Source organism: Hippocampus zosterae, chromosome 13 (assembly GCF_025434085.1).
Source record: "Hippocampus zosterae strain Florida chromosome 13, ASM2543408v3, whole genome shotgun sequence".
Lineage (NCBI taxonomy): Eukaryota > Metazoa > Chordata > Actinopteri > Syngnathiformes > Syngnathidae > Hippocampus > Hippocampus zosterae.
In genome coordinates this window covers 6,954,661-7,463,812 of record NC_067463.1, presented here as the reverse complement: position 1 = coordinate 7,463,812, position 509,152 = coordinate 6,954,661, and the positions used below count along the sequence as shown (strand labels likewise).

The following is a 509,152-nucleotide window of genomic DNA, read 5'->3' as shown; positions in this document are numbered from 1 at the left end:
GTATGTCTTTCTCGAGTGAAATGACCAATAAGCACTCTATAATACTATTCTTCATGGGAAAAAAAAGTCCTAACATATTTTTTTTAATTGAAGATTTCAACCGTTTTGGACAAATTATATTTTGTGCTTCAATTCAATATACAGGATGTTCCATAAAAACGTACACACACTTAGACAGCTGACAAATCGTTTCCCCCCTTGCAAATTAAATGAAGGCAGCCAGACTGAACTTTGAAGAAAGAAAATTCATCCTAAAATGTTACTGGAAGTATAAAAACCCAGCTAAAGTTAACTGACTGAGAGAAATGTTTCGTATTGTTGCTTTTATTTCAATCTGTAAGCATATTACTTTCATACAAATTTTCTTCTGGTTGTTCTTTCAAATTATATTGAAGGTTGAGTTTGAACAGGTGAATAAATACACAGTTTTAAAAGAATGAATAATCGTGTGTATTCATCGGTATGTCAATCTCAATCAAAATAATCCATATTATTAATTTTTCCATCACTGGACAGCCGTACAACATACATACTCACTATCACTCCTCTGGATGCGTCCAAACTCCTCTCTCTAATTTGGTATCCAAAAGATCTAACCTTGGCTGTCCCTCTGATGTTCATAGCTTGAGCAGAACACAATGTTATAATGTCTGGCAATAAAAAAAACAAGGGATTGGACAGGGCCAACAGCCAGAGAAAAGAGGAGGTAGACGAGTGAGGCTGCAGATGGTAGGCAAAAAAGAGAATCAGAAGAGGCCGAAGACAAACGCGCATTCTTGATGAGATATGAGCTTCAATCATGGATTTGGATGTAAGAAGACTTCACTGTAATTCCTAAAGCATTGCATGTACACTTTTCACTAAGGAGACAGTCCTACACTCCCACTTCCACATTTTGTGTCTTTTCCTTTCTGTATCGCAAAGAGATGATATTTACTTTTGAGAGACCAATGACAGATTTTGAGCCCAAAATTGGCTTTCGTAGGTAAACCAGGGCATTTGTCTCCTGGGTGTGCTGTTGCTATTGCTGGCTCATTGTGTACGGTATTGAAAACTGCACTTAGATTTGTTCTTGATTTTACTGTTTGGTGCTTTCTACCGCCTTTATTACCGATTTGTCTTCCTGTTTATTGTGCATGTTAAATTGCTCCATGTACAGCACTTTGTATGCATCAATAGCTGTTTGAAAGTGCTCTATAAATACTGTTGACTTGACTTACTGTTTTGTAAATGTCAAATATAATTTTGAGAACTGTGCTAAAATGACTTCTTGTGTGTTTAAAGCTAGAATTCAGGTACTGGATGTCATGTAGACAGTGCAGGTTGTGACTGATAAATGCATGTTGCACCATCCAGTGCTAACAACCCACATGTTAACGAGTAATCCGGTTCACCAGGCTGCTGAAAGCCAAAATCACCATTTAAGGAGAATGAATAATTCATGTAAATGGTGGAACGGAGCAACACAGACTTCCTTCAACAGTCCACTCGTGTCCTTGCTAAGTAAATTTCACAATTTGTGTTCAGGACCACGCATTCAGTTTGCAATGAATCCAAATGAGAAGTCCTGGACGTTTTCGACTCAGATTGTATAAAAGTGGCCAGCAGAGGGCGACAGCACCGTTTGAAACGAGTGATTTCGAACGAAAGGGAGGACGGGTTCTCTCACCTTGAGCGTGGGGAGAGGGGGGTGGTGTTATGTCTGGTCCACCAAAGCCCCTATCCAGCCTGTTTTCGATGTCTCCCTTCGCCAATACACCTGAATTAAATGAGCAGCTCATCAGCAAGCTTTGTAGAACCCTGACAACGATACTGACCATTTGAATCAGGTGTGTTAAAGGAGGACCGGACTTGGACATGCCTGACCTTGAACATGTCGTCTCAGAGATTCTTAGTCAAATTAAACATTGACTGATATATTGATTGATAGATGGATAGCAGGAATGTGAAAAAACAGACAGAGAGAGAGAATCAGAGCTAGCTAGCTAGCTGGGTGGACAGACAGACACACAGTGCGTGACATGTGTGTGCTATAATATATATATATATATATATATATATATATATATATATATATATATATATATATATATATATATATATATATATATATATATATATATATATATAAATAAATATTTTTTTTAAATAATTGACCTATCATATTGTCACGTAGCAAGATGGTGGTGGACCCCAAAAAGCAGGCAGGAGAGAGGAGCAGGGTGTATTTGAAGAATTGTATTTAAAACAAAGAAAACTCAATCCAAAACACACAAAGTTCAAAGTATCAAACAAAAACCATGACCAACAATGAACTAAACATGACAGAAAACAAGCGCAAACAGTAGTGATGGGTCCAGCGACACCGATGCATTGACACATGCGCCGGGCTCACAGGGCAAACCACGTGTCGATGCATGTGCTGCTTCATTACGTCACATGATTGACACGTGAACTGCATTGACACAGTCCAGGCTTCTAATTGACACACCGGCTGCGTTGACACAGTCCAGGCTGCTAATTGACACACCGGCTGCGTTGACACAGTCCAGGCTGCTAATTGACACATCGGCTGTGTTGACACAGTCCAGGCTGCTAATTGACACGTGAACTGCACCGGTGCAGTTTAGACTGCATCGGCTGCTTGGCACAGTCCAGGATGCGCCACTTTGTCCAGGGGGCGTCGACTCAGTGCAGAGGGCGTTGACGCAGCAAAAGCCCGCCACACAGTGTTTATAAGGAACACCTGCCGAAACAAGCCAGACCTCACTCACGCTCGCTTGTCGAAGTTCGTGTCAGTGCCTTGCCTTCCTTGCCGATTATGGAGCAGAGACGCAAATCATCCGCCGTGTGGGACCATTTTGATGTCCTGGAGAATAAGGTATTATAATAATACCTTATTCTTATGGGTCCATGAGGCCTCATGAGGCGTGTCGACACACTGACACACTGTGTTGATACTGTGCTGATACTGTGTCACTGACCACTGCCACCTGCTGGACCTTCAAGATCCCTGCAGCCAACCCACTTAACAGACTGAACTGACTGATAAATTGTTTTGTATATTGAACATATAAAATATACCATTCGGTAATAAATTGGCAAAAGGTGAAGGTAAGATATAAAAAAAGGAAAAGAAAATAGTCATCATCACAAATATGTGTTCAAAGGAGTAGAAAGAAGCAAAAAACCTACCCCGAGTCCTACCCCTTCTTATATATGAATTGATCATTTTTCTAAATAGGAAAGAAAGTCTAAATATCAACAAATGCTTTTACCCTTATGTATGCTGTACTAATACATTTTTACAACATTAGGTTTGTATATACAGTACATACTCTTTAGAGCACATGTATATGTCGATTTTCTCATATTCATAATGGATGCTACATTTCATTAATATATTAAATCTCATCAATGTATTTCTGATGTATTGCTATATTTCATGAGTGTATCGAATTTATCAGCTTAATTCTGATTTGTGTAGTTGTCTTGTACTACTCTCAAATTCATTTTTAATCTCGGCAAGAGAGTTCCTCATTTTACTGGTCCGTTTCAGAATCATTCCACAGATTTACGCCTATTACAGATACACTCCTTTGTGTGAAGTTCGTTCGTGTTTTGGATTTTTTGTATAGATTAGTACCCCCTAAATCAGGGGTCACCAACGTGGTGCCCGCGAGCACCAGGTAGCCCGTGAGGACCACACCAGTAGCCCGCCAGTGCTAGGATTGTGATTTGCTCGTAGAAATTATGATTTAAAAATGCAAACATGGGCAGTATTATAGATTCTATAGCTACCTATTTAGCTATCTAACTAGCTAGCTACAGTATACGTCTAGCTAGCTAATGTTCTAATATTATTAAATTTAATTTGTACAAATGTTATTTCAGACGCGTATCAATTTGGTAGCCCTTCACACAATCAGGACACATGAAGTAGCTCTCACTCTCAAAAAGTTTGGTGACCCCTGCCCTAAATTATAACAACTTTCTCGAATTTTAAAAAGCTTCTGGATCTTTTGGCAAAGGTTATTATTGTGTGCTTTGTACATTAATTGGGCAATTTTGAAGTCAATCAGGTCATGAGATTTCATTGTTTAATTTGATAAACAGTGGATTTGTGGGTTCCGTCTATTTGGAGCCATTGATTGTTCCGATTGCTTTGTATTGTAGTTTTAAAACAGTGTTTTACTGGCATTTCCCCATATTCCCACACAATAGGTCAAATATGGAAGTAATAAAAGTATAAGGTGTACAAGGATCTCTTATTCAGCACATCCTTAGTTTTTGGGAAGATCCCTATGGTTTGGGATATTTTTCTTTTATTATCTATTATGTAGCTGCCAGCACGGTTTTGCATCTACAACTGTTCCAAGACATTTTCATATGGTCATTCATCGATTTGATGATGGAGTGTATACAATATCATTCACATCCATGCATTCATTTTGCAACATTCAATGTGTTCAAATAATTTGAAGATCATTTGAATGAGGATGCTTGTGGGCTTTTATTTCACAAATTTTTATTGAGAAAAATAAGATGCTCCAATGTTTTAAACTTCAGCCTGTTGCGTCTTTTACAAGCGATTTCTCCTGCTGTGGAGAACACACGCTCACAAGGGACGGATGAGGCTGGCGTACAAAGGAACAGACAGGTGTGTGACTGATGGATAGAAAGATGGGTGTATGGGTGGACGCCTGGACAGATGGCTGGACGAACAGACGACAGACTACAGATGATGGATGATAGATAGCAGCATGTTGTTACACTTCACTCGTGTTCATATTCAAATGCACTTAGAGTGTTCAACACCCCACACCCCGCCCCACCTCAAATTCTCTTGCGTGTAAAAAAAAAATCAATTCACTTCCACCTTTCTCCAGTCCAAGTGATTGCAAGCAGCTGTACAGAACATTAAGGTGTCAAACGGGCCCTAATTCATCACGCCGCAGCAACTCTAATTATTCATGCCAAAATGTCAACATTCCCCATGCTCCATTTCCTGTTTCCCATAACCGCTTTCCCAATTTTGCAAGTAAAAAGTGTTTTTTAAAGCCGACACACGGTGGCAGGCAGATGTAAAGCTATGACAAGTGATGAAAACAAGAACAACTAGTTAGTTTCAGCGTGTTTTCTTACATTGTTATTGCCTACTTATTAATAGCTACAGTGTTTCATCTTTAAATGGCCAGATACTTGGTTTAACAAGTGTCAGCATTGTGACAGTAAAACACAGTCGCGTAATATGCCGAAGTTTTCATCAAAAACAAGGCAGAGGTTGTATTAATAAATTAAATTATTAAACCATTTCAACAATCCATTTGCCCAAAATCATGTTCTTGCGCTGGACGGTCTTATACTAAAATGAAATCAAATGACTCAAGTGGCTGTTAACTCTTGAATGTTCTTTTTACACTCCCAATCGGGGGTGTGCGTCTCACCAGTGAAAGATGATTTGATAAATACCATTCAATTTATGGTATTTGGAAGTGAACCATTTAAAGATGGCTGGGGATTTCGAGGCATGCCATTGGTGGTTACCAATTTGTTCTCAAGTTTGGCAGCCAAACACTTCAGCACCTGAATGTTGGCGCCGGGTGTATCTTCCTTGAGTCAGACTGGTCTTGTACCCCCAAAAAGAAGTGTTTGAGGCCTGTTGGGACTGCACACAGGGGACAGGCTGTTTCTTCTCCATACCATAGATGTACAGTAAATTGGTTGGGGGAGGACAGGACCATCATACGTGGTACTAATGATGACGGTTATCCTATTAACTTCCATGCTCCACAGCCCATGACCGCATGATTTTCCTCCTCTCCACACCTTACCCTCCTAATCCAACGACCTCACATCTTTGAACCAATTTTTCAAATTCGGACCGTTTTTATGTGATACGTTCGTCCCTCCTCCCACACTACTGAAAAAAAAATACATCCACAGTCTAAAAGCTTCCTGCGCAACTCTTCGCTAACTTTTTCTTCAGCTTTGCAGATGCCATGCGGGACTGAGACTTTAACAGAGTCAGTGCAAATGCTGCCCAAATTACCTTTTTACAGTTAAATTTGCACTTGGGTGCCCCCCCAAAAAAAGAAAAAGAAAAAAAAGAACTTGGTTGACACTGAAAGGACTTTTGATGAATGCTAATGAATCATTTTAATCACTTTAACCCAAGCATATTCTTTGATACATTGTAATATTTCTCAGTAACAGCTGACACGAAAGGAGTTAAAAAAAAAGCATTATCCATCTTGAAATTAAAAAAAAAAACCTAAATTCAAAGTTTCTCCATCAACGTGCACTCCGTCGCCGCCTTCCACGGGCTGCACTCATGCAGTCGTGACAGCACAAGAGTGACACACAAAGGCTTTAAAAACTCTTTCCCTCAGGAGGTTTTGATAGGATGAATATGACGCGGGGCCACGTCCAAAAAAAAAAAAAAAAAAGCAAATTTAGACCCAACACCTTCCCTCCATCCTTCCCTCCTCATTCATATTTATGAGCGGTGACTGGCAAAGTCATTGTTGGCTAATTACAGTGTGGTGAACCTTCTTTGTCTTTAGATTGGTGGAGACTGAGACATGCTGTGCTTTGCTTTGCTGCACTTGTGCAAACCTCTTGCTTCCATGCCCATATTATTGCTAGTGCTTGTGCGCTGGACTACAATATATCGTGCATGTGACGGCCTCTGTACATCGTAAAGACGGAACAGAAAGGATGTGTTCAATTACTCGGTCAGTAGCACCCCCCGCCCCACCCAAAAAATTGGCTTTCCTAGTACCGCTATAATGAGCAACATTGAAAAACATGAGCATTGTAGGCCAACATTTTGATCAAACAACAGACTGTGATTGTTTTACTAAAATTGTAATATTACAGAAAAAAGACAGTCCAAAGTGAATGTCATAAACTTGAAATCAAACATAAATAAAGTCATCAAGGGGAAAAAATATTCATATGATAAAACTGTTTTAAAATGGGGGAAACAGCACTCTAAAAATGGGGTGAAAATATTTGGAGAAACTTTTTTTGTTAATTCGAGATTAAAGGGAGAATGTTACCAAAAATGTAATACTACTACGACGAATAATAATAATAATAATAGAATACATCTTTTTAACGTTAAACTACAATTAAGTTGTTATGTTACATGAAAAATATTTCTAAATTCATGTCAATAAAGACAAAATAAGACAGGAATAATGTCAAAATGCCATAAGAAAAAAAATCCTGCAATTTAAAACCGATTAAAAATGAATAACAAAGCAATCACCCCAAAAGTGGCAATTTTGTACAAACTCCAATAAATGAGGTGCTTTCGCCTTGTGGCTGATTCGACCGCGGAAAAAACTGGCTTAAATGAATAACCCAAAAAGTTGGGTTGGTGATATTTTACCCATATTGGGTTACTTTTAACCCAAACTGTTTTCAGACTGTATTGGGGATGTGGCATAATTTGCGGGTTGTTTGGTGGGTTATTCATTTGACCCAACTTTTGGGTGACATGAACATCCCAGTTGGGTCTGCCTTTTTTTTTTTTTTTAATAACCCAATTTGGGTTATTTTTGACCCAACTGTTTTTACAGTGGGGAAGCTGGAGTCCCTATAGAAAACCAACGCACGCATGATTGTATCTTAACGTACTTATTGTACTGCATACCTGCATCAACATCAGTCAAGATGTAAAGCAGTGATGGCTATTAACAGCAGGGGGCACTAGAATAATGCAGGGATAATATGACTAAATCTGGAAAAACTCAGTGGGAGAAGACCTATTTCTTTTCATAAACACAACCATTATACCCCCAGATATGAAATATGGATTATTGTAATTATACTTACTGCAGTTTTTCCCTCATTGAAAATAACTGTAACCACATATTTTTCTATTCAAAAAGTACATCGTTGAAAATCAGCATTTGAATGATTCGGAACTGATGCTAAGGTACGTTCACTATCCGAACAAGTTACAGAAAACCTGAAAGAATTGAAGTCCATTTCGGCTTCCGACGACGTCGCAACAACAAGAAAAACAATGAAATGTCATCTTCGGTGACAATTATTCTGATTAGGTGGATAACAAGTGTCGTGATTTGGGCTTAAAAATCATGAAAGTCATCAGTGGCTGTGCGTCACTAGAAATCCGAGCGAGCATGTGAGCTAAAACTCCAAACATTCCAAAACCTATCAAAGTATTGTAGTGTCGTTATGGCACTTGACAGAGTAAAAAGAGATTCATGGTATTATTATTACCATTTAACCGAGTGGAGTGAATTCCATGTGTGCATTTTTTCCTCTCAGTTTGGTCCCAGCCCTGCTGACTGAACGCGCCAGCTTTTATTTTCACTCGAGCAGCACAGTTGGAAGTAGATGTTGTGTTGGCTGTATCTTTTTTTTATGTACTTGTGAAATTTAAACGCAATAGCCAAAGCAAAAATGTGTTTAGTTAAATGCCAGTGCATCAAAGGGTAACGTTTTTTAATGATAATAATAACGAGTGCCCGAAATCCTTTTTACTTTTTTTTCCCTCATGAGCAAAGGTTGTATTGTGAAGCGTTGGATGGATGGAGACCTTTCGTATTGCACGCTGCTCAGCATATGCATTCAAAGCTATTGTTGATATTACCACTGAATGGAGCCATTAATGTGCCAGTGTAGTATAATAATAACATGCACGCCTGTTAGCGAAACCCACGTTAAAAAAAAATACAAACATGACAACATTTCTCTCTGCATTCTTCGCTTGAGCTACGGATGTTGCCATAGTAACACAAGTATGTCTTATCAAGTACAGCCCTTGTCACCCCCCCCCCACCCCCCACACACACACTGTTCACTGTAGGTATGACAACACACAGGCCGTGGAGCTGTTGCATTCATTTCCATGTTTAATGGAGCTCGTAGCCTTAACCTTCGAACCCGTCCCGTCACGCCGCTATTAGCTCATGTTAAATTAGCCTGGTAGCACTGTCGAGGCTTTCTATGATCTCCAAATAGACATGAAGGTGAGAGTTGATATGACGATGGAGCTAAATATCGTGGAGCATATCCAGAAAATTTGATGCTGAGTGATTAAACACCAGTACAGTGTATTTTATGGATTTTTGTAGTGTACTGTATACTGGTGCACTATTCAATCAGCCAATCCTAATCTTATAAACATAGCTAAAAGTGATCTTGTCATTTTGTTTGTGTTGATACCTTTTGGATTTTTGTTCACTGTAAGCCTGGGGTTGTCAAACTCATTTTTGATGTGGGCCACATTTTAGCTACCGTTTCCCATGGAGGGCCATTATGACTGAAACCAAATTTAAAAAAGTCAATAAGAACGGTTTATTCAACTATTGTTTAAGTTACTGTCATGAGGGATTTGGTGAAAAGAAAATGCTCTTTTATTTATTACATATGAGAATTTGACATTTTGGTCTAGAATTTAGCAAGCATCATGCAAGTTGACATGCTTGATTTGCTTCCACGGGCCACATAAAATGATGTAGCGGGCCGGATCTGGTCCCCGGGCCTTGAGTTTGACGCTGGTGCTGTAAGCTATCAACCAACGGATATTTGAACATAAAGTGGAGCAACCGTAGACATATGACAATAGTCGTAGGCATTTATTTATTTTTTTTGAATGAGTTTGCTTTTTGAATTATACATTACAGAAATAATGTTTTCCATGACGGTGACTTGTTGTAGAAACAACTTTGTATTGTGTGTACAAGCACATGTTAATATTTATACAATGTGTTGTTGTGGGTGCGATCATTAGTGCCCCATGCATTGCCCTCATTTAACTTATTTTTTTTTTATTTATTAATTTATTTATTTGAAAGCTGGTTTGGTTGTTTCCTTGGCAACTTATGCTCAGTTGCCAAACACAGAAGACTAAGGACAGAGAAAGGCAGTAGTGTACAGTTGAATCGCTCTTTTGCATTTGGATTTTGGGGCAAATAAAATACAAAAGTGTGCAAGTGTGCAACTGTGCGCGCACACACACACGCCAAAAAACACAAAAAACAACCCATATATATATATATATATATATATATATATATATATATATATATATATATATATAAACAAACAGAACACCTGTTCTGTTTGTTTTTTTTGGGGGGTCGGGACAGCTGAGCCGAAGTTCCCAAGTATGTGTTTGTCACCAGTATACTTTCCAATTATATTAAAATTAAAACAAAATGATTATGATGTTGGATAAAAAAACAATACATTTTAAATAAATTAACAAATGGGTGAATGGAATTGATATTAATAGAAGGTTAGACGCCATTATTGAATTGTCTTAATCACTTTTCTGGACATGACTTGGTTGGCCTACAAAACGATGAATAATTCATGATCGTGATTTTTTTTTTAAACAAAAACAAAGAATAACATATTTCCATTTAATCAACATCAGTCCCACTCTCAAAAGTGGTTGCTGAAATACAACCAAAAACAACGCTGTGCTCAGACCCTCATCACATTATCATCATCATCATCACCATCATCATCTGTTGAACTCCTTTCTCACTTTCCTTCCACTCTATGCAGCATCATCTTCTCTTTCATCTCCACCCTAAACATCAGCTTTATATGTTTGGTGCATGTTGTGGACGCGTCTACTGCGACACATGCCCCTGTCAGTCACACTGTCTGGGGGGGTTTTTTGAGACGTGGGGGTGTTTGGGGGGCCGGGGGGAATCTATTTGAAGTGTGGCTTTAGTCATTCATGTGGATGACGCACCTGGAGGTAATATAAGCACCCATTTGAGGAAAGACGATGCAACGTTGCATTTAGAGTCGCTAGCAGCAAAGTGCACGATTTCATTTCAACTTGGTTATCACTTTGTGACTGCGACTTGTTTCTGCGCCCGCTGACCTGGCTTGCTCTTGTTGGAATTAATGAAGCTGTTTAATGTGAGGCCACCGTGAGCCCAAACGAAAGGAGCGGACCATCCACGATACATGAAAGCTCTTCGGCGCATTTGGGCCTAGACGCCATTGGGGGGGGGGGGGGGGGCTGCTCAGGCCATTTAATGAAGGGAAGCAACAGCTAAATACTGTAATCATGCATCCATGTATTTTCTATCCCTTCATTAGGGTTGCAGGTGAGCTGGAGGCGGAATACACCCTGACGGGTTGAAAATCATTCGCGGTAGAAAATCCCATTGAATGCATCCACATTTAATACACCGTGCGGTAGTATTATTATTTTTGAACCATTAAAACATGGTGCGATTGCCAAGGAATATGCCGATTGACACAAATACAGGACAAGGGTGACATAAAAGGAGAGCATGTGGGCGTTTTTTTTTTTTTTACATTTTAAATCAATCCTGACAGCTCATGCATAAAATTAATTAAGAAAGATGAAACAGAGGGACATTTTCCCTTTAATGACAGCTTAATTTTTGACGCTTGAAATGTAGTTTCGCTGAGTTGTCATTCTGTCATTCAAAAAAGCACTCTTTTTTGTTTGTTTTGTTGTTTTCTTTTGCTTTTGTGAACAAAAATGTTTGGTTTTGTTTTGTTTTTTTTTTTTTTCAATTTTAGTGATCCAATTACTTTTTGTAAACTATAAGAACCAGCTCGGACAAGTTGGACTCTTTAATGAACCGAACATTCTTTTCTTTTTTTTTGCAACGTGGCAGTACACAGTTATACATCAATCCCATGCTCATTCTCTCGTCTATGAGGTGGATGTTGTAACAATTACTTCACCGGGCTGCCTCAAAAACTGTATACCACCTTGAATTTTGTAATATGCAGAAATGAACTCTTTCTCCGTGATTGCTCATCTTCGTTTGTGAGGACGAACTCAACTATCCATAAATTGCCTTTGTTTTTTTCTCATCCAGGGGCAAGAAAAGCAGCACATCGTTCACTCATCATATCCATCTCGCTTCGCTTTTTTTTTTTTAACAAGTCGCCAGCGTCAGCGATGCCAAGAGAGACACAAACAGAGAGCGGATGGATGAGTAGGAGGGAGGAGGAGCGCCCAGTGATGGAAGGATCGGCGGCTCTTCATTTATCCGTGGGACGATAAGAGGAAGAGCCCCAACTGGGATGGGGTTAATATTTCCCCAGCCTGAAATCACGAAAGGGAGGGTTTCCGCTAGTGAGCCCCCAGTGGCAGGGCTCTGGTTAGTTAATGGTTACACGCAGCATCCTGCCACTCAGACGCCATTTTGGCGAGGTGACAAAGGAAGGCCCTTGCCTCAGTGTCCGAACGCCGTCGCCATCCATCCCGAGGGGCGACGGGGAGCACAAATGCACAAATACGCAGACGGCGGGAGGCCAACGCTGATGCTGTAAACATGTCTGGTTAACAGGAAGTAGACCCTATGCAGCCGCCGTCGCCGCCTTGACTGACAGGACGGCCGAGTGCACCCCCCCCCCAACCCCACCTTCTCGAAATCGGCACTAAATTGTCTTTTTTTTTTTCTCCTCACACCTCCTGAATAAGCAAGTGACTCTCCGAAGCTGAAATACACACAGTGCTTAACACGTTTCGTAAGACCACCTGTTCCTATTTGTCTCAGTGAGCATCCGGCATAGTGGTGTGCTTTAATGCAGACTGTTTCGAGTTCGGTCAGATCTCCGAAAGCGCAGCCATTCAACCAAAGACCTTTCAGCGTCTTAGGAATTCTTCCAAATGGCTACAATTTGTACAAATTCATAAATAACATCAATACAAAGTATTTGAAACTCTGCAGGGGGTGCTACAGACCCAAGTACATTTCAGACATTCTAGTTGGCATTCCCTGACATTTTTTTTTTCTTTCTAGCCAAAGCCAAGAGTTTTTGTCTCAAAATGGACACTTCTGAACTGTTCTTTTTCTTTTCACCTTAAGATCACAGTTTCCGGCTGTATAAAAGCAACCTCAGAGCATTATGCTGCCACCACCATGCTTCCTTGTATGTCTGGTGCTCTTTTGGTGCTCCAAATACAGTGAGCATATCATTTGGAATAATGGCCCAAAATTTCAACATTTCAAATTCTCCCATGGTCTGAAGAAAAAACGGTTGAAACAAGCACAGGCTTGCAGAAACTGAGTTTTTTGACATGGTGATGCCCCCTAGAAGAGATCATTATCATCAACATCATCAATCCATCCATCCACTTTCTAAGGCCTCACACGGGTCGCAGACGTGTTAGAGCCTATCCCAGCTGTCTTCGCGCAGTAGGTGGGGTACACCATGAAGTGGTTGCCAGCCAATCGCAGGGCACACGGAGAAGAACCACCATCCGCGCTCATAGTCTTCCATTACCCTGCCATGCATGTTTTTGGAATGTGGGAGGAAACCAGAGTACCTGAAGAAAACCCACGCAGGCACGGGAAGAACATGCAAACTCCACACAGAAAGGCCTGAGCTGGAATCGAACCCGGTACCTCTGCACTGTGAGGTCGACGTGTAACCACTCGATCACCCGGCCGTCCATCATCATCCATCCATCATAATTCGCTTTTCCTCAGATGGCATGCCGGAGGCTATGCCAGTTGTCTTCGGGCAGTAGGTGGGGGACACCCTGAACTGGTTGCCAGCCAATCACAGGGCAACCGTCCGCGCTCACACTCACACCTAGTGACAATTCAGAGTCTTCAATTACCCTGCCATGCATGTTTTTGGAATGTAGGAGGAAACCGGAATACCCGGAGAAAACCCACGCAGGCACGGGAAGAACATGCAGAGCCCACACAGAAAGGCCAGAGTTGGAATCGAACCCGGTACCTCTGCACTGTCAGGCCGACGTGCTAACCAGTCGCCCACACATTAATAACAATAAACAGTGATTAGAGGAGAGCCTTTGTACTGCCTGGTGCAAGGCCCGAATAATAACACGTTTGGATTTTACTTCAGCTAAAGTGACAAAAGCACCACACACTCACAAAAACACATTTAAATGTTATTTCATACGGCGCTCCCAAGACAAGGGAATTAGGCAGCTTAGAGAAAGTGTTTTGATTTTTAAATGTGTGCTGCTGATGTGACTCACGCATATGAAAGGCCCATTTAAAGAGGCACTGGTGGGGGGTTTGAAACGGGTCTCTTTAGGCTTCCAGCACTCTACAGGTTTGAGATCAGAGGCAGGCCTCATGTGATCGACGAACTGAGCTTTTAAACCTGCGAAACATCCTAGCCTGACCCCAGCGTGGCTCCCAGACACTCAAAAAGGAGGCTTGGGGGGGGTGGGACGTCAGTCTCTGCAGCGACAGGAGGCGATGGTGGCCCACCACAAGCAAATCTAAAAAGTGATTTATTATTTTTTTTAATGTGTGGACTGATTAATGAATTATACAATCTTCTGATATCTGCTTTTGGTTTAGTGCGAGGGTGCAGAGACGGGAAAGTGTTAGGCGCACAATGAAAAGAAAATAGGTCAAATTATGTGGAAAAATTACCTTTGACGCTCATCTCATAAAATATTGATGTTGATCCTATCATATGACTTTTTGGATTGAAAAAACCCCCCACTGCTTTATTCTCATACTAAAAAGATGGAAAGGAGCATCAAATAGCTGCAGGTCAATCAGAACGCTGAAGCCCAAGATCAGAACATATTACTCCAGTCCTAAAAACTTTACCCTGGTTCTGAATCAACTGTAGAATCGATTTTAAAAGCCTGCTATTGGTCTATAAATAGCCGGAATGACACAATTCATCCCAAAAGTTACTGAGGAAAATGCACTGGAAGGTAAGTCAATGTAGCACCTTATTACTCACGTCTGACTACTGCTATCGATATCTTTATCCCAACCATAAGACATATGCTCACATACAAGTAAATCCAATATCAAAAAACATTTAACACTTACAGATGAAGACATACACACTTGGGACCAGCTTGCGCTTTTATTTTGTTTCTTACTTTTGATTCAAGTATTCATTTGCCACGACTGACATAAGTGAAGACCCAAGAAAATGTCAACATTTAACGGCGCATTTTCCTGACGCTCCAAGCCTCTAACAAGGGCTTTTCAGCATAATGTCAGGGTGAAAGCTATTCACCCGATATACATTTTTCGCCCTTAATACGCACATGCTTTAATTATAGTGGCGCATTTATGATGTCTTTTTTTAAAATGCTCCTTTCACCACTAAAGAAGTAAAAAAATGATTTTTTTTCCCACCACCAGGCAGTAAACAGATGAAAGAGCAATAGAGTACCACAGAACATAAATGCATGATACAAGTAGTCATTTTCAAGGCTACTGTATAGTTGTCTGCATGTGTCCATTAACCTGTTCCAGACACAATTGTTCGCATTCCGTCGCTTTTTCGAATGAGAAAGCATGCGAGGTGCTAATATTCAAGTAGCGTCATTTTGCATACATTTCATGGCCAGGCTGTACTTGATTTCGATGCTTAATTTAGATGCGGCATTTGCATGAAGCTGGTTGCAAATGGCTGGCCCGGCGCACTCTGTGAGCTGGATGCCTTGCAAGCCCACTCACTTCGCTACGACGGCGGAACCTCGAAAGTCAAACGCCTCGCAGGTCCAACTCTTTGGAGCTTTTGAGCGTGTATTGCTCTATTTCAAGATTTTTGTGATTTCTAAAGAAAAAAAATCGTATTCCAAAAGATTAACCTTTTTTTTAAAAATAGAATTTAAAGACTTGAAAAATATGAATCTGCAAAAATGCAAACCCACGGATGCCAAACCACGTACATGGTGGGCCACTCCACTGTACGGATTCTAATTTTGAATGAATATTAATGTTCATTTTCAACTAAAAAGTTTTAAGTTCCAGGTGAGCAACAGGACGTCCTTAAAACTCTTCTTGAAAGGTGTATTCTCATTTTTTTGCGTAATTGGATCATTTACGCAATATTGTCACGTTTCAATATCATTGCTGATATGATGTGAAAAGACCGTGGACAACAGGATGTAGAACTCAATTGTGCGGCAAAAAAAAGAGAGAAAAGAAAAAAAAAACATTTCAATGTTCCTGATTTTTGGAGTCGTGGCTAAAATGGTGCGCAGTGGCCCCCTTTGGCATCAGGCATAACTGACCCACCCCCAACCCCCATCACACCCACCATTCTGATTAATACTGCATTTGTGGAATTAGAATGAAGCGAAAATCAGGGATGGCTACTTTCCACTTGCTGTCGACAGAAATTGACATCACAGTGCTAAAAGGCTCAGGTAATGACGAATTCCGGCTCATAGCCCAAAAAACAAGTGAGCCGTGATTGGTCGTTACCTGAGCCTTTAGGCACTGTGATGTCATTTTCAGTGTGTGTGTGTGTGTGTGTGTGTGTGTGTGTGTGTGTGTGTGTGTGTGCCAGCTAGCATGTTACCTGGCTTCCCATTGAGGTGGCTGCTTCGGAGCGCCACGTTGTCAGCCACGAGTGCACAAACATAATGGAGAGAAAGGCTTAAAAAGGAGTCAGCAGGAAAAAGTCTGATATGGACTGGGACTTGTCACTGGCATGGCCGTTTAGAGTGCCTTGTTGTTGTGGTGGTGAGGAAAAAAGACCAATCTGGTGGGACATACTCCGGCAAACAGGGGATTTATGTGAATCGAGTGAAGGCATAAAAAAGATGCAAAATGAGCTAACATTTAAACACGAGGGTGGAGTCTTTTTATACACAGTGTATACATGTATAGTACAAACTAACACATTCGAAAATAACCTCAATCAGGCACGCTATGTCACTCCTTTCCAAGGATTGAAACAGAGATGCACAGTTCCCTCAGACTTGTCTGCGTTCCTACAGGTGAGCCGTCATTATGGGGAGAGCGCGAGAGCGTGGCTGTGTTTGGCCTCACCGAGACTCCCTTCCCCATGCCGGAGTGAGCCGCCAGTGAGACGCAGGAGGAGGCTGCTGCTGCCGGTGACACGGCTGTCACAGGCGCGCGCCTCATTACCGCCGCCGCAAATGTCAAAGCACTAAAGTAGTCGCTCACCACTAGGCCGGACACGCGGTCACGCCGCCACGTGTTTTTTACAGGGAGAGGGTTAACAACAGTGCGCGGAGAAAGGCGTCCATTTCAGTCGTCTTTGGTGTTAAGGCAGCGTGCGGGATGGCCGCGTGCTCGCGTGACAGCAGGCAACAGGTTTCTGGAGCCGACTTCCTTCAGAGTCATTACTGTCAATCCCAGGATGCTTTTAGCCACATGTCACCGAGTGTGCCGTACGACGTATGCGCCCAAAGTAGTTCCCCTCATTATATGTTCAAGCCGTGAGGGGAAACTTCATTGAAATGGGTTAGATTTCGACTCTAAACAACCAATTGACGTGTATTTTTGGACACGGCAGCTATCAGCTATTCAAATATTCTGCCAGCGTCAGTGCTTCAGCGGGGGCCTGGAAGATTTTTTTTTTTTAGAATATTTCCCATTTAAATTAGGAACATAAAGAGAAAGTAAAGAATTAAACGGCTCGCGCATTATGATACGTTGATTGCGGCTCCTGGTGTGTGTGACTTAATACAGTCATGCTGACAGACAAAGAAAACTTTCTCAACTACTGAAAATGACTTAGTAAGCTGCACGGCGGCTGGCTGGTTCAAGTGTTAAAATGTCTCTGGGTTTGGTGCCGTCAAGCTCAGCAGACTTCCAAAAAGTGTTGACTTTTTTTGTTTGATGTTTAATTTGACCGTAAACTAGGAATGGCATTGTTTGCAGTTTTTTTTTACTTTTGCGTAAAACGTGGTTCGCACTGTATTCTGTTCACTTGTATTCTTTGGCATTCAACTCAGCATGACTTAGATTTGTTCTTGATTTTACTGTTTGGTGCTTTCTACCGCCTTTATTACCGATTTGTCTTACTGTTTATTGTGCTTGTTAAATCGCTCCATGTACAGCACTTTGTATGCTGCGATGGCTGTTTAAAGTGCTCTATAAATACTCTTGACTTGACTTGACTTCAATGCTATTTCCTGATAATGCCGTTCACAAGAAAGGAGAAGGTGTTTTGTGTCGTTAAGTTTGTTAAGAATGGATGATCTGAAGAGCCGGATAACTGAGGCCTTGACAACCATCGATCCCGATTGCTCGTTCACGTTTGGCAATAAAAGGAATATGCATGCCGTGTAATCAAGAGCTCGCATACTGAACATCTGCGAACAATTCCAATTGTATTTTATCTTCACGTAAGTGTGACTGTACATAGCAGCAACAGCTACAGTGTACTGTATGTATTATGAGTATGCTTCTTACTCATTTTATTTTATGGTTGTTCTTTTAAGTGACATTTACGATTGAGTTTTGGGGAGTAGAATACAAGCTAAATTTTGAAATTAACCCCCCCCCCAACCCCAATGTCTGTGCAAGTGCCTGATTGTCAGGTTATCAGGCTGTTCTTGCACCGAAGCACGGCAAGAACATGCTCGCTCTCCGCGGAATGGAACATTTGATGACATCGTGTTACATTACAGCCTGATTACTTGTGACTTTCAATAGAAGCACGTGTTATATTGCTGGCTTTTGCGCGCATCACTAAAAATAAAAAAGATGTCCGTACACAACTTCCCCGCCGACCATACCCATCTTAAAGCGGAATGTGGATGTTCCAAGGGCAGCTGTAAATTGTCCGGTGTAATTGGTTGCCAAAGAAGTCATTCAGTGAGCAAGCCGCGCACCGCTTCCCGTACACATATACCGTGAATCCTTTGACTCAGTTGCCATAGTGATGGGCTCCTTGACCTCGGGGTTGACTTGGAAGGAAAGCGAAGACGCCAAAGTACTTTCCTCTTTGTTGTGCTCGCCCTCATCACCAACACAAATGAAGAATTGGGAAAGCGGAACAAGGAGAGATGAGGAATTAAGCACTTTGAAACTGTTTGCATAACGAGCTCCTTCGCCATGCGGCGCCTTCTCCGGGTTTTAATCACCCGCGCTCTCCAGACCACCTACACCCTTCTTCATGGTCCGAAGCGGGACCGAAGGCCTGACGTGCGATCCGAGGAAAATTAATTCGCCGAGCCTGATTGCCATTAGCGCCGTGCGATTATACACCTTGATTACTGTGCCCACCCCGAGGACCATGACGGGGCTCCTGGCGCACGTTTCGAAAAGGTGCGCATAACATTAGGTGATTGCCCCGCAACAGATCCATCCAAAAGCCCCCCGAGACCGTATAGACTGTCTCAAGTAGGACTGTGATTATTAATTGGCACTTGAGGTGACCTGATACCCGGAGCTCCAAACACATTAAGTGCCTTCAATCCGGTCGCGCGGGCAAATGAATTCAGTCTCATTCAAAGTCATTATTGGATTATTATTGTCGAGGGAGAATTGTTTGGAGTTCAAGCATGGATAACCGGAATGTTGGACTCTTGAGGGAAGACAGGGATGGGGGGCCGCACTTGCTCCTCTCGAGGTGGGCTTAAGATGCTGAATGGCCCCCGAAGATGACAAAGGCTTTGTCTTGGAGATGGGCCACTTCACTACCTTTGGGTAAATACACCGAATGAGAGCGCCTGATCGCTCTTGACTGATTGTTAATGTTAGAAAAACAGTATCTTAATCAATAATTGTGTCCTTGAGGAATAGTAGGACGTCATGATTATCGGTGTGTCGCAGAGATTCTGCGGTGGGCATGGAACACAGGTCACAGTTTTAACCCTTTCGGGGACAGCGCTTACTCCATTGGATAGCTTATCAGGTGATCAGGGTACGAGTTCTCATTATTTGTCCATGAAAGGGCGATGGGGCTCTCGTTCAAAATTTTATGTCCATTGGTGCCTTGAGTAACCCAATTAATGCAATTTTTGAGACCCGAGCCATCATTGAGCCGATTCTTGGACCAAGCAAGCAGTTTGGTAGGTAGTGAACAATTTTCCAAAAAGAGTTTTCACGCTGTCACGTCAGTGGAGCCCATCCAACCATTTTTAACACCACTTATTCTGAACAGAGCGACGGGGAGTTGCTGGAGCCTATCACAGCTGTCTTTGGACGGAAGGCAGACGACACGCTGAACTGGTGGGAACTGATCCCACGCTGACCACACACAAGTCCGGCGTGTTTCCCACTACATCATCAGGGACCTCTCCAGGTCAATGCTCCCTCTAATTTTCTATGCGTCCGAGCATTTGCACAAACTGCCTGTGCTTTCCTTGGACCACGATGAGCAAAATCAGACATTTACCCGGGAGCTAAACCAGAATCACACCGGTCCAAAACCCACCCATTTTCTGATCCGGTTTATCCTCACACCCGGAGAAAACCCACGCAGGCACGGGAAGAACATGCAAAGCCCACACAGAAAGGCCAGAGTTGGAATCGAACCCTGCACCTCTGCACTGTGAGATCGCCGCGCTAACCACTGGCCCACTGGGCTGCGTGTCCAAAACCTGAGATCGTAATAAATTAGGTAGGATATGTAGAGATTTGTGACATGGATACAATGTTTGAAACAATTGGTTTAGGATAAAGGGCCAGATTTTATGTTGTGAATCAGTTCAAATTGTCTTGAACAGTCCACAAATGCTGAAAGCATATTCTAGAATACAGTAATAACTCGTTTATAGCAGTTAATGGGGACCAAACCACCCACGATAAACGAAAATCCGCAAAGTAGCGACCAATTAACAATTTTTTTTGTGTCGGCAAATGGTCCGCGAGAAGCTGCGAAAGTCAGCAAAACAACAGCGAGTCACATATAGCAACATATACCATACTGTACTCCATGTATATGAAACCCCGCCCCTTTTAAAAAAATTTTTAATGAATATGTTTGAACAAATTTGCGATGCACCGAAGCTGCGATAAACGAACCGCAAACTAGCGAGGGATCACTGTAATCATCATTTTTAAGCCTTTCACGGACAGCGGTTACTTCGGTGAATACTATATCCTGTGATCAGGTTACAGGGTGCAGGAAAGGGTTAACAAATGACGGCTTCAATATTTGCTATTTTCCAAAGCAAAATACCGCATACAAAGTGAAGAGTGACATGAGAGATGCTGCTCATCAACAATACTCGAGTATAAAAACAGCATCATATGGTGCTTTACTTGCAGACTCTTCCGGCTTCAGTCAGCTCTCGACATCCTCCAGAATACCCTCTGGAGGTGTCGCGGCCAAGGTGTCCCAATACATTTGTCCATTTGGCGCAGCGAAAACACCGATTAAGTACAAAGCATTGTGCTGTGACACATTTCCTTTGGAATCCGGGCCAATCTAATCCCTGACTGTCAATTCTGAGGGTTTTCTTAATCAGGAGCCAAAGTACTCATTTGGTGCGGCAGATAAATGCTCCGTATTGATTTCTCCGGGAGCAATCCGGCATCAAGCGATTAATTGGATGAGGCAATGAAGACGTAAGAACACATCTGCGCAAGACGCACCGCCTCGAATAACCCTCCTTGCCTCACCCCCCCCCCTCGCCCTCCTTCGGGGCCACATCTTAACATGTTTGCATTTGTAACACCTGGCGGGGATTTAATGGACTTGATGTGCTACCATTCACAGTGGAGGTCCGCGTCGTGAGAAATCTCAGCGGCAGACATATGCCCTTCTTGCGCGATTACTTAATGGCCCCTGCAATTATGCGTGTCTACCAGAGCCGGCGACATAAATGTCAGTGGCGAGGAAAGAACTGATTGATGTCCTTTTTTTTCCTTCTTTTTGTTCTTTCTCCAAAGCTGGGACAAGCCATTCGATGAAGACGACATCGGCGATACACGCCACCGTGCTATATTGAGCACCATTTACAATATGCAAATGGAATGCGAGCGCCCAAATGCAGAAATTTCATCCGTGGCCAGAGTTCAACAACTCTTCAGTCTTCAAGTATTGGGATAATGGTGACAGTGACTGCACATTGCTGCAATTCAAAACGCTCCACTATCCATCGCTGGGCAGCTTTTGCCGCTAAAACAACACGCATAAATGAGTACGTGCGTGCGTGCTATCGTGCGATAGTGCGTGCGTGCGAGTGTGTGCTTGTGTGTGTGTGTGAGGTCGTGCGTGCGTTATTGTAAGTGTTGATAGACAGCAGAGGATGGAATGTACAAATCATGGTGCTCCAACTGCACTGGTGAGAAGAATCCAAGTACAAATAGCCTGTGATTGAGCTTTGCAGGTTTCGAAAACATCTTTTTCACGTTCAAACTGTCAGCATAACCTGGCTGATTTTGAGATGGCGGTTTTTTTTTGGGGGGGGGGTGGAGGCGGGGGGTTGAAATTCCTCACTGGCTCCATGTTGTACCTCTACCGGTTATTTGACTTTTAAGAAACCACCACCTGGCCAATCAGAGAGAAGTATATATATATATATATATATATATATATATATATATATATATATATATATATCAAAACTCTGTACTTTCACCACCCTTCTATTTTTTTTCTTTAAATAGAAGTACAAAGTCTGACTACTTTTGCCACCTCTGTCCAACTGGCAGGCTGCCTTTTAACACGGCGACATTATGTTTGACACTTACAAGTCGCTCGGGGAAACCGGGGTTGTGCCATTTCGCTGACGTTGAACAGCATCACGGGAACGTGTCCGGCGTACCCAAGACTTGGCTACTTGCGTCGTGTCGATACGTGTTGGTTTCTAGAAGGACACAGAGAGATGAGGAAGTATCAGCAAACGGAAGCGGGGTGTCTGTATGTGCACGGTGGTTGACTGGTGACCAGTCCGGGGTACACCCTGTCTCTTTCCTCAAAGCGAGCTGTGATTGGATCCTGCGCACTTATTGGATATGTGGCACTTAGGGTCAAATAGGGCCTGTGGGGTTGGGAGGGGGGGGTTAAATCAGGGTAGAGTGGAGCTTCATCCGGACCCTAATGTAATTGGGACCCCAAGAAAGGCTAAAAAAATCAACACCCCTGCACACAGGACAGAAAAATAAGCATTCACACAGTAAGGCCAGAGTAAGGATTTGAACTAGGGACCTCTGAACTGCAAGGCATTCAAGATAACCGCGAGTGCACACCATGCTAAAAATCATATTTTAGGATGCAAATGACCACTGATTGGAAAAAGGTTCCATGGAAATGTCAAATGAAATGCTTAAGCATGTATATTAAATCATTCAATTTCCTTCTCTATGTCTTCCGCATTATCCTCCACGCGGAGCCTGAAGAGCGTTAACACCATTTGCAAAGAAGCATGAAATTGGTAATAATCCTTGGAAGAAGAAGAAGAAAAAAGATAACAGACCATAATCACTTTCTGTAGTTAAGTGGGAATGAATATCCCTTTCTGTTTGACTGAAAGTGCCAAGCAAAGAATAGCAAGAGGGGATCAAATTATCACACACACACACACACACAAAGGTGCTCTCGATGTCGAGTTTCTTGAAAAGGGGAAAAATGTCATCTGTGACGTTAAGGACAGTTGGAATGGCAGCCCCAACTAAAGTTTCCTTTCATGTGTTTGAGTGTAGAAGTCCATTGCATTCATACGGGGATTACTTTGGGTTCAAAGTGTGGGGCCACAGGTGTGCATATTAGGGCCCAACCGATTTATCGGCCAATTTTGAAATCGACAAACGTCAATCGATATTTTTTTTCATTATTTTTGCTTTTTTTTTTTTTTTTTGCATAGTGACACAAGACAACATATGGCATTAACTAACCACCCCCGTGCCCCCCCTCCAACACCCATCATGGATCCAGTGCTGCAGAAAGTGAGGGGCACATTTTGGTGATTTCAAATGATGCACGAGGAAAAAAAAAATAGTAACTGGCAGAAAATGTTTATTTTGTACATCATCGCCATAAAAATAACAACATCAATATCAAGTTCATGTATTGTAGAAACTGCGTATTTACAAATTTGAACAGTTAATATAACTTAAGGCGAGTTAAATTAGTTTTTTTCGTGTTTTTTGTGGGTGTTTTTTTTTTTTTTTTACAATACCCTGTTGGTGACAATTCCACCAAACTGTCAGCCATTTATTATTTTTTTCAAGTTTCAGCATCGTCGAAGAAAAAGACACATCACGTCAAAAGTCCTTCATCGCTGACCTCGAACCTTGCGGCAATGTGTGCTACCTGATTACTCAAAAGATGTGCTATCTTGATTCAACACACTTTTCATTTTCAACAAGTGCACATCCGGCTAACAACGCTCGTCGGATGAAGTGCGAAAAAAAGTTTCAGATATCAAACGGTGACATTTCAAATACTGAGTTACTGAACAAGATAGCCCTCGAAAACCAATACATTATTACGGATTATTGAATACCCCCCCCCCCCCTTTGCCCCCACTCCCGGAAAATGAGGCTCAAATGTCATAAATGTAAAATATACACTCAGCTATAAAAATACAAGGAAGTACAGGAATACAAATATATTTATTTGCCATTAATTATATATCTTTCACAATTTTAACAACACAAAGTCCAATGACAAAAAACACTGACGGCTAAAATGATAAGCAGTATAAACAAACACTCAGTTTGATCCAAATGGACCATTTTGTGGCGGGAAAAAAAACAAAAAAACCCCGAACGTATATTAGCTGACATTCATTTGAATAACCCCCCTCCCATTGTGGAATGATTGGAGGAGGGGGCGTTATTTCAGGTATTCAAAGGGAATAATAATAATAATAATAATAATAATTCCAAACATGCATTGAGCAACATAGTCCAACAACTGGCAAAAAAGAGGAAAAAATAGAACATTCTTAGTTGAAAATCTCGATAGAAATCTGTAAGTGCAATCCACCCGTGGGCGATGAGAGGGCGGGATGGGAGTGAGGAGCTGTCCGGATGAAGAGGTGCTGAATAGCAGTCACGCATCCAAAAACTCAGGCTTTGCTTCCACGAGTGACGGCGACGCGTCAATGTTCACCTGACGTCTGAGCGACCCGTGGCTCAAATCGGGCACAGCGGGACCTCCGCCTTCCATATTTTTTGTTTTTTTCCCCTCCAGCCTATTACGCTCCCCATCCAAAGCGACACGGCGTCACGTCTTCCGAGACGGAAAGATCCTAAAACGTCGTGCGCGTGTGCGTTGGGGAGTGGGGGGCTACGGGGGCATCGTCTTCAAATGCCCTCGGGCAGAGTGAAGGGCCACGCGTTGGGAGTCACTTGCGGCTTCAGCTCCATTTTCTCCTTCTGCTTCTGGTGCACGCGTCCGTGCCGCTTGCGCTCGTCGCTGCGGGCGAAGCGCTTGCCGCACACGTCGCACGAGAACGGCTTCTCGCCCGTGTGAGTCCGGGTGTGCGTCGTCAGGTGGTCGCTGCGGCTGAAGCTGCGCAGGCAGATGCGACACTGGAAGGGCTTGTGGCCCGTGTGGATGCGGATGTGGCGGTTGAGCTCGTCCGAGCGCGAGAAGCGCCGGTCGCAGCTCTCCATGGGGCAGGTGAAGGGCTTCTCCTTGGGCGGGCCGTGCGAGGACGACGCGGCCGTGCTCTTCCGGGCCCTGGGGGGCTTGGAGGGGGTGGAAGTGGCGGCGGCGCGCGCGCTGTAACTTTGAGCGAAGGAGTCGGGGAGCAAGGAGGAGTAGAGGATGGAGTCTATGGTGCTGGGTAAAGTCGGGGAGGCGTAAATGGAGTCGCACTGATTGGATGCGGCGGGGGCTTCGGGGTATGGCTTCAGGCCCATCGGCGGGGGGAGGTAGCCGTTGTACGCGTAGCCCTGGGAGCACGTGTCGGAGAAACACTGCTCCTGCTTGATGCCCCCCTCCACTTTGAACTCCGCGTCCGGGTTGGGGCACATGGCGGGGAAGGTGTCCAAAAGTTCCTTCACGTCCATTTGCTGCTCGGGCGGGAAGTCGTTTGACAAGGGGAACGTCTCCGTGTGGAAGCCGCTCTCCAAGCAGTCGGATTTGCAGAACGCCCCCCATTCGTAGCTTTCAAACTCGTTCTTGACCGCCACGGGGAAGGAGGCCGCTTCGGACTTGGGCTCGCCCAAATGGGAGGTGGACGGCTCGGTTGCGGGCGGCTCGGCCCGGTCCTGGGTGAATCCCGTCGGGTGGTCGGAAGAGGAGGAGGAGGAGGAGGAGGAGGAGGAGGGGTACGCCGGCGGGGTGAAGGGTTGCCTCTTGACGTCTCCAAAATGCGCGCTGTCCACTGGGGGCGTGTATGAAGCCCCCCGGCCGTTGCCGTTCTGCTGCTGGCTCTCAGAGAGCTGCATCGTGGATATGCCCACGATCTCGGTGATCATGTTGAGGAGGGTCTCGGTGGTGCACGGCGCCCCCTGAGAAGCCTCCACGTAGAAGCTGCCGGAGTAGGCGAGCGAGGAAGGGGTGTAGGCGTCCTTGGGGCCCTCGCAAGGGTTAAACGCGTATTCCGAGTTGGAAGCTTCGGTTTTCAGGGTCGCGGGCGCTCCTTCTGTTGAATCAGAAACGGAGAAAACTTTGTCAAACCCCCGATTGTTTTGCTTTCCGAGAGAGGGGGGGGGGGGGGGGCGACGTTATATAAACATGCATGCGCATCCACCGCGTTAATCGCGTCGACGCCAGCGCAGCAAGTGTCGCCGTCCACCCCCCCCCCCCCCCCCCCCCCCGCACTCGATCGTCCGCTTTCGACATTCCCTTGCATGCACTATTTCGTCCCCCGTGCAGCGGCGGGACTCACCGTGGCCGAACTGCGCGGGCACCGAGCGCTGCGCGTCGCCGAACGCGTCTCGGTTGTCCTTCCTCGCGCCGGCGTCCATGCCCAGAGAAGAGCCGCTGCAGTTGTCAAACTGAGGGTAAAAAGAATCTTTCGCGTTCAAATCCATGTTGTTCAACATAATGGTGCACTTCAAAGGTCCGCCTCGAGGATAAATATATACGCAGGGAAATCGGGGTGTCTTGTTTTCCTTCGACCCCCCCACCCCCCTCCTCCTCGTTTTTGGGGGATTTGGATGGTGTTCGACAAATGATCTCCCAAATGTGCTTGTTTAATAATAATAATAAGCCCCCCAAAAAAGGAAAGAAATGCAATATATTCCTTCTCGTCTGTTGCTCCGCCGTTATTTGCTTGCTGTGGCTCTCACGTCGCTCCCCTTATATACACTTTGGCGGCTCCGCGGCCCTCCTCCCCATTCATCAGCTCCAGTGAGAGGATTCCCCGCTGCGTGTAAACTTCATGCCCATATATGGACAGAGGATGTGACGAGGCCGTCCTCTTCCTATCCTCCCATCCCGGCCCTCCCCCTTCCTCGCCCGAACCAGCAAAGGATGGAGACTGACGTTGCAACAAGTGGGCCACCCCTGTGCTGCCCGGGAGGGGAGCAAGCCTTGCGTTAATCATCCCGAACATATGGCCGACATCCTGACTAGAAGTGACTATAGGAATTCCTCCAGAAAAAAGAGTGGAGAGATGATGCCGTCAATACCGATAAGAGGTGACAAAAAAAAAAGAGGAAGACAGTGAACCCCCTCGCCCCCCCCCCCCCTAATCGCGGGACCCACCCGCGATTGGCGAAAGTCCACCTCAGACTGTAAAAATATCGGTATAGTTTTACCCACATACCTCAAATTACTACACATACAATTTCTGGGGTGTGTGGACTTATGCTAAAATGAAATAAAATAAAATAAAACAAATGTACATCCTAACATCCTATTTTGTTGACTTACTTGTTGCAGTAATAGTTAGTGGCTGAAAATACCAGAGACTTGTGGTTTTTTGTTCACACGCTTGGCCAATAAAGATGATTCCGATTCTCACGAGCCACAAATTAAGACGAAGCACTGTTGATGTATCTACTTCCATGAGAGTTGTTAACTCACTAAACATTTTGACTTGCAGTCTTTTAAGCGTTCACGTTGACAACTTCATGAAATTCTAACAAGGTGTGGCGTCGTTCAAATTACAACGATATCGTTAACCAATCGGTGGCTTTAGCACTTCCAACATGTCATGTTTCAAGAAGCAATGATAGCTCAACAGTTTGAAGCACTGGACTTGAGTAGACATTCCGTAAATAAAATAAAAAATAAATAAAATAAAACGGGACACCAACCAAAAGGACCCCCCCACCACCCCAAACTGCAGCCTTTGCAATAAGAAAATTGTATTCTACAATGCGATGTCCATTTGAATTGATTAATTATTCCGCTTTACTTTTTAATGTAAATGTATTGAAACACAAAAACATCAGGCATAAAACATCGGGTCTCAAAATTCATACGGAGGAGCAATTTACTTCCCTTCTATCTTTTCATCAATGCCCTTGAATAATAACTCAACAGATCACCAAAGGTTTACCAAGTGTGTTATTTCATCAGCCCCTGGTTTGCATGTCGTAGTTATTCCTGCGCAGTTTGTCAAGCTGTTTAAGTTTTGTTGGGTGTGCTAACAGGTACGGATGGAGGGAGAAATAAATGATAGATTGGATGCAAAGAGAGAGAGAAAGAGAGAGAGAGAGAGATGGAGGGATTATTTGGATGGGCAAATTAACTGCAGATAATCACGAAGCATGATTATTAGCGTTGATATTTTATGAAGGTGACCAAAATGCGGATCGTCTGTTGCCCATTCTAGCCATTTACTCTCGTCTGAGGATCGCTCTCAAACTGAGGCCAGACTGCACATTTTCAGCAGCTTTAGCGATTGACTCTCTTCTTCCTCCCTCTACTGCGTTTGCCGTAAATTGCGGGTCGCTCACACCATCACGGCGAGGCCCCATCCGAAAACGAACCCTTGGCCTTTGAAAGCATCGGAGGGAGTCGATAACACCCCTGATGTGTTCAGTGGTTGAACCCAACCGTTCACATGACATTTCAACACCCAAAGCGTTTTTATTTTTATTTTTTCACCGTCTCTCTTTCGGCAATGGTTGCCGGGTGAACTAGGCGGTCACGCTTCCTGCAACACAAAGTCGATACTCTTTGATAGGGCGCCGCGGTGTGCGGAGGACCTCTCGTTCGGGTTGCGGGTGAAGGGTGGCCGTGCTGACACATAAAGACACAGACCCGGTCATTTATTCTTTACTTCATGTACAAGAAAACGCTTAATTCACGGCTGTATTGATATGAATGGGATGCTCTCTTGTCAAGAAATCCATCCAAGGACACCTCAAAGGATGATGTTAAATTAGAATCACCACAGACAAGACTGGAACTCAATGACCCAGTTAGCAGATATGGTTGTTATATACATCCACACGCACTCACACACACACACACACACACACACACTTTTTTTTCTAATCTGAAAGACCAGTTGACATAACTAAGGGGGGTGGGGGGCACCTGGGCAGGGCCCACCTGAGTCTTCAGTGAATCCTTTGGAATAAGGGAACACAAGTATAGGAGGCCTGAGACAAAATAGTAAACCAGAACCTCTTGTCAAACTCATTTTAATCATGGGGCCTATTTGGAGTTGTGTCTATCGTATTTTCCCCACTAAAAGGCGCACGGGATTAAGAGGCGCACCTTCAATGAATGGGCTATATATTAATTTTTTTCATAAATTGGGTGCACAACATTATAAGACACAATCTACAATGCATCCACTAGATGGAGCTACGCTCAGGGAAACACCAACAAAACGATCAGATGTCAGTAAAACTTATTTAATAAAGCAGCAACACAGTTCACTTAACCAACAGCATTGACTCGTTAACGTTGAACTCTCTTGCCGCTGCTCTATTTTCGTGTTCAACTGCGAAAGCAATCGCCGTAAGTTTGAACTTTGCGTTGTCAGCATGTCTCCAGAAGCCATTTTGGGGTCAAAATATTACCGTAATGACTATACACAAGGCGCATCAGATTTTAAGGTGCTGTGAGATTTTAAGGAAATGGAAGGCTTTTAGGTGCGCCTTTTAGTGGGGAAAATAAGGTAGCATCGGAGGACCGTTATGACAGTGAAAGCACCATATTTTTAATTGTGCACTTCAAATGAATAGATGGCTAGTTTTGAAATCAGTCGAGTCAATTATCATAGTTTGTTCAGTTATTGTTCAAATGAGTGTAAACTGGGTAACAGAAGTTTTGCAAAATGTCAACATTATTTATAACACATGACAATTTGAACATTTCGGTACAGATTTTAGCAAGTTGACACACATGATGATTTTCTTTCGCGGGCCACATAAAATGACCTGGCGGGACAGATAGGGCCCCTGGGCCTTGAGTTTGACAGCAGTCTGTGAGCTGGCTGTGCTAACCTTTAATCATCATGCTTCCTCGTAAGGCGATGAAGAAACATCCACGAGGGCTGAAATGTATTAAATTATGAATCATTTCAATGAGAATAATTCACATGTAGCTGCCGAATCTGAACAGAAGCTAAATGGCCTTAAAGTAGTTCATTTGAGGGGTCGGGTGGGGAGGAGGGGAGGGGGGCGACACACACAAAGATGTAATCAACAATGCAATGTCTTTGTGCCGAAAAGGATTGACATAGGCAAATAATGAAAGGCGTGAGTCACACGGAATCAAACACAATACACATCATAATAGACATTCACTCAAACCGTGTCATTTCCCTTAACGCTGAGAGGTGGACGTGGTATCAGGGTGTACGAGTGGCACAATGCTGTCATCTTTGGAAGGTGGCGTATGATAATAGCCTATAAGCTCTTTCGCTGCAGCGCTGACATTCTCCGGAACAAATGGCTTTCACCTTCAGATGTGCGCTCTAATTCCAAGGGCCTGCAAGATGTTTCGCTTGGAGCGAGAGGCTCCAAGTCATCCCAAGTCTATTCAAACCAATCTGATCACTCAAGAGTTCAGATCGCAGGAGGGCCTGGAGCAGAGCAGTAGTTTGGTTAACCTCGCGCGACTGCATCAAAATGCCGCGGCGGCGGCAACGGCGTAATGGATTTATGTAATGTTAGCACTTACTGACATTACCGTATAGTGCCAGGGTTGACTCCGTACCTGTGCATTAATGATAAATGGAAGCTTTTTCTTTATTAATCCGCTGGCATCTGTTCGACCAAATGTTCCCTTTTCTTAAGGCTGCTTTTGCGTTTTTAACAGGAAAGACTTGGAACAAAGTTCCAAATGTACTGGCCAAGAGGAAACGTTTATTAATGAACGCATCTCTCGGCACTTTGACTGCAAGGGGATATCTCTGAAAGCAAAGTCTAGCGAGGTGTAAATTGTCTTTTGTGTGATCAGCTCTCCCAAAATAATACAGATTTTTTTCTGCAGTGATGTAAAAAAAAAAAAAACATGTTCATGTACCTGTACTTTACTTGAATATACAGTACTTGCTACACCTTTGTCAAAATTGGCCAGAAATGAGTGGTTAAGTGTACGAAGTACTTCATTACATTTACTTGAAACTGTGAGTTTGACCTGACAGAAGTAGTTTGTAAAAATTATATTTGGAAAAAATCAAACAACTCTCGCCCCGGCATGACTTTGTGAGCCAATCTCGAATGTGGGCCAATTCAGTTGTGAGGATATGATCAGCTTCCTTTGCATTTTTTTGCTGGGGTGTATATTACAGTATTGTTCTCATCCATTTGTTTTTGCATGCGCTTAGAAGGAGGTCACTGATGTAAGGTGAAAAAAGAACTGGTCCATGGAACATTGCGGGACAACCATGGTACACCCCTTATAAGACGATTTGACACTGTTCACCACAACACCCTGCATTCTGTTGGTGACATCTGATTTCTTCCAGCTAATGTTTTTTTTTCTGGAAAAAGTAAAGCGACTTAGTCTGGATAGTAGAATTTTGTGGTGTCAAAAGCCTTCTTCGGTCCAAAAAAATACTGCGCCTGTCGCCTTCTCGAAAATGCTTCTGCAAACCGCATATTAAACCCACATTTATGTTGATTTCTGATTACATAACCACTGTTTTGTTGATGATTGGCTCTATGTTCCATCATATTTCCAGAACTTGGAGGGGTTTGCTTTGTGCTCCAGAGAAAGGTAAATGTATATATTTTTTACTGTGCGCTGCAAATGTAGACCTGTGTTATTTTAAGGCTCTCTCCTGGACAGGGTGTGGGCGTTAGCGCTTGCAGGTGGGTGCCAGCTTTACACTTGAAGAGGCATTGCGGAGTGACTTCCCTCAGGGATCTCTGCCTGTGAGATGAAGTACCGTACATTAGATGGACAATACTGCCGTGTCAGATTATTTTTTTTCCCCGTCTCCAATAGCAAACAAATGAGTGATGTTTGTTGTTGAGCCTCGAAGCGGCATGAGGACAACAGCACAATGTTGAGCAGCGTTCCACCTTCCGACTCACATGAAAGTGCCAAACATTAAAGGACGAAGCGCCTGAGTGATGCTATGTTGATGGTGTTGCACGACGATGGGCAACGACCAAACTATACTGACACGAGGCATAATAATGAATCATAAAACGCATCTATTTTGAGTTCCACACCAACTCGCTGCTTTGACTTCTATTTTTTTTTTTTTTTTTGGGTGTATGTGCGCTTTGTGAATGTGATTCTTCCCCAAGTAGAAGAACGTCGAGCAACCCTGTTCTGTTAAAAATCAGTAGCCACTGTGTCCATCCGTGGATTTGCAACAACATTCTAAATTTAGAGGGGAGGATGTCACAAGTGAATGCTATACACTTGGGATATTTTTATCAGTCATTTGGGTAAAACCTGCTACTCCCAAAACATGACTACATAACCATTCCATTTTTGCAATCCTTTAACGACGATGCCATGATGAATAGCGAATATCGGCCGTGCTCAATTTATTGTCTGCTTCAATAAATAAACTACTCTAAACAGAGGCTCATTTTAGACGTCTTTAGAAATGCACGCACTGCCTGCAGAGCAGACGTGGCATCTGTAACACTGATAAAAACACGTCGTTATAATATGTGAACATTCACATATTAATGTGAAGAGTGTTTTTGCAATTCGATCAGACCAAAATTTCCCAAATACATGTTGTCAAGATCTGATGAGACCAAGATTGAACCTTTTGGGCATAATTCTAAAGGTAGATTTGGCACAAACACAAAACTGTTCAGGGCCGCCGCTTATACATACAGCACGCAAAGTGCATACTTAACCCCATCTTTTGTACAATCCAGACTATCTGTTGGGGTACGACACTCTATAACCACTTCTGCAAGTAAGAGGCAAATTGTTCTTACTTCAGCTTGTTGATTAGACACTCAAAGCTGTTGTTCCATAATAAAAAAGCAGACACCTTTATCAAAATTAGCACCAATGTTATGTCAAAATCCTAGACCTTCAAAATCCAGACAGTAAGGAGCCCAGGTTGTTCAATACTTATTTTCTTGTTTGATAACTATTAACGAGGGCAGGTTAAACAACAGCAAATCTGCGTTTATGTGAAGCTGTCTCCAGAATGCTATCCGACGATAATGTTTGTGGCTTGCGGCCATAGTCGAACAGCAGCACTGGGGCCAATGATGATACACATACATGGCGTGACAAAAGCACATTACGCTTTATTATTGAGGCTTGCCTTTCAATATATCCGTCGGCATTGTGGGAAATGCAGAAACACTCGAACCCCTCTCTTGGTTTTTGTTGGCCGACAATAAAATGACCGAGAGAGGTCAGGGCTTGCTGGATCCATGGTGATTTTCGTGCAGTTACGTTTCAAAATTGACACAAAGCGAATAAATGGTAATTCGTACTCACTGCAGGACTTTTTAAATAACATTTACAAAGAAACGTGTGAGCGAGCTGTCAAAATCATCCAGATTGCCTGTTAATATGGAGAAGCGTTAAGCGCTAGCATGCTAGCTGTATGCCTGCAATTTGTGAGTTAAATACGTCATCCACGGCTTGACTATTTAAAAGCCATATTAACAATATCCTCTGCTAAATTTGTCATGAAATAAAAAAGTAGAAACGTCCTCCACCCCACCCTCGGTTAACGTTACATATCATTTACTGAACGTGTTTGTATGAGACGGGCGGTGGTGATGGGGTGAAACAAACTTCTCTTTCCTATCTTTTAAGAGTTACAACAAACACGGGCCATGTGGAAAGGTTTTAAAAATTTTAGGAAATTACCAAATCTACTTTCCGTCATCAGATGAATCTATCTCGCTAGCTAGCTACCTAGCTAGCGATTTACTTTAAGACTTATCAACTTCCTTGTATATTCCATTAAAAAAAAACATTCAAATCGGCATTCCTGAAAACCCTTAGAAGATGAAAATAAATCACAAAAATCTGACCGATCATGCCACATAAAATAATTATTTTCAGAAAACCCTTTATAAGAACAATTTGGGACGGTTTCAGAAAATTCATTCATTTCAGGAACAACGCTGCTTGGATCCAAAGATCAATCAAATACCTCCATATCAGCCGACAAACACATTAACATTCAGCCTTAAGTGTTTTTGAGGAAACCCTTTTTGATTTTATGGATGCAAAGCTGTTTTTTTGGGAGCAATCCTACAAATAAAACACACACACACACACACACACACACGCACGCATACCCGTATCTAGGGTTGCACAAGAGCCGGTGAAATCCATCCGCCTCCTCTGAACCACATTGTGACATGTCTCACATAGAAATCTCACCCCTGAGGCGTTAGCTGAGGGAACATCTTCAATCTAAACCTGGATACAATGGGGCCTATAAGACACCACACAAAATGGATTGGGAGAGTTTAAAAACCACAGAAACCTCTGCCGGAAACACGACTTTCTATAAATACGTGCCATTTCGCCTCAGCTGCCAGATTCTCTCGCTCACACATATACATCCTTCCCCTCTCCCTGTCTCTCTCCTATGCGTGTGATGGGCTCCTCACAGTTACATATACTACATCATCATTCAAATGTTGGGCATAAATAAGAAAAATAAAAGAGACGGAAGCGTGGTGCTTCTTTTGAGAGAATTCTCACATCCTGCACTTCCTCTGAGAGTGGGAGTGGGTTAGGGAAGCCCGGTCGGTACCAGGCCCCAATGCCACTCTTTCTGCTGCTGCTGTTACAGTCGGTGCGGCAGGTTTCCCGCTGCTTCCAAAAATACTTTCCCGCTCGCCCACTACGGTCCCCAGCTGCCTGTACTCTGTGGTTTCTACAACGCGGATGGGTGAGGTTGGCACACACTGAGCGCTCCGATTATGATTGCGGAATGCCCCTGGTGTTTCTTTAAACATGCCCCTAGACTCCTCCACGCATGGCTCGCACCTTGCCCTCTTTGCTGGATCCATTTTCCCAGCAGCAGCAGCAAGAGCAGTTCTCTTGGACCCGATCCAGAGCCTGCACCTGCTGTTACCTAACTGTGAGGTTGCAAATCCATGACACACAACTCTACGCTTGTCTTAATACGGCTAATTGCAGATGTTTGGGGCACAAAACAGTTGACTTTGTGCTGGAGTAGGTGTAAGAAAAAAAAAAAGTAAGTTGTGGGAAGGGCCAGTGGTGGCCAGTGGTTAGCGCGTTGACCTCACAGTGCAGAGGTCGTGGATTCGATCACGGCTCCGGCCTTCCTGTGTGGAGTTTGCATGTTCTCTGCAGGCCTGAGTGGGTTTTCTCCGGGTACTCCGGTTTCCTCCCACATTCCAAAAACATCCACGGCAGGCTGATTGAACACTCCAAATTGTCCCTAGGTGTGAGTGTGAGTGCGGATGGTTGTTCGTCTCTGTGTGCCGTGCGATTGGCTGGCACCCGGTTTAGGGTGTCCCCCGCCTACTGCCCGAAGACGGCTGGGATAGGCTCCAGCATCTCCCGCGACCCTTGTGAGGATATAGCGGATCGAAAAATAAATGAATGAATGAAAGTTGTGGGGAACCTACGGCCTGTGGGTTCACAGCATATGATCCAACTGCGGTGCAATTCTGAACCCAAAGTAAAGTCCCAAGCGGGCCATCAACAGTGCATAGCACCACCTGATGATAAGTAAACTTTGACGTCATGCTCCGCTCACATTCGAGAGGGGAGGCTAAAAAGCGTAACCCTTTATCTGGGGAAAACTGCTTCCGATCGGGTCTCATTTAGTGCAGAGTTGCACATAAACGCAACCAAAATGGATAGTTTGAACCAAAATGATGCTTCTTGTCACTTATTTGTATGTCTTATCATGATAAACATGTCCATTGAATTTTATTCGGAACGTTTCTAACTTTTAGGTGTGTTCGTACTTATGACATTTTTGTTTAGTTAGCGTACCGTGACTTTTTATTTTCAAGTCAAATGTGTCCCGTACTCAGGCCACGTTGGCCTGATTAAACTTGAAAAACACTGCTCTAGACCGAAGAGGCTCGAAGGGGTCTATAAATACGTAAGCAGCCATTAGCGGCAAAAGTCTGGATGCTCCGAGGGTATCCCCCGTTTTGCCCCAGACAATAGAAAGGTTCCCCCGGATTTAAAGATTAACCACATGCAATCATTATCGTGCAATGTGGGGCTACTTGCATGTCCTTTTGATTGGCATAAGTTAATAGGTCTCGGCGTTGTGGTCTCTGACTCATTGGCACCCACATTGATTTCTATTTGTTGCTCTTTCTCCCATGCAGCGACGCGTATGCGAGCACATGACTGCTGATAATTAGAGAACGCCTTCATCTTCATCAACCGCGCAACTGTCGACACAGTCATTAGCGGGGACGGCGCAACGCAAACAGGTCCAAACAAATAGTCCGACGCGGCAGACACGCGAGGAAACAGATGAAGAATGTTAAGAGCTCGCAGCTAACAAAAGTAACTATGGAAACGGGCAGCTCTACATGGCACTAGCATCCACAGCTCTCTCCAGAAATAAAAAAATAAATAAAAAAAGAGAAATGTTGGGCCAAGAGCGAATCAGGTAAAGACAAAAGATCCCGGGTGAACCTATTTATAGTGGGGCTTACATAACATACATAAACCTATGTTGGCTCAGGCAAGTTTGCCGCTCCACAGCAAAGCCTGTGTGGGGCAAAGATTTTCATAGAAAGCATAAAAAAAAGACTAGAAAGACATGGAGCGGCATGCACGACGACGGCTAATGCAACAAATGGAGGCAGGAAGGCTTGCTCATTTTGATGCCAAGGAGAATATACACAGTTGTCTGATTCGGAAAGCGCTCATGGCCGCCAGCCCCAACCATTAAGCGGCGATATAGATTGCATCAAGCACAAGAAGCCTCGTGTTTGTTTTCGTGCTCAACATCGGGTGGCTGCAGCTTCACATCGGATAAACATTACAGACCTGAAAAGCCTGTGAGAGGAGCGCCAAGAACACCCCCACCTGCTGCCGCCCAAAAAAGTCCCTCTAAAAATTACAGCCTGTCACCAGATCTTCAATGTAAATTGATCATTAGCATAATTATCCACTTACGCTGCTTTAATTCTAAGTAGCCCTCCATTGTAAAGTAAAATGGGAGCCAGGCTGCACTGTATTCAAGAAGCCTCTTGTGGTGAATGCCTTATTAATTAGCTCCCCTGAACATAGATTTTTGCACAGGACTGTCTGACTCAAACAAAGTACAGTAAATCAGAACTGAATGGGAATCTTTCCAAATGGAAAATAAAATCTAAAATAGTTGTCTTTTACGTTTTACAAACGAAAAAAAAACTATTCTGAGAAGGTTCACAGAAATTCAGAAAAGGCCTCTGCTCCCCTGATGAATGGCTTTATAATTACAGTAGCTCCCTCTAGCAAACATTTTGAGTAACTGCATGCAAAACTATCATCACTTTGCTCCAATTGCTGTTTGCTCCATACATGTAATGGACATACAGAGGAGATGGATTTTAAAAAATGTAATTCATCACTCACTGCAGAAATTCACCGTGGAAGATTTTAATCAAAAATAAAATCACTTCATTGATTGACAAAAATGACCCTGCAGCCCCATATATTGAAATCAAATCATTTGTATTTGTAAATGCAGGAAAAGTAATTTAAAAAATTAAATGTAGAATGGTAAGAGCAAATAATCAGACTATAAATATTAAAATTATTTGTTCTATTATTTAGTACCACTGTCATTAAACTGAAATATAAAAATGGAAATGATTCAAATGACTTCAAAAGAAACATTAGTCCTGATTGTGATCATTTGAAGCTACTTAAATTAAATAAATACATTTGCTAAATGTACACATTCAAAAAAACTAATGATATGCCAATTATGATTTCCAGCAATGAGGCTTCTGTCTAATTACGGCTTTTCATGACTGACATCAACCAATTAGGCCACACTACTCCCTTACAATTACATGACTACGTGTACATTTTTTTGATCAGGACTGAGCGATCATCACTTATAATCAATATATCGCCTATAGACCATGGCAAAGTTGAAATTAAATGCAAATGACTACATTCTGACTCATCTGATTATTATGCAGTCACATTAGTTAGCTCTGATGCCGTTTTCCTATTATCCCATCACCGCGCTGGGGGGGAAAAAGGGTCTTGGGTGAGGGGGACGGATGGCACACTGAGTGCCTTAGTCACACGCATTGTCTACACCCTCAAAGAAATTCATGCATTTTGGAGCCGCATAAAAGCGATCGCGGAATCCATTTCCTCTGTGAGACACTGCAAAAAGGCACAGGATATGGCTCATCTGCGTTAAATGCTTCACTTCCATGTTTTGCCTTCGGAGCTCAAAAGGTCAAATGATAGCCAGCGCGACGTATCCCACCGGCAATTATTGGACATGGACAAAGTCATTTGAAGAGTTTCACAATCCAAAGCGCTGACTGCATTGGAATAAAAAACAGCAAATATTCAAAAGAATGTACTAGAGTTGAATAAATTGGAAAAGGTACGTGCCTCTCAGGCAACCGTGTTGATTGGTTTAAAAAAAAAAAAACAACTTCACGTCCTGCTAACTGTCAATAGAGACCTGAAACGTAAAATTATCAGTAAAAAAAAATTAAAAATTACCCACTCTGGCTCACGTCCATCCATCCATCCATTTTCCGATCCGCTTTATCTTCACAAGGGTCGCGGGGGATGCTGGAGCCAATCCCAGCCAGGGGGCAGCTGTCTTCAGGCAGTAGGCGGGGCCACCCTGAACTGGTTGCCAGCCAATCACAGCGCACACACAAATGAACAACCATCCACGCTCACACTCACACCAAGGGACAATTTCGAGTGTTCAATCCGCCTGCCATGCATGTTTTTGGAATATGGGAGGAAACCGCAGTACCCGGAAAAAACCCACGCAGGCCCAGGGAGAAGATGCAAAGTTCACACAGGGAGGCGGGAGCTGGAATTGAACCCGGTACCTCTGCACTGTGAGGTCGACGGGCAAACCACTGGACAACCGGGCCACCCCTCTGGCCCACGTTGTATCACTAATTTAACTTGAAAGAAACCACTGCACCTGAGGAAAAACAATCAACTTGACAGAAAAAGGTGTGACTGACAGATTTTTCAGTCCATTAAAACTCATATTCTTATTGGTAATATATTTTGTCTTACATACACGCCACTTACTGTAATTTGTCAACCACAGTCCAATTAAAAGCTTTTAATTACTCATTCGGGGTGTTTCAGAACCTGTTGGAAGCTTGAGGCATTGTGGTGCAGTCACTCTCACCACCACGAGGGCTACTGGAAGTGACAAATTCACTACGTTCATTCAATGACGGGGGATGTTTCGTCCTTTCAAGGGACAGCGGTTACTATAGTGGACAGCTTATCATGTTATCAAGGTACAGGTTATCATTATTGGTGCATGGAAGGGTTAAAATTAGTCAACTCGCCCAGAAAAAAAAAAAAACTAACGGTCATCTTCTGCTAAATGAGTAAACTGCAAATGTGCACTTTTCGCAGTCTGCATGCTGGCGCGCTACTCGACAGAGGCCACTATTTATAGGCGATGCAACATCGCCGCACCGCTCCAAGCCTCCCAACTTCACAACCGCATTCAGTCTGTTCGATGGATTGCTCAAAGTCATGAGGTCGGAGTCACACGCGCGCGCACAGACAGCCAGCATCGCCGCTCTGACTAGCGGGCTTTTATATGTGCGGTCAAAGTATTAATAAGAACGTTGCCACAAGATGCATCGCAGTGTGAATGTATGTCACGTTGTCGCAAAGACCGCACAGGAGTCAAACTTGGTGTCTTTTGATGTCAGCTAAATAGGGAGCCCTCACAACAACCAGGCTCCATGGAAACCATGCCAAGAAAATGTAAAAAATAATAAATCAAATGAAATAACCTGCAAAACACTGACATTAGTTGCAGGCACAAAAGTGACAAGAGAGAGAAATGCTCGGCAGGCTGTGCTTCAGGTCACGGTGTGCGTAAGCTAATGTGAGCTACGATGGAGCGAGTGCTGACAAATACCAGGTGAGGAGTTGAAAGCGGGGCGAATAAAAACTCACAACGTTCTAAACATTTATACGGTTTGTTGGTCAAGCTAAAAATTCCCTTTGGAGGTGGGAGAAATTGGAACGGTGATTGTACAAATTCAAAAATTGGTAAGTTCCCCCCTCTGTGTGGTTGTCTTTCCCACGGTATCGTTCTTTCAAGCCTCCCAAATGGCTCAAACACTTGTCCCAAGTTGAGATAGGAACACAGGATTTATGCAAGCTTATTGTCAAAAACATTTATTGTTTGCAAACATAACATGATCAATGCCAAAGTCGATTCTGATTCCCGCCAGTCAAAACGTCAAAACACAGGTTACTCATACAAAACACGATTACTTTTACATCACATTAATTGAATGCTGATTTTATACATTCTTTTTTTTTTTTGCCCTCTCAATGTCAAGTTTGGACCGCCGTCATTTTCTGATGAGATGATATTAATACTGTTCAGCCATCATTAATAAAGTTAGGGCCGACCAGCCAGTGAAAGGGTGGCTTCCTTGGCCTCTACCGGTGGTGTCGTTGTACTGTTCCCACACGTAACCCGTCTCAGCGTACTGTCTGTATACATTACTGATAATGTTAGTCCTGAGTTCCTCGTACAGCGCGGCCATCTGCTCCTGATAGGGTCCTTGCGTGTTACTATAGTGGTGGAGGGCTCTCACCGCCAGGTAGTTGATATTGATCCACACGGGTCCTCTCCAATAGGGGGCGTCGTGTTCCGTGTTCCGCTTCATGTACAACGGATCGGCTTTGGACAGAGAGCGCAGGCCGTAAGGTGTCCACAGCTTGTTGGGATCTTTCATGTCTCTGAGAACGTGCTCCAATTTGGGCGAGTCCGGCTGAAGGACGTGCAGTAGGAAGGGGAACAGGCTGACGTAACCCAGAGCGTTGACATATTGGAGTTTGGGAGCCTTGCGAACAGAGCGAACGAGTCGCGTGACGGGGAACTGCTGGCGGTGTTGTCCGGGGGGCACGTACACCTTCTCCTGTTGCAAGGATACGTCCTGAGTGTGGTTGCCGTAGTCGCTGTAGGCGCGGAGTTGCTCGGACCAGTGGAGCTCGTTCAGGAGGTTATTGTCCGTCAACACTCGGTGGGTGAATTCGTAGTCCCCGTGAGGTTGGCCTAAAAGCTGAGCGATCCGAGCCATGATACCAGAGGACAGGGCCATCCAACAGTGGAGGTCCACGTGGCGCTCTTGCGCCGACGGGTGCGAAGCCCGCGGGTAATCATCCAGACCCGAGGTCAAGGTTTTGGGATTGAGGAACAGATTGGAGTCCTTGTCACGCCCACGCCAGCGGTACGAGTTGGGTGCCGGCCCCGACTGAGTGGTGTTGTACCACTCAAACCAGGTCTTGAGTCTGGGGTACAGTCGTCTGAGGAAAGGCAGAGTGGGATGCGACTCCACGCTGTCTGGATTTAATGACAACTGCTCAATTAGCCCCTGGAGAGCTAAAAAGAGCGTAGGCGGGTTTGCGTTCTCATTTCGCTGAACGACAAACTCGGCAGGGACCTTACTGTGAGCCTCGTCTCCGAGGATCTGCTCACGAGGGATCCAGCCCTCAACGTTCATCAGGTCTATCCAGTGGGACACGGCTTCTCTTGTTACCTGGGGGTCCCACTTACTCAGCAGTAGCTGGTGGAAGCCCTCATCCCAAAGAAAACCTCGGGGGAAGAAAGAGCGCGACGGGACGGCGGTAAATAACGCGCCCTCGGGATACAGGAGCGGGTATTCGTTGTAGACGGACTGAACCAGTGACTGGCCGTAGAAGTAGCCCATTCCGCCCAACATGTTGCTGAGCGCCGCCTTGCCAAACTTGACGTACGCCCGGCTGTAACCTTTTCGCTCCAGTTCAAAGGTCTTCTCAAACTTGGCATCGAACTCCGCCTTCCTCTTTTCCAGCTCCCGAGTCATCACAGGGCCCACCAGCTGGTCGTGGCGGCCGCGAAAGCTCGCCGACTCGAAGAGCACTTCCATTTGAAACGGTGTCTGAACGGTGACCTGGTGCACTACAAAGTCACCCTCTTTCCTAGCGTCGGGGGGGTTCTTCTGTTGGTTCGGGTGATACGGGGGTTTGTAGGCATCCACGGCGATGTAATGCCTCCTCTCCCCTGAAGGAGGGCTGAAGACAAACCTTTGGTTCAGACTGTGCTTCACAATGTCAGTCAGCTTCTCCAAGCCGGGAGCACGAGTCTGAAGGTAGTTGTAACTGCAAAGGCAGGAAACTTGATTAAATCCTTGCGTTTTCCAACCTTTATTGAGCCGGGGAAACTATTCATGTTGGCAGTTTCTCCGGGCACACTACCAAACAAAAATATGGCACAAAAAGTACCTGCTGACTGACATCACGATGAGCTCGTCTCAAATTGCTCACCAATTAACAGCGTGAAATCTCGGGGTTCTTAGTTGAACACAGCGCTATTAGTCTGAGGCGTGAATGGAACCGCAGATGCACGTGTTCATTGTGCATTCTGCCATGTAGTGCAGGAGCGTTGATTTTGTTCTGCCTGTCACTATGTGTTGCTCATAGAGAGAGAGGAGCAAAGACTTATTTGAAATGAGAGCTCCTGTGGCAAACCTGAATGATTTCTCGCAGGGCAGTCACTGGTCAAACAATGGCGCAATCCAGCAGTCATCAAAAAAAAAAAATTAAAAAATTAAAAAATACCACCTTCTAACATGTACCACAGTTATAAGATAACCTTTATTAGTCCCACGCTGGGGAATGTTGCATGATTATGATACCACATACCTGTATATGATATTTACATTCTATAAATTGCACACCAAACAGGCGACAACACATCTGACGGTTGCAGCTTGGTATGCAGCCAAAATAATTTGGGGATTTTGAACGACATGCAGGACAAACATAGTACCTGAAGCATATTCAAACTGTCAGTGAGATTATTTTTGTGGGGGGGAATGCATAAAATGAGTCCTTGCACTTAATGATGGTTTGCAGTTCAGCAGTTTTATGCCATCCTTGAATGGGAATTTTGATACATGAGGGCATTTTGCACTGGGGGGGGAAAAAAACCTCACGGTGATGTTTGATTGTTCAGCCCCTTTGTTGTTAAGGGTAAGCATGAACTAGATTAAGATAGTGTGAAGTACATTGGTTGAATAAATAAAAAGAGATATGCTAATTTGTCCATGTTTCAAATGGCATTTTTGCCAGACAACGTGTGGTCCTATGTGGGCCCAGCAATAGCGCCGATGAAATATCGGCGCTATTGCTGGGCCCATCCCCCTCCATGATTTAAATTGTCCATTCCTGCTTTCGATTATGTGAGCATGCTCTTATGTGGACTTCATTAAATGTTAGACTGATGTCGCTATTTGTCAACAGTGTCAGCAACGTCCAAAGACTTTTTAAAACATTTTTCCATCAATCTTTGACCACTTGCACCATTCAGGGATTGGTTTCCTGGTTTTAAATATACTGTTGGATAAAATAAGGCTGAGAACTGGCTCAAACACAGGCTGAAATACCTGCTGCGTACTGCCATCAAGTGGTTGCGGCTATGAAACGTGACTTCATGAAGTATCATGAAAGGGATCTGTTTTAAAAAATCATCATCATCATGTACTTGGCCCTCGCACATACACTCCACAGCTATTGTAACACACAAGTGACCGGTCTGTAGTCAACCAATCAATATGTTGTAGTGCATCTGACAGACAGCCAAAGACTTATTTTGTGCCATTCGTGGTAAAGGTTCTCCTTTGCGATTACCACTGATCCTACCTTGTGAATTTTCATGCTTACCTGGCATATTTCGGACTCGTCAAATCCCCGGTAACTGGTTTTCGGAATGTGATCTTGAAATTGCCAAGCTCTTCGGAGACACCGGTGATGGAGGCGAGGCGTTTTTTCTCCTCCACGTGAGCCTCTAGTGAGCCTTGGGTATCTGCCGCAGCGTAGAACATCAGGGAGATGACTGGAGCCTTGGAGGCAGAGCTCTGATGGGTAAAAAACAAAAGAGACAATGATCAGTTCATTCGTAGCAGTTGCTATGGAAACACTGTCACACATAAAAAAAGGTTTCTATTCACATGTTGCTTTGCGGTGACCCTCCAGGTCCAGTCTCCGCCGTGATCACCTCCCACCCTCTTGACAAACTCCGTGGTCAGTGTGAAATCGTTGTCTCGGATCTCCTGGACGCCAAAGGTGAGCCCGTCGTGCATCAGCCAGCCGTAACCTTGCAAGCGATCTCCCTGCTCGCAGGTGTGCCTCAGGTTCATGTCCATGTCGGAAAACTGACTCATCCACATCATACCTGATGGCGCAGAAAGACAGAGCACGATTGAATACGCGCACCAGTTTATGACCCACTAGTAACTATCTGCTAATACAGATTCCGAGCGCAGCGATTAACTGTTAATTTCTCGCTGTATTTATGGTGAGTGCTATTGGCTGGTGAAAAAAAATGTATAATCACCTTAATTTATACAAAAACATATTTATTTTCCAAAATAATAAACACAAAACCCTTGCTGGCACGATCCCGCAACTATTGAGTCAAAAGTTTAGCTTAAATTTACCAGCTTTTAATTCCACAATCTTTAACGGATTGAAATAAACAAGTGCAAAAAAAAAAATCAAATAAATAAAATGGCATCAAAGTCTCACACGGCAGACGCGTTTGTTTGACTGTAGCTGCCATGCACCTGCGCAATGTGAAAGAAAGGATGCGGAAGGGGCGAAGGATGAGACACTGCACACAAGCTGGTTCTAGTGGTTGCGTGTGCCTACCTGTCACAATCGACCTTGGACTTCTTGTTTTCATGCCGAAGTAGACCTGAGGCCTGTAAGAACCCCAGAACCTTTCCGGAGAGACCTGGGCACTGCTGGAATTGGCATCCAGGACACGAGGCGACGGGTGCAACGTCACCACGCGCTTGGCCAGACTGGAGCGCATGTAAAGGGCATAGAAGAACCAGATGAGGCTGACAACGCAGAGGCCGATGGAAATGTTAATGAAGAGTTTGCCAATGTCCATTTTCTTCTTCTTCTCCTTGCGGTGAAACGCAGGGGGCTTCTCATCTTTTCTTCGAAGAGGGGGGGCGGCATCTACGGTCACCACCCTCTTTCGCTGCCTGCCCATCCTGCCCTTGTCAACCTGAGCATGAGAAATGTGCAGAGTTCAGCGGCACGGATCAAACAGTGTAATCCATGATGTGTCTATTTGTCAAGCTGAAGTGCTTTTGTATATGCTCACACAAGACGTTTTTGACTAAACGAAGCACCGAAAGCAAGTTGTGCAGTCTTATTTTTTAAAAATCAAATGCAAGTCGCTTTATGCAATACTTAATTTGCACAGCCCTCAATGGTCAATTTTCCGTTCTGTTAGATGGATTCAGTCTGCTGACCGTTTTTTCTTTCATGTCCCTTCACAAAATACGACGAGGACAAAATGTCCAATGCTTCCCTTCAGAGACGATAGAAAAGTTTTGATCGTGCCACTTATTTATATTTCTTATGCACGATAATGACGACGGCAACGCAAATTGCTGGAGATAATTTTACTGACAGTATAAATACCACACAACTGCCACCAGGGGGCTTACTGAACACTTAACCGCCACACAAAACAAATCAACGGTGTAAAATTAAATCTAACAAAAAAAATGAAAGTTAACAAATAGGTAGGTGGGTGAACAGACAGGAAGACTGCTAACAGTTGGAAATAATGAACAACTTACAGACAATATTCCTGTAATTACTAATCATTTAAAGCTGGCATAGGTCGTAAAGGGCTCATTAATTACCATTTTAAATGCGTCAAATTTCGATATATTCAAAACGCCCTTAAAGCGTATAAATTCCTTGTTACTCAAGGTTTCTCTGCATACCACGTTTCAGTTGTGATGAATTATTTTCCAAGCCCTTTCAAATTGAACAAGTTTCTTCTTTGGAATTTGGAGCAACTTGACATTTTCTTCACATTCTGTCGGTTGACACGCATTGACGTTGCTCATTCATAATTCTGGTCGTGACGACCATATGCGTCTTGTTGGTGTTTTGAAGGCGAAAATAAATTTTTGATTTGTCTGTGTGAAAAGTACCGCGATTAAAAATAACTTGCCCATGAACCACTTGGGTCTCATCACACGTCAGTCCGTTAATGCAACGTTGCTTTCGCGCCTCCTGCTAGTCCTGCCTTGAAGCTAACATGCTTGCGTACGGCCAGTAATCACAAAAGTACGCTGTTGAATTATTCACAGATAATATAAAGATAGCCTCAGATAATTGTTCATATAGTGCATGGTTACCCACCAGTCAAAAATGTTCAGTCTCAGCTATTCATTGTCCGTCACTCATTCGGCTGGCTACTTCCGCGTTCATGTCCCTGTACGATGACGTTCTCGCGCGCTTGAATGTGACGTCATATCATTTTCACGGCTTTTTGTGCTTTAAAATTCAATTCAATTCAATTCAATTGTATTTATAGAGCACTTTCGAACAGCCATCGCTGCATACAAAGTGCTGTACATGGAGCAATTTAACATATACAATAAACAGTAAAACTAATTGGTAATGCTAAATGAATAAAAATACCACAAATTAATTCGAAGTGTCATGAATTAGTGTATGAACTGTTCATAAGGTAACACGTTATTCAATAAAATAATTTGCACCACACTATACAATTTCATTAGTAACTGATTTAATTGCCTTTGTGGTTTAAGTTTGACAAAAGAAAATAAAAATAAATAACCTCCATATCGGCTCCGTACGCGTTGGGTCATAATTTAGTTGAATTAAAAGTTGTTAAAGGGAATAAAATCATTTGACTTCAGAGGAAAATAATGTAATCTTATATTTAAACTTCATTTAAAAAAACATAACGTGCATTCTTAGTAAATCTATGACCGCATATATTTAGGTTTAGTGTGGCCCTCAGACTTTACAAGAAAGTGAAAGGGCCTACGAGTCAGACTCTATTGGGGGTGCCAAGGACTAAGCGGAGCCTCAGCGGGGGATCGAGCCTTGTCTGATGTCATCCATCCATTTTTAAAACTCGTTTGAAGAAGCACATCTTTATTCTTTGGCTTTCGACCCAACATGAGAGTGACACTGTTCCGTTATTTTCTGCTCTCTACTCTATATGTTAGCATCACAAATTAAGTTTTGTCTTCACTTTCTTTTGTTGTGTTACCATTTTATTTTATACTTCCAAACCTCTAACATATTTTATTTGACTGACAGAGACTGCTGATGACTACTAGCAATAAATGTGATATAATGTGAGAATATGTTTTGATGCACAGCTTATACAGTACATATTGCTGGCAAGAACAAAACAAAACAGAAACCAATGTCATGTTGCCTTTTTTAATGAACGAAATAATTTTTTTATACATATTCAAACTTTGGTCAACATGTAAAACGGACAGAAAAGCAATTAAGTGTCAATGTTGAACAAAACCATCTCAGGAAAAACTTAACAGAGATGTCCATTTATGGAAAGGGTGAAGCAAAACAAGAGGCTAAACACCCCAATAGCAGGTCCACTTCCCCTCTCTATTTCCAGCTGTGAGGTTTTTTTTGTTTGTTTTTTTTGGGGGGGGCTTGGGGGAGTACAAAAGCTAAGACGAAAGGGGTGGATCAACCCAAGAAACAATGAACATTCTTACAAAAACAACAACAGTGGTGACCAAGATGAAGGGAACTGGTGTCACTTTCACCACAGCTGCTGTGATGATGGTGATGTGAAGATGTCATCTGGGAGGGGAGGTGAAAACTGCTAACATGTCCAGATGAAATGTGGACACAAAACCAAACCAGCAGAGCCTCCTCCTGACAATCCTCTTCATCGGCCATTTTCAGTTTTTTATCTTGCCACCGTCGCCTTCGCTTACCATACGCTTGCGTCCTCTAGTGGAGGAAAAACAATGACACGTTGGTGGAATCATGGACAGCGATCTTTCATTTTACATGGGCAATAATGGAAGGACTGTGTTCCCTCAAAAAGCTAGTGCAAAGAGGCATGGCGTTAATCATGGCCTTTATTTACACAAATGTATTTCTAAATGCTGTTTAATATGATACACCAATGACTGAACTGGAAAAGCAGTTAAAAAGGAACGAATGAATATTATATACACTGGTAATTTTTTAAAAATTGCAATAATTAGGGCCGGGACAATTAATCAGCGAGTCTATTTAATTGGCCGATATTAGCAGCCCCCCAAAAATAAATGAACAGCAATCGCTTTTTTTTTTTACATTACAACATAAGGCATTCAAATATAACCTCTGTTCAATAAATAGATCTTTTTTGCCGCTTTTGCTCTCTGTTGTAAACTTAAAGACTAAAGGCAAAAGGATTCTAAAACAATGAAAAGTTGTGCCTTTATATTCATGCCTTTACTTTTGTAAGCTTTAAAGGACCAAAAAAACAAGTTACTTCATTCATTTTATAGACAATTTGTTATTGTTTATTAATAATCTGACAATTAATTGGTTATTGGACTTGTAATTATTTTTGGGTTTGATTTGACCAAATATTGGAAGCTGCATCTGGCACAAGAAAATATATATATAGTAGTCGAGCACAAAAAATTATTAATAATAAAATTGACTGCAATAATAGTATTTTACAATAACAATGTGATATAATACAACACAATCTCACGACCCAACAAAATAGGACCATTCATAAAACAAAACAAAAAAATCTTTCAGGTAAATAAATAAATAAATCGGTTGAATCCATGATTCAGTTGTACACGGACAAAAGCATATTACAAATAATAAGTGCGAGATTTTTCTATTTTGTATCATGGTCAGTATGTTGGGGAAAATTTGCCAATATCAGAAAAAAATGTAATACAAATGTGATGTTTTGTGATAATAATTTGGTTGTGACATCTAGCATAATAAACGACAGCATTCGACGTCACGGTAGTTCGTTTACTGCAGGAGGAGTGGATAAAATATCTTAATTTGAGGTGAGGCATATTTTTGGTCAAGTGGTCACATTCTTAATGACTGAGCAGAGCGTGGATTCGGAGGAAATGGGGTAGAATGAATCACTTTCATTAATATTCCAAACTCGGTGAGGCAATATATGACTCATTATGGGTGGAAGCAAGATGCCAAAATTTACAAATGTTAGATTTCCTTAAGTGACTTTTTGGATAGCGTGTACTTGTCAGAGTAGTTGTAATGCTTACCTTTACTTGAGTATTTTTGTTAAGATGACATTTGTCTGCATTCTGCTTGCGACTGCTCGATTTAAAAATCATCTACTATTGCTTGTGATATCCCCGCTTTGGTTCTATCAGGTGACTCTTTCAACCAATACAACTAAACCACCACACGCAGAAACAAAATTTTACGAAGCGACTAATTCACCTGAAACATTGCAGAAACAATGGCTGAAACTAAAAATGTCCACATTTCAGCCTACAAGAACTCCACTACGACCAACCTGGAGGGACAGGCGTCTCTTAGCTGCTTGGTGATGACAGACTCCTGGTAGCAGTGGTCCACAAAGGTCTCCATGATCGTATGGGCGTGTGGCACGTCAAGGTTTATTTCGGGGAGCTCGTCGTAGACCCGTTGGAAGCCCTGCAGAGGGAAAATTAAAACAAACAAGTCTTAGTTAACGAGTTGTGGTCAACTACAGTTATTATCGTTTTTCCAGAAAACCAAGAGCCCGACCGACCCTGTTCATCTGATCCACGGTGAGGTGGCCCGTTTTCCAGAGGGACTGCAGGAGTTTGATGATCATGGGGCTGGCCGTGTCTCCTTTGGATTCCAGCACCATTACAATGGCCTGAAAATACAACACAAATGTTTGGGCTCACATTTGATTCTTGAAATCGACAGACAGATTAGGACATTTGTAGTCTGCGAGGTAATATAAGATTTTAAATAAAAAAAAAAAAAATTGAGATTTTTCAGTAAAAAATATTTCAGAGATTTTGAATTATTAGTAATTTATTTGATTGCAATGGACTATTCATAGTGTCTTGGTTCAATTTAGAAGAGTAATTTTTATAAGGTTTTTTTTGGCGCTGATTCCGAATCGGTCCTTATTTTCACTCAGGCACTACAGGTTTTCATCCTACCATTAATATCAAAACAATAATGTAATATTTAATATGGTAATGTATTTAGTAATACAGTAGTTAGGAATTAAGAGTTAGGTTTAATAAAAAACAAAACAAATGAAATCTCAAATCTTGATGTGCTAAAAAAAAAAGTTAAGAAATAATTATTAGGTTGTGTTAGTAGGTTGCCTTCGATATCTGTATTTGCACGAAATTCCCCACCTAGCTTTCCATGATTAATTTTTCAGTTATTGACGTTACATTGTGCGGCGGATTATTCAGCAAAAGCAGTAACAATAAAAGATATCCACATATGTTCAGGACACATGAATCCATCAACCTTATGTCCAGAAAGAGAGACACAACCTTAATTCAACAATCAACAGTCAACAATCTCACAACACACCCAAAATAAAAATGTTCCAATAAACGCACAGGGTTAGTTCTGTACATTCGGCCATCACGTGGAAGACTATTTAATGATTCTGCTTGTCAATATAAGTCACTGGCAAAAACAAATGATCAAAGATGAGCTTAGAAACTGTGTGGAATTGAATACTTTCCCACAGCAGACCCAAAGATCTCTCATGGAATGTGCTACAGCATCAGGGGTGGGAATTCACCGATGAACACTTGACATTTTACCTCGTTTCGATATTATTGACGCTGCTTTCTGCTTCAATAAGAAGATTGTGTGCATTGTGAAACATTTCATGTCATCACCATTGAAATTCAACATTGTACAAATGAATATTGAGAAACAGCCAGCTACAACGCGATCGTTCCAGAACCCGAGGGGGCGGGGACATTTATTTCTATCGAGGCTCTGCCACAAAAATGTTCTTATTTATTTTGGATTGATCGGTTAGGACTGCTACATGACAAATGAAAGTGTAGACCCTGCCAAAAACAGCAAACAGTCCTTGGCATCAAAAAACGGAATCAAAAGATATTTTATTCCAATTCTTCTTTTGCACTTGGCAGAATGCGAGAGGATATTTCCAGTTGCCTCTGTACGAACTCATGAGATCCAATATTCGCTGCGTGTTTTTTTTTTAAGCTAAGAAATGAAGATTGCCATGTTGCAACACACTCTACATGAGTGTCATTTGTCGAAAGCGATGGGCATGTTTGATACCTCATAGACGAGCTCATGGTGGAAGTGGGGGACCTCCAGTTCCCGCAGGCAGCGCTCGGCCTCCATCACGTCTCCTGAAGTCAGGTACTCCTTCAGCAGAAGGTTCATCTAGGATAAAAAAATATATATATATATATGTGCTCGGTGGCTTTATCGCGGGAGATTTGCAAGCAAAAATGTGTTTTTGGTCACGGCACGGTCACATGAAAAGAATTTGACAAAAACATTCTCACTCTGGGCATACCTCAGCAGGGGCGTGCATAAGTCATACAAGGTTTGTTGCAAATGTTTTTTGACCTTATTAAGAGTCAATTATGGGCTTTAGGAGCTACCGTAGCAGGTGAACGTCAATGTCTATCTGGCTTTGACCTGTAAAAAGCTAAAACTTCAAATGGTCCAAAGAGTGAAGCTCATGTGATTTTATGGTCATTTAGTTCACCGATATTTTCATGCAAACAAACAAACAAACAAATAAAATAAATACATCCTGGGTCACCATGTTTAAATATGGGATTATATAGACAATTTAACCCCCCAACAGTTTTTTTCAGCGAGTTCAAAGACGTGCGGATAGTAAAGTACAGCGAAATGCAAGGACGCCTGAAGCCTGAGATGTTACACAATGCTGCAATGAGTACCAAATGTCAAAGTGCTCTTTTTGTACAAACATCACTCTCACTCTTACGTAACCCATCTACTTCACGAGACAACACCCAAATTTGCAGCACCGAAAATTCGACAACACACAGCTCAAGCAGTGAAAAGAAAGAAAGAAAGAAAAAAAAACACGTCCACGGTGCGCGTGTGTGTGGGTGTGTACGCCCCCGCATTGAAAAGGCCCACACCCATATGGGGAAGGCACAAAACAAGAGGCCATAACGCCTTCTGTTTGTCTTACAAAATGTTCACACACTGGACCGTGGCAGTCCGTACACGTACACACACACACACACACACACACACACACACACACACACACACACACACACACACACACACACACACACTCAGGGTTTAGGGGCGTCCAAACCAGATTGGCAAACCAGGTAAAGGACTCGAGCCTCACGAGACAGCAGACTTGTTCCATTTCCTTGCCCCACCCACTTACCGGACATGTACCCCGCAACACACACACACACACACTTGTACATTCTCATTAGTGTGTGTATGCAAATTGGGAAACACAAACCACTTCATTCAGGCTTGACAGCTTTCAAATATATTCAATTGTCATCTTGTTCGGGGTCAAGGGAAGGTTGAGCATAATTTGGTCATTGATAACTTTGGCAAGAGGTCTGGCACACCCATGGCTGGTCGCAAGCCAATCACAAGGTGCATTTGGAGACACACATGTATTCAACAGCCCGCTAATGCATTTTTATGGAGAGGTGCGGAATTTTTTGGCGCCTATAGTGGAGACTGTGCGAGTGGATCATCAAAAGCACGACAAAAGCACTATTACCAGTTACTGGGCTGATCATACCTCCTTGATGAGATGTTTGACAGGTCTGAGGCCACCGCCCACGCCCCACACGTTATCCAGACGCACCATGGCACTCTTCAGGGACAGCAGCACGGCGGCTCGGTCCAAAGCCACTCTGACCATAACCGTAAATCGGGTTGGAGTAAAAAAGCAGCACAAAATAAAACCAGGTACATTTTTTTTTGTTTTTCTATTTTCGGCACCATCTGCAAATAAAACCCCAGATATTTTTCATATCAAATAATAATTTGAAGAGTAGAATGTTCACCTGGCATGGTCACAGTCCACTTTGCCTTTGTAGCAGTCCAGGAATGACATTGGAAGGACGTGATCCGCTATGGCTCTGGCTATAAATTGGCCCAACATCTGGCATATGCAAGAGAAATTTTTAAAAAATAAGTCAAATGACAAAGCAGACGCTCAAGCAGTCAATTAAAATTCAGAAATAGGTTAACTTTTTAATCACACACACAATTAAACTCTTAACAATGCACCTGGATTTTGACGCCATCTAGCGGTAAACTAACAGAATGCAACGATCTCGCCTCGAAGCGGGTTCATTTTGAAGCACTCTCGCTACGACACCTCAGAGAGAACCAACTTCAGAAGCCTATTACCAATTTCCTCAGCAGAGGTGCTCAATTTACGGGATGTAAGTGTACCTGCGGAGCGTCGGGCGTGTCCAGTATGAGGTCGGGCAACTCTTTGAGCATCTTGTCAAAGGCCCGCGCCATGTCGCTTTGGGTTAGCACCTTGACGGACAGGTCGGACAGCAAGCGGGAGGTGAGCTCTCGGTGGCTGGCTTTGCCTTCCAGGGACAGCGAGACAGCCACTGAGGAGAACTCGTACTTGTGGGGGCCCAAGTTGAGTTCCTTCAGAAGCATCTTTGTGTAAAATACATATCACTGTGTTAGCGATACACTTAGACACAACATTCGGTACACTTGGAGGCATTGTGTTAAGAATCGGGCCTATACAAACATAACAGAAGCAAGAGATATTAATTTAACGTTCAACGTCAGCCATTTTAGAGCCTTTCAATTTTGGTGTCATTGTGTTCATTGATTATGACACTGTATACAGCATATACACCAAAGCTACTAAATGAAAGTTCTATTGATCACTCAAATCATGTTTTCACTGACCTGAACTTCTTTTGTGTCGCCATGTTCAAAGTATTCCTGGACGATTGGGTTGACCATTTTCCCCAGTTCCCTCTCGTCCACCTCCGGAACAACTTTTGCATAAACCGTGTCTCCCTTTAAATGACATAAGTGTGCAGTATCTTAATATCGCAAAATCGGAGAACACCAATGCGACTATGCCATAGCAAAACACATTGACGTGAAGATCAGGTGAGGGTTTTTTTGTAGATCAAATCCATAACTGTAAATTAATGTATTTACATAAACATAATTATGCAATAATTATACAGTGCTGCCTTAAGCACCGACCCATCTTTCAGGTTTTGAACCGTCAGTCAACTGATGTTTTTGCCTTGACTTGCAAGCACAAACTTAAGACACGAGCACTTTATGGAGCCAGTAAAGACAATTCAGCTCACTTCTTCAAAAGGAGCAAAAATCACAAAAAGAGCTTTTAAGCTGTGTCATGCCACTGCCAGTTTTAATGAAGCGCTTTGTTACAGCTGCCGCTGTTGTGAAAGCGCTATATAAATCCGCATGTATTGTATTGTATTGTAACTGTCAAACTAAACTTCAACAATGAAAATTACACATATGTTGAAAATACTGTATACCCAAATGTATTGCTTTAAAAACGGCGCCGCAATCTAGCTTCATGCCAACATATAATGGAAATTTTGACTGACATGCTAATGTTTAGGCAGTGATAGTTGCAAATTTACAACCCTTTAAACAACAGGTTTATGAACAAAACTGATGGAACATGTGCAAATATATCACATCAGTCCTCGCAGGCATATATTCTTTGTCCTCTATGAGTCAGTGACTCAAATTATAGCCACTTACCGTGTCACAGTCGTAGAAGTCTATTTTTTTTCTTGGCTATTACACAGTGCTGCCCCCAATGGCCAATACGGGTACAATAGAAGAAGCAGCACAATGAATTGGACTGCAGCATTAAATCATGATCACCAATATTTTTTATGCTTTAAATTCTATTTATGTACGATATTACCCCATATTTTGATAAAGTATAATATTGTAGAGTGCTAATTTTCTTAAAAATCACAACAGAATAAATACGATGAAGTACCTACATACTAAATTAACTGATTAATCTGTTCGCTTTGACCGGCCTTACTTTCATACTTGGTCCTGAACTGCCTGAACTCTTTCAAATTTAACCCTGATGTTTATCTTTACTACTTGGAATCTTCCCAAGGACACTGTAACCTTGTGTGTCAGGCAATCCCCTTGCTCAGCGCGTTTGTCGGTTCCGGCATGTCATAGTTCCCCACTGACCCTGTTGCGGTTCCACTGTGTTCCAACATCAAGGTCTGAATTACACCGTTATCAACCTTTTTTTTCACTGCAGAAGCTTAATTCCCACTCTACTTTCTCTCCCCAGCAAAGTGAGCCCTTTGCTTGATAAGGAGGTTAAAGATTGAAAGGTTCGGTTGATTGACCTGTGACACAGCCATCTGGATAACGGGATCACATGACATGCACTGAGGAGGAAAAAAGATGCTTGGACTAAGGAGACACTGATACAACTTTTTTTTTCAGACCAACTACGAGTACAAGTGCTTCGATTTCAGTACGCGCCAATGCAGTGTACTGATACTTGATAATGCCATTGCGGCTTGCAATTTTGATGAAAATGTATTGTAAGCTAATCAGATAACATTTAAATATTAACATCCCTATTCTTGTGTATGTTGGTGTTGTTTCTGTTGAAACATTTTTGATTTAAAGGAGAAGTCAAGTAACAATTCTTTTCATAACATATCTGGTCTAAACATGGTATTCTTTGCAATATGAATTATGTAGAAAAAAAATCCATCTTTTTCGTCCATCTCAGAGGCAACCGGGACATTAATGCCATCCGTTAGCCTCTTAAACGCTGTTTTGCATTTGGTGTTAGCATTAAGCTAACACGAGAGGACTTCTGCAACACATGATTTTGTTCAAATATACGTGTATTTCTCCTCATTTTGTGTTAGTTTTACTGTAAACGTCAACTGGGAGTGGCAATACGCAGTGACTCTTTTTAAAAACTGAGCCTTTCTACCTTGGAGCAATTTGTGTGGCACACATTGATTTCAAGCATGGCGACAGTGGTACAACTTAATTCCATTCATTTGACTAATCGATTTGTACTACAGAGAAATATTATTAGGACACCAATTTCTGCATTTGCAACTAGGTGGGTAAGAGTTCCAAGACTTTTGCAGATATGCTGTAGTGTAAATACATTTATTCACGCTAACCTGAGCAGATTCATCGTAGTTGGGATCCTGTAAATCAGGTTCCTCGTCTTCATAAACCATCCCAGCGGCGCCCCAGACACCTTTACCGCCTGCTCCACCTGACAAAAAAAAAAACCAAAATGAACTAATGAAACATTGCGAGTTTGTTATCATTTACAGGAATAAAATGGAGTGTTTGCAACATGGCAGGCAGAGGAGTGTGGTAATGCTTTTACTCTGGTGTAAATGCTAACATTTAACTCTGTTAGATTTACTGAAGTCACTTTTCGGATATATTTAGATTCAAGTTACATTTGTACCGTGACCACCATCGTAACTTAAACCACTAATATCTCAAAAACATTTTTCCCCATTGAAATGAACAGATATGCCAGTAATCTAATTCAGCCTCCAGGGGGGAAAAATGTGGTTTTAATGTGGAAAAATAACACTCTATATATTACTTTATAAAAATACTCAGTGATGGCAAAAATGGAAACAAAAACAACTGAACAGTTTTTGTCACACACCACGTTGGCCACCTGAGGGCACTATAAGATAGGCAGAACAGACATCTGTACAGCATAGATGTCAGCTCGCCTCCTTGCAGGGGATAAAGAATATGGGACTGTTAGTACCGTTACTTCAAATGTTTAAATGTGTTGCAGCACCATATGTGTTCAAATAATTTTGGGGCAAATCCCAAACAAAGTATCAAGTTAAAAAAAATAAATAAAAACACGAGATAGTCTGGTCCAAAATTTACCCTTTTTTGGAAGGCCTCTCCCTTTGCCCGTTCTGGATTTGCGGTCACTGGCGGTGACTTTGCCTTTTGGGCTGTGAGGGTCCGCTCCGGCGGTGTCCCCTGACTCTGAGAGGGACTCGCTAGTGGAGTTGCGTGATGACTTGCGCAGGCGTCGCTTAGCCTTGGCCTTGAGCCTCGCCTCGTGCAGGGCTTTCTCCTGAGGCGTCCAGTTGCCGTTCACCTCCGCCTCATTCAGCTCGTCGTCGTCGTCATCGGCGTAGGGACGCTCCGCCTCTTCCAGCTTGTCATCACGAGGAAACGTCTCTGTGAGTGGGAAGGACACCACGAATGTTATTGAGGTTGCCTGTATGGCGGCGGGGAGGCGGCCAACTGCCACATTTCAGTTAAACCATGGAGTGTGCAGATAGCACCGAAAGCGGTACTGGCTGATCCAGCTTCATGCTGCATTTCCTCAAGTAGTAGCTGACTGCGGCTCCAACTGAGCCTGTTGCAGACTTAACCGCTCGGAGCCACTTGAAGAGGCACCTCACATCAAATCGAAAGCGCCTTCAATCACTCACATGATTTGTTTTACAATCCCACCCAGAGACAGTTTGGAGTATTCCATGAACCTGCCATGCATGTTTTTGGAATGTGGAAGGAAACCGGAGCACCCGGAGAAAACCCGCGCAGGCACAGGGAGAACGTGCAAACTCCACAAAGGAAGGCCGAAGCTGCAATTGAACCCTGCACTTCTGCACTGTGAGGTCGACGTGTTCACCATTCGACCACCGTGCAGTGCTGGCATCAAATTTAGAGGATGTTTATTTTAACTTTTCAGGGACTTTAAAACACCATCTGTGCGGGCCTACTCTATATTCTATGATGATTCAGTTTGCGCACTGCATACTGTAAATGTACTGTACTGTGCACTGGCATTCAAGTGACCTGCGTGCTAATTAAACGTGTGAATTATGAGTAATGACTGTATCAGTGTGAGTTGCAACAACAGGAGGGAGTGGTGTATTCCTGCAGGCGTAGCAGGAGGAGGAGGAGGGGGGGGGGCACAGCAAAGGGAGAACACATGGTAAAGAAATGCTGATGCCTGTTTTTTTCTTATGTCGCTCCCGTCCTTGCAATGTCCACAGCAGCGGACTTGACTACATATGGCATGGTTGCGGGTCACATGACTGGCTCAGGCGTGCCTGGAGGGGGTAATGTATACTTATGGAGAGGCCCAAATGACAGTGTGAGCCCTCACTGCGCTATATATTACTGGCGGCTGGGAAGAAGTCCAGACCGCAATCAAACTGAATCCAGACTCTGAACTCATCCCAAAAGAAATTTCATTGAAAGCCAACTGTGTGTTTCACAGAATTGTAGTTCCAGGAACAAATGAAAAGAAAGTAACGTTGCAGAAACGCTTTACGGCCACACCCGCCGACTCAGACGAGCATATACAAGCATATTCCCCTTCGCTTGTTCCTTCCCTCTCATATGTAGGTCAAGCGGCCTGTCACTAGCTGTAAATTAGGACTCGACCAACTGCCCTGTGCCAAAACTCGTGGCCAACCAATCAGGCTATAGCGGAGAGCTGCGGGGGAGGAAGAAGAAAAAGTTTTGCCTAAATGGGAGTTGCGCAAGTATTCAAGTCAGGCAACTTCTGCAGCTGTTAAAAACTTTGCTGTTGTTGTTGTTTAGCCTAAAACGGGAACAGGCAACGTGCAGCAATGTGGGCCATTGTAGGGCAAGAACAATTGATTTTGTTACACAACTCTAAAAAGTCTTTTCTCAAATTATGATTTTTTTTAAATCCTCCATTGTGTGACTCCTCCCTCCCCCAAGATCCTCTCCCCATTAACAAACACAAACAATAGATTACTCTGCATTACAATAAACAATATCAGATTGATTAAATAGAAATGTTTTTGACTTATAAGTGAGGCGAACGTTAAAGGCAAACGAAGCATAAATTAATATGAAAGAGGTAATCTACTTCAAATAGAGTTGTTAATTTACCAAAAACCTTGACCCACAGTCTTTAACGTGTTCACAACAGCTTCACAAACTCTAAAGATAAGCCAATATGTACTAAGTCATTGTAGCACAATAATGCAAACAAATGTGTGGTTTTATCACTGCAACTTTTCATGTTTTTTATGAAATAATGATACGCAAACATGAGGACTGCATTACACAGCAGTGAACTTATCTAAACAATATATAAACACACGAAGCATAAATATGTTAAAAATTAAAGCCTAACGAGCGACCGAAATGGTGCCTTTGTGATTTCAAAGTTGCATTCTACAACAGTGCAAAATTTATTTGAATTCCATTAATTGTTCAGTCCAAGTATGAATTTGACCGAGAAAAGCTTACCGACGGCTACCCACAAACACGATTGCAATTTCTAACAGATAACATGTGACCACCTTGTATTCGTGTATGACCTCTTCCCCATTTGCTGTATGGCTGCCAGGGAGAAAGAGCAGCACTGTTGACGTGTTTGCTTTTTTTCCCCCTCTTTTTTTTTAAAAACAACTTTTACAGTTGCAGCACTGGGGAAATGAGCAGAAGACACAAACAACTCCCCTTTCAAATAACATAACTACTAGTCGACTCGACTATATGTCACAAATTTATGAGAGGTTGACATTTCAATTTAAACTCGTAAAGTCCAGTGGGCTAATGGTACAAGTGTTGTGCAAACCCGACATCTTTGGTACACACGCTACGTGGCCCGGATGCAAAGGCATTTATTGTGCAGAAGTACCGGTAGTCACCAGTGACTGAACACAATTCAACTGTGACTTCACCTGGAAGACGGTTCAATTCCTACGTTCAATAACAAGTTGTTAACTTACTAAACACTTTGACTTGCAGGGTTCACCACGACAATTTGAATTTCATTTATTGTTCATCCCCACGATGTTAATTGGCAACGATGAGTAATGTTTGTCATTATTTGTCGTTTTCTTTCATCCCAAGGATTCCATTTAGGTCATTTAAAGTTCACTTCAATTGGACATTGCTCAGGCAACCACAAATAAAATCTATGCACGCTCATGTCAAAATAAAAGAGTGCATGTTTATGCCATTTTTCCCCATATTATAACATCTCCTGATGGTCTCAACTGTTACTTTCTTTATCCTTCAGATATCTATTTGAGGTAGGGCGTTTAGTCACGACTGCCCCTTGACAAGGCCATGAGGTGCTTCGTTTCTTTGATAAAATTGACAACTGCACCCAGTGATCAGATAGAGCATCCAATAAATAATTACAGCACATGCCAGGCCATCAAGTCAAGTTACTGGAATTGACATTTTAAACTTTAATTAGATCAAATGAATTGTGTTCTGCCCTTTTCTCCCCAAGTGGACAAGAGGGTGCTAAACAAAACAAATGAAACAAACAAAAACACTATACGGACTCACCCCTGCACTATAGCGGCCAACAACAGGTTATGTCGTGTGTCTCAGCGTTCAATATTAATGTTTTTAGAACATGCCGGGTTGGCGCTAGCACCTGGGCTAGGGGGTACTGTATTATAGCCCCGGTTAAACCCCTCCATCAATTTTCTTTTATTTGGTAAAATACCGTATATGTATAAATTATCTTCTCAGCCCCGCCCTCCATTTGTCCGTCAAGCGCTCCTGGAGAAAAAAATCCTGGAGCCATGCCTGAGAAAATGATGAATCAGTATTTGATTAACCGCACAACCTGTTGGTTATGCTGCAAAATACTGCACATTCCGACAGTTTACGTAACATTTCAACACACACACTAGCAACGCGGAGATTATATAAGCAATCCCATTGGATACTATCTTAAGGCTACACTTCTGACGTCACGAGCACGCACGATGCACGGACGGGTCCATACGTGACGTAATATGTACATTAACTCTCGAAAGAAAACAGCGTTGTTTTGGCTTTCGGAACATAGTGGCGCGAGCGTGGCAGACATGTTTGTCAAGGCGGAAGTCAGCGCTCCGAGCTCGTCCAATCACGACGTGAGGACTTTTAAATAAGGGAAAATCGCCAAACAACGTGGCTGAAGCAAGTCAATTGGGGCACGAATGTGAGTTGGAACGTAAATCGTGCAATATTACGTCATCCAACAGCGTTGACTGGTAGCGTGCTTGTGGTGGTGGTCGTTGGGAGTGGGGGCAGGGGAAGTCTCCGGAGCACATGGTGCAGCATGTTAGCCGTCCAGCCCGTCTCATGCGTGCACAATGGTGGTGGGGTGGATAGAGCATGCCAGCAAGCCCCGGCGGAGTGGAGGTCGAAACCCCGACCCAAGCACTGACTCACCGTCTGCCTGTTGAGCCGAAGACCGAGCGTCCACTTCGGTCGCCATGGCCAGAGTCTGCTATATAAGTGGGATAACAATCCCCTCACGCGGATTCTATAGTCTATGTTCCTTCCTTAGTTTCACCAGGGAGAAAAAAAACAACTCAAAATCGGGAAGGAGGAACTCTCTTAGCGCTGAGTGGTGGCTGTGGCGAGAACGACACCAAAAGACTAGCAGGTGGACTCTTTGAGGCCGAGCACATTTGAGCAGCAAGATAAACAAAGTCTGTTTTTAACTTGGAGCACAGCGAGCGCGGTCACGTGGGCGCGCAGAGGGTGGGGGCTGGGCCCTTCGGACCAATCACCAGAAGGGGGGAAAAAATGCTGTGTCGAAAAAAAACACACTATATTTCACTTACAGCCTGTTTGGTTTTAGGACTGTATGTCTAACCCTCCCCACCCAGTATTGTACGATAACAACCGTAGCATTTTTTCAGATATAGTTAACTGCACAAAAAAAGTGGCAAATTAAAGTGGGCTTTAATTGTGCGAGATGACGGTAAAGCACGTTCGTGACGTGTTGTTGTAGTTCGACTTCTCGCCAGCATGTGTCGGCGTAAAAGCAAATTGCGTCTTGATGATGAAGACTGCAGGTGGTCAAACTAAGGGCCGCGGCCCACATGTGTCTTGTTCTTTCAAACGGTCCAACGAGCATTTTTAATATATTCAGACATTTCCCTTAAAAATCCGTAATTTAAAAGGTATTATTACGTTTATCTAATAATATAATATAATTAGTTTGTGATTTCTGGCAATTAAAATATTAAAAATTAATTTGTTATTCTTTGCATTCTTTTATGAAAGAATGTTGTGTGATTACATTAATAATAATAAAATTAATGCAAATTTGATTGAATTCTGGATTTTTCAGTCCACTCTCTGCTCAGCCTGGCCTCGGCACCCGTCCTTTGTATTTGACAATCTTTTAAACTGCACAGATGTTGGTTATCCCAGGGGTCTACTGACTGCAAGTTGGAGGGAATGCGTATGTGTCTTTTATGATTTGTTTTGTGAAGCACTTTGTGTTGCTTTTAAAGTACGTAAAGTGCTATATAGAAAACGTTTGATTTATTAATTTATTGATTTTTAGTCAGAAAGGTGATATGGAGATTAAAATGTATATTCTGAGGCGGGCGTCGTAAATCCAAGAGTGAGCAGCAGTATACCAGGCTGGCCCACAAGCATACATATTATATATTATAAGTTGATTTATTTATAATAGTACATATTAATACAGCATTTCTTTTGGAGGACGGAGCACCAGACAACTCACCGAGGCAGGTTGCATCAAAGGTAAATGTGTTGGTCTTTACAACAAAGGAACAATAGGACACACCTCATGAGTTCAACCAAATTAATCTCGATTACCGGTAAGTTTCTTGCTGTCTTATAAAGTGTTTCCTTTCCAAGCAGAATGATCTGCAAAAAACAACTTTTCAGCAAAAGAATACACACCGTTGCTAGTTCAGTTCACTTTATTTTATCACCAAATCCACAGTCATTCTTGATCTAAAGTAGCGTAGGTGTCTGTATCCAACATGATATGCTTCCAGAAGAAGCAATGACGAAAAAAAAAAAAAACGTCAGGAGAAGACGATATCCAAACCAACCTCCTGGAAAACAGCACCCAATAAATATACAAATGTATGAAAGTGTTTTAAAATACAAGAATCTCATTTCACATCAGAGTATGCACCACAAGTGTCTATGCTATAAATACTGAGATTTCGAATCGTTGTCAGACATAACAAACGTGCCTGGATGTTCATAGAGACAAATATCATGACAATCAACTTTGACCTCATGATAAGCGACAGTGTTTTGTTTATTTTTTTTTCAACTGCACGAGAGTAAGTCTCTCACACATGCTTACAACACAAGAAAGCAGCACAGATAGTTGATAGCTTAAGAACACCACAGCTTGTAGTCATATTCGTTTTAACTAGTTGACAAGGAATCACGTATACTTCTACAAATCCTGCTTGCTGCAAAACACAAGAATAAATGTTGTTTTTGAAAGGATCAACAGTCTTAGGCGATCAGTCATGTGTTTTTGTATTCCTGGCAAGTTGCCCTATCAATTCCCTGCTTCACTCAAGTAAAAAATATAGAGGAAATGCTCTCTCGATAAGGAGACAATGAACAGTCCTTTGCAGTCAAAACTCAGTAACAGTCTTAAAGGTGGCCCGTGGCCTTCGTTGAGGGAAGAGTTTGGCCATGTTTAATCTAAAACAGTTGCACAGAAGGCAAAATGAAAATGTCTTCTCTATGTACAGCGAATGAACGCACAACAGCTCAGCTTCAAGGTGAAATCAACGCTTGGTGGTGTTCATGTGTTCCCATTACTGTAGTTAGGGTCAAAGGGCAAATGTTGAATTATATTCAGCATGGACCTAGCCTATCAGCCTTATTTCTACAGTATCTTGGGGGACTAAAAATGTTCACCTGAATGTTTCATTATGTCCTAAGTCTTGGTAATCATAATGTAAAAATATATATTTTTAATGACAGGATTCATAAATAGATCCAAAAAAACATACCATCGGTCATTGATTCAAAATATATTTATTCAAGAAGACTACAACGCCAGGTATTACGTGGGGCTGCAAATTATTTTTCAATACAAATTAAAAAAATGTAAAAGCAATTATCGGTCTTCATCATTGTCAGCTGTACAGATGCATTCAAACAACATTAAATATTCACTGCTATTTTTTTTCTTTTGTTATAATTTTTTCATTAGATCAGAAATGAAAGTAATTTTTTCAAGGGTATTACTTTTGCGCTGATTCCAAATCTGCTCTCGCTCTTTTTCTAAAGCACTCCGTATTTTAATAATAAAAATCTTAATGATAATATGAATATAGTCGTATGTTTAGTAATATTTACAAATTAAGGGTTAGGTTAGCAACAAGATTTTATTTTCTAAAACATCATCGCTATAAATTACAACACTTGGTAAAATCTGCATTGTGCAGGCTTTTATAGGTCAAACTTTAAAAAAAGCTCCATGGACAGCACTTTGTATGCAGCGATGGCTGTTTGAAAGTGCTCTATATATACAGGTGAGTTGAGAAAAAAAAAAAGCAAATATCGCAAAATCCTGAAGTGCTAGAAAAAAGTAAACATATGTTTGAAATCAGTGTCAAAAATAAATTTGTGGAAACATTAAACTCCCTCAGTTTAAATTCTACTGTTGACCAGAGTATTAAATTTCAAGGTTGTCAAACTCGGATACTTTCCTTCCAAAGATTCAAACAAACAACAAATCTAAGAGGACTTTTTGAAGAAAATTTAGGAACCTCATCATTTAAAATATTTCATAGTACGATTGACATGAATATTGGTAACACATGAAGGCCACAAACTGAGCCTCAATAAAGCCACTTTCTTGTTTGCACTTGGGAGACGCCTTTAAGCCAAAGGCAATTCAAATGCTTACAATATATATACTGCGTATGTACAATCGAGGGCCTCGGCCCAGCACAGCTCACGGCTCAGTACGAAAGAGGTAAATGTCTTTTTTTTCACAACAGTTTGTTTCCCATCAACTAGCCTCTACCAGTCAGGAAAAACAGTGTGAACACTATTGCTAAATACTACTTTCGCGAGTCTCGTGTGTGCGGAGTCTTCTCAGTGCGAGACTGCTTAAAAGCACAGCTAAAACCCATTTCAAGTACGACACACAACGAAATTTTTTTTAAAAACGGGCTCACACGCACACGCTCATGTAGCAGCAAGGAAATATATTCTGCCTCAAGAGTTTCTAGGCACCACAGGCTATTTTAAATCACATATCAGCTCGTGCTAATCAACAACATTATTTAAAGATGGCGGAAATGTATGATAACATTTGAAGCAGTTCGGTTGAGAAGGTTTGAACGACTTTACCTTTGCACACCACTGTAATGGATTTGAAGTGTCAACTTTCAGCTTCAATTCAAGGGCTTGACATTTACTATTTTGGAATTACAACTACTTTTTGCTGAGTACCTCAATTTACCAGGGCTCAATAGTACTTGGACAAGGTGATACAAGTGAAGGAGACCATCACTACCCCCCCCCCCCCAAAAAAAAAGAAAATATAGAGATTTGTAGCCAAATTTACACCTACACAGACATTTTCTGTAGTGTCTGTTCTCATTAGGCTCACGGGTGAGCCAAAGTCAATCCCAGCTGACTTTGGACTGGTCGCCAGTCAACCACAGTACCTCCCAAGTACAGTGGTGCCTTGAGATACAACTGATTCCATGACCACGCTCGCCAATCATCTTTTCTCAATGAAATTTATAGAAATACCACATGGAAACAGGTCAAGCGACAAATAAATAAATAAATCTGCAAATACTCGATGCCCATTATAAAAAGTCATTGGTGGACGTCCACTGTTATCCGTTCCAAAATCCCTGCCCCCCAAAAAAACTTCCAATTGTTGTGTTTCTGGATTTAATACATAATATTACTGTATAGTACTTCATGACAAACATAAAAAACGTAATCAAACAACTAAACAGAATGTAAAGCATTAAATAATGTCCAATCATTTTTGCCGCTAATTCTGTTATGGCCGCCTGGTCCACGGGGCGTCAGTACTGTGAAATACAGTCATAAAGACACAAAGAGACGTTCTTCTACTACTTAGTAAATTGCCTTAATATTAGTCATTTCTCATAGAAGAGAAATAATCTATGCCTGAGAGCAAGGCTTGACCTAAATTTTTTCGCTCGCCAACCACTCGTGGTTTCCCAGGCTTACGAGTCACTCTGCATTTTCACTAGTCACAAATGTGCTGTTGGATAATGGCGGTTATGTTATAGGCAACCAACTTCTGCATTTGGTAAAACGGTTATTCTCCTATTATCTGTCTACATATTGTTCCATTACATGTATTAAATAATCGTTGCTGACAGGGTTGTAAAACCACCACTTTCAATGCTAAGCGTTAGCATGTCAATGGCATTTTCCATTCTATTAACATCTAGATAATGGGGGTCCGACTTAAAGCAATGAGGTTTTGTTGTTTATATACTTGTAATTTCATCTTTATTTTACAATAAATTTCAACTTGTTATGATGCTTTTAAATCGTTTGAAGCCTCTTTTTTGAAGACATTTTCCGTAACTGACATAGTGCTGCTTATTGTCGAGTTGATTTTACTGCCACCATACAGTGCGCAGCAAAAATAAATAAATAAATCATCGGCCAAATGACAGCTGCTATCTCGAAAAACATGTAAGCCTGAACGGCAAACATTTGTATTTCAAGGCACCAAAGTGTTCACGATTTTCGGTGAAATTTCAGCGTGAACATCAAAGCATGCCACATCAGGTCGTATAAAATGGCGCGGATTCCCAAAATGACAAATGCCATAAAAGATCTGTCATGATTCGGTTTGGGACCGACAGGTGGCACTGCCGGGCTCTCCCTGCAGCTGCACACCTGTTGGTCATTATGTAATTAGTTTATGTAATTAGCTTTAAAAGCACTCCCAGCCCAAACACTCAGTGCCGGGTAATTGTTGCTCTTTGCTACTGTCATGTTTGTTCAGTCATGTTTTGGTCATGTTTTTGTTATTGAGAGTTTTTAGTTTCTGCCATGGGTTTTGTTTGTTACTTTGGATTCATTTACTGTCATGATTCGGTTTGGGACCAACAGGTGGCACTGTAGGGCTCCCCCTGCAGCTGCACACCTGTTGGTCATTAGGTAATTAGTGCTTTAAAAGGACTGCCAACCCGAACACTCATTGTCGGGTCATTGTTTGCTCTTGGCTACTGTCATGTTTGTTATGATGCTTTTTGGTGCTCTTTGCTACTGTCATGTTCGTTTGTTGCTGTCCCTTTACCTTTGTTCTGGTAGTGGCCTTTAAAAAAATAAGGCCATCACAATCTTAATTCAGGTTCATCTTCATATCTTCCTGTAGCTTATGCTAATTGGTGAAAGCATCTCATGTCTCAAATCAGCCATTACAAAATCAAAAGTGGTCTCTTGTTGATAAACCATGTCCTCCATGGTACAGTAGCACAAGAATGTACATTAGTTTGATCTCAAACACAGATTTTGTGTGTGTATGTGTATATGTGTGTGTGCTATTTCCATAAAATGGAGACACCACCAGGACAGTGTAACCTCCCTCAATCCCACGGGGGTACTTCAGTCAAGGGCTCCTTCGTCACCCACCCACTGAAGCGGGCATTCTACATGGTGACTGTACTGTACAACTAATGACTTTGAAGTACAAAACAACAGTGACTAAACTTCACATTTAAACTGCCTCCAAATATTTGCGAACACTGAAAAACTAAACACGTCTCATCAGCGCTTGTATTGCCTTGCTGCATACATTTCCCTGCACGTTTTTTTCCCCGCTCTATAAAAATGTCCAGATTTCTTGAAGAAGCACTCCCGCTCATTGTTGTGCTTTTTACATTCATTATCAGTGTGTGAGAGTCAGGTGAAATGCTCATTGTCTTTGAACACTAACAGCCTTAACACACACTTGAGAGCCAGTGTGTTTAACACTGTTATGGTTTCGAACGATATAAGAGTGTTACCCATATAAAGCTTTGCACACCATGGACATAACAAGAAGCTGGTGAAAGGACGCCTTAGTATTTGAGTGACTTGTACAGAGGAGCTGTTCCTTCGAAAATCATAACTCAGGGAACTTACTTCTCATTAGTCACTTTGTTGTACCTTCCTTCCTGCTTCATATGCTTATTTTGCCATGCACTTTATAATTGGTTGAGTCAAGGGATTTGATCACACTATTTGTACTTTAACCGTGGTGGACAATATACAATGCATAGGGTCAATTTGCGACCTCCACCAAACTTGATTGTGTAGCATAGGTTAGCATTTAATGATACGATGCGAACACATTGACGTATGTGAATATGGTGGGTTCTTTTTGTTTTTCATCCATGGGGAGGAAGATGCCAAATAAAGTTCAATGGCCATCAAGGGCAAAGGTTTTTTTTTTTCTTCTCCCATAAAGTACATTGTTTGTGGTTGTTCATTCAACTCTTTGCTTGCTAGCAGTCTACCTACTGGAGGATGATGTGATGTGTTACTAGTGGGTAAGTGGTATCATTTTTGTTAGTAGTAACGGTTGCCATAGTGGCTCAAACTGTAAAAAATACTTAATTTAAACATTCAGATCCTCACACAATTTTTTTCTGTGACATCACATGCTCACAGCTAAAGGGTGGAGAGGACTTCGCCAACTTCAACTGAGGAGCAGGTTTCTCAAAGAGCAAAACATGGGCCAAATGTACTGTGTTCTGGTCCTAAACTTGACCTCGACTTTGGGGTTCTGGTGCTAAACTTGTGCTAGCAGAAGTTTACTGTGACTAAAATGACTAAAGAAGTGATTTTTTTGGGAAGGACTTTACCACTTTAACCATGGAGTAGGGATGACTCAAAATGAGAAAATACTGGAATTCATGTCACACACTTCTCCAGTATTATAGTGCGCGTGTGTGTGTTATCCTGCTAACTTTCAAAACAATACACCGATCAGTTAAAATGATATCTCTCACCTTTGCGCTTTTTTTACTTGGTGGAGGTAACAAATCATCAAGGCTCGGTAACATTTTCACTCTGAGATGAAAACAAGAGGAGATAAAGCTCAACCTGTCCATCCACCCACCTCCAAGACTTTAACTTCAGTGACGCAACTTTTCACCTACTAGTCTTGTTCTACGAGGAACCATAAACGCTTCACATTTTCCTTCCATGTTTGCTCGTCAGACTAGAGAGGCCCCCACGATGACAACAGCATCGCTGTGCTGCTGGTCATCCTCCAGGGGAGAGAGGACCCCCTGCTTGGCCCGCAGAGAGCAGTCCACGTTGTCGCGCCGCTCACTCTCCTTGAGGCCCGCTTCCTCTTCTCGGTCTCTGCGCTTGACCTGGCAGCGACACACCTCAATGCCAGAATCGCCCGTCAGGCGCCTGTGGCGGAAATGATCCTCCTCGTCATCCTCCTCGTCCTCGTCCTCATCTTCGGGGCGCATTGCAGCAGACATGTTTTTGTCAAGGTCAGCCCGTTGAGAAGGGGACGGCGTTGAGCGTGGTAAGCCGTCTACCGCATTTTCGTTAAGCGTGGCACGGAGGGGGTCCGAGTATACGAGATGCTGGACATGCCCGGAGGAAAGGGAAGGGAGCAGAATAAGGGGTGAAAGAGGGAGGCGAGGGTGAGGTGAGGGGTGATAGCTACTGAGGGGGCGCAAGGGAAGTGAGAGAGGGGCAACCGGGCGTGAGATCCCCCCCTCACTGCCATGATAGGAATGACTGGGAACGACATCTGGAGCGAGCACCGGTATAACATCCGGTGGAACCTTCGACAAAGGTGGCGAGGACAAGCGCGTCGATAAGCGGCTGCCTGCCACCCCGGGCAAAAGGGCTCCGTCGCCCCCCGCCTCGCTGGGCGTGGACATGCGGCTGCTGTCATATGTCTCGTCCGTCACCTGGACGGAGAAGGAAGTGCTGCAGGGCGAGGTGAGGGAGCAGGACTCGCAGGAACAGCTGGTGTAGTTGTCGGAGCTCTGGGATGAGGTGAAGCCACTGGGGCCCGGCCCCAGGTAGGGGGGGCAGGGGTGACTGTGGAGGTGGTGATGGGGGTAGGAGGAGCACGGCTCTAGCATGGCGCCTCCCTGCAGGGCGAAGACGGAGCTGTAAGGTGGAGGGGGTGTGGCGGGGTGAGCTGCCACCTCATCGTAAGAGGGTAACTTGAAGGCGGCCAGAAAACCTAAAAGAAGAACGCATACGTACTCAGGCTCCCCGACCCTCAACCGACAGACACCTTTAGCTTTGTGGTCAAAATTAATCTCCTTCCCTCCCTTGTATGCTAAAATGATGTCTCAGTGCGTGACTACACGTTGCTTTCTCCAGAGATACCGCTAGCCATGTAATGGCTGACACATCCCACAATGCAATGCGGCTTTCATCAATGTAAAACATAACACATTTCTTCAAATGAATAAAATGAAAATAATTACATATACAGTGCACATTTTTTACATCAATTATTCATTCATTCATTTTCCGATCTGCTTTTCCTCACGAGGGTCACGGGGGGGCTGCTGGAGCCTATCCGTGCCGTCTTCAGGCAATAGGCGAGGGGACACCCTGAACCAGTTGCCAGCCAATCGCAGGGCACACAACAGAGACGAACAACCATCTGCGCTCACACTCACACCTAGAGACAATTTGGAGTGTCCCATCAGCCTGCCTTGCATGTTTTTGGAATGTGGGAGGAAACCGGAGTACCCGGAGAAAACCCGGGCAGAACATGCAAACTCCACACAGGGAGGCCGGAGCTGGAATTAAACCCGGTACCTCTGCACGTGAGGTCGACACGCTCACCACTGGATGACCAGGCCGCGCTACATTAATTATTGAACATTAAAAATGAGTGACTTACTGTATGTTTAATTAATAATTTAGCATTGGTGCAATATTGCACTTCCTGTGTTGCATATGAATGTGTGAAAGCGATAACACCAAATTTGACACGCCTGCTTCCCATTCATACCTCACATCATCATCAAACCTGACTAAACTAGTCACATGATACCAGACAGGGAAAATGTCCGAATTGGGTTGAATCTGGACATTTTCACGTAGGACACACTTTTGTTGCCACCTAGATATGAGAGTCCAAACTACAAATAAGCATTTTAAAAAAATCTTCCTTTTACATTTCCAAGTGACTGCATATTTTTTAAACAGTGTGTACAATTTACCTTCATGTCATCTCCTGTATGAATGACCTGGACCATCCGTCCATTTTAAAAATCAATGCCCCATCAAGTTCGCCCACCCCTAGACTATCCAATACTATCAAACAATCTGAAGGAAGTTTAGCATTCTTACAAATAGCTTTTCCTTTAAATAGTGGAACTGCTACAGCAAAACAATGAATCATATGTCATTAAAAAATTAACATACTCAGATCCAGCATGGAGGATGGGTAGTTGCATGCTCCATTATAGGCGATAAGATTGATTTCCCTCTGTCTCTGTTGCTGCTGGATCCTCATCTTGGCTCGGCGATGGCGGTAAGCGCAGAAGCAGCTGAAGAGGATCAGCATGGTCCACAGCAGCCAGAACCCTGCCAGAAAGAAACAAGCCTGATCTTAAACCCAAAACAACAACAAGAAACATCACTTGAAAACTGGACACATCCTTTTTTTCCATATCAATTCCCGTCAAACAGAGGCTAAGACAAATATCCGATTATTTAGATGTCTAAGCAATGTGGAGTCTTCACTAAACCCGATACACACGATAGATTCAAACACAGAAATTTCCAACGGTGAGGCAAAAGTGTATGCAATCCACTTTACATACAATGTTAACAAACAAGTCAATAACTTAACAATGTCAAGTTATTGATATTACCTAACAACAAAGTAGAAAAGCACTTTAACCACACAGTCCAGTTTCTTTTTATTCTGTGTGATTTTTTCCCCCCCAAACTTTGTTCAATGTGCCAAGAGAACTAACCAGTACTAATTTGTTGGCACCGCAGTAGTACGATACCTTTTGTCATCAAATTGACCCAACAGCATTCACAAAGACCATTACCATTGTATTGTTTTCATATTTATGGTCTAGAAATATTCCTCATACAAAATATTCATTACTATAATTATGAAATGCCGACTGCATAGAGTAGTTTCGTGATAAGAATATGTGGTCGCCCAGCACTAAAAGACACTTGCTGTTTTTAATTTGATTGTTTTGGTGGGGGTTTGCGTCAATATTTACTCCAGGTTTGACTTTTCGCATCGTGTTACTTTAGGTTTGATGGCGCACACAAATGCTTCGCTGGCATTGGAACAGAATTATAAACTTAGGCCCTTCTGCAATATGCGTGCCAGGCCACCAGATGGCAATGTCACTTTACTAGGTCCATGTGAGGAAGTAGTAGTTACCAGAGAAATACTACCGAATGCCCACAGAATTCTGTTTCAAGAGATTACATGGAAACATCAACCGTTTTAAACATCCAACCTTGAGATTTTTCCTCTCAAATGTTTGCTTTCTAGTTGAATACAGACTGACAAAGGCGGTTCGGTGACTCACACCAGAGTTCGTAATAGTAGGTACAGCAGCCCGTCTCTCCACAGCAGTGTCCTGTCTCACAGAGGTAACCTGGATTGTTGTTTACACCAGGACAGTACTTGGGACTGACTACAGGCTGGCTACCAGAACCCTCATGTTGATTCACCACCTGGTGGACAAAACAACACACCATGTTATCTCCAAAGTGCCAATATTACAATACAATACAACGCATGCTGATTTATATATTATTCCAGCACCGTGCTGTTGCATTTCTGTTGTTTTCCTTTAATAGCTGTCATTATGATTATGGGGAAGCAGTTTTTCACAAAAGGAGTAACTCTCCTTTGATTTCATTACCCAACGACTCAACTTTCTCCCTGGAGCTTGAAAAAAAAAAGCTAACTTTTCTGTCACCAGGAAGAATTGAGTGCATTTTATGCCATTTTTGGACAGTTGCTGCAAATAATAGATAGATTGCATCTTGTTTTCCTTCTTTCTACACCAAACTAGTTTCGAGTGAATCAAAAGAACTTCTGCAGCCAAGTACACTCCATTTGGCCTCCATTGATTAATTCACGACTCTCACTTGTCAGTAAGTGTAAAAGCGTGCGTGAAATGGTTGTTTGCGATTGGCAGCCGGTTCAGGGTGTACCGCCCCTCTCATCGAAAAGGTCAGTTCGCTCAAGTTCTCCCGAGGATAAACGATGAAGAAAATGGAGAGCTGGATGGATGCTTGGCTCAAGAGATTCCACACAATCAACCAAATTCTTAACAAGCAATTAATCCGCTATAATGCCCTTTCCTAACTCAAAATTTGTCAGATGAAATATGTAGCAAATGGAGTGAAATGAACAACTATTTAAAAGAAAAAAAATCTAGATAAAATGTGAAATAATTTTACCGTGCCTCCATAAGTGCAGGAAAGCCCGGAGTGAGCTGCAATGATATCTGCCGCGCACATGGTAACCACACGAGCGGTACAGACAAATAAGTGCGTTGCCACGGCGACCACTGTGGTTATGCTCGGAGGCCTGATTTTTCATAGCGCTCTGAAATGAATAGTGAAGGTCGAGCTGCTCACCGTGGAAGCCTCGGTGGTCCCATCCAAGTATCTCAGGGACATCGTCATCTAGTGAAAGAAAAACAGACAACAATTAAGGGAAACATCTCATTGGTGAATGTCCACTACTGTGACATGCCATAATACATTTATAGTCTCCATAACATCTAACCTTTGCTGTCCCACTGGTGAGGTTGTTTCTAATCCTACCCAGGAGAACCTCAACATGTTCATTTCTTCCACCTGCAGGTGTCTCTTCAGTGCCACTGTCTTTGAGCCATGCATTACATCATGGCTAGGCTCACCGCTGTCTTACAGCCCTTCATCCTAACAGAGACTCTTTGATCACATAACATACCTGATACGCTTTCCTCCACCAGTTCAAACCTGGTTGTATCCTTTCCTTCTACTCCTTAAACTTGCCTTTTGTCTAGACCAGGCATGTCCAGCTCCAGGCAGGCAGGACAGCGGCCCTTGAGGACCGACTTTGGACACCCCTGGTCTAGACTATTAACCTGAACCGAATTACAAGTCCTCCACTCTCGCTATCTCTTCTCCCTGTAGTCTCATCCTCCCATTTATGCACCCATAATCTGTTTAATATGGCTAACCTTTATTCATTTCCTCTCTAGCGCATGCCTCCATCTTTCTACATGAAATGTTTCTCCATCCATGGAGATTACAAGATCATCTCAGAACATCATGGTTCATGGAGATCCCAGTCTAAGATCATTTATCAGCATATCCATCACTATTGCAAAGAGTAAGGGGCTCAGAATGGATCCCTGATGCAGTGCCGCCTCCACCTCAAACTCCTCTATCACACCTACGCACACCTCACCTCTGTACTATGCCCCTCTGACTTTCTATGTACTTTTCCAGCAAATTTACTATCACGCTTATCCGATATAAATTCATATTTCAATTTTCCATCCAATACAGTAGCAACCCCTTAGTGTGTAAAGCAGAACAGGTAATGAATATAAACTAAATAATACAGCACAGTGTCCGAACGTCTAGAACACTTTTCGTCTGAATGTTGTCTTCTCAGCGTGTGCAGAAATTCAGAAATGAGTGTATAGTTATGCCCGTGTAAATGTCATGGAGGACCACGGTGAGGAAAGTGACAAATTGCGAGTGAAAGTGAGAGGCCACAATGCAGAAACACCGTGGTTGGGTTTGGCAATCTTTTGTTAACTGCCTGATGGATATTTTGTCCTTATGGGTTGGAACAATGTATGCCCTCTGCTGCAGTGTGCGTACAATGCAATGCGCACAAAGACCTCGTCCACCCACGAAGTGATGATGAGCCAAAATCCAACTAGCAACAAGCCCCAAATGTCACGGCAACATTGTGCACTGACAACATCGAATGATACCCAAAACAAGAACTTTTTTTTTACATTCTGACTTTACAATGATAACAACGATTACACACAACTACGATGTGTCCCACACATCGTCGTCTAATATGAATCTAGTATGAATCTGAATACGTATAGTGTCTAACAAATACAGTACATTTATTAGGACAGTGGTCCATGATCCAATCGTGATCTGCAGGCTGTTTGGTACCGGCCGCAGAGATTGTTTGTGTATGTGTGTCTGTGTGTGTGAGTGGTGGTGGTGGAGGAGGGTGTGTGTGTGTGTGGGGGTGGGGGGGGGTAGTAGAACATCAACATCTCGATCAGGAATGTACGTCAGCAGCTCCCAACAACGAATGGCTGCCGGTACACAAAAAAGCTGTACTACCTGGTCGGCAAAAGGTTGCAGACCACTGTATTAAGCCACCATTATCTGCCTAACAGTATCTGTTGTTACATTGTTGTTATATTTTAATAATAACATTTAAAAAATATGTTATAATTATTTTTCTTGCATTCCTCAACAGAAAAAATGCTTAAGTCATTGAATGTTATGCTTAAATAACTTCAAATCTGGCTATAAAAAAGCGGAATTCACTTGGTAAAACACAGAGAGCTCACTGAAGTCGAAAGAGTCCGCATTAAAGCATTTCATGATGCTGGACTGCCTTTTTGAGGCAGTCCGCCGGAACAATTAGATTTGTGCTTTTCAGGTGCCATAATAGTAGTCTGAACGCAAACAAATGTCACATTATGTGAGCAAAAGTGATCATCAGATCAAGCAAGTCACCGACAGCATCTACCAAACGTATTTGGGAAACTACGACATTGTTAGGATTTTTGGCACCATGTGGTTGAGAGCTTCAATTGGTTTCACAAAAATGTAAATGTGGCATTTACCATTCTTTAACGATCGACATTAATGCACAGTGTCTCTAATGCATATTTGTTCACTTGTTGCTTGTTTGTTCTTGCTGCCTTCACGTGTGTCTGCAGGAAGTGCAAAGCATCGGCTTGGCCATTGGAGAATATTCCATTTGCCTTCAAAAAGCTTTCACTGACTGCAAAGGACTTTTGACAAGGATAAGATGATGGTTAATGATGGTTACAATTATGTCACTTTATCCAAATGCGTTCAGGACCCTGAAACTGGAAGTACTGTCCACACGGCTTTAAAAAAACGCTGTAGGATAATTCCTTAATGTGAAATGCCCTATTTTTGCAATGCCTATGACAGGTAAAACTTAATACTTTACACTATTACACATCAGTCACAAGTTGATTATTTTACTTCAAATTCATTTCATAGTGGTAGCTTGTAAAGGCAAAATATACACCTGTATATATATGTTTTCATGTCAACATCCAAAAACTCATGCAACAAGGTGCAACTTGATTAGTGGTGAGAAGCTTTCAGCGCACCAACATGGAAGGTCATCCACAATGTGGAACTGTCAGCATCCTGAATCAGCAATTCAGTCACTTGTACAACTGTTTGTCATGCATAAAGCATCGCTGGAAACAAAGCAGTGAACACGTACAGTAAACTGTACACAGATGAGAGGCAGCAGCTTAGAAACAAAACACAGCACCCATATTTTTCTTCACGCTCTTAAATATTGAATTTTATTACATTTACTTTCATGACGAATAGGAGATAAACAATTTAATACACAATTCAGAATTGGGAAATCAATTAAAAAAAACATGAGATAAAGACGTGAGTGCAGTCTAGTAGAGGCTGCAGTGTTTGTCAACATGGAAGCATGTTGCTCTGCAGCAATCCATGCCTGCTCTTTGATAGCAGTGCGTGTGTGTGGAAGTGCGTGTGTGTGTGCGTGTGTGGGTGTACCTCCTCAGCCTTAAGCCCGAGACAGAACGTCAACGTCTTGTGGGGATCCATGTTAAGAAGAAGAGGACGTCCGATCGGAGTGACAACGTGCACAAAACGCGGGCCGAGGTGTGAGCTCTTGCTTCGGGCTTAGCGCTCCATCACAGCAGCCGCCCCACTCTCCACGGACACCGCGGCTTCCCCATCCGCCATTCACACGGACCCACGGACAGACAGACGGAAGGATGCCCCTCCCGGCCCCTTCTCTCTCAGTGACTCTCCACAGACCCAGTTTATTGAAACAGACCCCTTCCCATCACCAACCCGCGCCAAGCAAAAAAAAAAAGGTTGTGTGACCTCGACTTAATCGTTGCGCAAGACGAGACGGTCGTCGAGTGACATTTTATGTGGCGATGTAAATGTATGTTTTGGTTCCCCTTTGTTTTGGCAGAGAGGGTCGCAGATGCAGCGGGTGACGTCATGCTTCTCGCAACCCCTCCACAGTCTAAAAGCACCCACCCACCCCTCCTCTGCATCTCCACGACCGACTTGATTGGGCTGCGTTCCCAGCAACAGTCCAACACACTTGATCCAGGCATCACCTTCAATTTACAATTAAGAGCAGCGTTGGGAAGCAACTGCATTTTTTGGGGGGCGGGGGGGTGTATATGTAGTAAGACACATGGTGACTTCACCTTGCGAGAAATGACCACACGACAACTTTTAGCCGAACTTTATCTGGGCAAATGTTGTTGGGTCAATAGAGGTAGCCGTTCCTTACTAAATCCACAAGATGGCGGCATTTCCATAGCAACTTTTCTTCATCTTAAACCGCCCTGGTATGTGGTAGTGCTGACACGACACTCACTTGCTAGCCAACAGTCCTCGTTCAATATTTCTGGGGAAAACGTCGTCGAACGGATTAAAGCGCGGAAGACGACAAATTATTAATGGTGTAAATTGAGGGGTTTCAAGTAAATTTTGACTTTTCATTGAATGAAGTGGGTGAAAACAACAATAGTTTCACCCACAAGTAGCAAAACAGCTAATACAACCGTTGAGTCTACATTCAAACTGTGTGTGTGTGTTTGACTTGTTAGTGCACTTGGAAGTCAATCTAACATAGTTTTCGTTAAGATTGAGCCCAGAAACCAGATCAAATTTGGAGAGAAATTGTGATTGTTATCATGAAACATTAGATTCATGTCAATTCATTTCCAAGGCATATGAACTTGTTACTAAAATACGGAAAGCAAAATCTGATTCATATGTACAGTACTTTGATTACTTTTAGAGTCTAAGACATGCAATAACAAACACAATACAGTAATTACCATATTGTTAAATGAATATATGTCTGAAAATGTCAATCAAAACTAAGCATTTTTTATCTTGCTATAAGCAAATTTGTATTGGATCTCACAAACGTGTGGGTGTGCCGAATATTGTAGCCGTCTTCACAAGAGGGCAGCAGAATACAGTTCTTGGATGAAGTCTCTAGTCTTGAGAGCACAGATTACTGTATCACAGTAAATCAAATTGATGTTATCATGCTTTCTAATTGTGCTGGAGACCTTCAAATGTTGTTACATTTGTCCATTTCAGATTACTCTCCACTTCCTATCTCATGATATGCTTCTATGAAAGCGCGTGTGCTTACCGAAGACCCGTTTGCCTCTTCCCACCTCCTTCCATTTTGTTCAAATTGACTGTGTGCACTTTTGTATGTGAATCAAAGGAGAAACTATTAGGGGCTGAAGCGCTTGCCGTTTATGCTGTATTTCCTATGTCCCTACTTGATGAGCAAGATTAGGCTTTTTATGAAACCAGTTTGGTAAATGGACAGATGCCACGTTGAAAATGCTAAATTTCACAAGACACTGCAAGCTCGCGCTCTCTCTCTCTACAGTGTGTGTATATATATATATATATATATATATATATATATATATATATATATATATATATATATACATACACACACACACACACACACATATACTGTATGTGTGTTGAATTAAAAATCAGAATAGAATGCGATTCATTTATTAAGTTCGAGCTAAAACTTTCAGTTCAAATCGATATTTGACACTCACTGAAGTAACTTCTTTAAAAATGGACTAAAGATGATGTAACCACACACTTCTCTATTTTTTCATCAATTTTTATTCATACCTTTTGTTGTTGATTGGATGGAAGAAATAACTGCTGGCTTTTAGAAATACCCGTGCAGTGTCCATTTCAACTTTCTGTTAGCAAATCCGATTTCTCACCCTATAAAGCAGGACGATATAATGATTGTGTTGAGTGTCAGCCCACTCAACAGGAATTGGTGAGAGTGCTCACGTTCACTTGGGCCTCAAACATTTCCATTTAAGGCGTGTTCCCGTGATGCCATGATCAGATTTTCAGTAAATTTCCCAAAAAGCTTGTTTGCACACTCTCCTGAATGACACAATATGTCAAAACTTCCTCTCACTGACTCATCGATGCGACACACTCAAACGTGTGTGTCTTCACGTACGGCACAAAATGTAAAAATAGTGCACCGAGTAAATTCACTCTGATGTTCTGAGTTGATTCATAAGAACAAAATATCGTCAAATAAAGAAACCTGCCAGGTGCAGCGTTGGTCAAATATTTGAGCTCAGTTTGTTTTAAAATTGGCACTTGGGCCAGGCCAGGAAAGAATAAATATCAACTGTTCTCATGGGGTATTTTGTTTCTCTAGTAGAAACCTTGTGAAGGTTTTGCGCTAACACTAACTGCTGTATGGAACTGTTGAAATATTCCCCATCTTGTGTAAGGCCTCAGTTCCAGCTGATGAAAATCAGCCCCAAAAGCTTGACGCTGCCATCACCTTGCCTCACTGTAGGTTTGATTTTCTTTTAGTGATGAGTTGTACTTGCACAAAATGCACCTTATAGAATCACTACCAAAAAGTTGAACTCTTCCATGCACCCTGTAACCTGATAACATGATAAGATGTCCACTGTAGTAACCGCTGTCCCTGAAAGGGTTAACCTCTGCTTAGTCAGACCATATTTTACACACGTGTATTTGGGACATCAACTGTTTTATTTTGAAATGAACCCAAAGCCAAGACATATGAAGAAGACAAAAGATTGTTGTCACATTATCTTGCCAGAAATGCAGCTCCTCCAATGTTGCTGTTGGCCTCTTGGCAGCCTATCTGACAACTTTTCTTCTCACCTTTTCATCCATTTTTGATATGCATTCCATTTTTGATAATGTCACTCATATGGCACATTTTCTCCACTTGATGATGGCTGGCTTCACTTTCAGCCGTGGCACATTTCATACACTGGAAATAGTTTTGTAACAACAATGAAGTCCCTGTATCGCTCTGGACGCTCTTTGCAGCGGCTTGTGGTGGAAGATGCGAGTGCAAAATGACAATAACTGCTGAACTTTGTTTCGGGTTAGAGATCACATAAAAAATGGAAATTTCCAAAATATGATTTCACAAATGAAATCCCTTAACAATCTGACCCAACAACACAACACAACTGGAGTGTCAATCAATGAATAAAATGTATCGTCAGCTGAATGAATACAGCAAATTAAAATATTTTTCAGAGCTCTTGCTAACGAAAACGCCGTGCTGGTGCATGGGTGTTAATGACTCTAATTACGAGAACTGTGGTCAAATTAGGCAGAAAGTCAAAACTCATGTTTTACAGTGGCATGCCGAGGCCAGTGGAGGCTTTTGAGACACACTCTGATTCTTGTTTTATGATTGTGAGTAAGATACAGTCGAAGGCCTTTTGAACCCGTAATGGGCTTTTGATTGTGCAGTATTGCTGTTATGATTGGGAGCACGCTTGGCAAAATACAGCACACTTGGGTCATCCATCTATATTTATAGCCGATGAAGTGCCGTTCAGGCTGTGGGTGGCACGACAAAACATTGCGAGATTGCCGAAAGCTTTGGACGGCGAAGAGCTCATACTTTGACAGCGTTGTCAAAACAGAAGTTCTTGTACCGCAAAAAAGGAATGTCTGCATGTATTTTGAAACCTGCCCGTCAAAATTACAGCCACACGCCTCGAGGAGTGACGTCATCTGGAAACTGGACTGAACTTCCCTACAATTTCCAAATGCCGAGCAGAAGGTGAATCATTGTCCAATGCTGAGAAGGCGTCACCGACTATCACGTAGTCACTTTACACCATATGTCAGGTAGACAAGGTGGCTTATAATATGTTATTCACTGGATTTTATTGTTTATATGTTTATATCGTTGTGATAACAGCACAGAAGGGTGCCACTGTTGGCAAAGATTGTATAATAACGATTTAACTTTTCTTTGCACGCGTTTTATTAGTTGGCAATATTAAGGTGTTACATCCATCCATCCATTATCTGATCCACTTTATTCTCACAAGGGTTGCGGGGCATACTGGAGCCTATCCCAGCTGTCTATGGGCAGTAGGCGGGGGACACCCTGAACCGGTTGCCAGCCGTTTGCAGGACACGCAGAGACGAACAACCATCCGCACTCACACTCGCGCCCAGGGACGATTTCGCATGCTCAATCAGCCTGCCATGCATGTTTTTGGAATGTGGGAGGAAACCCGAATACCCGGAGAAAACCCACACAGGCACGGGAAGAACATGCAAACTCAACACAGGTAGGCCAGAGCCCGAATCGAACCCTCCACTTCTGCACTGTGAGGCCGACGCGCTAACCAGTCAACCGCCGAGCCGCCTGCATTACATTAAAGTTATAATTAATGCAAATTTAATAACCAGGATATTTTGAGCTGAATTAATTTATTCCCCTAAGAGGGAAACGGTTCTAAAATGAAATCAACTCTGAAGTCAACCGGGGTCACGTGAAGGATTGTTTGATTCATACACGACCTTGCAATGACCGTTTTACAAACAAGTCATATGTTAAAGCAGTAAATCAAATTGCCAGTCTTGGAACTTTGACTTACTCACCGACTATAAATGTTTTAAATGCTATAACTGGCATTGTGGTGTAATAGAGTCATCCCGGGTGATATCAGGTCAAAGGCAACCTGAGAGTCAGCACTTGCGATACTCCGGAGGGGGTGTGAGTACCCGCTCAAGCATGTGTGCACATCTGTGGAGGCGAATGCTTAAAGTCGCAACATGCAACATGATGCATACTGCCCACGTCTTTTTTCAGGCATGGTTCCTGCAAAAAGTTGTTCTATATTTAAAAAAAATAAACAAAAAACGAACAAACAGTCAACCATTAGAAGGAGGGCAGTCCTAGTGAGGATGTGCAATGCTTTGATGAGTTCCTCACTGCAGTGGAAATTCAGACAGAATCACAAAAAAAAAAAAGGCTGACCGTCGTGTCTGTGATCCATTTCCTCATGACTGCCTCGTTTGAGTTTAGTGACACACTTTCAAAAGTGAATGCGTTGATTCTGTCACGTTTTGCGTGATGGTAGTCGTAGGACCCCAAAAAGGAGGGAGGAGCAGGGTGGATTGACCAAAATCTATTTAACAAAAAATACACACAGGAGTACAATGGAAAAAAAAACTGTCGAAGTACTCCAAAAATGCCTGGAAATCACGAGGAACAAACAGAACTAAGACAAGAAACAAAACATGACAGGAGCAGACATATGCTCACATAGTCACAGCTCACAATGACCCAACAAAGACTGGCTGAAACTCAGGGAACTAAATACAAGCTAAGTGATGAGACAACGAGAAACACCTGCACAAAGGGTTGAGGGCGCTAATTGGTTACACACAAGGAATACTGATGACGAGAACAGGTGGTGAAAAAAGGGCACATGAGGAATCAAAACCAAACGTAACCAGATCGAAACATAACAGATTCAAAGCCTAGTAGTGGTGGCCGGCTCTTTCTCTTTGTTTATGTAAAACCACGGAGGATGCTGACATGCAAAACACATGACAATGCAACCATATGTTTTGCTTCCAAACAAAATGAAGACAGATTCCATGAAAACTGTCATTGTCCGAAAAGGGAACGGCGAACCCCCCCCCCCCCCAAAAAAAAAACAAACAAACACTGTCACGACTTGCACTGATGTGTGTCACACATCCTCTCGGGCAGTGGTTCTCAAACCCAAGTGCCACCCAAAAAACGTAGACTTAATTGACAAAGTACCGCCTTCATGACCAACATTATAATAGAGTAGGATTGTTCATAAAAAAGGAGGCAGAGGGTTTTTTTCATATTATTGTAATCAGCTGTAAAATTATGCTGTTTCATAATTTTCAAAATGAGACCAGAAGCACAGTCAAGTGCAAAATACTTCGGCCTATTTTTGAATACAATAATAGCACATGTGAAATCAAAACAGTGAATCAGAGAACAGCTTATTTATTTTTAGCGTATTTACAATATCCCGCCTTTGAACATGCTACTTTGTCGCTCGATCGAAATATGTGTTTACATGAAACCAGTCGGTGGTGATAAAAAAAGGTTGGGGGCCACTGTATTGTGTTTAGAAAATAACAGTGAACTCAACTCAGTCTTGACGTTCATCTCATTCACTGCCAATGACGACAATAGCTGTCAAATATTTACTGGTAAAATTAAACCCAGGAGCTAGCAAAATTAGTAATTTTGAATTCAGGTTGAATTGGAGAATTCCACCAATTCTGATCAAAGTCAGCAATGGACTGATTATTCAATATTTATCCAGAGTGATTTTCAGATTTCCTGACTGTGAGGCAGATGTGCTGCGTTGGTCATCGCAAGGACACCATACACTTTGAGAGCAGGGGTCTCACATCTTAAAAATCGTTATGCGTGTATTTAGTAAGTAAGACTTGAGTCATCTGGCGCCAAGTTGAATCCCTCTCTCTGCAGGTCCTTGTATTTTTCACTTCTTCATTTACACCCCGCAATCCTGAGCTACAGTGACCCACTTTAAGTTCCGCCCACTCTGCAGAGCAGGGCGAGCGAACGTTAATGCAAATAGGTAGCACCTCTATTTTTGCGGGATTTTTGAAAAGGAACCCGCCCACCACCGCCACCACCTGTACTCCACTTCTTCATTCGTCTTTCTACCTTCCACGGCCCAGGCAAGTTAATTAGGAGCGGGAAAAGGATAAGGATCTTTTCCACGAGTTATTACTTGGGGGGAGGGGGGGAGACCCCGAGTACTTGGCAGTACCCGCCCGTCCCCTGCATGCAAGGAATGCTGCTGACATGCACTGCCAGCCTTAATGAAAAGGAGAAGTTCATTCAAATGCAGAAAGCACATGATTTTATGAAATTTGATGGATGCCAGGAACAGGTGTTGACAAAGAAAAGCAATTTGGGGAGAAAAAAAACCGGTGTGTGTTTTCTGAGTGTAACAAGAACAGAAAATTGATGCTTAGGATGTTTTTTTTTGTTTTTTGTTTTTTATGAGATTTTTTTTCCTTCTGTTTTAGACAGCTGCACTTTGTGGTTGTTTTACAGGGACATATGCTCTATTATTAAGTATACAACGTGGATCGGACATCGACTTGCACAACACATGAGGAAAACAACATGGTGGATATTGTAACATAAAGTACTTTACTTTGGCATCATTTCATCATCAATCCTCCCTTTTGTTTTTCTTCCTGGTCCTCTCTACCTTCCCCCCATGGCTGCGTGTAGCAGGGCCACGGGTTCAAAGACGCGCGCGCACCAGAATGTAGGTCAACCATCAGGGCCGAGTTACCGATTAGAAACAGCTGTACTTTAGTGGGCCGCTCTTTCACCGTGTCGGTCGAGGCCAGCGAGCATCTGTGGGCAAAAACTTCGCCACACTCACGCGTTGAATCGATCGAATACGGAGGCGAGTGTTCCCGCTTGTGTGCAAACAAATCTCATGAGTCAGGCTCAGCAGTCCCGCGTTAATAAAATCGTGTGGTGAGGGGTCAGGGCCAGCAAGACCTTTCCTGCTGCAGGGCCGACACATTCTCACAAGCACTGACCTACATTTACAACCACAATTCCAATACAATGGGATGAGTGACCCAATTTAGAAGTTTTTCAACATACAGGTGTCAGTTGACTGATTTTTGTTGTTGTTGTTTTGACTTGCCTGAGCGCTAAGTGCTATATGGTAGCAGATGACTGAACTCGCTTCAACACACGCAGCAGTTAGGGAGATATAATTAGTAAATTCAAAAAAGAGGCTCAGGGTTCCTGTCAAACGAAACATGAAATTATGACAATTCATGTTGTGACTTTAAAACAATCACATGAGCTCCGCTACCTTTATGTTAACATACAATGTGAAATGTCATCGGCACACAGGCTTACAATTAGCATCAACGTGGCATTCATCTACCCTATAAGTAGTCGATATCTATACAGCAACAGGTTCAGACGATCATATCATACTCAAAGGTATATATTCTTTATTCTCTGCATCGATTTGCTGCTATACTAAGAAGATGAAAGAGGAACTGAGCTGAGGAACATTTTAGATTTTTTTGGGGGGGGGTCCAATCGGATTTTAGCCTCTTTGCTGCGATGTCAATCTAATTTGGGCTTTCACAATCAGTAGTGGTGGCCCATGTCATTATATTAGCAATAGGAAAGCTTGCCAGCTAGCTTGCCCACTAAAACGTCAAGTATTTCTTTGTCCTCAGATCGGTTTGACGGGCAAAAGACATAACATTGTGATCGCCAACTGCTCCCCCTGCACTAACAATAAAGATGATGACTCATCTTTCATTTTCATAAAGACAGAAATAAAAAGCAAAACCATTACTCCTAAAATCAACCACGCGTATCGTCAGGGTAGTTCTGTCTTTTGCTTTTCTCTGTGAAAACATTTCTCCAGAGCACAACGTGGCCTCCTCCTGTTGCTGTGGACAATTGCTGTTGTGCGCCAGCCAAGTGTTTGAAGTCAAGTCCAAGGTGACACTGATTCTAACATGTCTGGATTGCCCCTCGCTGGCAGCAACCGGTTGTTATAAACACACACATGCGTGTGTATTCACGCACACACACGCACATAGCACCTGGGGGTAATTACCTGATGTTGGCCCGGTGGACTCCACCTGTCTGGGGCCTTTCTTGGGAGTGTATTTTTGCAGGCAGGAGCACCGTAGATTAACAGTAACGGCACAGTCATCTTTTATACTGTAGTTTTCGTGAACATGATAGGTATTTATTTGTCCTCTGTGTTCCAGGTCAATATTGGGTGGATAAACCAGGTTTGAAACGTGTTCGTTTTTTATGTTGTTCTTGTTTTTTTTCCTCAATAACACTCCACTAATACCAGCTATGTTAGATTTAGGTGTGCTAAAATCAGGGCTAAAATGTTGACAGTCGAGAAACATTGAATACAGCGGCATGATGATGGCAATGGCAACGCGATTGTCATAAACCACTACAAGTCTTACACATTTCAAATAAGCGGCAATAAAATCAAGATTATTTCACTTAATCACCCGTCATCGTTTATACCTTGGCCTACTTTAGCTAAAACAGCATTGACAGTGCAAATTGATTGCTGTGTAGCCTTTTACTTATTACCGTAAACGTTTTAATGCGAAAAATGCCTTGTAATTTTTTTTAAATATCAAAGGCTGAGGTTTCGCGTTTTCCACTGACTATTAAGGGTTAAAAACAGCACACACACGCACACACACACACACACACACACACACACACACACACACACACACACACACACACACACACACACACACACACACACACACACACACACACACACACAGTGTAGTACTGACACACAGACCCCTTTTCTGAAGCCACGAGACAAAAATCTCAGGAGTGGTAGCGAAGTTGTGGAATAGTACAGCAGGAAGGGAGCGGCGTGGCGACTTTTCGCACACCCTCAGACCCTTTCACAGCTCACAGCCCTCCCTCCACTGCCAGCTCAGCACCGGATATGAGCCAAACCCTGAGCCCTGCAGCTGTGGCTCTGAAAAGCCAGATGGGCAAAATAATGTGCACAGACACCCAAACACACGTGGCCGTTTTTTCCCCCTTTTTTATTTTTTTTCAAATGTTCACAATGCAAATAATAAGTATGCGTGCCAGGCTGCAAAGTGCATCGCCAAAGGCTCGCAGGCAATCACTGAGGGAAAACATGTCGTATTGTATGTCGTGTCTCGAGAGGCGCCAGTAATTACGGTGCCGTGACGCCTCTCATGCCATGTGCCTTGCCACGCCCTTTGGTGCAAAACAGTCGAAAAAAGCAGACTTTTCCACAACGTACCACTCACAATTCCCCCTGCTCACGCATATTTGAATGTACACACTTACTTGGGAAAAGATGAGTGAATGATTTTTAAGCACACTTTATGTGGCTTTCAACTTGTGTGCGTGTGTGTGTGTGTGTGTTTTATTTTCTTACACTTGATTGAAGGCAGAACCACAGGGCGGTTGGCTTGAAAGGCCTTTTCCTGTTCATAAATCAACTAAACGGCTGATAATGGTTCAGATTATTCACAGATTAAAAATGTTCTGGTCTAGTAATAAGACATTTGCATTATTCTTTGAGTGCTCCCCCGACCCTCCGCCCCAAATTAAAATAGTCAGGCATCAGCATTTTCTTTATAAAACGTTTATGTTGAACTTAAAGACTAACAGCATAGTTCAAAATGTTACTCAAAATATGTCAGCCTTGGGGTTTGTACATCTGTCTCACAGTTCTGATGTTGGTGTTTCGACTCTTTGACTTCCTTTGTTGAGCTGGCAAGTTCTCCACTTATTTGCTTGTGTTTTCTGCGGTTACTCCGCACCGGATTCCCAAAACATGCTAGATTTATACAAAACTCTAAATTGTCCAAATAGGTGTGAATCTGAGCACAAATGGTTGTTTGTCTAATATGTGCCCTTTTGCTTTGACTTGTGAGTTCAAACTTGACAAACCAGCACTGTACAGTGGAAATTGAATTCCAAATCAGTACACTTCACAAGAAGCAGCAGCTCTTCGGCAAATCGTGAATTCTTGGGTGGTGGGGCGGTGGGGGGGTTGTATTGTTTAATGGCACTCCCAGTTGAGTTTTACAGTAAAACAGAAATACAGTAGAATACATTGACATGCTAGAGATTTGCATCGATGAGGGGATTTCAGAACCCTTCAAGCAACTCTTTTTATTAGGATAGTGAACCTTTAAAATTATGTTTCGGTTTGATTTTCCTGTTTTCATGACCAAAAAGGACTATAAACAGATTTGCTTGGAGGTTTGCTAGGGCGCATGTGATTTACCTTTTCAAAACGTAAATTTAGACTTTTTGTTAATGTTTTAAAGACCGGTTCTTTCAGTTAATTACAATAATATTAATAATAATAATACAAAGAAGAAGAAGAAGAAATATTTATTTGACCTGCACACTTCAGTCAAGTATAGCTTGCAGCTGATGTGATGCAGAGTTGACAGCTATGGCTAATTCTAAATTCCAGTCCTCAGTTGGGCTCAACATTCGATCAACATAAAATGTAAATAAAATATGCTACAATTAAAAAGGCCAAACCACACATTTCCAAAGTCAATAATCCAATATTCGGCGGCCCGGTAGTCCAGTGGTTAGCACGTCGGCTTCACAGTGCAGAGGTACCGGGTTCGATTCCAGCTCCGGCCTCCCTGTGTGGAGTTTGCATGTTCCTCCGTGGGTTTTCTCTGGGTGCTCCGGTTTCCTCCCACGTTCCAAAATAACATGCACGGCAGGCTGATTGAACACTCAAAATTATCTGTAGGTGTGAGTGTGAGCGTGGATGGTTGTTCGTCTCTGTGTGCCCTGTGATTGGCTGGCAACCAATTCAGGGTGTCCCCCGCTTACTGCCCAAATACAGCTGGGATAGGCTCCAACACCCCCCGCGACCCTAGTGAGGATCAAGCGGTTCGGAAGATGAATGAATGAATGAATGAATAATCCAATATTGCAATGAAATGATCAGACATAAAAACCTCACTCAGTCACAACATTACAAACACCGTATACGTTTATTTCAGTTAGTTCATTTGCAAACATTGGACTCTTCATATATTTTGCAATATTTAAAAAAAAAAGCAATTTTAGTCATAGGGTTGTTCAGAAATTGGCAGCATAAAGAAAGCATAAAACTATTTTAAAAACAACTGTTAAGCCTTTGGCACAGGCCTGCCGCAGCTAATTGCATTGACGTGCACAACAGAGCATATCAAATAAGAACATGGACCTTGCAATAGTTTCTATTCATCTATTTAAAGTGTAGATTCACATCCACGGGTGGGTGGTCTGTCACTATCCTTCTCCGCTTCCCACCCACAAATGAGGATAGGCCTGGTTTGCATATTTACAGGGAGAATGTTTGTTGTTCGAGACACGCTGTGTTGAGTGTATGAATTAGCTCAAGTTCGCCAGTTGCCATGGTCACAGATATGCTTGTTTTATTTCAGCCTTTTCAACCTCACGTCCATGCACAAGCCTGTCCCCCGAGGCTTCCTTCACCCTCAGTGGCTGTTTGTCTTTTATTTGGTGTTGGTAGTGTACAACATGGCAACCGCCCCCACCTCCCCCCTCCACCCTCACATGCACCAAAGTTCAGCATAAAATGCCTCTGAAAGGAGAAGACATCTGCAAGCCTCCCTCCAAAAAGGGCTTACAGGATACAAGACATATGTCCATGCAACATGGTGTTTGTCATGTGCACAGGTGGAAGCAGGATGGAGCAACTGTGGGTTCACTGCGGCACCCTGACCTGAAGAGTAAAAGAGGTGAGGAATGCAGGGACTTGGAAGGGAGTGGGGGTTGGGGACTGCAGGAAATCACCGCAGGTGTTACCACATGGAGAAGGAATCTGGATCCATATGTTATAATGGGGACACAAAATAGTTGGCCTATTCAGGAGATGGGTCCAGCGTGAGCAGACTTCAGCTTCGTCCACTGAGAAGCACAGAGGTAGAATTCATGGATGATCAATATTTCAGTTAAATAACCTTGATATTTCACTTTGTTCTAGTTTATATATTGAAACTATTCTTCATGCCATTACTTTTTGGGTGTGTTCACACTTGACATGTGTGGCTTGGTGAAAACCGGTGCAATCATTTCATACATAGCAGACACATCAGAAGATCCAACGATAAGCCGACTTTTCACACAGAACTCGGTGAAGGCGGCATGCAGATGAAAGAGTACTTAAACATAACAACTTGGAATTTTAAAGCCATGCATCAGTCGATATAAATTAAAAGATAATGTGCAAATGGGGATTAAAACAAGAGAATAAAGGACAGGTTGATGAGAGTGCTGCAATAAACAATCTTGTTTTCATGACAGTTTGAGCAGACCTCTGGTTTTAAGGAAGTTTTTGGGATCAGCTACCTGATTGATTATTTTTTAAATATATGACCTGAAAAGACACCACAACAGTAATTTAGCCTACTGAAAATAAACGCATGAACAAGAAGATCTGTGCCTTGTTCAAAGAGAAAATTCTTAATTTGAGCGAAGTTTCTCATTTGGTAAAATTTAGATTTAGTAATGACTTCGAAGTGGTTGTTGAAATTCGAGTCTCATCAAATAATTCCACCAAGACCCCAGGCTTTATGATTTGTAACTTTCAATTACATAGAGTCAAGGTGAGCGCTGATTTTGGGCCTTTCATTTTTGGTCTCAAAATCAATCAAAATCACTTTTGTCTTGTCTGGGTAGTGGTGGAGAAAATTCTAGTCCATCCACTTATTTGATAATATATTTATTTCATGAAAGTAAGAAACTATAGTCATGTGATGACAGAAATGCAAAATATGTCTCATCTGCTGAAGTCTGATAAGAGATGTGGTGCGCCAAACACACAGATAAAGACTGACTTCATTTCAGAATATGTAAAAATATCATATAACAATATACCAGCATATACAATGCGTCCATTCATGTTGAGAGGCTGGTTCAACATTGCTTCCAAGTTTTTTCAACTGGATGTTAGGCCTGTAAGCCTCGGTTTATGATGGCGTTCCATTCCTATGGCAGCATCGTAAGACAATGTTTTATGAAAGTCAGAACACGCCCTAGGTCTGTCATCAAACATCAGAACAGTCGTGATTCCAGTAAATAGTTATATAAATAACGCCTCTAAGCCATGAAAAATTCATATATATACATTCATTCATTCATCTTCCGTACCGCTTGATCCTCACTAGGGTCGCGGGGGGTGCTGGAGCCCATCCCAGCCGTCGTCTCCGGGCAGTAGGCGGGGGACACCCTGAATCGTTTGCCAGCCAATCGCAGGGCACACATAGACGAACAACCATCCACGCTCACACTCACACCTAGGGACAATTTAGAGTGTTCAATCAGCCTGCCGTGCATATTTTTGGAATGTGGGAGGAAACCGGAGCACCCGGAGAAAACCCACGCAGACCCGGGGAGAACATGCAAACTCCACACAGGGAGGCCGGAGCTGGAATCGAACCCGGTACCTCTGCACTGTGAAGCCGACATGCTAACCACTGGACTACCGGGCCGCCCCCATATATATATATACATATATACATATATATAAAGTACAGTCAGCCCGGTGGTAACTGAGCATGTCTTGCGCTGTGACAACATAATCTTACAACGCAGCACTTGTTCATAGCACGCCACTCAGTAATCTTGATACCGCATATGTCAGGATCATGGTAAACCGTGGGCCCCATGTGTGTGGGTGTAGATTGTCTCACTGTGGACAAACCATGACTGACTCAGCCTGTGGGAACATTTCCAGACAGTTACACCTCTGGTATTTCTTTAGTACATGACCATGTATGAGACACAGGTTGCTTAAGAAAATGCTACGAGAGACGAACGCAGACAAACAAATTGCCATTAGTAGACTGAGGAAACTTTGTGGTAGATTGCATCACACGAACGCTGAAACAAAAGTTGTGACTTATTGATGATGTCAAGTGGGAAACTACACAAGCTACATCAGTCAAAGTGACATTCCCTTTAAGACCTGAGAAAAACAGTTCACGCTAACATGCTAGCATGTGGCCTTGTTTAGTATACGCTCATCCATTGACCAGAGGAATTACTGCAGATGGAAGAAATGTCTGTAAATTTCACAAATTTCATAATTTCACAATGTCCATTCCTAAGGTACCTGAAACGTAGACTGCACTGGAGTCATAAAGCAAACTGTACAGCGGCTAATTTTTCCATTTAGTTTTTTTTTTTTAAATCCCATCTGGCGCATACAAGAAACATAAGCACACATCTGAATTTAATGGCAGCCCACCTAATGATGTAATTTCAAGAACGCTCGTCCTCTTTGGGCTGAGCTGAAGCCTATCCCCACTGAATCTTGGCGAGAGGCAGGGTACACTTCAAGACTGGTAGCCAGCCAATCGCAGGAGAGGCAACCCAACTGGTTTAGAGGTAAAGATGGAACAACAGAAGGAGGAAAACAGAGACAGAGGGTGAGAGTGGGTGCAGTCCTTTCGCAGCCAGGCCCTGGGCAAGAAACAGTGCAAGGCCTGAGCCACTCTGATCAGAGTGCATTCAGATGATAAAGCCTATAAATAGAAACATTAAAGTGGGAGAGGGATAAAGGTTTTCCCTCTCAAATATTGCAAAAAATTGCTTGGACTTCTGCAACCTTTTCAGAAAATTACCACTGCATTGGAACTCCTTTGAGCGCTTAAAAAAAAATCCCAAAATGGGAAATTTGTTGCTAAAAACAATTATCCATGATCATCAACCATGATTTGAATTCAAAAATAACAACCTTTATCACATACTTTCTTTTCACTTTCAGGTTATCTCTACTTTACTTCCTAATTTGCCTGTTGTGTGGCTGTTTTAATTTCGCTTAGCAATTAGCATGGCTTCTCTGTTTTTCTTCTTCATCCGTAAGAACGATGCATGGCAAAAAATTAGCTTATTTGCTACCATGGAGGTGATGATAGCTGACGTTGTTGAAGTGTTTAGCCGCACTAGCGAGGCAGCTAAAACCTATTGCCAGCTAGCTGCTGTGACGTACCATCGAGCTTCCCTCAACTTCCGACACCCCCGCACGCGGGTAATGTGAGCACGTTGCTCCACGTTAATGTGTCCGCGCTCAGCCCAGCCAAGCTTTTGAGGACCATCTTGGTGGTTGGTTCTCAGTGATGGTGGTCAGAATGTTTTGATGAGGTGCGAAATGCTAATTTTGACTCACAAAGTGCAATGCTCAACTGCCTATTTGAAGACTTGTCTTTATCAGTCAGAAAAACGCTTGCTTCTAAATGGATCATTTCTTTAGCTCAGGAAATGTTGTGACTCACAGAGTGAAACTGAGCTGAATACAGTATAGCATGAATTGCCATAGCATGAATATATACAGTCGTGAAACTCGAACAAAAATTGGAATAAATATGCCTCCAAAGTAAATGCTAGCATGTTAGCATTGCATTAACTATGTAAGATGAAATATCAGCATACGCGTCATGAGTGTTCGGTTTTATTTATGTTTGCAGTTGTTAATTTCATTTGAAAATTCTGTGGCAATTAAAGATATGAAAATAGTGAGTTGCGCGAGACACATCAACAACACGAATCACAGTGTGCTGTTGTTCATCCACCCATTTATTTCCGTGCCATTTATCCTATTCTGGGTTGAAGGGAGTCAGAGCAGGCAAATTACACCCTGGACTGGTCTCCACTCAATCACAGGATAGATATAGACCAGTGATTCTCAATGGATGTGTCGCACCCCAAAGCCGTTTACGATCATCTTTCAATCTGTTGGCCTTGAACTGACTGGATGATTGTCGAAATCATTGACTTTGCCAATTCGTAGTCACGGCTATGCTTTGTCTGTGAGACTTCCTTTCGAAGGTGAGGAACAATTTTATCCTCCACAGACAGTGAGATATGCTTCCGTTTACCAGACATGTTTTCATACGCTGTCCTCAGGACCGCACCGTGTCCCCGGGAGTACAACAATGTACGAGTGGATTCGTAGTGTTGCTAAGCAACGGAGGGGAATCCTGCACTGTATATTTTCGTCCATAAGCAAGGTCGCGGTGGCCGTTACCTTCCCACGGTTCGTCGTAACGAAGGCCTTTTCACAATTTATGTGGGAAAAATCTGGTCGTTATAATGAAGTTTAAAATTATAAAGGTGTCCATCCATCCATCCATTTTTCGATCCGCTTATCCTCATAAGCAAAATCAGCAAATGGAAAATTAATTATGTGAAATTGCAATGATGTAATGTGAATGTTATAAGGCTGAAAACATACAGGGGTACATTGTAATGAGGTTCGACTGAACTGGTACCAATGGTGTCGGACTGACTAAAGGGGTACTTGAAAGAATCACTGCCCAAGTACAGTTCAGTAGTATTTAACTTTTTCCTATGTTTAAGCAGAGTCTTAGACTGTATTCAAATTGTGCATAATGTTTCAGTGACTTGCATAGTTAATTATTTACATAAACACTTGGACCTGCTACACGGCTGTATTTTAATGTTGGTCATTATTGTCAGGCAAGTCAACCACTGCACATCAGTGACTCTATCAATAAAAAAAATATATCATGAATTCAATATAATTTTAAATGGAAGTCTGTGAAAGGTTCTGACTGAAGAACGAAAAGTCGAGGTCTCTTGTCAACCCATGCGCGTCACTTGCTGATCGAGCAGGCAACACTCTGAGGTCAGCCTAGTGCAAGACCTGGGAGGACCCGCGCCTCGCGTGACGCTGTGAACCTGTGGCCTCCCGCAATCTTAGATGAGCAAGGCATGTGCAGAGTTCAACGACACACTGCGCCCACATCACTGCATATGTGCGCCTTTGATAAGAGACGGGTTGCGCGTTGCATAACTTGTCTATAATTACGGCTGGAATAGCGTTTGACATGCAGGGCAAACAAATCATCTGGTTTGACAACTTGAAGCGCAATGAGTTTGGCAGATGTGCGCATATGCGTATGAGTGTCTCTGTTGCTGTGAGGCTCGGTTAAAGCTGAGTACACACATATTGACAATCAGGGAGAATTGGATCACTTTTGGGAGAATTGGATCACTTTTTCTCCCTTGTGGTCAAAGTTAGCAAAAGCCAAGTTATTCAACATCTCTGCAAGATTATCCCGAGTGATTGTCCTGTGGTATGTGATGTTTTAAGAACGGTTTGTGTTCCAGATCTACTTGGAAAATGGTTTTGGCAGACAATCGTGAATGCTAAACCTGTTCAAAATTTACGATCACAAATCCTGATGGATGTTGTCGACTGATTGTGATTGTGACGTGGAACTGAACGATCGTCGATTGCGAAGTGACCTGAATCGTTGAACTACAACTTTTTTTTTTGTTCGTTTGTTGAGCGTATTAAGTGTTGCACAAGCCCTTCACCCAAAAACTCAATTTCAAGAATTCCAATTGCAATGTCTTTCACGGAAAAAAAAAATCGTCCTGTTGTAATCACTACTTTACCATGCTAGCCAATAATTATAAGATACACTACTCACCCGGAGCTTAGATGATGTGCTAAATACAATGTGTAACGATACAAGTCGCCTTTTTTTAACTAGGCAAATAACTATAAAGATTTACCGCATGATTTCACACTTGACTGTTGGGAAGCTACTCCAGATTCCCAACTGTGTGTATACAAGCACATAAAAAGCCATATTTCCATAGTAGTGGTCTCCTTTAGAGTTAATGCTATTACATCATCATAAATGTAATGTAGAAGACAGACGCTGCATAGTTGCATAATGTGACCTACTTCTCAAATTCTATACATTGAGTACAACGCAAATGACGGTGGGCCAAAAATGTCAGCCATGATAAAGAGATGCGGTTAACATTTGCACACCTCTCATGTTCACATTTATCAAGATTAACAACATGCAATTATCGCGGGCATGTGAACAGTCTGGACAAAAAGCCTAAAGCTACAATCTAATAATATGTGGTCCTAATTTGTTTTTTTCTTGATCACTTTACACGAAGCGCTGAGATTCTCTGAGACAATACATCAACAATGTGAAGCACCGCAAGCATCTGCCACCCTGAGCGACCCACATTCAAACAAGCTGTCGTGTTGAGATGTTCCCACTCTTTCATTAATCGTGGGGGAAGGGGGGTGTCATTTGTGAAAACTGCATGCTTGTGACACATCTGAGGCTTTTGCACACATGATGTGAGCTACAATCCAAACTAGACAAAAACACTGCCCTCGGCGTACAGTGGCTCCTGACCTCTTTATTATTTTGAGACCTAAATCAACCAAGCATCCGAAAATAAAAATGCAATGTCATCTGGAGTCATTTTCCACATTAAAAAAACAACAACAAAAAAAGCAAAACACAATTTGTTTGTGGTGAATTTAAGCAATCATCCAAGACTATTTTTCAAATTTACAGTGCAGTCAATTAAAAAGCATTCTGCCAGGACCAGGAGTGAGAGACACAGTGACCGATTCTGCATCTTGCCATTTTCATTGTACAGTATTCCCAAGGCATCAAGCAAAATAACAATTCATGCTTTTCATATAGCTCACAGGACGCATAAAGACCACAGCTCCATTTCCACTGGCCTCACACAAAATATTCAAAATAACAAGGGCTGGAAATGAATCAACTATTCCCTCTAACACTCCACCTTACTACAAACACGGAAAATATTGATTTTTATTTATATTTTTTGTAACTTTTCGGCCTTTGCGGTTTACTTCCGGTCTAAAGTCAAGCGCAAACTCCTGAGAAGATTGGTAACCAAAACAACGGTGGCCAATTCAGCTGTGAGAAACGCCCATGTGTGCGCTTCTAACCAATCATGTGTTGCTTATATATCCGTCACACCAACCATGTGGAAGAAGGCGGGCTGTTGCTAGGGTTTGTTCCCGGTTACTTTAAACGGTGTCGAGCCAATCAGATTCCAGGCTAACACTTTCCTCTCGCTCACTGGTTGAAATTGAGACAAAAAAGCCCACCTAAGCTCTTTCCCGATTGGACAAGAATAACATCATTCACTTCACCGAGTTTGTGAGGTGCTGTAGATTGTTGCCACTGTAGTTTGGAGTCGCCAAGACTCAGAACTGTTAATACCCTCATACACACACCGGACTGAAACATTTTTTTGTGGGGTTAACATTTCCATTCCAACACTTTATGTAAACTTGTGTATTTACTGTCTCCTATTTGGTTTTGAGACAAAAACAAGATGGAACTTAACTCGCTTCTAATTCTGCTGGAGGCTGCAGAGTACTTGGAAAGAAGAGACAGAGGTATTTGAAGCCAAATTGAAGCGATGACAGCAATTATTCACGTTTTAACTGCAACCCGGACTAAGTGCTGACTTGTGTAGCGGCTAATGCTCGGCACTAAAATGAAGTTTGAGATGACATGTGGTGGTACAAGTATGATGTCACTGTGTATGGACAATAGGGTGTGAAGCAAACGATGGGTGCCAACTGTGTAGTTTTGTTGTTGTTGCTTTTTTTAAATGGACATGTACTTGATAGATATAAGCATTTCCCCCTCTATTCTCAGAAACTCCGGGTATTATGTGTTCCAGAGTTCTATTATTTTGGAGAAGTGGGTAAACAACAGTGACATCAGCTTGTAACATCATGACAGATGCAAAAATGACGGGGCATTTGTGTGTGCGTGTGTTTGTGTTTCAGTAAAACAATATCACGACTCATTGACAGCTCACGTATTTACTCTATTCTGCATCACTTTTGCAAAAAAAAAAAATGCACGCTTGTATTTGTTTGTGTCAACAGAGGCAGAACACGGATATGCCTCGGTTTTACCGTACAGTAGCGACTACTCCGGGAAGAAGACAAAAAGCTCAACAATAAGCAGAAAAAGTCCGAACAATAGGTACATCTGAGCGCTCCTCTTCTTCTGTATTTTTCTTTTTGTCCTTCTTCTTCGCATGTCGGTGTGAGGGTTACTGCTGCAGGCCGGGGGGAGGAGGAGGGGAGGAGTCGCTGTTTTCCTGCACACTGCCATCTCTCTGCTGCCTGGGGCTGGGCTGGGCTCTCTGTGTTGGTTTCTAATAAACACTGCCACGCGTACACTGTCAACTCTAAATGGGCTAAAAGGCTCTCTGCAGCCCCCTTCTTTTTAGACACCTATACACACACACCTACCCCCGTATGGAGAGGACCTGCAATCCTTTAATTTCCGCACCTCTCCTTTCACGTGGGATTCTACTGTATGTGCAGGCTAAATTCAAGTACTGTACAGTCCTCCGGGGGTTGGGGGTGGTTGCGAGTTCGGCGATTGGGGGTTCCAACGGTAGGGACTCCCGTCCTCCCTTGATGCTGATTGTGCACTTGTTGCCTCTAAAATAGATCATAAAATACCCCACATCAAAATTCCCACATATCCATATGTGCTCCAAAATGTACATACTTCTGTAGAATTGTGAAATATTGACACATTTTTGATAAGATTATTGTGTTTTGCCCGACCACTCGGGTTATCTTTAAATAATGGTGCACATCTCTCAAATTCTGTCGGGGTGTGTCACGTATTAGAACAACTGTACGTGCATTTTAATAACATGCATGTTAGGTTCACTGAATACTCTTAAGTTGTCAATGAGAATGTGAGAGTGAATGGTTGTTTGTCTATAGTTGTGCTGTGATTGGTCGGCGACCCATCTGTGGTGTACCTCAATGCTTTTTTGTTTGTATTTTTATTTATTATTGTTATTTATAGTATCTTTGCTTTTAGTATTGACATTTAGCATTCTCTCATCACCTTGTGTCAAAACATGCACGCACACAACTCTACTGTTGCTCTCGGAGGAGTGTAGTTTCGTCCACTTTAACCCGCTAGCTTCGTCTTACAATCTATGCTCTTCCACATTCCTCTGGGACTGTCAAACAACATAGCACAATGATGTGCGCAGCTGGGTGAGGGGCATGCATGGCAAAGTGGCAGGTGGGTGTGGTGGCTGAAACAGACACCCACCTACGCACTTGGGAGCAAACACCAGCCCACTCGTTCCTCGCCAATGTGAAAAACTAAAATTAAATTTTTGATGCCATTCTAATCAATGAAATATGAATAAGCTGAAGCAATATCCCACCTTCGTCGGGTTCTGTGTAACACAGATCAATTCCAGATCTTCTATCAAGGCTCTGATGCTGCAATTGTGTGGGATCGCTGCGCAAGAGGCTATTGTTCCCCATAATGCAACGATGACAAAATCATACCTCCATCTCGGTCGCACTGGTTGTGGAATCAAAACCAGAAATGCCTAACATGAAAAAAAATGGGGGCTGACTGATCTAGGTTTATGACAGCAGTTCACTTGTCCATTTGCACCCAATTCGTTTTTTTACATAAAATGTCACACTATCTGTGTACCTTTCAAGGTATGTGTGAGCAATTGGGACTTGCTAATGACTTTAAAGAGGAAGTCAATAATTATTTTTTTTTACAATAATATGTTTTATGTGGATCCACGAGCCTTAACACTGTAGTCAGAGGCGTGATTGGTCAATACCCAAGCCCTGATCAACTGTGATGTTATTTTCAGTCTACAGCAAGTATCAAAATAGCCGCCCCGGAGATGGATGAAAATAGGTTGATTTTGCTGCTTAATTCATATTCCACAAACATATTATTCATCCAAATCGTGTGTTTAGACGAGTGGGGCCACTCAGAACAAGTTTTTGTGAAAAAAAGTGTTTCACTCGACTTCCCCTTTCAACACACTACTTTTTCTTCATGTCACTTGCATCCATGGTGCGTCGCCATACAGATGCCTTTCGCACGACGACACAGCTGTGGGAACCGCTGCTTCGCCAGAACAAGGGCCCTCAAACCGTTTGCAAAATGTGAAAGGGCTTGTTGTGTGCCTGCTCCCGCCCCCCCTTCCCACTCCACACTTTTGTTGTCCCTGTTTTTGTTTTTATTGCCACCGTATCCATGACAGCCGCATCAACAAGAGGCCCCGCAGTGTCCTTGCTGTTCTCGGGTCTGCATATCATAACTGGGGGCGCGGGGGGGGGGGGGTCTCCTCGGAATAACCCTCACGCTGTGGAATTCTACAGCGTCTAGGCCTCCAGACGTCTGAGGGGCGTGTTGTTATCCACACTGCTGTACGATCAGCATGCATGCCATTTGTTTGTGCGGGCAAGGCGGGGGTATCCTGAAATGACTTTTTATTTTGGACACGTGCCACATCAGACTGAGCTATGATATTCTTGTCTTCACCAAGCTTGCATTTTGTTCCAAAAGTGTGGGGAGTGGTTTTGAATTGGGTCCAATTACAAATTGAGTGGGACGTGGATGCATTTCTGTTATATAAGAAAGTCAATTGGAAGCAAAGTAGGCTCAGTTTTACAAACTCACTTCACTTGTGATGACTTTTAGAGTCTTTGGATCGGATGGTCAACAAAATATTCAAAGAAGCCTTTTATGTTGTCAAAGGTGGACGGGTGGTATCTTCTCTACAGTGCTTAACAGGAACAGCAATGGCCAAACATAAAGCGTGATCAGTCCAAATTTTCTGCGACTCTGAATTGCTCCATATTGACCCTACATAGTGATTTACCGAGCTCGGGCAGAATCGATTCCCAATCAATGTCTTTTTCACAGTCACACTGTGACTGACTGACTTCAGTTCAGAGTGTAGTCTGCCAAAACATGCACTTCGTATTTTGAGACTCATCTTCATCTTTTGTCTCTTTTCTTTCAGATCGTCACACAATGAGCTGGAGAAACACAGGTAAGGCTGCATTTCAGGTTCAACTGTGTTGTGTGTTTGTGTGCACGGGTGTGCGTGCGTACGTGCGTCTCTTCAGCCAACAGTTGCAAGTTCCACGCACTCCAGTAGAGTAGATTGCTGCAGGTGCCACAGACGTTTTCTTCAAAGAGCAGGAGATTTAATCAATTCCATTTTTTTGTGTGAAGCAGAAAAACAGTCAGATCATAAGTTCTCAAAGAGTTGGCCGTCATACTGATAAGATATGTCTTGGTTTCACTTCCTTGTATGGAAATAAAGGTAATCCTGTAATGAGTGTAAATCGAAATGCTGCTCCATTGAAGAGAAAAATAAAGTCATGAAATTGCCTCTATTAGTGCTGCTTTTTTTCCTTTTGTGTCAAGGTCAACCCTGAGCTGCCTTCATTGACTCTTAAGAAAAAAAAAAGCCTGGTCAAGAGGATTTAGGAAACAGCTGATGTGACTATCAGCATGTGAGCCGAGGCAGCAATGGGTGTGTGAGGTCGAGTGTTTGTACGCGTATGTGAAGCACAGTCATGCACGTTGAAGGATTAGTAAGTCACATGTCTGTGAGTGGACGTGCTGAACGTAGGAGAACATGCATGGGCATATTCCACCTCGAGACAAGACGGAGAAGTGTGATTACGCTGCAGATGTTGAGACACAAGGGTTACCTCATGTCCGACCGCGGGTGTGGTTATGGACAAAAGCTGTATGACGTCCACACGCAAGCCAACGCATACCAGTAATACCCCCTTGAAACATTTTCCTTATCGTCATTATCGCTCTGACGACATGCACATCGGTATTATTAAAATGTTATTTTTATGCCCACTCCGGAGTCCAAAACAAAGTTCAAAGTCCGTAGAGTATTAAGGACATGCCAAAGTAACAAGTGGCACGATAGCAGCAAACTGAAATGACCAATCAGAGGCACTTGGGAATCTGTAGGTGAATCGCCAAGGTGAACAAAAATGTTTTTTTTTCAATTTGTGAAAAGGTTATGTTGTACTTTTTGGGTAATTTTGCTAAATAACGAAGAAACATATCAAAAAAATAGTAATTGATCTCACCTGCAAAAAAAGCCTGTATCTTGCCAGTCAACACACTCAGTAAAAATGAAATAGCTTTTGCCTGACCTTTGCCCCCCCCCCCCCCAAAAAAAAGACCAAAAATGTGTTTCATTTTAAATTTCCTTCTGCTTCTGTATTTTTCTTCACATCAAGAGCATTAGGAAAGGAAGTCCTGTCCAAATACTTCCTAACGCTCTTCATCCAACTGTCTGTAGATGTAACCTCAGACAACAGTGGCCAACATGCAGGCAGAAATTGAAATCAAGCCCAATTATTTGACAGGACAGCTGTAAAAGCCTGTGTTGCGTCGGAAGCATTATTGACCTGATTATTGCATTATTCAGTTTGGCACCCGCAGCGGCTCCGCTTGTTGTCTGTTGTCTTTTTAAGAGGGAGGAAATTTCATCACATTTGACAATAAAGTTGTACTTGACTTGACGTATATATGTACCTGTATATAAGATAAGATAAAGGATATCTTATCTTATCTTATCTTATATACAGGTACATATATACGTAAATAAATATACCTTTGAAGCAAAAATGACTCAAACAAAGAAGAAAGAGTCTTTGATGAGTCTCGCAGATAATAAAACAAATCAACGTAATGCCTCAGTCGATGTTATCAGTCAGTTGTTGATTCATAAACACATTGTAAGACGTCAGCTTTCCTGTTCAACCTGCTCCATAAGTATTTGGCCACCCGAGATTAATCTGCTGCCGGGCCGGTATCGTTTCCAAATAAAACCTCAATCGCCTGACCCGCACGCCTTCGGATGCACTCCAGGGTGGCGTTGCTATTTGAGTCCTGACTCACCGCCTTTGTTCGGTCACATTGAGGTATCCTTGTACTCGACGTTCACGTGGTTGGCAAGGTGACAACTGGAGATCGACTTGACATGCCACAAGGCAGTTGTCGTAGTAGTGGTTCAATGCCCAAATGAATGCTCGGTTAATTAAATACTTTAATTTGTTTGTAGGCGTAAATGTGAGTGTGATTGCTTGTTGGTCCTCATGTGCCCTGCAGTTGGCTTGTGACCAGTCGAGGGCGTACTCTGCCTCTCAGCCAAAGCCACGCTGTGATAGGTTCTGGTTAACCATGACCCGAGATGAGGACACGCGGTATAGAAAATGAATGGGCGGATGGCCGCATGGATGGATCCAGGAAGTGAGCCTCCAAAGGAAGATGATAAGCTCAATTTGAATTGTTGGGGGATTTTGTCCGTTTTGCCCATTAGCATGTGACATTTTAATTTGCTTTCCCATGATACAATTCTGGAAAATAGCTGTCCTTTCAGTTTTAACCTGTCATTCATCTTAAATTTAGGCTACATTTTTAACAGAACAATCATTCAACTGAAAGCACTCCTTGAAGATTTTATTCTCGCGGAAGTGTGGTCCCAACAACACCCCCCCACCCCCAAGGTGCTTCTGCAAATATTTTCTTGACATTATTAATAGCAAACTGGCTGGCTCTCACCAAGCTGTCTGCTGTTTAAGAGGCGGGCTGCTTGTATTTATGTCCTGTTATCTGGGTGGGTGCCAGCAGCGTCCGACAGGGCCCTGTGTCCTGATGCGACCTGCTTATCTAGTGCAGCCCGAGTGCAGCTGTAATGCTCTCGCTTTAGACTCTCTCATCGTTGACTATGCTGCTGTTTTTTTTTTTTTGAACAGGCCTGCATGAGCAAGAACTTACATATTGCTGTGAAACCAAAATGCTATGTGGCTTGTCTCTACTGGTTGGCTTCCTTCCTATTTCTGTCTTGGGCTGACAACTTGTCCTCACTGCATGCTTCCTTTTTTTTTTTTTTCTTGTGACATCCAACATGTCACCTGTTTACTAGAAATGTAAGTCCACTCGCGTGCAGCTGAAGGTCTGCTTTGTTTGTGCATGCTTCCCTCAATTGACTCTCGGATTTACGCCTTTATTTTTATCTCCGCCCATGTTTGCTCTTGGTTTCATTTCTCACAGCGCACATGACAAGCGGGATGTCCAAAGTTTGTCCAGCAAGTTTCATTATCCTCTGGGTATACAGTCGAGCCTTTTAAAGGTTGAACCTAATCTGTGACAGGACACTGGTTGACCTGAAGCTGTTCTCATGTCATACCATCATATATTACTCCTATCTTATCAAACTATAAAAGGCATAAACGTGTAACAAAGTTAACCTCAGTTACATTGATACTGTATGGTAAACACTCGTTAAACGCTCTTTGAATTTAAATGAGTAATCTTGTGATTTGAAATGAATTATTACACCAATGTAAGATAAAACGTGAAAACAATAAAGCACTCTAAATTTGACATTGGGACACTCCATTGGGACTGGTTGGATTTCTTCTCGCCTCAAAAACTGTAAGAAAAATGAAAACATGCAGGTATTTTTTTTCTGTGGTATGCTAACATCTCACATGACAATCGCCACTCAAGTGTAGCGTGTCTTTCAACGTGTACTTTAAACCAATGTTTTTTATTTGTGTCGCATCATGCTTCACGCATGTCTGCCCCCCCCCAAAAAAACAACACTCGCTGGCAGCACCTCCTCCAGCGCTTGTTTTTTTTTTTTTTTTTTAAACCAGCTGCTTAAAAAGACGGCGTGTCCACGTCAAATAGTCACTGATCCTCCCTGCTTTCCCGATGGCTCAGGAACAAGCAAACCTGCGCCACCGGCTGGCTAGCTAGTGCAGTTAAAGCCTGTCCTTCCAGGGTACGGAGCCTTCTCTTCCTCTAAATCATGAATCTTCGTTCTGTGACAACAAATAAGATGAACTTGTGATAAATATCATTATCATGAAAGGAGGACAGAGTAGCTATTCATGTGACACACAGGAGAAGACATAGAAGCCATGCTAACCGCCAAACTATGGCGAAACGTCACATATTAATGAGTGCCTTGGTTGTACAGCACACGTTGAAAAGAAGTCGCCGCATTACAGCGGAGACTAGTCAAGCATGAACAGTTAATTGGGAGAGAAAATAATAAGTGTCGAGAGAGAAAATAATACCACAACTTAGTTAGCAAGCACACATACGACAGCAAACCAGAAGTTAATCAGGAAGATACCTCATACATCAGCCATGAAAAGCTTATATAATCAAAAGTATAATACTAATCATAATCATAGTACATTATATATTTATTCTATCTGCAAGGTTATTTGTGTTTGCAATAATTTGCACGCTAGACTGCTGAGTTTTAATTTTGAGTTTTGAGATCTGTACAATAAATGCTCTCAAAATGACACAAATCTTTGTTTTTCCTTGTTGTTTTAACTTTTTTTCCTCAATTTAGCTTAGCTAAATATTCAGAAATACTTCCATTCTAATTTTTACAAGGATGTTAATGTGATTTTGCGATATTTACTGTACCATTAACATGAAGGTCACTTCATACCCGTGATATAAAAGCGCGAGTTGTGGTCTTTCAATATTTCAACACATTTTGAATGGCCAGTGGTCCAGTGGTTAGCGCGTCGACCTCACAGTGCAGAGGTAATTCCAGCTGCGGCCTGCCTGTGTGGAGTTTGCACGTTCTTCCCGGGCCTGCGTGGGTTTTCTACGGGTACTCCGGTTTCCTCCCATATTCCAAAAACATGCATGGCAGGCTTATTGAACCCTCTAAATCAGGGGTCCCCAAACTACGGCCCGCGGGGACATTTGACCCGTCCCTCTAACCCTCCTGTTGTCCTCGGGTCAAAATGACCCGTCACTGTGTTAAAAATGGCCCAAAAAAACCCTAAATGATAATTTTTTTAACTTGAAATTTTATGACTTTTCCTAGATTCTCCCCAACTGCAGAAAAATTGAAATGTTGTTTTTATTCACATTTCCATGGAAGCTGTATAAAAAAAGTACAAAGGTCTTTGGGGCAAAATGACCCATAACGCAAATAGGGTTGAAATCAAGGTCACAAAGTTATTTACACAACATAGAATGTTTCAGTGTTTTAGTTGTGTCTCAGATCAATTAGTAGAACACGTGAACAAGGCGGTAGCAGACATAAACAAGACAAGATGGGTGGCGTTCTCGTAGATGGCAGAACTCTTTTTTTGTGGATTTCAAGGGGCTATAAAGAGAGAGAGTTGTTTAGTTATTATTTATTTCCTGTTTTTCTGTGAAGAACTCAGAGAGGGTTATTTAGTTATTATTTATTTCATTAATAGTGTTATTATTTGTTTACTGACTTTTTTTCTGTAAAGAACCTGGAAAGGGTTATTTGGTTATGTGTGGCTTTCTGGGAAAGAATATATTTTTTAAGCTCCCCTACGATCGTTGATGTTACAAACTAACACCGGCCCCCCATCAGAGAAGGGAAAAGTTATGTGGCCCTCACAGGAAAAAGTTTTGGGGACCCCTGCTCTAAATTGTCCCTAGGTGTGAGTATGAGCGTGGATGGTTGTTCGTCTGTGTGTGCAACCGATTCAGGGTGTCCAGCACCCCCCGCAAGCCTTGTGAGGATAAAGCGGATCAGAAAATGGATGGATGGAAAAATGGATGTTGACTTATCACTTGACATCACTCATGATGCCAGTTTGACCTCCAAGTATTTGTGTGAGTTTTAAGGCATCCCCCCGCCCCCCATGTATTTTGCTCAGTTTATGAATTGCACAAATTGAGGGCACCACTGTATATCCCGCCACAGCAACTGTGCAGCAACTGTTGGGCTTTCAATTTAAATTTACTTTTGAGTGCACTTGGCCACGCTCTAAGCTTCCCTCTAATTAAATTTACTCTCCCGGTGTCTTGCGCTCCCAGCTGTGATAAATGACTTATGTTTGGGAAGGGGAGCGAAGAGGGGATGGGGGGCTCTTTTCCTCTTGAGTGAAGCTGGCCTCATGAATGCAAGTATGTGTTTGAGTTATGGCGTGATGGCTACTCGACCGCCTTCATTTGTGCTCTTTTTCTATCTCTACAGGCCACATCTGCTTTTTCTGTTACCTTCTCCTCATTCCATCTCTACTTTTTCACCCCGTAAAAGTCACTGAGTCAGCAGAAACCTGAGGCGGTAAGGAGAGGGAGAGCACCCCCCCCCCCCCGCCCATCCCGCACACCCTTCTACCCTCCCTTCTCTCACAGAGGGCCTTTATCGCTGTTATCCGGCTTCTATGCCAACACTCATCTGTGCCAGTCGCTCTTGTGAAGTTATAAATCCTCTCTTGTGACCCACTGTTGATGTGGAAGGTGGCTGGTCGGACAGTTTAAATGCAGATTGCATCCCGCTATGGGAATGCAGTCGAGGTCATTTCAGGATTTGTGTCATGAAGAGATGTTATTGCAGCACAGTGATATTCCAGGCATTTTTTTTCTTTTTCTTTTTTTTTGGGCGGGGGGGGGGGGGTGTAGGGGAGAACATTTATGTGGCTCATTACTGCATCTGGCCTTTGTGTTTAACTTCCTCAAAATGCCACACTGTCACATACATTCCTCGTGAGGGTGTAGTGACCCGCAGACAAAATCATGTGCTATGCGCAAAAGATCCCCAATCTTACGATGCATCGCGTTGCACTGAAAAACAGCTTCATAAATAGTCTGCTCTACTTTTCGTCGGTTGAAATGTAAAGTCTCCCACTTGGCAAATGATTTGTGGACATTGTAAAACATAACCCGGGAAGAGAAAAGGAACATATGCGCCGTCTCCTTTCTACACGGCAAACAATTCATCAAGGATATGATTCACAGATTTATGGACAATCAAAGTCACTGTGAGTGACAGCTCGACGAAGAACGGTTAAACAGTGGGAGAATCCTGCTTCAAATTTTATGCAGCTGTGCACACAACAAGGAAATGCAGCTGCACGCACTTGTTTGGGGGGGGGGGGGCAATAAAAAACAAAACAAAACATGCCTTTGAGAAACATTGCGTACGTGATGGTTGCGTTCCCAGAGGCTAAGATGGCTGTCTTTAGGTTGATTTTTATATCCAAGTATACTGTCACAGAGGGCTAAAATGCATGGAATGAATAGTGACGCATTCAATGTGTGTTTCCTGTTTTTGTTTTTAAATCTTAAAACAGATGGACTCTATGAGGCCAAATCCAATCTGCTGCAGGAGACTGGCCCACTTCCAATTTGCTCACTTCGCCACCTATGAAATGAGGAATGTACTGATCCATCATCTATTTTCCAAAGCACTTGTCCTGATTAGGGTTGCATGTGAGCTACAGCCAAGTGCCTTTCACCCTCACCTTCACATTGATGGGCAATAGAAAGTCCTTGAGGAAGCTAGCATAACACGCCTGTATTCTGAACGTGGGAGGAAGCCAGCGTACCCAAAGAGAACTGAAAAACACAAGGATGGAGCTGAGACTTGAACCCCCGAACAACAGAGCTGCAAGCCAGAAATGCTAACCACAAGTCCTGCTATTGGTAGAGCGTAACACTGAGACTCAACTTGATCTAGGAATCATAAAGGTGATGTTATGAGTCATGCTGTAATTTGCTGCATCAAAAGTTGCACAATATGAATAGTCAATTATAAAACCAAAAAAGCTGTTTGATACAAGTGACAATGCATGTACAGTAGCAGGTAGCAGCTAGCGCTAGCCTGTTAGCACTGCATTGTGTCTGGCTTTAATATCGCTTCTGTAAACTCTTTTTGTCATCTTGCTTATACGTGCAAAGTTAAGTCTTAGATGCACGATGCACTTATCCATGCTACTGGGAATTTCATCATCCAAAAATCTTTTGAAGACTTTTTTCATTGGTTTTGTCAGGTCAAAGCCTGGAGGACAGTCTGGCACAAGGCCAAAGTGTAAAAAAAAATAAATAAATAAAAAATCAGCAATCCGCTCCTGGTGCTCCATGGCGGCAAACGTCATGTTGCTGTGCGGGTAGCAAAACGTTCGCCAAACAGCTGATGCTTGTAAAAAAGGGGGTAAAAGTGAGGTTTGCACTTTAATTAGGCGCACGCTTTGCATAGGAGTGTGTTGGAGTGGCAGGAAAACAATGAAAGAACACATGAGGTTAACAACAGGGAGGAAAGCAAGCTGGCTGCTTTGCATGCAAGTCACAAAGGCTGACAATTGCAGAATGTTTTCTGTTGTTCAGCAAGGTGAAAAAAAATCACAACAAGAAATGTGAACCTTGTGAGGTGGAACGCAATCTCTTCCGGATTACTTCTTTGCAGCTCTTGTGTTTTGCAAAGGCGGCCCGGTAGTCCAGTGGTTAGCATGTCGGCTTCACAGTGCAGAGGTACCGGGTTCGATTCCAGCTGCGGCCTCCCTGTGTGGAGTTTGCATGTTCTCCCCGGGCCTGCGTGGGTTTTCTCTGGGTGCTCGGGTTTCCTCCCACATTCCAAAAACATGCATGACAGGCTAATTGGACGCTTTAAATTCTCCCTAGGTGTGAATGTGGGTATGGATGGTTGTTCGTCTCTGTGTGCCCTTCGATTGGCTGGCAACTGATTCAGGGTGTCCCCCGCCTACTGCCCGGAGACGGCTGGGATAGGCTCCAGCACCTCCCGCGACCCTAGTGAGGATCAAGTCTCTAGTAGAGGACTCGAAAAGAATGTTGTTCCATTTTTATTGTAATACTTAAGGCAAAGCAAAACCAAAATGCCATCAAATAAGGCCAAAGTTTTTAATGCATACGAGTGTGACAAAAAAACTAATTGAATCGCAAAATCGGTCTTGACTTAAAAGATACGAGCGCATCAAATTGATTCCGAATCGAATTGGTTCACTTTGAAATGTACCACGATCTGAATTGAATCATCTGTGAGATAACAGGAAACTCATCACATTCTACCGTCTCAAACTGAGCCGTCCCAAATCCAATCTAATTGCAATAATAATAATAATAATAATACATCACATTTGTAAGCGCCTTTCACAACACTCATGGACACTGTACAGCCAAGACCAATAGTAAAACACAGATAAAATAATAAATAAAGAAATAAACATTTAAGGCGGGTAGGCAAGTCTGAATAGGTGGGTTTTGAGCTGGGTTTTGAATAAGGAAAGAGAGTCAATATTACGAATGTTGGGAGGAAGTGAGTTCCAGAGTTTGGGGTCAGAGCGACTGAAGGCTCTGCACCCCATTGTACTGAGACGGGCAGAGGGTAGAAAAAGGTGGAGGGAGGATGAGGACCTGAGTGAGCGAGAGGGAATGGAGATTTGAAGAAGATCTGACAGCTAGGGGGGCGCAAGGTTATGGATGGCTTTGAATGTATAGAGAAGTATTTTGAAGTTGACTCTAAGTTTGACAGGAAGCCAGTGGAGCTGACGGAGGATGGGGGTGATATGATGGAAGGAGGGGCTTCTCGTGATGATCCGGGCTGCTGAATTCTGAACAAGTTGAAGTTTATGGAGGAATTTTTGATGGACACCGAAGAGGAGTGAGTTGCAGTAGTCAATACGGGAAGTGACGAGACTGTGAACGAGGATAGCGGTGGTGTGCGGAGTGAGTGAGGGACGGAGGCGGTTTATATTGCGAAGGTGGAAATGAGCGGACCGGGTAATGTTATTGATGTGGGAGTGAAATGATAGTGAACTGTCAAGGATGACACCCAGACTCTTCACCTGCTGAATGGACCCGATGCGTTCTTTAAATGTCATGTACATGTATCAAAGTTACGTATCGAATCATCTTTTACTAGAGAGGTGCACACCCCTGATGCTCGCTGAACTGAGGTTTCATAATGGGCTCAAAATGTTTGGCTATTTTCAAAAGGCTATTATTTTTTTTTTTAAAAAAAAAAGGTTACTCATACAACTTCAGTGGCTGTATATACTCCTGTATGTATGTATGTACTGTATGTTCCTCCGCTCAGTTGGGTGGTGCCCACACCACTGTTCCTAATCCTGCGTTACGGTAAACATCGATGCTGAGCTCTTCTGTCATGCCACAGGATTCCTGTGTGCTAATCATTGACAGGGCTACATTCGAAAAAGCCGAGCGCGTCCATGTCAGGGGAATGTGTTTATTGAGCTCTCGGAACTTGTCCGTGCTAGTCCGTCCCGACATGTGCAACATGTACCTCCTGCGAGCTCACAGCGGAAGGCAATTACCGTCCAAGTCTGTCATTTGACATTGTGCTGAAATGATTGTGAGACACACAGGGAAGCCTTTCTTTAGCGTCCACCTCTCCTTTGCGTGCGCTCCTCTTTAGCTTCTATTTGACATCTGCTTTCCTCTTAAGACCGGTGTAAGCAGCCTGCGCTGAGGAAGGGATTTTGTCATGATCCGTGTTCACACAGGGATTGTATGTTCAAGGAGGAAAAAAAAAAGTCAAATGACCTGCGCTCACATGGCATTTCCAAGCATGCGGCAATGGAAATACTCCTTTTGAAACACAGGCACGCTTCGCTTTCCTGTTGTTCAATCGCCGAGTTTCGAGTGCTGAGTGAAGTAAACGCCGCTTGCGTGTCAGCGCACAGTCATGTGAGAACGTCGGCGTCACGTTGTCGTCGTCAAGAGATGGTGTTTATGGGGGACGCGTACACGTCTGTCTCGTCTTGCAGTTGTCGCTGGTCTGAGAGATGGTCGGGGGGGGGGGGGTGTTCACAGATGACACAAAACAAGCACGTCTTGTCCCTGTGTGACTGACATTTCATATCAAGGCGAGAGAGGCCTCTCACGCTGCACCTCTCGCGTGCATGTGGGATACATGGCCACTCTCACGTCCACGCTTGTTTTCACAGGCAGCACATGTGATGTGAGTTAAATGTAAACACGTTGAGGACAGGGCCACAGGGAGACTGATGAGGAGTTGCTGAAAGGCCCACTGTATACGTGTTTGGATGGCTATTGGCTACTTACTTCCTTCACCAGCTCCGAGCCCTCCTCCGCACGAATGTGCCGCGTGCACACCGGAGACCTGCCGGCCCGGCCAGATGTGGAACCACCACAGCTATAGGCTCGCCTAAGTTACACCAGTCGCACCGTGGTGATTCACGCTCACGCGAGGTGATTCACTTTGACTGCTAAATAGGCTAGAGGAGGCTGAGTGCGGGGGTGGGGTGCGGGAGGGGGAGCAGTTTCTGTTTGAAAGCCAAAAACAACATTTTCGTACCGCAGTAGGATAACATGATTGGAAGAAAGCCTCAAGGACAAAGTACCGTGCTTTATATTTTCTTTCCCACGGTTCATCTTAAGTAAGACATCAGCAAATTTTGCCTCATCAAATGAGGAAGTCCGGCTTTGAATTACGCCGCAGTTTAATGAAGACTACCGACTGGCGTAAGAATAGGTTGCCGCGCAGCACAGGAAGTTACCGCCATACCTTCTGTTTTTCATTTGCTTGTTGTATATTTATGGCCTAATCAAATATTTACCGTCATTAGGACTTCACAACTGCATTTGCAGATGTTTATGATCGAATACCTCCGTTCTCTTCCGACTTCTTTACATATTCGTTTTCCATTGTCGGTGTAATTACACTCTGTCTTTCCCCCTCCAGACCAATAGGTGGCAGCATATCACGAGGGATGTTTTCACCAGATTAATGGAACACTGTGACTTGTCCCGAGGTGTGAGTGTGAGCCGGCATCGTTGTTCGTCTGTGTGTACCCTGCGATTGGCTGGCAACCGGTTCAGGGTGCGCCCTGCCTACTGCCCGAAGGCAGCTGGGATAGCAGCTGCCCGTAGGCAGCACGCCCGCCACCCTCGTGAAGATAAGCCGATCAGAAAATGAATGGATGGATGATTTGTCAAAACTCTGGAAATGTTCACCTCGGTGGTCAGCCTATCCATGGATTTTTGTCATGCTGTGATTTGATACTGACTTCATGTTATCGATGGGACGGACATGCAGTTCGCTGATTGCCTGATGCAGAACTATGACACGACACCATGCCTTTTCTTCAACAGATTCTATGTTTGTCTTTGTTGAATCCTTTGGAGGGGCTGACCTTGTCACGCTGCTATCTTAATCAAGTAAAGGTGGCCAAGCATAACATTATTAGCTGAGCCCAACTGGCATCTCGTGCCATGATGGTGTAAAGTTCAGGTGCTTTTACAGCTGCCAAGATGATCCTCATCCTAAAATGTTATTTTGTGGCCTCGAACACCAGAGACCTAGAATTTTTTGCAAGAGCGAGCGGTTTGAGGAAACACTGGAAAAGGGGAGCGGGTGGGGTGGGGGTGGTGGGCTCCCGATGACTGTTGACCTTCATTTAGCCGGATTGGCTGTGTGCCAATCAAGCCACTCATTCCTCTGCATACGGCCTGAGGAATTTGCTGGGCCGCAGCAGCCTCATTAGCGGCGCAGCGAACGAGCGAGTGAGGGTTGAGGGTTTGTTGTTTGCACTGGCTGGCCTTCTCATAACCTGCCCCCCCTTTGTGCACTCATAAGTCCCTGCTAGAAAGAGCTGTTGTCTCCAGGATAGTGTCAGACCAGCCATGTTCACGTGACATCTCTGGGACAGCTCACACAAACACAGCATTTGCCGTTGACTTAAAATAGTCATTGTTGTTTGTCGACCAAGGGAATCTTGTGAGAACGGCCCGAGCCGGACCTGCGTAACCTTGGAGCGCAAGTCAGCAGTTTAAATAGCTTGCTCCAGTTTCAGTAAAACAAAAAAAATTCAAGTTCCTTTTCCGCTCTCTGCTTTGGCTTTGTTTTGGCACTCAGCCTCTCATGGCGGAAGGCGGTGAGGGAAGGCCAGAGATCAGACACAACTCATCCCGTGGTACTACGCACGTGAGAGCAGTCAGGTGGTTGCCTCCCTGCAGACGTGACTCCACGTCAAATTGAATTGCAGACTTAAGCCAACGTCTTGGATTTTTCTTTTGCAGGTGAAACAATGCACGCTTATGCAACAGTTGTTTAGCGTTAGACCGCAGGTGTCAAACTCAAGGCCCGGGCGGCCAGATCCGGCCCGCCAGCTCATTTTATGTAGCCCGCGAAAGCAAATCATCATCAAGTGTGTCAACTTGCTAAAATCTGTACCGAATTGTCATGTGTAATACATAATGTTGAGATTTTGCAATAAATTTGCTCCCCAGTTTACACTCACTTGAACAATAATCGAACAAACTATTATAATTGACTTGACTGATTTCAGAACTAGTGGTGATCAGTTTTTTGTGGACAAGTAATAATTTTGTGGTTTCACTGTCATAGCGGCCCTCTGAGGGAAGACATAACTCCAAATTGGCCCGTGACTCAAATGAGACGACACCCCTGGTTTAGAGGGACACTCTAAAGCTATCCTTTTTAAAAACTCCCAGACCGGGAACCATTTTCAAATGTTTCATCAAACAAAAGCCCCAAGAAATTCTTATCCTATTACATCTTTCGCTAACTCTTGTAAACGCCATTTCTGACGGCGACAGTATTTATGACCTCCGAATCAAAAAGAATCCACTGTTGAAGCCAGACATATGGAAAATGTGATGTGATTCAGACCCCTACATACCAGACGCTGCAATCTGTCCGCTCTCCTTCATGTGCACAACTTTGTGGTGCCACACTTTGCTTGGCTGTTTTGGACCATCTGATAAACATAGCGTGACCAGGGCTTGACTTGGGAATAACACAAGTGAGTGAGCCAGGGTGGGAGGGAGTCGGAGTCACATCCCCCTATAAATGAACTGTGCTAAATACGAGTGTGCGTCTCCTCATTAAGGTAAGCATGTGCTTCGGCGATCCTTCGCCAGTTTTGACCTGGCCCTGTCTGATGCATGGCGAGCTTTTCTTTGACACAGTCACAATAACACCGCAAACAAAACACGTAGTGCTTGAGGAAGGTCTTGCCCAGACTTGTTGGAAGTCAGGATGCAGAATGTCAATGGTAAAACAAGAGTGTAATGCGAAGCCCAAAACAACTCTTTGGATGTAAAGGAAGACATCTTTTGACTTACACTTGGAGCCTTAAGAGACAATCTACACCACTAAGGTACTCCAGGAGACTGATTGTTGGTTTCCACTGTAACTGGTTTAATGTTTTTCCAGAAGGAAAAAGTGCAGGAAAGAAATTTGAAAAAGGCAAAATGCTTAACCTTTTACCGGAATCACTCAATTCTTTTTCAAGTTCGTTTTCCATTAAGAATGAACATTCAGATTGTTGTTGCCGTTGGTAGATTTTGCAGTCGCTCCTATTTTTTTTTTTTTTTTTAAAGGGAGCATATTACCATGACGACTTGGCCAGATCTGCTGATGAAGATCGTGTGATATTATTTAAAGCTGCATAGCAGCATTGGGCCCGAGATTGTTGAGAAGAGGCTGCCCCCCCCCCCCCCCCCCCGAGGCATACTTTGATGTTTACTCCTTTTATAATCACACAGGATAAAAAGCACACTGTAACAGCAACCCCAAAAGGTCCATCGTGCAGAGATGTCACAAGGACACCTCAACAGCAGACGTTTGGGCTATTAACCAAGTCTATGTTCTTCCGGCACCCAAACCAACACCTTCCAGACAGAACCACTGCTGCCTATCGTGGGGCTAACTGTGACTCGTTATTTTACACTTCTTCGTGGAGGGTAAACAAATTCTAAGCCGAATGTCTTGTCAGGGTGTCTTTTTAGTTCTCCCATCAGACACTGTAAATGTGGTTTATTGTCGCACCATGCCCCCCCCTCCCCCATCTAGAAGAAGCTTTATATTTATTGATTATGTTGTGTTACATTAGACTTGTGATCAAAGCAATTCAACTTTTTTATCTTCCATTACAACATTCAACTCCAGGGGCCCTCTTTCGGTAGACTGGCTCTCATGCGCTCGGCCTAAAAACGGGCGTAACTTAATTTTCGTGGCAATGCAAGTCAAGTCTAGCACAGTGGTGGGCAAACTACGGCACACGGGCCAAATCCAGACCATTGGTCTTTTTAATCCGGCCCGCCGAAGGTTGGTCCACAATTGAAGTTTGATGTGAAGTATTGCATTCATTTCAATTGGACTTGTAATGACAGGCATTTCACCGCCAGGTGGCGCATTGACTTGAAGTTGCAGAACACGGGGGGGGGGGGGTGATCTTTTCGACCACCTAGGACCTCTGTATCGCTCTACTTCTACTGGTCTGATCACAACCCATCTGCAGCAAGGCACAGGCTAAAATAGGTCATCAACAACACTGTTGTCATTTTAAAAAAGTATATTAATACAGTACTTTCATGCTTTTGTTCTTTTGATGTTTGATATGGACTGTCAACAAATGCAGTTTTTTTTAATGTACCATAGCTCGTGCTGACCTGGCACTTCTGTCAAATTTTAAAAGTCAATGCGGCCCCCGAGCCAAAAAGTTTGCCCACCCCTGGTCTAGCATCTTTGGAGCCAGCCGCGTTGCGACCATTTGGGCGTTTCGGCACACGTAGTGGCGTCGCCTCTGAATCATCCAACAATTTGGTAACAGAAAGTAGTCTGCGCTCAACGTAAAAACGGGCGCCTCATCATTTTCATGTCGGGGCAATGGACTAATTCAGCATGTTTGTTAATTTGATAGTGGGCGTTTCTGCCTCGCCCCCAGCGCATCTGCAAATTTGGTCACAAAAAAATGGCTACATTTTTAATGTAAAAACCTAGTTTCTAAAAGCTAGTTTCTTTTGCAGCACAGTTGGTCTAACAGGATTTTGGTGTTTTTAATCGAGGTGCTGGGTGACAGATTCTTTGCTCTGCTGAAATTTGTGGTGCAAAGCACTGGATTTCATTCATGACATCAGTATTGAACTTTTCCATTGAATCATTGTACAAATCATCTCTTTGGACCAATTACAATCATTACCATTTTTAAAATATTCTAATAGCATCCCATCTCTTTTGGCTCAAAATCTTATATGCTGACGTCTGGATTAGTCTGCACTTAGCGCTCGACTTAGGAAAATAGGGCTACTTAGTTGTTGCCACTGTGTAAGTGGCGAATGAACACTTAATTATGTCAAAACAAGCCAGCCTGCGACAAGTGATGTCCAGTTTTTCAAAAAAAATTGACCTTGAACATTTTTCAGTCACTGGCTTCACATACAGGAATCCCACTCGAGTACCTCCGAACGAATCAGTGGCCGGCATCATTCAAAGCTTTCTGGCTTACTCTATCTCTTGAATCGGGAGCTTCACAGAAGATCAACATGATGTCTAGCTCCATTCATAGCTCCACAATCACAACATTAATCTGCTCGGGGCGACACTTGCATGAAAACTGGTGTTTCCGTGAAGAAGAGAAGAATGACCCTCCCATTCTGTTAAAAGAGTGTTCATCCTGTCGTGGATCAAGCAAATGTAGCCGCCATTTGCCCATCTGTGGCTAAAAGTAATGGCGGTGCAGAGTGCATCTGTATACACATTTCTAGTTGTTACATGCCAGCTAAATTATGCGGTTACCGATGAGGTGTTTCATTGAGTAAGTCGTCAAAAAATGTTCATTTTCTAGGGGGCAGAAGCGCGTAGTCAGGCGAGTGTACGAGGCAACGCCTTGTTTTTGTTTTTCAGAACAAGAGAGGCAGACGGGGGAAGTGGGGTGCAAGAATCTTGCCCATTGGCTCAAGTTACCCTTTGGATGATGTGTATGGACCGCTGCCTGGTGCAGCTGAGCACACTGCGCTCAAAGAGCCCTTTTTTTTTCAAACTGAGAGAAAGTCATCCACTCGCTTGGAGCCTGCTCCCTTCCAGAAAGACACCAATACCCCCCCCCCCCCCCCCTTGCTGCAGCCCCCAGCTCTTTCCTGCCTGCTTCCCCTGGACAAGGTCCAAGTGCTTCATGTGGCTGGTGACTGGGGCAGGTTGGAGGTGGAGTCCCCGCCCTTGTCCTCTGAAGACTCTTGTTTTCCAACGGGACGAAGATGTGTTGGTGTTGGCAGAGTGGAGCAAAGGGTGAGGCGGTGGGGTCCGTGGATATAGGGGGGGGATTGCGACTGCCACTTGGGACAAGAGGAAATAAAAGAACCAGAGAACTTTCACACGCCCTTTCCAGGGAATGCCAAATGCACCTATAGAGAGGTCAAGTCTGTTTAAAGGACATTGAGCAAGTTTTCATTTCCTTTTAAAATTGGAGTGGACTTGAGATGTGGGTAGGAGGTCGCCGAGACTAGCTGGTGGTCCCTGGCTGACCTTAAGATGAAACAGGCTTCTAAGAAGGTCTTGTGTACAGCGCACTGGCAACGCCTTTCCTGAAGACGAAACAGGGAAAAGGGCTGTGCTTGTGTCAGGAGTGAGAGCTCGTCCAAATGTGGCCCTTCGGAGAGAGCTTCATCTCCATGATAAGGTTTGTTGTGGTCGCAGCAATGTTCAGTGGAGACCTTCCATTGTTGGGGTTTGTTTACTATTCAAAAGGAGTTAGCCAAAGGAACGAGGGACTGACCGGGCGGGGTTTACGCAGAACAAAGAAATGGTTCATGGACAAGCTTGACTAATGGAGGATTGAAAGGCCCTCATGAACAAATTAGAACGGACCAAGGACAGACAGAGAGTTAATCCGCCGAGATTTTGTTTTTTTCTTTTTTCAGTATCAAAGTAGCCCGTTGGATAATACAGACAAGCCCATCTGTGCGGCGATGCTTTATTTTGTCACCATCGTGGAATTAGACCTGCACATGTGCATGTACAGAGATGTTGACTTACAGGTTTAGGGACATTAGCTTGGCAACGGGGAGACTTGGCTGCAACGCAAGGCTTTTTGAGGCCGCAGTTTGTCTCTCCAGTTCAGCTCGTACGAGGGGGAACTTCCCATGCCTGTCATTTTAGTCCACAATAACATTTGCTCCAAGTTTCTCTATGCCGACGCTCCAGGAGCCTACGACAGATCCTTTAGCTGTTCAACAAGGCGGCCCCTGAACCCTTGGCGTGGTTTCCCACTTATGGCTTAGTTTGTTGAAATGGAGTTTGCTTCCCCCCTTGGCTTGGTCTGTTTTTTTTTTTGTGCCAAATATGAAGCCGATGATGGAATTCTAATTATTGTTCCCTACGATTGTGCCGAGAAAACACTCCAAACACTCCAAAAAAACTCCAAACACAAATGAACGTAAACAACCGAATGATGCCGAATAGTGAATTCACAAAGGTACGTGCAAACAGACGAACGTTCGACCTTGCATTTGCTGCTGACCAAATAAGAGAAGAGAGAGAGAGCTGCCCTTTAGTTTGTCGTGACACATTTTGGTAAATGTACAGTACAAAATAAATCACAGGAAGAAATGGATCAGGTTTACAAACCCATCAACGGATTCTGACCAAAGAACGTCTGATACAGTGCTGGCTCTACTTATGAACGTCTCTTCATACGAAATTTTCAAGTTACGAAACGCCTCAACAGGAAAATATTGCCTCTTCTTGCGAAAGAAATTTCAAGAGACCAAAGGAAAAAAAATACAGTATTGGCTGCTCACTGCAGCTCAGAGTTTCCTGAACGCAACATACTTATAGCTGCTCTGCCATTGGCTATTACCGATCATCTTCCTGGCATCCCATTGGCTAAGAGGGACCTCTACCGTATGTGTATGCGTGTAGATAAATAGATATGTGTCTATGCAGCGTCCTCGTCATTCGCCCCTCATGCCATGTGGCGTTAATCACCCAGAAAAAGTGTTCACCAGTCCGGCGATCGCTGACGATGCTGATGTTTGCCTTAGACATTTTCGAAAGGACTGTTAAAAGCCGACAAAAGCAAACATCCTGGGATCAGTTCTTTACAAAACGCCAGGAAAACCCCCCACTTCTGAGCGATAACATGAACTAAAGAGGGCAAAAATAAAAACGAAACGATGAGGACGCAGTTAAAAGTTCAATGACCAACATTTTTATTCTTTATTCTTTTTTTTTTAACATTATGCACAACACTCATTTATTGTGCACTAATCTAATTGTAACGTGTATTTGTTCCATTTTTGATGCATTTCTATGCTTTAGAAAACATTTATGTCTTAATTTGGGAGGGATGGGAGGGGGTGGGAGCTTGGAACGGATTAGGGCATTTATATGGAAAACGCGTCTCGACTTACACAATTTTCTAGTTAAGAAATTTCTTCCGGAACCAATTAATTTCGTGAGTAGAGGTGCCATTGTACAGGCGCAAAATCACACTTAATACAGGTCGGGAAGTGCAGGTGAGGTCCATGCATTTTAATGACAAGTATCCAAATCCGCAGGGAATCATTCCTGATCGTGTAGTAACGAGTCTCTCTTTCTCCGTGGATGTTTTTTTTTTTTTTTAATTCTCTCCCAAGACAAGAACGGTGAATCTTGGAACAGAAGTATTTGCAAAAGCCCTTCAAGGTCACGACGTCTCACAATTTACTGCTTTTGGATAGTCGCCCTCTCACACTCCACTTGTGTGCTTTCAGGCGTGCCAAACTCCGGCTGTACTTGGAGCAGTTGAAGAAGTTGGTGCCTTTGGGTCCAGACAGCACCAGACACACCACACTGAGCTTGCTGAAAAGGGCAAAGATGCACATCAAGGTATTCAAGGAAGGCTTCTCAAACGAGATGCAGAAGATGATCTTTTTAGTTTGTTTGCTCGATCCCTTATTTCGATCTGATTTTGTCGGTTCTTCTGGGGATCCACAGTGTTGTTTTTGCAGAAAATGTCTTACGGGTTGATGATATGAAGGACTAACTTTATGACACACTTTCACAAGAAACGTAAACAAGAACAACATGCCCAGGGTGAAGCATGTTGCTTTGAGCTTGTTTTTCTTTAGCTGGAGCTTTGGTCTAGGTAGTAAGACTTCAAACGGAGGAGTTCCAAATAACCTTTTTTTTTTTTGGTGGGGAGGGAGGTGAGAATTTTCAGATGTCTCCTTCAAAGCAAAGCTGAAGTAACAATGTTTGTTCTGTTTATGAGCAGCCGAAGAAGTGCCATGTGGTCGGTGGAAAATTCCGTTTTAACCCTTCGTTTCCTGTTTATTGTGCATGCCGTCTCTGTGCAAACATTACAGTCTGATTCGTGTCATGTTGTCTGACCAGAGAAGAGCCTCTTTGGTGTGAAACTTCTCGTTAATCCAACACTAAAAAAGAAGAATCTGACCACTTCCTTCATAGATGTTGAAATGCACTTGTTAAGCATTTTGTACCTTGGCCTAGTTGGAGTGCAAATAAAACGGGTTTGCTAGACTTTCAGTTTTGGTTTTTCTGCCGAGTTTTTTTTTCTTCTTCTTCTTCTTCTTCTCGCTTGAATATTTTTCATATTATCCGTCACCATCTTAAACTGAAAGTTCAACTTGTGGGATGACTCAACTGGCAACAATTTTTTTGTACGGTCGTATCCTTGTGTCGTTAGGAGCTTACATTGAATTTCACATGCATGAGATGAGGAGATGAGTACCTGAGTGAAATTTTGCTTCCATTTCTGATGCCAATTTGCATGGATCCAACATCAGTGGCCTTTGTCTGTATATGTTTGCAGAAGCTGGAAGAGCAGGACAGGAAGGCTTTAAACATGAAGGAGCAGCTGCAGAGAGAGCATCGCTACCTCAAACGCCGCCTCGAGCAACTCTCGGTCTCTGGTTCTGTGGAGCGCATTCGCACTGACAGCATGGGCTCCACCATCTCCACCGACTCTGAGCAAGGTACGCTGACCTAGGATACATTAATGCTCTGCTTCAAACAGCGGGGGTGTCTGAGCGACGGACTTGCTGACTGGCATGTAGGATGGTGGAAAATAAGCCTCATCACTCACACAATGAGACAACAATTCACATACCCTGTGTGCGTAGGCCGACACAATCAGTAACACACACAGACACACAAAGAATCGAAATAATTGGTCGATTTACAAAGACTAAAACATCTGCACTCCTATAAGCAGTGGATCTTCTGCCAGATTACCTGTACAGTAGAGCAATCCAGGAACAGCGACTTTGTGTGTGAAGATTAAAGATGACTCGGCAACACTGTACATAAAGCTGGAAGAGAAAGTTTTTTGTAGCAGTTTTGGTTGTACATTCAGCAAAACCGTGGTCTGAGTCGCAGCTCCGTGTGCTCTTCCACTCGGTCATGATCTAGAGAGGCCTGACACACATGATCACACCCCAACCCTAAACCCTCACCCTAACTCGAACCCTGAACCCTAACCTAAAACCCTAAACCTAAATCTAAATTCTAACCTAACCCAAACCCCAAACACTAACCCTAAATCCTAAACTCTAAACCCTAACCCCCAAGCCCTAACCTTAACCCTAACCCCTGAACCCCTAACCCCAACTCTAACCCCTAACCCCCTACCCCTAACCTTAACCCCTAACCCCCATAACCCCAACCCTAAAACCTAGGCCTAACCCTGACCCTAAACCCTGACCTAACCCTAACTCAGACCCAACACTAACCCGACCCTCACATTAACCACGAACCCAAAGCCTAACCACAAGCCTAAGCCCAACCCCATACCTAACCCAACTCCAACCCTAACCCACACCCAACGCTAACCCTGACCCCATGTTGTTTGTTTCAACAACTTAGTTGCATTCCTCTGCTGAGTCTCTGTCCCGTGGACCTCACTGTGATCTTAATGGAAAACCATATGATAATTAAGCTCAAACCTGTCCTCAGGTGATGCCAAAACCACTTTGCAATCCGCCTAAAACATTTGTGTGGGAATAAAAATCGGAATTTCTGGTTCAAGCCCATTCCTGTGGTGGATTTCCTCATTGGTCTTTTGCAGGTGGAAACATATTTAAGAAAGCATTCAGTCCCACCTTGGCAAATCCTCACTTTACGTGGCCAACCTATTGGGATTGTGATGGTGTATTGGTATATGAGTTTGCGTTCTTTGTTTTGTGTGTGTGTGTGTGTGCAGAGGTGGACATTGAGGGTATGGAGTTCACCCCTGTCGAGGTCGACAGCGTGGGGAGCCTCAGTGACCCCGAGGAAGAGGAGGACCACTACAGCCTCCAGAGCAGCTCCAGCGACACCAGCTACACGGCACCACATTCCCACAGACTGCAGCCACACCACTGTTAGACTCCTGTGACCAGACGATACAGCTTCTTCGACCCGCCCTCACCTCCAGACCACCACTACGACCCACATCAGAGCAGTCCACAAAGGCGGTACCCGATGAACGCCACGCAGCTCTCCCTCCCTGACCCTACTTCACCCTCACCTGTCATGTCCCAAACAACCAAAAGTCCAAATAATTTACCAACCAACCAACCTACATAGCAGCCAGCCAGCCAGCCAGCCAATCAATGAGTACAAACAGCCAACCAACTGACCAAGCAACCAATCCCAAAAAAATAACAAAGATCAACAACAAGTCAAGCAAGCACCCACTCAACCAACCGGCCCTTTAGCCCGCGTCACTGCAGGCTCACAGCAGTGGGGGACTTCTGTGGTGAGATGGATAGCTTTAACTTGTTCATCAGGATTTGGGAGTCAGTGTGTATGTGCGTGTATGTGTGTGTGCGCGCGTCAGACAATAACGCAACAAAAAAGCTCCGTGTCATTTCCACATGGCAATAACACACAGACAAAGGCCTTCATGTATGCAAACCACCTCCGCAGGTTATTCCGCAGTATGTACACAACTAGGACCTCATTAGCCTGCCACACAATACAAGCAATAGTCAAGATACTTGTGGGTGAGGAAAAGATCAATAGTTTTCCCACGCCAGAATCAGGAAACATTTTTGTCCTACCACCAGATTGGGGAAGGAGAACCAGTTGGCCCGGTTCTAATAATGAAACAACGGAAAATGCGGTGCACCGGCACCGCAAGTTTCCATGAAATATTGTTTCTTTTGTATACTGCCTATTCGTCATAGTAGCTAAAGCTGTGTTCTAAATAACAGTAGCATGTTAAAAAAAAAAAGTACGTTCAAAAAGAACTGCCGCAGAGAAAATGAGCAATTTGATTATTTATTGTCCCCACGCCCCCTTCTTTTTCTTTTTTGTTTTGCCTCACCACTATTCCACACTACTGACCACTACACTATAACACCCTATGGTGTGGATGGACTACTATGGCCTTTTCGCGACTCTATTTGCTCAGTAGCGAAGCGATGTAGCAGAGCATGCAGGAGGAGGGTGCTTCCTCCCGAGTGTTTCAAAAGGTTCCTTCGGGACCGCAAGGCGCCACCGGAGACTTGCGCCTCACATTTTTTTTTTCTTTTCTTAATGTCAAACCACCAAAATGTCAAAATCGGAATTCCTCTGCAGCAGCTCTGTGTTGAACATCCCCTCAAGATGGCCAACTCCCATCGTTTTTTTGGTTGTTTTGTTTTCTTCACAGTACTCACATTTGTAAGAGCAATCTTTTTCCTAACCTACGTGAAGGTTACAAACGACAGTCACTGTTGACGGACGAGGCGCTTCTGTTGGCCACTTCAGGCAACATCTTTGTGGAAAAAAAAGGTCCATTATGTTAGGCCTTATTAAAAAAATATATATAAATAAAAGAACAAAAAAAGACATAAAAGGCTCAAAATATTTCAAACCCACACAAAAAAAATCACTATATTCGCCAGTGTAGTCTATTTCTTGCATTACATTTTGTATTCTATTTTCCTACATGTGCTCTTTTAAAAAAAAGTGAGTTACACATACACATACTGTATATACAGTATATATATATATAGATATATATATATATATGGACAAAATATATACACACACTCACTTTTTTGTGTGTTTGTGCACATACCATATTTTCCGCACTAAAAGGCGTACCTGAAAGCCTTCCATTTTCTTAAAAGCTCACAGCGCACCTTAAAATCTGATGCGTCTTGTGTGTGGTTATTACGGTAATATGTCAACCCCTGGAAATAGAGCAGTGGCAAGAGAGTTCAACGTTAACGAGTCAATGTTTTTACTTGCTGTTGGTAACGTGAACTGTGTCGCTGCTTTATTAAATAAGTTTTACTGACATCTGATCAATGCTATATAAATTATATAAATCGGGGTGTTGTGTTGTGTCGTGTAATGTTGGCATCTAGTGGATGCATTGTAGATTGCATCTTATAATGGGATGTGTCCAATATATGAAAAAAATGACAAAATAGGCTATTCATTGAAGGTGCGCCTAATAATCCAATGCGCCTTTTAGTGTGGAAAATACCTATGTTTGTATATATAGTATGCAAAACTGACTTGGTATGGATGTATACACAAATACAATACAAACGCCTTTACAGAGATGATAATACTGTTCCAAGTGGTTTTATTTGGTGAAATGGCACAAGATTTCTTGCACGGACTTTTTGTTTGTCCCATAAAATTTAACGTTTTTATGATCGCTTATCTTGTTTAGTTCCATAAAAAAAATACATCCATTTTTTTCTCTTCAAAATTGGGCTATACATGACTCTCATGATATGAAAAGAAAATTCACAACAAATGATGTTATGACCTTTTCCGAACATTGAACAGAAATTCTAATAAGCTTGGGACTTTTTTTCTTGTTATTTTTCACTTTTTCCCTCCCTGAGTTTTCTTCTAAATTGACCCCCACACCCCCCCTAAAAAATGACTTCACGCACTTAAAATGTCATCTTGAAATGCCATTTTTCTTGTACGATTACAACTCACATGATACTGTGCAATCGGGCTTCATGAAAACCGCTGGCGACTGAGAGCTATTATCTCTGTAAAGGCCAACTCATGGATGCAGTATCCTTAGATTGTGCAGGTGTACCTAATGTAGTGGCCGCTGCGTGTATGTATCGCTTTGTTTAGTCATGGAAAGATGGATCAATGTCGAGAGAGACTTGTGGAAGGGGGCACTCTCCTGCTGTGTTCTGTGCCTTGACCCCGCCCCTGCCCCCAAAGCCCGGTCCTCCACTCAGGTTGCCTCCCCTGCCACTGCCCCCTCTCACCCATCCACTCCAAACATCAACCAAAAACACTTCCAACCAGCAGGGGGCGTGCCAAAAAGGTCCGTGCACCCCCACCCCCCCCACGACCTCCGACCCTTGTCGCTCCCATCCTCCACACTGGTAACGCCCCACGGCAGCTTCTCTTCGGCTCCCCTAAAAATGGTCACCACCGGGGGCTGCAACCTTTCAGGCTTGAAGCTTGTTTTATGCGAATACATTTTTTTTGGTTTTGTTTTATTTTCAAAGACTTTGCGTTAGTTGAGCGGGCGTGGCCAGGAGCGGAGCGAATTCAAAGAATAATTGACCCAATGGCAGCTTTGCGGCGTGATCGTCTCCCTGACGTCCCAACATCAGCGTTTGTTTGTTAGCTTCCACGCTGACACAGCAATATGACCATCGTGTGCGTTTAGCAAGGGCGGCCAGGGTTGTTTCTTTTGAATGTTTTTTGTTTAGTTTTTTTCACTTGCGTTTTCTCTTGGAAGACAAGCAGGTGGCTTTTTTGTTGTATTTTTTTTTTTTCGCTTATGACTCTGTGGTGCATTTAATGGTGACCAACTCTTGACGACCTCCTATCTGCACTCTCTTCAAACACTGCAGGAGGGCCAAGACAAAAAAAAAAAAGATTTAAATGAAACTGAAAATGAAATTTTTTGTCGTCTTTGACGGTTTACATTCATGTCGAGAATTTAAACATGACTATTTGTAGTGTTCTTTTTAGTCTGTTAGTGTAAAAAAGTTTGCTTGTGGATTGTTGCCACACATACACACAAGAAAAAGGCTCAGTATCAAATCATGACATATGAAACGTTTGTGGTAATCTGTGGAGTTTCTAAACAAGTGAGACCTCCCGCCATTCAAGCAGAAACAAGCACAATGGATGAGTAAAGCGATTGCCTCTCAAATAATTGACACAAACAAAGCAGTAGGGAGGGAGAATTCTGAATCCCGCCCCCTACCCCCCTTCTCAGGCTCACCTGTCCCGTTGTATCGTCTCAACTCTTCTTTTTATTATCTGTATGGTGGCAGTGAGTTCAGTTCAACTGATGTCACAATTTTTAGCACTTCGCCAAATAGCCAGCAGCCCCCACCACCCCCAAAAAAGAAGAGGCTTCTAGCTGGTGCTTGCCACACCCATTTCTGGTTAACTGTTCAACTAAAAACAAAGACACTTACACCCTGTGGTTGGAAAGCAGCCAAACAACTGCCTTGCTAACTTAATGCTAAAGCTAATTAGCATCTATATTGCTGTGCTTTAATCCTTTAAGAAACAAATGTTTCAGCAACTGTATGCCTGTCATTGCCTGACAACACAACAGTAATCATGTATTCTTTATCCTCTGGGTAGGACGACCAATATTAGTGCTGTATTGATGAGCTTGAAGCGTAATTGATACATTACTATGAATCATGAGATACGTGGCATCGCAGTATCATTAGCTGCTGCAAAGATGCAAGGAATGCCAAGAACTTCAGTGGGATTCTTCATTACGCCTCAGTGCAGCCATCTGTCTTACACTGCCCCCGGGTGGTCAAGGTGTGCACACCAGAAGGAGCATATTTTCAGATTCTTTGAATTTTTTTGTAATAAATACTGAGCCTTTTTTAACATGTGGCAGCGATACACTTTGATTTAAAAAAGGCATATTAATGGCATTAAAAAAAGATCTCTTGCACAGGACCTCCCTGTCGGGATGAGGAGGGAGTGAGTGAGGCGATTTTGTGGGCCACACGTGAGATAAGACCATTAGACCAAAATGATTCGGTGGTAATTGTTTGCCAAAGACAATTACCACAGGCAAGATACAAGAAAAAAACACCGAAAATTTCAAAAAGTCCTAAAATTATGCTGAAGAAATATCCTGTGTTGTTTCAAGTTAAATTTTTTGAGGAAAATGTTCTAAATTGTAGGACCAAAAGCATTGCAAGAAAAAACATCTTTTTCATGACGTGCCTTGTTTAAAAAAAGTATTTTCTTCGTGTGATTTAATTTAAAAAACAGAAACTATGCCGGTCATAATCAGCCAGCGATTCTCCACTGTATCCGCTTGGAAATGCAAATTGGAAGCTGTGACAGCTTAGTGTAGTGTCGCTCTTGCACAGAGATTGAACGCAAAACACAGTGTGACCCCGATGATGAACATTCGTCGTCTCCTGTGCACCGTGCTGTCAAAATCAATATTCCTGCCAAATACAAAAGTCACTTTTGAACACCCTCGCCGTGCTCGAGTAGCTTGTCAAATGTTTGTAATTCTGAGTAGCTTTAAAGGGGAGCAGCCTTTCGAGTAGATTGAAATATGAACAGAGGACACCGAAGAGGAGACGGGGTGTGCACGCGCGAGCGTGAAAAACTATGGAAGCTTGGAGCTGCCAGCGTGGCGTTTTTAAAAAAATGTTGGCCCTACAGACAACCGTGAAACTATGAACGAACGCTTATTTAATTTTTGAACGCATTGCCAAATGCTAAAAGAAAAAACACGTGCATCATAGCATTATGGCAACGTGCTAGCATTTAGCCTGCAACTACGTTTGAACGTATTTATTCGCAAGTGCGTTCTAATGTATTTTCCAGTCAAAAGATTTGGATTCCACGCTTGCATATGAAACCGCCAAAGTGGAGTAAACACTTTTGAGTTGACTATTGCCGCTCAAACATCGTGCAAAGTCGACTGGACGACTTAGCGAAGTCATTCGAACGTCCTCATGAAACCTTTTAACGTAACCATATAATTGTTGGGATGCATTTCGTAAAATTTGGTTGAACGCGCTTGTCAAAACACACGTAGGAACAGAAGTACTTTATTTGAAGTATTTACTTGATGTTTGACCAGATATGTTCGCCCGACGGATACATTCAAACAACTTTGTTCTCCGCTCAAACGACTTCGCCAAGTCCCAAAATGTTGACTCCGCACTGGCGGTTCACTCGCCCGTAGGAGTGTTTCGGCGGTTTGCTAGTCGGGGTAGCGTTCTGTGCCAGAGACCTGTGAGGATGTTCCTGATAGCAAATGTGTATTATGCGTTCAACGAGATGTTATAAAACGTTTGTGTGCGTGTGTGTGTGTGCGTGGATGCATGATTGACTGTGTGCGCGCGAGTGTGTGCGTGTGCACGAGTACCTGGTGCTGGCTACATTTGAGCAAACACTTGAAGGTATAATGTGTACGTTCTCATTGTGATATAATTACAATGTTTTATACTTAAAACGTCACCTCTCTTCATTATTGTCTTGGTGTCAATTTATTTGATTTTTGTTGAATATTTTGGGCTATTCTTTCATAAAAAATCCAATTTCATCCCTCACAAGACTTGGTTGCACAGCTCACTTCTCACGGATTTGTGAGAAATTGTCATTTTCCGTGACTTTATATTGTTTCCCCTCACAATATAACTTCTTTTGCCATGCCTTTATTCTTAGAAAAGGTCCTTTAAAAAACAAATGACGTTTTCCATCAATGTTTTATATAATTTAAATCCTGTGTAGGGAATGTAACGAAAACACATATGTATGCACATTTTATTCAATTTCTCCCTCAATTTTTTTTTTACTGTGAAAGAAATACATGACATTAATCCTTGTGAAAAACTGAACACCTTTTTAAACATTGACCAACATCGAAATTCCAGCGTTTTTAAAGCATTTCAGCCCCAACACGAAACCTCCAAAAATGACCCACTTTTATTAAAAGGGCAAGATGAAAGAAAAGACCAAGTCGATCGACAGTAGATTCTCAATACCCTAAATAGCCTACACAAACATAATTCATTTGCAAAACCGGTCATGACCAGCAACAATTTTGCCTGTGACCATTACATCTTTGCAGTCATTGATATGTGCCATCGTAATGACATCAGCAGGCCTCGATGCACCAGGACCGTCGCCCGTGTGCATCATTTTTCACTTTTTTCTCGTGCTGTGTAAAAAGGATTCCAGCCTTGGACAGCCACTCGGCGAAAGTGTTTTTTTCAGGCATAAGTAAATAATGAGCAAACGACTTTGCGTGCGGGTTGATTGCCGTCGCCGCATGCTTTTGTGACGTCAGATGTGTTTGTTTTTTTAAGACATTCAAAAGTGGGGAAACAATATCACAAAGTACGAAGGAAGAATGATCATTCACCATCAAAAGAGAAAATTGTAGCTTATGATACTGTGCTGAAATGATGGTTGCCGCGGTGAAATGCGCTGCTGGTCCAAACCTTCCAGACCCTTCAAACTGGATGACGAAGGAGAAGAGAGGTTTTGTGATCCTTCAATCACTCCTCCGTCAGACGTAATGCTGCGGGTTCTGCGTGGTCGAAGCGGTAGAGGTCAGGCTCTGAGGGGCTCCCATCGCCACATCGGAGGTTTCCTTCACCGATCCCCGAAGCAGCCGTTGCAGCGTCTCTCCTGCGTACACGCAAATGCACAAAACCAAAAACGCTGGGTATGACTTTGACGCCAGTTTCAGACACGTTGCATTCTATTCCTGTCTGAGCTGACCTGAAAGCACCCGCCATGTTGGAGAACATGCCGCTACAACAGATCGGGTACCCACTTTGGTTGGGCCCCAAACAGCTAGTTCAAAAAACATGTATTTGTATTTGTTTTTCTGAATAATACGAAGGTGTACCAAATTCACACATACATTTTAGCTACGTGTGAGGAAATATTGGTCACAGCTTCTTAAATAAATAAATGGAATGCAGATCAGGCACTACACCGGGGCTAGGGGTGCGACAGCCCCGTCCGAAATCTGTGTAGCCTCAGTTAAGCCCCTCCAGGATCTTATTTGATATTCAAAAATATATTTAGAACATCTCCTCCCCCCGTGTATCAGTCAAGCCACTTTAGCGCTGGAAGAGAAAAAAAACCTGGAGCCATCTCTGACTGTTTAAGTAAATTCAATATTCCTTGAAAATGTCAGCGATGAAATTAGCATGATTCGTCACCACAGCTAGACTGACAACTGGCTCAACCGCTTTTTGCTCGCTGTAACTCATAGGTTTGTGTGTGTGTGTGTGTGGAGTGGGGGTGTGGGGGGGTTACGCTTCATTGTTTCAAAACCTTGACCCAATGTGAAATCCTCCACCCAATAAATTAGCATTAGCTAGCACTGGGTGAGCTATATCATCCAATTTTGGGTTACTTTTGACCCAGCAGTATGAATGAATTGGCGATGACATTTCACAGGGATGTTTCACTGGACTATCTCGACACGCGCTGTTATTTCGGGTGTTTTGCACAGTATCTAATACACAGTGGATGAATTAAAAAAAAAAGTGATTGAAATTGTGGTTGACTGCACTGCCCTTCACTGGCCGCCTCCTCCATGCACTCGCATCGAACATTTGACTTGATGGTTAGGAAATATCCTCACATTCACGTTTGCGCCGTCCAAAAAATGCTGTGTGAAACTACCTACTTGTACTCACTAGAACATAGGTGTCAAAGTCAAGGCTCGGGGGCCAGATCCGGCCTGCCGAGTCATTTTATGTGACCCGCGGGAGCAAATCATGTGCGTCAACTCTCATGGTCCTTGCTGGAATCTGTACCGTAATGTCAAACTGTCACGGGTAATAAATAACGTTGAGATTTTGCATCGGCCCTCCGAGGGAAGCCGCAACTCCGAAATGGTCCGCAAAAAAAAATAAAATAGTTTGACACCCTTGCACTAGTACCAATCGCTCACTCTTCGACTGGACGAACGAGGAGTTTTTCCTCCAGTAATGTTTCCCAATTAGACGCTGTGTGTCGGTTTTTTTTAACTGCATTTCGTTACGCGAACCCACCTTGAAGGTTCGACAGCGCGTATTCCAGTCCTTTCATGGCTCTCACTTGGTTGCTTTTGAAGCGCGCCAATCCAAACTCCTGAGTGCGGCGGACAGGGGGGTTGGGGGGTGGGGGACAGGAAACGGCTTTACATGGAAGACAGATATGAAGGACACAACTTCCTGTTTTGAACGTCTGAAGGATTGTTATGCTCCCGCGGAGAACAATTCACTTGGACTTTCAAACCCGCTGACTGCGTGTCAACAATCCAAATAACGTGTAGTTTTACGCACGTGCTTATGACCTCGCTGTAAATAAAAGCAACAAAAAGACACGCAGGCACCTGGATGGGTCTGGAGAAGCCGTAAATGCCGGAGGTGATCCAGGCCTCTCGTTTCAGCTGGGTGACGCCCGGCTGTTCTGCCGAGTCTCGGAAAACACATCGCTCCTCCACAGACTGGCGAGGGAACACAGAAAAAGACAAGTCCGACAAACACTTTTGACATGCACCTGTAAAAATGGCCATTACTGCCACCTAGAGGCCACTATTGGAAATCTTCCCTGTATGATAAGGTTTTCACATGTTAAGTTTCATGGAAGTTAATTAACTTGAGAACTAGATATGACTGTTCAAATTCAAATGTTACTGAAAAAAAAAAGAAAAAGTCCAGAACTTAAAAAGGGCAGCAGAAAGGCCTGGAAAAGTATTTCAACTGAAGAATACAACATTCTGCTAAAGTCAAAAGGGTCGCAGGCTTGATGCAAGTGAGGGTTATGCCACTTAATATTAAATGTTAGTCACTTTCAGTTAATTTAACAATGTCCGTTCCAATAATTTTGCTCAATTGAAAAAACAAACAAACAAAAAAAATACATCCCGATGTAAATACCATTGTATAAAAGCTAGAGTTCTGAACGTTTGTTTCATACTCATCTTTTGACATGAACCCCTAATGATTTGAGTGTGCTGTACAACAAAATAATTTAACTTTGTTGTTCCGGTATTTTGTTGAGTGAAACATTAAAATAAGGTCACAATAAGTATTGTGCAATTAAGTTAACGACAATAACTAAACCTTCCTTCTTTTGTATGGCAGACGAGTATTTTTTTAATCACTCTTTTTATTTTCTTCATTTGATTTGCCGAATTTTTTTAACTTTTTTTTTTTCAGTGTCTGGGACACATTTTAAATTGCCAAATGGATGAAGTTGTTCTACAATATTAACGCAGATCTCGCATACAAAGCAAGAAAGGCCTTCTGACCATGAGAGTTGTGTGGTTGAGGTTCCACGTATAGGTTGTCAGACTGCGGCTGATCGGGTCCACGATGGTGTCCTCCACAATGTACACGGAGCGCGACATTCCAGCAGGGAAGAAGCGCTCGGCCCATCGAGGCAGCCGGTTGGTCTTGGTGAGCAGACGTCTGGAGAGGAGCCTGTGGTCTGTGGTCACTTCGCGGTACACGACGTCCTCCGTGAGAACGTGAGTGCTGGACAACAACGATGACGCTTCAAGCGCTTAAACGTACAAATGACTTGATACGACGGTGTCTTGTGTTACCTGAAGGGATTGGGATAGCGCTGCCAAAATGCCGACACGACATGATCCCAGGCGGCATTAATGTCACATTTGGTAGTAAAGTACTTGACCATTGTTGTCCTGTCTGTGGTCCCACTGATGCGTCAACGTGCAGTCACTTGTTGTGACGGCACAAAAAGACAAACGGGATGCTGACTCCATCCAAAGTCTGGTACAGTCCTGTCGACATGAAATGACAATGCCTCCTCATAAGTATTAATGGGGAGATGTGATCGTCTCTTTGTTAATTGCTTGCTGTATGTATACAAATGGTGAGTCTCTTGAGTAGCTGCCCAACCTTTCCGCTGTTAAGGAATTATTCCGCTAGAAGTAGTAGTAGAACATTGTTGAATTTCATCTTGGTATGAGAACTATTGACACTAGTCTCTCTCCCGAACATCTGCTGAAGTAGTTAAAAAGGATGTACTTTGAAGTTTAGAGCCCATCTCCCTTTGGTTAATTAACAGCCCCCCAAGGGCTTTTATTGCCTCCACTTCCTCATGAAAGTCCCTGAAGGCTCTCAAGTGCCCTCAAAGAGGAACCCTAATCTCAAGATCTGTGACCAGCAGCAGTGGTCTATACTTTGTCATCATATCAAAATCGAACTTTGCTTGATCTTCCTTATTTCTGCTTTTTACTTGGTTATGGTGTTGTTCCTTCCTGTTGGTTGTGTTTGTTCAGACACTGAAAGAAACAATGTACAAATGCGGTTGAAGGTATTTCCTGCTCAATGTTATTACAATCAACTTTAGTGCCCTCGGCCCCCACCACTTCTGGGGCCCCCCTCCGCGGGACATGTTTTAGAGGAGCTGTTATCTCCGGTATCTTTGTTCCTGCCATCGCACCAAATGGGGGGTAGTGGTGGTCTGGTCTCACCTCACCGCTCCTGGCTTCCTCCGGCCACACCGGGTCAGATGACATGTTACTTTCTTTGTTTCGGGATTTGCATGAGAGGCGTACCTCCCCGCCCCTCATTATCATATTGTCTCTATATAATCTCATGAACGTGTTTCTTCGGGGCTTCCTGATGAAATCTGAGACTCACAGGAGCCCGAATCGATTCGTGTTGCGTTGCGATAAACTGAAGAAAAGACTACGTGGTGTTGGGTCTTCTTCCACCTTATAGAGAGATAAAAGAATCTGTAACCAAGGAAGGGCCAAGAGCAAATTGACAGCTCCCATTCCTCAACAAATGGCGTCACGAACAGGATCTCTCTGGAAAAAGACTGACACCGGTTTCAGGACCTTCAGACTCAGGCAGTAACCAAGGAGCGCTCCACTATAACCAGGTAAGACACACCTGTTCCTGTTATTACGGGCAAAGTGTCAAGATTCGGCTTATGTCCAATAAGGACCGATCAAATCAAACTGCTCTGAACCTGAATGTGTTGAACCAAGTATAGTAATTGGGTCTTGTAGGTGGCAAATAACAAATTGATAATGAGTTCGTAGGACTGACGACTGGAGATCGCGGTCTGAGTAAAATGAAGTACTGTACAGGAAAAAGGAATTAAGGTATAGGTGTGAGGTATATTCAAAACAATATACCGTCCAAACTTTGCCACTGAGTCGTAGATAACTGAATTGGCACAGTTATTGAGGCACCACGTAGGCGGTTTAAATTAGGTAGAACCGCTGAGTCGTAGGTTTGGCTAGTAGCTGACGAGCAAAGACCATACTGAGTTCGTAGGCATTTAAAAAATTAGTGGTTAATTGCTGAGGCAGGTCCAGGTAATTTGTATTATTCTGGATGCTGTTAAATTGTTGTAGGACTGACGACTGGAGATCGCGGTCTGAGTAAACAGCTGTACATTTAGGGCAAGTTAGGGACAGCTCCATTGTTACAATTGGAGAATTACGTGACGTCACACGGTCCATAAGGGAGTATATTGGACGGTGAGTATTATAAAAACATGGTGAACTGTAAGATGGACGGAACGCCTGAAGGCAAGAAAACAGTTGAAATACCGTCTGGTGGTAAGTAGGAAAGAAAGGAAGGCGAATGCATTGCGCAGAGAGAGAAAAGGGCGAATGCACTGCGCAGAGGGGTAAGTAAAGCGAGAAAACAAGGTCTTAAGAATAAATTGTAAGAATAAGACAATAGTTTGAAATATAAAAAGAAAAAACTAAGTGTATTCAATTTGAGCTATAATAATGATATTATAATGATGATACGTTTTATTTGTGGCGGTCTTTTTATGAACTCAGGGACACCTTACAACAAGCAGTTAAAATCACGAATACTATGTTAAGATCAACATCAAATAAAATAAGAAAAAATACAACAACAGAAAGAATAATGGCTTTATGATCCGAGTGAATAGGCTTGTCCAAACAGATGTGTTTTGAGGCGGAATTTAGAATGTGTTAATGAGTCTGTATTACGAAGGTCAGCGGGGAGTGTGTTCCAGAGCTGGGGAGCAGATCAACTGAAGGCTCTGTTTCCCATGGTGACGAGACGAGCAGGGGGGGCAGAGAGAAGGAGAGAGGAGTAGGAACGAAAAGAGCGGACAAGTGTAGGAATGTGGATGAGGTCAGATAGGTATGGAGGGGCTAGGTTATGGATGGCTTTGAATGTGAGGAGTGAGGAAAGAGCGGAGCCGGTGGATGTTTCTAAGATGATAATATGATGTGGTTGATATGCGAGGGGACAAGAGAGGGTCAAGTTGACAAGTAGAGGTTCTTCTATATATTGCATTTCATGGGCAGTTTGACCACTGCCTTCGACATTGGAAAAAGAAAAAAATATATAACCAAAGTAACTCGACAAAGTTATGATAAACAAGGCAGCGAGGATGCCTCCTTCACCGCATGAGGTGACGAGCGCTAAAATTATGACCTCATTACAGGCGCCGAGTGGTCACTTGTACATAGACAAGGCAGAAGAAATTGGAGCGGAAGGTCAATCTGCAGGCAGAGAGACCTGAGCTCACCATAGACACGAAAACGTGTCTATATTCATCACAATCGCAGACACTGTTGTGAGGGTTACAGATATTGAGTGAATTAAAAAAAAAAAAAAAAAAATTTTATAAACGTCTTAACAGAGGGGCACTTTAATCATTGTGTAGGCTCCACAGGCAAGTCTGTAAGCACAAACCTACAGGAAGGGGGGTAAGGCATACTGGCCATTTGACTGGCCCCCACCTGAATCCCTTGTGTGCCAAGCTTCCCCCTGATCTGCCCAGGGTGGTTCATAAACAATTGGTAAAAGTAGAAAAATGTATGCAAATTAAACAGGATAATGAAAGCATGAGTGTTTGGGATGCAACCACTTTTGTAACTAAGGAGACTGAATTGACGAGGCAAATGTTGCTGGATTTGCCTAAAATTGACTATGACATACAGTTGTGGGCGATAGACTGGCTTAAGAGTAAGTATTTACCCAAAGAGATTACGGACCTTTTAGAGGGAATAGTCTCTTGCAAATTGACTAGGTTGAATGATAGAAAATCAGACGCGCTGAGTTCCCTTTATGCAACAACATGGGGTCCTTCACAACAACTGGCGTTTGAATTGCTATCTGAGGTACACCCAATGACTTATTTGGTTAATTGTATGGATGCTTGGGTGACTGTCACAGGACAGGACCCCAATAGTCATCCATTGAATCAGGCTTTGTTCAGGCAAGCAGTGCTGGGGGGTTGTCCGTCTGATGTGCAGAAAATGATGACTAACTCTCTCACTCTCCCCACTTCAGATGACGTGAATTGGCGAACTCATTTCCTATATTATGTGCAGCAATCTCGAATGAGAGCCGAGGAAGAGACTGAGAAAACATCCAAGCTACAGAACAACTTTTTGAATTCACAAATACAAGAGGCTAAGAGAGCCTCCAGTAATGCATGCAAAAAAGAGAAACTTGGGAGATCTAATCAAATGTCAATCAGTGTCTCTCAACAGGCTCCACCACGGCTGATCACACCCACACCGCAGCTCCAAGCCACACCTCAACATTACGGCCTGCCCACAAGGCAGGGCCGAGACGCATGGCTGGGGGGAGGTCTGAGACGGGAAGGTGGGCGTGGACGAGGAAGTCACGGGAGCCAAGCTGGCTGTTTCATTTGTGGTGATGTGAATCATTGGACAAGGAAATGCCCGCACCGCCGGCACCCACCTGTTCGTCAATCAGGCTATGATCAACAAGCTCTGACTCCTCCTCCGCAAAACCAACAACAATGACAGGATACTGCACCTCCAAATGGACAATACCCATCTGCTCCATGGGTACCCGAATCCCCAACAATAGGGATCACTGCTGGCCTCACTGAAAGACTGTCATGAACTTGAACATGCTGGACTACGCTCGCTCCCAATGCAGGCTGATACAAGACTGACTATTGCTAAAGTCAGCCGATGACCCACCACTGAACTCTGTCTTCCAACAGTATCGGCTTTGGTCTCCTTAGACTTCCTCCATATGACCTTACCATCCGCTGATCGGTCCTTCCCACTGCACAATGCTTTTGACAAACTAGAGATTGAAATTTGTCGCATGGCCTGGTTGGGTGAAACACAAGGCAATTTATTTAATGTTCCCTCCTCCTCAATTATTGTAGGTCCTGAAGGGTGTGGCAGCCAGAGTGGACCTGTCAGAGGATCTCATCTCATTGACTGGTATCTAGGCCTGACATGGCCGCGCCGCTCATACTTTTTGCCGTCTACTCAAATATCCAACAATTCTCATTCGTACACATTTTTTGTAATCGATTTGGCTAAGGTTTTTTCCATATACCTCTTTCAGAATCGTATAGGGAATTTTCTCATTCTCTCACCTTGGAGTTAAGTTTTACTACACTCGGTTGGCCCACGTATTCGATTTTGTCTTCTGGAATTTTTATTCAAGTGCTTAAACACCTAATCTACTCTTTCCGACCTACGGATGGCGTTGTACATATTCGGCATGGTAATGTTCTTATCGATGCATCATCTAAGATTTGCTGTTTGGAAGCCGCAAGGTGGCTCCTTTGACGTTTGGCTTTTTGCGGTTTCAAACTATCGCATGTGAAAATTACAATGCGCACTGCCTTTATATTTTTGGGGAGACTGAACACATCAGAAGGTACAGCGATGCCGGTTTCTTTTGTGCAGCCTGGTCTAGCTGATTTACTTAGATGTTTCTGAAAAAGAAGGTTCTGTTTCTGTGGTTCTTTTTCAGAAAAGAGAGGGGAATGTGAATGGCAGGAACGTGAACAACAGGGAAGTAAAAGACCAATTTTGATGAATTTTGACATACGTCAGCAGGCAATTGGACCCAATTGAACAAAAATATTCAGCATGCATCAGATATGCGGCAGCATGAGGCAAATGTTTACAATAAAAAATTTCAAAAACTGCCACAGGAACATCGATTCAACATAGTGAAGAAAAAACAAAGAAACAAAAAACTTAGAGAGGCTCTGCTAAAACCAAAAGAAGTAGTTATTAAATGCAGGACACATATTAGAAGGGCTTTTCCCACGTAAAAGTAAGGAATGACAAAGCAGACTAGATGACTAAAGAGACAGCAGAAGACGACTTGATCTTTAGTGATGGAAGTGGAATCAAAAATGGGAAATTGTATGTTTTCCAAACTAACAACCTTATTTCAGACCAAGAGAGGGTATCCCGGAGGAGAAGAACTAACCGGGTGGCCAGGGATGAGACTGGTTTGTATCGGCATGAAATTGATGGACGTCCAGTCCCGTCGGCAACTAAATTGAAGACTCCAATTCGGGAGGCATGGGTTTTTTCATCTGCAATTCAAGGTAAGCTCGAACCAACGTATCAGAGGCTTACTGTATATCAAAAACTCAGATGGTGATGACCTCAGAGAAATCGGATTGGGATGAGGCGCTACCACTTGCGCTTTCACCATGAGGTCCACCACGGGTCTCACACCTTTTAAGATGGGACATGACCAGGAGTTCCCCGCTCCATGGCAATCCATGGACCCGGGAGCTCTTCAACAAACGCTTCGCCATGAAGCAGACAAGGAGTCATTGAGTGTTCTCGTCTCCTATTTTCAGGAGCGGACGAGACTCCTGGGTGACCACCCCGAGACCACAGACGTATCCCGAGCATGTGTATCTGGGGGTCCTACAGCGGAAGGGGCACCAGCCGAGATGAATGGGACCACGCAGAGTGACAGAAAGGACCCATCACGCTGTCTACCGAGAAGGAATGCGTCAGCCCCAAGAAGCGTCTCCAACTTCAAAAGTGACCTTCGGAAGGACGACTGGACGTGAAACCAAGACAAAGTTCTCAGGGGGCCCAGAACTAATAACATATCTTCCTGATTATACTGGTTATTTTGGTCTCTATTTCTACTAATGTGGGCACTAATGTCAGGCTTCACTGAGACGGTTATTTCCGGCTGTAGTTTGTTTGATGATGCTTTGCACAAGACAGAATTGGTCGTTCCGCTTTGACGACGGAGTTTGACACCGAAGTTTTGTGATCACAATATTAATTGTGATCAAGAGAGGGATTGTTAAGGAATTATTCCGCTAGAAGTAGTAGTAGAACATTGTTGAATTTCATCTTGGTATGAGAACTATTGACACTAGTCTCTCTCCCGAACATCTGCTGAAGTAGTTAAAAAGGATGTACTTTGAAGTTTAGAGCCCATCTCCCTTTGGTTAATTAACAGCCCCCCAAGGGCTTTTATTGCCTCCACTTCCTCATGAAAGTCCCTGAAGGCTCTCAAGTGCCCTCAAAGAGGAACCCTAATCTCAAGATCTGTGACCAGCAGCAGTGGTCTATACTTTGTCATCATATCAAAATCGAACTTTGCTTGATCTTCCTTATTTCTGCTTTTTACTTGGTTATGGTGTTGTTCCTTCCTGTTGGTTGTGTTTGTTCAGACACTGAAAGAAACAATGTACAAATGCGGTTGAAGGTATTTCCTGCTCAATGTTATTACAATCAACTTTAGTGCCCTCGGCCCCCACCACTTCTGGGGCCCCCCTCCGCGGGACATGTTTTAGAGGAGCTGTTATCTCCGGTATCTTTGTTCCTGCCATCGCACCAAATGGGGGGTAGTGGTGGTCTGGTCTCACCTCACCGCTCCTGGCTTCCTCCGGCCACACCGGGTCAGATGACATGTTACTTTCTTTGTTTCGGGATTTGCATGAGAGGCGTACCTCCCCGCCCCTCATTATCATATTGTCTCTATATAATCTCATGAACGTGTTTCTTCGGGGCTTCCTGATGAAATCTGAGACTCACAGGAGCCCGAATCGATTCGTGTTGCGTTGCGATAAACTGAAGAAAAGACTACGTGGTGTTGGGTCTTCTTCCACCTTATAGAGAGATAAAAGAATCTGTAACCAAGGAAGGGCCAAGAGCAAATTGACAGCTCCCATTCCTCAACACCGCTAATCACGTGGTGAGTCACCACCTAGTAGACGATAGAAAATGTACACTACAGGATTCAAATATTAATGTACACGTAATATGTATGTAATTGTCACAGTTTTTTTAAAAGAGAAAGCACTCTCCACTGCCATACGTTATGTTTAAAACAGCCATTCAAGTTCTTTTATGAGGCTTCACGTGGTGAATAAAGCTAAAAACACTAAACAATGTATGCAATCGATTCATTCCTGAAACGTGTTTAACGTATTGATAGTTTAGTATTTAATCGGATATTGTATAAGAACATGACCTTGACAACACGCTGGAAGTTTACTTCTTGTGAATTACGTTTTTGTCCAGCAACTACATTCAGAATATGCAAAGAGCAAGCGCACAATATTGATTTTAAGCATCGCGTTAGTTCCTAGTAGATAGGCTAAAGGTTAATCCACTAGCATGCTAATGTTGCTAAAGCTAAACGACAGCGAGCATCAAGCACAGTAATCCGCAGGAACAGCCACATATCACATATGAATCGTCATAGTTGCCACGCACGTGATGATGATTGACATTTGAGCATCTTGCGTTGGAAAGAGAGAGAAGTAAACAAGAGTGGAAGTTAGCTAGCAAATACGAAAAGGATAGACGCCGGCGACAGTGAAGAAACATCAACTTTTTACCTGTTATTTCGACAGAAGAAATGCCGGCTGAAATATGCCTGGACTGAGTCTCTTCTTGTTCAAGAGCATAGATACAAGACTATGACAAGCCATTTTACACCAAAAAACATAGTTGGCTCGCTATTCTACACCATATGAAACTTTGACGCCATCTCGTTTCTGCGGCCAAGTGAGGAACTGCAAACATGGCGCCGGTAAGTCAAACACCAATAAAGGTGATCCACTGTTAAGATATTACTACTCCGACTCCTTGTGATGCATATTACCAGAATTTTCTCTTCCGATAGCTAAGCACGTTCTTGACAAGCGAGCATTGCAGCTAACTCAGCTAGCACGCTGTTCAGCAAAATTTCTCAATGTGAGCAACCATCCATTACTTGAATCGCTTCATTCCCATGAGGATCGCAGGTGTGTTGATGCCGATCCCAGCTGACTTCAGGCACCCTGAACTGGTTGCCACCCAATTCCGGAACATTGCTTTGCAAACCTTTATTGTAATTGGAGTACTCTACAACCAAAATTAAATTAGCATAAAATAAAATGTTATTTTCTCTCTCTCACTCACACGTGCATTTTCAGCTCTTGTATGTGTTACAAATGTGAAATAACACAAGCATTGTTTGCGTCACAGATAAAAAGAGGCACGGAAGTCCCTTTCCCAGTCCTTCTCTTGTTGTTCTTTCCTCCGACTTTCCTCTTTGGTCGTTCCCTTCTGTCCCTGCCCCTCTTTCTCTGTATGCGCTGCTTTCACCGCACTCCGATCCCCCGCTTTGAAGTGAGTCACTCTGGCTCTCACCCTCGCCCCGTAGCCGAGGCCTTTCTGGTCCCTCTTAAGGACTGTGGTCACAGGTCGCTTGGAACCCCGGCCCTCCGGACCCAGCCCCCTGCCGGGCTGCCAGCCGCAGTTGAGCATCATCTTGTAACCGTTGGCGGAGGGAGGGAGACAGTAATAAGGGCTTGGTGGGGGTCTTTTCATATTGAACTGATGCAGTGTGGAGGAGAGATGTGATGATAGGCTGCTTGTGTGGTCCACACCGCACACGTCGCACCGCTGAGGCTGCACCGAGCTGCGGACACACAAAAGGCAACGTTCCAATCGCCTCCACTCTACAGTAATTTTCACTGTGGACGGTTCACTTGAAAATACACAAACATCACCTCCCTTTGTGCAGGTGTCTTTGGGTGTCTGGGTCAGCTCTCGCACATCAGTAAGGAAGGCTAACTAACCTGGTGTCAGTTTGTCTCTTTGGACTCCTGCCGTAGTTCTCCAGCTCCTCCAACACACCGCTGTGGCCCGCTGAGGAGGAGCCGAGTGATAGGTCACGTGACAAATATGTCATGAAATCAACATGAGGCGGATGTTTACATACCCTCCGATGCGAGATCTTTGGCATCCCTGCCCTGAGTGTCGACAACACCCACCCAGGCGGCGCCTTGCTCCAGGAGCAACCTCACAGCAGCTCTTTGTCCCGACCAGCTTGCGCACATCAGACCTGTCCAAAAAAATGTATCCTGGAAAACAATGAAGAGTGTACACTTATTCCTGAACTGTAGCAAAAATGGGCAATTAGCCTTGAAGTTAGTGATTGCTGAAGACAGTACTCAGGTCGCAGATAGAGCTGGGTGACTCTCAAGTAGAAACACCAGAAGAAGCCCGTGTCCAGAGGAAGGACGTCCAGCAACCGTTTGAGACTTGTAGTTTACTTTATCACACCGTATTGAGTAAAGTTTGGACTTCGCCAAATATTGCATGTACTGAAATAATAAGAAATGTTGCTCAAAAAACGAATTAAAGTTAACTACATAGAAAACAACATTACTTCCATTTGGTTGTTGCTGTTTAGAATTTATTCGACAAAAAAACTGCTGTTAAAATGTTTATTAAATTCAAAACAAAACCGGTCAAAATCTTAATCAGAGCGTGCACCTGGTTGGTTATTTGTGTAATGTTCATATTGTTACTTCGCTCGTTACTAATAAGAACGTAACCTACCTGAAAGTTGATGTCCACCCCCTGCGACAGCAAGTCTTTCAGCCCAGTGAGGTCTCCATCTTGGGCAAAGCGCAGCAGCTTGAGACCTTGAAGCTCTGACAACGTTTCAGAGTTGACGTACCCGCCTGACGTCTCTCTTATTCGGGTGCCTTCTCCTCCTCCGGCCGCTCTTTGCGCCACCACGGTGTCCGTATCAGTCCTCCTTCTACTGTCCCTTTTGCTGGATCGCCTCTTCTTTTGTTTATTTCGACGACTCTGTTCACATTGTCTTTTCAAAGTCACTTGATCATCTTGGAGGAGGTTTTCATAGAATTGTCTGGCCTCTTGTCCGCCAGAGGTGCTGCTTGTTTGGGAAGGTGATGACTCAAACGCCTCGATGCTGAAAATGTCCTGTTTTCTGGCAAGGGTAAAACCCAATGCAGCCATTGTGACGGAATAACTTCACTATCTGATTTTACATACCCCGTGAGACAATTTGTTATGCATGTTATTAAGTATGACACGAACGTTACGCCTGACAACAAGCTAACATAGCATTAGCTAACACTTTTCTCGGGAATTAAGAGACGTTTGTTAGACAGCGTCGTTGAATGAAAAGCACTACGTGTAACTCTTCACGTTTCGAGATTTGTACGATTAAACTAGCTATACTGTAGTTCAACAAAAGCGACAATGCGTCGCTAACGTAAAGAAGTGAAGTTACTGATCTATCTTAACACTGAGTACTCTAAACTCAATGAGTTTTTAAAGACGTCAATTTACTGCCCAAATTACGATATCCGGACACGTCAACGTCATGTTAGCATGCAAATAAGTGAAGAAAGCCGCAACGCGAAGCTGTTGACGAGCGTTTGCATGTTTTTGTTTCCTCGTCGTTTACTAAAATGTAGTTGCGTTACGCTGGTCAATATTGAGTGCTGCCCCCTACCGAGGAAGAGCAAAAAGTGCTCAAAATGTAGTTCCAAAATCCCCAAAATAACAGAAATGTTTGGTCATGCCTTCGTGGTTGGTTGAGAGCAGGACATAAACATCATCACGCTGAACAATTTCTTCTTCTTAAAGTAATAAAGGTGGTTGCGGCAACAACACAGGTGGGGGCTGCCCCAAAAAGAATTAGAGGCGACTTGCAATAAGTGTGTGTCAAATTTAACACACGCGCACGTGGACATAACCGAAAAATACGACCACCTTACTACACGTGGTCATTTTTTTTCGTCTAAAAATGCCTTACTATACATGGTCGGTTTTTTCCGGCTAAAAACACCTTACTCTTCATTTTTGTTTTTTTCCGGCAAAAAACGCCTGACTATGCATGGTCGTTTTTTCGGCTAAAAACACCTTACTATACGTGGTTGTTTTTTTTGTGTCGAAAAACGCTTTACTATCAGTGGCGGTTCTGGGGGAGGGCCAACGGAGGCCAGTGCCCCTGTAGCACTGATTCTGCCCCCCCCCTCCGAACGTAGATTACGCAGTCGCACCGAGTCGCCGATGCGAAAAGTGGACCAAAGTCCGTGATTTAACATTCTCGTGGGACCCTTTAGTGCGCTGCACCACTTAAAAATGAGCGGGAAATGAGAAGCAGTCCGCAGAGAAGGAACTTACCACGACGTGCGCGCGTGTGTAAATTTTTTAGTCTCCCTTTTTATTTTTATTTAACAGGATCAATATATAAGACATTGCCTTTTAAAATTTGGATAATTATATGCATGTAAAACATCTAGCTTCAGTGTATTTGCAATTTTTGTACCCGGCAGGCTGGTACCATATCCCCTGGCTTGAATATTCTCAACAGATGGACACGGTGTATTGTTACGCTTGCAGACATTTTAGCCCTCCTAATACTGTTTTTTTCTCATCACTGTAATGTTATGACTACAATTTCAAAGTTTGAAGAAATAAAAAGTCATGTAAGATGTTGAATCTGTCTTTTTAGCCCTGGGTTGAATGTGCCCCCCCATCAAAACCCCTGGCCCCAGCCCGGCCCCCTTAGTGAAATTGATCCAGAACCGCCACTACTTACTATACAGTACATGGTCGTTTTTTTCGGCTAAAAACACCTTACTCTTCCTAGTCTTTTTTTTCAGGCTAAAAACGCCTTACTATACGTGGTAGTTATTTCGGCTAAAAATACCTTGCTATACGTGGTCGGGTTTTTTTTCGTCTAAAAACGCCGTACTATACAGTCGTTTTTTTCCGGCTAAAAATACCTTACTCTTCATGGTTGTTTTTTTTCGTCAAAAAACACCCTACTATACATGGTGGTTTTTTTGGCTAAAAATGCCTTACTATACATCACTGGTGTCAAACTCATTTCACATGGTGGGCCACATACGGCCTCGGTAGATGTCAAGTGGGCCGGACCATTAAAATTATACCATACTTTGCTCTAAACAACCAAAACAACATGTATTTCCTTTGTTTTGGTATAAAGAAGCACAAGAACATTTGGAAAATGTTGAAATTTAATGAACGTATCTTTTACAAAACATTTCATGGAGCACCTTACATTTCCTTCAACAATGGCTGGCAACCGATTCAGGGTGTCCCCCGCCTACTGCCCGGAGACAGCTGGGATAGGCTCCAGCACCCCCCGCGACCCTAGTGAGGATCAGGCGGTTAGGAAGATGAATGAATGAAATGTGCAATTTAGTTTTATCAATCACATTTATGCATTGCAACTGATCCCAATGATTGTAGAAACTTTAACAAGTAATTGGTATTGAAAAATAGTCATGCACTTGATGATTAAACAAGATTTATAAAGAAAGGAAGTTTTAAACCATTTAAACGTGCATATAAAATCTAAATGTAATCCCTGCCTACACCTTACAAACTAAGGAGAGTGCTATTAAATGTGTAAATGTGAGAGTGCTATTAATAGCGTCTGCTGTCATGGGTCTGTCTCAGTGACGGACTGAGGCTGCTGTTGTGTTCTTCTCTGGTCAAAACAGTGTCCCCCTAGCGGATACTCAACGAATTGCACCTTATTAAAAATATTAATTTTGTGTCTTTTATGCATTTTTTTCATTTTTAAATTATCCTGCGGGCGTGATTGAACCTCGCGCGCGCGTGCGTGTGTGAGATGTATGGAATTCCGCATTGGTGTGCAATTGTAAAACAAGGCTGTGTGTTGAAAAAATAAATCTGAAACTGCATTTAAGGGGGGCTCAATACTGGCTGGCCATATACGGGCCGGAGTTGTAAATTGATTTCTGGCCCAAATACTTCACTGCACAACTGGCCCTCATCTGGTTTGCCAGTCAAGCCAGTGCCTCCTTTGCCACTCCTGGGCCGTGTTCGGCCCACATGCATTATGCCAGTGCCGACTCGAGGCCAGCTGTGCCAGCTTCATGCCGAATCCGGGCCAGATGCCTTTGCTGAATGGGACATTGTCCAAGAAATTGATGTAAGTGACAGTGAACGCTTATCGTAAATTTCACAATTTCTTTCCCTTTTTTTCTTTCTGCACTGACTATATGAAGTGTGAAATAGGTGCTCATACATATGCATTATTGGAATAAAAATAAAGAGTACACATACGTTTTTGTGTGTGTCGGTGTTTGTTTGCATCTGAGATCAAATTTGCTACAGTGAAAAACCCCCTGTTGTGGAAGATTTCTTGCCACAAACATGATTTTGTTGTAGAGGAGTTTCACTGTATCACAAAACATAAAGAGTGACATTCAGCTACCCTGGTCTGCTGACAAACAGGATTTGAAAACGAGACCACCAAAACCTTCTTGTGTGACTGATCTTAACCCTACCGCGAGTGAACGGGAGCGCTGTGTGGAAACGTGGCTTTGGGCCGCTGCTGTCATTGCCGCTGCAGGATGACGGCATTTCCTGAAACGACACGGCCATCACCACCCCGGAGTCGAAAGCAGTTGGGAATCTTTCGAGTGGAACTTATTGATGTGTCTGTTTCTGTCTCCCGTCTGTCTGAAGGTCTGCTTGCAGTAGGGACACGAGTACGGCCTCTCTCCCGTGTGTATGCGAGCGTGCACCATCAGCTTGTGCTTGCTGACGAAGGTTTTGGTGCAGCTGACGCACGTGAAGGGCCTGTCCCCCGTGTGGTAGCGCTGGTGCATCCTCAGCTCGGTCATGCGGCCGTAAGTCCTGCCGCAGTCGGAGCAGCGGAAGCTGGGCGGCGCGTCCATGTGCCGCCGGCCGTGCAGCCGCAGGCCGCTGGCCGAGCGGAAGGTCTTGCTGCACTCGGAGCAGGCGAAGGGCTTCTCGCCCGTGTGCGAGTAAATGTGCTGCTTGAGGTTGGCGGCCGTCGGGAAGCCGTTGCCGCAGTGCGGGCACAGGTGGGGCCGCTCGCCCGTGTGGATGCTCAGGTGCTTCTCCAGCTTGCCGGCGTTGAGGAAGGTGCGGCCGCAGATGTCGCAGCTGAGCGGCGCCTCGCCCTTGTGGCCCTCCAAGTGAGCCGTCAGCTCGGCCAGCGCGGCGAAGGCGGCGTCGCAGCGCGTGCAGTTGTACGGGCGCTCCTTGCGGAACTTCCTGTGCTTGAGGCGGTGGCGCTCCAGCTCCTCGTTGTCCACGAAGGTGTCCGCGCAGTAGGCGCACCGGTGCGGTCTCTCCTCGGTGTGCGTTTGGAGGTGATACTTGAAGGCGGTGTGCTTGAGGAAGACGCGTTGGCAGTGCGGGCATTTGCTCTCGCGCCGGTCGTGCATCTCGGCGTGCCGCCGGTACTGCGCCAGGTCGCCGAAGTGCTTGCTGCACACGGTGCAGTGGTAGTGCCGGCCCTGGTGCTTCTCCTCGTGCTTCTTCAGCACCGCCTCCACCTTGAACTTCTTACCGCAGACGCTGCACAGGTAGGGGGCCTTGTGCGCCGCCGCGTGCGCCTCCAGCTCCTCGCGGCTGCCCAAGTTCTGGTCGCAGCGCGGGCACGTTCCGCTCTTCTCCTTGGCGTGATCCATCAGGTGCTTCTTCAGGTCCTCCGCCGAGGCGTAGTTCTTGTGACACTCGGCGCAGGCGTAGCGCTCGTTGTTGGCGGCCCGGCAATGCGCCAGAAGGTGCCTGTTCAGGTGGTACCTGCGTCCGAACACTTTGCCGCACTCGTCGCAGATGAGCGAGTGAGGGCCGCGCGGGATCTTCTTATGGAGCTTCAGGTGGCTCTCCAGGCGGGCTCTCTCCTTGAAGCTCTTGTCGCAGGCGGGGCACGTCAGCCCTCCGCCCGCGTGCGTCTTCCGGTGCTGCTTCAGCTTGGCCCAGCTCGCCAACGTCTTTCCGCACCTGCGGCAGCCGTGCTGCCGCACGCCGTGCTGTTTCTTCATGTGGCGGGTGCGGTGGTACGACTGGCTGAAAGCCAGCGAGCACACCGCGCACCGGAAGGGCTTCTCTTTGGTGTGCGTGCGCATGTGCCGCTTGAGCTTGCCGGCGTAGGGTAAGGTCACGTTGCACACGGGGCACACGTGGGTTTTCTTGCAGGGGACGCTCGCGCCGCTTACCCCTTGGCGGGGAGTCGGCGTCGTTTCCGCCCGGACGCCGACTTCCGATTCCTTATTTTCATCGCGGCCGCCGCCGGCGACACTTCCAACGTCGTCCATCAACGACTCCGTCGTGTCGGTCTGGATTTCCTCCGTGTTGGCTCGGACGTCCTTCCCCGGCGTCGCCTCGGCGGTTCCCCGTCGGTGCTCCTCGTGAGACGCCAGGTGGCGTAAAAAAGCCGCGTCGTTGGGCGACCTCTCGGGACAGTAGGGACACAGCAGGACCTGCACCACGTGCGTCTTCTTGTGGCTCTTGAGCTCCTCGGCGCTCCCGAAGCTGTCGCAGCACGTCGAGCACACGTGCTGGGCAGCGTTGTGCTGCACTCGCATGTGCCGCGTCAGGTGGTACGACTGGCTGAAGACGGTGGGGCAGACGGGGCAGCGGAAGGGCTTCTCCTGCGTGTGCGTCCTCATGTGTCGCGCCAGCTTGTGCGCGCTGACAAAGTGTCTGTCGATGCAGATGGCGCAGGCAAACGGTTTACGCATCTTTGCCTTGCCTCCCGTACTCGGCTCGTCCGGGAATTCCTCCAGTTTGCAGGGCGACGATGAGGCGCGACCGTTGTCATCATCGCCGCAATCGTCGCCGTCGTAGTCATCCGTCGGGTTGTTTTCGCCAGGGCTCCAGGCGACTTTGCGTTTGGACCTTCGGGTTGCAACCGCAACTCTCTCCCCGCGCCGAGGCCTTCCTCCTTTGCGTTGTTGCGCAAGAGGCTCGGAGTCAGGCCCGTTGACGACCCCAGACTCCACCTCTTTTGCGATGCGCAGGGCGGCGGCGAGCGTCAGCGTTTCCCTTTGCGAGCGCAGACGCTCCCTGAGCTCCGGCAGAATGGTTTTTTCAGTCAGCTGAGTTAGGATCAGTTCCTCGCCCGCGCGGTCGCCGGGCCCCAGCAGCGCCTCCAACGCCGCCACAAAGTCATCCGTGCTCTCACCGTCCATCTGAGTCCTTTGGTGGAATCGGAGCAAACACGCCCGAGTATTGCGGCCAGCGCTGAAGTAGGCGGTCAGCGCCGAGACGGCCGCCACGTACGACTGTTGCCGCGGGACCAGCGTCGCAAAGACGCGCTGACCCTCGGGGCCCAGACAGTTGTGCAGAAGCATACATTTACTGGCGTCGGTCAGCTTCTCGTCGTCGAGTGCGTCCAGGTAGCGTTCGAAGGCAATGAGCCACTTGGGCCAAACGATGCTCGGTTCATCGGCCGTTGGCAGAAAAGGGGGTGGCAGGGCCAAAATGATGAGCTGTGGCTCCGGAAGGAGGACTTTCCTCATCAACTCGTCCACGGGAGTCACTTCACCCATCTTTACTGCTCCCTTTTTGAAGCTTTTCAACTATACAACTTCCACTCTGGTTTGCTGACGACTCCTCGCAGTCGGATTGATGGCAGGACTCTAACAACACACAAAAAGTTGATTCGTGTTAAGAAAACAAGCCCAAGAAGAACAAAAATAAGGCAAAGAATAAAGGAAGTAGTCGTCGTAGAAGTACAAGGAAGAGAAGTAGATGAAGAATCGGAACAGTAGCGGTTTGGTTTTGGAATTGTAGCAAAAAGTTCAAGGGGACTAATACTTATGCAAGGCACTGTAAACCTGGGAGACATCAGTAAAATCAACCCTGATGACCTTTCGGCACTGTCAACGACACTTCCCAGCCACTTTTTTCAAATAACTAGTTATTATATTTTAATGTATTAATATTGCAATATGGGGCGGCCCGGTAGTCCAGTGGTTAGCGCGTCGGCTTCACAGTGCAGAGGTACCAGGGTTCGATTCCAGCTCCGACCTCCCTGTGTGGAGTTTGCATGTTCTCCCCGGGCCTGCGTGGGTTTTCTCCGGGTGCTCCGGTTTCCTCCCACATTCCAAAAATATGCATGGCAGGCTGATTGAACACTCCAAATTGTCCCTAGGCGTGAGTGTGAGCGTGGATGGTTGTTTGTCTATGTGTGCCCTGCGATTGGCTGGCAACCGATTCAGGGTGTCCCCCGCCTACTGCCCGGAGACGGCTGGGATGGGCTCCAGCGCCCCCCGCGACCCTAGTGAGGATCAAGCGGTACGGAAGATGAATGAATATTGCAATATGTATTGCAATATTTTCAATACATATTGCAAATGTAGGTATAATATATATTCATCCATCCATCCAGAACCACACCCATGGACAATTGCGAGTGTTCCATTAACCAGCCATGCATGTTGTTGGAATGTGGAAAGAAAACGGAGTACCCGGAAAAACCCACACAGGCACGGGGGGAACATGCAAACTGGAAATTAAAGTAATTTAGATCATCTCATCCGGACTGAGAGCACTTGAGAAAGCCTCCTTAACCTTAAAGTGTTTTACATGACAATAATACTACAATAATTCTTTTAAAAACACTATAAGAAAATGCTATTATTCGTTTGTTTCTAAGCATGGCTGAAGCCAACTTCGCCCCCTTTTTTTTTAAATTATCTTGGGTGGTGTCATGCATGAGTATGAGCCTTTTATTTACATAACATTTAGACTCCGGATATTGAATAGACAAAACCCAATGCTCCACTAATTATTCAAGAGCCAGGCTTAGCCAAAAATGCAAGGTCCCAGCCCCTGCCCCCCCCCCCCTGCCCCCCCCCCCCGTGCCCCAGTCCAAGCCTGTCATATGTTACCACAATCCTTGTTTATTGCACTGAGTAGTTGCTTATCAGTAGCATCATTGCACGTCACAGCAAAATCAGTAATGTGTATTACATTTTTGAGGAATGGTTGGCCTCTTCGTTTGAAAGTGCCCACGAGCACTGTGTCCTCACTCCGCGATTTGCTGAACCACCTCTCTAAATCCACAAACACAGCAAAACGATTGATACTTGTAAACTCATATACCAAAATAGGGGACGGCAAAATTATCCAGTCCAAACTAGGATGTAAAAGAGAGAAAGTGGTGCTTGGGTCACTAAGATCAAATCCATACGATGGAGAACGAGGAGATGTAAACTCACCACACCGAACTGGACAGCACAGTGATCGGCTTGGCAAAACTGTCACTCCAGTGCCAAAATGCTGCACGTTTTCAAACCGACATCCACGTTTTTGAATGAATTTCCGAATCAATACTTGCTTTCGTTGAACACATAGAAAATAGCCATGACGACGGTAGTAGAAAATCCGCCATGTCGACGCTCTTTACATCCGGTTATCTCAAGGACGTGGAGCGAACCACAGTGCCCCCGTGTGGCCAGGATACTTCTTGACAACGTGCCACGGTTCTTTTTTTTCCTTGTCCCTTTCCCCACACGTTTGATCTTATGTCCCTTCATTTTTCACGTTTCCCCAATGGCCATTGTTATCGTGGCTAATTTTGTTCATCTTTAATTGTTAGAAAAGTTTAGACTACTTTTAATGAGCCTCGCTGTTCAACTGAGATTGACGAATTCGTTGGAGGCTCCGGTGTGTAACTACGGTAAAATGAATGGTTTTATGTAGGTAATTTTTTTATGTAATAATAATATTTAATGGTTATTTACCAAAAAATGTCAGTGAGCGGTTTGGAAAATTATTTTTTTTAAATGAATGAAATTATCAGATTGTAAAATGCTTGATGTTATTTCTTAAAAAAACATAATATTCTTCTATTTCTATTGAATAAAGACCAAATACATTTTTACATCCTAAATTAAATTGCATATCATCTCGTGCAAATATGTACTTAGTATGACAATAATATTCAGCATATACTGTATATTTTTTAATTTTGTACTTGCTGTACAAAAAAATAAAATAAAATAAAATAGGGCCATCGGCACACAGTTTAACAATGACCATTTATTCACTCACCAGAGAGGCATTAAAACGTGTGACAGAGTGCTGGAGGCTGCTGGCTGGCTGGAAACCTTAAATAATACATGAGGAGTACGAACGTGTGTGCATGTGTGTACATCAGCCCGATCCATTGGAGTCAAAGCTCGGTCACTTTGAATTTGTTTTACATGTACAAAATTCATTAAAAAAAATATAAACACACAATGGCGCGCGGCGCGATTAACGAAGATGCTTTCTGTGCGCATGCGTCAAACGTACACATTCAAACTTGGAAAACAAACAAACAATACCCCCCCCCCCCCCAAGCGTCACATGTTGGGAGAATAAAATCAAATCGAAAGAAATTGAGAAACTCAGAAACAACAATTCACACACATCCAGTCACACATCCTGAAACAGTGATTAACACTCCCTTTATTCCCCCCACCCCATGTGTTTTAAAGCTGTCAATATTTGCACAGCAAGTCCACTCTTCTTGCTCCGATGCCGTCATCTCAACCCAAAAAGACGTCACATCAGCTGGTGCAACATGTGCATTTTTGGAGTGTGTGCGTGGATGTGTAAAGACAGATGACAAGAATCTTTTTTGTTATTATTGTTGTTGTTTTTTTTTTGTGCTGATTCTTCCATGTTGCACCGGCTTGGTTCTCTTCTCCGAGAGTCTCTGCAGTGTCCATGTAGAAGTGGGAATGAGAGGGGGGATGCTGAAAGTGTGTGTGTGTGTATGTGTTGTGGGAACACAGTGACACTCAAGCATGAAAGCGCTGGAGAGCTTTGTGAAGAGGAGAAGAGTGTTGCGTCATTTTTTTTTTTCCGGGAGGCATTAAGTTCAAGTCCCCCCTTTCCCTCAAGCCATCCACTTTTTTTGTCCAAAAAGTGAGTTCCCCATCCAAAGAGCGTCACGCAGCGCGCAATTCCGCTCACACAAAGGAGGAGAATCCCGTCACGGGCGTGCGCGAGCCGGGCGGGTTGGTGTTTGGGTTGGCGTGGGCAAGCGCCGGCTGTCCCGTGGGGGTGTACACGCCGCCCGCATTGTGTTGGGTGACCACGGTCTGGTAGTACGGCTCCGAGTCGGCGGCGGCGGCGCACTCCTCGTAGCTGAAGGGCGAGCCGAGAGGTTTGAGGCCTTTGGGTTGCCGCTTCCACGAGTTGTAGTAGGTGGGGTCGCTCATGTAGTGGTTGACGAAGGAGTGCTTGGGCTGCTCGTCCTCGTAGTCGCTGTCTGTCATCTGGATGCACGAGAAGTAGACAGATCAATGTGATTTTTAACAATCATCATAAGTGTGCTTTAAGGACACTTAAACATGAGCTACCTCTGACTCCGAGACTTCGGTGGGTTTTTCAGTGAGCGTTGTGCTCTCCGTCAGAACCGCTCCGTTGTAGTTGTTGCAGATGTCCTCATCCGAGTAGTGAAGACCGCCCGGACTCGGTCTGGGAGGTGACCTAGAACCAGAACATGAGAAGCTTGGCTTTGGGGCCCAAAGGCGAAGGTGGATGTGCGTGTGTGTGTGTGTGTGTGTTTGTGCGTGCGATCGAGTACGACATGGCACCTTGTCCCATTCTTTTTCAGGAAGGTGCTTTTGGTGTTGGTGAGCGCTCTGCTGTTGAGCTCCAGGGTGGTGAAGCCTCCGTTGTCCAGAGTGACCGACTCCTCCACCGAAGACATGTGTTTGCCTGAAGGACGACAAGAGGGAGCACAGATGGAACAACCTTTCAATAAAACAGAGCATCCACGCTCATGATGTTCACACTGCACTTATGTTTTGCTTTGCGCGGTCTGACTTCACGTGTGTTTTTGTCACGGGTTGAAAGACGGACCTTGAAAAAGCTAAAGATCCAGTGTGCATTCTACTGGGAATCAAATGTAAAAAGGTAAGGCCAACTAATACTTGTGTGTTATTTCAAGGAAACTCCTTCAAACTTGATACATGAACACATCTAGTGTTGCAGTAGCCTGGAACACAATTTTTTGGATGTAAGGAACTGATAAGAGTGGGAATTTTTGTGTCGAAGGGATCTCTCCACAGAGAACTGGATTTCGCAAACAACCCTCTAACTACTTAATGTCACATTTGCAAATAGGCCCGAAACAGTGAGCTGGGAGCGATGATAATAAGGCTTTAACTTCAGCCACTTGATTATGCAGTGATAATAATGTACTGTACACCTCCTCGGATTCACCCTCGAGTCGACTTGCCACTTTTCTTTTTATTAGAAAGCAAATATAGTACTCTCGCTGAAATACTTTTAAGCCTTAATTAAAAAGCTATTGCCAGTTTCTGCCTGCAGCCTTATTCAGAATAGCTCACAAAGAATATACACCGGTATGTAAATGTGTGTGTGTCTATGTGTATATACTGTGTATAAATATATATATTTTTCATGATTTCCTTTGTTTTTAGAGTGACATGATTACTCAAAATCATATGGATGCTTGTGGGACATATTTGTCCTTGAAGATTGCGGGAGGGGGAACAATGACGACCTTGTTTTGCTCTCTGTGTCGGGTTGCTCCGGGCAATGTTACTTTAAGTGCAACTTTTTGGAAGTGTGCAACCGAATTCTAAATTTAATTTTTTGATTCAATGAAAGTTTGTCACCAGTGCTGTGCATGTAATGAGTTGGCAGAAGCTGTCAAACTGTCATGACTGGAGAGCCAAACTTCCTGAACTGAAGACGTGAATTCAAAGCAGTGGTGGGAAGTGACCAGTACAAAGCTTCGATTTTTCAAGTATATGTACTGCACTTGAACATTTATTTTTCTGAAGCCTCCCGACACTTGAATACATGTACAGTAGCGCCTTGATTTACAAGCGACCGAACGTAAGCAATTTTTTGGGGGGTGGGGAGATATGAGAAGTTCCCCGGCCATTTTTTTGCGAGCAAATTCGACGGACGCAGAAATTTGAGAGGAAACAAAATGTATTATCATTATTAAATTTAAAAAAAGAGTCTTCAAGCTGTTAATTGCCAGGCTACTGTCAAAGTAAACATACAACAAAAAGAATTACACACCGTGAGCTTAAAACAACTGCACAACTTTGTCTTTGGGGAATGTGTGCTCGCTTAATGCTAACGCGCAATGGAAAGCACCGTCGATGGGATCAACAAAACTGTTGATGTAGGTTGCTGCGTTTCAACATTAGGGAGCGTGGGATATTTGAACTCCAACAATGTAAGCAACACATGAACAAAGGTCATAGAACAATACTAACAGGCAGGTATTCTTTATCGTCAGCGAAAAACAAACATTATCGATGTAATTTTTTTTTCATAAGTAAGTACACATACTTGAGTACTTTTGCCACTTCTTGTTCAAACTGATGTTACCTGTGCCACAGGCCTTGTACTTGCTGCTGTGTCCATGCAGCAGCAGGGTGAAGACGAGAATGAGAATGAGGATGAGGCCCACCAGCGCCATGACCAGCAGAAACCACCACTCCTCGTAGAACGGACGCTCGGACAAGGCTGGAGATGCAAAATGGAGACGGCTTGTTTTTATTGCAGTGCCGTTTCCAAGCAGACTATTGACATGTTTGCCGTGAGGAACCGCAAAATTAAGAAAACGTTATTCCGCCCACATACGATACCCGCGACCGGGATGCCTCATCTTTTCTTTTTCTAGAGTACCTTTGGGTACTGCGACTTGTCAGTTTCACCCAATGGGTGTCTGCACTTTTCAGTTTATTGGGCAAATGAGAGGACACAGCAGTCGGGCAAAAAAATAAACAATAAAAAGACCATATACTGTATGTAATGATAAAGTTTCTAAATGACTACAGTTGTGATGTTGTTGTGCGAGGCATGACATAAGAAGTACTCAAGAGAATGATGACAAACCCATTTTGGTGTGGACAATTTATTTTCTTTTTGACATTTACTGATTTTCATCATTGTGTGTGTGTGTGTGTGTGTGTGTGTGTTTACCAGCGAGTGCTGCAGAGGGCGTGCTGGGGTGTCCGAAGCCAAAGCGGTTGACGGCGATGACTCGGAACTCGTAGCTGATCCCGGGTCGCAGGCGCTCCAGCGGCACCGACACGGACCTCGTGCTGGGAGACAGCAGTCGGATGAACGAGTCCCATACGCCCTCGTCTAGCGAAGGGAAACAGAGAAGGATGTCGTGTCAACAGAAAAAAAAAGTCCCCTCGTGGAAATGAAGAGCGCAACCGTTCTCATAATACCGTAAAAGTGTTTTCATTCAATTACAATTTTGATTCTAATATTTCGACTTTAGTGTAATTCTTTCTTGTAGAATTGGGAGTTTTAAAAATCTTTGTTGTGTTTTTATGACTTCTTTCCAAAAACGTATTTTGGCTGTAAACTTGTTGTCGGCATATTATGAATTTGTTCTAGGAATATTTTGACATTATTTTAAAATAAATTTACTCTGCAATATTCAAACTTTATACTTTTTGTAAAGCTTATTTTGTTTACAATTATGACTATTTCCAGGACATTTTGCTTCTTAAACCTGTTTCATAATTTTCTGATATAGTTCTCAAGAAAAATAAATCTCAATTCTGGTTCTATTACACTGGGGAAAATTTTGACCCCAAAATCTCTTGGAGTTAGACTTGGATGCAGATTTTTAAAAAATTGGCATGCAGATTCCAAAATGTAAACTGTTGTAAAGTTCTATTCCTATTTATTTTTTTAGGCCTGTAACTACTCCATCTTTGGGTTTTATTTACAAAAACACACATTTATTTTCATGGATATATTTTTTAAGAAAACAGCGGACATATAGCTGAAAAACTGACTGGAATCTGTCCGACCAGACTCGACGAAAATTATGATCCTCAGTTCTCTATTGTATCAAAACTTTATTCATTTAATTCTTCTGATACCACGACTTCATTCTCAGACAATTACAACTTGTATATTCATATTAAGATTTAATGGTTGTTTTAATCTGGTATTGTTTAAATTTGCCATTTCTCTGATCACAATGCAGACCTGCAAAACTCCAAACATTGGATGATTTTATACACTTTAGAAACCGTGAAAAATGGAGAAACGTGCAGCTTGCGTCGATCAATTCACGGACGTGTACAATTGCTACAAGATTGGCCACAGCGCTCTCGTGAGCAGCGCTGGTGCTGTAAACGTAATGGATGTTGATTCACTTTACAATTCCAGTCGGGATTCCCATAATGGTCTCGAATTTACCACCTACATTGAATCATTTGCCGCCCATGATCACGCTTCCGATAGATCAGCTCATTACGAGCTTGTGGCTGAGCCGATTAACTCGGCGGGCGTCAACGACCCGGGACGCACAGAGCTGTTAAAAAAGACGAAAAGGTCAGCGTGTCACCTGAGGGACGAGACTCGATCACGTAGCCGCTGATGGGCGCCGCCCCGCCGTCGCCCTCCGCCCAGTGGATGGTGAGAGCGGAGGATGCTTTGGTGATGGAGATCTCCGTGGGGGACCCCGGTGCGCCTGCATGGTCGATTGGAGACACAGACATATGCATTGGATTCCTGTTTTTATTTTTTATTGTATTTTTTGGTGGGGGGTAAGACACATGAACCAAATAGAAGGCTGGGGCTGGGCAGTTACCGTATTTTCTGCACTATAAGGCGCACCTAAAAGCATTTGATTTTCTCAAATTTCCAAATTTTATATGGATCAATATTCTTATTTCTTGGACGTAGTCTTTTAAATGTTCTGTAAAGTGCTGTGTTACAGCTGAAGCTGTGGTCAAAGAGTTCTATAAGGAAAGCTGCATTGTATTGTGCTCCCTTAAGCGTAGCTCCATCTAGTGGATGCATAACGCAACCCCAGCCACAATTGTAGCTTCTATTCTACGCGGTGCGCCCTATACATGAAAACCTTTTTAAAATAGGCCATTCTTTGAAGGTGCGCCTTATACTCCGACGAAGTGCCTTATAGTGCGGAAAATACATTAATCCATTTTAACGATTCCGCCGCCCCCGCGGCGCATCCTTCGCATCCACAACATATTGCCGCTTTTTATTCCTACTTACAGGCCTCACGTGGCCCCAGTCTGCAGTCAATCAGCATCGAGAACGTATGACTTGTGTGTGTGTTTGTGTGTGTGTGTGTGCGCGTTTGTGTGTGAGCTTGCTTCCTTAGCATGCAGATGCCGCACGTTAAACTGTCTGTAATGCACCAAAAATATTTGCCAACCGCCAAAATAAGGTAGAAGTTAGCGAGATGTTTTTTTTCTTCTTTAAGATGCTTTTTTTTAAACCGGTGCAACAAAAATACGGTAATTACTTTAAAATAGCCATAACTAGTAAATATAATATGTCATATTTTAATTTGATTATTATTTAAAAAATATCCTGATTACAATGGCTCAAGGGAAATATAATCACTGATGAGCGTTTGATAAGCAACACAGCATATGCAAACACACAGCACAAAGAGACACACACACTGACGCTCGCTAACCTTGGACCGGCTCTGCAGTAAGGTTTGCACTAATCGGAGGTCCGTAGCTGACGGTGAGAGCTTGGACCCTGAACAAGTATGTGGCTCCTTTCAGCAGATCCCGAACCTTCAGCCATCGCTGCCAGCTGCCCTTCACATCCACCGTCACCACTTTGCTGACGCCTGCTCACACACGGCGGCGACACGCGTGTGATGTTTATGCTATGTCGCATTTGTGTGTTTCCGGAATGTACGCGTGTACCTTGCACCGGAGCGGTGGGCTGGTAGATGACCCGGTAGCCCTCCAGCAGGCCATTGGGAGCTAAAGGAGCCCCCCAGGAGACGTTGACGCTTCCTCCCGTCACCTCGGAGAAGGAGAGGTAGCTGGGCTGGCTCGGGGCTGCGAGATTACATCATCGTATCAAAAACAGCTTAAAAAGTAGAATTGGGAAAATAGAATGTTTTCTTGCCATTTCTTTTCCTTGTTATATTAGAAGAAAACCAAAACTAAAAAAAAAAACAATCAGCGGTGCATACCCGACTGCAGGGTCTGTGCACCGCGAGGGTCGCTGGGCGGTCCGTCCCCGGCCGTGTTGAAGGCGGTGAGAGTGACCAGGTAAGGCGTGTAACTGCTCAAGTTGCTCAGGTGCATGCGGGTATCCGGGACAAAAATCACCTTCACCTTCTCCGTCTGGTTCTGTTTGTTCTTCTGCCAGTAGTGCACCTGCCACATGAGAGGACCTTTTGCCTGACTCTTCCACAACCCATTTGTTGCCCCCCCCCCACCCTCTTCCTCACACATCGCTGCAGCTCTTGACAACAGTGTGCACTGTTTACTTTCTCTGCTCCTCGACGGCCCCTCTTTAATTCTGATGATGTAAAACCTTGACAATGTTGCCTAACTTGTAAAATGTTGACAATGCTGCTTAAAATAACTCACAAGAGGAGGATGGTGCTGCCAGCACGACAGGACACTCAAGGACAGGCTAAAGCGAATCCCTGACATGGTGCGGTTCATTCATAATGCGGGCTGCTGTTATATTGCAGCTTTTGAAGCGGTTTTTCATGGGGTTTTACATGGCAAGTCCAAATTTAGAGTCGCTCATCTTAAGTGTAGTTTTTGGTTTTTTTTGTGCAGCAAACATGCGTGGCAGCACGCAGGTCTAATGGAACAGAAGCAGAATAATTTAGAAGAGGCAGAAAAAGTACCAAATATCTAGTTGATTCATTTTGAAAGCCCCCCCCCCACATGAAAAACGCTTGCCGAAATGCTTGCCGAGGGCCAAACGTCAACTTTGTCGATATTATTTTTGACGTAGTTGGACAAAGCCCATTGGGTTGTTTCAATCATTCTCTATGTCACAGGTGTCAAACCCAAGGCCCGGGGGCCAGATCCAGCCCGCTAGCTCATTTTATGTGGTCCGCAAAAGCAAATCACGTGTGTCAACTTGCTAAAATCTGTAGCAAAATGCCAAATTGTCATGTGTAATAAATAACGTTAAGATTTAGCACTCATTTTGCTCCCCTCTTTACACCCGACTAATAACCGAACAAACCATGATATTATATTTGTTGTTACAAGGAACAATTCTGTGGTTTCACTGTCATAACGGGCCTCCGGGGGAAGACGCAACTCCAAATTGGCCGGTGACTAAAATGAGTTTCATATCCCTGCCCTATGTATGCAGTCATGATATGTATCATAATTAGGAGGTACAAATTTGAAACTAAATTGTCATTAAAATAACATCCTGACTTCATTTTGTGCACCCACCGCCGTTCCGAGTCAAGACTCCCAAATATAAAGATAAGTTGGAAGTGGAATATTATTGACAGCGATAATGACTTTTGCCAGTAATGAAGACAGAAAATGCTATTTTAGGCTCAAATGAACCAATCTCTCCCATGATGGAAAGACCGTATGCTTCGATCCATTTTCAGGCATCGGATGCCAATGGCAGCCTTATTAACCCTTTCAGGGACGGACGGCGGTTACGACACAGCTTATCATGTTATCAGGTTACAGGTTAAATTTATGTTTCCAGACTAGAACAAATGTGAAGCGAGGACCAGATGTTTTGGAGGAATTTTGCTAGCTTGACTGATGAACGCATTACTCCTTGTTTGGTAAGATCCACAGTGCAGTGCTAACTTCACTTACGCGTGCTCCCAAATTCTGATGTGTTGAAGGCTGCAGCTGTTTTGCTTCATGTCAACGAGCCTAAACGAGTGACAAGCGGGTTTCAAATATGCAGCCGCTCGAGTGAAGTGGAAAAAAAAGGAGGGCAAAGATTGCCTTTTAGCCATTTCTTCAGCGCGACAGTCAAACACGAAAATACTCACGGGCCGAAGTTCACACTCGGACAAACCCGTCATGCCACGCCCCTTCAAAATGGAGTTCGCGATTTTCAAAAGCTTTCGTTTGGTCGGATTTGTTCCGTCGACCTCAAGGTAGTACATTCGTAAAAAAAAAAGACTTGTGATAAAGTCGGTCCGGGATGCAGTGATTCAAAGATAATATACTGCACACGGTTCATGAGCAATAAGCGGCCTTTGCAATGCATCTTAATGCAGTCAAAGAGGCGTCCTCTCACCCGTAAAACTGCGAGTGCAACTTCATTCCATTGATCCACTTTAGCAAACGCCCAACACACACCGACGGATCTCCGCCGTGTTGTTCAATAAATGAAGGTGGTAAGCGGCGGCAAATAAAGGCTCGACATGGAAAGTGCTTGGAAAGTCGTGATTCACGGTAATTGCAACAACAGTTGCCGGCTGAGCCTCGTGCATTATAAATGAATTTAAGAAGGGGGGGGGCAACAAATGTAGTTTCTATTCACCAGCGCTTCGAGTGTGAGAAGAGAGCCAAAACGAATGTGGCAGTACATTTCACTTTTTTTCTTTACTTTTAGCGAGCGTTGTATTTAAAAAAAGCAAAAAAAAAAACAAAACAACCCCCCACCCTCCAAAATATTTTTGGTGCTGTTTTAAATACAGAAAAATAACACCGTATTTCAAAATGCAAACGTAAAAACACACACACACACACAAAAATAAATCCCAAGTGTAATTAAGCCAAAAATCAAATGTAACGTGTCGCATTCTGTGGGGTTTGGTGTTGATACGATTTTAGCCGTGCCACACTATTTAGATGCAAAAGCACTTCTATAAATGAAAACACGCAACTGAAATAAATAAAAGCTGATTAAAAACAGTTGCTGTGGAGTTTGCACGTTTTCCCCAAGCTGTTTTCTCCGGCTTCCTCCCATCTTACAAAAAACACGCACGCGAGGGTCGATGACTCTCAAAATTGACCAGAGGTGTAAAAATGAGCGCTTATGGTTGTCCGTCCCGTGATTGGGCGCCAACCTCTCTCCCAAAGTCAAGCTGGGATAAGCCCCAGTTCACCTGTGAGGACAAGAGAGCTAGAAACTGAATGTCTTGTACTGCAAGATTGTTCCCAACAACCTCTGTAATAGATATCAGCGTTTGTAGTATCCTTTATTCGATAAGAACAATGAAAAGTTTACAAACGGGGGCTATCAAAGCTTCTGAATTAGTTGTACTTGAAAGGAATAGACAAATAGGAACGCAACATGATCATAAACTAGGGTTAAGGCTCGAAAAGCGAATCAAGAGTTGCCATGGTAAAATAAATCATCGATTTGTGCGCCGGCTTCTTTGTTGAAAAGCACTCCGGAGCGTGTAATTTTGGTGATTGATTTTTGCTGAGAGCCGCTATTAACTGTTGACTTCTCTATCAATGCGTCTAACAAGCCCACCCGGGCGTTGCGGTTACATTGGTGGAAAAAGAAAAAAAAACTCTTCTCCACTTGAAAAGAAACGCTCCTCGTGCGCTACCTGCAGCCTGAGCGGCTATTAGCGCGAGTCAGAAGCTATCAATTCATGAAACGTTCATTCTTCGCTCCTATTTGGCTGCACTTAATCTGCTTAACCTCGTCGGTGCGTCCGTCCGTCTCGGACACTTTGATGCACTCCCCCCTAATCAGGATTCTACAGCGGCCGCGTGCTCGTCTCCTTCCTTCGCTCGGCAAATATTACATTCCCGACTTTCTTCTCCATTCCACCTCTGCTCCGCTGCAGAAATCAATGTGTCCAGAGCGGGACAGATAACCTTGTGTTTGAAGTACTGAGAGCAGAAGGGAGATTTGGTGGGGGGGGGGGGGGGGGGGGGTCGACGAAGAGGGTGAAAGCTTGTCGGGCCGAGCAGCGATAGTGAAACCATTTAAGACCATTCCTCTAACTTAATTCTCTGCTCCTCCATAGGACACTTGAAGGTGCAGCATAACCACAGCTTTGAGAAGCAATGACGTACTCTAATATTAAAATGACTGTGTGTGTGCTGCTTTGTGGGCACACACACACGCACACGGACGTTTGCTTTTATGCCGCTCACCTTGTATCCTTGGATGAGTCCATTCTGGGTCTCCAGGGGGGGCGTGTCCCAGCTCACTTCCAGACTGGAGGGAGACACGGCCGACACTCGGATGGACTGGGGGGCCACCGATGGAGCTGAAAATGGAACAAAGTAAAGTCTTACAACAGGAGTTCTCCACTTTTGTTATTTATTTATTTTTTTGCGTTACAGGAAGTCTTTTTCCCTAATGCAAATTAACCACCACCATGTGCATTAAATCCAAATTAATGAAATGGAGAAAAAAAAGTCATTATGTTACAATACAAAAAGAACCATGTTTTAGAATCTTTTTCTGTCATGTATGAGCATAAAGTTGCATTATGTTCACAAAAAACAGGATCGAGTCTTTAAAAGGAGAAATATATTTTGTCATGATGAAAAGTCGGCAAGTCATCTTAAAGCGATAGTTCATAACTTTTTTTGGGTCCTTTTTTTTCAGAGATTAACCACTGCCTCAAAATGTCATCGTTTTATATATTTTGTGTGGACTGATGAAATGTGCGCACTGAAGCTTCAGAAATGAATGAATGGCTGCAGCGCGGCCTTGTCTCCCATTTGTAAAAAGTGAACGCTTATTTTGCATTTCTATTGCAAACGTTAAAAAAAAAGAAACTAATAACCTCTTTCAAAGAATCAATGGTTAGTCATAACTCTGTTGTTGTAATGCAAAAGTCCACCCTAGGGGGCGACAGAAGCTTCGCAATGCAAGTCTCACATGCGAATTGTTAAAAATACTCATTTATTGTCTAAAAAATGAAAAGATGAACCTGTCATTGTAAACAAAAATGACCATTTGTTGTAAAAAAAAGTAGGTCAGATTCATTTTTTGCGAGGTTTAGACTCGACCAAGGCTGCGCTTGGCCACCGATTCTGTTCAGAACCTCTAAGGCAGGCATGTCCAAAGTCCGGCCCGCGGGCCAAATCCGGCCCGCGGTCGAATTTCATCCGGCCCTCGGCCCCTGTCATAAAATCAGTGCCGTCTGGCCCGCAGGTTGGGCGCAATGGAACACGTGTTGCATTAACTGAGGTCTCGTAGACTGGTGAGTGATGTTTCATAGAGTACTGCTTCCCTCTAGTGGCTAAATGAGTAATAGCATTCACTAAATGAGTAATAGCATTTAGACACTAGAGGGCAGTAGCACTCTACGAGACATCACTCACGAGTTAACAAGACATCACTCCGTGTTTATATTGACTGATATGTCATATTTCAAATGATCCTTGCAGTTGTGGATATGTGTATTGCTTGTTCATTTCCCTGTTGTTCGAGTCAAAGGTTTTGTGACTATTGAAAAGTCATGGTGATACATTTTATGTTTCAAATCAATCAATTTGCACTCAGGAGACTTCTGTTTAAGAAAAAGTCAAGTGAATAAGCAGTTGCAGGTGATATCCCTGTTTCAAATGAACCAAAAAAAAATTCTTAAGATTGTTGAAATTAAAATAAAAATGGAAATGTGAAACAGACTGGCTTACTAAAATTTGTTGAACAATATTGTTGTTCAATGTAAAGAATGTCAGCCAAGGTCGGCCCCCCGACATTTTACCACATAAAATCTGGCCCCCTTGGCAAAAAGTTTGGACACCCCTGCTCTAAGGTGAGAACTTCTTAGCGCATCTGAGACGTGGATGGCTTCCGCTTTGGCGGCCTCAGTATTGCATCTCCGCTTTTTTTGCAGATGATGCAGTTGTGTTGGCCTTGATGACTTTCACACCGCTCTTCACAAATCACCCCGTGAGTGACAGGTGAACAGCCCATTTCAGATCACCGCTCTTGTTTTATATTGAAGCAACAACACAGAATATTTTACGGTTAATCCACGCAATTATCCACAGTTTCCGTCCGGGGAGCCCTTCCAATTAGAGCGAGCGGGCCTGAGGCTGGAGTCTTGACTGCACCGTGACCACACATACGCAAACGTGTTTTGCAGCTATGCACCTGGGGGCGCGCACAGAAAAAAAGGCCATATCACCGCATTTCACCATCACATCGCCCTCTAGCTATGTCTGCCACCCCACCGCACTCTGCTTATCCTCCACTCATTTCTCACCCTGTGATACGTGTGGCCTTCTCAAGCCGACAAAACACACACACACACACACGCAATCTCTCCTGAATGCGAATGCGCGCCAACTAAAATGTTGGCTCGTTTTGTGAGTGTGGCGAAAGGCAAATATTGGTGGAGGCTTCAAGACCTGCGCTTTTTTTCCCCCACAACACATGAGGTTAGCCTACTGGTCTATTTGTCATTCAAACAGTGGCTCACAGCCTTCTCGCCATGTAACATTTCCGGCTCGGGTGCACCCGGCTCCTTTGCCAAACAACCGAATGGCTCCATCATTTCATCAGAAAGAACATTCTGGACTTTCATTTATTTATTGCCAGCTGACAATAAGGAAAGGAGCAGATCAGTCATTCATTTTTATATTCATAACAACGTTGGTAGAATAATCAAAACAAAAGCGGCTGCTCCTACAGGTTGGGACAAAAGTGGCGAGACTGCACAGAGTATGACGAATTTTAGAAATTTGAAGATGACTACTATTCAAAACGGGAATGGTGGAGTCAGTAACGATAATCATCATACAATACAGTAAAAAAAGCCCAGAAGATTGTCAAGAACTAGCCAAAGAGACTGACACCATCTTCATTAAAACTTATTTCAGTGCTAGAAAGAAAAGAAAAAAAAAATGTGATGGGATTTAAAAAAAAATAAAAAAAGCTAATGCAGAATACATACAACAACACGCAATTTTTAAATGGTCCTGAGACGGTTGGACTTTACAATGGCAAATGTTTGACAGTTTAACCCTCGTAGTCCACCGTTTGCAATAAATGCAAAATTATGTCTTTGAATGAAAGGCAAAGGCATTCGGAAAAACACGAGAGAGCTGAAACGTATGGGGGGGTTATAAAATGGCCGAAATTTCATGATGTCACCGGCTGATAATTCTCAGGCATTGCAGCAATAATAAAAAAGGTTTTGATTCCGTAATCTTCACAATTTACATATTTTGCACCATAGAGACCCATTATAATTCATATTTTTGAATGCATCGTAAACCTAATGTGTAAACATGCATTTCACGCGATTTTTACGTCAATCGCTTTGTTTTCACTTGGACAGACGTAAGCATGCCACATTGTTGGGTTGAGGTCATTCCAATTGTGCAACTTTTAGGTGGCACCAGAGGATTGTAAATGAGTTTGCCTTTTTGCAGGTGGCTTCAAACCAATGCATTTTACATGAACACGTCCGGTCGGGATTGTTAGTAGCGCTTGGTTGGGACCTCCAGACACAATTTTTTAATAAAGAATAAAAAATCACAAAGAACTAATAAAAACTATATATGTATGGATAGCACAGATGCCTCTGAACATTTTGAGTGTTTGAAAAAAAAAAAGAATGTTTGTATAACACAACATACATCATTTCCAAAATTGTAAAATGCGCAACTTAGGCTTTTTTTGTTTCAAAGGACCTAAGGGTTAAATCTTGAGCGCATGAATTCCATCCCCATGATTAATTTAATTATTCTTCATGTCAACAAAACGAAGGCCAAAAGAGCATCATGGGGTGGATTCAACCAACAGCAGTCCCAACTGTTCATAGACAACCTGCCAAAGACGTTACCAATGAGCATCTGTATTTGAGTCTCTGTAGTTTCATATTTGTACAAGTGGGCCGATTAAAAAAAAATAAAGACTAAAACTTTAAAACGGGCCTTGAGCAACAAGAGCCAAAAAGCTCCAGTTTGTGTGACGGATCAAGATTCTTAGAAGTTTACTGCTGATGAAGAATTCTAAATGGAGCTTCTAAGAAGAGCGCTGAAGCGAGGACGGGCCGGAAATGATGCAACACAAGCAATAGTCTGAGGATTCCGACTAAATGTTGCAGCAAAAGTGAAACCCAACAAAGCCCGTAGCGGACAGAGGCTAACGAAAACACTTTGAACAAGGAGAGCCACTGCCTCACCGAGCGTCAGAAGGAGGATTTGCCAGAGTAAAAACTGGTCGTTTTCCACTTGCCTGCCTCTCCGACGGACACCTCGACGGGTTCAGAGGGAGGACTCTCGCCCACGATGTTGTAGCTGGTCATGACGATTTGGTAGCGCTTAAACTTCTTCAATTCTGGAAATGGAACACCAAATAATAACCTTGCCTGAATTTTTTTATTTTTTATTATTATTATTTTTGGTGGCTTTTGACAATTCAGAAAAAACAGAGCCAACTTGCCCATTGGGCAAATGCTAAGGCCGGCGCCATTGATTCCAGGTGGCGCCGCAAAGTAGGGTGAAGAAAAAAAAAAGTATCTTCACAACAATTATATTGAATCTAGTCAAGACTATTAAGTCTCAAAATGAAAATGCAAACAAAATGTACGTTAATTTAGTTCACAGAATATGACTGCAAATGATCAAATGACCCAATCATAACAGATTTTTTTTTTTTTAGAATGATGTCGAATTCAGTATTTGGCAGAGCAAAATTCCGATAACTGATTGATAATCAATTAAAGACAAATAAACGTTTCTGGGCCCTTAACTTTACAATTGTTTGTAATTTAATTCAAATTCTGTACAGTACGGCGTTTGGACTCCTTTTCGATAATGCCGGCCAGAAGCGCTTTGCAATTGTTGTGCTTCGCTCGGCAGAGGGCAGCAACCATACCACGCCATCATCCCAGAATGCATTGCGCACGTGAAAGCATGGCGGCCCATATGTAAATAAACTGTCTACAAAGTGTATTAAAATAGAGACTATTTAAAAAAACATTGCTGATATTGAAATCCAATAGAGTAATTCTCTGTGTTCATCAAGTCAGATATTTTCATGATTAAGCGATATGACTTACGTGTCAACTCGAACTCTGTCACTGAAGAGCTGCTGACTGTCTTGAAGGGGCTCTTGGCTTCGGAGGAGAAAGATAAATGAACGCGAACGTTGATAAATGGCTTCTGTAATTATTTTACATTTATCAACAACAAAATGACTGCCATGGAGAGGCAGAAATTTGATAGCTTTTAATTTTGAAGCAATGAAGGATTTTTACCTGGTATTTGTTGCTTCAATTCTTTCATTCTCCTTAAAATTGGTTGAGTAAAATCGATATTTTTTTTTAATGTGTATTTGTTTTGGATTCATTTATCTCTCTTTTTGGGAAACTATGCTCCATTATTAGCTCAAAAGCTATTTCAATTTCTTTGTAACTGGTGAAGTAAGTTGAGGAGTTTCATTTAGACATACCGGTAAGTACTGTTCTACCTTCTTGTGGCACCTGTAGGCAACTACAAATTACAATTTGGGGGACGGTGTCAATCGATTGCAGTTTTTTCGCAAATCAGGGCTCCGTCCCGTTGCCCCTCAAATTCACTGTATCTCATTTCGCAATGAAATGCCCCATTAGTCCTTTTTAAAAAATTAAACGTAATCCCCTGAGCACTAAAGTTCACCCGCCCCTAGTCTACATTTTCTTTCACACGAATCATCTATTGGCCATTGTAAATGTTTATTTCATGGATGTAAAACATGCTTGTGGCAGAAAAACCTCCCCACAATGTGCAGAGTATGTTTATGAATGATTGCCAAACAGTCACAATGCAAATGTTGTGTTATGTTGCATGTTTAATAGGGTCCAAACAACACAATAAGACCACTGCGCAATTAAATGGCAAGGTGCCACCTCCTCATGAACTGAACTTATGTTTATTATGATTTTTTTATGAAGACGTGTGAGCGTGGCGACATACTTGTAATGTGGCTGTCTGTGGTGCTTTTGCTTCCCTGGACCCCATCAGCAGAGAAAGATGAGTTGAATGGCAGCTCTTGGTAATACAGCCGGTAGCCCGTCAGCAATCCGTTGATGCGTTCGGCGCTTGGCCCCTGGGGAAACACGCAAATGAAATCAGTCATTTATTTCCGAACACGTAAATTCTGACGTTTCATCTTCCAGGAGTGCTGACTGACAGAAAAAAAGAAACTTTTAAAGGGTGCAGAGCTGGAAGTGGGTAGTAAAAATGATGAAATCGCTGGCGACTTTGTTTTCACAGCCTTCTGTTTTTGCCATTAAGCCACAAGGAGAAAACACTACACACTGTGTTGCAACACCTCGGACTGCCCGTCTGCCCCTTCTACCGACTCGTCCATCCCTTTCAATTGTCACTTTGGTCTGACGGTGCTGAATAATGTATTAAACGCAAACACACATTCAGCAGGGCTTTTCTCACCCTGGTGAATTATTAACATGTATTTGGACTGCACTTCAAATGTGTGAATGTCTGAATGAAGCATGTGAGGGGAACAGAAAATGGTCAGCTCTAGTAATGGGCAGTTAGCATAAAAGGCTGCATACATGTGATCAGATAATGTCTCGGTGGACCATCAGGGCCATATATTCTTTGCAGTCCCTGTTCCAAATACACACGTGAACAAAGAGCCCTCCGTTAATGAAAGAAAGTGGTGACAGAAATAACTTGAATCTGTCAAAATATTTTTTTTAAATATTGAAAATACATTAAATTGTGGTGACTCATGGCCATGTCAGTCAGAAGATTTTGTATATCGCATTCCACATGCTTGCCCTATGCAAGATCTCTTCTTGTAAAAAAAAAAAGAAAAAAAAAAAAAGAAAAATATTGCCACCGCATTTACCTTCCACCGGATGAGGACGGAGGTCGTCGTCGATGGTTTGACTGAGAGGATCTCAGGAGGCTCATCAGGAACTGAAAAACAGAATAAGGGCGCTGTTAATAAATATCGACAAGCTTCATAGATTAGCATCATAGTTCTGCGCTGTTATGTTGGTATTTTTAAGGTCAAATTTTTCATATAGTCGAAGGGGGAGTTTTTGTTATCATTAGCATATTCAATGTCAGTGACTTCTAAGAGATTGACTTGAACGAAATGCAATTTTGATCGTAGTACTACATTCCATTACATTTTTTTTGTATTCATATTATGATTTCATTTGCAATTAGAAATATTCAAAAAGAAGAAAAAAATGGTTCCTTACAACCTAGTTGAATTTGGCAATAAAAAAGACATTTTAAGAAGGGAATAGCATCAAATACAATAAAATGTGAATATTGTCTTGTCACCAAATGCTACAGTTGTTGTGAAACTGGGCAAAACTCCAGGTGTGTATTTCAAAAGTGAAAATTAAAAAATAGAATAACGTAAAAGTGTACACAAGGGATATTCGTATGTAAACTCATGGCCATCAGGCATTTTTATTTGTTGAAGGGCTAAACATGGAAAGCCCCTTTCCATTTAGATCATTGGATACTGTGCATGAGTACAATTTTATACTTTTTGTAAAAATGTACAAAATTACTGACGACGTATTGTTATTTCATTATAATCTTTTAAATATATTATGGCAATTGAAAGATGATGACTTTAACCCTTTGAGGGTCAGAGGTCACTACAGCGGACAGCCTATTATGTTGTCAGGTTACGGGTTATCATTGGTGCATGAAAGGGTTCATACGGCAAGACTCAATTCAAGACGTGACGCTCGCTGTTGTGTTTTGGGGAGCCCCCGTCACTAAGTTGAAAGGTCGATCTCTGTCTATTGCGCCACTACGGCAACACTTTCGATTTAAACTTTGGCTCAGTTGCAGTTAAGGGAATTACAGTCACCTGCTGTAACAGCCGCTATAATCTTCATAAATGCACAAAAACAGGAGGATTGATTTTTTTCCCTCATTGAAACAGCTGGCGATTGATGGGGGGCACTGTTTGTGGAAATACTGGAAATACTGTCTCTCTTAAATCCCTTTCATGGTTTAGGGATGGGGGCGAAATAAATCCGGGAAATTCTTGTCGCATGCCCTTGTCCGGCCTCTCACCGTCTTGTAAGGTCGTGACCGCATCCGTCTCTTTACTGAGGACGCTGCTTCCAATGTCGTTGGTGGCCACCATTCGCAGCCTGTACGAGGTGAAGGGCTTCAATCTGCACAAACACACACACAGCGCACGCTAAGGTCCTATTTCTTTTAAAGTTCTCATTTCCCATTAACAATATGCTCCCCCCGTAAAAATACCGTAAAAGGAAACATAAGCAAATCATTTTCTCGGAATTACCACCAGCTTTAAATCGCAATGCAAGGGTCAGGAATAATGACCGCGCACCTTCTTAACTGCTGTGCGACCACAATATCTTATCTCCATTTCCACCTCTGTGCGAGGCGAATGCATTAATAGGCAAAGAGTAATCATCAGACTCAACTTTGAGAAGAGCCGCGCCAAGTGTCAACACAAAGAGCATGGACTTATTACACAACCCACTCTATTGCAATACGCTGCAGTGCTTTATTACTGTTTATGCACGTGCAGCTGAAAATGTGCAGTAGGTTGAAAAAAAAAACAGAAAAAAAAGAAGGTGCTTCTAGCAACAACGCACCGGGACAATGTTGCATGCTTGAAATGAAATTGCCTTGAAATGTCACCCCCCCCCCCCCCCCCCAAAAAAAATACAAAAGGTACAGATTTAAGCAATGGGTTAGGAAGGTTTCAACAGGGAGGAGCAAAGGACGCGTTTACCAAGTTCAGTTCACCGAGTAAAGCTTAGGAACGAATTTAGTTCATAATTGAACGTGCCACTGTCATCTTTTGCTTGGGGTGGCTACTGGATCAAAATTTGCAGTCAGGTCTGCTGCGTATGTGTCACCTCAATCCCTCTTGCCCTTTGTGTGATTGTGTTTGTGTGTGTGTGGTTATGCAGGTTTATAATTGCAGGATTGGAGCCAGCCAGCAGGTCCATCTCATCCCCCAAATTAGCAGCGAGCTGTTCTCGGACAGCAGCACGCTGACAGATTGTCAAAATTTTTTGTTCAACCTGCCTCCTGCTTCATTCCTGGTCATTTGCACTTCTGCCTCAGATCTTGTTCCAGGGCCGCCTGGTCCTTGCGCCCAAATTTCGCTGACCTGCTTGCTGCGAGGAGACTTTCCCTTACAAGGCAGAGCCATTTTCAGCATGAAACAAACAAAAAAAGAATTCCGTCTCATGTCCTTCTGCTTGATATTTTGGATCTGGTGAAATGACCACTATCGTCCGCTCTCTGGCTAAGTTCCTGCCACTGTCATAGCAATCTTGCCCAACGCACTCAAAATACAAAGTGACATCAAAAGCAACATTTAGAATTATGAAGGACTAGCTGGTTCGCCGCCCTCTGGGCGGCTCATCAGCTAGTTCCTGCGGAAGGCTGGTAAGGTGGGCCTTCGGCCCACAAAAGTGTTGTTGCTTGGTTCAACTTTTTGTTCATCTTCATTGTTTATCGTAAATAAAGAAATGTTTAGCTCTACTAAATAACTAACAGTTTCATTGCAATGCTTGTGGGTAGACAACATTTTTTCGCTAAGATGCCCGCGCGATCGTAGTGAGCCACTGCCTGAGCGGCGCAGTGGCGGCGCGGTGAAGTAGGTACGTTTTGAAAAGGGACAGACGGAAGGACAGACCGCGTGCGGGACGACGCACAATATATATATAGATAGATAGATGAAGAGATTGTTGTCATTATGCTTCTGAGATAAGATTTGGATGAATGAGCCGTCGATTGCCGTTTGCAAAACAGCGTCGGCCGTCGGTGGCCATTGATCAATCTCATTGGCTGTTTGCAATCAGTGCCTGATATAGAAGATACCGTATTTTCCACACAAAAAGGCGCACTGGATTATATGGCGCAACTTCAATGAATGGCCTATTTTGTCATTTTTTTACATACATTGGGCGCACCGCATTATAAAACAATCGACAATGCATCCACTACGCTCAAGGAAACGCCAACAGAAATAACGATCGGATGACAGTAAAACGTACTTAATAAAGCAGCGACACAGTTCACTGAACCAACAGCAAGTTATAACATTGACTCGTTCACGTTGAACTCTCTTGCCGCTGCTCTATTTCCGTGTTCAACTGCGTAACCGATCGCCTTCAGTTTGAACTCTGCGTTGTCAGCATGTCTCGAGCAAGGAGCCATTTTGGGGTCGAAATATTACCGTAATGACCATACACAAGTCGCATCGGATTTTAAGGCGCGCTGTGAGCTTTTAAGAAGATGGAAGGCTTTTAGGTGTGCCTTTTAGTGTGGAAAATATGGTCGACTAAGAGACAGTAAAGAAAAGCAAAACGACAACAAAAAAAGACATTATCCAATAAATCAAGCTTAGAAAAAGGTTGCTTTTTACATGTTCCCGCTTATATTTTGAGTGTGCTGGATGAGGTTCTGCATATGTGTGGCTTTTATTTCATGAAACCCTGACTGTGGATGATATGATAAACAATAACTTCTCAGCCATGTCAGCTGTGCAGTCAAGGTACATGTAACAGTTTTGGAGTTGTGAGGTTACATTAACGTGCATAAGTGTGTGAGGGTTAAAAAAAAAAATGCAAGTCGCATCTTCGTGAACTCGTGCGTACCTCTCAATGGTCCAGGCAGTTAGGTTGTGCGGGATGTCCGCCGTATTGGTGATCCAGTCGCCATCCGGCAGCTCTTTGATTTGCACGGTCAAGTACCTCACGGGGGAGGAGCCTGAGCTACCAGTCACCCAGTGAAGGCGGAGCCGACGCGCTTCCACGCCATCCTGAGGAACTGACAACTTCCTGGGCGGCTGGGGACGCTCTGTATACACAACGAAGGAATTAGATAGGGAAGCATAAGAGAGAAATTCCGATGATCCATATTCTTCTTATGTGTCCCGATGTTCCTTTTAGCAGATACGCATGACAGCGTTTGCATCCAATTTTACGCGATTGCTTTTTCACTTACGCACGTGAGTGAAAATGAATCGGGGAAACAGTCAAGTCTTATGTTATTCCTTCTAATCATCCAATGATGTTTACATTGTGTGGAAATTTTGTTTGCTTGGCTTCCCAATGTTAAATGCATCATGATACTCATCATTCGAGAGAATGCAAGAGGCGGGTATGGATAACGATGTGAAATTTGGTGCCGAGTTCCACTTTCCGGGGACGACTCGTTGTAGTTTCTTATGAAAGTATGACGGGGGGGGGGGCATTGATACACACACCTTATTCCTCAGTACGCTGAGTGATAACCTTAACGGTAGCCCGTTTCAAATGACGGAAGACGACGGCACATTCATCCGCTTACAAATTGCCGACGGATTGGTTTGTAGCGTTCTAAATTCTGCGATGATTCATTCTCCCGTCAAGTGCAAGGCGTGCGGATACATTTTCATCACTTGCCCGCCCGGGTGACGGTCGCGCGCCAGAACTGATGAAATAAAACAAGACATAACAGCTGGTGCCTCACCAATGAAGAACTGCATTAGCATGAGTCAGTGTCTCTGCTATTCAATTAGAAAGGTGGCATTTGAACGTTAGCATCGGAAGTAGCTCGTACTTTAGATGACGGGATGTGTGTTGAAGATGTATAAAAACACACACGCACACACACACTGCTTAAGGGAGCGTGGCTGTCTAATTTCAGGTCTCTGGGGATATTGACTAGGTGTGGAAATGAAAGTGTTATTGATTCACTCCGAGGTATAATTAATGTGCACGCGCATTCCAGGCAAGCATGGTTGCACACGCCGGCTTGGTCGTCGCCATTCATCCTTATCGCAAGTAATTAAGACAAATTGGATTGCTCTCCTTCTTGCCTCTTATCCTCTTTTCTCATCAGTCCCTTTCAAAAGATTTGACAACAGTAGAAGCTCTAACGTTGAATTGTCCCCCACAGGGTAGAATTCAGAAATTTGGATAAAAAGCTTTAAAAGAAATTTGGCTGACTTCAATCAAACATTACGCAGCATCCAAATGTTTGTACGCATCCATCCATCCATTTTCTGATTCCCTTACCCTCACAAGGGTCACGGGGCATGCAACAAGCCTATCCCAGCTGTCCTCTGGCAGTAAGCGGGGGGACACCCTGAACTGGTTGCCAGCCAATCACAGGGCACACATAGACAAACAACCATCCGCACTCACACTCACACCGAGGGACAATTGGGAGTGTTCCATTAATCTGCCACATATGTCTTTGGAATGTGGGAGGAAACCGGAGTACCCGCAGAAAAACCATGCAGGCACGGGGAGACCATGCATACTTCATACAGGAAGGCCGGAGCCGGAATCGAACCCTGAACCTTTGCAATATGAGGCCGATGTGCTAACAGTTTGGGCGCATTTCCCCCCAAAATACCTGATACTATGCAAAATCCCTTTCATGGGACACAAAAGCATTGGAAGTGGTTGATGCGGCGAGCAATAAAGCAGAATGTCAGAAGGGATTCGAACATCATTGGCCTACCGCACAGGTATTTGCTTGCTATTAAAACGTTTGTTGCCAATTGTTTTTTAACCTCTCTGCTACGAACATTAACTTCTGTTGCACAAAGCGAGGCATATTTTATGGCACAACTCTTGACACACATACACACACGTACAATCAAAGAGCCAATTCCGTTTTCAGGGGATTAATTTGGCCTGTTTGCCATCATCTGAAAGAATTCTCAATGAGGCTGTTCAAAATGGGCTGGAATGTCAGTGAAGTGAAACAGCCGAGCTATGAATGGCAGACCTGAGAAAAGCAGATAGTGATGCTGTGTGTGTGTGTGTGTGTGTGTGTGTGTGTGTGTGTGTGTGTGTGTGTGCGCGTGCGCATATTTCTGTATGACATTTGAGCCAATTAAATTGTACGAGAGAGGCTCGTAGGGCTGGATATGTGACATTATTACTTAACGGTTGCATGTTAAGATAATCAACATGATAGCCTTTAATGTTGTTCTTCAAAGTTACCGCTTTACTAATATGTCTACTCAAATGACATTGAAACTATGAGGAAAAGTAGTAATTAAAAATGTTTCGCCAATGTAGACATTTACAGTACTATTTTAAACAAAATTTTACCATAAGCTAATTGCGTATGCAGCTAGCTGATATGACGATTAGCATTTAGCAATGCTGGGAGGCAGTCATGCTATTCAGTAGTTCCCCGTGCTGTCCCCAGGTTTTGTTCTTTTTCTTTTCCTTTTTTTTTTGGACTTCTTTAGGAGCTGGACATGAAAGACACACAAACCTTCTTTGTACATCGCATTAATAACAGACACTTATTACTTCAGTAGGAGGGAACTCTTACAGAAAATAGTAAAATGTGTTAAATATCGACGCATGCTTTGAGTGGGGAGAAAGTAGCTCCGTCTGGTCGACAATTGTGAAAAATACAAATTGAAAGCCACTGGTCCAATTTGAAATCTTGATAGCAGTGTGGAGTTTATTCAAATGTGTGGAATCTCCAACGGCATTGTCGATGGGACACCATTTGTCTCCGTTTTTGTGTAGCCTTGGCACGTTGGGCTAGTTAAAGGTACAGCGATGAGAATTCTAAAAGCAAATTAAAATGAATGCCATTTAAGACAGTCACAACAACTGAAAATAATAGCAAAAATGCCCCCATGATGCGTTTAGGGACAATTACCTCAGTCCTGGGTGGAAATAGGTGGTTGAACGTTACAGAGCTGGAAAAAAGGACGTCGTTGCCGGTGTGGCCAATTTAAGCTAATATCGTAGTTGGGTCTCTGATGCATGTAACCTGATGCATGTCGCATTGCATATACCGGTTGGTATTTTTGAAATGATATGAATTAGAGCAGCTTCAAACGAGGGTGTCGCCTCCGGCAGATTGGGCGCTTTACATGTTGATGACGTGTGTGCTGCCTCGTTTTCGTGCCTCTGTGAATATTGTTTCATTTTCCCATGCAACATTTTAATTGCACACTTATTCCATTGCCGACAAGCGACTTTCTTTGCCATGAATTTAACATGAGATGAGATGATGTGCCGTAAACACACGTCAACGAGTAATAGGATTTTGCAGGCGAACGCGTGCTTTCATTCTGACATTTCTATTTTTACATACTTTTTTTCATATGCATAAAGGATTTTTAGAAAGAAATAACATTCGGAAGCTGAAATGGTGACATGATTTCCATTAGGCTCCCTTTTTTTAAGCTTTTCTCTTCGTCAGGGAGATCCGGTTTTATTATATGCCACAAAAAAGACCTTGTCAAGGTCTAGCAAGCGTTTAAATATGCCGACACTGCATTCAACAGAATAAACCAAGTAGATTCAACAAGCGAGAATTTTCACGGGCAACACAATTGATGAGCAGTTCAGTAGGTCTACCTCACAATTCATAAATTCCGTCTTTGAATCTCGGTGTAATCTGGGCCTGTTCAATTGAACGCAACGCTAATAAACAGGTCGTGACGTATTTAATTAAACATGGGCTTAACTCTGTCTTCTGCTATCTAATAGAAGAACATGTCATTGTTCTGCCTATCACTGTACGTCATCGGCATAGATTGATTGTGTGGTTCTACTTTTTAAAAAAAACAACAACAAAAAAATATGACAATTTCGGTGAAAAACGGATAATTTCCGACGTCAGCCCCTGATAACGTCTCAAAGTGTGCCAAGGAACCCTGGCTGGAAATCAGTGCTGTACAATACAAATCTGTTGCATAAGATAAACTATTCATTGAGATATTCCAACTTGTCTCGCAGTTCATCAGTAGGGCACGAATAGGAATCGTTCTTTGCTGAGGATAAAAAAAAAATCTTTTTTTTCGCGTAGCATGTTTCAATGTTGTCAACTTTTACCTCTTCGCTCTGTGGTGACCACCAAGGCGACGTGTTCCTGGCCCCAGCCCACGGCAGTGCGAGCCACCAACCGGAACACGTAGCTCTGCTCCGGGGTGAGCCCGGTGACGGTGAACTGGCGTCCGTTGGAACCCACCTCCACCGTGGTCCACTGCTGACTGTCCCTGCGCTCCATTCGGTAGGCGATTTGGTAGCCTAGAGGGAAACAAAAAGAATGGAGATGAACACTCCAACGTGTTTGTGTCTCTCATCACGTTCTGCGCGTTCTTGGGAAAATCGACAAGCGGTGAAACTGGACTACATTATAGCAGTGTTGAGAAACAAGGCCAGGCTACCCACACTCTGACATGCTTATACACACGTACAACCTCTCATCCTTACGCTTGGCTGCGAATCACTGGGTACATGCTCTCCCTATCTTATGTGCAGCAGGCCATGTAATAACGCTAAGTTCGCAAACACCTCTCAACATGTATATATATATTGCATGCACGCGCGCGCACACACACACACACGCACGCGCGCACACACACACACACACACACACACACACACACACACAGCGCAGACGTACACAAGTCCATTTTTCCGCAGGCCACCCACAAAAGCATGTCAGAGGAGCAATACACTGTCAGGCTAAGTAGTCAAATGAATCAAAAACGGCTGTAACTTGTCCTCGGAGGAGTAACGGGGGGTTGAGTCTGACATCTACTGTTTCAGATGCTGGGGAGAGAAGCCTAAAGTGTGTCTGAGTTCAAATTTCTTTTACGTCTCAAAAGCCGGTCCTCTAGGGTCGCTATCCTGCATGTTTTAGATGTCTCTTTCCTCCAACACAAGTGATTTGAGCTAAAATGATTTTGTTATTTTGACTTTAAGATGGCGCCGCGAGAGTGACTGCCTTTACAACAGCTCCTATATTTTGTTGTTCTTCTTCCTTTCGTAACTTTGCTGTTGTGAATTGGGAATTTCTCCGTTGTGAGACTTAGAAATGTTTTATTATCTTATCTTAATGGAACATGAGTCGTTAAATTCAGAACCGTCTGACCGTAGGAGTCTAAATGTAAATACATATTTGACAATATTTTAATCCTTATATGTATGCACCATGTAACCTGATAACATTATACCCTGTCCACTGTAGTGACCGCTGTCCCTGAAAGGGTTGAAACATTCTTTTTTTTGGGGGGGGGGGGGTTAAGAAAAATAACAGTTCACTCAACGTGAAATAGAACACACATCTTGTTTTTGGATTGAGTTGGAACGTGTCAAACAATGGCGCTGATTTTAAAAAAAAGATGGAATATGAGCTAATACTTTTGCCTGTGAGCTTTTCTCCAAGTACATAACCTTTTGCTAAAAATTAGACTAAATTCTCATGAGAACACGCTCAGCGCCGGATATGACTGCTTTACAGTAAAACTGTTTTGATGATAATCTGCTGACGGGCACCTAATCCGTTTGCGTTTTGTGATCATTTTATCAGATAGTCCGATTGTTTGCTCAATGTAAGCGGCGAGCGAGGCAGATTAGCGGATAACGGCGAGATGGCAAAATCCGGTGGCATAAAAACAATCGCTTTCGGAGCTCGCAGTTTGGCACGGGATATCTCTGGGACATCCCCGCTGATGAGATCCACAAGGATAAATCTCCATTACAAAAGGGGACTCTTGTCTTTTTTGTAAAAAGCCCCTCTTGGGTTTTTATTTTTTTTCTGCCAACGGGAAAGATGCAGCGCATAAATATTTAACGCAGCCCGCTGGCTTTTGGCAAAAATGTGTCTATGGCGACGCTAGCGGCTCAGCGTGCTTGGCTGCGCGTGTATAGTTCATAAAATACTCATAAGCGCTGCAAGTTAACAAGCTTGTGGGGGTATTTTTAACATTTTCGACGTCGTGCTTCAAAGAACATACAGATGTCTTGGAGCGGACACATTGAAAATAGCTTGTATCGTATGCGCTGTATTTACAGTCTCTCCTGCCTCCCCCCAAAATTGACCCACAGTGTCAAACAAAGCAGGAGTCGCACGAGTTCAAAAATAACGATTTAATTGCAGAAGTACAGCTTTACAATTTAAAGATTAAAGTATATTGTTCATTCATTCATTCATCTTCCGAGCCGCTTGATCCTCACTAGGGTCGCGGGGGTGCTGGAGCCTATCCCAGCTGTCTTCGGGTAGTAGGCGGGGGACACCCTGAATCGGTTGCCAGCCAATCGCAGAAGTATATTGTTCAATTATGAAATCTTGAGAACGTTACTTGTCTTCTTGTTTTTTTTCTTTTTAATGTAAAGTGGGTTGTGCCCGAATTAATAATTTAACTAAATTCGCCACATTTAGTTTCGTTTAAATTTAAAATAAATTTTGTCTTATTTTGTTTAGATTTTTTTTTTCTGGGGTTCAGTTTATGAGTGATTGACTAGCAAAAATACGCCCCTGACACATATTGTAGATATATGACGTACAAGGGCTAAAAATGATTTTCGGTTTTTATGTGCTCAAATAATCACCTAACAATACAATTCAGTTTCATTCTAATATAGCTAGCTACGTAGCATTAGTATTTTTTGTTCTTTTTCTTCCAACAATTACACACTTCTTGTGTGTGTCTGCGTGTGTGTGTGTGTGTGTGTAATTCTCCTAAAGTCTTCTGAGAACAGATGCTGGGAGAAAAAGAAAAAGGTAAAAGTGCAACTACTCCAGATACACCACCAACAAAAGCCCAAATTAATACTCCATCTGCAGGATGGATTCACAGTCAGAAAATGTGTGATGTTTTGCATGTACGAGAAGAAGTCTGTTTTTTTTCATCCCAGTTGGAAGGATGAGTTTAGCGTGAACCAAAGAACAAAAACTTTGAGACATGCATTCACATACTACTATTGGCCATGTTGGAGCTCTGTCATTTGTGAGCTCCGGCCAACTGTCTTAAAACAACTTTTGTGTTGCTACATGCACCTATCCAGTCTGAGCTTTTGTGATGTGCTTCTTAATGAGACAAATTGCACTCTACAGTATATACTCACCTTCAGTGTGGCTACACCTTAAATGATGACCAAATAAATAGAATCAAACCGTTTTTTGTCACATTTTTCCTTCAATTTCCTTGAAAATCAACACTGTACTGCTCATTCTGATGTGTATGGCCACCTGGGGGCAGTATAAGACAAATGTACGGACATACTCCACTATATACTCCAGTACAGCAGAAATAATAGTAGGTCTTTGCAGAGGATAAAGAATATATGTCTTTCAATATATTATCTGTCTCAGCTGGGATAGACTCCAGCCAATCGGCAACCCTAATGAGGACGTGCAATGAAAATGGATTAGATCGATTTGAATGTGTTTAATGACTGACCAGTGTGACTACATTGAGTGCTGTACAGCACCAGGTTGCTGACAGGGCGGTGAAGGACGCACAGTAGCTATCAGTCACAAAAGGCAAATGAGAGTATACATGTGATGTGGACTTTGCCCGTATGTCTGTGTTTGGAAATGCACACACGCACAGTATGCACACCACGGGTCCGAGCAAAGACACAGCTGGATTACGGCGCTCCATTCTGTCGGCGAGTGGCATCATTACAAATTTCTCCCTACTTCAATTAGGCTTGCGCATCATTCACACTGCCCCACTGAGAGGACAAGTGTTACTCCACCCACCGACGCTGGCGCATACAACATACAAACAAAGACACGCACAGCTCATCCGTCATGCGACGCGCTTGGAACATCTGAAAACTTCTCGCAAATCTGCTGCTTCGCGTGACATGTATTTGAATTCAGATTTCTCAAGACGGTGTAGCAACCACAAATGCCCTCTGAGAACTCCGACATTTGAATTTCGCGCCGCGAGACTGATCAGCCAATCGGCGGCCCCCGCTGCCGCTCGCTACCAACCAATCACAGCCCCCGGATGGGCTGGACGTTTGTTTACACTAACGTCCGCTTTGCTGGTATATAAATGATCGTACGTTTGCTGAAATAAAACAGTGTACCACCGCTCTTCCGAGTACTTCACTTCACTTCGCCGGGCCGTCGCTCCTTACAACGGAACATACAATAAGCACATCAGTGGGCCGAGTTACACACACGTCTTGTATTGGCATTTAAAGATCTCCTTGGCACTTCAGTTGAAAAATTATATATTTTTTTAAAACATCATTATTCATTCATATGAAAAACTAAGATAAAAGTACTGCTCTGGCGCCATCTTGGTGCCAAGGAATTGCAGTATGTTGAGATGAGTTGAGGTGCTTCATTTAGACAAAACTGGTGCTCTTGAAGACCAAGCATCCGTCAAGTGTTTGAGGCATGCTGTCAACAGCACCTCTCCAAATTATTATGCAAATGATGTTTTCCCCTGATTTTTATAAATAGTCTATGCAAATGGCACAATTTTCAAGTCATCAACTGTTAAGAGAATAACTGGAATGTTTTTTTTTAAAAAACAAACCTCCCAATCATAAAAGTATTTCTCCACCCCCTTGCCTCCAAAAATAAATAAAAACATTCTTTTTGTACAACCGGGCTGTTCAAATGATGAAGTGCATCAGCTGTTTCAAGACAGTTTCTCGGTTGTAAAGAACATCAAACTGTCATTTGTTGGATTTGCAGTATGAGGAATGTTACATTTGCTGGAATGAAAAACCATTTCGATTAAAAACATCTTAACAGGTAACAAGTTAATGTTCATCAATTCAACTTGGGAGGTTTTTTTTTTTGGTTTTGTTTGCTTCTCTATTCCTGCCTATCTTCCTTGTTCTTAAATCAGAGGTCCAGTGTTAAAACAGAACTTGATCAGTGAAGAAGTCTCGGATTGAAATTGCTTTTGATTTCCGCAAACGCGACCTCTGAATGCTGAAAAAAAAAAATTGCATCATAATTTGGAACGCCGTGTAGAAGATTGCGAATAATTCCGATTGAGCTTTTCCCACCTGATGAAACTCAGAAAATGGCGTCATTGCTCTGATGCGTCTTATGTTCCTTAAAAAAACCCAAACAACTGTAGACTTGATAGTCTACTGAGATAATTGGAGATCAGTTCCCAAATTCTGTGCTTGCGTGATTAAGGACACGCCTCAGACCACAGGAAAATCTTTCAGGTTCATTTTGTAAAATAATCTAATGACCTTTGAACTTCACATACTCTCCCGCGCCGTGCTCTCTCTCGCTTGCTGTCACCCTTCAAACCACCTCCAAGTTCTCTTCCATCCGATTAGGTGCTGTCAGGTTTAGTTGCTGGCACTCCCGTTTTACTACTGTCAGCTACATTTCTCATTCTTACCGTGACTGCCATGGAAAATATTTCAACATCCCACCGGACATCCAGCGCGATGCATGTTTTCTCATCGTCTCTTGACCACTTGCTTTTTGTCCAAGATGGACTAACATGGGGCAAAAATATAAATGTAGCTCTACAGCGTGACTGGCCACTCCGTCGTGACATCGATGGGGAAACTAAACGATGCAATTCTGGTGAGTGATGTCACTGAGCCCACTTTTTTTTTTTACATTTTATTTCAGCTCCGATCTTAACCCTTTCATGAATCCTGTAATCTGATAACATGATAAGATGTCCATTGTAGTAAGCGTTGTCCCTCAAAGGGTTAAGGAATAATTTATTGCAATTTTAGGAAAAAAGTGTGCTGTTGTTCTTCTGTAGTTTTCCTATTTGGTTGGTCGATGCTACACATCCAGCGAGTCGTCTTCCAAATAACGATTAGGCTGCTCCTCCCCTGTGCGTGGGTGTGTGGGTTTCATACCTAATATGATGCCGTTGGGGTTTGCGGGAGGCTCCCACACTACCCTGGCTGATGACAGGCGGACCTCTGGGAACACCACCCTGACAGGGGGTCCTGGGACTAAAGGGGGCAGAAAAACAGAAATGGGAGTTGGCAGCCGAGCGGACCTCGAATAATATAAAAAGAGCCACAGAGCATTGCAACATCAAGCACTTACGTACATTAAATGTGTGACTATATATGAGAGGCCACGAGGATGCTTCTGCCCTTAACACACACACACACACACACATATGCACGCGCAGGCACACAAACTGCATAGAGTGTCTTATAAATTTTTTAGACGTGCCTTGAACGATGCAAAAAATAGAAAATGTAATTTTCTATTAACCTCCCCACATCTGCCTTCGAACCTGATAGAAGTACATGTTCCACACCATCAAATACATGTCATTGCGACTCATACGCACACACACACATACGTACACACAGGCACTCATGCACACACACACACACAGACACACACACGCACGAGTGCACAATGCAGGTTCATTATACTTTGACAAATTGACTTGTTCAGGTTCCACCCTGAAATGAGAAAAACTTTTCAAATGTGACAGTACTCAGCGATGTGTGCGTACGTGTGTTTTATTCAAGGCAGTGGGGGTTGCTGCGGTAGTTACAACCCCAGCTGGCTGCGTCTTCCAACATGAACACCCCAAAACGTGTCAGCCCCACGACGCTTAACAAATGAACTGCATATGAAGCACCCTAATGACACTACGTGTGCAAAATAGAGCGTCTACTCTTCTCACTCGGCTTTCGACGAGATGTTGGAGGGTGCCTGAGGTGCATCCAATCATGCCTGAATAGGACAGGAAGAGGGCATTCCCCAAACTGTTCTCACAAAGTCAGAAGCACAGCGTACTGTACGTCCATCAATGGCTTTTATAGTCATCGTTTCAAATGTACTTGTGGCTAAAATGCGAAGTGTGGAGAGCCTCTGTCATCTAGACGTACGAATGCAGTCTTATCAATGGGGAGTTATTGCCAATAGCATCATTTTTGCCTTTTTACTTCTCGCTCTTGGTAATATTATAATCAAGCTTGACATGATCAGGATTTTTGGGGCTGATCACCGATCGGCTAGTTTCTATCTGTCAGAGATCGGCTAAGGGGTTGCTGTAAGCCCTGTCAGGAATCGGTATAGTTCAAGTTAAGCCCCTCCAGCATTTTATTTGCTATTCTAAAATATATTTCTAAATTGTTTTCTCAGTCCCCCCATGTATCGGTTGAGCCCCATTTCAGGTCCGGGAGGGAAAAAAAATCCTGGAGAAGTGCCCGCTTTTATATCCGCTTGGCAGGTTGTAGCACTTGAAATAAATTTGTGTACAGTTTAGTGAGCATTAACAGAAGTATTCTCGAGCATGTTTAGAAATCTTTGCAATGCCCCATGGAAGGAAAGTATGGGGGAGGGGGAACAAGTTGTGTGATTTGTATATCAAATATTTATTCGTAAATAAATGAGCGGAACTTGATTTTCAAGTAACAGCATAGCTGCTTGTAAACCATGCAACAGCAAAAAAAAAAACAAAACTAAATGCTCTAGTTGGAACTTTTTCAAAGTTATTTTTTATAAAGAACTTGTGCACCGATGAGTTATAACTCCTGCGTTGCAGGATGAAGTGAAGTGGGACGCTGACATATTGTATTGATGGGCATGGAACTTGAGCATGTATATCTTTAAAGACAGTGAGGGTGTTCTGAAGCGAGATTGTCACATTAAATGACAGTAGCAGACAATATCTTTATTTGTTTCACGAAAATAATTGAAATAACTTCAAACCTGTAGAATTGTGGTTAAAAGAGTCACACTTTTTGAAGACGCGTGGGGGGAGGGGGGACGCACAAAACAAAAACACGTCGATAATTGATAATGTTTCCTACCGTCTTCTTTGGTTCTTAGTAGCATGGGGCTGCTGGGGGGTCCGTCACCCATTCTTGTGTAGGCCAGCACTTGCAGCGCGTATATTGTGTACTTCCGCAGCGCGCCGACAAGCAGCGACGCATTCCTCTCCCCTTCTGCCAGAAGAACGCTGGGGGGACGTTCGGACTCTTTCTCAGAGTACAACACCTGTAGAGAGACACATGCACACACACACACAAACGCACACGGCACATATTATATATATTAAATATTGTTGTAATCACACCGGTCAACAACTTTTATTCCATTTTTTTAATCAGAGATGCAAGTAAACTTTTGTCAATGAATTTTTGATGACAGAAATGAAAACCGATGATGCTACAACAGACATTTTGGCAATAATCACAGTTCATTTATCTCGCTTAATGAGCATGAAATGTTTCAGTCAGTTTTCATTTTTAAAAAAGCAGTCATTTGAATTTAATTTTGTTCTTGAAAATGTTTTTCAGTTTTCGTTTTAGTCGTTTGCTTTCGTTACCGATAACCTTGAGGTGAAGACGGTATCTTTAGCGACAATTAACATTACGGTGGACTCTGATCACGCCGCAATTTGCTGTGAACAACAGAACTGTGAGGCTGAAGCGCTAACCACTAGACCACCGTGCTGCCTGTGCGCAAATTTATGTTAGGAAATTAGGAAAAAGAAAAAAAGTATCCCTCGGCTTCTCAAATTCGCCAGCTCACCTTATAAGAACACGGAAAGGAAAATGTCAGTCGTGACTTGAAGGGAGCGCGAAGCAAAAAGTCATGAGGTGCCGGTGGCAGCTGGCAAAAGAAACCATTGGGCGCCTAACGGCGAACGGAAACGAGCACTGCTGGCAGCTGCTTGTCATCTCACAGCACAGTGGGCACGCTTGCGAGCTCCCGCACACGCCAGGGAACAATATAAGTGTGCCATGCGCTCGGGGGGCAAATGGATTATATAAGCAGATTCCGTTTCTCCCCCACCCCCCACCTCCCCTCCAAATCTCCAAAACAATGGATGGTGGAGTTATTTTGTTTCCTGCATATTAACACGAGCATGTCAACACAAGTGGAGACAAATCCCCCTTTTCTTCATCTCCTTTGCAGATTAAGACGGGATACAATTTCGACAACACATTAGCCAAAATAGTTTTGTTTTTCTCCGTGCTGTAAAAAAACACAAGTCACAAAGCTACATGTCGTCTCTTTATGCTAGGATCAAAATGGCAACGTACATTACAAGAAATCCTCAGGGCGTACATGGGGGAGGCTGTGAAAAGCAGCGGTTAAAAAAAAAAAAGATGAGCACGTCTTGTATTCGTCTGGCGCTTCTATTTATCTATGTCCTCATTTCGATGAAGAGCTTTGTGACATCGCGCAGGTTTGATAGATTGCAGTTTCTTCGTGTTGGATGACACGCTAATGATGGATCATTTTCATCCTTCGTTCTGTCATGTCAATCCGTCTTAACCGTTCGGGCCTTAAAACTATGTCCTGCCCCCCCACCCCCTAACTAGCATTTTAGAATAAGTTCGTCACGTACAGAACAGCTCGCTCCAAGACACATTTTTAGAAAAAGGGAGACAGCTAAAGATGTATGTCTGTGGAGATTCTCCGTCATTTAGGTCGTGGTAAGCCATCGATGTCAAATTCGTCTATAATGTGAGGAGGAGCTTTGAGTCATCGCTGTATCCTCCGCCTGTAACAGTACTGACATCCCTCCCCTCAAAAGTTGCCCCATTTTAAAGAAACGGGCTGAAGATAATTGCTGCATATAGTAGACGATTATTAGATTATAATATATATATATTTTTTCACAAACTAACTACATTTTATGTTTACTGAACTAACAAAAAATAACAACTACAGTGAAAATGTCTTGGTTTTTATCTTTGTCACTTAATTTCATACATTAGCTTTTTTTCATTTTTTCCCCATTTATTCATTTAGGTATCACTGTTCACAGCTGTACAGAAGTAGGAAGCTCAATACCTTTTTTTTTTAAATTTTGCGCTCAACAAATACATTTGAAAAAAATTTAATCTCGGCCCGGTAGACCAGTGGTTAGCACGTCGGCTTCACAGTGCAGAGGTACCGGGTTCGATTCCAGCTCCGGCCTCCCTGTGTGGAGTTTGCATGTTCTCCCCGGGCCTGCGTGGGTTTTCTCCGGGTACTCCGGTTTCCTCCCACATTCCAAAAAACATGCGTGGCAGGCGGATTGAACTCTCTAAAATTGTCCCTAGGTGTGATTGTGAGCGTGGATTTGTCTCTGTGTGCCCTGCGATTGGCTGGCAACCGATTCAGGGTGTCCCCCACCTACTGCCCGAAGACAGCTGGGATAGGCTCCAGCACCCCCCGCGACCCTAGTGAGGATCAAGCGGCTCGGAAGATGAATGAATGAATGAATGAATCTCGATATTGTATATTTAGTATATATGGTATATAAAAAAACTAAAACTAATAAAAAAGGTTTACTAAAATGCCGCATTTTCGAAACAAAGAAAAACTGCGAAAAAAATCACAAAACCCTCTCTGAAAACAAATTTAATTTAAAAAAAGTTAATTAAAAAAGTAGAATGCAAATTCGCATCGCCCTTAACTGTTCACTATAGCGCATCTTCCCTTCGCAAAGTCTGCTGAGTGCCTCATTGTCACGCCGTGGAAAAAGTGTGGCGTTGGCCGCCCTTTTGTGCTCATTCCACAGCATTAGACAAAGGATGTTCATTCATTCATTCATCTTCCGTACCGCTTGATCCTCACTAGGGTCGCGGGGGATGTTAATGTATTCTATTCAGTTACACTAGAGAGAGGAAACAAATTAAAAATTGAAACAAAAACAGTATTTTGAGACGGCATTACAACATGCGTATAGTTAAAGTTGCAAGAACTTGAGTTTATTTTTAAATACTACACTGCAGTTACCGGACATTACATCATGTCTGGACTTTTTTTTTTCTTTATTGCAAGTGTGTGAGCGTTTGGGTGTCTGTGCCATGACATTGAGGTGGGAGTGTCAATGATGTGTGTGAGTGTGCGTGTGCGTGTGCGTGTGCGTGTGCGTGTGCGTGTGTGTGTGTGTGTGTGATGTGCACCTTGTAACCGAGGATGGCCCCATTCCGCCTCGCCAGGGGGACAGGAGACCATGTGAGCAGGATTTTGGAGGAACTCACAGCATCAGCAGTCACATTGACAGGAGATCCCGATGGGACTGTGTGACACACACACGCGCAAATACACACACACACACACACACACACACACACACAAACTCTTGGGTCGGTGCTATTTTGTACTTTGCGCCAGCAATCAATCTGGTCCTTTATACGAATCACCTCCACCACCCTCAGTCCTCGTCTCAGTGAGTGAGAAGTAGAGAGGACCGGGCCGAAGGAGGTGACGCAAGCAAGTGTTTCTGGTGCTGTGAGTTCTGATAGTGCCTTAGTGGGACTTCTTACATATTGAGTCGAACAACATTGGCCACACAGTCTAAAACACAGGAGTCAATGAGGCCTGATTCACTAAAGTGCCAAATAGCAGGCGCTAAATGGTGTGGTCACTCAACAGATTGCGTGTGTTAGCTGTTAGCTAGCTTTGTTGGTTTGAAGTGAGGGAAATGGGAGTGTTCGTGGGAGAGGCAAATTAACAAATGATTAAGGTACTGAAAAATACGTCATCACTCGGAAAATTTTGGGTGGGCACTACTGCAACCATAAACGACAAAAATCTAAATCTGCCCTTTGAACATGCAATTTATATGCATGTATTATGGGATTATCAAAGAATAGAAGAAAAGTGCATCTGTTTAAAAATATCATGATGGTCACAAATATGGAGTGTGGCCTTGGCCCTCACCGTCCACCACCTTGTTCTGCCCCTGTAACAAAGCTCTCTACTCCTTGTCGCTTTTCATTTGGCCTGGATTTTGCTCTAATACCCGGAGTCCTGGCTTTAGGCAAACCTTTAAGGCCCACTTACCAGATTCAGCCGTGCGAGCAGAGACTGCATCACTCCACGGGCCAGGTCCAATGGAGTTGTAGGCCTGTATCCGAGTGCGGTAGTGTGTCCAAGGGTGCAGGCCCTCTACGGTGACCTCGCCTGCGGCTCCCTCAACCTCCACAGTCCGATCCTCAGCCAGTCCGTCCGTCCTGCGCACGCGCAGCCGGTAGCCCACCGTCTCCGGACTGCCGTTATACTCGGATTCGGGTAGAGGCTAAAGGTCAGTGTGGGGGGCAGGGCGGGGGATTAGGATGATCACAAAATATGTTTACTGTTTTAGGTTAATTAAAGCGGAAGTACACCCCAAAATCCACCCCGTTTTTAGACATCTCATGAGATGGCCATTTTGCCACTTGCAATCGACTGAAAATGCCATCAGAGTTGCTTCAGGGCTCAGGTAACGACCAATCACGGCTCAGCTTCAGAAAATAGGTGAGCCGTGATTGGTCGTTAACCGAGCATCGAGCAACTGTGATGGCATTTTCAGTCGACAGCTAGTGGCAAAATGGCCACTTCCTGAGAAGGACACACATGCACACACACTGTATATACAGTATATATGGTTGGTTAAGGGTTGAGGTAAATCACACTAGATCGACTCTCAATCTTCTCAAACATAAAAACTAGGCCGAAGTGATGAAAAGTCATCATAATTTTGACTCCCAAAAAAGACTGTGTGTGTGTGTGTGGGCACAAGTTGACAAAAGCCCAGAGCAGAATGAAGCTCAAGTACGATCTGACAGTCCTACACTGTCATGTCACGAAAAGGGACACGGTAAGAGACCCATTTTGCTCCTATGGTCATTTGAATGACACAGATGGTGTGGGAATCTAAAGTAGATCTTTAAAAACCTTTTACAATCTTCTCCCCTTTGACATCCCATCTCCTGATCACCTCCCTTTCCTGTGTCCCGTTCACTCTTCATCATCGTCATTGTCGTCAACGTCATCCTCGCTTCCTCTCTCATTTCCTATCACCGTCGCCTCACGTGCCCCTTTAGCCTTTATGCTTTGTCGCCTCAATTTCTCCACCATGTCATTATTTATTACTACCCTCCTTTCACTGGGTAAAAGCGCTTCCAAGGCCACGGATGAATACAGCGGGCATCGGGTGCTGCTTGTTATTGCGCGGTTGACATCAAATGTGAGTTTTATTTCTTTCGCGATGCATTGACAACACTTGTAATGCTTCTCTACTCTGTGCAGATGGCCTTGGATAGTTGAGGATGCTGTGTGTTAGCATGCCGGTTAAAAAAAGGAAAATACATTGGGATGCCCCACAGGTAGCTGCATGCTGTCCAAGTTTGATTTGACAGGGCAAGGCTCTCGTTTCAATTCCTTAAATGGAAAATTTCTCTGTTAGCGAGAGATGGCAGGGAGAAAATATAAATGAACGGAGCGGGTGATATGACAGGTTTAGGGTTTGCAAAAATAAGCAGCAAAGAGAAGAGGTGATCAAAATAAATCGTCAGGTGAAGTACAGATACATGAAAACTTTTCTTTAATGCCGTAACAACAGGCAAATACCTCATCACTGTACTACGATCGAAAATCGACGTTAGTACATGAACAAAGTATTTGTCTTTTGTGACTCGACTTAACCCTTTCAGGGACAGCGGTTACTACAGTAGATAGCTTATCATGTTATCAGGTTACAGGGTGCATGAAAGGGTTTAGGAGACTTTTCAGGTATCTGTAGTTTACTTAATTAAGTATGTATATTTTTTACCTTAACTTCCAGCATTTGAAAGCAGGTATATGTACGTTTGACTGTTTCCCTTGTCCTATTTTCAACCTCCACGGAATACGACATGCCATAAAAATAGACGGTCAAGTCAAGAACGCTTGAGGTCTTGAGGATTTATTAGGCCGAAAAACCAGGGACAGCAGCGACATGGCGGAACGTGAACCAGAGAGCATTAACAAAAATGACGCAACAGACTCTGCAAAGCAAGATATCCGCCATCCATGGCCTCATTTAAAGGGGGAGAATGTTTACCCCCCTCCACCCCCCAAAAAGAAAAAAATAACTTGTTGTCACCTGTGTTAACAGTCACGACTTGCATGTCATGCATAAGTGTCATCAATGAAAACCGCCATATTTTGCCTGTAATAATTGCAATAAACCACCATGCCTGAGGAAAAACAACCAATTTGAGAAAGAGAAGGCATGACTTGGAAGGTGTCAACCACTTGCTGTGCACATTCCTAGGTCATAAGCTGACATTTTACCGTATACCGCTTTTAAGGGGGGATGACTCGTGGTGGGCCTCGGTGCGTGTTCCACTGTCACTGATTTTTCTTTTTGCCTTTAGTACACCAAAGTACATTTAAAGTGTCTGTGCTTCCAATGACGGTGTGAGGGCTTTTGCCACCTTTGATTGCGGGCTAGTAGGCGCCAATGCTAATGGGCAAACACACGCTGTCAGCCTGAGCACAAATTATTCCCAAAGCGTAGTACTTTGTATGCGGGTACCTTCCACCTGAAGCAAAGGCCGGTCTGCGTTGGAGACAGCATGGTGAGGTTAGACGGGTGTGTGTCAGGGGCCGCCTGTAAGGTTTGGATCAGCCTGGAAGGGCTGCTAGGGGGACTGGAGCCCACGATGTTCACCTGCTGCATCCTAAAACTGCGGAGAACACACAAAACACAGCGGGAAGGTAATTCAACGGGTGGGAAATAAAGGCAGACCGCCATTGCTGTTTGGAATTTGTGAAGCTACTACAGTATCAGAAAGAAAATTCAGTGAAATTAGGTCATTTGTTGTTTGTTGGGTTATGTTCTTAAACGTACAACTAAATAAATGAACAACACATAAAATACAGGTGTGTCTCGAGCTATGACTAATTCAAATCATCTTTCCCTATAGAAAAGAATGTAAATGCCATTAATCTGTTCAAGCACACTCCCCAAACTAATATTTTTTTGGAAATAAGGAAAATACTACTCTATAGTAACATACTTTAGAAAAGCTTAGCATATTTAAATCAAATCTAAAAACAATTTGTGGTTTATAATTTAATGCTGCAATCCAATAAAATAAGACATCCAGACACTGCAATATTTATTTTTGTTGAGGACTAATACTATGTACTGTATATCGATGAGTATTGCTAGATTCATTCTCCATCTTCATGTGTTGTTCCACCATTTGTGTTCACATATCTGTTGCTGAAAAAGTTGCAAACCTGTGACGATTGATGTCAACCGTAAAAATGTCGGTGGCATTTTCCACAGACTTTACTTTTTTTATGGTTTCCATGATTGGAAAATTGGTCAATCATTTTCCAGGTTTTCAGGACATTTGGGAGCCCCGTCTATTACTTGAACATCAGTTTTCAATCCTGCTCACCCTACTCAGGATCAAGTGAGAAACACAGTTCACACTTCCTGAGATGTTTGTTTAACACACACTGCATATACACAATCCAATTCACATTCATCGCACCTTCACAAGCAGAACACACGACCTGTGAAGAGAGCGAGAGAGCGATGTGGGACGGGGGGGGGCGCAGCTGTGTCACCGGCATATTTATACCTACATATTTAGTCAGGGGAAAATAGACAAACAAACAAACATGCAAACGTGATAGCATATTATCCAGACCATTCACAGGGGAGCGTTTGCTAGCTAAACAAATACAGCCACACCTCTGATTGAACCAACAAGGGCAGAAAGAGACTGTCTTAGTATTTGGAAGGCGGGCTGAAAATGTGATAAGAATCAACATCCAAGTGCGCCACTCCATCTAATGCCCCAGTGGGGCTGACATGCGACAACCTAATCCTTTGGCGTGCGCCTGTGCGCACGCACACACGCGCGGCGTCATCCAAGACGAACACGAAGATTGAAAGAGTTGCATGCAGAGTTGATGCTGAACCAAATACAGAGATCGGTTCGCGATCTTAACGAATGGTTCGCTGTTTGCCAAAGTGCTGAAATGAGTTGAATGAAGTTAATAATCGTTTTACTATGTCAACAGTATGATAGATTCTGATCTTAAGCACACAGCTAAATGAAATTAAAGAATATATAATGAATAAAACTCATTACTGGTATAACCAGTTTCAATGTATAATGAGTCCCAGATTTTTAAAAAAATGGTATGGAGTACTCACTCAAACTTTCAATTCAAGGTACAACCAAACGGCTCATTCAATGACTTTTATGCCTTCCTATTCACTTATTAACATATTTTTTACACTCACGCGACAGTTACGAATGTTAGAACGTTTTCTGAAAAGCACTGCCCGTAAGTTAATAAATGTTGTCGACAGGTTGACAGATGATTTCCGTGTGGTGGATTTTCTCTGAGGGAGAAAAAAAAATGAAACCAGAAGAAATTGGGAGTGAGCAAAGTGTCATGGCTCTCTCTCTCCTTCTCTACCTCCTTACTCCTCTGGCCACTCTGTAATGACCTACCTTCCCCCTTTTCCTCATCTCCTTGCTTCTTCGGGTTGCTCATCACTTTCTACGCACACCTTGCTCGCCCCCCCTTCCCTCGTTTTGCCCCCCCCCCTCCCTTCCCCTCGCGCTATTTGCTATTTGCGGGAGGGTAATGAGGATCTGCATGCAGCAGCTGTGAAGGTGCTGACAAACAAAAATAGTCTCATATGGAACTGTCTTTGTGATTTATCTGACTTCACCCAAGGCTTGCAATACAGCAAAAACTGCCAGAGAGTAACATTTGGGAGAGAGTCAGACGTGTGTGTGTCCATAAATGAGATGGCATTATTGTGTGTATGTGCGTTTGCTGCTTACCGATACTGAGTGAAAGGGGTGAGGTTGGGTATCTCCAGACTGTCAGCGCCGGCCTGGTTGTCCAGCTGGTAAACAAGCCTCCAGGCGTCCGCCGCGCCGTCCTCCTTCACCACCTGCGATCACCAAAGAGGCAGCATTGTGCGATTGGCTCGTCAAGGACAAATCGGGCAAATGCTGCAGAGACGCCGGCGCCCACTTGGCCTTCGACGATCCATCGTGAGATGGCCGTCTTTCCATCAGGACCGGGCCGGAAGCGCAGGGTCACGGTCCGAGGGCTGATGTTGGAGATGACCAAGTTGGAGGGTGCACCGGGAAGTTCTAGAGCACACAGAAAGTTTACTTTAGCGACAAACAAAGGGAAAGAACAAAAGGGACAAAAAGAAACCCTACGCATGAGACATTTATGGGAGGGTAGTCAGACAGTTCGTGAAATCATCAAACGCCACCTGCTGGATGTGGTTGGTCAGTGCCCCACTTGGCCCCGATCCAAGTGGACTGTGATGGCACAAAGTGAACACAAATGCATGGTTTGTTATATTTTTAAGGGGTTCCGGATTGTGGGTAGAGACAAATAATGAGACTATGGGACCAAATGTGTGCATTTTGATTTTAAAAAAAAAGTTATTTATAGATTGATCCATTTTGTATCTCTTCGCATTGCTAACATTTTCTACGTGGCATTCAAACATGAGCGTTGACTGATATGCATCCTGCATCCGCCTGGGTGGAGACTTGTGATTATAACGTGTGGAAAACCAATTCGCTCAATGGTAAATTAAAGAAAGAAGTGAGGCCGAGGTAAACTGGACCAATCGATGTTTCTAATCTCGACCTCCAGCCTTCTGACGTGTGCTGCAGAAAAAGCTAATGACCTTTTTCGGAGCCACGGTATGTGGATGATATTCTATTCCTTGCATACAAGATATTCGAAATTTGCAGTCTCCACCGAATTTTTTTGTTGTGCTTTTTAAATGGAAATAGGATCGAGAAAAAAATCCTGCAATGGTCAGAAAGCGAGAAAGGCTCCAAAATTTGATTCAATCACGGTTTCACTGCACTTTTCACAAAGCCATACCAAACAAACAAATAAACAAAGACAACAAAAAACAAGCAATCGCTGCTGTAGTTCTTCACTAGAGAGGGGGGCACTGCTACTTGTACTTTCCAAAAGTCATCTCTGAATGCAGGCAGGTCAGTTTGCAAAAAATGCACAAATACGTCTGGAGTCTGATTACATTTGTGATTGGAATACCGTGAGTCCATTTCTTGTTCCTTCGGGCTGTCATGCGCATGTAAATGAACATTTGCAGGTCTGGAAGACGACAAATTTAAAAAGGAGCTGAAGATGGCAGAATTTTGCTAGATTTGACATGTGCAAATGATCTCAGTCAGCTGCTGTTTACTTTAGTCAGTCATCTTCCGAGGCGCTTGATCCTCACTAGGGTCGCGGGGGGTGCTGGAGCCTATCCCAGCTGTCTTCGGGCAGTAGGCGGGGGACACCCTGAATCGGTTGCCAGCCAATCGCAGGGCCTGTTTACTTTAATCTACGTAAAAAGGTTACACCATCCATTGTCTCGGGTCACGGGCGTGTTGGAGCCTATCCCAGGTATTTCGGGCCAGCAGACAGAGTACACCCTGAACTGGTTGCCAGCCGACCTGACACGCATGTTTTTGGAATGTGGGAGGAAACCGCAGTACCCGTAGAAAACCCACGCAGGCATGGGGAGAACATGCAAACTCCACACTAGGGAATGCTGAAGCCTGAATCGAACCTTGCACCTCTGAACTGTGAGGCCGATGTGCTAACCAGTTCCCAATGTGCCCCCGTACTAAGTTACATTGATTCATTTTTCTGTTTAATTCTTATTCCATGAATGCGGTACTTTCGACCATCTGCTCTGCTCAAAAATCAAACCAGGAAGAGGAAGAACATAAAGCTGTTTTTTTTTTTAAGTAACAGTACTGTATGACGCGACGAGACGATGCAGAGAAGATCAACGTCTGGCGGTGAGCGATGACTTCAACGCACGATGCAATGTGAGTTCATTAGGGCCAGACAAGTGCGGGCATGGAGCCCCGTTAATCATGTTTGACCCTCCGTTAATTGCTCCATCTCCGCGGCGAGAACGGATGAAGGGGAACCGTCAGCGCGCCTGAAGTCTTTGCGGCTGCCAGCAGAAAAGGCAGCAGCTCCCACTTTGTGATTGTCACGTCCAAGTTGCCAAAAATATAATTACAAACGTACTCTCGAAGCTCGCCTTGTTTCGCGGCAGCGTATGCTGGATCGAACTGGGCACTGCCTCGCAGGTAGACCATGACGGAAAAACAAACAAACAAAAGCAATTTTGAGCCGGATGTGCAACTCGTGTACGTAACTCACTAAAACAATCAATGTAACATGCCAAACAAACACATTTAATAACTAAATCAGCCAACCTTCCTACCGACATTACCACGATTGAAGCAGATCACAACTATGGTGGATCTAAAAAGTCTACACACCACTTTTCAAATGGCAGGATTTGGTGTGTGAACACAAATCATTTCAAAACATTTTCCACCAATAATGTGACTTGAAACCAGTATAATGTATTGGTGTTTAAAAAAAACAAACATCTTTCTCATAGGTGAAGTTGCATAAGTGTGCACACCCCCTTAAACAGGGAGGCGGCGAGGTGTTCCCAAACAAGCAGTCCCACTCAAGTCATGTTAATTGGAGTTGGCGTATACTCGTTTAAAGTACATCTGATTTGCCCCGAAATTATGTTCGGATGTTTTAATAGGCTTTTCCAAATATATGTTTGCTTTCTAGCAGAAGCCTGAAAGTTTTATGCTCATCTTGACTGCTATTTCAAACTGTTCATTTCGGGGCGAATTGGAGACACTTTTTACGGTGACCGACGTGTGCCGATTCTCATTTCACATGAATCTCAAGGTGATTATTTCATTGTGATCACATCCCCTCTTTGAAGGATGACTTTTTACAGCATATAGGTAGCATCCACAAGGGATACCCGCCTAATTTCGTAAGTACATCCATCCAATGTACAGTATACAAAAACTGTGGCAAAGCTAACTAACCAAACCCTGGGAAAGTTCCCTCAGTGTGATGTAGCACATTTTAATAAAGCGCTTCAAACACATTGCAGAAGATCATTATTATTACAGATCTCGCAATCCTATGGTACGTTATGAAATGCGGACGCACCAAATGGTACGGCCGATGGGCGCAACGTACAATTTGCGTGAGACAATTTACGGTGAATATGTAATTGCACGGCTTATTTAGCTTCAAGGCGCGCGGAGCTGCTATTATACTTTGCCAGTTATTAGCTGGGATACATTACACATCAATGATGCACTTTTAATTTGCACAACTGGAAGGAAAAAAAAATTAAAAAGTTAGCCGGCTTCTTCACTGACAGCTGCTGGAAACATACCTGGCAGGCGGAACACAGGCAATATATGTACAAGCTTGTTTCTGTTAATAAAATGTCAGCCGGCGAAGCGGCGGGGGGAATCTCATTCCATTTTTGCGGAGGATCGCCTCAACTCAATCTCAACAAGGGCGAGCACTTCAAACTATGTCGGTCGAATACTTGATAACTGCGGACGCTCTAAGTGGTCCCCCGTGATCCGTACGATTCTGCAACGGCGTCGTATTTTTGTCAACGTGGCAGAATACAGATTGGAATAGCCCGGTATATATATTTAATAATTTGTCGGAGCATTAAAAAGGCCCGCGGAGAGGGATTCTTTGTGTTATCGTGATCGGACTGGCGACAAAAGGACAACTGTAAGCTGGTGTTGTGATGATGATGTTGACACGCGGCGACTTGCTGTGATGAATGATCAAATGCGGCGAACTTCATGAATACATGAATAGAGAAACAAGATAGGAATCCAGGAATCCCGAGTCTCTCCCTTCATTCTTTTGTTCCGTTTGAGCATCTTTAATCCTTTGGCCCCCGTCTTTCTTTGACGAGTTTTGCTTTCATGAATTAATGAATATCTCGCGAATCTAAGAACTGTCTGCATTCATCTTTGCTCGCACTCTTCCTGCTTTTATTCATGAATTAGTCATCAGAAAGTGTTAGCGCGCACGCACGCACACACGCACGCACACACGCACACACGCAAACACACAAATCCTGATGCTCAAGCCGAGTTTCACTTCCACACTCCTCTACCTCCTTGTTAAGTCTTGCTGCCTTTAGGACAAATTTTGTTCTGCCTCATGATGTTTTTTTTTCCCCTATTCACTTTTATTTTTTGGGGGCGCTCTTTTGATGACCTCTTGTCCGTCCAAGCGCAGACATTTTGAATCAGTCCGCTAGTAGAATGACTGCTGATGAGCCGAACAAGTGCAATCACACTAACTCAGCAGGCACACCGAAGCCAAGTCCTCTCTGAGATATACTGCAAATCACACATTGTGCGTGTTGGTCTGACTGGAGCTGATGAGTCATGCCGAGTCATGCGCTAACCGAGAGATGAGCCATGTACAGTATAAGGACAAGGGACAGACACCAAATGAACACCACATAACGGCTATAATGGACCATCAAACTCGTAATAATTAACGTTTAGATTACCAGGAGGTAGATACTACTTATTATTGACTCTGAAGCAAATTCAGGATAAAGAAAGGTTTTAAAATGGTTCAGTGGTGATCCGGCGCACAGTTTGAGACGAAATATGTAGGAGACTACGGCTGGAATTTCAAACCAGCGTCGACAACAGCACCACAGGAGTAGCTTGTGAGCCTGTTCTGAAACCAGGCATGGTGTTTCACCGAGGAATGTGATAAATGTGATCATTTGAATAGATAAAATGTTTCTTGGAGGGGAAAAAAAAGATCCCTGCCATGAATTAATTCTATTTCTTAGGTAGAATTATCTCATTTCTTTGTTTGGGCTGAAATAGATTAAAAAAAAACAAATAAACAAACCAATGAAATATTGACCACATTTTTTGGACATGTTTAATGCTATATATATATATATTTTTGTTGTCAGTTTATTTCAAGAGGTCGACTGGTTAGCGCATCGAAATCTCAGCGCAGAGGTGTGAGGTTTGATTCTGGCTCTGTCCTTCCTGTGTGGGTTTTCTCCGGGTACTCTGGTTTTCTCCCACATTCCAAAAACATGCATGACAGGTTAATGGGACACTCTAAATGATCCCGAGGTGAGAGCGTGAGCACGAATGGTTGTTTGCCTGTGTGTTCCCTGCGATTGGCTGGCAACCAGTTCAGGGTGGTCCCCCCCGCCACGCCATGATGACACCTGCGATATGCTCCAGCATGCCCGCGACCGTGGATGGATTTTTTTTCAAGGGTTTAAGCTTTAAGGAGTAAAACTTTATGAAGGTTAAACATGTGAGCTAACTGATATATTAAAAATCTTTGAAAGGTCAATCTGTTTTCCTCGTACCTGGAGGGACGCCCGTGGAGATGTTGGACGATGTGACCACGCCCCGTCCGGCGGCGGTCAGCGCGGCCACCTTCAACCTGTATGTGGTGGTCGAGGTGAGGCCCGTGAGCTGGTACCGCAGCGTGGAGTTGGACAGTGCTCGCTCCTCACACCTGGACTGCACGCCGGAAGCCTCCCACCACAGCATGTAGCCTGAGAATCAGAATCAGAATCAGAATCAGAATCATCTTTATTGGCCAAGTATGTAGAACACACAAGGAATTTGTCTCCGGTATAACACGCTGCACTAGTATCATCGTAAACAACAAAATCATTGAAGCATTTTAGAGTAACCACTAGTTTTGAAGTACCATTTTGTGGTGCAAGAAGAGTGACTGTCAGTGACTGTTTAAGGAGTTAATGGCTAGAGGGAAGAAGCTGTTTAAGTGTCTACTGGATTTTGTGCGCATGGATCTGTAGCGTCTGCCTGAGGGGAGTGGCTGAAAAAGGTGGTGGGCAGGGTGCGGGGGATCCAGGAGGATTTTCCGTGCCCTTGTCTTGATTCTTGCAGTGTACAAGTCCTCAAGAGTGGGTAGGGCGGTGCCAACGATTTTTTCTGCCGTCCTAACTGTCCGTTGAAGTCGGATTTTGTCCTTTTTTGTGGCGGCCCCAAACCAAACCGTGATGGAAGAACACAGGATTGATTCGATGACTGCAGTGTAGAACTGTCGTAGCACCTCCTGTGGCAGGCCATGCTTCCTCAGCAGCCTCAGGAAGTACATCCGCTGCCGGGCCCTTTTCAGGATGGAGATGGTGTTGACTTCCCACTTCATGTCCTGGGAGACTGTGATTCCCAGGAACTTGAAGGTCTCGACGGTTGACACAGGGCAGTTGGATAGTGTGAGGGGCAACTGAGGAGAAGAATGTTTCCTGAAGTCCACGATCATCTCTACAGTTTTGAGCGTGTTCAGCCCGAGGTTGTGTCGGCCGCACCAAAGCTCCAGCTGCTCCACTTGTTGGCGGTACGCAGACTCGTCGCCGTCTTTGATGAGACCGATGACCGTGGTGTCGTCTGCGAACTTTATGAGTTTGACAGCTGGATCTGTTGAGGTGCAATCGTTTGTGTAGAGAGAGAAGAGCAGAGGCGAGAGGACACATCCCTGTGGGGCACCAGTGCTGGTAGTGCGTATTGATGATGTTGTTGCTCCCAGTCTCACCTGTTGTGTCCGTCCCGTCAGGAAGCTGAGGATCCACTGGCAGATCGTAGGGGACACACCGAGGTGGAGTAGTTTGGGGGTGAGGAGTTCCGGGATGATGGTGTTGAACGCAGAGCTGAAATCCACAAACAGAATCCTTGCGTAGGTCCCTGTGCTGTCGAGGTGCTCGAGGATGTAGTGCAGACCTATGTTGACTGCGTCTTCCACAGACCTGTTTGCCCGGTAGGCAAACTGGAGAGGGTCCAGCTGGGGTCCAGTGACGTTCTTTAGGTGATTCAGCACAAGGCGTTCAAAGGACTTCATGACCACAGACGTCAGGGCGACAGGCCTGTAGTCGTTCAGTTCCGATGTTGCCGATTTCTTGGGAACTGGGATGATGGTAGACTGTTTGAAGCAGGATGGGACCTCACACAGCTCCAGGGATCTGTTGAAGATTTGTGTGAAGACCGGAGCCAGCTGGTCAGCGCAGACTTTCAGGCAGGAGGGGGACACTTTGTCGGGCCCCGGAGCTTTCTTGATCTTTTGCTGCTTGAAGAGCCGTCTCACGTCCTGTTCGTGGATCTGTAGTGGAGAAAAAGAGGGTGGGGGGCTAGGTAGAGTGGTTTCTGGTAGAGGTGGGTGTGTGTGGGAAATGGGGGTATCCTTTTCAAATCGGCAGAAAAACATGTTTAGTTCATTAGCAAGACCCTTATTGTTCACTGTTTGGGGGGATGGCATTCTATAGTTAGTGATTGCTTTCAGGCCATTCCATACAGATGCAGAGTCGTTAGCAGAGAACTGGTTTTTCAGCCTCTCTGCATAGCTTCTCTTTGCGATGTTAATTTCCTTTGTCAATTGGTTTCGGGCATGTTTGTACAGTGCCCGATCTCCACTTCTAAATGCGGCCTCTTTCTCTTTCCTGAGTTGCCTGAGTTTGGGAGTAAACCATGGCTTGTTATTGTTAAACGAGCGGAAGGACTTCGTTGGTACACACATGTCCTCACAGAAACTGATGTATGATGTTACAGTGTCTGTGTATTCATCCAGTGTGCCCGTTGAAGTTTCAAAGACGCCCCAATCAGTGCAATCTAAGCATTCTTGTAGAGCTAGCTTTGCTTCATCTGTCCATTTTTTCACAGTCTTAACAACCGGTTTAACACATTTGAGTTTCTGTCTGTATGTAGGTATTAAGTGGATTAAATTGTGGTCAGAAAGACCCAATGCTGCACGGGCGACCGATCGGTATGCATTTTTGATTGTTGTATAGCAGTGGTCTAGAGTGTTGCCTTCTCTGGTGAAACAGTCGATGTGCTGCTTATATCTGGGAAGTTCACGGTTAAGATGTGCTCTATTAAAATCGCCCAAAATGATCAGGGGTGACTCTGGGTATTTTAGTTCGAGTTTGTTTACTTGTTCGGCTAGCGTTCGTATCGCCGTGTTAGCGTTAGCTTGTGGCGCAATGTAAACACCGACTAGTAAAAAGGAGGTGAACTCACGTGGCGAGTAGAATGGCTTGCAGTTTAAAGACAGCGACTCCAGGTCCGGGCTGCAGTGTGCGTCGAGCTTCGTGACATCAGTGCACCATTCTTCGTTGATATAGAAGCAAATCCCACCACCCTTCGATTTCCCCGATAGCTCCGTGTCGCGGTCGGCTCGGAGAAGGCGGAAGCCGGGTAGATGTAGCGCGGGATCTGGATGGCGGTCACTGAGCCAGGTTTCAGTGAAGCAGAGCGCAGCAGAACGTGCAAATGTTTTGTTGGTCTTTGTGAGGAGAATAAGTTCGTCCATCTTGTTTGGCAGAGATCGTAGATTAGCAAGATGGATCGATGGGAGCGGGGTTCGAAATCCTCGCTGCCTGAGCTTGACGAGCACGCCGGCTCGCTTCCCCCTCCTCCGGCGGCGTCTCCATGCTCCGTACAGCGCAGCCGCTCCGCTCGCGATTAGCTCCGAAAAACCTTGTGGATTTTCGTGTGCTGGTGAAAAAAGACCGAGCGTAGACTCCCCAATGCGCAGCAACTTTTCCCTCGTGTAAGTAAGCCGCTCAGGGTCGCCAAAAACAAACGAAAATAACAAAAACAGGGATAATACTAGGGAGCGTGTGACCGAGGCTGCCATACCTGTCGGCGCCTGAGGGGGACGCATGCCGTCATTAATATGGCCGCTTGTACATTTGACAAGCGAGTGTACATATCGCCGTGCTACCGAGGCCCAAAAAGTAAATAAATGACGCTGGAAGTAGGAAGGGGTGAAAATCTCTCTCTGTCCCATCACATCTTCACAGTCATACATCACACTCCGGCAACTTCAAACGTGTGCGTGAAAATCATATTCCTATGGTGGTGTGTAGCCCGGGAGAGAATGCGCCGTCCCTCGTGAGTCCCTATAGGCTCACAGGCAGAGGATTAAAGAATAATGCGTGAGCTGATCTTGACTGGGCGGCCCGGTAGTCCAGTGGGGTTAGCACGTCGACTTCACAGTGCAGAGGCACCAGGTTCAATTCCAGCTCCGGCCTCACTGTGTGGAGTTTGCATGTTCTCCCCGGGCCTGCGTGGGTTTTCTCCGGGTACTCCGGTTTCCTCCCACATTCCAAAAAACATGCGTGGCAGGCGGATTGAACTCTCTAAAATTGTCCCTAGGTGTGATTGTGAGCGTGGATTTGTCTCTGTGTGCCCTGCGATTGGCTGGCAACCGATTCAGGGTGTCCCCCACCTACTGCCCGAAGACAGCTGGGATAGGCTCCAGCACCCCCCGCGACCCTAGTGAGGATCAAGCGGTTAGGAAAATGGATGGATGGATGGATGATCTAGACTGAATAAATTGGATCACACTCTGCTGTGTGGCTAAGACAAATCCGCAGGTGCTACAGCAGCCTTGTGTCATTTACGCCAGGGTCTTTGGTTTCAGGTGTTGGGTGAATGAAGGGAATTGGAATTTTCGCAGCCATTCCAGCCAGCGTGGCCGACACGAAGCAGTGACGAAACATGCACCGCGCTGAGGGATTTTGACAGATATCTGTTTGTCGCACCGTCTCTGCCAAAGGGAAGTGGCGGCCTATATAAAAAAAAAAGTTTGCAAAACACAGCCTGGACTGAGAGATAAAGGCGTGCGCAGCTCCGTTCTGTCGTCAATGCACGTCCGGTCGGCACGAATAAAGTTACAAAATATGGTCGCAAGTGCACTATAAAGACTGGGATGTGCGTGAGTTTCACCGTTTGAGTCATTCTGAGATGGTGGTGCACACAAGGAAGTTGCAATGTTGTCCTCAGCAGATGAAAGCAGGTATTTATGTATGTGTTAAACAACTCACGAGGAGGCCGGCTGGAGTTATAGCTCACAACATTAGTGGTTCTTCAGAAGGTGACCCGGGCCACTACATACTCCTCAGTATGTCTAGTTGATTGATGACGGACAATTTCTACATATTGGGATGCCCCTGTGCTCTAGACAAACAACAAAAATATGTCTCCTGTTTTCCTTGCAACTATCTGGTTTTAACTTTTCCCTTCACGGCAGGTTTTGAAAAATACATTACTCAGACTGGATGACAAGATATGTTTTTTTTCTTCAGAATTACGTTTCACCGAAAGCCGTCATGAGCCTTGAGCAATGGTAGCCCAAAATTGCTCCGTGACCAGCGAAACGAACCATTTTGCATTTTTTTGCAAGGTGGGTGTCGAAGGGAGTCATAATTTCATTGAAGCTACATTATTATTGAACTTTTGCGGGAAATATTACTTTATAATCTCAATATTTATGATCTCCAGTTTTTACAACTGACATAATAAATCTTGGCTTAAGAAAAACCTCAACCTTCCACGGGGAGAGGCATGGATGCTCTATTTCTAACACGCACCATTCCTCATACAGGGGAACAGGTGGTTCACGTCAAGAATTTCCACAACTCAAAACTTCATTCAGTGGTTCTCGAAAAGAGACAAAGGCAAAAATGTGTGCATGTGTGTGCATGTGTGTGCATGTGTGTGCGTGTGTGTGTGTGTGTGTGTGTGTGTGTGGCCCAAGTTGCCAGCTGAGGCCTTGTTGGAGATAATGTGAGAAGACAAGCTGCACAGAGTGGAGATTAGTAGGGTGACGAAACGGTTGCACACCATCAGAGGGACTAGGCTTGCCTTGGGCATTGCATGCATCCAAAACACCCAATGAAGACGGCCACAGAAAGTGTACATATTTTACTTGTACATTTTATGTGTGCGCGTGTGCGTGTGCGTGTGTGTGTGTGTGTGTGCGGGTGGGCAGAGACAGTACGTTCGAAGCTTATGACAAGGGTATTTGTGAAGTGCGAATACGTGAATCATCCCTTCCAACAGGGGTGTCAAACAAATTTTTGTCACGGGCCACATTGTAGTTACGGTTTCCCTTGGAGGGCCATTATGAATTTTGGGAAACCATATCAATGTTTAAGCCCCTGCACATATTACATACACAGCACACAACAAATTGATGAATAAGTAGTTTTAAAATCAGAAGTCAAGAATAATGACTGTTATTGTGGATTACATATGACAATTTGAAATTTTGGTTCAGACTTTAGCAAGCATCGTGGAACTTGACATGCGTGATTTGCTTTCGCGGGCCGCATAAAATGATATGGTGGGCCAAATCTGGCCCCTGGGCCTTGACTTTAATATCTGTACCTTACAATCATCCTTAGTTAATTTTATAGAGCCTACCACTGCTCGTTAGAAATTGTAATCCCTCCACAGGTGGTTAGGTAAGTGGGAACATACAGTCGACAAAGCAAAAACAAGCAACCCAGCCAATGGCCTCAACTGACACTGTCACTCAACACGCCGAGTGGCTCACGGTTTAGCCGGTTAACAGACAGCCAACTCTACATTTGCCGTCGCTGATGTTCACGTCACTCAACAGGCCAGGCTCGACTTTTAAAGGCACACACACACTCAACATCACAGATACTACAGCGTCGAGGGTTTCGACCCCCAAGTGGACAGAAATAACCACACAATGCATATAGTTTGGTATTATATCCACAAAGCTTGAATAAATAAAGCCTATTTGCAGTAATTACAAAACATAATCATTTTCAGATGTTGGATATACTCGTGAAACATAGCCGGTTTCGCGGCACACTAATGTGTTGGATGTGTTAGCATTTCGTGACAAACTTACCGGTAATAATGCCATTCTTTTCTTCAGGCTCTGCCCAGCTGACTTGCAAGGATGTGTCCAAAATTTTGGTGAAACTCAAATGACGGACAGGCCCGGGGGCTGAGAAAAGAGAGTCAGAACGAGTGAAAATAGAGCCGATACACTTTTAACTTGAACAGCACAAATTGTAAAAAAAAATTTAAATCATAATAATAATAAAAATCATTCAACACAAACATAACAGTGGAGAACAATGTTTTTAAAAGTTGTGTTGAGTTAGATTTATATACCGCTGAAATCTAAAATGAACGTGCCGATTCCAAAATTGCAGTCCGTTTTCCAGAGAAGTAAAATTCCACGGATTAGCTGTTGTAAGACTTGCCATCTCATTACGATTGGACAGCTACATGGCAACTAGTGGATCCACAATTGAACAGTCTGGTGAGAGGTGTGTGCAGCGCCCACAATAATAAAACACAAAAGAGAAAATTTTGATATACAGTGGCGCCTTGAGATGCAAGTAACACGACTTTTCACGATACAAATAATTTGAGCAGGGTATCAATGATTTTGGGATGAAGTCAGCCTTGATGGCGTTCCTCTTTGGCAAAGCCTTTGTTCATAAAACTTCAAGAATATAGCCCTACGTGAAGTCAGAGGACATTTCAATCGGGTCGAGATAAGTACAAAACAGAGAGTTGTGAGGAGTTGGCGCACGCTATTATCAGGCTGCCAACCAATCATGCCGGCATTGACCACTGTTCCACGCACGCACACACGAGCACGCGCACGCTTTTCCATGCGTGCCAGCCATTTTTCATCTCATCCATGGCTCCCTAAGCTCCTCTCCCAGCAGAGCGATTAAGCTATTCGGCTGAGACATTCAATAACACACACACACACAACCAACCCCCCCTCCCCCCAACCCCCCCCCCCCACACACACACACGAAACCCCATCATCAAGCAAGAATTACACCCACCGTTAACCCTGCAACACGCCCAGCACCCGATCAATGCGCGTCAACCATTATGTATGTGTGTGTGTGCGCACGTGTATATGAATGTGTGTTTCTGTGTGTCGATGCATGTGCGTGTGTACATGTTTGTGTGCGTGCGCATGGCTTCTCATAGCGGTCCCCCACTCAATAATTGCTGCTTGCTCATGACAGCTTGTCTATCTGCCGTCGGCTATTGTGTTTACTTGACAGTGCGGCCGCGAGCGTACTTGCGGTAGAGGAGTGGTGGCTATTGTTTACCCACGTTGTCTTTAGTAACAAACATGCCTGAAAACAAATGGATACAGCTACTGATCTTCTGCTTCTGCTACTGATCTTCTGCTTGGCTCTCGACAAAGGCGGACGCTTTTTTGCACTGCTCCTGCCCTCAACCCACCCTTTCCTTGCTCGCCACTTAGTCTTTGTGCTGTCTTTGTCTATCTTTTTCCTAGCCTCCTACCGTATTTTTCATCCGAAGAACTAACCATGGAATTAGTTGGCTGGTCTCTCGATGTAATAGACAAAATTTTTTCGACGAAAAGAGCGGGCAGTGGGAAGCCTGCTTGCCGTCCGGGGACACTTGCTGCCGGATACGCCCTGGATCCATGGAGAAAGTGGAGACCGGTGTGCCTGGCAGTACTGTCCGTGGAGGATGTGGAAGACATCTACATTGTTGGCCTTTTGATAACAGGTATGCTGCTGTTTGGTGTTGGCAGCTTTCTGTTCTATCGCAAAATTCAACCGACAGGAGCGGCTCTACTGGAAGTGAAGAAGCTGCCGGTCACTCTGGATGGCTTGGCGCGAATGTCCAACACTCAGACTCAAGCGGTGACTGAGCTCAACCGCAATATTGTCGCGGTTTTGGAGTGACTCCGCGCGATCGACAACACCGTGGAGAAGTTACAACCCGCGTTGCGGAAAGAATTTTTCGGATCCGACTGATCTGCGTCAGTGAGGAGATACAGACCAAGGACTCAAGCCTGTCTGGAATTGTTGGCGGCCGTCCCTCCAAAACAAACAACGCTATCTGGCCTTTCCCCTGGATGGAAATAAGCATGGAATCTAGGGCCCCCACCACCACCCCCCTCCTTCTCGGCCATGGACTGATAAGCCGGGACTGTTTTCATGATGAACAGACCTCGACGAAGCAGCTATGACCTGTACACGCATACACATACACAACTGGACAACCACACGCGCATACACATCCTTGTTATCACCATCTTCATCGCTCAGATTCTTTTTCCCCCGTGACGTGGTTCGATATGCGGAGTGCAACGGTGACCATGCAGCTGGCCATTTCGGTTGCGTCGCGGTTACCCCCCTCCCCCCCCCCCCCCCCCCCTCCTTCCCATTCATCCTCCCCCCTTATTACATGTTATGTCTTGTGACTTGTTGTAACTGTCATATGCTTATTTATGTGCTAGGGTCTTCTTTTATCCTGGACTTAAATTATCCTCGGAAGAGGACAGTTTGAGCGTGTTTTTTTTTTCCTCTCCCTACCCACCGTTTTTCCTTTCTGAATTCTGATTGTAATTTCCCCATTAGGGGACAAATAAAGGATATCTTATCTTAAAATGTGCACATCACCAGTTCTGTCAATGCAGTTGGATTCTTGCTTCAAAGAGCAATTTTTAAAAATTGAACTGGGACTGAAATCTGGCGGGTGATTTCTTTCTTTTTTTTGGGAGTGGGTGCATGTACTCACTGTCTTCGTGTGTTTGGAGCATGGTCGGAGGGCTGCGTGGTCCGTCTCCAGGGGTTGTGAAGCACAGGATAGAACCGAAGTACCAGGTGAATTTCTTCAGTCCACTAACCAGGCCCGTATGGCGCGAGCTGGGGTAGTCCGGGGTGATGGTTACCACGATGACATCCTCCGGAGCCCGTTCCGGCCAGACCAGCAGCTATGGCAGGGAATGTGAAAATAGGAATATTTATAAAGTTCATCTAGGCTGCCATCAGCATCTCCACTTTTGCAGTCAAACACCCCGAGTTTTCTTTGACAGCGAGTGAAACGTGTGAAGGGATCTCAGTTTTTTTCCTCCATTGGCTTGCCCGCTCGTTCTCCTTCCGAAATTTCCGGCCTGGCGGCCAAGTGGGCGGGTGCACATGCGGCAGTTTCACAGGATCACGCCCATTTTCCACTCAATCTGTCAAATCGCATCTACCTTGCCCGCCCACGACAATGTATTAGCACGCGGGCCGATCCTTCCCCGTGCGAAAATAGCATTGTAATGGAAATCTAAACGATGTATTAATGCTCGATCGCTGCCGGGTGCACATTTACATTTGTCACTGTACTAACAGCGGTTTGAGCAAATCAAAGCGGTGACGAACCGCTCCCGAGGCGAGATGCATTGTGTTCACAGCGTGGCGAGATATCTTAATTACACTTATCAGGTGCGAACAATCAAGGACGACACCGACAAATTGTTGATAAGGCAAAAGTAGCATGCACTATCAAAAACGAGCAGGGCTTCCTCGCACGTTCCCTCCGGGATACGCTGCGCTCCATTAGATTCCATCTGACTGCTGCATGGATTTCTTCAAGCAGTCTCTCTGAAAGTCAAATGATTCATTAAGCCCTGCCGTGTCCACAGCTGGCAGCGCGTCGACAACTTCAATCCGAACACGTCAATTTATTCGATCATTATGAGACTGAGAATGACGCTGCTTGACAGCGTCACCTGAAAAGAGGCGGTTCTAAAAATAATCACGTGTTTCATGGCCGACAGTCTGGCACATAACAACGATACAAAGTGAGTGGTACCTTGACCTGCGAGTTTGAGTTGAGACCAAGCTTGTAACTCCATTTAATCGCCTATCAAAGCTATTTTGTTGAAATGAATTGAAGATGCTCCAGCCACCAAAAAGACTGATTTACTTTTTGAAAGAAAAACTCAAACACCAATTGATCATAAATATCCATCCATCCATGCATTTTCTGATCCGCTTTATCCTCACAAGGGGTTGGGGGGAGGGGAGGGGAGGTGCTGGAGCCTATCCCAGCCGTCGGGCAGTAGGCAGGGGACACCCTGAACCGGTTGCCAGCCAATCGTAAGGCACACAGAGATGATCCGCGCTCACACTCACACCTAGGGACCATTTAGAGTGTTCAATCAGCCTACCATGCATGTTTTGGGAATGTGAGAGGAAACCAGAGTACCCGGAGAAAACCCACGCAGGCCCGGGGAGAACATGCAAACTCCACACAGGGAGGCCAGAGCTGGAATTGAACCCGGTACCTCTGCACTGTGAGGTCGACGCACTAACTACTTGATCACCGTGAGCCCATTAAAAGCCAAAAATTAGCCTCATTTGTTGCGGGGTTTAAAGCATGTCGGGGAAAAAAAAAGAGCAGTTTATAGTCGGGGAAAATATGGTCAAACACAATACAAGAGAAACACGAAGAATCTGTTTGATAAAGTTGAGTTTAGCTTAACGTTGACGTGTGCCTTTGAGGGGCGTGGCTTTGTGGTGCACAATCCAATTCCTTTTAGCCGTTATTATTTTCAAGAGACGATTCATCAACAATCATTCCGACGGATTTGACGGAATCCCAACCCTCAACACACTTCGAAAAGAAAGGCGTCGCATGTTGTTTGCCAAATGAAGAGACCTCGAGAAACACTTTACAACTCCAGTCAGCCGTCTTAATTGCTACGCTGCGCCAAAAGCCCCAATCAACCATTGAAATGGGCCACTGACCGCCATTTAGGGAGAACGTCAGAGGCAGCCGGACACTTTCTAGTGGTCGTTTTATTTTTTTCTCCACGCCTCAGGGTGCCCCGCTGAAAGCCAGGCCTGCCGTGGCAAGATAAGGGCTCCTATTGTCGTTTATTATCGCCGGAGTACAGTTTGGGCGCAGTAAGAGTGTTGATTTGGCACCCTGAACATCTGATGGAAGTCCCTGCGCTGCAGTTTTTTTTTTTTTTTAAAGGTTGCCAAAAGGGATCTGTCGCACGATTGCCATAGTGACATGTTGAGCTGGACTGGAGACACTAAGGCGAGTTTAATTCACTGATGGGCGCTCGTCACAAGCAAGCACGTCCTGTGCTGTACGTGAATCACAGCGTTGCCATTTTTAATGGGCCAAGTTCAACTTGAAAAGTCTCAAAGCCCCCCCACCGTTCCCCCCCAAAAAATAAACTACACAGCACAGTTGCACTGACTCAGGAACAGATGGGCTTGCTTTTACAAAGACAAAAAAAAAGCCTAATGGAGATAAATTGCCAACACAATTAAGATGTATCACTTTATTTTATTATTATTATTTTTAATCGTGCTCAGTTTAATCGTACATTTCCCTTTTGTGTCTACTCTGTTTTTCCTCAACGGTGTCGGCTTTTAAAGTTCATTTTTAATTTGAAATCTGTGCTGCGCTTTCATCCAGTTTGTACTGTACAATTTTGCACTCAAGAGAACGTCTCGGTGAATCGCAAAATAACGGGGACAAATGAATGCAATTGATCCATTTTCTATTTTCTATACTGTACCCCTTGACCTCATTTGCGTCTTGACCAGGGTTTTTACATTGTATTTAGGTTTTTTTTTTTTGGCCTTTTTTTCTAATTAAAAATGTAGAAGTGATACGATTACTTCATTAAGAACAACTACTTATTAAATTATCAAATTATTTGACCATTTTTGTGGACAACAACAGGAAATAATTTATTAATATTTTTGGATTTTCCGCACTGTCCGTTTTAAATATTGTCCTGTTTTTTATTTTTTATAAGGGAATGGAAATTAAAAGGTTTTTAATCTGAATCCTTGATTAATTGACAAAATAATCAATAGATAACGCATCTATTCAAATAATTGTCAGTTGCAGCCCAATAAGTTAGTTTTAATGAGTTTTTGGAGTGGGTTTGTTAGTTTTCGTGAGTTTGGAAAAAAACAACAACATTCAGGCCATGCTCAAACACTTGCGAATCCTTGATTAATTGATAAAATAATCAATTGATTAAGCACCTCTTCAAATAATTGTCAGCTGCAGCACAATAAGTTCGTTTTAATTAGTTTTTGGAGTGGGTTTGTTAGTTCTTATTAGTTTGACAAAAAACAAACAAGCAACATTTGGGCCACACGCAAACACTCACAAACCTTTGCCTCCCTGCATTACAACATTGACGCTAATTAGCGTTCAAATTACCAGTGAGATCACGAGGCTTTCTTTTTTTTGTTTTTTCAAGCACAGAAGTTTGCCTTTTATCTCTTATCTTTTCTCATTTTAGGTTTAGGTTGACAGTGATTGACAGAGAATTTCTACTGGGAATGACATCAACGGCTTTGGTATCGAGTCATTGCAATTTAAATTAAAAAAAAAAAACACTCCAACAATGTGTCATATCTTGATAAACTCATTAGTTGGATAATTTGTCTCTCAAGGCACCACTGCACAATACTTTTATCAACACGCTCAACACATCCATAACCCCAAAATGATCCCTGTGACTAAGAAAAAGTTTTTCTTTGTAGCTTATTTAAATGAGCGTGCAGAAAAAGTTCAAGGCACCTTTTTAAAATATTGAATGACCTTTATAAAACTATAAATATATTACAAAATTATGAGCTGCATAATTATATCCATGCCAAAAAGGGACTAGCGGTTATAATTGTGACCTCAGTATTATTAAACACTGTCTCGCATTTTACTTTGTATTAAAATCTCTAATTTTGGAATCGTGATCGAGTTGAACAATGACATCCTCTGAAAGTTTAAAAAAAGTTAACTGAATCAAGGGCATTTTCATTAATTCTTTTGGGGGGGGGCACATTTAACTTTTCACCGCTTTAAGATAAGAACATTTAACAAAACCTTTTTTTTATCCCACAATGGAGAAATTCCCGTTAATTTTAATGAATTATTATTTTTTAATTAATCGCACTGTAGTACGTTTGTTTACCTTGTATCCCTGGTTGATGCCGTTGATGAACTGCTGAGGCGGCGGGTTCCATGTGAAGCGGAGCGTAGTGGAGTTGATCGCGACAACTTCTACTTCCTGTGGAGGAGCTGTGGGAACTACATAAACAGACCATATATAGCCACGGTGGTTCGCCAAGAGAACAGAACGAGATACAAAACACACCCATCAGAAATGGAACACACGCTGCACAAATGCAGACTCACAATGGAGAACGCGGAATAATTTTGAGATGGCAAATAACGTTCTGGAAGCCGATCACTTTTTCCATTCCGAGTAGCCGTTCCTGCCTGCCTTGCAAATACGGAAGGCTGGCCTCATTGCCAAATGGCATGGCTGCTCATTAAGAACCCTATTTTAATTTTGCATTCATGTATTTTGCATAGCATTGTCCAGCAAATGAAAGAGTGTACTCGGAGTCATGTAAAATACAGTATGGCTGATGAGAGGAGACATCATCATCATACATGAAGTCCACTAAGAGACCTCAGGGAAGTGCAAATGACATAGTTTCTCAAATGGTGGCTCATGACCTAAAAAGCGGGTCGTGGACTACTCGGGGGTGGGCGGGCGGAGAGGGGGGATGCATATATTGTATTTTCCGCACCAAAAGGCGCTTCGGAGTATAAAGCGCACCTTCAATGAATGGCCAATTTTAAAACCGTTAGCAAATATAGGGTGCACCACATTATAATGAAGCTGCAAGAGTGGCTGCGGTTACATTATGCATCCACTAGATGGAGCTACACTGAGAGAATACAATACAGCTTTATTGATATAGAGCCTTCACAACCGCTGCAACTGTAACAAAGCACTTTACAGAACGTTTAAAAGACTACGTCCAAGAAATCAACATATTGATCCATATATAAGGTGCATCAGATTATAAGGCGCAATGTTGGTTTTTCAGTAAATCGAATGCTTTTTGGTGTACCTTATAGAGCGGAAAATATGTTATCTGTATTCCGATTTTTTTTTCCTTTTCGGCACAATATAGAGGCGCAGCTAGTTCCTGCATGGAAGATATTAAGCAATGATTAGAATTGGTGTTTTCGTCACTCGTTAACTCCAAAAAAACAATGCAGCTCTGCTTTTGGCTAGCAGACATCACAGCTAGCAATATGTTCTTGAAATACTGCTGTAAATGTATTTTCTGAGGCTATTTATATACAAAAATGGCCTTATTGTCCTTAACTTCCATAAAAGTGGGTCACAACTTTGCATCAGCAGGAACATGCACGTCTTAAGGCGACAACAGTAGACCGACTTAGTGGATCCTTTCTGTCCAATTTTTACGGTTTTAGTAAACCTCGTGATATGAATAGTGCCCTCAAATAAGGCACCAGGAGCTGCGTAAACCCTCGCTGTGTTTATTGCGATTCTTCTGGCGAATGAATTGATTTTAGGGGCATCAAAATGACTGAAAACTCAGATTTTTGAAGGCGCGTAGTGAAAATGTCTTCCCGGGATCGCTGAAAGAATCAACCCCCAACACATTTTTGTTGATCAACATGAAATTGGGTGGACACATGAAATCCATTTTGGGCTGAAGTAGCTGTTTTGGGTTAAATACACGTAAAGCGTAAGGATTCTCTGCCTACTCTATTTAAAGTGGCTGAAGTATCAGAAGTTTGATTTGGATAATTAAGTTGAAGTTGAAAAAAATGTGTCACCCGACATATTTGGTTGACGTGACAAGACGGAAGTGACTTGTTTGTTGTCCCTTATTATGAAGCCAGAAAAAAACAAAAACTGATTGCATCAAAATGCAATGGTCATCATTTCCAAAGTGTTTGGAAACTTTTCAGATCAAAACAGAAAAGTGCGTTGGGCAGACAGTGCTTGCGTGGAAGTGCTGTGGGGAGGACCATTTTAAAAGCCAGCTCATTTTTAAGACTTACCATCTTTAAGACTTACTTTACATATTATTAGTTTAATTTGAAAGCACGGAGGCCAGAAGGGATATTAATATGGCTCACATGCACTGAAGAATGATTTTGTCTTACACGGAGCCTACCGCATTGGTAAGACGGAAGACGGTCCACTGAAGGAGGCGTATGACACGAGTGTGTGGAAAAACGTAACGGCCATTAGGCGGTAAGCGGTTCAGGCTGATGCACGGGGAAGCTGCGGCGTGATAATGCAGGGGCTGCCTGATGGGAAGACCCTTTTATGTCATATAAGGGAGCCTGCAGAAGAGTGCGGAATAAAACGGCGGTGAAAAATGGGAAAAGCTGATAGGCGGCTAAGAAAGAGACGGGAGCGGGCAAGCGGGCGAGACGGAGATTAATTGATGCTAAAGATGCTCTCTTCCCCCCTGCCATGCTGAGTGCACTCGTGGGGCTTGGCTTCTTAACCCTGGCAGCTCACAGCTCGAGATAAAAGACTAAACTCTGTCCTCTGGGGAAATCTCCCTATGCATGTGTGAGAGCGCCGGAGAGCAGCGGCGGCAGGAGAGGAATGCTATTCGAACACAAGTCAACTTCACATAAGATGAAACTCATCTCCTGCCTCCACGCCCTCCAAATCACATTAATGAGTTTCACTTTTCAGTCTATAAACGTACCCACAACAGTCGAGGACGGGCAAGACTGCGGCCCAGTTTTAAAAAGTCGAGATGAAAAAAAAACATAACGTGCCAAGTAGCTACATCTTTTACAACCGGAGCCGAGACCCCTGCAGAAGGCATCTGAACTCCCACAAATATATTCACGTGTGGCCGTTCGATTATGGTAAATATACGTTCGCCATCCGGCCATTTTCTTCAGCACTTGTGCTATTTGACCCAATGTGTATTCTGACCTCCTTGCAGCGTGTATTCGGTAACTGGACTGCTGTAGACGCCCAGGCCGGCGCCGGTGTAGGCGGCCACTTGGATCTGGTACTGTGTCCAGATGATCAGTTCCTTCAGCAAGCAATAGTTGGTCTCCGGACTGCTGATGTTCTTCTCCTGGTAGTCGCCTGGAAGTCCCGCGAGACGGTACCTTCACATAGACGAGTACGCACACACGCACACAACACGCAAAGGGCTGTTAAGTTTAAAACAGATCAGATGCTGAGGAATGTGTTTGGGATTGAATCGTAACTTGTACATAAAGTTATGAAACAAGAATAGATTTTTTTTTTTACTCTTCATTTTACAGTAGAGCAAAAATAAATTAAAGAGACAGGAATATGTATTTATTTTTTAGAATACAATTTAGAATACATTTTATTTTTACAGTCAGGATATCCCCTTCGATTTGTGTACCGGTTAAAAATTTGGGTCTGAAAGTAATAATTGTACGCATTTTGCCTTATAGAGTAACAGCATGCAGTATTCTTTGATGCTAAAATATTTAAGCTTTTAAAGTCATCCAAGACCAAAATGTCATGTTTTTAAAGAATGAAGAATATTCATTTTTATTTGAATAAATGGCTCCGGTCAAGTGTCGGTTTTTCGCCCTTTGATAAGAATACATTGTATTTTCCATTTAAAAGTTTTATTTTAATTTTTAAGCAACCTCCTCACTTTCCACCCAGGGACATTTTTTCCCTTTCCTGAAAAATTGACATTTTGCATTTTACAACAGAATACATGTTTGAAAATGTTGCACATAGGACTCGTGTAAAATAAAATGACAGTTTACTAGAAATTGGGATGCATATTTCCATCCCACCCCCCCAAACTTCTCAATGAAACAACCAGTGTGGCGCATGTTAGTACTTTGTGATCACTCATCCATTGTTGCGAAAAGAAGCACTAATCTATTTGTCAGCATTTTCATCCAGCATCAAACGTGAAACAAGATCGTTTGAGCGGCTGACTCAGCGCTCCGGCAGACGTGCTATGTGTCATCCCCGTGCGGCACGCTCGGGCGCATAAACACAGATGCATCCAGTGGGGGCGCAACTGGAGGTTGACAGGATGTTTGCCTGCAGGCGGGGAGATAAACAGAGTGATGCTCGGATGGAGGTTGGAGCAGGGGTGAACAGAGCAGAGGAGAGAAGAGGAAGAAGAAAAGGAGGTGGGGAATGAGGAGACAAACTGGCAAAAGGAATAATGGAGGGGAGGCCAGGAGGAGTAGCCCCACCCCCCAGGTCCTGTGAACCCAAAACGAGCCGGCTGAGTTTGTGATTTCAATGGAGTGGGAGCAGATTACACAGTGAAGGAGGATTAAAAACATGAGCTGTAATTATAAGCAAATGAATGGGACGCAGTGGAGGGTCATTTGATTGCAAAACATTCATTCATTCATCTTCCGAGCCACTTGATCCTCACTCGGGTCGCGGGGGGTGCTGGAGCCTATCCCAGCTGTCTTCGGGCAGTAGGCGGGGGACACCCTGAATCGGTTGCCAGCCAATCGCAGGGCACACAGAAACGAACAACCATTCACACTCACACTCACACCTAGGGACAATTTAGAGTGTTCAATCAGCCTGCCACACATGTTTTTGGAAGGTGGGAGAAAACCGGAGCACCCAGAGAAAACCCACGCAGGCCCGGGGAGAACATGCAAACTCCACACAGGGAGGCCGGAGCTGGAATCGAACCCGGTACCTCTGCACTGTGAAGCCGACGTGCTAACCACTGGACTACCGGGCCTTTTGATTGCAAAACAGCGTGACACATTAGAAGCAGGAGGACAGAGGACCAGGAAAAACTGCTAGTGTGTGTGTGTGTTTTTTTGTGTGAGGACTTCTCTACCCATGCATCTCATTGTTATCGCGCTTCTCTACATGAACTGGAGCCTATTCTTGTGTACTGCAGGTGACAGCAGGGTACCAACAAGATCGATCATGTGTGGTGATTCTGTGTGTATGTTTTGTCATCTGCGCTGTAGCACTTCTTTAAGCCGTTCCGTTACAAAAACTTCAGTGCATCATCCATTTCACACGTCAATATATCTATGTTGAAATGTTCAAAGGTGAGTAACTCTTTGAGGCAATTTGTTCAGGTAAAGGCTAACATTTCATGATGTCAACTTTTTCACTTTCTGTGGTCAGTCTGAAAAGTAGAAGCGGCAACTTGGTGGAAAGACACACGAGTCCAGACGACAACTACACCGAGCAGAAAGGTGAATAATATAATTATTTCTTCCTTCTTCCACAATGTTCATTCCAGTGCGGCAAGGTAATAAAGTGAGGCTACAGGTCAAGCTACCCTTACTGTTTGTTGCTTTCGCGCCAGCATCACGGGTCCAAAAATGTCTGTTACTGCACCGCTGTGGCTGTTAGCCACTAGCTAATAGTTAGCTAACCAGGTACAGTTTAGCTCAGGTGTCACCAACATTTTTGAGGGTGAGAGCAACTTCATGTGTACCGATTGTGTGAAGGGCTACCAAATTGATACACGTCTGAAATAACATATTTGTCCAAAATACCTTCAATAATATGAGGATGTGTTATTTTTAATACTTGATGATTTAAATTGTCAGACTTTGAACGTGTTTCGAAATGTCTCACAGTACTGCCAATGTTTGCATTTTTAAATCATAATTTCTACTAGCAAATCACAATGTCCAGGCACTGGCGGGCTACTCAAGTGGTCTTCACGGGCTACCTGGTGCCCGCGGGCACCATGTTGGTGACCACTGGTTTAGCTCTATTATTGTAAACGTAAATAGCTAGCTCGCCAGCCACTCAGATAGATAGATAGATAGATAGATAGATAGATAGATAGATAGATAGATAGATAGATAGATAGATAGATAGATAGATAGATAGATAGATAGATAGATAGATAGATAGATAGATAGATAGATAGATAGATAGATAGATAGATAGATAGATAGATAGATAGATAGATAGATAGATAGATAGACAGACAGACAGACAGACAGACAGACAGACAGACAGACAGACAGCACTGAACAATAGAAACATGAGGCCGGGGACACCCTGAACCGGTTGCCAGCCAATCGCAGGGCACACAGAGACGAACACTCACACCTAGGGACAATTTTTAGCGTGTTCAATCAGCCTGCCATGCATGTTTTTGGAACGTGGGAGGAAACCGGGGTACCCGGAGAAAACCCACGGAGAACATGCAAACTCCACACAGGGAGGCCGGAGCTGGAATTGAACCCGGTACCTCTGCACTGTGAAGTCGACATGCAAACCAGTGGAATACCGGGCCGCCCTATATTTATTATTTAAAAAGAAAACAAAACACATTTGCTCTTCATCACACTGTATATTTGATATGAACACTAGTGTGTTGCAAGCATGTGATCATGAATAATACATTTGTGTGGACTTAGAAAAAGAATTTTACAGCAACGCACGAGCCACCACATGTGATAATAACACCTTCTATAAACTGGGATTCATTTTTAAAAATGTATACTGTAAAGCCACTCTATAATATGCAATGCAGCTGGCCATAGAGTTGACGTGGGTTTCAGAAACATGGTGCTAGTTAACTCATTCACTCCCAAAGACGTTTTTAAACGTCTTTTCAGACTTTGTCCAGAATTCTGGTTCTGGTTCTGAATGAGTTAATGTCTACCTGGACCAACCGTTACAATAGAAACAAGGAATCCATTTGTCATTCCGCCCATCATCCCGAAGACCAGTTCACTCTATTTCAGCACACACACAATAGCTTTTCAAAGTGGGTGCCCAATTATACTCGCCATCCATTTATCTTTTTATGGAGTTTGCCCTCGTTAGCGTCAACGGTGAGCTAGAGCGTACGGCCCCAGCTGACTCTGTGCAAAAAGTGCTTCCCACACAATGCTATGCTGCCTCCCCATTGTACTGCCTCTTTCGAAAAAGTTCAAGAACATGTGAGAAGCCCAATGGTTTTTTCGCAATGTTTCCAGCATGCGCTTTGTACCTAAGCATATATCCTCGGAGGACTCCATTGAGCTGCAGTTCTGGAGGAGGCTGCCACTGGACCATAATGGACTGGTTGGTTCGCCCGCTGGCCACGATGTTCTTGGGGGGCGCACTCGGCGCTTCCTCTCTCAGCATCAATCTGACATGTCGTGAAAACAGAGAGGGGAACAGAGATATTGATTAGGAAACGGCATTTCTATATCCTACAGTATATTAACCCTTTTATGCACCCCTGTAACTTGATTACATGACAAGCTGTCCACTGGAGTAACCGCTGTCCCTGAAAGGGTTCATGTACTTCTGCTGCTGTAAAGTGAAAACATAAGCTTGCTTCTAACTACATTGGATAGTGCTGCTTTGGGATAAGAGTTTAATTTGTTCCTTGACCACACTCGTATCATGAAACACTTGTATCGTAAAATAATGAAATGAATGGCCGTTCATCCATTCCGGCCGTTTCTTTAAAACGAAGAATAATCACATGCTATTGGACACTATTGGACTTAATAAAAATATGGACTAATAAGAAAATTAAATGGAATGTTCAAAAAAGCAATTGTCTATCACTATTTAATTCTCCAATTCAGTTCATCGTGTGGTTCCCGTCGTGAAGCAGTACAGTCATCCAAATACCGTACAAATAAAAAATAATCGTCTATGGCGACTGTGAGTGACTCTGTAAAAATCTCTGAGATGAATCATAATAATATAATTCCACAAGCAGTTTGGTGCCGATACAAATGACGATAACACGATTGTAGAAAAAGTCGCCCAGCTCTAACTTAACGTGCTTTCATGGAAGACAACAGAAAAAATAAAATGTACTCAGAGGCTGAAAATCTGAGGATTTGGTCCATTTTCAGTAAAGCAAGGTCCCTCAGTGATTTAGCCAATCTGAAAAGTTTTGTCCGTTTCATAATTATTATTTTTTTAATCGATAAATTGTTCCAACCACAGTGGATAAGATTCAACAGGAAATGAAAAGAAACCGTCTAATCCTGTGATGAGAATCAGAGGTTTTGAAATCGGATGCATCGTGTCCTCATCGTAACTGATCAACAAACCCCCCAAAAATCAGAGGTCAGTACGACTTGAGTGCAGCGTCCCAAATACCCCCGCCCACCCAGTCGTGTCCTCAGCTGCTTTTCGGCTTTTTAAGATCTTGTTGCCCCCATTTCCCCAGCATCTCCTCAGCGCAATAAACCGGCGTTTTTTTTCCACCTCCTTTGAGCTGTGGTCGACTCGAGCGTTTCATTTAAAAGTCGATGCACCGCGTGGGTTCCGCTGTGAAGAAAACGTGTGGGCATTAAATAGCGGAGGACGACACGGATAGAAACTTCTGTTAATTCCTCTAGCGTGGGGAATTACACAAACACACACGCACACACACAGATAAAATGTTAATCTCCTCCAGAAATCCATCCTCTTTAATAGCAAGGGACAGATAAAGTGTGTCAAACAGCGTTCAAACTTATGAGTTTGCGTTCTTGTTTTGAAGCGGCAGACGCCGCCACGTATACTCGTATAGCGTCGGCGTCTCGGAGTCGGCCGGGGCTTTGTGACTTGTGTTTGTGCGAAGTTAACGTCCCCGTGTTGAACCCACTTGATGTGAAATATTTACTCTGAATAGGTTTGGGGGGGAAGCAAGGCAATTCACGAGGTATTTTGGGCCGTAGGGCGCAGCAGCTTGTGCGCGTGGGTATACTTGCGCGCTCATGTTTATCATCGATTTCCATCCAAAAAGCTGCGAACAGTCAAAGATTAGATATAGCCTGTTCCTAGACAGTAAACTTAGAGCGTTAAAGGCCATTAGACTGTGTGTATGTGTGTCGCTGGTTTCGACGCTGCTCGCCCTGCTATATCATGTTTCTTCTTTAGCGCCTGCATGGCCTGTGTCTTTGTTGACATTGTTTTCATCGGATTTATTTCATGTTTTCACCACGTGGGTTTTCATTTCTCTTGTCTTGCTTCCCTTTCCACCTGTTCTGGTCAATCCGGTCCCACATGTCTACCAATGAGCTCCCCTTGAGCCATCTGTGTCTTGTCAGTTTGCATGCATTTAGTTTTCTGGTTTCTTTCTGCCCTTTGTCGGGCCAAAGTCAGCTGGAATAGGCTCCAGCAACCCCGCGACCCTTGTGAGGATGAGCGGTGTTGAAAATGGCTCTGATTGTATGTTGTGGTTGCTCTCATGTAACTAAGTTTTTATGTGCTAGCATTAAGCTAGCAGACAAAATTAGATGGTTGGGATGGATATTTTTGTGTTGTTTTACACAATGTTTCAAATTCAAATGTTTTGAAAGCTTGTTGAGGTGTAAAATAATTGAAAACAAAAAGATTAATGTTTTTAAAAAAAAAGTCTTTCTTCATGTAGTTTTTCCCCAATTGGAACATAACCCCGATGATAACAGGCGTTCCAGCTTGACAACCACCGTCCTGTGTGGTGCAGCTACCTAACAAAACAAACAGTTTGAACAAAAGCGCACACATCCGCGCACACACACAAGCACACAACTAATGGCTCCGTAGCTCCAAGCAGCATCACTCAAGAGGGAGATGTGGCGAATCGTAATCCGTGCCAGGGAAAAGGCCATCGGATGTTGCGGCGCGTCCTAAGCTGAGCGACAAATGTAATACTCGTACGTGTGTGAGTGTGAGTGCGTGTGTGGACACATACACCACTGATTATGTAAACTGAGCAGCTTACAGTCAAGCCACAGGCTGGACCAGCTTGCTCACATTTTTTTTTTGCCCTCTCCACCTCTTGGGAGCCATAATCACTAGCAAGTTCGGGACAGGTCAGCGATGGATGCCGAGCGAGGTTAACAGGAAGGAAGAGGAGCGCAGAAAGACTAGTGAAAGACGAAATAATTGAGGGCAAAGGGAATGATGGACAAAAAAGTGAAAGGTTGCCAAAACGTCTGGAGAAAAATGGAAGGTGATCACTGATCAGGCTGCTTGAGGAAATTGGACTGTGGGGGAGAATGAGAGAGGTCAGGAGGGATCATGCTGCTCTGCCACCTCGTCTGCTAAGTAGTCATTTGACGACAGCGGGACCTTTAAAGTTCGTCAAGTTGAAACTAATCTGATTTGGAAAAAAATGGTTCTAAAGTTATCATGAATGACTTTAGATGACACCACCACATGTCTCGCAAAACCTCATTTCAGCGAAACTTGAAGATGTAATACACTTGCTTTCCAAATTATTATGCCACTCATATTTTTTCGGAATTTCTGACGACACGCCACACCAACCGTAATTTATTTTTAATTAAATTTTCCAAACACATCCCCCAACAGTATATATTTTTTTAATCATTCAACTAATTCCAAATAAGGATGCACAATGGAGTTAGTTTCATGATGTTCTCCAGGGAAGAACTGAAAAGACCTGACTGAATTCAAAAGCTACTTGAACAGGTCGCGTCGCATTATAACTTCAGCCACCTCATGCGATAGTGGCGTCACAATTCTTGCAAAATAAATTCAGATTTTGTATTGTCTGAAACTCTAATGATGTGTCCTTGCGTGTCATGACATTCAATGGCCAGATACGCAAATACAGAACATGGACTTGCGAGCACGATGGTTCCAATAATCCCTGATGTTGTCGCAAAGGTTAATACAATGTTTCCAAACAAATCATCTGAACTTAAAAAGTGTGACGGACATAATTAACACATCATATTAACTGTCAGTCGCCTCGCGGATGATGACACACACTTTACCACGGCGTCTTAACGACTTCCGACAGGCAATCCATTCGACTTTATTTGGATGTGAAATGACTGGAAGAGAAAGTAACAAGCAATAAAATATCCTCATAATGTGCGACGTAATGTGTCGAGCTGCCTCACTAATTGACCAAAAGAAACGGGCAGTTAGCAATGCGACGCGGGATGAATCGGATTCATTTCAATGGGTTCACCTTAGAGAACCTTGTCATGTTTGAGAGTCTCTGCATGTTAAATCGGCTGAAAAAGGGGTGGACTGACCCGGAACTTGAAAGTCACTTTGGTTTTTAAAGAGGCGGATTAGCAATGCTGACAAGCGGACACTTTCCAACAGTAACAGCCTGTCAAACAACAGCGCCTCAAACATTTGGAGATGATTTGACATGGGGGAGGCGTCATCCGTTAAACCAGCGGTCGCCAACCCCTGGGCTGCGGACCGTCACCGTTCTGTGGGTCATTTGGTACCGGGCCGCACAGAAAGAATATATAACTCATATTAATTCCGTTTTATTTATTTCGGACTCTGAAAGATGTTTCATTTTGAAAAATGACCAGATGCTCTGTTATATCTGTCTACAATATGTCATGACTGACGCAGGTGAAGGCGGCTCTTCTTGGTCACGTGAGAGGTTGCCGCTAAAATGAAACCTGGAGCTAGCAAAAAGAGTACAAAAACAAACATCTTTGGGAAGTTGAAAAGGCCCAACCAGGAGACAGAAGAGGAGCCTACGACTTTGAAAAAAAAGAAGGCTACATTTAATAGTCAGTATCAGGATTTCCTACTTAAAATACGGATTTAACCCACTCCGCATAATATGCGGCGATGGTGAGTCGTATTTTTCATGCACTTTGTATTTGCGGCATGTCTTATTGTGAAGGCACATTTGAGAATGTTGTGGACGGATAGGACGCTCCTCGTGTCATCATTCATGTTTATTTTGTTTTGAAAATACCGCAGTTTTCATCTTCCACCACCTCACATCTTGGATGGATGCTATCTTAACTTAGGTCGTATCATATTATTTTGTTGTATTTATCCATCACACTTTAAATGGCGGTCCCTGAAAATAATGTCTGACATTAAACCAGTCGCTTGGGCAAAAAAGGTTGGGGACCGCTGCGTTAACCTAAAAATGCCCAGTTCACTACAAAATGACCGCATTTTCCGCATCTTCGGAATATAAAGCACACCTGCAATGAAAGGCCTATTTTCAAACTATTTTCATACAGAGGGCGCACTGATGACACGAGAGCAGCGCAACCTGAAAATGTGACTATAGTGGACAATTCTGGGACTAACGGACCTAAACAGCTACTTTGGAGGAGGGTTTGGAGTGAACTGGAGTTGCTGGGGTTACAGCGATCTCCAATTCAGTTGTGGATATCCGTAATTCACAAGCAGATGGATATTGGCGGCGGAGGAGTAGATAACTGTAATGAGAAATCTCATATACATGAAAAGTAACATCCTCGGAGAAATGTAATTCAGATTTGGGGAAGCAAAACTGAATTACAAATAATTCCATCAGTCATTTTGTCTGGTCCCAATCATGTCAGGTATCTTGAATGAAAACTTCAACTACTTAAAATGGAATTACGCCTCAGAAAGATGTCGGTATCTACCATTTCAATTCCCGGTAGACAAATTAGCTTTCATGTTGAATCCACTTGCCAAACAGACTTTTTTTTTTTTTTTTTTACTCAGACACCAGGGAAATGTTTCAAATTGTGCAATAAATACATAAAAAAAAATTCGATAGGGTTTTTCTGTCATCAATATCATCATTGACTTCTCCACTCTGATGCATTTGGTCACGCCTCAAACTTGGACCTGCAGGAAGCAAGGCGCACCATCGCTCCTCCCGAGTGCACCAAGTGCCTCTTTGGCGACTCGCATGTGCACGTTGCTTCGTGCCAGCTAACGTCCAAGAGATTAAAAGCGCGGCGCCGTGTGGTCACATACGAGGCGAACGCTGATGAAGAGCTGTGTCCATCTGCTCTGATACGCTGACCACAGATGATTTGTCCACCTGCCAGTCTCTCATTTGGGGAGGACAACTACTTTATGCCGCGGAGCAGGTGGCCCGCTGACTTAACGGAAAGGGCGCACGCAAGCAACTACTGAAGATCGACAAACAAAGGACACGTCTGCACAAGTAACCGCGGGCTACAAAGGAATGATAAGTGATGTGGTTGTTAAGATGTGCTGTTAAGTTCTCCACAGCTGCTATCTAGCAAAATGGCTTAAAATGCATCGGTGAGCTACCTGTATCTCAAGATTTGGGTTTTCAAAACACGCACATACACGCGCACACACACACACACACACACACACACACACACACACACACACACACACACACACACACACACACACGCACACACACACACACACACACACACACAAAAGGGTGTAAAGTGCGCTATATATCTTGATAGTCTTGCTTTTGATGAAAGAGTGTGACAGACATGCTATGAAGACACCCGTGAACTGTTTTAAATTGTGAAAAAAAAGCACGTTTACTTGAACAAAAAATAGTTTAGGTTGTTAAATGAATGCACTCACAACATGCGTTCTCTATAATTACAACTGGCAGCAGTTCCCTTGCTGAGATTATATTTGGAGGAGCGACATCTGGCATCTGTCAATGGCCACATCTGTGCTATTGTGTGTGTGGGTGTGTGTTTGTGTTTGTGTGTGTACTCAGAAGCACAATTGCAAAACATACCTCCTCCAAACCCTCAATCCTGTCAGCGTCCCGTCTTTTCACAACACACACCTGCACAACAATGGGTGCGCTTTTAAGGCCAAATCCGCTCTCCCACTTTCGCAAAAAGACCAGTCACTCCCCCCCCCCGACCCGCTATTCAATTCCCAACGACTGGCAGGGAAATAACACACATTTGCGACAAGGATGTGAGGATAGAAAAGCCTGCTAATAAAGCAAATGGATTTTTAACAACAAACCTTCACATTAGAGTGCGTTCAGAGTAGCAATCCCCTGGAGCAATACCTCTCGGCGACGCGCTAAACTAGAGTGTGGACTCTCGATGGGCACGGTTATCATTATAATCCTGACTTCTGACTCTCGTTGAGTTCTCAGAAAAACAAAAAAAGTTTTTTCACAGAAAGCACAGCATGTTCCGGGTAGCAAATTGCTGTCACGCTTCAACAAAACACTCGATAAAACGTCTTGAAAATACCTGACGAACAATAGATGTGTTACGCTTACCGTTGCGTCTCGGCGCTGTACTGTCCCCGACCCACAAGGTTGACAGCACAAAGCCGGAACTGATAGGTCCGGGCAGGAGTGAGTCCGCCCACAGATATGTTGGTCACGGTGGGGTCCACCTCAGACAGGTAGACCTTCCATGGGGAGTCTGAACACACGAGCGAGAAAAGCTGAGGGAATTCAATGAAGGAAGCAGCAACAAGGAATTGTTTACTGCTTACCGATAAATGTGACATTTTGAAAAGGTTAGATTTGGATGTTTGTACAGAAGTCTCAGATCATCTCAAATCTTCGCAGATGATCAAGAATGTATGACTTCTAAGTGTCGCTATGTTGTCTAAATGTGTTGCGGCACTGTTTATGTTCACATATCTTAACACGTTCTTAAAGTTTGAAATATATTCCCCATTATGTATTATTATATGTATTAGCATAAAGAGGGAGGACGACAGGCTGAGCTGTGTGTATGTGTGTGTGTGTTTCATCTTTAGGATGACTTTTAACAGTGGCATTAGACAGTGTGTAGACTCTAACTGAAGAAATGCTCATTACTACTGTGCCTTATATAGTAATAATAATAATAATACATCACATTTGTAAGCGCCTTTCACAACACTCAAGGACACTGTACAGCCAAGACCAATAGTAAAACACAGATAAAATAATAAATAAAGAAAGAAAGATTTAAGGCGGGTAGGCAAGTCTGAATAGGTGGGTTTTGAGCTGGGTTTTGAATAAGGAAAGAGAGTCAATATTACGAATGTTGGGAGGAAGTGAGTTCCAGAGTTTGGGGGCAGAGCGACTGAAGGCTCTGCACCCCATTGTACTGAGATGGGCAGAGGGTAGAAAAAGGTGGAGGGAGGATGAGGACCTGAGTGAGCGAGAGGGAATGGAGATTTGAAGAAGATCTGACAGATAGGGGGGCGCAAGGTTATGGATGGCTTTGAATGTATAGAGAAGTATTTTGAAGTTGATTCTAAGTTTGACAGGAAGCCAGTGGAGCTGTCGGAGGATGGGGGTGATATGATGGAAGGAGGGGGTTCTCGTGATGATCCGGGCTGCTGAATTCTGAACAAGTTGAAGTTTATGGAGGAATTTTTGATGGACACCGAAGAGGAGTGAGTTGCAGTAGTCAATACGGGAAGTGACGAGACTGTGAACAAGGATAGCGGTGGTGTGCGGAGTGAGTGAGGGACGGAGGCGGTTTATATTGCGAAGGTGGAAATGAGCGGACCGGGTAATGTTATTGATGTGGGAGTGAAAGGATAGTGAACTGTCAAGGATGACACCCAGACTCTTCACCTGGGGGGAAGGAGATATAGTGGCATTATCAATTGTGAGGGAGAAACTGTCGGCTTTGTTTAGAGTGGATTTGGTACCGACGAGTAGGAGTTCAGTTTTATTGCTGTTTAGCTTGAGGAAATTGTGGGTGAACCAAGATTTGATTTCTGAGAGACAGTGAGAGAGGGACGAGGGTGGGAGAGAAGCGTCGGGTTTGCTGGAGAGATAGAGCTGGGTGTCATCCGCAAAGCAGTGAAAGTGTAAGCCAAATTTGCGGAAAATGTTTCCGAGTGGAAGGAGGTAGACAATGAAGAGGAGCGGACCGAGGACAGAACCCTGGGGAACACCAGAAGAAACGGGGAGGGATTGTGAAGTAAAAGAATCAACTTGAATGAACTGAGAGCGGCCAGTGAGATATGAGTGGAACCAATGTAGAGGGGTGTTGGTGATGCCTATGGTAGAGAGTCGATTGAGGAGGATGGGGTGAGAGATTGTGTCGAAGGCTGCACTCAGGTCAAGGAGGATGAGGATGGAGATAAGGCCAGAGTCTGCTGCCATGAGAAGATCGTTTGTGATTTTTATGAGGGCTGTTTCAGTACTGTGACGGGGACGGAAGCCGGACTGGAATTGTTCATAAAGACTATTGTCGGTGAGGTGGGAGTGGATCTGAGAGGCGACAGTTTTCTCCAGAATTTTCGAGATGAAGGGAAGATGGGAAATGGGGCGTAGGTTATTGAAGTCATTGGGATCTGAACCAGTTTTTTTCAGGATTGGTGTGACAGCTGCAGTTTTGAAGAGCACAGGAACAATTCCAGTCGACAGAGAGGAATGGATAATGGCTGAGATGAAGGGAAGCAGAGAGGGTAGGCAGGATTTGACCAGAACTGTGGGGAGGGGATCAAGCTGACAGGAGGAAGTCTTGGATTTAATGATGAGGTCTGAAATTAATGAGAGATGGGGGAGTTCAAAAGAAGAGAACAGTTTGCAAGGGGTGAGAGGTTCAGATGAGGGGAAAGGTACAGAGGAGCCCAGATGCTGGTGGATTCTGTTGATTTTTTCATTGAAAAAGAGGAGAAGTGCATTGCAGGTGTCACGAGAGTAAAAGTGAGGTGGTAGGGAGTCAGGAGGTTGAGTGATTCTGTTCCAAAGGGAAAAGAGAGTCTTAGTATTTCCAGCATTGGAGCAGATGAGTCCGGAGTAGTAATGTGATTTTGCTTGAGAGATGGAATCCTTGTAGAGGGATAGCTGAGCTGCATAGATGTCCTTGTGAGCAGTGAGGCCGGTTTTCCTATAAAGTCTCTCAAGCTGCCGGGTTTGGGATTTCAAGGAACGTAGATGAGGGGTGAACCAAGGGGCAGACCGAGTAAAAAGGACAGAGCGGGACTTGACAGGGGCGAGCGTGTTGAGGATGCTGGTGAGACCAGAGTTGTATTGGAAAACCAAATCATCAGGAGTGGAGTCAATGTCCGGAGTCAGGGTGGTCAGCCATGCAGTGAGAGAGTCAATGTTAATGTCTTTAATATTACGGTAAACAATGGTCCGGGGTGATTTGGCAGTTGAGAGCTGGAGTGTAATGTTGAATGAGATAAGGAAGTGGTCCGTTATTGGAAGTTCGTCAGCAGTACAGTTGGAGGGGGAAATACCAGAGCAGCAGATCAGATCCAGGGTGTGACCTTTGATGTGTGTGGGAAAATCTACAAATTGATCAAAACCAAGACTGTTAATTGAAGAAGTGAAGTCAATGGTGAGAGGAAGAGCAGTGTTGTCCATATGTATATTAAAATCTCCCAGGATTATTACATTTGGTGACAGAGAGGAGAGATGGGTGAGGACAGTAGACACTTCATTTAAAAAGTCGCGGTGGGGTTTGGGGGAGCGGTACACTGTGGCAATAATCGTGGGGATGGGTCCGGATATTTGACAGGCAAGGCATTCAAAGGAGGAAAGTGGCGGGAGAGAAACCGAAAGTACTTTCCACTTCTCGCGGTATACTATCGCGAGACCTCCTCCGCGACCAGAATCGCGGGGCTTGGAAATGTAAACAAATCCCGGGGGAGTGGAATCGTTCAACTGTGAGAAGTCCCCGGGAGTTTGCCAGGTTTCATTCAAGCAGAGAATGTCAAGCTTACGGTCCGTGAGGATATCTTGAATGAGATTACCCTTCCCAGTAAGCGAACGGATGTTAAGTAGCCCGAAGTTGACGGCGGCAGTCTCGCTGCTGCGGGGGCCGTTAGCCGCCCTAGCCAAGCCGGCTAACGCACGATGGTCGATGGATCGGCCGGCGTTTCTGGATGGCCGACGGGAGGAAGACCAGAAGGAGACGATGGTGTTGGATCGGTTGAGGCAGAAGCCCCGACGAGACCCACGATGAATATATTTCCGGGAAGGAAAGCGAACGATGTCCGGGAGCCGGTGTAGAGCAGGAGGAGGGCCCAGCCATTGGAAGCGGAGCCGAAGGAGCTCGGCCAACGAGTACTGGAGCAGACCCTTGACAGGTCGATGGAGGAGCGACAGGTTGACAGGTAGGACGCTGAGACGCCGGGACGAAACAGTCGAAGATAGTTGAGAGTGCGAGACAGGCCTGAATGGGGGCTGGGTGGAATGACTGTGAGATGATGATCGTGATTCCATGCGAAACAGTAAAACAATCGAGCGTAAAAACACCGTAAAACACAAAAGTTTGTGGGAGAGCAGCGGCAGCCAAAAACGCGCCAGCGTTCACTCTACCCGGAAGTCCCAGGCAGTGACCTGTACATTGTGAGTTGAGTTCACTGCCAGGATAAAGCACTTGTATTATGTTTTAAGTTTGCAAAATAAATGCTTCATCAGTGATCGCCCTGATGTGCAGGTATCCCCTGATTAAAGACCCCGGCGAGCAGCTCAGTATTTATCCTTAAGCAGGAGTGAGTGGATAAAAGTGTGTGAATTGACAAAAAAGCCTTTTAAAAGTGTGAATACGACCTCATTGTAATCAGGAGTTAGAGAGGCTCGTGAATCAAATGTTAGCTTGCAGCTGAGAATGGAAAGTCTTTGTCGTCATTGTATGGGCAGATACAATAAAAGGACGGGTAAATGGATGGACATTTATTCAGTCAAATTGTGGTATTTCTTAACAAAACACCGTATTTTCCGCACTATCAGGCAATCCTAAACACACTCAATTTTTCTCAAAAGCTGACAGTGCGCTTTATAATCTCTTGCGCCTTATATATGGATCAATATTCCGATTTCTTGGATGTCGTATTTTGAAAGTTCTGTAAAGCGCTTGGTTACAGCTGGAGCAGGTTGTGAAATTGTGATTTAAATAAAGCTGTATTGTATTGTATTCACTTTAGCGTAGCTCCATCTAGTTGATGCATAATGCATCTGCAGCCACTATTATAGCTTCTATTCCATGGGCCTCATAATGCGACGCGCCTTATACTCCGAAGCCGCTTGTAGTGCGGAAAATGGATTGTTTTGATCGATTCCTAGCACAATGAAATACTTTGTATATCACTACCATTTTATTCGTTGGGGTCTCCTGAATACACGAAGATTCATCTGTGGTGTTGGCCCTTGCACTTCCTAACGTCAACAACTACGTAGGTCACATTGCAATCCCTTCATGTTTTGCTCATTTTTGTTTGGTTTACATTACTTTTAATAAAAATGGAGACCATTTTGGTCATGATATTGGCATGGGGAACGTTCACGTCGGTTTATCTCTAGAAGCAACAGAAAACAACATGAGAATAGGAGGAAGCAGAACAGATGCCGGCGCCAGCTTATCATTGTCTCCTTGCACCGTGAGATGCGAGAGACCGATGCGCTATTCTCATCCCCGTGTATATTTGTGTGAATGACAGAAGTAATGTGGGAATGTATGCAAACAAAGCAAAGGCAACAAAGCCATTGTGTGATGTAAAAAATACATGCAGTGCTCGCAGCGATCCCCAGCACGTAATGTGTCATAAGTGCGTGTGGGTGCACTCACGCGGGGACAACATAACAAAGCAACTTTTGTCCATCTCTCACTGTCTGCGGGCTCACTGTAATTTTCTCCCTTCACGCTTCTTTTCTTCTTCAAGATGTTTTTTTTTTTTTTTTACATTTTGCTTTCGACATGCAAATAAGAGCCGATGAGAAATTAGCTTCCTGTCTTCTCCTGAGAAGCATACCCCCAAAACATAAAATCTCCTTAGACTTTGAAGAGGCCTTTCCTGCATCTTATAGCCAGAGTCTCGAATATTTAAATATAATGTATCAACAGTATTTGACAAACAACATTGCTTGATTCCATTATAGTAATATAACTTTATTAATATGTGTGTGTTTTACACAATAATATAATTGAAATAGGCTACATAGCATTAGTTTGGGCACGAAAACAGTACAAAAGGACAACTTTTTACTGTATGGGGTATTATTGAAATACATTTCTATATATTTCAATGTAATGGACAATCGGCTCGAATGAAAAAAATACAGTAGTAAATCGAGGTTCAACTGCATGTTGTATTGCAATACATTCAAACGTACACACAAGGACGTTCAAATGTACTTGTAGGACGTTCAAATGTACTTGTAGGCTAAATGCTACATACGTAGCATTTTTCAATAATGCCGACGGATCTACGCCAATGGACTGAATCTTGACAGAGGCATGCTGGCCGGTGCCGGACTTTTAGCCCGGTCGAAGACACAGAAAAATATTTATCCGGTTGTCTGACTGTTGTGTATGACAAAAAAAAGTCACATCGTTTGACAAGGCCATTAGCGTAGCGGCGTTAACGTATGTTAGTGCGATGATAGAAGTGAGGCTACGTTCGAATCTTGCTAGCAGCTTTAAAAATACATACTCCAGCCTTAAGCGCTACGTTTATGAGTTCAACTTTTCTAAAAGTTGGGAGCAAAGTGGCTGTCTGTGCAGTGCGCACATATCAGAAGGAGAGAGGAAGTAGTCAGTGTAGCCATCTTGTCATTCTTTTCCTCAATCCCCATTTCCCTCTGTGTGCCATCTGAAAGCGACTCGGCCTGCTGTTCCAAACAGCTGTGCTGACAGAGGGGCGAGAGACAGCAAGACAGAGGGAGCGAGAAAGAGACAACGAGGCTGGCGAGGGGTGTTGGTGTTCGGGCTTGAGAATTTATTTCTAGGCAACCTGGACGTACTTTTACGAAGCAACACTATTCCCCGTCTGCTAGACGGCAAGCCAACAGCTGTTTGCCGCTATGGGGCTATAAATTAGCCCACCCCTTGCTCCCCCTCCCCGCCACACACACACACACACACACACACACACACACACACACACACACACACACACATGCGTATACATACTGTTCTCCGAGAGCTCCAACAGATAATAGAGAAGCGGAGAGTTGCCATCGAACGGTCGCAGCCAGGAGAGCAGGACCGAGCGCGAGTCAGAGTCGTTGAGACGCGCCGCCAAAGAACGAGGAGAGTGTGGCAATTCGCTGCGCACCAGAAAAAGAAAACAAACCTTCACACAGAGACAGTTTGACATTGACATTACGGTACGTGACAACAACGAGTATAACCCTCACATTGCTTTGTGTTTTTGTTTGTATTTTTCATGGAACACCACTGACAATGTAAGTAAGCGGTCAAGGGCAATTCAGAGTCCCTTGGAAATAACTAAACACTGAATGTCAAAACCACTGGCAAGAAAAAGTGAGGACACATCTTCGTAAAATTGTCTATACCGTGCCAAATTACACGGGGAAACAATTGGAAAAGAAAATTCTGTTGCGTTCGATTTGTATGATGATTAAATCTAAAATGTAAATGCTGATTCCAACATCGCAATTATTTTATCCCTCCACATCTTCGCCACCAGATAAGCAAAAATCCACTGATTAACAAGACCACCTTACTACAACTGGACTCGTCTACAGCCATGTGGCAACTTGTTTGTGCAGTCACAATGGAGACAGTGTGGTGAGAGGCGTGTGCAGTTCCCAATAGATCGGTACTTTCAATATCAGAAAACAAAAAGCCAGCATAGTCGGAACTAAGAGGATTAGTGCTGACTTTTCTCTTAAACTTGCAAGAATGGGCATAGCTGTGTCAGTTCTATTATGTTTATTTTTTTGTTGCTGTTTTCAAATGCTTGTAACTCTTCGTTCACACTCGCACACATTTATTTACTGTTTTGTTCAGAAAACATTCTGGACCCAAAAGTTATGTGTTGTCATGTGACCCATCGGAATACACCCAGATGGCACCGAGGAGTGTCAAAGGCAAATTTGAGCCAATTTGAACATTTTCCCTCCGGGGTGTACTCACTTTTGTTGCCGGTATACATTATTGGCTGCGAATTATTTTGAGGGGACAATACATTTACGCTGCGATGCAAACTGTGCACTGACGCCCTTGTAGCCGATTGTTCTTTCATTCGTGAAAAGATTTATTTTCACCAATGTGAGCGGCCCGCTTTGAATGAAGGTCACCACACAACAGATAAGCAACTCCGACTGGATACCAGCAATAACTTTAACAACCTTCCGTCGGCTAATAATGAACTCATTCACTGTGGACTATTTGACTTGCGGCTAACATGTCAGCCACCCACCGGTGGCCGAAAATAACCTCGGTGATGCTACAGCTCACCCACGACCCTTTGAGGAAGCGGAATCAAAAAACGATGGATCGATGATTTGTCGCTACCCCACATAATAACCCCTTTCTTTTTGTCGTCGGTTATGGGGCGCTCCATACTTCAATACTTGGAGTGAGTGCGAGGATGATGATGGCAGACAGATGAAGGTGATGTGAAAGGTGGCGACGCTCCGACAGGACGCGAGGAAGAGAAAGGAGGACGAGGGGAAATGAGATTGATGTTTTCTTCTCAGAGCTGACATGACTGCATTAATTAATGGATGAGCATAGAAAAATGTTGGAGCGCTTCCCTCCGCTGAGGCCACGCACACATGCGCGCGCACACACACACGCGTGCACAACCCAAGAGTGACAAACACATGGATGGGCCTTGTGAGAGTTGAACCAATAACCTGCTGGTAATTGGTCTGTCTCCTCAGCCGGCAGCGTCTGTTCGCCTCCGTGACCCGATGATAGCGAGCTAACGAGAATGTCACTCTCGCATGCGCGCAGACACGCGCGCGCGCACCAAATCCGTAATTTACCATCCGTTTTTTTTTCTTTCATAGGCGTAAACACGGAGACACTTCAACTGACACGTAACCTCGCCGCTCGCAATGGCTGCGAACAATGCGGACCAAGTTCCCGCCCCCCCCCCGCTCGCTCTCTTGCCCTGCGATTTTTATTAATATAGCATAAGTATCGTTTATAAATACATCACACAAGTGCATATTAATATATAATGGCCCCTACCTGCGAGCATTCGCTCACAGCGGCTTTAATGAGGGTTGGTGGGTGAAATATGCATGTGACGTGATTTAATATTAGTGCCTCATTTGGAACCTACTTGGCCGCACTTTTGCTCATGAAGCAATTATTAAAAAGCGATGACAAATTAAACTAAGCGAAACACTTCAAATATATATTTGAGCCACTGCTGACTTAAATCGCATTAGCGTAATTGCCGAATGATGGCGTCGCCATAATTAGGGATGTGGGTGAGCTGGAGCTTGTCTTTGGTGACTGTGGGTGAGAGGCTTGGAAAACCTCGGCCTGTTCGCCAGCCAATCGCAGGCCACATACAGGCAGAGCATTCACACTTTCAAACAATTGAACAATCTGAGTCTTCAATTACAAGCTCACTTCAGGCAGGAAGCGCAGAGCAGATTATTTTCGATCATCGATGGATTGTTTCGAGACTAAAGTTAAAATTGGCGGCCCGGTAGTCCAGTGGTTAGCACGTCGGCTTCACAGGGTTCGATTCCAGCTCCGGCCTCCCTGTGTGGAGTTTGCATGTTCTCCCCGGGCCTGCGTGGGTTTTCTCCGGGTGCTCCGGTTTCCTCCCACATTCCAAAAACATGCGTGGCAGGCTGATTCCAGCTCCGGCCTCCCTGTGTGGAGTTTGCATGTTCTCCCCGGGCCTGCGTGGGTTTTCTCCGGGTGCTCCGGTTTCCTCCCACATTCCAAAAACATGCGTGGCAGGCTGATTGAACACTCTAAATTGTCCCTAGGTGTGAGTGTGGGCGTGGATGGTTGTTCGTCTCTGTGTGCCCTGCGATTGGCTGGCAACCGATTCAGGGTGTCCCCCGCCTACTGCCCGGAGACGGCTGGGATGGGCTCCAGCACCCCCCGCGACCCTAGTGAGGATCAAGCGGCTCGGAAGATGAATGAATGAATGAATGAATAAAGTTAAAATTGTCAAAATACTCGGAATTTCAGCCTCTCATCAGTAAATGCAGTATTCTCAGATTTCTGTCATCCTCCAATTTTTTTCCAAAATAAGGCATTTGCGACACCAGTTTTACTTTGGAAAACAATAATCAACATTTTTGCTGATTTTTTTTTTTTGGACAGATGTCACTGATTAATAATTATGCATGGTTTAGTATTTTATGCAGTGTCAATTTGAGAAAATATCGTGTTTGTGAATGAAGGAATGGAAATTAAAGAATTTGTAAGGATACAAGTCATCAATTAATCAGCAAAATAATCGAGATTAATTGACTACTAAAATAATCATCAGTTGCAGCCCTTATGGAAACGAAAGACAGGAATTTACAAATTGTTATATTAGTCGTGCCCCAATTATTTGCGAGGGCCAGTTCTTCACTGCTAGTAGTAATGTAAAAATAACGTTATTCCCCATTAAACAATATATGATATTGTGATTAAAGCTGAGTGTCTTCCACTTACATAACTTCCAGGCGTGCAGAGTGGGAATCGTTGCCGGCCTGCGAGATCACAGTGCAAGTGTAATCGCCGATGTCACCTGACCAGGTCTGGCCAATGGTGAGGGAGCCCTGGCGTACAGAGACACGCCCCCCGCTGCTGGTCAGGATGGGCGCATTGCCTCGCTCCCACTTGAAGCTGCAACAGGGATGAGTGGATTAATTTAAAAGACTGCTGCATAGGGAAGGGATGGGTAAGAAGCTTCCACTCTCAAACTAACAAGCGAGTACCTGACATTGACTCTGGGGTCATGTGTGGCATTGCAGGCCAAAAAAGCTGTGGTGCCTTTGATGACACGCAGGTCAGATGGGGGCACAGAGATGAGCGTACGACCTGGAAGGCAACACAGTGATTAGTGTTGGGAGTGAAACAATACTGTAATACATCCATTCATCCATTTTCCGATCCGCTTTATCCTCACAAGGATGGTGCTGGAGCCTATCCAAGCTGTCTTCGGGCAGTAAGCAGGGGGCACCCTGAACTGGTCGCCAGCCAATTGCAGGGCACACAGAGACAAATAACCATCCACACTCACATTCACACTTCGGGACAATTTTGAGTGCTCATTAACCTGCCATGCATGTGTTTTGGAATGTGGGAGGAAATTGGAGTACCCGGAGAAAACCCACGCCAGCACAGGGAGAGCATGCAAACTCCAGACAGGAACCCCGGAGCTGGGATCGAACCCTGCACCTCTGCACTGTCAAGACGACGCGCAAACCAGTCGACCGCGGGGTTGACTAATACAGTGGTGTGTCAAATATTTTGCGATCTCAAAAAAAAAAAAAATCTTAGCTTTCCAAGTACCTTGACCGACCTTTTTGCTTGAACTGATTTCACTCATAGTACTGGAAAATAATCACTGCCTAGTGCAGTTCAGTCATATCTAATAAGCTCATGTTAAATACATTGTTTTGTTTTTTAATCTTGAAGCTGTTTGTTTTTTTAGGTGAAGTTTATTTAACTTTCATGTACAATACATTTATATTTAATCACACTTAAGGTAGATTTCTTTTACATATATATAATGGCGCATTGTTAATCTTCTCATCATGTTACGCTGAAATTAGATATACTGTTTAGAAATAAAGCCTCCGGCTTATTTTGAATGAACACTTGTATCCACTACGCTACAATATTAGAATATTGGTTGTAGCTGAAGAGTTTTTCTTTTTTTTTTTGAATTGGTGGCGCTTGGTGTAAAATGTTTGAGAAGCTCGAGTGACAAACGTCAAAAGGCTCGAAGTAGATTTGTCGAACATGATGCCGTGTTATTTGAAACATGCACGCAAGACTGCCCCTGACTGGTGAAAAAAAAATCAATTAGTCACCGTTGAAGTCGGGGAACTGGTGGAGCACAACGGAACAAGGACGCGCTTTATCTGCTCTAAACAGACACCTCTGACGACAGAGGTTTCGTTGTCTCAAAAGTGCTGAGTGCATCGTATTCAATTCCACCGATGAAAAGGGAATAAAAATGTGCACACGGGCCAGATCGTCAGCGGCTCATTCATTGTGGACGCCGGCGATTTAGATGAATCACTCGGCAAAGAAGCACTGACGGCGAGCATCCCCGCAGGCCGCGGGCCTAATCGAATCCTGCAGTATTTAATGTGAAGCTGGCAGAATAAATGTAAAAATGAGCCAATCGATACGTTTAGCGGCCACTCACTCATTCGTCCTCCTGCCCGGCCAATCACATGATTTATTGGCCATCTCATCTGCCGGCGACATCGATCGGCAATCGCGAGCGGCTGTTTGCTATGCTGAACTAATGCCACCCGACAGCGACGGCTTAATTAGTGTTCCGCATCTGCAACGGATACATATTGAAGGATTTCACGCGGTTGCGCCTCCGCCAAGGACGTCACGCCCCTCGAATTCGTTATTATATTAAAAAAATAAAAAAGATTTTGCTGTATTTCCACTCAACTTTGTCAAGGCCGATGGAAGAAACCATTTCTCCCCTCTTATCAATAAATAAGACGACATTTAGGCTGCTGTGAAGGTGAGCCAAATGCTTGGCAAAGGCAAAGGACCAATTGACGTTCAGTACATATATATATATATATTTTTTTTTTTACCTCTGCCAAGTAGGTTCAATTTTCATCAAAAGCATTGAACAAAACATACAAAATTAACTTTGATAAAACTATGATAAAGCCAGCATGTCATGTGACTGGTGCTAAAACGGTCACTTAATTCTCATGAATCCTCATGGAAATTTCAAGAAATGTGCCAAGAAAACCCCCCAAACAAGTCGCCGTCTTACTCCAGACAGTGAGCTTGGCCGTGGCATTGATGCTCCTCTCCGAGTTGGAAGCGATGCAGGTGTACTCTCCCGAATCCTGGAACGTGACGGGCTGAACCTGCAGGCTGCCTGATTGCAAGAGTTTGAACCGAGGTACCTGCACGGAACCGCTTGCTAACACCTGCGAGCCTACAACACAGAGAACGGTACATGTTGTGCTTCAAAACGCCGTTTCTTGGTAAGAACACCAGGGCTTGCAGTTTTTCTGCTGCATCTTTGTCTGCGAGGGTCAATCGCCACGTGTATGGGATGAGTCGCCGACTGACTATATTTAACCGGTTCGGTCACATTCGGGACTTCGATTTCAGACCTCCAGTTGGGGCGTGTCTACATCTTTGCGTACATGTTACCTTTCCTCCAGGTGACGGCAGGCTTTGGGGCACCACTTGTCTGGCATATAAAGAAGGCTGTGTTCCCTTCGGTTACGGTTTTGTCAGATGGACGCACGGTGAAGTTGGGAGGCACATCTGAAACGGAGCGAGAGAGCAAAGAAGACACGGGAGGAACATCGCAAGCTGCCGTCGTGGAGTTCTGATGATAATGCGGAGGGGAGCGCAAAGGGAATTGATGCTGAAAGATTTTCAGACATTCGCTGCAGTCTACAGAGAGTGACAATAAGACACAGACACAATCGGGGGAACATCCAGGCGAAAGCGAGGTCCAAACATTACACTGCATGCGGAAATGAGAAATCCAAAGCTAGCTCTCGTTAACCATGCGGAACCGGTGGTGTCGGAACGGGGACGGGAGTGTGAGATGACAGCATCGTCGGAAGGACTCACTGGAGACGAGAAGCTGCGTGTGGGCCTGCGTCTCTCCGGCGACGTTGCGGGCGAAGCACTGGAATATCCCGCCGTCCCCCGGTTGCACCCGCCGCACCGTCAGGCCCGTGGCGCTGCTGATCTTGTAGCGAGGGTTGGCCAGCTTGGACAGAGGCACGGCGTCCTTGTACCACTCCATCCTGGGTGGAGGCACACCTGCACACGCATGTGTAGTGTGGAATAACACAAATGATAGCTTTGAAGTTTTTTATTATTTTTTTTAATGGGCAGGTGGGCCAGGTCATTTGTTGATGATGAGGGGGAAAAAAAAACATTTTACATATGAAAACAGCTTTGTAAATAGAATGTGACTGATTGATTGATTCATTGAAAAAAAGTGTCTAAAATCTGTCAAACTGTCTGCAAACTGCCTGCAGTTCATTGGTAAATCATCTAATACAATCAAAATAAATTTGTTTCCTGCAGTGCTTCTCAATACATTTCTGGGATGGTAATAATAAATAATGCCACTCAATTAATTAAATTATTTAATCGGGTTAATTAATTTAATTACATTAATTAAATAATGTAATTGACTAATCAACAAATGTGTCTCCGACACACTAGATAACATTGTATTCCCATCAACGTGTCCAAACTTTGTAAAATTTGAGGCCGGGATAATAATAATATATTTTTGACCTGTGTTGAGATCTCAAGTACATTTCCCGACGTGAAAAATGCACACGTGCTTCACGTCTAACTTTGACCTGTGTTCTGCACACAAACAATACAGTGAATCCAATTGGGACACAGTTTTAAAAAAAACCCTCAAAAAAACACACACATTTGACCTCTGCAAGCTGTGCAAACCCCCTCCCCAACTGACCCATTTTTCCTGCCCTCTGCTGCTATTAATATGTATGGGGACATAATGACTGCTAATAATATATTGATTGCAGCCCCTGTCTGGATGTCGGGGGCAGCTGAAAAACATTCTGAATAAATGATAGCGGCAAATATCTACAGTAGAAGCGCCAGCCTACCTGACACGCATGTCAAATGTGACGGGCACGGGGCGAATGTAATGACCATTAGTTCTCCATAGTCATTAGTCAAGTATGAAGTATGCGCGTGAGGATACGCCATGGAAAGAATTCCAGATTTTCTCCTCAATGTGTCGCGGTCAAACTTTGCGCAAAAAACACGCGTCAAGTACACTTCGTCCCTCTTTGCTTGTCACTTCTCCCTCCGAGCCTCCGTCGCTCTGCTCTGCCCTCACCCAACGAGGTGCTTCGGCCTATTTAATATCGCAGACGCTCAATCGACGAGGGACGCCAAACTTGCTCACCGTCATGTCATGTGACAGATGCAAGAATGTGAGACTTTTTCTCTTGTTTTTTTTCTTTTTTTTAAGCTTTGTCCACCCCTACCTTGTCCACGTAATCCACTTTCTAGCAGCTGTCATGAACAATGGGCTTTGGTGACTTGCTGCGAAATGCATTTTTAGTGTTCTCACACACACACGCACACCCCTACACCCCCACACAAACAAAATGAGGAACGTTGTTGAGATACAGCGGTACCTGAGAAAAGTTTGTTCTGTGAGCAAGTGTGCAAGTCAAAGAACTCATCTTCACCCATTGAAATGCATGAAAAATCGAGAAAATATTCCCGAATTTTCTACACTGGAACGCACTTTGGATTATAAGGTGCATCTTCAATAGATGGCCTATTTTAAAAGTGTTTTCATATATTGGGTGCACCGCATCACAAAGGTAAAGTTTAACCCTTAGTTCCTTCGAAACAAAAAAACCCTAAGTTACGCTTTTTACAATTTTGGAAAATTTGATGTTATACAAACATTCTTTTTTTTTTCAAACACTCAAAATGTTCAGAGGCATCTGTGCTATCCATACATATATAGTTTTTATTAGTTCTTTGTGATTTTTTATTCTTTATTTTTTGCAAAAGGAAAAAAAAATTGTGTCTGGAGGTCCCAACCAAGCCCTACTAACAATCCCGACCGGACGTGTTCATTGCAAAATGCATTGGTTTGAAGCCTCCTGCAAAAAGGCAAACTCATTTGCGATCCTCTGGCGCCACCTAAAAGTTGCACAATTGCAATGACCTCAACCCAACAATGTGGCATGCATACGTCTGTCCAAGCGAAAACAAAGCGATTGACGTAATAATCGCGTGAAATGCATGTTTACACATTAGGTTTACGATGCATTCAAAAATATGAATTATAATGGGTCTCTATGGTGCAAAATATGTAAATTGTGAAGATTACGGAATCAAAAACTTTTTTATTATGCTGCTATGCCTGAGAATTATCAGCCGGTGATGTCATGAAATTTCAGCCATTTTAGAACCCCCCCCATACGTTTCAGCTCTCTCGTGTTTTTCCGAATGCCTTTGCCTTTGATTCAAAGACATAATTTTGCATTTATCGCAAACGGTGGACTACGAGGGTTAAACATGTCTTCAAAATAAGATACAGCGCAAATAAAAAGTCCCTGAAAAATACGACTCATCGTCGCCGCTTATTATGCAGAGTAGGCTTGGTGTGTGTGAATCTTCCATTGAGATAAAGCCGTATTTGAACTAACAGGACTCCTGATACTGTCTATTAAATGTAGCCTTCTCTTTCTTGGCTCCTCTTCTATCTCCCGGCTGGGCCTTTTCCCCTTCCAGAAAAAAACTTTTCAAAGACGTTCGTTTTTTTTGTGTGGTAACCTGTAATATGACCGAGAAGCGCGAATTCGCCTGAGTCAAGAGTGACATAGTGTAGACTGAGTTAAGAGAATCCAGTAATTTTTCAAAATAAAACATCTTTCAGATTCCAAAATGAATAAAACGGAAGGAATGCAAATTATTTATTCTTTCTGTGCAGCCCGGCACCAAATAAGCCCAACCGCCGGTCTGTGGTTAAGGACCCCTGGTTTAGGGGAACACTTGGGGAAAAGTGGGGGGTGACAAATACCCATATCTGCTCATAGAAACGTACCTGTGGCCAAGCAGGGAATTTCCACATTTTTGTCAATTTGAGCGAAGATCTTCCACTGGGGTTGAGCGGTCAAAGAAGGCGGCTCTGGAGAGAAAACGCAAAACATGAACATTTCGCACATTGCCAAAGTAGAACGCAGTCTGCTATTTTCTCCCCCCCCCCCCCTCTTTAACACTATGACCTTCCTGTCATAGTTGTACAACTTTTTTTTTTCACCCCCGCCGAGTTTGTCCCCTTTTCATCGTGGCCCTCCAACACTCGCTTGCAAGCCTACGCCCGCTTTCGTCACCGCTAAACTCCGCAGTTGAAAGAAGATGCGCGGAACGCCATTTGAATATCTTTGAAAGAAAAATACATCAAAAAGTCCTCTTCAATTGTGCGGAATCTGAGCAATGCACACAAAGAAAGTGTAAGTTTATGATGGTGTACAGGGAACTCGCGGCTTCAACATTTATTCTATTTGACGACGCTGGCTTTTAAGTCGTGCTTTGTGCTTTGCCTTTAAGGCGCACCAGGCCCCGGCTCGTGGATTTATTAAGCACAGTTGGGAGTTTGCGTGTGATTTTGGACTGGAGATGCGTGCTGTGAAGAAAAACAAAAGCTCCACGGTAAAAAAACAAAAATACGAGCTTGGTGGTGGGACACTGATAAAGCAAACGTTTTGATTGCCTTGAATCAGGTGAGTTTCAAGGACCAAAACGCACACACGTGCGCGTGCACACCAAGCAAAACATGTTTTTGACTTCTTTTGCTAGTTTGGGTTTCAGGGGCGCTTCTGCCGGCGTCCCGCTTGTGTGGCGGTAAAGCAGCGGGGGAAACAACAACAGCTCTTTTGTTGTTCGCGGTGGCAACGCAACACAACCGGCTCCCCGTGTCATACATATTCCGATTAGTGGGCAGAGTAGAAATGTGACTGAATAATGAAGACTTCTGAGGCACACGCACGCACACACTTCCCACCTGCCACACATGCGCAGTTCTATCTGGAAATTAATTTCACTGCACTCATGAGGTCTACTGAGTGCGTATTCGAAACAAAGCAACAGCCCACTTGGCCTCGAAGGGGGTGTGGCGGGTGTGGGATATACCGTGCATACTTTTTTGTCACATTTGTAAGAACACGCATTATGACTTGTCATTACTACATGATGAATAAGATCTGTGAAAAAAAGAAAGGCGGTGTGCGGAAACACGATCTCTGTTTCTTGGTATTTCTGTTGTGAGATGAATACGGTACAACGTTGCCGTTTTATGAGGTGCAGCACTTCCTCACAGAAGTGAGCGACACCGAGGACTTACATTTTCATAAACAGTGCACCTGCACTGCGGCGCAGATGCCGGTGCGTCCTGATTTTCAGCGCAGCAGTTTTTTTGTTGTTGTTTTTTTTGCCAATTCGGGAGACCGGTTCCCCGCCAAGTTGGCCGAGGGTGTGCTCCGGGAGACTCGCTCAGCGGAGTGACAATAATATAGGATAAAGTCAGTCTAAATTAAATTTGAAAAGACCGCATCTCAACACTGATGCGGCTGGTCGTAAACAATTTTGGTGAAGATGATCGGGGTGCACAGGCAGACAGATTCTGAGCTCTGCGGACAAGTGGAGTTGACGTCGGATGTAGTTTGTTCTTAAACATGGGAACAGTGAGCATCAAACACCTCTGAATGGCTACATATTTTAAAATCATACAGACCATATCGGGCATCAGCTACACAATCTATAACAGATAGATGAAAATTAAAAAAAAAACACACATTAGTTAATCAAAGTGCTCATCCTCACGAGAGTCGCGGGCGTGCTGAAGTCTATCCCAGCTGTGTGGAGATCCATGTTTTTTTTCCTTTGAATATTTGTGCATGTGCGGAACGGATTAATTGGATTTACATTACTTTCTGTGAGATGTAGCGCTTTAAAGATATGCTTCTTTAATAGAAACCCAGTAGGGCTCTGAGGTCTGCTGATTCGGGTTAATTAGTGAAGCACAGAGTACAACGTAAACACGGTGAGTCAGCATTTACCCGTTATACTGCACGCACAATAAGATGCCAACTGAAATGAAGTCAGCCCAAAGCATAAATGCTTTTAAATCCAGATTAAAATTGAGGATTTTTTTTTCTCCCCTCAAAACGATGGCCAAGGTCGTTTAAAAAATTTAAGAATCCATTTCACTGCATTTTCTTTTAGTCGTGTTAGAAATCTACATCTTAGTCCTTGTTCTAGGCTATTATTTTGTTTCTCTATTTTTGAATGCTTTCTATGGTTTGTTTGTGAATGCTTTTAAATGTAGTTGTGAGAGTGTGAAGCACATTGAGTTGACTTGTGCATGAAATGTGGATCAACCATCTTGATGAGCCGGAGTGTACTAGCCTATTATGAAATGGGCTAGTACACTCCGGCAGGTCCTTTGTGACTTGTGAGAATTCTATCGGTATCACTAGCGTTCTCTCTTTGCATTAAAGCGCTCCCACGCTCTGAAAAAAAAAAAAAAGAAAGTCGCTGACATGCGGGTAGGAGGGAGCATTTCATCAATCAAGCATTAGCTGCCAGGGTCTGTTGTTTTCTATTTCCACACAAATATCCAGGATGGCCACCGTCTGCGACAGTGTTCCTGTGTGACTGTGTGCCTTTAGGTTTTTTGTTTGCTTTGTTTTATTGATTTGTGGCTCTGCGGAGAAAAAAAAACTAATTTAGTTGGCAGATAAACAAGCGTATGTGTCCATGGTGTTTTTTTGCAATTACGTTTAACTCTGAAATTCACTCGCGTTCTCACGCACACGCACACACACACACACACACACACACACACACACACACACACACTTTATTGATGGACATTCAATTCTCTCAGTGTGCACATTTGCAATTTCCAGCCATAAGTTATAATTTGATCTATTAGAATGATTTTAGTCTCACAGGGAATTCACAATTCAGTGGTTTGTCATTGTTGGTTTTTATTTTATTTTTTTTGTAGATCGAGTCCAACACTGTGGAAATCTTTAAAAAAAAAAGTGTCAATTTAACATTTTATGACACACACACACAGCAGCTTATGTTGCATGTTATGTTTGCTGAGCGTACACTCACCAATCACAGTGAGGCGTGCCCTGGCCTCAGCAGCTTCGGAGGTGGTGTTGCCTAGCAACGCTTCACAAACATATTCCCCACCATCCAAGGAGGTTGGGGCGGGAATCAACAGCCGACGCCCAGTGGCCAAGTGACGCCCATCGCGTTTCCACACTACCAGAAGGCTGTCCACATCTCTGAGGAGGAGGGAAAAAAAGGACGGGGGAGGAGAAGAGGATGAAGTGACAGAGAAGAAAGGAAAGGATAGTAAACGTATCAATGAGGCAGCAAATGACTCGTGACAGGGAGAATGACAGCGGAATCCCAGATTGTCTGCATGACGCAGCTGCAGATCAGAGAAGTACTCTCGGTTAAATTGGACTTTTAGGGCCAGAGTAGCGAAAGCTGCCAGGTCGCTCTGGGTTCTGAAGAAATTATTTTTCGTATTTGCAATGATTCATTTTTTTTGGGGGGGGGGGGAGTGGGGGCGTAAGCATGAACATAAACTCACAATATTTTGCACAAACATCAGGCTTGGTGAAAAATTTGAGACTTTAAAGTTGGAATCCACGAGGACTAAACAATGGCTCTGTCGCACCCCTTGCACCCGAGATGTTTATTTTTTTTCTATGACAGGATTCTTTTCATTCATGAAAGTGCACCTCACGTCCGCTTTGTTTCATTTTTAGATTCCGAATCCGTGAAAAAAAATATTGTTAGCAGTGATTACAAATTTTCATAAAATTAGCATCGCAAAACACATAAATCCTCTCCTTAATTCCCCCTTTAAGACAGCATTGCCACAATTACCGGTAGTTGGCGGGGGCTTCAATATTCATGACTCTGCCTCAAATGGACTTCATGATAACAACAGAAGGACTAATTTAACTCAATAAAATGAAACGTTTATTGTGTTCATTGTTAATTAACCAGCATCAGAGACCTGTAAGAGGGGTGCTAATGCCTATCATGCTAACACTTATCCCGCTAACATTTTGTGATTAAAGAGGCAGCATTCAAAGGCTTCAAAAGAGGTGCTAGCGTGTGACAACTTCTCCGCTATAACTTTGCTCTTTATTTGTACGTACGGACCTTTATTTTTTTTGGTCACCATTTAGTGTTCATTTGAATTCTAAACCTTTTTACCGACAATTAGCCGTGAAATTTTTTTGACGAACAATATTGCCGCTCGTTGTTGTGCGTGCCAAATGATTACATCAGATCTGTCGTTTCCTTTATGCGTACTTTCCACCCTCTTATTGTTTTAGCGGAGAACATCAGCGCTATTGAACTTTCGTGGTTTGTCTTTGATGCTACGAGCGAGGGACAAGAGTCGGCGCTGGGGTGTTGTCAAGAGAAGCAAGAGAGATGACTAAATAGGACATAATCCTTCTGTATGCTTGAACAGATAAACTCATGTCTGTCAGAAAACTACAGTTGCTTGTTTACAATTCAAATTTGAGCTCCGGCAGCAAATGCAAATAACGCCATGCGTGCTATGATCGTGAGATCGCAATTTGAGCCTTCCAGCAACTTGTAACGGTCAGCGGAGACTTCAGGCTTGTTCTTTTCTCCTATCAATGAATACACATGTTGGACTGTGTAACAAGAGGGAATCAAACTCTGGACCTCCTGTGTGACAAATGCCAGTGTTCTTATATTTTAATTAGACAGGAATATGTCTAGACGAGGGATGTCAAACTCATACAGTATCTGCTGTGGGCCACTTTGAAGTGAGCCATCAAAAAAATGATGGCTCACCAGCTTTTAAATCAGTCAAGTATTTGTTCAGTTATTGCTCAACGGAGTGTAAACAGGGTCAGAAAATTATTGGGAAATGTCACTGTTCTTGATTACGTATGACAAGTTGACATTTTGGTACAGATTTAAAAAAGGATCATGAAATTTGACACCGATAATTTGCTTTCGTGGGCCACATAAAATGATGTGGCGGGCCGGATCTGGCCCCCGGACCTTGACTTGGACACCAGTATTCAAGACAATCTTTTTTTTTTTTCATTTTTGGGGCACAGTTGTTGTTCATGCTCTATAAAAGTTGAATTGAATTGCTTTTCGTCTCTAAATATGTGCTTTTTTAAATTATCATACCTTTTCAAATTAATGTAAAAATAGTACAAAATATTATTTGACCCAATGTTACCACCCGAACAGTGGTCATATTTTTTCATGAATTACATTTGAAAAATGATATATTATATTTTCTTATATATTATGTTATGATTACATGAGTGCAATGCAATTCCCATTTTTATGTCATGAGGTCAATTATAAACTGACCCTTGTGTTCACAATGGTTTGAACAGCTTCAGCTACGCTACAACGGTGGATATGCATCACATCTATCAGTGAGTGTCTCGACTTGCTCTGTGCATCTTGGCAAAAGCGTTGTCAAGATGCACATGAGCCAGACAGACAGCGGCTCAATAAGCCAATCCGGCAAAAACCCTCGACAAACACTCAAGTGCGCTTTGGGAGTGTGTGTGCAGCTTATCACCTGTTGATTTGAACACAGTCAGCCAGCATCCTCACACTGATGAAATACATCTTTTAAAAAATGGGCCAAGCCGCAAAACGGTTCTTGTTTGATATAAAAATAACATGGGCTCGTTGTAAGAATAAGAGCAACTTCATGGGTTGGCCTGCATGGTGAAATTGTTATGCCTTATGCATTTGTCACGCGTTCGGAATAACAGCTCTCATTTTGGTTGCGGGATTGAACAATAAAACCACCACTCATTGTAAGACTGATGCCACGAATGCGCTAAAGTGGGTGCACTGCAAATTACGTTACGGGTAATATACCAGAACGTAGAGGCTCTCCGTCCTTTCCAGTGCTAAAATATCATGATTATTATTGATCAAATTGTGCAGGTGTAAAAAAATGTAGCAGCCAGTATACAGTAAATCATATAGCTTCAACCAAATAAAGCATTGTGAAACAAATAAAGGTTTTCTTATCTTATAATATCACGTCACATGGCATATCATATCATATATCTATTAATAGATTAATATTAGATCAAATATACCTGGCATTAGCGATGCACTCCAGGATGGCTTTGGTCCCTGCCACCACTGTTGTGTCTTTCGGTCCGATCACAATGTCTGGAGCACCAACTTCTGACTCCAAATCTGCCATAGAAAGATGATAGTGGTTCACACAGATATAGACTGTATATGCCACTATATTATTGCTGTACAAAGAACAGGTCAAGTCAGGTGCCGCTCATATTGGCTCTTTGGAAGGATGGGACGTCCAGGTACTTCTCAATAAATTGGAATATCATGGAAAACTTTATTTCCGTAATTCAATTTAAAAAGCCTTGCGATTGGCTGGCAACCGATTCAGGGTGTCCCCCGCCTACTGCCCGGAGACAGCTGGGATGGGCTCCAGCACCCCCCGCGACCCTAGTGAGGATCAAGCGGTTCGGAAGATGTACGTATGTATGTATGAATTTAAAAAGCTCTTCTTCAAAATAATCTCTTCAGACTGTGAAATATTTGATGATTTTATCGTTAATAAATGACATGAAATTATGGTCGAAATTTCAACAGAGATACAATATACTGTATAAATATTCTTTTTTTTTGAACTGATATAATGAAATAGAATTTTCTTCAATTTCCTCTTGTGTAGCTGTTAGAGGAATCTAGGAGCATAATTGTATCATGTTTAAAGTTTCATTTATTTGGGCACATCGAAGCGTTTGGGTGCATATCCAGCACCCACAAATGCCTGCACACAAAGGCGCCGGCCATATGGCCGGAGGGCTGTTGAAGTCCACAATTAGCACGTCAATACAGGTGGGCAACCACAGGGGAGAAAGCGAAACTCAGTCACAAAAGGGGAATGAATAATTCGGGAACAGCGGTTGAGCAACAAAAGACGAGTTGAGAACACCCGTCGCGCCCAGACATTGGCCATCCGCAAAGTCTGCAACATGTTCATTCAATGTAGACCAGACGGAAAAGGCGCCAATGTACTGATGGTTCAAGTTTGAAAAACAGGTAACCAATCACTACCGAGGGCCGGACCGGGGGTGCGGCATGCAAATATCGGGGGCAGTGTTTTTCTTGTATTTTGCATATGTTACAATAAAATGTCAAACACGCGGAGACGGGACTTTGAGTGTGATCGCGGAGCAACAACCGTCGTTCGCTCTCAGAGGTCCGCTTCCGCCGATATTGAAGACAATTTTCCTGTGTGCCGAGTCGTTTCCGAGAAAATTCTGACAGTTGCACATTGCAACATCATAAGATGAAATATATGCTAACTTCTTTGACATCTGTGTGGTGATAGTCTGACTCTGAGGTGAATTACAGCCAATGCCGCGGTTCAAAATTAGCATGCATTTTTATTTTTAACCTGTCTTCCCTTATTCACTGTAAAACTCACATATTTGCTGTTTTGGTTTGAGCGGGGATCAACTCCTTGCAGATTTAGGGGGGCTCGCCACATTTATATTTGTACCATTGTTCCATCATCAACAAATACGCTTGAGCACCCCCCACTTCCAATCTCTCCCGCCCCCCTCTCCTACAAACTATTCCTCGCTCTTCAGGGCAGTAATGATGAATTGCAGAAAGGAGACTACACATGTGCTACAGTGATAACATGAAATATTGTACACTTCGTGTGCCTAAAGAGTGATTTATGTCCCCACTGGTAAAATAAATGCGCGAGTGGGAGATTATGATGATGATGTGTGTGTGTCTGAAAAGGAGCAAGGAAGACCATGATTTATGACCCAAATGGCCTCATAATAGAAAAAAAAAGACTCAATAGGATTCTTATCACAGTTTGAAATGTGGATAATGTGCTCAGCAGAATTAGTATGGAAAGAAGTGGGACGCACACACACAGACACAAACGCACGCGTGAGCGCGCACACGCACGTGTGAACGTCATTGGATTGGCCACGGCACTATGTGAATATGCAGATTTGCAATCAGTCAGAAGGAGGAAGTACAAATTAAAGAGGCCAACTGTGACAGGAGTTGGATGGGGATGTGAGCGTCAGAACGTGAGGGATTGTGAGGGGGTTTGGGTTGGAGGGGGGAGGAGGTGGTGGTTGGGGGGAGTGAATGCAGATGGAGGTGAGGAGCGCCTTTCATCTCTCCTTTGAAGCGAAGGACCAAAAAGCTAGTAATTGACTCTCTGCTCTTTATTCCTCCTCCTTCTTTCGGAGACTCACGAGAGCCAAAGAATCATATCCCGCTGTCACAGGGAATAAGACATTCGGGTGCAATAAAAGCAGCGAAATCATGACACGCACACACACACATTATCACACGCTGATACTCACACACCATCTCACGCTCACATTGACTTAAACATGCCAGCACCTTGTCACTGACACCCACTAGTGCGCTTTTAACTTTTAAGAGTACAGGTTGAGTCACTCCTGGGGAAGATAAGACGAGTGACGACAAAAAGAACACGAAGAACTGAAGTTTGTTAACGTTGAATGTCATCTCCCCATAGAAATGAAGAGAAGTCAAATGAATCTGTGCCCAACTCTCATCATAGTAAATCCATTGTTAGCGAACACTAAAATACAAGCCACGTAATAAGCCAAAAGATAAGCATTTTATTATTATTTTTTTTAAACAAAACAAAAATATTCTTCAGAAAATGCTGATAAACATGTTAGGCAAAAAATGCTAATTTTGAAAAGACATTGCAAAAAGAAAAAAAAAGAAAAGAAAATAATCTCCGAAAATGTGAATCCATAGGTGCCAAACTGCAAATATGCGCAGAGGTGGATTCAAGATTTCAGCTGTAATATCATCAATCACCAATAGGTGGGAGCCAGGTTTTAGGTACACATACACTGGGTCTATTCCATCATTAAAAAAAAAAAATTCCCATACTCCATCCTCTATCCCAAAAATGGGCGTCCGTCCAAAACGGACACATGGACCATTCCGTCCCGAGGACGGAATGCCCATCTCTGGTTAAGTTTCAAGTTCTCTTAACATATACAGTACATACTACAAAAACTTACTCGACAGTCTGCTTGTGATAAATCTCATATTCAATCCTAATACAAATCCTGGCAAGAAAGGGCTGCGAGCTAACTTCAGGCTAAAGTTAGCTTTGTTGCGTTAGTGTCAACTCATTAGCTTCTGTGTGTTGCTGTCATGTGTACAATATGTCGGGATTTTGGGCCCTGCAGCAATGTCTGTCATGCGTTGTCATCATGAAGCATGTTTGAATGACTGTCTGAAATTTGCAAGGAAGTATCGCAATTTTACACCTCTTCATCCAGACTAAAACGAAAAAGTCTGCCACAAACTGGACTGTAATGGGCTCTTGAATCTGCTGCGTTAACAATTACAAATTATTTATTTTTTTTGGGCATCCGAGTTTTTGTGTTACTTTTAAGTTCCATTTGTCCTGAGTATGTTTTATTTTCAAATTGTTGAATTTTTTTAGAGATGGCAGGAATACTGGATATCTTCATCGCACATATACACAGGACATTGTTATCGTGCAAAGGCCAACATGTAGTACAAGGTGTTGTGATTAAAAAAAAAAGAAAAGAAAAAAAAAGGCCCTGCGGCAGTTGAACTCATTGCAGGGTGGTCATTAAGAGGTCAGACAAGCAGACATCGGTGGCCGAGTGAAACGGCGACAGGGACCCCGAGTAACACGCTAAAGGTGACAGCCTGTTAGCTTGGACGGAGGGAGGCGGACAGAATCCCGAGGGAGGGTGAAAGGAGGTGAATAAAAGTGCTCGGCTGAGGCAGACAGTGCGTGTCGAGGGGAGTATTGCAGATGGTCGTCGTCTCGCCGGAGTAAAAGATGGTGGAAGCGAAGGAGAAGCAAAATGCCATATGGATGTGTGATATTCCCTCCTGTCTCTTCTCTCTAACAGCGTCTCCCTCTGGGGAAATATTATTTCATCTCGTCGGGAGCGCACAATCCCTCATTCGCCCAACTCTCCTTTTACGCGGAAACATTTTGCACTTCATTATACGCTGAGATTATGGCAGGCAAAAGTTATTTTGCTTTTAATTCCGCCTGCGTGTGCAAGCTGTGCCAGCTCGAACGGCTCCCTGCAAAGACGCGACAAGGAGAGTCCAGAAGTTTCATCAAAATATATTGGAATGCTCTTTAAGCGAATGAGAAACGCCATGTGGTCGGCTGCCGTCCTGCGAAAGCGTAGCAACCTCATAAAAACACTCAACCTTTGATAATAACACCAGAGCGATGAGACTTGCCAGTCGACGGCTTGCTAGCTCGTGCTAGCATTGAATGCTAATGACTTCACAGTCTCCTCGGTTTCCGTTTATACAAATACATGAAAAGTGTGCCTCTGAAAAATCCAACTAAATGGTCCAATTAAACATAATATTTGAAAACATCCACACAATTTGGCCTTGGTGATATCAGCTGCCAAAAGGTGATCACACGCTAATGAAATTAGCATAAATGTTGCGTTGGTTCGAAACCTTTAAACAACAGCACTAGGTAGCTCCTTCAGCCAGAGACTGTTACATCCGCGCTGCAAGAAAGAAAGATACCGACGCTCGTTCTTACCGACTGCTGTCAGGCTGCTGAATAAAAATAATAACAATAATAATAATAATTAAATGACGTGAAAAACAATTGTAAATTGCACTGCGATTTATCCATTTTGTATTCGTATTGCACTTAATTGAACGGTGTTTGTTTGTTTTTTTCTTCTTTCTACCCACATTCTTGCTGCTGTAGGCTGTAAATTTCCCCAGTGTGGGACAAATAAAGGATATCTTAAATCTTAAACCCAACAGGGCTTTGAGGTCTGCAGCCTGTGGTCATTTAGTGGAGCCCAGACTTCAAAAGCAAACATGGTGAAGCAGTATTTAGCCGTTTTGCGAAACACAAAAAAGCGCCACCAGAACTGAAGTCAGTACCTGAGTGTAAATGCTTTTACATCCAGGTTAAATAAAACTACGCTTTTGGCCCATACCGATGATGGTTTTTTTCATGTTTATTTATAGACTTTATCAATTAGAACAACTTAGTCAATATATTTATATTCATCCCCAGACCTATGATTTAAAGCATTGTTAAAAGAAATGTTCCTAAATCTCTATCTTGTGCTGTATGTCCTTCTTTTACTTTTAGGAAGCAACCTTATATTTCTGTACTTTGTATTTCAATGTCTCCAGTTATTTTGCTTGTAAATGCTTTTAAAATGTACTTTTAATTATGTGAAACCCATTGAGCTACCATGTGTATGAATTGCACTCGATAAATAAAGCTGCCTTGCCTAAACAAGGGAGTTTGTGATCACTACGAGGCGGATCGGTGTGTGGTATAAATGTGACAGCAGCTTTCATTGTATATCCGTCAGAAGGCCTTCTAAACTGCATTCTTTGCATTTGCTCTGGAAAACCGCTCATCGCTCCTCAAAGCAATCGAGTGCGAACCACAACTCTCGTGAGGATGGTTGGAAAGAACACAGTGTGTCCTCGTGTAAGTGTGTGTGCATGTGTGTGCGTGAGACAGTATGTGTAATTTGGCACCAAAGAGGTAGTGACGCATCGTTGCAATGTTACAATTCTGTCATCAGTGTAATCACAGCTGATTGAAAGTTAGACGTGCGTGATGTTTGCATATATCTGTGTGTGCGTGTGTGTGTGTGTGTGTGTGTGCGCTTGATATTTGGTCGGAAGGCACAAAAATCCCAAATTAAATCAAGGATGGGAAAGATAAGAATAACAGGGCTAGTAAAAGGATTGGTGCAGCTTTAGGGCAGAGAAGAGATAGAGATGGATAAAGAGAGAGGGAGAGAGAGAGAGGGAGAGATGTTTGGTGATTCCATCCAGATTAGAGTGTAATCCAGCTTTGAATGGATTCTCTTGGATTACAATTTGTTCTATTAAATCTGTCAGTCACTCTACACACCATGTAGAGTCAGGCAGTGATCCCGCGTGTATGTGTGCGTGCATGCGTGCGTACGCGCATTCATGTGCGTGCATGTGTGAGCATCTGTGGGTTTTAAGTCTTAACAAAACTCTGGAAGGACCTAGAGAGCAGAGGGATGTGTCTAAATCACGCTTCTCCATTGAAAAGAATGGAAATGCCATTAATCCGTTCCAGATCATTTTGTTCAACTCTCTATGGCAGTGATATATGTATAGTGAAAAAATGTCAAGTATCATACGACAACCTGTGTATTAACCTGTTGGCATTCATGGAATACTAGCTTTATGTTCAAATATTCATGGCCCGCATTCCACACTGAGAAAGTCATTTTGGGAGTACCATATTTTACGGACCATTACCCACACCGTAATCATTCAGCACAATATATATATATATATATATATATATATATATATATATATATATATATACATATATATAAAATCATAAAGTGTAGAGTGCATTATCCTTTATGAAGCATTGTATGTTAAATATTTTTTTTCTAATTGTACCATATGGTTTTTTTTGTTTTAGATAGATACAGTGCTTTTACTTTTGTTTAGTGGTGCGCCGTCTTTTTTTAAATTATTTTTATGTAAAATGGGCCCCGTTCCTGAATAAATGATGGGGGGATACCAGTCCAATACATTTGCTCATCATTGGACATCTGGAGGCGGCTCGGTGGTCCAGTGGTTAGCGTGTAGACCTCACAGTGCTGAGGTCGTGGGTTCGATTCCGGCTCCGGCCTCCCTGTGTGGAGTTTGCATGTTCTCCCCGTGCCTGCGTGGGTTTTCTCCGGGCACTCCGGTTTCCTCCCACATTCCAAAAACATGCATGGCAGGCTGTTTGAACACTCAAAATTGTCCCTAGATGTGAGTGTGGGCGCGAATGGTTGTTCGTCAATGTGTGCCCTGCGATTGGCTGGCAACCAGTTCAGGGTGTCCCCCGCCTACTGCCCAAAGACAGCTGGGATAGGCTCCAGCACCCCCGCGACCCTAGTGAGGATAAAAGCGGTTCGGAAAATGAATGAATGAATGAATGAATGGACATCTGGAGGTGAATTAGACAGCCCAAAAGTGTCAGAATTTTTAAGTCAGTCAAAACGAGAAAAACACGATGAGATTTTTTTTTTTGAGGAGAAGGTGATCATTTGCCTCACTGGCATGAGAATACCGCATGCGAGTGCGAGAACGAGGCGAGTGTTTGTGCATGTCGCCACGCTCATTAATGCCGCACGCCGACAGCTAAGTGTCACGGTCTGACTGCGCTAGCCTCCCATTGCCTCGACATCACCACCAGCGGCACCAGCAGGCAAGAAATGACCCCCATCGACCCACGCAGAGTCATGCCCTATTTTAAATATTCATCCCTCGCTTCTGAATCGCCAAAATATTCCATCTTCCTTCTGATGGACTCAAGGGGATTTTTTTTTAAACACTTGTTTTTAGTACTCTTCCACTGCTACATGACACGAGCCACAATGACATATTGAGGGAACGTCATCAGCATACCAGATTAAAAAGTGTGCATGAATGCATGGATAACGACGTCGTTTAGTTTTTTCTGTTGATGATTTTTGACAGACGCTCGAGGGCATGAGTCCTCCATAAAAAAAAACTAAAAAATAAGGTGCTTAAATATTTACACTTATACTACTCTAAGAGGATGAGACAAAATATACAGTAAAACAATGCACCTCGGTGAAATCTATTGAGTAGATCGGGTTCCCTTCAACATATACAACGTAAAAATAGTCCGCGGCTTTGAAAAAAAGGGTGAACCATTTTTGAAAATTTATGTCATTGATATTTACTGTCTATCCTTCCCATATGCTTTTTAACAACTCAAAGCAATAACTGAATCCGTATTCCAATGAAAGTATCAAATATATCAAACGATGTTTTGGGGAGTCAATCTCAGGTAAATCAGGCAGTCTGACGATGCTGTCAGAAGCCATTGTTCAAATGGAGCAAAGTGAGTCAGTCAGCTTGCAAGTGCAACACCATGAACATCCTGCCACTTCAACAACAGAAAAGAGACAACTAAAGAATGGCCAGTTAAAACCGCAGGTCATCTTCTTTTCATTTCCCCGGCGGGCTGTCCTCGAATGCGATGCAATAAATACTACAGACCACCAATGTCAATATGTAACCAAACAAACATTTCTCATTCCCACGATTCTCGAACAGAAGCCTGTGATACAGTTTAGAATCCTCATGTTGACTGCGTTACTAATTAAAAGTCTTTATTTGAATCGAGCAGTGTCTTGTGATGTTTGCAAAAGCCCGAAAGATAATCAACCTGCTTTGATGAAGGGCAACTGAAGTCAGAGAATGACTGTCGAGGGACTGAAATGGGAGGATTTGGACAGTTTTTACTTCAAAAATAGCTATTGCCGATACTTGATAAAAATAGTCCATTTGAATTTGATGAGCAATTAGTTGACGATGAATCGATTCATTTTGACACCTCGATACAAAAATATTTGGTGGGGATGGCTGAAATTGATGAATTCGCTTCTACGTGTGTGCGTGTGTGTGCGTGCGTGTGCGTGTGCGTGTGTGTGTGCATGTCTGAGACTGTTTCAATCCCTCACTTTACGGCCGCCTGGCTAACCTTGCTTTTTCTTGGTGCTGAGCTTTGAGGTCAGACACTCGACACCAATTAACGACGCTGTACATAATTTACATCCTCATCATAATGTGAGCTGAACCGTACGGAATAACACGAAACAACTGGTCCCAGTCACCATGTGAGGCCTGACAGTAAAAAAAATCAATTAAATAAATAAAAAGACTGTCGCCATTCCATTTACTAAGTGTTCAAACCACATGTAAATGGAGGGTGTTTTTCCATAGTTAGTTATTCATGATGCCTGCGAGGCTGCGAGTAATGGGGCCCATCCGCCACTGCTGCCAGTGTGACCACCAGCATTGAACAGAGAAAAAAAAAGCCTTCCGTTCTGGAACAGTGGATGACACAAATATTGTGATCCGGGGTAAAACGAAGTGATGACATGACGCATGGATATCGGAAATGGAAATGGCAGCGTTACCTGTTGACCCTCGGCTCTTCTTGCCAACTGTTAGCGGGAGGGGTGGAAAGAAAGAAGGAGAAAAAGAAATGTGAGCATTCGGTGGAAAACGCAGAATGAAAACAACAGGTGCAATTCGAATCAGGTGAGCATTGTGAAAATCGGTCTTCTGTATGTGCCCATGATTGACTTGGCGACCAGCTGGGATAGGCTCCAGCATGCCCGCGACTCTCGTGAGGATCAGTTGGGATTATGAATGGGTTATGTTCAGCAACATGTTGAATTCTTTTTTTCCTCTGAAATGTCATAGCAATGGTAAAATCTGTGTTTTGCAAGCTCTTACAGGTTCAACGTAACCCTTTCAGGGACAACGGTTACTACAGTGGACAAGTTTATCAGGTTATCAGGTTACAGGGTGCCATGAAGGGTGAATAACAAAAATGAAAATATCTTTAAAAAAAATTTTTGATTTGCAAGTAAAAAGGTCATTTCATTATTATTATCATTATTATTTTTTTTTTCAATCAGCGTTAATTCAATATTGCTTCTTGTTACGAAATAAATTTCAAGATACGAAAGGTAAAAATACAGTATGGGCTGCAACTTGCAGCTCCGAATTACATGAACGCAACATAATTATAGCTGCACTGCCATTGGCTATTACCGAGCAGCTTCTTGGCATCCCATTGGCTAAGAGGGGCCTCTACCGGATGTGTATGTGTGTCGATAGAGAATTAGATAGATATGTGTCTATACAGCATACTCGTCATTCCCCCCTCGGGCCATGAGGCGTTCCGATAGTTTTAAATAAATTTGAATCTCCCAGAAAAGGTGTTCACCAGTCCGGCGATCGCTCACGATGCTGATGTTTGCCTTGGACATTTTCGAAAGATTGTTCAAAGCCGACAAAAGCAAACGTCCTTGTATCAGCTCTTTAGAAAATCCCAGTCAAAAATAACTTTTGAGAGAGGCACAGTTAAAAGTTAGCCACCATTTTTATTCTTTATTCTTTGTTTTTTTTTTTTTTTACATTATTTTGGCTTGGAACGAATTGGGGCATTTACATGGAAAACGCATCTCTACTTACACATTTTTCTAGTGAAGAAATTTCTTCCAGAGCCAATTAATTTTGTAAGTAAATGGACCACTGTATATTGTGCTCATCGGACCACTGAATTTAAACAGAATTCGAAAGCGTTCCATTCTTCTGTGAGAATTTGGCTGTTTGAAGAGCTTGAGGTGAGGATTGTGCGCGTGTTCTTTCCCATCCAACTCATCCAAGCATGGCTTTGTGCAAAGGAGAGAATGGTCTTGATAAGAAGGAAAAAGTGAGAGTCGGGGGCAAAATGAGACAATAAGAGCGGCTGAACAAAGTTTTTGACATCTTAAAGTGAAGTAAAATAGCCGAGAGAAAAAGCATCTCTTTTAGATGAATACGGGTTTAAATCAAGATTGACTTCCAATTTTGACCAAAACTTTGACTAGCATTAGCGAATATTATTCATTATGTTTCATTGAACTGACAAGTGTTTGGACTTATACCACTCTAAGTGAAATTGTCTTTGTTGTTAATACACGTATAATTTAAACCAGGGGTGTCAAACCTATTTGGAGTTGCGTCTTCCCTCGGAGGGCCGTAATAACAGTGAAACCGAATTAATTGTCTCATCGTATTATTACTTGTGCTCCGCAAATTGATGGATTAGTTGTTTTGAAATCACTCAACGATCATAGTTTATTCAGTTATCGTTAAAGTGAGTGTAAATATGGTGATAACATTATTGCGCAATCTCAACGTTATTTATAACACATGACATTTTGACATTTCAGGAGAGATTTTAGCAAGGGTCATGGAAGTTTAACACACATGATTTGCTTTCGCGGGCCACATGAAATGACGCGTTGGGCCAAATCTGGCCCACGGGCCTTGACTTTCAACACCTGGGATTTAAACATGCCTCCGTATATCTTTTCTTGACTCTGCACCAACGTTGGATTACCAAAAAAACAAAAAAAGGGCTACATTTCAACTACACCATTAGGGCACTCATTAAAAAGTTGCTATGATAGCGCCAATTACGACAACAACAAAAATCTATAAGTAAAGACATTCCAGAAAAGGATGTAATTCCACAAGAAGGCTTGTCCTAAACCGGGCCCTTGTCTCAAGGCTTTGTGTGAACATGTCCACGTAGCGAGTAAATTTTACGGCTTGATAAAATGAAGGCATTGTCATTTTCTTGGCCGAAAATCTGCTTTGGCTCTGCATCCGTCGAGCCACGAGCTTATTCATGCTTCTATTTTCACACACTCGGCCACTCACCGCTTGCATATTCCAAGTGCGTGCGTGCGTGCCTCGCGACTGTTTGGTGGACATAAATTAGATTCCGATGAATCACATCGCCATCGACTTAGCTCGATGGTGACGCGCTCAGAAAACACACACGCAAATACCCCCAGCGCCAACATCCAGACAAGCAAAATAAAACGTGCCCGAGCTCAAAACAAAAGATAAAGCCGGACAGATTAACGGTGGGAAGTTAACACCGCAGGCGGATATTTAAGGAGAATTGATGTTAGCATGAAATCAGACCAACTATCAAAGCAATGAGATGGGCAAAGCAAAAGACTTCTTATCTGATTTTTTAAATTTATTTTCAGCAACCCATAACTCTTATCGGAGAAGGTAACACGACACAATAGTTCACCGCAAGCAACAAATGTGACTGGAAAAGAGTCAAACCATGAGTGATATTATCCAGTACAACAATGACTTCACGTGGCACTCTGACTCTCAGAGCCAAAATCAATGGTCCGAGCTTATCTAACATGACTGCGGGGTGCTAACAAGTTAGCATAGAGAGGACGTATATAGTGTCAGAAATCAAATTGGATTGAAAGTATGGATGGTCGTCGGATGAGGGCAAAGCTCAGCTGAGAAGCCCGGAGAAGGCACCAGTGCAAGCCTGCGGTGTGCTCATGTGATCAAACGACCAATGAAGGAAGCCTTTTCTCCTCTCTCACACTCATTTTTCTGTCGTTGTGGGGACGGAGAAACAATGAGGACATCGGGGGCGACATTTCACCCCAGCCCTTCCCATCTAATTTCATTGTCTCATTTAAATTACGATCTTGCTGCATGTTGCCAGCAATATCTTTTTTTTTTTTCACTTGAAATGCAGTTTGATCCCATGTGAAAATATTTGTGGCCTCGGGGACGCTTTGTATTCATGAATTCAGCGGAGTGTATTAAGCTGCCCGAAGGAGCGACAAACAAGCATGTCCTCATGATGTGTTTTTGTGTGTGTGTGTTTGTTTATTTGTGTGGTACCTGCACTCTTTTAATGTGTGTGTGTGTCAAGGTTGTTATGTTTGTCATGATTTGACCCGAGTCCCTGCAGTGAGTCACCTATCATCTGATGTGACTTTACAACCCCTCTGGACACACACACACACACACACACACACACACACACACACACAAAGCAGACATCCTTTGACTTTGGTGGCAGCCTCGCTTAGTCACAAATTTTGCCAGCGAGACATTTGGGAGTTTTCTTGCTCCCCGGTGTCTCCATCCTCACAAAGAAAATGCCTCGCACACCAATTTACACTGTCAATCTCATCGTAGCCAGAATACTTCCTGTTCATGCTGCTCTTCTTGAGTCACATTTTGAAATTCATATCAAGCACCGTATGGACATACAGTAACGCTTTGGTTTCCAAACACGGACAAATTCATAGAGGGCCACGCACACGCACACGCACGCACACATACACACACACACACACGTCAGGGACGCAACAACACACTGTTAAAATAATAGGCTGGCAACTGTTTTTGACCCCGGACCTCTGAGTGATTCCTGCAGGACTCATATTCTTACAGAGGTCTTGCTTTGAAACCCCGGCCAAGTGAAGAGCTGGGATATTTATGCACAACGTCGATATAAAAGCAAGGGAGTGAGTTTGCAGATTGAAAATGTACATTTAAATAAATAAAAATAAAAAAGAAATACAACACATCCTCCTTCCCCGTCTCTCCGTCTGCCCCCCCCCCCCCCTTCCATTAAAACATTAACACCAGCAAGGTTAAAGCTACATGTCCGTCGGGCCCTTGGACACGCTAGACATGTTCAATTTGCCGTGACGATCATGCCTGGGGCACGTCACACACACAGACGCACAAAAATCCAGTTCTCCGCCATACATTCAGTACACGATGTAGGCGACTGTCAATCACGCTTATTCAGAATCCAAATCGTCAAAGGCTTTGCCCTTCAGTTGTCTCTGCGTCATTGCCGTTTGCCTCAATCACTCGTACGCTCCTTCATCATCAAAGCTTGTTGTTCGCACTTGCGATCCAACGCCAGGCACTTGTTTTGTGTAATTAGTGTTATGACATCAAGAGATTTGAAACCAAAAAGGGTTACAGGAAAAAAAAAAAAAGGAGTAACAAAGCAACGCTTTCCGAAGCTGCTGAGAGGCGACCCTAACGATTCAAATGCTCACACTGCGCCGATAGACGTGTCGCGCTTCGACTGAAGTGTTCGTGTCGGCAAAGACGCCTTTCCGACTGTTGAAGAGAGAATTCAATGTAGGGCCGTGAATTTAGAACCGAAAAAGAAGACTTTTGGATTCATTGGAACGTCATGTCTTCAACGATCAATCATGTGACTTGATGAAGCAGCATGTGGCTCATTCTTATTTCGCCAAAGCAAAGACATAGTCTGACGATGTTTTTGGACTGAGATATGTCTTGACCGAGGCAAATTCAATCTTTGAATGCGTTCCCATTGGACGAGCCGCTCTGAACGCGTGATGTGCACCACGGGCATAGAACTGACCTGCTTTTTTTTTTTCTTTCCCTGAAATCCATGTTGCTTCACACGTTGCCAGCTTTACGACCGCATCATGCATTTTGCCAGAAATATTTAGGTTTGAACCCTTTCACGCACCAATAATGACAACAACCTGTAACCTGATAACCTGACAAGCTGTCCACTGGAGTAACCGCCGTGAAAGGGTTCAAGTCAAACTAAGTTGAACATATCCGGTGTAAGATGTTCATATGTCTACACGGCATGACGATTACATTTATGCTGCTGCATTTAAATCACTTTTACACGATTGCATATGCCAAGAGCCGTGGAATTTGGATAGCCTTCACGCCGCGTGATTCCGCCTTTTCCAATGTAGCCATTGATGGACGCAGCATTTGAGTGTATTGATTGAATGGGGATTTGACCATTTCCAATTCTTAAGAAAAAACAAAAAAAACAACAACAAAAAACAAGCGTTTACATTAAGAATACAACTTGGATCAAAGTCAGTCAATTAGCCATTTGAAACGGGTGTAGGTGACCTCGTGGACAGTATTGGAGGCATGAGTCAGTTTCAGTCATTATGCTGTTTGAAGAGAATCCGAAAAAAAAAAAAAGAATGCGGTTCCCCCTGTAATACATTCAGCTTTTCCCTTCATTTAGAAACTTCTGTCCAACCAAATGTGAAAGCACAGCGTTGCTCCGGAGGCTCTACCTAGCGGCCAAACGCCAGATGGAGAACAGGAGTCAACAGAGACCCTCCATCCTCCATCTAATCAGGTACTTTTCTCCTTATTTTCCCCTCCAGAAAGTGGCAAGGTAATCCTCCGCATACATCAGGCTCCTCTTCATTGTCTCGCCTCCTTTGTCTTTATGTCCTGAACGCTCTTTATCGCCTCGTTCTTGTCCGGGAGACGCGAGTAAGTGAACACAGCAGACCCTTGGCACGAGTCAATGTGTTGGCATAGGAGAGGATATTGAATTTCAAGTGTCTGCTGAAGGAAGGAGGGATATTCCGGTTTTGTGTTCATGACTCATTGCGTACGCCCTCCACTTTATTTTGGGCACTGGCCATTCCGACACGGGTGGCTGGCACGCGGCAGATCAGTAGAGGCCGACGTGGGCGCCGCGTGACACGCTTAGGGTAAAATACAAATCTGAATACGCTTCTGGAAGCGGCAGGCGACACATTTGAATGATTTCCGCATAACAATGATGGCGAAGAGAAATGTGGCATGATTATATCCGCAACCAACGAAAAATGGAAGGAAAGAAAATAAAGGCGCGGGCAGCAATGAACAGGCCCCTGCACCTTCTTTTTTTCAGGGTGAATCCTTTCAATCAGCATCAAACGTTGACACCATGCTCTGTACTCAGTAAGTGACAGGCAAAAAAACTAAAATGTTTTAATCACAATTCACATCAACGGCGCGGTGGTCCAGTGGTTAGGGCGTCGACCTCACAGTGCGGAGGTCGTGGGTTCAATTTGAACTCCTGCCTCCCTGTGTGGAGTTTGCATGTTCTACAACCGGGCCTGTGTGGATTTTCTTTGTGTACTCCAGTTTCCTCTCATATTCCCAAAACATCCATGGCAGGCTGATTGAACACTTTAAATTGTCGCTTGGTGTGAGCGTGGATGGTTATTCGTCTCTGTGTGCCCTGCGATTGGCTGGCACTGGGTTCAGGGTGTCCCCAGCCTACTGCCCGAAGACAGCTGGGATAGGCTCCAGCACCCCCCGCGACCGTAGTGCGGATCAAGCGGATCAGATGGATGGATGGATAGATAGAAATGAGTGTTCTGTGATTCATTGGCGACCAATCCAGGGTGCCCCAAATCTCAAGTGAAATCCAGTAGGCTCCAGATCACAAGCAACCCTAATACGAGAAAGAAGCTACAACTGTAAAATATAATAAAACTATTCCGGACTAAAGTAATGAGGATTCTAATTTGTATTTCAATGAGGTTTTTAATTCATTAACACCATTTTAATATTGCCTTGGTAGTTGTAATATTTGCACACACGCTCCACTGTTATAAGAAGAAATCAGGCAATTTGTACTTTTGAATGAAAGCCTGATTGGTGATGCCGTTTCCCTGCTCCTCTCCTTGGCAAGGTTATTAGTCCAACTTTGACATAATCATCCTCATTTCAACACATCCGCGAATCATTCTCAGAAAAAAAAAAAAACGGAAGCATGTTAGTTTGTTGATAGCGCAAGTGTGTGTGTGTGTGTGTGTGTGTGCGCTATCAATCAAACATGAAGCTAATTACCAGAGTGTAACGCTGTGGGTGTTTTATTAAGAAAAAGAAACTTTACATGATTAGACACATTTATGATGCCAGTGTGAATAATCTCATGTATAAATTCAATAGTCTTTCTTTTATGCGACAAAAACATCACTCATTTTATCACCTCTTTAAATTGAGCCAATCAAAGTTGACATTTGTGAATAATAATCAAAATGTGATTTTTGTTCCTCCACACTGTAATGCAGGTTTTTTTTCCAAGGTGATCTTCCCACGGATATCTTTTTTTAAACACAACTAAGAAATTAATCTGTTTTATATTATACTATACTGTCATTATAAACAATCTCAGATTTCCTACAAAGAACAGTTTTGTTTTTAAAGTCTTATGCTAAAATAAAAGCAAATGGAGCATCTGAAAGTTATTATTTGCTGAAAAAAAACGGTGACTTGGGGTCTTTCATGCAGTCACTCTGACAACTTCACAAAATTCTACCAAATAATTGTGGCGTAAACATGTCGGTTCGTCCAAAAAACTAATTTGTGGCTTTAATCACTTGAACTTTTCACATGTCGTGAAACGGCAATATGTAAATTTCTGGACTGCACTTGTGAAGCGGCCCCCTTCTTAAGTTTCTGATCCATCCTTTATCCGATTATCTTTCTCCTCACAAGGGTCAATACTGGAGCCGATGCCAGTCGTCTTCGGGCAGTGGGTGAGGTATACCCCGATCTAATCGCAGGGCACACATACACAAACAACCATCGGAGCTCACACCGGGGGACAATTTTTGGGTATTCAATCAGCCTGTCATGCACGTTTTTTGGAATGTGGGAGGAAACCCGAGTACCCAGAAAAAAACAATGGGGAGAATGTGCAAACCCCACACAGGTAGGCCGGAGCCCAGAATCGAAACCTGGACCGCTGCACTGTGATGCGGACGTGCTAGCCAGTCAACCGCAGTGCCGCCCTTAACTTTCTTATTCAAAATAAACATTTTTAAAACTATGAATAATAACAAAGCCTCCCAGCCGACCCATCTGCGTGCCAGAGGTCGTTTTTCAAAATCCGAGCCTTTGCAATTTCAACCCTGCCTTCTATACAACAGTGCAATGTCGATTCAAATTTGATTAATTCCCCTGTTCACCATTCGTTCGTATTGTATTCACAACTCAACCATTCAAAAACTCCACAGAGCGCACAATGGAACCCGTGACCTTTCGACGGCGGGGCAGACGCGCTAACCAAGTTGCCGACAAAGTATTTCAATTTGTTCCGCCTGATGGTGATTCCCTTCCGAGCACGTCGCGCACTTGCCGACTCACAAGTTCAGCGCACGTGTTTTGTGTGTCTTTTTGTCTGTGTCGATATGTAATGTGGTCACTCATCTCACCCCGGTTGCCCGGCAGGAACAGTTGGGGTCCGCCTCTGATTAATGGCCTAATTGATTACGTGGCTCGGAGATTGATTGTTTGGGTCTGGCCATAACAGATTCATTAGAGCGGCAATAGATCAGTGTGATCGGGCTGCAGCTGTTCCGCCTGGCTTGGGCAGCTTGGTAATGGCCATCATCTGTCTGTGGATCACACTGTGGCCGCGTACACGCGTGTCTGAGGTTGGGTGCGTTTTTGCACAAACACACTCAGACACACTCAACGAGTGACAGAAAGGTAAGCAACGGAGACTATATTTGGATTAAAGGCCCTGTTGATCTATTCCTGTTTTCAGAATTCCCTTTCAATATTCATCTCACATTCCGCCTCTCTTTCTTCTCCCGAGTGTTTGCCTCAAAAGCAAACGCGCTTTTTACACTTGCTCGCCACTTTTTGTTGAAACCGCCCTCACCCCAATGTGCCTTTCCTGCCCCCTTCCTTTACCGCTGTCTTAAAATCGACTTTTCCTTCCTATGATTTTTGTTGTTTTTCCACTGTGGAAAAAAAAATACTGATTGCTTATAGGAATAGTTTATAAACTGTATATTACAATGTTATAACTACATATTATACTGATTTGGGATTGTATCCCAAATCAGTTTTATATCATGTCAGAGAAAATACACATTTCACAGTACACAAGATATACAAATCAGAGCTCAAGGTGGTTATGAATGAATTAGCAAATGGGTGTCAACCACGACACTCCATTCGCGTGCATATGACAAGTAAGGGCGTTTCTGCATGAAGGCAGTTCAACACCTTGATGCAAATAGCCAACATTTCTTTGACTGACTACAATATTATAAACGCCATATGCTGAGCTCGGCAATCAATGCCCTCATATCCTCTTTTTTTCCTGTTTTACTTGAACTCTGCATGGACTATTTCCCCTTCCTCAGCACCTCATTATCTCATGTTCCACTCTTCCTTGAGGTTTCTTTTCTTCCGATACGGTGTCGGACTTGCTCTGACATGCAGCCTCATCATTCACTGGTGCGTCTGCCTGCCTTTCTCTGTTGCGACAAATGAGCATCTGCCGACCATCTAACCTATTACGCGGTGCACACGAGAGGATGCAGCGGGGCACAGAAATGGGGATGGCGAATTTGCATGCATAATCATATTTCATTTCCATGCCGTATACTCTGAAAGTGTTTCTGAAAGCGCTGGCTATACAAGCAGAACACGGTGATACAAAGGAGGGGGACGAACATCGTAATCCTGTCCGCCTGCTTATTTTGGATGAATCTTACCATGACCTCCATTCAGCGCAGAAACATGAAAAATATTGGAATAAATTTGTTTCCTCTTTTTTTTTCCAATTGGAATCAACATGGGAGTGTTGACCCACCTCCGAATTCTTTTTTACAATTTAGTTCGAGGAATTCTTTATCAAATCTGAACATTTTGTCAACATGTCATATTCACCCACCCAATAGTAAATATTACACAGAGAGAGCAAGAGAGAGAGTTTTATCCCTGACAGATGAGAATGAAACGTTTTTAAAAGACGTTTTTAAATACATTAACATGATCATATTTGTACCAGAGAATACGAGACACATATTACATATGTGACTTTAAAAGGTGCGATCTGGTGGTGTGCCGAGTCCAATATGATTCGAGGATGGTACATTTCAAAGTGGAACGAATCGATTTGAATCAATTCAATTCGATTCGATACGGCTCAGTTTGAGAGGGTATGATGCGAGGAGCAGACAATCATTTATTATATCACAATAAAAAAAAAATTAGTTTTTGTCAACACTTAATCAAGCTGTGAGGCTCACACGGCAAAGAGCGAAAGAAGCTGCGAAGGTCTGAATCCACTTTCGCTTCGCTTTCAATGTAGCTGCCTTGGAATGCCGCCGTGCATGCATGTTAGCTAGCCGGGGCCGATTCGTTGGGAAAAAAACGTGAGGGTGGCGAGGGAGGCTGCTTTCAAATCTTGCTAGCAGCTTCAAAACGATATAGCGCTGCTTTAATGAGCGCTATAAACCGTGTACGTTTCTTCAACCTAGATTTCCAAGAAAGACAAGTAGACACATTTCTTGAAAAAAGCCGCAATGTAGCACGGCCCCCACTGGTATGTGAAACTGTGTATGTGCTGTCTCCAGCTGCTACCCCTAACATTCATTTGCATACACACATATCCAGCATCACGACACAGTTTCAGGTTGCAGGGGTGGCTGGCGAGGGCAGCGGCGCGGCCGTCAGCATCATTAAAACAACGAACGACTTATCGGCGCACTTGACACCTCATCCACCATCCCTGAGTAGCTTTCATGTGCGCTCACGCATTCCATCTCCTTCAAGCGGCGCCAGATAATATCCGCACGTAAAAGCACGCACGTGCCCGTAAATAAGTCAGCGTCGATGGCAACATCAGGTTTCTTTTTTTTTTGTTCCGGCTGGCATCCCTCACAATAACGGCGCATTATTCCGCCCGGCAACGCCCCCTTCGGCAATTCCTCGCACTCTCCCGGCTGATTCAACATAGGACATTGATCCATCTGCTTCATTTGCATATCCCCACGAGACACATTGACGCATACAAATAACGCCGAGATGTTTCCTCTTGAGCGTGCCACTGCGGCGAAGCGAAAGTGGATTCAGACCTTCGCAGCTTCTTTCGCTCTTTGCCGTGTGAGCCTCACAGCTTGTAGACGCAACACACTTGTAACAGGGAGCATCTGGCTTTTCTTGTTTAGTTGCTCGGTCTCCCACTCTCTAATTACGGCCTTTTTGCTTCAAACGATGCTTGAGTGTTGGCCCGCGTGAGTGGGTGTGCACCTTCGTGACTCTGTCAAAACAATACACTTGGAGATCAGTGCTGTGATGGGAAACACGTACGATGGACTAGGTAGAAGGAGGGCGGAGGTTCACACAAAGCAGTCACACTGTGAGCATATTGCTTGTCGGACCGACGTAGAGCACGACTCACGCTCCTGTCCATCACTCTATCTCATTGTCTGCGCGCCGGGGTTTTAATTATAGAAGCACGGCGAGAGACAAAGACGGCAAAATGAGAGCGCTCGGGATGCGGAGTGAGGGGTGTGAACGGAGGCCGATCCAGCTGCAGTTGTCAATCGAATCATTTCAGACGCAAACTCTTGTGGCAGTAATTAATAGATGTACGGAGTCATTAGTCGTGCAGAGCTGTGCGGTCGTAAGTGTAAACCAAGCGTGGCTCTGGCAGAGGAAAGACGGGCATCTCTAATAAAAAGTAGAAGATGGCCTTGTTCACGCAGAGATACTGCTAAATTGCCTCTTTGGAGCTGTGACGAAAAATAAAATCAGGGCCCAATTCGCAAAGAATGAACTGCCTTCAAATAAAATGCATTAGGCGTTGATTGCGTCACTCAAACGGAGTGTGGCTATTAGCGCTTGCCGTTTGTGACTTCGACATTGCTTATCAATGAGGCTCATTGGCACAGACTCGGGGCACGTATATGATTATTATCTCATTTGGATACGCGCAAATAGCCCCGGGCGAACCCAGACGCATTCTCTTTGGTATCTCAGTTAGCGACGCATTTCACCATCTGCGTGCGCACGCTTTGTGGATTCGACGCGAGCCGTTTGCTCCATTTTTACTAGTTCGCACCGCGCAAAAGCCACGCCATATTTTTGTGAATCAGGCACTCTGTTTGTTGTCCACCTTTGCCTGTTACGCAAGTGCAAGTAGAAGATTGCCACCGGGGTCCGTGTATCAGTGCTTTTGAAGTCCTCGTCAGAATCACTCAGTCATCATGTAAATGCCGGCGAAATTATAAAACGCCGGAGTCATTTTATAAGCAGCTGAACATTTGAACATAGACCACGACAATGATAAGTGTCTTAAAGTTTTTGAGTGGACTGGATCCTATTTTCTGGTAGCAACCTTTTCAATTTTACTGTGGAGAATTATTGTGCCCCTCTGTTTGGGTCCAGGATTTGCAATCGTAGCTATTTAATAGGTTTGACATTTACGATTGTCGGCCCCGATCATTCTACGAGCAGAGTCTTGACGCGGCACACACAACAGGATAGTTGATCAAAGACATCCAATCATCAGGCCTTTGCCATTTTAAACCGCAAAACAAAAATGTGCAACTTTTATGCGACGTCAATATGTGAGTCCTCCATTTGAGAGGTACTTCACATTCCACCTAATCCTGATACTGCAGACTGAGAAACATTCCAAACTTCCCATCTCTTGCTAACTGTCTCTCAACTTTGACTGATCTTATTTGGTCTTTCTATATGTCCAGCTTACGTTTAGCTCATCTAACCTATGGAAATATTGCATTGTCCATTATCCTCAGTCAATACATTTTTCGACGACAATAATAACAATTTGCCTTGCAATACCAGCACAAAATCTGGAGAGTCCAAAATGGAAACGCTAATATCTTCATCATGTTGGTGAAAAATAAACACGTGGAACCGCTTGTGTTAGACGCTTACAATGGCTTTCGAGAGTAATTAATTAAAAGTCATTTGAGCGGAATTGAATGTCACTGTTCAGTGCTCACATGTGCTCTTATCAGGGTGTCGGGAGCTCTTAAAGCATCAAATGTGGGGCTTGTTTTGTCTTCGGTGGGTCCCCCAACGATAAATTGGAGAAAACCGCAAGTCCGTCCAATCAGCAGCGGGAATCATGTCGCAACGATCAGCTATCAGGCCATGTTGACTGAGGAGCTGATGTGCAGTATCATTTTTATTTTTTGTTGTTGTCTAAAGTAAATTGTCTTTTTGGTCACTGAAAATGCACTTTTATTTATTTTCTTTTTATATTTATTGTGTGACTGTTTTACTAAGGTCATTCTTCGGGCTTCTTTCTGAAGAGCTAACATGTACTGAAGGTTAGACACGTTTTGCTGTCGGTTGCGGAGTCTCCATCGTAGCGAACTTGTTACTTATAAAATTCTAGTGTATCTCAATGAATTAGAATATTGCGGGAAGCATATTTCAGTGGGTCAATTCAAAAAGTGAAACTGGCACTGAATGAAATATTTCATGATGATGATTCGGATTTGAATGATTACCTCTTACAGCGAACAGAAACCCAAAAGGCCCCTTTTGGAGAAATGTGAATATGCGGTAAAAGAAACAACAATGACTTTTGATCCAGAAATTAGTGTTTTGTATCATTTAGTGGAATTAAATTTTTGAGTATGAGTAACACTCAATGGTTTCAAATGTATGGACATGCATTGAAATGCACTTTGCGGTTGGACCTCGACTCACAAATTTATCCCCTGACCAACCAATTATATTGTCCCCATTCAAATGTATTGGAATTTATTTGTTCCGGCCCCCTAAAAACATACGACAATATTTCTGGTTCCAGTAAGAAAATATTAGACAAAATTATCTGAAGGACAAATAGCACTGTATTGTCCATCCATCCATCCATTTTCCAAACTGCTTTATCCTCACAAGGGTCGCAGGGCATGCTGGAGCCTATCGCAGCCATCTTCGGGCAGTAGGCGGGGACACCCTGAACCAGTTGCCAGCCATCGCAGGGCACACACAGACGAATAACCATCCGCGCTCACACTCACACCGAGGGACAATTTCGAGTGTTCAATCAGCCTGCCATGCATGCTTTTGGAATGTGGGAGGAAACCGGAGTACCCGGAAAAAAACCCACACAGGCACGGGGAGAACATGCAAACTCCACACAGGGAGGTTGCAGCTGGAATTGAAGCTGTCATGTTCCTGTCCTGGGCCTGGCCAGCAGGTGGCAGACTTTCTGGCTGCACACCTGCTGCCAATCTTTCAATCAAGGAACTGTGTATTTCAGACCCAACAATCTGTCTGCTGGTTGTCGGGATATTGTTTATGCCTTGATGCTTCCTTGCCCATAGACTATCTTGTTGCTATAGATCTCGTGTTCGCTTTTGAACTCTCGGTACCAAAGGTTTTGTGAGTATTGGATTTTACTTTTCTTTGAATTGGCTTTCTCTTGCGTGTATTTTGGATACATTGTTTTTGTTTGTCTTCGCGATCCTTATTTTCCTCCCTTGCCCTTTTGTGCAAGCGCTTTTTGTTGTTCGTTGTTTGTGCCCTCTGGTCCTTGTTTTGACCAGCGCTTTACGTTTCTACTTTGTCGGTGCGATTTTTGTACGTTAAATATTTTTGCTTCGGAGACCTTGTCTGGCGTCTACACTTTTGGGTTCCAAAAACTTGATTCGGTTAGACCGAATCGTGACAGAAGCCAGTACCTCTGCACTGTGAGGTTGACGCGCTAACCACTGGACCACCGTGCCGTGCACCGTATTGTATTAAAAAAATAATAATTTAAAAAAATAAATAATGGTGTTTAACCCTTTCGTGGATAGCGGTTACCATAGTGGACAGCTTATAATGTTATCAGGTTAAATGGTGCATGAAAGGGTTAGTTTTCGGAGAGGGTGGTTTTTATGGGCGGGGGCCTTTATAAAGTTTTGTTGTGACAAGCTGAAAGTCACAACAACTGCTGTGTTTCAATGTTGTTGTTTTTTTGTTTCAATGTGGTTTTCAATGGTCTCACTGGTGCAACAGGACCGTAATGCATGTATGACATACAGCATGTACAAGCGTTCCTGAAATGCACACGTCGCGACAACGATCACAGGCCATAACAATCATGCGCTGTTCAGGGACAGTAAAACACCTCCAATTAGATGCGCCGCAGAACAACCGAGATGGGACCCGGAGCGCGCACGCGCACACGCACACACAGCTGTGCACACAGACACAAAAAGAGCAGCGGCAGGCTCTCATTTAGGAGTCAGTGATGTGGAACGGAAACATCTGGTCGAGGAGGGATTAGGGACAGAAACAAATGGCACACAAAACATAACAAATTGTGTCAGCGCCCACACACCGTAAAACACACGCACGCACATCCATACACAGACATACAATGTTAAACAAATATCAAGTGCTCGAGGATTTTTTTTTTAATATCCAAAGAAACCTGGATTAGCAACTATTGGTCAGTATCACATTCGCTAATAGATTGTTCAAAATTCTAATTTGGTTCACCATATAATAACCTCACAGCTCCTCGGGGCCGCTCTTAAAGACAATCTTGAGTGTGAGCGCTGTTATATTGACTGTTTCAATGTATGTTATGCGCCATGTGCTTCTGTTCATGTGTTAGCATTAGCATTAGCATTAGGCTAGCGGACTGAGCTATGTGTTTTAAATACACAACGTGCAATGTTCCTAGTTTGATGTGTAGTTGGAAAGCAAACTTAACTAGGATCGGCATTATACTGCTTAATGCCTTTTTTTTTGAAAAAGAAGAAGATTCGTACACAATTAAGGGGGTGAAGAGGAAGAATAAAACAGATTGTGTGTGTGTGTGGGGGGGGGGGTTTAAACCCCGAAGTTTTCTGCTTTCACGATTTTGTTGTTTACGATGATACTTGTGCAGCGTGTTATACCGGAGACAAATTCCTTGTGTGTTCTACATACTTGGCCAATAAAGATGATTCTGATTCTGATCAAACTCACACACTTTCCCACTTTCCCTCACACATACTGTGATAACTGTAATGCGAGAATATCATGTTATTTTACCATTCACGTTTTGGAAAACTTGCAGCTCTATTTTAGTCCATCCCTTCATCTTATCTGGGAAGCTTTTGTCATTCAGGAGTATTGCTCGAGAGACAACCCCAAAAAAAATGTTTAAAGAAGAGGGGGCTGCCTCACAGGCATATCTGTTCTCTATTCAGAATAATCCAAATCCTTACAGTGTAGCGGATGGCTTGGAAGAGAAATAATTTGACATCCAGACACTCGTATGCCACACTATACAGTACTGTCTGAGGCTAACTTTCTTGTCTGATTTTTTTCCCCCCCACAGCAACATGACATAATATAGCAGTCAAAAGTAGGACAGATTCCATCTTTGGAAATGACTTTTAAACTTGCGAGAGTCAGGCCGCAGATTTGCAAAATTGCGCTTGCCGTTCTTGAGCTTGATTTTATTTATTTATTTTATTTTTTGTAACTTGGCTAGACACATCTTGATTTGGGACCAACGGTTTGCACCATGTAGGAGGTTGTAAGTGAACTGCAAAAACAATAAACTGAGATATGATGGAGGAAGACTATATTTGAAATTCATCGTGGCAGCATCGAAAGACTTTGTCCAAATACTTTTGCCCCTGCCAGTCTTGGCTCTTGCAGTATACGACGTATCAAACAGAAGACAACAGAATCAGGTGGATCCCACAGATGAACCCCAAGTCAAGTTCTGCTGTTCTCTTACTTTTCTTGATAGTCGCTGCATCCCGGCAGGACTGCATGAAGCAGCAAATCACTTGGCAGTGGGGCGTTTTACTTAGTGGGATTCATACACACTCGCTGGGTAGACTTTGAGCAGCCCGGGTTGAAAATCGGACTTGGGCGGGCAGAGGAACTGAAGCTGCCTTCCATTGGAGGACATGCATGTCTGAAGAGGAGTAATTTGAGCATTTTTCTTGCACTTCAGCAATACTTAACAAGCGTGACGTTCGCGCCTCTGCTCTAGAAAGATGGAGGCGGCCGATCAATTATTGAGACTGAAGCCGAGAAAGCATTTGAAGTGCTATAATAATTGTATCAGCAAGTATCACCGAGCTCCGCCACAAGCTCGTCTCGTCTTTCTCTCGGCGGCCTTATCTCCGCCGTTTGATCCCCGCGTTGGCGTCTCAACAATGCGCCGACTTCCCTCACCTCGTCCACTCGGTCCCAGAACCGCATTCTGCCTGACCTCTTTTTCCATGGCCGTCCATGTTTACTGGATTTTCCTCCTCTCCTTGTTTCTTTACTCTCCAAAACGCTCATCTCGTCTTTGATGGCGTCCAAGACACGGCGAGTGCCTCGGGTTTGGCGTCTTTGCCATGTTTGTGTCTTTCATGTGACCGTATGTCGCTCTCTCTCCCAGGGGATATTTTGCTCTGATGGTCTGCAGCAGAAATCAACAAAGACTTCCACTGTTCTGAAGTAAGTGGGGGTGGTGGGGAGGGGGGCGGATAAGGAGCCAAATGAAGGCTACGCCGGCGCACCTTTGATTGACAGGCGGAGGTGTGTCGGTGTGCTTATACATCAAAGAGAAATGAGAGGATGTATGTGTGGACTTTAATTAATTGGACTACAGAGCCTCATCTCTTATCGCTTACGGGAAAAATAAAAGCCCTTCGGCATTTGGAAGTGGTTCTCTGTCATGTCATAAACACACGCGCCATTATCCATCCATTTTCTTTCATGCTTGAGCTGACGGTAGGTCGGCGCACCCTGGGCCAGACGAATGTTGTAAGAAGGCTAGCAGAACTTGTAGGAGAAGTTTACAACCCAAATTTGCATTTAATCCCTCCCCGAGGAGCAGCGAGTGGCGAGCATGTAGCCGCCGGGTTGCAAACTGAAGATTCCAGACGGAATAAAGGAGATCGGAAAAACATTTCTCGCTGTTATGATCCACTGTGCAGAGATGAAATATACACACAGTTCTGTTTCCTGACAGCTCCGTGGGCATAAACTCCGGAGTCTAGCGGAGCGAGCCTGGGGACGTGACCACTTTCAAATCCACACGTTGGGGGCAAGGAAACGTGGTACCAGAAACTCGCATTCTTTCAATTTGGTATCGCTTCTGACCTCCCACTCAGTGACGATAATGCAAGTGTGAAATATTGTCTATCGACATGCTGGGTGTAATACTCCTTTTGCCCAAAACCAGACTCCGACTCACCGTGGCCCTCAACGTGATAAGCGGTGCACAAAATGGATGGATGTTTATATTACTTACAGTATTATTTAAGCCAATAAGATAAGGGACAAACTGACCACGACTGTCATGACAGTTGCAACTTGGCAGACGTCTCACCTCTGTAATGAAGTCTCGCTTTCTCGGAAGTAAGCCCCAATCCCAACATCGGAGCCCCTTTTCCCCCCCAAAAAGTGATCCCTCGCTATTTCGCGGTTTGTTTATCGCGGATTCGGTGCATGGCGGAACACATTCATTATAAAAAATAAAATTAAATTAAAAAATAATATATTTTCTTAATTTCCATATACGTGGAGTACACGACTGTATATGTTGCTCTATGTGACTCGCTGTTGTTTTGCAGCTTCTTCCGGACTGTTTGCGGACTTTTTGCGGACTTAAAAGAAACAAAAAATGTTTTTAACCTGTATATGTTAATTGGTAGGCGGCCCGGTAGTCCAGTGGTTAGCACGTGGGCTTCACAGTGCAGAGGTACCGGGTTCGATTCCAGCTCAGGCCTCCCTGTGTGGAGTTTGCATGTTCTCCCCGGGCCTGCCTGGGTTTTCTCCGGGTGCTCCGGTTTCCTCCCACATTCCAAACATATGCATGGCAGGCTGATTGAACACTCTAAAATGTCCCAAGGTGTGAGTGTGAGTGCGAATGGTTGTTCGTTTCTGTGTGCCCTGCGATTGGCTGGCAACCGATTCAGGGTGTCCCCCGCCTACTGCCCGGAGACGGCTGGGATGGGCTCCAGCACCTCCCGCGACCCTAGTGAGGATCAAGCGGCTCGGAAGATGAATGAATGAATGTTAATTGGTCGCTACTTCACGGATTTTCATTTATCACAGGTGGTTTTGGTCCCCATTAACAGCGATAAACGAGGGATTACTATTCCCTTGATTCACCGTCTTCATTGTTTATGTCTTGTGACCTGTTGTAACTGTCATATGCTTATGCTGGAGGTTTTTTTGCCTCACTCAAATTATCCTCAACATGAGGGTAGTTGGAGTGTGGGTTTTTTCTCCCTCTTTCCCTCCCCTGTGGTTTCTTTCTGACCTTCGGGTTGAGTGAACGCTGGCGCATTTTGGCTGCTGCTGCTCAACCCGTATTATTTTGTGTTTTTTGTTATTATAAAGTGTCCTTGGGTGTCTTGAAAGGCGCTTATAAATAAAATGTATTATTATTATGATTATTATTAACATTTCCTATATTCATAGTTTAAATCCTGGATACACTCGAACTATGATCCCAAAAGACTTGAACATCGGCTCAAACTCATCTTACAATATTAGGCAAGGCAAGGCAGGTTTATTCATGTAGCGCATTTCGTACACAAGTTAACTCAATGTGCTTCACGGAGAGGCAGAAGGACATTCACAGTCACTGCCAGCCCCAGTCTTCGTGGCACTGAATGACTTAAAGGCAACGTTTAAAAGCAAAATACAACATTTAAAGGCAGGCCAATTAAAAAAAAAAATCGGAACAATTTCGGACATCTTGAGAAGTTGACCATCATTGTACTCGATTTTGTTCCCAGTACTGCTCTTTGCTGTACTTTAAGTGGACATATACAAAATGTCTACACACCCCTGTCCTGGGTTTGACTTTCTTCAGCTGGAACTGGGGCCTTAGACAAAGGGGAGGGAATTATGAAGAGTTCAAAACAGCAGTCGACATGCTCTGAAAATATTTGTTTTGCTCTCATTTGCTATATTCACAAAAACCCTGCCTCCGAGGAACAGTGTGTCACTTTTTTATATCCGCTGTAACAATGGGTGAACAATTGCTGTTTATTTATTTATTTATTTTTCAGCGGTGAGTCAGAATAAAAACATATAGATATAGTTCTGTCAGGTTCCCGCTGTACAACGTAGTGCCTTGGTTGCTGAGGTTGTTAAGTTTATGGCCGTACATTGTCTTCTGCATTAAAGCAGCGCTGGGGCGGTTTATTTTAGCGCTGTACTCTCCGTGATTATAGTGTGACCTCTCACCCACGCCGCCGAGCCGCCATCAATTGCGCCTGTTCCATCTCGAGCGCGGGTGACACCTAACGCTTTTTTATCTTCAGCCATCTACCGGGCACTGGCAGGAAAAGCGGATGGGCGCATGGCGATAATGGATCTGTCAAGTGGGCAGGTCATGTGACCGGCCGTACGCCGCCATCTAAAAGGCACTGCAGATTAGGCAAATGATTCGGACTGGCCATCACGAGGGAGCAAGATTGTGACAAGCAGACTCTCTCTCGCTCACCTGTAATGGTTTAGTTGTGCGCACAAAGAAAAAATATATATTTTAAAGTCCTCAGCAGCGGTTCCGATTTGATATTCTCACTCTGTGCCAGTGACTCACTTCATTACTTGCTTTTTGTGTTTTGCCTCTGATAATTTTACTTTGCTTCTGTTCTTCTTTGCACAGCGCCAAGTTGGAATCAAAGTAAGAAAAGGGACAATATGAAATAGGTGTCTAAATTATTCAGGCACATTTATGGAATTGTATTTTTTAGATAATGGATGGATGGATTTATGTTTTGTTTTTTGTTTTTAAATAAGGATGTTTGACAGACAGCACTGAAATGTGCCTTCGTCTGCGCCGGCTGTTTATCAGAAGAGAGAAGGTGGGGATAAAAAATAAAAAAAGGAAGCTCATTCATTTGTCATGTGTTAAGTTTGTCAGGTAATCACTTCATGGCACCAATCAGAATATGTTTTTCTGCCTAGCAACTCATAATAAATTCCTCTTTCTGCATTTTTTTTTTGTTCCAATGTACACGCACCACTGTTTCTCTGCCCTAGAAGAGCGTCAGAGTCGAAAGTAGGGGTGTGCGGTCGATGTCGTATATGCGACGGTGTAGATTTGGACTCTCCGGACGAATGGTGAAAATGGCTTCAATCATGTCTGCGGCATTTATTTTAAAGCGATTCTTTACCTTCACCCATCCTGTATGCTTTCCCTGCCACTTGGCGTCAACTGTGAGTTAACACTAAGCGCTAAGCTAGCTTGAATGCTATTAGCAGAGACATCCTTGCATCCAATTTCATTTCTAATTACATTTCTGAAGGTAAAAACACTTTCCAACTTCCTTCCTGAACTCTCTCCCTCTCTCTCTCTCAATGTCAATAAAAACGGTAGCTTGTTTTATAACAACGGATATTTCTAAGGGGAAGGTTTACTGTGGGAAAACACGAGCTGATAAAAAGAGACAAACGCGCACATTCAGGAAAAAAAAAGCAGGCATTTTACGACCTCAGTCTTATCAGTAAAGTCTAACTACGCTCCTCTTACCAATTCTTTGAAAGCACCTAAGGGAACACTCCACGCTGACAGCTATAACAAGGTGCCATTTGTGTGTGTGTGTGTGTGTGTGTGTCAGTGCGGATATGTGACAAAGGATGCCAAAGGATACAACTCCGTAAAGAAAATCTAATTAAGTCTATACAGCCACAAGGGACAGAGCACTACTAGCTGCCTCACTCTCTCACTCGCTCTCTCTCTCTGCAGTGAACGTCTCAGCTGAAGGACTTGCAAGATGACGGTGTAGTCTATCATCTCACTCCCACAGAGATAAAGAGGGATGTTAGGGGAAACCAGCATGATAAAATGATTCCGGGAACGTCATGAAAAGTTGGCGATTCTGCGAGGCCCACTTTCAATCCCGTAAGTAATGCGGACCCCTCGCCCCAAAAGGGGTGCCATTTAGAGTTTAAACTTTTTTTTTTTTTAAATGAGACTCAAAACTTACAAAATGCCTTTTGCAGCCCATCTTGAACATTTTGCAGGGGTGAGGTTCTGGCTTGACTTAGTCCCATGTTCCAAAATCATGCATGTTAACTTCATGGAAGTCTTTCACCCTTTCATGCACGGCGGTTACTACAGTGGACAGCTTATCACGTTATCAGGTTGTAGGGTGCATGAAAGGGTTCAACTGACCGAAGCGTTTGTCTACGGATGCTGTGGCGACCAGTCCAAAAGAGGTATCCTGTGAGGGAATACCGCAGAAAACTTGCACAAACACCAGGGCCGGAGGGGCACGGGGGACGCAAATGCAAGAAAGCTGGAGCTGAGATTTGAACCCCGAACCTTAGTGCTAATCACTGAACACTTTGAAAGTTTAAAAATGGTTAAAGAACAAATTTGTTCTTCTTCCCTGATTGTTTAATTCTTTTTTTCTTACCCGAGATGCTCAAATAGACGGCGGGACTGGTCACGTTATCGCCCGTCATCTCGTTGATGGCCTCCACGTGGTAACGTCCCGCATCCGCCGTGGTAGTTGCCAGGACGACCAGCTGATTATCCAAGGCGATGGCACTGCGAGGGACAGGCATAGAGAAGGTTACGAAACACAACAAACAAAAACAATCCAGGCAGGTGCATTGTTCATAGAATTTGACCTATTCTGAAACAAGGAGGAAACAATCGGATGCAAGATTGCCTCTTCAGAGCTGTGCGAAAAATAATCACATCGGACTTTCTTTTTCAGCAGAAAGCTGGTTGCGGAGCATGTTGAGGGATGGCTATATTTCACCTCGTTGAAGCACGTCACTCTGGGACGTGGCAGTGTATGTTGTTGGTCGATGCTACTTGCGTTTTGTTTCATCTTGACAAAGACTAGAAACCTCAGTATTATAAACATGAGCTCTCGATAAGATCGATATTAGAAAAGGCAGAAAAAAAGTGCATTAATGCATGACGACTGCCTTATTTAGTCTGTCTACTATCCACTGTGTTCTGATACATACGACCCTTTGAGGCGCACGAAGGATTTTAGACCACATGAATAACGCATGTAGTGAAATTAGATTTGCAATGTGCATCAAAGTGAATATATTGTGTCAATAAGACAATTTTCTGGCAAGAAAAGTGCATCTGTGCACTGTTGGCAAGGCAAAGGGACAGCGTGCGTGCAACAAAAAACTGTGTGGAGCAGGATTATATACTGTACAATATATTCGGCCTTTGCCATCTTGATCCAATAGCTAAGCGCGTGCAACGGAAGCACCGGAAACGTATTAGCAAACAGTTAAAATGGAATTACGCTATTAGTCAGCCATTGCGTCCGTAAATGAAGAATTTGGTTGTTTCATCGGCAAGAGATTAAAGAATTTCAGAAGAGGGAGGGAAGAGTCTGTGACTATCCTCAGCACCTCGTGAAGGGCACTCGATGGACGCTAGAAGGCTTGTGTCGATCTCCGCAGATCGCCTGACGTCACTCCGCCGAACTGTAGCGTAGCCGTTAGCGCCGCTGTTATTGCAGCTCTGATACCAAGAAGCAGCGGTAGAAATGGCCATGCGATATGTCAAAAACAGTCTCGAGTCTGTCTCTTTAGGAGGAGGAGGGAATGTTAAGGGAGAGCTATTCCTCTGAAAACGCAGTCTTGGCTGCAACTGTTGAAATCTGTCCTTACAGATTTCTTTCCAGATTTCCTACAGATTACTTTCCAGTCCATGTTTTCACCGTTTAAAAGAAATCTAAAAACTATGATAGCCTCCATCACCGATTAAGCAGAAACAAGTTCAATGGAATTATCAATACATAATACATGATAAAACTACAAATGCACAGAAGATGGGTCACAGGCAATCCACATTTTGACTGTATTACAACACGCTAGGCAGTACTGAGGTCAACTCGTAGAGAGGCAACGTGATTACGAGCAAGTAGTAGTAGTCCGCAACATTAATAATCGTTGCGCAGAGGGAATATAAATCTGTGAGTATTGTTGTGTGTGTCACGTTGCATGGTGGTGGTGGACCCCAAAAAGCAGGCAGGAGAGAGGAGCAGGGTGTATTTGAAGATGTGTATTGATAAAACACAGAAAACTAAATCCTAAGCAAACAAAGTCCAAAGTAGCAAACAAAAATCATGACTGAAGATAAAACATGACAACCAAAACATGACTCAAACAGACATGACAGTAGCAAAAGCAACAATGACCCGACAACAAGTGTTCGGGCAGGAGTCCTTTTATAGGCCTGATTACCTATGACCAACAGGTGTGCAGCTGCCAGGGGAGCTCTACAGTGCCACCTGTTGGTCCCTAAACCGAATCGTGACAGTTGTGCTCTGTTTTGTATGTGTTGCTGCTCCGTGTTTAAATGAGCCTTTGTTTGAAGGGGTTAGCATTACCGTAGCATTGAGCTAGCAGACGTCTGTCGGATCAATTTAAGTGGTTTGTTTGAACATGTGGTGATTTGTTTGATTTAAATTCATCCATCCATCCTTTTTCCGAACCGCTTGATCCTCACTAGGGTCGCGGGGCGTGCTGGAGCCTATCCCAGCCGTCTTTGGGCAAATACACAAAAATAACTCCACATGCATCAACCACAAGAATTTTCACTTGGGGTGTAATCACTTTTGTTGCCCGCACTTGAGGCATTAAAGGTTGAATTTTGAGTCATTTTGAGGGGACAGCAAATCAACACGTTTTGATGACACAACCGTTTCTACATTCGAGCAAAGTGTGACGTCTTCAACGTGGTCTCACGAAGAGACATAAAATATTCACTAAAATGTGAGGGGCTTGTGCTGCAAAGGGAGGGGAGAAATTCCTTCTAGACCCCATGCGGCATATTTAAGTCACCTTTGTCTGTGTCTAGGGGGTTAATATTCGCGAGTTCGAGGTAGAAAGGTGAACCATGTTCTCATCCTCCAAAAAAAAAAAAAAGAAGGGGGGGGGGGAGGAGAGCAGCAATAAGCAGAGAGGATCTCATCCGTCGTATAACAAGAGCTTTTTGACATACACTCCAGACCAACCACACTCGTGTACAGAATGTCTCGGGTCTACTTTTATTCTGAGTGATTTCCCAGGAGGGGCGTAGACAAGAGCCAAAGATTCAACACGTTGCCCGATATTCTACTTGTGCACGGCATTCTGTTTAAAAATCTGGCATGCTCTCTCTCGGCAAAAGTCAGAGCATGCACAGATCCCGTAAGATCACCGTAAGGGGTCCGTAATGCAAATTTGAAGCCTCGAAGCCCATTAATTGCGCTGGCCGGCCCATTTCGTTTCAACTGTTTTATTCAGCAGATGCTGATTAATAGACAGCGACGGTGCCCTCTTCCTCTTGTCTGTCATTTGCGAAGATGACGGTTTGAATGAATTTGGGCACACAAAATTATTAACATTCAAAAAGAGAAGGGCCTCCATGAACGTAGCGGGGCTAATTAAGATAGAACATTAACATCTTCACATTTGGGCGACTTAAAAGAAGCCGTTCGGTTTCGGTGTATTTTCTTCCCCTCCTCATTTGCATATTTCCATTTAAATGTTCCATTTGCACGTGAAATTACCGACGATGACACGGGCTGATGTTTGCGGTGATTCGCCTTGCTCGTTTGTTTCAAACTGGGAGGTCTCAGGCTTGATTTCCCATTAAATGAACACATGGAGCGCTCTTATCGGAAGAAACCCGGCAGAAAATAAATGAAATGTGCCAAAGTGTGTCTGCTCCAGCAGCAGAGATTAGAGCACCTCCATTTATTGTCTTTTTTTTCCTTTTTCCCCCCTAAAAAAAGAATAATAGAATTCCTCCCGCGGGAAGGTGGTCATACAGTTTCTCAGAACAACAACATGTATACAGTGGAACTTTGATTTCATGGACTAATTGGGGCGAGGGCTCTACCAGTTGGAACCGATTGGTCGTCGCATTGAAATACTTTTTCATGGTCTCAAAACACCAAGTACAATACAAAGGATTGTTTTGTACTTTGTTTCATAGCCTAACGATGCCAAGTATTACGGGGGTGCCACGTATATGGCATTCAGTGAGGGAGAAGCGCGACATGCACATTTCATGGGGAAACCACAGAATTCAAAATGCTCTCTCTCAAAGACTGCATCATGTTGTCAGAAGCAATGAATAATGAAATGAAAGCAAAGCCCATCAGGATACAAACTCCTGCGAAATGGAAAGATAATCTATGTAAATCATGATTCATGCTCCTGGATTAATATACTGTGAATGGTCTAAGCAAACAGTGAAGTCTGTTCTTTGAGAGGCTAACATTACTTTATGAAGGGATCCGATCAGAAAAAATGCATTGATAACAGTGTTGTCAGCCAAAAAAAAAACTGATGTCAGTGGCAACGTAAGATGGCTGTCCTCTGGCTTGAACGGCGAGGGGCCTATTGATAGTCCATGAGTGGCCCCCACAAAAGATGTCACGCGATAGATGTGGTCCCTTGTCGCATCCAATATGTAAAAAGGAGCGATGCGGAAGGAGGTTGAAATATTATAGGGCAAATGAGGCAAGCCTTTTCGATCTCTTCATATCATGGAGACGTCGACTGAAGATTACATCACCTCATTGCCACGCGTAATAAATGAACCATCCGTGTGGCTGAATTACTACTAAAAGAACGGCAGATTTACAGACAAGTGTGATTTTCCCTCGCGAGCACTCCTCTTTGCGCAAATGGAGCGCATATCGGGCTTTCGATAGTGTATAGGTCGAACACGTCCATTCAGACTGAGGTCACAGTGCAAAAAAAATCTGAAAAGTATCAGATCTAGGACCACATATAAAAGTGACCCAAGTCGGATTTGACAAAAAAATCTGAATTGAGTAGTTCAGACTATCAAAAAACAAAAACAAAATCAGTTACAGGTCACATTTTCGTGTTGTCTGAACGCAGCCGAACCAAACCTTCTTTGGTCAGATGGTGGCTTATTTAGCAGTCATAGTCAAGAAACAAGAACAAAGTAGTTAACGTGTCTCGATTCCATACTCTGGAATGGATTAATTGAATTCAAATGATTTATAATAAGAAATGTTACTTTGGTTTTCATACAATTAGATTTTGATGCGTCTTTCCAGAACAAATTTGTCACGGAAACTGAGCTTGTATGTTTTCGGGTGGAAGCAAGAGTGTAACGGCATTTAGGATGTAATTGTACGATCAATTAAACTTGTACGGTACCACTGTGTGTATGACACAATCACGCGATTGACCAACAGTGCAGTTGATGATGATGAATCACGTGATGCCTGTCAACGGTTCATATTGGATGACTGCAACACTGTCGGTAAATAGACGCCCATATTTACCTTCAGTACCGCATTCATAAAATATGAACCGTTAACAAGCAATCAAAGTCACTGTCAAACACACCTAAGCAAACGGGAGCGGGGAGCACACTGAATTCTGTCAGCGCTCAGCGGGAAGTTGTGTGTTTACGTTACGTCGGACCGATGTGTGGGTGCTTGTCTGACGCTCGCTTTTTGGAGGAGAAGCTGCCAAAAGAAAAAAAAAAAAACTTCCCCTCAGCCGTGACTGCCGTCAGCCTACCTGCAGTCCACACAAGCGTACTTTAAATAGGCGGCACACTGCCTATCAGGGATGCAGGAAGGGGGGCGGGCACAGCTTGCCATGGGCTCTGCTGGCAGTCGCGTGGATACACCAACCTTTACACATTGTGCATCTGCACTTCGAAACGAATAAAGGAAAAAGTCCAAAGCGGTAAAGGAAATGAGTTTCTTGGGGAAAAGACAAATGTGGCTTTGGCTTGAAAACCTTACAGATAATTAACAGTGAAATTGGAAAGGATGACTGCAAGCTACGCAGGCAGCAACAATGTGGGAAGGGCTGCTACTTTTGGTGGACTGCAATACATCAATTTAACCCACATAAATACCCCCCCCCCCCACACACACACACACACTCACATACACAATGTTGTATTCAACAAATGAGCTTGTTTATGACACGTTTGCTCTGTCAATTTTTTCAGCCTGGGTATGAATATGTTTTGCAAATACAATGACAGTAATTGGATGTATGTAGTTAATTAATCATCCGATTAATTTTTAAAAATATATATATCATGAATAACATAACTTTCTCAAGTGCGGTGAAACACTGGACACCTTTTCTGGCCTCGCTGGGTGCCAACTACGATCATACATACAATAACAAAAGGCCCTTCTTAAATATCATCCCTCTGCATTTTAATGTTTTAAAAAGTAAACTAAAACAGGATTCAACCGTGTCGCTAAGCCAACAACAACAAATGGAACACAGCCAGTCACTCTGCGATGACTGCTTGTGTCATTTTCCATGCATGGCTTTAATGGCGCAATTGTTAACAGCCTGAGGTTGGAGATTTGGTTTTGTTGTTGTTGTTTTAGAGCATATTTGCAGAGCGCTCCTTAATCCTCTTGCTCTGCCGCAAACAATTATCACTGAAGAACATTTGTTGGAAATTCTTAATCACATAAAAAAATAAAAAAATAAAAATGTCAGCGAGGACGCTTCAAGTTGTTGCATCAGATATCAGATATTTTTTTTTTAAATCTAAACACAAGCTTCTTTTTATGAAAAATTATTGCGATAATGGCCATTTCAATTTTACTTTCTGGCCAAGATAAGAGGCGTCCCAAAAAATATCACGTCCTTTTGAAGTTTGATAAAATTGCCAATTCTCGCTCAAATTAAATTTTATTTTTAAAGAGATGGGTAAAAAAGTTAAACGTAGGTTAGTTTTTTTTCCCCCCTCGGGTGAAGAATGACAACTGAAAAGAAAATTTGGACACTTCACAAAAAAAAAAAAAAAGTGTGTAAAAGAAAATGCTTTGTGTAATTGGTTCTAAAAATCTATAAACATTTTGAATATCACTAAATGAAGCTCTTGTTTTTCAACATTCAATGTACTGTATAACCTCCATCTTGTTTGCATTGGAAATGGAGTTACTCGGCTATTCGTATTTCAAATAATGTCAACTTTTTCCCGACACCCTCTATATCAACCTTAATGTTGCATTACAGTACAAGAAAAAAAAATATTTATATCTAGTGAGCATATCTTATACCAAAACGGCAACACATGACTCCAGCTGTCAGTCACCAGCACGCCCACTGCTCCTTGTTCAAAATTAATCCCTTCAAACACTTAAGACAACAAAATTTCCGCGGCTTTCCTATCTCAGACTCAACCAAAGGGCAAAAAACGCCCCCCCTCCCCTCAACAACGCGCATTTCAATAATAGAGCTCAACCAAATGAAAAGAAATAATAAAGAAGCAGGCTGCCAACCTATTAAAAATGTGCATCAACTATTGAAGAAGGTGCGGAGGCTGCCTACTTGGATCCGAGCCTTTTTACAATGATAACAGGGAAGCACGCGTGCTCATTGAACTGGCTAATTGGGGAATATGGAGCGACGCAATCAGGTGCTGAAGCGCAAGACTTCTTGTTATTGTTATTGTCTTCCCATTTCCACTGGAGGTTTGTTTGTAGACGAAACAGGACGAAGCAGGAGATGAGATGATGTTTAAATCCAAACTAATTTTCCCATTCAAATCGTTTTTTTGGTGACACCCCTATGCTGTCAAATTGTTTAGTTTTAAAAAGAAATCCCAACATCAAATTGGATGTTTTTTTGAATGCAGGTTTGAGATAATATTAATCCCCAAATAATTTTGTGTTTATTTTAGGGTTTTTTTCTTCCTTTTCAGTGTGTCTGTAATACTATTTTGTATTCGAAGCACACACTACCTTAAAAAAGAAATAAAAGGAGGCATTTCAATCAATTTGACTCCCACACCATTTCAATATATCCAATCCTCTGTTTATGTCTTAGTTCTGCTTCGTAAATCTTGATTTTTTTTCTTCCCCCCACCCAGCCGAAGAAATATAGGCAATATATGTGACTGCAAATTAGAGCAGTAAATGGGAGGGAGAAGAAGTGGAAAAAAAAAGAAATTATGGTAAAGGTTACTACGGTAATGAACCCTGATGTGTTTGTGGGATTTTTTAACAGCCCCCTTCACTGAGTCAGAAAACATTTTACTGCCTTTCAACCCCACACCACCACAGACTCTGCAGCTTTGTGACTTGTAATTAATGCACTGCCTACATCACCGCCTTTCTTCCTCAATCACCTTTAGAGCTCCTTCAAACCACCAAGCGGCCTCAGAGAGTGACCTCGACACCGTGGCTCGGCGAGATAACGCTGACAATAAAAAGCACACAGGTACAACTTCCCGCATACACATGCATTGTGTTGTTCAACGGCAAGTGCAAGGTCTTTTTTTTCCTGGAGTGTGAAAATGTTTTTGCCCATCTCCACCGATTTCCCTGACTGCCCTTATTTTCTGCCCCTGGTGCGTGTCAAAGGTCGTTCACATAAAGCCACACGGAAAAAGAATTGTATGAGGGTAGTATGTTAAACCTACCCTGATTAAAAATATTTTTAAAAAACACCTTGTGCTAAGTAACAAGTCAGCTCTATTGCTTACGTGCATTCAGGCGCACCACCATTGGAGGCGGACGGCTGTCGAGACGAACGGCCTTTATCCTAATTAGCACTAATTACGTGTGCTGCCGATTGCACAACTAGCGGTGAACTCCCCGGTTATCTTTCTGTCAGATGCACACTTATTCGAAGACTGGATTGAGTCTGCGAACAATTTTAACAATAGTTAAAAAATGAGAATGTTCTTTTTTTCCCGCGAGTGACACAATCGAGACGTGTCACAGAAGCAAAAAGAGAATTTCAAGACCTACAGATTGAATTCAGGATTGTTTCTAATGTGGGTAAACATCACAAACCTGCCAATGAAGGAAGGGTTAAAAGTGATTAGTCATTACAACTGACGTTTGAGTTGACGGAAATCAGAATTCAGAGTTGATCGAAAAAAACTACAATTCTAACAGTGGGTTTTATTGCGCAACTTTTTTTTGTTGTTTAAACAATGCAGGAGTGCAGTGTACACTCCTGCACTTGTGTTCAAGCACAATTCATTGACAGTGAAACTGCTGAAAGAGGTCTTTATCTAACATTGTTTGGAGGTGAAACACATCCTGGAGCAATTTGAGTACCTTGATTTAAAAAAAAAATACTTGGTTTTTGTTTTTATGCCTGTTTATTTATGCCATTGGCCGGCATTAGCGGCTAGCCGCTAGTCGCTAATGCAGAGTACAAGCCGACAAAATTTGCCAGACTACTTTTCAAAGGCAGTTGAATGAATGAATCTGCTTCGAGACGCGAGAGCCGGGCCACGGCGGCCCGTTGCTTTGCCGAGGTACGTTCCAAGTATCGCCGATCAATTGTATTTATTTTGCCGATTTCCACGACACAGCCTTCCTCGGAAACTGCTGAAGCAAACCTAAATATGTGGGCTGAAGTATCTCCGTGGCTCAAATTGACTGTTGTTATCAAATTGTGGCTCTTATGTGACTGTAAGAAAAAAAAACAGAAGTCATTTAGGTCACCTCTGTGTGTTTGCAGCTTTTACAGCGTCACTAAGTGAGTCTGTCAGTGCACTCCGCCCGTGTGGGGATGGCTATTGAATCCCCGTAACAAATGAGCCCTTGGTGCTAAATTACCAAATTAGATTAAGAAAATTAAGAAAATAGGTCTTTTAATCCTACCAAGTCCTTTTCTAATTTTCATTAAGAGTCAGACATTCATCTCCGAGTCCTAATCGTTATTCCCTCACCTGCCTGAGAGTCTGCTTCATCTCAGGATGTCGCGAAGCGCTTTGGCTTGTTGGTGGGTACTATTGAATCTCCTCCTCGGTGAAAAAAAAAAAAAAAAAAAAAACTAATCGGACTGCGTCTCTGCCAGATCTCAAGGAAGATGAGGCTGAGCATATGGATGATCTGAGGCAAACATGTCAGCCTGTCAAACTATCAGAACCAGCAGAAAGAAGCTGACGCTGCACTCAAGGAGTGGGGGAGGAGAGTAAATCAATAAAATCAATGGGAGCCCGGGAGAATTTGCACAGTGACACTTTGACAGCATCTGTTTCACCTGAGGGACACTTTAACGGCCTCTCTCGGCACACGGACGGCCTTGCATTAAAGCACAAACTGTACATTCAGATCCATACAGTGCGTACTTTGGAAGGAGAGCGAAGGCCCATAAGAAATCCTTTATTCGTCCCACAATGGGGAAATTTACAGCCTCCAGCAGCAAGAATGTATGTAGAAAGAAGAAAGGAGAAAGAGAAAAAAAACACGTCACTCACTCGGGGACTTGAGTGCATTTCTTCGAGCAGGTTTTAGAAATACAATACAATACAATACAATACATGCTGATTGATATAGCTCAAATCGTTCATTTACTCAGCTGCAGGCAGCACGAGAGGCAAGGTGGGGCGGTTCAGTTGCCCACTGAACTTCCTTTTAATTGTATTCGGGAACTGTTATGCCGCCGTACATGCACGTTGGTCAAACCCCCGCATTTTGTCAACGCAAAATATGTGAGCAAGCTGCCAGGGTGGACATTTTTGGCTAATGTTCGCATATGATGAGCACAGTGAGCAATTAGCAACGGGATTCAGTTAGCAAGCGGACTGGCGATATAACGACAATATTTTGAGTTTCTGTCAATTCATATTTCCCTTCATGACAGAGTGGACATGGTTAGCTAGACGACGTTCAACGACGAAAATGATCAAACATGAGTGTAAATATTACGCAATAATATTTTATATTTTGAAATGCTAGTAGTAATGGACGGTACAGTGGGGCACTGGTTAGCACATTTGCCTCACAGTGCAGAGATGCTGTGTTCGATTCCGGCTCCGGCCTCTCTGTCTGGAGTTTGCATGTTCACCCTGTGCCTACGTGGGTTTTCTTTGGGTACTCAGGTGTCCTCAAACATTCCAAAAACATACACGGCAGGCTGATTGAACACTCTACATTCTCCCTCGGTGTGAGTGTGAGCACGGGTGATTGTTCGCTTATGTGTGCCCTGCGATTGGCTGGCAACCGTTCAGGTTGTCCCCCGCCTACTGCCCAAAGACGGCTGGGATAGGCTCCGGCATCCCCGGCGATCCTTGTGACGATAAAGCGGATTAGAAAATGGATGGAAAGATGGATGAATAGTAGTCATGTGACTTCAAAAACATGGCAGGCTTTCTTAAAAAGGCAGCTGCCCCATCATGACAGGGTGGGCATCACCTCTCAGTCAGCCCGGGCCGGCTCCTGTTCACACGCAACCCCAATAAGAATAAAAGCTATTGAAAGTGAATGGATGGATGCGCCTATGATGTAGCTTCCTCCATTGTCACTTCTTGTTTATGTAATAGCCATGTGTTCCGATGCTTTGGTCCACGTAAACTATCTGAGGGTCATCATTCCAGACAGAACAGAACATGAGTACGAGGTGGTGGTGAGGGAGACACCATTTCCATCGCGCTGTAATAATAATGAGTCAGCAATAATAGGACGCGGCGAAAACAATGCCTCAGCTTGATTACGAACAGCAAACGTCGCTGCGGCGTTATCTTCTCCATCTTCTCCCGTTTTTTTGAGTGATACACTCGCCACCGCGCTGATCGCAAATCAATGCAAACGGAAACAAGCGTTCTGCCCAGAGGTGAAAACATTTTCATCTACATTATTCTGTGACCTTACACCCACACAAGCACGCACTTGAGCATATGCTCACTCTTTTTGATGCAAAAATAAATAACGCAGCTCCATTTTCAAGTCAATACATTACTCACATGACCTTATCTTTCGATGTAAATGCACAGGCGGACGGTTGTGTTAACTTCAGGGAAGTTTTGTTTTGACTGAAGAAGGAATATAAATTGTGTGGCCTCAAAACAAGGACAGTGTATTCAGGAAAAAAAAGAGGAATAGAATTCAATGTACACCGATTGACAAAGGAGAAAATGAAACATCCATCGCTTTGCGTTTCTTTGTCAACCAAACAATGAACTCAACTGCATCTGGTGTACGATTTAGGTTGCTAGGGCAACATGCCAACAAACGGATGAAAGAGTGTTCTGTTCTGTTGATTTATTTATTTTTGGGGGGGATAACCTTGCATTGTAGAAAATAAAAAAATATGTAGCGAACTGGTCTGAAGGTGCAGCAAGGCTTTAACCTAAATATTTTACCTTTTTACTCAGGTGCGAGTGAAGTACACAGATGTTTTTTTTTGGGGGGGGGGGGGGGACCCTGACATATAGAATCTAATCATGATGGAGTTGAAAAAAAAGGAAGTAGTACTAAACATGAAAAGGTAACTTTTCGGAAAGTTTTAACCCTTTTAAAAAAAATGATTTATTTAAATAATTGTATCAAATTTGTACTGTATTGGGTGTTTTTAGGCCACGGCAAAAACAACCCCGACTTTTACAATTTCCACACTACAATGTCATAATAGAAGAGTCATCAAGAGAAGTGCTTGCATCACCTTCGTTCACTGAATGATTTGTTGCTTGTTTTATTAGCGTCGTCCTTCCAGTACTAACCAACCTTCGTACTCAAAGCACATTTTCATCAGTCACTCACCAGCGACCCCCCCCCACCCTCCACTAACCCCCCCCCCCACCCACCCATCTGCCTCACTCACACACGGTCGACGGCTCGCGTTCTCCGTTGCATCGATAGAGAACTCTCTCCAATGGTACATGTGCGCGTGGGCTGCGCGTGAAGAGGCCAGACAGTGCGCGATGGTGGCAGGTAATTAAAAGTGTGATGAGTGGATAATTAAAAGAGGTTTCTGTCTTTTGAATATTTAATTCATTTAGACAGGTGACACACGCGCGCACGCAGTCGTTTCAAGCCGCTGTTGTTTCAAGGCCTTCATGAGGCCGGAATGTTTATGGAGATGTTGCGCACAAGAGTCAAATGGGCAAAAAGACAAGAAGATGGAGAGCGATGGAGGAAGTGGGGAGAGAAGACAAACATGCGAAGAATGAATCACCGTCCACGCCACAAGCGCACAAGCGCGCATTTTTCTCACCGGCATTGAGTGATGGACTCAGACAAGAGCAGCTGCTCCCTGGCCGGCAGAAGTAGCGGAGCCCCGAATCAGGAAAGCGGGATTCCGCTTCAGGGCATTTCGGAAACAAAAGGTGGAGGGGTGAATTTGCTCATGCCGTTTTAATTTTCATTAGCATGGTTTGTCTGTGTTTGCAAACTTTTGAGAACCTTTCCGTTCAGGTCTTGAAAGAGAGGCTAAGAACTATTAGCATTAGTCATACGCCGGCATGCTAACGTGTTTCGACTCGGCGCAGACGAGCGGAAGCTATTGTAAAAGCGGTGCATGCGTTTTTTTTTCATCTGCACGTCTAATAATTGAGACCAAGGGGCCAATTAAGAGCAAAGGCTGACTTAATAGAGCTTCTTATGATCGTGTCTGTGTACTGCCATATCTGCTTTTGCTATTCTTGGAATTTTATGATGCTAGCAATGCACAGCAATGCATGAAAATAAGTCATATGGACGAGATCAGAGAAGAAAGACATTCATAGAGTAAGTCACAAGCTCAATGTTGACCACTTTCTTTACTAACCAAACAAACAGATGTAACAGAGAAGGAAATGTGGACATTATTAGAACCTAATGTAACTTTGACGCACCTCAGTGAGGTACAATTAGAGTCAGGGCCAAATATGGTTTGCTTTGGTTTGGACCGTTCAGAAGAAATGGGTTTCGCCTTGCTTTTCCTGTTCTGTCTGAAGTTATTTTTCCTTCAATTTTTTTGAAAGACTTGGGATAGTACGTCCAATTGGCCTATGATACAGCATGTTTTTTTGCGAGCCCGCTGACGATGTTGATGAACTGCGTCTGATCTCCGTGGGCTGACACAAATGAAGGAACGCAAATAAACAAGGTTACCTAGGCTAGGAAAACGTTAAAGGAGTTATCACGATATAGTCGAACTTAACTCTTAGCTTGCACATTTGTGGGGGGTGGGGGGGGGGGTTGGCTCCCATTTATACCATTTCTGTGGCGCTCATCTTCACGAGAGTCGTTGCAGGTCGTTATATGCTGCAGTTACAATGCTACTTGAGTACTTTTGTCAAGAGGACATAAAAAGTTGAAATAAAAATGAAGGTATGCCAAAATAAAAGTTGGAATTTCTATTATCTCCTAAGGGGAAACTGCCTTAAAATTTGGACAGCGTCCCAGAATAGTGTTGAAACTTGAAGGATTCACAGAAATTGAAAACGGTTGTCACATGTGTGTCTCACGGCGTTTAAGAGATTCTTTGTTGCCGCTCTTCCGCTCTGCTTCCAGCTGGAGGTCCCCTGAGCGCACCAGGCGGAGTAAGCTCCAGTCGTTGGGGAGCGTCATTAAATACAGCCTCAGAGTCAATTGTCTCAACACTTCCTGCTTTTAAAAAAAGTTTTGTTTTCCCTACGCTCTGTGACAATAAATATCAGCAAATTTGGACTGCGGTCGCATGGGAAAGCAACCGTTGCGGATGTATCCCATCACACACTGGATTTGAATTCAATAAATGCGAGTGAAATGACGCCGTCATCCGCACTGCACTCACCTAATACGAATAAGAACAAACAGTGGCACAAATTTTTCACAGAAAGGCCCAAAACCAAGATTCATTCCCAGAACATCTTGACTGTGATTTTTTTTCAAGATTCTTAGCCCTAGTTGATAACAAAGGTAATAGCAACACAGATGTTACCTTTATACATTATATATTACACCAGAATGCAACATTAGAGTGTTTAACGAGAGGTTTGTTGGCAAAGGTGCCCTATTTTCCGCACTATAAGTCGCAGCTTAAAGCATTCCATTTTCTCAAAAGCCGACGGTGCGCCTTATAATCTGATGCGACTCATATACATATATATATACATATATATACTGTGACAATAAATATCAGCAAATTTGGACCGCAAATTAATCATAATAGACACACACACATATATATATATATATATATATATATATATATATATATATATATATATATATATTAGAGCTGTCAGTTTAGCGCGTTTTTATTGGCATTAATTTAAATGAATTTTAACGGGATTAAAAATGTTCTCGCGAGATTAACGTGGCCCACGTCACAAGCGGATGTTACGTTGCTCTATAAATACACCAGAAACAAAACTACAAGTGCGCTGCAGAAGTCCACGCCCATGTCTGTTTTACCAGCCACGGCAGCTCGAGACACCAAAAACGGAAACTTAAAGAGTTTATGAATGGAAAGTTTACTTTTAAAAAGTTGACAGATTGCTCCACTGACAAGACCAAAGTTACCTGTTCTTCTCTCTCTATACATATCATACAGGTACACGATGTATGCCACTGACGCGTTTGTTACTTGTTTGGAACTATTTTGTGTGGAAGGTTACAGTGTTCTGAGCTTCTCTGTGTTCATCTGACAGTGACAGCGCGCTGTAGTGCTAGCGACCTAGCGAAAATAAAACGTCTCCAGTGTTGTCATCGAACCAAGTGTAGTCATCCGAAATGAGGTCTACACAAAACCGTAGAGAGACTTCCGCGCAAGAAGGACAAACACAATCAACATAGCCCGACTGTGTTAGGGGGAGTGAAACTCCCCTCTTTCAGAATGGTTTGCCCCAGCAGCACGGGGGAAGTGCGTGCTCTTGTTTGTACGGCCGGCAGTTTTGAATACAGGGCACATAACGAACGCTGGTGTCCGGTGTCTCATTATTCTTCAACAAACATATAGAAACAAACTTGGGAAAAACGAAGTATGCAACCATGGTTTGAATCCACTATAGGCTGAGCACTAGTTTAACTTAGATGTGCACTTTATAATGTTATATTGCTCTGTTTTGATTTCATTAAAAAAGCTGTTAAAGCAGCTGTTGTGTGACAAAATACTTTGTTTCACTGTTGTTGATGGACAGTAATATTGTGTGAAAGATTATGTGTGCATAACTGCTCCAAATGAAAAATATTCATGTAAAATTGAAAATCGAAATTGTTATTTCAGTAAATATTTGCTTTTGGCACATAGAAATTGATTTATGATTCCATGTTGATGAGAGCATTAAAATGGGGAGAAATAGGACAAAAAATGTAAAAGGAAATTTAGAAATGATAAAAAATGTGTGAGTAATCCCGATTAATTTTTTTAGTTCATTTGAGTTAATTATGACAGTTACATTTTTAATTAGATTAAATATTTTAATCGTTTGACAGCTCATATATATATATATACATATATATATATTGATTTCTTGGACGTAGTATTTTAAAGCGTTTGGTTACAGCGGCAGCGGTATGAGAGCGCTATATAAATGTTTTATTGTATTGTATTCCCTTCAGCGTAGCTCCATTTAGTGGATGCATAACATGACCATAGCCACTACTGTAGCTTCTATTCAATGCGCCTTATAATGAGGTGAAGACTCTTTTAAAATAGGCCATTCATTGAAGGTGCGCCTTACACTCCAAGGCACCTTAGAGTGCGGAAAATAGGGTATACATATCAATAGCTAAGTAAGCTATTTCCATTTCCAGAAAGGGTACACTTTCTCTTTCAGAATCAAAGCATCATGCAAGAGTTGATCTGTCAACAGTGTAAATCCTCCATGCGCTCTGACCAACTCCGACAAATGGACCTCTAACCCATAATGATTTATTTCAGGCCCTACAGCATTTGTATTTGATCACCTTTGCTCTCTGTGTGATTGACTGGCGAGCAGTCAAGGGTGCTACCCTTGCCACGAGACCAAAGTCAGCTGTGACAGGCTCCAGCACAGCCATGACCCCAATCAGGGTATGTGCTTTGAAAAATAAATGGATGAATCTTTTTCCACGTGGCTGCTTACGATCTCCACATTCTCATATGGCCCAAGGCTGGCCCGAGAAGGCGCATCAACAGTGAGAAACAACAAATTGCTTTCGGCATTGTCAACCATGAATATTCATCGTGTGACAGCGGGCCCTAAAGTGCTTTCTACATCGTGCGATTCCTCCACGCAGACAATGAATAATAGGACATGAAGATGCAATTAAAAGCGAGCACTCGTTCCCTTCCTGTGCCACATGTCGCTCCTCCACCGCAATCCCCCCCCCCCCTCAGCCCCAGCCCGTCCGCCGCCGCCATGCACTAACAGCGGTAATATTAAAAATTGAACGAGTCATCTGATTTTATTTTACTGCAAAATTCATGAAAAAATAAGGTACAAGGAGAACAGAACGCTTGAAAGAAAGTATTTTCAAAGTGGATTTTCGAGCTACGGTTTCGGCCAGATATATTGGAAGCTTGTGTGCGTACGCCAAGGGATGAAAAGTCTGAATGTAAGATTTCCTGAATGTAAACTTTACACGCAGTGAAGGAGAATGAAATAATCCCCAAAGAAACACACACCTCTCTCGCTAATAGATGCCTCATTTTTCAATCAAGGAAACCCAAGAGACGCTGTAATGATCTGAGTTCGGAGATGTTATCGTTCACGCGCCGACGTTACAGACTCGCCGAGCATATTTGATTTGATCAAAACTTGGCTTGTTGTCAACGGGTTCTCTGCTCGGTATTAATGAAGAAAGGCTTTAATGACTGCCGTTGAAATTGCTTCCGACGTGATCGCTCCGTAATATTATGTGCATCCATGTTCATTCGGAGGAGATAGGCCGTTTTTTGGGGGGGTTTTTTGCTCCTTTGAGTCTGTGTTGTTTTGTGCTTATTTTATTTATTTTTTTACTCTGCAGTCTACAATTGTATTCCTTTTGCTTTCAACTCCAGTTCCAGTGGAACTGGTAGCATTGTCTGTGTAAATAAAGTCCTACTCTCGCATATTGCCAGTGATTTAACTAACCAAAACACCTATCGAGCCATGTCAGGCAGGGGTATTCAAGCTCATTTTTGTCACGGGCCACTTTAAAGTTACATCTTCCCTCGGAGGGCCTTTGTGACAGAGAAACCAAATAAATGTTTAATCGTCTCATTGTATCATTAATTCTAAACAACAAATTGATGGCTTCCTCGTTTTTAAATCACTCAAGTCAACTATATAGTTTGCTCAAGAATGTGTCAACAGGGAAACAAAATTATTGCAAGATCTCAACGTTATTTATAACACATGACAATTTGAAATTTCAATAGCAGATGTTAGTAAGAATCATTGAAGTTGACATCCATGATTTGCATCCATTTCACGGGCCACATAAAGGAACGTAGTTGGCCATATCTGGCCCCGGGGCCTTGAGTTTGACACCCACAATGTAAAGAATCTTTCTGATGAATTGAAACGCGGAGTGTTACAGCTAAACATAAAAATATTATTTTTCAGCATTATTTATGATTAACACCTTTCACAACCAATTCTTCCAAATATAACATTGTTTTAGTAATTTTCGTAGACCACTTTTTATTTCTTTGCCTTGCTTTTAAATGTATTCAAATTCTTGTTTTGTTCGACTGTCCTAGATTAGTTTCCCTTGAAATGTTGCATTGTAACAATGTGAAGCACATTGAGTTACCTTGTGTCTGAAATGTGCTCTATAAATACATCTGCCGTGCCTTATATGTTCTATTGAGACTTGCACTCATAAAGGGCTCCTCTGCTGCGTTTAACCAAAAGGCTGTGACCGTCAACCACCGCTACTTAAGAGAACTATCACGTGACCAAACGAAGAAACGGGTTGGCACACTTCGTTTAAAGGACAAAGGAGTTAAAATACTATAATGAGATAAAGTTATCGTTAGCTTGCACAAATACGACATTTGATGAGAGTTAACTGGTGTTCTAATTCGACCAGCTCCTGTCGATGAGCTGCTTGTTGTTGTTGACATACAATACATTGACTACTTTTGGGCCACAGTGTCTTGTGTTTTATCATAAATACAAATTATAAAGTTTTGGTTAACTTGCTCAAAAGCACTTCACGTCCCTTGCAAAGAGCTTTAAAATGGCCTGTTGTCACAGGCCGTATTTGCCGAGCACGAAGCTTGGCAATGACAGCTCAGACAGCAGGTGGAAATAATAAACACACAAAAAAAAGGTTTGTTTGGAGAGGCGGAAATACATCATAATCATAAGGCCCTTGGCTATTGTTATCCAGTGTTTCTGCCGCATGACTCCGACGGCACCAAAGGCCTTCTCAAGTGTCACAAAGGCAACATTGTTTTTCTCCTCTGGCATGTCAGTGGGAGGCCGCATAAATAGGTACAATTAAGGTGACTAAATTTAGGTCACATTGCAAAAAAAATAAAAATAAAAATAACCGAGAGAAATTACCGGGTACGGGAGGATCTATCGACGGTTATTTTAGCTGCGAGATTGAACGGGGAATAACGGAGCAAAGGGTGGAAAAATAAACATCTATTTAAAAGATGAGCGAGATAATAAAAGTGGAAATGGACAAGTTTACAATGGAGAGCGTTTATTCGGGTCTTTGGCAGCGCATGAGGGGAGCAAAGGGAGTCATTCAATTATGCAGGAAAAAGATGGAGAAAGAAGAGGCAGGAGAGTGAAACTGCATGGTGAGGGTATACTAAAAAATCATCAAGATGAGGCAGACATCCAAAAGACATTTGGCTTCGGGTTTCTATTAAGGAATGGGCATTTTAACCATTTTTTTTTTCACAATTGTGTGGAACTGATTGTTGATTAATGGTTTTACTTCGCACATTGTATTTCATCCGCGCGGACCTTAGCGATGGCAGCCTTATTCTGATCATGTTGACGCTGCCATGGAAACAGGAGTTCAGAACAGTCAGAGGGAGCCCCTTCAAATCCGACAAAATAAAAAAGGGGCATGTAGTTTACCGAGGATCTCCAGGTTAGCACACAAGCTAAAATATGTAGAAACTTGCTATAAACTCTCTGGTTAAAGTCCCTGTTAAGCAAAACAAACAAACATTGTCAATTGTAATCTGACACACCCCAAAGGAATGGGTGAACAACCCTGCCAAAGAGGAATCAGGCAAGATTCTAAAACAAGTCTTATAAATCAAGCCGCTGTCTCTGCTCTCAAACGATGTGGGCGTGTCCGCCGAGTAATTAAATCTTTCAGTGCCCTCATGCCGAGACGTACCTATATGCTCGAGCCGTGGAAATATAACTGCTTAAATTCTGCGGTGGCTGAAATACATCACACAATGCCGTTTAGGAATATACTGTAAATCATGAACATTTATTTTTGCTGTGTCATCGTAGCTAGCGCCATGTTGTAGTTTGTAATTACAATTGCACCGGATAAACACCAATGCAAACAAAAGTACAAAGTTCCTCGTGCCAGATGCCCAAGTGTTTCACAGGACACCATTTTAGCAATGCACAAAAAAATTGAGAAAATAAATCATATCAAGAAAACTGAAATGGTGAAATACTACACCTCCACTGTTCAATACTACATCTAAATAAATAAGTGTTTGCACATTTACACTGATTCTCTTGAAACATGTATAAACATGAAACTGTATCGATAATTTTTTGTTTTGTTTTGTTTTTCACCATGTACCACAGGCAATTTGTAAGTTTTAAGGATTTTGACAGGTCTTCTTCGAGCCATCACTTCTAAAAGAGAGCAGAATGCCGATCTCTATTTATCTTTAATTCTCATAACGTTGCCTGACTAAAAGCTCATATTAACGCACGAGTGGAAAGTACACTGCAAATGAAGATGTACTGCATTGGCATTTTCACCAAACAAGTCAGACAAGCCATTTTAGCCTTGCAGGAAAAAGGCTGTTCTGGGGGAGAACTAATGTAGGAGACATTACGATAATTGAAACACAGCTGGCATAAAACCCAGCACGCCAGTGGTTTTGTGATTAATGTAAAATTACCTTTCTAAATGTGCTTGAAATGTTTGTAGAGGCCCCGATTTGGTTTTGGACTCCATTTGTTTTTTTTTTTTCACACACAAGTCGGTTAAAAACAAAGAATAAGGATGATACATAATGGAGGTTGTGTGGGAACACTGATATAAAAGTCTGACAGTGATAATGCAGAATAGATCTCCACAATAACTTCTTTTGCACTCTTTTCTGCTAAAGGCTGAGACAGCCAGATAAATCCAGCAGGTAAATGACAGATTGATTCAGGGAGAGTGCTTTGCAAAATGTGGAAAACTGATGAAATGATACATGCTCCAATGCTTATAAACAAAAGTCTGAATGCATTTAATATCACGTTAACTCAAATGGCAAAGGCGACTGGCACTCAGTGGAGTGGAGACATCCATCAGGGGCCAAACAATTCCGATTGGAACGAGTGCCAAATTACACGTCTTTCAAAATGGAATTTTCCTGCGCAGGCCAACATTTTGTCATCGCGATTAAAGCATTATTTATTGACAAATTAAAGAAGGCGCATTAAATTCTTTCTTGAACCACGCGCCAACAAGGAAAAAGTTGCTTGGAAAATAATTCATCCACTTTCTGTAGCGCTTGTTCTGATTGCTGGAGCGTGTTACAGCTGACTTTGAGCTTGAGGCAGATAACGCAATTGGTCACCAGCATTCCTTGTAAATCAATTTTTAAATGTATTTCTACAATAAGTGGCATGTTTGGTAAGCATGTTTGTCGCCCGCCTGTGCTTGTGTGAAACGTCGGCTTTGTCTAGCAGGGGTGGGCAAACAATGGCCCGAGGGCCGGATCCGGCCCGTTGGTCTTTTTAATCCGGCCCGCCGAAGATTGGTTCACAATTAAGGTTTGATTGCATTCATTTCGTTTGGACTTGTAATGACAGGTATTTCAACACCAGGTGGCGCGGTTACTTCAAGTTGCAGAGCACAGGGAGGGGGTGGAAGACGAAGAAAGAGCGAGAGAGTAGTGACCATGAAAGGGAAAGTGATATGTACAGGTATCTGATTAAAACGAGCAGGTAACAAAGTACGAAACATTAACGAGACGCCTGGAGTCGGAAAGACTCAAATCTACGAGACTTTGAAAAACAAGGATGTGATTCTTACTCAGTCCGATTCTGGCAATTTCCATGCTCAGAGTGAATTGCTTGTGGCTCGAGTAAATGAACATTTCCTAGAATGGTTTGAAACTTTCCGCAAACTAGACCGCTGATAAGAGTCGGAGAGCAGTCAAATGTGTAGAGCGTGAACAACGGGGCTCAGTACACATCCTTGAGGAGAACCGGTGCTGAGTGTGATGGTGGAGGAGAATGTTACTGGCATACAAAGACATTGTGCCATCTTCTTTATTTTCTATTTCTATTTCTAACTTTTGGGCCGGCCCTCCACAATATTTTCTGCTTTTCATTCCCCCCCCCCCCCCCCCCCCCCCCACTCCCCGGGAAAATAATTGCCCACCCCGGTCATGCATGGGAGTGGTTGTCATCACTAAATGGTGGCATTTGTGATTGCATTGATTCGAAGAGTTTCCAGGTTGGACCAAACAAAATAAAGCTAAAATTGAAAAAGCATTTTCGTTGCTGTAAAAAAAAGAGAGGGAGAGAGAGAGAGAAGTAACTGAAACTAAATTAAATGTTTAGGAAAATAACTATAACAATAATTATAGCTAGCTAGTTAGATAGCTAGACAATGGCCTTTGTCATTATGGCCTGCCATAGACAATGGCCGACATTACTAGCTGTCTAGCTAGCTGGCTATTTATCTATCTATCTCTCTATTTATCTATCTAGCTAGTTAGCTAGCTAGATAGATAGATAGCTAGCTAGCTAGATAGAGAGATAGATAGATTATCTGTGCACTCTTATGTTTTCAGCAGAGGAAGCAATGTTCTTTCTGCGGATTTCCACCAAAATGTGACATCATTCACGAAAACACAAGGCTGGCAAACGAAAGAGACAAAAACATTTGGCACATGGCTCTTTTTGCAGCCATATGCCTTAAAATGCTCGGCCTGGTTCCCTAATCTTTAAAGTAACCAAATCATATCATTGGGAAGAGAGTCACATACACTATCTAAGCCCCTGTGACTCCAGAGATTTAGTTCCAGACACAATGGATTGAGAAGAGCTTAAACTCCTAAACTCCACACTCATTTCCTGTTTTCAAGTATTTCTGCTACCTCCAGTGACAGTGATTCCCACATTCCCACCGCTGATGTGGCTGCCGTGAGAAAGTGCCACTGTCAAAGTTGGAGAAGCGTCCAAATGGCCAGTTGAATTTGCGATACGTGACGGGAATTAGACGATACTTTTTTTCACTCGCTCCATGATTTGTTGTTTGTTTGTTTGTTTGTTTTTGGGCTTGCCAGTGTAACGCACACTCCCGCACGCGCACGCACCTGTTCTCAAAGCTCAGATACCGAGAAAATACCTTCTGTTTGGGGTTCAGACCAATTTTGTGTGTGTAATGGAAAGCGGGGTAATGAATTGTCTCCCACCGTTAAAGCCGTGTGTGACAAATGAAAATAAATGAATGTCGAAACACATGCGCGCGCCCATATTTTTGAAACATATGGCCAAGCGCCTTCCAAAAAAAAATACGATTAAAAAAATCACTGTCCATTCCTGCCATGCTTCTGCATAGATCACCGGCTTTATTTGATCATTATCATCAGGAGGGTTCTAATTCGGCACAACCTGGCTCTGTTTTTCGACACCTCTTCATCATATTCACTTCACGTCCATCTGCCACAGGCCTCCAAGCTAATTAAAGGCAGCGCCTCGCTCCTCGCCGCCCAGGGCTGCGGGGCTCACCGCTAAAACATACATCAGCCGGGTCAGCCGCCAGAGTCATCCCGAAGTTTTGACCGCCGCTGGACATCTGTGAGCAAAACAGAGCTCATACGTCAGATCGGATATGATGAGGTACAAATACTTAGTGACTATACTTTTAAGTCGATTTTTTTCCACGTATCTGTTCTTTAGTTAAGGACAAATGTCCTTTCTTGGTTACCTTGTTAGGCTTCCTTATCCATTAAAAGAATGATTTAAATATATTTGCGGTGACCCCTTTGCCCTTTCTTTTTGACAGCATACCCCTTCGGTTTCGCTGTCATATGTAGGGGTAATATGCAAGTCATCAACTAAGGCCTACACGTAGCCGGGTATTTTATAAACGGGGGCTATTTTTCTGTGGTTTGCCCCGTCATCCGCACATCTCCAGAGAGGGTTTTTTTTTCTTTTTTTTCTTGAAAATTCCAGCCAAAGTGGGGATTTGCGGATATTTCTGGATCCGTGTTTGGCTGTGGACAGTCGTAACCGGAGATTTACATTGTCACTCTGCAACAAAAATGCTCTGACGTCACAGGTGCACTTATGTTTTCATGAGAGAGAGCATTGTCTTCACGTGCTTGTAAGCATGCAGAAAAACGCACTCATGCAGTATGGTATATGCCTTAAAAAAAATAATAATAATGGTGCAGTGTGGATGGAATTTTTTTTCCCAAATGAAGTGTGGGGGGGGGGGTAATATTTGCTTTTAAAAAAAGCAGAGCTATGTGCCCACCAGGCCTCAGTCGTCCAGGACCGGTTGTTGGGACACTAACAATTTGAAATTAGCCTTGGAATGCTCAACAATGGGTACTTGCATTCATGGTCCAGGGCCCTTGATGGGTCCAGCCCAGCGTGTCATAGCAACTAACTGACTTGAAATTGACCATAACAACACAAAAAAGCTCATCACATTCATCGTAGCATTTTACAATTTGGTGAAATGTATTTATTTTTTTCATGTGGTTTGGTTTCAATAGAATTTCCTGATAAAGTCTTGACATAATAAACACATTTATGTTGTACTTTAACGCATTTAAAACCTAAAATCGGGATGCGGCGACGCCAGAGGGTGATTAAATTCAGCGCGCGAGTACCTGTGTGTGGGAGGACGCACAGCGAGGTTTTTGGAGTGCGAATGCCCTGGACATAAAGTGCAAGCTGTGTTGCAAAGGGCTGAAAAGACAGCGAGACAGAGCGCCGAACGGATCAATAAACTTCATAAACGGCATCATCATTTTGGCCACCGCCAAGATAGCCAACCGCCAGGCGCCATCTGGCCTCGTCTCGCCGGACGGCGGGATCGACCAGCGTCACCTCACAACCCACACACACACGCACACACACACACAAACAAACATTGTCAGGAAGCTCACAATCGACGCATGACTGCACAATGAGAGGTTTCCGGCCAGGTATATGTAAGAGGGATAAAGTCTTTGGAGACAGATTGTGTTTGTGTGCCTTCTTTACTGAGGAACAGACGTTTACGGCTTCCTCGACAATATATCCTCCCATGGCGTAATGACCGTAAAAGAGACAAAAATGTGAAAGCACCAAGGGAACGTGGCGATATAAAGAATAATTTGGAGGCAGAAAAGCCGAGATGCAAGGGGATGGAGAGGTGAGGTTGGGGGGGAGGGCGCTTCTTGTCAAGACAAGAGAGGAGCTGTGAAGAAAGGTGCAAATTAGTCTTATGAAGGTTCAAAGGAAGTGCCATGCACGAGTCTTCAAACGGCTTGCGTGAGCACGAGTGTGTGTGCATGTGTGGGCGGCAAGCCAATCAGGGAAATGTCATTTCAAGATGAAGAAATAAAAGTTTCTGTCCAGATTATTCTCATGCTTGAAGAGGCGGCGGGATCGAGCGTCGTGGAGGAAAAGGAGATTCTGACATGTGTGTCAAACTAATCAGAGCACAGAAACCTTGCGCCGGCATCACACAGCCCTCAGTTGATTACACAAGCGCATCATCACAACAATTGGATGATGGATAAAAAAGGACAAGGTCTTGCGTTTACTTTTGGTTGACTGACTGCTCAAAGAAATTATTTGAGCAGGAAAATAAAACAGGGCGCAGAAGAGTGGATAATGGATTTTCAATCTGCCATTTTGGATGGTCCCCCCCCCCCCTCCCCCAACTCCCCAGGAGTGACGCATGCGCTGCTCTTGATGACGTAGAATGGAACGTGGTCTAGCGGTCTATCAAGCGGGTGTGTTATTTATTTTTATTATTTTATTTTTTTTAAAACATGAAAACTACAGAACTGCAGGACCGCGTTTCAGTCCTAGACACAACGTAAATAACTTCCGTGGGCTGCCGAGAACGTCTCATGCCAACGATGACTGGCGAGGAGAATAGCGGTGAAGAAAAGCGAACAGAAGCAGAAGCACAGGCTTGTCTCCCGGTATTTCATCCATGCTCTTGACTTTTCGCTAAAATGTCCACTGCACTGAGGGATTTCTGGAGGTGCTGCACGACCTTCCTCCAAACATCCATATGTCATGTGCGCTTACTTATACCATCTCATGCTAACACGAGTGGCTTGGATAACCACGGTAACAAACGCCGGCACGTCACCCGCGTTTCTTGAGCCTACGCTAAGGATTCTGGCCACTGCACGTATTGATGTCCGATGAAGCGGCACCTCCGGAAGAGCTCCTGCGCGCTTGCAGATGTCGCCTTATGCAACCACTATCGGCGCGTATGACGGCGAAAAGAGAACCGAGCAAGGAATCAATGGGGGCGGGGGGGTGTCTTTGTAATTTCCTCGCTTTGCTTTCTTTTGTCCGTCATTTGCTCAACAGCATGTGAAATTGATTTGCAATCGTTACGGCTTCCTAACAGAACGGGTTGCTTTCGCAAAAAAATGCGGTTGACTCGGACCTCCACTGTGTTGATTATTCATTCCGCATTTTGGGCTGGGGGGGGGCTGTGTATTGCTCAAGGATATTCAACTGAGCGGGTCAGTATATTGTCAAGGACATATGGGTTAAGAGGGAAAGTGATGCATTTCCCTCTTTCACCGGCAACACGTGAGGCGTTAAGTGCAGCTCCCGCTTACCAATGTCACGGCAAACATTTTGAATGAAAAAAAGAAGAAAAAAAAACACATTTCCGACTGCATCAAATGAAGTGTTATCCAGCGAGAGTACCGTTCCAGAAACATATAACCGAAGGGAAGGCTGCATTTAATTTGCACTCGGTGGACATCTGTCCATTACGAGTTGTGTAAATGGGGGGGAAAATATGCAGTCGATCCAATATTTTGCTTCTATAATAGCTTCAACTCTTCTGAGAGCACCAGTGGAAATTCTGTGACATGAGTCAGGGGTCAACGACAACCGTCTTTGCGATGGATGGGAGGTGTTTGATGGGATTTAGGCCTGGGCTCTCAAGATCTTCTCATTGAGTCTGTGAGAAAAAAAAAATTCAAGAAAGCGCGTGTGTTGCAGTTTCACCTCTGCTTTAAGCCCTGTTCACGAAAGCTTCAAGTCAAAGTCATCAAACGATGAGCTAAACGAACAGAACATCACATTCTAATGAAAATAATAATTGTTCTTTTATAACACCATGTAAGTTATCTTCCTTTGAAAGCTACGGTTAAAATGATACGTGATAAAAATGAGTTTATTTGTTAATGAGCCCGTAGAGCTTCGGGGAAGTGCCATTAAAGGAGTGAAAAAGCAACCGACTGACCATTTACGTGCACAGAGAGGCCACAGCCAATCTCATTCCATAGCACGCCCGGGAGCAGTTAGTGCTCTTAATGGTTAGTTATGCCGGCACGCGACGCATCTTCACATCCTTCACCGACAGGAGCGTTCCAGCTGCACATTTTTCGCAAAATCGATTTCGGCCGAGACTTGAATCTGTCGAGCTTCATTCTGGATGTGGAAAAGTGATGTCAAATGAAAAAGGTTGTGGTATTCATGACCTTTGTGGTAAACGTGCCCCTTGATATAAAAGTGAACCCCCGGTCATAGGACAAGTTGCAGATCCACCTGATTTCAGTGAAAATACATGACAAAGAGAGCGTACGCTAAAAACAACTGTGAATTTATTTTGAACATTCATTTTAATCACACCCATAAAACAGATAGATACCGTATGTGCTCTTAAAAGGCCAGGTCTGGCAGAGCGGCATATGATGTCAGCGACTGTAGCTCTCCTTTCCCACATGTGAGGGTATTTCAGTAAATCACTATGATGTGGGGGGTGGGTAGGGGGGGCGGGGGGGTCATTCGGTGTAAACCAAAGATTTTTGTGACAGTTGTATTCGTACCATTTTTCTGCCCAAATTTGGTCCTGGTTTTCATTCAGCTCTTTGTTTGTTTTTTTTGTGTACACTTGAAAACGGTCTGTGCCAAACTCAACACACTACTCGCATGACTCGGCCAAATCATCAGAAGCATTGCTAATTGACTGAAATGTTTTACTGTGAAAATTCATTGGATTCTGCAACAAATGATTTCCAATAGAAAATGTGAGCATGACTTTTCAAACGCTTTGGTTTCAGCCACTATTTGGAATGGAATAATCTCACAAAAGGAGGTTCCGCAAACAAATCTTTCATTTTACAGGTCCGAAAACAATGAACCGCAATATCGTGGGGCAAAGATGCGGACATCTGGGCCAGATTTTTTTTCCTGGATACGTGCGATATCTGTCACATTTTTTTTTAAATGTGATGTGTGTATTGTGCTTTACTAAGAGGTACTTACATTCGGGCGTTGGGAATAATCTTGTGTCCGTCTTTGTACCAAGTGACCAAGGCTTGAGGGAAGGACGCCAAGGGAGGCGGGCTCAGGACTGCAGCCTGGCCTTGGCTTGCCGTCGTTCTCTGCTCTTCGCCTGAGAACCTCCCCATAACTAGAGGAAACGTGACTTTCGGTTTACAAAGTCCCGCCGATGTAATTTCTTGCCGTCAGTTTGACTTTCTAGTACTCACAGGCCACTTGCACTTCTGTTCTGTCATGTATGATGGCGCCCATCCTGTTCCTCACTGTGCATTGATACAGGCCGGCGTCCGTCCTCTGCAGCGACGGCAGGAACAACCTACAGATAGCACAAGATACCAATTATATGATACGAAACCCTTTCACTTACCCATATTCCTCTTTTCGAAAGGTTAAGTACTTTTTTTCGAAAATAAGGGCATTTCAAAGTGACTGTAGAAATGATTTTGACTTAAAAATTCTCACATTTGGTTAAACCACACCCAGTATGCACCTCATCACTTGCTCTCCTTTACCCAATGACACTTGAATTTTGGCCTGTTTTAATGCCAATTCTGTTCACCCCTGAAGACAGGCGGGAGGGGCTGGATGGCGATCAGTGAAGTGATGCTGTCACTGTGGAGGATTCTGTAATCAAGCGACCAGGATCTGTCCTGGTCGCTTGACCACTTTCACCGATGCGTCTTTTTGTTTCATGAAATGGACTCCCGTGGCATTTAAAGTAACACTTTCTAACACCATATCATTAATGTTGCCCAGCTGGCGCCCATTTCGACCAGCTCATTTTGAAAGCGGGATGCCTCCAGCTGTGATCCCATACAATAGTTTCTTCAATTTTTCTTTTCCTGAAATGCCTTTTCTTTTCTGACCTGTTGATTTTTGTGAAATTTGGGCTTGTAAATCTCCTTGAGACTCGTTTGTGATGCAGGGATATGCAAATGATGTATTATGATTTATTCATACAATAATACAAAAAAAAAATCTACCGTACGTAAAAATGTACGAAAAACAAAAAACATTCATGTCAGTTTGATGAGCGCACGGTGAGGGGTGAAAACATGTTTCCACTGAACAAAGCAGTCGGAGTTTGCTTAGGTAGGGCCGTTAGATTCCGTTGTCAAAATATTTTCCACCTTTTGGAATGCTGACACAGGTTTAGCACCTGCATGTTTATTTCATAGGATGTTTTTTTTTTCTTTTATTCCCGAGAAGTATTAATGGATTTTAAATGGACACAAATTCTCTAATGGCAATCTTGGCGTTGGATCTAGGTTGCTACCAAGCACGCCGGACAAACTCTCCCATGCAAATACACTCACCAGCACACACACACGCACACAAAACTGGACATCGCTTGGGGGCTCATTATGAATAATAGGCCAGCCAAGTACTTAACTCCCAGGCTGTCAGTTTATGATGCCAAGTTGTGCGTCCACCCATACACAAATATGGTAGAACGCTGTGTATGCATTGTTTGTATGCTGGCATCATCCGTAAAAGGCTCGTATAATTCCGTTTAATCAGGAATAGCAAATATCATAATACAAGACAGTCGCTCTCACTCTGTAGTTGTCATACCGGGGTCCATTACATTTCTATTAGCCGGGGTGCAGCGGAGCTGTCACTGTAATTCCCAAGCACCCGGCAACTTCAGCTGGGATATATCACACTGAACTCAAAGTTCAGTGTTGACAGTTGCCAATCAATACAAATATTTCGGTGACACAGTCGCTGCGTCGCTCGCAGGGTTCAATTCTCTGGATGATTTAGGACAAGTTGGATCAGATTTACTGGCTGCCCCTGTTACTGGGTGGGCTCGCAGCATCCGCAAATGTCACATTTTCGCAATTTCTGAACATAAATTGGAGATTGTGAACGGAAAAAAATAAAATAAAATAAAAAACAGGTTTCAGGTCTTAATTGTTTTCTCGAAACTGAAGCAGCTAAGCCATTGCTGTTCATCAAATTGAGCCAAAATTAAATGCCTTGACAAGTTCTTTATAAAATATGAATAATGTGATTTTTGTCAAGTCAAGTCAACAGTATTTATAGAGCACTTTCAAACAGCCATCGCTGCATACAAAGTGCTGTACATGGAGCGATTTAACATACACAATAAACAGTAAGACGGATCCGTAATAAAGGCGGTCGAAAGCACCAAGCAGTAAAATCAAGAACAAATCCAAGTCATGCTGAGTCGAACGCCAAAGAATACAAGTGAGTTTTGAGGAGGGCTTTGAAGATGGGCAGCGAGGAGGCTTGCCAAATGTTCAGTGGGAGGTCGCTCCAGAGAGAGGGACCAGCAACAGAAAAGGCTCGATACCCTCTGAGCCTCAGTTTAGTTCTTGGTACTTCTAACAAAGACTGGTCCACAGACCTGAGGCGCCGGGCAGGTGTGTAGGGGCGGATGAGCTCAGAGAGGTAAGGTGGTTTGGGGGGTTGCGGGCTTTGACCAACCGGTGGTAAAATCTACCCCTAAAATCCTGTGGTTTTGCATCCTTTCTGTTGCTTGTCCTCACATCAGACTTGTTCTAAATTGACAGCGGCGCAAAGACGACACACGCAGCGCCCTGCCAATCTGCCCAAAGTGCCGAACTCATCAAACTACAGCTACCAGGATGTTGAGAGCGGTCCAACTTGTTCCACAACACCTCCTGCTGCTTCAACAGCTTCCTCACCCAAGTGGATCGCCTGTCCCAAATTTGCCACACTCTTGAATGATGTTGAAAATTTTGATTTGACGGCAGCAGTTCTACCAACAGGGGACATGCATTGACAGGGAGACCGAGAGATGCAATGCAAAGAACAGAAGTGTGCAAGAATGTTTTTGGTTTTTGGAACTGTCACCCCCCCGACCCCGCGCAATTTAAAAAAAGGCAGCAGCTGACCTGTATTGCGGCGTCCAGTCGGTGATGTTGCTGCTGTTGAGTGACCAGCGGTACTGCAGTGGCCAACTGCCTCCAGCCAAGCAGGTCAGCACCAGCCTGTTTCCCTCCAGCGCCACTTGTTTCCCCCGGCTGATCCCTCGCATGTAGGGGGCCACCTCTGACAGACACAAAAAGAAACATACGTTTTCAAATAAAACAATCCATCGTCTTGCAATGGCAAACACTCGGTAATAATGAACGGTACGGCTTTATCGTCTTGCATTTCAATTTTAATGAAAAAAAAAATATATATACTGTATATTTTCCGCCTTTATTTGTCTACAAACAGGTATTTATCTGACCTGAAAGTTTCAAACTTCATTCATATTGCAGGCATAAACTGCCTCTTTTAAGGTATACGAAAGGATCTCAATATTTTTATTTTCCCGAGCCATTCTGAGATGGACTTTTTGTGATATTATGCGTTGTTGTTCAGCTGTACAACCCAAGAGCATTTGAGCTTGATGGGCCAAAATATTAACCGTGAGATTTTCTGGTGAACATCAGAATTCATTCTTCCAAAAAAAAAATCACAGAAAGTCGTCCAGGTCCTGAATAAGCAATCACCCCCAGCCAATTACATCACCACCATCATTGTTTGATTGTTGGCATGATGTCTATTTTTTTTAAACGGTGCCTTATTTTTACAACACTTGTAATGGGGCGTGCCTGAAAAGTTCTTCTTTTGTCTTGTCAGTTGTCAAAATATTTCTTCAAAATTCTGAAGTCTGTACACGTCAAGCTTGATCGAGCGCCGAAGAATCCGCTGAATCCAGCTTTTGTTGATGCTGAGGTCCACTGATGCCCCAGCAGATACTTTCCTTGGCTTTTGCGCAAATGCCTACAGTACATGAAGAGTTTGGTGTCGGAAATGCCATAAAATAAATAAATAATAATAAAGTGCTTCGTGACTTTTGGGACACGCTGTATATTCTGAACAGAATCTGAGTATGATGTGTTAATTTTACCTATGGCATTTAGCAAATGCCAAGGCACATATGAAAGCATAGTTCTGAATACAAAACATCTGATGTGTAGAAAAACCTGAGGTCTGCAAACGTAATGCATTTGAAAATGATGTTCCTAAAAGCAAAACTGAAAATTGCTGAAATCTCGTTTAGGGTGATGAACAATACAAAGTAATGCAAAAACATAAAGGTCACCGTTGTTCGTTTGCAAAGAAACAAATGGTGCAAGTGTTGGGATGAAAAAATATAAATTGCAACGGCAGCTGTTCAAGCCAATTAGCTAATTTTGAACTCTGCCAATTTCAATGTCAAATCTGTAGACATATTTCCTATATTTTGTTGACTCGATCCATTACAGTATTTCAATTATTTCCTCACAGTTATTGTTCAAGGAAGTTTCATTGCTTTTCTTATAATAAAGGCCCTACCCTTATGAGTCGCAGGTTAGTCGTTGAAATTCTAATCTCAGTTCATAGACACCAGCGGACAAGTTTATCTCAACTCTGATGCTAACCAAAATGAGTAAGCACTCCCTCAGATCAATTAGTCTGGAACGCGAGCGTGCTTTGTAAACAAGTCCCCTGCACAGCAATAATGATCGCCTTACGTAAAGCGGAGACGGCGTTTCGCATTCCAGTAGACTGACATGTAATCACCTCATAACATTGTTTGCTAATGGTCTCCCTGGGAGTCATTTAAAGTTGGTCTGAAATGAAATAATACGCAACATGACCTTCTTAATAATAACAAAAATACGAAACCAAAAACATGCTGAGGAATAAGGTTTCAATATGACACATTACCCATCTGCAGTTAAGTAAATGAATGGTTATTCTTGGAAGAAATACAGTAGATATCATGGGTGCTTGTTTTGCTTTATGAATCAGTTTTCCGATATACAGATTGATATTCCACACATCTGCCTCACTTTCCAGAGGTTCTGGGTTCAATTCTCAGATTCCTATGTGGGCTTTGCATGTCAATATATAGCATAAACCTGGCGGGTATTATGGGCAGACATCGGACTGTGTGTCAAATCACACAGAGTCTGACCTCAACAAAGTTGAAAGCACGACTGAAAGAAAGAAGCCGTCAGGTATACATTAGTCACCAACACATGCAGGTGCGAAATCACAGGGTGACAAACCGGTGAGTCTCAGTTGCGATTCCAGTAAATACAATCACTCCCAAAGTAGCCAGACAAATCGTCTTCCTTATTACCCGGAAAATGAGTCAGTCGGGATTGCCTGAAATGAAAAGGCAATTGTCCAAAATGACATCATATTGTGGAAATAAACTTATGTTTGTTGACTGCAACTTCTTGTCCTCGGCATGGATATAAACCAATCATGTGCCGAACTTTTCTTGTGAATTTAGAAAATCTTTGATGCTGGAAGAACTTTGTCAATTATTCCACATCCGAGGACCTGCAAATTTTTCATCCATCCATTTATTTTCCGATTCGCTTCTCCTCACAGGTGTCGCGGGGCGTGGCAGAGCCTATCCTAGTCATCTTCGGGAGTAGGCAGGGGACACCCTGAACCGGTCGCCAGCCAATCGCAAGGCACACACAGACGAACAATCATCCGCGCTGACACACCCTGGGAAATTTAGTGTTCAATGAGCCTGTCACGCATGTTTTAGGAATGTGGGAGGAAACCTGAGTACCCGCAGAAAACCCACGAAGCCACGGGAAAACATGCAAACTCCACACAGGGAGTCCGGAGCCGAAACCGAACCCTGCACCTCTGAACTGTGAGGCCGACGTGGTAAATTTTTGCGACTGAAAAATGTTTTTTGGATGATATCACTTTTGTCAATGTTGTCAAGAGAATTGCAATAATAAGTCTTATTTTTCCATTCCCAACAAGAGTTGATGGTGAGCTTTATTCAGCCAGTAAGTTGTTTGACAAGGAGGGACATTTCAGGTCCAAAGTGTTTCACCCTCAAGTCTCCTTTCTTCATTCTATGCAGCCCTCTCATTGGGTGTCCACTGTATTCGCTTCTACACTCCTTGTTCCCTGCGGAGATCCCAGGGCCACATTTTCCTCCCTCCACTTTGGATTGATAGCTGCCTTTGCTGTGCACACGAGGGAAATGTTCCATCTACGCTTGATTTATATGTGAGCCCGTGTGTGTGTGAGAGTGTGTCTGTGAGTGTGTGTGTGTGAGTGAGTGAGTGGTGAGAAGGGCAAGGCAACAGTGAGTAAGTGTTAACACGGCCATAATAATTTATTTGGAAAATTCCTCACAGGATGGCTAAGAGCGCTGCCTTTGCCATTCTCTTGCACAGCGACATGACTCATCCTCATATGTGCACGTGCGTACGTGAGTACGTGCGTCCGCGCACGCGTGAGGCAGAGATGCAACCTTAACGCTTGATCATACCCCATGACTCGACTAAGAAAGGCAGGCACGGTTGCACAATGTAAAAATAGAACCATGCGGATGTTTTTGAAGCGCCCCGGCGAGTTCACTTATCTGCACTTTCTTCATAGCTCGCTCCGCTCCTCGTGGCCCTTTAATCCTGCCTTATGCTTGAAAGCCGAGTCCATTAGCAATGACAGATGGAGACGGCGGACGTTAGCGAGCATCTGAGAGGAGCAAGGTCAGCTCACGGGATGTTTTGCTGTCTGTGTCGCCCGCTGTCAACAAACCTCTCTCCGCCATCATGCCCGAAGCAACTCGTCCAAAATTCACAATCGCTCGCCTTGCCTTATCACGTCAACTGCACCAAAATGTGATGCCATGCAAGTTTATCGCTATTTTAGTTCGGCACTCTAAGTGACGGCGTTAGCGAATGCAATCGGCCGCTCGTCTGAGAAGATGCTTGAGTTGATTGTATTTGTGTACCGTTTGTTCGATGAATTGATTGATAGTGCACCACAGGCATGTACGATTTGGGTGGAAGACGGTTTTAAAGCACCCACTTCACACAACTGTGCTCTCCCTAGCAAACTTTATAGCACTCGCGGATGGAGCTCTGAGAGTAGCTATTTGCATGAATCTTGCAGATTGTCTGTGTTCATGTCCACAAAAGCCTGATTATTATTTCTTTTTTTTAAAGAATGCACTGCAGGTCTGCAAAAATACCAGATCTTGGTCTAGCCGGCCCCTGCGTAGATTTACACCGCACTTCGCACCGGACTTACACTGGGCACAAAAATTTAGCCCATAGTGTTATTGTCGTACATTGCAACCAACGCAGCTAACGTCTGCCTGACTGAAATTTCAGCCTTTAATGTTCTAAAATCAATCTTGAGTTTCACTGACGTTGCAAACAAAGTTTCTGTCTTATCGGGCCAGGAGAATGAATCCATTTGCCATAGTGCAGGTGAGCAAAACGGCTGAAGAACAAACTGTACATGTTGACGGTACTACAAAACATGACTGAGAGCAGGATCATATGCGTAGGGGAAGCAATGTGCCAACTTTCACCCAAAGTCTTCTCGAACAAGATACCGAACCCCCAAAATTGTTCCTGATGGCTGCGTCATCAGTCGGTGAATGAGGTAACAGTGCAAAGCGCTTCGAGTACCCGAGGTAGAAATGCGGCATATAAGTGACGGCCCATTTACCCTGTACAGCATTAACTTGGGCTCAGTAAAAATGAGGGTGACTGAAACATCTCACAATTGCTCATGTCTTTGGAGCATAGCCTATGGTGTGTGTGTGTGTGTGTGTGTGTGTGTGTGTGTGTGTGTGTGTGTGTGTGTGTGTGTGTGTGCTCCTCCTCCACCTAGCTCAATCAAGACAAGTCAGTCACAATTTATCGGTAGGCATCGATAATTGCAAACATAATGAAGTCGTAGTCCTCTGTCCGGCAATCGAATGGAATCCCACCCCTTCCGTCGTAAATGAGAGGTATTAACAGGCAAAGGCTAATTGAGTCACACCACGACTCTGAGGCATGAAACGCGTGTCAGGATTCCAGCAATTTCACGGGTCCGACCAAAGGAAAATCATTCTCTCCGTGGTGAAAAACCATGTGGTGTTAATGAATTTGAGTGGGAGAGGTCACCATCGGGGACAGTCACCCTAGGAAACAAAAAAGAAAATCTTCGTAGGGCCCCACTGCTGGCGGGAGACTATGCTGACAGAACTGACTGTCGTCCGTGATGAATACTGATTCGCTGCACTTGCTGCACGCACACACACACATACACACACACACACACACACACACACGCACACACACACACACACACACACACACACGTTTTTGCAGCATGGGGATGAAGGGGAGAAAATACCTAAATCAGTTTATTTTATGACGTGTCATTTTCCTTTTAATAAGCAATAGCAGTTTGGGTGGCTAAGCATTTTTTTCTTCCTCACTGCAGACTTTTTGATTATTGGTTGCGAATGAGTTCTGCTTCATTTTGATCTAATAAATCCGCCCGCGCTTGTTTTAACAGGCATTTACAACACGCAATTAGGGCGGCGCAGTGGTTGGTGAGGGGATGAGCTCCGATTTTTGCATGTTAATAGCACATTGAAAGAAATAGGAGGGAGGGCGGGGTGGGCGTGGGGGGGCAATTAAAGGGACAATGCAAGGTGAAGGGGCTGATGATGATGGATGAGGTCGTAGTTAGACGAACATTACAAGCTAAGATTTTAACCGGGGCTGTTCATGGTTGTCGGGTCATAATTTGCAGATCAATCAATGGCGTCATTGATCAGGTCCGAAAAAAAAAACACGTTACAGCAAACATCTCGTTCCCCACAGACACGTTCTGTGCTGCTATCATGAATAATCTGAGGTCTGGCAGCATAGAGTTGATTTTCATTTATTTATTTATTTATTGTGGAGGAGACGAGTCAGGATTCAACAGTTTATAATCTATTTAAGGATGGATGATCGTTTTTGAGAGGGTTTCAACTCGCTGATCTGTGTGATCTGCTCCAAAATCCCGATCATGTGAAATCCCGCCCTCGAATAGACAACTCCTCCTAAAGGTGGGCTGACCTGCAGGGGAGGCGGGGTTTCTCCTGATGGGCAGTAGCCGATCGAGAGTGTCGAGAGTAGCAGAAATAGCAATACTTTAATCCACGACTAACAACAACACCCCCCCCCCGCAATTATGTTAAGCCCTGCCTATGCAAAATAACACCTATATGGTGTCAATAAACGATCACAAGTTGTTAATTTTAACGGCAGCGAAACAAAGCGACTTCTTAATGGTCATTGCAAAGCCCCGATAACACAGGCACTAAGTAATCCTGTCGGAAAGGCCACAAAGTGATTTATTTTTTAATCTAAATGTGTTCATCTTGATTATTTAAGTGTCATAACCATTGACTAATTTGCATGCATTTGCATGTTCCTGCACGCTGGAGCCCCGCGTGGCAAACAAGGTCAGGCAACTTTTTGGAAGGAATCGCGCTTCCCCTGCACAACAACTGGTTCAATCATGCCAGTGTTCTAATCAGACACACTTAATCAAAAGCCTAAGCGCTAAACATATATAAGTATCAATCAACAAGTGTAATTAGAGCCCTGTGATATGTAAATTCACTTACGATGCAGGTCTTTCATCCACACCGTTTAAGAAAGTCACATGAGACGCTTGATCAGGAAAGACCTCCTGCCGGAGCTCATGATTAAGTTAAAGTGGCCCCAAGACTGGAAGACCCGTGGCGCCCTGCTGACTCGTAAAGGGCTCGGCTGAATTTGAAGGGGAAGCGATGCCACGGGCTCTAGGATGAGAAGCTCTATTACTGCACGGCAAAACAACAGATAAGCACGCACGCGCAGGAACAAAATGTTTCCTTGGCTCGCGGTTATAAAGACACATCCTCTTATCTTTTCCAACAATTCCGAAACAGGAGGTTGCAGGTAGCGCCAGCACTTTATTGCTATTATTATCATTAAATTACTAACAATAGCAGCGGTTGTTTGAAAAGACGACAGTGGAGATTACACATTCTTTCCTCCCACCCCCCACCTAGAGATCCATCGGCGCAGGCTCGTATCAACGCTCTCCATAAGCTTTGACTGATAGCTATCAGATCAGAGCCGACAGGTGACTGACTGATCCCGACTCGCTGATCGACAGATGTCAGAACAGACCACAAGCCACTGATGACGGCCCACCAGGAAAGAAAAAAAAAAAAAAACGCAAGCGGGTGCATGCACACACGGACGGGCACCCTGCCGTTGGATGGAGTAGTCACGACTTTGACTACTCAAGTGGTTCCCTTGACGGTTGCTCACGACCCAAAAACACTCGTATCACAAATCATTCGCCACATTTCATTCAGTCTAAGTTCCATGAATGTGTTGATCTCTGCCGTGTTGACTTTGTTTTGATCAGACTGAGTTTGGTGAGGGAAGCTCCGATCCATCGGTGGCCGATAATTAGCGCTTGATATCCTTGAAAAAGTGCATCTAAAAGCCGATCGATCAACCTTGTTCTGGTTAGAGAGTGAAATTCACCCCCCCCCTCCGAGTGTTTCTCTACAATAAAAATGACGGTTAGTCCCCCCGGCAACCCCCCAAAAAAAGAAAAAAAGTGACAAATAATAGTATTTCAATATGTCACACATTCAGCTACTGGAAAAAGAAACACATTAGCATTAGCATCTTGCTTCATTGTGCCCAGCTCAGCAGTTGGAAACCTTTGATGTTCGCAAAGAGTTTGAGAATGGGCGGCGTTTGGGGTCTGGACGTGTTGACATTCAAGTTTGATCGCTGCAGGAGTTACAATAGTCAGTCTTATATTTCGTTGATTCATTCAGGTGTTTACGACGTAGCAGAGCAACATGATATGACGTCAGATTCCTTCTTTTTCAAGTTTAGGTGTTGCCATGCACTTGGAGACAGTACAGTACTACGGTACATGTACTAAGGCATGTAGAGATAAAGAGGAAGAATGTGCTTCTTGTACAATAACTGGAAGAGATTCAGTCATATGCCGTAACATTGTTCATTTTACGTGGAGGATAACCAATACATGCCTCTGAGTATTATTATAATACCCGTTTCCGCGCTGTGCCACTATTTGCGTTCAAATGTCTGTTGCTTCTAAAACCATCAATGCTAACCGTTAGCACGCCAAAGGGATTTGCCGTGATATGTTAGCTTGAAGCCAGCGAGCCATTGTTAAGGCAATGTACATTAAGTAGTTTCAAATATACACGTGTAATTCTCTTGGCTTTACGTTTTAGCTTGACTGTAAACTTCAACTGAGCTGGAAACCTGTTTTTGACGAATACTTTCATTCTTGTCAAATTGCTGCTTATTGTGGAAATCAGTTCAACTGAGTTAACTACCATCACACGGCTCTCGTATCTCAAGTTTGCTCTCGCAAGCAGAAAATAAAAATAACAATAATAATGAAAATGTGTATTTCGAAACGCTCGGAAATGGGTTCAGTCGTATCTCAAGACACCACTGCATTTAAACGGCGCATAGGGATGGGGTCGAAAAAAATGAGCGCATTTTGACAAACCTGTGCTTGAGGCATTACCAATGCAAGCACGTGATTATTTACGTCAAGTAATGCGCCATTATTAATCGTCATTAATTACGAGTCACTCGAAAATGTCACTTTATTGCCTTCTATGGCATTTACTAAAGCCTTTAACAGTGCATGTGTATGTTTGCATGAGAGAGCTAGAGAGAGAGAGCAAGCGAGCACTGGGCAATCAGATGGAAGAGACTTGTGATCAGTGACATTTCTAAGAGGTGGGCCACCCTGCAGGGCACATCTGCTAGAGGACACACAAATGCTACATGATACTGTCGGCTCTGATCGCCTGACAAGCCCACATCAGACATGAACGGACAGTCGGGGGGGGACGCTTTCTTTTAATGAAGAAGATGTGGACAAAAATTGTGTCATTGGAGCATGGAATAAAATTACTTGGTGAACTACGGCTGTATCTGATTTGTGTTTCTTCGTTTGTTTAATTAGAAGGTTATTCTTCGTCGCTCAAAATATGCGCCCCACTCTTCGACAGTCCGGCAAATCGCCGTAAAGAATATCCATTTGGAGTCCTGTCAGTCTTCGGATCCACAGATGCATCCGAGCAGCTATTCTCCACCATGAACAATCTTAGAAACAAACACCGCTCACGCCTCCGAGACGGCTGCTTACATTCCTGCATAAAGATGAAGGTGACTTCCTACAGCCCTGATATGCAGACGCGGTGCGCGGAGGCTAACATCGTCGCTTCAGCTGTCAAAAGTTTTTGCGGCTCTCTTCTGTGGAAACTGGTTCGAGTGTAAAATGTTGCTGACCCCTGTTCTAAATCGACGGAGCATTTTTCATCTTTACAGAGGCAGATTTGGTTTTCTATGCTGTATCTTCAGTATTAAATCTCATTTGTCTGTGCATAAGTACCGAATGCTGTGGCAGGGGTGTGAGGGATCCTAACGAATGGGAAAACAAAAGTAAGCGAGAGTTTCCAACGCCTCGTCGCTTAGTCTGGCGTCTGTTCTTTTGGAAGGGAGTGAAATAAATAGCTCCCACTGCGACCAAAATCTCCACTGAGGAAAGTTGTGGACACAAGTGACTGTGAAAATAGTTCCGCACTTTGGAGTGGCACACACACAATAATTAATTCTCAGTTTCACTCACTTTGCTTCATCTTTCCCAATGCGCAGGTACACCTAGTCCCCCAAACACTTTACATGTCCTCAATAAAAGGTGGTCTGTTGGGAACGAGAGGGTGGGGTGTGTGTGTGTGTGTGTGTGTGTGTGTGTGTGTGCATCTGTGTGTGTGTCAGGTGGATGGGTCATTAGCAGCTCACTCCTGGGTCGGTCCTTGTCGTACATGATCATCCCACAATTTTTTACATCATCACCTTGGGGCTCTCCACACACACACTTGACCCGGATCCAGACCTCGATTCTGAGATACGACTTGACTCAGACAAGAGACACTCCAAAAAAAGTGTCTCCGAGCTGTACGCCATTCAACGGCCACACACAGATGAAACCTGCGCGGCGTACAGGCGAAAGCGACGTCCGACCTTGAGGCCCGTCGGGGCAGGTTGCGTACGGCTGAGCAATGGGTATTTAACAACCGTGCTTCTCTCTCCCCTTGCTTTTTGATTTTTCCCTGCTCTGGCAAGTGGTTGTAATCGTGCTATTGTTTAATTATCCTCATCTTGTTTCACCTCTTTGGAGGATCATTTCAAGTCAGCTCACCCGCACTATGTTTTGTTCTATTTTTTTCAGCTTTTTTTTTTTTTCACGTTAAGTACACCATCCATGCTTCTTTTTCTCTCTCTCGCTCGCAGCACCAATCATATCGGCCCTCTGACAGCTGCCACCGGCCTGACCTTGGACATTGTTGCATGCCTGCTTCTGAAGTGATTGACGAATTGTATCCGCTCATTCATTATTGAAGGTGGAGATCGCGAGCGCGGCGCCGAGGGGTATCGCCGTTACAGCCCAGCAGAGCAGACGGCAGTAAAGTGCTTGGGTGGAGGGGAGGTCATCCGAACAAACAAGAAGTAGTGCGGAGGGAGAGAAAGGAACCGATGCGCTTGCAGAATGATCATGGCTGGACGGAGGAATACCGTTGGAGTCCTTAACGTGTTCAAGTTTGTGACTGAGTCGATTCGTACGGTTGCGGATGAAAATGGATATTGGACATGATGGACGTTGAAAGAATAGACAGTTGATTGGCGCTGATATTTAGCATATGTGACTGGTTGAGAAAGGTCATAATCACAGCGCATCTCACGCGCGTGGGTGTTCTGCACAGAAAGCCAAAAATATTCCTACCAAATAGCTTCCTGCTATGACAGTAAATCTCAACGAAATGAGAAGAGGCATGGCTGGCATTGCCTGCGGGCTTTTGATAATTGCAAGAAAATGTCTGGGTTTAACGTACCTGGGGAAACTACTCGACTAAAACGCCCGGCAATAATCTGAGACATGGCTCTGCGCTCAAGGGTTTGTAATCGAGGAATTCATGATTCAAGACATTTATTTGTCATATGCACAGTAAAAACACAATGGTAAAACTAAGCAATGAAATCCTTACTTTGCTTGTATCCCTCCACTTCCACAAAGACGATAAAAAAAAAAGAATAATGGACTATGAATATTGAAAGAGGGGTAGGTCATGTATTTAAGAACAGGTTTTAAATGATTATAAAAAATGAAAACCTTTGAGTTTGGCAGTCTAGCTAGTACAAAAGAAAAAAATTAAGTACCGTATTTTTTGTACTATAAGGCGCTTCGGAGTATAAGGTGCACCTTTATCGAATGGCCTATTTTAAAACGTTTTTTATGTATAGGGCGCACCGCAAATTTAAGGTGCATAGAATAGAAGCTACAATTGTGGCTGCGGTTCTATTATGCATCCACAAGATGGAGCTACGCGAAAAGGAATACAATACAGCTTTATTAATATCGAGCTTTCACAACCGCTGCAGCTGGAACAAAGTGCTTCTCAGAACATTTAAAATACACAAAGAAATCAGAATATTGATCCACATATAAGGCACATCGGATTATCAAGAAAAAAAGGAAAGAAATATTACAGTGTGGTTGACAGATTGTCATGCCAGGAGTGTAATGGTGTGTAGGTAGAAGCTGTTTTTTTTTTTTTTTTTTTGTCTGTGACACTCCAGTAGTGTCTGCCAGGTGGCAAAAGTATGAAAAGCGTGTGTTGTGGATGAGCGCTGGCACTGATAACGTTCTGTGGCCTCCTGGTGGCACGGCTGTCGTCTAAAAATGAGGTGTAAGGAGATTTTATGTTTTACGCACACACTCCAACTAACAAGCAAACCATCCATATATGTGAGATTTCTATTTTCTTTTTGGTCTGTGTGTTATTGTTACACTCATCCAAACTCAATCATTAAAGCTCAAGCGTTTTCAAACATTTCATGCATCTCCTGTTACTGGTTGTGACACTTTGATATCACACCATCATTCACTCAGACTGTATTCAACGATACATGCTAACAGTGATGAGTGATTTCGGCTCAGGTGCCGACAAAATCCAATATTGAGTCTCCAGCGTACATCGTTGTCATCCATTTTGAATGCTGGTCGACCGTCGACATTATTTGATGTCTATTTTCAGACTTTCATCGTATCGCTCCTCATCGGTCTCCATTACTCTTGCTTTGTGTTCATCTCGGTTCCATCTCTAGCGCAGGATTATAGAATTTTTTCCCCCCCTTCTTTTTTCCTGAACTGGCCCACTCGCTCCATTCTCTTTTCAAAACAAAGTGTGTATGTTACATCCTCAGGCACTGCTATCTACCTGTTAGCTTCTGTACATGGGCGGGAGAAACGGAACAGTTTTCAGCTTCACTTCTACGAGCGGCTTCTTACACTCAAACAGTGGACTTTTTCGAAAAGGGCGAAACCCATCTGGCTACACGATTGACTGACGGCTCATGTCACTTTGCCAGCACTGACGACTAAAACAAAAAACCAAAAAAAACAGTTCCAGTATTTTTGAAAAGCAAATTTTTTAACCTGGTAAACTGTGGAAGTGGTAACCCATGCCTTGTTCCTGTCTTGATCCTGTTCTTGTGTGTCTCCAGAGTGCACACCTTCCGCCAATTTGATCGTCATCATTAAGTCATGTATTGAAAGACTGCCAAGATCCCATTTGTCTTGTCGGCTTATTGACCTTGTTGCTGCTCTTGCTCAAGTGTGTTTTTTTGAGACCTCTCGATCTCATTGTAGTTGTTGTTGTTCCCTTCCTTGTTTAGTCATTTGGTCTTGCTTTTGTTTGTCATGTGAATTGGACTCTGTCATTTCGTTTGTGTTCTCGGTTTTCCATTACCTTGCCTTTTTGACGGTTCCTCGTTTTTTTTCCCCTGGATCCCGGTGACCGCCGTTTTCTGTTTTGGACTCTGTCGGTTTTGTTTTTGATCATAAACATTTATGTTATCACATTTTCTCTCTGTCTGCATTTCTGGGCTCCGAAACACTATTCGATTTCTTTCAAACCTAACAGTTCCATTGTACAAATAACTTTTCAACTTCTTGTGACACTTGAACAAAAGTTAAAATGTTCCCTAACACATTGTCTGTAACTTTAATCAAGTTCTAATGAAAGCATTTCAAAAATTTGTTTTGAAATGAACTGTAGCATCGATGTTCCACTGTATACGCATTCCTTGTGTTCCTTGCCATGAATCCAATAACAAATGTAAAGCCATGGGAGTTAAAAAACAATCCAGAAAAAAAGTGTAATAAATATCTGCAGTTACATATGGGATTATATCCCAGTACCTCATTCTATGTCAGTCGAAGCACGCTCCACTTACTGTATGTGTGAATACGTGTGCTGTGTGCATTCAGGTAAGATGGCAAAAAATGTGGATGTTTACTTCCTTACTTTCCAACGAGTGCAAACATCTGCCACTGGCTGATGTCTTGTTGCACTCTGTCACCCGCCCCTTATTACCTCCGTGACGGCCTCCTCTGGTATACAGGCGCACTACGTTTCGGTAAACGTACAGTTTTCTCTATTGAAGTCATTCACTAAAGCGGAACGAAGATGTCCTTCGGAAAGAAAGAACGACATTGTCTTGTGGGTGTTCTCATTAGCATTTGCACACAAAAGACATCGACTTAGGATAGATAGAAGGTCAACCACTACTCCAGCACAGATGTTTCCAGGAAACGGCCAACAACTAGCTAATGACGAGGAACACAAACGAAACGGCTATACTATTGCTAAATAGATCTTTTTTTGATTGTTTTTTTTTCACCGAGAGCTATTTGGTAGGATTTTCTATTTTTAGGTGGATTTTTTTTGCATGCAAATGGCACTTGTGAGGGATAGTTTTTTTTAAGAGATAGCTGCTCGGAATATCTTTAATCATCTTTCTGTCACCGCTACGCTTGGAGACAAACTGGAGTTGTGTTTGTTTGCAGGTGCACTCTCGCAGACACCGGGAAGTCATTAAGAGCAGTTGGCTGTCCCAGTTTAACACCCGGGATGGTGGGCAAGACGGGTGACATTTACTTTTCGTTATTTTCGTTACTGCTATCATGTGAAGGGAAATGCTTTCACAGTCGGACTGCTCCTCTTCTTTAGTCTTGTCTCGACTGATCTTCGGTAAAATAAGTAATAGCACAGAGACTTCGAGAACTTACTTGGCCTGACTGTTGGACTGAGTTCAAGAAAAAAAACAGTATTCGGAACCCATAAGAATTGTCCCTTCAGGAGACAGATGAGATAGCAGATCTTTCTCTCTCACACTGTCCGAAACATACGTTAACGGCTGAGGAACAGGACAGGTTGAATGAGAAAGAACCAGGAAGACTTCAAAGACGGCGTAGAATTCAAAGTTCAGAAATTTATCTCCTCATTTCTCGCAATTTGTAAGTCAATGCGGTGAGGTGTGTGCGAGTAAGAATGTGTGTGTGCAGTATCAAACACATGACTGGCTGTGAATATAAAGATAACATATTGAGAGCACAGACTGACGAATGCATTAGTCACTTTGATTACAAGGTATGTCCGGAAGTTGGTTGGTTGGATCACAACAAACCGAGACAACTTTGTATTTGTATGATGATTGTATCTTTTGCATCAATGTTGCAGCCCATCCGGCCATTCGAAGCATTTCTGCTATGAATCAGTTTGAACATCCGCAGCTATCAGTGCAGTAGCTTACTTAGTTTGCTATTTTGTTTTTGCCATTGACGCTTTTTCAGGTACGAGTTACTATTTCTAGTTTTCGGTCAGAGGTGGCATTCAAAGTGAGCTGAGCAGACCTCAGACGCTCAATGTTTGATCAACGTTTGAGGATAAGTGACCAGAAAGGGGGAAAAAAAAACAATAAACAAACAATCTTGTTATGTGGCATCTCTGGACGCAGTTTTTTTTTTCCCGCACAGTTTCTGCTTTGCTGCCTGTTTTCTTGCCAGCCTTAGTTTCCTCTGTATGAGCAATGTTCTGCTAACCATGGCCGTGCACCATTTGCTGAGAAGCATTTGTGTTCCAACTGATGCATTCACTGGCATTAACGAGATCAGAGACTTTCCCGCAACTCTGACGGTACTACTTTGACGTGGAAAACCGAGTCAGATGATCCCGTGCAGCCCAGATTTGATGAAACATTATGCGAGGTCTATGAATCAGGAAGCGGCCCAACGACGACCACCAACTGTTCCGCTGGCAGGGGGGAGGTAAACCACTGCCAGTTGCTCAGTGGTCCGTCAAATTTGTCATTGAAAGACATCCAAAGAGATTCAATGATAATGTCAGCTTATTCTGTTGCTGTGCCTTCTTAGCTCTGAATGGGCTCCACAATGCTTGGTGGCAAATCCAGGTCCAGAAAGTAAAAACCATGCCACAGTTTGGTTCCTTTATTTGGGTAAACGAGTGCTGTGGCCAAATTCATAGGCTGTGTCCTCCAAAGGCCGCATTTTCCGGCCACGTGACGTCACTTCCGCCGCGACTTGGCCACACGTGACATCCAATATTCGCCACAATTTATACAGAATTGTCTTGAAAGAATTTGGAAACCACGTGCGGTCGACTTGTGCCGAGAGCGATGCCATGCAGCCGAAATGCGGCCTTAGGAGGAAGCAGCCTTTAAATTTGGACACAGCTTATTAACCTGCCCGTTGATCTTAAGCCAAACGGTGGCATGGTTTTTACTTGAAGGACCTAAGCAATGTCAGAGAAATTTTCAAACACTGTCAACCCATTTAGGACTTGGTTGTTGAAAAATCAGTCTCCCAAAACCGAAAAGAGAAGTGAGCAGTTGACCCATAGTTGCAAAAATATTATAATTTCCTACCACAGCATCTGCAGAACCACACCTTGTTATATAACGAATATAATTTCTCTGTCGGATATAGCAAATTATACAATATTTTTTTTTGCCGTTTTAAAAAAAATGTCGCAGGTCAAAAGTTCTTTCAGTAAGCCTGATTATGATAAATAGGTAATCTCCGAATGTCCCCCCCCTCCTGGATGCATCACCCGCCCACATTACATGCGACACTCTCGTTATATTCCAATTCAGTCAGGTATGCAGACCCGAGCGAAGGGGGCTCATGAATATCTAACAGGAGAGACGCAACAATGCTCAGATTTACAGAAAAATGGCCCTCCACCAACAGTTCCTGTATTGGCTGCCAGCGAAGATGGATGGAGCATAAAGGGTGAGAAAGTAATGCAACAGAAGTGTGGGAGGGGGAGCAATCAAGTGTGTATGTGTGTGTGAGAAAGAGAGAGAGAGAGGTGCAATGTGTGAAGAGAAGAGAAATGGAAGATATCATTTGAAGTTATTGGAAAAAGAAGGAAAAAGTAATTTCATATGCAGCCCATCTGCCAGTCTGTCTGAAAGGCTTATCAGTTTGCATGATAAACAAACTTGATAAATGAACAGGAGTGTCTTTCTTTTCTTCAACAGATGCAGAGCAGCACGCGCATGCTTTCGCGGGTGGTGTGCAACGATGTGACGATAGCGAATTTGGCAGATCTCGAATAAAAGGAGAAATGTGGAGGAGTGGCTGGGGCGGGGGGGTATTGAGATCTCATGGCCACAGTAAATGGAAAACCATTCTAATCCAGTCTGTCTTAACCTTCGTTCGTCCTTTTTTTTTAACTCCTCTATCAGCTCTCAGGGCACTTTCACACAAGCGGTCTTTCGTCGGGAATTGAAGTTTGTTTTGGCAGGTTGGTGGTGCGGTTTGTTTGGTCAGGTGTGACCGCAGTAAGAGCATTTGGGCCAAATCGGTCGCCATGGTTCCAAGCAAACTGTGCAAGGCCTTGTTTTGAAAAGAATGGAATTTGATGCTGTTATGCGACAATGATGTTGTCTGATTGCTCTAATTGGAAGGAGGCTAAGACTTCACATCAAGTTGAACTAGTCAACAGCAAAACCTCATCCTTGGTTGTTTGTGACGCATTTTCATTCGCGATAAATTTTTAGGCCAGCAGGATGACCCTGTTGTTAGCAAATCTGCCTCACAATTCTTAAGCGTTGCGCTTGCCTTCCTGTGTGGCGTTCACACGTTCTTACCGCGCTCGCGTGACATTTCTTCGAGGACACCGGCTTCCTCACACGTTCCAAAAAGCTGCATGTCAAGTTTCCAGAAGACTCCAAATTGAGTGTGAATGATAAAAGAAAATGAAATTGTTCTTTTTTTTTACCCATCCAACCCATAAACTGGTAACAAATCAAACTGAGACGCCGATACCAAAGAAACAACAATCATTGGTGCGTACAAAAATCCACCGATCCTTCCATTTTCCGATTCGCTTTATCCTCACAAGGGTCGCGGGTAGTGCTGGAACCTATCCCAGCTGTCTTCGGGCAGGAGGCAGGGGACACCCTGAACCGGTTGCATACATAGAACAACCATCCGCGCTCACACTCACACCTACGGATAATTTCGAGTGTTCAGTCAGCCTGCCATGCATGTTTTTGGAATGTGGGAGGAAACTGGAGTACCCGGAGAAAACCCACGCAGGCCCGGGGAGAACATTCAAACTCCATACAGGGAGGGCCGGAGTGTCGTGTATGAGGGCAACCCACTAACCATTGAACCACCGGGCCATGCATTAAAAAATACAAATAAAAAAGGAAAATAATAAATAATAATTTTTAAAAAACAGTCCAGAAAATAATAGTTTTGTAAGATTTGATTAACCAATGGAATAATAAATAGAATAATTGATTCCTAAAAACATTCAACAGTGACAGCCCGACAATCAATACTTGATTCAAATTCTGAACGGCACCTTCAATTCCAACAACCCACTCAACAGCAAATCAGTTTTTAGGCCCTCCGTAGTAACACCAAACAAGAAGGGAAAAGTAAGGATGTGAAATTTCTTTCAGTCTTGAATATATTTTATTTTCTAAATCTGCAAAGCGGCTGCAAACAACAACGCAGCAGGATATGAAACAAAAGTGGCGCCGTTGTTATAGTCATGGATATGGAGGTGAGATAAATACAAACAGTGGATGTTTATTCAGAGGAGAGAGAGAGTTGTTTTCTCTCCCTCCAACAGGTACACTAATCCGCATAAACACCGCTTCAACTGCGCTCCTAACCGGTGGCATGTTTGTACACCGACTCCAAAATATCACACGGGCAGAGTGGAGGTCTAATTAATCAAGCTCGTCGGCGGGGGTGCTGGCAGCTCGTCCTGCCCACTCTGCGGTCTCTCTTCCAGGCTCCGGCGCGGCAGCAGTTTGCACACAGCGGAGGGTAACAGTTGGCACGAGAGGCTTTCCTTACTTCTGCGCAAGACTTCAAGCCAAAAGTAAACATGCAAAAACCGCCCACCAACTTCATAAACGTGACCTCGGATGCCAATGAAATCAAACGCTTCACAGAACTTAAGCAAAATATTTGTGTGTTTTCTCCCCCTCGGAAGATTTCACGGATGCTGTATATCACAGCGCAGAACAATTTTGAAATATGGAAACATAAAATACTTATCCCCCCCCACATCAACTTGCTGTCAGAAGTAGAAGCGTACCAATTTATCACAACCGAAACTTTGGATACAAAAAGCAGAGAATTATTATTTTACGACCAAGTAACAACTAATAGTGCTCTGATTTATGCATCACGGTGAGTTGTCATCTCGATGAGGCGGCAGGAGCGTAAAGCATGTCAACGATCGCACTAAAACTTGTGGAGGGGGCTTCCTGAGAAAGGAGAAAACAATCGAACAAAAATACTGCGTTTGACAGGAACGAGGCACGACTAGTTGATTTTATTTTACTCCGTCATAAAAACATAAGTCGGTATGGCTATGTGGCTTCGTTTTCTTGGTCTGATTCGCAAAATGATTGACAAATGAAGAAACAAATTGTTCTTTGTTCGGAGATGAACTCTGAATGTTCTGAACTACTATTTCAACACCAGCACTGTGTATCGGGAATTTTAATGCTGTCTGAGGGAGTCTGTGACGCAATATTAGTCATTTTCCCTTGAGGATAAAGAATACATGCCTGTGACTCCTGCAATATTATCGGTCTGCCACAACTGTTTCGATGCACTGTTTGTGTGCAAATATACGTTGCTTAAAAGGGTTGTGACATTTCATATTTGGTGAAATAATCCTAACTTGCAATAAGTGCATCAAGCCTTCAATCCGTTGACTTCCCCAGACTGTTGCATTCGTCATTCGAAACACTCTTCCAGGCCTTTACTGTGGCTTCTTTCAGTTGTAGTTTATTTTCTGGGAGCTTCTCTCTTCAGGTTTGCTCTTCAGGTGGCAAAATGCAAGCTTTTTTTTTTTTAATTAAGTCTACATGAGAGAAAGAATCAGATTGCCATGTTACAGCCATGTGCGATGTACGAATCCCACCAACGGGGCCATGACCGGAGCAGTAATAACCACAGGCCATCCCATGGGATAAGCAAGCGGAGACGGGCAATAACGTTCACATTTTTGCAGTTGAGGCCTCTCACCAAAAGGTCCAGCTGAAAGATTAAACAAGCAACCTGGTTTGACATTTGACAGCAATAAAAATTGCCGAAAAGTCCTGGCCCCTGAAATCTGATTACTCTCCCTAAAGTGACTTGAAATGAAGTGCTACAAAGTTTGTGTAGACCGAGGTCAAATTTGACCCCAGTCCACAAAAAAAGGATTTTAGCTTTCGGGTGTGTGTTAAATCAAGGAAAAATGACGGAATCTGTGAAACAGTATATGTCATAAACAATGTCTTGTTTTGTATGCCTGCGAATTGCCTTTCTAGAATTTAGAAAGCACGTGCGGCCAAGTTGCACCAGAAGTGACGTCATGCAGCAGAAAAATGCCTCCTTCGGAGGTCGCTGCCTGTGAATTTGGACATAGCCATTGTTTAACTGTCCAAATCCCAACGGAAAATAATTTCTTTAGTTCTCCATAAAATCAGACTAATTGTGTTTCATCAAAATAAGATTTGCAAACATCTGCTTTTACTTTGGAAAAATGATCAACATGCCTACCTATTTTCTGAGAAGGTGGGGACTACATAGTTGAATCATAATCCATTTTGTCAGTTTGTGAATCTTCTGCACTGCCAATTTGAAAGAATGCCAATTTTTGAAAACAAAAAGAAGCGATGGAAGTTATTTTTTTATCCGATTCAATTAATTGAAATTTAATTGATGATAAAAGTAATCATCAGTTGCAACCTTAATTGTCATGACATTTATCCTTCTATGAAAATGTCAAACAAGCTATCAACATATTTTGAACATATCTGTTCAATCATCTTTTGATAGAAGGTTATTGAAGAGGATATTATTGGGCCAAACCTACTTTGTGTGCATGGAAAATGAACAGGAGAGAAGGATTAAGAGTAAGCGTCTAACGCCGCACCCGGCCTAAGTAGAGCATTCATTACCCACTTAAGTGAATTACAACATCGGCCCTGAGTTTGTGCAAGACAGTGCATTGTGCAGGTTCTTTCTTTACGACCACGCCTCCATCACTAAGCACTTCTCAGCATCTTGAGCCGACTTTTGACTTTGACCTTTCAAGCCGCCCTTCAATCAGGCCCTCACGTCTGCAACCCCCCCCCCCCCTCCTACCCCTCCCGCCTCGACAGACACTTATCAGCGTCCCTCTGTCTCGCACTCCAGGGCGCACAACAGATGCGCACACACACGCGGTGACACTTCCTGTCTTCACTTGACAGGCCTTTATATCACGTCAAGCTGACCAGACCCACCGCGCCTGCGCACCCGCCCCCCTCCCGCCTGACCCTACGACCACGCCATGATGAGATATGGGACAATCTGTTCGGTGACAGCTACTGGCTCCACGTACACAGACACACTTTATCGGAATGGCAAACTCATTGAACACAAAATAATGGAGGGCAAGACGCAATTTAACGTATGCCTGCCTCAAGTGTAGGGGGGTCTGGGAATACCACAACAAAGCTTGGACGCGCACGTTCATGCGCGTGGCAGCCTTTTAAGCGTAGGCTTCGTCACAACAGTGAAGTCGTAGCTCGAGGGCTTGGCGGCGTGAAGCAATTTCATTCTCGTTAGACGGCACGCATATTAACCTCAACCAAACGTCAAGCACACAAACAAGCCGCACAACGGTCTCATTCTCTACGGGGTAAGTTACTTGAAGTGCAGCTCTGCACTCTCCGATCACACTTGCGATTCTACCGGCAAGTAGCCTTGGACTCTCATTGTGGGATGTACCGACTGAATGTCAGTCAGTGAATGCAACATCGTCGAGGCCCCAGATTACTCCGGCGCAGCTTGACTCTTGCTGTTGTTTTGGCTTTTCTTTGTGTTTCGTGAAGGCCGATTAATCTCGTCAATAAACCGCAATGATTTATAATCCTGCTTTGCATTCTTGAATAAAAGTCAACATTTACATAATACTAATTTCACAAGCAAATTTAAGTGCACATCACGGGTAAAATGAACTTACAAGGGCAGCATTGGCTTCTATACTGAAGTGAGCATGATCAATAATTGTAACGCCTTGACTGTGACGGGATTTCATTTGGAATCCTGAATATCTTTTCCAGTCAAATGGCCTCGGAATTTAACCGTACTCCATTTTATATCCCGTTATGATCTTATCAGGTTCATCTTAAGCAAGCATTTCAAACAATGGATGGATGATTGGTGACGTCAAGTATGAAGACTAGCACTCATTATTGTTAAGTTTGAAATACTGAATTTGTTCCGCTGTTTTTCTTTACAATAACAATAGCATTACTTCTATGAAGGCCATCTTTTGAAATGACATTTAGTGTACAAAATTCAATGAATTTTTAGACCAGGACTGGTCTAAAAATGGCATACCACGACGCCTTTGTGCTAAGAAAAAAAAAGAAAAAGGTTTGTATCTCAAATCATCTTTCCCTATTCAAATGAATTGAAATGCCATTATCCGTTTCTGCCAGCCCCCCCAAAAAATGTAATGTGTTTTTAAATGAGAAAAATTCTATCTTTCTGTACTTTAATTTGTTTCGCCCAAAAAATTGTCATGGAAGGGCTCAAACACAGAACTGATACTCTCTGACCGTATTAGGCACAATGAGACGTTTTTTGTTCCACACAGTACCCTGTACCTCTTGTTCCACACGTCCTAAGCAGGCTTTGAGGAGTCAGACCGAATCCAGCCCAGCTTAGCTGCGAGCGCAACACATCTGCGGCACTCATACCATCCATAAAAGTCTCATTTACGCATACACATTTTAGGGATTTATCCATCCCTGAAGAACTATGATGGAATGATTGTCTGCTTCAAGCCAAAACTCTTGACTTCCCTCATTGCTCACTTCCTTCACTGTGGGTCTTTCCTACAACCATCTCTTGATGAACTGTCATTGGCGTGTTGTTTGGCCCCGTAATTGAGATACGACGAGTGCAGGGTGTTTGTCTTTTACCCAAGTCAGCTGGGATAGGCTCTAGGTACCCGTGAACATAAACATAATAAGCAGTATCGAAAATGGATGAATAGAGGATTGTTTCTTGTTTCACATGTACGTCCTCAACATCCCATTGATTCCAACCATCTGTCTTGCTTTTCCGATTCAGGCACAGTTAATGCCAAGGCCTATCATAACCTGGACTGATCATCAGTCAATCACAGGTCAAATGTGAAGTTGGCATCGAGTGGGATATTGATACCATTATGAGATGTGATCCTTTCAACTGCCCAAAAAAGAGCAAATGCAACTTAACCTTCACTCGCCTTACATCATTTTTCTCCATTCCATTGTCAGACTTTCTGATGTCACAGCCCGTGGAGATACAGTGAAAACTACTGCATATCCGTTGATATCACTCAAGGCAATGTGAAAGTAGAGCAATGAGACAAAAAAGTTAAACGAGAATAAGAGTGACGACAAAGGAATCCAGGAGGAGCAGGGAGACCCGGGCAAAGAAATCAGAGCAAAAATCTTTCCTGCAAAAGGACAGTGAGTCAGCAGGCAACCAAGTTCGAGTAACCACATCACGTAACGAAAGAAACCAAGGTAAGGTAAACAGTTTTAATTAGGGGCTACACATTTACACATGCCTGTGAGAGTGTACCATTTAACGCTACGGCTACTGTGTCCAATTATGCCGATCACGACGGCGTGATCCATAATCACACTTCTTTTACCTTGAGTAGAAACCTCGCCTGCTTGATTTCTTTTACCCTTTAATGCAGCGTCCCAAAAAATCAAATAAAAATGAAAAAGGCCTGCACTGAAAACGGTCAAAGTGACTTAGCAGAAGAGGATGCAAAACTTTGCCGACACCTGACCAGGAGATGAAAAGAAGGATTTTGGTTTAAACTAATGAGGCCATGATTGTGTTCAGCCCGTTGCGCAAAATGAACTTGATTGTTATTCAACGTGTGTGTAGGCGAGAGACAAGCCGAAGCAAGTTGAGCAAGACCGAAATTAACTAGAAAAGACAACAAAGGTTGCGTGAGACTGACAGATGGGAAGCACTGTATTTGTGAAAACAAGCCAGGTTGAATGGCATTACCATGCAGGGATTCCTCATGTTTTTTTTTAAACAATTTATTTAAAATATTATTTGTTTGTTTGTTTGTTTGTTTGTTTTTTCTGTACTGGTCTTTTCTTGTACTTTTTTTTCTCTCTCTCTCTCGAGGAAATAGATTGCTATGCAGCGGAAAGACAGGTTCAAGGAAGGCAAAGCTCAAATCCCAAAGACATGTCACGCCTGAAAGGCCAACGCCACGATTTTGGAGTTGGATGGATTCAGCTAACACAGTGACCTTTTCCTCTACGTGTCTTTCCTCTTTCCGTGCCGCTCCCGCCCTGTGGTCCATATATGAAAAGGCACCTTCTTAGTCTGTTGACTTTTGCCTTTGTTGTCTGAGGCTCCTGTGTCTATAGATCGGTATCAGCAAATGAGAAGATGACCATTCTTGGCTTGTAGTCCGCCTAACCCGCCCCTGAGTCATCTGAGAACTTCCACTCCCTGGCGCGACACTGAACGGGAAATTTATAAGCGGTATAGAAAATGGATCGTTGATCAGTGTTTGTCTGCCGAGCTTTGCCGAAGACTGCCAACTTTGTGCGGTGTGTCAGATGATATATGAGTGAGTGAGGATTCCAATTTGCGCTGACATTTGACAGCTCTTTAATTCATAGTTCCAAGGAGTGAGGTGGAAGGGAATGACTTCTGTTCCGTCGTCGCCAAGCTGATTACCTATCGACTGGTCTAAACAGCCTGGCCTCAACACACTATCCCAATGAGTATATGCATTTGTGGGTGTGCTATTGTTTGTCGACACAAGTTATCACTTCAATTCTTATCTTTGTGTGTTTTCGAAATAAACAGTCACTGATAATGCAGCCTTGGTGCCATTTAGCAGGGTTTTTTTTTTAAATTGAAACTGATCAAATGGGCAGCACCCGAGCAACAGCGATCAATAGTGTGAGGAGAATGACATCACGAGGAGAGATGGACCCAGGTTAAATGCTCATCAGTCCGATCAACTGCACTTCTGACACTAATGGCCTCATTGCTAAGAGCCAAGACTGCTGAAAAATGGTCCTGGCCCTCAATGAAGGAATCAATTATGTTCTCTATGAGCAAGCCACAAAAGAAAACTTCTGAACACATAATACAGCAACTCGACTTATCAAATCTCGACACAGAATGAGTTTCCGTTCCGCGGAGGGGTGTTTCCACATATGAAAAACAGATAGCACGCTTATGTGCAAAAGCCGAGAGAAGCATGTCAACTCATTCAACACCTTTCAGCTTTTGTTCGAGTGCAAAACGGAGAGTACATTGAATTCGACCAACGTTCAAAACATTAACGACTCGACTATTTCGGTAAAAGTACATGTGGAATGAAATGACATCTACCGGTATTTATTTTATGTACCTTAATTTCCGCACCACACCTAAAAGCAGAACGTTTTTCCAAAAGCCGACAGTGCGCCTTATAATCCAAAGTGCCTTATATATGGATCAATATTCTGATTTATTTGGACGTACTATTTTAAATATTCCGTAAAGCACTGTTACAGCTGCAGCGGTGGTGAAGGCTCGTCATAAATAATGTATTGTATTTCTTCGAGCATAGCTCCTTCTAGTTGATGCATAACGCAACTGCAGCCACTATTGTAGCTTTTCTTCTATGCGCCTTATACCTGTATATATGAAAACAGTTTTCAAAAAGGCCATTCACTGAAGGTGCGCTTTATACTCCGAAGTGCCTTATAGTGCGGAAAATACAGAAATCGACTTCACACGCATAAAATAAATGTAACATAATTAGGTGATCGTCAACCTCATTGAACCAGTTGTTTGGTGGGCTGACTGGCTCGATTTGTAGGAAGGCTGGATCGATTGATGAGTATAAGATAGGCAGGTTTGTAGGGTGGAGAGATTGAGTGGCTGGGTTGAGTTTGTTCAGTGGTTGTTTTGGTCGGTTATTTGGTGTCTGGGTTTTTTTCAGGTGGCTGTGTCGCTGAGCACAAGTTGGATTGGTCTGTAGGAAGGCTAGTTTGCTTGCTTGCTCGGGTGGCTGTGTATCTCATTGGCTGCTGTGTAGGCGGGCTAGACAGTTTGCTTTGTTGGGGAAGGTTTTGGTTTCATGGTTGTTATTTCAATGGGTGTTTTGGGTTGATTGTCGGGTGAATTGATGAGTTATTCTTGGGTGGGCTTTACGATGGTTGGTTGGTTGATTGGGTTTTTTTGGGGTGGATGGTTTGTCATGGTTGATCACATGCGCTCTGCGTGCTAGGTCCAGACGCTGCTGCACAGAAGAGCAGGAGCGGCTCCCCGAATGGACTGTTAATGTATCAGTGCTAATATCTGGAGATTTTAGATGTAGACCGATATAATCCAACATGGATTTTTTTTCTTTTGTCTTATTTCGGCCCGATATCAATATGGGATCGGGATGCCCCTGTAAATGATGCTATCAGACCAACGAAATAGCCTACCACAGTAATGCCATGGGTCGAGGGTTCGTCACAAGTATTGTTTATTTTTCAGTAAAAGTGCTTCAACAGTCAAGTGTATAAACCATTATAGAAACACAAACAATTACGTATTTACCAATTCCCTTAGTTTAGGGCAGGTATGAGTGGTGGTTGAAAATAAACAGCTACTTCTTTAAGATGTGTTCTACAAACACGAATATTAATATTAGATTGCATTTCATGCAGAATGTGATACCTCACAATTTGGGTAGAAAGGGAAGAAAACGCAGCTTGTACTTGCGCTAGATCATTGTTGATCACGATAGCCAGAAAAGCTGCATCTCTCACACTCAAAGGTCTTCATCATCCTACCCGGAGAGCTTCATTAATTGAGACTCCATTCGACAGCGAATTGTGCGTGATAATGCATTCGGCGTGACAATCACTTGCATCTCCTCGGCCATAAAGCGCATATTGGAAACATCAGACCTCAATGTTACATGATGACTTGTCCTACTCAATTGCCTGCCTCCCCATCTTGCCCGGCACCCCGGAGAAAACGCCTTTGGTTTGTTTAAGCGCAACGAACACTTCTCAGGTTCCATAGTTTGGGGAAAATGTACCCCAAATGTCTCATGTACGTGTCGACCAACATTAACTACTTTCCTCCGAGGAATCATTTTACCTCCAAACCCATGTCCCTTTCCTGGTCTTAGTATAGATCATGTTTTATTATTTATTTTATTATATTATACTATTCCGATTGTTACCTGTTACTGGGATCCCGACAAACAAATGTAATTTCCTGCAGAATTATCCTTTAGTAGCAAATGGACAAAAAAAACTACACACAAAGTCAGCAAAGCAAGAGTGGGAGGGCCAAGCAAATAGCTCTCCTGCCCTTGCGGAGCGTGGGCAACGCGGCGAACGGCAAATGGAAGGAGCAACGACAGAGGCGAAGAAAAAAAGGGCACAGAGTAGGGGTGGAAGCCAGACAAATACGGCGTGTTTGCTGGGGTTAAAAAAAAAAAAAAACTCAAACGTTAATTCAAAAGTAATTTCTCACGCATGTGGCCAGCTGTGTCCGAGCAGATCCAAACGCGCGCGCCCCCTCGATTCAATCAAGGCAGGTGCCGTTTCACTGGCGACACGCAATGAATCACGGGATTGATGATGCACCCTAGCAAAAGGACAAGTAATTTCTATTGGTCAGGAGATGAAGGGAGGAAGGAATGGATGTTGAGGGGTCGAGGGGAAGACAAAAGAGGGGGATGCAAAGACAAGTTAGGAGAATAGAGTGGACTGGGAACGGGCCGTACTGCCCCTGCCCTCCTCCACTCGCAAACAACACGGCAGAATCCCAGGAACTCGTGTGGAGAGGCGGATTCGATTTATCACAACGGAGCGTCCCAACATACATCATTGATACTTTCCTATAACCTGAGCGCATGTTTGCAGGAGAGTAGTATTGGCCTTGTTCAAAAAAAGAAACAATGAACTCTGCGCCATTGAGTTTTCTATTTTCAGGGACAGTAACTGTACTATTTGGGACATTAAACTAAAGTTTCCTTCAATAACGGAGAACAGACTCTGGCTATGGCATGTCAGAAAGAAGAAATAGTGAAGGAGACCAAGGACGCAAGAGTGGGGAAAGATGATTGTTTCAAGGAGGAAGGGGTGATAAGAGGGAAGACAAATGTGGAGGACGCCAAGATAAAGACCATCCATTTGTCCTGCTCTGGGTCGCCGCAAGGGCTGGAGTCTGGCCCACCTGACAACACTCTGGACTGGCTAGCCAGCCAATGGCAACATACTGTACATGTCTAAAAGTTCAATGGTTTTTTTTTGTTTACATCATGATTGTAGGTATAAAAAAAGAAAAAAAGACATTTGGTTGGCGAAAATCAGGTGGCGAAATATAGATCAGACTGTGAATTCCCCCTTGAAAGGCACATTTTCTCACCCCCAAAAGATGACTTAATGTATTTTCACATTTGATGGGTATGAAGACAAAGAAGTCAACAGTCTCAAACTTGGGTCTGAAACTGGACAGTGATTTTAAATTGGACTGGCAAATTGGTGCCGTTGCCAAATCCAGCTTCTTTCATTTTAGGCAGCTGGCTAAAGTAAAACCTCTCCTTTCTCATGAGTACTTTGAGACAGTAATTCATCCCTTTGTCACATCCCGGCTGGATTACTGAAATGGACTTTACTTTGGAGTCAGCCGATCCTCCATGAAGCGTCTCCAGTTGGTCCAGAATGCTGCTGCTGGCCTCTTGACTGGAGCACATAACTCCTACTCTGGCATCACTTCACTGGCTCCCTACACATTTTCTTCAGTTCTTCTTAAGATCCTATTATTTGTTTTCAAATCTTTAAATGGTTTTGCTCCACCTTACCTCTTTGAGCTCCAGCCCGTTGCCTCAGGTTTGCTTTTTTTTTTTTTTAATCTTGGAACTGATTTTCAGTGTTTGCTTAAGTTTCTATATGGATAATGCGTAAAGGACAGTCGAGGTTTACACTACCTCTCAAAGTCAGCTGGGAGAGGCCCCACTTTACCTGCGACCGGAATGATGAAAAGCGCTCCAGAAAAAGGATGGCCAGGTGGATAAAAAAAAAAAAGCTTGAGCAGGAAGTGTGTACACGATTACCACTTTGGGGCTGATCCAAATGAGGAATTTGTAACCTTGAGCGAAGGTCTGCGTTTGACCGCGAGCCATACGAGTGCATCGTTTGAACACAGTGGGGCAAAATGCCATCACCTTTCCATACATACGCCCACACATACCCAACTGTCAATTGTCTCTTTCCTGCTCTCCCGGTCCAGTATGGCAGCCTTTAAAAAAAAAAAAAACACACACACTCTCTCTCCTGCCAAAGTGCAACAGACTGAGAAAAAAACCCAACACTCATCCAGAGAGAGAGAGATAAAGAGATGCCATAGCAGCCTGTCGGGTCAAAATAAAACCGATGTCAGCATAAATATTCCTCTCGGTGACTACTATGACGATTTTCTCCCTCTTTCAGTCCACTCACCAGAAATAAGCCAAAGTCGATACTAATTGTCATCAACATAATTACTGCAGATTAACATTTGGGTCTTTGGGGCTTTATGATGGCAATAAAGCAAAAAAAAAAAAAAAAGCTTCAGAACCTACGTTGTCATCCATCACGCAAAGATATTTAATTAGTGCGCCACCATCAAGTTAAAGTGATCACAGGAATATTCACCAGCTTGCGGGGGTTCCAGCGGGTGAACTCCTGCCAAAAAAGTGCAGCGAATTCGGTTGGCAAGGATGCTTCAGTACACATTTGTTTTGCGGTGTCAAGAGGCAGCCATGAAAATTGAGCAAATTTCACCCCACGCAACAATTTGGGAGGCGAATATGACACCGGTGGCCCAGCCTGAGTTGATTTCTTCGCGGGGTGTGCCCCTCTGTAAATCTCCCGTGACTCTATAGTTTACTGAATGCACATATTGGGAGTAAGTCCCATAAATCAATGGGACACTATGGCAGACTGGGCTACAATTCAACATCTTTTTTTTTTTTTAACGGTATACTCTCGAAAATGATTTCAAGGTTGGACATCCTTCAGCCCTCATGTCCGGCTACTGCGTCACAGTGATGAATAATCAACTCTTAACGCCTACGGTTCGCCGTTTGTGATTAAATGACCCAGCGCAACTCTGACGGTGCTAGCCTATTAAGCTAGCACCAATATACTGGGGCTAGCAGCCTTATATATTAAAATGATTAAGACCTTGAGTGCCCTTTGGATGCAAACATTCTTTTGTGCACCGGCTAACTGTACTGAACGCATAAATCAAAATGGTTTTACTCAGGAGCTGGGGCTCTGCCAACTTTTTTTTTTTAACATCACTAAAAGAGATAAGCGCTAACCACTTAAAGCCACACGTTCACTGTCAGAGCCCTCCAATATATGCCGCCTTAAAAAGAAAAATAGAACTCACCTAAGGGCGCAGACATTTCCAGGTACGCAGCACCAGCATAAAAAGAGAGAGAAAAAGAAGAAAAACAAAATTAGCTTGACAACACAACGGAAAATTTTGCGAGTTTCCACTGTGGGGAGGCCTTAAAGAAACGACAGCTGAAAATATGACACAAGAAAGTGAATTATGAGCCCAAGTGTACAAACATGGCTGCAAATAAAATATGCCACCACCCCAATCGTCACTCTTTTCTTACTGCCAACCACAAAACGTACATAAATTTAAAAAACTGCAGTAAAAATGTAGGTAACAAAGTAATTTTATAGCTGTAAACATTGTGAGGAGATGAGAGGAATCTGCAGGAGAAAAGAGGAAACATTGGACCAATTATAAAAAGAGGAATATACACTATATATAAAACTACGTTATTTTAAACTAAAGGGTGATGCTGTTGACGCAATGGAATGTTTTCCAAAAAAGTGAATTTACGGCTGGGTGAAGCATTTGGAAGACATATGGTGTTGATAAAGCACCATTTTGAAAACTTTTTGTTTTTATTTTTGTTTATTATTTTTATTATTTTTGTTTGTTTTTTACTATTGCGTGTTTTTCGGCAAAGACAATTCGTAACCTATTCGACCTGATTTGGAATTGAGAGGTTAAAAGGGAAACGAGCGTCTATTGCGAATTTGGGCTCCAAGTTCAGCCTATCCTGGAAAGACTCGCGGTGGGCGGTGCAAAATACAAAATAAGTCTAAATTTAGTGATGGGATTACCGTGCAGTCCGGTAAAAAGAGGAGACGGTAAAACTGTGTCAAAATTGAACCCTTTCATGACCCTTGTAACCTGATAAGCTGTCCACTCTAGTGACCGCTGTCCCTGAAAAAGTCAAATACCGCTACAGCTGACCCATAAAACGGGTCATTTCAAGTTCTATTATTCCCCCAACCCCCACCAAAGGAAAGAACGTCAAAATCGTCCCAGAACCTGATTGCATTTAAACTTTGTCCCACCGTAAAAGCGCTAATATAATTCTTGTCGCCATCTTCAAGGATCATAAATCAGTTATGAAATACTGGCAGGGAGTTCGTTCGTTACACTGGACACAAGATTTTACAGGTCACTGTATCAAGAGCACTGACATGGAATTAAGTCCATCCATTCGTTTTCTATCGCGCTTCTCCTTATTAAGGTCGCGAGTAACTGGAGCCTATCAAAGTAGACTTCGGGACTGAGGCGGACTACACGCCAGACTGGTTGCTGGTCAATTGCAGGGCACAAACAACCACTTACGCCTGCATTCAGACCGATTGAATATTTTAAGTCTTCTATCAACCTTATAACCATGTCTTGGGATGAGGGAGAGAGCAAAATGTCATATATCGCAGGAGCCAATCGAAAAAAAAAAATCAGACCAGCCCAACCCCTCACCTCCTTCGTTCCCTCTCTCCTTCTCGAAAAAGAATGAAAAGCAGAATCACGATGCTGTGAACGCTTTGAGACGCAGAGTGACTTTGCCATTTGCGACTCTGCTGAGTGAGTGTAGAACCCGCATTCGGCAATTTGCCAAGTTGTGCCTCGCACTCTAACTGAACTGGAAAATAAGTCACTCTTGCGCACATACAGACACACACACGCACCAGGTACCACACATAAAAGCAAAGACCTTTCCGTCAACTCCGCCACGATATTAAATGCAGCATTTTCGCAAAAGTGAGCACGCTTTCTGGCATAATTACTTCTTACACATTTCCACGCCAGAAAAAAAAAATTATATATGCCTGCTACAGCTCTACCTCCCACGATGCAACTGGATAAATGAACCAATCACAGGGAACAAGTCCTCCCACAGCTTCAGAGAAATGAGCATTATTATCCTGCCCCCACATTGTCTGTGTCTACAAGTCTGCATGCGCCCGTCCATGCATGCTTGGGATCGATGAGACAACACGGGCCTTGCAGTGCTTCCTGTGCGCCGGAGGGGTGGGGCGTGGGAGGGGGACAGGGCGGGAGGGGGTGGAGTGGCCCGAGTCAGCCTTCATTCTAGCTGTCCTGTCAAGCAGGAAAACAAGGGAGAATTAAAGGTCAAATGCATCCCTGTGGTGGGTGAGTGTGTGATGGAGTTGCCCATGTTCCATAACTTTAGCTTTACAACACTTTAGATCGAATACATTAAAGGCAGAACAAAACGCCAACTAAAAGTTTTGGAAGTTAATGGGGGAAATTATATATATATATATATATATATATATATATATATATATACACACTAGGGATGTGAATCTCAGCACTGAGGACGATTCGATACACATCTCGATCCACTGCCAGCGATGCGATACTTAAACGATACATGGAATTTTCTGGCGATACGATGCGATACGTTTCACCGTCGTCACGATGTGATACGATTCGATACACATTACGTTCAAATCAATGCAATCCGATACGATACAATGCAATTTGTTGCGATATTGTGCTATTAAACATGATGCAAATAAGCAAAGAAAAAAAGCTTTTAAAAAGCTGGAATTCAGTATGGTATTACAAAAAGGATACCACTTTATTCCTTATAAATAGTAGAACTTGTAAAACAACTTATTTAAGCCCTTTCATAATTGGGTTTTGTGCAAAGAAAATGGAAACAATTTGGCACCTGAGACTCACAGCTGTTGCTATAGTGTAAACACAAACGGACTATTCTCACTGAGTGTCTTATATGAAATATATATATATATATATATATATATATATATATATATATATATGAATCTATAGCGCACGATGTCCACTGTAAGTGCAACTCTTTGCGCACTGTTCAACGACACAGTAATCTCACTTCTCACTTTGTTGTACACATCGGGAATATGTTTGTAAGTGAACACAGACCTGTCTGGTATTTTATACCTGGGTTCCAAAACGTGCACGAGCTGTCTGAAACCCTCGTTGTCCACCACGCTAAGGCTGGAGGTCTTTACATATGAAATAAGCAGTGACCTTAGTTATAGCCATTGCGCGGTCACAGTGAGTTGCAAGGGGACTCCCAAAATAAGAGGCAATTTTTTTCGGATCCTGACCTGGTTTACCAAGAGTTTCTCCGGTGTCCGACGAGGAACTGGGCGGGGGAGCGGGAGGGAAACTTGTCGGTGATCTGGTGCCATCGTTTTAAGTGGGTCTGCATATTTGTGGTGCTGCCGTTGTATGGCTTCTTAGTGCGACATTCTTGCAAATTACGGAGGTTTTATCAAGCTTTCCGTCTTTCTTTTCGAAGCCGTAGTATTTCCAAACATAAGATTTGAATGCTGCGGCTGCATTAAATATAGTAGTTTCCTTGCTGCTGCTTGCGCTAACTTCCATAATGTTTCGCTAGTCGTGTAGTTTGTCAACACAAAAACGCAAAGCAATGATGGTGCATTCATTGCGCCTAGGAAAGGGCAGATATGTGAAGTTTAACATGAATAAAACGGCGCTTGAATCGGATTTTACCGATACCCGTCAATGGATCGTGATGAATCGCGATTTCACCCGTCAATCGCGTCGTACTCAGTGAATGAGCCGATGCACTCGGATCGCGCACGTGCGCATCGATGTATCGATTAATATCAATTATTTTCCACACCCTTAATACACACACACACACACACACACAACAGAGAAGACCCAAGGTGTAGTTTGTGCAAAGAGGCACCCGAGACGATCCAACACATAACTGCAGGGTGTAAGATGCTGGCAGGGAAAGCCTACATGGAACGCCATAACCATGTGGCTGGTATAGTCTACCGAAACATCTGTGCGCAGTATGGACTGGAAACCCCAAGGTTAAAATGGGAAACACCTCCGAAGGTGGTGGAGAATGACCGAGTGAAGATCCTGTGGGACTTCCAGATCCAGACTGACAAGATGCTAATGGCGAACCAACCAAATATCGTGATCATAGATAAAGGGCAGAGGAAAGCAGTTGTATTGGATGTTGCGGTCCCAAGTGATGGAAACATCAGGAAGAAGGAACACGACAAACTCAAGAAATACCAAGGGCTCAGAGAGGAGCTGGAGAGAGCCTGGAAGGTAAAGGTGACAGTCAAGTCAAGTCAACAGTATTTATAGAGCACTTTCAAACAGCCATCGCTGCATACAAAGTTCTGTACATGGAGCGATTTAACATACACAATAAACAGTAAGACAAATCTGTAATAAAGGCGGTAGAAAGCACCAAGCAGTAAAAATCAAGAACAAATCAAAGTCATGCTGAGTCGAACGCCTAAGAATACAAGTGAGTTTTGAGGAGGGCTTTAAAGATGGGCAGCGAGGAGGCTTGCCGAATGTTCAGTTGGCAGGTCATTCCAGAGAGAGGGACCAGCAACAGAAAAGGCTCGATCCCCTCTGAGCCTCAGTTTAGTTCTTGGTACTTCTAACAAAGACTGGTTCACAGACCTGAGGCGCCGGGCAGATGTGTTGGGGCGGATGAGCTCAGAGAGGTAAGGTGGCGCGAGATTATTCAGAGATTTGAAAACAAAGAGGAGGATCTTGAAAATAACTCTAAAATGAATGGGGAGCCAGTAGTGAAGGGATGCCAGAGTAGGAGTTATATGCTCCCTCTTACGAGTACCAGTCAAGAGGCGAGCAGCGGCATTCTGGACCAGCTGAAGGCGCTTAATGGAGGACTGGCTGACTCCAAAGTACAGGGCATTGCAGTAAATCAAGCCGGGATGTGACAAAGGCATGAATTACTGTCTCAAAGTGTTCATGTGAGAGGAGAGGTTTTATTTTGACCAGCTGTCTAAGGTGAAAGAAGCTGGATTTAACAACGGCACCAATTTGCCGATCGAGTTTGAAATCACTGTCCAGTTTAAGGCCCAAGTTTAAGACCGTTGATTTCAGATAAGGAGACAGGGGGCCCAAGTCTACAGGATGGAATGTACAAGGGCCACTGGGACCAAACAATATCACCTCTGTCTTCTTTTCGTTGAATTTCCAGAAATTTTGTGCCATCAAGGTTTTGATTTCTTCCAGACAGGATAGGAGTGGCCTTAATGAGAAGGCGTCTTTCTTGCTCAGTGGGACATAGATCTGGCAGTAATCTGCATAGCAGTGGAAGGGAATATCATGTTTCCTTAAGATGGAACCCCAATGGGAGCAGATACAGCGAGAACAGCACAGGCCCAAGAATAGAGCCCTGTGGAACACCACATGACAGGGGAGCAGTGCGTGACTCAGAGCAGCCAAGGCTGACACAAAAGGTCCTGTCAGCTAGATAGGACCTAAACCACTCAAGAGCACTGCCGCCAATGCCCACCAAGTGCTGCAAACGAGTCAGCAGAATACTGTGATCCACTGTATCAAATGCTGCAGTTAAGTCCAATAAAACAAGACACACGTGGTCTCCAGAGTCATTTGCCAGGAGGATGTCATTAGAAACGCGTAACAGGGCTGACTCTGTGCTATGCACCGTCTTGAAACCTGACTGGAAGACCTCCAAGATGTTATGTTTATCCAAGAAAAGTTTCAACTGCATGTGCACCACTTTTTCCAGAATTTTGGAAATGAAAGGCAGTTTGGAAATGGGCCTGTAACTTGACAGCACATCTGGATCAAGAACAGGTTTCTTGATCAAGGGTTGGACCACAGCATGTTTAAACAGTCGTGCCTGTGGTGGTCGGAGCACTCGGGGCAGTGACCCCCAAACTGGATGAGTGGTTGCGACAGATCCCGGGAACAACATCGGACATCTCAGTCCAGAAATGTTCAGAGCTGGGAACAGCAAGGATACTGCGCAGAACCCTCAAGCTTCCTGGCCTCTGGTAGAGGACCCGAGCGGAATGAGGGACGGACACCACCCGAGGGGGGGTGAGACGAGGAATTTTATCCATCCATCCATCGATTTTCCGAACCGCTTAATCCACACTAGGGTCGCGTGGGGTGCTGGAGCCTATCCCAGCTGTCTTCGGGCAGTAGGCAGGGGACACCCTGAACCGGTTGCATACATAGAAGAACAACAATCCACGCTCACACTCACACCTACAGATAATTTTGAGTGTTCAATCAGCCTGCCGTGCATGTTATTTTGGAACGTGGGAGGAAACCGGAGCACCTGGAGAAAACCCACGCAGGCCCGGGAGGAACATGCAAACTCCAAACAGGGAGGCCGAAGCTGGAATTGAACCCGGTAAGTCTGCACTGTGAAGTCGACGTGCTTACCACTACCGGGCCGCCTCGTGAGACTTCAGGTACCAGAAGTGACAATGAGGGAAAGCGCGATCGGACGAGATGTAGCTCTCGAACAACTTGAAATTTGGGCACTTGTATCTCAAGGCATCACTCGACTTTAGATATACTGTACTGTACTTTCAGTGTTTTCCTTTGTTAACTTCGGAGGAGAAAAAAAACACAAAATTGCTTACAAGATAAGGACATTTTAACAGCTCCATGACACATTATCACTTGAAAGACACCGATTCCACTTAATGCTGCTAATTCCGCTGTCAGCTTTAAGGGAGGGGGGAAAAAAATAAACCTTTAATCCTTCACTCATATTCCATGTGTTTTGTATGCATGTGTGTGTGTGTGCATATATACACACACATTATATATATATATATATTATATAGGCGGCCCGGTAGTCCAGTGGTTAGCGCGTCGGCTTCACAGTGCAGAGGTACCGGGTTCGATTCCAGCTCCGGCCTCCCTGTGCGGAGTTTGCATGTTCTCCCCGGGCCTGCGTGGGTTTTCTCCGGGTGCTCCGGTTTCCTCCCACATTCCAAAAACATGCATGGCAGGCTGATTGGACGCTCTAAATTGTCCCGAGGTGTGACTGTGAGTGCGTATGGTTGTTCGTCTCTGTGTGCCCTGTGATTGGCTGGCAACCGATTCAGGGTGTCCCCCGCCTACTGCCCGAAGACGGCTGGGATAGGCTCCAGCACCCCCCGCGACCCTAGTGAGGATTAAGCGGTTCGGAAAATGGATGGATGGATGGATATATTATATATTGTGTATACATTGTGTATACACAAGGCGTTTTTCATGCAGTTATACACACGCAGTGTGTGTGTGTGTGTATATATACACACACACACACACACACACACATATAAATAAAAGTGTGTGCGTGCAAGTGTGCATGTGAGCGAAGAAGAAGAGAGACAGATGCAGCAAATGTGTTCCAGCATGCGATACAAGAGTAAAATTGTGTTAAAATTGCTCATTTTCGTGCCTGTGGAGCCTTTAGAAGGCGTGATAATGAGATGTAATGAGTTATGACAGCTCATTCTTTCTGCCCCGCCATAGGCAAAAAAAAAAAAAAGATACACATGCACACACAGAGACCTTAGCGGGCCAAGGTGAAGGAGATCAGCAAATGTGACACTTTAGAGCAGGAACACTGAGGAATGAAAGCCCACGATAAAATGCATCAGGTCAGGCAGCCATATTGATGCATCGAGGCAGATGGAGGGGATGGGTGCAGGGGGTAAAGACGGGGGTGTGGCAACAAGTACAGGAGCAACCTGTGAGAGGATGGGATGCGTAGGAAGTCTCCCATGAGAAGGTTGTTAGGGAAAATGGGGGGCAGAGAGGCAGGTGGAGAGACCGCCGGGAGGACCAAGAGAGTGATACAGAGGTGAAAGGATGAGAAAATAGGGAAAGGGTGTAGGGGGGGGGGGGGTCAGATTTGGGAGCGTGGTCAAAGAAGATAAGGTCGACGCATCATAGGAAGTTAATTGGGATGGGGTGGCGGTGATGGGCGTGGGGAAAGATAATGTGGATGGTGGAGGGATTTATCTGTCTGTCTCTGGTACCGACTACCCTCTCAAGTACCGGAGGGAGGTGCGCAGGGGGACCTTGCGAATTTATGTACATAAATTATGCAAGTGTCATGACTCGTTTCGGGGGAGCAGTCACAATCCCAAAGACTTTGCTCGATCTCAAGAGGTGTGGGGCTACATAGAGATAAGTTCTAAGACAAAAAAATGTTACGGTGATGCCTTGAAATAGCTGACTTCCAATTTTTCGAGACCGACCAACATTTTGCTGTATAGTGGCGATGACTCAACTCACTTCCCAACAAGCTGAATACGAATGGAAATTCCATCGGCACACAGGCTAACAATTAGCATCCCCATGGCAATACTTTTAGCCGTGTGCGCATGTAGACAGACCATATAGCAAGACTTACAGGCATATATTATTGATCATATGCGAAGAATGATTTTTGCTGAAGAGAGGTGCTCAGCCTCCAGTACAGTGTATCTGTATGTGTCTTATACGTCCACCAGGTGGCCGCACAATTGCAGTACAAAGAGAGACAAAAACCTAAAGTATTACAGACTGCTAGTTTTCTCATTCAAAATCACATTGTAATCATTTTTGGTGCAGGCATGTCAATGGAAACGATTTTTTGAGGTACGAGTGTTTTGACATCATTGTTCTTCGTGTTCATCCTCCTCTTAGTTTGTGTTGTTGTTTAGTTGTGCATTAAGTCATGACGAGTGCAGCACACCAAACTCTACTGACAACAGAGAGTCTCCTACCTAAAAGCAGTTGTCTGGCACAGTACAAATTCTAACCTATGAGAGGCAATGTGAGCGTACAGAATGCCCCCCCCCCCCACCAAAAAAAAAATGCATAAGACAAAAGTAGCAGTGTATTAGAAGAAAACGAGGAAGCTAGGCTAGCTGTTAGCTCATCTGGTAACTACAACGGGGTGGTCGATTTGTCATTTGTATTGTTGTAAATAAATTGTGAGAGACGTTTTAAAAACACTCAACATAGCCACTTGCTCTTTGTTTCCCAAATGATGATCATTACATTGATTATCGATGCACTTTGTATATTGTCTCTGGTAAGTGAGCTAGCGGAGCGTCGTGAATTAGCAGTGCTATGCTGGCAGGAGTCAAGCGGCGCAATCCATCATCTTTCACAACACGGCAAAAAAAATCAACAGAAGGATCGATTCATCAATCACTATACCCATCCCGTCCACCAGATAGAAATAAAAGTTTATAAAGGCTCAACATGCCCCTTTGATCTGACTGAAAAATTCTGATGTAATTCGAGTTCTCACTAACTCCTCCACGAGTCGTCGTCTGAATTTTAACATGGGTGCCACATCTTCCAGCTCTGCTGACTTACTGCGTCAAGATAGCAAGAAAGTCAAACTTTTTTTTCCATGCTACAGTGAAACTCCTCTAGAACGCAACCTACAGGGGCGGAAATACCCCCTTACTCCTAGACACCGTCTGTTTGTAGATACTGAAGCTAGATCCGTAGCATCCGATTAGTTGCTCAGAGTAAATTGCTTATGGCTCGATGGACATTCAAATAAACTAATCCTTCCTTTCCTCGAATGCTTTACTTGTTATCATGCTAAAAACACCCACGGGACGCTTCGTAGTCCTCGATGGCCATAGCTAGCTCTCGAAGGCTAAAAACCTTACGCTAACTGGAGCGCTTCTCCCTCTCATTAGCGCTCCAGTTAGCAGAAGGTTGTGAGCCTTTCTAGAGCTAACTATGGCCATCGAGGACTACGAAGCGTCCCCTGGCTCGACGGACATTCAAATAAACGAACGTTTCCTCGAATGCTTTACTTGTTATCATGCTAAAAACAGCCACGGGACGCTAACTGGATTGCTAATGAGAGAAGCGCTCCAGTTAGCGTAAGGTTTTTAGCCTTCAAGAGCTAACCATAGCCATCGAGGACACAAAGCGTCCCGTGCTGGCTTAAGAGTCTGTTGCATGCCATGAAGTATTTGTTATTGTTAGATTCAGACGAGGATGGACGTTGCATTGCTAAAATGGCTACAAAATGGACCATTGGATGTCAAGCAGCTAAGACAAGAAGAGCTCTGATGCTGGAAGAGAAGGTAAAAGTGAGCAAAATGAAAGACGGAGGAGGCAAAATAAAAGACAGTATCCAAGAAATTGATGTAAGTGAAAGTGAATGCTGATCGTAAATTTCGCAATTTCTTTCCCTTTTTTTCTTTCTACACTGACAATATGAAGTGTCAAATAAGTGTGTGCTCATACTTATGCACTATTGGAATAAAAATAGAGTACACATATGTTTGTGTGTGCATGTACATATTGTTTGTGTGTGTGTGTGCTTACATCTGATATCAAATTTGCTACTGTGAAAAAACCCCAATTTCTTGCCGCTAACATGATTTCGTTGTAGAGCAGTTTCACTGTAACTCACTCACCACGAACCCACTTCAAAGGCAACTAGCCAACTAACTTCTTTTACTTATTTACGTTTAGGAATATTACATATACATTTGGGGCTTCCAGGTTAAGTCTTACATACTCTGTAATGTAAAATAAACCGAAGCGTGAACTTTGATTCTTAATCTGCCCAAAATATCGACAGCATCACACCACATCTAATTGTAATTAAAATGCTGTGTTCTTCAACGCGTTGAGGAAACCGGGAAAATTAGAGCACCAACGAAGTTGAGCAAAGTTGAAACCAAAGGCGCCTGAACCCCGTGTCAACTCAGAAGCGTACACTTCAAACTTGGAATAACACGAAATATTCATTGAGATTGCACTAGATTCTGGAATTTGAATAACTCTGATTAATCAATTCAGTTTGGGAAAAAATGGTTATTCTGTGCTCTCAGACTACTATAAACCCCTCCTCATGCATATGCAGCCAACATTTAAGCTGCTCTAAAGGTCAACAAGTATAAATATGCGTGTGCATCAGAGAATTCTTCACCCAGAAAAACACGTTCCGAGCTCTATTTCCTCTGAGAGGTCCTGAGGAGATAATTTGCTCCGGAAATGTATGGCTTTCCAAATAACACTTGAGAGGTCTTCTACCGAAATCTCAGTGAAACCGTCGAAGGGAAGCCTTTCTGCAAAGCAAATAGAGCACTTTACATTGAACTAAAATTTTGAGGTTCAATCTAGCTTAGCAGTGACATAGTATATTTACACACAAGTAGCGGAACAAGAAAACGTTTCGCTTGGCACCACACTGCACCCAATGAAGGCCAAATTGTCTGGCATTGAAATACGACTGGCTTCTCTTGATGCAGAGGAGCAGCGGCGCGACTTAAAAGTAGTAAAGTGCTCCTTATTCTTACGCCAGTGCACAAACTAATTCATTGTATGCCATTAGAAAACTCAAGTCGAGGATGCCGTAAACCGAGGTCCTCCAATATTGGTAGGAAAAAAAAAAAGGTTTGGAATCCAAGCGAATCAGAGATTGACCAGGTTCCCAGAAGGGATCGACATGGTTGTTAAAAAGTTCTTTTGATTCCTGGCTAAACTAACTAGCTTATGTCAGGCATAAACACTCAAAACTTTCATGCTTTGCATCTTTGTACATCTTTCTTCCTCACTCGGGCGCTTTCTCTAATGAGGCAGAGAACGGAGAACTCTGCGTACCCGTCATAGAAGGAAACAACTTTTTTTCTGCATTCCAGCACTGCATGGAAAAAAAAAACCTCCCTCCGCCATCTTGTCTGGAAGCATTTTCTTTCATTCTTCGGCTGATCTCAGCCTTCACTGTCTTTGATCGATCAGAAGGGAGAAAAGTTGGACCGTGTCGGGCACCGAGTGCATCAAATGCGCTAAAACTACAAATTTGCTGTGGAGTGTGGGTGCACGGGGTTGTCAGTCTGCCCGAGGCTATATGTTGATGTCGCACTCAGTGCGCCAGCCTAGTAACAGGATCTAAAGTGAGACATATACACACACACACACACAGTGGCCGAGTCCAGTTTAGTCTCAGCACGAACATGAGCAGGATGACCCCAAAAAGCATTTTACATACATTTCAGCCTGCCGAGTGACGACGGAATAGATTTGATGGATGGGAGTGATGCCGGGATGTGAAATAAAAGGGCAGAGGTGGTGCTAAAAGTGCTTTGCCATCCCTGAAGCAAATGTAAATAGCCACCAAAGCACTAATGCACGAGCACTTGGTACGACTCAGAGAACAAGGCAAATGTGTGCGCCTAACTGAATGGGATATATACAAGCGCAACCGTGCATCAGTATGGGCGAGCGCTTGTATCGCCGTAATGTAGTGCTTATCACTAGATTATGCTGACTTGCAACTATTAGGAACTTTTATATTCAAGCCGACGGGGAGCTATATCTGAAACCGCATGGCCATTGTCTGTCCCTCCACATACACCAGTAGGAGTATATAAAGCTGTAAAATGAGCAGACGGGAGTCATGATGGGGGGGTTCGGGGGGGCGGGTAGATAGCAGAATATAATGGCCGCTGGATAGCGGGGATGTCAGCAGTGATAAGCAAGCGCGGCAGGCAGAAAGAAAGTGTTAGGGATGGATGATACAGGGAGATGCGCCGAGCGCGTAGGCAGTCACGCAACGGCATTGACGGAGACCCTCGATCAAAAGCGACATCATGAGACTTGACGGAACGTGATGTGACGCAGGGGTGCGCCACTATAGGGATCGCTGTCGCCATTGTCACATCAACACCCGGTAGACTACTGGCTCTCCCATACAACGGTTGGTGGGTGAGATTTTGTCGTGATTGGCTTGAGAGGAATGGTCAAAAACGATCAATCATTTGGCCTATGTGAAGTCATCGCAAAACTTCCAACGAGGTTGCTAGTTCACTTTTCCGCGACAGTGAAGTGCATGTTGTCAGCACAAAATTTGCAGATATGTTTGTAATTTACCGCAAAATCTCGTGAATGACATGCCCCCGTGTAAAATACACCCCCAAAAACACCCTCTACAGAAAGCTTTTTTTTTCTATGTACTTATTAATACCATCCCCCGATTTGTTGGTATCCGTTATTATCAAAGTGAATCATATGAATGAATAAAGATTCCAAATAAACCAAATGAGCCGGTGAGCCGTGATTGGTCGTTACCTGAGCCCTGAGCAACTGTGATGTCATTTTCTGTCGACAGAAAGTGTCAAAATGGCCGCCCCCTGAGTGTTGACTTCCCCTTTAAGCCTCCTGTATGATACAAAATCAAGTGACTTGGATTCCGACTCGGGTGCAGAAAAATGTGATAGGGGAGAGGGCACAAATAATCCACGGCTTGTGTCCCGGTTTATGGGCCACGGTTCGGAAAATGTTTGGTGCCTTTTTGTGCATTATAAAGAGAAGATTACTATTAATTTTGTTGCTCATAAGCAAAAACACATTTTTGTGCAGAAATGTTTTTAATGTTTCAAAATTGTAAGTGATTTTATTTTATTTTTTATGTGAATGACTACCATGTAACTCGAGTCGAGCCACACAGCTGAGGTATGTTAAGGTGAAGAGGCATTATTTACTGCATATTATAAATTCATTCTGAGCGCATGGGAATAAAATGCCCACCCACTCATCTTAAAAAAAAAACTAAAAAAACATTTAATTGTACAAGTACAGGCCACATTCGAGAAGCCGCAGGTGTCCATCCAGATTGTAAACATGAACAACTGTGATTTTTAGACACCCCTCAGAGATGTTTTTTCCTCTGTACCCATACATTATACATATCCCTGATTTGCCAGTCTTTTTTTAAATAAAAATAAATAAATACAGGGTGGCCCGGTAGTCCAGTGGTTAGCACGTCGGCTTCACAGTGCAGAGGTACCGGGTTCGATTCCAGCTCCGGCCTCCCGGTGTGGAGTTTGCATGTTCTCCCCAGGCCTGCGTGGGTTTTCTCCGGGTGCTCCGGTTTCCTCCCACATTCCAAAACTATGCATGGCAGGCTGATTGTACACTCTATATTGTCCCTAGGTGTGAGTGTGAGTGTGAGTGCGAATGGTTGTCCGTTTCTGTGTGCCCTGCGATTGGCTGGCAACCGATTCAGGGTGTCCCCCGCCTACTGCCCGAAGACAGCTGGGATAGGCTCCAGCACCCCCCGCGACCCTAGTGAGGATCAAGCGGCTCGGAAGATGAATGAATGAATGAATGAATGAATAAATAAATACATTAAAAAAATAATAATATTATCCTTGTTCACCCTCAAAAAAAGTACAAGGTCCGCAGAACGTGACAAATGCCTGTCGCACAGATGAACACGTACATGTCACCAGAGACCCAATCACTCAAACCGCAACATGTCAAAATGACACATGTGCCGGAATGCTTAATGCATTTAGGCCTGGCTATTATTGAATATGTGCCTTATATATAATATGCATGCACCTATCCAGAAAGTCACAGACGGCAAGACAAAAGGGAAGCCTTACACACTATTGAAAGGTCTCATATGCATATGCATTGCATACTAATATAAGAATGGTCAAAGGGGCGCTGTGTGTGATGGATGAGACGAGAAACACAATCAATTTTGCAAGCAATTAGGAGATGAAGCCTGTAGCTCAATTCCGCAGTTCACCAGCAAACACGTACGACTTATAAATCACATTTGAAAGTCTCTCTACGCTTAACTTCAAGTTGTCAGAGCTTGATTGGTGATGTAATGACAGGCTTGCAAGGTAAAAGCTACAAGATGGCAGGTCTGAATTGGCCAAGTGCCTGTAAGGAAAGTCTATTCTCAGGTAAAAGCACTCTGGGCGACTTAAAAATCAGATGGAGTGGCTTGAGGATGCAAGTGACTTTGCCTCTTTGTGGGTCCTCCATGCCTATTTTATGAGTCACCGGCATTCTGTGTCATTACTAAGAGATGGAGAGGCTAGCAAAGATGTGCTAAAATGACCACTCACTTTGCTCGGTCCCTTCCCATTTCAAAAAGGACAGTTGTTAAATCATTGAGATTAAAAGTGACGCTCCAGTGGTTAAAAATGTGCTAAAATGGCCAGAGATTTGGTGGGAATTTCCATAAAAACAGATTTGCATTCTCGGGTGACAGGTGTGAACAGCCTCTCTCAAACTTCTATTTAGGCTTGGCAGCAGTGCAAAAGCTCCTTGGAGAACATGAAAGGAAATTGATGCGCAAGACAAAAAAATGGGCATAAAAATGGATGGATTGAGTCAGTCCATATTGTTATTTTTTTCTGTAAAAGTGTGCATTTCTTTTCTTGTGGTGAAGTGAAAAAGGCAGCACCAGAAAGCTTCATAGACAGAAATGTTTGTTTTAAAGCACCCACACTGATTCTCCAAAAACGTGGACAATCTGAGAGCCGCAGTCGAAGGCATTCGCTAATTACATCGGTGTCTGTCTGGAGATTGGTCTTTAATTAGTTCCGTGACCAGACATGTAATTCATAACAATTGCATCTCAAAGCATCTTTTCCCACTGAAATGAATTGAGATGTTTTAATCCGTTCCAGCCTCTCCCAAAACTCCCAAATTATTTTTTTAGCCCTGCATCATATCATCACTGTCCTGTGAAAAACATGTATGTCCATTTTTGTCATTTTTAAAAATGTTTACATTCATCAGGTGTTCAAATTTCAGACATCCCATTCATGTAAACATTTTGAAAAATGACAGAAATGGACATGTGATTCTCACAGGACAGTGAAATAATCTTTTTTTTTTGTACACACTAAATACCTGTGAGTATGATCCTTATTTTTTTGCTGTACCTATTTGAACACATCAAATAGGAGTTATTTAAAGAGTTGTAATATCAAATACACCAAAGTCCGTTGTCAGCAGGTCAATGGCATTTTGCATGTAGGTTAGCATGATACTACTGAGGGCCATAAGGTATCGTAATTTTCAATGTAACTTGATGTTTAGTTTGATATGAAACTTTCACTGGGAGAGGATTAAGCAGACTGAAACCTCTCTTTTGATGAAAACATTCGCTATTTGCCTAACTGCAGCTTATTCTTAAATTACCGTTAGCATTAAACGAGCAGGGGGGTTGTTGCTCAGCCTGTGTTTGCTTGTTTGAAAAAAAAGTGTGTAATTCTCGTTTTATGTTTAGTTTGACAGTAAATTCAGACCCGATTTGAGTTGATACTGCGCTCCTCTCAAGTTTGCACTTTTTGCTTTTCAGCAAGCCAAAGCAAAAAACAAAAAAATCGGCCAAATGCGTAGTCAAATCTTGAAAAACTAATAAATCAGGTCACTTATATCTTGAGGTACCATTAGGTCTATATTTCACAAGAAATTATAATGAGCATGACATTGTTGGCACAATGTCAACTTGCAAGTGTTGTGGCAGTTAAAAATGAAAATAAGAAAAACAATACAATCCAAAATAAATAAATAGGACATTTCTATAACAGTGCTGATCATTTTAGCGGCATGTAAATTTGCCATTGCCTACTCTGCACACTATATTTCATCAGGTCTTATTACAAAACAAAGAATGTACCCTGCTTGCGATGACTGCGGTTGGCATTTGATACATGATTTATTTGTTGCTCAGATTTACACAGTTCTTCAAAGGATCTGCAGAGTTGAGCTTTGTTTTTATGATTCAGCTGTCAAGATATGAACACATTCTTTAAATATGATGTTTCCCCGAGGCAACAAGCAGCATTCCCAATGCATTCGAGTGCAGTGCATATATATATATATGTGTGTGTGTGTGTGTGTGTGCGCAATTTACTGCCTGGGATCCACAAGATGCTTGTAATTGGGTCCCATCTTTTTGTTGTGTGCTTTGCAGCATCTTTATCAAACGTGTCTGCCGATAGATATCATGGCGCAGATCTGCGAGTAGTTCCTCAACTCCAGTATCAGCTTGTGAACACCCGCCTGCTCTTGACACTATCTTCTCCCAAGTCTCTCTCTCTCACATGCCAGAGGAAAAAAAAACACACACTGATCAAGAGCTACTTTTTGTGCCACAATAGAACTTTTTCCACAAGAACAATTTTCAAAAGCATATCGGTCTCAGTGCAGGAAATGTGTGTGCGTGCGTGTTTTGGTTTTGTTTTTTCAGGGGGAGGGGCGATTCTTTGTGTGATAGATTAAAAAATAGCAAGTGGAGAATGTGGACTTGGAGCGTAAAGCAAGGGGAGCTTTGCTGACTACAAGCTTGGCCAAACTGCAGACGGTAGTGAGACAAAATGGATTAGGTCCAAAAAGTGGGCACGATATGAAATGCAAGCGTGCATGTAAAGCTCATCAAGCTAATGCAGCTACAATCAATTAGCTGGCTCTCTTTTGAACGCGCTTCTCTCAATATGATAGCGATGTAGTTAAGAATCGCTTACAGTTAGTTACATGATTGTTGTCTTTTTAAAACAAGGAGAGGAAAGATGATGTGCATTGAAGGATGCATATGATAGACCAAAGTCAGATAAAAGCAGACAATTCCATATGAGATTTAGTGCACATCGATATTGAAATGAGTAAACAATTGGAGGTTGTGGGTTTTTACATATAAAATATCTTTTATCCTCGCACACACGGGGTGAGCCTTACTGCAGTGTGACGAATGACAGAAAGACATCTTTTAAGGTTTCGGCACTGTTAAAACAGGATTGGATGTGGAGCGATAACAACATTAGCATATGTTTAAAAGACAAAAAGTACCCGTTGTGAGAGAGCACACACACAAAAGAAGTTATTACAAACAAGGCTACCCATGAACCCTCTGTCACTCGCTTGTCATTTCTTTTCTCAGTTCCACATTCCTGGCCCTGTGTGTGTGGGGGGGGGGGCACACTCCCATATTTAGGAACACAAATAAAGCTGTGGACTTTTTTGGGGCGGGGAGGTGGATTTGTGGCTTAGACCAAAGTGATGTGAAATGACAAAAGCATTCTCAGGCTCAGGCAGACAAAGTGTGTGACCTCCTGTCACCTCGGTGTCAATGCCACAGACCCGCCATCTGACCAGTTATTTAACTCTGTGTGTGTGTGTGTGTTTGACAATGATGCATCTACCTTGTGAAGAATCAATCCTGTGCACGTGACCTACAGATTAAATCACCTCTACAAGGAAACTGATTACCCTTTCCCAGCAAAGATGGTCACACACACACACACACACACACACACACACACACACACACACACACACACACACACACACACACACACACACAGGCCAACGCGTGCACAAAATACCCCAAGACATGCATCATCTGCGGTATCAAGAAAAGTCGGTGACCTCCGAACTGAACGCATCAATTACTCAGACATGGTAATGATTTACCAGTTGTATCAACCCTTCTGTCGTCTCTCCTCCTTCTTAACATTAGCGCCCCCTTCCCTTGCAAATTACCTGTCAACGGCAGGGCACGGGAGGGGAATGAGGAGGAGGGAAAAATAATAATAGACACTCTGTCATGCCTCTTTCCTAAAACTTCAAACCGGCAAGGCAGTGTCGTAATTAAAATGGTAAGCCGCATTACGAGTGACGAATGCGCAGAGTAGAGGTAAACATCGAGTCAGGAGGCCTGTTTGGCAATGAAACGAACTGGCTCGACGAATAAATGCGCAGCTAGATGAGGAAAGGACTAAACTGCGATTGTTCTTCCACGGCGTCAGCAGCGGAATACTAAACAAGTTGATTTCGCCGAGACGGTAAAAAAAAAAAGGCAGCGGAGTGAGCAGAATAATGGCCGCTGAAGAGGGAGAGCGATGATATGGACAATATCGCACAAGACTGCTTTTTTTTCCACCCTGCTGAAATTCAGCCAAGGACAATGAGAACATGAGAGGGGGAAGAGGATTAGTGTGAAAAGATGTAGATACAATCCCAGTGCTGCAAATAGACATTTAAATGACACTGCTGATAAAGAGCAACCCGGCATCGTGAAGAAACGCCTCGGATACCGACGGCTTACGCAAATCGAGTGGTTGTTTGGACTCGATTGTTGAGTAATCGAGTCATGTAGTGAAAGCGAGTGGGCGGCTTGGCTGCAACCCGCAATCAATTGATTGTTAAGTTTGAAGGAAATGTAATCACGTACCGATATATGGGTTTTTTTGGATAGTTTTTTTTAGTTACAATAGGGGTGGGAATTTGAAAACAAATCTGTTCTTTCAAGATTGGGATAAATTATTTGATCATTAAATATTTACTCTCGCTTGCCAAAAGCCATCTGGAATAGGCTCGATCTCACACGGCACCCTAATGAGGACATGCTCTATAGAAAATGGATGGGTGGACATTTATTCTAGCAACGATCATTATTTTTGTGATTATTATTATTGGCAATTCCATTTTTTTTTTAAATGATGCTCTTCTTTGGGCCACAAGTTGCAATAGAGTCAACATAACATTAGTTAGTGTTTGCCACAATCAATTCAAGACATGATGAATCAACAATCACCGGAGCTCTTAATAATTGATGAATTTCCTAACCGATTACACTGCCCATTGTCCTGCACAGAAGTATGGGAGGCACAAGCAGGCGCGCTCGGATATCGCAGAATGGAATGTTTTTGAGATACGATCACCACACAGGGAGTGAAACTATCGCACTTCGTTATAAGCAGCAGTTTGGTAAATAGTGAACAATTCTTCAAAAAAGCAATTTGAAGCTTTGTCTTGCCGGAGGCTGTCAAACTCAACGTAAAACAAAAAGAATTTCATTGTTTATTCAAAACAACCACAAAGTTTAGCCTCTCATGCCGCTAGCTTAATGCTAATGCTACTTACTTTGAACCGACCGATTTAATGGGCCAAGTTTTGCAGCTTGTTTTTTTTTCTCACATAAGACAAAAACAGTACATTCAAAAACTACTTTGCTGTCGAAAAAAATAACACCCTTTTTTTGGGTGGTTTCGTCGTTAGAAAGTTAAACAAATATGGTACATAAAATGTTGGGCAAAAAAGATATTTTATTCATTACACTGCATGTATTTTCTAGTTATTTGTCCGATTAATCAGTTATTTACCAGCAATCAGAAATGTTCTTGGCCAAATACTGAAATCGGTCCATATCAGTCACGCCCGACGAAATACCATCGATGTTGTAAAGCTATAACCCTTTAAGGTAAGAATTTTAGCAACGCATGTAGCAAGACAACTATTTTTTTTTCCTTTGTCTTCTTTGAAGAACGAATAATATTAGTGCTGTTCTGCTGAACTGAAAGGAGATGTGACGTCTCAATGAACACTACATCCGTCTGTCTGTTTTATACCACCCCCAAGTGGCCACGGTGGCCAAACCAGAACGAGCAGCATAAGAGCTATTTAATTAATGGGGTGTGACAAAAAAAAAGTTTCATTCACGTGCGTCTGCGTTTACAAAGCCGCTCGAGAGTAGAGTCTGCTACCTGCTTGCATTAAGATGACGAGGAAGTATAGTCACTGCTCCTAGGCGATGATGCACTGAGATCCGTCCCCTCTGGACTAGCAAGGAGTTGACGCTAACCAATGCTAATTTTGGCGCTAGTTCCGAATCAGCACTGGCAGCAGCTCAATGTGAAAGAGGTATTCGAGGAACCAGCCTCTTGGAAAGACGAATGGTCGTGGCTGACAATATGACAATGGCCTCGTTCAGTCTGCGGACGTTTGGTAGTTACCGTGGCTTCCGAAAATTTGTGATCTGAAAAGGTAGGCCACTCTTATCGTGCCGCTCCCTGTGATAGGAGTACGAAATAGTACAGCGCTTGATGTAATGGCTTTCAGGCTCCCCCGTTCTCACCCTCTGTTTCGCTCACTCTCGCGCATCATGGCACGTAGCTCGCCGACGGGAAACATGCGCACAAACTGCTCCACTTACAAAGCAAATCTTCACTCCAGCGCAACCCCCCCCCCCCCGACTCTCTTTCGCAGTAGTCAACTCAACATGACATACATACAGCTCTGGAGAGTTGTTTTTTTTTAAGCTTTACCTTAAACCTGAACTGGTTTGTGTATCAAAGAGCTCCTGTGCATGCAAGTTCCATCAGGTGCCCTCGGTTTAAGTGAGTGTGGTTTGTGTTTGCACACTCCTCTGAGACCGCTATTGGATCCATTGAGATGAATGGCCTGTCTGTATCTCCTCTATACAGCTGACACTATCAAATAGCCACTGCCTTTCTCTCTCTTTATACTCCACTCACACCGCTCCCCTTCCCCGCCCCCCGCCCTCACTCCCACCCTCCACTTCGTCTTAACCGCCGCACGCCGGTTTCCTTGTACTCTCGCCGCCACCCTGATTTGTTGTTTACGATCAGAGCCAAGGATGACTGGCATTTTATCTCGCGGACGAGGGGAGCAACAAAGATAGAGAGAGTAAGTAATGGAAGCAGAGCGAAGGAGATTCAAAGGAAGCCGCTCTGTGTGTGCCAGCATCTGTTGCTGCAGGGCAGAGACAGAGAGAAGTGTGTGTGTGTGTGTGTGTGTGTGTGTGTGTATATGCACGAAGGAAAGCGTAATGGGTCAGATGACTTCCGGCAGACCATTTGATGTCTTATGTCCCCACGTTGTTCCTCTGACAAATGCGCGGATATAGACTTGATTATTTTCCTTTTCCTCGAAACTTTTCCCCCCGTCTTTTCCTTGTCTAGGACTTTAAAAGCTTTCTGCCAAACATTTAATGGTCAGACCTGTTGGGTCAAAGAAGGTGAAAAAGCAAGAATTAGGTGTGATTTTTTTTTGGGGGGGGGGGTTGTTTTCTTTGAACACAATGATTTTGCGTGATTCATTTGGTTCACAAATAAATAATGTACCTGTTCTATTTTTATTTCTTAATCTGTGCAAAATATATTTGGGTGTTTCAGCACCTCCATATCTACTTTGGAAGCATAGTTTTCCAATATATATTTTTTTTTAATTGGGACGTTCCACTGCATTTTTTTTCCTCCGACATAAATTCCCGAAGATGCCAAACATGAAGTTCATATGAACATGATACCTGAGTCCTGAGTATTCTGACTCATTTATGACATTTACACTTGTCTGACCGATATATCGTGTCAAGTTCAATCTTCTGTGCAACTTGGTCCTGAGTGCCGAGTGGGGGGCTATGCCTCATTGAGAAACATTAGCGGCTCAAGTGGGCAGCAAGAACTCCATAAATCACAATGTTCAAGCCCATAATTCTACTACCGTTACGGACCGCAATCATTTTATATTCCACCACAGAATATAACCTGGTGAGATATGCGGCGGATCCCGAGGGTCGGTCATTGGCATCGATTGTAATTCGGTCAAGACTTGACCGTTTGCTAACTTTAGCATGACTGTTCATGGCGTTTCATAACGCACAATGTTGAACAGAGAAAATGTGAGCATCAATAAATAGCCCACATTGTGTTTTATAAGCTGGTGAGTCATGTTAGACATACCAGATATGCTAACATGATCCGATGTCTTCCGATAGCTCTAAAGTAGGATGTCAAGTGCCAACATTAAAGAAGCGATTATTTGCCTGGAAACTGCCAAACACAAACTGAAAATATATCAGTCAAGGTTAGCTGGTTGTTTGCAGGCTTTTGAGGCGCTTCAAAGCGGTTGCCCGTATATTTGTCTAGACAGCGCTTTTGTTGGTTCTGCGATCAGCGCCTTCGGATGATAATGACAGCGCAGCTCCAAAACACAGCAAAGCATTTATTTGACAGATGAGCCGTTTGATTTCAGTTCGCACGGCAACATCGAGCGGATCGGCAATGCGGGTGAGGACCCGCAGCGCAGGAAGTAGGGGCTAAAATAAAATAACGAGAAGTTTTTTTTGTTTGTTTTTTTTCCAAAGTATTTCAACACCGGTCACTCGGTTAAGTGCTTGTTTTTCAAGCTGTTGAGATAACCAGGCTTAGCAGCCCCTATTCCTTCATCCGGCAAAATCTTCTCCTACTTTGCCTTTCACTTTCCTCTTCCAACTTGTTAAAATCAAATCCTGCCTTAGCCTCTTAGAGAAAAGCCGTGGCCCATTTTCTTCGATTTTACCGTGCGCCCCTTCGCATAATAGTCTACAAGGTAATTCAGAAGGAAGTTTGGTAAAAGTCGAAAGACGGAGCAGAAACACATCCAGCTTCTCCTTGAGTTCATGAATCTCCGTATCGATATCTGTGTGGATGAACAATTAATTCATCCATGAGTAATTTTGGAGATGGGACAATCTTTCTCTGACCGTTTTGAACCCCCCTTTCCATTCCATTGGCATAGCATAGTAAATGCTGCCCAGAGGTGCTGCCACAGGTTGGCTATCATTGAATTTACATAAAAACAACCTGATTACGATTATCTGACACTATGCACGGTACGATATGCCCTTATGAACCACGGGTTTCAAGTTTTGCACTGTGGGCAAACACTCAGGGCGAGTTAAATAAAACACAACATTACACAGTTGCTCATCAATTTTCCATACCTCGGTAATGTTTGTTTGTCTCTTCCACTTACAAAGAGCAGAATACTTTTTTTAAAATATAGCATGTAGGAGGTCGTCACGTATCCTCCTCTCTTGCAGAAAAAAAATCACACCTATGTTTAAATTCACATTGTCACTTACATGTGTCAAATGTCACACTGCCTCCGTCAGTCAAAGTACGTTCGAGCTCGGCTCTTTGTGGGATATAGCGACCGGGCCGGCCTGCGAATAGCATAAATACAAATGCTGATAAACATTCATTATACATCCATCCATCCATCCATTTCCGATCCGCTTTATCCTCACAAGGGTCGCGGGAGGTGCCGGACCTATCCCAGCCGTCTTCAGGCAGTTGGCGGGGGACACCCTGAATCAGTTGCCAGCCAATCGCAGGGCACACATAGACAAACAACCATCCGCGCTCACACCTTGGAACAATTTAGAGTGTTCAATCAGCCTGCCATGCATGTTTTAGGAAAGTGAGAGGAAACCGGAGCACCTGGAGAAAACCCACATAGGCCCGGGGAGAACATGCAAACTCCAGACAGGAAGGCTGGAGCCAGAATCGAACCCTGCACCTTTGCACTTTGAGGTCGACGTGCTAACCACTGGACCACCGAGCTGCCCTCGTAATAATAAGACCGATTTTTTAAAAATTCACTCCGACTAGTGGACAGTGGCATACTTTAAATTTTGGATAGTCTCCAGCCATGGAATTTGGGCTTGTTAGTGTGTGTGCGTGTGCGTGTGCGTGTGTGCGTGCGTTCGCTTTCAGAGCCCGGGTGATCAGGTCTAAAGCTGTGTTTAGGAGATAAAGCAAGTCATTAGTGATTTCTGCCTCTTAAGACCCTTTAATACTTTGGATGGGACCCTGTCCAGAGGTTAGGGTGCAGAAATGTGTGTCTACTGTACTTGTGTGTGTGTGTGTCTCTATCTATGAGGTTACACATGCATGTGGCGCTGTAATCCCATTCCTTCGCCAGGGATAACAGATAAACATTGCAAACAGATTTGAGTGAGTTTAACATAGCTGAAGCGGCAACGAAGCTCCGAAACAAATTGAAATGAATGCTTCATGTCACTGATTGCAAGCAAAAATTTTCACCCAATAACACTCCAGCAGACTATTTCTTTTTCATGCATCTGCAGCACACAAGTCCACCCCATCATATTGCCCCAACGCATCCCGTTTGCGTTGTCGTGTCCGCTCTCATTTGAATTTGTCCTCGTTGACACTTTTCATTGACACGCGTCATTGTCTCGCTTCCTCTGCTTGCAGCCTGAGCCGTGAGAATGACGGAGGCAGTCGAGGGATCGAGATGTGGTGGGATGAAAAGGGGTTTATAGGCTCATAATGTATCAGAGGGCTTTTTGATCAGCATTTAGTGGGCTTAAAAGAGCTCTCAATCAATACGACTACGGATAGATGAATGGATCTGCATCTATCTCACGGGGTGTGCTGGAGCCTATCCCAGCTGTCTTCGGGCAGTCGGCAGGGTACACCCTGAACCGGTTGCCAGCCAATCACACAGCACATGTAGAGGAACAACCATCTGCACTCATAATCACACCTCGGGACAATTTAGAGTGTTCCATTAACCTGCTGCATGTGTTTTAGGAATGAGGGAGGAAATTGGGAATACCCGGAGAAAACCCACGCTGGCACGGGGATAACATGCAAACTCCACACAGGAAGGACGGAGCCAGAATCGAACCCTGCACCTCTGCACTGTGAGGTGACCCTACCTGAAAAGTCAATTCAGAGATTTGTTTCTAGAAATGCCGCACGTTTTCAGCAATTACCTTCAAACATGTATAAAGACCGGAAACTGTAGCGCTGAATTATGGAGATACTGAATTAAACCGTTTCATCCATTTAGTTGACCTAATTTTTGGGGGTGTGGCTAATACTGTGCTCAGTGACGCAACTGGGTGCCGGCCCCGACTATATGAGAATGCAGCACTTGTATTTGCCTCAGTGGCCACCTGGTGCAATTGCGAATTACTTACTTGGACAGTAGGCTCCACACAAAGTGGCTAACGCTAAAGCTAGTTAGCAGCTGGCAAACTGTTTAATCTCATTCACTCGCTTCCACTGCGCTCAATCGACCAGGCCTGCCTGTCTATTGCACGTTCACATTCAACGTCTTCAGTGAGCAAAAATATTTCCTACCACTCACATGCATATCCTATATGTTAGTATTCAAGTATATGCAGGAATTTAAATATATATTATTAATAAAATACGACTCGCCATTTTGGCAATTTAGTCTATTGCCGGGAAGGTTAAGAACACAGCCACTGCTCAAGTTTACTCTAATTAGTTAGCCTATTTCAACCAACGCAATGTGCAGTTAGCGAGCAAAAATTAAATCTTCCACGGATGCCCAAATTTACATATCGGCTCGGTGTCTCTGCTTAAAATCCCTGTGTTACGCATTTAATACACAAAAACAAACATGCACTACACATAAATTATCGCTCAGAACTCCAAGATGCTCCACTTGTGCGGTTCGGCAAATCAGTAAAGGGCTCCTTAGTCATCAAACAAATGAATAAATGAATATAAATGATTTAGGGGCGAATAGCGTGTTGGATATCAAAGAGAAACGACACTAAATAGACAAAAGACATGGATTAAAGTTGTACTTAAAAAGGCATGCAAACAGAAAAACACCGACAAATTAGACCAAAATCCAGCTGCGAATATCAACCTCACTGCCTTACTTTTCCCTTCCTTCCTTCCTTATTTTCCCTTTGGATGTAAGAAATATATATTTTTTTAAATTCAGCATCTGATATCAACATTTTTTTCCACTTGCCCAGTGTAGTTTGAGGGCTGAGAATATGCAAACAGCGTTCACATTTACCTCAATTTGAAAATCAATATGACACAATGAATATTTCGGTAAATAAGCAATTTGTAAAGTTGAATGATTAAGGAAAATACTGACACCCAGGGACACACGCACACTCTCCCTCTCTCTCTTGCTAATTGCCTTGTGCGAACAAAGAAAACCAGAAGAGAAGGAATTTGCGCCCAATAAAGACGAGGGCTTTATGGTTGCGAGGTAACGACGACGCGTGAACCCCTTGGGCAGGAGAGAGGCTGAGCTGACACACACTGTGCAGCAACACAGCCTCAAACAACATGGTGAGGGGTAATAACTCGTTTTGCTGTTATTCAAAAAATTTTGATTGGCAGCAGACGCTGTCGCAACATTGCAGATGTAACAGCCAATGGAAAATGCACACAAGCTTTCGCCGCCCCCCCCCCAAAAATATTTCCAGCTATTGAACATAAGAAGGACCCGCCCCTTTGTGACAATCCACTTCTTCCTTGACAATCGTGACATGCTTTTGTGCTTTTGTTCAATAAAGACAAATACAATACAGTAAGTAGAGCACTTATTCTCGCCATTCGCTAGATGTGAAGCTAGCAATACATCACCGAGCAGGTTGTACTCATTTTCATCATTCATTCATTCATTCATTCATTCATCTTCCGAACCGCTTGATCCTCACTAGTGTCGCGGGGGGTGCTGGAGCCGATCCCAGCTGTCTCCGGGCAGTAGGCGGGGGACACCCTGAATCGGTTGCCAGCCAATCGCAGGGCACACAGAGACGAACAACCATTCACGCTCACACTCACACCCAGGGACAATTTAGTGTTCTCATTTTCATCATTAAAAAAAATAAATAAATAAAATTAATCAAGTGATTATTTTGTGATTATTTTGGTATCTATCATCGAGGTATAAAATGAGGTGGCATCACACAAAAACACCCACAAAAGCTAAATTTAACATTAAGATGTTGACTACGCGGGCGGCCCGGTAGTCCAGTGGTTAGCACGTCGGCTTCACAGTGCAGAGGTACCGGGTTCGATTCCAGCTCCGGCCTCCCTGTGTGGAGTTTGCACAGAAAACCGGAGCACCCGGTTTTCTCCGGGTGCTCCGGTTTCCTCCCACATTCCAAAAACATGCGTGGCAGGCTGATTGAACACTCTAAATTGTCCCTAGGTGTGAGTGCGAATGGTTGTTCGTTTCTGTGTGCCCTGCGATTGGCTGGCAACCGATTCAGGGTGTCCCCCGCCTACTGCCCGGAGACGGCTGGGATGGGCTCCAGCACCCCCCGCGACCCTAGTGAGGATCAAGCGGTACGGAAGATGAATGAATGAATGAATGAATGTTGACTAAGCTGAAGACTTTCATATACGAGGGAATAAAATGTTGGTTACAATCCAAAAGGATGAAACTTCAGAGACATTTAATAGTCAGTTGCAGCGTAGTAGGTGGGTTTTTTTTGGGGGGGGGACACTCTGCGTAGGTTAGAGTTAATAGTCTCTTCATGCTCATGTTTCCTCCTCTGTCTCCTTGTTGAGTGAATTGAGCACTCTTAAAATTTGATTTGAAAGAAATGAAACTCATGCTTACCCATCACCGTGGCTTCTAGCTTCAGCAAATTAATGTGCCACTACATTTAAAAAAAAATTCCCACATTTGGCAGGCTAATTCCCACCCTGCGTGCCCATCATGCAAACAAAAAATTAAAAAATAAGTATTCCCAACCACCTATCTCCCTGATGATATCATGCAGGAGAAAAAGCAATTTATTAAGCTGTCTCTGAGGAGCCGGGCATAAACTAAACTGCTTCCATGGCCTACTTAAGCACACTCGCCGGAAAGGAGACCCTTGTTTTTCTGCTTTGCCGTGCTTCCATTCATACAAAAAATAGACTACCATAACTCTTTAAGAACTCCCCGCAGAGCTTCATCAATGATCAGGTGAATAAACCACGAATGGAACCTGCCGTCTATTATAATTTGATGAGCTGTGAACTGACGCTGACAAACCGTTCCATGTCCCCCGCAGGTAGCAGCCAGTCCGAGGGGGGCTCTGTTGCTATAACAACCAGGAGAGTCAGCCAACTCTTCGTGACCGGGCCGCCAAACTTTGCTTTGACCCTTTTCTTTCATTCTTTGGGGATTGCTGATAATCCCAGAGCCACTTTTGAAAAAGGGCGCAGAGGGAGCAGAGAGAACAAAAAAATGAAAGGAATTTGGGCTTCAACACGAGAGTCGGAGTGACAACGGCGCTTTCACGTCTCAATAAACAGTCTGCGGATGAACTTTTGTACCAGTTGGGAAATACAGCAACACTGTCGTGAATTTTTCAAAGACTGCAAATCAAAGTGTTTCGTAATGAACAACTCTAATTGAAGTCGATTCTTTCAAAAGTGTCTTTTATATTACTTCATAGTTTGTTTGACTTTATTTTAGCCTAAGCCTGAACCTATAAAACCAAAATATGTACTGATATGATATTTTTGTTTGTGTATCACAATGTAGGGAAGCCCGGTGGTCGACTGGTCAGCATGTCAGCCTTGCAGTGCAGAGGTCACGGGTTCGAATCCGGCTTTGGCCTTCCTCTATGGAGTTTGCATGCTCTCCCCGTGCCGGTGTGGATTTTCTCAGGGTACTCGGGTTTGCTCCCACATTCCCAAAACATGCATGGCAGGTTAATGGAAGACTCTAAATAATAGGTGTCAAACTCAGGTCCTGGAGGGCTGCTGTCCTGCATGTTTTCCAAGTCTCCCTGTTGCAACACACCTGATTCGAATGATTACGATGGCAACCAGCTTAGCATGTGCCCTGCTTCTCACCTCAGCTGGGAAAGGCCCTAGCTCACCCACGACCCAAATGTCCTCATTAGCACTTGAGAAAAAAATATATATAAAAAATAACTAGATGCATGGATGTAGTCACGACATGAATCGCACTACGTCCCTGGCGTAGTTACTACACACACATTGTTTGAGACCCAGGAACTCTTGTGGAATTGCCAAGTGTTGCGTGCAGCTTACCCGAAATATATTCACGCACACATGGATGAAGACAATTTTCCACTGTTATTTAAGGCGCACACAGGCGCGCGCACAACCGTGCCTAATTCCATTTCACTAATACAGCCTCAGTATTTACAACCTGCTTGTTGAAACAGGTTCCTGCTTAATTAGATTAAACAATTGCATGTGTTTGTGTGTGTGTGTGTGTGTGTGTGTGTGCGCGCGTGTACTACTCATTTACATGCGCCGAACAACAGGTGAGGCGTGGAGACGGGCCAAGACGGTGAGCAAAAAACGCGGCGAGAGGGAGAGGCTAGACCTTCGTTCTATATTCATGGAGGTGGTGTAGATCGTTAGCTCAATAAATTAGAGCCTCGCGGCTGTGGATATCACACTGCCATATGTCAGAGTGAGAGAGAGAGAGGAGAAGGAGGCAAAGGACTGGTAGAGAGGAAGAGACGAAAAATGTGTTTGTTACATTAAGTGTGAATAAATGCATACAAAATGCAAACAAGAAGCAGATGCGACGCCTCGGTGGTGAGGCGGAAAGTTGGGACGGAGGCGGCAGGGTTGCCGAGTGGAAAGGCCAGAAGCTAATCCTGTAACGTTGAACTCCCAGCAGACTTTGAGCACAGATGATCATCTTCATGCCCGAGGCCTTTGGAGCTCCAGCATACGTGTGACAGAGATTAATTGATCAGTTTAAAATGAAAATGAACATATTAATTAGGACTATGGAACGTGTTGGTGCAGAGGATGACCTTATTATTGACTCTGCTAAGAGAGAATCCCAGATGGCACATTGGGTTATTAAGTGATACGCATGTACATTTAGCTACTGTAATATCCGATTGGGTTAAGTGAAATCTGCTCGTGGGAGACTGATCTATGTCCAATTTGTTTGCATTTTATAACGGACAACAGAGGCGGTAGCTTCACTGACAAGTGCCTCAATTTCCGAGGAGGCATGGACCGATGACCGATTTGACGGTTTACCGTGGTTGGAAAGAGTCATGGTTTCATGAAGCACTAATACTGGTTGTCACCGGCAAGGGTGAGGACACGTCTAATGAAGGAGCTGAAATCTCTGAAGTTAATTGCCTCCAATTACCTTTATTTTTTCCACCTCCCCGCGCAAGCAGAGCGGGGAGGGGTGAACAGTTACACACGGAGGAGGGAGGGAGCCAAACGCAAGAGACACTGCGCAGACACGGGTGCCTTTTTGCTGGATTGATAACATGTGCCCCCCCCCCAACCCCATCCATTGACTGTCCTTGTTTGCTATTCTGTTTCTTTATTAAACATGAGGCCTCTTATTAAAAGAAGACGGATCAGAAGCATGGGTGGAGACAACAGGCATCTTGGGGAGTAGGAGGGTTGCAAGTAGCAGCGTGTAAATGTCTGCCATAACATCTTGCATCATTGTCTCGGGTGAGACAACGTGAAAATGTCGACACACGCTGCCAGAGAGGTTTTAACACTCCTGTTTGTGGTCGAGGTGCAAAAGGCACGCAACCACACGCTCACCAACCCGAGAATAGCCTCTCGCGACAACAATCAAAACGCAACCCACAGTAGAAAAGTGCAGAACGGAGCCTGGCATCATAAACTGCATATCCGTATCTATTAATAAGTCCTGCAGCCTACACAGGACGCAAAGCAACATTCCTGCCCGCCTTTAACTCTCTTGACTCTCTATCACCCTCTGGCTTCACTGTCTTTTTTTGTTTGTTTGGAGGGGAAAAAAAAAAAAGAAAAGAGGAGTGGAAACTCCAAAGTGGGTGCTCCACAATCTGTTCGGTGCCGCTGGTTGATTTCCAAGGTGTTTCATTTCAAAACAATTTCAAAATTAATGAATTGTTTTCCGGTTCAAACTGCTGCCGTCATCAAGTCTCATTAACTTCACAGGCAACGTTCCAGGACAATACAAACAAAAAGTTACAGACCACAGTGGAGGGCAGCAAAGTAAAAATAAAATCGGAAAACTCCCTTGTTTTTCTTTTCTTTTTTTTAATTATGGAGGTTGCATCACTACACCCCAAGCCGTAGACGCAAGCAAATATCTATTTTATCATTGATCCGTTTTAAAGCTTGATGATCCTCCCCACAATCTTAACCTTTCGCGCACCGTTATAAAATCTAAAATACTTTTAGATCCTATTGATTGTTCGAGTAGCCCAATTCACATAAAAATTAGTATAAATATATACTAATAGACATAGACACATAAAAGTAATACAGAATAAAATGTTCTGTGAGGTGCCGGAATCATTTTTGTCTGCCGAGAGTCACCAGGCTCACTCTTGTGTAATCATTTTTAAATGCTGCTATAATCTTCCATAACAAATGACGGAAAAAAACGATGACTTAACTACACCCATTTATTACTACCCATCTGACAAGCCACGTTCCGTTTTGTGCTATTCAAATTACGTTTTCACGGCAAAAGACCGAAATGTCGCAGTAATTTTGACGCATAAACTTTCGGAATTTTCACCCATGCAATATTTTGGATGGAATTTTTTTCAGCAAAACTTAGCAACCGATTGGAAAAGTTTGAGGGTGCGTGTAGACAACCGTAAGAAGCTGAGTGTTGGCATTCCTCGTCAGGTTCGTATATTATTTGACTCTTTTTAATATCTCAAATGCCATCGGTGAATTTTCAGGCAATACTTCATCAGCCATTCCGCACGTACATATTTGAGCGCGACGATTCGGTCATTATCTTCAAACACGTAAAATGCATTTCGAAACCAAAGTATGAATTTACTCTACATGGACTTTTAGACACACTCCAAAAATTTGTGGTTCAAGTCCAAGAAGAAGGAGCAGGAGGCTCCACTAAGACACACTTTTTTTTCCCTTTCAGCTGACTCGCTTGCTTATTTTGGAAGTCCAAATTCAATTGCAAATGAGAAAAGCAGCAAAAGTGTCACAGAGAAAAATCTTTGTGCATTCGGGATATAACGAGCGATACTTTGCTGCCAGTTCGTTTTATATCTGTTATCCATCAAGTTTGGGCTGGAAATGACCAAAAATTGCCTTGTCGCTATTAGAATATGAGAGAGCCTCGGAATGTTTCTTCATGTATTATTCCTTTTCTACCCAAACATACGCAGACACAGAAGTTTTATTCATGAGTTTCCAAACTTCTTTTCAAATGTTTAGCAGTAAATATTTTGATATCTTCCAAATTTGCACAAAAAGAATTTCTGTACAATATGAGTCACAGACCTAAGGGGCATTAGTACATTTTATTTATACTTAAAGGCTGCAGCGGAGCATTATTATCGTGCGTAATTGCTATTTTATGTGAGAAAAATATGCTTGACTAGGAATTCAGAAGAATTGAAATTATTTTGTGAGCTCATTTATTAATCTTTGCCGGTCCTAATTGGCGGTGTTTAGTATTTGATCATGGTCTGGACTAGAGTTGTTTTTGGATCTTTTTTTTTTTTTTTGGACGCGAAATACAAAAAGTGATACATACAATTTGTTTATGTCTATTTACTGATTCTTTGGACTTTCAACCAAATAGATGAATCATTGTTAACAAACACATTGCCCTAACGGTAAGATTATATAACACCTTACACAAATCGAACGGTTTGCCACCCCTCTTCGGCTCCATCTCTCTCCTGCTCTCTGTCGTCCGGGTGATCGGCGATTTATGTCTTTAAAAGGAAGTATAAAAGCAAATGCAACGGGTGAAACGAACTGTGAGATTAAACCAAGCCTCCTTCGCCGCCTCCCCTCCTCTCTTTATTATCTGAGAGCTGTAATTAAAAAAGTGGTCTTTGGTTCTCGCGCAGTGCTAACAAGCTAACTAAAAGAAACACAAACCTCAGCCACACACACACACTCAGATACACACACAGATTGGTATTTTGTCGTGGTGTTGAAGAGTAGTTTCACAACTCACACTCGCACCATTTTAATTGAATTTGTAGTATGTGTGTGTTTTTTTCCCCCTCCTTGGTGCAATTTAGTCAACTGTGAAAACAGGAATAGCAATAAACCGTGTTGAACCCAAACTGCGGTGCGGTTCTTTTTTTTTTTTTTTTTTCACCTGTCATGAGAAAGCGGTCTGATCCAACTGGAAAATGAGCAAACCATTTTGAGAGAGGGTGCGCCGGACCATGCTACAAAAATAATGATAATAATAATAATAATATGGCTGTTTTAGCTACTATCCTAAGCTATCCCGACCTCAATCCGATTGAGTAATGAATTTCTTGCTTTTTCGAGATTTATCCATGAATGGTTTGTTTTGCCCATCCCTTCTTCCAACAAGCAAATGTCTACGGTCCAAATTGTCGATTTGAACTGGTATCTTCTCGAGGTTATGTTGTCATATCGTTGTAAATGTCTCGAATCAGGGGTGTCAAACTCATTTTTGTCGCGGGCCACTTTGGCTTTAGGTCTTTCCTCGGAGGGCCGTTAGGACAGTGAAACCACAAAAATGCTTCATCGGCTTATCGCATTATTACTTGTGCACAACAGATGAATGGATTACTAGTTTTGAAATCAGTCAAGTCAACTGTAATAGTTTGTTAAATAATTGCTAAAGTGAGTGTAAACCGGGTAACATTTTGCATGATCTACACATAACAAATTCGGTAATAGATTTTAGCAAATACACACCTGATTTGCTTTTGCGGGGACCACATAAAAATGATGCAGTGGGCCGGATCTGGGCCCCGGGCCTTGAGTTTGACACCTGTCATCGAGATGTTTGACCCGAGTCTATTGTTATATTTAATTTTCTTGTTTAGGCTTCACAAAATGGCATTGGATGGCGCGCTAATCTGATCACTGCTAAAGGCCACAAAGATTTAGACAAAGAGGAGCGGCCCACGCAATAACTCAACTGTATTTATAGTGCACTTTAAAACAACCACTGCTGTATACAAAGTGCTGTACATGGAGCAAATATCATAGATGCAACAGTAAACGATAAAACAATACATTAACAAAGACAGTAGAAGGCACAAAAACAGTCCAACTAAGATCCAGTCTGAGTCATGCTGAGTCAAAAGCCAAAGAATACAAATGAGTTTTGAGACGAGTTTTAAAGATAGGCAGAAAGGGGGCTTGCCGAATGTTCAGTGGGAGAGACCAGCAACGGAAAAGGCTCGGTTCCCTCTGAGCCTCCGCTTAGTTCTTGGTACCTCTAATAATGTGTGATCCCCAGACCCGAGGAACCGGGCAGGAGCTCAGAGAGGTAAGGTGGAGCGAGGCCATTTAAAGATTTGAAAACAAATAATAGGATCTTAAAAAGAACTGAAGAAAATGTGTAGGGAGCCAGTGAAGGGATGCCAGAGTAGGAGGTATGTGCTCCCTTTTACAAGTACCAGTCAAGAGGCCAGCAGCAGCATTCTGGACCAACTGGAGACGCTTCATGGAGGATCGGCTGACTCCAAAGTAAAGTCCATTTCAGTAATCCAGCCGGGATGTGACAAAGGGATGAATTACTGTCTCAAAGTACTCATGAGAAAGGAGAGGTTCTACTTCAGTCAGCTGCCTAAGATGAAAGAAGCTGGATTTAACAACGGCACCAATTTGCCGGTCCGATTTAAGATCACTGTCCAGTTTAAGACCCAAGTTTGAGACTGTTGACTTAAGAGCAGGAGACATGGGGCCCAAGTCTACAGGATGGGATGTGCAAGGGCCACTGGGATCAAACACATTCACTTCTGTCTTCTTTTCAGTGAAATTCAAAAACTGACTCAGGATGCAGACGTGAAGCTGACATCACTTACTGTGTGAAAAATGCAAAGGTATCACTCCAAGCCCATTAGGAGACGCACAGAAGGTATTTACTGTACGTCGCCTCGCAGTTCCGCTTAAGTCACATCAAGCAGTTTCCCTTTTCCAGCGAGCTGATTATCTCAAGATGTGCAAATGGCTTGCTTTCAGGCAGCAAACAAAAATACAAAAAATAAAACAGATGCACTCAGTCAACAAGTCACAACAACAACGTGCCAGTTTGCGTTGGGCTGGAGTGGTCCAATCAAAATATGTAAATCTTCACTTGACTAACTTGAGTATTCATAGAAATGCAGCATAAATGTCCCGGCAGGCACAACCAACTGTTAAACTGTACGTCTTTAGTCAACCGGTGGCGTCTCAAAGGGACCAATCTACAAAAGCTTTCTGGACTTCACTCTGGGAAGCTCTGTGGTCCCCCCCCCCCCCCCGCCCTCCTCCATTTTATGTTGCTCTCCTGTGTAATTTGTAGGTTAGCATGTAGTGGATACTCTTCCCCGCTGGGAGATGATGTAATGTTTGGCATCCTGCTGGGTGGCGAGGCCAAACGAGATCAGACGGCAGCTCTGATGTGGAGACTGAGGACTGTTGTGATGTTAAAAAAAAAAACATTTGGTACATCTTGAATAAACACCATACGGTTGACACCGCCTCTTCTAAAGGCTCCCCTGAAAAGATGCGTTGTGTTTGCATTTGGACTTGTTTGACCATTTAATAATTGATTGGTTGACAGCGAGCACATTATGCTCTGTGAGATTAGCCGGTCTTTAGGCTGCCCCTCAACATGTTATGAGAAATCTGCACCTCCCAAGTCCGCTCACCGTTTTAGAATCGCATGTGCAAATATGTACAGACAGACAGGCAGGCATCTGTGTGTTAAAGGAATCCCAAAATGGCAAGGCAAGAGAGCAGTATTAAGTTTGACATCCAATACTCCAACTGAAGGCTGTCCCATCTTATTCTCTACAGGACTCGTCGAGATCGCGCATCTGATTATTTGATTGCGGTTAGTGTATATGTCAAAAGCGATACACCCTTGCAGCAGCATCCCACTTGCGCTGGATTCTTGGTAAAAAAAAAAGCAAATGCAGATAAGTGGCCTTCTATTACGGCTCTTCTGGTGCAATTATGCAGGGGGGGCTCTATGTATAAGTGGCTAGTGAAACATGTGATTTGCTATTTCCAGGCCCCGGCATGCCTGTGATTGTCCGAATGAGCTTGACTAATGAATAACTACATGATGACTGGATGATTTATTCTGGTCTGATTAATGCCTCCATGGCAATTATACACCGATGACACAAATTAACAACTCTGGGTCCCCATAATCACAGACTGCTCAACAATGCCACCCCCATACCGCACCTCAAAGCACACACCAACATGCACGCGCACACACAAGCACGGCTATAAGTTACCACACCCCATGTGTCCTTCCATCCTTGCCCCCGCAAATGCTGACAGGCCTGGCAGTTGTTGTAACGTAATGCTTTTAACTGCATGCCGTCCCGGATTGGGTTACCAACCGCATTCACCAAACACGCCTCGATTCTGACTCATTTGTTCTCACACACACACACACACACACACACTCACACACACACACACACACACACACGCGGATGGTAAAAAGAGGACAAAGTCATTGGGACTCAGACAGACAGCTGGTGCCAAAGGGTGAAGTTAATGGTTCCCCCCAGCCCCCACCCCCCTTCCCTCTGCAACGGATCACCTTGTATGGAGCCAAAGGGAAAGAGGAACATCAAAATATGAGAGAGAATGGAAGGAGTATGTGTGTGTGAAGGCAGGATGGGAGGAGGGGGGGCAGCCATAGCAAGAGGCCAGTTGACGGAATAAAAAAAGGAAAGTTTGTGTGTAGTTACGCGACACCACGATGGGGGGAGGCGAGGGTGACGGCATGGAAAAAGAGAGTGAGTTCAGACCAAGAAGTAAAATGAAAAGGGATCTGAAAAGTTCCTTCAAAACGACCACAAGTGTGTGTGTGTGTGTGTGTGTGTATGTGTGCGCCTGTGCCTGTGCGTAAAATGAAAAAGGCCCAGCTGTGCCATTATATAAGCCCAATCCATTCATGATACAGACTAATTAGATTTTGAAAACCATTGGGCTGAACTATCATAATGTGAGGAGTAAGCAAGCAAAGGAGAAAAAGAGGGGGAGGTGAAGAGGACTGAAGAGCTCACTTTGTCCCCCCCCCAAAGAAACTTTCAAATGATGTACTTTAAAAGCCAAATCAAATGCACTTCCACAAGGCAATTATCCGCCAACATAATGGGCTAAAATGCTCCCGTACACAAGGTAAACACACACACAACGCATTGTGTGTGACATCCCAATAAGCCACTGAAGAAGACAAAGTGAGTGTGCAAGCACTAATCAAGTCAATTTGGCAAAGAAGTATACGAGGCAGAAAATACAGAACACCAAATGCAACACGCGCAAACACAAAAGCCATGAAAGGCTTGCTTGCCTGGCATGAGGACGTCTGAATGGCGGAGCTGCAGATTGTTGGAGCGAGAGCCACACGCGCTGCCTTTGAGAGGAAATCGTATTATTTCACAGAACAATTAGAGGCTACAGTCACTATAGGAATCATATAGTTTGGGCGCAGTAAATGGGACCTTGTTTTGCAACACATATTTAGCGACGACTGTTACAAATTGGCCTTCGGTAACCGCAGACAGGTGGCTATTGTGAGTGCTGAAATTACACCAATAAACGGTGGAACTGAAATGCAGCGGCAGAAGCGAGCCTAGATGGAAGAAAATGCATGTAATGGATCACATGATCTTAAACTATGAGCACAGGCACTGTGGAACCTCAAAGGCTGAGGGTCAACCTCCAAAAAAAACAATCAAACAACAAAAAAATAGAAAAAAATACGGCCATCATAAAATCTTTAACAATCGCATGGGCAATGTTTGAAGTCTAGAAGAGAAGTTAACTACTGGCAAAATAAAATTACAGCCAAGCCTTGCCATTCTCGGCTCGCAAACAGCAAAAAAATTGATACCCAATGAAATGCACGAGAAGGGGAAAAAATTTGCCTTTTTAACCCCCCATAAAAATCTTCCAAAAAAATTATATTCAACATGTTTTCTGTGAAAAAGAACGACGAGGGGGCATTGAGAGAGACACCAGAAATAAAAACTCCAAAATAGAATAGAATTTTATTTCTCATTCGAGTCAAAATGCATCATAACATATTGTCATAAGATAGTCTACTTGTGTCAGCTCTATCTATGTGCTTTAGCGCACTTATGTAACTGCTACCGACACGCAACATTGAGTCGTAGTCATCCCATCGGAAATTTTGGCCGGCTCGAGCCTCAGCTATTGCCCGACATCCGCCAAGCGTGCTAGCAACAAACCAAAGGGAGTTATCAAAGGTGGACGCCAGACTTGAGAAACAAACTAGCTCAGCACTCTAGGATGAAGCTAGTAGCAACGTAGATGGATTTAAATTAGGTCCTTTGTTCTGCCGTTGGGCAGCGCGGCATCCTGGAGATTATATTAAATTATTTTCAACAAAAAAGATTAAACTTTCTTTGGGCTGATATGCCGGCGTGTGCTACACTTTGATACGTTTGAATGAGATAAGTGGATATGGCTAACGCACTGTCACTCAACACAGACGGGTGGAAGTTTAGCCAATGAACAGCCAGCCAACTCAACAGCCTTTGAAAGTTCCACACACTCAAAATCACACATACAGTAGAACGTGAGGATGGCAAAATACCCGCATCTCATTTTCGGGAGTTTTGTCGTGGTAGTCCAGCTTCCTTCACACCTCCCAAAAGCTCACATGCATGTTCACTGAAGACCGATTGACTGTTTCTAATTTTTATACAGTATACCATGTGATTGGCTGATGGCCAGTTCAGCGACCCAAATGGGTGATAAGTGCTGTCGAAAATTCAAGAATAGACTACATTTCACTAGTCTTTTTATCCTTTGGCTCCCACTTAATCTAAACTCAGGCTCTGCGGTTATCATCAAACTTTTCTGCTTTGCCATCACTGGTGTGATATTGTCATAGCTTGGTCAAGTTCATATTTTCCATTTCCACATTGTTATGACCGTAGGGGCGTATGAATAGTGAGGTTTCACTATACATACACGACCTCACGCGCGCGCGCGCACACACACACCCCATTCAGGACTAAAAAGCTACAGCCTATCCGTGGGGCCAATATCACGGTAGTTTGAAAACGTAGTGGCAAAGATATTTTGCTGAGTCAAACAAGCACGACGCCAACAGCAAGCGAGAGCCCGTACGTTGGAATACAACACCAGATGACTGAGCGTACGAGGGTCCGTGTCTTTGTGCAAACGCCGAAGCGAGCTGCTTGCATGGCGCAGCGGCAAGGAGTTTGCTTGAACAAGCAAATGGGGATAATTAATTTCTCCTTCCTCTCCACGCCAATGCTTTCATTTGTTTGCTTTTCGCCTCCCACACAAACGGAAGGCAGTAAATCTGAGGGAGAGATGGGACACATTTACTTTACCACGAGATGGTAAAACGGGAGAAGAGCCCACGTGAGCGGGGCTTCTCGGTTAGAGAAATGAATATGCGCGAGAGAAGCAGAAGAGCAAAATAATGATTGGGTAAAGATATGTAGACAGCAGCTGGGGAGGAATTAGACAAACGGTGTTGGGAGGAGATGTAGCAAGTCCATTAAACATCAAACTAATTGCGTTGTCTTGGATGAATTCCCTTCATCTGTCAGGACTACGAATCTCGGCCTGCCTCCACCGTGACGGTTCTTTCTTGTACTGTCCGTTCGCCTCGATCCGTCGTCTCTCGCAAACCAAAATTCAGAGACCCTATCCACACTCACTTATGATTCCTTCTCTTCTGTGTTTCATCTTATCCTTTGCCGTTCATTACCGCATTCTTCTGTCAACATCCTCTAATTATCATCAAATTAAAATGTGTCAGTCAAAGCATCCCTTTCATTACGTCGGGAATATCAGATTGAAGTCAACCAAACATTTTTGGGAAGGCGGTTTTGCGCGAACTGAGAAGCGCATCCTAAACAAAATGCTCGATGCAAAAATAAGAATTCCTTGACAAGTTACTTCATCGCAAAGGTCTCACTGAAGTCTTAATTCTACTGCTCGGTATGGTTCACTTATGGTACCGTACACTTCTTGTGGGTCCCCAAATATTCGAACAAGAGCCGCGCCCGCTTTCAGTCACTCTTTTCTGAGTGCTGGTTAAAAATGTTTGCTATGGAACGCTCTTCAAATGGTGAAACTGAAGCTACCCTTCGTCTGTTGACCGGGAGAACAACTGTCCGCCTTCTTCTGCCCAACAATGAATGCTATGATATGCCAAAATTTGCACACAGCTGACACGGCCATCTCACGATCACAACCTGCACATTTGCGGAAATGCACGCAGGATTACTACTCAATTCCCAGCGTTCCACAGCAGTGGAAGATCGAAGATGGGATTTTTTGTTGTTGTTGTTCAGTCTTGCTAATTTTCATATCACCGTATTCATGACAGACGGACCATGTTTTTTTTTTTTTGTACAGGGTAGGCAGAAACAGGTCTGTCACGGTCATCAGGGAGGACCGGCCTAGCCTATAAGCAGACTTGGGCCTGCAATCTGACCTTTAATGCCATTCTCTGTGTGAAACAGCAAAGACGTCCGTACTTGTGCTTGCCAGATTTGTTCACTTCTCCTGCCCCAATACGCTTCAATTCCAAGCGCCGACTCTCAGCTTTTAGGTTATTATTAATTATTCATTTAGAATCTAAAATCTAGGTTGAATGAAAAATGTTGTCTGTCCATTGAGCCACAAACTTATTTGAAAACCTCAGTACTACCCTGGCTTTTGGTTGTCATATTTTGTCAGTTCTCAGTAACAGACGCTAGACGACGTGTGACACAGCAAACATACGTGCGTGATATCCACACATTAATAACATTAAGGAGCGCTTTGTACACACACAACAAACGCAGGCACGTTTGCTTTCATTTGGCCATTGACCCATGCATGTGGGCACCCCCACGGGCACATGCATGTCTTCTCTGCATGTCAAGTCTGGAGCCACCTGCCATAGCGAAGCCCTCCTCCCGTCGAGATCAAAGGAACAGGTTTTTAAAAAAAAAATAAAAATCTCTGGCCAGAAACGCGCATAAAGCAATTCCTGCTTATTCCTCTGTGACATCAAAAAGGATCTTTTTTTTCTTGCTTGGAGCTTATAGAAGTGATACCCACAACACACACCCTTTCGTATTAATGTGAAGCCAGTCTGCCTCTCAAACACCTGTGGCGGATCAAACGCTTCGCACTGGGAACACGCACCTGCAGAAGGGCGCAGCTTGTGTACTGACCAAGCAAAGCGCAGATCTCTAATACACAGAATAGGCAATCACGCAAATGTAACACCGGTTTGGATGTCATCACAAACTCACTAATACCCGGGGACTGTTGGTTCACGATGCCGAGGCGACGCTCGAGCATCACAGTCGCAACAGAAGCCTTCAGAAAAAAAAAGGGGCCGGGGGGGGGAAACATGCAGAGGCTGAGCAATGTGAATTTGCTATGGGCAGCCAAGTGAAGGATGGTGATGGAAGGGTGCACCTGTGATGTTTCCAATGTTCTCCAAAGGGAAAGGATTTGAATCAGAACACTCCGCATCCCTGAATTTGCTACGGTCGGAACATCCATTTTGCAAATTGCAAATGCTCCCAATTTCCAGTACGCACACGACGGCTGGCAATCTGCAAGTCATTCGTTTGTTTGGATGAACCAAGTTGCCACTTCCTCGGACAACGAACAGAATGTTTTGAGTGCGAATGAGACCGATTGACAGAAACAGATCAAAAATGGGCTAAAAACTGGAGCTGCGGCTGTATATTTTTAAAAATCAAGTATGCTACAGATAATCTCATTGACTCATCAAACAATGGAATAAAAATAGATTTTAGCATTATTAACAGATGCATGTGAGCTGAAGGTATTTTTGCCCATTTAACTTACTTAAGTCCTACTGTAGTATCTGTGACTGAGCGTATATGCATGTTGAGTGACTTAGCCATCGGCAGTGTTTTACTGTATTGCATGCAAGTTATCTTATCCGTTTGTTTTTATAATGAAGCGAAGTGTGCCGACACCAGCGTCCATCCTAAAAGGTTACATGCCACGTCCATTTTAATTTTTTTTAATCATCTTCGATATTGTTCTATTGGGTGGACAAGATCATTTGTGTTGGAAAAGCAGCCTTGGCTGAGCTTTTTCAAGCTATTCTAGATGGTCCGAAACACGTGCCAGATGAGACTGCTGCATTTCTCATGAATATTTTGTATGTAAATAAGCTTTTCTCTGATGGGATCATTGTTTTGGTTTCCTTGTCACAAAAGTGATTACAAAAGCCATGAAGATACTGTATACCCTAAATCTGTCTAAAAATTCTCAGAGAAGGTCAGCTCGACATGTGAGACTTCTATTTACATTGCTTTTAGATGACTAGAATGGTAAGATGGAATTCGAGTCTGCCCGGATTGAAACGTTGAATGAACGTAACCATTTGCAGTTTCCTTATCGTAAGGGGTTACACTCCGTAAGGGGTTACAATTCAAAGATATTTGTGTAATTGCGGGGGATGCACGCCCAACTGCAGCTTAGACTTGTTAAACTGTGCCCTGAAATGCATGTTATTTTTGTTGAAAAATACTAGTCATGTTTTTTTTCTCATCTTGCACGCAGTTAAAACACTGCATTTAAAAAAAACTAAAACTACCTGTTTTTGAAAAAACGAAAACAAATAGAAATTAACAAATCTGCCCTGAAAACCAATTAAAACGAATGCAATTTACGAAGACCAGTAGCCTTTTTTGTGCACCTGCCTTTGAATCACGTAACACACAGGCGAAAAACCGTCTTTACTTGGTAAAACTCTGCTATGAATAAATTTGACATCTCACATCCTGCACAAAGCTATCCCGTAGTCTGCCGTTTGTGCACAAACACACGAAGAGAAACACACACGCAGGCGCAACAACAACAAAAAACGTATAAAATGTCATGTGACTGCAGAGGCTTGGTGATTTGTTGCTCCTGACGGACAAGAAATAGGGGAGTCCACCGGGGACCTTACTCTCTCTTAAACCTGTTTAACCCAGACATCGATCACAGAATCATACACGCCGCTGCCTCCTGTGTGACCCCCGAGGTCTCAGATATTCAAACTACTTGAAAGGAAGTAAAACATAGGATAGTGTGGGTGCACAGGGAAAGGATTTATATAGTACCTGGCTATCCGCGGTGGAGATTACCACAGAGCCTTCGGTTCAATCCTCTAGTAATTGAGAACACGATCCTGTGTGCATCACTTTCAATAGGGAATATAAGAAAGATAAAGGTCGATAAAATTACAAAACAATTCTAAATCAAACAAAAACAAGAGTGTGGAGGAGATAACTTAAGAAAGTAACGGGGGGGGGCGGTCTAATTACTTAGATGATCGCTCTAATTTGCATTGTCCTCATGACAACACAGGAAAGTAAATGTGCATCTTTGCTTTAACAGTTTGAGGCTTATGAGTGTGGTGATGTGTGTATTTGCGTGATGTGTGCACATGTGTTTAAGTAGCGTATTTTCTGCACTATAACGCGCTTTGTATTATAAAGCGCACGTCAATGAATGGCCTATTTTAAAACGGTTTTCATACTATATGTAGGACCACATTATAAGTCACATAGAATAGAAGCTACCATAGTTGCTGGGGTTGCGTTATGCATCACCTAGATGGAGCCATGCTAAAGGGAATATAATACAATACAGCTTTATTTATATGGTGCTTTCACAACCGCTGCATAAATTACAAAGCACTTTGCAGAACATTTAAAATACTAAGTTCAAGAAATCTGAATATTGACTCATATACACAGTGTATCGGATTATAAGGTGCACCGTCGGCTTTTGAGAAAATTGAATGCATTTAGGTGAACATTATAGTGCGGAAAATACGGTAATGCGGCACGCTAGTCTGTCTTTTTGAGGACTCGCCATGTTTCAGGCTCACCATGCAAACGTTCCTGTCTTTGACAGTGCGTCACGTAAGCTTTGCCCGGTGAGCTCCAATGATGGTGAAGGTCCATGTCACATCCAACATCAAGGTGTTCGTCACGTCAGATACCTTATCATACCCGGTCAATCGAAACGATGACCTTGGCCGTGTTTGCAAGCGTTGACTCACAATCAGTAAATGTTCCGAATACCTTGATGCTTTTCAATATTTTTGGCCCAGAGCCATATCTCTGATCCCTTTTTCAGATAACCCAACAGCAAATTTGAAAGCTGACACAGTCGACCAAATTGCTTATGTAGAGGTAAATGTTGTTTGACATGACATAATTATGTGTTGTCATATTCTCCTCAAGTCCTACCCCAATTAAATGCCAGAATAAATAAGCGCCATACCTCTTCTTTTTCTCTCTCTCTCATGAAAAACAACAGCTGGTGCGATATAGGTGTCTTTAATGACCTTGATTAGGACTGCTACCTGTGTCGTGGTTGACGTCTTTACCTCAAGAAGTCTGGGAAACTGTATTCAATCCCAGGGTGGATTACTTCAAGGGGGAACATGCATAAATTGTAGTTTGAATTCGAAATACGTCTTTTGTGACACCACTTTGAGATTTTTTTTTGCGAACACAACTAATGGCTGAATAATAACTCATTCCGGAATGGGAAGCACAGAGGCACACGCCGCCGTTACCTTGGCCAAGGTTAGGAATATTAACAACGACCAGTCGTATTTTTTCATTAAACTTGGTCTATTTATAAACCATTATCATTAGTGCACAGTAACCAGGACATCTGTTGGAAAGCAAACGACCGGTGTCACTGTTGTTAGGTTAATCTCAGCTGACTTTAGGAATCTGACTAATTGTAAATGCAACCTTGCCAGGACTCATTAAAAAAATAAAAAAATAAAAATAAAAAAAAAGAATGCTGCCAAATTAAGACAAGGGTCTTGTAAATTTACAGTGGGCACTACTGTATTGGCAATGTCCAAGCCTCCTGTTTCACCGCACTTTTTGGGTGGGGGGGGGGGGGTAAACCCCCCCGGGTTTATCCTTCTTGCAACATAGAAAATGATGAACATTGTCGATGAAACTTAATGATCATCACCTGAATGCAAAGTAGTGAGTGAGGCAAGTATCCATGCCGGAAAAGTAAATCAGTCTAACATCTGTGGGGCTGAACCTACTCAATGACACATTGGGTGGGGAGGGGGGGCGAAATTCAGAATAAAATGAGGGAAAGCGTAGAGGTGAACGGATGAGAGACAGGGTGGCGAGGGCTGGGGAGGAGAGACAGTAAAATGCTCCCGTCACTTAAACTCTAAAATGAAAGATCGATGAGCTTATTTAAATGTGCTCCCAGAGACGAGGCTTCGCTCATATAAAGCCTTGCATTTATGAGGGTGTGGGAGATCGATTGACTGCGCAGGGGGGTCTATGGGGAAACAGAGAGAGCGAGATGGAAAGATCAGTAGGATCAACCTTTGCTCGTGAATTTTCATCCATCTCCACAGAAAATAATATGTCCTCATAAATGCTGGGGATAGCGGGCTCGGAACACCTGCAAAATCAAAAGCTTTGGATTGACCAAGTGACGCTGTCGATCGACTCAACTACGGCACAAAATTGTTTCCAACATGTTTATAATAAGAAAGATCGACCCTTTTCTTTTTGCTTTGGTTTAATAGACATTGTGCTGCTCCTTCTTGTGAGGTGGCCACCAGGGGGCAGTATAATGTGTTAAAAATGGATCAGGGAGGAGGAGACATCCCACCGAGAACTGTCACAATAATTACTTTCTTGACTTATCGTTCAATGAGAAAAAATGGACAATATAGTTTTTGGGGGGACTCAAAAAATGGTCATTTGCATGCGTGTGTTTATCAAAATCATCATCATCATTCCCTCGTGCTGCACACACATTTTAGTAGTGAAAAGGCTTTTGAAAAACAGTTCAGTACCACTGTTCCATGTCTCGTGCACGTGCAACTCTTCATCTCGTGTTTTTAGTGGGGCGCGGCAATGTACAGTTTTGATAATAAGAGGCAAGTAGCACTAATGCTAACATCTGTGGTCTATGGTGCTCTTTCTGTACAATTTCATTGCTTGTTCAAGCACTATGGCTTCTAAGAAACATTTGCTTAAGATCACCAGAAATTATAAAAGGCTGCCAACCGGCACCAGGCATCAGTTTCAAGTGGCAGAAGTGACAGTCAGACCACCCAGCGTCCAGTCTGTATTACTCGATTTGAGCATTTTGCCTCCACTTGTGTTCAGTGTTTGTTTCACGCAGACGTTAACCACAATAATGATGGTAAGGAGAGTTTACAGCCGCTATACACCGGATAAGCAAACAGTTAGGTGAGCGTCCTCAACTTCTTCCACTACCTCCTTTCTTCTCTTGCTCTGTGGCATCCTACTACCTCTCACAGGTCAGTCTTTGTAATCTGCCAGACTTCTGCTTCAGAGTGGGACACTTGCAATTGTCAGCGGTGATCGGATTATATGTGATTTTTTTTTCCTTGTCATGTGAGGTCTCATGTTTGAAAAATCCCCCTTTCAGCCAAGCTTCCACCAAGCGATAACAGTTCTGGTCAGCTCAGTCCACATTTTACCGCATTCACACTCTAAAGGGACTCAAATTATCCAGCCGAAGCCTTACTCTCTTTTATTACCCCTCTTTGGGGAGTGTGCCAATTAGAGCGGCACACACGAGTGGTTGATTAGTTGACAAGAGTTGCCCGCCTTCTTCCATGCTACAGTGCAGAATGGATTGAAAAGTAAGACTTGGGCATAAAGCGGATTCAGTCAGGGTTTATCCGCCAACCCCTTGGCGGAAACTGCACTTGGTTTCAGACCATGGCAACACATCAATTAAGGTTTGTGGGTAAACTTGGGTGCTGTTGCTGACGTTGGTGCTGAGACTGTGACATCGCAAAGAGGAGGAGGGAGTGGGGAGCGGAGCGCTGACTCTGCGGCCACACCGTCCTCCGCCTCACACCTCCTCCCTCAACACCCAGGATGGAGCGGTGAAGACAACCGGTGTGTCGACTGGAAGAAAAGAGAAGCTACACACAGACGTGTTGTCACACCGCTGCCATCGATTAAACTGCAGGCGCGCCACAGAGCCGTATTCCCCATTTTGCCGATACAAGCACCCCCCCCCCCCACCTGTTACCGCCCCCCTACCTTCCCCAACTGCCTTGTGTTGTTTCTTTCACAATGACACCTTCGAGTTCTCCGAACATTCACAAATAGCTCAAACCCCCATCACCACCACCCCACCCCTACACCTCACACACATTCCTCCAACTCCCTCCTCCTCACGAGCCCACGTCTCAGCCTTCGCCCACCACGCACCATCTGTGTGACCCAGAGAACATTTGTGTGCTGACACCGGCTTGACCTTTTTCTTTTGCTTCTTTGTTTTACCCAGTCTGACCCACTCATCCACCCGCCCCAACACCCCACCACGCACAGATTTATCCTACTCGCTGAACGGCATGGACACATGTAACCCTATGAAATGCCACAATTAGCTCAACGCACTTCAATCATTGCTTTACCAACCTCTGATCAATTGCGCTTTGCTGTGTTTAACAATTACCTGTATAGTTGCGCAACAGGATGAAGTTAACTGAATGGGTAAGCGCTGGGTTTCTATGTGTGAACTGTATTTGTATTGCTCGTGTCAAATTGGTGACCTCGGTTAAACAGGTCATTGACGAAAGGGGGTGGGGGGGATTATCAATGCTTGGAACTCTCCCCAAAACAATATTTTAATCCTGCAGACATCACTCTGCATAACAAAAAAACAAGGCTTTGGTTAATGTTGCAGAGTGAAACATAGGGAATAATGAAAATGGCAACTGTATCTTTATACCGTTTTTAACGACACAATACTTCAAGTTTACTACATGTACTTGCAAGGCGGCAGATTTTAGAGCCAGATCATTTTAACTGCACAGATCAAGCACTTTATTTGCAGTATTATCGATGCTTAAAATAAACATCACAGAGGTGCATGGCTTTTTTTTTTTCTTTTACCTTGTCCGTGCAACATGTGGCAGCTCCAGCCAAGCAGCAGCAGCAGGAGCAAGACAGACGCCCGACGGCTTCTCCGCATCATCCCGACACTCCCTGGGGAGAATCCTTTAGCGACCTCCGGGGAGCCTCTGAACCGGCAAAATCCCAACATGTGAGCCTCGGGGAAACCGTGTCCACTCCCGGTAAAAGTAAGTCCCAATTCCCAGATCCGAAAGTTCTGATACGGCTCACGGCTGATGGCTTGAGTCGACCTCGGGGTTCAAAAGTCAGCTGTGGAGGGACGAGGAGCGGAGCCACCTGGTCAGCGAGACTTCACGGTTAGAGCACCCGGCGATGTGGACGTGCTGCGGTGGAGTCCGTGTGTTCCATCGCCAAGCCGGCCGGTGCAACTCACTTCCACTGATCTGCGATCTAAATTAACACATTTAACTGTATTGTAATATTTTTTTTTGTCTTATCGGCTTGCTCTCCGCTATTGACTCCCAATCCCACTTTGTCCAGGATCTCCTGTGAAAACCAGCGGTGATTTAAAAAAGGGCGGAAATTAAGCCTCTCACCAGGGATCAATTCCGTAATTGATTCGATGAGTTCAAACAGTCCAAGTGTCGAGATACGTGCAGCACACGCTCTAAACCGAGTGGTTAGTACTCCCCAACTAGTACTACATTCCAAGTGAGCGAGTAGCTCGTGGCAGCGAGACGGTTTACTATCCCCGCAAAGGGGTCGCCTTCCTCGGATTTAAGCGGCGGGCACCCCTGATGGCACAACAGGTTCGAGAACGATGAAATATCTTGCGTTGTGCTTTTCAGTTCAAAGTCGGTCGGTTTGAGGCTTTTGTGACCAGGTGAAGAGTTTGTCAGAAAGCGGGAAAAAGTTGTTTTAAAGCGGATTCGTCCGCCGGGTATCCACGCTCTTCCGCTGCGTCACGGGTGCCCTTTTCGCCGCCACCGCCGCCGCCGTCTTACCCGGGACCAGCCAGTTCTTCACGGTCGTCCGTTGAGTGAAATTCCAGGCTTCTGTCAACTCCTGTCGGGGTTGTGATCGTCAAAGTTTGTCCCGCCGGCACCCTGTTGAAGCTCAGGGCGCAGACTGAGCGAAGCCAGTAGCTCCCTCGCGAGCGAACACCTGCCAAGCTCCTCGACGCACACTTGGGGGTGGAGAGAGAGAGAGAGAGAGAGAGCTTCTTATTTTCCCCTTTTTACAAACACCGAATCCGTGTTAAGAGAAGACCATATTGGGGGAATTTGATTTGCTCGTTGTACTTTCTTCACACATTCACACATTTCACGTCCGTGTGACAGTCTCACTGACTGTTCTGATCTCACTCGATCTATCCCGAAGTCCAAAACTTCCATTCAATAGCATCTCTCGTTGCTGGTTGGTCCGAGCCGTACATTGCGGTGTTCCTATTGGACAAGCCAAATGGAGGGCGGGAAGAAAACAAAGAGAAAAAAAATCTTCTCACTAACCAATAGGTGTCAAGCTCAGGTCCTGGAGGGCCGCTGTCCAGCATTTTTTCCAAGTCTCCCTGTTGCAACACACCTGATTCAAATGATCAAATCATCAGCAAGCTCTGCGCAAGCCTGAAATTGAACCTGTTCATTTGAATCAGGTGTGTTTCAACAGGGAGACTTGGAAAACATGCAGGGCAGCGGCCCTCCAGGACCTGAGTTTGACACCTATGCACTAACCGATCATTATTACGTACACTTGCTCAATCTAAATGTGATTTGATACAAGGGGTGGATCAGAAATCACTTGGGGTTTTACATTTGCGTTTGTGCTCCAAATGAAGGGTTTGAACTTGGCTACGTGTTTCAAAGTCGTGTTTTTAGATGTGGTTAGGGTTTCAAAGTAGGGCTTAAACTAGTGTAAATGTTTTGTAGAATTTCAAAGTAGGGTCACAATGTATCACGGTGGTGTGAAAGGATTACCGTCAGAATGTGTGGGACATCAACTTTCATTGTGAGCAGTGCTTTGACACTCTCTCCAAGTACATGATTTAAATGTGCTTTTTGAGGGGCTGTGGGACCGTAATGTAATTAGCTTCGTGATTACGCATTATGCTCATCGTCGCAAGTGGTGCCATCTCGATGTCGAGAGGATGCTCCACTAAGAGCAGCATGACAACTGTCTCACTCTCCTCATCCTGTTTTTTTAAAAATGTTCATGTAATCCACCAAAAACAGACACGGCTGGTGGTCCAGTAGGTGCACCAGCGGCGGCAGCTCACCAAATAAGAGCCTGCAGCTATATCTTACTATTTGCAAAAAAGTGACTTTCCAACACTGCAAGGGTCATTAAATAGCACATTAATATTAAAGCTTACAACAGTGACCTTATCTTTTATTTCCCCAATAAATCCAGATAGACTTCCCATCCTCTGATTGGCCAAAGAGTCTCTCGCCACTTGTCAAACTGTAGCCGACATTTTCCCTTTAAGCACCTTCACCTCATCTCTTGCTTTTTACACCAAGACTCATTTCACAGCACTGTTTGCTGCAATAAAGTAGTGATGGTGCTAGTTTGGTGATCAACTTTTCATTCTTTGGTCCCAAACATCAGCAGTTTCTTCATTGTTGCATTTAAAAGTGCCGCCTCCCCTCCGCCCCCCCCCCCCAAAATGCAGTGAAATCTTAAATGGGACATATTGTACTTTTTAATCTATGATACGAAATAATCTTTTATCTTCCGCCTGTTTTTGAAAATGGATCTGACAGCGAACCGTTCTGCATTTTCTCCCTCTGTTATGTATCACTGGGGCCAATTTACATCGTAACCGTGCCAACATCCAAATTCCATGCCCACGATGTGATCAGCTCGGCTGTGGGAAGATCCGGTCCCGCTTTCAAGCGGCGGCCTGCCAACAACAGCGAGCAATAAATCACGGATCCGATGCAAAACAATCAACAGAATTCAGCGCAGCTCTGCTTACCTTTGGTTTTGACGTAACCGCAGCAGCATCACACCCGTGGATGCCTCTTCATGACTTGAAAGTGGCTCTGGATCTTCACTCTGCCTAGCTCATCGTATCAATGGCGATGACAACAGTATGTGAATTACCTCCACTGCAAGGTAACAGTCGTCAAAGTCCAGAACAGCTTGCTCACTGACACATTTTCAGAAATAGGCAAATAACTACATGTCGGCTTGGTGGTTTAATTTCACACTTGATGGGTGAGCGGTACCTCCAGGTGCCCACCTATATTCAATACAGTAAAAGGTCAATCCCCTTTAACGGTTTCATCAAGCGTTCCTCATCAGATACATTTGAATTCCATAATGTGTTCCAGAATCCTACAACTCATCATCATCTGAGATGTACAGGCAAAGTCTTAAATAACATTTGGACATAGCTAGCTGAATAAGTAACTTAATGTGCCTCACCTTTTGATCAATTTTGATATTCGACAAGGAAATTTGTGTTTGGTAGAAAATTTCGTCTTGGCAATAAATCTGATTGCATTCCTTTTAAATGGCGCCACATTTGTGAGGAACGTGCATTTGCGAGATGAGCAGCAGAAGAGATATGTGGGCTGTGCCCATGAAAAAATTAAAAAATAAATAAACCATGAAATATAAATCTTTGCTGCCAGTGCCAAACATCGTATTTTGCCGTTGCCACTGGTGTTTGCTGGCTTGGATGAAATAAATTTGAAGAAAGAAGACCATTTAGTTTCTTCATTTCACAATCGGGAGCCTACTTTTTAATTTAAATACAGTCAAACCTCGGTTTTCGTCCATCATCCGTTCCAGAAGGCTGTTCGAAAACCGAAACCACGCTCTTTTTAAAATAAAAATATTTACTGAACACGTCTGCTCACAATGAAAAGCAACACGAGGAAGCGTCACTTCCTCGTGTAAGGAAGGCGAGAGGAGTCAAATGGTGCATTCAAGTGCGCTCAGTTTGTTCGAGAACCGAAATGTGTTCGTCGTCCGAGGCATAAAAAAAAAAAAAAAAAAAAAATCGAAATTTTTGGTCGAAAACCGAATTGGTCGAAAACCGAGGTTTGACTGCAAGACAGTCTTTCTAGACCTCACAAAATTTTTAAGCACTTGACTGCAAATCTGGAAAACACTTGGTTCTTTGAATTCATATTGATGATGGTGATATTGGCACTTTATTGTCAAGTTCAGCGTAAATAAGGGGTTTGGTATGTGTACAAAAAAAAAAGAAATATTCACTGCCTTTGACGAGCATAGTTGTCAAAAACCTTTTTTAACTAGGATGGGCGGGAGAAGGTCAGATGCTGCTCCGCTGTACATTTCCAGCCTGGAAACGGCTTTACTGATGCACAACCACCAGTAGAATGTCAGCAATGCATCATTTGAGACACGAGATCAGCCCGCTGTGTGAGTTCACCGGGAGAAACAGATGCATTTTGTTCAATCTCACTTTGATTTATAAATGAGCACGTAAAATTTGAATCACCGCCCCCCCTGTTGAATATGTACTCAGTGAACGCAATGTCCTAAATGGTCTAGAAAAATCAATCTGCTCCAATATGGCTGGCAGTGAATGTGCATATCTCGAATCAGCGTAAAATCAACGATGCACGTGAATCGCTGCCGTCATCGGTCCCACCAGATGCCTTGCAATGGCAATGCAATCATCTCCATCAACCAAAACTCATACATTTATCTATTGAGACAGAGAGACTGTCAGACAGAGCGATAGCCAGATCCGACACTCGATAGATACTCTCCTTCACTTGGAAATTCCTACTTCCCCCTATTGTATCATCGGGCAATATTTAATCTGATATAAACTTATGACAAACCGGATGGGATATTGTGATAAATATTTTACGTTCAAAGTTTGAAAAACGAATATCACACAGGAAGCCCACAGCCCAAATTGGAACACTGAACATTAGAACTGACAAAATACATGGCAAAAAGAAAGTTCCTTTTCTACAAAGTCATTGTCATTTCTTAACATTTTTTATTTTTATACGCGCGTATACACACGCACACACACACACACACACACACACACACACAGGCAAAGCACCTGGGGCTCACAGCACACAAGTGCCAGTAGGGTCTAATTCCAAAGCCAATTTAGGTTCCAATTACCTGTGTACCCATTGCAATTACCGCTGCATTTTTGACTCTCAATCTCTCAGTGGGTATAAAAAAAAAAAACCACCCAAGAATTTTCACACACATATTTTCTTGCACACTTTGGGTAGTTTCAGAAACATTAAAAGACAACACATCGACATTTATCGCTACTATGTTAGTTAGCACAACCAAGCAAGTTATTTTGCTCGAAAACAATTAGCTGAGTTGTTTTTAATCCTTTCACGCACCCTGTAACCTGATAACATTATAAACTGTCCACCGTAATAGCCGCCCTACCCGAAAGGGTTAAATCTTCAAGTTCGGGTTCAATACAAGGGGCAACAGTTCGATAAACTCATCTTTGTTGTGAAATGCAAAAAAGCCAATTTTCACAAAAGCGTCACTTAAAAATGTAGTGGTATTGTCCAATTTATAACTCCTTGTGTCCTTGGAATTTTGAGTTCTCCCAACTTGTTTTTTTTCCGTTTTATTTCATTTCAGAATGACAGCACAAGATGGATCTATTTGACTACAAACTCCTTTTTACACTCTTACTCCCATACACACGCACACACAAAAAGCTCTCCTTTGCTCTTCGACATACGACCCCCATCAAGGGCGCCGCGGTAGGCCTGAGCAATCACAAACAATCTGTTCTTTTCACTGAGATAAACATCTGAAGCATCCCTCATCTCTTTAACACGTTAGACCTGGCTTAATGACTTTCATCACAGTCATCAACACACACACACACACACACACACACACGCACACACACACACACACACACAAGGCCAGGTGCTGTTAATGAGTGGCTTCCTGCAGCTTGAGCTGACATTGTGGCGAAGAGAGATAATGTCAATATTAACCGACCTGCCGTCGTATCTGGGAGGATAAACACCGCGGGCGAGTGGTTACAGACGGAGGCACGTGCAGATTTTAACGTGTCGCAGTAGGATCTTGACCGACGCAATCAGTCATTATTGTTGCTTCGAGAACAAAAAAATAACTAAAAATGAAAAATAAAAAAAGCCTATTTTGTTATCGTTGTATTCTGCTCACATTTCTCAGCCATTCCTTTTTATTATTCCTTAATGTCACAGATTTTGAATGATAATTATCTGAGGTCAGTGGGAATACCCTGGATTCATCTTAATTGTCAACTGAGCTTTAAATTTCAGAAATTTGACGCCATTTAAAATATATCACATAATCGCATGTCCCAGGCACAGGAAATGAAATGTTAAAAGAAATACAGTATTTCTTGATTAAGGTTTCAAACTAAAAATGACGTTCATTTTTGTGGACACTATCAATTTTTTTCAGGTGTAAGTGAGATGTAAATTTCTCAATTTCTAATCAACAATCAGAGTCAACCATAAGTTCATTTGGTTGATGAACTTTTTTTTTTCCCTCTCCCTGATTCTGATTGTAATTTCCCCATTGCGGGACAAATAAAGGATATCTTAATCTTAATCTGCATTTTTTTTATTACACTGATGCACGTCTTTCAGTCAACCGTTCATGTTTCTCGAGAACTCTTCAAAATTTCAGACTTCATTACTCTGTGCCAATGCAAATTCTGCATGGTCAGATGCTGGCACAGCGAGAGATTTTGGCATGTGCGACACATTTGGTCGCAGAGGACTGCAGTGTTTAAAAAAAACAAAACAGTGCTACCTGATTTGGTTTTGAACTGTGTAGGGACACAAATAACAGGAGAGATGCGTGTTCACGCACCATTCGAATATCTAATTTGGACAATGTATTATCATCAGGGTCATGTGTTGTTTCCACTCCACATCAGGGGTGAAAACAAACAAGGTAGGTCACTCAACAGAATACTAATTAGTCACGGCGCAAACAAAATGACAGCTTGACACGTCACTCAGCATGCTTTGAAGTGCAGTTTCAACTCCCGCTGTATGTGGAAGTTCATGATACAGAGCATGCCAGCATTGCCTGGCGTTATTTGTAAATGTCGCTAATTATGGGTGCTGTCGTTGAGCCATGTTGTTGTGTTTCCTTGCCGTGTAATAGTAGTCGTATGAATGTTCTATTTAACGTTTCTGGTCGGTGACCAAATAAGTAATGCTGTCGTGTTGGTTCATGCGGTGCACATGAGTGAAATGACTGGTGGCTTACATACACGACACAACTTCATTAATAACTGCAGTAAGCGAGGGACTTATTCTATTGTTTAAAGGCGTAAATAGGAAACCAATGATTAGTGCGATATCTATCAGGTGTGTGTGTGTTGGGCAGCGGGGGGGATTTATGATGCTATCAATCCATATGATATGTATGATGCTATCAATCCAAAATTCTTGTGACATTAATGATTGAAATAGTTACAATAGTCTGGGATTTTTAATGACAGTTGGCTGTCAGTGTTACGTACTCGGGTAAACCGAGTTAGGGAGGGGGATCCAAAAAACGTAGACAAAAACAAGGTCTCCGAAGTAAGACAATTTAATGTCCAAACCGAACCGAAAATAAGCGAGAACATAAAGCGCTGGTCCACAATGAGGACCAGGAGGTAAATCAAAAACAACTAACAAAAGGTGCTTGCACAAAAGAGCAAGAAAAGGAAAGTAAAGCCCACAAACTACGAGCGAAAAACAATGTAACACTTTGTACACGCAAGAAAAGCCAGATCATCAAAACAAAATGGTACTTACACACAAACTTGGTACCGAGACACGCGAAAACACGACGAGGTCAAAAGCCACTAGTCAATGAGCAATGAGGTAAGCAATGCCAAAAACAATACTCCCACAACAGGTGTTGAACGAAGGAGTCCTTAAATAGTGTCTCTATTGATTAATGATTGCCAGCAGGTGTGCTAGAGAGACCGCTCCTGCCACCTGCTGGCCAGACCGAAAAACCGAAATGTGACAGTACCCCCCCCCTCAACGGACGCCTCCTGGCGGACCACCCGGCTTCGACGGGTGCGCTGCATGGAAAGCCCGAAGCAGGGACGGGTCTAAGATCCAGGAGCCGGGGACCCACTGCTGATCCTCTGGGCCGTAGCCTTCCCAGTCAACCAAATACTGAAAACCCCTACCCCTGCGCCGAGAGTCCAAGATTTCACGCACGGTGTACACTGGTTCACCGTCGACGATTTGTGGAGGAGGCGGAGACGTGGGCGGAGGAGCCAGGGGACTGGTGGCCACCGGCTTCAACAGGGAAACATGTAACACGGGGTGGACCTTCATGGTGGGCGGCAGTCGGAGCTTGACGGAGACGGGGCTGAGGACCGATTCCACCTCGAACGGTCCAGTGAAGCGTGGCCCCAACTTGCGAGATGTACCTGCGAGTCGTAGATCCTTAGTTGCCAGCCACACCTTCTGTCCCACCTGATAGCTGGGTGCTGGGCATCGGCGACGGTCAGCGATCTGCCGGTTCCGCTGAGCCGTGCGTGACAGTGCTGCTCTGGTCTCCTTCCATACGCGATGGGCCCTTCGTAGATGCAGCTGTATGGAAGGGAGTTGCACCTGACCCTCCTGAGAAGGAAACAGAGGAGGTTGGTAACCATATGCTGCCATGAAAGGAGACCGACCGGTCGCTGATGAGACGAGGGTGTTGTGGGCGTATTCCACCCAAGGCAGGTGGGCCGACCACGAGGATGGGCGATGGAGGCAAACGCAGCGCAGAGCTGCCTCCAAATCTTGATTCATGCGCTCCGTTTGACCATTGGACTGTGGGTGGTATCCGGAAGACAGACTCGCCGTGGCCCCCATGGCCTGGCAGAAACGTTTCCATACCCCGGAGATGAATTGAGGGCCCCGGTCTGACACAATGTCCACCGGAATTCCATGAAGACGGAAGACGTGTCTCACTAGGAGGTCGGCGGTTTCCTGAGCAGAGGGCAGTTTGGACAACGCAACAAATTGGGCAGATTTAGAGAAGCGGTCAACGATGGTGAGTATGACGTATTTTCCCCAGGAAGGAGGCAGGCCGGTGACAAAATCCAGGGAAATGTGGGACCATGGTCGAGAAGGGGTAGGCAGCGGTTGCAGCAAACCAGCCGGCAGTTGGTGGGACGCCTTACTGCATGCGCAGGTGGAACAGGCCTTGATATAGTCCTGGGTATCCTTGCGTAGCTCCGGCCACCAAAACCGCTGCGACACGAGGTCCAAGGTCCGGTTCACCCCTGGATGGCATGCCACCTTAGAAGTGTGCCCCCACTGTAACACCTCTGCGCGCAGAGGTGGGGGCACAAACAGTCTCCCGGTCGGACAACCAGCCGGGACTTGAACTCCGTTCTGGGCCTCCTTGACCTTACGTTCGACGGCCCACCTCAGTGCCCCCACAATACAATGGTCCGGAACAATGCTTTGGGGTTCGTTGTCCCTCTCCGCAGGGTCATGGATGCGGGAGAGGGCATCCGGTTTAATGTTCTTTGAGCCCGGGCAGTAGGTGAGCGTGAAGTTGAAGCGAGTGAGGAGAAGCGCCCACCGTGCTTGGCGGGAGTTTAGTCTCTTGGCTGACCGGATGTAGGCAAGGTTCTTGTGATCAGTGTACACCGTGAATGGCTCTTCAGTACCTGAGCCAATGTCGCCATTCTTGTAATGCCAAAACGACGGCTAGCAGTTCGCGGTTCCCCACGTCGTAGTTGGCTTCTGCTGGGCTGAGGCGACGAGAGAAGAAGGCGCAGGGGAGAAGTCTTTGGTTGACTGGGGATCGCTGCGATAAGACGGCCCCCACGCCGGATTCCGACGCGTCCACCTCTACGACAAACGGATTAGAGGGGTTAGGATGCTGTAATACTGGAGGGTTCGTGAAGGCTTTCTTTAATTCGGCGAACGCGTGGTCAGCATCAGTGTCCCACCTAAAGGGGATCTTGACCGAGGTTAGCCGGGTCAACGGCAGGGCTCTCTGGCTGTAGTTGCGAATGAAGCGGCGGTAAAAATTAGCGAAACCCAGGAAACGTTGCAACTGCTTTCTGTTGGTGGGCGTGGGCCACTCTACTACGGCCTTGACTTTGGCATCGTCAGCTCTCAGCTGACCCTTCTCGATAATAAACCCCAGAAAGGAGATGGACTCGACGTGAAACTCGCACTTTTCTGCTTTTACGAATAACCGGTTCTCTAGTAGACGCTGCAAAACCAGCCTGACATGGTGTTGATGTTCTGCAAGAGTCCGAGAGAAAATTAAGATGTCATCTAAAACCTGCTGGCTAGACCGAAAAACCGAAATGTGACAGTCAGAAACAAAGTACACTTTTGCAAGTGAGTCATTTTTAGTTCGTTTTGTAAACATAAAATATCACATGTAAAAATTCATTCAGTTGTTCCTTTTAAGCATTTTCATGTTTATTTTAATCACATTTTTTTTCAATTTTAGTAAACATAAAATATCAAATGTAAAAATTCATTCAGTTGTTCCTTTTAAGGATTTTCATGTTTATTTTAATCACATTTTTTTCAATTTTAGTAAACATAAAATATCAAATGTAAAAATTCATTCAGTTGTCCTTTTTAAGCATTTTCATTTTTATTTTATTCACTGTTTTTTCAATTTTAGTAAACATAAAATATCAAATGTAAAAATTCATTTAGTTGTCCGTTTAAGCATTTTCATTTTTTTTTATTTTATTCACATTGTTTTCAATTTTAGTAAACATAAATTATCAAATGTAAAAATTCATTCAGTTGTCCTTTTAAGCATTTTTATTTTATTCACATTTTTTTCAATTTTAATAAACATAAAATATCAAATGTAAAAATTCATTTCGTTGTCTTTTTTAAGCATTTTTATTTTATTCACATTTTTTTTTTTTCAATTTTAGTACACAAAATATCAAATGTAAAAATTCATTTAGTTGTCCTTTTTTTCATTTTAGTGAAATTTTTTTTCAATTTCATTTTTCATTATTTTGTTCATTTTCGTCAACTCGACGAACCTACCAGTGGTCACATGACAATGTGTAAACAGATTTTTGCGACTCCTAATCCCGAGAAGACCTGAAGCATCTCTTCCGAGTGGGGTATATCATTAGTTGTTTATGCTTTGGGCCAAAAACAGTTAGATAAGGACATAATCAATCTGAGTATAAAGTTTACAAGCAAAGGTTATCAATTATGCGCGGCCATCACCAGCGACAATGGCCTTACCGAATGGTCTCCTCTCTCGGTTCGTGCGAACGCGTGCAACTGTGTCGTTTATGGTTTCGATTCATTGTAGCCTGCGGGGGACAATGTGCTATTACGTTTCAAGAAGGGAAACTTGATCCACCCGCCCCCTAAAAAAAAAAACAACTGCGGCTCCACCCGATATCTGAGTCGTCCCCTCCGGCGCTGTGTGAGGGTGAGCTGAGGGTAGCGGGAAGCCTTTCATGTGCATAGGAGGGGTGGGGGGTGGATGAGGCGGGAATTCTAAGGAGCGTTAGGTCACACCTGTATTGGACTAAAAGAGACGGGGAGGGATGTAGGGACAAGTGTAATACCGGTGGGGGAAAGAGAGAATACTGAGAGAAAAGCATCGCTTTGACCGAGTCAAACTGGAGAGAAGAGAGTTTGGAAAAAAAATACAGTTCAAGCTTGTGGCTGTTCTATATGGAAACAGAGTGAAGAAAGCAGGTGAGAAAGTGTGAGAAAAGTGAAATGAAGTGGGAGGACGAGGAGCGGAGTGGTTGTCAATCAGAAAACATGTGCGACAATTTCAGCGACGCCGTGTGAACTGCTGCCCACACAAATGTGATACAAAAAGGGTCACGACTGCACACGAGGAGATGACTCGTTGATTGGCTCCGTTTGTTTGCGCTTGATCTCGTCAACTCCTATCGCGGGGGCGGCATGCCTTTAGCAACAAAGCCGACGGCTAATCTGGGCCTCCGCCTCGGCTCACGCGGGCCAGCTCCTCGGGTGTCCCGCTATGACGAAAGGGAGCCTCGCGGCTGGTCCCGGGGACCTGCAGAGTGGACGTCTGGGATTTTTCTGAAGCTCTTCCCGGTGCACCTGTAATCACACACAATTATCCACCACCACACTGCGGGGCAGGAGCGCCTTGAGCCTGAAACAGACGTTACTCGCAATCCATACGGAACCAATGTGGAAACTTTAAAGGAGAAAGATGAAAGCCTTGAAGCCCAGAAACAAACTATCAACATAAGAAGGAGGTTATGATAGCAAAAGTCCTTGACGAGGACATACAGAAGATCGAAATTAGCATATTGTGCCTTTTTAAAACACATTGAGTACCAAAAGTGAGACTCAAACGTCAAGACTACTGTAAAAAAGAAAATGGTAGAAAAAGAAGAAGCACCACCCAAAAAAGCTTCGCTGGGCACACGCCAGATTTTGAATGATTGACTTTGAATGGATGGTCCATCAATAAATGTGTGGACAAAGGAAAAAAGAATACGTGTCAGACTGGAATACCTTTTGTTTCCATTCTGTATTTTCTTTCTTGATCTATTGCCACCGTCTCTCAGCAAAGATGGGCAAATCAATAATGATATCATCGCTGTCAGACCGAAACGCCATCTATCCAAATACGGTTACTTTCATACTTTTTTATTCACAAATCGATGAGCTTTTGTCTGTCCACCGTTAGTTATCGTTACGCGTTATTAACCAATTTAAAGTGTTGAAAATAGATTCCAAACAAATCTATTACCTCTCTCGAACTGTCGGAGAACTGCTTGAAAACTCCGCCCCGTCATCACTCTGCAAGAGCGGTGCAACGTGATGTCAAGTCGAGATCAACCTCTGGATGTCTTTTCGACAATGACGAGTAAAAATAGTTCAGTTCGATCCATCTGAGGGAGCCTGACGGAATGCTTCGGGTGCGGAAGGCATTGGTCAGCCACGAAGGTACGTTTGTGTCGAGATTCAAGCGTTTGACCAGATGACGTAGCCACAGTTGATTTTGTGAAGAATTGAAGGTCGAGAGGCCGGCAGGTTCCTTTCACTATATGAGCACAGCAACTGATAAAGCTGCTTAATTAAATTAAGTGCTTCTCTTCCATCAGCTCTCCAACATGGACCGGCTCCCACTGCTGCAAAAAAAAAAAAAAGAAAAAGAAAAAAAAAAGGAGAACAGGCTTGATTCGGCTGATAGATCAAATCAAGCATATTGTCACTTTCTGGGGAATTGGGCACTTCAGAATCCAAGTTCAACATTTTGAGGAAATGTAAATGAATAGTTTTCAGAAGAGGCAGCCCGGTAGTGAAGTGGTTAGCGCGTCGACCTCACAGTGCAGGGCTACTGGGTTCAATTCCAGCTGCGGCCTCCCTGTGTGAAGTTTGCATGTTCTCCCGGGGCCCACGTGGGTTTTCTCCGGGTACGCCGGTTTCCTCCCACATTCCAAAATCATGCATGGCAGGCTGATTGAACACTCTAGATTGTCCCTAGATGTGAGTGTGAGTGTGGGTGGTTGTTCGTCTATGTGTGCAACTGGTTCAGGGTGTCCCCCGCCTACTGCCCGAAGACAGCTGGGATAGGCTCCTTGTGAGGATACAGCGGATTGGAAAATGAATGAATGAATGGTCTTTCTTTGGTGAAGAAAAAAAAATCCTACCAAGCTGACAGTTTCAGTCACTGCTTCCTTCTAACGTGTCTCACCCCCGCCCCCGCCGGCATCGTTGAAGCCATGTGTCCCTGTTGATGGTGCCATCTCCGCGGAGGGAGCAGCGGGCTTACCCGGGACGCATTGCTCCGGCAGCGGCATGGAGCAAGATGCAGTAATGCGAGAGCATCGACAGCGTGACGAGACACGACAAGAAAGGAGCTGGGTGAGGCTGCGATGATGCAAAGCCAATCAAAAAACGGGATGAAGCCACTCGTGCTCTCATTGGTTGATGAACCAATCACGCGCCTTGTTTGAGTGCTCGTAGTACGGGCATGTACAAAAGCCTCGTGCATTGACATAAAACAATGTATCTTTCCGCAATATGGCTGCCGATATGGCTGCATTTCCTTCTTTCTTTTTATTTATTTATTATTATTTTTTTAATCAATACAGTATTTTGGAATTAACCTGCAAAGCACTGAAGCCTTAAAACATGAGTGGCGACGGATGACTGTAGTCCAAATTGCGACACTTAAGCTTCCCTTGTAAAAACACAAGAGGCCGGAAAACCAAAATAGACATTCGTAAATAAATAAACGTGCACCTAATTAGTATTTGTGTTCTTGTTATATGAGCACGCGGAGCGGCAAACGTTTGTACAAACGAGCGCCCGCGAGGCATTCCGCGACCCCTTTGGTCGAGTGGGTGCGGAGGGCCGTCTCTGATCTTCCAGGAAAAATGATGGCGTACCCCGAGGGAAGCACGCCATTAGCTTTCATTTCCCACTCTTTCATCCGTCTGTCTTGATGCCCTTTATCCGCTATCCTCAAAACTCAATTCCCCATAACCGTCAAATACTGTACACATGTTCTCCTCCCTCTGGGGTTTACAAACTGACTTCCCGCCGCCACCCTCCCCTTGCGTCTGCCGTCGTTTTAACAAATTCTTTCCTTATTGTTTGTTCCTTCAGCCGCTCACTTAAATGAGCCAGCAAAACAATTGTGTCTGGATTCACATTTTTAATTAAACTAATGCAAATCAACTAATATGCACACAAAGAAAGCAATTAAGAGCCTCGCCAGACGAATCTAAGAAAAACACTTGAACATGAAGTATCTTGGTGGATAAACACATTTAAGCATTTATTTTGGAATGGGGGTGGGGTCAAAACAAGACTTTTTAAGCGAGACAGCTTGGTTTCCACGTGCATTCTTCAACATGGCGAGCTATGAATCCGGCCGAGTGATAATCGTTGTGCTTTTGTCATCGTCCGTGCAGATAACGTTTCATCCTCAAATCAATATGTCACCACGGAAACTTGAACCCGAAAGCGCTCCCGCGTCGGGTTTGACGCATAATCAATATTTGACTGCGAAAAGAAGTGAGGGTCATTGGCAAGTGGTTAAGATTGCACGACTGTCTGTCTTATGTTGTAATATTTTGTCATTTTATGTGAACTTTTCTTTTGATGGCTGCGCGGGGGCACCCGCAGCGGCTCCTCTCTCTCCTGCGGTTGAGAGGAAAGAAATGTCATCTGAGCTGTACACTATGTCGCACATAGAGAGCACCTTTGACAATAAAGTTGACTTGAACAAAGAGGCAGCCAGAAAATGACACGATATGATGGTGATAATGATTAAATTATATTGTATAACCGTTTTATCGTCTTTTTTTTCCATCATCTTTGTATTTTGCTTTATTTGTTTTTTTGTGTGTAGTTTTACGTTTTTCATTATCTTATGATCCTTTTTTTTTATCTCAAAGCAGAATGATATAGCGCATGTTGCATGAAATCAAAGTTATTCATTTCAAAGAATTCGTTTTTAAAGCTGTTTTGTTTCTTTTTAATTATTTGTCTTTAAAAGGCTTGTTATGATGTTTCGTTTTCGTCACATACTGAGATTTTTCTCCATGCCAGATAAAAAATTTTTAAAAAGTGTATTTTACAATACACTAAAGTAAATTCCCGAACGACTACTTGACCTTTTTGCTTTAGGACAGCCACACAGTAGGAACAAAATGAACCCCAAAAGCTCATTTATTCAATTCATTGACAAAGACAAGGATGAAGGACGTATTTGAAACGCTGCTTCAGTTAGTTCTCTCACTTTTAAGCACATTTGTATTTGTATTTTATTTCATTCACAATTTCACATTTTTCCAATTTTAGTTTTTGTCAACTATAATTGGTGCTGCACGGATAAAGATGACTTGAATTGAAGCAGGGTCACAAAAGCAAGGCCTTTCGAATAGTCGTGTGTGTGTGTGCTACTTCTTTGTGTGTGACAGAGAAAAAGAGGGGACTTAAAAAAAAAATGTTTCGAGTTTTACACACGCACAGACACTCCCACATATTATAACCGGACATGCACTCACCTCGTTGAGCCAGTAACTGGTGCATGTACGTCCCTGACATGCTTTCCACATGTACATCTGTCACAGACGCATTTCAGAACACGCTGTCAACCTCCCCGCATTTCCTCTTTCCCCCTCAATGAGTCAGCACACACACACACACACACACATTTTATTGCATGGATTCACAAATACACACGCCTTCAATTCAAATGTCCGAACCAGTTAGTAGTTGAGTGCACTGGTTGTCACACATGAAACCAGGTGGACCGAGTAAGGTTTGCTTCAAACCAGGCTGCGCCAAAAAATCAAAATAAAATAAATAAAAATACACACTGTGCACAGGAGAGGCCTTGGGAGAAGTGTTTTCTTCTTTCTCCTTTGACTCGACACACAATTGCTGCTCAACCTTGTCTTTTCAGCGCACAAGCTGTAACTTTTAAGACGCACTTGGAAGGAAGAGGCACGAGACCTTTGAAGGCTGCGAAAAAAGCGGACAAGAGTGACACACGGGTCCTTTTTCCAGATGTACTGTGTACAAGTGTAGAAAATGTCACACAAACACTCTTCTTTTTTTTTTCCAACCCCTTTCATTGGGCACTAGCGTGCTATCAGGTCACAGCGCTACACTGCCCCCCACAGGTTTGCCACTCCTTCATCCATCACAGCAGAAAAGGGCAAGGTTGTATACTGTATTTGTGACGCAAGATGAAATTACAGTCGAACCGCTAAGGTCAAAGAATATACGTACCCGATCCCTGATTTGTTCATCATAAAACTGAGAAGGACGACGGGGGAGGACTCACCGATGGTGGTTCACTCGTCAGATTCCCTGTGCAGGCAGAGAAGGTTCAGTTCTCACCCGGTAGCGCTGTCAATGGTTGTCCGTCATGTGCCCTGCGATTGACTGGTGAACAGTCTGAAGTGTGGTCAGCTGGAATAGACTGAGGCTCACCTGCAACCCAGAAAAAGACGAGCAGTTAGGAAAATTGAAGAGGTGATGGAAGATTTATGCCAATCCACTCCTTCCTTGACAATCACACAATTTTTTGTGCGTAAATAAATTACAGTTGACTGTATAGTATGTGAATCCTCAACACCTCATACAGGGTCTCCGTTTTTGGTAGTTGTACAGTGCTCAATCACTCGGTGGGCAGCGAAGAGGCGCCATCTTTAATTTTTTTCACGACGGTCCACTTCAGTCACGTTCGCCACACCGTTCATTGATCGTTCATTGATAATGTTTTCACTGTGACTGGTCATCAGCCATGAGCAGTTTACGCATGAATGCAGGGAGAAGACACAAGCACCACCACACACAAAGGCCAGAACCAAGATTGGAACCCATAACCTCAGAACTGCGAGGCAAAGGTTCCAACGACAATATCACCGTGCGAAAGTACCTGATTGTACAATTTCAGGGGTGTTCGACTTCGAGACCAATGTTCCCTCAAAAGTGTGTGACAAAATGGCCGGGTGTGTATGCGCGCGCTGGCACATGTCACCTGAACCAAACACAGCCCGTGTTCAGTAGAAGACCTGACCTCTAAAGTCTTTAAAAAATGAATAAAAAAATCACCGCGCGTGGGATGACTGACTGGGAATGAAGTGCATTTCCCATGCAACCGAGCGCTTGATGACATGCATGCAAAATTTCACACAAACATGCGCACACACACGCACAACCAAATCCGTAGGCAAACACAGTGGAACACCTGCCCTCTGAGCCACGGGATGATTTCATTTTTTTTTTTTTTTTAAACGAGCATTTACTTTTCACTTGCAGCTGCGGCATGGCGCACGTGCGTGTTTGTGTGTCAGGGGAAGAGCACCAACATGAGCGAGGTCTCAGCTGCAGAGGCAGCGAATCGGTTCAACAGGAAACCCGGCACACAAATAAATGTTCAACACGCCCCCCCACCCCCTTCGCTGCCTCCACACAGCTTGGGCAACATTCTTCAAAAACGTTGCATATTTGAATGCCATGGCGGAGCTCCTGTTTGATGGAGTGCTCTCTTAAAACCTCCTGACATTATTTACCGCCATTACAAATGCTACCCTCCCGCCGTTATTATATAGTTGTTGAAAAGCTACTTAGCCGCTCGCGGCCCACATCGCGGTTCACATCGGACGCGAGAACAGAAAGCACTCACGCTTCATCATGTTCAGGGACTGACTAATCACAGTGTATGCATGCCGCGACTGCCGAAAGAGAACTTGTGATTTTGAGAGCTGTCAATCGTAAGAAGGCAGAGTCAGTTGAAAGTTGAAAAGTCCTTGCTTCATTACTCTAATGTTAGGAAAATGACATTGCCTTAACATTCAGATTGAATGCTTGCTCAAAACTCAACCAGAGTTTTGCTGATTGCTTGCCGCAACGCTATTGGCTCCAATATGGATCTTAATTAAGAAAGGCATTGGCCGTGACATGACTGTTGTGCATTCAATTTCCACCACAATATCTGTCCGGCACAATGAGGTTTACGGCTATTTGTATTGGGAAGTGATAGCATCAAATTAGCTGTGTAGACAAACTCAACTGAGATATCTGCATCTAGTGGGGGAATAATTATACAAGGATTGGAAGGGGAGAGGTAAATACAATCAAAAGTCGTCCGTTAAAGCCGATTGTCCGTTAAATCAAAACACTTATTTTCACCCAGTACAGTAAAAACATCCATCCATCCATCCATCTTCTACCGCTTATCCGGGGCCGGGTCGCGGGGGCAACAGCTTTAGCAGGGAAGCCCAGACTTCTCTCTCCCTAGCTACTTCTTCCAGCTCTCCCCGGGGGATCCCGAGTCGTTCCCAGGCAAGCTGGGGACATAGTCTCTCCAGCGTGTCCTGGGTCTTCCTCGGGGTCTCCTCCCGGTGGGACATGACCGGAACACCTCACAGGGGAGGCGCTCAGGAGGCATCCGAATCAGATGCCCAAGCCACCTCATCTGGCTCCTCTCGATGTGGAGGAGAAGCGGCTCGACTCTGAGCCCCTCCCGGATGACTGAGCTTCTCACCTTATCTCTAAGGGAGAGCCCGGACACCCTGCAGAGAAAACTCATTTCAGCCGCTTGTATCCGGGATCTCGTTCTTTCGGTCATGACCCATAGCTCGTGACCATAGATGAGGGTTGGAACGTACATCGACCCGTAAATTGAGAGCTTCGCCCTTTGGCTCAGCTCCTTCTTCACCACGACAGACCGATACAACGTCCGCATCACAGCAGACGCTGCACCGATCCGCCTGTCGATCTCTCGCTCCCTCCTGCCCTCACTCGTGAACAAGACCCCAAGATACTTAAACTCCTCCACTTGGGCCAAGATCTCCCCCCCGACCCGGAGGGGGCACTCCACCCTTTTCCGACTGAAGACCATGGTTTCAGATTTGGAGGTGCTGATTTTCATCCCAACCGCTTCACACTCGGCTGCGAAACGCTCCAGTGAGAGTTGGAGAGCCCCGTTTGAAGGAGCCAACAGCACCACATCATCTGCAAAAAGCAGGGATGTAATAGTGAGGCCCCCAAAACGGACCCCCTCAACGCTTCGGCTGTGCCTAGAAATTCTGTCCATAAAGGTTATGAACAGAATCGGCGACAAAGGGCAGCCTTGGCGGAGTCCTACCCCCACTGGAAACGATTCCGACTTACTGCCGGCAATGCGAACCAAACTCTGACATCGGTGGTATAGTGGTAAACCCCCTGAACAGCCCGTATCAGGGGGTTTGGTACCCCATACCCACGAAGCACCCCCCACAGAACTCCCCGAGGGACACGGTCAAACGCCTTCTCCAAGTCCACAAAAGACATGTAGACTGGTTGGGCGAATTCCCACATACCCTCAAGGACCCTGCTAAGGGTGTAGAGCTGGTCCACTGTTCCACGGCCGGGACAAAAACCACACTGCTCCTCCTCAATCTGAGGCTCGACTTCCTGACGGACTCTCCTCTCCAGCACCCCTGAATAGACCTTACCAGGGAGGCTGAGGAGTGTGATCCCTCTGTAGTTGGAACACACCCTCCGGTCCCCCTTTTTAAAAAGAGGGACTACCACCCCGGTCTGCCAATCCAGAGGCACTCTCCCTGTTGACCACGCGATGTTGCAGAGGCGTGTCAACCAGGACAGCCCCACAACATCCAGAGCCTTGAGAAACTCCGGGCGGATCTCATCCACCCCTGGTGCCTTGCCACCGAGGAGCTTTTTAACCACATCGGTGACTTCAACCACAGAGATAGGAGAGCCCACCTCAGAGTCCCCAGGCTCTGCTTCCTCCAAGGAAGGCGTGTTGGTGGAGTTGAGGAGGTCTTCGAAGTACTCTGCCCACCGGTTCACAACGTCCCGAGTCGAAGTCAGCAGCGCCCCATCCCCACTGTACACAGTGTTAGTGGTGCACTGCTTCCCCCTCCTGAGACGTCGGATGGTGGACCAGAATTTCCTCGAAGCCGTCCGGAAGTCGGCTTCCATGGCCTGACGAACTCTTCCCACGCTCGGGTTTTTGCCTCGGCGACCACCGAAGCCGCGGTCCGCTTGGCCAGTCGATACCCGTCAGCTGCCTCTGGGGTCCCACAGGCCATAATGGCTCGATAGGACTCCTTCTTCAGCTTGACGGCATACCTTACTGCTGGTGTCCACCAGCGAGTACAGGGATTTCCGCCACGACAGGCACCAACCACCTTACGGCCACAACTCAGATTGGCCGCCTCAACAATAGAGGCACGGAACATGGTCCACTCGGGCTCAATGTCCCCCGCCTCCCCCGGAACATGGGAAAAGCTCTGTCGGAGGTGGGAGTTGAAACTCCTTCTGACAGGGGATTCCCCCAGACACTCCCAACAAACCCTCACTATACGTTTGGGTCTGCCAGGACGGACCGGCATCTTCCCCCACCATCGGAGCCTACTCACCACCAGGTGGTGATCAGTTGACAGCTCCGCCCCTCTCTTCACCCGAGTGTCCAGAACATGCGGCCGCAAATCCGATGATACAACTACAAAGTCGATCATCGAACTGCGGCCTAGGGTGTCCTGGTGCCAAGTGCACACATGGACACTCTTATGCTTGAACAAGGTGTTCGTTATGGACAATCCGTGACGAGCACAGAAGTCCAATAACAAAACACCACTCGGGTTCTGATCGGGGGGGCCGTTCCTCCCAATCACGCCCCTCCAGGTCTCACTGTCATTGCCCACGTGAGCATTGAAGTCCCCCAGCAGAACAAGGGAGTCCCCAGCAGGAGTACTCTCCAGCACACCCTCCAAGGACTCCAAAAAGGGTGGGTATGCTGAGCTGCTGTTTGGTGCATATGCACAAACAACAGTCAGGACCCGTCCACCCACCCGAAGGCGGAGGGAGGCAACCCTCTCGTCTACCGGTGTGAACCCCAATGTACAGGCACTGAGCCGAAGTCCAATAACAAAACACCACTCGGGTTCTGATCGGGGGGGCCGTTCCTCCCAATCACGCCCCTCCAGGTCTCACTGTCATTGCCCACGTGAGCATTGAAGTCCCGCAGCAGAACAAGGGAGTCCCCAGCAGGAGTACTCTCCAGCACACCCTCCAAGGACTCCAAAAAGGGTGGGTATGCTGAGCTGCTGTTTGGTGCATATGCACAAACAACAGTCAGGACCCGTCCACCCACCCGAAGGCGGAGGGAGGCAACCCTCTCGTCTACCGGTGTGAACCCCAATGTACAGGCACTGAGCCGGGGGGCAATGAGTATGCCCACACCTGCTCTGCGCCTCTCACCGTGAGCAACTCCATAGTGGAAGAGAGTCCAACCCCTCTCGAGGGAACTGGTACCAGAACCCAGGCTGTGTGTGGAGGCAAGTCCGACTATTTCCAGTCGGAAATTCTCTGCCTCACACACCAGCTCGGGCTCTTTCCCTGCCAGAGAGGTGACATTCCATGTCCCAAGAGCTAGCTTCTGTAGCCGAGGATCAGACCGCCAGGGTCCCCGCCTTTGGCTGCCGCCCAGCTCACATTGCACCCGACCCCTTTGGCCCCTCTCATGGGTGGTGAGCCCATGGGAAGGGGGACCCACGTTGCCTCTTCGGGCTGTGCCCGGCCGGGCCCCATGGGTGTAAGCCCGGCCACCAGGCGCCCGCCAACGAGCCCCACCTCCAGGCCTGGCTCCAGAGGGGGGCCCCGGTGACCCGCGTCCGGGCAAGGGAAACCTAGATCCATTTATTTCGATCATCATTGGGGTCTTTGAGCCGTGCTTTGTCTGGCCCCTTACCTAGAACCTGTTTGCCATGGGTGACCCTGCCAGGGGCATAAAGCCCCAGACAACTTAGCTTCTAGGATCATTGGGACACACAAACCTCTCCACCACGGTAAGGTGACGGACTCACGGAGGGGACAGTAAAAACAAAAACAAAAAAAAACATTATTTTCTACTTTTTGGGTGGACTGAAAACACCCAGTACAGTACAAAATTATTGTAATTGAACATGAAGAATGCTTAATCTAAAAAAAAAAAAAAGTTTAAAATTTATCGAAACATATTTTGCTGGTGCTTGTAGAGCTTTTGCGAGATTGCTAGCGGTCGCTTTGATAAACCACGGGATTGCCGCGCTTCCTTTTCTCTCTTCTTTTCGATTGGATGCCATGGAGAATAGCTTGACCAAAAATAAATTAAAAACGCGCATAGTGTTCCAAATTCCGTATCGCCTGTTCAAGAGTGACGTATATGACAAGCGCTCAAGTCAACACCAGCCATCGATATAAATCGGTTGATACGACCCGTCACGTTTGAGCTGCGCACCAACAGCGATGCTAAGCTAATGCCCAAGCTTACCTGTGGTGGGAACATTACCCCGGCAGCCACTTTGGCACGTCTGTTCCAGTCCGTACTAATTGCACAACCCGGAAATACGTCTGAGGATTGCGCCACAACAAAGGTAGATTACATTTTCCGAAATACCGATAATTGGGTTGAATTTGAGCAATTCGTTCACCCATTCTGATAAAAGTAAACAAACTAATGCGCATCACGACTATCTACAGGATTTGGAGTGGTATTTCCCATGACATCGTGGACCGTTTTGGTGAGATTGTTTCGGATCGTTTGGCCTTGGCAGAGGCTCTGCAAAGTCAATCTAGTGTGATTTGTTTTCACCACAAGCAATCACTTTGTGGGAGACAATCTTTGTCCAAATTGTACTGCAGAAGAGAAGAGGCTTCTGAAAGACATTCAAACAGCTGAATCGTTCATTACCCTCCGTTCCCCTTTCAGATGAAAACTGTTGACGTGAACATTCTTGTACTCAACCCGGCTCATTTATTCAGGTATTTCCCATCTGTCACAATGTATTACAACCATTCTGATCCCTTTCAGGCTCCTTTGTCCCCCCCACGGGACTGAACAATGCTCGTCCAAAGCATGCCTCTCACAAACAATATCCCAAAAGATTCTGACTTTGACTGTGCCTTTTCAGATTTATTGCATTACTCACTGGTTTGACTTTGCAGCACGTCATTCATAAAGAAACATGTTGTCCAAGTGTTCTCATGCACTCTGGGATGCTCCTTGTCTGTTTTTCATCAGCATGTGATGTCCGGAACTGCTTCATGGACCGTATTTTCTGCACTATAAGGCACACCAAAAAGCGTTGCATTTTCTCAAAAGCCAACGGTGCACCTTATAATCCGATGCGCCAAACATACGGATCAATATTCTGATTTCTTGGATGTAGTGTCTTGAATGTTCTGTAACACGCTTTGTTACAGATGCAGCGCTTATGAAAGCACCATATAAATAAAGCTGAATTGTTTTTTATTGTATTCCCTTTAGCATAGCTCCATCTAGTGGATGCATAACAGAACCGCAGCCCCTATTTTAGCTTCTATTCTATGCGCTTTATAATGCGGTGTGCCCTATATATGAAAACAGTTTTAAAATCGGCCATTCGGCCTTATACTCCGAAGCGCCTTATAGTGCGGAAAATACGGTCCCTCAAAACGACCTTAGAGGGATGGGGGGTTTTGGCCTCACTAAATAATTGGACTCAAAATAGGTAAAATCCATCATTTTATCCCATTCAAAGCTCTTAAAAAAATCTTTGGTCACGGTATGGAATCACTGCACTATACATGCTCATAAGGCTATTGAAATGCTAATGCGATTGTGTTTCATTTTTTGCCGTATTTAACCAATGGGATTATCTTCTTGTCTTGTCACTTTTGGTGTATGTTTTGAAATGAACTCGGCCTCTCAGGGGAAGTTGCCCGCTGACAGAGATTAGTTTACATCATCCTCTTTTCAATCTCTCCTCTGTTTCTGTACTCGGCGGGAACGCGCACACATACTGGTAAATATAAACGACGAGCGGCGAGACAGATGGAATCGGATTAAGTATACATTCCCCCCCCCACCCCCATTCATGGCCCGGTGTCACCTTGCGCTCTTCTTTCAGCGCCAAAGGATGAAATGTGTGCTACACACAAATCACAGTTGGAGAAGAGGAAGGTGTGAGAGAGGGATGGTTGTCATGGATACGGAGATTAACTTTCCGTACCACCTGTAATGATGCTACTGTGTCAGCGTAGATACAGTGTGTGGCAGTCACTTTGCGTACATATGTTTGCACATCCGCAGGCCTGACATTTGTGAAACTAATATGGGTCACTAATTATACATCATATTACAATGAACAAGCATAGCGTGGCACATGAGTGAACTGTGGGGGAATCGTCCCTCTCTCACATTATTTGTTCATATAATTTGATTTCCAAGAAATCACAGCACCTGTGGAAAAACAACCAATCAGTGACAGGTATGACTGATGAAACGTCAACGCTTAACGGGCAAACTCAAGCAGCGTTGTGGTGGTCTGTTACCTTCAGCTTCGGAAGCTTTGCGAAAACTATAGTGAAAGTTCCACTCCCTGGCCAACCACCAGGCATAAGAATAGCAAACAGAAGTGAAGGAGATGGAAATAAACAGCAACATTTCTTCTCAACATGTATGTTGCATCATCTCGTTTTGACATTAGATTTTTTGTAAATTCCACTGATAACATTTCGTCTTATCATTCATTCATTCATTCATCTTCCGAGCCGCTTGATCCTCTCTAGGGTCGCGGGGGGTGTTGGAGCCTATCCCAGCTGTCTTTGGGCAGTAGGCGGGGGACACCCTGAATCGGTTGCCAGCCAATCGCAGGGCACACAGAAACGAACAACCATTCCCACTCACACTCACACCTAGGGACAATTTAGAGTGTTCAATCAGCCTGCCACGCATGTTTTTGGAATGTGGGAGGAAACCGGAGCACCCGGAGAAAACCCACACAGGCCCGGGGAGAACATGCAAACTCCACACAGGGAGGCCAGAGCTGGAATCGAACCCGGTACCTCTGCACTGTGAAGCCTACGTGCTAACCACTGGACTACCGGGCCGCCCCATTTCGTCTTATCGTCCAACTCTATTATGAATAAGTCATGTTAACAATGTGGCTTACGCTAGCTTGTTGACAGTGCTAATGCTATCTTAGTATTGGCGTATGAGCCACGTCCCTTAATTTGTAAATCAGGGGTGTGGCTTTGTTAAGCGTAACCAAGTTAAGCATCTTCCTTGTGTGGTCGTGGTTCCGATGACCGGGAATTGGATCGCAATTCCTCCCAGGTGTGCACTTACCTGCTCAATTCCTCTCTGCGCTGCCTTCGTGGATTCAAGAGAAATACTGTATAGGGAGAGCCATCTGACAGGAGGAAAAAAAAAAAAACTCAGTGCATGACATATGGACTATTGTAATAATAGCAAGCGAAAATCGGCCGATTTGATGGAGGCATTTATTTGTCTTAAGTAGATGACACACAGGAGGACCGTTTATAATCCGTGCGCAAATGCAGACAAGGCAAACAACACCGCAGAGACCTCTTCGATTACGCGCTAATGCTTTCCACCTTCTCATACGAATGGCGCATGAAGAGAAACAGATAAGTCTGTTTTTGTCCTTCTCTCAAACATGTTTTTGTTTTTTGTTTTGCCCAAAGTGACTTTGACTTTGCTAAACTATTCTTCCCAAATGGGATGTTTGTGTGCCAGATGGAATGAAATTCTTTCCACACAGGAGCGGCTCTGGACAGACGGACGATCTAAAAACAATTTTTTAATTAAAAAAAAAAAAGTAATGCTGGTGGATGGATACTCTTTTTTTTTTTATCCTGGACTTAAATTATCCTCGGAAGAGGATAGTTCGAGCGTGTTTTTTTGTTTTTTTTCCCCCCTCTTCCTACCCAGCGTTTTTCCTTTCTGAATTCTGATTGTAATTTCCCCATTGCGGGACAAATAAAGGATATCTTAAACTGTCCACAGGTGTGAGAGCAAATGGCTGTTCGTCTCTGTGTGCCCTGCCAGTGGCTGGCAACCAGTTCAGGGTGTACCCCGCCGATCCCAGCTGACTTCGGGAGAAAGGCAGACGACACCCTTGATGCCAGGTGATAAAGATCTTGATGCAGGACTGCACCATTTCATATCAATATGCTCATCGTCTTCATTTGTTCCATGATGCGTGCATTCATGCAATGACGGAAGTCTACACATCCGCCGGTCCACTTCCACTTCCCTCTTCAACAAAATGTCTGGTCGTTAAAGAAGTCCTAACCTCCTCAACAAACAGATAAAGGGTAATTACGTAGCTATAGTCTATTCAAACAGGTTCTTTTCACTATATGAGCGCAGGGACGACTGATAAAGCTGCTTAATTAAATTAAATTATTCTCTTCCATCAGCTCTCCAACATGCTCTCCCACTCGCAAAAAAAGAAGAGAAAAAAAAAAGAAGAACAGGCTTGATTAAGCTGATAGAGCATATTGTCACTTTCTGGGGAATTGGGTACTTCAGAATCAAAGTTCAACATTTCGAGGAAATGTAAATGAATAGTTTTCAGAAGCGGCAGCCCGGTGGTTAGCACGTCAACCTCACAGTGCAGCGGTACTGGGTTCAATTCCAGGTCCAGCCTCCCTGTGTGGAGTTTGCATGTTCTCCCGGGGCCCGCGTGGGTTTTCTCCGGGTACTCCAGTTTCCCTCCCCCATTCTAAAAACATGCATGGCAGACGGATTGAACACTCGAAATTGACCCTAGGTATGAGCGTGGATGGTTGTTCCTCTGTGTGTGCGCTGGCAACCGGTTAAGGGTGTCCCCGCGCCTACTGCCCAAAGGTGGCTGGATAGGCTCCAGCACCCCCCGCGACCCTCGTGAGGATCAAGCGGTACGGAAAATGAATGAATGAATGAATTACCTGGTATCAACGGGCTTGAGGTCACATTTTCACACTCACTTTTACCAACTGCAGCATCGGTCAACTTGAACTGTTTACTTCAATGAGTCTGTGCTATATCAGTCAAGATTGGATTATTCGTACAAGTTCCATGAAGAAAATGAGTCCATGAACGAGACAAACCCATCAATTCAGAATCAAAGTCATCTCGATTGGTAAATATGTCGTAAAAGACACAAGGAATTTGGAGCAGCTCTGCTATTGCAGCCCACAGCCAGCAAACTACAGTGGTGCCTTGAGAAACAGGTGACCGGATTTAAGTGTTTTGAGATAGACAGATTGATAGATTTTTTTTTTGACTTGCGGGAACTTGAGATACGAGCATCTGTAAGGTAGCAGTGACCACAACTCTTCTGACTTGACAACACAGGATCAAATCATGACCAGTTCTTCTTCCAAAAAAAGTATTAATGCCCCTCAAAATTGCCATCCAACAAAACATCAAACTGGTTGAATTACACAATTTTGTATTGAAATAAAACACACATTCTTTAGTCCACGAGCCTAATGCTAATGCTAACACATAATGCAGAACCTATATAACCCTTTAAAGCAACTGATATGGGAACATAAAGGGTGCAGCAGCACATTTAGACAGTAAACATAACATGAATCACAGTCATATAGTCTTTATCCTCTGCGAGGAGCTGAGACAGAAATAAGTGTACAGTACATCCATCTGTCTGTCTTATACAGCTCGCAGGATCAGGTGGTCCCACTTCTTTTTTTGTCAAGTGTGATGCGTTTCACCTCCTCTACTTGGCCTCTTGTCCTACCCGGCGCTCCGTATCTCTTCTTCGCTTGCCGTTCCTTCCATTATTCATGCCGCGCTTCACCTGTCCCCACTCCTCAGTGTGCGTGCGTGTGCGCGTGGGCCTTTATGACTCTCTTTGTCATTCCCCACTTGTTCACTGAAGCCAACAAGCTCTTGTTCCTCCTCTACCATCATTTGCCGCCGTTAAATTGTTGCCTCTTTAACTCACGGCTTTCGTACAGATCACTACTCACGCGCACACATGCACACCATGCATACGCGCACACACACACCTTGCACACTTGTGTGCACTTTCACCTTTACAGGAGGCTCCGTCTCATCTCTTAATCTCCTCTCAGGCTCTTCCTTGTCTACGCATCCGAGTCTTCATCTTCCTCCAGGCATTTTTCCTCTCATCCACCCACTGTCAGCCCTCCATTACACTGTAAGTGAGTGTGTGCGCGTGTGACTCCAAGGCTATATGTCTACTTCTGTGGATATTAAAGTGAGACACTCTGTAAACATCTCCCAGAGGCAAACTGTAAGCCGGCGTGTTTCCTCGGGTTGAAAAGTTCCCCGAAAGGTGCAAAAGTCACAACATCTTCTAATTGTGCTCCTACATAGTTGCTCAACTGAATTGCTGGCAGCTTTTTTTCTTTGTTTTCTGCATGCCTGATGGGAAAGGTTTGGCATACGTTGTGCAGTTACAAGAGCGACCTCTAGTGACAGAGGTCACTAGAGCAGGTTTGTGTCTGCACTCAAAGGTGGGAAGCCTAGAGTGTAATTCAGTAATTGGTTGGGGACGGGGCCCAAGTAAGGAAAAACATAAGTAACTGATCCCCACTTTGCCTAAAATGTTTTCAATTGCCTATATCAACAGTCTAAATCAAGCGTTAACAACAAACTAATCTCAAAATATCATTTTTAAACTCATTTTGTAACATTACCCTTAAAGAAAAATAAACGAGATGATTTGATTTTAATAAAAGAATCAAGTCAAGTCAACAGTATTTATAGAGCACTTTCAAACAGCCATCGCTGCATACAAAATGCTGTACATGGAGCAATTTAACATGCACAATAAACAGTAAGACAAATCAGTAATAAAGGCGGTAGAAAGCACCAAGCAGTAAAATCAAGAACAAATCTAAGTCATGCTGAGTCGAACGCCAAAGAATACAAGTGAGTTTTGAGGAGGGCATCGAAGATGGGCAGCGAGGAGGCTTGCCGAATGTTCAGTTGGCAGGTCATTCCAGAGAGAGTGACCAGCAACAGAAAAGGCTCGATCCCCTCTGAGCCTCAGTTTAGTTCTTGGGACTTCTAACAAAGACTGGTCCACAGACCTGAGGCGCCGGGCAGGTGTGTCGGGGCGGATGAGCTCAGAGAGGTAAGGTGGCGCGAGATTATTCGGAGATTTGAAAACAAAGAGGAGGATCTAGAAAATAACTCTAAAATGAATGGGGAGCCAGTGAAGGGATGCCAGAGTAGGAGTAATATGCTCCCTCTTACGAGTACCAGTCAAGAAGCGAGCAGCGGCATTCTGGACCAGCTGAAGGCGCTTAATGGAGGACTGGCTGACTCCAAAGTAAAGGGCATTGCAGTAATCGAGCCGGGATGTGACAAAGGCATGAATTACTGTCTCAAAGTGTTCATGTGAGAGGAGAGGTTTTATTTTGGCCAGCTGTCTAAGGTGAAAGAAGCTGGATTTAACAACGGCACCAATTTGCCGATTGAGTTTGAAATCACTGTCCAGTTTAAGGCCCAAGTTTAAGACCGTTGATTTCAGATAAGGAGACAGGGGGCCCAAGTCTACAGGATGGAATGTACAAGGGCCACTGGGACCAAACAATATCACCTCTGTCTTTTTTGTGCCATCCAGGTTTTGATTTCTTCCAGACAGGATAGGAGTGGCCTTAATGAGAAGGTGTCTTTCTTGCTCAGTGGGACATAGATCTGGCAGTCATCTGCATAGCAGTGGAAGGGAATACCATGTTTCCTTAAGATGGAACCCAATGGGGGCAGATACAGCAAGAACAGCAGAGGCCCCAGAATTGAGTCCTGTGGAACACCACATAACATGGGAGAGCAGTGTGTAACTCTGAGCAGCCAAGGCTGACACAAAAGGTTCTGTCAGCTAGATAGGACCTAAACCACTCAAGAGCACTGCAGAATGCGCCAGACGTGTGGCTAAATATGCCGTCGCGAGAGGGAAGGGAAAATAAAAGTGAGCCTTGGTCGCTGATGCACTGAAGTAAACGTGACAAGCAGTCAAACACAGAAATACATCAGGAGAAACGGGTCGAGTTCTAGACATAACCGAATAGGCCACGCCCCTTAAAAATATACATGCAATAACTGTATTTGTTTTGACTTTCGGCTTGTCCCAACGGCAATTAAATCTTTTTTAAAAAATATGCATCAAAATAATGTGGTGGTTCTACCTCAAAATTGAGGCGATCTAGAGCCAATCCCGTCTGGATTATACTAAAATTGAGTGGAAGCTGAAATCAGTCTGCTGCACTGAAGTCAGATTCGTGCGCCACGACACTTATCGGTGTCTGGCTAAAACCAGAGCATTTACAGTATATTATGAGATTAAGATGTAGGGCATAATAATAACAGAATAGTGCTAGCTAAAGTATTTTTTTAAATTAAACTGTACCCCACAGGAATCAGAAAGCTTGTGCAAAAATGTAAATGTCAGTGACTTTTTAAAATCAAAATTAAGAGCAAGTCGCTCGTGACTTGCAAAGGTTCTGGCTTTGGGCCTTGTGTCCCAACGGGGTTGTGAGTGTGCCAAATGAACGTCATTTAGTAAGCCACTCTCTTTTCCAACTGACTGCCATGGTTTCCAGATTTGTAGGTGCCGATTTCAAATCAATTTAAAGTCTTCAAGGATTCTCAAATGCATGTCACCGGAATGTGGGAGGATGTCTGAGTACGATGGAGAAAACATGGAAACTGAGATTACAACTTTGAATCTGGGAGGGAGAAATGCTAACCACCAAGCTTGTGTTCCGCTGGGCTCTGAACATTATCACCCTGAAAAAGTGTTGGGTTTTTTTGGGGGGTGCTAGTTTTGGGGTCTGGCTAGTTAACGTGGTGTGGAAGGTTTCCCATCACTCCTGCGCCTAAAGGTTCAGTGTCAATTATGGCCAATTTTCCACGCACAGTTGTGCCGTCAAATCGGCAAGAAGAGTGACAGCCTGTCGTGTCTCAGAATATGATTAACTGCTTTGACTGGCAATCACACAAACGAGCCTGCCCTGTATTCACACGGTGAGCCGGATAATCAAAACTCTGGCAATCAACATAAAAGAAGACTGAAAAAAAAAACCCTACAAATTGTAAAATCATGTGTCTGTCTATACGGCTTCTTTTGATTACATACACAACGAGCGGCGGAGCAAATGGCACCGACACATCCTGAGAGCCGTTTTCTATTTCAGTCTGAAATTGTTCTGCATCATGCTGTCATGGATGATTGGCATTTTAGTCTCTTCGCAAGACTGATAAAGAACTCTGTAAATGCAAAAGAGCTGCGATGTGCCTGTGCTCGATCTCGATGGGCATTGAATTGATTTTATTTTCCCCATTTCAATCCAACGTGAGGTGAATACGGGTCTCCTCGGTGAACATGACATCCGTGTAGCGGGCTGTCTCTTCAAATGCCCAATAAAGACCACGTCATAGACCCAATATATTGAAGCTCGGGCAAAAAGGCTGAGCCTGTGAGTTTGAGCAAAAGTCAGAGGCAGACGCATACGACACCTGACGTAAAGCCTTGAAACACCCTCAATTATAAACCTATCGCTAGATTAATATTTAATTGTTTTCGTCATCGATGATGAAAGAATTTCAAGACAAAGTGTGAGACTGGCCAACAATGTTAGTCCTGTCACACGTACAAAATGTGTCTCTCTAGCTGATAAATTGAATCGGAAGTTTAACCCTTCCGGGGACAGCGGTTACAGCAATGGACAGCTTATCGTATTATCAGGTTACAGGGTGCAAGAAAAGGGTTAAAAGTTTTCTGCATAAGATCTGGTGCAAATGGGCTGCTAACTAGCTTCAGGCTAATGTTAGTTGTGCTAATAATGTCAATTCATCATCTTACGTGTTTTAACGCGCTTCACGTTGGGAACATGCTCGGATTTTGTGCTGGTTAGGATCAATGCAAATTCGACTCCTCTGCTTGGTCCAGACCATTTGGTCAAACCTAAAATCATTACTGAGTAGAGCAGACTTTTTTTGAAGTCCAGAACTACGACATATCCCTGGTAACTTACAGCAGTCTGAACATGAACAGCTGTCCACACTTTCAAGAACAGATGTGCATATAAATAACAATCGGCCTTACCGCTTTATTAACGACCGGATAAATCACGTCGTCAAAGGGTTGTACCTGGATGACGTTTCATTGGCGCGCTTGCCTTTATCTCTGAAAGCAACTGCAAAAACTGAAAACACATGCCTGGCTTGATTTATTTGGGAGCACCGCCGTTACACAGACAAGGGCAAAGCAACTTATACTTTACATTGACAATTATGATGGTTGTCTCGAGGCATTTGACAGGGAAGAAAGCAGGGTACGCAAATTCTTTGGCCACAGTTCGGCATTTTACTCCTATTCCGATCAAAGTCAGCAAAGGCCAGATTGTCGGATGTCGATAGTAGATCATGGTAATGGATTATCAGGTAGTGTGTGTGTGTGTTACTCAATCGTCAAAATAGATCGACGTGGCAGGACATATTAGCCTGGGGAGAGATTCCCTTCAAATGTCATGAAAGAAGAACATGATCTTTAAAAGGACAAGGACAGACAGGGACGGAGGACGATTATTATATGAATAAGGACCGAGGGACGATGAAGGAAAGGAACCCAGGTCGCAGACTGTGGGCAGACCGGCAAAATAGGATATAGTGCACATCTCCGGTATCGACGAGAGGGAGGCTATAAAAAAAAAAATCTTTAATACTGTTTTTGACCGGTGTTTCAATCACTCAGTGGATCGCCACGTGCACACGCACACACACACACACACACGCACACAAGCACACACCCACGAGCTTGGATCCCAGCAAAGAGAAGATTACTTTTCCTCTACTGTGGAAATCAATAGGAGCGCTCCATCGCTCAATTTAATGCCCAACACCTTCTCCAACAAGCTTGCACATGCACCTGCACACGAGCGTACACACGCGCACACACACACACACACACACACACACACACACGCGCACACACACACACACACACACACACACACTTGCAGGTCATGATTGTGTTAAGGCAAGTTAGCTGTAAATATTTGTCGATTTTCACTGGCCACAACAGACACAGAGAGTGAACAACATAAATTTGTCAAAAAGTGATTCCTTTCTCATACAAAATAAAAAGAAATGACAACGTTTGGCAGCGTCGCTTTGCAGTGACACGATGCAACAAAATGTAAAATCAATTCTGGGGAAAAACGTATTGGGAAAAAGGAGCGGCAGTGAAGAGTTCGAATGGATTTGAAATCGGAATTATTGAACAGGTTTAACAGTCACGATTGTCAGGCGAATGGTTTTCGAAGAACCACGCCAGAGGACAATCGCTCAGGATCATCTTTCAGAAACAAATGAGCTTCTGCTGACTTTAATCGGAAGAGGAGGAAAATGCTCAAATTCGATTGCGTCCTCGTCAGGTGTTTTTTGTTTTTTCCCTTCGCGTCATGTGACCAAGCAGACAAAGCTCCAAGGCGAGGCTGATTGGTCGAAATTGGCGGCGAAATAAGAGAGAAGTCACCGAGGACAAAGCCAAGGAGGAAGAAAAACGATGGCCTGCGATGGAGATAAAGCCGGCCGCCATTGACCTTGTTGTAAAGCTTGCGTTTTTATCTCCCCAATGAGGAGTGTGCGAGCGACCCTCTCCTTTTTCCATCAATGGCGCCTTTTTCTCAGCACAACAGGTGAGACGAAAATATAATTGATCTGCGTTTAGCCACAAATTACGGCGCAATCCCGCCTGGCTGGGAAATAGTCCGTAATTAGTGTTTCGATGCCTCGTCACCGCCGCTCGCTGTTCCATCAACAACGCAAAGCAGAGAGGCAGATTTGGACTTCTCATTTCTGCTCCTTTGTTGCCGCGGGAGACGAGAAACAAGACGTGCATTCTGCGCCTTTACGACCGCCATCCATGTAACCAGATGGTCATATTTACGGATTTACTCATAAAGAATGGCAAAGATGATTGCGTTTCAATATTCCACGTATTTCACATTCATAGCAGACGACTTGCGGGGTGATAGAAACCGTCTGCAAAACAGCAGACGGTTTTAAAGCGACCCGCGTGTCGAAACGGAATCCGATCAGAAGACTTAAGTCTCGAGTCCCTTCGTGGTCGTCGCTCTTCAATTTTTGTCCGAGTGCCGATGAACCTCGGGCAAGGTTCGGGAAAGGGTGAATCCTAGTACACACACACACGCACCAATTTCTCGCCCCTTCGCCATTTTGAGAGACTGTATGAAAAAAATTCGACCGTGAGGTGGACCTGCTGTGTTACCTTTTGAGCAAGGTGTTGAAAACTGCGATGCCCTGAAGCTCGGAACACGTTATTTCTTGAGTAAGTGTTTGGGGAAAGGGCAGACGTCTTCAAAGCGGTCGGGCTCTCAAGTAAGGCACACAAAATGGTTTCCCGGCAAAGCAAGACAAAAAGCAAGATTTTAGTATCCAAAGCTCTTTTTTGAGAGAGTGTTTGCGAAAGGGCAGACGCTTTCAAAGCATCCATCGTCTCCGGTGACTGCGTGCTCGAATGGAAAATATGTCTGGCGTCAGATCACAACTTTGTAGTCGTTTTGGGTCGCGACGGTTAAGCGGCAAAGAATCGTGCCGACCTGACACCCACTCCGGTGGTACCCTTGAACAAAGCACGGAAAACCGCTTCCCTGCCAAGCGGCGCACACCTACTAATCCTCGACATCTTTAATATGTTTGGAAGAAACTATTTTGGAAAGGGCAGCAACTTTCTCACGGCTCTCTCTGAGTCTCTGGACCTCACAGTGCCTGCGTGGGTTTTCTCCGGGTACGCCGGTTTCCTCCCACATTCCAAAAACATGCATGGCAGGGTAATCGAAGACTCCAAATTGTCCCGAGGTGTGAGTTTGAGCGCGGCTGGCGGATCGGAAAATAGATGGATGTGTGTATAAATATCTATAGAGAGAGAGAACTTTGACGATTGAGCAATTGTATGAAAGAAAATGCCTGAATCTTCCATTATGTGCTACGACGCTCCCTTTTCTTCCACTCTGCTGTCTCATTCCCACAGTGTGTATTAAAAGGTCATATGGCAGGTTGAAGTCACCGCGGGTCATTGTCTGCGCTCATGAGGGTCTGCATGCATGTGTGTCAAAAGCACTGAACCAGAGGAATGGCTTTGCCCGGCCGTCCGTTGCGGTTGTTTTACCGCTGAGAACAATAAATAAAAAAAAGGTGGAAGGTGCGCGTATGCCGTAGTCATTACATGGGTAACTACTATTGAACACTCCCGCATTAACATGCAACGTGTCTCTCAAGTCCCCGTGTCTACCTTCGCTCCGCACTGCAGCCTGTCCGAGCCAATTTGCAGTCATGCTGCGGCCCCCCCGAGGCATTTGTGACCCAACAGTGGATCACCCAAGTGGAACCCGACAATGAGCTGCAAGGCCAAATAATCCATAAGAACATGTTTGGGATGGTCACACGTTGTGTCAATCGTCTTCCAGGTGCTATTAGCTTGAACCCGGTGTAGTCAAAACGGGAATGGGTGAGCTCAGGCCTCCCCCAAGGCCAAAAAGGCCACTTGGATTTAATCTGAACGTAGACGACCATTGGCGCCCTCGTAATAGTTCTTAAACAGAACTCGAGAGTCACTCTGGAGAGTCACAGACCTCCGGCAAGGTAAATCTTTTGGGATTGTCCAAAATTAGGAATGGCCATTAAGAGAATTTTTTTTTAATTGAGAATTGACCCTTTCAGGGACAGCAGTTACTAGAGTGGACGGACAGCGTATCATGTTATCAGGTGACATGGTGTATGAAAGGGTTAAAAGACGAAAGGGTTAGAAGACGATTCGCAGTCCATCGAATGTGGGGGTGTGAAACGATTCAAGAACGGCACATTTTTGAGTGCAAGTTGTCGATTTGGATCGATTCAGTGGGATTACTATTCACTATTTTCCCTGCCCTTGTGCTGCCGTTTGCAAGGCCTCGAGAGTGACAAAAAGTTTGGTGGTGATTGGTTTTGTGGGTTTTCCTGGAATGAACTCATTAAGTAATTTAGAAAAAGGTCAATAACAACAATACCGCCTGCCTGACCTTAATTAAATTAAATGGCAAAATCGATCCACTTGTCGCTTGCCCTCATTAGGGTTACGGGTAAAAGTAAGGCCCACCACATCTGATTTTGGGTGAGAGACGGAACCGGTTGCCAACAAATTGCATTATTAAAAATAATAATAATAATTCACACTCATATTTACACCTTTGGACAAATTAGTCGGCAATTCATCAAACTCTGTCTCTGTCGGATTCCTGTATTTTCTGCTCTATAAGGCGCTTCGGATTACAAGGCGCACCTTCATTGAATGGCCTATTTTAAAATTGTTTTCATATATAAGGTGCACTGAATAAGGCGCAGAGAATACAAGCTAAAGAGGCTGCGGTTGCGCTATGCCTCCACGAGATGGAGCCACACTAAAGGGAATACACTACTATATACACGACAGCTTTATTTACATGGAGTCTTCACAATCACTGCAGCGGTAACAAAGCCATGACAGCTGGCCACAGTCACGGACATGAAAAATAGAAATACAAATGGCATTACAAAACAATAAAGGAAAGTTATGAAGACAATTGATTCAACTAAAGGGCACATAAACCACAAGGGGCTAAACATCCTTCGAAGTCTTGCTTGTCTCCTTTTTCCTTTGTTTAGTCAGTGCTATGCTTTTGGTAGTTTCTTTGGTTGATAATGGCTGCGCAGAGCTCACAAAGTAGTTGTCTGAGTGTGTGTTGGCGAATGCACACGGCAATTAGTGTCGAGAAGAACCATTTTAGTTTACATTTGGTTCCCGCTAATAATCACCACGAGAGAGCATAGGAACACTAACAGGGAAACAACTCAATTAGGGAATATTAAGTGACTGTGACACCATATATAAGGCGCATCGGATTATTGTGCGCGCTGTCGGCCTTTGGGAAAATTGAATGCATTTGGGTGCGCCTCATAGTGCGGAAATCCTGAGGCTAGTTAAGAATGTGCAAACTCTAACACAAGAAGGAAGGCAGGAGCCGACATCTGAACCTGAAACATGCCAACGGCCATATTTGTATTTCTTTATTTTTTTTGCACCTCGTCTGTTGCCTTACTGCTTATTTACCTTGAAAAACTATTTGAAATCATTGTTTCTTATGTCAATGTAATCACCACTGCGGGAAAGCCGTCATTATCTTTTATCCACGTTGATGAAGCACAAGAATCGCCTCCATGTCTGCCAATGAGGAAGATTTGGGAGCGGCATATGAGCGCGCGTTTGTGTGTGTCTCGTCGTTGCCTTTGACGTGTGTCTGATGTAGATGAGTAGGTGTTACATTAAAGACATTCCCCTCTTCACTCACTCCGTCACAGCGCTCTGATCCCGCGAGTCACTCCGTATTACATCTGCAAGTGTGAGAGTGTGCGTGTGTGTGTGTGCATAGGCATGTGTGTTCAACATCCAAATGACTGCCAAGCTGTTCTTACACACACACACACACACACACACAAAGCAACAGACAAGTTCCTGTCTGATCATGTTCGCGTTAATCCGACCAAAAAGAGGGGGAAAAAAAGGTTTGCGATGTTCTCTCAGTTTGACACGGGTGCCGTAAAGCAGCGGCAACAGCAAAACTTTTTGTATTTTTAGAGCCTTCATGAATAAACACGAGCGCCTTCTTCTCTGTGTGGTACCCCCCGCCCACACACACGCACATATATGATGCGCAGCTAAAAAGAGATGCACTTGATTCATTCATTAATGAGCCCAACAAACAAGAAGAGCTGTGGACAACTTTTTTTCGTCTCACTGGATATCTTCCGATTTCTTACTTACAAAATTCTGCCGTTAGCTTCTATTTCAGGCAGATTGGATACTGCGACATTGAGTGCTCTTAACAGTGACACAACGCTGAATTCTCCCCAAATTTACCATAAACGGCAAATACCGGTATATTTACCATCTCAGCTCTAGTGAATTCACATTGCCTTAAAATGTCGCCGTTCTTCGCTGAAAGAATTCGCCTGTTTCCCATTTTGTGCTCAGGCCAAAACAATGAAAAGCACACTGGGAAAAAAAGGCAAAAAGGATTCATCCATCCATCCATCATCTACCGCTTATCCGGGGCCGGGTCGCGGGGGCAACAGCTTTAGCAGGGAAGCCCTAACTTCCCTCTCCCTAGCTACTTCTTCCAGCTCTCCCCGGGGGATCCCGAGACGTTCCCAGGCCAGCTGGGTGACATAGTCTCTCCAGCGTGTCCTCGGTCTTCCTCGGGGTCTCCTCCCGGTGGGACATGACCGGAACACCTCACCGGGGAGGCGCTCAGGAGGCATCCGAATCAGATGCCCAAGCCACCTCATCTGGCTCCTCTCGATGTGGAGGAGAAGCGGCTCGACTCTGAGCCCCTCCCGGATGACCGAGCTTCTCACCTTATCTCTAAGGGAGAGCCCGGACACCCTGCGGAGAAAACTCATTTCGGCCGCTTGTATCCGGGATTCAAGGATTCATCTTTTCAAAAAAAAAATTATAAATACGTATGAACTGGTTGCATTTATTAAAATAATCTTCCAGCAACATAAATTTATTTTGAGCAGTATTTATCTTGGTGAAACATGAATTTAATGTGTAAAACCAGTGTCCATACTTTATTTTGATCATTTTGCAAATACTAAATGATTTTTTTTCACATTCACGCCAGTCCTTTTCTTGGATATTTAAAAAATCCTCATCATTTACGCTGCGATTTGAATGTCAAAGCATCCCACTCGGTTCCAGGTGGATGCTGAACAAATTTCCCTTCAACTAGCAAGCCGAAAAAACGCGTGACACCCTCTCAACTTCAAAGGGAAAAATGTGACAGTGACTCGCGTGAACCAAACTCGGAGTGACAGTATCATAATTTTGTTTGTGGTACTTGCAGGGAAACGATACCGCAGGATGCAGTGATTTATTTATTTTTACATTTTGGCTTTTGTTTTTGAAAATCACTTTTCAGAGCAGGTTTTTTTGTTTTTCTTAGTTTATATTTTGTCAAAATCGCTTTGTTTTACTTGACTGTTTAAATAGTTTTAGTATTAGTTTTTTTTTTAACCATAGAGTAAGATTTAAAAACAAAAAACAAAGTGAAGGCTGTGATCTCTCCCACAACGGCGCAGACTTCTCTGCGAAATTACCAACACTTAGCGTAGCGTTACGCTCCGCGAGGACTGCGATGACAACCAACGGTTAACAAGAAGACATCTGCTTTGTTACCTCGCGCCTCAGTAAAACCGGACCCTTTGCTGCTGTCATCCGATCGGCTGATCTTGCCATCCTCATGATGAAGACCTTGTCAGACAGCGTGACTTTTGCGTGGAAAGCCCCTTTGGGCGAGAGATGGCTGCCCGCATATCCGGTGCGATTCAACCTTTCAAATCAAATAATAAATCTGCTGGCTACTCACTCATGAGACCGCACCACTTTTCCAGTTGCAAAAACACAAAACCTGTGTCTGTGTGTGTGTGTGTGTGTGTGTGTGTGTGTGTGTTTTCGCAGCAGGTGGAATGAGATGATGTACGAGAGCTCTTCAGCTGCCACACTCCATCGTCTCTCCAGTGGACGCCATCTTTGACACTTTGTTCCCCCCCCCACCACTGTGGCGTAAACGCTTTTGATGAAGTGTCAGGTGAGGGATCCAATCTGACGCTCAGACAACGAGGAAGCGTCACGCCAAGACTCGGAATATAATACAGTGGCTCTGAGTAACTTTCCCCTGTGGCCAAATCTGTTAATTTTCTAATTTATGATGCAATCTGTGTTTTTTTTCTTTTGATTTTTCTATTAAAATGATTTTGTCATTTTCTCATTGTGATGTAAAAATGTTATAGTAAGATGGCTTTTTCCCTTAATAGTTGGACTTCATGACATTTTTTTTCTTGTCATTGTATAAAATTGATCTTGTAAAATGACCTTTTTTTTCCAACATAACGACTTTTTCTTAAAGGATTTGAACATCATTCTCGAAATTGTGGTTTCATTCAGTTAGTAACTCTTTTTTTTCTCAAATTACATTTTCCTTTTTCTCATAACCTTGTGGACTTCATTCTCATGGCTTCGTTTCTCAATGTTATATTGTTATATTCTTTCTTTTCAACATTTGACCTTATCTTGAAACCTCACCAACCCCACCCCACCCCACCTCCTGCATAATATTTAGACTTTATTGGCCGTTTCACATTTTCGCAAAAGCAGACTTTTTCAGCGCTGATCACAGCATCTTGTGTGCTTGCATTAAAACGTGTTGCGCGGATCCGCCATGGCCTTTATTTGCAACAAAGCAATTTCTGGCGCAGTCACAATGTGCGAGCTTCTGTCCAATTAGATCTCCTCCCGTCTCGCTGTGTGTCATTCCAATGAATGTTTTCCTCATCTGTCTGCTTTGCATATAAATTGCTAAAACGCGCTTTTGTAACGGCTGTCAAACAACGCTATTCCGACGTTAGCAGCAGATGCCCATGATGCAACAAATATGGCTCACGCGTATACAGAATGAACACCGGGGGCATGTACTAAGTACTGCTATAAAGTTAAAACAAAATAGCTCAAATATTGGGCTCATAGGTTTCAACCCTTTTATGCAACCTGTCAGCTGATAAAATGATAAGCTGTCCACTGTCGTAACCTCTGTTCGTGAAAGGGTTAATGGAGTCTTAATAGTATTGTGATGTCAAAGACTAGTCATTGTCTAATTTTATGTCTTGCTGACCGTATTTTTGTCTTTGACTGTGTTGTCATGACCCCCCACGCCCAAAAAACACTTTTTTTAATAGAAAATGAATGGGATGAAATTGTTTCCCTGTGGAGCTCCACTGATGGACAATGTTATTATGTACGTATGTAAAAGTACCATTTTAAAAAATGTTACCGCTGCTCATGGCGTGCATATGAGATCCGCCTTTGTGCATTGCAGTATTTGCACAATGATTTTCGCACAAAAACACAGACGAGAGCAAGGTTGTCTTTGACGAGTGAAATTGTTGCCTTTTGGGAAATGACACAACAGCGAGGGGCAAAAGCAATCACATGGAAGCTTTAATTAAGTGTAGGAGCGGAGCTGTTCGCCCCACGAAAACAAAGAATCTTAAGTGCTTCTTCATCTTGGAGAGCTCATACAGCTTTAATGATGAATTGGCTGATCACACAACACTAAAATGAGCTTGCTGCTATTTACTGGTGGTAAAGACGCAGTCTTGTGAACTTTAACACTGTCGCATGCACACGCCGACTCACACAGAGTCTCTTTTCCACTGTGGCAATAGGACTGCACGATTATGGGGGGGAAAAAATCATCATCATAATTATTTGAGACCGAAATCAGTATGATTAAAACAATCATACATTGATTTCAAAACTTAGCATTTAGTTGCCAACTGAAGTTCAACGACTCAAAGCTATCATCATCGCCTCATGTCCATTCATCCCCGCACGCTCAGCACTTTATTCTTGAACACGCTGTTCTTTTTGTAAAGTACCTTAATTACTGGGCAGTCCGGTGATCGGCTGGTTAGCAGGTCGGCCTCACAGTGGAGAGGTTTGATTCCGGCTCCGGCCTTCCTGTGTGGAGTTTGCATGTTCTCCCTGTGCCTACGTGGGTTTTCTCCAGGTGCTCCAGTTTTCCTCCTTAGATTCCAAAAACATGCGTGGCAGGTTAACGGAGCACTCTAAATCGGCCCGAGGCGTGAGTGCGTGCACGGATGGTTGTTTGTCAATGCTTGCTCTGCGATTGGCTGGCAACCGGTTCAGGGTGTCCTCCGCCTCCTGCCCAAAGACACCTGGGATAGGCGAATCAGAAAATGGATGCATAGACCTAAATGACCCTGGAAATATCCTGAGTTTTGAGCCTCTTGCATTTTCATACACACGTGCTACATCATTAGCGTATTTTATCTTATTTTCACAAGTCTTGGGATTGACTTAGTGGGCTAACCTGAGCACTTGGGGGTTGTAAATCGATGTGTCCTTGAATTTTGAGGAAAGGAAAATTCATAGAAGACTCCATTTTAATATGACTTTAAAGGGCCAAAGCGAAAATAAATCAGAAAGAAAGTCGACTGAGAAAAGAGTAAAACAATACCAACGAAAAAACAAAACGCGATTTATGCCTTTTGGCCTCTGGGGGCAGTGTGGTGCCGTGCATGAATGAAGGAAGAATGAGAATATCATAAATTGCAATTGTTTTAACAGGTGGGAAGAATTGTGCTTTTGAGTAGTGCTCACTTACCCGCGGGTATGTGTTTCCACGGCGTTTGTATTTAATTCGAAGGACTATCAGTCCCTCTGTAGATGCTAATTTCCTGTTGAGTAGAGGTCGTCCATTGATTTTAGCATTAGCGCTAGCAATGTTTTAAAACTTAACTGCACAATGTGTTGAAATCGTATAGTTGTGTGTTTAATTCTTCACCAATCCCTAACTAGGGTTGCATTAAACTGAATTTTGCAGCACGCCCAGTGTGAGCAGAATCACATCCGACACACACCTGCGACGCAGGCAATATGGTGCATTGAATTCAGGGTGCCTTCACAATGTCAGGAACTTGTAAACGCACCACGCCGTTCGAAGCACATGAAACGTTTTTCTTCCAAGATCACGTTTTAACGTTCGAGAGAAGCCAAAATCTAAATCACGATTTACATTTCTTTTCATCGTTCAGCCCTTACTCATACACAAACTTTCACAAGCGCTATCTGTTTCACACACTCACACCCAAAGTTTCACTCGCTCTGTCATGTGCACACGGGACCTCACTCAGGTTCTCATAAGCATGCACTGTCACACGCTCACACAAACTTGAGCACACGCTCACATCAACTTTTGCTCACTCTCACATCCACACTTTATCTCACATATGCACTCCATTTCTCGATCACACAAACACATCAGACACGCGGGTTCACACACACTCACACTTCTCTCACACTAACACGATGCATTTTTGTTTTTCCTGCTTTCACCAGCTCATCTCATTGCCTTTTATTCAGACTCATTTTCAATTCTCTTAGAAGTTGTCTTTGAAGGCATTGCAGTGCTGTCGCTCTCCTCTTGTTCATATTTCTCCTCCAGATATTCATTTGACACTCGTGTGTGTGTGTGTGCGTGTGTGCGTGTGTGTGTGTGCGTGTGTGCGTGTGTATAAATGTCCCCATGCCCTTGTGAAGTGTATTCAGCTGTTTATGCTTTCATTAATTAGCGAGGCAGCATTCCGAATGCAGTTGTCAGGCAGCTTCGGTCTTCATCACTACCCAGACCCCCCACCCCGCCCCTGTGTGTGTGGGTGTGTGTGTGTGTGTGTGTTTAACTTATGTCCAAATTGTTGCGCATCTACTTTGCTTTGAAAGCTTCAGTCATACATTCTAGAAATGTTTCAAATTAAACAATTCAGTTGAAAATCTTCACATCTGATCAAAATGGCTGATCAATAGGAACCCAATGAGGACTGGATTCATGCTTTCCTATGCAAAATCAAATTGGGAAAGAACAAAAATAATAATGTTCCATTTCAATTTGAGTCTGCAAGGGTTTGGACGTGAGCTGTGGTCTACAGCAGCTACACCGCCAGTGTGCTCATTGTGCGGAGGTGTTTAACTGCTCTCTCGAGTATTCACTAAAAGCCTGAAAAGAGCATTGGTAACTCCTTACCCATATGCGAGGGCATTACAGAAACTTTTTTTTTTTTTGTGATGATACCCTGTACACAGATCGTATAAAATGCTGCTGAATCAAAATGCGTCCATTAGTATATGTGATGCCATGTGGGTCAGGGAGGCTGTGCGTTGCGCTTGCCGGTGGCCACTCAGACGTGCGCATTGTGTGTGTTCACTCATGCAGGAAAGCCTCGGCCTTAGCGTAGACGGCTGCTGAAAGAGGTCTTGTGCGTGCGTGCATATTTGCGTCACACCGTTACACTCGGAAGAATGCAGTTACGTTGTTAGTATACATGGCTGTCACTCACAGAATATTTGCGGCTGAAACATCGGAGCCGCAGAAGAAGAATCCAGTTGACGATGAGATACCCAAGCATGCGTTTATGGCTTTCAACTGGATTGACCGAGTATCAGGAAAACAACAACAGACACTACAGTGGAGCCGGGAGGGACAGCCGGTTTCAAAGAGGCTACTTAGAAGCGCTCTTATCGCAAGCGCACACATGCAGACGTACAAACTTTTCATTTTAAAAATCCCGCAATTTGTGATCGTGGCTTTGTTATCTCAGATTAGTCGGATTAAGATCCCCGCGCCAAGCAAATGTGTCAAACGATTATAGTCAGGCAAGCTATTTAAGACGAAATCAACGGCCTCGTGGTGGAGTGACAGCTCGTTCATGCGATCGAGACGGAAGCCAAATGACTCAACTGGTGACTGGTTCAACTTCCGACTCGATTTCTATGATTCCATTTCGCTCCTTCATTTGCGAACCATCACCGTAGCGTCTCCCTTCGCGTCTTTGATCCCATCTGAGAAGAAGTCAACCAGAAGTTTCCTGACGCCAGTCCGAAATGGGATGAAGGCGAGTTTGACGAGCGCCTTCTGGCCGGGGCCGATGTCGGAGCTGAGAGACAGAAAACGTGTTGTAGGTGTCGAATGAAGGATGGCGGCTAATGAAGCTCATCGAGTCTGTACTTACTTCACCTTGACCTCAGTGGAAGCCAATAGGCCGGCCCCCTCCACGTTGAAAACCCCCCCCTTCAGAGGCACCTTGAGAGGGTTGGTGAAGGAGATGGAGCAGGTCGCTTGCTGTCCTTGATAAGTCTTGCCACAAACCTGAAGAGAGACAATTGAACGATTGAAAAGCCCGTAGCTAGATCATTTTGTTATGGTCATAAAGAATGGGCAGCAGGAAAAGAATTGACAACTGATTATCTGATCCCCAAAAATATATATTGTGATGTTGAATGTCAATGGATGAAAAAAAAAAGTTGCATTGCATTTATTTCTCCATCCATCCATTTCCTGAACTGTTTTATCCTCACAAGGGTCGCGGGGCGTGCCGGAACTTATCCCAGCTATCTTCAGGCAGTAGGCGGGGGACACCCTGAACCGGGTGCCAGCCAATCGCAGGCCCCACAAAGACCAACAACCATCCATGCTCACAGTCACACATTGGGACAATTTCAAGTGTTCAATAAGCCTGCCGTGCATGATTTTGGAATGTGGGAGAAAACCGGAGTACCCGGAGAAAACCCACCTAGGCCCGGGGAGAACATGCAAACTCCACACCTTTGCACTTTGAGGTCGACGTGCTAACCACTGGACACCCAGGCCGCCCGACTTTTATTAATTGTATAATTCAATATTTTATAGTTAAGTATGATACGAGCCACTTTTAGTAAAATGAAAAATGTACTATAAAAAGATATCACAAGAAAACTAGCAACTTGTTTGCTTTGTCACTGGTAACACAAAGGTCAGATGTAGAATTTGTTGTTGTTTTGAGTTTGGGATTTTTTACTACACTGCATGGGTTTTCTGCGGGTGCATGGCAGGCTGATTGAACACTCGAAATTGTCCCTAGGTGTGAGTGTGAGCAAAGATGGTTGTTCATCTCTGTGTGGCCTGCGATTGGCTGGCAACCTGTTCAAGGTGTCCCCCGCCTACTACCCGAAGATGGCTGGGATGGGCTCCAGCACCCCCCGCCACCTTTGTCAAGTCAAATCAAGTCAACAGTATTTATAGAGCACTTTCAAACAGCCATCGCTGCATACAAAGTGCTGTACATGGAGCAATTTAACATGCACAATAAACAACAAGACAAATCGGTAATAAAGGCGGTAGAAAGCACCAAACAGTAAAATCAAGAACAAATCTAAGTCATGCTGAGTCGAATGCCAAAGAATTGTGAGGATAAGCGGATCGGAAAATGGATGGATTTTCACTACAAGTGAAAGGATTACCACGGTTGCATGTTGCCTGCGTGCGCTCACCTCAACAAGGACTTGAGGCATGACGGGTGACATTCTGCCCGTGGCCATGACGGGTCTCCTCAGTCCCTCACCTGCCAACAATGCTGTCATCTTCAGATGTTGCTGTCCGGAGATGTACTTGACATAGTCGTCGAAGCCCACTCGCACCACCTCCTTGTGAACTGGACACATTTTGGTGAAGGTCAAAAGTGTGTGTGTGTGTGGGAGGGGGGGACAATGTCTTTTTTTTTAACGTGCTACAACCTTGGTTGGCGCGCACAGAAATCTGCTTGGTTTCCCTCTGCACCATCCCAAGGTGGATACCGTTGTACGTTTCTGCCGTGACTGCCATGTTCAGATGAACGTCGGCGTTTTTTCTTCCGTCGTTCATCAACTGCACAAAAGAATCATTTGGTATAATGTCATTTGGAATCATTTGCCAGACTGTGCATGACCATCTCCAGAGTGCACCAAAAATATTTACTCACTCTTCGAGTGCCTATTACTCATATTGTTTGTGTCGTGTTTCTGATGCAATCACTAATTTTCCCCCGAAAACTGATACCCCCCCCCCCCCAAAAAAAAGCCAGTCTAAAAGTGACTGTTTTTTGGGGAAAGCCCGTTAAAGTTAAAAATACCAAACAACAATACGTTGTGTGCCATACCTCGACAACAATGTCGACATCTGATCCAAACACAAGTTTTCCGGGTTTGACACTCAACAAAAATTTCTCGGATTCCGGCCTCTCGGGGGACGGCTCTCTGATTGCACGCTGAGCTTTTGCGTACACCTCTCTTGCATTCTCGGTGCCTGATGAAAAAAATTAATCGGCCCTTGATAATTAAACGGCGGCTATGGTGACGTGACATTTGAAGACACGCTGCAGTAAGGAAGCAAATTGGACACTGAGTGGAAAGTGATCTCGCACCAAAACGCGACACCATCAGTAGTCTGCTGCTTTAATTAATCCACTCGTTTACCGGCACAAAAAAAAAGTTCAGGGCCTAGCCCGGATGATTTAGGATGAACGGGGCACAAGACAATTAAAATATGCAAAACTAAAACGTATGATTGGCTCATACGAAGTGTATACACGTGCGCTTATTGAATTAATGACAACTGACGCAAAGCCGAAATATGTGCGTGACCTGTTTGTCCGTGTTGGAAAATGAGTCATTTTTGGCTAACCTTCAGGATATTTGTATTGTTGAGTGACATCGTCTCTGCGATTGCCAAAAACACTTTTGGTGCTGATGTTCTTGCCGATGCTGAACTGGTCCACTCTGATCTGTAAACAAAGGCTCATTGTTTTCAGTCAAATGCGTAGGAGGTTTTCTTGAGGGAAAACGAGGGCAGCCACCTTCTGATGCTGGCCGTCTTTTCGGACCATCCAGTGGATGATGTCAGCGTTCACCTCCGCAAATACAAACGGAGCGTCATACTTGATGCCCAGATTTCCCACCTTGATGGCCTTAACAGGACATGGACCACAGCGGAAGTCACCTAACAACCAAAAGGTCATTTCGGAATCAAATTTGAAGCAATCTTGATGATGTCTATGAATTTTTGGTCAAGTAAATGATGGTAAAATCGTCATGTTATTCGGAGAACAGGCCAGTTCACCATCAATCCATTTTCTGATCGGCTTTATCCTCACAAGTGTTGCGGGGCATGCTGGAGCCTATCCCGGCTGTCTTCGGGCAGTAGGCGGGGGACACCCTCAACCGGTTGCCAGCCAATCGTAGGGCACACAGAGATGAACAACCATCCGCGCTCACACTCACACCAGGAAGGGCGGAACTGGAATACAACCCACGACCTCAGCCCCGCCCATTTCAGCATGACAGTCAAATGTAAGCTGCCCACACCGAAGCGTCAATTGGAATCAGCAACGAATGGTCACTGCGACTGAGTCAAAAATGGCCAGAATCTCCTTACTCCGATCACACACACAAAAAAAAAGGGCTGTACCATCACTTAATTCTTGAGGAGTTGGGTCCAAAACCTGCCAGCCGTCATTTCCCTGTGGGAGGTCATCTCTCCTCATCCAGGCCTCAACCCAACAGTGGAAGTTCCTAAAACAAGAGTTTGAGAGACGCGTGAATGACAAATGACATCAGAACTAATGAGATGATCTTTTTTTTTTTTTTTTTGCTGCGTCCTACCATGAGCTGTCTGAGCGCCCTTTTTTAATAATCCTCAGGTCTTCATCGACCAGGTAGTCCAAAGAAAGGTTCCCGTCGGTGTCGTGGGCAGAATCAAAGTTGGTAATGTTGCGTGCTGGGATTCCCAGGCAGCGCAGTACTGTACGAAGAGCATACAAAAATCTCATAACTGCTATTTGCACAACATGCAAATAGCAGCTTTCAGGCTTCTTTCTTCTGCTTCTTTCAAGGCGACAACGCCAGACGCCTTGACGGCTCACCTGTAGTGGTGACAGCAGCAAAGACCCAGCACTGGCCGTATTTCACCTGCCTGGCTCCGCCGTCGCTCCACTTGTGGAGGATGGAAACGCTGCCCGTCCATCTGTAAGGCGCCACTCCGTCAGAGTACGGCTCCTCCCAGCGGCCTTGCAACACACCCCTGTCGCGATTGGAATTCACCTGGACGAACATATTGAATGGTTCGTTTTCGTCCTACTTTGACCTCAGGGTTCTCGGCAACTCGTCTTATTTTGTTCTAGGCAACCATAAATAAATGCTCATGTTCTTTTTTGGGGAGATATGTGTGTGTGGGGGGGGGGCAGGGGGGGTTCCTCATTGTCATCACCATAGCAGTGAGAATCCTGCTGACGTAGACGGGGTCATATCTCTGCTTCAGGTCTTTCTTCGAGTCTCTTATGGCCTCAGTGGAGTTGTCCAGGATTTCAAAACAAATGTCCATCACCTTGTCCTCAAACTGTGAGCACACACACACACACATATACGATACACATGAATACGACACACACAAACCAGTCGTGTGTGTGTGTGTGTGTGTGTGTGTGTGTGTGTGTATACCTGTCCAAAGTTCCAACGTCTCTGAGTGATGGCGTCCCAGTTGTCCATGTAAATGATGCCATTCTCATTCATAATATACTCCTGATTGAGCAACTCATCATTAAGATACACTGCATCATCTGTGGCACACACACACACACACACACACACACACACACACACACACACACACACACACAGATAGATAGATAGTTTTAAAAAAAAGATTAGAATAGGTTAGGATTTAATGTGTCAGTGCATTGAATCCATGTCATCATTCCATTTTCAAATCTATGGAGCTACTACGTATTGCATCATCTTTTATTGGAGGGATACATCTATGGAGGAAACGTCACATTTTCATTCCTAGGTGCATCAGACGACAGCAAGACACTCTTTGCGTCGTACTGCCTCCATACCTGTCAACTTTTCGGAGTGCCAACCTGTATAAACTACAAAAAAAATCCTTATAACATACCAAAGCATTTTATATGTCAAAATAACCGCATAAAAAAACGCACGAAATTTTCAATGATATTTATTGTAGATCTCCATAATACATCTGGTTAATGTCGAATCATCATTCTATTTAGTGGCATTACTGTGTTCAGAGTTGTATTCCTGCGTTACTTTGGAGTCATTTGGAGTTGGTGAAAAAAAAACCCGGAAATTTTCAGAATCCGTATGATTTGTGCGATACGGCCATATATATATATATATACATATACGTATACGTAAGATTGACCACAAAATCCATATTAACTATGGCTAAACCGTATGAGTTGACAGGTATGCGCCTCGAACGGAGACGTATCATCTCAAACGGAAACGTGATGCCGCTGACTCGAAGCAAATGGAACCACTCCGCTTCAAAAATCCAACCGTCTTTGAATCGTATCGCATCCTTTGAGATGCGTATCAAATGATCTTTCATCCGAGCCGCGCACACCCCTCGCTACATACACACACGCATGTATACAGCCCCCCCCCCTTCCCATCATCCGTCATGATCGGCAAAATGAAAAGCAACAATCCAAATGCAAGTCGTTACAGTTGACAACTTGCGAGCGTGACGGATTCACCTTTGCACCACGGGTTATAGAGCAGGTGGAACTTGGTCCTTGCGTCGGCATCCAGCACGCGTCCGGTCGCCGAGCACACCAGCGACACGGCCAGACGGTGAGGGCCGACGACGGCGTCCGCCGGGCTGTACACGGTCAGCAGAAGTTCATCGTAGGCTCTCCGCTGGGTAAACCACCAATCGCTGCTTGCGGTTTTCTCCCCCTTCACGCTAATCGTGATCTCCTCTCGCTTGCCTGAAGAAACAACAAGTGAAAATGATCGTCGGGTAAAACAACCTCTGGATCCACCTATGGCCATTCATACAAATAAACATCCACGCTCGAGTCCACGGCAGAGAACGTATCCCCGACAAATGGCCGACCCGCTCACTGCAGCCACTTCGAGATCAGGCTTTACTCACCAAGATGGAGGTCCAAAGCCGCCGCGCATTGGCGCACATCCCCGGAGCACTGCACCGAGATGGCGAAGGACTGACCCCTGCGCACAATCAAGCGCTTGAGGTCGATCTCTCGGGTGCGGTGAGCCGAGTTGTTCTCACGGCATCTCGGGTCCACGGCCACAATAGTCACTAAAGACAAGATGACGTTGGATTAGCAGTATGTTTTATGAACAAGAGAGACGCGGTGATGGATGGCGACTCACTTCTGTTTGCCATGGCGGGTCGTTTTGGGTGAAAAAGTTTCTGTCTTCAAGTCGCGTCACCCACTTGTCTCGTAGCGCGTCCCGGTGGTTTATTTATACGGCACGGGGTTGACCCTCCCACAATCTAAAACATATTCCTCGACACTCCATTATCCCCTACCCCTCCCAGAAATCTTGCTAAGCTTGGCGCTCGTTCATTTTAGTCAGTGTACGGTATTTACATTATATAGCAATTCTTTCTGGATGCTATACATTTACGCAGAAACTACCGCGATAAATGAGAGTATTGTTGTTGTTTTTTTTCTGTGTTGCTTTTGAAATGCCACTGATAAATTGATGATGTTTGAGCAAAAATATTTTTTCAGTTCTCAACGATATGGAAATGTAGAACAATAAAATATTTTGGATAAATGAAAATGAAAGGCAGCTCGGTGGTCCAGTGGTTAGCACGTTGCCTGCACAGTGCAGTGGTACCGGGTTCAATTGCAGCTCCGGATTCCTTGTGTGGAGTTTGCATGTTCTCCCCATGCCTGCGTGGGTTTTATCCGGGTACTCCGGTTTCCTCCCCCATTCCAAAAACAATCCTGGCAGGCTGATTGAACACTCTAAATTGTCCCTTGGTGTGAGTGTGAGCGTGGATGGTTATTCCAGGGTGTCCCCTGCCTACTGCCCGAAGACGGCTGGAATAGGCTCCAGTACCCTCGACGACCCTTGTGAGGATAGGCCGATTGGAAAATGGATGGATGGATGGATGGAAATGAAAATGTAATTGAATAAGAAAGACTCAGGCTTTCTTTTTTTTTTTGTAAGAGCAGCATTCAACAAAGATTAACACAACACATGCCATGCACACTATCTGTAGTGGCAGGATAAAATGTCAAATATGTCTATTATTTCCTTCCTTTCCGCCTTCCTTCCTGAACCATTTATCTTAATGTTTCGATTTTTTTTATTCTGTCAAGAATGTTACAACAGGACCGTTGTAGTACTGTATTAGTTTTTGTATTTTTTTTTTTAAGTATGGAGTAATTGTCGAGCGTAACATTAAAAAAAAAGAAAAAAGCTCAAGTATTGTGTTATATTAAACTAAGCAAACTACAATCCTCAAAGGACTGTTTGCCCTTCGTTCTTCTGTACAAAATGTACGTCAATATCAAAATAAACACATTTTAAACGAGCCCTGAGAGCTCGGGGATGAAATTAATTGAGAAAGTCGAAAATGAAGGACATTCTTGCGATAGTTATTACCCCCCCAAGCATTTTCATTTTTATTTGGTTTCATAACTATGTTTTCTTTTTCTTTTTTTTCATTGTTAGCTTGCATTTGGTTCCAATGCGTTTCTGCTAATACACTAGACTTGGAGTCGTTTTGAATCAACGCAGCATCATGAGTCTTCAATTTAATATGACTTGCCATCTTCATGCAAGAGAAAAATACGGCTCATGCAGATAAGTATGAGACTTCACATTAATAGTTCTGCTGACAGTCTGCCCTCTTGATTTATTTGTTTTCGGTTTGGAATAGACTGAAATGAAACCAATGACTTCTGCTGTTAAACCTCTTTTTTTTCTTTTTACCTCATTTGACCCAACTTGCCTAAAACACACACACACACACACACACTCACACACAAATCATTTGTGTCAGCACCGACTGCAATGGCAAGATTAAAAAAGAGCTCACTATCTTTGTCGGTCGGTTACACTCGCTTATAAAAAAGATAGATGTTATATGTATTGCATGACACTTGTGATGGAAATGTCAATGAAAACATCTGTTTCTGTAATCCATATGAGCAGCCACATAATTAGGTACACCATCACCCAATCGATTGAGATCCAAATAAAAGAGCCGTATCAAATGCTAAATGGACATTTTGGACACCTTCATATCCACTCAGCAAGGCGACACACAATCATGACATAAATAGAGTCAAAGTTGACACGTCATCAAGATGTTTATGCCGCACTAGACATTTACAGGGTGACATCTGTTCTGTTTGATTTCATTTTTTTACAAGGTCGCGGGCAGCTGTAGCCAAAGCTTACTTTTAGCTAAAGGTGGACCAGTCTTGCGGTAGCACAGATACACTAATTAATTCATTTTTTTGAAGCAGCCCATAAATTCCTCAAATCGAGTTCGGACTCGCACTCGAAATATGTGCTCACTATTTAGGTTCACACAAGCAAACAAGTTCTGAATCAACTTGAATGCGTTACTCATTGCACTTTTTGCCCCAAATGGCATCCCAGTCCAACAAGTGAAGCATACAATTTGAACTAAATGTTAAATGGTAAATGCAGTTCACTTATAGAGCACTTTATCTTCATCATACATTTACAAAGCCGCATTGACTTATCTCGTTCAAATTTAGCGGACTGTAGCTTACGTCGGCGCGTTTGACGCAACGTATCAAACACCAGCAGAAAGGTTTTGCTTTTTACTTTAAAATAGCTGACTTTCACCTCCACTATTGCACACCGTACTGTGAACAACAGCAGAACCGAATGTTTTCTTTTTAATTTGGTCCCATTTTAAATCACTTTCTGTTGTTTTGTACAGGCTTCATCCTAGCTAGCATTAAGCTAGTTCGTCCCGGAAGCCGCTCTGTGGAATGGTTGTAGTGCAGTATGCTCTGTACCTGTATGTGCAAAAATGTCCGTTGTCAAACGAGAGGGAACATTCGTCAGCACCCAACCCCGATATGATGACATGATATGTGATGTAGACCGTAAAAAAAACCTGGAAAAAAAAGTACATGTAATCTGTTGTTTTTTTAACTGTAATGTTGACATTTATTTTTTATTGTATCCTAAATACGACACATGTAATGCTGTGGCCAAAGCAATTTGGCAATTGAGTTATGAGCCTTGCCAATCTCTTATTGTTGAAATGAATATGGCGTGGGAGAAATCTACATCCGACATTTGAAGAGGGAGAGCGGCGAGACGCTTGACGCAAAAAAAGAAAAAGATGGACGCCCTCTGCACCAAGTGAATGAACGAGTTGAAAATAATCAAGACTTCAACACAGAGGCTTGAATGCTCTGATGAAAGAGTGAGCGAAGGACTAATGAAGATTTGAAATGAGGAAGTTCCTGGAAAAACAAGATACCCCCCCCCCGCCTCCATGCACTAATGCCCACACTTTATCATCCCCCGTCCTACTCTCACACCGTAAATACTGCGTTTTTTTTTTATTTAAGGCTTGTACTTTCCCTTATCCCTTCCTAATTTTCTCGAGAAAAGTCACTTTTTATAAACTGTAAATCTGCATGGTGGTAGGCTCATAATCATAATTATACTTCTTTATGAGAGAATTCTGAGGGCTGATTTGACAGCAGTTTTATAAGGTAATATTTCATAGAATTCTCGTAGAACTTTTAGGCTTTTATTAAGCATCTGGGAAGGTAGACGTGCAAGTGTGTGTGTGGGTGGGGGGGTGGTGGTTGAGGTCATTTTTATCCCATTGGCTTTCCTTTTCTACAAATTCATTGTTTGGCTAAATCTAGGCAAACTGGACTATGTTATTTACCTGTGATAATTGGTTTTCCCCAAATGGGAGTTTTCACACACACACACACACACACACACGCACACACGCACACGCACGTACACACGCACGTACACACACACTCACACACACGCACTCACACACACGCACACAAACACACACACGCACTCACACACACGCACACAAACACACACACACACACACGCACACACACACAAAGAATGAGTAATGAATGGTAAAACAACAAAGATGCCATTTCAGATAGTGGCAAAATAAACACACACACAGATGGATGTGTGAATGGAGTGACACACACAAAGTTTATGCCAGGATATAAATATCCGACACAACATAAGGACTAATCAAACACACACATAATGGCTGTCACACAAATCTCGCATGATTTAGTCCCAGGTGTAATTTCACATTATTGGGAGGTGGCTACTCCCTGAAATTAGGTTTTCACAACCTCGACGCCACACTGGTTGTCCAAGTCGCAGTTTGAGCAAAATCTTCCTCAAATATGCTGCGTGAGCAGCACATGACTCGTGAATTCATACAAGCACGAGACATTTTTTTTTCAGTTGGCAGGAATGAATCAATTCTGGGCTTTTCGCTTCACTTTCTCTTTGACTTTTTTCACAGGACTGAAAGCAAAAGGAGCAGCTTAAAAAAAGAGTCAAAATATTTCTCGTAATTGTTTGTCTGTGTACAGTTAATTTTATTTTGGTTAAACGGTTGTTCATACTTTGTGTAATATCTCTGTGGACCGAAAGAGGGAGACACACCGTAGTATGGGACGGTGTACTAATGTACTTACTGAGAAAATATCTTTTTAATATGTTAGAATATCAAGTTAAAGGCTCGAGGGGCTCAACTGGGGCTAAACAGTGCGTGTGTGTGTGTGTGTGTGTGTGTGTGTGTGTGTGTGTGTGTGTGTGTGTGTGTGTGTGTGTGTGTGTGTGTGTGTGCGTGTGTGCGTGTGTGTGTGTGCGTGTGTGTACGTGTGTGTATGTGTGTGCATGCGTGTGTGTAAACTCTTGCTTTGGCATTGTGGACGATGCCGGTTTATACGGACCAGTAAAGAAAGGTGGAAACAAAGATCCCTGTTTTTAAAGGCAATGCGGAAGGGGCTACTGTTTAGTGAACAGCACTTTTCGGTTGCACTGTTCGAACCCTCCTGTATGACAGATGGCCAGAGCTTCTATGCTGCACCCTGTTTCCAAATCTCAGCAGCTATTACTCAAAGCAATCATGGGCCAAAAGTGAGATCCCACACTTTGGCTGCCCCCCCCCCCCCCCCCCCAATGTCAGAGTTAGAGCCAGAAAACACTTTGAATCATGGCGAGTGCTGTGAGGTCACGACGGGCCTTCTGGCCGCCGCACTGCCGCCATTGATATCCCATTTTGAAACGGTCCCACCTCAGCATCCACCGGAGAGCCCATAGTCTATTGTACCCGCAGGCTAAGTTATTATTGTCGCTGCCAATTTTTTACTGTTAAGCTGTGGAGTTGCTGGCAGTGAGGTCAGAGCCCCCCCCCCCCCCACATCAATACTGTACATAGTCTACACATCTTATACGGCCCACAGTTGACCTCAGACACCACAAATGCAGTCACTGGAGAGATGTAATAGAAACAGTTTGAAAAAGAGCAGAAACATCCCAAACAGAAACCAGGAAGGAAAGAATGAAAACACACTTTGCGTCATGCCTAGATATACACTACACGGTTCAAATGACACAATATGGATTTTTTTTTTAATCTCAACAAATATGTATATGTCTCATGGTAGCATGAATTGAAAATAGAAATGTTTATTACAGCTCATTGACGTGTTTGTAAGGTACCGATGCAGGACGGGGGTTCAAATAGCTGAGTTGTTAACGTCAATTTATTCTTATTTGAATGCGTGATGCCAATATGGCGAAGTGAACACACATTACAGACACACAAATGTTGCTACACAAAAAACTACACTAAACACATCCATAAGGGCAGTGCGAAAGGGGTTAATGTTTACAAGCTTGAAGTCGGGTCCGGCTTTTATCGCCTTTCAACGACGGACACCGGTTGCCACCACTACTGGTGCAGAGAGTAATCCATTTACGATTTGCGCAACTTACGATTGTTTGTCATTGTTTACGGGACGGTCGTATTTCGCAAGCTAGGCTGTTTCGGGCTCCATTTATTTCACTAGCCGCTAAGCTCCAGTAAATTATGTCCGGCAAGAGAAGATTCCCTTTGTCCATGCAGAGCTATCAAATCGCAGACTTTTCTTCAACATACAAACATGGGTGTTAATTTCATTTAATTACACTTGTTGAAGTTCAATATGGACTTTTTAATAATCCTGTACTTGAAACGAAATTCTTGTTTTCACTAAGGCGTGTCAGGCTTAGGTAAACTATATTCCAAAATCTCCTTCCATCTCAGAGGTTACATTCCAAACCACCCCGGCACACGCAGGCAAGACCTGAGATTCAATCCCAGGACCTATCAACTGTGAAGTGGACAAGCGAACCGCTATATCACCACGGTGCCCATACGTGGCGGCATGGCTCAGTGGTCAAGTCGTTTCCCAACCCAGACTTTGGTGGTTCCATCCCCCGGCCATTGGGACCATGTTGAAGTGTCCTTGAGCAACATACTCAAGGGAGAAAATGATCCTTAAATGACAGCCCATTTACCATCACAAAAACCTTTCTTTTTTTTAATTCTGAAAATTTGCAACCACAGTATCATCTTTTTTATTGTGTGGTGCCCACTTGTTACTAGGCAGATTTGATCGGGCCCATTCATAACTGGCTCATTGGACAATTTAAGATTAAGATATCCTTTATTTGTCCCACACTGGGGAAATTTACAGCGTCCAGCAGCAAGAATGTAGGTAGAAAGAAGAAAAAAGTTTTTTTTTAAAGAATATATATATATATATTTTTTTTTTTTTAATTGAACTACTGAAATGTATTAACTGTTACATGTTATTTAAATTTATTGAGGCGCGCCTTCATCTATCGGCTGGCCGAGCCGAGCCGATGAATGCCAACCACTCTTCCTTTCTTCCTTGGCTCAGTTTAGCTGACTGTCACATGAATTTAAAAAAGAGACAATTTCTTTTTTAAAACAGTCAAGGTCGTCATATAGAAAAACAAATAAAGGGGAGGCGCAAATGGAACATGTCTGCTGCCAGTCATCCCACTGGCTCTGATCCGTCTGAAGTCCCTCAGTGGAGGGAGCAAGCAGGAAAAATCACGTGGTGGTGCTGATTGGAGGACGGGCCAGTCACTCAAGCCGCTTTGGCATTTTAGTCTGTTTGGTGCCGAAATACCTTCAATCAGACATTAGCCAAACAATAACGATGTTTCATCACGAAGACAGTAAAGAAAATGTACAGGGGGAGGGTCGAGCGGGATAAACATAGTTCAAGTGAAGATGTGTTGTGATGACTTTTTTTTTGTGGGGATGGGGGGGAATGCATGTCTTTAAGGTTCTGCGGTCTCATCTGCGACGCCTCTTCCTCCTCCTTCTTCTCACTACTCGACATGGCCTTCCACGTTCATTAGCATATAAATGACTCATGCAAACACACGCGCGGCATGGCGACACAACCAAGGCATTCACGCTGTCGCCTTGCAAAAGTGAAAGTCGAATATTAGGGTGTGTGTGTGTGTCGGCGCCAGCCTGATGAGAATGCTTTTAGGCTAATTACACAAGAGGATGAGGGTGCTGCTATTTAGGTGAATTTACTTTTGAGCTCAGGTGGACCAACACATACAGATTCACTGTGCAGCGGGAGAGAATGCTATCGTTGTGTGTGCGTGAATGTGTGTGTTTATACGTGCGTGCGTGCCTGTGTGTGTGTGTGCGCGCGCGCGTAAAGAACATGGAGTTCTTTGGTTCGGCACTCGTCCTGGTTAATTAGTGATCTGACTGCCCTCCAAGAATTTTGTAAGAGGCAGAAGAGACAGCGCCTTCCATTTTTTTAAAGCTCCCCTCCCTACCCCACTCCCACCTTACAACTATTCAAATTTTAGCCAACAGCGCCCTCTGTGGCCACGCAGTGAAAAAACACCCAAGTCAGATTAGTCCATAATAGTACAGTATTATTACAATATAATTACAGTTTTTAGGCTCCAGCAGACCCGCAACCCTTGTGAGGATAAAGCAGTTTGGATGGATGAAATCAATCTTAAAATAATATAAAATCTGTATGTATGTATGTATTTATTTGTTAGTTTTTAGGGCAGGCGTGTCAAACTCATATTTGTCGTGGGCAACATTTTAATTACCGGTACTGTTTCCCTCGGAGGGCCATTATGACTGAAACCAAATAAAAACGGTTTCTTCAACTATTGTTTAAGTTACTGTAGTAAGGGGGTTGGTTACAAAAAAATGCTTACAATATGTCTTTTGTTCATTACATATGATAATTTAAAATGCCGTTCGAGATTTTAACAAGCATCATGGAAATTGACATGTTTGATTTGCTTTCGCCGGCCACATAAAATGATGTGGCGGGCCTTGAGTGTGACACCAGTGGTTTAGGGGGAAGAGGCTCTGCATCATTTTTTTTAATGAACACTAAAGCCTACAACTAAACTGTAGTTCAATTGTGTTATCATGGTGGTACTTGTGGTGCTAAATAACATTTGGGTGTTATTTGGTGTCAAAGTTTTGATAACCACTTTTGTAATACACTATATCATATGAACTATTATTATTATTTAAAAAAACATTTTTACAAAATGTTCTCTCTGTCTAATAATGGTGTTGCACATAATGGATGCCTGGCACTCTTCACAGTCCGAAACTCGTTATTCATTTAATGTGCAAACATTGCCGTCACTCTGGTGAAGTCTGTGGCGCAGAGACTTTTGAGTTTGACAATGAAAAACTTTGCACACAAAATCACATGGACCTTGGCTGAGGACACACCACGCATAAACATCCGAGGCATAAAAAAAACTCCAGTAACCTTGTGTTTGCGAGACACTTTTATATTTAATTGGAGACTGTGCTGAGGTCCTCCTTGGCGCCCGATAGTAGCGAGGGTGTCTTTTTCCATTGATTTCATTTCACTCCTCAATTTAAGTCAGTCCTCAACTAAAGCGAGGTTGTTTCACTGGGTTTTTAATTTTATCATCTTTTTTGTGCTTTTTATCGGGATTACACCTTTTGGAAGAGAAAAGGTGTAATCCATTTCATTGGGGGGGGGGGGCTGACGTATAAATGATAGAAAACAGTGACAGTAGAAATTAATCGAGTATCTCTGCCATCAGCTGAATGAATATAAAAGGAAGTCGGTGTTATTGTTAAGACCCACGTTTCCCTGAATGACACATCAAAATATTCAATATTAAATATGAATGCCTGGGATACCATGTTTGTGTCCATGTCAATGATTCATGAACATCCTAGATTGTATTTCTGTGAAAAAGCATAGTAGGAACTCCACAATACCTTTTTATAACTTTAAATGATTTGCATAGAGGGGAAAAGAAGCACACATTGTGAACTTTAGGTCCGTCTTTCCCATCTGCTCATCCATGTATCTAACGTAGTGGTGTCAAACTCATTTTTGGCGGGGTCCACATTTTAGTTACCGTTTCAATTGGAGGGCCGTTATGACTGAAACCATATAGAGAAGTCAAGAATAACTGTTGATTTAACTCTGTTTAAGTGACTATCATGAGGTGTTTAGTAACAAAAACATGCTTAGAATATATCTCTTATTTTTTATATGTGAGAATAAAAAAAATTGGGAGACATTTTAGGAAGGATCATGGAAGTTGACGTGTTTGAGCTGCTTTCGCGGGCCACGTAAATGATGTGGCAGGCCGGATCTGGCCCCGGACCTTGAGTTTGACACCTGTGATGTAACGGTTACCCAAGGTTCCCAAATTAGTTCTCACTGAGGGCCAAAATTATCTCAAGGTTGCCAAATTGCGGGCAAACTTGTCTGGTTTGCCTAATTGAGTATAGTGGACCCCAGCTATTCATGTGGAATAAGCAGACCCACAATGAGTGGAAATCTGTATATAATTGATGCCCATTGAAATCCATTTGGAAATAAAAACTTTTTTAAACCACTCAAGATTCTTCCCCGGCAAATCTGATCTTTTCCACCCAAAACGGACTTTGCTCTCAAAACAAAACAAAACAACAACAACAAAAGGAAAATCTTGTGGGGGGCGGGGGGGGGGGGGTTCTGCGGGTGCCGAACCGCGAGGTTGCAATGTTCTACGTTGAGGTCCTGCTCATGGTCTTTGGGTCATCCCATAGTCGAGTGGCTGGTAAAGCGGGTGCGGGCGCCCCTCGGTGGAAACTACCGGTAACGCTCTTCCGAGCAGCGGCTGGGCCGTCCCATCACCCCCCCCCCCCCCCCTCCCCTCCCTTCCCCTTGAGGAGTCGCTCCCTCCCGGTCGCGACCCAAGTTCACCACAGCTGGTGAAAGTTTGGGAGTGCTCTCGCCGTGTAGTTGGAGGGTACGACGATCTTTTTTTTTTTTACACGATCTGCCTTGTTGTTTGACTTTGGTGGAAATGAAGTGGATTTAACTCATAATTTTGGACATATTCAAAATATAGTTTCAATCGCGTTGTTTCGATTTTATTTTAAGTTTTCACGGCGCGCTGCAACCAAGACTCGCCCTGTCTGCGGGTTCCCGACCATGACGACAACCTTTCCCGATCGCTTTGAGTTTGGAAATTAGCCATTCATCGCCCCCCCCCCCCCCCCAAAAAAAAAAGACGGTTTGAATTAAATGTAGGTCTAAAAAGTGGAAGCGGGGGGCTTATGATGAACTTTGGTCCGCTGAGGGTCTGCTGAAAGCAAATAATGTCGGCAGTGGTTCGCACTCTTCGCCGTTGTCTGCTGCCGGCTGAGGCGAGCCGGGAGGCGGGCGGCAGCAAGGAGAACAGCCGGGGAAGGAACGCCGGCCAGGAACGTGAGGCTCGTCGGAGGAGCCGGGAAATAGACGCCATGCTCGCCCGGGAGAAGAGAGCCGTGAGGCGGCTCGTGAAAATCCTGCTGCTCGGGGCCGGAGAGAGCGGGAAGTCGACTTTTCTCAAGCAGATGCGCATCATTAACGGACAAGAGTTTGACAAGAAAGCACTTTTGGACTTCAGGGACACTATTTATGAAAACATACTTAAGGTAAGTCACTTGGAAAGTTGATGCAACTCCAAAGTACTAACTCCTCTATTGAAGTCTTGCGTCAAAATCACATGAACAGCTATTTTGATTTACAAAAAGCGCATATCAGAGCAAAGTGGATTTTTTTAAGAAAAGCTTTATATAAAATTCACGTATGAATGTATCTATAAAATTGTCAAGAATTACAATATCTTTTCGTCCCGCTGTTGACATCCTCCCACAATAGAAGGGTTTGTTGACACAGTGCATATTTTTATCCCGGTGTGTGTGTGTGTGTCCATGTGTGTAAATGTGCCTTTGTTTGCTGCTGTAGCCGGGCCTCCTTCACTCGCTAACAATACCAGACTATTCCTGAGGGATGAGAACATCCGCTCAGCCCACACTGGGATAGTAAGGGGCTCCAGTTCGACCAGCGAAGCTGTACAATGGCCCTCCAACTTGCCGTCATTCTCTCGGGCAATCCTCTTAAAAATCACTTGGAAAAAAAACAAGCGGAGAATAACCGCAATACTGTACACCCAATGGTGAAATAGGGGTGAAGTATTGCCCCTGAATGTGATGTCATCATACTGGTCCAAAGACTAAAAGTTATTTCATGTTGTATCGATTTGAACTTTATGTCGTTGTAATCTAAAGTGACATGCTAATGACTGGTTTAGAACAGCTCAAGACAAAAACAACTACCGAATAAGAAGCGCTACCTGTCCATGGCCTCAAGGGGGACTCTTTTTATGCCACGGGTCACCAACTCCAGCCCTCAAGGGCCCCCAGGCCTGTATGTTTTCAACATCTCCCCCCTCCAGCATAGCTGATTCAAATGATCAGAATCATTATCAGGCCTCTGCATGGCTTGATGATGATCTGATCATTTGACTGAGGTGTGTTGGAGGTGGGAAACATCGAAAACACACAGGATAGTGGCCCTCAAGGACCAGAGATTGTGACCCCTGTTTGACACCATTCCACGAACAGCCAGATCAGGATTTACCTTTAGACGTTGAGTCTCTTCGTCGTGGTTGGAACATGAGGGACTTCAATTTGATTTTGTATCTTTAAGGGCTGCTATTACACTTGCTACAGTTTAGATGTTGTTGTTTTTTGCCTTGCTATCTTAATCTCAAATTCCAGAAGCTTTCCAGTCATCTGGCTGGCCTTGGAATCGACTCTTTCACTTTCAGTTCTCCCCTTGTGGATACCGCGTTGACAAAAGGGGCCTTTTCCTTTACAACACACATCCTGCCTCATTTTTTTACAGCTATTGTCAGAGCCACATTTTGTCAACTTACCGTATTTTCACGACTATTCGACGCATCGTACTAATGGCCGCAGTCTCATTAATGCGTGACATTTCTGTATTTTACACATACACAGGACGCATCGTACGAATAGCCGCAGTTTTACAGTGGTAAAACATACGCCAGCTTAAACATACGGCATGCATGCGCGCACTCTAACACGTTAGCTTGAAGCATACGGTAGCATGCCAAAACATACAAATAAGATAAAAACACGTTTTTAAAAAGGCAACGAAAGCAGAACTGAGTTCGGGTGTATTTTATTTAGCCATCGTACAATGTTCTCACGTTTTTCGATCAATCATCACCTAGAAATCCATCAAAGTCCTCATCCTCTGTATCAGAAGCAGAGGACTGCACATCTCAGTTGTCATTGAATGCATCACATGCTAGTGTGAGTTGCTACGCATTGCCGAGCGGAAAGAAGGAGCAGCAACAGCAAAGTCAACATTTCTCTCGTGTGAAGTTTTTCCACATTTGAAAGTAAAGAACAGAGCGAAACATGGTGGCAGCGCGTGTGTGTGTAGAAAGAATTGAACAATTGTGCAAGTACCGTAATCCATCAAAAACGCCGCGTTCCCTCTCGTTGTTGCGTATTGTGGCGTAACTCGCCAAGCGCTGCCTCTCACTCTTTGTAAAGTTGTGTTTGCCACCGATCATCCATTGTTCCCATGCCGTTTGCAACTTTACTTTGAACGCCCGGTTGATGCCGATGTCCAGCGGTTGGAGTTCTTTAGTCAAGCCTCCGGGAATAACGGCAAGCTCAGAGTTCATTTGCTTGACTTGTTTTTTTTCACCGCTGCTGTGAGATGGGCACGCATGCCAAAAGCATAACCGATGGCTTTAAGTTTGAACTGAGCTTCGTAGGCGTGTCTTTTTGTCGAATTTATTTTCAGGGGCTCTTAGAAACCAAAACCGGAGTTGTTTTGCAACAATGCACATTGCCACACGCTATACAAGTGTTGGTACTGGCTTGAGGCGTCCACTTACACGCCCACCCTTCACCATTGGCGGACTAGCTTGTCTGTCCTCTCTCTCCCTCTCTCTCTCTCTCTCTCCCTCTCCATATATGTATGTATACACGCCCACCCTTCCCTGATTGGCCGACTTCTTTCACAGTCACTTCCGCCTTTTCTCTATATAAACAGCGTGTCGGCAGTCAGTCAGATTTTGGAACTCAGCGCATATAAAGGACGCTCCGCACCATAAGGCGTACTGTCCATTTTGGAGAAAATTTAAGACTTTTAATGGCGCCTTATAGTCGTGAAAATACGGTATGTCTAGACGAGTCAAACAGAACCTGTTTGTCATGAGACAGGACAATTGCCTTATTTGCTGGAAATATCAGAAAGGGGCAATAGATAGTGACAAATTCTGCTCATTGTTGATTCATTAAGTCCTCGAGCAGTCGAGAGACACCCATCGATTCATTTCGAGTTTGCCGTCTGAACAAGACCGACATGACGTCAGCTATCGAAAAGTTGAGGTGCAATCACTCGTTGGTTCAACTCGTCCGACGCAGCGTTATTCTGCTCCAGACTGGTAGTTTGAAAACAAAGTGTAATTAATTCAGTCCGATGGATAGCATTTTTACACACAAGATAAACTTTTAAGTTTTTAGACACAGACAGATGTTTGCAATGGTCTGATGGACCGTTTTCTATCAAAGGGTGGCATAAACGAGCAAAAGGGCGGATTCACTTTTACGATGTTTGGCAGCCACTAGTGTTGAAGATTTTAGAGCACCATATGGAGAAAAAAAAGTCTCGATATATTTGGCAAGAAGAAACATGATGCCGAAGTAGATTTTTAGAACGTTATCTGGGCCTAAAGGGAGATTATGAGCCAGCGGAATACCTCTTTGCTGTCGGAGATAGAAAACAGAGACGCATCCAAAGCAAACACAGTCTCAGTCTTCGCAAAGCAGGCAATTAAAACAAAAAAAAGAGAGATGTATGGGGGTGGGGGGGTGAAAAAAAGGGAAAGATTACAGTGAGGCTGACAAGCTGCTCTTCCTCCTGCCATGTAAAACATCCAATAAAATAAGCAACGTTTACACGAGCCAGGTCCATTTCTAACTTGAGATTCCAAATAACTGCAATCTGTTGCTTTGCATTTTTGCTGTTTTGTCACCACAGGCTTTCAAAAACCCCAAAGTAAATAATTTGTGTCAAACAGTAAATGAATTGAACGTGCAGAGACAAATTGAAAACATTGCAAAGACGCCATGTGGCGTCATACGCAAATTTCATTCCGTGGTAGGACAAGGGATGTGACTCAAAGCGTACTCATGGTTTTATTTTTATTTATTTATTTGTTACATATTTGTCAGTGTACTGCCCGCTGTGTGTCATCCAAAGTGTTAGACACGGCTGTCTTTGCGGTAAACACCAGTTCAGCCACGGGGCGTCTGTGTTTGTTTAAGTTTTTGTCCATCTTGCACACGCTACTTAGTCACCGAGGTCACCAAGGGCCATCGGAGTCAGATTGAACACATACACAACAATTCCTGCAAACCGCAACATCTCGGAGGGGTGGGGTTGGGGAGTGTATTCGGAAGCGGTTTCCAAATGAGTCTGTTTTTTCCCTTCTGGTCATGTTTTAGGCTGCTTAAATGCCATGATTCATGAATCAGCAGAACAAATTAATATTACCGGTCGTCAATCCCAGATGTCGTTTGCGTCTAAGTGACTAAACCTTAACAAACACATACTCTGTGAACTTTTATTGAGCGGTTCCTAAAACTCAAAAATCAAAACTTGGCACTCTCCGTTTCAAAATGGTGCAAGTGAACGCAAATGTTGCCAATATAAAGATTTAATATGCTGTGTACATTTGGTCTGCCGGTATTTGATATACTTATTGCTGTTAGTGTTAATAACTTAGTTTGGCATCCCTAAAATAAGTCATTTCATTCATTTTATAGTGTTTGAACTAATCTGTCGTTTAATTGGGTATTGCAATTTTTTTCAACATTTTGCAACAAAATCTGTTCCTTTCATTAATTTTGATGTCGACCATTCTCGAAATGGGAGTCTTCACAAAGGTACGTTGTTATAAAAAGTATTGAATATCTCAAAGGCTTTTTATGCTTTGTTAATGTCAAAAGGCTGAGCGCAGTGTTGTCCTGAAGACTGTTCACCTATTCCCTGGGGTTGCACTACTCTTAACACTTATTAACTAACCTGCTAATTTGCTGTTAATGGTTGTTTTACTCTCTGCTACAACGTGGGTCCAGCTAGACGACCTGTTAAACGTGCACTGTATCACCAAAGCACAATTTTTGGTGTTTTGCTAAGATTTCAAATTAGCATCTCGGTGAGCATGGCTACTCCATCGTTTGTTTTTCTCTTCTCTTGTTTGATTTGTCGTATGTTTAGCTACTCCCCGTCCTCCTTTAGTGGTCACTAATACTTGTTAGAAGTGCAGTTTATTTTCCTGCTGTGGAGTTGAGGATGATTGACTTAAAGGAGTGTCTGTAGACAGTGTTTTAGCTATGCTAGCTTGCCTGCCCCACGTCATTGCTTAGCATCTAACATTCCCCCTGTAGTTTGTGAGCAGCTGGCAAGGTAGGCACGATGGTTCAACGTGGAATCACCATTTTTCTAAGCAGCTTCGAGCTGGTAACACAAACAAAAATACTTTTGTTGAAATTGCCAGCTAAATGAATAGCTGATTAAATTGCTGAAAGTGTGGTGGTAGACTATAGTTCATGCTTCCCACATCATCACTTTGGTGGTACTTGTTTTCAAATGATTTGACAGGATTGTTGGGCTGCCTGTTTTTGCGGGCATAGCTATCAAAAGTTGTCAAACTTCTCTTGTCAACGGAGCTTAATCTTCAGAAGATAACATCAAGTCATGACTGACCGTCAGATGCACGGTTCGCTGCACGTACGGTCATTGTTTACTGGCAATTACTTTCTGTTTATTTCTTCTATCGTTAACTGGCAGATTCTGTTTATGTCAACGTGCAAACCAAAATAAAAGGAACAGCTGGACTCTAATTGGCTGATGTTTTTGGATTCGATTGGTTAAACTTTATTGTCAAATGTACTGTATGTGTAACATACAGCACAGATTAAATTTCTTCCCTCTCAACATAAAACAAGTTTCCGCTGTGTCTGCGCGAGTAAATACGCTTACAGTTTGTAGCTGTGGGAGATTGTGGGGCAAGTAAATTACTTGACGGTCGGGAAAAAAAATTCCCAAAAAGGAGTATATATAGCAACTGAGAAAAACATGGTCAGACGCTAACTGTATGTACATGCTAACTGCGAACAAAACTCGACATGGTTTGATTGAAATTATTGTTTGATCATTGCATACAACTATCAATAGTAACTTGTTTGTTGGCGCCATCAGTGTTATTTAGAGACCAGTCAAGTGCCTGATTTGATGACGCTGTGACAAGATATACACTGTTGATTACAAGGCAGTGTGGCATCCAAATGATGTTCATTAAAAGGTTGCTTGTTAACGATAAGACACCAAGGGTTTGTGTCGGTTTGTTTGATCCCTTTGAGGAGACCTCCCACACACACTCACAAAAAAAAAACAAAAAAACCCTCAGAAGGCTACATGAATGCACCAGTGTTTGTGTTACTTCTCAAGTGGGTATCTTATCTTCTCAAGTAAAAGGTCATCTTAGAAGTGTAACCTTGAATACAGGACTTGTATATTGAAATTGGGGGGGGGGGGGGGCGGGTGCTGGAGCCTATCCCAGCCGTCTTCGGGCAGTAGGCGGGGGACAACCTGTACTGGTTGCCACCCAATCGCAGGGTACACAGAGACAAACAACCATCCGCGCTCACACTCACACCTAGGGACAATTTCGAGTGTTCAATCAGCCTGCTACGCATGTTTTTGGAATGTGGGTGGAAACCGGAGTGCGCAGAGAGAACCCACGGAGGCCCGGGGAGAACATGCAAACTCCAAACGGGGAGGCTGGAGCTGGAATTGAACCCGGTACCTCTGCACTGTGAAGTTGACATGTTAACCACTGGACCAACGGGCCACCGTCAGAAATAGTCAATTAAGTTTAAATTAGCAATCCAGAAAATGCACAAATGTATTATGAATCAGTTACTGTTCTGTAACTGGAACAAAAAATAGGCAAAAATGTTCAGGCGGGCAGACACAAAACACAAAGATAATCAATCATTCGGCTTTCATGGAGGATGGCAGAAATCAGAATGTTTACAGTTGAGCGGGTGGCAATTCATATGATTTTGGACATTTTTTAAAAACCAAACAAGGTCCGTAAACCATTCATTGATGATCAAAATAGTTGTTGATTTATTTGCTAATCAATTGTTAGTTATTTTATTTATTTATTTAACTCCTGTTGTCCCCTCAGGGCATGCGCGTATTGGTGGATGCCCGTGACAAGCTTGGCATCAGCTGGCACAGCTGCGAGAACGAAAAGGAAGGCATGCTGGTGATGTCGTGGGAGAGACGGGCTGGCGCCGTGGGCATCGAGCCCGACGAGTTCCAGCTGTACGTGATGGCACTGAGCGCGCTGTGGGCCGACGCCGGCATCCAGCAGGCCTACGCCAGGCGCTCCGAGTTCCAGCTGGTGAGTCGTATAATGGTCAGCTGTCTATGGGAGCAGCGCCGCCTGTCACTGCAGGGTGGCGGTCATCTAGTTGTTGTTTAACACGATCGTTCATGCTGCCATCCAGTGAACAACCGCGACAAAATACGATGATTTTCATGTATATTGATCGTAAACGTGTCCAACACTTACGAAAGCAAATCCGTATGTGTTTGGTCAACACAGAATTGGGCCGAGTCAGAACTCCGTGACTGGCGTGAAACGAAAACACAGCCAATCAGCAAATGGCCTGAAGCTCAATCTATGTTTTCTCTAACTTCTCAGCAAACTATTTTTTTTGTCAATTAATATCACACAAACAAACCCGGTGTCAAAACTAATAAAACTAACTTAATTAAAAAAAAAGTTAAAAGGAAATAAAATCCAACCACATATAAAAATCCGATATAATTACAACCCTGCTCTCTACAAAATAGAATGTATGATAAATTTCAGTTTGTGGTTAAAAAAAACGAAAATAAAATAAATATAAAGGACCACATCAAAGTTTAAGCACCCACTGAAAGCTTTTTCGTCTCTTGATAGCAAACAACTTGAGACTGAATGAACCTCAACTTGTGGTTTCCAGACACCCGTCTTCAAGAAGCAATTAATCCGCAATCAATTTCATGCCATCTGTCAAAACGTATCCAAGAATGCCTTTGTCGACCTTACGTTCAGTCGTGCTGGAACAGAAACGGGTCTTCCCCAAACTCTCCCCACTAAGTTGGAAGCATACATCTGTTCAAAGGAGAGGATAAAGAAACAGGGGTCTGTCTACTTAAGAGCGACGACTTGTCTGTTTTTCCAGTCGGATAATCATTTCTCCCACCGTCTCCCACCCTCTCATGTCTGAGGAAGAAAAGGGGCGTCCACAAACTGCCATTTTATGTTCGCGTGGAAAAAAAAACAGAAGAGCTGCAGAAGCACTTTGCTCAGCAAGTTAACGTACTGTCAATGCCAACAAATCCTCTGTGATGGACCAGCCAGATGCTTGACGACAAGCAAAAGGTTGAGTTTCACGGAAGGATCACAGACTGTATTGTTCTCTCCGCTCCACCAGCCACCCGTTTTAGCTGCCGCTGCACTTTTTATTTCCCCGCCAGTTGGTCTTTCTGTGACACGGAAGCGAAGCCCTTGGCTGAAACGCTCGACCTTTTACCTTCTTACGCATCTATCAGTGACAAGACAATCTCGAGTGAGTCGGTCGGTCACTTCCGCGTCGCCCTCGCAAACCGTACGTGCGCGAGACGCTTTATGTCACGCCGCCTCGGCTTATCTGGAGCGCCACGCTGATACGGCCTGTATGCTGCAGCTGCGCAGGCCTGCAGCCATCTTTTTTTTTTTTTTTTTAACGAGCTGAAAGTCAAATAACATGTTAAAGAAATTTACAAAAACGTAGCTTTCATGAAATATAGGTTACGTTTTCATATCTTCAACAGTCATTGAGATAAGCTAACGTAAAGTGGCAGATTTATGAAATACCCTTGATGTAGAAACAAATTACCAAAATTACTTAATGAAGGGTCTTTTAAAAAAAACAGTGCTTCCACATCCAACAGTCACCCATCTTTCCTGCTTTCCTGCTTTCCTGGCTGCTTGAGAGCTACCTGGGGAATTTTAGGCGCTAAGCTAACTTTCCCCACCAGCTACATGCTGCGGCTTGCTAGCTAGCACGGCTAAACGCTGTGATCGACTCTGAACAGCGAAGTAGCAGGTAGATTATTAAGTGTCGACCGTAAAGAGTGAAAATAACACCACCACACAGCTAAGACCCATCTCTGATCACTGGAAATGATTTTTTGAGAGGCACACTGTTGCCACGAAGCACAGGTGTCATGGCCCTGGGGCCAGATCTGGCCCGCCGCATCATTTTATGTGGCCTGCGAAAGCAGATCATACATGATGCTTGCTAAAAATCGCGCCAAATTTCAAATTCTCATTTGTACCAAATCGCAGACATTGTAAGAGTTTTCTTGACAGTCACCAAAACCCAAACAGCTGTTGGAACATTGCCAACCGCCGGTCTTGAATGCGGCAATGCAGTCCATTCTCTATGACTTCTGTAATTCCTGTGACAATTTTCGTAAAGAACTAAAGAATCATCTTTATTGTCATGGGTACATGCGTATTTATGAAATTTTGTCTTCCGCATTTGCCCCAGGCACGGTAATGAACACAGCAAACACACAGATATTAGAGCAAAGGTGGACAAACTACGGCACGCGGGCCGAATCCGGCCCGTTTGTCTTTTTAATCCGGCCCGCCGAAGGTTGGTCCACAATTAAGGTGTGATGTGAATGATTCCATTCATTTCAATTGGACTTGTATTGACAGGCAATTTCACCGCCAGGTGGCGCATTGACTTGAAGTTGCAGAGCGGGGGGGGGGGGGGGGTCTGGGACCTCTGTATCGCTCTACTTCTACTGGTCTGATCATAACCCATCTGTAGCAATGCACAAGATAAAATAGGTCATCAACAACACTGTTGTCATTTAAAAAAAAGTATATTCATACAGTTTGATATGGACTGTCAACAAATGCAGTGTTTTTTTATGTACCATAGCTCGTGCTGACCTGGTCCTTCTGTCAAATTTTAAAAGTCAATGCGGCCCCGAGCCAAAAAGTTTGCCCACCCCTGGTTTAGAGACTCAGCGTCATGCTGAGCCGAAGCTGGGGGAGATTGGTCCGGTACCACATCCTCTCGAGGGCTGTCTGTCCACAACTGCTGAAGCTGACAGGTTATTTTTTGCCCACAATCTTTTGCTGGGCCTTTGTGGTCATTTTTAAAATAACGACAGATTAGCCTTTTCGGTTGCTTGTTTGTACTTTGTATGAAAGTGGTGCTTTAAAGACAGAAATCACAAAATATTAGCATTCCGGTGGAAACGCTGAAAAAGTCTCAACTCCTCACCCCGCAAAAATTAAAAATAAAAAAATAGAGAAGTTGTACTGCAAGGGTGTCTTGTTTCTTTTGTAACGTAAGATGAAACTGGTAGTAGCATGCACGATTGCCAGCCGTGATTGTTTTTCACAGCAGGTCGAATGTTTTGATTTTGGCTAGATTACTGGTTTGCGTGTGCCCCACTTGAGACATTTTATCAAGTGGAAAAACTTTGTCAGGTCGACTGAAAAGAATTTCAGTCATGCAAGATAATTATTATCGTCATTCAGAGACATCCGATAATTGGGCTTTTGCTGACTTTGATCGGAATGCGGGGAATCTGGCTCACATTCAGCCAATTATTTGGTATATGTGTACCCTGCTTAATATTCATGCCATGCTAGTAATTGCCGATGCCCCTCGAATGAATTCCAGTTTGTTCTACCACTCCCAATTTTCCTTCTCAACAAAATATCCTTCCAGTAAAAGACAAAATGATGTCTCATGATGTCTGATACATGTTGGTCAAATACATTTTTTTGCGGTCATTTCTTGCTCAACAGACAACGTATCATTGTTGCAGTGAGGACCTTTCACAATTTTAAACGTCATCTAATCCAAGATAAGAACAGGAGACCGCCAAGGTCATACCAGGGCATGTTTTTCACCCGCTTTCAACTCTTGCCGTTTTTCTCTGCTTCCTGACACAATGAATTGACAATGCAGTTTGCAACAGATTTCTAAAGTCATAATGAATGTGCGCCAAGAATTACACCCACCCCCACACTGCCTCTCTCTCTCGCTCCTCTCCCGCAGAGACTTTTTTTTTTGGTCGGCTTTTCCCAGGCTCGGCTGGACCCAAGCCACAGGCAGACACCGCAGAGAGGGAGGGAAGAGAGAAGGAAACTTTCAAAAAGAAGGCAAGGGAGAAGTCGAGGAGGGACAGGGGGGGTTGAGGAAAAACAAACCCGTGCATGCATTTTGTTTACTTGCAGGCCTTACTTGCACACCCTGATAACACCCCTAGCTTGATATTGCGACCAAGCACCTTTGACTGACACTTAAGTCCTGTTGGGACTCAAAATATACGATGTTGTCTTTTCAGCGAGCCTTGTGCAAGTGTGTTTGTGTCTGCGCCTTCGACAGATGTACGTACAAAGGCAGCATACACTCACACAAACACACACACACACACACACACACATAATGGTTGACTGCTGTGGTGTCACTGTATCCTGTCCCGGCGACATGAGGCACGGTTTTAAACAAACATGGGAAGACGAGAATCGCTGGGGCCGGTGGGAAAGTGGATGACGCAAAATTCAGAGCCAACTTGACAGACGCGCAGAGTACGCGCTGTACAGTACAGGGACCTTGAACACATTGGATGTATACGGCGTGGTCCTACTGGGAACAGTTTTGATCTTTTTTGCAGATAGGCTTCATGGCAGCATGAAGAAGGGGAAAAAAATGTATCGGCAGACAGGAATCAGTCCACTTCCAATTGCCTCGATGAGTAGGGCTGCTCTTCTTTAATTGAATAATCGACGCTTGATTCCATTGATTCATCGAGTGATGGATGTCAAATGTGTTTGCGTTTAACGCAATAATACATCTGAGGTAGCGGTACAGTCGGAAGACGCTTCAACATACCCCGTTTAGGTTTTCACCCGTATCATGCTCACATTCCAAAATCCTGATTTCACATCATTCATTTTCCAATTTTGCTTACGACGAAGACCTTTACAACATAAATGTCATTGTAGCGACCAGATTTTCCCCACGCGGAAGTGAAGAAGGCCTTGGTGATAACGAACCGTGGGAAAGCTAACTGGAGGTTTTTGCTTCAATCAAGTCACTAATCTGCGCATACGTGCCACGGAAGCATTCCACTCACGCTACTCAACCGCACGCACTCACACACAAAACTCCATTCTCCTATTGATTGATAACACTGTGGCAAAACCGATTCAATGTTTCACTTTGTAGACGTGAATTTAACCCTTTCACGCACAAATAATATTAACCGGTAACCTGATAAGCCGTCCACTGTCGTAACCGCTGTCCCTGAAAGGGTTAAATCAGATTATCATGTCACCACTGCATCATTCATGAGGACGCGTAATTTCTGCTGATGTGTGGCTGTGGAAGCGAGTGTGTGTTTGTATATCCCTTCATCTCCGGGAATTCCCCTCTCCGTCCGCCATCCCCCGCCCCACCCGTCCATGTCCTGCTCATTCGCCAATCGGAGCTTTGCGGCTTTGTGTGTTTTCTACTAGTGTGACATTGCAGTTCAGCGGCGGGGTCAGGGGGCATGTGCGAGGCATCTAAAGTGACTTTGTATCGCAGTTGTCGGACTGACTCCATCCCCCATGTCTCTCGTCACTGTTTTTACACGCGCAGCTGTTTCCTGTAGCGTGTGCGTGTGTGTGTGATTGAGAACGCAAGGAAGGACGAGATGTTCAGTTTCATCCCAAAGAATATCGAATCTAATACAGTAATCCCTCGTTTATCGCGGTTAATGGGGACCAAAACCACCCACGATAAACAAAAATCCGCGAAGTAGCGTCCAATTAACATAAACAGGTAAAAATATATATATATATATTTTTTTTTTATAGTCCGCAAACACGAGAAGCTGCAAAACAACAGCGAGTCACATAGAGCAACATATACAGTACTGTATGTACTCCATGTATATGGAAATAAATAAAAAACTAACTTCTTTCAATTCCGTTTTTGGTTTGACGCAGCCAAGTGTTAGTTGGCCCCAAAAAATGACCTTGAGTATGACACTTGTGTTTTAGCAGCTTTGTCCAAATTAGTTCTATTCGTAAGCAAGAATCACGGACGAGTGGTTCTCAATTTTTTTACACCAATCACTGTTTAAAAAATAATAATAAATCACACGCACAACCTAGCGGTTGCTTTCTGGTGATCACCACCACTAAAATCCAGTCATTTCGTCATTTTTTTTAGTTCTAAATGTACATGTACATGTAATATTACTGTAAGACTCTGTAACATTGTGCACAGTTTAAAATGAATATGATGCTTAAATTTAGGAAATCCCTGCACTTAAAAAAAAAAAGATTCATCCAAGATGAATTGCGCACACCATCTCTGACACAGCGTACGTACGGTAGGAAAAGCACATTAACCTGTTTTGCAATCAACAACATCAACTGGATTATTCATCAAAGTTTTGCTCTTATGCTTTAGGCTCGCACCAAAATAAATGCAAATAAAGTGTGAATGAAGATGAATGACAATTTATCGAGTTTGAAAATTGCGTTCTGACCACGTCGCAAAGTCGATTTGAATTTGTCGAATCGTTCAGCCCCGAGTACTTAAGAGTAGGCGGTGATTCTTTTGTGTACCACGAAAGGGAGCACGGCTAACTTTTGAGAACACCCATACCGAGACTGATGCGCTAAACGTGTTTGAGAGCCGAATGAGGCATCTTACATTGCATTTTTTCCCCTTCTCTCGTCTGCAGAGTGAGTCAGTGAAATACTTCCTGGATAACTTGGAGCGTATCGGTCAGCTGGTGAGTCACATGGACGTTCAGCGGCGGCAACTGAGAGGTTGGCTGTCAGAATCAACTCATGCCAATTTCCTTCTTTTACCCTCAGAGCTACATCCCAAGCAGGCAGGACATTCTCTTCGCCCGCAAGGCCACCAAAGGCATCGTCGAGCACGACTTTGTCATCAAGAAGATTCCCTTCAAGATGGTGGACGTGGGCGGGCAGAGATCGCAGAGGCAGAAGTGGTTCCAGTGCTTCGACGGAATCACCTCCATCCTCTTCATGGTGTCGTCTTCCGAGTACGACCAGGTACCAGACACCGAGCTCACGTAACACCCCCCCCCCCCCCCCCCCCCGCGAAGCAGACAGCGGGCGCCTTCATCTTCGCCGCGTGTCCTTTCCGAAAAACCACAAAATTGACAAAGGACATCTGAGGTTGTGGAAGCACAAGCCTCTCTTTGTCAGTCGCCTTGAGCAAATGCGAGTGTGGCCTCAGCGCCGACTCCTTTTCCAATAAGCAGTCATATGACAAAGACTGATTCCTTCATCGCTGTGCAGTCGAGCTCCACTCTTATATTTTTCGGGGCCGGCTCACGAATCATGAAATTCCTTGTAGAACTGTGACATCCATTGAAATACTGTACATCGGGGGGCATATGAATCACAAAGTGTCGACACCCGAGTTATACGGTGATTCCTAAGCAGGTTGCCGTGACACAAATGAGCCAATTTCCTTTTACTTTGTATGAAAATGTTTAGTTATTAAATGCTGATTACAGCAGATTACGAAATTTGGAGGAATAAAATTCCAGTAACTGATTCATCATCCGATTGATTTAAAATATATATCTTCAATGCTTCGACCATCAAAGTTATGAATTACAGGCCGACAATAATTTGTCCTTTAATATTTTTTTAACCTTAGAACCGCAAAAAATCGTCAAAAAGGGGCACTTTTTTTGTGTGGACAATATTTGCGGGGGGGGGGGCAATATCTGAATGTCAAAGGAGTCATTTATATTTCAACGGGTAAGCTGAAGAAAGGAGGAAAAAAAGTGGCCAATTTTTGGCCTTTTTTTTTTCCCCGTCATCGAAACTGTTGAAACATAAATGAGTCCGTCTTCTTTTGAACAGACACTTCACACATCAGAGGCTGAAATCATCATTTGTGCCATTTGCCTTTTTTGGCAGTTGATCCGCCTTGATGAAATGACTACGAAGGGCTGACGAGATCGGGTTCGCGCTTCACCTTTTGCCACCGGCGGTACTCGTGACATCACAGCGACGTCGTCTCGAGACTAAACGGCTGCGCGTTGATTGCAGGTCCTGATGGAGGACCGCCGCACCAACCGCCTGGTGGAGAGCATGAACATCTTTGAGACCATCGTCAACAACAAGCTCTTCCTTAACCTCTCCATCATCCTCTTCCTCAACAAGACCGACCTGCTGGTGGACAAGATCCGGACCGTCGACATCCGCAAGAACTTTCCCGAGTTCAGGGGAGACCCGTGCAGGCTGGAGGACGTGCAGGTACTGACACTCCTCCGAGTGGAACGTTGTCCCATCACATGATTGAAAAATGGGGGCCGATCACAATTTTTTTTTAAACTGATCGATATCAGCAAATTGTTGAATACTTTAAAGTCGATTTAATGATGCTACTATTCTATATATATTTTTAATGTACAATATTTTAGAGTGACATTTGAAAATAAATATTGGGGCCCGGGGGATTGATTCGTCAAGTCAAGTCAACAGTATTTATAGAGCACTTTCAAACAGCCATCGCTGCATACAAAGTGCTGTACATGGAGCGATTTAACATACACAATAAACAGTAAGCCGAATCGGTAATAAAGGCGGTAGAAAGCACCAAACAGTAAAATCAAGAACAAATCAAAGTCATGCTGAGTCGAACGCCAAAGAATACAAGAGAGTTTTGAGGAGGGCTTTAAAGATGGGCAGCTTTTTTAGGCAGATTTGACCTAAACCAATCTCGTCACAATACACTCACTCTTTTTCCACGATGTCTCGTCCCCGCAGGCGTTTCTGGTGCAGTCGTTCAGCCGAAAGCGGAGAAACCGAGGCAAGCCGCTGTTCCACCACTTCACCACCGCCGTGGACACCGAAAACATCCGCTTTGTCTTCCACGCCGTCAAGGATACCATCCTGCAAGAGAACCTCAAGGACATCATGCTGCAGTAACACTCAAAGCATTCTTGACTCTTAGGGGCGGAGGCGAGGGGGAACCTGTGGACGCCCGACGGGACCGGGCTGTTTTAACAGCGACTTGGAAAGGAATCTAATGGACCCGCTGCGTGGTTCGAACGCAACCTGTGGAGCCGTGACCCAACCCATCTGATACATTCCAATGCGTACAGTATCAGTCAGCGTGTATTGGAGTCACATTCTTGCCTTTCGAACAACACAAGCACTCAAAGTGTGTGTGTTTAGTTTAGTTTAGTTTTTTAAATAGATCTCTAAAGGACTGCTGACAACACAGTCACTAAATCAAGTCAGGAGACGAAATGGGAGGGAGTGGGGAGGGAGGGGGTCCGCATGACCCAGGGTTGGTGCCATTGAGGTCATATGCGGCATTATGTGATGAGCTTGCTCAAGTGTCCTGTCGGTGAACTTGGAGCCAGAGAGGAGGTGATGATATTGATCTCGCGTCAGTATGTCTTCTCGCGTGGATTTGTTCATTTGTCCAGTCACTCATGCATACTAGTGGGGCAAACTGCATGTTCATAGTACTAAAAGTGACTTCAAATTATACCACTGAACAACTGGTGCTTCACTAGTAGTACTACAGCAGTTGCAGTAAGTACTGCAGTTTTACCTCACTGGTAAACTGAATTTGTCCTCCGGGTATGCCCAAGTTGTCCCTGTTAGTGTACATAAACGTCAAAAATGGGGAATGATTTTGAAAAATACAGTAATTATTATAATTTTAAAATATGTAAAAAAAAAAAAGTCATGTTGGGATACTTTTACTCGAGTTTAAAAAAGAGACAATTCACATGATCTTTTTTTTCCTGCGTAATGCATTTTGTTGAGGTATCAGATCGAGAGTTGGTACCGGTAGAAACTCTTTAAAAAAAAAATGTGACTCAAAACATCTCGAAACCAGACTGCCGTACAACTCCCAAAAATTTTAAGAGCAAATTAAAACATCGAACAGACACATGTTCCTAATAAATAAGAAAACATGTCAGACGTTTTGTATGGCCACTCATAAGAAAAAGGTCCCAACACCGCCAGCTCCAAAGAGTTAATGAGCACTTCCACATGTTTTTAATACGGTGCAGTGTTACAGCTGTCTAATTTATCTGTTTGGAATTGAACCGATGCCCCTTTGTTCCTGCTCATATTTCCTGTATATACAAGAGTGTTCAAATGTCTGCCACTGTGTGTGTGTGTGTGTGTGTGTGTGTGTGTGTGTGTGTGTGTGTGTGTGTGTGTGTGTGTGTGTGTGTGTGTGGAGAAAAAAATACCACTCTGTAACAGCAGCACTGTAAATGCACAACTAACCCACTTGGCACACCATTGTTTTTGAAAAATTAAGGTGTAAATAGATATCGTCACAGCACTGGATACATGCTGAGACAACAACAAAGGACAAAACTGTGGCGTGAAGGAAAACGAAAAAAGGATGGAAAACAGGACAGAGGACAGAATAGAGGCTCGCTAAAGTCTTGGTGCCGTTCTCTTGTTTTGACCTTCTGCTTTTGTTTTGTTTTTTCTTTCTCTGTGCCTTTATTGGCTCTGTGTTTTGGGGTGAAATACACTGTCGTTTACCCAGAGGCTGTTTAACTCTTCATTTGTTTGTGAGTGTGTGTGGCAAAGCAAGAGTGCGCCACCATCAGCATTGTGCTCGCAAAGAAAGATCAGCACCCAGGGAGTGACAGCACAATTTTAACTCAAGAAGTCCACTCAAATATTTGGTCTCCTTGGCAGAGACCTCCCCAAGGCTCACTAATCCCACTTGGGCTCAGTGCCAAATTGTCACGTGTTCTTTATCCACTGCGTAAAATGACTAAAATGAGTGCCATAGGCTACTGGCAGAGAGAATTTGACGCCTCAAGAACAGTTCATCCATCTGTCTTCTACTGCCCCAAAGTGGGCAGCAGCACAATCGCTATTCAATGATATAAAGGGGGTTCAGTGATATAAAAAAAATCATTGTTTTTGCGGCAGCTCAAAGAAGAGCCCAAATCACATGAATCTATACAAGGAATGAGGAGAAATGTAAAAGACGGGCAGACTGGAATCACGTCTGCTGGAAAGAAGGAAAACTGTAAAGAAGAAGAGATGGTGGCTTACAAAGGGCGGAAGTCAAGTAAAAGTACCCGAAAGGGGAGGTGGAGGAGGTTGTATGGGAGGGGGTTAAGTTTCCTCTGCGGAGTCCACTTCCTGTTCTGTTGCTCAAAGAGTGTGGATCCACTTTCCTCTAGTGCACACGCGTGCGCACACACACTTACACAAAAAGCAACTTCATGCACTGTTCTGCAAAAGGAGGCGAGTGCAGAAATAAAGCTACGTAAACTAAAATCCCAATTGGCTTGCGAAATACGTGGAAAGGCGTTCATTGAGGCAGGACAGTATGTGCTTTCGGTGTACATGCGCAGTATTTTGGGCACCGGACTAATACAACATAATATGCCCAAATTTTCCCATCAGAAAACAAAGACGTTGACAAGGCTGGCAGCGGTGTGTTCGCATTGAAAGCAAAAGGTCACTTGAATCAAATAAGGGTTTAAATTGACTAATATTACAACACAAACTGAATTATAATCTTTGGATTTTTTTTAAAATAAGTACAGTGGTGCGTTGAGGGGGGCCAACTTGAGATGTGAGAGGTCGAGATATCGTGCAGGTGAACTCACTTCACAACATGCATGACAGATAGTCAACAATGACAATAGAAAAAAGGCTTCAAGATGTTAAACGCCACACCCAGTTGAAGTTTACGGTCAATGTAAGCATTAAAAAGAATTGCTTTGCCCTCCGAAAGTTTCCTTAGTTTAATGCTAACAAGCTAATAGATGTCATTGACGTTAGGTGCGGTCTTATAAGCAACGATAAACCTTTACTCAGATAATAGAAGAGTATTCAGAGGCGTGTCCTCAATGAAAAATGATGACTCCAGTATTTTACTGAGTTACCTACAGTAGTACAAGTAGGGTACGCTTTTTCCTATCAACTTAAAATATATCAATAAGACGCTAAGCCAGTGCATTATTTTTAGGACGTTTGTACAGGCCCTCACCTTTTTACTTTGCTTAAGACGATGGCTCCCCGCGGTGCATTTTGACTGGAGCTACTGTTGAACTTTCTAATTAGTCCATACACACTCACTCACGAGCTAAATGGCCACCTACGCAATTTAATAAAATCTCAACAGCTCATCAAGTGACAATTTCGCCATGAAATTTCTACTACAAGCGTGACATTTCCCTCTGTTGGTCAACATGGAGTAGTGCAACATGTTGCAAAATTGTTCCTCCAGAAGTCATTAAAACCCAGGTGTTATAATTTCTATAGATTTTTGCGTATTGTCATCTTTAAATAAAAGACAAAGCATAAAAATTGTGTGATATGAAATATTCCAATTCATGTTTTATATACTGTATATAGATTTATACACAGTATGTGTTTTGGTCATAGCACGCTTTTATTGTCCATAGACGGCAAAAATACAAACAAAAAAATAGGAACTATATGTGTATGTATAGCGCTGATGCCACTGAACATGTCGAGTGGTTGAAAGTAAAATAAATATTCAAGAATACTTTTTTGTAAAATTGTATGTTGCGTTATATAAACTTATTTACATCGACTGCAGCATATGGGTTAAAAATGTCTGCCATGTTGGGTGGTTTTCAAGCCTCTTTGCTTTAACGCATAACAATTCGTAATATTGGATTTATATTTCAAACAAACACCCAGTGGAACATTTTTTCCATGAACTCGGCCGAGTGTGTAATAAAAATAATGGGGGGGGGGGGGGGGTACTATGGTCTGTATTAAGTAAGGTGGATAGTGAACGCCAACACCAAAATGTTCATTGAAAAAAAAAAAGACAATTGACTGTCTGTTTACAGCTCACAAAGTGACTTCATTTGTTTGAAGGATGTCTGGAGACATTTCCATTAAGTTTTTTTTCCCCCACAAGTAAATAAACCATGTAAATTGCAGGTGGAGTAGGCTGTTGGCAAATAGTCCCTTAAAAAATAAAAGACCTGGCAATGTGTTGACATTCAAAGCAAAAAGATCACTTCTGTTAGCTTAAATGTAATCAAATGTACAAAAGACACACACATATATACATACAGTACATATATATAGATAAGTGATCTTATTTTTCAAAAGAAAAAAAATACATCAATGCCATTCATTCTTGGAAACAATCAAAGTAGAAATTTAATTTAGAAAATAAGGAAAATCCCTCAACATTGGTCTACAGCAGAGCAAATCGTTAGTGTGCAGTAAGAGGAACAAGTTAATGCAAAAAAAATAAAATAAAATAAGTGGATTAAACACCGTTAGGTTTCAGAGTAAAAACGACGGGTATCATGTGGAGCAAAGTGGTTATCAATGGAGACATATGTTTTGTCAGTCAGTGTTGCTACCTTCAGGAGTACATGAGCATTTTTCTTTCTCGAAAGACATTATCGGCCGGTTGCTGCAACAAGTGCTATTATACACAAATGGGACGGACTCTTTTTAAAACCACAAAGTAATCGTTTCCTTTCAAGATGTGACATATGACGGAGCGCTTGTGAACGTCCTCTCTCATGGCCATTAAAAAAATAAATACATAAACCAAGCCAAGGTATCTTAAAGTGTATCAAAAAATGGTGGGAGCTTTACAAAAGCCATAACGAGGAGGAGTGAGACGAGTGTAGTTGCTACTTGGCGCCAGGGGGCATGTAGTAGGGGTGAAACAGTCTCTCGTGGGCATAGCCCTGCAGCGCATTGTGCGTGTGCATCAGTAACTTGGGGAAGCGGACGGTGAAGTAGCCCACGAAGCCGTCAGGCAGCTCGCCTAGGCTGTGCTGCACTTCGGGTGGCAGCTGGTGGTAGTGAGCCTTCTGCAAAACAAAAAATAAATAAATCAAAACACAGGAAGTCAATGAAAAAGTGTCGGGAGGAAGTGCAGGAAAGAAGCCAGCGAAATGACCTTATTCCTCATGGCCCTCAGCAGTTCTCGCACTGAGCTGCCTTTGTACGTCCTGAAACGCCTCAGGTCTGCACAGGGGACATGGAAAAGTTGCATCATTGTAAAAAAAAAATATATATCTTTTTTAACGACGCACGTAGCAGACAGAACAATTAAATGCCGCTCCACTAGATGTCAGAAGTTGAATTTAGACGAGATCATTGTACAGTGGTACCTCTTCATATACAATTAAATACATGCTGATTTATATAGCGCTTTCACAACAGCAAAAGCTGTAAGAAAGCGCTTAACAAAAAAGTTAAAGTAAAATAATAAACATAATATGACATTTTCTAGTTATGAAACGCCTCAAAATGAAAATATTGCCTTTTGTTAAGAAAGAAATTTCAACATACGAAAGGTAAAAATAGAGTATGGGCTGCTGCTCGCAACTCCGAGTTTCCTGAACGCAACATACTTATAGTTGCTCTGCCAGTGGCTATTACCGAGCATCATCCTGGCATCCCATTGCACAAGTATGTGTTTGTGCAGTGTCTTTGTCATTCGCCCATCGGCTCTTGAGGCGTTCCGATTAGTTTTATGGAAATCACCCATAAAAAGTGTTCACCAGTCCAGCGATCGCTCACGATGCTGATGTTTGCCTTGGACATTTTCAAAGGATTGTTAAAAGCCGACAAAAGCAAATTTCCTTGTATCAGTTCTTTAGAAAACGTCAGGCAAAAACCACTTTTGAGAGAGAGAGAACATGAACTAAAGAGGCGCATTAGAAAACATTTATGTCTGAATTTTGGGGGTGATTAGGGCATTGACATGGAAAACGCGTCTCGACTCACATTTTCTAGTAAAGAAATTACTTCCAGAACCAATTCATTTCATCAGTAGAGGTACCACTGTATATTATTTCAGTACAGTGTGTCAAGCCATTTGCGGGGGATGCCATGAATGGCAAAAATTTGAAAAAGGGATTTGAACTTACCTACGGATGCCACAAAATGGTTTTAAAATTGTTGTATCTTAAAAGTAGAACACACACTGGCATTCCGTTTGGACTGACTTAGCAACCCAGACAAAAATACTCAACAAAGCACAACACCATGCATCTAGCATGTACACAATCATAAACCCATGCTACAGAAACACGTTATTCAAAACTAACAAACCATCTTCACATGAGGCTCAATCATATTAACCAGCAGTGGGTTTCTCAACCTTTTATTGCCCCAGTGCATCCATTTAAAATCGTAAAAATTCTCACAGTGCAAAAATGTAGTTTAGTAGAGAAGTCGAGCAACATGTTTCGGTGTCTTGGGTATTGCTGTCATATACAGTATGTTTTGCATCATTTTCTTGATCTGCATTGAGAACCCCTTAAAACCGAAAGGGGCGATCCTACATGTGGTTCAAACTGTGAAGTAGTTTTCAACTTTGCAGCCTTGCATATGGATGTGCATCTTACCCATCTGCAGCGGTGTAGAGATGTGCAGCCTCCAGTTGGTCCGGACCACGCCTCGGTGCTCGCTCTCAAGGTTCATCACAATCTCACTATCGGCCGGTTCGTTCTCAATGCGGTCGCTCACATCCTTTGTGAAAACACACACACAGCAACTAAATGAAACAAAAAAAACTAATCCATCCATTGTTTTTATTGTGCTTGTTGGGCTCAAAGGAGGGTGCAGTAGCCATACATTGTACTCAAGAGTACAAAGAGTACTGTTACAGTGTAACGGAATCATGTTTGCAGCAAGACATTTTTCACAACAGGGGGTTTTTCACTGTCACAAATTTGATCTCAGATGTAAACACACACACACACACACGCACGCACACACACACACGCACGCACGCACACACACACACATACATATGTGTACTCTTTATTTTTATTCCAATAGTGCATAAGTATGAGCGTACACTTATTTGACACTTCATATAGTCAGTGTAGAAAGAAAAAAAGGGAAAGAAATTGCGAAATTTACGATCAGCATTCACTTTCACTTACATCAATTTCTTGGATACTGTCTTTTATTTTGCCTCCTTCATCTTTCATTTTGCTCACTTTTACCCTCTCTTCCAGCATCAGAGCTCTTCTTGTCTTAGCTGCTTGACATCCAAAGGTCCTTTTTGTAGCCATTTTAGCAATGCAACGTTCTTGCTGCGCCTGAAACTAACAATCACAAATACTTCCTAGACTCCTGTGCATGTGTAAAACAGTGTCGTGGTTGCTGTTGCCGTTTCCGAACGAAGCAGTAGAGGTCGCTGTTGGATTAGACTTTGTTGTAGTTAATCTCGTCGCGAGGCAAGAGCAGAAAAGATTTCGTATCACGCAACAGGGTTTTTTTTCGTTTTATAGGGGGCAGGAAAGTGGGAATGGTGTTAATGCATGAAGATTTTTTTTCACACTAGGGGGTATTTCCGCCCATGTTGGTTTCGTTGTAGAGGAGTTTCACTGTATTTTACAATATGACTCAAGTCAAATACAGTCCTCCAAATATAGTAGTTACTTGGGTAAGTATTTGGGCTGAGCGATTTTGAAAAACATAATTGTACCGCCCTAGAGTAAATATGAAAATTCATAATAATAATATAACCAATTTGTTGTCTGTGCCCAGTCAACAAAGTGACTTAACTTGTTTTGTAAAACTGTCCGAAGAGATTTTCATGAGCCCATTTTCAATACAAAAACAAAAAGCCGGTTGCCAGCTTCCACATGCGTTTGGTTTTCAGACATGACTCAACAAGGCAGCGCAGAGTGTTCAACATCTTCCAAACAAGAACTCGTGAGTAAAGAGTAAGTGAGGCAACTGACTTGGAAGAAGAGCAGCTGCTTCTCGGGGCTCCAGAAGAACGGATGTTTGAGCACGCGGGCGGACGAGGGACGAGACTCCGGGTCTGCGCTGATCATCTGCTTTATCAGATCCTCAGCCACAACGTCTTCTGATGAGGCATAACATTGCTGGACGTTAGTCACTGGAATTGCGTAACTGTCCACTGGACGGCAAGGTGACCATCATAAGAGGGTTAAAAATATATTTATTAACACATGCTACGACCATTTAACATGTTTTCACCAAAACAACCAATTGTCATCATAGATGTACACTTTTGATCTTAGCATCAGGGTCAAAAATTCATTACATGTTAAAACCGCTTGTTTATAACGGGTGTAATTCCAAGGTTGACCACTATAGGGAGCAGCACACTTGTTGGGTTTTAAACTACATTTGAAAGGAGAATAAAATAGAAAAGTGTTCTATTGTCATTTGTGCAAAGTGACATCTTCGGTCTGATAATTGATTGATGTGCGATGAAACGATTTTAATTTTGGATTTTATTTTACTGTAAACACAGTGAGATCTATAACGTTTGTACAGTATGTGACAATTGACTCGACATTTTTCGTGACGTTATTTTTGTCACGCGCAGCTGTTATGCTTGCTTTTTGCTTTCAAATCTCCTAACTTCCTTAATTCTTTACGTATTGACAAAATCTAAACACCGTTTAGATCCTTCAATTAATCTCTTTTGTGTTTCATCCATTGCTCCCACTTTCAATGTGTTTAGTTTTTATTTAAACATGTTGAAAGACATGTAAAAAAAAATTAAAAAATTTAAGTGCCACAAATGCTATGAGAAATATGCCTGAAGGGTATTTCGAAATTGCTGATTTCACTTATTGTGAGTTAGGTATGAAACGTAACCCCCACAATGAGGATGGTTACTGTACTGTATTAAAAAAAAACATACTCTCATGATAATTATACATAATCTAACAAATAGAACAGTTTGCGCCTCACATTTTGCCTCAATTCAATGGACATTATGCCACCCCGAGTGTGCGCACCTTCGTCATCCGGAAGCAGTATAAAACAGACATACAGATATCAATTTTCCACTACATGTCAGGATAGAGTTGAACGCTAAATTGTGCGGTCATTTTAAACACAAAACCCAGGTTCTATAGGCCGAGACAAAGTCAAGAAGGCATTTCAATTCTTAGAGATTTCTCAAAAAAGGGACAACAGACACAAGCACACAGCATCTATCCTCACCATGTATAGTATCCATGAGTTGCGAGAGTGAATATTTGCCAGACAGGATGTTCATTTGCCGCATCAGAGTCTCGCCAAACGGGTGTTGACCCCTGCTGACCACGTAGTAGAAGACGCAGCCGGCTGAGAAGATGTCCACAGCAGCGGTCTAGAGAGAAGTGGGGGCGCTGAGACGTCCAGAGAGAAGGAACCGCACGTATGCGATTCGGTAGAAACGTGCGAGACTCACCAGTTTGCTGGCAGGAACGTTCTGCAGCATCTCGGGAGCGATCCAGCCTTCGGTGCCCAGTATGCCCGAGTGCAACGAGAAGCTGTTCCGACCATCCTGGATCTTTTTGCACAGACCAAAGTCGGAAATGAGAGCTCGGACCTTCCCCAGTGCGCAAGGAAAGGAGAGCAGGATATTTCGAGGCTTCAGGTCCCGATGGACTGGATGAAGGATGGAGTTTGGGTAGAAAAGGGAGAAGAGCACTGAGGCCATTTATTCTATTTTTATTTACTTCCGATTCAAAATTGACATTCTTGTTTAAGGCAAGTCAATTCAAGACTTTTTATACCACCTGAAATGACATTTTACGACCAACTTCACAATAAACATAAGTAGGAAAATGCATCAATTTTACCAAAATGTTTATTTTAACCAAAACACGATCTTCATTTTGAAACAAATAACATTTTCCACTGGTGAAATAAACAATATATAAAATGATGTATACAGTAATCCCTCGTTTATCGCGGTTCATGGGTACCGAAACCACCCGGGATAAACGAAAATCTGCAAAGTAGCGACGCCCCCGACTCCCGTAAAGGTATATGTACTGTGTATGACTATAAATAAAATTTATGAGGCCAAATTTAATAGTATACATTCATGTTTGTAGTAATTAACATTATTTAACGTTATATACTAATATATTTAAACATGTACAAGTTAGGTTAGGTTAGTGTATGAAGAACGAAATACAGAAATACACATGCCATGTAGTACTGTATATGTTGCTCTATGTAACACGCTGTTGTTTTGCTAACTTTCACTGCCTTTCCTGGGCTTTTTACGGCATTTTCGCTTTTTATTTTATTTTTTTTAATGAATATGTTTGAAAAAATCCGCGATGCGCCAAGGCCGTGATATAGCGAGGGATCACTATACAAAACTATAAATTTGAGGCTTTGCGTTTTGTGCAGTGCAAAACGTTTATTGTAAAAATACTCCAGCTAAAAAAACTTACATACAATCTACGGGGGAAAAAAATAATTATTGTTGCCTATGGACATGGACAACAAAGCCAGGCTCCAGTGTGAGCCAAGAAGGCCCACGCGTAGACTACTTGGTGTAGCTGATAAGAAAGTGTATGGACTACAGCTGGGGAACCAAGATAGCAATAGTTTTAGCAAAACCCACGCAGATGACTGGCAATGTTCATGCATTTTCTTCCCATTCATGTCAGAGAAGGCGATGCTGTTAAACAATACATATACAATACTATACACATTTTTTCGTTCTTTTTGAAGAATGTTGGGGTTTCAATTTTCTTTTTTTCTAATGCATTCTCGCTATGGCGGGGATCGACTGTAGGGTAAATATCGTTGTTTAAATGGATATATTGCTCTATCTTCTGATCAAAGCAGTGTTTTGGATTTTTTCTCTTGAAGCACGCTGACCGATCACAAAAATCCGGATCATATAAAGCCAAATAAGATATTGATCATATTACTTATTATTATTTAAATACTGTCTCGTTTAAGGTCACGGGTACCCTGGAGCCCATCCCAGCCAAGATATAGAATTGAACAACCACTTTTTGTTATATCAGTCCAATCTATTTATCGATTAAAAAAAAAAACTTGTTCGAAATCAAAAATCTTAACTTTGGTTTGTCATCTTACAGCCTAAGTGTGTGTGAGTGTGTGTTTGTGTGTGCGTTCGCACACACACGCGTCACAAACCTATATTAAGCGAGTGGAGGTGCGAGAGGCCACACATGGTCTGGTCCAACAACATAATTGGACTCAGGTCAGGAAAATTTGAGGGATCCTCCACATACTGCAGACAAAAACATCATCAAAAATATACACTCCAACTCTATTCTGTCATTTTCGAATAACATTTTGGAATTCATAAATATTAAAAGTGAGAGATAGTTGGGGGGTTGGGGAGTCACGGTAGGGCAAACGCACTGACCTGCTGCAGGGTGGCGGCGCACAGCTCGATGGCGATGTACGTGAAGAGGTTGTCCCTTTCCGTGCAGAAATACCTGATGACATTGGGATGCGTGTCAGACTCTCGCAGGAGCTGCACTTCACGCTCCGCCACCTCCAAACACTCGGGGAGGATTCGCTTCACCGCGGCACGCCGTCCGTCAAAGTTGCCCCTGGGTCGGGTGCAGCACGACGTTCGAGATAAGTGATCTTTCACTCGGTGGCCATACGCGGCCACTTTCAAACATACCTGAAGACGAATGTTCCCGAGCTGCCGCGCCCAAGGACTTCGGATGTGGCGAAGGAGATCTTACCCAAGTGCACCTCTTCGCCGTTTTCTGCTGAGAGAAATGAACGGCGGTAAATTCAAAGTCATTGGCGGGATCGAAAGAAAGTAGCACGCAGTTGGGCTGTTACCTGTGGCGGTATGAAGGCCCGCCGTGTCATTAGCATCCACGCTTGAGGCCGCGCTGCTCTCAAGTAAAGGAGTTAAAAGAGTGTCTCCTGCTGCATGCTGGGAGTCTGGGCAGAGAAAGAAGTAAATAAGTACCGCAAGTCTTTTATCTTTTATTCACTCAGTGAGTTCTGTTCGGCACACCACAAGTGCAGTTTGAAATGGAATCCGGCATACGTTTCTATTGCGGGTTGAATTTGACTTATTTTTGTCTGGTCCTTTGTGGACGTGTAGCGCATGCAGCGCAACGTGACAATGCATAAATGAAACGCAAGAATAATTTGCCCCGTGTTTACCACTTGAGACGTCGGTGTTGGTAAAAAGGGCAAGGTCAGAAGATTCAACGGTCGGCATCGGCGTGTTGGTCTGTGTGCGCTGGACGCAAGTTTCAAACGTCTCCTCCAGTTGCTGCTGCAGAGCTTTGAGCTTCTTGGCTGCTCGCTGGTTAAGAAACATGACGGACGTCGGGGGTCGAGATATCCAGAACAAAATGAATGAGGTGAGGGTGAAGAAGTCTCAAGCGGAGTGACTCACTGTATATGTGAAGGCCAACGCCAACCATCCTCCCAGCAGGACGGTCAGCACGGCCAGAGCCAGGCAGTCCTGCGTCATGTAGACGGGATGCACGGCGACCGACCTCTGGGAACCTCCCGATCCTCTCCCGTCGCCGGCTCCTCGGCCGTCTTTGCCGTCGCTCTGGACAACTGGCCAGAACTGGAGGATTACAGAGACACGAAACGACGGGGATGGACATCCTTGAGAAAGGAGATATATGGCCCCCGGATAAGGACTCACGGGGTAGTGGTTGTAGCGGCAGGTGCGCGAGGATGGAGAGGTGGGGGATCGAGGAGGGATGATGGTTTCACTGGAGCACGGCAGGCTGTGCCGGGATTCCCTTAACATGGTGGTGTGCGCTACTGGCGGGACCTCGTGGTGGCCTGCAGCACATTGAGGCCTTTAGAAGGATGGAGGCTTGGACTTCAATTAATCAAATCCAAATCGACATCGCAATGTATTCGACTGCGATTTTCAAATTACAAAAGTTGCAATTTGAAAGGGTGGGAGGGGACTCCTCTTTTCAGTCAGTTTTATACATACAGTTACGAAAGGAATTGGCTCTGGAAGAAATTTCAAAACTAGAAAATATTCTAAGAGGCGTGTCTTCCGTGTAAATGCCCTAATCCGTTCCAAGCCCTCTCATAAGGCATAAAAATGCAGCAAAATATGTAACAAAAAATATTATAGATTATTGCACAATAAATGAGAGTTGTGCATCATGTAAAAAACAAAGATTAAAGAATAAAAATGATGGTCATTTCACTTTTAACTGCATCCTCCTTGTTTTGTGCCGTCTTTAGTTCACGTTCTCTCTCAGAAGTGGTTTTTGCCTGGCGTTTTCTAAAGAACTGATCCAAGGACGTTTGCTTTTGTCGGCTTTTAACAATCCTTAGAAAATGTCCAAGGCAAACATTAGGAAAGTGAGAGATCGCCCGCCTGGTGAACACTTTTTCTAACGTAAACCGATCAGAACGCCTCATAGCGTGGACACAAGACTGTGGTTGTGCTTTTCCCCATGGGGAGTCACTTGAGTCGGCAACACTAACATTACACTAAATATGAAGCAGTTTCTTCCATCTTTAGCAGTAGTAAATACCAGAAGTACATTTATTCAATTATTTGAATTACTTCTGTGTAATTTCCTCCGAAATTGAGAGAGAGGCATTCCAAGTACCTATTAAGAGCCAGTGGTTTTTGCGGCTGCTGGTGCTGCCAGGAGGATAGCGCACATCAGTGGACGGCATGATCTCACACTCCCCTTGCCCGCTGACCGTCACGCCGGCCGTCTCGGGACCTTCAAGCCGGCGCAGGGTCAGACCTCGAGGCTGCCATGGACACGAGAGCCCGTCATCGAGTCCGCTCGTCACAGCTTGTGCATCGAATGTGGTATCGCATGACTGCTGCTAGGTAAGACTGGGAGGCGTCGCCACCAAAACTTGGCCCGCACGGTCACGGAAAATACATTTGTAATTCAACTCACCACTAAGGAGAATCCGTGGTGAACGAGGGAAGAGGCGGCGTAGAGGTGCGAGTCCAGTTTCCCGACATAGAGAGTGGGCCTTAGAGAGACAGTAAAACATGGAATTATATCCTGTTAAAAATTAAAAATGGTTTTATTTCAAAATGTCAGTTTACAAATACTCATTGTGAGTCGCTGAAAATGGACACATTCAAACTTCAGTCACAAGTTTTTATTGTTTTTCATTTATTTTTTGCAGCGGTCGGCCTGCCTCCTTTCCAGCCCGAGTTTTCAACTTTCCGAAATGCAAATTCATGCTTCCCTGGAGTGCCTCTCCAACCAGTGTATCACTTCAACAACCGAGTCAATCTTTTCTTGTACGACTTGTTTTTGAAACACGTCTGTGAGCGAGCAACATTCACCGCAGTCCTGGAAGCAGAGGAATGAAAATCACCTGGCCTGGAGGGAGCTTCCTGACATCACCCACAACAGCACAAAAAGTTGCACACTTGTTGCCAGTTGCTTGTTTTTGGAAAAAGGTCATTCAATGGAGCGACAATATTATCACGTTGGCAACAACGGCAAGCCGCGCGGTCTGTCGCAAGCCCGACTTGCGGACCCACGGTTGTCATGGTAACAACAGCCGTACTGAGACCAGACATAAAAATTTTAAAAATGTGCCACGCCAAAATAGGAGTGATTTGAACCAGCGTGACACAAATGAATGTCACCTGAGAATTCTTTTAACCCTTTCATACACCCGGTAACCTGGTAACATGATAAGATGTGCATTGTCGTAACCGCTGTCCATGATTGGGTTTCATCGAATTTAACAATACTCTACCTTTGGTATATTTCAAAATTATTTGGTCATTTGTGGCTTTTTTTTGCAAAAAAAAAAAAAAAAAAGTCAACATTATTTTGTCATTATAACAGAGTGACAAGACAGTGACAAATCATTTCCAAAATTCCAATTGTGACTTGCTCATATGCACCATTTCAGAAAACATTCAACATTCAAATGCATAACTTTTGCTGAATTTGTGTGACGTGTTATAATGATGGGATGTTATCGTCAAACCTGCCATTTGGCAACTGTCTTCCTGGGATTCCTTTTCAGGAAACTCCAAATTGTTGCCGTAAATTCCGATACATGAACGGGTTTCCACCTTTTAAATTTCACTGACAAGAAAAAAAACTTTCGACTCTCGCATCGTTAATTGCACTTATGTCGAGTTATTTTGCATGCGCGCGTGACACTTACACAAGTTGTGTTTGTGTGCTGGCTTGCTCCTTCACAAACTGATAGCTCCACTTCAGGGTGGAGTGGGCATCCGTCTGCTTGCCGGTGACGGGGGAGGAGGAGAAGGTAAGGAAGCGCAACGTCTCAACGGCGAGCGACAGGTGGGGGGCGTGTCTGAGGGAGTCGCCCGAGTACAGGTACACCCCCACCACGGGCGAACCGTAGTCCTGACTCCAGAGCACATCACCTGGAGGAAGATGAGTTGGAATCTCACTCGGATTGAGGCGGCAATAAAGATCCATTTTCCAAATGGAAGAAGTCCTTACCTGACTCCCTGTCAACGGTAACCACAAGGCCGTCGCCACTGGACACGAGATGAGCCATCCCTGGAGGGAAAACGCATACAGAAATACATACTTTTATTTATTATGTTATGATCAAAGTGTGTTTTTTTAATGAGTTGTATGTGCATTTCCCAGTGGAACAATACTAAAATTTTTAAAAATATTTTTTTTACTCATTGTAGGGTACTGGTTGAATAATAATAATAATGTAGCGACATCACTTTCCAACTGTACCTAAAAAGGGGGACACCTTTTTTCGGTGTGTGTGCATGATGGACAAATAAGGAAAAAGAATTGACTATCGACTCTCTGCAGACATTCCGCAAACAGTGGTACAGTTTTAGACATCGGACGCCGATTACTCGTATGCTCGCCTTGGGTTCCTTGCGTTCGTAAGAATCAAACCACCTCAATCACAAACATATCGTCTTAGCATTGCAATTCCAAGTCGTCCGGTTTATGAATCAGAATTTTGCGATGTGAGGCATAAATACCCCTTAGCGGTAGCTTACAATGGTGATGGCAAGCATTAGGAGGGGCACTTAACGGTAGTCGAGTTTCTCATCATAAGGCAGAGCGGAGTAGTCGTTGTACGTGGCATTCCATCGCAGCTCCTGCTTCTTGGTATCGAACATGGTGACTTTGTACTCTGCAGAGGAGGAAACACAAGCACAGCTATCACTCTGAGGGGAATGAAGACGTGGTGAAAAATCTGTGCATGCGCCAATGTGCGTTCCACCTGTGCGTCCGAGGTAAAGCAGGGGAGTGTTGGCACACATGTAATCAGACGAGGATGTGGTTAGACTGGTTTGCTTTGCTCCTGTTTCAGGATCCATCACAAACCACACATCCTGCTTTTTGCCTGTGGGGGGAAAAAAAAGTTATTTTGGTCTTTTGGTCACGGTGAGCGTAAATGTGTAAAAATCAGAGTAGAAGTATTTCTGAATGTTTTATTTAAAAATGAAATGGACATATTTCCTGTCAAAAGGGGTCAGAAAGTATCATAATTATTCGTCCCTCCACTTCTTTCCATTTCAATTTGCCATGTTCATGTAAGTGTGTACGCTTTTCTTTGAGGGAATGAAATCAATTAGCTTTTCAAGCGTGATTAGAAAGTAGCAGATTTATGTTATCTCTAGATACTCATAAACTGGAATCATGATTTGCTGTTCGCATATGGTTGCTCTTCGCCTGAACGCAGTGCCAGCAAGACGTCTGTGACAAGTGTAATGTACACCTTAATCAGGGCACTTGCGACACTGCATTTCACATTAATTTAGCAGTTAGCATTAGCTTCTCCATCTTCTCTGGTTCTATCTTGTTACTCTGTGTATTTGCATACTTAGTAACTTTTAGTGATAGCGTTCCTCGTTAGTTACTTAGAGGAGAAGATCCAAGCCGCACAGCCCGTAGCGACCCCCCCCCACCCCCATATCGGTGCAGTGCAAGTTAGCTTAAAAAAATTAAAACCGCATCTTTGACAAGCACAAAATCCTTTTGTCTGATATCCTGATATCCATCCCAAAATTAGAAATCATTCAACCCTACTCAGAGGTGTGGGAGGTTTAGCGGTTGATGGGTGGGTTATTTTTTTTCCGGCTTGATTTAATGGTTCCGTGATGAGGGGGTGGGATGGTTTGCATGCACCTCACCTGTATAGAGGATGCCATCAGAGCTCCTGCACGGAGCCGACTGAACCAGCTCTGGAATGGTGAACGGAAGTTTCTGGAGAACACATCGCCAAAACATTATAAATTGAACACACCATCTTCTTGCTTCATTCCTCACCATCAGGCCTTCTTTGTGCTTGCCACCGAATATGTACAAACTGCCGTCGTTGGGGTCCGGGAGAAAACTTGGCCTGGGAAAAAGTATATGTATATACATACATACATACACACACACACGCACATATATATGACAAGTGGCTTATGATGAGTGTGTGTGTGTGTGTGTGTGTGTGTGTGTGTGTGTGTGTGTGTGTGTGTGTGTGTTACTGACTCTGTGATGTTGATGGCCACTTGTATAACAGGATCTGACAATTTTTAAAAAGGGCACATTTATTATAAAACAGTCAAATATATGACATAAAAGGAGGACTGCCTGTTATACAAACCTTCTCTTAGGGTCCACTTGATGTCGCCCGTCTGTTTGGAGACAGCATGCAGACTTCCGTCCAGCGTGGAGACAAACAGAAGGGATTCTGGGAGGGAGACCGCTTTGGCCCCCGCCACCTGATGGCCATAAACAAACACATGAGTGTGCATATGGGAGTGGCAGGTCCTCAAATCTTCCTACTCCATAAAATATTTCAACTTCCTTATTTAGCAGGATATCCTGACAAACACCCATCCCATGTTTACCTACAACCTGGTCAAAACTCTCATCTACCCAATTGTGCAGCCCATGGACCAGACCCTGACATGACGAGCAAAAAATAAAATAAAAAAAGAGGAATTCATGTTACCTAAAAATGCTTGCCGGCGGACTGAAATGAAACAATGTTTTTCCTTTTTCAAATTGTAGCCTTTATGATTTGGACATTGTATTCTATTTCACTTCGATGTCGACTTAAATTTGATTAATTCTTCAGCCATCCTTTTTCAAATTGTAGCCTTTATGATTTGGACATTGTATTCTATTTCACTTCGATGTCGACTTAAATTTGATTAATTCTGCAGCCATTTTAGCGAATAAAAGAAAATGGGTACAAAAAACAAACACCGAAAAGTGAACTTGCAAATAGTGAGTTTTCCTACTGTTTGTAGCATGCAGAATTGCAAGACACTATTATTATTATTTAGTTTCTGTTGTTGTAGTGATGAGAAATTACAATATACGATCAATTATGAGGCGGATGGATGACTAGTAACTCCACTAACTTCCGACGCCGAGGACTGGGGTTCAAATCCCCCGTTCGAGGGAACAGTCGCATTCAAATGGATTCATCGCGGTTCGGCGTTTTCCCAGTTGTCGCTATGTTGCGTGAGAAAGGGTATTCGGCGCAAAAACTGTGCCAAATATGTCATGCGAGGAACTCGCTGTGGCGACCCCTGACTTAAGGGACTGGGCCGTAAGTCAAACAACAACAACTACGATAAATTATGCCCAATGACAACTTTGAAGTGTTGCTTGAAATCGCCACAGTAGCCCAGTGGAACACCTCACTGTTAATCGGAACACACAAACAACATTAAGTGTCAATCACGTCAAAAACAGTAAAAATAACACCAAAAAAAATCACCTGAGATATTTTGACTTCCCACGAGAGAAGCAGAAGTAGGGACAACAGCAGGCGCTCCAAAGCTCCCATGACACCCACTTTCTCCTCGAGGCTGCGAACTGAACTCAAAAACAAAGGTCGAATTGCCCCTTGAAATCCCAGTGCGGGGGGCCCACACGTAACGTCATTTCAAAGCCTCCGTGCGCAACAAAGAGGTGGCCATGTCACCGTTTTAAGATAGCGCCATCATTTTCAACTTGTCTGTAAGCGCAACGCAACGGTCAAATACACGTTTCCGTGTTTGGGACGACCAAATGACGTCATAACACAAAGTAGGAGGGAACATTTTTTTTGTTTTGAATGACACTGCGCTCACGGCCAATGAGAGAAGCGTTAAGGGGCGGGGTTGAGGGAAGTGTCTCGAACACGTGCTAAAAGGCAGAGCAGCGGCAGACAGTGTAACAGTGCGTTTTGTGCAATAGAAAGTAGTGGAGCCGTTCATTCTTCTATTTGTGACCTTACATTGACCCACGCACATTATTTCACAACAATTTAGCCCGTTATTTGAAGGCTTAGTTCAGTTCATTTGAAACAAAAAAAAAAGAGTAAGACCGGCCCCGGATAAGCGGTAGAAGATGGATGGATGGATGAAAAAAAGAGTCTTCATTTAAGACAGACCTGTTAAAAAGGGCGTACAGTACCGGTACTTTTCTTTTTGTGGCCAGGCATGGATTTTTTTTCCTAATGAGGTACTTGACGAATACATAGGAGGGGCTGATGAGACGGTTTGTAAACATTTTATAATAATAATTAAATGCTGGAGAGGTTGGGGATGATGCCACAATGGGGTCGGCGAGGGGGTGGGGGGTCAATAGCCCTGTCAGAAATCTGAATCGCCCCGGTTAAGCCCTTTCATCATTTTATTTGATATTCTAAAATATACCTATACATTATTTTCACAGCCCCTTATGTATTGCGAGAGATTAAAAAAAACACGCAGCCATGCCAGGGAAGAGTTTAACTGGGCCTACAAAAATTTCTGATTGGGCTAATGGTGTAGGCAGCACCCCTGATTTGCGGCAAATTTGGACACAAGACAAACCCGCTCATGGGTTCACATCAGTTATCAAAATATTTTGATTGTTAATGTTCATCATAAGATAAGATATCCTTTATTTGTCCCACACTGGGGAAATTTACAATCATTAACTCATGTGTGAATTTGAGAAAATACTCATATTTCCTGAGTTATATAAAGCCGCTATAAAATGAAATAATTGATATGTTTCAAAATACATCATACCCATCTGACGATAATTCTTTAAAACGTGCAAAGAAAGACTATGTAGTACTGAATTGTGGAGATCAGTTTTAAACTGTTGCTTTTTTGGCTGTTAACGTGGCCCCCGGTGACACGGATCCAGCATGAGTTACACCTCCCTCACTATATCATCTATGATATACCACTACAGTATTCATCACCCGGAAAACGCATCTTCCATGAATGCCACAATTTACCGAACAGCTCAGTCTCATTATTTAAAAAAGAAGGTGACACCCACCTCTCATCCACGGGTAAAGAGGCTAGTAGCACACTAGCTAGCTGGTGGCTAGGAACTGTCATCACGGCAAGGAAAACCCCCCAGGTGGCATATATTATTGCCACCGGCGTTTGCAAATGTCTGCGACCTAACTATAAGTCCGTCACTTTGTGTTATAGCGGAGAAGTCGTTAAACTGACAATAACATACTGTTTTTCTTTTCCAAACCATTCTGAAATGCACTGGCCTCATTAAGTTCACTTTCAACCAAAGTATGTCAACGTCAAATAGTTGCAATCACATTTTTTTATTACCCTGCAAAATATGTCTCATATCTTTCTCTACCTATAATTTATCAAGAACCCCATCAAAGTGCTTTAACATGGGCAAATGAACTGTCACAGAGTAGCTTTTAAGTGATTTAGCTGCATCCATTCCCAAGTGAGAAAAATATACAAAAATACGGATGGAAGACTGGTAGGCACTTGTTGTCTCATGAGGTATTTGCTCAAACAAACAGCATTGCAGACAAGGTCTTGAAAAGCTTTTTTGGGGGGTGGTGGATGAAAAGGGGCCTACCGGTGGTGTAGCACGCCGTCTGGTTTGGGGTAGCCAAACAGCTCAAAGTCTGGTTGGTAAAGCTTGTACAGTTCTGTCCTCATTGAAACAGGAATTTGGGCAAACCAGTCCCTTTCCCAGCTGGCTGCCGTTCGGTTTCTCGCCCCCGAAGGGAACCGCAGCAGATGATCCACTTGCAAAAGCTTGAGAAGATGCTCGGCATCCGTCTCCAGCGTTTCCAGTCGCCCGATGAAGTCGTACTTCACCTGGCACGGATGGCAGAGACGGTAAACCTAAAACGCATAAAAACACATGCAATTTGAAATACAATATATTTCAATTTAATCATTCATCAATAAACGGACCAACCAACTAACTTGTGTCATGATAGTAAACGCTTCTCAAATATGACCATATGTCCAGCGCTTGGGAGGATCGTGGACTGAACCTGGAGCGAATAAAGTTTTTTTTTTAATATCTTGTATGTCAATCAAAAATCTAACTAAGCATTGTTATATTTGCACTACATATATATATACACACACACATATATATATATATATATATATATATATATATATATATATATATATATATATATATATATATATATATATATATATATATATATATATATATATATATATATATATATATATATATATATATATATATATATATATATATATATATATATATATATATATATGGGCGGCCCGGTAGTCCAGTGGTTAGCACGTGGGCTTCACAGTGCAGAGGTACCGGGTTCGATTCCAGCTCCGGCCTCCCCGTGTGGAGTTTGCATGTTCTCCCCGGGCCTGCGTGGGTTTTCTCCGGGTGCTCCGGTTTCCTCCCACATTCCAAAAATATGCGTGGCAGGCTGATTGAACACTCCAAATTGTCCCTAGGTGTGAGTGTGAGTGCGAATGGTTGTTCGTCTCTGTGTGCCCTGCGATTGGCTGGCAACCGATTCAGGGTGTCCCCCGCCTACTGCCCGAAGACAGCTCGGATAGGCTCCAGCACCCCCCGCGACCCTAGTGAGGATCAAGCGGTACGGAAGATAAAGGAGATGAATGAATGAATGAATGAATATCTTATCTTTCTTTATCTTCCGTACCGCTTGATCCTCACTAGGGTCGCGGGGGGTGCTGGAGCCTATCCCAGCTGTCTCCGGGCAGTAGGCGGGGGACACCCTGAATCGGTTGCCAGCCAATCGCAGGGCACACAGAGACGAACAACCATTCGCACTCACACCTAGGGACAATTTAGAGTGTTCAATCAGCCTGCCATGCATATTTTTGGAATGTGGGAGGAAACCGGAGCACCCGGAGAAAACCAACGCAGGCCCGGGGAGAACATGCAAACTCCACACAGGGAGGCCGGAGCTGGAATCGAACCCGGTACCTCTGCACTGTGAAGCCGACGTGCTAACCACTGGACTACCGGGCCGCCCATGAATGAATATATATATATATATATATATATATAGCTTTTATACGTACATCCTTATTTGCTTTGTGAGGTATTCAAAGTTGGCTCATTCTTGCAGCTAATGAGCATAAAATGGTGCCTTTAAGAGCTGTCAAAACAATGTTTACAATAGCACACTGTACACTTTATGGCAGTAATACAAAGTAGTATTTTTTTTTCTTCTTTCTTCTTTCTACCCACATTCTTGCTGCTGGAGGCTGTAAATTTCCCCAGTGTGGGACAAATAAAGGATATCTTATCTTAGTAGAATGGAGATGCATGCATGATGTCATTGGTACACTGGTGTGGTTATTTACGAATGACCACGCAGTGGTGGGAAGTAAAAAAAAAAAAAAAGTACTGTGCTCATACTTTCCGGTGCTTAAGTAGAGGTGTGTGTACTTAACGTGACTATTTATTTGTTTTGGCAACTTTTTATTTTCACGGTCGTACCTTCTATTTCAGATTTTTTGGGCTTCAATTCCATGGACATGGTGTGCATGCCTTTGCCACAAGAGGGCAATATAATGCAGACATACACACACAAAGCGGCGTTTCACAACTGACTTTATACTTTGCAGTAATATTTGTCATTATTCACAAAAGAAAAAAATATATGCTTGTGAGTCATGTTAAATATCCTGTGGCTCCACCCTTACCGTTCAAATATCTTTTGCTTAAAGGGTCACAACTTAGTGGCATAGATGCTATTAGTTAGCCTGTCCGTGTATGAAGCTTTACTCTATTTTATTAAGACAAAGCTATGAGGTTGTTTTAAAAACACATATAGAAATTACATTTGTTTTATGTTTCGTTTGAGAGTAAAATTCAACTGGGACAGGCAATAAACAGCTTGAGGCTTCTCTTTTGGAAATAAAAATGGTGGCAAAGCTCCGGGTACGTTGCGTAACACCTGTATTAGAGTTGGCTGGGGCTTGGTTCAAAAAAACAACACGCGAGACCAAATGTGATTTTAGCAGGAAACTATTTTGTGTGCAGAGAATCAGTAATTCTACTTTTACTGCTTCATTTTCTGAACCATGCGCATTTTTATGTTTATTTTTTTAAACACAAGTAGTTATACTGTGCGTCTACTTTGAGTGTGAGTACTTTTGTGACTGCACACAAGGATCTGCTGGCTCAACTCGAATGCAAGGTACTACCTGGCGCCAGTGCTCATTGAAGATGCTCTCCTTCTCCGTCTCGGCATCCAGCAGGTACGAGACGAACTGCTGGAAGGTGGGTTTGATCCCAGCCGCAAAGGCCTCAGCCGCTGTTTCCGGTAAACTCCCCGAGAGGTTGCCGTAGCGACGCAGGATGACCGAGCCAAACTGACGGTAGAAGTCCTCGTTGGGCCTGATGGTCACAAGACAGGTTGAATAGCTCACTCATGCGCCCCGGCATCGCTGTGGTCGTCACACCTTCCAAATTTGTTTCTGAAGGCTGAGATGAGACGGACAAAGGGGTCGCGTACAAACAGGAACTTGGTGTAGTGCTGGAGCTTGAGCGCCATCAGGTGGCGGGACAGAGAGCCATAATGGCGCCAAAACCTGGTGGACACATGTAAAATGATGGTTCACATTTTTTGTATTAGTGTTGCTACACATATTTATGATTCTGCAGTCACATTTTTTGCCATCCTGCCATTCACTTAAACATCCACCTATGTGCTGTTTTTGTTGTTTGATTGAAATATCCACCTATTTGCCGTTTTTGTGCGCAGACCAAAGCCATTTCTAATTTAGAAATATTGCTTTGGCGTCATCTTGTGGCATCTTGGTATCAAGGACCTAAGTTCAAGGCGAAGGACCTTCAATTCGTGATCCTCTTCTCACAGAAAAAAAATGCTTTGCATGTGACATTTATAATCTATTACCAAGATTTATCAGGGGCGGGGATTCATTATTTGCAGCAAGGCTCAGTTCCTAAAACTGTACAGGGAGCCAACAGTTATCACTGTATATATTTACACAATCACGGACCCATAGTACATCAAAGACTGCATTTAGTAGTTCAATTCTTCAACACAGCTAAACAGCTTCACATATGACTCATCAGCAATGTTAGCTGCTATATTAGCCCAAATAACATGCTAGCACAAACGAACATAACAGTGAGAGCAAAGAAGGGCAAAAAAAAAATGTACACACTAGCACTTGACACAAACGATAATTAATCATTAAACTCACCTTTTGGCATCCACACACAATAATAAATGTTCAGGAATACGAGTAAACAGTAAGAGCAAACTAGAAAACTGGGAATTTACTGTATATCAGTAACTGCATCAGGAGAGAAGCAGAAATCTACAGTCACTTTTACTTTTTGGGTGAATTTAAGGAGCAAAACAAGGATGAACAAGGCCCCATTGGGTCACAGAAGGAGTCATATAAGAGACAAGGTGTTTCAGGGTCACAAAGTCCCGCAAACACAGAGAGCTGCAGACACTAAATGGCAAAGAAAGCTCAGCCTGTGCCTACTCTTTCTTTCAGCTCAGTAAATAACTCATTTTTGGGCCATGGATAGTTGGCAAAACATGTATTCCAAGTCCTATGGTGGAAGCTTCACCCGAACGCTCCACGAGGAAAATTCTTGTCTTACGTCATTGAGGAATGGGTGAATTTACTCACATGTAAGAGCAGGGGTTAGGAGTGAGAATGTTGTTTTCATACAAACTGTCCAAGGGGACAACAAAAATATTAAAAAGCCATTACTGTGTACTATTATATTTATTTATTTTAAAATGTTTTTAAACTATGTCCAGAATAAAATTATTGACTTCATGCTATGTGCACGAGTAAACTTTTTTTTTAAATGATGCATCAATGTGAGGATTCACACTCGCATACGAAAATACCAACATTCTTTGGAGGTACATATCAATCCAAAATGATGACAACTCCTCAGTCCAGTTAAAGATCAGCACTTCAAAAGTAAGTGATAAATACCGGTACATTAAACAGGTTTTTCGTTTGCGTGACCTTGATTTCCAAGCGCAGTATTTCCGAAAAGCCTCATCATAACCGTTGAAAACCATTTACAAACTCAATACAATAAATGGGTTCCTTACAATCTAATTAAACTCTGTGAGAATGTATACAAATTTAGGATGAGTAAACCCTCATTGACTTGCATATGACAGAATTTTCTTTTTACAATATATATGGAAAAAGTTTAAAATCCTTAGGACTGTTGTTAACCAAAGGAAAAGAAATTCTGCTCTACCAAAACTTTTATAGGATCTCACTTAGGTCATGTTAATCCCTGGAAAGAGCTTGTTGGTCTTGGGCAGTGCTTCTCAATTGTATTTTGTGAGCCCCCCCCCCCCACCCCGCCCAGGAAGAAAAAAATATTTCACCCCCACCCCTGCAACTCTCTTCTATGAATAGCATCATATGTCTATAAGATTTCTGTAAGTAGCTAACACTTCCTGCATACTGTGACAATGAGTGCCATTGCCACCTACTGTACAGGATGTGCAATTACACTCTATTCTACAACCCACAGCCCCCCCCCCCCCAAAAAAAAATGTTCCTTGGAGTCACACACGCCCCTCTGGCATCGCACTCCACCTCGCATTGTGATCATTTTTCAATCCTATCGACCAGACCTATTGTCCAACTTCATTGTGTCACGCTTACTTGGTATCGGTATCTGTGATTGAGTATTCATACTGGTAACGGTATAAAAAAAATAAATACAAACAAAAAAAAAGAGTAATGAACATCCGCAATTATAATACATTTCTTCCGGTTCCACGAAGAACGTACACATTCAGAATTTGAACCTGGTCATTGAAGGTTGTCAATCATGTGGCATACTTGGCAAAAGTGAGATGCAGCGTGGAATTGTGTACGAGGTCCGGGGGAACCGACTCCGGGTCAGTGTAAGGCTTTCCTGAGACGGGCGAGACCAGAGACTGGGACAGGACCACCATCACCCTTTTCCAGTTGGTGCACGCCACCTGAACGGACATACAAACATCGTGGTTAGTGACGTATTTGGAGCGTTATTACATCGAGCAATTGCGACGATTGAGTTCAAGTGTTGGTAGGACCTTCCACACACGTAAAGCGCCGTTAGCGTTTTCATCATGCGTTTATAAAATGGATTGATATGTGATTAAATGGATTGGAAAATATTTTTGGAAAGTGTCCTGCGCATTGAGCTGTGTCACGGGGCAGAGGATGCCACGTAGCAAGGTGGTGGTGGATCCCAAAAAGCAGGCACTGACACTGAATGTTCGGGCAGGAGTCCTTTTATACAACTAATAATTACATAATGACCAAACAGGTGTGCAACTGCAGGGGGAACCCTACAGTGCCACCTGTTGGTCCTAAACCAAATCATGACATAGGATGGTTAAAATTTTGGGCCAATCTCGCTCGCTACATCATTTTTTTCAAAGTTCTTGGTTTATTTTTCAAATATATTTTTAGAGGCGCAACGAGTAATTGACAAGTAATGGATCATCAAATTAATCCATTGTTATTTTAATGATCGATTCATGGTTTTTATCATTTTTTGTAGTCATCCATGAAAGCAGACCCATTATTTCTGTGCTGAATTAAAATAAAAACATTTGCAATTATCTTCTGTTTACTAAAACAACAATCATCATTGTTGCCTTTTTTCCCCTGACATATTACATACCAAACCAGGAACGTAATCTTTATGAGTTTGTGCATTTTCCGCGCTATTAATATGAAATGTCATTTAATATAAGGATGGAAATTAAACTTTAAAAAAACATCATAGATTCATTATCAAAATAATGGACAGATTAACTGATTATTAAAATAATCATAGTTGCTCCTCCATATCGTCCCCAGTGTGGGACGAATAAAGGCTATCTTATCTTATCTTATATGTGTTTTTCGATCACTTTAATGTGCTTTGTGTCAACATGCAATTTGCGATGTTTTCTATGTCACTCAAATCAGAGGTTTCAGTGAAATAAGACCATGACACAAAAAATGAGCTGCCTGAAATGGACTAAGAATCATATTAGAGTAGTTCAATAAGCGTATTAACAGATGCAGAGTTGAGAAGGATGCAAATGCTGATTTATTTTGAGTTGTAAGAGGTCAAAAGCATTTCATTCGTGGTATTCTCTACCTTGGGCACGTAGCAGTAGATGATCTGATGCGTGTCATCCACGATCAGATGGTCCAATTCCCTGTTTGGGATCTGCTCAAATGCACGAGTCCTTCCGGGGAAATCGTTCCCGGAACATACATCCATGATCCTCTGCTTCCTCGCCATCTGCTCTCGGCTTCCAACCGAATCCGGACTCTCGTCCCCTTCCTCATCCTCTCTTTCCAGCTGTGGCCGCTCTCTCCCCTCCGCGCTTTTGTTCAGCCCGGCCGGAGGCCACGTCGTGCTGGATATTCTGGCAGAGGATGCCGGGAGCGTGTGGGCCGGGAGCGGGTGCCCCGTGGTGCTCTGAGGGCAACGCTCGTGTTTGCGGTCCCGCAGAGGGTAGAGGTTGAAGCCGCCGACGTCGTCCCAGTAGGTGATGATGAGAAGGATCATGAACAGAGAGCCCAGGATGAACGCCACACGTAGGCCACGCCACGTTCCCATGGTTTAAAGTGCGAAAGCTCCAGGCTGGGCCGAGATTGGTGCAGAAAAGAGGAAGAGGTTATCTGAGCTCCATGGCGCAGGACGTCTATCGCGGAAGGGGACACTTCCTGCTCAGCAACTGCAGCTGAAACAAGCAGGAAATGTGATTTGAGAGTTTGGCTTCCTGACAACATAAACGGAGCAAAACTGGTCAAAATAGCGAGTGAGGTCACAGCAGTCTATTATGTCATAAATTGTGAATAAATGGAACACTGATGTTGTAGCGGTAATCGAGCGAAACAATTCATTGCGTTCAATTTGACTGGAGTGGAATGCAAATTTCAGATCGTGAAGGCTGCCATTTGGGCAGTTTGTTTGATCGGCAGGCTTAAAATATGATGTCTATCTATCAATATATATATGTATATACTGTATATACATACACACACTCACACACAGAAAAAGTCCGTCTATAATTGACAGCCACTGAAATGCATTGGACAACACATGTGTGGGTCCACTGTCAATAAATCTTATTCTAAATTAACAAATTGATTATCCTACAAAATTCACGCACACATAATCATGCCCAAAAATGTACATGATAAAATGAACTAACAGTTCTTGCTTTCTGTGGGCCTGAAAAGCAGGATTACAGAAAATGACATTCGATCATTTTCAAACCGGTCTATCTGGTCTCATGTAATCCACAAAATCCTCAACAAAAATTTGGCTGTTCTGAAATAATTCTCGTTTTGTTTTTGTGGTCACAAACTAAATACATGTGTTGCCATATAGTAGCCAACAGTTTCCATGGGACAGGAGAAGTGAACCTATCTCTTTTTTCATCAGTGAATGCTACAGCTTCTTGTTGACTTTGAAACTTAGCTTGTAGCCAACGTGTGCACATTTTGAGCATGACGTCTCTGATCCACTGGCTAAAGGACACCTTGATTCTCTCCTCTTTCATCTCAAACCGCTTCAAACAACAACGCGTGTGACGGAAACGTGGTTAGGACTTCACGACTGTCCGTGTTTTATGTTATGTGTTGTGTTTATCATTTTACTTTATGTTAACTGTTTTGTTAAGCGCTTTGTTACAGCTGCCGCGGTTGTGAAAGCGCTATATAAATCAGCATGTATTGTATTGTATTTTAACAGTGAAATCGAAACCAAAATAAATTAGTTTGACTAAAATAAGGTTATTAAGTGTACAAAAATAATTCTAAAATCTGAGACATAGCAGGACTGCAAACCTGGAACACACAAAGGAGTAGTGTTTACTGTATTGAAAAACAGAATCCCTCACCCTTTTTCACAAGAGTAATCATGTCAAAATGCCATCATGCGTACCGGGATGTGAAAAGAGGACACCATCTGGTTTGAAGTAATCCACAAAATTCTCACTGTGCCTTCTTCACAACCCGTTTCTCACATCTGCCACTGTAATCTTCCTCTTCAAGTGTGTGATTTCATTTTGATATTTGGATCGTTGTGGTGGGTTTGCTAGCACATCGGGAATCTCATCTTAAGTTTGTGAATGTGAGAGTTAATGCTTGATAGTCATTTTTGCCCTTCACATGTGGTACCTACTATTTTGCCAGGCAAACTACTATTTTGTCCTCTGCAGAGCCAAGAACAAAATGTCTTTGCCTAATTGTCTAGTGTGCAGTGTATCGAAACAAAGCATGATGAGAACGCAATGCACGGTGTTTGATTTTTTTTTTCTTTTTTTTTTTTTAGTTGGGCGGGTGGAAGTGTCCCAAGTGCCTGTGGGAAGTACACTGGCCCTACTGTGGGCCCTCGGCTGTCACGGAGATGTGAACAAGCGGAGGCAAGGGGGTGGAACACCTTAACTAGAGTCAGTCTAGACCAGTGTTTCCCAACCTTCATTGAGCCAACAAACATATTTTACATTAGAAAAATCTCACGGCACACCACCAAACAAAAACGGAGGAGAAGCGTCAGTAAAACAGGCAAAATCCATAATGTCGGCAGAGAGGCAGAGTTACACGACAGACATTTAACCAAATGCGAGAGTGCAAAAATAAGTCTACAATCCGGATTTAAACATTTCTACATAGGGAGCTGTTCCAATTTCCATACTCCAGGGTATTGTAGCCCAAACAGGTCATACTTTTGAACCTGCTCACTTGTTTTTTAGGTGTCAGAGTCACTAGAAGATTTGAATGATAGAAGAATTATGAGGTGGTTGGTAAGTGGATAATTTCTCGGGCCATGCTGTCCCACGGCAAAGTGGGTCGGAATCATTAGTGAAGACTCTAGATTCACACAATGTTTTTAAATAGATATTCCTTCCACCAGATCCTTTTGTAAGATTTTATATGCACTATATATTTCCACACACACGCGCACACACACACACGCACACACACACACACACACAGTGGCTAACAATAACGTTTTGGGGGTGGGGTGGACTTGGTGTACAAAGTTTCTGAAGCAGCTAGTGTAGGAGATGTTTTTTTTTAATTGTATGTATAAACAAGAAAAAAAACATCTGCAAATGGAACGTCTGGTTTTGCTGGTAAAATAAGCAAGGAGGCAGAGAACTCATCCATGAAAGCCAGCCACTGGAAAGGAGAGAAATTGTTGTTTTTGTTCCCCTTGCTTGTGGTTTCTTTCCATTTCCAAACACTCCACGTTCACTTCATGTTTCTATTTGAAGAACATCCACTAAGTGTCACATTGCATATCTTGAGATAATATATGCATCGTCACGGAACACAACATCGTTGGGTTCACTGAGGGATTTCTCATAATAGTAATTTAGACCCCAGAAGGACTACTTTCCCTTGTTTTGTCAGCTTATTGTGAGCCTACTAAATGTACCACAATGTGTTATTTCATGCGTAAAAACACTTTGGCGCTCTTCTTCCATCACATCCAGCAGCAGCCGCCGAGGTAAAAAAAGAAAAAAGAAAAAAAAGCCCAACTCCCCCCGCGAATCCTTTCATCCAGTGAGAGAACGAAGAAAGCCCGCTTCTGTTCTCTGGATTCCCTTCACGCCGGGAACATCACGACGGCTATTAAATTTCATTGAGTTTGACATATATCAGTTCAATAGATCCCAAACCGTCATTATGATTTTTGGACTTACCCGGCAGATGAGCTCCATGGTGGCCGGTCGGTCGAGTCGACTGACAGCGGCGTCTTGCCGTCCTTCCACCCGGTGGGGAGTTTGGCCGGGCGGGCAAGCTTTGTGGGGAGGGCTGAGCGGTTTGCTTGGTTGGCTGGTTCGGATTGCAGTCTTGAGGCGGCGTGAGCGTTATAAAATGTGGAGCACATCTCGCGAGATTTTCCATGCATGTACACTACAGTATTTGAGGTACAGTATTGTAAATAGACATTGCAGATAGATATTTTCCAACTGTGATATGATCATTTAAAAATTGATAATTCAAAAACTGAATTAATTTAACTCACCAAAATGGATTACCGTAAATAAAACTGTGTGCGTTTACAAGTACGAACTTTTTGATATGATTGAAGGGGGGATATTTTCTAAGTCCATTCAAACACGCAATATTGATTATGTATGAACTTTAATGCTAAATTGCCTTGTAGAAACTACCCGCTTGTAAGCAAAAATCCACGTTATTGATATCTAAGGAATTGGGGATATATAAACTCCTCAAAAAATAAAAAGGAACACTTGGGAGTTACATTGTGCTGTTCCCTTTATCTTTTATAATATGCATTTTTTCTACACACATATATATATATATATATATATATGGTAGTGAGACAAAATATTGAAATAATCTTTGAATATATAAAACCGTTGGGAATGACCTTTCCTTTAAAGACAAAGTGACACTATACTACTAAATATTAGCACAGCATACATTCTGTTGATGAACAAACCATTAGTTTTTGACGAAATGGCTAGCTTGAAATAATTACTTGTCCCACCAATAAAAAGAACGGGACCAAACCGGGCAAAAACTACAAGCACATGAGGCAGCATTCCCAGTAGTCCCCCAGGGCTCACAAACACAAAGCCCGTATTTATTTTTAAAAAAAAGCCTCAAATTCACAACATAAAGTGTTGGCTGAATGAATGCCAAATGAAATTAAGGAATATTTATATCCTATTTTGAGCGGCACCTTTTGAGCGGCACCAAACACCTTTCAGTATTTGTGATTTTGTCATTCTGGTTATATTGGCTGAGGTAATAAAAAGACTTACACAAAACAAGTTCGTCCAACTGTTTATTTAAAGTTATTCCCGCTGCGCACGCCCTGCCTGTGTGAAAGGCGAGTCTGAAAGGAGGAGGATACAAGCCACTATAGTGCCACACCAGCACATTCACTAACAAGGCTACATGTTTAACACCTCCACACCCCGCTGCTGTGGCACTCTGCTCCGCACACCAACAACACACCAGCATGATGACAGGGGCCAGTTCCGGAACCACTCTCGACTCCGATTGGAAAACAAGAGGTGCTGTTAGTAAATATCAAGTTCCACAAGGGCAAGAAAAGGGAGGTGGGTGATGAGTCCCTCAATGTGGCCCTTGATCAGCCAGGCAGGCACTGATGATGTCACTAGAGAGGTGAATGGTGAGGCTTGTGACGTTGAACCCAAAATTCACTGTGTGGTCGTCGTCCTTCTCCAGTCAATGATGCTGCTTTGTCTCTTCCACACAAAAATGGATGGACTGTGCCGGAAAGAACACAGAGCAGGATGAGTGAACATGTTGCCATATTTCAATTTAAATCCCGAGTATGCTTGCAGCGAACAAGAACAACAATCAATATAGGCGCATATTCCGAGAAAGTAATCAATGCTCGGATTGAAAAACAAAAGATTGCAAAAATATTCAAAAATAATTCCAAATGTTAGACACCAAATTAAGATTAATCAATACCTATGGATTAATCATCTCAGACTTTTGTTTACCCACATCACACACTTCTAATGCGTTACCTGCGTAGCGGACTACAGATCTCCGATGGGAATGATTTCTTCGTTGATAAAAAATTCAATGGTCTCCTCCTCCCAGTCATCCACATTGCTATCCGGCTCATCGGTGTCCACTCCTAGAAGAGTGAAAATACACGTGGTGGGCATACCGGATCAGAGCTGAAGAAGGCAAGAATCAGGAGATGAAAAATGATTTAACAGAGTAATGGCCGCACCTCCTCTGAGCTCCATGCGGGCCTCTTTCTGCTCCTGATAGAGCTGCAGGGCCTGATCCCTGTAGTGACGGTACTCATCCATCATGGCCCTGCGCTTGTCCACCAGTTCCTACTCGCACATACACACAAATCATAAACGTACAGTATGTTGAAACAAAAGAGAGTCGCCTTGGCGTGTCCAAAGAAGCAGAGCGAAAACAAAATGGAACCTTGGAAGCCTTGGACTGGCTCAGACGATCCTTCTGCTCAAAGATCTTGGAGTATTTCTTCAGATCCTTCTTGATCGACTTCAAGAAACAACAATTGAGATCATATTCAAATCATTAAATAGAGCAGAAAAAACACGAGATTCAGATTAAGAGCAGCAGGTCAAGTCTCAAACTTTTAAATATCCTTCATACACAGACATATGTACGCAATTATTTTTCAATGTTTCAACAACTTTTGTGCAATGTCGGTTAGCAATTAATTACAGCATTTTCCGAGGTTTGTTCGGTGCCAGAAAAAAAAAAACTATAATAAACCCAGGACGCCCACTGTACAGTTAAGGTCACATAAAATACAGGGAAAAACCCTCAAAAATCCTACCTTGATCTGGTCTGCACCGAGCAGGCTCGGGGGTCGGGGTCTCCAAAGCAGTTGGCAGAAGCGGTCCTTGTTGTTCTTCTGAAGAAGGCGACCCTGGAATGTCCACAGCCAGTAAGCGTTGTCCACCTGCAAGACCGAAAAAAAGACAGCATGTGAAGATCAGGAACAGGGCATGTTTCGCAGGTTTCACGGTACCTTGTGGCTCCACCAGGAGACTGAGGTGACCACATAGCGTCCAGTGGGGTCCCATTCCACATCGGAGGCCATGTAGTGCTCTGCTATGTTCATCAAAGTGCAGTCGGACGTATCTACAAAGGCTAGCGCGCCATTCATACTACAGAGGGAGGAGAAACATTCTTACACATGTGAAGGTTACTGATATAAAAACATGAAAACAACTGGAGAGGATAGGTTCTCAAAGTGTAGTATAGACAATAGTGGTACTTGGGCGCCCTCTGGTGGTCCATGAAGTGCGATTGAATTCAATACTGAAACGTTCCATGTTACTTCGAGTGGCTCTACCTTTTATGAATGCAGTACATTTATTCAGCGACTTTTAAGTACATTAGCATTGCACTTAATCTTTTAACATTTCATAAGTACAGTGTCTTGTAAGTACAATTAACCGGCAATTTGTATGATACTTGATTAGGCATAATAATTTATATTCTGTGCAATCCATTTTTATGACATCATTAAGCAATTTTTTTCATTTTCCCCACACAGCACAATGTTGACTCTCAATTTACCCATCATGCTTCAGTGGCGCATAAGAAAAGTAATTTCATTTGTCATCAGTGACAAATGAAATTACTTTTCAGTGACTAACTCAACAACTGACCTCCTGAGTCCAGCCAGAACCAAGAACTGTCCTTGGGGGCTCCAGAAGATGCTGTTAGCCTGCTGCTTGTCAAACATCTCTGCAGAGGCCAAAACCATTTCACTTAGTGCCAGTTGGGGGTGTGCTTACACAATACAATCTCTTCCTCTGTACTGTGTGGCCGACATACTTATGAGATCGATCTTGCCGTTGTTTTTGACGTGGTAGAAGGAGGCGTTGATCCTGGGAGACTCGCCGTGCAAAACTGCAAACTTGCTGTCGTTGGGCTCCCATGCAAACGCGATGATGCTCTCTGTGGTAAAACAGTACTCATGTCACTGCATGCCTTTGTTTTCTGCAGTTGCCTTGTCGACAACGTGTCGATGTACGCTAACCTTTCATCTCCACCACATCAACAGGAACTTGTTTCTCTCTCATACGGAAGATTTCAAAGTTTGTGACCACGCCCTGGATATGAAAGAAAACAACCATTAACATTTCAACATGCACAACCCCCATGTTTGTTTGTTTCCATCTCAATGGGCATGTACCTGTGTCCCTTTCGGAGTCCTGTCTACTTTCACACACAAATAGTCTCCATTCCTCTGCCAGTGGAGCTTGCAGTCCACCACGTTGAAGAGGTTACGCACGCGTATCTCCTGGCGGGAGGGTAGCTGCATCAGAGTCACCCTGGCTGGGATGTCCTTGTCCTCAGGCACCCAGAAAGCGATGATGTTGTCGCCCGGAGACCACGAAAAGTCCCTGTGCATGCAAACATATCACATTTGAACATAGAGGACACATAAAGCCATTAAAGGCTGATTGTGGATGGTAGACTCATACTTGATTCCACTGATCTTAAGACTCTTCTTGTCAAGCAGGCCCATAGACTGAAATCAACACATTGAGATTTTTTTTTAATTGCAAATTTAACATTTTACATGACCGAAACTATTGTATTCTATCTTCTTACTGGAGTCTCATAGATGCTGAGAGTGTCTGGTGTCATCCTCGCAAAGAACTTTCCATCGTGGCTCCATCTAAAAACAACCAAGCCATTTAAACTCTGCGTGGGCAACATTTAAAGATTATTACAAAGTGTATGCAAATCTGGTGGAGGAGTGCTCACTTGAATATGGGCCAGTGTGCGGCACTCTCGCAGTGAAAGCCTCTCTTCTTCTGGCCTGTCAGAATGTCCCAAATGATGATGGCCTGGGGGTCCTCTTTGGTGTCCATTAGCGGGCTGAAGGTCACGACGTACCTGCATGTCATCAGAAAGACATATAGTCCATGAAAATGTTTGATATATCCAAAAATAAATCAGACAGTGGGGGCCTTGCACAAGCGCTGCTGATCAAAACTATTTACCTCTCACAGGGTGAGAAGTCGATGAGGGACACGCCCTGATGGCTGAACCTCTGAATCTGTTTGAACTTTTCGCCGCCCCACAAGGCGATGCCCCTTTGGTGGAACGTGGCCAGGTAGGTGCCTTTGGGGGACCAGCGAACATATGTCTCGGTCCAGCGCTGCATCCAAATAACAAAAAAGGATTCATGAAAACACGGTTGTATATTCCCCCCCCCCCCCCTCCCCCCCCACACACACATTGTGTTGAAATCTGAATTTACACATACCGCTCTTTCTTCAGAGACGACCGGATCCTTAGCGTCGTTGGCGAAAATGGCGGTCCTTTCACCAGCTTCATAGATCACACTGTACTGGTCGCGGCAGTCAGCGTCCTCGATCCAATGACGCATGTTACCCTGAACAGACAAAGAGGCAATGCAAAACAGTTGCTATTCACATTTGTTTGGCTTTTGATAGATCGGTCAAGCCCTTTGGTTTGACCCCACTGGATAAACACAATGTACAATGGTAATAATGTTCTACACTCACAAAGTCTTTAAAGGGCTGCTTCTCAGGAGTTTCCCACTCATCGTTAATGCTCATGTACCTTTAAAATAATTTTAAAAAAGAACATCTGTGATTAACTTGTATTAAATACAGTAATTTTTGCTGGACTTAGCAGCGTACTTGTCGAAGTCGGTGAAGAGGTTGACCCTAAACGTATGCTGTTTGTCCAGTTTGTAGCCGTCTGCGTTTTTCACCGCCTCCAGAGCCTGGTTGGGCGAAGCGTACTCCAAAAAGATGTAACTAGAAATACACGATGTGTCTGTTACATTATCTCTTCTTTGGTCATCGAGCTAAAAAAAAAAAGTCGTCCTACCCTTTGGTCATGCCATCGGTCTCCGGGTAGAACTCGGTGGTGATTTTCCCAAATTTAGAGAAGATCTTGTGGATGACGTTCTTGAGCTTTTCCAAACGCTCCGGGCCAACCTGCGGGACGTTGTCCACCACCACCACGGAGTCGATGCCGTCAGCCTCCTGGGGTTTCTCCCTCAGAATGTCGCCCAGGAGCTCTGTAGGGACCAAGGAGAGTCGAGTGAGAATATGTTCAAAAGCTCATTGAGCCATCATCACATTATGTTTACAATCTGCATATTAACACATAAGACCCGCCTATTTTCAGTTTGCCTTTCCTGAATTAACCTACAATGTTTGTCACTTTCATCTCGTCTCTATGCTGTTTCCGTAATGCTCTTAGATTCCAAAAGTTGGTGCGAAAGCCCCGCCAAATAAGCAGAAAGTAATTAGTGTCAAGGAGGTGTCCTGAACTAATCCATAAGACTAAGAATCCAACATTGGCCATCCAGCCACCACTAGTGTTGGACCATGCTTTGCTTTCCAGGTCCACACTCAATGCCTTTATGCAACTACGTTGTCAACATTTTTATCACCGCCAATTATAGTTTAATTCAAAATGTTCTTGAATGCATTTATTCTAAAATTGAAGAAGACACGTATGCAATTTTGTGGGTCAACAAAAGCTGATACGGATCATACTAGAATGGCACTATGAGACAGCTGTTTCAGCTGAACCTGTGAATGTCAAATAATAATTTATACTTTAATTGGAAAATGTTTCATTTCAGGTGATTTGCTGCGAAGCCAAACGAGATTGAGAGGTGAAACACGGTGCGTCAGAATGCTTTACATCGTTTATACTTGTCATTCATTCTATGTTCAGAAAACAAGAAAATTGCTAGACCTGGGCTACAGTCAATGTGAAGTACTTTCTTTTTTGTTTGTTTTTAACTCTGACAAGGTGATTGTTATAACACGCCGTCTACTCCGGCTTAGAACGCAGCTAATGAAGCTAGCAGGCCGGAAAACCGGCGATTTTCCTGTTTGCGCTCACCCTCGTCGTCGACGTCATCTTCGAAGTCCTCCGGGTCGCTAAAGGAGGGCTCCTCCTCCCCGTACTCGGGGTCGTCCACCATGTCCACCGTTTCTTGCATTTAACACGTTTGACGGGACGGGCTTTCTCGTGACCGCAAACTGACTGGAAAGAAAGACGGGAAGCTGACAGTCTTCTACCGGCGCGCCACCATGTGCGGTCTCGAGGAAAATGGACGACCTGACGGCAATGTGGCACAGGAAGCAGTTTGCAAACCCGGAAATGTAGCTAAAATATGACAAAGTTGTATCTCAAATGGATGAGCGGTTATACATTGTGACCGTCATCGCTGAGCATCCATTTTGTTTTTAATTGCTGAAATCGGTTACGGGGAGGAAAAAGGAAGACGTTTGCCGGTTGTAATCAAGCGATTTCCCGTGAGATTATAGGAAGGTCAGCACATTTCTTTTTATTATCAGTGCGTTATGAAGTATTAATAGTTTATTTTACGACGCGAGTCCGCTCTCTGTCGTATAACACTTGCACACAAGCATGGATAGGGAGAGTGCGTCGCTGCTGGCCACCGTGTGCGCACTATTGGCGGATTCCGCCAAACCTCTGCCCGATGACACCAGCCTGGAGAAACTACTGGACCGGCTCACCGAATTCTCCGAGGCAGGTTTGTGATCCCCTTTGCCTCGAAACGCGAGATCAAACAACCGCCCACTGCCCACTGCCCTTGGCCAAGGCGTTTGGTGCACTCCTCACAGGTTACAAACTTACAAATACAATAAAGGCATACAAATGTTTCAATAAGCCAACCATGGTTTATATTAAAGGGGACGTATTCTGCAAAAAAATACTTTTTCATTGTGAATCTAAACATCCAACTAAATCATTTGCCTTATTTCAAAGTCTTTAATACCTGTATTTGAGAAGTTCCATATGTTATTGTTTCTCTTTAGGTGTATCACTTCCGGATAGTTGTCCATGTCTTCTTGACTTCATCTCTACCATAGCCTCCAACTCCACTTCTGATCCAAGCATCCTCTCCTTTGCCCTCAAGCTCAGCGGCCTATTGGCAGCCACCGAGGATGACTACAGAGCATTGCAAGTAAGGAGTAAACATATACTGTATACATAAATACATACATAAAAATACATACAGGTGCGTGTTGATAATAAATGTGAAACTTGTAGAAAATATATTTATTTCAGTCGTTCAATTGAAAAAGTGAAACTAGGGCTGGGCAATTATGGAAAGACATAATAATCACAATTATTTTGATGGGTGGCCCAGTGGTCGATTGGTTAGCACGTTGACCTCACAGTGCAGAGGTGCAGGGTTCGATTCCGGCTCCGGCCTCCCTGTGTGGAGTTTGCATGTTCTCTCCGTGTCTGCGTGGGTTTTCTCCGGGTACTCTGTTTTACTCCCACATTCCAAAAACATGCATGGCAGGTAAACGGAACACTAAAGTGTGATTGTGTGCGGGAATGGTTGTTCATCTGTGTGCCCTGCGAATGGCTGGCAACCAATTCAGGGTGTACCCTGCCTACTTTTATAAGATATCCTTTATTTGTCCCACACTGGGGAAATTTACAATATATTTAATTATAAATTAATTATTAATTATAAATATCTGTATGCTTTTCCATACAGGAACGCTCAGTTCTGGATATAATCTTTAGTGTGCAGCGCTGGAAGGACGCTGAGCTATGGGATGACCCTTGTATCAGAATTGGCTGGATTCATGGCTTAAAGAGAATGCTTCTGCACCCGAAGGCGCTTGCTTTCTTTGTGCAGTCAGGTCTGTCCTCCCTTTTTACATTTTTGTTTGCAAGTTAAAGCAACAAAAAAATAATAATAATCTGAACTCAATAAAATTGTAAATCAGGTGACAAGGCAGGACTGTGTTTTCATGATTCAATTATCTTAATTCTGCCTAGGTTTCATCACACCACTCCTTCAGCTCCAATCAGATCCAAGCATGTTTGTTGCTTCTGCCGCTAACCAGCTACTGGCCCACATCCTCCTCGCAATTCAGTCAGAAAACGAAGAGCATGCAAATATCAAAACCAACACAGAACACAGCCGTGTTGTCTTGCAAACGACTGACCATATAAAGGAATCATTGGTACCCAAAGAAAGCACACTGGCAGCTGGTAGTCGGCAGGTTCTCAAGCTACTGGCGCTGATCCTGGACCAGGCCCGGCGTCCTCTGCGGGACCAGCTGCTCACGGCGCTTGCTGCCTCTCTAGAGAAGCTGGCAGAAGCGGGATACAGTCAGATGACACCGGCTCTAATGGATGTCATTATGGCTGGGTACAGGTAGACTGGACAATTAATCAATTCAAATTGACACCACAATGTAATAGAATGAAATGTTTATATTGCAAAGGTTGCAATATTTGAAAAAAACCTTGGTTCATTTCATCAACACAACAACTGAAGGAGATAAACCGCACTTCATATCAATTCATTGTTCAGTTGCCTTTATTTCAGGCTAAGCCTGATCTGTAACACCAAACATTTAGATTGTTTATTGCGGAACAGATTAATTTATTGCTTGTGTTTGTTGGAAAAACAATAGGAGGGCCTTGAAAAAAAATCACCTATTCAATCACAATATTGTGGGACAAAAATAACAATTAGATCGAGATGAGCCTCACCATCTATCTCACTTTCTATCAATCAAGCTAGCTAGCTGTGCATCTAGCTATCTATCTATCTAAGATAAGCAATATAACTTCTATCTGAACTATCTGAATTTCCCATGTTTGTCCTCAGCCCTGACAGTGACGATGTCACCAGCCATCTTTTGTCCTCTATGTTGAACGTCAACAAACCCACCGACCTCGTCCAAGCTGCGGCGGCGTTTCTCCACCAAAGTCACTCATGTGCATCAAGTGACACAGCCAACATAAGAAGGGTCGTGAGAATCCTCCTGCTGCCCCTCCACTTTGTCACTGAGCATCCCTTGCTAGGAACAGGTATGAACTGTACATCGAAACAAAGCGACAGGTGTAACCCCTTGTTGTATTCAAAAATCTTTTCAGCCCCTTCAGCAGACACTGCTATCATGACGGCACAGCTGAAGAATAAAAGCATGTTCATCTCCATGATCTGTGTCTGTCTGAGAAACGCCCCCCAGGTGGCACTTATGGTGAGACATACTGTAATTGTGTACTGTGATGATTAATGTCATTGTATTTTGGCTGATATTGACGAAAATTTATGGCTGTGTGCCCGATTAACCGCATGTTGAGATAGCTAGATAGCCCATCAGCTATGCACAGCTCACAGGAGCCTTTGTTCCGGCTTGACAATTGTGAAATAAAAATAAAACCAAATGTGGATAGAAATTAGACTGGATATATGTGGTTTAGAAATCCTCCTTTCCTTTAGCCCCCAGGCATCCTCCCGTGTCACCCGGCTATGATTGTCCTCTCAGTTGTTACTTTGCTAAGAATCTGCAGTGGTGACGCTTCCACCTCCTCCTCGTCCTCACTCGATGGCTACAAGAATGAGGTTTACCGGTGCATCGTCAGCAGTGGCAAAGTTCAGAAATCCGCTTTGGAGGCTTTGGCTTCCCTCAGCAGCAGCACAGGTAATCTAATGAAGCAAAAAATTAATCCTTCTCCTCAAGCAAGTTCCAAATGTATTGATTTTTCATATTTTCTTGTACCGTATTGGATCTCATCAGATGTACGCAATGAAACATATCTTGATGTTTGCGTTTCAGGGGCTGACAGCACAATGAAGGAGGTGTCTGAAATCTTGTTACATTATATGAGTAACCCCGATTCAGACCCCACTGTAAGTACTATTTGTATTTTATTGAACGCGGTCGTCACTTTGGAAGATGAAAGCATACCCGAAGTGTACTTTGTTAAAATTTTTTTTTTTTAACAAAGTATAGTTTGTGTGTTTTTAGGTACTGCAAAAGTCCTACAAGGCATTTGTACAATGGACGAGTGTTTGGACGGACCACTCATTCATTTCACAGCAACTCAGAGAAGGTAGTGTACAGCATCCCTTATGTGTTTACAGGAAAGAAAATCTTATTTTCTCCAAAAACTTTTGATTCTACTGTTTTCCGTTCTGTGAAATTTCTTCTAAAAAAACAGCGAGAACCACAGTGGTGGCAGTAAATGGTTGGATTGTACTTGACGAATATAAATGTCCACGGCAATGAACGGATTCAATAAAATTTCAACTTTGAATTTAGATCTCTTCATGGGAGTGGAGAAGCGTGCATGCGATCCACGTTGGGAGGTGAGAGACTCCACCATCGAGTTTTTGGGACAGCTGCACTGCGTCCCGTCCCGGAAATCGGCTGACTCTGCTTTGTTGAGCGAGTGCCTTACCGCACCGCTTCTCCGGGAGGCGCTGCAGGATCCGGAGAGCTACGTGAGAGCCAGCGCCATCTCGGCACTGGCGCGGGGTTTCGTGCCCGGCGGGCTGCAGGGAACCGAGTTGTCTCAGGAACAGGTAGGTGAGTTTGACATGTTTCACGAATTAGAAAGCATTTCTTGTGAAGCATTTCTTTGAAAATTAAAGCTTTGTTTGTTGTTGTTATAATAGTTTTTGGTTTTTCATTATTTTCATTTTATGTTGACTTATGTTTATATATATATTTATTTTTTAGTTTTAAAAACACTAAATGTAGTTTCAGTCAGTTTTCATTTATAAAAAGCATTTTTATTTTATTTCATTAACGAAAATGTTTTTTTAATTTGATTAGTTTTTGTAAACCAGCAACATTAGTCTGGAAAAAAAAAGTCTGGAGTTGTCAATGTCGTCTATTTCCAGACTGACACAGTGGATCGCCTGTTAAAGATTCTTTGTGAGGACACGGAAGGTTTCGCCAGGCGGGCCGTGGTCCGCTACTTCATGACCTGGCTCTCCTCTTGTTCCTCCCCTCCTTCGTCGCCCCACTCGCTTCTCTTGGAGTCAGTGCGCGTCGTCCTCTCGCGCGGCAGCCTGGATTTGGACTGGGAGGTGAAGGTGAACACGTTAGAGTTGGCTGAGCTCCTGCTGGACGCCGCCTTTTTGGATCACGGGAGATGCACCGGTGCAGAGAATCACCCTTATGCGCCATTTTCAACGCGCGCTAATGGACAGGCGTGGGCCAGGGGTGCCGCTTTAGACTCTGCGTTGAGTTCTTTAGTGGATCAAGGCGTCTTCTCGGTATTGCTGAGCGGCCTGGTGGACTGCGACCGCCCCGTTGCGCTGAAGGCTTGTGAACTCCTCATAAGAATCAGAGAAACGATCAACGGGATGGCCGACGTGATGTCCGGCGTGTCCTGCGAACTGCCTGAATGGGGTTGGGGGAAGGAAATCAGGAAGGTGCTCAAGAACGAAGGAGACGAAAGCCGGAGCGTGAGCGTGTGCCAAGTGTTGACGTCACTGGCCTTAGACGAGCGGCGGGTCCTTCTGAGCCAAAGCAGCGATCATGTTCACAACTCCTTCCAGTCTCTGCTGCAGGACATCCTGAGCGCAGGAGTTACTCTCGGGGACGCCGGCAAGGACGACGGTCAAGAAGTCATAGTGGACTGTTACTGACTTACTTTTACAGTACTCGCCAAAAAGTTTGGGATAATGGCCTCAGGGGTGACATTTTAGGATGAACCTAAAATGTATAACATTGACCCGTGAACTTCATTTGAGCTTTTCAAAATGTTTGAATTCACTGTTCAGTGTGTCACGACTTCTTATTGTACAACACGCTCTTCTCTAACAAGAAGCTGAATGGTAAATATCACACCAGGGTGTCATTTTTGTACATTCTTGCTCATAGCGAGTCATACAAAGCAAGCAACAAGGACTCTTTAATAAAATAAAAACTCACATTAAATGTTCAGCAAAAGTCGAAACTATTTTTGCTACCGTTCAATATTCATCTTTTTTTGTTGTCTTTTCTGTCATTCAAGTGCAAGCAGGTCGCATTATAATAAGCCCTTTTCTGGCGTAAATAAATTCATGATGACATCAGTGTTACATAATGATAAATAATGAAATGCTGAGGCGGGGATTTGTGTCGTCTGTTATTTATAGACACGTGGGTTACTCTTCAATTTATTTCTTATCACACAGGAATAAATGCTATAATAATAATGAACTATTTGACCAATTTATTTAGAATCTTTATAATTGTGATTTGTGGTTTGTTTTTAATGCCAGTTGTCATCCTGTGAGCTCTTTAATATTTTGATGACCTTTAGCGACGTGGGACATTGCGGTTGGAGCCTTGCGGCAACCTTTTTGCAGAACGCCTGGTTGTCTTATTAAATACTGTACTCGGCATGGGGGGTAGGGGGGGGGGGTGAACATGAGTCATTACAGCACCCTCAGCCTAGGCTGAGTACAGCTGACCTAAGAAAAAATGTGGGATGTAAACAGTTCCAGTGTGGAGTTTGGATGTCTTCCCTTGCCTGCGTGGGTTTTCTCTGGGTATTCGAGTGTCCTCCCACATTCCCAAAACACGCATGGTAGGTTCACGAAACACTCTAAATTGTTTCATGAGTCATAAGAATAATTTATTAATTTGTACCCGCATTTGCATGTAAATTCATCACCTTAGAGGAATTTTATGAAGCTCTTTAACCGTTAGG

The 509,152-nt window shown here is 43.6% G+C and overlaps 15 protein-coding genes and 4 long non-coding RNA genes across 25 annotated transcripts; 6 read left to right on the top strand and 13 right to left on the bottom strand.

Moving 5' to 3' along the window:
• Nucleotides 1-23,656: 23,656 nt before the first annotated feature.
• Nucleotides 23,657-26,934, bottom strand: LOC127613612 (early growth response protein 1-B). Its single transcript, XM_052084718.1, has 2 exons — nucleotides 26,504-26,934; nucleotides 23,657-26,257 (listed from the first exon to the last, which is right to left on the bottom strand). The coding sequence occupies exons 1-2, from the start codon at nucleotides 26,658-26,660 to the stop codon at nucleotides 24,969-24,971; spliced, it is 1,446 nt and encodes a 481-aa protein (XP_051940678.1). The 5' UTR covers nucleotides 26,661-26,934; the 3' UTR covers nucleotides 23,657-24,968.
• A 13,385-nt stretch (nucleotides 26,935-40,319) lies between these two features.
• mogs (mannosyl-oligosaccharide glucosidase) lies at nucleotides 40,320-46,479 on the bottom strand. Its single transcript, XM_052084709.1, has 5 exons — nucleotides 46,384-46,479; nucleotides 44,860-45,226; nucleotides 44,160-44,383; nucleotides 43,873-44,066; nucleotides 40,320-42,309 (listed from the first exon to the last, which is right to left on the bottom strand). Exons 2-5 carry the CDS (start codon nucleotides 45,209-45,211, stop codon nucleotides 40,536-40,538), a joined length of 2,544 nt encoding a protein of 847 aa, XP_051940669.1. The 5' UTR covers nucleotides 45,212-45,226; nucleotides 46,384-46,479; the 3' UTR covers nucleotides 40,320-40,535.
• Nucleotides 46,480-47,428: 949 nt separating this feature from the next.
• Nucleotides 47,429-61,533, bottom strand: pdcd4a (programmed cell death 4a). The gene is made up of 11 exons (XM_052084721.1): nucleotides 61,246-61,533; nucleotides 56,950-57,252; nucleotides 56,205-56,302; nucleotides 53,935-54,048; nucleotides 53,452-53,673; nucleotides 53,058-53,155; nucleotides 52,790-52,904; nucleotides 51,307-51,414; nucleotides 49,781-49,891; nucleotides 49,544-49,683; nucleotides 47,429-47,985 (listed from the first exon to the last, which is right to left on the bottom strand). The coding sequence occupies exons 1-11, from the start codon at nucleotides 61,289-61,291 to the stop codon at nucleotides 47,934-47,936; spliced, it is 1,407 nt and encodes a 468-aa protein (XP_051940681.1). The 5' UTR covers nucleotides 61,292-61,533; the 3' UTR covers nucleotides 47,429-47,933.
• On the top strand, nucleotides 52,841-55,638 carry LOC127613635 (uncharacterized). The gene is made up of 2 exons (XR_007966254.1): nucleotides 52,841-52,959; nucleotides 55,343-55,638. It is a non-coding gene; the product is annotated as an uncharacterized LOC127613635 (long non-coding RNA).
• Nucleotides 61,534-64,062: 2,529 nt separating the features above from the next.
• LOC127613614 (uncharacterized) lies at nucleotides 64,063-77,678 on the bottom strand. The gene is made up of 5 exons (XM_052084720.1): nucleotides 76,630-77,678; nucleotides 73,435-73,482; nucleotides 72,372-72,519; nucleotides 71,233-71,394; nucleotides 64,063-70,030 (listed from the first exon to the last, which is right to left on the bottom strand). The coding sequence occupies exons 1-5, from the start codon at nucleotides 76,678-76,680 to the stop codon at nucleotides 69,030-69,032; spliced, it is 1,410 nt and encodes a 469-aa protein (XP_051940680.1). The 5' UTR covers nucleotides 76,681-77,678; the 3' UTR covers nucleotides 64,063-69,029.
• Nucleotides 77,679-96,540: 18,862 nt separating this feature from the next.
• mxd4 (MAX dimerization protein 4) lies at nucleotides 96,541-123,585 on the top strand. Its single transcript, XM_052084739.1, has 6 exons — nucleotides 96,541-96,791; nucleotides 97,293-97,392; nucleotides 100,229-100,258; nucleotides 119,545-119,659; nucleotides 120,606-120,768; nucleotides 121,995-123,585. The coding sequence occupies exons 1-6, from the start codon at nucleotides 96,728-96,730 to the stop codon at nucleotides 122,156-122,158; spliced, it is 636 nt and encodes a 211-aa protein (XP_051940699.1). The 5' UTR covers nucleotides 96,541-96,727; the 3' UTR covers nucleotides 122,159-123,585.
• Nucleotides 96,658-98,919, bottom strand: LOC127613637 (uncharacterized). The gene is made up of 2 exons (XR_007966257.1): nucleotides 98,612-98,919; nucleotides 96,658-97,859 (listed from the first exon to the last, which is right to left on the bottom strand). It is a non-coding gene; the product is annotated as an uncharacterized LOC127613637 (long non-coding RNA).
• Nucleotides 123,586-128,510: 4,925 nt separating the features above from the next.
• On the bottom strand, nucleotides 128,511-140,541 carry prelid1b (PRELI domain containing 1b). The gene is made up of 6 exons (XM_052084740.1): nucleotides 140,354-140,541; nucleotides 132,318-132,515; nucleotides 132,021-132,246; nucleotides 131,100-131,213; nucleotides 130,777-130,855; nucleotides 128,511-129,394 (listed from the first exon to the last, which is right to left on the bottom strand). Exons 2-6 carry the CDS (start codon nucleotides 132,407-132,409, stop codon nucleotides 129,273-129,275), a joined length of 633 nt encoding a protein of 210 aa, XP_051940700.1. The 5' UTR covers nucleotides 132,410-132,515; nucleotides 140,354-140,541; the 3' UTR covers nucleotides 128,511-129,272.
• A 332-nt stretch (nucleotides 140,542-140,873) lies between these two features.
• On the bottom strand, nucleotides 140,874-143,393 carry gpank1 (G patch domain and ankyrin repeats 1). Its single transcript, XM_052084727.1, has 4 exons — nucleotides 142,347-143,393; nucleotides 141,724-141,865; nucleotides 141,581-141,650; nucleotides 140,874-141,420 (listed from the first exon to the last, which is right to left on the bottom strand). The coding sequence occupies exons 1-4, from the start codon at nucleotides 142,770-142,772 to the stop codon at nucleotides 140,979-140,981; spliced, it is 1,080 nt and encodes a 359-aa protein (XP_051940687.1). The 5' UTR covers nucleotides 142,773-143,393; the 3' UTR covers nucleotides 140,874-140,978.
• Nucleotides 143,394-145,290: 1,897 nt separating this feature from the next.
• Nucleotides 145,291-151,164, bottom strand: LOC127613602 (zinc finger protein 665-like). 2 transcript variants are annotated; one of them, XM_052084708.1, is made up of 3 exons: nucleotides 150,806-151,164; nucleotides 150,558-150,723; nucleotides 145,291-149,221 (listed from the first exon to the last, which is right to left on the bottom strand). In XM_052084708.1, the coding sequence occupies exon 3, from the start codon at nucleotides 149,129-149,131 to the stop codon at nucleotides 146,207-146,209; it is 2,925 nt and encodes a 974-aa protein (XP_051940668.1). In that variant the 5' UTR covers nucleotides 149,132-149,221; nucleotides 150,558-150,723; nucleotides 150,806-151,164; the 3' UTR covers nucleotides 145,291-146,206. The 2 variants fall into 2 exon arrangements, with proteins under 2 accessions (XP_051940668.1, XP_051940667.1); XM_052084707.1 differs by lacking the exon at nucleotides 150,558-150,723 and having other exon boundaries at nucleotides 150,806-151,152.
• Nucleotides 151,165-151,613: 449 nt separating this feature from the next.
• On the bottom strand, nucleotides 151,614-389,336 carry sdk1b (sidekick cell adhesion molecule 1b). Of its 2 annotated transcripts, XM_052084701.1 has the most exons (46): nucleotides 388,023-389,336; nucleotides 310,411-310,567; nucleotides 307,735-307,841; nucleotides 307,508-307,655; nucleotides 279,624-279,757; nucleotides 257,238-257,264; nucleotides 248,292-248,394; nucleotides 245,263-245,438; nucleotides 242,183-242,266; nucleotides 239,191-239,385; nucleotides 238,759-238,875; nucleotides 238,370-238,537; nucleotides 236,328-236,430; nucleotides 236,062-236,235; nucleotides 232,588-232,724; nucleotides 225,987-226,134; nucleotides 219,021-219,161; nucleotides 215,003-215,184; nucleotides 212,183-212,298; nucleotides 207,982-208,177; nucleotides 205,298-205,396; nucleotides 198,975-199,166; nucleotides 193,739-193,860; nucleotides 193,543-193,655; nucleotides 191,259-191,409; nucleotides 188,762-188,996; nucleotides 187,879-187,994; nucleotides 184,783-184,969; nucleotides 182,857-182,955; nucleotides 177,094-177,288; nucleotides 172,888-173,089; nucleotides 170,315-170,418; nucleotides 169,116-169,186; nucleotides 168,215-168,347; nucleotides 167,320-167,376; nucleotides 166,494-166,595; nucleotides 162,443-162,558; nucleotides 158,563-158,749; nucleotides 158,288-158,425; nucleotides 158,047-158,208; nucleotides 156,943-157,068; nucleotides 155,553-155,717; nucleotides 154,956-155,093; nucleotides 153,176-153,299; nucleotides 152,939-153,068; nucleotides 151,614-152,854 (listed from the first exon to the last, which is right to left on the bottom strand). In XM_052084701.1, the coding sequence occupies exons 1-46, from the start codon at nucleotides 388,171-388,173 to the stop codon at nucleotides 152,546-152,548; spliced, it is 6,537 nt and encodes a 2,178-aa protein (XP_051940661.1). In that variant the 5' UTR covers nucleotides 388,174-389,336; the 3' UTR covers nucleotides 151,614-152,545. The 2 variants fall into 2 exon arrangements, with proteins under 2 accessions (XP_051940661.1, XP_051940662.1); XM_052084702.1 differs by lacking the exon at nucleotides 257,238-257,264.
• Nucleotides 276,099-302,837, top strand: LOC127613634 (uncharacterized). The gene is made up of 3 exons (XR_007966253.1): nucleotides 276,099-279,106; nucleotides 287,336-287,421; nucleotides 302,711-302,837. It is a non-coding gene; the product is annotated as an uncharacterized LOC127613634 (long non-coding RNA).
• LOC127613636 (uncharacterized) lies at nucleotides 360,898-369,721 on the top strand. Its single transcript, XR_007966255.1, has 3 exons — nucleotides 360,898-361,216; nucleotides 368,645-368,779; nucleotides 369,399-369,721. It is a non-coding gene; the product is annotated as an uncharacterized LOC127613636 (long non-coding RNA).
• A 42,976-nt stretch (nucleotides 389,337-432,312) lies between the features above and the next one.
• Nucleotides 432,313-439,080, bottom strand: LOC127613607 (protein-glutamine gamma-glutamyltransferase 2-like). The gene is made up of 15 exons (XM_052084714.1): nucleotides 438,907-439,080; nucleotides 438,665-438,832; nucleotides 438,264-438,497; nucleotides 437,203-437,321; nucleotides 436,973-437,101; nucleotides 436,629-436,806; nucleotides 436,369-436,507; nucleotides 436,175-436,278; nucleotides 435,564-435,706; nucleotides 435,392-435,491; nucleotides 434,868-435,013; nucleotides 434,467-434,596; nucleotides 434,224-434,384; nucleotides 432,927-433,063; nucleotides 432,313-432,851 (listed from the first exon to the last, which is right to left on the bottom strand). The coding sequence occupies exons 1-15, from the start codon at nucleotides 438,917-438,919 to the stop codon at nucleotides 432,707-432,709; spliced, it is 2,046 nt and encodes a 681-aa protein (XP_051940674.1). The 5' UTR covers nucleotides 438,920-439,080; the 3' UTR covers nucleotides 432,313-432,706.
• A 9,793-nt stretch (nucleotides 439,081-448,873) lies between these two features.
• On the top strand, nucleotides 448,874-466,682 carry gna12a (guanine nucleotide binding protein (G protein) alpha 12a). Its single transcript, XM_052084724.1, has 7 exons — nucleotides 448,874-449,578; nucleotides 456,232-456,450; nucleotides 462,852-462,902; nucleotides 462,988-463,188; nucleotides 464,203-464,409; nucleotides 464,923-466,295; nucleotides 466,364-466,682. The coding sequence occupies exons 1-6, from the start codon at nucleotides 449,261-449,263 to the stop codon at nucleotides 465,082-465,084; spliced, it is 1,158 nt and encodes a 385-aa protein (XP_051940684.1). The 5' UTR covers nucleotides 448,874-449,260; the 3' UTR covers nucleotides 465,085-466,295; nucleotides 466,364-466,682.
• A 2,594-nt stretch (nucleotides 466,683-469,276) lies between these two features.
• Nucleotides 469,277-484,176, bottom strand: ern2 (endoplasmic reticulum to nucleus signaling 2). Of its 3 annotated transcripts, none has more exons than XM_052084704.1 (25): nucleotides 483,613-484,176; nucleotides 482,485-482,602; nucleotides 482,370-482,403; nucleotides 482,157-482,229; nucleotides 482,021-482,093; nucleotides 481,108-481,230; nucleotides 480,916-481,017; nucleotides 480,351-480,410; nucleotides 480,046-480,271; nucleotides 478,803-478,881; nucleotides 478,497-478,647; nucleotides 477,560-477,702; nucleotides 477,299-477,478; nucleotides 477,061-477,205; nucleotides 476,728-476,832; nucleotides 476,561-476,651; nucleotides 476,294-476,483; nucleotides 476,059-476,155; nucleotides 474,341-474,540; nucleotides 474,112-474,259; nucleotides 472,869-472,996; nucleotides 472,062-472,226; nucleotides 471,519-471,642; nucleotides 470,063-470,130; nucleotides 469,277-469,973 (listed from the first exon to the last, which is right to left on the bottom strand). In XM_052084704.1, the coding sequence occupies exons 1-25, from the start codon at nucleotides 483,679-483,681 to the stop codon at nucleotides 469,791-469,793; spliced, it is 3,075 nt and encodes a 1,024-aa protein (XP_051940664.1). In that variant the 5' UTR covers nucleotides 483,682-484,176; the 3' UTR covers nucleotides 469,277-469,790. The 3 variants fall into 3 exon arrangements, with proteins under 3 accessions (XP_051940664.1, XP_051940665.1, XP_051940666.1); XM_052084705.1 differs by having other exon boundaries at nucleotides 476,561-476,648; XM_052084706.1 differs by lacking the exon at nucleotides 472,062-472,226 and having other exon boundaries at nucleotides 483,613-484,174.
• Nucleotides 484,177-485,423: 1,247 nt separating this feature from the next.
• Nucleotides 485,424-496,008, bottom strand: LOC127613616 (carbohydrate sulfotransferase 12-like). 2 transcript variants are annotated; one of them, XM_052084722.1, is made up of 6 exons: nucleotides 495,847-496,007; nucleotides 492,279-492,870; nucleotides 490,982-491,124; nucleotides 488,582-488,710; nucleotides 488,324-488,516; nucleotides 485,424-485,983 (listed from the first exon to the last, which is right to left on the bottom strand). In XM_052084722.1, the coding sequence occupies exons 2-6, from the start codon at nucleotides 492,744-492,746 to the stop codon at nucleotides 485,708-485,710; spliced, it is 1,209 nt and encodes a 402-aa protein (XP_051940682.1). In that variant the 5' UTR covers nucleotides 492,747-492,870; nucleotides 495,847-496,007; the 3' UTR covers nucleotides 485,424-485,707. The 2 variants fall into 2 exon arrangements, with proteins under 2 accessions (XP_051940682.1, XP_051940683.1); XM_052084723.1 differs by lacking the exon at nucleotides 488,582-488,710 and having other exon boundaries at nucleotides 495,847-496,008.
• Nucleotides 496,009-496,948: 940 nt separating this feature from the next.
• eif3ba (eukaryotic translation initiation factor 3, subunit Ba) lies at nucleotides 496,949-502,791 on the bottom strand. Its single transcript, XM_052085158.1, has 19 exons — nucleotides 502,559-502,791; nucleotides 501,527-501,719; nucleotides 501,334-501,453; nucleotides 501,196-501,253; nucleotides 500,934-501,062; nucleotides 500,668-500,825; nucleotides 500,429-500,560; nucleotides 500,273-500,339; nucleotides 500,143-500,189; nucleotides 499,851-500,061; nucleotides 499,695-499,767; nucleotides 499,490-499,612; nucleotides 499,321-499,399; nucleotides 498,675-498,813; nucleotides 498,480-498,605; nucleotides 498,101-498,178; nucleotides 497,892-498,000; nucleotides 497,680-497,792; nucleotides 496,949-497,410 (listed from the first exon to the last, which is right to left on the bottom strand). Exons 1-18 carry the CDS (start codon nucleotides 502,656-502,658, stop codon nucleotides 497,692-497,694), a joined length of 2,043 nt encoding a protein of 680 aa, XP_051941118.1. The 5' UTR covers nucleotides 502,659-502,791; the 3' UTR covers nucleotides 496,949-497,410; nucleotides 497,680-497,691.
• Nucleotides 502,792-502,888: 97 nt separating this feature from the next.
• brat1 (BRCA1-associated ATM activator 1) lies at nucleotides 502,889-508,566 on the top strand. Of its 2 annotated transcripts, XM_052085154.1 has the most exons (11): nucleotides 502,889-503,216; nucleotides 503,503-503,651; nucleotides 504,198-504,345; nucleotides 504,485-504,866; nucleotides 505,326-505,528; nucleotides 505,595-505,701; nucleotides 505,944-506,145; nucleotides 506,281-506,354; nucleotides 506,473-506,557; nucleotides 506,767-507,029; nucleotides 507,351-508,566. In XM_052085154.1, the coding sequence occupies exons 1-11, from the start codon at nucleotides 503,090-503,092 to the stop codon at nucleotides 508,101-508,103; spliced, it is 2,493 nt and encodes an 830-aa protein (XP_051941114.1). In that variant the 5' UTR covers nucleotides 502,889-503,089; the 3' UTR covers nucleotides 508,104-508,566. The 2 variants fall into 2 exon arrangements, with proteins under 2 accessions (XP_051941114.1, XP_051941113.1); XM_052085153.1 differs by having other exon boundaries at nucleotides 505,326-505,701.
• Nucleotides 508,567-509,152: the final 586 nt, after the last annotated feature.

Coding starts and splice junctions, on each gene's coding strand:
- prelid1b (XM_052084740.1), bottom strand. CDS start 132,409: ATGGTCAAGTACTTTACTACCAAATGTGACATTAATGCCGCCTGGGAT. Junction 130,856..131,099: donor GCTTCTCCAGACCCATCCAG/GTGCCTGCGTGT, acceptor CGCCGCACTCAG/GAGTTTGGATTGGCGCGCTT. Junction 129,395..130,776: donor CGCGCTGTCGAACCTTCAAG/GTGGGTTCGCGT, acceptor GCGTGTACGCAG/GAGAGACGCTGCAACGGCTG.
- LOC127613614 (XM_052084720.1), bottom strand. CDS start 76,680: ATGGATCCCCACAAGACGTTGACGTTCTGTCTCGGGCTTAAGGCTGAG. Junction 72,520..73,434: donor GGACCACCGAGGCTTCCACG/GTGAGCAGCTCG, acceptor TTTGTCCACCAG/GTGGTGAATCAACATGAGGG. Junction 70,031..71,232: donor ATCCTCCATGCTGGATCTGA/GTATGTTAATTT, acceptor TTCTTCTTTTAG/GTTTTCTGGCCGCCTTCAAG.
- LOC127613612 (XM_052084718.1), bottom strand. CDS start 26,660: ATGTTGAACAACATGGATTTGAACGCGAAAGATTCTTTTTACCCTCAG. Junction 26,258..26,503: donor GCCCGCGCAGTTCGGCCACG/GTGAGTCCCGCC, acceptor CTGATTCAACAG/AAGGAGCGCCCGCGACCCTG.
- gna12a (XM_052084724.1), top strand. CDS start 449,261: ATGTCGGCAGTGGTTCGCACTCTTCGCCGTTGTCTGCTGCCGGCTGAG. Junction 462,903..462,987: donor TGGAGCGTATCGGTCAGCTG/GTGAGTCACATG, acceptor TTTTACCCTCAG/AGCTACATCCCAAGCAGGCA. Junction 464,410..464,922: donor GCAGGCTGGAGGACGTGCAG/GTACTGACACTC, acceptor TCGTCCCCGCAG/GCGTTTCTGGTGCAGTCGTT.
- mxd4 (XM_052084739.1), top strand. CDS start 96,728: ATGGAACTTAACTCGCTTCTAATTCTGCTGGAGGCTGCAGAGTACTTG. Junction 97,393..100,228: donor AGAAAAAGTCCGAACAATAG/GTACATCTGAGC, acceptor CTTTTCTTTCAG/ATCGTCACACAATGAGCTGG. Junction 119,660..120,605: donor GGGCAAAGATGCACATCAAG/GTATTCAAGGAA, acceptor ATATGTTTGCAG/AAGCTGGAAGAGCAGGACAG.
- LOC127613602 (XM_052084708.1), bottom strand. CDS start 149,131: ATGGGTGAAGTGACTCCCGTGGACGAGTTGATGAGGAAAGTCCTCCTT.
- sdk1b (XM_052084701.1), bottom strand. CDS start 388,173: ATGTTGGGATTTTGCCGGTTCAGAGGCTCCCCGGAGGTCGCTAAAGGA. Junction 248,395..257,237: donor GAAGAGCCGAGGGTCAACAG/GTAACGCTGCCA, acceptor TTTCTATGGCAG/ATTTGGAGTCAGAAGTTGGT. Junction 236,236..236,327: donor GACCCCAGAGTCAATGTCAG/GTACTCGCTTGT, acceptor TCCCTGTTGCAG/CTTCAAGTGGGAGCGAGGCA.
- LOC127613616 (XM_052084722.1), bottom strand. CDS start 492,746: ATGGGAACGTGGCGTGGCCTACGTGTGGCGTTCATCCTGGGCTCTCTG. Junction 491,125..492,278: donor TCTACTGCTACGTGCCCAAG/GTAGAGAATACC, acceptor ATGTCCGTTCAG/GTGGCGTGCACCAACTGGAA. Junction 488,517..488,581: donor TTCAGAAACAAATTTGGAAG/GTGTGACGACCA, acceptor TGTGACCATCAG/GCCCAACGAGGACTTCTACC.
- ern2 (XM_052084704.1), bottom strand. CDS start 483,681: ATGGGAGCTTTGGAGCGCCTGCTGTTGTCCCTACTTCTGCTTCTCTCG. Junction 478,648..478,802: donor ACCACGGATTCTCCTTAGTG/GTGAGTTGAATT, acceptor TGTCCATGGCAG/CCTCGAGGTCTGACCCTGCG. Junction 476,833..477,060: donor CAACACCGACGTCTCAAGTG/GTAAACACGGGG, acceptor TTCTCTGCCCAG/ACTCCCAGCATGCAGCAGGA.
- brat1 (XM_052085153.1), top strand. CDS start 503,090: ATGGATAGGGAGAGTGCGTCGCTGCTGGCCACCGTGTGCGCACTATTG. Junction 504,346..504,484: donor TGCTTTCTTTGTGCAGTCAG/GTCTGTCCTCCC, acceptor AATTCTGCCTAG/GTTTCATCACACCACTCCTT. Junction 505,702..505,943: donor CCCCCCAGGTGGCACTTATG/GTGAGACATACT, acceptor CCTTTCCTTTAG/CCCCCAGGCATCCTCCCGTG.
- mogs (XM_052084709.1), bottom strand. CDS start 45,211: ATGGGCAGGCAGCGAAAGAGGGTGGTGACCGTAGATGCCGCCCCCCCT. Junction 44,384..44,859: donor TCCAAGGTCGATTGTGACAG/GTAGGCACACGC, acceptor CTGCGCCATCAG/GTATGATGTGGATGAGTCAG. Junction 42,310..43,872: donor ACGAGTCCGAAATATGCCAG/GTAAGCATGAAA, acceptor CTGCCTTTGCAG/TTACAACTACCTTCAGACTC.
- gpank1 (XM_052084727.1), bottom strand. CDS start 142,772: ATGGCTGCATTGGGTTTTACCCTTGCCAGAAAACAGGACATTTTCAGC. Junction 141,651..141,723: donor CAAAGATCTCGCATCGGAGG/GTATGTAAACAT, acceptor GCTCCTCCTCAG/CGGGCCACAGCGGTGTGTTG. Junction 141,421..141,580: donor AAGAGACAAACTGACACCAG/GTTAGTTAGCCT, acceptor GTGTGTCCGCAG/CTCGGTGCAGCCTCAGCGGT.
- pdcd4a (XM_052084721.1), bottom strand. CDS start 61,291: ATGGCGACCGAAGTGGACGCTCGGTCTTCGGCTCAACAGGCAGACG. Junction 57,253..61,245: donor TTCGGCTCAACAGGCAGACG/GTGAGTCAGTGC, acceptor TCCCACTCACAG/AGACGTTTCCTCGTGATGAC. Junction 53,674..53,934: donor GCGACACAAAAGAAGTTCAG/GTCAGTGAAAAC, acceptor TTTTACACAAAG/ATGCTTCTGAAGGAACTCAA.
- eif3ba (XM_052085158.1), bottom strand. CDS start 502,658: ATGCAAGAAACGGTGGACATGGTGGACGACCCCGAGTACGGGGAGGAG. Junction 501,254..501,333: donor CTCTTCACCGACTTCGACAA/GTACGCTGCTAA, acceptor ATTATTTTAAAG/GTACATGAGCATTAACGATG. Junction 498,001..498,100: donor GCCAGTCCAAGGCTTCCAAG/GTTCCATTTTGT, acceptor ATGTGCGAGTAG/GAACTGGTGGACAAGCGCAG.
- LOC127613607 (XM_052084714.1), bottom strand. Junction 435,014..435,391: donor ACAATACAAATATCCTGAAG/GTTAGCCAAAAA, acceptor TTTTTTCATCAG/GCACCGAGAATGCAAGAGAG. Junction 432,852..432,926: donor TCCACTGAGGTCAAGGTGAA/GTAAGTACAGAC, acceptor TCTGTCTCTCAG/CTCCGACATCGGCCCCGGCC.